Source organism: Podarcis melisellensis, assembly GCF_964234715.1.
Source record: "Podarcis melisellensis genome assembly, chromosome: 8".
NCBI lineage: Eukaryota > Metazoa > Chordata > Lepidosauria > Squamata > Lacertidae > Podarcis > Podarcis melisellensis.
Genome location: NC_138540.1, coordinates 52,516,943 through 53,085,025, shown reverse-complemented (window position 1 = coordinate 53,085,025; position 568,083 = coordinate 52,516,943). Strand labels below are relative to the sequence as shown.

Sequence of the window (568,083 nt, the reverse complement as noted above, 5' to 3'; positions counted from 1 at the left end):
ATGAGGCAAGAGGCGGAAATGTGGAGCTGGGCTCACAGAGGGGAAGATGAGGCTGGTCTTCTCAAGTCTCACCTTCTTCTCTCCCTGGTCCAGCTGAGTCTCTGGGGCCACCCAAACAGTGAAGCCAGCAGGCCTCTCCTTGGCCTATTGGACAGGGCCTCTTGGCAGGCAAGATGGAGGACGGCAAACCGTCCTGGCTCACTCCTTGCCACCACCAGCAGGCCCTTCACGCTGCCTGCCCTACAGAGTGGCACAGGGCACAGAGGAAATTGTCCTCACAGCAACTTAACAGAGGTCTCCCCTCCCCTCAGGGGGAAACACGGAGGGCGCTGCTGCCTGGGGTTGGGCACTTGGGTATCGGCATCTACTGAATCAGCCACCCCACAGACAAGACGCCTCGCTCATTAAGGAGCAGTCACTGACCCCCAACACACACCCCTTTGCAAAGCCCAAAGTGCCTGCCTCCCTCCCTTCTTGATGGGCCTTCAGGGGTGTATTCCAGAAAAGATTCCGCGCCAAGAATCTCTGCGTTTAGTACTCCAATTACATTATATAACTGTGCATCAATGTATACAATTTATTCTGACAGCCATAATTTGCAAAACATAGGGTGAACATTTTGACAAGAAATAAGGTGATGGGGAATGATGAAGTCAGATGCAGTACAGCAAAATATCCCACACAAAAAAATCAAATCAGTTTTCCTGCTTGGTTGCAGCCTAGGATCGTGGCAATCATGAGTCACTGCTTTTTCCATTTTTATTATTTTTTAAATCTCACACTGAGAAAAACGCAAGATACCAACCCAATGTCTCTTACATATATAATTCAAAATACTTGACAACATTTTGTTGTCCTCACTTGTATGTACTAATTTTTTAATTTAGAAAATTTATAGACCACTTGATCAAAAAAAGATCATCCAAGTCTGGAAATCTTGCTGTTATTCCCCTGCCCTAGAAGCGCACCCAAACTATATTTTGTTCTTTCCTAGGCACTGAATTTGTACCGTTAAAACCAGGGCCTCAGGTGCCATAATGTCTTGGGCCAGCCCTGGTTAAGACTGCCATAGTAAAAGTTTACTTAGGAAGCACCTCTGTTATCTGGCCGCAAATGCAAGCCAAAGCAGCATCCCCAGTGAGGAAATGTACAATGCAATAGGAGATTTCTTACACGTTTGGGTGTGTGTCTTTCACCCAATATGTGTTCTTTCCCATTAATAATGTCACTGGCCTGCGAGTTTTATCATTATTTTTACTGTGTTTAATCTATTGCTCCTGACAAAGGAGACGCCTCTAAAATATATTGAGCTAAATAAACAGCTGATCAACAAAAGCACCAGATTTTGCCTCCTTTTATTTTCATGACCTTCACTGCCAACATCCTAGTATTCCAGGGGTCTTTATGACACTTGCTCCAAAAAAACATTTAAGCCATGGGTAGGCAAACTAAGGCCTGGGGGCCAGATCCGGCCCAATCGCCTTCTAAATCCGGCCCGCAGACAGTCCGGGAATCAGCGTTTTTTACATGCATAGAATGTGTCATTTTAATGAGTGGGCTGATGTGGCTCAGCGTTACACAGCTTTGTGTGTGTGTGTGTGTGTGTGTGTGTGTGTGTGTGTGTGTGAGAGAGAGAGAGAGAGAGAGAGAGAGAGAGAGAGAGAGAGAGACATCATCCGCAAGCGAGGCTGTTCCCTCCAGTAACAGCCCACTCTGAGACCTATTCGAACAGCAACAACCTCACATGCCCCTTCATTTCCATGTAGATCAAAGAAGGGTGGAGACTTTAAACAACTTGTAAAAGACGCCTTTGTGCAGAAAGGGACGTGTGCCAAAATATGGGCGTTTATGAAGCACAAGCACACAAAGGGGAACATATCCCCAGGCGTTTCTCCCTGATCTATTAATCAGCCTAGCATACCAGCCTTGGAAAGTGTAAGGAAAACCTGAGTTAAAAAAATGAGATGTGTTCCTGTAGATGGTCCAGTGAACAAAGAATTGACAGCCACCAACCAACTACTGAGATAAAAGCTCTCTGATTTTGCAGATCTAGAAGGATCTCAACTAGATCCTTCTGGCATTTCCTTGGCATTTCCTACTAGAAAATTGGGGGATTGGGGAGGAGAGAACCTTAACTTTTCCATCCCCACTTTCGCCCATTCTCTCTCACTGTTGGGATCAAACTACAAGTTCCACTTATTGTGTGGCAAATTGGGTGCTTCTGCCCTTCATTTTCCGTCATGCGCTCTGCAGATTTGTTGCATTCCACCTTTGGAATTCATATTGTGTTCATGGCCAAATGCCCAGTCATACTTGTCCCATTGAGATCCTGCATGCTATCCCAGGAGTACGTTCATCACCCACTACATGAAAGGCAAGTAGGGCACAGACTGGCTCAGATGCCACTGGGCACAGGAAGCCAAGAACCCTCCTTGCCCGCCAGGCTTAATTCCAGGTTGTGGGAGGCCCCCAGCAACATGCCATTGGGAGCGGGTGCTCTCATATTTTTCACAAACACCCTCAATTGCCTTTAATTTGTTCCTATTTTTCTTGTGCAGCAGGTTGTTTAATACTAGTTTCCTGTTTTTAGCCAGCTCAAGCGTGCACATAAGGGGTGACAGAAAAATTATGAGGAATGATTTTGTCTGCAAAGAGTAAACTCATAATTAAAAACATTAGAAGAGCTCATCTAGTCAAGCACCTAATTCTCACAGTAGCCAGCCAAATGCCCCAAGGGAGGCCCATAAGCAAACAGGACTTGAGTGCAACAGCAGGGCCCTCCCCACCTGGGATTCCCTACTCCAGTAACTGTTTGGCCATGAGATCATTATCAGAGTGTGTACTTTCTATAGTATTTCCCAGGATCTACCAGATAAAAGAAATACGGTTCATTCTCTGGAAAGAACTGAGTCTGGGGCATTCTCATACAAAAGTGGTGGGGTGTGGAAAGTATTATTATTGCCTTCATCGTCATTAAAAGGTGGCTAAGGTTGTCACCTTTTTACTGCCTGGCTCCTGTGCCTTGAACAGCAACTCGACACATTGAAATTCAAGCTTATGTCCACATTCCCCTTTACTGGGCACTCATTAACTTTCCAGTGCTGGGTTTTTAGTCAGAAGACATCATCAAAAATGCAAATGAATATTGTACTTCCTTATAAGATACTACTGCCTGATGCCGTTGCTTCTCAAAACCAGCTTCACACTGATAGGAGCCCTTAAGCTATTCCTAATTAGTCTCTAGCCAAGGTGTGGGCAGCTATGCATCAGGGAAAGACGTCCACACCCCTGTCAGTGCGCTTTAAGGCAGTAATATGAACACACCCTTCGTGGGTGAATCTTCTGGTAAGGGAGGGAGAAGCTGCACATGCCTGATTTCACTGTGTCGAGCCTACTGTTTAAGCACAAGAGCAGATCAGTAAAAAGGGGGCAATCTTCAGCAAGCCCCCATCTCCCAGAAACCTCGTGTCATCTTTATTCTTAATAATTCATCTCACGGTGGGGTTCTTCTCATCTCCCTCTGCCCAGGTTCTAAGCCAGACAGAGCCTTAATGGGATTTTTATTTTTAATTACAACAGAGCTAGCCAAGCCCTGCAAGGATTCACTGTGCCTTCCAGATGTTGTTCCAGCACTCCAATTCCTAGCAACCCCAGCAGCCAGCATAGATTAAAGTCAGGGATGGTGGGACTTTGAGCCCGAGAACATTTGGTGTGGGTGAGTGAGCACCCAGTTGGCAAAGGCAACTGCTGCAGGCTTCAGCTTGACTTCCTTGCTTGGATCTTGACCTTGGCCAGCGTACTCTCATGAGGCCCAAGACAGATGATGAATGTGGTGGCATAAGATCTATCTCTGGCAGAACTCTGCCCAGCCTGGCAGAGACTTTTTATGCCGTGATGCCCACAATAGGAGTGCTTTGCTCTCTCCTAGGGAAAATGACAAAATGCCCCTTGAATCTCTCCTGCAGAAAAAGTTCCTGCCCTTCCTGTTTTATGGTGAAGTCAGCATCCCTTTGCTGGACATTCCCACATGACTCAGGCTGGTCATTGCCTGTTACATGATGCCATAATCAGGTGGTGAGAAGGAGAGTAGGAGCCTAAACTCCGGGGAGGGAGAACAGTGGGGGCACGTACAGGCCCTCAATTCTGCTCCAGCAGTCTCCTACCTGCAGTCACATAGGACATTAGGCATGTGGCAGGTGGGCATGGTTTGGGGGGAAACAGCTTTGCGGGCAAAATCTGAACACCTGGCAGGTCAAGTATGGCTTGCAGACCAGAGGTTCCCGAGCCCTGGGTTACAAGGGGAGGAGCTCTGATGGCTACAGTTCTCTCTCCAACTTTCTCAAGAGAGCACCAGAAAGTTAGGAACATTGAACTTCCTAATCAAACACATGACATATCTTATTCCCGCATCAAAGGCAGTTCTGTTGGGCAACTGTGGCTTCTAAGAAGGAGCAGAGCTGTCAGGGCCTAGAAGTCAGTCTCTCTGGAAGGAACACCCAAGGGTGGGGCTCACCTTTAAGAGTGCTGCTGGGTGCAGTTGGTGCCTATGGTTTACCACATGCCTCCCACATAACTTTCTGTCCAGATCTTAAGATCATCTTCAGAGGCCCATCTTTGCCACGTTGCTACTACCAGAGGGGCTTTTGAGGCCTTTCAGTGGCCCTCAAAGAGTTCTGTGATCGTCCCAGTATCAGGCTGAAGCCCTTTTAATCTACCCAAGCTTTTTAGATGCTGTTGATAAATGACTTTGCCTTACTTGCACTGACGTTAAGCAGATTTCACATCTGCTGCTGCTCAGGTTATCCTACTTTCAAAGTTTTACTGTGCTGAATTGCTGCCTTAGGGAGCTTCCAGATGTGGACAGCTGAGCAGCACCTCATCATTGCTGTTCTGCTTTAAGCTGCAAGTGGAACAGCAACTCTGCTTCCAGACTTCTGAAATCCAGACCACATGATGCAGCCAGGTGAGCAGTGTCTCATTCCCTGCCTTAAATATGAGGGTGTGGAGTGGGGAGATTGATATTAGTTTGGACAATGGGGGGGGCGTGCAGATGAGTTTACTATTCGCTCCACCTTGCTACATGACTGCCCCACCCTGCTACAAGATGGGGGGAAGAAACAGATATAAATTAAATACTATATCCATCTGTCATGGATGCTTTAGCTGAGATTCCTGCTTTGCAGGGGGTTGGACTAGATGACCCTTGGTGTCCCTTCCAACTCTGTAATTCTATGATTCTATATAAAAAGGAAGGGTTTAAGAATCAATTCCCAGACAGAAATGCATCATTGTGGCATGTTTTACCTGTTCAGCTCTAAAGAAAAACAGCAACAGAAGCTGAACAGGTAAAATATGACACGGGGATGTTTTGTTCACATCATGTAAATGGCTGTAAAATGTGAGTGAACGCTGTGTGGCTAGTCCCCAGTAAATTCTTAGTGTGGAAACAGTGATAGTTTAATTTTTTGGAATTCCTAGCCACTCTGGAAAACCTTTCATGGTTGAAGAGTGATATGTAAACTTATGTAAATAAACAACAGCCCTGCCCTCCAGGCCTACTCTGCGCCATGCACCACAGTTACTGTACATGTACACCCATTTGTACCCCCAGCTTTCTCTGAGTCTTACCTGTTAAGTCAGGGATAGGCAGGAAGGCAAGTTATCCTCCATGCACATTTTAAACCCAGATCCAGCAGCTATGGGAAAGGTTGCAGAAATATGCCCTGTGCATTTAAATCTATGCACTGCCCTCAAAGATGAGTTCCTGCCCCTCCTTTGCCCTTCCCACAGCTGCTACTGCTGCAATAAGTAAATAGCAAAGGGGGGGCATTCTCCCCCAGGCTAAGTTCCCCCACAGTCCAGTCTGTAAAATGAGATAAGGAAATGTTGAGACCTGGTCCCTCTTCTAAGCGTGGGTACCTGTTGCAGCACAGCACAGCATGGCTTAAAGGCCCAAGAGGAGCCCCTCCCCCTCCCCCCGCAACCTCTGGGGTGAGTTTTTGATTTATGCAATGCTTGAATTGGTAGGTCACAAAGTGGACCCCTGTCAAGCGATAGGGCGGCCCTAAAAGCTCTGGAATGCTTTTCCAGTTCATGTGTCCCTCCCCTCCTCCCTCCATCTCTCCCCCCCCCCGCCCCCACCACGTCACTATGCAACCAAAACCTCACTTTTGCAGACATAAAAACCTGCCTTCAAGCAAGCGGAAAACTTCAAGAATTGCAGTTAGCCACTGAAATCAGCCCCATGTGCATCTTCATAATAAGCTCTCTCCTCTAGAGACTATCGGAAGGGCACCATCTAGTGGCAGCACTGCATTCAAAATTCTGACCGCACAGCTTGCATCAAAATCTTTGGGAAAGAGATATCCTGGCACTGCAGGGAGCCCCATCCGCCAGCGCAAGCACATGCAGAGTCTTCCTGAGAGAAAGGAAGCAGGAGCCTGACAGGGCTACATATGGGTCTAGCCAAACCAAACTCCCTTATGCTAAGGAGGCAAAGGGGTTTCATTTCCTTGGTGCCTGCAGAGCTTACAGAACAGAAGGCTTAGATATCTTTCATAGCTGTCAACATTTCCCTTTTTTAAAGGGAAATTCCCTTATTCCGAATAGGATTCTTTGCAAGAAAAGGGAAAAGTTGACAGCTATGGATTTCTTCCCAGCAGTGACTCTGTAGTATAGCTGGACTGGTGCAGTTGTGTGGGTGCAGCTTAGTTGCACAAGCAGCTCACATGCCCCCAAACCCAGGGGAAGCCAATCACCTGCAGCAGCAGCAACCTAAGGCAGTCTTTGCCAACTTGGTGCCCTTCATATGTTTTGACTACAATTCCCATCAACCACAAAACATCTACAGATCTTATTATGGTTTGGCCTAATAGTTTTTTTAATAGGTTTTTCCTCTTGTGGTCCAACACAGCAACATTTTGTTTCTTATTATTATGTTATTATTCATCAGTTTTTACTGGGAGGCCTGCTGTTAGGCAGAATGTGGGGTATAAATATTGCAAATAATTAAATCATGTCTGCCTTGATTAACCCCCAAGAGCAAGTGCCCACCCTCAAAACACCAGCCACCACAATCTGAATTCTCCCAAAGAGAAAGTACCACCCGCTGCACAAGAAAAATAGGAACCACTATGAAAAAGGTGAATTCCAAGCTTAGGGACGATTGGGAAAAGAACTGAAAATAAAACAGCTGATATCATAATGCCATTACACAAATTTATGGTGTGACCACATTTGCAATACTGTGTAAAATTCTGGTCGCTTCACCTCACAAGGATATTGCTGAGTTGGAAAGGTTGCAGAAAAGTGCAACCAAAATGACCAAGACGATAGAGAGATTCCTCTCTGAGGAAAGGTTGCAGTGTTTGAGCCTTTTTAGTTGACAGAAAAGACAAAGAAGAGGTGACGTGGTGGAGGCAAATAAAATTATGCATGGAGCGGAGAAAGTGGTTAGAAAAAAGTTTTTCTCCCTCTCTCGTAACACTAGAACTCACGGATGTCCAATTTAGCTGAATGTTGGAAGATGCAGGACAGGTAAAAGAAAGTACCATATTTTTCGCTCTATAAGATGCACCAGACCACAAGACGCACCTAGTTTTTGGAGGAGGAAAACAAGGAAAGAAATATTCTGAATCTCAGAAGCCAGAACAGCAAGAGGGATTGCTGCGCAGTGAAAGCAGCAATCCCTCTTGCTGTTCTGGCTTCAGGGATAGCTGCGCAACCCGCATTCGCTCCCAAAGAGGCACACACATTTCCCCTTACTTTTTAGGAGGGAAAAGGTGAGTCTTATAGAGCAAAAAATACGGTATTTCTTCACGCAATGAAGTTAAACTATGGAACATCCCTTCCACTTGGATGACTTGAAAATAGGATTAGACAAATTCATTGAGAATAAGGCTATCAACGGTTACTAGCCACAATGGCCACGCTCTGGCTCCCCTGCCCAAGGCAATATGCCTCTGAATCCCAGTTACTGGGAATCACAAGTGGGCAGGATACTGTTGTATTGAGATCCTGCTTTTGTGCTTCCCATAGGCATCTCTATGAGAACAGTCATTTATAAAGATGTTGGACAGGACAGGACAGAAGCCTGCAGCACTTCACTCTACTTGTCACTTTTTTCCAGGGCATCATTTGTCTGCATACCAGGAGAAGGCATTTTGCCTAATGAATTTCAGTTTGTCCATCCGCCATGGAAGGCCAAGCGAAAAAGCCAGCAAGGCGAGAAGGTGCAGTTCCGCTTCCGAGGGTGGCCCCAGCATTCCACTGGGACTGGGACTCCAGTTCATGCATTTGAGCTCCGTGGGCGGAAAGAAAGGAGCACTTTGCAAGGGCAAAGTGATTTCCTTGTGAAGATTGGAGAGACGGGCAAAATGTGTGCAGGCCTCCCTGCAGACGCCTTTGCCCTGTGCTCAAAGGCCAAGCATTCCCAGGGAGCGGGATGACTGGGGCATTGTGCTCACGCCTTCAGTCCATATGGTGGGCATAGAGTTAAAGGGCTTCATTTTCTCATCCATGTCTGTGCTCTTGAAAGGGCACATTGGGGAAATGGAACAAAACAGCATCCACCCCCTACCCTGAATTTCAGCAGCCTTGTGCTCGGATGGCAGGAGGCAATTAAAAATCATTTCGAATGAGCTCATTTGCTTCTTCTGCTTCTTGTACAAGGACCATTGTGGCCTTGGCTTGTGTCTCTGAAACCTCAAGATTTACTCAGCAGCGAACCTGGGTGAGGGTTCAGTCCCATTTCCTGCCCTGAGGAAGCTGACGTTTTTCAATAAAAGGAATATGAGAGGACGCCTGTGTGACAGTTTGATTCTATCCATTTGTACATGAAATAGAGAATAGTGGTTTTCTGTCCCACTACAGGTGCTAACACTCAACAATGCGAGGATGACTGTGTCATCACAAACGGCTGCTGTTGCTCAGTGGGGTTATTTTGCATACATTTAAGATTAAACTGAATGTTCACAGTCTGCATACCTTTTGCATTTCTTTCCCATTTGATCTCCAGTTTTTACCATTTTATCTCAACACCCATCCCTGCCAGCTAAGACTCACCCTCCTTGACAAAATAGCCTCTGTTCCAAAGATATTTACGCCATAATATAGTTGTTTGTCTTTAAGGCACTGCAAGCCTGTTAGTCATTTTTGCCAGGAGGAATGCAGAATAACTATGCAAAGTTAGTCCCTATTTTGTTTTAATTAGAGAGATGAGTTGTAGGCAAACACTGTGACCAGGATCCCACAGACAGCATGCAGGTGCTGGAGAAAGCCTCCTGAGGCCAGGTTGCAGGCCAAGAAAAGGAGCTGCCTGCCACCCCCACTAGCACCAACACCCCAAAGAAAAGGCAACCCAAAGTTCAAGAAGAAGCCCTCCTGCCCTGTGTCAAAGACCCTTTCCAGCCAGGACACACGCAAAATCAGAGACAAGACACTGAGATGGGAGGTCTTTTTCAGTCCATGCAGACTTGTTTCTCTGCTCCAACTGAGCAGGGACACAAAAAATCCAGGCTAGGAATAAGTAAAAATTATTCTCTGTGGGGTCGAAAGTTTTGTTTGCATTTTGATGAGAAACTACCTAACTTGTACTTTGCAAACCAATACACAGACTGAGACACAACTATCCTTCCACATTCCCTTCAGAAGCTGCCTTGTATTGAGTCAGTGCATTTACCCATCTAGATTAGTGTAGTTGACACTGACTGGCAGCAGCAGCAGCAGCTCTCCAGGGTTTTACAGACAGGGAGCTTTAGGCACTGTGCTATTATTATTATTATTATAATTATTATATATTTATTTATACCCTGCCTTTTTCCCTGCTGGGGACTCACGATAAAAACGATGGCCCTCCTTTGCTAGGATGGATGGCTGAGGACAGGAGCAGACGGAGGGTCTCAAGACCCCCTCCTCCTTCTTAGTACAGACAGGCAAGTAAACAGGGTCAGCTGCTCAAATTCCCTGGGAGTGGAGGAAATCTCATTAAAGAATTCTGGAAAGCCTAACCTCAAACTATACACATTGCTCTATCATGTTTGGTTCTCTGTATTTATGCAGAATGAATAAATGCACACGCTTAAAGTTATTTGTTTATTGGCTGAAACTATAGCAATTTTTTTCAACTTTTAAAATCTCAGTTCAGCAGCAGCAGGTGCTGAATGACTGAAGTTTTTCACTTGCTTGTGCTGAAATATTACTTGGCACCTTTCAGCTGCAAACTGGTGGCTGTGTACATGGGGTCCTGCACCCTTTATGTTACCAGGTAGCAGTGCTGGTGGCCAGCCTCAGGGGTCACAGTTTGGGGAGGTTTTGAACCTGGGACTCCAAAACTTTAACAATTACTGCACCCTACAATGGAACACATTTCTGAAAGTCATTTCCACTTTCAGAATAGTTTGCAATGGCAGGGAGCCTGTTTCCATGGACCGTGCCTTGCCCTCGGTGGCACCAGTTTCAAGCTGGGAAACTGCTCTTTCCCCTTCTCAAACTGCGCTCTTTGGAATGTGCCGCGCGGTGACTTTTCCGCAGCGAGGGTTAGCCAGGTGCGCTAGAAGAGGTGCCTAAGAGAGAAGGGGCGCGAAATGGATATTCAGAAGGGGCTCAACCCAGGGCCCCCCTTGGTCCTTCCCGCCAGCTTCCCCACAGGAGCAGGGCAGGAAGGTCACTCTGCAACCCCGGCTCCTGGAGAGGCGGGCTGCCTCCGAAGACGGAGGCTCCGCCGTCCACCCCTCCCTTCCTCCGGGGAACTGTGCCACCTGAGCCGGGAGGCCGCCGGCTCGCTTCCCACCTGGAGGGATCCCGGCCTCCTCCAGCGCTTCGTAAACACTGAGAAACGGCGAAGAGCAGCGATGGATTGGTAGATGGGGTCGGACGCTGCTTCGGGCAAGGCTCTCCGACCCCAGTTCCGTGCACGAAGGAACCTCGGCGGCCCCAAAGCTCGGGCGCCTCTGAGATGGTCCTCGTCCGCCAGCCGGCAAAGTTCGGCTCCCGCTTCCCCTGCGGAGCTGGAGCACCAGGCTCCGCCCGCTCCTCTCCCCGAGGCACTCTGCACATGCTCATAGGAGCCATCAGCCTTGCGCGCGCTGCCGCCCCCTCGGGCGCGACTCACCATGGCCGTTGTTGTTGACGACGCTGCGGCCGCAGCCGGCGGCAGGCGCTTCCCGGCACTGCTGCTGCTGCTAGAGGCGCCCAGCTGAGCCCGGCCCGCAGCCGCAGAGCCAGCCTGGCCGGCCCTGTAACCTGATCCCCCCTCCGCCCACCGCCCCGCCTCACCCGGCCGGGCTTCGCGGGCTTCGCAGACTGCTCCGGCTCCCAAGGCCCCGCGGCTCCCAGGAGCAAAGCGGAGGTAGCGGGGCGATCAGCTCCCGCTCTCCGCTTCAGATGCGCCCCCAGACCGCCCCTCGGGCCCCCGGGAGTGGGGTGGGTGGTGCCCCTCACTCCCCGCAATGCCTGGGTTCGCTTGGGGCGAAAGAGCCGCTCCAAGGGAGCGAACGGGGTCCCACTGCTGCCCAGGCTGCGCCTCCACCCGGGCTAGAGGCTGTGCTAAAGGAGGCCAGAGAGAGGCCCGTCCCAGGCACTTTTGGAAGAGGCCTCGTTGCCCCAGGGTCGGAGGATCCCCCTGCCCGGGTGACTCGGGGAGCTCCTGTTGCTCACTGTTCTCTCTGCTTGCCCGGTCCCAGCGGCTTTGCTTGGTCCCCCAGCCCCCACCTGCCTCCAGCACTCCAAGCTGTGGTCCTGCAAAGCCTGTCCTTAGCCTCCTCAGTTTGGGGTTCAGGCTCCTGCTCCACGTTGCAGGGCTTGCCGGAGAGAGGCCACCACTAGCCTCCTCTGCGCTCCCTAGGACTCTGTGGCTTTGCCTGTAGTGATCCTGGCACTGGCACCCTCCAGATCCCAGAGGCCTCCTGGCAACCCCTGGCGCACACACAGGCCATCTAGTCCTTGAACCATTGCACCCTCTGGAGCCCCTGGTTGGCCTCTTCTAGTGCCAGCCACATCCTCACCCAGGTGGATTCCCAAACCGTGTGGTGGGGAGAGGGGCCTAATGCCAGGAAGAGATGCCAAGCCTTGAGACCACCCCTTGATTTTGGCCAACGGAGTGATGCCCAGCTTTGAGCCTGTCTTCAAGAGGCAGGCATCATGTTGGGTCCCTAAAACAATCCTGAGCCTTGAAATCAGCATTCTCTTTTGCCCCCCCCCCATGACCCCAACCCATCTGACTGCACTTGACCTTCAGCCTCTCTTAGCAAAAACAAACCCTTTAAATGCCCCCCCAACAGCTTGGTCTGCCAGCGTTGCACTTGTCACCCGCTCCCTTCTGTGGTGCCAGGTTCCGAGGCCCTTCGTTGCCAATCCCAGGTGGCACCAATATGCAGGTATAGTTTAAAAGGCTAAGTAATTCCTGTAGCTGTTCAGGAACAATTTTTCTGGGGTGGATACTTGTCTTCTCAGTCGACAAGCTGAGTGCTACGAATTCAGTGTTGCTGTGCTGTGCCTTTTGTACAATCTAAATAGGTCAGATTGGGAAAAGGGCCCTCAGCCTTTTGTGGTGTCAACAAATCACTTGAGCTTGTGTGAGTGGCAGGGTAAAAGGTAAAGGTACCCCTGCCCGTACAGGCCAGTCATGTCTGACTCTAGGGTTGTGCACCCATCCCACTTAAGAGGCCGGGGGCCAGCGCTGTCCGAAGACACTTCCGGGTCACGTAGCCAGCGTGACGAAGCTGCTCTGGCACGGCAGCACCAGCGCAGCACACGGAAACGCCATTTACCTTCCTGCTATAAAGCGGTATCTATTTATCTACTTGCACTTAAGAGTGCTTTCGAACTGCTAGGTGGGCAGGAGCTGGGACCGAAAGACGGGAGCTCACCCCACAGCGCCACCCGCGTGTGTGGCAAACTCGTGCCTAAACTGCCTACATTCTAATCCAGATTCATTGACCAGATGATGTCCCTAGTCCACTCTTTCAACACCCACTCCAATATGGAACCACATTTTTCAAAGGCAACTCATGAAACTGATCCTCCCACGTCTTGCGCCCATTCCCCAGAAAACTCAACAAGACAGCTGGGTGGTGAAATGCAGTTTTTATGCCACAAGGCCCCTGGGAATAAGTGGTGCATCACCCCTTCCAGTCTGTCCTGTCCCAGGTAGTGGGCATTGCTTGAACCCAAGTGGGTGGGTGTGCTATGTACAGTTTTCTAGAATTGCAGGCCACCTACCACTAGTCCCAATTTGGGATCAAGCAAACCAAGTCAGGTCTAGCAAAGGCCAGCAAGGTAAGGTCATATAATGCAGGGTGGGAAATCCAGATAAACAAGGTCAGGCAAAGCAGAGGTCAAGGTCCAAAAGGCAAGCAAGCAAGATGTTTAGCACCCTGGAGAGCTCCAAATGGAGTCTGGAGAGGCAGGCTGGAATGTTGCTCCAGCTACCAGCAAACCCAGGCTCAGGGACTACAGGTTCCTCTGGGCAGCTACTCCTGCCTCCGCCTGAGGAGTGGAGTCCTGACCAGGCCCAGTTTGGCATTCTGTTTTTATAAATGTTTTTATTTTATTTTTTCAAATTACAGTAACAACAATAAAATGAATTGTCCAACAACAACCAACCCAAGCTTGTCCTCTTATATGTACAGATGTATCATGCATTATAATAAAGTTTCATTCAATTATTCTAAACGGTCTTGCCACATGTTCCCATGAGCATCAGGTGGCTTCCTTCCATGGTCTAAATGATTCATGCACTCAATAAATATTTGCCGTGTATTATAGAATGAGAATGGATTGTGTTTGTCACTAGCTGCTCTGACTTGACAGGCCAGCTTCTTGGCCAATGCTACTGACCACACTCTAGGAGTCAATGTTAAGACCTGTTCCTGTTGTCCAGCTTCTGGCAATTTCCATACATGCTGCTGTTAGCAGAAAAGTTAGGAGCTCATTATTAGAATACTCTAGAGTGGGTGGGAGTCTAGAGCACTGAATAAGCCTGAGTTTTTGGCCCAAGATGCACTTGGCATTCCCGGCGTCTTCCCTTGAGCCCTGATTCATGGCAGGCTCTTTTCCTTAATGTTAGTCTTCCTCCCTTCCAGTGAATCCCTTGCCATCCTGGGCTCCCAGATGCCTTGGCAGGAGGGTAACACAGATCCCTGCCAACAGATAAGTGGCGTGGTCAGCTTTTGAGTATTGATCCAACACGAGGAGGGGGAGAGCAGCCATCACTGGGATGGTGTCTTTTGGTGGAGCTTCTCCCTGCTCTCTTTCTTTGACTTTCTCTCTGGGACAGGATGTAAATGGATAGGGGCCAGGACTGACAGGGCACTGGGCTCAGCACCTAAGGGTTAAAACTCCCATCAAAGCAGGAAGGGTTGAGCCACCTGCCCCAGCCTCCTAGTTGCAGAAGTTCCACTCTGAGTGTCAGAACAGTCCCCACTGACCATGCACCAGAGAATGCCCAGATACAATGTCCAGGTGCCCAGTATACCTGAAGGAACGCCTCCAGCCCCATCGTTCAGCCCAGATACTGAGGTCGAGCTCTGAGAGTCTTCTGGTGGCTCCCTCACTGCAAGAAGTGAGGTTACCGGGAAGCAGGCAGAGGGCCTTCTCGGTAGTGGCACCTGCCCTGTGGAATGCCCTCCCATCAGATATCAAGGAAATAAACAACTACCTGACTTTTAGAAAACATCTGAAGGCAGCCCCATTTAGGGAAGTTTTAAAATGTTTGATGCTTTATCATGTTTTTAATATTCTATTGGGAGCTGCCCAGAGTGGCTGGGGAAACCCAGCCAGATGGGCGGGGTATAAATAATAAATTTCTACTACTACTACTACTACTTCTACTACTACTACTACTTCACCACCGGGCTTACTGCCCCCAAGTGGTGAGTTTGCATACTACGTCATAGTAATGGTTAAATTCCGCCAGGCAGGTTTTCCCTGTTTTCCCCACATTTCCTTGGCTTCTTTCCTCTAATCCTTGACTTCAGACTCTCATTGATATATTCCTTTCTCCCAATCTTTCATTTTGGCCCCATGCAGCACCACCACCAGCCCAGCATATGAGGCAGCTTTCCCCAACCTAGTGCCCTTCAGATGTCTCAGACTGTGAATCCCAACAGCTCCAGCCAGTGTGGGAATAAGAAAGGCTGTGTAAGACATGGGACTTTCCCTCCTGGAAGCTCCACTGGGATGGACAGGGTTCTTAAGTATCTCCTGTCCCTCGCAGGGGAGCTGGTGTGTGTCCTAGTAGAGGGCTTTAGCCAACACAAGCCTCCTGATTTTCCCAGCACCCAGCTAGTTCCCAGCCCTGCCCTGTGGCTGACCACCAGGCACTCCTAACAAATCGCCAACATCTGGTTCCACGGTAGGAAACAAAGGTGGAACTTCCAAAAATCCCCCACTCCCTTATACACACACAGAAATTTCAGCTTAATAAATGTTGGGAATGAAACATTACGGAAATGCCGATTGCAAGTCATGGTACCATAATCACAATCCTATCAAGGGAGGCTGAAGGCTTTTTCCTCTTAGAGAGGAAGTCATTTTTGTGTGGCAAATTCCTCCGCCGGTCACAGTCAATTGTTTCCAATGGCTAGGGGCCAAAGGCGGGAGGGAGGGGTCACAGTAACAGCCAGGAAATGGTCTGTTAAACTGGAACAAGGAGAGCAATGCAGGGAGTGGGTGGCTGTTCAGGTAAGGTCTCTCAGGGCTTCCAGTTCGATAAAACAGGCAGGAAGAAGAAGCAGGGCCCAGGCCCATCCCAGCCAAAATGGAGTAAATAACAGAGAATGCTGTGTTGTGGGGGTGGGGGGGAGTCATAAGGCAGCTGGTCCTGTCCCGTCCCCCCCACATATCAGAAGCTGTATCCTGAAGGTTGGTGGGATCCAACCATTTATCCGTGGCCTGAGCAGTCTAGAGGGAGAAAAAACAAAACTAGAAAAGAACTAAGCTATGGTAACATCCTTCATGGGGTTGGCACCCCTTTTCGTTAGTATCTCCAAGTTTTGGACAGCCCCCTCATACCAACATTTGCAAAACTGCAACTTTTAAGCACTTACTTTCTCTCTCTCCCCCCCGATCCCTTTTTATTATTTATTGATTATCACTATTATATTTCTATATTGCCCTGCATTTGAGAGTAACAGGGCCGTTTACAATGTAAAAACACAAATATGCATAACATTGTAAGAAATGAACAAACTAAAAAGACCTCACATTCTTTAAAAGGCCATAGATTATTTACTGTATTTTTCGCTCTATAAGACGCACCAACCACAAGACGCACCTAGTTTTTGGAGGAGGAAAACAAGAAAAAAAAGATATTCTGAATCTCAGAAGCCAGAACAGCAAGAGGGATCGCTGCGCAGTGAAAGCAGCAATCCCTCTTGCTGTTCTGGGATAGCTGTGCAGCCTGCATTCGCTCCATAAGACGAACACACATTTCCCCTTACTTTTTAGGAGGGAAAAAGTGAGTCTTATAGAACAAAAAATACGGTAATTAGCAAAGGCCTGGGAAAAGGGAATGTTTGTTTTTATTTATATATTAATTTCCCTCACGTGCAACATATTTTGAGATAGTAAGTCTGAGTTTCTTACTACAGTGGTACCTCCGGTTGCAGATTGGATCCGTTCCGGAGGTCCGGTCAGATCCCGAGGTTTCCGCAATCTGTACTGATTTTTGTTAGCTGCTCCGGGAGCACTTTCAGCTAAAGTGTGGGGTAAAAATAGTTTAAATAAACCCTGTTCTGTGTAGCAACATGGGGTAGTTTAGTTTGTGGGAATAAATGCACCCCTTCCAACATGGTTGAAAGTAAAGTTGGGAGAAATGCCCATGTGCAAAAAGCTCTCAATAGCTGAAATCTATAGTTAGGAAATGATTCAGCCGCAGCACAAAAGCTAAGATTTCTGGCAACTCACTACTAGAACACACTGGCAGCCAAATAAATGAAACCTCCCTCCCTAGGCATTTCGGTGGGGTGTGTCTGACTTGAACTGGCCACTTTTTGGACACAAGAGAGGTGGAAGTCTGTATGGGACCCCCACTCTACAGGGAGACCCTTTGCTATCCATGCACCCGCAAGGTGCACCCAGCATACTGAGAGTCAACATGGTGTAGTGGTGAGTGTTGGACTAGGACCTAGGAGATTGGGCTTCATATTTGCACTCGGCTATGAAGCTGCCTAGGTGACTTTGGGCCAGTTTCTGCCTCTCAGCCTAACCTACCTCACAGGGTTGTTGTGAGAATTAAATGAGGTGAGGGAGAACCACGTACACCACCTTAAATTACTTGGATGAAAAGGTGGGATAGAAATGGAACGGAACGAAATAAATCAATGCAGAAGCCTGCACTACCTTGGCCAAGAGGAAAGTTAAGTTCCAGGCTACATTGGCGAGATCAGAAGCAGGAGAGGATTTGAAAGAAAAGCTCTGGGAAATCTCTGGTCTCCTCCCATCTGTGGGAACCATAAACGAGACCACTGCTGACCTCCTGCTCATCCCAGCAGAAGCTGCTCATTCAGATCAGAAAGGCTTCCCTCTTCCCTCCCCATCCTCTGCCAAGCAAGATCAAAAAGCCATTGGATTATCTTGGCAATGAAAAATGTTTATCTTGCTGACTCTTAATCACCTTCATTCCATGCTGAGCAGCTTTGCCGGCCTACAGGGGTCTGGATTAATGCTGTGGGCTCTCCAAGGGACAGAAGGGCAGCCTGTCTACAGCAGCCAGATGCTGTCTGCTGCTGAACCAGCCAATGCATTAACTGCTCCAGAATTAGGACAAGTTGCCCCCCCACTGCCTTCCCCCTCCCCACAGGTTTGTCCTTCAGGCAGCCTCTTGGCTTTCATGCCTGTTGCTTCTGGGGGATCCTCCTTGGTGTTCCTGAGGCCCTGCTTTCCCAGTTAATGGTGGCTCTACACAAGTGCTTGACACAGTGCTCGTTATCCTGCGGTGCTCTTCCTGATGGCCAAGATTCTGTAGCATTTACTCACAAGTAAGCTCTACTTGTGGGACGCAGGTGGCGCTGCGGGACGCAGGTGGCGCTGTGGGTTAAAGCCTCAGTGCCTAGGACTTGCCGATCGAAAGGTCGGCGGTTCGAATCCCTGCGGCGGGGTGCGCTCCCGCTGCTCGGTCCCAGCGCCTGCCAACCTAGCAGTTCGAAAGCACCTCCGGGTGCAAGTAGATAAATAGGGAGCGCTTACCAGCGGGAAGGTAAACGGCGTTTCCGTGTGCGGCTCTGGCTCGCCAGATGCAGCTTTGTCACGCTGGCCACGTGACCCGGAAGTGTCTCCGGACAGCGCTGGCCCCTGGCCTCTTGAGTGAGATGGGCGCACAACCCCAGAGTCTGTCAAGACTGGCCCGTACGGGCAGGGGTACCTTTACCTTTACCTTTAAGCTCTATTCAGCAAAGGATTCCAACAGTTACCAGTAATTAACTGCTTCCTCCGAGTAGATTCAAATTGCGTTATTGCTTCCTGATCAAGGCAGCTGAACAGTTAGTGGTAATACCTCATTTATCGTGCCTTGATTATTGTGCCTTGATGCCCATCAAATCTTTATTCTGCACTTCTTCCAAGCTACTCTCTTTTTCTCATCACAGCAACCTTGTGAGGTGGGATGGCAACCCTTACTTCTTATAGCAAAGCAATTTTGTTCTGTTAAAGAATGAAAATAAAGCCTTCCCCCCTGCAAGAATAGGAACTTGACATTGGAACAGTGAAAAGAGGTTATAGGTAAAGGTAAAGGGACCTATACCTTTACCTATAACCATCATTCGTTCCAGTCATAACCGACTCTGGGGTTGCGGCGCTCATCACGCTTTATTGGCCAAGGGAGCCGGCGTACAGCTTCCGGGTCATGACCAAGCCACTTCTGGCAAACCAGAGCAGCGCACAGAAATGCCATTTACCTTCCCGCCGGAGCGGTACCTATTTATCCACTTGCACTTTGACGTGCTTTCAAACTGCTAGGTTGGCAGGAGCAGGGACCAAGCAACGAGAGCTCGCCCCATCGCGGGGATTCGAAGCGCCGACCTTCTGATCGGCAAGTCCTAGGCTCTGTGGTTTAACCCACAGCGCCACCCGTGTCCCCAAAAAGAGGTTATATCAGGGGCAGTTAATAGGCTATCAGTTACCAGTCCCCCACCCTTGCCTCTCAGGAAGCAGTAAAATGGGATGAACCTGCGAGCAGGAAATGTGTAATTAAAGCTACACTTTTAGAAAATTGGGGGGGGGGGCAGTTTGAACACAAGGGAACAGGACTGCATTCTTTTGCCACCACACAGTGTGGCTGACCTTTGGAAGCTCATTCACACACACACACACACACACTTTCATTTTCACTGCTGTGCTTTCCCCTTTTTCATCACATTAGAGCACCAGCAGCAGGAATGGGGCCTTTATACTGCTGCAAGCAACTGGTGTAAACTTTAAGAAGGGTTGTGGGTATGAGGCTGGCTCCGCTGTTGCCTGGATTTGGACTCGCTCTGCAATCTTGCACTGTTGGGCAAGAGCTCACCTGCCCTTCATCAGGTGCTAGAAGGCAACAGCGAAGCCTTTCAGATGACTTTAAAACAAGAAGTTGAAGAGGAGAGGGAAGAAACGCAGCGGAAATTCCTCCCAGTGGCATTGAGAATGGGGGTTAACAGCACAAGGCAATGTGAAATCCCAGCTGGACAGACTCCACATCAGAAAAAGGGACAGAGGAAAGAAAAGCCACCTCTACACCTCAGGAGGTTGGACACAGTCCTTGACATGAAGTGACCTGGTACCATCTGGTCCAGAGGCCATGGAGCCCTCTGTTAACAGAGGGAGGGGAAGGAAGACCTGTGAAGGCATCTGTCTGGCACAAAGGTTTGGATTCTCCATCATTGTTATTATGTTATAGTTACGGATTTTAAAACAGGACTTGTGGAAGGGTTTGTGTGGCTTGAGAAGCCACAGGGATGTCTCTTCTAAGACAGGGTAGGGGGGCAATGTCCCAAAAGCCAGCTATCTTAAAATTTGAACATTAGATACCTCCTTAAAATATATTTGTTACATTATTCAAAAGTCTCCGCTGCACAATATAGTAACTACAATACTGTACTGTCAATCATATTGTTAACCTTACTGACTCCAGCTTTTGCCCTCTGCTGTACATTGTGAAGGCCTTTGGCTATATGCAATAAAAAATTATTGATTGACCCCAGACTAGCACCTCTTGTTTCCCAAAGCTTATTTTCATGTTCAGAGAAACTGAGCCTGCCAGAAGCTTTATTTTGATCCAGCAGCTTAGGTTTTCCATTGTTCTTGTTAGTTAGCTGGCCAAAGAGCTGCTTGGCAAAGTCCTTTGATTAAATGCAGTTCTTGTAAAGTTTATCTGAACTGCTGGTCAATTTATTTTTTCATGAAAGAACAATGAAGTTAAAACTTAGTCCATCAGAAAGGTTAAGGGCACAATCTAAACCCACGATCCACCATGCTGGGGATGGTGGTGGATGCAGCATTGAAAGTGCAGGAGAGCCACTGCTGGGCCTCCTGCTGGTGGCAGCACAAAACATTCTCAGTGGCTACACCAGCTTCAGAAGGGAGTTGCTGCTGCCAGCATTATGTGTATGTGTATTTTAATAAGAACAAGAGAGTGTAAGATTATGTGTCATGGGGGTGTCGAGATGTGCACATGAACTTAACAGTGCTTACTTTATTTTTTGGTTGCAATTTTGTTAATGCCGTTAATATTATTTTATAGATTAATGTTGTATTCATTTGTCAATTGTATAAGATGACTTTTGCTTTAAGTGTGGATATTTAGCTTGTTTTTTATTTGCTGCTTTGTTCACAGTGTTTTACCAATTGTTTTGTTGATGGTTTGTTAATTATACGATTTAAGCTGTATATGTTGATGTTCTATTACGCTCTGTATGTTATTATTATTGTTTGTAAATTGCTTGAGGATTCATTTGAATGAAAAAGTGGCATAGAGATATAATCAGTAAATAAATCAAAGCAGGATTTTTCCTCCCCACCGCCACCTTCTGCCCAAGCTAGCTTGAAAAACAGGGCTACTGTGGAGATGGAGGATAGTGACTGTGCCCCCATCTGGCTGGGATTTAGACTGCTCTGTAAGGAAGAAGCTCAGCTTTCTAAAGAGGCACGCAGAGGTGAAGAACAGGGCAGGGCAGAGCCCATAACTCATCAGCAGAGCCTTCCAGTGCACCTCCAGCAAGAAGGGTCTTAGGAAGGGAGCTATCCAAAGTTAAAGAGGTGGGATAACCGTGTGACTCAATTCTTGCAGCTCCTGCTCTGCATGAGAATCTGGGTCAAGAAGCCTGAGCAGAACCAGCAAAGGCAGATGTAAAATACAGGGCAAATTGTAGTTTAAATGCTGGTTCTAACGTAATTACAGTTCTTAACTAGCTTGCCTTTATTCCTTTGTATTTAGTAATGTTTTGAAACGCAGTAATCCACCTTGGAACCCAACTTGAGAGAGAGAGAGGCAGGATATTAATACATTATGTAATAATAATAGTAATAAAAGCCACCTGAAAACAAGGTGATGTCTACACATTAAGCAAACCCAAGAGGCTGGATTTGGGATGAGTAGACAAGTGTGGGACTTGTTGAGAGAAATGGTGAGCACTGATGGATTTGGGACTGAGGGGTTGTTAGGACCAAGACAACAGCACCTGCCTCTCTAACCCCATTGCACTTCTGCAGAGACCCTCCCAAGGTGGCCACCCTGAGGAAAAGTCGTGTTGCCTGGCAAAATCTGTTTCCTGAAAGTCCAGAGGGTGGATGCCTGTCTTATCTCAACAGGGATGCTGTTCCACAAAGCAGGGACTGTGGAGGAGGTTTCTGGTATTTCTGGCACTTTGAGGAGAGATGCTCCTGCAGAATACAGGGCATAAAGGACATGTACAAGATAAGGAAATCTCTCAAGTAACCTGGCCCTGAGCCTTTTATGTTAGTACCAACACCTTGAACTTGGGTAGCAGCTTGGCAGCCACTGCAAATCCTGCAAGCATTATGTGCTGGCAGTAGTCCCCCCCCCAAGCAACTGGGCCACTAAGTTCTGCACCAGCTGAAGCCTCAGGACCAACTTCAAAGGTAGCCCCACATACAGCTCAGTCGGTAACAACATGAGATACTTAATCTCAGGGCTGTGGGTTCAAGCTCACATTCGGCAAAATGATTGCTGCATTGTAGGGGTTAGGACGAGATGACCCTTGTGGTCCCTTCCAACTCTATGATTCAATAAAGCTATGAAAATGAATCAATGGGTTTCAATCCATCCCTTTTACAGTGGACTCTCCTCACCTGTCAAAGTGATCTAGCAGCTGTGGTGAGTGATCCCAAGATGGAACCCAGGAGTTCCCCTCTGCCTCTCTGGTTCTTCAAGTGCAGCATGTGGCAAGAAACAGGTTTGGTTTTCCTCCTATGGCTGCAACCGCCAACATGGCAAGGTCAGGGTCCAGAAATCAGGGCAGCTTCTCAAACTCATTGGCCAGGTGATGTTCTGTTGTTCTTCCTCCCTGAAAGGCTCCAAAGGGAGGCTGCTGCCTTCTTAAGTGCAGAAAGTCCAAGGAGAGGGATGCCAGTCTGCCAGTCGGTGGGGCTGCATGCCCGGGAAGGCACGGCTGTCACTCCTGCTGGTCACCCTTGTCTGTCTCTCCACAGCTCTCTGCTCCTCACTTGATGTCTTGCAAAAGAGAGACCCTGCTAGTCTCCTGGCCCCCACTGGGAAACATAAAACATATCCAAACACTGGAGAAAAACAGAATAAAATATGCAATTTGATTCCCCAAAAAGTCTGGACTGGCTGCAGGGCTGCCGCCAGCAGCTGACTAGCCCTCTGAGTGCTGAGGAAGATTTTCCCCCACTTGTGGTCAGATCCAACAGCTCCAGCTCCTGCCTCAGAGACAGCTTGCTGAGGCGATGGGCTGCGGAAGGCCATCAGAGGTCTGGCATGGAGTTGAGGGCAGGCGCTGCCAAAACCAAGCGGGCTTCTAAGTGCATGTGCCCCACCACCAAAAAGGGGATGAGTTTTTAAAACCTCTAAGTTAGGATTGTGTAGCCACTCTCCAGAGAAACCAAGATCTCCCCCTACCAGAAGGGTGGAAAATAAGAATTCAGGTCACCCTCTGCCATGAATAAGAGTGAGTGGGGTGAGGTGGGAGAAGGTTGATGCTCACAGCCCAAGGCAGTCCTCCTCCAGTTTGGCCCTTGCAACTCCCTCATTACCCCTATTGTTGTAACACACACATATCCTGCAATGCAATCCATCAACCACACTCAGAGCTGGCTCTACCTCTGGGCAAAAGGGACAGTTATCATGTGCGCCAAGCTTCTTGGAGGTCTGAGAAAGCTGGCATATGGACCTCATGACTCCCCTCCCTCCCTCCCAACCAAGCAGAGAGGTCCCCTTTTAGGCAGGAAGTCACTGTTATTTAGATCAAGGTGCTTCTGAATATGGGGGGGGGTCCTCCACTTTCAATGGAAGTATACTGGTGAAAAATAGCTCTGAAAAATAGGCTGTTTCTAAAGGGGCCACTTTCAGTCTTATGGACTATGCTGCTCTACACAAGGTCCAAAGCATGCACAGACAACCAGCATAAATCATTTGTGGCTTTGTGGGAGTAGGAGCTGGTCTTTCACATAGACAAACCAACTAGAATCAATGCAGGCCAATTTGCAAAACTGAATCAGCAGTTGAATCAGACCCAGGTTTGGTCCCCAATAATCTCTCCAGTTAGGGCTGGAGTCGGACTTCCCTGGAACCCTGGAGAGCCTTTACTGCCAGTCAGTGTAGTAGACAGTATGAACCAATGAACTCAGCATAAGCCCATTCCCTGTGTTCCTTTTCCTAAAGTGCTAATAATAAAATTGTGTTTTTGCATGACTCCAGCCTTCATCAAGCTGGTGCCCTCCAGATGTTTTTACAACTCCCACCAGCTCCAGCCAATGCTGGAGTAATGTATTCCAAAACATCAGGTTGGGGAAGGCTGTTCTCAACCATTCAAAGGGATCTTTCCCTGCTGTCAATTCTCTGTGCCTCTGTAAGGGGGGGGGGGGGTTGCAGAAGCTTCAAGAGGGCACCTTTCTCAGGATTGCAGGCAAGCTCGAATCATGTAGAAGAGGGGTTTTGTTGCTCTCTCAGACTGGGCATCCATGCCCACCCACCCCCCGGCCACTGCATACAACTGGAAGTGTAACAGGCATCAGTCTCAACGCAATATTCAAAATGACTCCTCTCCCTAAATGAATGTGTGGGCTCTTGCTGTTGGGGGATGAGAGTTGTCCTTAATCCAAGTAAATGTACAGCCCCAGCTAGGAAAAGATGTCCCATCTCTGGGAGCCTAAGGATTGGGAGCAAAAAGTTCCCTAAAATGGTAGAGCATCACTGCAAGGGCTTGTTGGCATCTGGCAAGAGCCTCTGGACACAGCAACCACTATTTTCTTCTACACCTCCCCCTTGGCTACTTTCAGAAAGGATTCTAGAGATCTCCACAACAGACTGGAAATCATGGTAAGAGGCAGGATAATTGTGGTTCATTATGGCTCCCCCAGAGACCATGGAAATTCCTCGCCACATAAACCCAAATCTAGGCTAGTGATTTGATCCCTCTGGGATGCTGCTGCCATGGACTGCTTACTCAACTCTGACAACTCCAGGAATGATTCATAGAAACCCAAAGCAGTTTCTGGCTATGGCAAAGGAGGCTGCTCATCAGCCTACTTGTGGTATCTGACGGATTTTGTTCCATCTCTGGAAAGAAGAGTTGCTGCAGAAAAACGCAACCCTAGCAATTATTGCCCATAAGCATCAATCTGCTGAAAAGAAATAACCCAATTGTTTCTGCCAGTGTTACCAAAGAGGATATATCCTGTGCAAAAATGAGTGTTGTTGCCATTTCTCTTCAAATTTTACCTCCTTTGTGAGTTGACTGACAGGTTTGTAAGCCCCTGAGCTAGGTGTGTGTGCTCTGCTGCTGGGAAAGGGGGTCATGGTGTACCTCAGGGGAAACAGGGCGACTTGAGAAACACGATGTCTGACAATACAAGCCTAATCATGTCTATTCAGAAAAAAAACATACTGAATTCAACTGCGCTTACACAATATAAATATATACCCGTTTAATCATATTTCAATAAAAAGCCAGCAGGGGGCCAACCCAAAAGATCCGCAGGCCAGCTCTTATCTTCACTTACAAACTGAAAAAGGAAATTACTCTTGGGTCTTAAAGCAGATGGAAAGCATGTTGAAAGTAAAAATGTAAAGTTCTGAGCTAAAAAAATCTATTCTGAAAGAAAAGTTCCTCTTCATTCCTATAAAATCTGCCTAAAATGAATGCTGGCCTGTCTTAGCTAAGGGCGCTCTGCCTCCTGGTGGCAGCGCCTGGGCCCGGGAGTGCGGAGAAGGCGGTCGGGGGGCGAGACACCCACCCTCCCCAAGGAAGGAGGGGAGGAGATGGCCACGGCGGGAGTGAGGGTCAAAAAACGTTCTGCCCCGGGCATGCAAAACCAGGCTGGGTTGAAAGGCGTCCGGTGCGAGGAAACTACCCCTGCGAGGCAGAGGCAAATCGAAAGGGTGCCTCGCCAAAAAGCCCCAGCCCACGCGGACCGAGGGACCGATCGGAGGTCGGTCCGTCTTCGTTCCCTTCCGCTGCGGAAACTTAGCTGCTGGCGTCGCCGGGGCTGCCCCTTCTGGCTGGAGCGCGCGCACGTGGAGCAGGCACCGAATGGCTCCGCCCACCAGGCCAGAGGCGACCAATCAGGCTTCGTCACGCCCCCCTCCTTAGGCCCAAAGAGCTTAGGGCTCTGTGGGCGCAGATAAACTTCCGGCTCTCAGTGGTCAGCAGGAGTGGCCTGCAGAGGCCTCTCCCGGTGTGTGTTGGTGTATTGTGTGTGGCCAGTAGAGGCCGGCAGCGGCTGGCGGGCGGGGCTAGTAGCTCCTCCCTCTGCTGTGTCTCGACCCCGCCCCTCTCCCCTCCCGCAATTCGCCTCAGACTCTCTCGCCGGGACTAAGGCGAGGCTAGCCTGGGTGCTGCGGCCATGGGCGAGCCTCCCGCTCCTTCCTCTTCGCCGCCTCCGGGCTCGGTGCTGTGCCGGCTGCAGTACCTGGAGGACGGGGACCCCTTCTCGTGCGCCGCCTTCCCGGAGCCGCGCCGCCCGCCCGCCCAGCCCGTCGCCGAGGCGCTGCCGCTCGCCGCCCAGCTGCCCGCTTTCCACCGCCTTCTCGACGCCCCGCTCCCGGTGAGAGAGAGAGAGAGAGAGAGATGTGCGCGGCCTCTGAGTGCGTGCAGAGCGCCGGAAGGTGCAACGGGGCAGGAGGCGGTAGAAGCCTCTGGCTGTGCTCCCCTCAGAAGTTCACGGGGCCAGCTGCTCCCTGGATGGGGCCGGCTGGCGCCGCCGCCCGTGGCTACTAGTCCCGGCGGCTGTTGGTGCGGGGGGAGGACAGCGCTGTCCGCAGCTGGGGAGGTTGCCGCTTCCTGGAGCCCCACGATGGTCATGTGCTTGGTTCCTATCAGGGCAGGATGCTGGGGTGGGAGTAGGAGAGAGGAGTGATCCAGCGTCTGGGAAGTAGCATCTGAAGGTATCTCCCTGGAGGAGAGGAGAGCCACCAAGGGAGGCCTGGCTTTTTCTCCTTTTTTGCACTCTTGGCATGCTCAAGGGGGATTGGGGCTGGCACAGCTTCCCAAGAGGAGCCCCCCACAGTAAGGTTAGGGTGCCCAAAGCTCAGCATTCACTTATGGGGGTGGATTTGCCGCCTTCTGCCTTCCTCTCTTGCCTTTAGGTTTTTGGTTTCTGCTCTGTAAATTTCTTATTCCTTTTAAAACCGCCAGCCTTGCACGTGGTCTTACTATAAGAAGGCAGCATACAAATCAGTGATGATGCATTTCTGGACAGAGTCCCCATCTGCTTTGCCTGGCAATACAACATGGACAATTTTTTTCTAAAAAGTTGGGAGGTTCCCAACTTAGAATTTTTGTGTGCAAAATTATGGCTATAGAAGGTCCGCTTGCCTAACTTGAGATGGTCTTGTGGTGTATTAGAATGCATTGCGTAATTCTACCTGCATTGCGCAATTCTCAGTCTAACATGACATTTTTCTGCAGTCCAGAGATAACAAGAGACAAAAAGCAGTGACAGAGTTAAAATGATATATAAATTTTTGGCAGCCACAGGCATGAAATAGATAAGCGCTCAAAACACATGCAATAAATGAATATTGTCCAGTTTATATCTTGACATCATAGCTGAGAATGTATGCACTGACAAGGTATTGATGGACCTGTAGCGTTTGCTGTGCCAGTATGACTCAAACCATATATTTAGGCCAGAGCAGATATTTTGATCACCATAGGTTGGTGTTCAGTCATGCTGTTTGGTCAGCCTTGCAGAGGTATCCTAGGAACAGCTATTGGCTGCCTCAGTGGTATAGTCCCTGTGTTGTGTCTTGTAGCCTGGGCCAGCAGAGGTGGAGGATGTGTGTTGCGTTTCATCTCCTGGCCTCTAAATAAGCTGAACTCCCTACATTTAGATGTTGGTCTTGATTTGTTGTTTCATTTGCTGCTTTATTTTTGGCATGAAGCAGCTGAATATCTCATGTCAATAGTCATGGGGTATTTTTTTGTTGGCGACTAAAGGGGGTTGGGAACAAACAGGCAAAGCCGTTCAAACTAAGTGTGCTTGGGTTTTAAACATGTGCTCTAGAGCCAGGCTGTGTGCACAAACAACAGCTCTTATTATAGTCTAGTTATTGCAGATATTGCAGGAATTGAGGGCTAAGTGAGACTTAACCCTCAGGGCCTCTTTGCATTTAACACAGACTCCCCACCCCTCTGCCGCTGCCACCGCCCTAAAGAAGGCAAAGAGCATCAACTGGGGATTCATTAATTGGGATTGCTGCTATGGTCTTGATGGAGGAATGTAACCCCTTTCTCTCCTGTTGCGTGTCAATACCCCTCCCCCCCAGAAATAAAGACACAGGAGACGTTGATTAAGTTAATTGGGCATGAAAAGGCCACAACTTTATTGATTAGAGAATTGAAGGTATTGGCCTTAGGCATTGGCACCTATCCACTACCCGGCATGGTGACCGGGATGGGTTAACACGAACCGTGGGGGGTCCTGTTGAAGTACGCCAACTAGGATCCCACGGGTGTCACCGCTCGGGGGCGTGCCGGAGGCCCTTACCTTCCCAGGTTTCGGACAAGACAACGCCCCCTGGAGTCCTTTACCGGACTACCCCTTTTCTTGGGGAAGGTGATGGCGTACCTTCCCCCCAATCCATTTGCATAACAATTGAACCCCCAGCCAATGCCTAACCGCCAATACTAAAGAAAGTTGTGACGTTTGCTACGAGGTAGGCGAAAAAACCAAAAGGCCGTAAGTTCGCCAACTTGGAAAAAATTCCTACCAGGCCCCTTGCGGCGACCAACCGAAGTCCATAGCAAGGTCATATCTACCTAAGCTAACCTATACCTAAGGGTGGGTGGGATGGGAAAACCTCTCAGCTGGCCAGGAGTAAAGAGGGTGGTCCCTGGGCGTGCCTGGCCTTAAGTATGCCAAGGCCACGCCTCCCCTAGCCGGCCGATTGGCGGACGGGTGGAAGGCACGCCCAGGGATTCCCCCAACTCTCGCGGGGGCAGCAGGCCAGCCCCCGCGCTTGGGGGAGGGGCAAGACCGCAACCCCCTCTCTTCCCCCATGGGGTCAGAAATGGCTTTGCGTGTCAATACCCCTCCCCCCCCAGAAATAAAGACACAGGAGACTTTGATTAAGTTAATTGGGCATGAAAAGGCCACAACTTTATTGATTAGAGAATTGAAGGTATTGGCCTTAGGCATTGGCACCTATCCACTACCCGGCATGGTGACCGGGATGGGTTAACACGAACCGTGGGGGGTCCTGTTGAAGTACGCCAACTAGGATCCCACGGGTGTCACCGCTCGGGGGCGTGCCGGAGGCCCTTACCTTCCCAGGTTTCGGACAAGACAACGCCCCCCGGAGTCCTTTACCGGACTACCCCTTTTCTTGGGGAAGGTGATGGCGTACCTTCCCCCCGATCCATTTGCATAAAGAGGGTGGTCCCTGGGCGTGCCTGGCCTTAAGTATGCCAAGGCCACGCCTCCCCTAGCCGGCCGATTGGCGGACGGGTGGAAGGCACGCCCAGGGATTCCCCCAACTCTCGCGGGGGCAGCAGGCCAGCCCCCGCGCTTGGGGGAGGGGCAAGACCGCAACCCCCTCTCTTCCCCCATGGGGTCAGAAATGGCTTTATAGTTTTGGGGGAAATACCTACTGTGAAGATGATGTTGATGCAAATGGAGGATTTCCTCCCAATGCAAAATACTTGCTTCAGAAGAGGTTTTCTCAGGAGTGCCTTATTTCCCCTTCCACTCTTCACCTACAAACTTGTGAAGTGTTCTCCTTACTCCTGCTATCCATCTTCCAATTCAGCTCTTGCCTTCCTCCTCTGGCTTCTAAACCTGGAACTGCTCTTGCAAAAATCTGTTGATCTCTCACTACAAAAGTCACTATTTGATCCTTGTTTGGTGCCTTTGCTACAAGGGGGGGTGTCACTCTCTCCTGCTTGACTCCCTTTATGCGAATGGAGTGTCACAGCTCCCATCATCCCTGATCATTGGCTGCTGGGAGTTGAAGTACCACAGCAGCATCTGGAGGGCCACAGGTCGCAAACACACCCTACTTTATGCCCGTCAGTCAGTCTCTGATTCTGTTTTCATCTGGTTTTTTGCCTGTCTAAGTGTTCTTTCAGTATTTACCTAGGTGGAGTATCTTCCTTTGTTTTCTTTCTCTTTGTTGAGGGGCCTGCCTGGGGATCTCTTGTTTTCTGCTCTTTTCTCCACACACTGAATGACCACTTTCCCATGGCTTTCAGGGCCACCTGTACACAGAGGCTGAAGCTTAGCTTTCTCTCTCCCTTTCACTCCCATTTCTGCATCACCCAGCTGATATTTCTGTTCAGATCCTTCGTTGTCTCAAGCGCCACTGCCTCCCAGACTGAACTTTTCATATTTCCTCTTTAGCTCTCCTTTTATTACTGTATTTGTTGAAGATGTTACCATGTATCGGGCAATACATGTGCCTGCAGAGTCTCTGGTGCTCTCCCTGCTGAAATTGGGCTTGGAAGGAAGCTTCCTATTGTAGGCAATGGAACAGGTGGGCAGTGTGTGCTTGGTGCCAATGGCAGAGTCCGTGGTTTGCGAATGGGGGCCTGGAAAGCTTGGTTAATTCCCCCCCCCCATGTACACTGTTGAACAGGCTTGCAGGCCTTGGTTTGAATGCCCTCTCTGTTCCCTGTATTCACTCTGCAGCTGAGCCATCTTGTTTTCTTCTTTCCAACTTTACAGAAATCCTCCCTCTGTTTCCTTGAGAAAGGTAGTGACAAAGGTGATTGGTGTGGGCTGCAGAATGTTGGGTAGACATGAGAGGTGTGGGCTGAGAGACTGAAAAGGATGCTGGGTATGTCTCAAAAGATCAGTTTGCTACATGGTAGATGGGTGAGTAGTGGGAAGTGCAAGAGCTCATTGAAAGACCTGGTGGAACATGCCTGAATTAAAGGTACCAGCCTCAGGCTAAGCGGTTGCTCTCCACCTCCCACCTACTTTTAGAGTGTGAAAATCACTTTAACTAGTGAGTAGCGTTAGTCATATCCTCACATAATTCACTTTTTTGTTTAGTTCTTACAAGGGAAATCAGTTCCTGAAATTCTTGTTCCAGACTGACCTTTGGAGTACAAAACATGCTTTCTGAAGATGACCCACACTCCGACTCCTGGAATGAGTCTTGTCTGTCCACATTTAATCCTAAAAGCATTTGCAGAGCCTGTCACGTGTGCCCTAGTAGGGCGTAGCTTTATTGGAGATGTTGGGCTGATGTAAAGGGGCCTCATTCTGAGGGCATTCCTGATGAAGCAGCAAAGGTGCTGCCCCTTGAGGGTGGACTGAGTGCTGGTTTTAGTAGCAGCAAAGCAATGGTGTTGCTGGAAACTTCTCTCCTGTATGCTGAGCAGATGGGATAATCATGCACAGCAAAGACCAGCTTCTGTGTCCAAAATTAGTCCAGTGACAGTCAGATTTTCCTCTGGAGTTTGTTTCAGCTATTGCATCTGGGAATATTAAAAATAAACGTTCTCCCAAGTATACTCAGGGCCATCAAGAACTTCTTGTCCTCTGTCTTGGGAGGGCTATTCCTGACTCCCAACTTTGTGTACTGTTTTTGACAAGAGGGCTTGTTTCTTGGCCATCTTGCTTTCAGTTGTCCCCCACTACCATTGCCTGCCACAGGTAATGATGAGCCAACCTTCCCCAACCTCTTGCTCTCCAGATGTTTGGGGCTGATGGGAGTTATAGGTGGGCGCCAGCTTGTGGGAGGCTGCTATAAGATTTGTGCTACGTCAGCAAACTTGAGCAGATAAATTCACCCCCACCCCCAGGAACTGTATTTTGGAAGATTCTGAAAGTTGCCATGTTGACAATAGCCTTGATTTCATGCCTGTCTTGCATATCCCAGGTGAGGCTCAGAACTCTGAGGGGCTGGAAAGCAGAGCAGCCAAGGGAGAAATCCATATGTCTTGCAGGAGCAGAAAAACTGGAGGAGTTCTAGAGCTGAGCAAGTGGCACTTCTGAGCAGTACTACACTAGACTCTCCTTCACTGAAGTTTTTAAAGCAGAGGTTGGATGCCTATCTGTCATTGATGCTTTAGTTGAGATTCCTGGGTTGGACTAGATGACCCTTAGGGTCCCTTCCAACTTATGATTCTATGACTAGGCTCTGTGACTAGCTGGTTGCTGAGCATCCCCTCCTAACCACAGCCTCTGACTTTCAAGACTTGGGTGAGGCCCACGGCTGCCACACTTCAAAAAGAAGTGCAGGCTGGCCCTTTCGGAAAACAGAGAGAGCAAGCTTCAGCACACGGTGACAGAGTCCTGTGTTTTGATGAGAAGCAGGGCTTAGCCTCAGTTTCCAGGCCAAAAGGAGAGTTGATCAGCTTGCCTGCCAGAGCAGTCGTGGGTGCCTGTTCGTCATTATGTTCCTTGTTTTCTGAGCACTGTTGGCATGAAAGGTTGGCTCTGCTTGTGACACCCCTCATTAATCATCAGGGGCTGTTCTCTTTCGGGCACAAGTGCAAAGTAAATAGTGTGGTCCTGGTACATTTGTCTCCTTCGTTTCTGCAGAATTTGAGCCTAAACAATCTGGTCACATGGTGCAGGTGTAGGGGGAAGGAACGGGATAAGAAAGGTGGGCATCTAAACTGACTTCTCTGATGTGAGGCTCAGTTTTGGGGGACAGTAGCCATGAGAAGAGATGTTATGAGTTCTGGAAGCTCTGACAGCCTGGACAGGTTCAGCTTGTGATCCTTTCTCAGATGATGGCTACGTTGCTGGACAAATACGAGAGCTAGGAACTTTTTACTTCTGGTCTCCTCCTCCTCCTGAGATGAATAGAATCCCAAATTCTCCACTAGACATCTTCTAATTCCAAAGTGGGAAGTTCTCAGTAGCCAGGATCCCCATCAGGGATTAATTTCTCTCTTGCCTCCTATAGCCTATGGAGGAATGGATCTTACAGCAGTTTTTAAATGGTGACTGCAAGAAGCTGTCTGATCCTGAAGCAGACCATTGGGGGTCCATCTGTCTCAGTATTGTACACACCAGTGGTTCCAGTTAAGTACTGCAGACCCTCTGTTTTTCAAAAGCCAAGCTATGAACCCCCTACTTTTGAAAATGTTGATATCTGTATATAAGTTTTTGTTATGTGAATGGACCCCCTGAAGTCCAAAGACCACCAATTGGGAACCACTGGTCTACCCAGTGTTAGAAATTAGCCAGCCACATTTTGCAACTGGCATGGCTCCAATTGCAACCACATGGAGATCTCTAGATGCCAGGTTGGCGACTGAGGAATGCAAAAATGCTAGAGGAGGAGGAACTGAAATATTTTCCTTGAAGCTTGAATTGGTTTTATTTGATGTTTTAATGTGATGTAAACTACTCTGAGATTTTTTTCTTTAAAGTATAAAGCAGTATAGAAATGAAATTAATAATAATAATACCTCACTGCAAAAAAGCCCCTAGTCATTCCATTGTGGTGACTGCAACCTAGGTTTCAGGTGCCACTTGGCACTTAGATTATATATCTGAGTCTCTAACAGTGGACTCTACACTAACTGTCAGCAGTTCTTATGCATTCAGGCAGGGAATCTTTCCTACTCTCCTTGGAGATGCAACTCAGGATCTTTTGTATGCAAAGCAGATGCCCTACCACTGAGCCTAAAGATGAAAGCTTCTCATACAAAAACATAGAATGTTCCAGCAAAAGACAGAAAATCAGTACAATAGGTAAAGCTCGTGGAGACAACCATTAATAAAACAAGCTGCTATCCCACGTCCACTAAAACACAGCCAAGCTCAACAGTTGAAAAGTCCTCTCCACTTAGCCTTCCTTCAAGAAATATCCTGCAAGAATAATGAAGTTTTAAGATCTCATTAGAAAGCCCGCAGTGCCGCTGTTTGATGGAGCCCAGTTGGCCATGAATCTCACTGGAGAGCAGCCACTGCCACATCCCTGCCAATTCCACCTTTCCTTGGGGTGGGCAAAGAAGGGCCTCTGTTGCTGACCCCCAAGTGCAGCCAGGTGTGTGCAGGTATGGGTGGTCATCCGCATATTGATGCCACTTCAGTCCAAGCCTCTGGGTCACTCCCCCCCCCAGTAGTTTCATGTAGATGTTGCATAGAGACACTTGTGGCACTGATCCTTGAGTGAAGGGGTCATGTTTGGATACAGGCCAGCCCGTTGCCTTTTTGAATAGCCCTGCAACATGCCTTTCTGCCTTCCCAAGCCCATTGTCCTTCACTGAAGCTGTCCAGAACGTGGACAGGCAGGACTGGAATGGCCTGAATCAGTCTTGGAACTGAGAATACTGTGCCCTCTTTGAGGTTGAGCAGGATTCCTGCCAAAGCTCATCACAGGAGGGAGGGGCAGCAGCAGGCCTGGGACTTGGCCAGCCTTTCTTCTTCACAAGGCTTGTTAACTCTACATTGCCTGCCCTTGGAGAGCAGCCAAAGAGTTGATGGTGAGGAGGGGATTTGCATCACAGCCCTTTTTCCCAAGAGGAGCTGTTTCCTGCATCAGTACCTGCTGTGCCTTCCACTGGGAGAGGAGCATCTCCCTGCCTGTCCTGGCTGAGCAGCAGGTGAGAGGGGCAGCCTAATCCCTCTCTGGATTGCACAGCTCTCCTTGCATGAATGTGTCGATCCAAGTTTGGCTAGTTTGCCAGCCCTTCAGAGTGTTGGATGTGGGGCGTCCTATCCCTGTTCTGATCAATGCAAAGCCTACTATTTGGAAACAGAGCTGTATCGCTAGTTTGTTTTTGTTTTTGTTTTTGCCTAAAGGCAATATTCCCCTCAGATCAGGCATTTCCCTTGTGATGGCTTTTGGGAATAGCTGGGAGCTTCCCGTTGTGGTGATGAGGTCTGACTCAGCATGGGGTGAGTCAGCTGCAAGACTTGCAAAGGGAGGGAGGGAGGGAGGGGTGTGGCGGCAGATCTCAATCTTCCCTGTCTCTGAGATGAAGTTGGTTGCATCTCTCTGGGCTTTCTTGTTAGCATCTGTCTGTCTCTGGAGACAGTGGAGGAGTCTGCCTTTGGGAGTGAAGGCAAACTGTTGGGAGGAGGGGAGAAACCCCACAGCCCTTGGCTTTTGGTGCAGCCTGCCTGTCTCTGCAGTATTGGGCTAGCAACATTTCCCCCTTCCCAAGCCTGACACCTCACTTCCCGTTTTTCCAGCATATCTGGCATACTTGGGTCACCTGGGGAAGCTATTTCTCCCAAGAACCATCCTCACAATCTTGCTTTGCTTTGCTCTTCAGACTGATCTCTGTGTCTTTCCTGCAAGCTTCCTCTGCTACTTCTAAAGCAGAAATAGCCCCTACCACGCCACTTTTCTTTCCTGTCCCTCTTTCTGAACACCTGGGCTGTCCATTCAGTTGGTGCAGGCAGGGGGCCAAACCACCTTGGCATCTCCTCTAACCTCATCACATTGACCACAAAGAGTTTTTGGAAATGAGAAATCCTAGTAGTGTACAGGCATGCTGCCTGTAGATTGACACAAAACTACCACTGGAAATGGAATCTTTTATGCAGTTTCAACATATGCTACTCAGTTCCTCAAGCCAGAGGATTCTCCGTGTGACTTACAACACAATTAAAATCCACTTAAGCAGTAAAACCAGTAAACAGAAAGTGGAATAGAGACACCCAACTCCTTTCTGCAGTCACTCTTTGGGCAGTTCCCTCTTTTGCTGGTCATTTTCAGACATTGCCTCCATCTTCTGCTGGGGTTTTTATCCACTGAGTGGTCTTCACATTTCAAGAATTCTGAGTTGCAGCTCACCCTTTCTGAGTTCTTTGCTCATCCCAAGGCTCCTGTTGCACGTCCACTGAGGAAAGCAAGCTGCTGGAGGCTGTACCACTGAGCCGGAGGGCAGAGCCTCTATCTACTTTGGGGTCCTCCTTCATGGGGCCTGACGTAGAGCCTAGGGCTTTATTTCATAATGGCTTTGGTTCTGCATGCTTTACAACAGGAGTGGCCCATGGTCGGCATCCAGCCCACCACCGTAGCTGTACCTGTGGTGATTCACCCACATTCAGAGCAGAGGGACGGGTAGCACAAGGGTGGGAGAGGAAGCTGCGGGTGGGTTTCTAATCAGCTTAACCTTGCATGCCACCTTTTCTGGTAGCAAGTATTCGTACTTGAGGGTATGTCTGGAGCCAGGAAGGGTTCTGCACTAACCACCCCCAAATCATGGGAAGTTAGCTATCACTTCCTCGTGTCTTTTGAGTTGCCAGGGGAGAGTCTGAATTAGTCCTTCTGTTAAACGTAAATGGCTTGGGGAAGGGGCACAGGGTGCCTGTAGGGATGGGCCTGTTCCCTGTGCTAGTCAGCCTGCTTGGCTCACCTGCCCACTGCTCACCTGGCTTTGGCTACTCGGGACTCTTTCCTCACTTTCGTTTTGCATTCTTTGCTGCCCTGTTGATTCCCTAAGTGAGCAGGCAGGCAGACTCCCTCTCTAATATTGGATGTGCTTGTGTTTTGCAGCTGGAGGACTGCACCTTGCAAGTCTTGCCTTCTGGGCACTACCTGGACCTGGAGCTTTCTCTGCTGGAGCAGAAAGATGAGCTGGAAGGGTTCTATGAAGAAATCAGGTGAAAATATCTCTCTACTACAGGGTATATTTACTCTTTCCCAACCTGTATTGGGCAGCACTTTCCATAGGTTTCTGGCTTCACAGGTTGCCATTTAACCCTAACACCTGAGGCAATCTTGTCAAGCAGATCCCGAAATATGGTTGTTAGTAGATGTCCACACTTGTGAAGTTGGCATGGTTAGGTGGTCAGTGCCCCACATTCCTCTTGCTTCCCTGCTGAGCCAGTGGCATCTTCTCTCTTCAGCTGTTTGGTGAGCAAATGCGTTGAAGAGGAGGGGGAGGAGGTTCCCAGTGGCTGGCTGGCAAGTGTTCTTGGGAAGCAGGCTGGGGCTCAGGGAGCCTGTGCTGATCTAGGTCCTGTTTCCTTTCCTGTCGTTGCAGCAAAGGGAGACGGCCCATCCTGCTTCTCCGCACACAGCTCTCTGTCCGAGTCCAGGCCATCCTTGGTGAGTCTCAACTCTGTTATTGCTTGGAGCTCCTTCAGCTCTTGCTCTCTTGCTGGCCACGGATTCTGAAAGCACTTGTTGGGATTGGCCTTCCAAGGCACGACCACGGGAGGGCTAACACAGGGTCAGCTGCTGCTGCTGCTGCTGCTGCTGCCGCCGCCTAACTCTGAACTTGGCTTCTTCTAGTGCTATGCGGGGGAGAAAATACCTTGATGTGGGTTATCTGGAATTTTTTCCTGCGCAAATTAGGGTAACTTGCCTTGGAAAACTTTCTGCTGCCCTCAAGAGTGATCCAATCCAGTAGGTTTGCTTTTATTTTTACTTAGTAAGCAAAGCTAAAAGTGCTGGAACCACCAAGTCTGCCCAATTATTTCTAATCCCTCTAGGGTACAAAAGATAGACAAGTCAAGCTTATTATCTCTTCCTGTTTTAATTTGAGTGTGTAACAACCAAGAAACTCTTCCAAACTGAGGTTTTACCCAGATTACCAGTGCCTGTTTGCAAGCCTGAAATAGGGCTCTTGGGACACCTTGCTTTGCAGCACAGTTAGAGCCTGTGGCCTTTTATCTCCCATGGGTCAGGGTGATGGCAGTTGTTGTTCAGCATTGTCCAGAGGGCAAAGATTCCCCATTCCTACTTAGCAGCCTTAAGGTACCTTTGTCCAACTGAAGGAATCAACTGTTCACAACTCATACAGAGGGGGAGGGAAGCTTTGCTTCTCAGCTGAGCCAGCAGACGGCTGCCTCTTCCCTCTGCCTCCTGCCTGCAATTGTTCTGCATGCTACTCTGCTGTTGCTTCAGTCCTGGCTGCTGTTTCCTTATGACTCAGCACATGCACTCCCGGGCTTCCCTTGGTTTGCATCCAGTCTTGTCAGAGCTGATAAATGTTGCAAGTATTTCCGGAGCCTGTGTGGGCGGCTGCTGGGCCTCTCCCTCTGCACTCAAAATAGACTCCATGTACTGGACAGCAGGACTGCCCCAAGGGCATGTGGGAGCAGAGCCCTGGAGAGCCAGAGGTTTATCTGGGAGGTGCAGTTGGGTGGCCACAGCGAGGGAGGAAGTGCTGAAGCACCGGCTTCTTCCCTGTGGCTTTTCTCATTATCCCAGTGTGGCCAGAAGAAGTCAAGCATCAGAAGAGGAGGAAGGGGCTTGAGTGGTGATGCTTAACTAAGTCAGTGGAGAGGGTTCCTTCCTGCTTAATCTTTCTTATAGCAAGGGATTCTAGGAACCTGGCAATTGTTAGAGCAGTAGCTAGTTAGTATTTTCTGACTAGGATGGTTGCAGTCCCAACACACACGGATGATAATGGTGGTTGTAAGGAGTTAGCAGAAGATGCTGAATCTACACTGAAGAGACCATGAAGGCAACAAGGGTTCGGCTTAGTAAACAGCCCTGCTCTTTGCGTTCCCAGGGCTCTGTTGCTGCCTGCTTGGGAAATATGTACCCTTAAAGAACGTCATTTGAAGGGGCCACAACCATGGAATGTAGCTTGGAAGTCAGGCAAATAATGGAGTGTGAGAAAAGAGAAAAGTCCTTGGCCCGGCAGGAATCATAAAAAAACACATGGCTTTCTGTTGCTTTTCCTGCCATAGTTTTGCAAATTAAAGTTCTACAGTCACAACCCTACTTGGGTTCTTGCTTCACTCATGAAACATTCTGGGAAAGGTTTGGCAAACGCAATCCTGAAGTGGAGCCAAAGTTCACAGGCTGCTCTTTGACCTTGTTGTTCCTGGCAGGCTAGTGTCCGAGGGGGGAATGTGCTTGCTGTTGTGGTGGGCCAATGTTCCTCCACAGATATTTCTATGTACTGTTTCTGTGGGGTCACTTGCCTCTTTGTTATCCAATCTTTGCTTGCTTTCTCTGTTAGAGGGTCTCTCTACATAGGGTCAGAAAGCTGCAGAGAAGTGTCCAGTGCCAGGCCTTTTCCCTGGGGGGAGTGGGTTCTGTTTGCATGGTTGCGTTCTCTTGCAGTAGGACTGTAGGTGCTGATTGATACCCCGATGATATTTTTCCTTAGGCAGAAAGAATCCAATCGGTCTCACATAACTCTGCCCAGGAAAAGATAGACTCTAGTACAATATTTTCTGCCCCACATTTTCTTGAAACCTACAGGGAGAGGGACTCCACAGCCAGCTAGACAAATGTTTTCCATTGGTGAGAAAAGAAGTGATTCCCAGCTTTTAATTAAAATCTGCGTGCTTTATCGCACTGGTCAGATAACATGTTCTGATACGGTACATCACCATTATCACTATGTACCGTGCTAGCTCTCAGACTTGACTTGCTGAATGTTGGAAGATTCAGGACAGACATAACTAAGTATTTCTTCACATGGTGTGTGATTAAATAATGGAATTCACTTCCACAAGAGATAATGATGGCCACTAACTTGGATGATGTTAAAAGAGAAATAAACAATTTCATGCCTATGAAATAGACAATTTCATGTCCACTAGCCACAATGGCTGTGTTCTTCTTAATACCAGTTTCTGGGAATTTCCACAGGGGAGAAGTTTGCTGCATGCATGTCGTACTTATGTACATCCCATAGGCTTCTAGTGGGCCTCTTCTTTGAGAACAGGATGTTGGGCCACTGGTCTGATCCAGCAACCTGTTCTCATCTATGTGGTGTGTTTGAGTTGCCATTGCAAAGCTGACCACCTCCCCTACATATCACCAGTTGCTTTTGAAGCTTCTTTCAGTTTACAAAGCAGCTGACAGTCTGGGGAGAAAAGCAAGTCTAAATCCCAGGTCCTTGCTTGGGGGAGGGGCTGCCAGTTACACTTGCCCTGGGCCTTGGAGGGCTAAGTTGGCCATGGGGCTGTGCCAGTGACTGGCTGCTTTTTGGTTTGAGGTTATAACTTTATTCCAATAGGACTCCTGTCCCCAAGCCTCAGGCAAGCTCTGCACAGGCCTGCTGAATTCCCCTTCAATGCACTAGGCTAGTTTCCTGGTTGCTGGATCCTGAACATAGCCTGGTGCTCCTCCTTGCCCAGAAAGTGATGGGGAAAGAGGACTAAGCAGGTGCCATCTGGTGACGAACTTGGCTCTCTGCTGCTATGTCTGTCCATGTGAATGTTTGGCCCTTCATTTCCAGGGGTTGGAAGAAGCACTCTGGGCAGCCTGGCGACATCTCCTGGGTTTTCTGCCTTCAATTATTAACAAGCACTTTTTAGGTCTTAAAAACTTGTTCAAATTTTTAACACGTGATGAAACCTTTTGGGTTATATCCAGTTGTATCCCTCTGTTGTCCTTGGTGCCAGGCAATCCCTCTGGCACCAGGTCTGTGGGCTCTTTGTGTAGGACTGGCCCTCTCCTACATGCCTGCCCTGCTCCCCCACCTCCCCGTTCAGCTGATGATTCCTCAGTGTGGAAACAATTGTGCCCTCCTGCAGAGTGAAGTTTGCAAGGAATTCCAGGGAGGCTCCCACTGCTGCATTTAGGCCTGTTGCCCAGTTGGCTGTCTTCAGTCTCATTTTAAGCCACAACAGGTCCAGAGTGCCATAACCTCATTCAGTTCAAGTTGGGTAAACTTTTAATTTTGGACATGTGCGGGAAGGGCAGTACTGCAGTACTATTCTACCGGAGGTTGTCACACAGTGTGTGCCTTGAAATGCAGGAGCTGGGAACTTGTGAAGAACTTGTCCTGGCAGGGGAAGTGAACAGCCCATGTGAACTCAGTGGTTCCTTAGGCAGCTTACAGAAAGCACACGATAAGATCATTTTAAAATGAAAGCGAAACCTACATACAACTTTTTAACCTGTGGTTCTTGAAGATGAGAAAGTTTTGCAAGGGTTGGTAATTTGACATGCCCCACATGCTTCCATTTGAAGGGGGAAGGCATGATGTGTAAAGGCATGTGAGAATAAGGCTAGATTGAATGCAGCTAGTGTTTGGGAAGATACTTTTCACTGCTAGCCTATTGAGTGAGTCTTTCACCGTAACCGTAACCATGCTTACTTGTGGGTAGGCTCATGGTTGGTTGTATAAGAGGGGATCTCCTGGTGCATTTGCAAGCTTCCTTCCACCTGCAATATGCAGCTGTTAGGTGGAGGTGTCATATCTGTGCCACAGACTCATAGCCTACCAAAGGCAGTGGCCAAGTCCATTAACTTAGCTGCTGTCATTTTGCTGAAATGGGACTCTCTGACCTCTTGAGCAACAACATTCCCAAGAAGACAATTGGGACTGCTGCACATGTGGCTCTTCCGCTCCTGCACCTTCTGAGCTGTCCCCCTCTTTCCTTCCTGTCTGCCTGATCCATGTCTGGCTCTTTTCCTCTGTGTGCACATGCTCTTTGGCTCATGTGCCTATTCCCAGCAGTGGCACTGTCATCGGCATGCAGATGTGCTCCCTTGCCAGACCGTTGTGCACCAGGCTGCCAAGGCAGGAAGTGTTGGAGGTTTTGTCTTCATTCATAGAGGAAGTGGAGCTTCCGTTCTGCCTCCTGCTCATCTCCACCTTCGCAGGCTGCCACTGCTGTAGTAAAATCTACTCTTGCTCCTTTGCAGACTCCAGGGTGAGACCCCTGTGCTTTGAGTGGAGTAAGAGTGACTTGGAAAGCAAGATGCTTGGAGCAAGGTGTTCATCCTCCTAACCAGCCCCCTGGACCTGCTAAGACCCTGTCCTCAATCCCCACCCGAGGCAGCTGCCTTCACCACTGCCTGTCTGTCTCTGCACTTGCTTGCCTGCCTGTACCTCCCACATCCCTTTGCAAGCAAGCAGTGATTCCTATGAATGCTGCAACTTGATGGAGTGGGCAGCAAAATGGGGGTGCAAGTGGGCACCTTCACCTGCCTTACCATTCCACCTGCAGGGGGTCAGGACATCCCCACCACCTGTTCAGCAGTCACACCAAGAAGAAGCAGAAGTCCAAGATGGTACCAGCGGAGCAAGGCCGGTGACCTCTCTGCTATACCATTCTCTTTGAGAGAGAATGTCTCAAGGGAGAGAGGCATTACCTGCAATTTCATTTTGACTAGTCAGTGACACTGGCTACCTTGACATCTTGGTGCCTGAGGGAGGAGTTGCAAATGGCACATCCATGTCTCGATGGAGCTTTGGTCTGTTCCAGGCAGGAAGAGGAGCCCCCTCCGCTTTCTTGTTTATAGTATGCAGGTCCCGTGCTCTGGCTCTGGGCTGAGAGAGGAGAAGAAAGAGCAGCCTGGCCTCCCTCCTTCTCTCTTTTGTCAGAGGTCTCCGTCTGTGCATAGGAAGCTGTAAGAGATATTTATATAGTATTGCAGAAAACAGGAAGACTGCAAGCTCTGTGCCAGCCGGCCTTACTTGGGCTACAGCTGCTCTCTGGCGCTTGGCCCACAGAGGTGGCCTGAGGAGAATGGCCGCAGCTACTCTTCTGTTTTGGAATGGGGTCACTGGAAAGAAGAGGGGGCAGGCAGAGCCGAAGGAGCAACCTTTGGCAGTGCTACTTTGCAAGGGGAAAGGGCCATAGCTTTGTGGTAGAAGAGCATCGGCAACTCCTGCCTGTTGTCAGTGGCAACACTCCTGCCTGGGAAGAGATCCTCAGCCGCAGGAAGGCCAATGAGAGGGAGGGCTGGCCAGAGGAGCTGATTCTCTTTGCTCCAAACCTGAGCCAATATTGGCTGCAGAAGACGGAAGCCCCACAGGGGCGGTTGCTTTCTGGGGAGGGGTAGAAGAGCAGCTGTTAGGCATGCAGAAGGTCCCAGGTTCACTCCCCACTAGCAGCATTTCTAGGTGAGGTTAGGAATGTCCTCTGTGTGAAACCCTTGAGCGCCATGGCTGGCTCTCAGTGTATGTATACTTTTTGAGCAAGAGGGACCAAGTGGTCTAATGACTCCATATAAGGCAGATGACGTGTTCTGTACCATAGGCATTGTGTGGTGCCCTTTATTCCTTGTTATTATTATTTATTAGACGTATATACCGCCCTTCATCAAAAGATCTCAGGGTGGTTCGCAATATTCTCCACAGTTGTGCTCCCCACACAACTGAATCACACCCTTTTGCCCTTTCCTGCTCTCCCTTTCCACTCTGCCTTCTGTGTCTGGTCTGACTTGAGTTGCAAGCCTGTGCAGTGCCCATGAGTTGAGGTGAGGGCTGCAGGAAGGACAAGAGAAAGCAGATCCTCCAGAGTCAGCCCTGGAAGCCCCACAGTTCTCAGGGGTTTCTGGGGGTGATGAGGCACCCCTTAGGGCCTCCCTCTGGGGCTGAGCCAGGCCACTTCAGATGTCCAGGAGGGACTGAATGGCTGGACATTCCCGGACAGAAGTAGGCGAACTTGTCAAGATGGGCTTGCCCAGAAAAGGGGCCTTAAACAGAAGGAGAAATTGCAGGCTACTTCTAAACATCCAGGGAGGTTCTGGCTCAGAGGGAGCACTGACAGTCTGCTCTCTCAGCATCTGAAGTGATGCTTCTGTTTCTGGGCTGATTCATGGGAGCCCTCTTGGGCAGCACATGTGTGTGAGAGAGCCACGTGGCAGTGGTGCCAATGAAGGAGAGAGTAGCCTATATCCTGGCAGCTGCACCAGTTGCAATTGCAATTTCTGAAAGTCTTCAAAGGCAGCCTGATGTAGGGTTCCTTACACTGGTTTGTCTTTGATGTTACCGGTATGAAAGTAGAAGAGGATTCATCCACCCTTTCTAGATAAGAAGGTGCATGCTATGAGATTTAAAAGTTCTTTTAGAAACTCCCTTTGGCTATATAGGAATAAAGTGCTCAGGTTCAGGGATGGCAGCCAGTCCCAGACCTCAGCTCTTTAGTGCTATAGCATAGTGAAGGATGTTTTTAGGCATGGGGGCAGAATAGCTGCCCCTTTCCTTGCCATAAATTGCATCAAAGTGCTCAAGTAGAGAAATGCTTTTGGGTGGAAAAGACTGAACTTGTAAAATTAAAAGGGAAGCAGGTGCTTGTGGGGTTCTCTTCTTTGAGTGGGCCAGTTGTTTCTGGTCAGCTGCAGCTACTGTGCTTATTCTGCCTTGCTTGGTTTTGCTTCTTCAAATAATGGCAAGTGACTGGCCCCAGGTCATCCAGGGCCTTGAACCCTGGTTGCCCAAGACTTAGTCTGGCATTTTCACTGCTGTGCCACATCATTAGGTTGTTTTTGCATTCTTTCAAGCTAGCACTTCCAGGCATCCTGAAAGCAGCTGGTGAGGAGGGGTCTCCTTCTGCTGCTGATTCTTTTGGAGCTCTGAGATGGACCATGGCCTGTTCCTTATGGACAGAAATATTTTGTTTTTCCTCCAGAGAAGCTCTACAGGTCGAAGGGCCCTGAACTGAGGCGCTCCCTCTTCTCACTGAAGCAGCTTTTCCAGGTAAGGCTCCTGCCAGGCCCTCCCTGTTCTGCCCCCAGCAGGTGCGGCTTTGTTGGGGGGGGGGGGGAATTGAGCCAGCCAGCCCAGCGCTCTGTGTGGATACCACCAGGCTCTGTTGCTGACTCTTCATTTCCCCTCTTCTTTGCTCTTGCAGCTTCTGCTCTCCTCTTGTGAGACTGGACTGTGCACAGACCTGTTCCCCATATGAGAAGGCAATAAGCAGGCAGCCTCCCCCCATGCACCCTTCCCCAGCAGGAGATTCTCTCAGACAGATTGTGGGTTGCAAGTGGAGGGGTGAGCATGCATGGTATGACCTTTTTCTGCAGATTGCAAACATTCCTCTCTCTGGATTTCTGCTGCAGGAGGATAAGGACCTGGTGCCTGAGTTTGTGAATTCAGAAGGGCTGACGTGTCTCATCACAGTGGGAGCTGAGGCTGACCAGAATTACCAGAACTATATCCTCAGGGGTAAGTGACCACCAGGACAGCAGGAAGTGGGGGGAGAGAGAGAGAGAGAGAGAGAGAGAGAGAGAGAGAGAGGGGGGGGGGGGGAGAGAGAATCTGAGCCCCTAGAGTGGATAACATTTGGGACCTCCCACCAAAGAGTCAAAGTCGGTGAAATTAAACTGACACCTCCAATTCCCAACTGAATATCCAGAAAAAGGATAGAGAACCCTAGAGATCTCTGGGAGGAGTCTTTTAAGTGGAGCTCTTTCCCAGTTTTCATCTGTACTGAAATTGTTTTAAATATGTTTTTTGTTATTTTCTCCCTTGCTGTTTGCTCCTTGGGGAGGAAGGGTGGAATATACATTTAATAAATAGACAGATGCTGTGGCTTCCCCTTTTTGCGGTCTGCATTTGCCCATGTACAATGTTGATCTGAGGGATGCTGACAGTGAGGACTGTGTGACTCTTGTCTCTGTCTCTCTGCCTCCCTGATGCTTAATCCAGTATGGGGAACAGATCCAAAGCTGGTGTAGGCAGGCTTTGCAGGATTTATTTCTCCTGTTTGCTTTTAAGCAGTCCTATATTTTCCTGCCTGAGCAAAATTTCAGTGGCCAGGTTTAGACTGCTGCTGAGGGATAGTGGCTGGGTGAGGAGATTTGGCTGTACTAGGAAGTTTATTGTGGTTAGGTTTTTTAATGGTTTTGACCCATTTCTGAGCCTTCCAGGTGTGGTGATAGCGCCATCTCACTGGCTACTCAGCTGGGGATGTGCAAACAGGCAGAATTAAGCGTGTAAAATTTCAGCTGCAATTCATGAGCCATCTTGGAGAGGCCACTTTTTCTTTTCTTTTCCTTTTTTTAAAATGATCTTTATTGGTTTTACAGATTTTACAAATTTCACATCACAATACATAATACATAATACATACCTTATTCCTTTTTTAGAGTTAAAGTATTAAGGTTAAAGGGACGCGGGTGGCGCTGTGGGTAAAAGCCTCAGCACTTAGGACTTGCTGATCGAAAGGTCGGCGGTTCGAATCCCCGTGGCGGGGTGCGCTCCCGTTGCTCGGTCCCAGCCTGCCAACCTAGCAGTTCGAAAGCACCCCCTGGTGCAAGTAGATAAATAGGGACCGCTTACTAGCGGGAAGGTAAACGGCGTTCCGTGTGCTGCGCTGGCTCGCCAGATGCAGCTTGTCACGCTGGCCACATGACCTGGAAGTGTCTGCGGACAGCGCTGGCTCCCGGCCTCTAGAGTGAGATGAGCGCACAACCCTAGAGTCTGTCAAGACTGGCCCGTACGGGCAGGGGTACCTTTACCTTTACCTATTAAGGTTAAAAGTTGAGAGGCCACATTTTCTTAATGACAGAGCTTTGGGCCCCAATTAAAGGAGATGTTGGTCTCCATGATCATCTCTTTTCTCCTAGGACCATGGCACCAGTGGAGGGAAGGAGCTGAGACCTTTTCTGTCTGCTCCCCACCCCCCTTCTGAAGCTATTTCCTCTGATGTCACTCATGGACAAGTACTGTTTGCCCTGCTGTAAGGAAGATGTGACTGTGTGTCTATTTTCCCAAATGGCGCAAGCAGCAGCTGGGGGAAGGTATCAGACTCCCCCCACATGGCTGGTTTTAAAAGCTTCATTTGGCCCTTAGTCTCAGGGGCTTGTGACTGGAAGGGACCTTTTGTAGACCTGGCAGCCTCTGTGGGTCCTGTTGACAAAGAGGACTCTTTTGGAAGTAGCCTAACTTTGCAGCTTGCACCTCAGGGTGGAAACAGCCTGCCCTGGCCTCAGCAGCCTTTTGTGCCAAGTCATTCCTGTCAGATGTGCAAATCAATCCATACTCCTGACAGCTAGCCTTCCCTACCCGCCTGCCCTACCCACCTGCCTCCTCTGGGCACTGCCATCTGCTGTGTAGCAACTCCTAGTAGTATTAGTAATAATATTATTGCATTCATTTATATCCCACCTTTTTTTCTAAACTTGGGACTCAAGGTAGCTTACACAAATTAAAATGGCACACATAACATACAAGAAACTAAAAACATAAAAAGAGAATAGTTAAAAAGTAATTAAAATTCTACAGAATAAAAACAAAAACAAATGTATTTAAAATACGGATAGTATAAAACAGCACAGCACTATTAAAAGCCCCTTCCTTAAAAGAACAGTCAGTTCCCAATGTTGGAATAAAACAGTCTTCACCTGCCGGCAGAAGGACAACAAGCAGGGAGTCAGTCTAGCTTTTGTAGGAAGGGAGTTTCAAAGTCTGGGAGCAGCCACTGGGAAGGCCCTCTCCTCACATCACCACCTAGTGTCCCACTCCCCAATTTGATGTCTGCATGGCGGGGGTGGGGGGGACAGACAACACCCTGAAAGCCAAAGAGTCAGACTGGAGGGACCAGAGGAGGGAGCAGAGGAGACTTGCTGCTCAGTGGCAGGCATCGTGTGGAAGCTCCACTGCAAGCGAGTGAGCAAGGCACATCAGTTGCCCATGGCCAGCTGGCATCCTTACAGTGCTCTTCGCTCCTTCCTTCCAGCTCTCAGCCAGATCGTGCTCTTTGTGGATGGGATGATGGGGGTGATAAACCACAACGAGACTGTGCAATGGCTGTACACGCTGTGTGGGAGCTTGGTGAGTATGTGGCTGCCACAGAAGGAAAGATCCCTTTGTGAGCATCAGAAGAGCACTGAAGCCGAAGCTGGATCAGGTCAGTGGCCCACTTAGTCCAGCATCCTGTTTTTACCATGGCCAACCAGATGCCCCAATGGGAAGCCCACAAGCAGCAACTGGTATTCAGAGACAGTGGAGGAAGAACATAGCAATTGTGGCCACAAATTTGTCTATTCCTCCTTTAAAGCCATCCAAGCTGGTAGCTATTGCTGCCTCCTGTGGGAGGGAGTTCAGTACAGTGGTACCTCTCGTTAAGAACTTGATTCGTTCTGGAGGTCCGTTCTTAACCTGAAACTGTTCTTAACCTGAGGTACCACTTTAGCTAATGGGGCCGCCGCACGATTTCTCTTCTCATCCTGAAGCAAAGTTCTTAACCCGAGGTACTATTTCTGGGTTAATGGAGTCTGTAACCTGAAGTGTCTGTAACCCAAGGTACCACTGTAGTTTAATTATGCCCTGCGTGAATAATACTTTCTTTTATCTGTCCTGAATCTTCCCACATTCAGCTTTGTTGGATGTGCACAAATTCCAGTGTTACGAGAAAGGGAGGTGGGATGGGCTTTGAAAAGAGAGGGTTGTGTGATGTCCTCCTGACTGAGGCCCAGTTTCCAGCTCCTTCCATCCAGCTTTTCTCACCTCCCTCCACAGGAGAAGGTCATGGTCTCAGTGGCAGAGGAACCAATCCCCAGTGGCATCTCAAGGCAAGATGGGAAAGTCTCCAACCTGAAACCCTGGAGAGCTCTGGCTAACAGTCAGCGCAGGGGAGGCCAGGCTGAGTTTGATTGAACAGGATGCTAACTAGATGGGCCACTAGCCTGATTCTGAAGGCTTTTCTTATGAGTAGAGCCCAGTAGCCTGGCCCACTATTAAGCAACTTCTACTGTCCCTCTGCTAGTACCGCCTGGTGGTGAAGACAGCTCTGAAGCTGCTGCTGGTCTTTGTGGAGTTCACGGAATCCAATGCCCAGCTGCTTGTCCAGGCCGTCATAGCGGCAGAGCAGGTCAGAGGTGAGTGTGCCACACGTCTGCCCAAGGAAGAGAGAGAGAGAGATGGGTCTGATCCCATTAGCCTCAAGATAGGGAAGAGCGGTCAATGAACCCCTTGCTGGGCCAGGTCAGTGATGAGGAGAAAGGAGGGACTTTTCCTTGGCTTGTGTGGTCAACCACATGCCTTACTCATTGCCTTGCAGGTGGTTTTCCGTGGTCTCCCATCGTGGCAATCCTGGAACAGAAGAATGGAGCTGACACGGAGCTTCAGGTGTTCGCCATGACACTCATCAACAAGGTGAATATTGCCCAGGTGGGGAGGGAAGCAGCAGGTGTCAGGCTGTTTTGCTGGGCTGGGCTGAGCCGGGCTGAGCACCTTTCCTGCCCTGACTATGGTGCCCTGTGTTGGTGTTGTGCAGACTCTGGCTGCCCTCCCTGACCAGGATTCCTTCTATGATGTGACAGACTGCTTGGAGCAGCAGGGCATGGAAAGCATCATCCAGCAGCACATGACCAACAAGGCTACTGACCTGGACTTGAAGCAGCAGCTGGTTATCTACGAGGTGACGCATTTTCCCCCTTGGCGGGAGGGAGCTGGATATAAAGAGGAGGCCTCTAGAAAAAGCAGGCAGCTTCCCCACTACACACTCAGCACCTAGCAGCCTGCCCTACCAGCCCCACCCTGACCTTTTGTCTTCCTTGCAGAATGCCCTGAAGTACGAAGATGGTGTGGAAGAGCCTCCCCCTGGAACACGCAAGGAGCGGAGGAAAGGGGAGGAAGGCCGGAAGGGGCAGCGACGCTCCCTGGGCTACATCCTGGCCCAGGAGGAAGGCCAAGGGGCTCGACCTGCAGAGAACTTCCAGCCCAGTCCTGCAGAGGCTCCCAGGGAGAGCAGCCAAGACAGGTGAGTTGTTGGCCAAGGCAGTTTCTGCTTGTGGCTTTTGCTCTGCACGGAACTGTGGAAAAGAAGCTGAGCCAAGAAGATTGAAAAGGCCCAGCCCAAAGAGTGGGGCAGTTGGCGGAAGTTGGCAGGAGGCAAAGGGAGGCTGGAAGAGGAGCATGTGGGTCCTCCAGAGGCCACCTTTGCCTGCCTGTGGTGATCTCGCCTCAGAACCCCTCACCCGGCCCAGGTGGCCCTGTTCCAGGGAGCTGCCTCAGAACGACTAGAAAGTGTTGATGGGCCCCCATTGGAGCCTTGTGTGCTCACAGCCCTCCTCCTGCTCTCTCCCCTCTCCCTTTTCCAGGCCTGCCTTCAAGAGCATGTACAGCAGCGCATCCAGCGTCCAGCTTTCCACGCCATCTGTTCCTGTGGAAGAAGAGCAGAGTGGCAGCCTGGGCGAGAGGAGCATTTTCAAGTAGGTCTCTCTGGCCAAAGGGGACACAAGATCACTCCCTGCTCAGAACTGCCAGAAGCACTGAGCTTAGTATATTGGGCTGGGGGGCAGGTGAGGAGATGTGGGGGAAGATATTGACCATACTGGGGAGATTCAGGAGCCCTTTGGAAGCTCCAGGGGAGATGGACTTGACTCTCCCCATTCTCTTCTTCCCTGGCCAGCAGTTCTGAGGAGGCAGCTGTGGCAAGGAGGTGTCTGGTTAGCAATGGTGGATGGGGAGGAGGTGGCAGCCCCTGCTGTCCACTAAGGCAGCTCCCCTTCCAAAGGGGCTTTTTCATGTCCTGCAGGGTAGGGTGGGGTGCAGCGTGGCAGTGAGAAATGCAGCAGGAGCCTTAGAAGAGGAGGGGGCCTGTGGTGGTGGTTGAAAGAATCTGGTGGCTCTGATGCAATTCACCCAAAGTGAATGGAGTCTATAATCAAATACTTGCCCCCCTCCTTTCTTGAGATGGGCTTCTGTAACCCTCCCCACGTGATGGAGGGTTCTGCTGTAGTTGGGGAGGTGCAGGGGGGATTCTGCCCCCCGTGAATGGTGCTGAACCCCTTCCTCTGCAAGTGCCGAAGGAAGGCAGGAGAGTTCAGAGCACAGGTGGATTGGAGGGTGGCAGGTTTTTCTTGGGTGGGGGTAAGGGCCTACTGGGCTGGGAGAGGCAGTCATCCTTGTTGCACAAGTTGGACATTGAAGCAAGCTGTCCTGGAGAGTCCCTTTTCTCACCTCTTCTCTCCTCTTATTGTGCCCTCACCTCCTTCTGCTCCTGGCCCAGCCCACCACCCCTCTTCTTTTTCTTCTTCTGCCACCTACTTCTCTCGCGTGCTCTCCTGCTTAAACTTCCTTTCCTTTTCCAGACTTCACGAAACTGCCCCTGCTTGGTAAGTGATGCCAAAGATGTATCTTGTGTGTGTGTTTGCGTGTGATGCTCTTGGCCCTATGGTTTCCTTTCCTCTGCTGTTCATAGCTTTGACTTATTGAAGGAGGGATCTGTTTTCAGGCTTGGGGCTTCTGGCATGTGATTTGGGCTCCTCTTCCTTTGTGCTTCTCCAGCGACTTCTGGGTCTGGATCCTGCTGGATTGCCTTTGACACAACAGAGGAGGGGAGTATGTTGGGGTGAAGGGCCAAAGGTCTCAGCTGAACTGAGGCACCAGCAAAGAGGGGACACAATCCTGGACCAGTTTACAGAGTCAAGAGTGTGGCAACAGCCCCATGTTGTACTTCTGAACAGCTGCAGTGTTTCCACTTGTGGTTGTGTGGCTGGCATCTGCTTGGGGCTCCAGGAGCAGACCTCTGAGGCCTTCGTGACCTTGGTGCATGTATGAGCAGCCCTTTCGTCCAGACTTGGAGCACCAAAATGAGTGGCTGCAGGGAAGTGAGGTGGGATTTCAGCTGGACAGGAGGAGTGAGTTCAGCCCTAGATTGCATGGACCTCTCTGCTTTGGAGCTGGTGTAGCCTTGGCAGAGCTTGTGGGCATGCAGAGTGTGGTTCCTGTGCCCAGTGGCACTAACTGACTTTTTCTCCCAGGCAAGAGGAAAGCCCCTCAGTATGTGGGGACAAGCCTATTCTGAGGCGCTTTGAGTAAGTACAGAGAACATGTGTGTTTCATCAGGCTTAGGCTGGTGCTGGAGGTCTCGCTTTGGTTTCAGGTCCAGGAATTTGTTGATCCTTGTTGAGTTCCTCAGGCAAAGAATCCTCCTGAATCTCTGCAATGGCCTCAAAAGTGCCTGGTGGATGGAAGCCTTGGCCCCCTGCCACTGATAAAGGCCCTTCCTGGCCCTCTGGAGGCAGCTCATCCAGCAAGCTGCATTTGGGCCTCTTCTAGACCCACCACCCCAGCTGCCAGGTTTCCTCGTACAGGGCAGCATTGATGGCAAGACCACCCAGTAGCCAACCCAGGTTACCTAGCAGAGGAGGTGAAGCTGAGAAGCAGCAGTGACTTGCCAAGGGACCCCCAGTGAATTACAGGGCTGAGTGGGGCTTGAGCTGCTGTGTGCCACCCACCCACTCTCTCTTCCATCTGCTGCACTGTCCTGGTCAATGCTGACCTTCTGGTGCCCACAGGAGAGGGCAGGGAGCAGGACTGGGGGCTGCCTGAGGTACCATGCTTTCTTGACATCCCTTTCCCACCCCATAGGCTGCTGGGTTCTGTATGAGATGGGGCCCTGGACCAATTGGAGTGTGGCTGTCCTGGAGTAGTCCTGTGTTGAAGAAAACTGTAGGAGCTTAGGGAGAGAAGGCTGGAGGAGGGTCTGCGCAGTTTCCTTTGCTGCTGCTATTGAGGATCTCTGCCTGTACCTCTTTAAACAGGCACCGAGAGAGCTTTGGGCCTCAGATGAACCACCACTGATGGGTGTCAGCATTTGTGCCAAGTGCTGGACCTCCTGCGTGTTACAGCATCTGATAGATTGGCTTTACCAGTCTCGGGGGGGGACAGCTGTTGGGTGGGATGAGCCTCATCCTGCTTGCTGTGTGGTGATGGAACATTGTGTCCCTGGTGCTGAATGATGTAGCATTTTGCTTCTCTCATAGAGCACGCTTCCTGGAAAATCTTGCTGCTTCCCAGAAAGAGAAGTTGGTTGCAATCTCCAAGGGGCGAGCCGAGGTCCTTGCTGAAGCTACTCCGAGCATTGAGCAGCTCTCCCCAGGTAATGCAGCAGAAGAGTCGGCAGAGTTTGCGACAATCCCTGGTTTGGCCAAAGGCTTGTTGCTGAGGCTTCTCCTTTTCTGTGCTGCTTGTCAACTGCCTAGCTTGTCTCCTTTCCTAGTTAAACCTTAACTCTTCCTCTGTGCCCTTAGGGAAGTGGCGTGAAGGACAGGAGAGAAACGGCGATGGAACAGAGCTCAGCTCTGCATTGGCCTTGGCTGGCTTTGAAGGCGAAGAGGCCAGGGAGAGCCTGTCAGGCAAGGGGCTCTCCAGCAGCAGCCCTGGGCTGGGTCCCATTTGCACCCCAAGCCCAGAAAGCCCAGTTCTGCTGTGCGATGGAGAAGATTCCCAGAGCCACCCTGCACCTGGAAAGAAGCTCAACCTTGACACACTGTTCTCCAATAACAGCCCTGCAAGGCTGGAAGGGGTTATTCTTGCCCCAGCAGAAGAGTTCCAGGCAGACACCGGGAGTGAAGAAGGCAGCCCACAGAGCAATGGGAAACAGGGCAGCCCCTCCAATCTTCGGGCCCGGCCATTGCGGGCTCAGTTCAGCCTTGAGGCGGAAGCCAGCCTGCAGAGCCTGGAGAGGACTTTCATGACTCCCTACAGGAAGGGAGCGGAGGTGATGCGAGGGCCCCTGGAGCTCAGCCCCAAGCACCTGAAGATCAGAGATTTGGACTTCTCTGACCTGGGTGAGGAGGAAGACTTTGATATCCTAGAAGCAGAGACTGTGCCTGACCATGTGGTTGTGGCTGCCAGTGGGGCTCCGGCTCCTCCACCCCTCCCTCCCAGCTGCCCTCCACCCCCACCAGGCTGTGCCTTTCCCCCTCCCCCTCCTCCACCCCCACCAGGCTGTGCCTTTCGCCCGCCTCCTCCCCCTCCTCCACCCCCACCAGGCTGTGCCTTTCCCCCGCCTCCTCCACCCCCACCAGGCTGTCCTCCTCCAGGCTTGCTGGGCTCCTCCAGGGAGGATGCCCACTCCCCAGCAAAAAAGAAGAAAACTATTAAGCTCTTCTGGAGGGAGCTAAAGAACGTGGACAGCTCTGCCAGGCGGGAAGGAAGAGGAGACCCCTTTGGGCCAGCCACTCTGTGGGCATCTCTGGAGAAGGTGGAGGTCGACACCACCAAGATGGAACATCTCTTCGAGTCCAAGACGAAGGAGGTGCTTAGCTCGAAGGTAGGTTGGGGCTCCTCAGTGTTGGCTGCAGGAGGGAGGAGGACTCTCTCCTGAGCTTGGGCTGTGGGGTTCTTGCAGGAGGCTTTGCCCATGCTTTCTAGTGGGATTGTGGAAAGGGAATGCAGAGCATTTTTAATACACTTATTTTGAAATAAGTGTGCCAGAGGCTCAAAGCAGAGGAGCCCAATGAGCTGCCTTGCCCTGAGTCTGACCCTTGGCCTGGTCTGACAGCAGCTTCCCTAGGGCTCTGGAAGCTCCCTTGGCCTGCTCCCTGGAGGTGCCAAGAACTGATCCAGGGACTTTGGGCTCTGCCCTTGAGCTTCTCTCTGGCTTCCAGTCTCTCTATTCTGTGCTGCTCTTCCTTATCACTGCCCCTTCGACCCTCTTGCCTTCAAGGACTTCTAGCCCATGTGATTTCTTCTTCCATCTTGAATGTGCCTGGAGCAAGCTGCGCTGTCAGGGCCTAGCCAGCAGAGCCTCAGGCAGAGACTGTTCTTGTCAGTCAAAGAGAAGAAGCTTTGTCCTTTGCAGGCAGAGACCAGCCACGATCTTGCTCTGGGGTCCTCTGCCTGTCCTGCCCAGTCATGATGCTCGCATGTTGACATTGGGTCCAGGCCTCACCTGCCAGTTTAAGCTACCTCGCAGGAGAGTTGTGGGGCTGAAAGAGGAGAACCCCCAAAGATAGGGTGATAGTGTGACAGACAAAAACATCAACCCTTCCCTTCTTTCACTCCCAAGAAAGCTGTTGATGGGAAGAAGCTAATTGTGGTTTTGGATCCCAAGAGGAGCAATGCCATCAACATCGGCTTGACAGCGCTGCCTCCCGTACACATCATCAAGACGGCAATTGTCAACTTCGATGAATTTGCAATTAACAAGGAAGGGATTGAGGTGAGAATTCTGTCTCTCCTGAGAACCCTTGACCATAAAGAGGCCTTCTGGACTACAACTTGCATCAGGCCCAGCTTCATTCGCTCATGCTGACTGGGACTGATGGGACTTGTGGTCCAGAGCATCTGCATGGCACCCAGTTTGGGAAAGCTGCCATGAAGGGCCAGGTGGAGTCATTGTGTCCTGACCCAACACCCTCTTCACTCTTGTTTTGCAGAAAATCTTGACAATGGTTCCAACCGAGGAGGAGAAGCAGAAGATCCAGGAAGCACAGATGGCCAATCCCGATGTGCCTCTGGGTTCAGCTGAGCAGTTCCTCCTCGCTCTCTCCTCCATCACTGAGCTCACCGCCCGGCTTCAGCTGTGGGCTTTCAAGCTGGACTATGAGGCCATGGAGCAGGTACACCCCTGCTCAGGATCCTGCAGAACCTCTGAAATTGGGGATGGCGCAGGTGGATCCCTCCCCCAGAGCTCTAGCCAGTCCTCCCCATAAATTTGGCTGGACCTTCTTGCTGGGCTTAAAGGCAAGGGGGCCATCGCTGGTGAACCAACCTGCAAGGGAACCAGCTGGCTTGGCGAGAGTGGCTGCTGTGGTTGGTCTGGCCACATGGCAAATGTTCCAGGTGTCACTCAGCTGCCCTTTGCTTCCTCCTGCTGCTGAATCCATCCATTGCTTTTGGGTCCTAAGCAAGAACCTGCGTATCTGGGCCAGCAATTTGCTCACTCCCTCCAATTTCTGGAGGCAAACAGGTCCTTACAGCTTGTCTTCTGTGCTCCTGTGCAGGAAATTGCAGAGCCGCTTTTTGATTTGAAACTTGGGATGCAGCAACTGGCCAAAAACCAAACCTTCAAGTGTATCCTTGCCACTCTCCTGGCCATGGGCAACTTCCTGAATGGATCCCAGGTGAGGCATGTAAGGAGGGCGGGGGCAGGGGCTCAGCTCAGGAGCCAGCACCAAGCAGCTCTGAGCATATGCTGAGCACCATTTCCTTCAGCAGGTGGTCAGACATCTGGGATTGGAGCCTGAGTTTTTTTGTTCACAGGGCCTGCCCAGATTTTTTTCTTGCCCAGCTGCAGCATTGGGCCCTCTTAATGTCCACTGTGGTCACAGGATGCTGCCTTCTGTCAGGTCAGGCACTTTGCCTGCATCGCCCTGGAGTCCACTCTGGCAGTGACTCTCAGACAGAGCCAGGTCTTTCTCCTCAGTTGCACCCAGACCCTTTTCCAAACTGCAGGCACTGGGACCCTCCACCTGCCAGTGGACGTGCTGTGGGGGCAGGCGATCCTGCACCTGGAAGCTGGGGCTCTTTTGCAGGCATGCAGTGACTCTTCAGCTGGCAGCTCTTACCATCCCCATTGTGTGTGCATCTGTGTCATGTGTCAAGCACAAAGGCCTGTCTCAGGGCACATTGTGCAGGGAAGATGGGAGGTAGGGCAGACTTTTAGGGCTGGTAGTGGCGACGGCACCTTCCTTTGGTGCAAGTAGCAGCTGCTGGGTGTCTGTCATGCTGTTGCAAAGAGAACAGGTGAGGAGCCCTCTTCTTGGGCTCTGCTTCTTCCTCAAACCTGGTGCATCATCTTAAATTCCAATTTTTGGGGTTTCAGAGCCAAGGGTTTGAGCTGAGCTACCTGGCCAAGGTGTCAGAGGTGAAGGACACAGTGCACCGACAGACCCTGCTCCACCACCTGTGCCACTTCGTGGTGGAGAAGTTCCCGGACACGACGGACCTCTACTCAGAGATCGCCGCTATCACTCGCTCAGCCAAGGTCAGGGCTGTGTGGGTGGGTGGGGCTTCTCTTCTCCTGCTTCTGCGAGGATTTGCTCTGAGAGCCACATCCCGGGCCAAACTCCTGTGTGCAGAATTGATTTGTGTTTGATTAATTTGGCTTGTATATCACCTGAGTCCTTTTCTCAGACACACACACACACACACACACACACACACACATATAGCTCCATCCCCTAGTGGGACCATGTTAAATAATGCACAGTAGCAATTATTAAACCACAGACCAAAACCCAGATTGAGTAAGAAGGAAATTGACATGCTGAAACGTGTGCACAGGACGGCAACCAAGACAATAAAGTGTCTGGAAACCAAGCTTTATATATATGAGGAATGGTTGAGGGAGCTTGGTATATTTAGCTTAGAGAAGAGAAGACAGAGAGGTGATAGGACAGCTGTCTTCAAATATCTGAAGGGCTGTCACATGGAAGATGGAGCAAGCTTGTTTTCTCCTCCAAGGCGTAGGACCCAAACCAAATGACAAGAAAGGAGATTCTGACTAAGCATTAGGAAGAACTTTCTGAAAGCAAGAGCTGCTCACCAGTGGAACAGACTTCCTTGGATGGTGGTGGGCCCTCCTTCACTGGAGGTTTTTTAACAGAGGTTGGATTTCCATCTGTTAGGGAGGCTTTAACTGTGATTCCTGCATTGCAGGGAGTTGGACCTAGATGACCATTGGGATCCCTTCCAAAACTGCCAATTTTATGATTCTATGAACTCTTTAACAACATCATGATTAAAGCTGCCCATATTAAAATGTTTTTACCTGCTGCAAAAAGGATAGTCCATTTGGCATCTGTGAGGAGCATTCCGCAGAGAGAAAGGGGACTGTTGGTAAGAATTGCAAAGAGGCCTTGCTTTTCCCCTCCAGGTGGACTTTGATGCACTGGCAGAAAGCCTCCTGCAGCTGGAGCGACGGTGCAGAGTGTCCTGGGAGAGCCTGAAGGCCATCACAAAGCACGACACCAAGCCGGCCCTGAAGAGCAAACTGATGGACTTCCTTCACTCCAGCACCCAGAAGATCGTCATCCTCAAGGTGGTCCATCGACGCGTGTTAAACAGGTCTGTGTTAAACAGGGGAGAGGCCTTTGGGCATATGGCTTCCCACTAGGTGCCCTGGGTGGCCATTGTGAGGGCAGGGTGCTGGCCAGCTGGGCGTCTCTTCTGTTCTTGTGGCCTTTCTGGGGGTGCCATTTTAGAGGTGTCCTTTTACTGATTACTCGGTTGATGTGGCTTGATGTTTGGTTTGTTGCTCTTGCTCGGAGAAGAGCAAGTGAGTGACAAAGGTTATAAATAAATGAATGCCCTGGGCAGGAAGCAGGGAGAGGATGGTGATGCCAGTCAGTTTCCTGCAGTTCAACCTCTGCCCGCAGGTTCCGCTCCTTTCTGCTGTACTTGGGCTATGATCTACGCTTGGCACAGGAGGCAAAGGTCACAGGGTTCTGCCGGACCCTGCGGGAGTTTGCCCTGGAGTACCGCACCTGCCGGGAGCGAGTTCTGCAGCAGCAGAAGAAACGGGCAGTATATCGTGAAAGGAACAAGACCCGCGGCAGGATGATCACCGAGGCAAGTTCTTCCCGCCCCACCTAACCCTACCTCACCTGTCCAATGGAAACTTCCAGCACGTGAAGAGGCTTCCTAAGCCCTCTTGTGTCCTTGCAAGAGCAGCTCCTGTGACAACATCTGTGTTGTTGCCTCCCCAGCTGGTAGCAGGTGGTGTACCCCCCTGCCCTTCCTCAATGCAGCGTTCTTTCTCTCATTGTAGATGGAGAGGTTTGCTACCGTCAGCAAGCCTGAAGACAGTCCCACCACCGCTGTGCTCTCAGCCAGCCCCGAACATAAGGATGAAGCTGGCCACAAAAGCATGGCCACAGTGCTTATGTCCACTCCAGAGCCATCTGGCCGCCGCTCCCGAGCCAGCAGAGGTAGGGAGGTGGGGAGATGTGTCTGTCTCCAGGTAGAGTCAGTCTCCTTTCCCACCCTCATTCAGCTTCTTGGCCACTCCAGAGCCCCTCTCCCTGGGGGTCTCCCCAAGCCACCAGCTTCCTAGCCGCTGCCTGGCCTTTACAGCGTTGTGTTCTCGCTTACAGTGGTGGTTTGATAATTACAGTTGTTGCTGGAGTGGTTAAGAACCTGGATCCTGACACAACGGATGGACAGTTCCCAGGTCCAGGCACTGGGTTGTGTCCCAGCTCTGAATGAGGTTGTGGGGCTGGTGCGTTGCGTGAGGGTGCTCTTTGATCCATCACCATTACTAAGGGCCTGGGTGAGCGCAGTGGATCAGAGTACCCAGAACCAACTTTGCCAGGGGTGCCAACTATTATCATTCCTGGACAGGGATAGCCTTGCCCTTTGCAGCCTCATGATCAGACTAATGTGGGGCTACCCTTGTGCCTGATCCAGAAGTTGCAACTGGTGCAAAATGCAGCCGCTTTGTGTGCTTGGCGAGAGACCCAGCTTTACACATATGACCCCAATGCAGAAAGATCAGCACTTTTGGCTACTGAACCCATGAACAAATGTTTGTTATTTACAATTAAAACCCTAAAGAACTTGGGGGCAGGTTCCCTACCAGGTGGACACCACCAGAGCAGGCCAGGCTGGTCTTTTAAGGAGCCCCTGCTGGTCAGCCTGCAGCTGGTAGGCTGTCTTTTGGTAACCATGCAGGTCTTTCTGTGATCAAGTCCAAAGTGGGAGGGAGCCTGCCTCTCGGGAGCTGGTTTTCATGGCAGCCTCCTCTGTTCTAGGTTTTGGGAAGATCAGCCCCGCCAGCGTGACCCCTCCTGAGGACGATGCCTCTGGCTCTCCTGAGGATGCCTCTGAAGAGATCATGGACCGCCTGGTGAAGTCTGTCACCCAGAGCACTCCTCCCCGGCCGGGTGCAGGGAAGGAACGCAAGCGCTCACGTGGGAACCGGAAATCCTGTAAGCACAGAGCTTCTTTTATTGCCCCTTCACAGAGTGTAGCCATGTGTTTCTGTGTGTATGTGTATTCATTTGTGTGTGTGAGCACGCTTGGATCTCCATGCCAGGCAACCCAAATTCAAGACCAGCAGAGAAGAGCGGCATTGCTTGTGCCAATTGGCCAAGGGGGCATCATTTATGAATTCAAAATTTGTTCCCATTTCTTTTTTCCTTTTGCATCATTTTCTCTGTTTTTTTTTGCCAATCAAGGGGCAGGAGTGAGAGCCATGAAGGGACTGTCCCACATTCCACTATATCTTCATTTGTTTCTCATTTGTTTTCTTACATTTATATCCCCCCTTTGCACCCAGGGTGCTCTAGTGGTGCCAGCTTTGGCCTTGTTTTGGGACTGGGAGCTCCTGCCCCGTGGCTCTTGGGATGGGGGAATCCTAGGCTGCCTGTGTTAGAATGTCCCTGCTTACCTGGACTTCCTTGATCCCTTTGTGCTTCTTCTCAGTGAGACGCACCCTGAAGAACGGCCTCAGCGACGAACTTGTCCAGGCTCTGGGCCTGGCGCAGGCGGCTGGAGTAGCTGTGTGATGGCGAAGAGGGCCTGTGGCCTTGGAGGAGCTTCTGAGGTACAGCAGACTGCTCATTGGCTGGAGGAAGCTGGGGCTGGCCACTGCTTGTGTGTCCAGCAGAGCCCTGTGATACCTGCACAGTTCTACGTGGGAGACGCTCATCACCAGATTTGCCTCGAGTGGAACCTTGCCAGCGTGTTTAGCTTTTGTCACTCCCTGAAGCCAGGCCCCTCACCTTCCCCTGACTGTGGTGCTGTGCTGGCCATGCTGTGCAAAGACTTTCTCAGAGTGTGGGAGAGGGACCCCACCTGCCTAGAAAAGTATTATATTTGTGTGTGTGTGTGTGGTTGTGTGTGTGTTGTGTTTAGACTGTTTCCGTCCAGTTCCTGGTTGAGGGGCATGGCTCAGGAACAAGAGAGTTGGCTACCTGGCTGCTGGGAGCCACCTGGCTCCAAATCAATTAGCCTCTCTCTCTCCTGGGGCTTCTCCCACTTAGTAGGTCAAATAGTCCACAGCCCTTCTGCAAGCCCGTCCGCTCCTGACTGTGAGATGGAGCCACCTCCCTGGGCAGCCCTGAGCCCAATGAGCCTTGGGCTCTGCTGGCCTGTGGTTTGTCTGCAGCAGAGTCGCTTGCATCCCCTGTGTGATAAACTCCCAGCAGTCCCAACCTGAGGGTCCGTTCTGGGTAGCCGGAGAGCCGAGTGAGCAGAGGGGACATTTGGGCACCTCCCGCTGCCGTCCAGGTACAATCCTGAACAAGGGTTTAAAAAGCTGGCAGCCATAGAGCTCCTAATCAGTGTTTGGCTGGTGTTCAAATGAATAATGAGAAATAAAGGCTGTTACAATTCAGGCTGATGTCAGCATGGCATAGTTTCTTTCTTTGTAATATTTCTGTGCTGGTATACAGAGGCTGTTCTTAAGTCAGTAAATTGAACAAAAGGCAATAACCTTTCCTTCATTAGCTAAGCATTGTTTCTGAAAGCTTTCCTTATAATGATGGGAAACATGGTGGGAAGTGGAGGGTCCCCTTTGGAAGGAAGCCCCAGAGCATGGAGGTCTTACAGCAGAGTGTTGGAGGCCCCCTGAGGTGGCATTTCCAGAGCTCTCTAGTCTGAGAAAAGGGTCCACAGGGACAGGAGCCACCTGCTCTTCCTAGGGCTGCCTGCAGGTGGCAACAAAGCCCCAGAGCTGACTGCCTGAGGTGACGTGTGTCCTGCCAGATCGCCACATTTGGCTTGAGCCAAACATCTGTGCGACTTTCAGAGGGTAATTTGAAATAATTTCAACAAGGTGAGCATGTTCCTAACAGGGAGTGGGCCTTTCCACATCTGTATTAAAACCCAGTAAAGTCTGGCATAAAACCTTTTTGGCATCAGCTGATGAAGGGGACCATGAAAATCCCCACCCCTAAATTCTTTTTTTGCTAATCTTATCAAAGCTACCTGCACTAAAATTCTAAAATGAAGCAAGAACAAAACTGGATAATGCTAAATAGCAATGATATTTTAGTAATTTTACTATTTATATGTCACCAGTGGTGCTGGGCAGCCAGACCCCTCTTGCTCCACGATGGGTTTTTCTGAAGGGGCTGAAGCCAACCATCTATCTTTCGCACATAATGGGACACTTGGTGTTCCACGAATCCTTGAAGCCAAAGGAAGCCTGCTCAGCCCTGCTTGGGCTGCATCCGCACCTCCTCGCTCTTCCCTGCCTATGTTTTTTAAAAGAAGTGTTTTGTGCTCCCGTGGTTCACTCTGCCATGTGTTGAAGCGCCTGCCTGCCCACCCGCCTGCCTGTTTTGGCTCCAATCCCGTTGGCACTCAGCCACCACAGTTTGCTATTAGGATGAAGAGGATGGTGACTGTAAAACTGGTCGCTTGGAAGCTGGCTTGGGTACTTAAAACCAATTTAACAGAGTGAGTAACAATAGCTTCTTGATGAATGGAAGTTTCCGAGACTTGGGAAGTTGCCGTCCTGGGCTGATTCCCGAGAAAGCCTGCCAGAGAGGATCCCTCATGCCCAGTGATGAGGCTCATGATTCACGAAGGAGATTGCTAAGTAGAAAATGACTGACAAGAGGAAAAGGTTGTCTCCCTCTGCCACCTTTGGATGTGGTTCTGAAGCTGCTGCTGCCACCTTCTGAGTGTTGGATGTGCCCTCCCTCCTCCACACACTGCAGGGAAAGAATAGAGAGGGCACCACCTTGGCTATGGGCAGCATGGAGGAGAGCCAGAGCTGGCCTAAGCAGCCCCAGAGACAAATCATGGTGTCTCAGGAGAAGCCTTTGCTGCCTTACAAGGCTGGTGTTCAGCTCTGGGTTCACCCTCTGCATCACTGAGCCTATCCCCTTGATTGTTCCACCCTCAAATCTTGCTGCCTCGAGCGACGGTTTCACCTCTTGCACCATAATGCAGGCCTAGGGGGTGCCACTACTGCTCCCCCAACAAGTCAGCAGTAAGACACAGGCACTGGGGTAGGATGTTCTGGAAAAGGAGGAAGAGGGCAGAGAAGCTTGAGCATGGGGTGTGTGGAGCCTGAGGTGTCCTGTGCTGTTGAGGGCTTTACTAGGGACACAGGGGATCTATGACCCCCCTCCACGGAGCAGCAAAGCAGGAAGGGGGACCAGGAATGGCAAGGATGTCTCCTCGCCCACCTGCTTGACGGCTGCTCCCTGCCCTGGAGGAGCTGCAGCCAGACGGACTGGGGAGGGGTCTCTGGGGAAGGGGGGGCAGTTCAGGCTCTGGCACTCCTAGGCAGGTGGTATGAAGGAGGAGCTGAAGCAAAAACAAAGGGGGAGGAAGACCCTGTCTGGTGGGGGTGCAGAGGGTGCAGTTCCTCCAACAAAAGTAACTCTTCTATCATCTGGCCCCCTACCAAATAGATCCTGCTGCTCCTCTGAGACTGGTGGGAGGTTTTATCATGTTTTTAAGCCACACTGAATCTTCCTTTAGTTGATTACTCTTTTGCAGCAGACAGTGAACCCAGGATGAGCAGACAAGGGAAGAAGGACGAGGGGCTCTCTCTCCTGTTCCTTGTCTTCAACTGGCACCTGCTCCCCGAGCCGAGCTCTTGGGCATATGCTGTTCTTTTCGTCGCATTTATTGAATTCATTCTCAGTGTTCTATCAAAGGCTCAGAACTGGAGCTGTCATCTGATTCAAGAAATCTCATCAGTTAATCATATGATCTTTGTTCATTTGTATAAATAAAACCAAGCGTTCTGATAGCACATTTCCCAGTTGCCTAAGATCCAGCATGTCTTACGGACAGGTTTCCAAGGTTCTGGCATAGGTCACATGCCCATATGACATCAATCATCCGAGCCCCCACCCCGATGAAGCAGCCCACTCTTCAGCTTGCCTGGCCAAATAATCCACTTCAAAGAAACAAATTAATCAGGAGCCTCCACGACTCTCAAAGCAAATGACAGGTTAAGGCTGGAACCTTCTCATGTAGAGAGAATAAAAATGTCGTTGCAGGGTAAACCTAGTGGGGGTGAGAGGCTGGGTTATGTCAGCCCATATTGCCAGGAGCAGGAACACAGAAAGAGGAGCTCACAACAACCCTGCAGTGTGGCCCTCTATTGTTATCTGTTGCTGGTTTTTTTAAAGGGAAAAACGGCTGAGGGGCTGTTAAGCAGCTTCTTGTTGAAACATGGGGAGAGCCATTTGGGTGGGTGGGTGGGTGTTTGCTAGTATGAACATTGTATTTTACCTTTGGTTTTCAGCAATTTTTTGTTGCAATCTCTTTCCAAAGTACAAAAAAAGCAAAATCATTTCAAGTTCCGCACCTCAAATATGAGATGATGTACAAATAGAACCAAACATACAAACCACAAGCTTAAATACATGCAAATAAAACTCAAAATTGCCAAACCAAACCAACAAAAATAGCAAATATACTAATGGCAACAGCAGGTGCGAGGGTTTCAGCAGGAATGATCTCGGGGATAAAAAGTCATTAGGGAGGCAGTTCAGGTGAGCACCTGTTCTCTGTATAGTAGGAACGCCATGAGTGAGTATGTTCGTGCCAAAGGCTCAAATCCGTTATGCTCAAAAAAGGAAAAGGGCGGTTCTTTGACCCATGCTGATAACATGGCAATAGTTATTATATAACTTCAGGCGCCAGGCAAAAACCTTTATAACCAGGCCTTCCTTGGGCTGATTAAACATTCTGTGACCTTTTATATGTGCTTGTAGGAGGACGGGTCATTTTTATGTATTTTGTGTTTCCATTTTGTATTTTTTATGTTGTGAACTTCCTGTGATCTTTGGATGAAGGGCGGCATACAGATTTCAATAATAATAATAATAATAATAGGTATAACAAAATAGGTACCCCAAAAGCTATTTTGAGCAATTAATTTATTCATGTGTGGGTGTTTGGAGCTTGTCAAGCTCTTTGCCCTCAGGATCCCAGTCCCAAGTCCCACAGGTAGCCTTGTACTCAGTGGAGAATTGCCAGCCCAACATCAGCTGCTGAGAGACCTCCAGGAACAGAAGAGTTTGGCAACTCCTGAAGCTTGAGTTCCTTGCCTGGTTCAGGGTTCGCCTTCAAGGAGAGCAGGATTCCTGTGCCTTTGACAGTTGGTGTGGCTAGCAGAAATTCAACAGGTTAACCCTTTTCTTTATGGAAACATGGTTATGGGGGAAAGCTTCAGCTGTGGACATTCTGTCTCTCAGGCATTTTAATACTCATGGGTAGCTCTTGACTTGTGTTTTCCCAACCCTACCTCAACAAAATCCAAACAGGTATCAAAGGTCGCCTGACCTGGTCATAGTACCCCCTGCAGTGCTGATTCTACTTCTATATGTCCATTCATACATCTAAATTAGCCTATGCAAATTGTATGTATTACTGGTGCAGCAGAGGGTACAATCCTCATGCAAAGTACTGTGCTTAAAAAATATTGTCTCCCCCCCCCCCCACAAAAAATCCATGGAACAGGAATCCTATGAGCATCCTTTTGCTCCATCAGAATGAGATGGAATCTCATTTCTCCTAGATTTATTGGCATCTCAAACTGGCTAAGCAGGGAAATGGCATTAGCTTCTCCTTATTGACCACTCAGTTGACTGGGAAGCTTATTCTGCTCAGGAAGAGGCAAGGTACCAAACTCATTTTTTGGGAGGGGGTATTGATGAAGTCTAGGAGGAATTGTGAAAAGGGAACCCTGTGCCAAACATCCCTGCCCACCCCCTTGCTGAATGGCTTTGTAGCCACAGGTTCTTTGCTGCTGGTGACCAAAGCTTTCTTTACCATCATAATGGCTAGAAGCATGACTTTACGTGGAACCATCTCCCTCAGGAGGTTGTGGACGCTCCTTCCTTGAAGGTTTTTAAGCAGAGGATGGGTGGCCATCTGTCACGCTTCAGCTGAGATTCCTCCTGCATTGCAGGGGCTTGGAAGATGACCCTTGGTGTCCCTTCCAGTTCTATGGTTCTAAGTGGAGATTCATTAGAACAGCCCTACTCAGAGCACTGGTCCATGGGCCTGTGTCAGACCACAAACCAACAGTTGCTGGTCCACAGCAACTCCACCACATCCCAGGTTGGGTGGGATGCTTCAGGGACCAAATTTGATGCCAGTCACTGCCACATTGTATATGTGTGTGGGTATTCCTGCCCCCATCCCCAACATCAGAGAGCTTGAGAAGCCCTGCTTTGGAATACACATGTGAGGGCAGAAGCAGCAGCAGGAGGAGGGATTTGGTCTTACCTAGAATGTGGTACGTGCAGAAGCCGAGGACGTGTGAGACTTTGACCTTGAGCGAGTGTTTCCAAGAGAAACAGCCGGAATGAGCTTTTCCCCCTTTGGCGTTTTAGTAAGTCTAACTGGTTTTGAGGATAACGCTCCCCCCCCCGCTCCCCCCTCCGAGGGGCATGTTTTGTAAACAGCTGCTGGTGCCAAAAGAGGACAGCTGAAGGAGAGCAGAGCCTCCTCATGGGACACTTGTGTAAAAGGGGCAGAGAAGATGCTGGTGGTGGAGGAGACCTTGGGGCCGGATTAGTCTGCCTGAAGGAGGCAGCAGGGATGTGGGGAAGTGCATCCCAGGCACAGGGGTGGGGTGGGGGACAAGGACCCTCCTGGCTGCTCACTGGCCTCTTTTGACCCTTTTCTTGGCACATGAGAAAACCAGGCCTGACTGGATCTGGGGAGGACAGTTTACACTCTGCACTAACATAGACATGCTGTATTTTGCACCCAAATAACTCCCCCCTTTGGTACCAAACAAAACTGTCTCTTGTATAGATTTGTTTATACTGCAACATTCCGGTGTTTGAACGATGGAGGGGAAAAGGGTGAGCGATTCACTGTGTTGAACAGTGGGGCTATACGTGCAAAGCCTTCCCTGGGAGTAAGGCCCACTGAATTCAATGTGAATGACATGAGGAAAAGTGGTTAGGATTCAGGCAGATGGAGGCTTTGGTCCACCTCCAGAAAGCCAGTCTTGCTGAGTTCCATAGGACCGATTTTCCAGCTAATGGCATAAATAATTCGCTGGTGAGAAACTTTGTCGGATACAAAAATTTGAGTTTGTAGATAATGAAGTGGGTTCACAGGCCATCAAGCCAGAAAGTGCTGTAGACGAGGCTGAACTTCCCCTGGTGAAACAAACTGTGAATCAAACTGAAGGCCAGACAAAGGATTTCAAGGTGATTGAGTGAGCCTTGGAGTACTGGGTGCTGCAAAATGATTGGTCCAGTGGAGTCTGGGCATCCCGCAGCTCAAGGCAACATTCTAAAAGTGAAAAGCACGAAGGAATGCTCAAATGGAAAGTATAAACTGGCTGACCCAGTTAAAAAAAATAAAAATAAAAAAGAGGCATAAAATGACCTGCACTTTGACACAGTGACAGAACGTCACACTTGCCAGAGTGGCGCTAGGCAGCACTGATTCCCACAGGTATTTCCCCATCACTGAGCCAGGGTGGTGGTTTGGAATCCACCCCCCTTCAGGCAGCCCATTCCCCTTTGATCTCCCTCCACACCCACCCCACCCTAGAACTGGCTGACCTTGCAGCTCTTGAGCAGCCCAGATCATTAGGTTCACATGTGTTTGTGTATGTGAAGGAGCTTTGTGTTCCTGTCTTCTATAGGGCTCTGTGCTTCTCCATGTGTCTGTATGTGAGAGGTCCATTGCTGGTCCCTTGCCTGGAGCACACAAAAACCTGGAGGTGGCTTTGCTCCAGGGTGGTACAGAAGATTCTGGAGCTCTTTGAGCTTGGCCCATCCTCAATCTCACCTCCTCCTCCTGTTGCAAGTCTGTGAAAACATGGCCTGTTTCCATGTGTGATACTAGAAAGCCTTTGTGAGTGTTTCTTCGGCCACTGGTGCTGCCACACAGAATTACAGTTGACAACAAAAGAGCCAAACTTCTTATTCTTATGCTTCTAGATAGAATGATCAGTGATATAGAGCTGAGGTAAGGAACCTTCATCCCAGCAGCCAAATATGTTCCTCTAGGCATCTCAGTCTGGCCCTTGAGACTCTCCTCTCAAACCACACCTCTCAGCAGCCGTACTTCATGCCATTCTTGAGGGGGTTTGCCTGGGTGGAATATGCCCTTTGAAAGCTGATAACACCTCTTAGTTGCCTGAGTGGAGGATAGAGATGGGGAGAGTGGGTTTGAAAGTATACAAACATAAAATTTGCATTCATTTATTGGCTCACTTTTGCCTCGAGCCTCATGCACCCCTGGCATGTGGCCCTCAGAAAGTTGTCCTGATGGGAATGCAGCCCCAGGCCTGATCAAGTTTGCCCACCCCGCTACAGAAGGACAAGTCTGGATGAAACAGAACCAGCGTGGCTTCTGCAAAGGTCAGTTATCTGAGAATGTCAACAAACATATAGACAGAGGTGATCCAGTTTGACATTGCGTAAGACTTTCAAAAAGGTCCTTACCAAAGGCTCCTAGGTAAGCTTAGCAGTCATCGAATATGAGGCGAGGGCCTCTTGCAGATCATGAATTAGTTAAGTTGCAGGAAACAAAGAGTAGGAATAAATGGACAGTTCTGATGGTGAGATGGAGAAAGTGGGGTCCCCCAAGGATTGGTATTGGAATCTGTGCTTTTTAACTTGCTCATAAATGATCTAGAGTTAGGAGCGAGGAGTGAGCAGGTGGCCAGGTTTGCTGATGATACTAATTTTTTCAGGGTCATTAAAACAATAAGAGATTGTGAAGAGCTCCAAAGGGATCTCTCCAAACTGATTGAAAGGGCAGTAGAATGGCAAATATAATTCACTGTAAGCAAATGTCAAGTGATGCACACTGGGGCAATAATAATAATAATTTAAGACAGATACTCATGGGCGTCTGTACTGGTGGTGACTGCCAGGAATGGGAGCTTAGGGGCATGGTCATGGGCAGGGGGCTAGCTGCCCTTCCCCAAATCAAGTAAATAAAAAAAATATATTTAACTGACTGACCAATCGCATTGCAGATAGCTTGGTTCTGCCCCCCCCCCAAAGTCCTGCTCCCCCAACATAAATCCTGCTACACCTATGCTTGGGGTCATTGTGGATATCTCTAATATGTTGACCTAGCGTGCGGCATTTGTGGTAAATGTGAATTTCATGCTAGGCATCATTCGGAAAGGAAGTGAAAACAGAACTGTTCATATAATACAAATCGATGATGCAACAGCATCTGTAATAATGTGCACTATACTTCAAAAGGGATGCGGGTGGCGCTGTGGGTTAAACCACAGAGCCTAGGACTTGCCAATCAGAAGATGGGCGGTTTGAATCCCCGTGACAGGGTGAGCTCCCGTTGCTCGATCCCTGCTCCTGCCAGCCTAGCAGTTCGAAAGCACGTCAAAGTACAAGTAGATAAATAGGTACCACTCCAGCAAGAAGGTAAACAGCATTTCCGTGTGCTGCTCTGGTTCGCTAGAAGAGGCTTAGTCATGCTGGCCACATGACCCGGAAGCTGTACGCCGGCTCCCTTGACCAATAAAGCGAGATGAGCGCCGCAACCCCAGAGTCAGCCACGACTGGACCTAATGGTAAGGGTCCCTTTACTTTTACTATACTTCAAAAAGGATACTGTAGAATTGGGAAAGTTTTATAAAAGGGCAACTGAAGTGAACAAGGAATGAATCCTCTATGAGGAATGACTGCAGCATTTTGGGATAAGATGATAGAGATGTATAATATTATGCATAGTGTGGAGAAAGGGGAGAGGGTTTTTTGAATGTGGGACAAACTGAAAGACATCTATATACCCTGCACCCACCCTTAATAAACATTTTCACCACTTTTGCAAGCAGGTCTTCTGCCTCTAGAGAAGAAAGGGCCCCTTTTTGACATGGCATTGCATCCTTAGATTCATAAAGGGGCCCAGAATATACCCAACACCCACTTATGAACTGGTGCACCTATGTTTGGGGGCATGACCCCCTTCCTTGGTGGTGCTGCTCTTTTACATCTCGCCTCGGCTAAAGCCAAGCCACTCTCAACTCCCCGGAGCTTTCCAGCATCACCACGCCCCAGAAAAACCACTCCGTCCAGTTTGCTGCCACTCAGCAAAGGTGCTGGTGTTTGGGCTGGTTGTGAAATATGTTTTTCTCGCCCACCCCCCTCTCCACGTCCACCCGCACTGCTACCACCAGCACTGCAGAATGGAGTTTGTTTTTGTTACAGAGTAGTGTGTGAGGACGGGGCAAACCTCACGTCCCAGCGCCTGGGTGGTCCTCCACTGCCCCAGGCTCCAAAGCCAGCACGTTGCCCTTCAGGAAGAGAAGGGAGCTGGGCCCTTGCAGCAGGGGCCCTGTGGCACAGCCCTGGCACACTGCCTTGCCAATGGGTGTTGATCCTGGCACACAGCAGAGTCTCTCCTAATCCCACGTGCCGCAGAGGACAGAGGGTCACGTTTTGGCACAGGTTGTGTTGTGAGCCCCAGGGTTTCTTAGACTGGGCCTGGTGTACACACAGGCTATGGAATGGGCCTGGACATGTGGGGTGGATGGCTCTCCCTTGTTGAATTACTGGAAAGCGCTCTGTGTTTAAAAATGATGTTGACGTCTCTTCCCATGCAGTTAGATCTGTCTGTGTTGCCTATTACTTACTGGGACTGGATATTAGGAGCAAGTGCCAGCCACGCTACTTGGTTCAGACCCCAGTTCAGTGCTTTAGAAAAGAGCAAAATTTGGCTCTTCAGAGATCGAGGTCCGAATACAAATCTGGACTTGGAAAACGGGTGAAATTTGCAGGGATATTAGCCCCTGTTCGGTTGATAGTAACTGCATGATTATAGTCAAATATGCCCACGGTTTTTATGTTGGACACCTTAAAGTTTTAGTAGGAAGTTTTAAAATGCTTTTAAATATTTTGCATTGTTGTTATTGCTTTTTGTTGTTTGCAGCTGTGAGAGGAAGGGCTTTAACTTTTTTTATTTGTTGGCACGATTGAATGAAATTTGAAGGCATGGTTGCCCTTTCTGAGGGGGTGAATTGTGCCAACTTTCAGAAAGAAATTGGTAGCATTTTTTTTCTGCAATAGCAACCTTACAAATTTGTAGTAAAAAAAAAAAGATTCCTTTAATCACCTGTATTGTTTTATAGGCAATATGTATTAAAACAGCGTAAACAAGAGACCTGTTCCTTGGTAAGAAACCTGCCAAATTACAGGCACCTCTTATAAGTGGTACCTCGGGTTACATACACTTCAGGTTACATACGCTTCAGGTTACAGACTCTGCTAACCCAGAAATAGTACCTCGGGTTAAGAACTTTGCTTCAGGAGGAGAACAGAAATCATGCTCCAGCGGTGCGGCAGCAGCAGGAGGCCCCATTAGCTAAAGTGGTTAAGAACAGTTTCAGGTTAAGAACGGACCTCCTGAACGAATTAAGTACTTAACCTGAGGTACCATTGTACTTTGGTACTTATACAGTATTTGGTACTTGTACCTTGGTAGTCGAATGGCTTGGCTCCCAAACAAATCGGCTCCCAAACGCTGCAAATCCAGAAAGTGTTCCGGTTCGCGAACATTTTTTGGAAGCTGAACATCCAATGCCTATTCCACTTGAGTGCAGGAAGTTCCTGCAGCCAATCAGAAGCCGCTCCTTGGTTTTTGAACAGTTTCAGGAGTCGAACGGACTCCCAGAATGGATTAAGTTCGAAAACCAAGGTACCACTGTAGTTGACTTTTGGTGGGGAAGGTGGGGAGAGCTAAAAAGCATTTAATGCTCTTTCTGTGGCTTTTTGGGCAATCATTTTATCAGGAAAAATTATCTTGATTCATTGATCATTGATCTTCTGCACACACCCTCCAGGATAAAAGAAGCACCTCTCACCAGTTTCTAGACAGTTCCATGGATGGTCATCCCCTTTCCAGGCACAACTCTTAGGTGCTGGTTGTTACCTAAAACATGGACTTCCAAATTTGGCTTTCAGGCAGTTTCTGGAGCTGTCATTTATCAAGCAGTATTTGCTGTTGACTAGCAAATATTGCCAGAATCCCAATGCCAGGGAAACAAGTGCCAGATAACCTTGTGTGCCAACTATCAAATTCTCAGATATACAGAAACAAGTGTCATTGGATGCTGAATTATGAAATATGTAAAGGTAGACAGATTCTTGGAGAACTGTGTGTTTGATCCTTGACCTTCATGACAGATTAAGATTGACAAATCACAGAATCCCTGAGGGGCAGGGCATGTAGGCCACTTGGGATTTCAACACACACACACACACACACACACACAAACATACATACATACTGATGCTCAGTGCAAGAGGCAGGGACTGAAGCGTCCATCCCCATCAGCTCAAAGAGGGGCTGCCCAGCCTCTGCTAGAAGGCAGCCAGCCAAGGAGAGCCTACATGTTCTCCCCCATGAAATTGGTGCCCATGTCCAACGGATCTTCCCAGCAAGCAGTTCTGCCTATTCAACCAACATCTACCCTTCAGCAGAGGTGGAGCTAGCTGCTCTGGCACCCGGAGCGGCACACATGCTGTGCACCCGGGGGCGGGGCTAGCCGCCTGTGGGAGCGGGGTGAGAGTCCCAGGGGGGTGCCGCCCACAGCGAGTGGTGAACATCCCAGGGGGGCGCTGCCCACGGTGAGCGTCCCAGGGGGCAGGGCGGCAATGTCACACACCCCTCAGGAATGACACCTGGGGCAGGCCACACCAATCACGCACCCCTTCAGGTCATGGGATCTAGACCCTGCTTTCCCTCTGGAGCAACAGCAGCAACAACAACAGAGAACAAGCCTTTTCCCTCTTTGATGTGATCTTCAGAGATTTGACAAGTTCAGTATTATCTATCTGGACAACTGAGTTCCTCAGTGCTTCACTGTGAAAAAGCATGTCTCCATCCAGGCTCAAAGGAGCAAGCAGGGTACCCTTTGCCGAAAAGAAAGCCACATATGGGATCATACAATTTCAATAATGAACATCCTCCTCCTCTTCCTTCATCATCTACATTTTTTTTTGCAAAATACGCAGACACACACAGAGAGACATACCAGATCCATACACCACAGTAAGGGGAAACATCCAGTTTACTAAGCAAGTAACTTCCTCCACGGTCTGTTGTGGATGGATCACAGATTAGGAAGCAGAGAGTGGCAGATGGAATACCTATGGCAACATTTTCAGACCAAAGGGATGAGACCCGAGGAGTGGGGATTGGGGCCTGCAGTCACATGCTCACACACACACATGCAATCTGGATGTTTGCATTATTAGCCGCTTTGATTTGTTTGCAGAAAATAAAAAGTTCAGGTTCATAGAATCATAGAAGCATAGTGTTGGAAGGGATCCCAAGGGTCATCTGGTGTAAACCCCTGCAATGCAGGAATCTTAACTAAAGCATCCAAGTTGCACACTACGTCCACAGCATTCCCCTGATCCACCATGATTGTAACAGTATCACAAAAAGAAATGAGATTTGTCTGGCATGACTTGTTTTTGAGAAACCCATGTTGGGTCTTAGTAATCACAGCATCCTTTTCTAAGTACTCACATACCAACTGTTTAATCATCTGTTCTAGGACCTTCCCTGATATTGATGTCAAGCTGACTGGTTCTTCTGTTCCCCCCCTTTTTGAAGATGGGGGCAAGATTCACCTACTTCCAATCCGCAGGAACATCATCAGTTCTCCAATATCCTCATAGATTATAGGCAGAGGCTCTGAGATTACATCCACAAACTCCTTTAGTACCTTTGGATGCAGCTCATTAGGCCCTGGAGATTTGAATTCATAGTAGCTATGTGCTCCCTTACCACCTCTTTTTCTATCTCGGGCTGCAGATCCCACCTTGCATTGCTTGTTTTGTTATCACCAGGTTGGGCACTACTTTCCTTCTGAGTGAAGTAGGTGTTGAGTTCTGCGTTCTCTTTGTCACCCAGTAGCAATTCTCCATCTTCTCCTCGTAGAGGATCTAATACTTGCCTGTTTTCCCTCTTGCTTTGAACATAGCCGAATAAACCTGTTTTATTATTTTAACCTCTTAAGCACATTTTGAGTTTTAGCCAGCCTGACCTTCTCTCTGCAACTTTTGGCTACTCATGTATTCTCTTCCTTCATGATCTCTCCTTTCTTCGTTTTCATGCCCTTTTTACTTCTCAGCTAATCTGTAAATTCTTACACAGCCACACTTTTTTAAAGGTAATTCCCACTTTTCTTTCTTGTTGGAATTGTCTGCATTTGGGCCTTCAATATTTCACCTTTAAGAAACTCCCATCCATGTTGGACTCCCTTCTCTTTGAATATTGCTGACCATGGAATCTCACCCAGTAGCTCCTTACGCTTCTTGAAATTGGCCAGAGTGCCAATTTCCTTACTCCTTACGCTTCTTGAAATTGGCCTTGCCTGTGTATAATGAAACCCAAGAAGGCATGATCACTTCCTCCCAGGTTTCTGAGTAGTTCCACTTCATCCATCAGTTCCTGTTGGTGAGGACCAGGACATAGAGACATGACCCACTAGTTGCTTCTTCCAACTTCTGGGAAATGAAATTGCCAGTGAGGCAGTTGCGGAATTTATTGGACCTTACATTCTTAGAATCATAGAATTATAGATTTGGAAGGGACCATGAGGGTCATTTAGTTCAATCCCCTGCAGTGCAGGAATCTCCTAACAGATATCTCTGTGCAATATTCGCTACTTGCTCCACTGACTTGATCATTTTGTGACTCCATCAGTTCTACCAGATGGTTAGCAATGGCTGAGAATAAAAGGTTGTCCAGTTTAAGCTGGTCTTGACTGCTTTGTTGTCCTCCTTCTTTTAGCTGTTACCTTTCTGCTGAAAGCTCCAATTAAGATGGCAAGGAGGATATTGAAGAATAATAAACATGCATGCATGATTTGAAGACTGTTGACTATCAATATTTGCAAAGGAAAATCAGTCTGGACGGGTGGAAGTGAAAGCACCTTCATGTCCCTGGACTGAGAGTCCAAGCCTGCAGGGAACTTTTCTGGGTGTGAAGCAGGAGGGAGTGTGGAGGTTTTGTCCTAAGTATGAACTGGGGTATGAGTCATGTCCAACTTTTGTGTTGTAGGTTTCTTCTTTGTGACTGCTCCCCCAGATACAGCCCTCTGCTATGCATGTCCTTGGTCTCTGAGGTGGTCAGGGATGTCTGTGTCTGGGGCAGGGACAGGAGTGGGACTGCCATCTCTGGGGTGGTAGATAGGGGAACCTACAGAGGTGGCCAAAGGTATACAGGGGTGAGGAGAAGGGTTAGTTACATCAAAGCCCTTGCCCACTCTGCTGTGCCCACCGTGCTTCAGAAACAGGAGACTCAATATTAACAATCCTGTCTAAGTTTGTCCTGGCCTACAGGTCAGGAAGAGACCTGAGCATCACTCTCTCCCAGTGAGTAGAGGACCTACTACTTGCTTGTTTTTCCTCTTGCTTTGAACATAGCTGAATAAATCTGTCCTGTGAGATGCACCCTGGGAGCAGTCTGAAAACTTGCCAGGCCTTGCATCACAGCAAGGTCTCCTGAGCTGGCCTTAGAAGGAACATTCCACACAGGCTACCCAAATGTTCTGCCTTGCAGGTCCTTAGGGCCATCACTCTACTGGTACCCAGGATGTGGTGCTCCCTCCCAACCTGAAAGATGGTTAGCTGGCCCCCTCGCTCCTAAATAAGCAGGACTTGTAATATCAGGGTATGAGGCTGCAGACACGTCATACATTTAAACCATGCAACTCCCCCCCCAAGAAACCTGGGACCTGTCACTTGTCAAAGGTACTGGGAACCCTGTGAGGGGTAAACTACAGTTCCCATGATTCTTTGGAGGAAACCATGTGCCTTAAACGTACAGTGTGTGCACCACCTGAGATGGCCAAACAACATTCTTTGGAAGAAGAATGTCACATTTCAGGACAGTTTTGCCTGTTTGCCTAGAAGCAGACTGCAAAAGGACTTGCCCGTCCTTCTAAGGCTTTTTAATTCAAGCAAGGAAGGTTGTGCCATGCATTTGGGAAACTGAGCAGATTGTAAAACTTTGGAGTCATGGGCCATCTTTGGGCAAGTTCCTCTCCAGCATACCAGGGAATCTGTCCCCTGTGCTGCTAGAATGGCCACCTAGCTAGACAGAGCAATGACCTCTGGTAAACACATCCCATGACAATGGGGTCATTTTAATACCCCTGCCTAGCGACCTCCAGTGGTTCAGATCAAGGGTATTGTCTGTAGCCTGATGCATGCACCAAAAACCTTACGACTCAGTTATTGCAATGTGCTCTATCTGGGGCTGCCCTCAGGCCTGGTCCGAAAGCTCCATCTGGTTCAAAACACTGCAGCTAGAATGTTGATATGGCCAGCACAGAACTTTCTCCAAAACTTGCACCGGCTGCCCAGAAGCTACTTGGCCAAACTCAAGGTTCTTGCCTTAATTTGCAAGGCCCTTTAACCATTTGGGCCCATGAGACCCAAAAGAAAAATCTTAAACGAGGAGCTTATAGGCACCCTGTGCAGCTCCCTTGGTGTCAAGCGACTGTCTCGCAATCCCAGTTCCCATGGACTGCTCTGGCCTATCTCTGCACTGAAGAGGGGCCCTCATTTCTCTGACTTCCCAGGTCTCTAGCTTGAACAGGTTGTTCCACTCACTCTGCACTGCAGAGCTGGGAGACCAGTGGAGACCCCCTTTAAAAGTCAGCAACCCCGCCCCCAGCCACTTCCTGCCTCATTAAACCCTGGTTCCAATGGATTCAGGTAGGAATGTCCTTTGATAACCTTTCTGCCAGCCTAAAAGACGAGACTTGAACTCGCAGCCACCTGTTGTGTTGAGGACTCCCCGCAGGCAGCAGCAGCCTCCGGGGGAAGTGCGGCTTCGGGCTTGACGAGGGGAAGGCTGCGCGACCTGGTGGCCGTTCCGGGAACAGCACCTGGAAAGCTCCCTCCCGCTCCTGCCACCTGCTCGCCAGGAGGAAGCCCCGGAGGCGGCGAAGGCGAAGTTATTTCCAAGGGCAAGCTCCCTCCCTCCTTACCTCCCTGTTGCCCCAGTGATGCCCTGTAAGGGGAATAGGACCAGGGGGCTCTGGGGTCCTCTTGAAGGTCTCAGGGAAAGGAGCCCAGGAGCACCTGTGGCTGAGGAGCGGGTCCCAGCAGGGACGCTTGGCTGGGGGGCTCCTCTGCCGGAGTCCCAGCGGGCGAGGTGGAGGCTCGGCCTCCTTGCGAGAGCGGCGGGCGGACGGGCTGCCCACAAGGGAGGCAAGAAGCCAAGGCCCTGGCAGGCGGGCTTGGGACCTTCCTGGCGGGGCAGAGGGAAGGACTTTGCCGCTGGACTTTGCATTCGCAAGTTGCTGGGTGTTTTTTGCTTGTTTGAACACTGGCTGGTAAGAACCCAAATATGTGTAGGCGGAGGGGGAGGAGCTCCTCCTGGCTTGCTGGAGGGCAGCACCAGCTGATTGTGGGGCCCTGCTCCTGCCCAGCGCCCCTTGTTAGGGGACAAGCCGACCGACGCCCCGCTGGCTCCCTCTTTCTCTGTCTCCTTCGGCGGGAAGGCCAGGGCGCCTCGCTCTCCGGAGGGGCCTCCCTGCAGCTCTCCAGCCCTGGCTCGGGCCTCGGGGCCAGCCTCCTCAGGCAAGGCCGTGGCTGCTGCCCCACGGGGGCAAAAAGGCTCCAGCTGGAGAGAGGGTGGGAGGGATGGTAGGCAGGAGCCAGGCGGGGGAGGAGGGAGGAACCGGCCGGCTCCCGGCCCCCTTGCTTCTATCCTGGGGCCACCATGTGCGCCTCTGCCTGCCTGCGAGGGAGAGGGAGAAAGAGGGCGAGAGAGAGGGGAGCCTGCAACTTCTCCCATTGGCAGGGCCCGGGCAGCTCCTCCCCTTTCCCTTGCCTGCTGCTCTTTTATAAACCTGGTGCCGCTTTCGATCTCCCAGTCCCGCAGATGCACCCCGTGGGCCCTCCTGCACAGAGGCCTCCCCCGGCTGTCCCTCTGCCTTGCAAGCCCGGGGTTCCCCCTGCTTCCGCCCCTCGCGCAAGCTCCAGGCTCTCCTCCCGCCCGCCCTCCCTCCTAGGCTATGGAGCTGGGCTGGGCGTGCAGCTCCCTGCTGTGGCTGCTTTTCCTCTCCAGCCTGGCCGTCAAACTCCTGCGCGCTGACCTGTTGCTGACCCCCGGCCTGCTGCTCCAGGTGGGGCTCCTGGTCCTGCTGCAGGGCGTCAGCCGAGCCTTCCTGCCCCTGCCCCTGGGCACAGCTCTCACGGGCACCGCCTGCTGGCTTGTCTTGGCAGGGGCCACACAGAGGAAGAGGATCCCTGCGGTGGGGAGAGCCGTTCTCATCACAGGTGAGCTCAGTCAGCATCTCCGCAGGCTCTTGGCCATCCCTACACATGCTGGCTTCCCAGAATGGGGGGAATGGGAGGGAAGGAGGAACGTGCCATGCCCCTGGCCTGGCAGAACCTCTCCTGCTTTGGCTGATCCACAGAGCAGGAGGGGGACCTCCCTTGGACAGGGGCCTGTGGCATGGGGAGGCTTGCTCAGCATCTGGACCACAGGGCTGAGTCAAGGTGGTGAGAGTTCCAAAGGGAAGGGGCTGGTCTTCCTGTGCGGCTTGGCTTCCTTGCACAAGCCATTTCAGTGCCCTGCTGGCTGTGCAGGACGCCTTCCTGCAAATCACCTGCTCTCCGCTTTAGGCTTCCACAGGTGGATCTGTGGCTGGAGCTGGGCTTTGCTGCCCCTTCTTCAGGGGCCTGTTAGGTAGGGAAGACTCCTGGGGCAGGCAAAGCAGCCCAAGGACAGTGAGCATGCCGCAATTGACCACCATGCAACTTAACATTTGCACTGTGTTCTATTTGTAAGGGAAATGCAGAGAGTCGTTTCTGGGTCTTGTGTGTCAGGACTCAGCTTGAGAGGTTGTGCCTCATCACCAGGGAGCCCTGAGCAGTCAGTGATGCCAGTTTCCAGGAGTACTTTGTGAGGGATGGCTCTTTGTGTGGCAAAAGATGCTTCCAGCCCCTAGGGTACCGCCTGGAAGACCAGGTGTCCTGCAGGAGCAGAGGACGGGGCATCCCTGCTCTCTGAAAGGGGATGGAGTGGTGAACTGCCCCCTCCCTCATCCCAGGTGTTGGAGAGGCCAGGGTCAAATTTATTCTTGAAGTAGTGAAGTAGTGATGAGGAGCCACTGGAGTCCCATCCCATCCTGGGAAACCTCTTGCCTCCAGCAGACCTTGAGGGCATGGCAAGCATCTCTCTATCCCCACTTTCCTCCCTGTTCCAAGTTTTGGGAAATAGTTTAGAAGCCAGCCTGGCAGGTGTGAAGCATGTTGTTGTTCCCAAACCTTCCTGCCAGAAAGGCTAGTGAACTGAGGGTGGGCAGAGATCCACACTCCCCCTCCCGCCCCGCATTTGATTGAAGCAGCAATCTGAAACTTTTGCAGGCGGATGGCATCACAGTCCCTCTAGCTGAAATAGATGGAGGTCCCCAGCTGGTGCTCAATGGGAATTCCTCCCAAGGAAACCTGCAGAGGTTGGGCTTTGAGTCAGCAGCAGAAGCGAAGGGTCTTTCCCCTTCTTCAGATTCTGGATCGGCCAGAAGAGGAGGGTGAAGAGAAGCCCCAGGGTGTCGGGAAGAACCAAGGCAGGGCTAGGTCAAGAAGATGGGCAGTGGGGCTGAGGCTAGCTGTGGGGGACATGTGGGTCAGCTGCACCATCTGCCTGCTAGAGCAATGCAAGGGCTCTTTGCAAAAGGGATAGGGTGGGGAGGAAACTGGCCAGTCCTGCTGTGGAAATAGGGACAGTTGGGATGAGGGCTCTTTGGGGTTTAGTGTCAAGTCTGTGATGGAGGAGAGGGGGCTGAGCAATATCTTGTGCCTAGTAGGGCAGGCAGTTTATAAAAAGAAAGGGATGTAGATGAGCCCCAAGTAGAGAACCCGCCTTGCAGGGACAGTGTTCCTGTCTGAATCCTGGATGGCAGATAGGGCTGAGAAGCACCCATCTCTGGCTAAAACTGAGGAGCTGCTGCTGCTGGCAGTCAGTGTAGGCAACACTGGCTTAATGGGCTTGCCTAATTTGAATTTGCAGTCCCTAACTGTGAAAAATGGGAACATCTGCTTACAAATCACATATGCTGGTGCTGGCAGTGGAGATAAAAAAAAATCAACTAGTAGTCAAGTTGTTCATGGTGGGGACACAAGCGGCAGAGAGAGTGCACCTCTGAGTACCAGGTATGTGGGAGCTACAGATACAAGGGGGTGAGCATCACCTTGATGCATTTTCTGCTTTGGAGCTTCTCCGAGGCAGCCAAGCAGCAATGCCGCTTATCTGCCCGGTAGCCCCCGCCCCGGGGGGGAAGTGCTCTTTGTGGCCCCTGAAAGAAAAACACGTTTGTCACGGCGGAAGCTTTTGGGAACTAGAGATGCTTGAGGTGGTGTCCTGAGTGATGCATGTCTGCATGTTTGAGTATACACATGGTTGGTGGGGATTGTTAACAGTGAAGTCAGAAAGAAATGAAACGCAGAAAGTACAGATAGTGGTAATTACCGTATGAACAGGGTTCATTCACAGAAGTCTGCTGCGTTGAAAACACTGACGTGCTGGCACTGGTGAGCCAATTAACGTACGTTGTGTGATACGATTCCATACTGCTGATACTGTCCACCAGTGATAAATTCTTGAAGAATTGTAATTCAGCGGTTTCACGTTGCAGAGTCGCCCTTTGAAGTCCATCACTGGCTTTTGAATATTGCCATTCCTGGTGTTAGATTTGCATGCTGATTTGTTTGTCCTGCCTAGAAAGTGGAAGAGCATTGCCTCCCAAGACCCGGGAGGGGGGGGGGTGTCATTGCCCAGCATGGGCTGTGGTTTCAGTTGGGAACTGGTTTTTTTCCTTTGAGGTCTGCCTTGTAGTAGAAGATTCCTAGGTTACCAGGAGCCTTCACCACTTCCTCTCTTTTTTCACACAGCTGAAACTGTGATTTGAAACAACACCTAAACAAACAGAGTCACTTTCCTGGGGGGCAGTGATGACCTCTGGACCTGCCCCAGGGGCTGGTCTCGTCTGGCCCTTTGTGTCCATCTCTCAGTCTGTAATGTTTTGTTGTTGTGAGCTTGGGTACATTGATGATGAACGGACATGGTTATACCTTTGGGCTAAGCTCCCATTGTCTGCGGGGTATTGTTCCACCCAGAGCACACCACGAAATCTGTTGTCACCAGTCAAACCCTGCAATACATCTGTGTCTGTTTGGATTCTCTGGACACAGACTCGCACCAGGTGTTGTGTTCTCCGATGCTGGAGCACGGGGGGCAGGGGGGGGGGTCAAGCTAGACTGGAGGCTGGTCAAAGTTTGCTGGACCACTTTGTAAAAAAATAAATAAATCAGGCAGGCCGGTTATAAATTTTATAAAATGAATAAATGTATAAGCTCCAGAGCCTGGAAGGGCCAACCCTGGGGCTGAAGACAGGCCCTCCTTCCTTTTTCCATAGCTTTCTTCCCGGCACTTCCCGACTGGTGGTGTGGGTGGGAGACACCTGGTTCTTCCAGCTCAGAGGAAGGTGTCTTTGAGGGTCTAGGATCTAGCCCTATAGTCTCTGGGCTTCTGGAAGGCTCCTCTTGAGAGTTCTTGGCATTTCCTGGGGACAGGGAGGAAAGTGTTAGAAAGCTAACAGGAGAGCCTGTGATAGAGATAGGATTGAAGATAACCAGGAATGAGCTTTCAAGATATATTTTTATTTTTCCACCAATGTCACTTGCTTCTGTTCTTCTCCTTTCCATGCTGTCCTGTCACATGTTTTAGATCCTCTCTGATCCTGTAGCAGCCTCTGCCCTTTTATAAAAAGGTTGGCAATGGGGGGGGGTACAGTTATAACCCAGCTCCACATGCCAGGGAAGCCTCCTGTGTCCAGGCTGGCTGCTGGGCCCTTGTGCCCAGGTGAGCTCTCACAAGGAGGAGGAATTCCTGCTGGCACTTGCTTCTCTCCAGGCAGTTCAGCAAGGTCCATGGGGTGGTGAGTGGGGGGTGGTTGGAAGCAGCTGTTCAAGTCCTTCTGCTTGAGCCTCCCTGATGCAGAGTTCCTCGCTGGAGAGGGATTCCATACTCTGCTTGTTGCAAGTACTTTGTTTGCTGCCAGATTAGGGGTCTCCCCTTGCTTTTTCATACCCCTCTTCAACCATCTTGCCAAAAATCTTGCATGTCAAAATCTGGAAGTTGCTTCTAGCTCACCTCTTTTTTCTTCCATCTCTTGCATCCTAGTTAGTCTTCCATGCATCACTTGAGAAACCCCCAGAGATCATTCTGTTTCCACATGCTTCCAAATATTTATTTGACCTGTTGCTGCCTTTGGTCCAACAGGTCTGGCAGGTTTTTGAAACCATCAAAGAATCTGTGCAACCTGTTTGACCAGAGGCAAAAGTGGGGTGGGCACACAGACCACATGCAGTGATGCCTCTTTCAACCAGCCTTTCACTCTTTGAAAAACCAACCCTCTGCCTGGGCTTCAGGTGGCCCCCTCACTTGCCAGGGGACTGCATCCAGTTCACTTGGGGTTGACTTGGTGAGCACAGCAGGAGCTACCCTGTCCCTCCCATGGCTTCCTCTTGCCCCAGAGCCTTCTCTACCCTCTGTGGTGGGGATGGAGAACTCAGGCTCCGAATGCCAAAGGATGTCCAAATGTGAAAATAAACACTGTTCTTGCTGATGCATCAAATAACATTTCATGGGACACTTAAGATTGCTATGGGCCATGAAGGGAGACGCAAATATTTGCTACATCTGAAGACTCAGAAGAAAAGAATGAGGGTACGCCGGGGTGTCTGGATGTGGGTGCTGTTCTCAAATCCCAATTAGGTTTCCAGGGCTGTGAAAGCTGGCATCATTTTTGTAAGCCGCTTTGGGTCCAATATTGATGGAGATAAGTAGGATATAAGTCGCTAAAATTTAAAAGAAAAAAAAGAAACTAATGTTTGAAGCAAACCTCCTTTCACAGAAACAAAGTGTGAACTCATGGCAAGCAACAAACAGCTCCACATTTGCAAAGCTCATGTTCCAGAGCTTCCCTTTGTAGAAAGTTTAGGATTTTGTAACATTCTTGGGTACAACATCCACCTTTGGGGAGCCTCCTGGAGCCATGGAGAAGCAGTGGTGAGATAGCCTGATTCAGTCAGTCCCAGGCAGAGGGAGGTCCCACAATCTCTCCTGTTTCCCCTTGAGCAGTGCAAGCTCTCCTTGCAGCTACTGCTGCGCTGGTGCTGCAAACAACTGAACAGGCCAGAGCCCTGGCTTGGCCTCCCTGTGTGCCCGCCTGCCAGTTTTGGACAAGGACGGAAGGAACTGAGGCTGGGAAGAAGCCCCTTTTGACAAGGGGCCAGAGCCCAAGATACTGTAAACCTGAACAAGTCACTCTTTGGAGCCATCAGCATCAGGACCACAAGCCCTTCTTGTCTCACAGGAGGATGGAGGCAGCTGGGAAGATCTTGAGATGCTTCCTGGTAAGTGAAGCATTCTGATGCCTCTTTTTGCACAGGTTGATCTTAGCCACCCACAGCCCACCAGCCCCTCAATCCCTCTGACCCACAAAACCAGACAAAGACTGGTTGGTGTTCACACCATGAGGCTGACACTGAGAGGAGGGCTCAGCAGTGGCCCACCATGACGCAGCAAGCACAGTTTTCTCTGGAGAGGCAGCAGTTGGGGGAGAAGCTGCACGTTTCATGGGAGAGCCACGAGGGGATCTCTTGGTCTTTTCATTCCAGTACGACTGTAAGTGTTGGTGTGCAGGCTCTGACTTTGATCATATGCTTGCTGGTGGTGGGGATGCTTAACTCTTCCTTCATCAAAATTGCTCCCCTAGATCAGGTCTAAATCCCATGGAGAGAAGATTGTATGCATTTTTGGGGGGGGTGTCACATCAGGCATTCAGCCCCCCTTCTCCATAACTGCTCAATTAAACATGTCTGAGCCATCACCCCAAGAGAGTGGGGTGCTTTCCATGACTTAATGTGTCAGAGTGCAAGCCCCACATTTTCTGAGCACTGTCAGACACCAGTGATGGTTCCTTCGTCCTTCCTTCCTCCCCTCCCCTTCACAACTGTGGCATTTATTCCTGTCCCAGTGCAACTGAGGGAGATCAGCTGGGCCCCCTGGAAGGCAGGGAGGGGCACCCAGTCCAGGAGAGGCTGGGCTGACTTTGGGCAGGCTATCCGCCTGGGCGCTTGCATATCTTGGTCTCCTCTCTAGCCAGAGAGATGGAAATGAATTGTGAATACTGCCGGGGAGGAGGGGATCAGAGGCATCGTCTCTGCCAGGGCTGAGTGGCTCTCTCTTCTCCACTGCTCTGCTGGCAGGAGACAGCGACTGCATCCTTTACATGTGCACATTGGGGCGCCTCCCTCCACACATGAGCACTTTCAGTTTTATGCCTCCCAAATCTGTCCCAGTGTTTCTGCACTGTTTCTAGTGTGTGGCTCACGGAGGATGTGCTCATGCTACGTGTGGCTGTCCCCGCCCTTCAGTTGGCACATCCCCACCCATCAGCAGTTCCAGAAACCTGAGGTTGCTTGTGGGCACGCATACAGGTACTTTGTTTACTTAAAAAAAAAAGTAATACAAGTTTCCTGATATGCCAGAGCAGTAGGAAAAAAAGAACGTGCCCATCTGGCTTTGAGTCAGGCCAGAATTTGAAGCTACTCCTCTGAAAGGCCTGCCCCTTCCTTTCCTCCCCTTTTGCTTTTCCGTCTCCAGCACCTGCAAGGGCAGATTTTATTATTATTTTTCCATATTATTTTCAAGCGCAGTTCTGTGCAAGTGAGCTGCTTGAAAATAAAAATAACCACAAACATGACTTCAGCAACAACAGGTGAAAAAGGCAGGCTGCATCAATTCCTTTAGGTAGATGGAAGCATAATGGCAGGGGAAATGTCAGCCACGCATGCTGAAAAAAACACCCATCCACACAATGTACGTCCACAGTCCGGTAATATGTGATTTTATATTGAATTTTCTACCCTAATCAGATTGGATTAATTGGATGAGGAGAATTGTGCGTACATTACAAAATACTTAAAACAACAGAGACACGAGCAGCTTCAAATGCATATAAATCTCCATTGTGGACAAGCCAAAAAGCCTATCATCATCATCATCATCATCATCATCATCATCATTTTGACAGGATGAGGTGTTCACTGCAAACTAGAATAAAGTGTGTGTTCAAATTACTACAGATGGCTGCTGTGTTCCATGGGCACCCCCTCCCCCACTTTGAATTTCCCCTGTCCAGTGCTGGAGTTTTGCTTCTGATTCAGCTTTATGGTGGAGCTACATGATAGCATCCAAAGGCAAGTCCAATTGAGGGTAAGGGGCTCCTTCCTCCTCCACTCTGGGAAGGAAATGATGGCTGGGAGTCCTTGCCATTGCTGCCAGGGTTGAAATAGGAGCAAAACTGTGGCCAGCTGTACACAAAGAGGGTGTAAAGTCTTTCTCTCCTCTCTGCTATCAAGGCTCCCTCTTGGAGCTGAGTAGAATATTTGGCTCTTTTACCCTGGCTTTGAATAGAAATTCTGGGCTGTGGTGCCCTCCAGCTCAAAGTTTGACCCAATTGGACCAGAGCCCAACATATCTGCACTTGTGAGTCCAGTGGAGAAGATGTGAGGCCTGCTTGTCTTGGCTATTTGGAATGGGCATCTTGCAGTAGAAGAGTCACTTGGCTTTGCAACTTTCTCAACAGGGGCCCGAACTTAGTTTCACTCATACTTAGAAATGAGTTTTGAGTCACTTTAGGGAGACACCCAGGTTTTATTCTTGGCCTTTCCCATTCATGCTCAAGGACACTTTGGTTGAGAGAGACCTCTTAGTTTTCAGCCACAGAAGGAACAGGTTAAAATTCCCCTCATGGGTCAAGCCCACAGTGTGGTTACTGGTGGATGAAGAATTGATGTCACCAACAAATGTTCAAATCTTTCATCTTTTGGGTTATAAGTTAGCCGGTGTTCTCATGTGCAATTCTGAGATGGTTTAGGAAAAACAGGACAAATTTGTCCGATTTGGGCAGTTTCTGTGGTCAACATGATTCAGTTTAAAAATGGATGATCCAAAACAGTGGTAAAATCAGTAAGTTCTAGGATCTGATGCCCCTGGGGATCCATCAGAGCTTGCACTGCCCTGGTTCCCACCAAACTAAACTATGCTTGTAAGCTTCCTTTTAAATAGGTGCCTTGTTCTCGTTGCTTCATCAGGTTCAAGCTCTTGTTTGCTAACTACTGATGGAAGTGTTGCAGTGTTTGGTTAAGGAACTCTTACTTGAACTTCTGTTCTTTTGCGCTTCCTTTGTTTGTTTGAATTAAGCTTAGTCTACTGTAAAACTTTGCCTCTTTCTTTAATGTTCACGTGTATCGTTCGAGGGACCCAAATGGTGGCCAGGCCATCACTACATCTTGTGTGAGTATCAGTCCCACAGTTTAACTCTGTGCTGCGTGAAGCATTTTCTGTTCTCTGGCCTGGATCCTCCAAACTGAGCTCTGTTGGAAGTCCACAAGCTCTACTCTTAAGAGAGACAGAGAGAAACTTGCCTCTGTCCACTTTTTCAATGCCAGGGCTAATTCTATGCACCTCTGTTATCTTCACACTTACCTTTTCCACACTAAGAAACCCCAAAGCTTTCCTCTATTCCCTCAAGAATCCCGTTGGCCCTTTGCTGAACCTTTTGCAGCTCTACAATATCCTTTTAGATGTGAGCTAACCAGAACTATACTTACACAGTCTTCCCAGTGTGGTCACTTCATAGATTGGTATGCAGTAGTGGCATTATGATATCAGCAGCTTTATTTTCAATTCCTTTCCCAATGATCCCTAAGCATGGATTTCAATGACCAAGTTGTTCACCAGGGCCAGATGATTTAAGCATATAACTCCATTCCTGGCCCAACTGCACTGGCTGCCAGTTAGTTTCTGGGCCCAATTCAGAGTGATGTTTTTGACCTATAAAGTAGCAGTACCTCAAGGACTGCCTCTCTCCATATGAACTGACCTGGACCATACAATAATAATCCAAGGCCTCTCTTTGTGTGCCCCCTCCATGAGTGGCCCAAAGGGTGACAACACAAGAATGAGCATTTTCTGTGGTGGCTCCCCGTTTGTGAAATGCCTCTCCCTAGGATGGCTCACTTGGCCGTTTCATTACATAACTTCGGTGGCAAGGCCAAAACTTTCCTCTATAACCAGGCCTTTTAGAAGTGGGTGGGATGTTTTTAATATATTTCTCGTTCCTCTTGGTTTTAATGTAGCTATGTGGGGTCTACTGTCTGTTTGCTTGTAAGTCACTTTTGGGTAAGCTGATATAAGTACATACATACATAGACATTTTTCAAAGCTGCCCCAAATCGGGCCAGCGCCGTCACTGAGCTATCTGCTGTGACCCCAAGGTATCGTTGCTGGCCAGTTCAAACTGCAGGGACATAGGTGTGAAATGAAGATACCTTCCTGCTTACTATACACTCATTCATTCATTCATTCATTCATTCACCCACCCTAAGGTCCTACTTACATTGAATTGCATTTGTATTTTAATGCCCATTCAACTGGTTTGGATAAATCCTTCTGTAGCTCCTCAGAATCCTCCCCCTCCCCTGAACAAATTGATATTGTCAACAAAGTTACCTTGAGTGCTCATTCCTCACTCTAGCTCATATATGAAGAAATTAGACCTCTACTACTCAAAGCACAGGTTTCAATACTGATCATTGGGAGGCAGTGCGTAGCATGGGGGGTGCAGGGGGGGCCGGCCGCACCGGGCACAACATCTGGAGGTTAGGGTTAGGGGGCGCAAATCCACGGGTTAGGGAGCGCAAATTACTTGCCTTGCCCCGGGTGCTGACAACCCACGCTACGCCACTGTTGGGAGGCTCCACTTCCTACATCCCTCCATTCAGAAAACTGTTCACTTATTCCTACTCTTCACTTCCTGCCCTTTAATCACTTACTGATCCAGGTCCTGCCCTCGTGACTGCCAAGCTTACTCAGGAGTCTTGGGTGAGGTCCTTTGTCGAACTAGCTATATGCTTGTTGACACTCTCAAAGAGCTCCCAGTGAGTTAGTGAGACAGGAGCCCAGGGCAGCAAATGTTTCTCTGATTAAAGAGCGAAAATCAAATAAAAATATATTTAAAACTTTTAAAACAATAAATTGCAAACAAAAACAAAATCAAATTGAAGAACAGATGTAACCAAATCATGTGTCAGTGGGACAGCCCATTGTAACAAATGTTTTCAGCACACATTGTACATTGTTGGTGTCTGCCTAACATCAGTAGGCAGGGAGTTCCAAAGCAGATGTTTTGCTAGCCTCAAGGAATGACTCCTTACAAATATGGGATGGATATTGTGTGAGACTTTTAAGATATATTGCCTGGTTTTTATGGGGGAAGGCTTGAGGGTGCTGAGAATTGGATGGGAGAAAAGCAAGACTTCATTCCTCTTGGCCCAGCACTTGTCTCTCTAATGGAGAAAGAGAGAGTGTTGTTTGCTTGTCACAGAGGAAGGAGTGAAGGTGCTGAATGTTGTCAAAAATAAAGCGCTTCAGCATTTTCTAGCTGCTAAGCAGAGGGGTGAAAAAGAGCCCTTCCCAAATGTTCTAATTAATAAAATAATAAAAATCTAGGCTTTTTAGTCTCTGTGGGAAAATGTGGAGGTATCCATGTTTTCTTTTTACCTTTTCAGCCCTGCCCAAATTTGTTAAAGCTCTTTTCAAGTGTCCTGCAGCCTGAGACTTTCTCTGCTGAGCTGCTGGGAGTTATAGCCCAAAGCCTCTGGAGATTGGCTGGTATCTCCCCCCCCCCCATAAAAACCCTACTGTCTTCTCTGGGTGAATAGGGGGCTTGTCTATCTTCTCCCCCAAATGTACTGCTGTGAGTAAAGCCTCTGTTTCCACTTAAGAGTAGCAGGATCCACCCAGGGCTGCTTGGGTAAGATTTGCTTATCAATGGAGCATTTTAGTGTTAATGTTATTGTTTATACTTTTTCCTCATTTTTTTTACAAGGTATCTCAAAGTGAGTTACAAAATATTAAAATACAGAACAGGTCCCTGCTCCTACTGCCATCCCTTCCACTGGGATAGAGTCGGGCTTCCTCTTCTGTGTTGGTGCATCTTTTATGGGCACCTGCCTTTCCTTCCTCCCTCATGAGCATGTTTAAAAATTAGAACTTTCAGAAGCAATTCTACATTTAAAAAACCACACACACCAGATTACTGAGCTCCAGCAAATCAAAATCATGAAATCGTATATAAATATAGTCCTTCCAATTAATAAGATAGCTTATAAATAGTCCTGACATTTTCCAGAGACTATATCTTAAAGGTTTCCCAGCTATTTTCCTCCCAGTCACCTCTGGGTGTTTGCTGCCTTGTTGTTCCAGGAGAAAAGGCGGATCCCCAGTTAACACTGCCCATCATTTTGCCTGCTTTCTCTGACTGTCGGCTACAGCATCATGCATGCTCCACCCTGTATTCAAACAAGCCAGCCATCTGTTCCTTCCATTCTTGGCATGTACCCTCCCCTCCCCAGGCTGCAGCAGTGCATAGATAAAAAGTTGTATCTAGTCCTTCATGAAGATTGGTGTCTTTAAAGTACCCAGATGGAATAATCCAAAGGAAATCCATTGGAAACATGAGAAGACAAACATGTTATTTCCTTGCTTATTTTTACTTCTTTAGAGGCAAAATACCCCTGACATTCCTTGACATCCCTATCCTTCCAATTCCTCTGTCCAAAGTCTCTCCTCCCTGTTGCCTCCTGAGGGCTGACCCCTGCCCCTTCATACCCATCTCTCCAATGCCTCTCACCCAGCCAGAGCAGCCCCCCCCCACCCACTCTCTTCCTCCTTTCAGCCAGGGTAAGAATTGCATTGACTTGCGGAAAACCCTGGGCAAATTTCAGCAGATTGTAGGTGTGTGTCTCCAGTGTCTTTGAAGCAGTCTTTGAAGTGGTGGTGGTGGAGGGGCTCCCCAAGGTCTGTCGCTCTCCAGCTAACGCCAGGTTGTCTCTCTTCATGTGTAGATGGGCCCCCCTCCACCTGTGCAAGGTGAGAAGCTGGAGCCAAACAGCCCGGCAGCATCAGCACAAGGAAGCTGGAAGGTAAAGTGGAAGCTCTTTTGTGCAGCCTCTTCTCTTGGAGAGACCCGGGTGGCTTTGTCCTCCTCCTGCCTCTGCAGCTCTCTATAGTCAAGACCATTTGTGGCTTCCGGCTTGTGCTGTTGATGGCCTGGAAGGAGGGGACCTTGGGGAAGAAGCTTCAGGAAAAGGCAAGAGGGGGAATCATAAGAGCAACATCAACAATAGTGACCAGCCTTTATCTTGTGCTGGTGAGCGTTCAGTGCGCTTCAAGCATATGAGCACACGCTAGCATTGGATCCAGGGACTTGTGCCACCAGCTGCCATTCTGAGTTACTGCTACCTCTGCTGTATGCTGCTAGGTCTCTGCCTCACTTGTAGAGTTGGAGAGGGCAGGGCACGTCAGGGCTTGGCCTGCACCTCTGCAAGCATCACTAGTGCACCCACAACCTGACACTGCATGGCTCAGGGGCACCTAGAAACACATTCAGTGCCTGGTGGGAAAAGTCCACCACTGTTGCTTTCTGGAAAAAATATTCCCACATTGCTCTACTGGAGCTGGTCTGTTGCCTCTGTGTTGGAGCAGTGGGCATCTGCTTGCTTCCTATTGAGACACCTCCTCAGGACCTGCCTTAAAGGTTGTTATAGGGCTTCATTGCTTGAAAGCGCTAGGCAAATGTGAAGTATTGTTAGAATGCCACACAAGTTTAGCTTTTGTTGCCTGCCTCGGGAAGGTTGTGCAGGGCTCACCCACTTTGGGGGGCCAGTGGGTGCATTTGAGATGCTGAGGGAGTGCTGTGGGCACCAGGGGTGGAATGACTGTTGTGGGGAGGGGTGTGCGCATGGCATCACACACAACGGCTGCCACATCTTGCAGGAGATGAGGCAGAGAATGGTGTGAGACTGCCACTTTGGACTCTGGTTTAGGTGCCTTTTCCCCATTGATGGAGAGAATAGGATGCAAGAAGGAGAGGAAAAGCACCTCCATCAGCTACCACTGCACTTGTCCACAGGGAAAAGCTCTCAGTTGAGAAAGGAGCAGAGGGAGGGTGCTCAGTCCTGGTATCCAGTGAAAAGCTGGCATGTTTAAGGGGGTGAATCCAGGGTATGAGAGGCTGAGGGGGATATTGTACATTTCTGAGGGGATATTTTCTGAGCCCATTCACAGGCACCGCATGATGTATTGAATGGCGCACTGGCACCCCTGGGTGCCATTTTGATGACTCCTGCCTTAGGGTGAAGAAGTACCAGGACTAAATAAATAAAGGGTAGCCCAAAGGCCTCTTCTCCAGAAGAGCTGCTGTTCTCAAGTCTCAAGTGCCGTCCTTGACTTGGTGCTTTCTATCCCTTCTAGAAAGATAGAAGGAATTCATGGGCCTTTATGGGCAGACTGCCAAGCTGGCAGTGACATCTGTCTGTAGCTATTGACCTACAAGGGCTTTTGCTGAGATGGGTTCACCTGTACATCGCTTGGACTGGAAATACTTTTTGGAGTGCCACTCTGAGGCTAGCATCCCTGGCAGGATTGCACAGGTATTTCAGATCATTGCATAGGACAGCTGCTGGGCTGTTAAAATGGCTTTAGGGCTAGACACCCAAACATCACCCCTGGTTTGGCGTGAGGTGCTTTTTCCCTATCCTGCCAACCTAGCAGTTCAAAAGCACGTCAAAGTAGATAAATAGGTACCACTTCGGCGGGAAGGTAAACGGCGTTTCCGTGCACTGCTCTGGTTCGCCAAAAGCGGCTTAGTCATGCTGGCCACATGACCCGGAAGCTGTACGCTGGCTCCCTTGGCCAATAAAGTGAGATAAGTGCTGCAACCCCAGAGTCAGCCACGACTGGACCTAATGGTCAGGGGTCCCTTTACCTTTACTTTTCCCCTGAGAAAGGCAAGCAACGGTCCTCACTTTACCTATGGGCAGGAGTTAGACATGTGGGGAGATGTGCAGAGTTTTTTGTTCCCCACCTGTAAGACTTGGAGCCACCTTAATGCTTGTTTGCACTTCTAAATGTCCAGCCCCCAATAGTGGTCCCTGGGGCTTACGGGCTCCCATAAAATTTATGGGGGGGGGGAGCAGAAGGAGAAGCTCCAGGCCAAGAAGAGGGCAACGGAGGGAGGGAATCCGCTTTGCTCTGGCCTGTGGCTGACCCTGGGCAGGAAGCGGCTTTCTGCTGACTAATCCAAGGCATCTTTGAGCCCGCTCTGGACTTGCTCAGTGGTCAGCCTTTCCCTGCACATGCTCATAGGAGCTTTGTTCCTATGACTGACTGTGTGACAGGCATCAAGACCACGCAGGTTGCTGGGCTGATGCCTGGCTTCCAGGCTGAACCCCAATCCTCTGTCAGAGATGTGTGTGCCGATAGTCAGAAGAGAAGGGCTCCCCACCACCAGAAGTCACAGGGGCTTCTCAAGTCTGTCCTCTACTTTGTGGATTAGCTGCCCAGGACAGCTCCTTAACAGGCATTGGCACTGCTGTGGCCCACAGCCAGCATGCGGTCCTCCAGGGCAAACTGGGCAACTTCCCATGGCACTACACTTTAGCACCTGCAACCAGTGCACAGCTTTGGCAACACTTCAGTTTCTTCATTAAGTGTAATATTCAAGAAACGTACTGCAATTTAGATGTAGTGCAATTTCTCAGTCTGGAGAGGTTATTTTCAAAGCTGACATTTGATGAAAGAATTACCTGCTCTCTTGTGCATTGCAAGAATGCCCAGCATTGGGAGAGGTTTGGATTACAGTGATTTGATTAGGATGTTTCTTCCGAGGCGGCTTCCAAAAGTTTAATTCATTACGCAGGGTGCTGGAGCATCGACTCTTCCATGATTAATTGCTATGTCATTATTTATCAGTGAACTGGCTGTCACCAATTCCCCATAGGTCCCTCCTAGCATGATATCACACAATATGCTTTTTAGGCTTGTTATTTATTTGTTTATTATTTATTTTCTCTTTCTGTTGACGTGTTCTAGTAATGGGTGGCTTTAATTACTCTCACATAGATGGGGCAAATGTGTGTTCACTGGTCAGTGCTGTCCCTTCCAAACATTAGTTGTTTGCAAGAGCTGCATCTGGAAGGAGGGGGTTTCTTTCTCTGGAGGAGCAGGTTGGGCTGGAAGATGGCTGGCTCCGGGGCTGCCTGGCGAGGGCCCATCCATCTGCCAGAGACACTTGGCATCTGCTCTTGGGTGTGGGAGGAAGACAAACAGCTGCCTTCATGCTTGAAATCAAGTTACTGTCCACAAAGCGGCTGTGTGGCCAGCTCCCAAATTGGATGAGGACGGGGATGATGGCAGGCGTTGCAGAGCCTCCGGGGATGTGATGTGGGAACACTGCTTTGGGGAAATGGTGGCACTCTTAATCTTGATCTGCGTGTGATGTTCTTTCTTACCTGCCTGGCCCTGAGAGTGTCTACGAAGGGGAAGGAGGCAGTTGCCTGGAAGTGTGTGTGTGCTCGAAGAAAGAGCTACACTCTCTCTGTTGTGGTTCTGGTGCCAGTAGATGCGCCTGCTCAAGTAGGAGGTTGATGTGGCCCTGGAAATGCCCCAAAGGAGCCCCAGTGCCGCATGCCCTGCAGGTTTGGGGATCATTGCCCTCTCAGCAGGAGGAAGGAACCCCTCCAGTCGGCTCTCCTCCTGGGAGCTGAGCTCCAGGTCCCCAAAGTGTGAAAGGGGCCTTTGGAAGGGAAGGGGTGGGCTTGCACATTTCAGGCTCATGCTCATTGGAGATGGAAAGGTTTGCAGCTCATAGTCCCTTTCAGTAATGCAGCTAGAAGAGTCTAAGAGATCAGAGTTCTCTTTTTTTAAAAAAGGGATAGTTCCACAATTTAAAATCCCTAAAAATCACATTCATTCTAGGATGAAATGGAGTTCGCTTTGGCTGTCCCAAACACATTTATTTTGGGATAAGCACCTTTTGGTTGTTGAAAAGGTTAAAAGATAAAGGTAAAGGGATCCCTGACCATTAGGTCCAGTCGTGACCGACTCTGAGGTTGTGGCGCTCATCTTGCTTTATTGGCCGAGGGAGCTGGCGTACAGCTTCTGGGTCATGTGGTCAGCATGACCAAGCCGCTTCTGGCGAACCAGAGCAGCACACGGAAAACTGCTAGGTTGGCAGGAGCAGGGACCGAGCAACGGGAGCTCACCCCGTCACAGGGATTCGAATCGCCGACCTTCTGATCGGCAAGTCCTAGGCTCTGTGGTTTAACCCACAGCGTCACCCGCATCCCTTGTCAAAAAGGATAGTGTACCTTTAAAGCTAAAACATTAATTTGCATATATCTGTAACCTTGCTTGTGCCTGGCTGGCCCCCTGAATACAGAAGGAGCCAGCATTGCCCCCTGGGGAAGAGGGGAAGAGCCAGCTGCATCTCTGGCCAGCCGCCTTGGGGTGAGATCTGGACCAGGCAAACTCCTCCTCGCGCTTCTCCTTCCTGAGCTTCCTTTCTCTTCTCCCCCCACCCGGGGCACTACAGGTGAAGTTTATGACACTGCCTCAAACTGCCTGCAATCTGGCTTTCCTTCCGTGTTCTGCTCTGCTTATCTCTTCCATTCCGTGTCTTGGGGCAGGGCTTGTTCCTGATAAAGCTGCCTTTTGTGGGCATTAGATGAGTCTGCCCACACGCTGCGGTTATCTGCTCAGATAGGGAGCTGACTGAAACCTCAACAGCGCAGCAGAGGTAGCAACAGCTTTGCCACCCCCCTTCCTAGGCAGGTCACATCTCCTCTGCCTCTGCTGCTGCCTGGTGCTTGGAGGGAGGCTGGCTTCTCTGCGGGGGCTTCCCCACTGGCTTTCTGCCCTTCTTTGGCTCAGAGAAAAGTGTGATAAGTAGAGCGATGAAGCAGGAGGTGCCATGGCCTCTTTTGCTTTGAGGAGCAGGGTGGGGAGAGGTTCCTAACCCCCATCACAACCACCCCAGAAAAGCAGTATCAAACCTCTGGTTGGCCCTGTTGGTGGTGGCAGAGGAGCTTTGGGTGCTGCCTGGTTGGCACTGACCTGTGGCCTTCTTGTCGGTTGTGCATTGAACTCTGCACCTGATTAGAAATTAGTACTTCCCATTTTTAGCACCCCAGCATGCCCTGCAGATACGTTGTGCTGTGCTCTGACGTGCCCTGACTCAAATGAAACTATTGGGTTGTTGTTTTTTCAAATTTCAGAGGTGCCTGTGCGACGCCGAAATTGGGTGCCCCCTGCCTCTCATGCTCCATTCTAAATGATAGTTGTGGCGTCCCCTGCAACACACACTGTGACCAAAGATGTTGCGCTTCCCTAAACCCAGCTCTGGTTTAATTGTATGATGAAGTCCTTTCTTTTCTGTGTCCTGAATCTTTCAGTACGCAGCTTAGCTGGGATCTTGAGGTAAAGGATATAGACAAGAATTCTAGCTAACTAACTAACTAACTAACTAACTAACTAACTAACTAACTAACAGATGGCTACGCATTGCCATTACTATGAGAAAAAGGGTATGTGTGGATTACTCCTTACTTCCTTTCTCTACACCCTGCATAACCACACCTCCCTTTTTTCTAAACTAAAAAGCCCCCAAAGGTTGTAGCCTTCCGTCGTCGGGGGAGCTGCTCTGCCAGCCCCTTCATTTCACTCTTTTTCTGCCCCTTCCCACCTGCTCTATAGTATCCTTTTGAGATGCACAAATTCCAAGATCTATCAACCTGGACTTGGTTACAAAACAAAACCCATTCAGATTGAAACCATTCTGAGTCCAGGGATTTGTACATAATCCCAGAACTGAATGGCACTTACCACCTTTCCACACAAAAGTCCACCCCGGACTTTCTTCTTTTCGGGGGGGGGGGGGGATGGGAGTCATTATGAAAGAATTGGAACTCAGAAATCCTTACTGATCTTCAGGTCACCCAGAGATCTCCCTGTTGATCCTGATCCACCTTCTGTCTGTACCCCCACCCCAACCGGGCCTAACCTTTTGACTTTTAAACTCCCTGTCTCCCTTGTTAGATTTAATCTTTCCTTTTGCCCTTCAGTCCTGACTGCTTTTTGCTGTCTGCCGTTTTGAAGTTGTATAAAAACTTCAAATGGGTTGAAGGATGGTGAGTTGCCTCCATTGCCTGATTATTTTCTCCAAATTGTGATACCCCCCTTTGCGATTTTCTAGTCCCCTTTTGCCCAGTGGGCAGATAGAGCATGACCCGCCAGGCCTTCAGTATTGCCTAGGGAGGGAGGGCCACATTCCTCAAGTGCACCCCCCCCCTGCCTGCTCTCCCATGTGGCTGATTTCCACACACTTAATTGCAGGGCTAGCATCACTTAAGCTAAGCTGAAGAAGCGCCAGGGTCTTGGCCGCATGACAAAAAGTGTAAAATCAGAGGATCAAACTGATTTAGCCAGGGAAGCAGGCTGTGCCAAAGGCTGGTGCGGTGGAAAGAGGGCCCGTTGCTGCTGCTCCTTTGGCCCTGAGTTGTGCAAGTCTGCCTGTGTGTGCAGCACATCGGCTTCCCAGGCTGCTTCTTGGCCTGTCACTCAGTGTTAATGGTTAATGTTGCCATAAACCCGCTGTTGAGGTTTGTAATCTCTGGGAAGGGAAGCTATCAGCCAGCCATCAGAAGTGAAAAGAACAGTCTGTACCCTGCACAGGCAGGCGGTGGGTGGGGTGTTTATGGCCCTTCCTCGCTTCCTCTTTCAGCAGGGCTGGGGGAGAGAAAGAGCAGCTACTGGCTGCTGTCCCTGGGAAATGCAGAGAGGGGTTGTCACAAGGTCCCTTAACCTGACTCTGGGGCAGGACAAGATGTCCTCTCACCTGATCTGCTGCCAGGTGCTCCATCTGCACTCATGGGGGGGTTTGGGGGGGGCAAAGCAGGGGGGCAGCTCCCCTCCCTCCAAGGTACCAAAATGAAAAGAAAGGACAGTCTTGTGTTCTACACACACACTTCCTTCTCATCTCAGGGTCTCCTCAGCCCACTTCTGAGTTACTTGGCAAACAACTACCACTCTGCTCATCCCCATTTGCACATGAGGGTCCCAAAAGCTCTTGGACCCCATTCAGTATTTGTGCTCTGTTCCTCACCATTGTGGCCATGGTACCAGAGTTCAGGGTGGGGAGAGAAAGGGCAGTCTTCCTCCCACAACTCCAAGCCCCTGCTTTGTGTGGAGCTACATTTGTGTGCATACTCAGCCTTGCCTCTGGCTGCTAACTTCCCCTCCTCACTCTCTCCCTCTGCCAAAAGGTAAGCAGCATCTTCTCCAAACAGAGATCTGCTTTGTTGCCCATGGACTTTAGTGGCAGAGGTAGTAAGGATAAGAATGATAACGGCAGTGAACCCTAAGAATAGCTGTTCTCATGGTGGCTGGCCGGGTACCCTAGAGGGAAGCCCAGAAGCGGAAGTTGAGTGCAGCAGCCCCCTCCCCAATTGTGGTTCCAAGCATCTGGTATTCAGAGATGCACTGCCTCCAACAGTGGAGGTAAAACATAGCTATGAGGGATAGTTTCCATTGATAGTTTTCTCCTCTGTGAATTTCTCTAATCCGCTTTAAAAGCCAGCCAAGTTAGTGGTCATCACTGCTTCCTGTGGGAACAAATGGCATCATTTAACTATGTGCTGCGTGAAAAACTACTTCCTTTTGTCCATCGTGAATCTTCAGCCTTGTGAGAGAGGGAGGAAAACTTTTCTCTAGCCACTTTCTCCATGCTGTGCATCATTTTATAAATTTCTATCATGTCTCCTCTTACTTGCTTCTTCTCTAAATGAAAAAGTCCCAAAAGCTGCAACCTTCCTTCATAGGGGAGTCTCTCCATCGCCATGATTTTGGTTGCCCTTTTCCAAACTTTTCCCCGCTGTATGAAATCCCTTTTGAGGAGGTGACCAGATCATGCACACAATATTTCAAATGTGGTTGCACCATAAATTTGTATAACAGCATAATGATATTGGCAGTTTTATTTTCAGTCCCTTTCCTAACGTTCCCCAGCATGGAATCTACCCTTTTCACAGCTGCCACACACTGGGTTGAGATCTTCACCAAGGTAACCATTATGCATCCCTCAATTGGGAGAACTGTTCATGTATTCCTACCCTCTGCTTCCCTAACCCTAAACCCGTAAATGTAGATATGAAATTAGGATTTTTTTTGCCCCAATGTGCCTTACTTTACGCTTGCTTGCACTAAATTGCATTTGTCATTTTACCTCCCATTCACTCCCTTTTTGGAACCCTTTGCAATCCTTTAAGAAATGAACAAAAATCCCCAGACCCTAAACAATTTAGTATCATTAGCAAATTTGGCTACCTCGCTACTCACCCCTAACGCTACACCCCTCCATTCAGAGAACTGTTCATTTATTCCTGCTCTCTGCTTTCTGTCACAGGAGTACCTCTCCTTTTTATTCCACAACTGCTTTGACTTTGTCAAAAGCTTTCCGAATGTCCAACTCTGTGTCAGTTGGATTTCTTGTCTATATGCCTGTTAACACCCACGAAGAACTTTTAATAGGTTAGTGAGTCAGGATTTCCCCATGCAAAGTTGTTCTCAGAAAGCCAGGAGGTCATTGCACCTCACACACCTGTGACTTCTGCCCACTAGGCAGATTAGTACCATAGTAAACATAGGATGGTTAGTGTAAAACACTGGCAAACCCTCAAGCTGGCTTTCTGCCTGCACTCTAGCAATTTTGTAGTTTATTGAACTACAGTGGTACCTCAGGTTAAGTACTTAATTCATGCTGGAGGTCCGTTCTTAACCTGAAACTGTTCTTAACCTGAAGCACCACTTTAGCTAATGAGGGCCTCCTGCTGCCGCTGCGCCGCCGGAGCACGATTTCTGTTCTCATCCTGAAGCAAAGGTCTTAACCTGAAGCATTATTTCTGGGTTAGCGGAGTCTGTAACCTGAAGCGTATGTAACCTGAAGTACCACTGTACTTTATTAGAAGCTTAGGTTTTGCTTAGATCAAGGAGAGGAGGGGCAGAATAGTGTGTCCACATTTGGCTGTTTCTCACACATTGTAGTTTCAGGATTTGGAATTCTAACAGCAAAACACACTTGCATGATTTTGTCACACTAGTAATTTCAATTCTTGGTTTGTTTGTGGGGAAATGCAGTTTGCCCTGCTTTAATTCTGAATTAATGAGCCCAAACAGCATACAAATGCCTTTGGAAATCCTGACAGTGTGGACTTCAGCCCTGCAGTAATGGCTTATGGAGGCCACCCAACAGCCAGCCAGGCCAGTGTGTGTGTGAGTGTCCGTCCGTCCTCCTGCGGTTTATGCCTGGACGTCATGACTGGGCTCCTGTGTGCAGCATAGGAAGGTGATGGACCCTCAGTGTCAAGGGGAGAAGTGATGAAGGCCCAGAGCACCTCCCCTAAAACAGGGAGCTGTGTTGATTGGGCCCTTGGGTAGGTCTGGGCTTTTGCTGGGACCCCAGCAATGTCTGATTGTGATGATGAGAGGCGAGTTTGGGGTTGCGGTTTCTGGGCCCAACTTTTTATTAACTGGCAAAGTTAATGGAGCGGCAACCCAGAGCAGGGAAGTGGAGGAAGCTATTTTTAGAGCTGCCTTTTTGTGCAACAAATCACAAGATAAACAGGCATTTTGTTCCCTTTTCTGTGCACGCGCAAGGTATATAAACAGCAGATCCGTGACTAAATGAGTTGTAGAGCCAAGGTCACATCCCCTGGTTGTGGGTGGAGTCACTTGCCAACACCTGAGCGGTGGCAGCAGCAGCAGTCAAGATAATGAGGCAGCAGAAAGGGCTGGAGAAGTGCCAAAGCTCCACCACCGCTAGCCCCTTCTCTCGCCCCCACCCCAACTGCAGCAACTGCCCTTCATTCTTCTGCATCCTATACTGGGAGAATCCCAGATTGTGATGGACTGCAGACCAAGCTACCGCATCCTGGGAACGCTGACCTCTGCCGTTGTGGCAGATTGACACAGGGGGTGACAAGAAAGGGGTAATTTCTGCCCCCTTCCTGTCATGCTTGCTATTGCCATGGCACAAGACCGGACATCCTGTGTCTTTCTCTAAAGGACAACCGTGTGTGCAAATTATAAAAGAAAAACATTAAAAGCTGCTGTGCCGAATGACCCATATGGTGAACTGTGGAGTAAAAGGGTAGATGTGCTGCTGCTGAAAATGCCTCATGCAAGGCAATTCAATCCCTGGCAGTGTTTTGTGTCTCTGTGCTTGTTCTCCCAGCTACCTTCCTCCTCCCCGCCTTTTTTCTGATCCTATGGTTGCTCTGTCCCCACTGCTGTAGCAGAGGTCACATCTACCCTATGCATTTAAAAGCACATGGTTTCCCTCATAGAATCCTGGGAACTGTAGTTTAAGGGTGCTGGGATTTGTAGCTCTGTGGAGGGTGAACTACAGTTCCCAGGACTCTTTTGGGAAACCAGGTGCTTTAAACGTATGGTGCTGTTGCAGCATTTTGAGTTTTCAGGCAGCATCTTCATGGCTTGCTGACACAACCTTTCAGTCGCAAATTCCTGCCTCCCTCACTGCAGATTTATAGAATTTAGTTGTGCCTTTCCAAGCATCTCAGGGCAAAGATCCTGATGCACCTCCATCATCTTTACATTTGAACTCCCTCAAATTACAAAGAGCCTTGGAGGTCTTCCCTTTAGTGCAAAAGCCCTCAAAGTATGCACCAATGTGCTGTGAAAGCTCTGCTGAGTGGGGCTGTGACTCAGGTACACCCATTAATCCAGCCTGTCAGTAACAAGGGCAGATTTGTCCCTCCCTCTTTCCTTGGAATCTGTCTCGGGAGGCATTTTACTTTGATAACGAGTTTTCCTGCTCCGCCAACCAGAGCCCAGCATCCATCACCACCACCTTTAAACACTTAGTTCATGGCCCAAGTTCATGGCAACATTAGCCATCTTGGCAATACCTGCTAATTGGGATAAAGCAGCTCTGATATGATCCTCCAGGGGCTACAAAGTGGCTGCCAGTCTACTGTAAGCACTTTCTGTGTTTGCACATTTCATTATTCATTGACAGGAGACGAGTCCATTTCATGTCTTTTAGGGTCACTCAATTTATTCTTCCCTGATAGTTCAGCAGAACTTGACCCAGTATGAACCGCAGTGCTAATTTTGGGAATCTCTGTTTGCCTCCAGTTTTCCATCCACTGCATGACCTTTCCTTGGTAATGGTGATTTTTTGGAATGTCAGTGAGTTTTCCATGCTGTTCACCCTATGGCTTAGGAACAAAAAGGCAACATAAAAACAAGCAGCAGTAATAAATTAATAATAATAGGTAAAAAGGTAAAGGACCTCTGGACAGTTGGGTCCAGTCAAAGGCAAGTATGGGGTTGTGGTGCTCATCTCGCTTTTCAGGCCAAGGGAGCTGGGGTTTGTCCACAAACAGCTTTCTGGGTCATGTGGCCAGCATGACTAAATGCTTCTGGTGCAATGGAACACCGTGACAGAAGCCAGAGCACATGGAAACACTGTTTACCTTCCCACCGCACCGGTACCTCCTTGCACTGGTATGCTTTTGAACTGCTAGGTGGGACAGAGCAACAGGAGCTCACTCCATCGTGCAGACTCGAACTGCTGACCTCCCGATCGGCAAGCCCAAGAGGCTCAGTGGTTTAAATCACAGCGCCAACCACTCCAATAATATTAATAATAGTAATACTGATGGTAGTAGTAAAAAAACAGTGCAGAAGTGTGTCTGGATTGTGCCCATTTAATCTTCTTGTCATAACAATGCTTGGAGGTAGATCATCTTTATTATTTACGTGCAGCCACTGGGGAACTGAGGCTAGGAGGTGGTCCGTTGTCTACCCTTGCCCACTCTTTCTTTTGTCATTTTCCAGGATGTGACACTGGCTTTGGAAAGGTGGCTGCTCATCACTTAGACACCTTGGGACTGACTGTCTATGCTAGTGTCCTGGATCTGAAGAGTCCTGGCGCAGAGGAGCTTCGGCAGAGCTGCTCGTCGCGCCTGACCCTGCTGGAAATGGACCTGACCAAAGCTGAGGACATCCAGAGAGTCTTGCAGTTCATCAAGGCTCAGACAGTGAGGACAGGTAACTTGAGAGTGTTGGCAATCAGAACAGAAGCAAGGTAGGTGTAGGATTCTCAGAGTCTCACCTTTGGGATTTGAAACAAAACATTCTGGGTTTCAAGGCTGGAACATGAAAGCGGGTGGTAAGCATAAATCTCAGAATCAGATTAGATAGTTAAGTGAATTTCTGAAAAAATCTTCAGTTTGTAGGCTGTCTCATATTAAAATGTAACAATCAAACAAACAATCTCCACACCAGCAGTTCTAGGGTACAGTTATATAGGGTATTTACCTATATGTTTTTGCAGGTGCAAAAACATTTTGAGAAAAGATGTCGGATGGTGGGTTTTTGCTTAATCCAGCAGCAGCAAAATGTCTTTGTTTGTCCACACACATGGAGGACAAGCGGCCAGGGGAAGAGCAGCCATTTGCTAATTTATTTTTATATATACCACTGTATCATAAAAATAGGTCACAGTGGTTTACAACAATATAAAACCATGCAGAAGAACTGTAAAAATGGAAAGTAAACCAATTACATACATCAGCAAACCAGTTTCCTTCTTGGCATGCAGGGCTCTGGGGCCTGGTGAACAACGCCGGCATCAACACCACCCTTGCGGATGCGGAGCTGACGCCTCTCCACGACTTCCGCAGCTGCATGGAGGTGAACTTCTTTGGCACTTTGGAGCTGACCCAGGGGCTGCTGCCTTTGCTGCGCTCCTCACAAGGAAGGATCATCACCATCAGCAGTCCAGCAGGTAAAGGGAAGGAGAAAACCTTCCATGGGATCTGGTTTCGCCAATGGGAAAGAGGGGGTGTGCCTTTGGGAGTTGGGCTGCCCTAGGAAGCTGCCTTCCCTAGGAAGTCAGGTCCATTGGTCCATTGAGCTCAGGGCTGCCTGTATACTGACTGGCAGATTCACCGCTGGGGATTGAACTTGGGACATTCTGAGTGCAAAGCAGGTGCTCTACCAGTGACCTACAGCCCTTCCCTACTATTTGACCCTCCTGCAGTCAAGATGGGGGTAGAGAGTAACCCCTCCCTCCCTCCTCTCCTTCTGTAGGTAACATGCCGTTCCCCTGTTTATCTGGCTACGGGGCATCCAAAGCTGCTCTCAGCCTGGTCATGGACACTCTGCAGTATGAACTTGCACCCTGGGGGATCCAAGTGAGCGTCATCCTCCCAGGGTATTTCAAGACGGGTAAGAGAATGACTGGGACCGCTGGCAGTGCACAGGGTGGGTGGGTGGGATAATGTGTCTTTTCCTTGTCCGCTGCTGAGGACTTGCTCTGTTTCGCAGGTTCCAAGGAAACTGAAATTATTGGGGGGGGGGGTCCCAGGCGTAGCACAGCCTGGGTGTGGGGCTTCCCTTACTCTTTAGGTGTGCAGTGATGCTTCTAGAATACACCCAGCCAAGATTTCTTCCCCAGAGCTACCAAATCCAGGGAAAGAACCAAAGGAGTCTTTAGGGAAGGGAAACAGGAAGACAGAGCCAGGAGAGGCAGCTCCTCCGGCACCTTCATGAGTGTGGTGGAAGAGGTACCGAGTATAGTGCCAAGAGTGCAGGATCCATCAGTGGGAATTTTGCACACCACAAGGAGCTGCCAGTTCATTCTCTTACAGATACATTTGCACTTGGAGGATTGGCTTTGACCCCTCCCTCTGAAGCCCTTACTGACAACCACTTTGAGATACTTAATATAATAGTAAATAGTCTATAAGCAAACTAAAATAAAAGTAAAAGAACAAATAAATGTCCCATCTGCCTTGTTGCTGTAACTTGGAGAGGCCCCTCCTGGGCATCACTTGGGGCTAACTCTCTCTCTCTTTCTCCTCTCAATGCGTGATTCCTGCTTCTTGTGTCCCATCAACTGCTCCAACCTGGCTCAATTTAACTGCTATTATTCATTTCATTCGCAAGATCCAAATGGGAGGAGCAAGGAAACACGAGGAAATGCTGTCTTGTTGCTTGGCTCATGCTGTGGCTTTGGAAATTGTTCCAAACACTGCCCTTATTTTTTCAAGTTTCACTTCAGTCATAAGTTACAGATAGGTAGCCGTGTTGGTCTGCCATAGTCAAAACAAAAAAAATTCCTTCCAGTAGCACCAACTAAGTTAGTTCTTGGTATGAGCTTTCGTGTGCATGCACACTTCTTCAGATACACAGATAGTCATAAGGACTAGAAACATGCCTTAAGTGGAAGCTGAGATTCTGGGGAGGCCAAATTTTGCACTAGATACCAAACTCCAGGATGAAGGAATTGTATAAGCTACATGGGCTACACCCATCATGGCCTCCTCACCACCTACCAAATAGGTTCTTAAGAAATCTCTTACTCCCCCCCCACCTGTCTATTCTTTGCAGATGGTTCTTGTAATCATGCTTATTGGAAAGAAAGGAAGGCTCAGCTGCTGGCAGCTCTATCCCCTGAACTCCTGGAAGCCTATGGAGAAGAATACCTGGAAGACATCAACAGGCAGTTTCTTGCTTCCATGAAGTTTGCTGTGGAGGACCTCAGCTCAGTCGTGGAGAGCATCGTGGACGGCCTCCTGTCTACCAGGCCTCTGGTGAAATACTACCCGGGGAGAGGCCTGGGCCCCATGTACTTCATCCACCACTACCTGCCCCACACCATCCGCAACCTCTTCCTCAAAGCCTTCTTCATCAACCCAAAGTTGCCCAGAGGGCGCCAGCCAAAGCCTTGCAACAGCCCCCGGAAACAGTGAAGGGCAACTTGGCAGAGAAAGCACCTGGGAAAGACTTCAAGGCCCAGAGTAGCTGCTTAAGGTGTTTCTACTGAAAATGCACCAGCTCATTTGTGTCAGTGCAGGGAGAGGACAAGCTGCAGCCATTGCTGCTACCCAGCCATTAATGCCTTTTTCCTAAGTGAGCATTAAAATTATAGGAAGATGGTGGGATTGGGACCCATTCGCTTCAATGAACAGAGTGCTAGAAAAGCCCTACTGAGACCAATGATTGTTGCATTTGGGGAAGGGGGAAGTTACCAGTGGCAAGTGAACCCCTCCCTCCCAATTCCTGGCTGGCTTTTCTCTCCCTCTTTGTGCCAAAGGAGATGGCTGCTGCTGCTGCTAAGTGATAGTGAAAGGGCTTCACCATACCTCAGCTTTGTGATATACCTCTCTGTAAACTTCAGCTGAGCCAATGCCATGTCTCCTCACTGTACCGTGTCTTCTTCACTGCAAATAGCCAAAGGCCTTTCCAGCTTCTCAGTCTGTATGTAGCACCCCCCCACCCCACCCCCGGCACAAGCATGGTAATATTCATTAACAATAGTCACCATAGCAATCATGAGCAAAATCAAAGTATTATAATTAAGAATCTATATCAGCCATAATTGGTACCTATTTGAATCACTCAGTTCAATCAATAAAGTATTTTTTGATATTAAAAAAATGCACACCTAGTTTCTTAGCAGCTCTGGAAACAGTAGCCACTGAGTAAATAATACAAAACTGATTATCAATTAATAGCTTAATTTTATCCAAAATTAATAGCTTGTGTTTTATCCAAATACTGAGGCAGCATATGTTAACAAGGTTTTACTCCCTTGGATCCACATATAATGGGCAAAAAATATTGAGTTGTAATTTTAGATTGCCTGCATGCAAAAAAACACCCACCCCACCCCAGTTTTCATTTATTTCATTTATTCTGCTCCACAGTCTCAGGTGTAAAGCAGATCAGTTCACATACATACACACACACACACACACACACACACACACACACACACACAGTGGTACCTCGGAAGTCAAATGGAGTCCATTCCAGAAGTCCATTTGACTTCTAAAATATTCAGAAACCAAGGTGTGGCTTCTGATCGGCTGCAGAAAGCTCTTGCAGCCAATCGGAAGCCATGTTGGACATTCAGGTTCCAAAGAACGTTTGCAAACTAGAACATTCACTTCTGGGTCTGCAGCATTTTGGAGCCAAAACTTTCAAGTTGCAAGATGCTTGTCAACCAAGGTACGACTGTATTCCAAGATTTCCAAGTCTGATTTTACTCTACAGAATTTTAGCCCTACAGAATAGTAGGGCTAATAAGTCTCTACAGAGGGCAACTTCCAGGCACTTGGAAGGCCCACCAGCTGACCTCCTTTGCAACCAAAGAATTTTAGGAGCTGACAATTTGTCCTAGTAACTTATGTTTTAATAGCTGCTAGTTCTCATTTCCAAGAACTTTTGTCAATACCTCTATGGATTGGGCCATTTACATTTCTGGGATCTGTGACCAAAAACTGTAATCTTAAAGGTGAACAATTAATGTCTAAAGAAGAACGAACTATAAGCAACATTAAAGCACAGCTTGTTTAAGGAGAGTAATTCAAGGTTGTTTGGTCTAGAGCAAGATGAACACCTTTCATTCCACCAACGCAGGGAGGAAAAAAGAGGCAGCATGCCTGCAGCAAAGTTGCTTACATAAAAATAAAAATCTGGCCAGCTTGAAACCCTGTTTTACTGTGTCTGTATAAGGGTTCAGGCTGAACCCCACTTACCTGAGAGTAAGCCCCACTGAATTCAGTAGGCCTTACTTCTGAGTAGACGTGACTAGGATTGCCACCTTACTTGTGTCAAGATCCCATAATGACCAGCCCTTACTTTTGTTGTAATATTACAGTGTAATAATAGCTGTATGAGCCAAAGAAATATTTTGCTAATATTAGCTGTAGCCAAATTGCACCATAGCCAGATCGAAGGTGAAGGTAAAACCTATGAAGGATGAAAATAACTGCTTCTTTGGACCCTTGAGATCATGGGAGATTAAATGGTGTAATTTGTAGCCTGGTAAGGGTTCAAAGTATGTAGAACAGCATGTATGTCCAAAGGGGCTTCTCTACATGTGTTCAACTGAAGGGGCTTGGAGCCTCTGCTCAGCTGGGGGCCATGTGAGAAGGCTGAAGGGGCCTGTGGCTGGAACTGCTTGCAGCAGCAGCACCCAAGTATTCATCATAGTCGCTGGTGTCTGCTCATTTGGAGCATCAACCTTAAACATTTGGGGACAAGAGGGGGATCACCCAATTTCACAAATTGTTGTGTATTTGTGCAAATGAATGCAACACATTATAGAACGCTGCTTGTGTGGATCTTGTTAGTACCTCTCATTCCTGCGGCTGACCTCAAGGATGCTGGGCGTTTTCTTGCTGCTGCTGCAGCAGCAAACCTGCTGTTCTTCTGTCCTTCAAGCCTCATCGCCATGCAGGAACTGAGCCAAAAAGGCCTCCCCAAAGGGGGCCTCTCCTTGCCTCCAGAAGAGGGCAGGGACTCCCAGGCAGATGGCCTACAAATCTTGTCACGAAGAACAAGGTCACGATTGTCACTTGGAAATAAATTAAAATGGTTACTTCATACTTTGGTTGTGTATCTTGATGTCCTGGGGGAAGCTAAGTGAGTCGGGTCATGTCAGAGAAAGTGCTTTGTTCCAGATGGTGGCAGAGGCAGACAGTGCACATCCAGGCAGTGTGCAGAAAACCCTGTCTCAGCTCAGGGGGGACCTGCCGCTGGCAACCTTACATAGGTCCTGGGGCTGCAGAGTAGTAGGGGCCTCGTGCAGGCTGGAGCCAAGGGGCCAAGCCAGATCCACCACCACCCCGGGGCTCCCTACCCCCTAGTCACACTCAGCCTATCCTTCACACAACTGCCATGAAACTTGTCTGGATCTCCTAAGGGGAAGACACAGGAAGAGATAAATAAAGATGTAACAAAACAAACAACTTCTTAACACACATAGGGCAGCATGAAGCATCCACCCAGCCCTTCTGCATGTCCTGGCACTTCCTTCAGCCTTAGCCAGTGATGAAGACTTGGGTAATGCCACTTGCAGTCCCAAGACCTAGAGGGCTGCTGCTTCCTCAGCCCCACTTTAATGTGGAGACACCACAGATAAGAACACATCACCTGTATTCTGCATTTGTATGGTGGGAGGCAGGCAGAAAGTAAAGTCATCTGGCCCTCATGAGGTGCAGAGCAGTGGCTGCCTTGCTTCCCACCAGTAGAGGTTCTATTCTGTCCACTGACCCACCAAAGAACCCCTGAGCATTGTGGGGGATTTTGCAGCATGTTTCCGTGTGTCAGACCTCTGCTCCTCACAGCAATTCTGTGGATGTTTCAGGGCTTCTGATCCATCTGAAAAGTCCTGGGGCAGGGAGCACAACCACATCCCCCTGCTAGAAATTGCCAAGCATCTCAGACCCTGTACGGGAAGGGGCTGCTTCTCAGAGGGCCAAGACAAACCAGCGGAGCGCTGCAATCATTTGGGGAAATAATTTATTGTCACAGTTTAACAGAAAGGTAATGAACAGCAAGCGAAACTCTTGAGGGGTCATATACCATGGAGCCAAGGTGACTCATTTGGAAGGAGAATTGAAACAGCCTCTTTCCATCCACACCAGCCAGAGAAAAGCCTCCCCACCCAGCAGCCACTTACTTTGCACATACAAAGGAACTGAGAGTCAGCCCCCCTATGAAAAGAGGCACAGCCCAGGAACACCTTCCCAAAGTGCTTGCAAGCAAAGAGGCTGGAGCCTGCTGGCTGCATGGGAAGGGCCGGGGGCTGGCAGGCTGGGTGAAGGAAGGACGGCTTTTCTGCAGTGAAAGGGCTGGGACCTGAGACCAGTGCAACTCACAGCAAAAGCCCCATACCCTGAAGAGGGCCGGGGGAAGACCCACCACAGCACCTGGGGTAGGGGAGCTCCCTGATGAGGCCAAGTGGTTGCTGCTCTTTAGGAGTCCTGGCCATTCTTCCAAGTGCGGGTGGGGAGGAGCCTTGCTTGCAAAACAGCTCCAGGGAACTGGCTGGCCAAGCAAACTGCTCTGCCACTCGCAGAGAGGCATGTGCAGCCACAGATATCGCTGCTTTGCCTAGTAAGTGGGCAGGATGCTCCAAAGCCAGCACCACAGGGAAGGAGGCTGTGCCAAATCCAGGGGACTGTCTCAGAAGCGGAAGTTCCACAAACATGCCTTAAACCCACTGAGTGGTTGTGGCTTCCTATGAAGAGCTGCTGCAATGGCAGAGCTCCAAGGACTCCCCCAGCCCTGTGCCCTTTGCAGAGCTGGACTTCCCAAACTTTCAGAGAGAAGAGCCAGGAGAGTAGAGTCGGCTGAAGGATGCAGTACAACGAAGCCTCAAGTTGTGCAAAGACAAGCAGATGCTCACAGTCGACACAACACAAACACATCTCTTCACTGCTCGCATGACATTGTGCTGGCCGACCAAAGTGTTGCATGAGGGCACAGCGTTCCTGCTGACCCTCAGAAACACCCAGAATCCCTCCTTTGGAGGACAGTAAACTTCTAGTAATACTGAATTATCTAGTCTGATCTACACAAAGCACATACAGTGACACGTTAATGAGCAAGGAGGCAGACCCCCCCCCATGGCCCAGCAAGACCCCAAAGGCTCCTCCCGGTGGTCCCTCGGAAAGCTACATCCAGGTCTGGAACTTGGGGGAAGGGAGGCGAGGAACCTGTGGACTTGGCCGGGCAGGAGAGAAGGGTTTAGAAGATGGGGATGTAATTGTCTATCTTTGCCCGGTGGCGCTGGGCGATGCACTCCGCAATCCAGACGATGTTGCGGCACTCTTGCTCCTTCAGCTTCACAAAAGCATAGAAGACACCGAAGTGGAACTGGTTCAGGAAAGCCAGCTTGTTCAGCTTCACCTATTGAGAGCAGATACCAGGTGAGCAAACACAGTCCTGCCAGCTGCTCTTTCCGTGCAAGCATTTCACAGCAACACCCAGCCAGTTAGGAGGAAAGTCACACCACTCTCCCCTCTGGAGAAAGGGGCCCACAGACAGGATCCAAGCTAGCCCCAGGAACCTGCTCTGTGTCTCTGCAAGAGGAAATTAGCTGGTGAGAAGAATACACAGAACAGAACCCCCCTGGACACATTCACACCAGCTTAGTCTGATGGGCTAACAGAAGCCTCTCCTAGACATACGAGTGCTTGGCCACTGTCATCTGTGCTGCATGCTGGTTCATGCCTTGCCCAGGTTAGTACAACCCTCAGTGCTTGGGGCTGCTTTGAAGGACACTTGGGAAACTGCAGCTGGTGAAAGTAGGGCAGCAAAATTATGGTCCTGGGACTGGGAGATGCATCATCTTTGCCAGCTATGCTGGTTCCCAGGCACAATTTCAAGGGCTGGTTTTGACCTCAAAAGTTCTCAGTGGATGAGGACCAGAGGAAGTCAGCAGCAAAGCCAGAGGGCTGTGGCTCCTGCACAGAGTGCTCAGGCTTCTGTGCTCCTTGTCAGCCCCACGGCCATTCATGCTTGTCTGATCTCAGCAAGTCAAGACAGAATAAATGCCTCCTTGGCATAACGGTGCCTTACCCACCAGACCTGTGGCATTCAGTTAAGGCAGGGACCAGGCCCAGCAATCTCAGAGTGGCCTAGCCCTGGTTGGTATTGGTAGCGGCTGCTTCCTTCCACACTCTGAGTCAGTTGGGGTGGGGGGGGGGAGGTGCTCCCTGCTGTCAGCTTCCTCTTGGCTGCCAAGGACAGCGCTAGCAGCTGCAAAGTAGCTGGCTGGCTTGGGACAAATGCATACAAGGCAGAAACAAATGCAACAGTGGATGTGTTGGGGAAGCTTTCAAGAGAGACTCCTTGCTGACCTCATGCTGGGGAAGTGAATCATCAGGGCAGAGAGTCTCCAAACGCCCTGCCCACCGTGTTCACGGGGCTAGTCGAGCTTGTAGTGCAATCAAAGCACCTGATAAGCAAGGGAAGCCTGCTCACCTCATGCTCAAAGAATCGGTCCTCAAGAGTCTTGTCCCCTGGGTTGCTACCAGCTCCTTCAAACAGCAGCTTATATTCCTGTGGGGGAGAAAAGCTGTTACAGGACGAGTCAAGCAAGGGATCAGCCTTTCGACAAGCATGAAATGAAACAAGCTCAGAATGCCATCACTGCTCCCTACTGGGGCCAGAGAAGAAAGCTGAAAGGAGGGTGGATCCTGGGGTGGGGTGTGTGACTTTAGAAAGCACAAGAAGTAGCAAGGCAGCAACACCGCCATGTATGAAGTGGCTGCAGGAAAAGGGAAAGAAGAGCCCTGCAGCTAAAGAGAGGAGGAGGGATAGAGAGGGAGGGAGGAACACACCAGGGCTGGGGGAGGGGGTGTTTACACTGAAAAGCAATTGAAATATTAGCAAGTTTTGAAGGTCAAGTTCATTAGAGGTTGACACAAAAATGGAGCTTTGATGGGGGGAGGTGTTGCTCCTCCATCAGTAGTGAAGGTTAAAGCACTAGGCTTGCTGGGAGCGGGGGGAGAGACACGATACTGCAGCTTGAAAGCTAGGAAAGTGCAGTACTAATGACAAAAAAAAGTGGACTTTTCAGACTCACCACCCCTGGCAGAAAGCAGCCCCTGGGAAGGTCATGCTATAAGCTGCTCTGGTCAACCCTCTTATGGGATACAAGGAAGGAGGAGTGTGACAAAAATGTGGAGAGTGACACAAGGAGGGAGATTTATCCCCATTTTCAAAGCTCCAAAACGTTCCGTGTTAATAGCCTGATCACTGAAGCCACAGTCCGCTGCTGACACCTGGGTACCCTTTGCCTATGGGTGAGGACTGAACAACCACGTGATCGCCCCAGAAACAAAACATGCCTGCCCACCCCCAAATACTACACTGTACATTGTCCTCCTCCCCCCTGCCCCAGGCCCAGCTCAGAGGCAGGAAGCTTACAGGGTAGTAGTCAGCCACTGCCTTGACTTGCTCGTAGTCATCTGCCCTGGCCAGCTGAGCCAGGCCCTCTGGATAGAGCTTTCCACAGTGGGGGAAGAGCTTTGCACGATCCTCCTTGGACAGCTCTGTGCCAAAGGAGTTGATGGTGATGATGAAGGCTCTTCGGTCAGCTTCAAACTGCAAGGAAAGAGACGGGCAGGTTAGCAGTGTTAGAAAGGGCAGCAGGAGCTCAGCACCAGCACTGCCCCCCCCCCAAAGCGGGCGGCAGAGGCCAGCAAGACCTCCAGGGCTCCCAGCAAGGCTGCATCCCCTCCTACCAACTTTTTGTCTGCAGGAAAAAAGGGACTAAGAGTGGGATCTGACCAGCATCTTTAAACGTTTCTAATGTATCCTTAAATGGGGAGGGGGGGGGCAGCCATATATATTAAGTAAAGAAGCAAGGGGTGGTGAAAGGAGGAAGAGTTCAACTCAAATATATCCCTGCTGTGGCCAAATTAAGAGCCCTGATAGCTTCCAGAAAAGGTTTCAGTTGCAACTTTGGCAGACCCCTCCCAAAAGGGACAGAACAGCCTTTTGAAGAGGGAATTCTTGGCTAGGCTGTGGCAGAAGGTAGAGAGACAGGCAATGCAGGAGTTTCTCTGCTGGCTGGCCCCACACAAAAGCAGGCAAGGGGGCTGCCAGCTGGCTCCTACCTCCAAGATGGGGCACATGGCATCAGCTGTTGTGCCGCCCAGGATTTTGCAGAACTTGTAGAAGGACTCAAGGTAAGCCTGGGGGGGACCAAAGCGACACAAGAAGAGTCAGTGAGCCTGTCAGAGCCCAAGAAGAACACAGTCACATCAACAAGGAGGAACAAGGGCTGCTCTGCACACAGGAGGTACCAAATGGTGAAGGTGCAACCAAGGAGAGGGGCAGCTCCTTGGCCTCTGCCCTACCCCGCCTGTTTCATCAGTGTTTTTGAAGGAGAAATGCTGTAGGGACAGGAATCCAGAGCATCTTCCACCCAACCCCAGAATTCATCCAGTGCAGAGACAAAATGGAGAAGCCTCAGCAGCCGCTGCCTAACGTAAGTTACCCCAGTGCCTCCCTTACTTGCTCCCTTTACTGGACAAGTAGGAGGCTACTGGACCAAAACAGCCGCCACATCTGTGTTGGACTTGACAACACTGCGTGGCACAGGGAGAAACTGAGGAATTAAGTGCCACTCCTTTGCACAAATCCATTTGATGCAGCAAGCAGGAAACGGCCCTATTTGAGGCTCCCTTCTATCATTGGAGGAGGAGGAGTTGTTTATGGGTATGGAACAGACGCAGTGCTTCACCAATGGAAGAGAGTCCTCTACCTCCTGCGCCACAGTCAAACAGCGGCAAGTGACTCAACACATTTCAAGGAAATCCACCTCTTTGCTGTTGCCACCTGTTAGTTCTAGGCCTACCATTTAGAGCAAGAGAGGTGAACAAGAGGACCACATTCATCCTCTGGCTACCTTTTGGAGTCTGCATGTGCCAGGGTGGGCATGGCCACCCAACACCCTCATTTACTTACACACACACACACACACACACACACACACACACTGTATCAGCTGAGAAGGGGGAGTTATCACCCTTCACCCTCTCTTTACTTGTCAATCTGATGACTCCCTGCAAGCAAAAAAAAAAAATAGGGCACGGCATCCCCCACTGAAGCACTGTGTGTCTATTTTTTCTTTTTCCTACTGCTGTCAAATTGTGGGCTGTGGGGGGGGGTTAGGAAAATTGGCCATGGGCAGGGCTGGATCAGGCCTCAGACTGGGGTTTAGCCACCCCACCCTGCTGTAGAGCAAGAGAAAGAAAGAAGCCTGCTCCACTTTCTCACAGACTTCAGAGCCCTTTGGAGACTCCCTTCCTTGTGTCTCCCTGCAACCTTCATTTCTCCAGGATCAACATGCTCAGCAGCTCTTTCAACTAACCCTCACAGGACTCTCCCAGACCACCACCCCCACTGAATCCACACCACCCTCTTCAGAAGAGACTCAGAATCAGTCTCCTGTGAGGTGTGCTTGGTTGCATCACTGTACATCTTCCATGGACCAGTCCAGTTGGTAGAGCACAAGACTCAACCTCAGGATTATGGACAAAACATTCCTGCACTGCAGAGGGTTGAACTAGATGACCCTTGTGGTCCCTTCCAACTCTGCAATTCCATGGTTCTATGATTTATTTATATGAAGTGCCTTGTGTTGCCCAGGAGGTCCTTCCTTGAGGGTGGAGAATAAAGAAGGGAATGTTCCACCATTTTTAGAGGTATTATTTCCAACAGCTGTTTAACTGAAGCTTTGCATTATATGTTGTTTTAATTTGTTGTGTATTTAGCATGGTGAAGGACAGAGTAGAAATATGAATAAAAGTCAGTCATGTCCTTCTAAAACTGAGGTGCCCTGAATTGGACACAGGATTCCAGGGGGGCCTGACCAGCACCCAAATTCCACTCCGTGTCTCTTGGTGTAGAGACAGGGACCCTTTGTGGGTGAGTGACAGGTGCCCAGACATTGCTAGAATCCAGCTCCCAACACCCCTGGCTGCGCTGGCAATGCGAACCTCAGACAGCCTCTTGGGGGGATTCACTACCCATCCTTGTGTCATTGCATGACAGCCAGGACTCTCTGCTGTGTGTAAGGTCCCAAGCAGGAGCCCAGCAGTCAACACAGCCTCTTTGCTTGCTTGGATAGCAGCTCTCTGCAAACATCCTTTTCCTCACCTGCCCTTTAACACTCTGGGTGTCTCATGTAATCCTTGGCTCTCCCCCTGCAGACATGGATCTACCTGTAGCTAGTTAGGACCAGTGGGGTCTAGGAGGGCAGCTGCAATCCAGGCACCCTCTGTTGCCAGGCATGTGAGATGGAGCGATAGTCACGCAACCACAGCAGCATCACTGCACCCACACCAAGAAAAACCTTCTGACTGCGGAGCAGACTGATCCACCTCAAACCAGCCGGTGCCAGCTGGAAGAGCTGTGGCAGGCAGGCTGCTCACAGCCCAGCAGGGACACGCCCTGAGGTTAGGTGCCAACCATTCCCTTCCACCCCACCTGGCTCCAGCCAACCGTTTTAGTGATTGTGTCAGGGCAGTGACAGTGCTGTATTAAAATCCTACAGGAAGGATAATCACTAATTCAGAAACAGCTTGGCATGCACCAAAGCTCAGTGACTCATTAACTTGGGGGGCTTGGAGACCCCCACCAAGTCCTGCTAGGCAGAAGGAAGCACTGAGAGGGAGGGGCCTTGGGTGGGACAAACAGACCTTTCTGTCAGCAAGGGCAGCTGCAAGTGGCTCTTGGCTCAGCAGCAACAGCCAATCGGCCTGACATTTATTTATTAATTACCATGCTCATAATTTGCCCTTCATCTGAAAATCTCATGGCAAAAACACATAGAATTAAAACCAAAGTCATCATCCCCTGAATATAATTATCAATAACCTTAGATATAATAGAATTAAAACCAAACAGCAATATTCAATTGCATGCATGGAAAGCACCTGAAGCAAGAAAACTCAAAAAATGCATTTAATGGCCTCAGACAATCAGCATCAATTTACAAGGTTCTTATTTGAGGAAAGTAGCAACTGACTTCACTCTCTTTGAGTGCTTACCTTATAAAGTGTGTTCCGGATAATTTCAATGTTCATTTCATCAAGGTCCTGCTCAGAAATGCAGTCTTGGAAAAAGGCAGCTGTAAGGAAGGGAGAAGGGTGAGCCCAGCTGAAGGGCCAAGGAAGGAGAGCCACCTCCCACCCAGACTCCCTGGCCAGCAGAGTTTCAAGTTCTGTGTGGTCAAGGCAAATCAGGAGGAGATCCTCCTCTTCCACTGGCCCTCAAAGGTAAGGAGTCAGTGATTTTCACATTGAGCTTTCAAGTCAGTCAGTCAAAGAGCCCAGAAGGATTTCCTGCAGTTACCAAACTGTAGGCAAGGGCTCATATTGTGTGTTAAAACACCACTACAGGAACCCTTAATGTCAAGAACCCCCAATAATTTGGGGTCTCCCTTTAAATACATTCCCCTGCAGAAGAGCAAAGCCCCTGAAACCGCAAACTCTTCCTCACCTAGGGGTGTGTCGACCAAAATGGCGTTGTACAGTTCAGCAGGGGTTTGGGCGATGTTCACTGCCTCCATCTGCTCAAAACTCCCCAGGGGGTGGCATTTGGGCACCAGCTCAGCAATGGAGCGTTGATGCAGTGTCCCAGTGATCAGGAGGATTACGTTGTCAATCATGTAGCTGTACCTGAAAGGAAGTAAAAAAGACAACGGCTATGACCAGCCAAGTGGGGAATATGAACTCTTTGCCTTCACTGAAGTAGACTTCACCTAGGCTTCATGGCTAGAGGTGGGGTGGGGGGCAAAACGACAGACTGAAGACACGGGTATTGCAAAAAGGGGGCTGCCTGCACCTGTTTAATTCCTTTTCATCTGCAAATTCAAGAGCAGTTTACAAGTGATTTCACATACACTATTGGTCCAATAATGAAATCAGGTATTGCAAATCCTATTATCAGAGTTGGAAAGGAACCTCTGAGGCCATCTACTTCATCAGAACCCTTCACTGGTGGCCATCCAGGCTCTGCCAAAAAGCCTCTAAGGAAACGGAGCCAGTGCCCTTCTGTCCCAGGCAGCCTCTCCCCACCACCACTGCCAAAACAGCTGTTTAGCCAAAATTCTCTTTCATGCCACTGTTCCATTTGGCCCCAGCTGTTGCAGCAACAGACGTCAAACCTACTCCATCATCCATATGGCATCTCTCTAAAATATTTGAAGGTGGCTGTTGTGCCACGTCTTTTCTGGACTAAACATACACAAATCTGCCAGCCTTTCTTCCTCATAGGACTTCCTACAAGTTCCTCTCCATCTTTGTCACCCTTCACAAGTTTGTTGCTCTCCTTCTAAAAAGGCAGCACCCAAGAGGGAAAGTGGTCCAGGTTGGTGGTGGGGGGTGGTGTCTGGCTGAAGGAGAATGGAGGAGAGTGGTTCTAGGACTCCTAGGCTTTGTTGCTTTATATATATATACCAACAAAGCCATACATATACATATACATATACATATACATATACATATACATATACATATACATATATACAGTCATTTTAACATTTCAAAACTTGACTTCCTTCCCCCTCTTTCTGTGGTTCCTTAAATTTATTTTTAATATTTTCTGCATATCCAAATTAACTTAATTTGTTCATTTATTCATCTACTTTAAATATATACATTGGTACCTCTAGTTACGAACTTAATTCGTTCCAGAGGTCCATTCTTAACCTGAAACTGTTCTTAACTAGAGGCGTGCTTTCGCTAACGGGGCCTCTTGTTGCCGCCGCACCAACAGCACGGCTGTTCTAATCCTGGGGCAAAGTTCTCAACTCGAGGTAACTCTTCCAGGTTAGCAGAGTTTATAACCTGAGGCGTTTGTAACTCAAGGTACCACTGTACTCTTGTAAAACTGCAGGTTATTACAATAATCCTGCCAATGTTCTTATCTGTTTTCAGTTTTTTTGTAGTAAATAGCCTTTGTCACTTTCTTCCTGCTGTGTTGCTCTGCTAGCTCATGCTTGGTTTGTGGTGTACTTCTGGCAAACGCAAATCAGACAAAGAGGCCGCAATTCATTAGGACACAAGCCTAAAGCCCTTCAAGTAGATTTAAAGTGGCCCTTGGGTCTGGCACTAATAAAGCTCAGCGAGGCCTGCCTACAGCACACAGAGCAGAACACGCCCAAACAGGAACATCAAAGTGTTTCTCAAAGCAGGGCGACTGCAGCCACATAGCCCATCGCCTTACAAATGCCTCCAGCACAAACGAAGCAGGCCTGCTGCTGAACGATGGCGTGGAGTCAGCTGACCAAAGCAGAACGATCAAAGGCAGCAAGGAAAGCAAACTGAGGCAGCTGCTCGTTCCCCTTGGATCACTGAGAACAAGGGATGATAAGAGGAAAGCTGGGAAATCGTCCCAGCCCACAAGTCAAAACACCCTGGCCAGATTCAGGAAGTGGTTTCCATCCTGCAGGTACACTTAATTCCTTCTACTTCCTTGCAACATGCCTCAAACAACCCTTTCAGCAAAACTGCCAGGAGCTTGGGAGTGCTGGGAGGTGGCTGGCAGCCAGTTTGCATTGAGGAGAAGAACCAATAGTTGCAGGGAGGTGTTCCCTTTTGCACAGTGTTGTGCAACATGGCCAGCTGCCCAGGTGGCAGGAGCCAGCAGTGCTTCCACTGGTAAGAGACCATGGCAAGGCTCAGCCGCAGCCAACACAGAAAGCCCCACAGAGAGGCTCTGACTAGCTTTGCACCATGAGCAAAACATGGAGCAGCTTGCAGGTTACTCTTGGAGGCAGGAGCCCTTTGACTGCCAACCCAGCCACAGGATGTGCATCTTTTCCCACAAGATATGGTGTGTTTGCCACCAACGTGGACAGCTTTAAAACTGGGTGAGCCTCATCCTTTGTGAATGGTTACTTGCCAAGGTGGCTATGCTCTATTGCAAGGCAAGAAAGTGTTGCTGATGCACTCGCATCCTACTTGCAGGCTTTGCCTTGGGACTTCTGGCCACTGTGAGAGCAGGAGGCTGAATTAGATAGCCACCCTTTGGCCTGATCCAGCTTCAGTGCTCTTGTTCTTAGATATGGTCCTTCCCTATGCAAAATGAATTCCTTGCATGGAAATTCAGTAAAATGAACCCCCCTTGCAAGCTGAAGTGGTGCAGTCCAAACACAGTCCCTGATCCCCTATTTAAGAGAGACGGAGGAGCAGAAGGGCAGAATCTTCCCTCCATCTATTAGGCTCCATGAGAATCTTTTCCCCTTGCTTTTTATTTCTAAGCAGTGAAGTCCTCATGGTTGGAAATGTCTGCTGCAGCAAAGAGGGGCAGGCAGAGCACCGTGTGCCCAAAAGGGGTGCTGCTGCTACAATGCTTTAAAAAGCCTCCACTCCTATACCTAGTACTGCTGCCTGCAGAAAACTGCCCTGCCACTGCCAAAGGGGAGGAGGAGGTGGCAGTATCCCACAGCAGCCTTTGTTGCAGGCACAGAGATGCCACACCGCTGGCTTAGATGTCGCCTGGTACAGCGGTGCAGGAGATGCTGTGCTGCTGAATGCTGTAAACCTGGACCATTTTATAGGGTGTGTTGACTTTTCCAACTTTCAAATTCTAAAGGTGAGTGGTGCTAAAAAGTTGTAACATGACTTGGGAGTTCAAAATATATTTTGGCTAAATTAATATAATTTAGTTTTGTTTGGGAAGCAGAATGTGTATACAATTGAACAGAAATCATCAAAAAATGATTGCCAAGTACTTGCAGTTATATTACATATTAATGTTATCATTAACATTTGTTAATATTTAGCATTACCTGAAGGTAAAATTAAAAGACTTTGGTTTTCCAAAAGCAGTTAATGTGCTTCTTCATCAAAAGTAGACTTACCAGGCTAAATGTTGTCCAATCAGAAAAATAGCAGATTGGAATTCCTCAAGCTGCAAAGCATGTTTTTCACTGAAGAAATTAAGTTTGACCGCCTGAAATGACATGCCCTGCTGGGCCAAAGAGCCCCACCCAGAGGACAGACCAAGGTCTTTGGCAGAGGCACACAGGCCTCTCTCTAGTCAAGATCAACAGAGACGGGGGGGGGGACTACTTCAGCATGGGAGGCTTGCATGTTCTCCATCTCCTCAGGAAGCCATAAAAAAACTTTTATCTGAGTGACATTTGTTTTACTAGGTCTTTCAAGGCAAAGCCACCATAAAAAAGAATTCCAAACAAGGCACCATCTCCTAGGAGCAAGCTCTTATAATCCCCGCTGGTAATTAAAAAACTGGATGGATCAAGACTGCACCAGAAGCACTCAAGAGTCAGAGCACTCAGCCAAATCCTGCAGTGGAAGCCAACAAGCAGACCATGTTCTGAAGCCAGAGTGCACAATCACTCACACCAAGAGGCCCAGGAAAGGATCTCTGCTTCTTTGCCACGCCCAAGGCAGGAGCAAGAGCATCAGGACCAGACTTCTAGACAGAACAGGCAATGTTTCCAAGCTTCCGCAGAGATGAGGTCCAGTTTTCTTCAGAGATGCTGAGACCAGGCTCAGGTTTAAGGATTTTTTTTGTCTAGCCTTAAGAGCAGACACTGGATCTTCTCACATGAACTATCCACCTGTATCACTGAACTATCCACCTGTAAAACTTTTAAAAGCAGTGGCTCCCAAATGTTTCCCCACCATGGACCACTTGAAAATTGCTGTGGGTCTTGGCAAACTATGCAATTATTCTTCTGCCTGCCTGGTTTTTAATTGTATTTTTATTGCTTCTTATGTTGTACTTTGCTGTATTCTACTTTTAATTCCATAAACCTCCAACGGCAAGTGAACCTCACTGGTAGGCCACAGACCACAGTTCGCAAGTAGCTCAGAACAAGAATTTCCCAAAATCTGAGGAGCAGAAGAAAGGCAAGTTCCCTCAAATTCTCTAGCCCTTTCCCTGCCTAAGTTGTATTTTTCACCCAGCCATCTTCTTCTTTCTCTCTGCCTACCCTGAAGAGCCTTTGGCCAATTCAGCAAGCTCTTTCTGGGCATTTGCCCAGGTGAACTGGACTCCTTAGTCCAGGGCCACTTTGATCCTGCTACATGTGGCTCTTGGTGTGCTTCAATACCCTTTTCAATATTTCAGCAGCTAAGCTGCCTCCGCAAAGCCACCTAGGTGATGAAAGAGCTTCTTTCTCCTCCATCTATGGAGGATGCACTATAGGCCCCTTTCCCTCTCTCCACAGGCATCTGTCATTGGTCAAAACATATCTTTTGGATCATGGTTCATTAAGAAGCCCAACAAGGTTTGAGATATTAATAACATATGCTAACCAGGCTCACAGAACGGCAAGTAGAAAGCAATGATCCAGTCAGTCCCTCAGAAGGAAAACTAGCTGTGAAAGACCCTCTTCCACCTTGAAGTAGCTTCCCTACTTTAATGTGGAAACCAAAATCTAAAGTGAAGCTAAAGGGTTGCTGCATTATTATTATTATTATTAGCCTGACCTTCACCATGAAGTCCGGGGGCAGTTACAACAATACAAAAGTATGGTAATAAAATCAGTTAACTATCAGAATAATATGGCAGATGCTAAGAAACAGGTCAGGTGTCAAAGGCCAGGGTAAGGAGGCGTTTCTTCAGCATATGAGGAAAGGTAAGCAATGAAGGTGCCACACACCTGGGGGGGGGGGAATTCCACAGCTTAAGGACTGAAACAGAGAAGGTCTCCATTGAGGTCACCACTCCTTGAACTTCCAAGGGCACCAGAACTATCAGGAGAATTATCAGAAGGCATCCCCTCCCAATCATAGCAACCAAGAGTTTCAATTAGCCATAACTGCACCTCGGATTAACTTCATTGGCTACGAGGGAAAAAGACAGCCCTTCAGGTATTAGGGGCCTTAGTTGCTTAGGGCTTTAAATACTTTCATGGGCACTCTGAATTGGACCAGGAATAAACTAGCAACCAATGCAGCTGTTTTAAATGAGGGGTGATGTGAATTGCAAATAGAACGCCAATCATTAATCTGGTTGCTGTGTTCTGGACCTGTTGAGCCATCTTCAAAGGCAGCCCCAGTTAGAGTACACAGTAATAATCTAGCCTCAGCTCCCAGAGCATGGACTACACTGTCCGGGATCACTGCTCATAAAACATTTTTTAAGCCAAGCTGGTCGGGTCAGATTGCTTGGCAGGAGAGACCACAGAAGTCACACAGATGTAGGGACAGACACTACAGCTTCTCAAGGGAACCAACACTTTGCCCCATTGCATGTGTCCACTGCTGGCTCTTACGTGATGAAGTCCAGGAAGCTGGCCAAAGGTTCATAGGCGTGATTTCTCATGTGGCGGAACTCCACCACCATCTTCTCCTTCAGCTTGTCATCAATGACAGATACAGTGAGGGGAGAGGCTTCGTTTGCAAGGAAACTCCCATAGTCTGTGCTCTGGAGATGAAGCTTCAAATCTGGGGGGAGAAATGAAGGCAAGTGTCATGACTGACTGAAGCACTACAGAGAACAGACCAAGCAAGGCCAATGGTGAGGGAAGAGGTTTTTCTAGAAAGGTGCCGCAGCAACACCTGCTGGGTAGAATGAGGTGGTTCTACTTGTCTAATCTGCTGAGCCTGCCAAGCACAGACCCAGGAACGTGAAAAGGTACAAGGCCAGATTTTGCCCTAGAAATAAAACGAAGGACACCACATGCCCCATTGTTACCATATAGCAAGCCTTGTATTTTATGCCGTGGCCAGTGCTGTGGCTTTGCCAAAGACATGTGATAACAGCAACAAGCTTGGAAGTCTCTGTAAGGAACAGCGGGCTGGGGCTGGGAGTGGCAGTCGAGGCTGTAAACTTGCCAAGCAGCATTTTGGGCCTAGGAGAGGCAATAGAGAAGAAACAGGCTTCTCTGATCCCTTCTTCACTGGGCCAGCTGACCCATTCATTCCATTCTGCCACCAGGAAGCCTGACTGGCCTCCCAGTGCTATTCCACCGCACCCAACTGCCTGGGAAAGAACTGTGCAAATACTCAAGCACCCTGATGCAAGCCTTTCAAAGAAGCCAGTCAAAGTAACCAGTGCATTCAACTTCAGCTAGTTAGTACATCGTAAAAGAAATTATTATTTTAAGTACCTGAGAAGGTAGAAAGTAATCAATTTGTCCATTTCCCAGAAGACACTGACTATTTACCAGCCGGTGGTTATGAGACCATAAGTGGACCAGATGAGAGATGACCTGTTCATATGGTGAGTCATCAGTACAAAACACCAGAAATACCTTTGCCAAACAACTTTTCAAATAAAGGTCAACCAAGCAGTCATTTTGAGGTACACGAATCAGTTTTATTATGGATTTTTATTGTTTCATTCTCTCTTTTACTCCACTGCTTAGAAACGCTAGTGATTAAGTGATATATAAATTCTAGTGTCAGTGAGATGGAGAAAAACCTTTTTCTATCCACTTTCTCCATGCCATGCATCATTTTATAAACTTCAAGCATGTCACTTTTTACTTGCATTTTCTCTAAACTAAAAAGTCCTAACGGCTGTGACCTTTCCTCATATGAAAGTTGCTCCACCCCCATGATCATTCTGGTTGCCCTTTTCTGAATCTTTTCCAATTCCACAACTTCTTTTTGAGGTGAAGTGACCAGAACAGTGCACAGTATTCAAAGTGCAGCCACACTATAAATTTGTATAATGGTGATATAAAAGCAGTTTTAATTTTTATTCTTTCCTAATGATCCTTGGCATGGAATTTGCCATTTTCACAGCTGCCTCACACTGGGCTATCCACTATGATCCCAAGCTCTTGTTCCTGGTCAGTCACAATCAGTTCATTCCTCCACTGGAAGAACTGTTCATTTATTCCTGCTCTCTGCTTCCTGCTTCCTAGCTGGTTTCTGATTCGCAAAAGAACCTCACTTCTCACTTCGCGACCGCTAAGCTTTCTCATGAGACTTGATTCATGAGACTTTGAAAGTCTATGCATACTATTTTGACTGGGTCATCTTAATCTATATGCTTATTGGCACTCTCAAAATAATTCAAATGTGTTAATGAGGCAGGGCTCACCCTTGCAGAAGCCATGCTGGTTCTGCTTCAGCAAAGGCTTATTCTTCTATATGATTGCTTATTGTATATTTAATAACACTTTCCACCAGTCTTCCGGAAGAAACATTAAGCTAACTGGCCTAGTAATTTCCAGAATGCCACGTGGATCTCTCCAAAAATTGTTGTCATATTAGCCATTTTCCAGTCTTCAGATATGGTGTCTGATCTTAGCGACAAGTTACATGTTTTTGTTGGAAGATCAGCAATTTCAGTCAAGGTGCAGAGGGACTTAGTGGACCAGTCAGGAATGGAGCGACATGAGGCCCAGGTTGACATGCTGCTGTAGTGGGAAGAGGAAGGTGGCAAGAAATAGTTCAACCCTGTGTCAAATCCACATGCGCAGACATATTTTCTCTTTCACTCAAGACAAGTTTTGAGGAAAATAGGTGAAGCTTTCCCCCACCAGGGCATAGGCGAAGAGCAGGACCACTACCAGTCACAGATGTGGCCCACTGGCATACAACTACCTGCCCTGGAAAGGCACTTATCTGCCAAGGAAAGGCTTCATGATTCAGGCTCTGATAATCAGACTTCTTTAGGTAAGGACTCTAGCGCCATGGTCCCCAAAGGTCTCAGGTTCAATCCCTGGCAGCATCTCCAGAACGGGCTAGGTAAGGCTTCCATCTGAAACTGTGGAAAGCCTTTGCTGCCAGCCAGTGTACACAACAATAAAGCGAGATGGACCAGTGTTCTAACCTGGCATGAGACAGCACTCAGTGCATGCTAAATACATCCAGTTATTTCAGCCTTGCTTCCCAAGACCACCCTTCCAGCTTCACGCTATGCTTGCAGCTCTCTTACACTGACTACCCCCCATCCCAGCTGTTCTGACAAAGACTCCAGCATGCAGAATGATCTGGTCATGCTCTACCCAAGTCTGTACCTTTTGGGCTCCACATAATTCCTTTATGCATCCCTACAGGCTGCCAGCCTCACCAGCCATGAAAGCCACAAGTTTAAACATGCTCTTTAAAGAGCCACTTGTGGCCCCAGAACAAAGGATTCTCCTTCCTTTCCTTTTTCTGAGAGTTCACTTAACAGACTTTCCCTCGGGCAGTAAAGGGGCACAGAAGGGGTGGGGGGGAGAAGGAGAGACTGAATGGAACCAGATGGAAAACACCCGCCCAAATTGCTCCGAGTTTCTTGGAATCTAAAGAACTTCAAGGCTCTCGATGCCTCCAGGGAAACAGCAAGTTGCATAATCACAGCTCAACTTTTACAGCAAGAACCAAGCAAAGGGGGAAGGAGAGAGATTGCATCCAAGGTCAAAAGGAGCAGTGCCTCTCTCTGAGTGAGGCGCAAAATGGGGGCCAATCACATGCAAGACCAACCAAATCAAAGGCTGGTTTGGAGCGACTACTGCCTCTCACACCAGCAACTGGACAGCAGCCTCCATCTTATACCTGTGATACGTTACTTAAATACAAGAGGTCAGAGCACCTAAGGCACGGGTCAAGGCACCCTCTTTTGCCAGGTCTGATCTAGCAATACAGACAACAGATCTAGTAAGACGCCAAAGGGTTATTCCACTCCACCCAAGTTATTTCAAAGCTCACTTGCAAGGCTGCAGAAAGACAGAAAAATCTCACTGATGCAGCAGCATCTTTTCAGGCAATAAAGTTGCAGGCTTGGAAACCACCCTTTCTGTGGTAAAATCTCAAGGTTCCTCAAGTTCCTGTTTTTCTTTTTTTTTTAAAAAAAAGCCAGACTGGTGTATTAGATCTTTGAGAAAAAAGGGGCCTAGAAACCGAGGCTAGTACACCCTCCCTACCTGCAGCAGATAACAGAGTGGCCACCCAGCCTCTCTGTCTGAAGACCTCTAAGCAAAGGAGAGCCCAGAATCTCTATAGGTTCCATGGTTGGACAGCTCCTACTGCCAATCCATTTCTCCTAATGTTCACCTGAAATGGACTCTTTTGATTGTGCTCACAGCACACTCAATCAAATCCTGCTCCTTTGGGCAGCAAAGGAAACTCCTTTACCCTCCTCTGCCTGGAAGCCCTTCAGGTATTTGAAGATGGTTATATCATGCTCCCCTCTAAGCTCCAGGCTATATATGCCACATTCTTCCAACCTTTCCTCATCTCCAGATCAGCATCCAGCATCCTGCCCAGTGACCAACCTAGTGGCTCGGGCCTTGCGGGTTCTCACTCTATTTTGAGCACAAGCCTCTCCCTCTGCAGCTGCTAAGGAAGACCCAAACACAACACAGCTTCCTCAAAGGCACAAATCCCCCAAGCACTTTGCTTTGGCTACTGAGAGCTTGGGCAGATGGGGAGACAACCTCAGTGCCCACAGTGGCTCCAATTCTCAACAGGGCACATCAGGGACTTGATGCAGCTGAAGGACAGGCCCCCTTTCAGGCCAAAGCCAGTCCAGCAGGTCCTCCTGCAGGACACTACCGGGGGGCAGGGAGAGAGAGCACCCAGGCCAGATCCAGCCCAAAAGCAATTTTTATCTGGCTACCAATGGTCTACCAAATTTTACAAAGATGTGGTGAAAAGTTTGCCCACTTTTCTACTTATAAAGAAGTTAAATTGCTTTATAGTTGCATGAGATGGTAGTCATGTGCAAAGGTGACATCGGTTTGGATTCTGCATGCCAAATGCCCTGGGAATTCCACGTTCCGTACTGACAAAGCCCACATTGCTATACCTCACTGGTTTTATTACAGAATCAGACTGTCAGCAAGCATGACAACCCTTCCCCCAAGGAGCACAGAGTGGCTGGCCATCCCTCTTTAAGAAGATCCTCCCCCTTTGGCTGCCTGTCTTCATGGCTTCTATTCATCTGCAATGCTAATCTGACTTTTTTCAAAGGTTAATGGATTTCGGGCTGTTCCAAGGACAGAAAGGCCCAGCAATGATGGGCCAAGCCTGAGGGCAGACAAGGATGCAATCTTCAAGCTTGCTCTCTAGAAGAGGCGCCTTTAAGGGACACAGCAAAGTCTCCAAATATGGGCAGCAGCTGCAGTTTGACCAAACAAATGAGAAACATGGGGACAAATGAGAAACCAACATGGGGTTGTTGGTTAGACCTGATTTGTTGGTGTGCACAACTGACAGCTGATCATCTACATACTCTGCTTTTAGTCTTATGCTTTTCATAGGAATAGCTCAGTTTTCCCATCCATTTCAGTGGCCAAAGTATGACGAAATTATTTTATGTTGTGTTTTCTGGCCCCTCCCTTCAGTCATTCCTCAATCTCCTTCTGGGCCATGGAGGCAGGTATTCCTGTACTTGTCTACATGCACTTTTTAACAAGAAATCACTGGAAGTGCACAAGAGCTGGGCAGTTGAGCATCCATTTCTATCTGACTGTGAAATAAGAAAACTGAGGTTCCACAAAATAAATGCATGTATGTAAGTGCATTAAGCACATTCCCAAACACAGAAAACATAAACCAAACACTAATGTACACTGTCGCTTTCAGAAGTGGCCCTTTAAATGTGTCCTGCCCTATACCTAGCTGTCAAACAAGCCAGCCACTAAGGGTGCTACAGCGGATACCTTGAAGCGACAGTATCTGCTTTTTTGGTTCACATGCTGTTCTGAGCCTTGAAAAGCACTTAGAGCTGAAGGAGGAAGTTGGAAGACTCATTCTCCTTCCCACTTCCTCCTTCAGCTCTATGTGCTTTTCAAGGCTCAGAACAGCACAGCACGTGAACAAAAAGCAGAAGGAACAAGATGGTAAGAGCAAAAGGGAAAGGGAGATTCATGGCAGGAAAACAGAGGGTCGGGGGGGGGGGGAGAAAGTGAGATGCCACAGAAATCAAGGGAGATAATGGAGGAAGAGTTGTGTGGTGTATGAGTGAGTGTGGAGAGAGAATTGAGGGGAGAGTGTTATAGGGCAGATAGAAGGTGCCTGCACACAGGCATGCAGACACTTTGGAAAAGATGATCTTTTGAAACTGCATAATTTTTCCACAGGTTTCCACTATCAAATCACAAACATTTCTCTCCACTGACTAATGAATCTGGTGCTTTCTTTTACTGCTGTGGTGCAAAACCATGACTGATGTACAGATCCTGATAGATCTTCAATGTTTACAAGGTATCCACTCAAATCAAATCATAGGTCACCCTCTGCATCCAGATGTATTCTGCAATCTCGGGGGTATTGTTGTCATTCTCTTTAAAAATCATGAGGATCCACAAGGATTCAGGCACTGAAAAACTGAACACTTCTTTTTCCCTGTTTAAGCACAAAGACACAGCAAATAAGCACACTGAGTTACGAGAGGAAGCTGTTAGTAACAAAACCAAGTGACTGGTGTTTTAACTGAAACTCCAAGCAGACCAGGAGCAGTAAAGATAATTATGAAGGAGAGGGCAAATTTAGTGGAATCAGGGGAAACCTTATGGCGAACATGAAACACAGAGCAAAGATCAAATCTGCCTCACAAACACACACACTCATACAGTCAAAGAGCATAGCACAATCCTGAGGAATCCATAGACTTACTGGGGAGTGCTCTGGGTCAAGCAAATGAGCAAAGGCATGCATTTCCTTTGGGGAGCACAAGAGGGCAGCATAATCCACTGTCATATGTTCCCCACCTCTGGAGAAACTTTAATTTGATGGGGGTGGGTCAAGGGGGAAAAGCTACAAATTCAAGAGGATCCATTTTAATTCGACTGGATCTGACTTTTACCCAGATTACATGGAAAAGCAAAGTTGTGTGTTCTTTGCTGGTAGAGGTGGGAGGGGGAAGGGAGAGAGCCAACCAGATGTGGCTGTTAGTGCTCACGGCATACCTTCAGCATTCAAAATGGGCCCCCAAAGATTGACGACTCCTTCATTTCTGCCTTGGCTCAGCCCCAGAACCACTGTTCAGTGTTGGTGTGGTGCAGAGGCTAGTGCTGGATTACATCTAGGAGATCCAGGTTCCAATCAATCATGAGGCTCACTGGGTGGCCTTTGGCTAGTTCATGTCTTGCAGCTTAATCCAATTCACAGGGGAGGAGGCCAGGCAGTTTGCAGGGGCATTTTGTCCTTTGGAGGAAGAACAGCTCAGAAACGCAGTAAACAGCAGCTGCGGACCATACAGAGTCTGAGTCCTTCAGACTGATCCCACAGTCCATCTCCATCCCACTAAATAACTACAGAGCCCCCACATATTAGGGGTCAAATGTTTTCCAGGCAGACATGAGCCCACAACCCTATGGTAAATAAATAGCATGGAACCACCATGTTCAAAGGCATTATAGCCCCCAGAGGTCAGGTGCTGGGGCCAAACAGGAGGGGAGAGTTGCTGCTTACAAGCTTCTAAGAGTCACACAGCAAGTGGGAACATGATGCTGCACTAGATAGAATACGGCACATGGCTGTCCCAACAAATGCCAAGGAACATCCAGGTCAAAACAGCATAGCAGGCCATGGGAAAGGGCAAGAGCATTCAATAAGCAGACTCTCAAACACTCTCATACAGCTTCCTGGAAAACAATGAAGATTCTGCAAACCAGCAGACATGCTTAACAGCACACAAGTTTTCATATATTTGGTTCTGGCAAACTGGAACCATATACTCAAAGGCAGGCAGATTCAAATGGAAAGTTTCTGACAAAGAAATGGCTCTTATGGCGGCCAACAGGGCCATAAATGCAGGGGACCCCCCCAATAACATAGGCATGGCCAAACTTGGCCCTCCAGCTGTTTTGGGACTACAACTCCCATCATCCCTAGCTAACAGGACCAGTGGTCAGGGATGATGGGAACTGTAGTCCCAAAACAGCTGGAGGGCCAAGTTTGGCCATGCCTGCTATAACACACTGCAAAGTCAGACAGGAAAGAAAAGCCAGGCAGAGGTCTGGGGCACCACCTCATGGTGGTAGTGAGGAATTACAAGAGGCTGATCCCAGCAAGCAGGGAAATTAAGAACACAAGCAAAGATGTGCAGAACTACTGGAAGAGAAGAAACCTCTGGAATGGTTTTAAACCTCTAGTCTCAACCTACCCTTCCCCTGACTGCCAGAACTGTCATTCAGTGTCATGTATTTATTACATTTCTAGACTGCCCTTCAAGCAAGGCACTGCAAAACAAAACAAAGAATCAACATAAGAGCAATTAAAATGGCTAAAACGAATACATAAACATCTCCTCAAATGCTTGTGTGAAGTGATGTGTCTTCAGTAAACACCAAAGGAAACATCCCCTAACTTACAAAGGGTGGAAGTTCCATAGTTGTGTGGGCCATGAAAGAGGAAGTCTTGTCATTGTGCAACAAGCCATGCCAATGGGCTAAACGGGGCTCCTTCCCCTGCCAATTACAGTCATACCTCAGGCTGAAGTAGCTTCAGTATAAGTATTTTTGGGTTGCGTGCTGCGGCGACCCGGAAGTAACAGAGTGCATTACTTCCAGGTTTCACCGCTTGCACATGCGCAGACGGACAAAATGACGTCACACGCATGTGCAGAAGCGGCAAATTGGGACCTGTGCACGCGCAGACGCGGGTTGCGTTAGCTTCTGGATGCGTGCGAGACTCCAGAACGGACCCGGTTAACATCCAGAGGTACCACTGTATAAAGACATGGCTAGAAAAAAGACAGGAAATTGGATCTTCCTCCTTCAAGCAACCCCTTTTAGGGATTTGTAGGATCATTCCATTCAAGCATCTTGAATTGGCCTGGTAGCAAAAAGGCAGGATTGCTATTAGAAGAGCCCTGCTTAACATTTCGAGCTGAAGCTTTGAGACACATCATCTAGACAAGCAGCTCCCTAACTTGAATCTCCCGACTTTTTGTTCTATTTCCATGGATGTTTATATATGTGTATGTTTATATATACAAGGAGCTGTATTTTATAACTGGTTTTATAACCAAATTCTTGCTGTTTTGTCATCGGCTTTTATCAGTTTGTAAATCACCTCAGTATTTCTTCTGGAAAGGAGATATATAAATTACCGTATTTTAATTAGTTAGTAATAATCTAGACTAATGAGTAAAAACATATGTAATCACTAGCATTGTCAGTTCATCCTGTAAAGCCAAGGAGACGTCAATACCATTGCCCAAATGAGACGAAACTCATCCTCCTTTGGACACTAACAGATTGTGTCACCTGGGGCCAATACTTAATGACCCACTTCCAGGGCAGGGGGACTTATCCAGAGGAGTGGCAAGAGGACTTTACACACACACACACACACACACACACACACACACCCAGCACCTTGAACTGCCTCTTCCATCGAGAGCTCAAAGAGCCAGGAGAGACAGGCACTACCAAGCTATGAAGGGCTCAAGGAAGAGCACAGGGGATGCTGCAGCTGCCCAATTTTACTACTCAAACTGCTTAGAGAATTTTTGCTGGAAAAGCAGCAAGTAAGTATTATTAATAAATGAGGTGGTCTTTTTTAATCAATTGGTATGAATTGAGTCTATTGTAGCTTGTTCATTCAGCAGCCCAGGGCTCTTTTACATCTCCACCTCTTGCAATCTCCACAGTGTGTCAGCCGATTACCCTCACAAAAGAGAAAATGAAGGAACTCCTGTCAATATTATTCTCCATGTGCCAAGCATGTGACCATATGGATGTTTACTCAGACATAAGCCCTCCCAAGTTCAATGAGACTTACTCTCAGGTAGGTGTCTAGTCCTGCAGCCTACATTTGTTGAGTCCTTTATGTGTGGGATAAGCTTAGATATCTACACTGGTTACCAATTTGCTACTGAGCCAAGTTCAAGGGGTTACTATTAGGATACTGGCAGCAACCATTTTAGGAATGTTTGATAGGTGCGGAACTGCGCTGAACCCAGAAACGATAACAAAACGGGGAGGAACGGAACAGGGGCAGGATGGGTGTTTGCAGGCTTTTTCAATGCTGTTGGAAATATACATGATTTCACTTAAACGTACGGTGCCTTGGAACTTAACCCCCACATAAATTGGGAGTTGCCTTAACACCTTGTAACTAGTTTACCTACCAGATCACCTTACTCATATATGCCCAATTGACACTATTACAGGTGCCACATAATATCCATTCCACATTTGTAAAAAATCACTTTTTTTAGTGCAGCAGCACCTAAAATTTGGAACTTGCTGCCTACTGATATCAAGAAGGTGTATTTGCTGTACTCTTTTCTGTGCCTGCTAAAAACATTTTTCTTTAGACCAGCTTATCCAGACATGCTGATGTGTTTTAACCTCTTTTACTGTTAATTTTGATTTTTTAAATAGTTCTTATTGATAATTTTAGTATTTTTGGCAAATCACTTTGAATTTTAGCCACAATTGAGCAGTAAATAAAATAATATTAATGGTAAAATAAAAGAATATTAATGAAGAAACAGTTTCATCCTGCAAAACATTCTCTGAACTCAACTGAAAAAGCTGCCAAGACAATCTGGAAAACGCAGCACGAAATTTAACATATGATAAAAGGATGTTCAACTCAGGTGAATAAATGTTGAATTTTGCTACTTATTTCCCCAGCTTACATTACCATTACTTCAAAAACCTCAGTCCTAAAGCAGACTTACTTGGAAAGAAATTGGGTTCATAATTCATTAGGAATTATGAACCCAATGGAGCTAACATTTAAGTGAATGAGCCAAAGCCTTTGGCCTTAGAAATGTGACAAGGCTTCCTATGACTCCCTTTCCATAAAGGAATTTGGGATTTTGCTCAGAGCCCCAAGAAGACTTGCTCCAGCCTTTATAGTCTGAAACACACTTTGGTGTCAATTCCCACTTGCAGGGCTCTTGACAGCTGCCCTGCAATCTGGGAATTCCCTTCATTTAAAAATTTGACAAAGCTTGTTCTTGATTATCTTGCAAAAACACTCACTAATGACAAATTCCAGAGAGCCAGACATGTTACATTACAAACACAAAAGTGCGTGCTAATATCATAAAGATTTCCCCCCCCCCAAGTATTTCTATAGTGTGCTATCCAAAGATGTTCGGCCCAAAAATCTTTAAGTGGGGGAAAAGGAGGGGGGATGCAGAATCTTAATGCAAGTGCAGTTACTATTCACAAGAGCAGAAGCTGGTGACTGTGCTTGATGCTACCTTTGAACTTATGAGGCTCTAATTCTACAGAAACTTTCTGCTGCAATAAACATGTCAGCCTTTAAAGCATCACAAGTTGTGTGTGTTTTCAGGGGAAGCATGACTCTGTTCGTTCCGGCAGTTTTCTGTGGCTTTTGAAAGCAATGACCATGTGACCATATATAAGTTTGGAGTTGGCAGCACTGTTTTCCTGTCTTTCCACTTGGACCTAGGCAGTCATTTCATAGCATCTATGCTTTGGGGTCCAGGAGGGTTCTCTCTCCTTACCCCACATTGCTTTATTAGGTGACATGACTGAATGAAGTCACCTGGGGACTTGGACTGCCGCATCATCAGTATTAAGATGGGTGTTACAAACCTCTTTCACCAATACCCCAGCACCTTCACCTGCTTCCAGGTTCCACTCAAAGTGTGTGTGTTTACCTTTAAAGTCCTTCATGGCAGGAACCTCAGCAAGGATAGAGCTATTTTTTAAATCTGATGAATCAAAGAACTTCATCATACAACGCCACCACAAGGAAATCAAGCAAAACAACTTGCAGCTGAAGCAAGTCACCTCCAACGCGCCCCCGCCCTCGCTCGCCCCCGCTTCTGCTCCAGGCTCGGCCAGTCTCCTGACTGAAGAAGCGGCCGCCCTGAGGATGAAGCGCGACCAGGCCAACCGAAACCTACCAGGAATGGCGGAGGGGGAAAGGAGCAGGTAGCGGCCGGTGGTGTGGGCGGCTAGCTAAGAAGGGCCCGGAGCGGATCCCCGAGGAAAAGTCGCGCTAGGCGCCTCGCCCTCTGCACATGCTCAGGAAAACCTCCCCCTCCCCAGCTGACCTTCGAGGCTCTCGCACTGGACGAGGTTGACATAGTCGGCCTGGCTGAGGACGCCGGCCTTGAAGCCTCGCACCAGGCCTTCCAGGTAGCCGCTGTCTACGTTGAAGTACAGCTCCGGGAAGCACGAGAGCAACATCGCGGCGGCGGCGGCGGCGGACAAGGGAACCGGCCGGGCTCGGAGGAGGCTGAGGGGCCGCCGGAAGTGGGAGCAAAAGTCTCGTCTCTCACGTGATCCTGACGAAAACTCTGCTGCTTCCACGACTCCTAGAAAGGCCCGCCGGGGTGGTTTCCTGTTTCCTGTCAGACTCTCTTAAGCGCCCCCCTCCCGGGTTGGAAATGAGGGTTGCCCATAGAAACCAATGGAGCGCTGCCATTGGGCAACAGAAGACCTCGGCAGCCGCCGGGGCGATTTCGGTGCTTCCAGGCCCTCATTTGTGTATCCAGGGCGTTAGTCAGCTATGGTTCTCCTCAGAGTAGACCCGCTGAGGTTAATGGACACGACTGTCTTGGGTCCGTTACTTTCAGGAGAACTTAGTGGGGGCCCGTGAGGAGTGCGCAAACGCGGCTGCGGCTGGCGGCCCCTGGCCGACCCCGCACTTCCGACGACTTCGGCGCGAGGAGAGCCTTGCGGGGCCGTTTCTAGAGAGCAGGCCGGAGTGGAGGAAAAAGGCCCGCTAAGGCTGAGGCAAGGATGGCTCCTCTAGGAAGGCGCACGTCTATGGCTTGATGCCTAGAATGGCGCGGCTGCCCCCTGGCGGCCACATCGTCTTCCCTCGGAGGTCCCTGGGCAGGTCCGGCTTCTCTGCGGCCCCGCAGATCAGCGGGTTGTTTGCTGAGAAAGCGGGAAAGGGACTCTCCCTGCCAGGACTGTCAAATGCCCCCAGTCCACTTGAGGACGCGGAATATGACTCAGTCTCGGTCCCAGGCACAAAATAGCGGGCCAGGCGCAGAAGCAGCCGGAGCTCGTTGCCATCAGCTAGCAATGCCTGGCATCGACGTTTCCTCAAGAGATAATCCGAGTCATCTTTGGAAATTGCTAAATAAACTGCGTTTTCTTTGTGGTGAGAAATCCCAGAGCTCAGCGTTCCCCAACCCAAGTCCAGGCACTTGCTTTGGAAATTTAGCCACCTCCCCGTTTTACGCAAAATTCCCAGGTGGAGAATGGTTTCCCTCCCCACCCCCACGTTTCTTAAAGCATTTACACCCATCTCCTGTCTTTCTTCTTCCATTCTCCTTTCACACTAGACTTGTATGCCATCCTCCCTCCAAAAAGACCCTTCCAGTTTCTTTCATTCTTTTCTCTCCCCCCCCCCCTTTCTATTTCTGTGGCCCCTGATCTGTCAAAGTGTTGCAGTGTTTTGCAGGCTTGTCAAGAGATATTCCTGATCTGTCACTGCTGTATTCTCCCCAACCCTGTGTGGTTCCCTCCAAAGTTCAGTGGGGACAAGCTGGTACCTTAATCTTACCCCTGTTACAAATTCCAGCTGTTATGCTAAAATTTTGAGCTGTTATTGGTTAATAAATACAACTACTGAAGTTCACATTCCTGCTGCTGCTTCCGGGTGTTGGGGCAGTCTTGTTGCAGAGTTTCTTCATCCAATGAGTGCCCTTCCTAAACCCATCAGGAGGGAGATCTTCCCACACACCTCAAACCTCTTTGTCTCTCAGCAATCTTCGCAAGGGTTGGCACTGGCCCAACCAAAAGGCAATGGCACAGCTAAGGGAGCTGGCCAGACAGCTGGCTCCTGGCTCACTGTTTGTTGAACACTGCTCTAAACTTTGCCCCTTCCTGAGATGGTTTTTATCCATTGATATAGGACTAGTTCCTTCCTCCCTCCCCACTTCCTTTCATTGAAAGTGTCCACTGGCAGACCCAGCTGCTGAGTTTCACCTGCTGCTGAAAGTGCCCTGTTCATGTTCTGAGGCTACTTCAGAAGTATAACCATGCCACAAAATTCTATCCCACCATGGAGTGGGCTCCATGCCCTGGAAACCTTACCACCCAGGCATAATATATGTATACATTATTATTAGCAGTAGTAGTATTTATTAATATAACACTTCATGACAAAAATAGGTTTCTAAGTGCTACTGTACAGTAACCTACTCGGAGACCCTGAGATGGGGAACCCATGTCTGTACAGCACAATAAGCCATCCCTTTACCGATCTCAAGTACCCAAATATGCCAAGAATGCCTGGCTAAAGCTTTGGGTTTTAGGAGAATGCTGGAGAACTGTCATCTGCTGAGGTGATCAAGGCTTTTGGTTGTCTGTTTTTCTTTTGTAAGGAAAGAGAAGCTCGTGTTTTCGTGTCTCCTTTTTATTAAAATGGGTAAAAAGAACAGGCCCCCATTTTAACATATGATAAGGGAGTGGCACCCTGATGAAGGCTAGTTCTTTCCACAGGGGAAAGTGTTGCTAAATTTCTTGCAAAAGCAATTGGCATTGAAGAAGCGGCAGTAGCAGGTGGCACATGGATCACAGCAGGGGAGCTTGTGCCCAAGGCAAGATTCCTGCAAGCGGACACATCTTCGAGGGGAACGCTCTTCCCTTCCCTGGGTCTGCAGGGCTGTCAGCAACATCTGCAAAGAGAGCAACGGGAAGGAATGAAGAGATCAGAGGTGCTTGGCAAGAACCACTTCTGCTGCCCTGAAGATACACATTTGAAAAGAAAAACACACACATCCACCTATTTATGGCTTGGGTCTAGGCTGCACAGAAAGCAACCTGGCAGCATCCCGTTGGCCACAGTATATTAATCCAAACCTTGCTTTCCCATATATTGGTCAACAGCCTACCTGACGAAGACTCTGACTGATTGCTCTTCCTCCAGGGTTTGACTTAGAATACATGCATGACTATAAAACAAGTTATGACAACCTCGGCCTGCTCCTACTTGGAAGGAGCTTCTGGATCCATACATTTCAGGAGGATGGGGAAATGCCACCTCATTGGCTTGGTCCACCTGGAGTTGTTTGTTCTACTGGTATCATTATGGGATGTTTTCTGATCATGACATTGATCTAGCACAAATTGGGAAGGTTGACCAGTGTAAGGAAGAGGGGTGGATTATCCAGAGCTGCAGGATGCAATTGTACCAAATGTTCCTTTTGGAGGAAGGGCAGAGGATACTTTTAATAATAAATAAACTCTTCGTCCTATGGCGTTGGTGGAGGACCCATAGCTCCATCACACACACCTTGCACAGGTAAGGTCCCAGATTAAATCATTTGGGATCTGGGATGCTTCTCTCTTGCAGAATGACTGCTAATGTGACTGCATGATCCTGGGCAAGATGGAGCAATGCCTGACTCAGTGTAGGGACACTTCTGATATGCAAGCACAGTCAGGGAGCTTGTGGGAGGGTTTCACTTACCTGCTGTGGCTCCATTGCGTTTGCTTCTAGCACAAGGTCATCTTGGGCAATTGGCATCTCCAGAGCAGCCAGGTGTTCAAAATCTGTGAAAGAAAAACAAAGGTGTGGAAGCTCCTTCACTGCCTTCCCGAAGCTGCTGTTCACAACTTCTGATCTATTCTCCCCAGAGGTGTCTAATTGGAGCCCATGTAAATGTATTTTCAGCCGTGACCAAAAACCCAAGCCTTTTAAATAATAATTTAGCTAATAAGATTGTTTTGCCTTTGGTGATTTGTTAAATTTTGTGTTCTTTGAGTGCTATTCAACTAAATTTTCCTCTGTAAAACTAGTGAACATGACTAAATTAGGTCCATTGATTTCAGTACATCTACTCTTGAGTAAAACTTAGCTGAGTACCACCACCCTTTGCCTCTTTTGCTCTTATCTGGCCTTGTCTTAATACTTCATTTAATGTCATTGTTATTGCTGTGGTGTATTGTTATTCCGTGAGCTGCCCAGATAACTTTTTGTTAGAGGGTGATTTATAAAATAATTAACTACGTGCATGAGATCAGTTGTGAATCTGGGTTTGCTTGATGGGTAAAGAGCCCGTCCACGAGAGCTCTTGGCATCTGTGGCTGGGCACAGCCTCCTTCCCTATACTGTACTCTCCCGCTGCTGGGTTGGGAAGCTACCATTAGCTAGAATTGACACTGTCCTGTAGTTTCCTGAGAAATGAGAAATACTGTGTTTCCCTCCGAAACAGCTTTGATCCATATGAAGACATCTGCACCCCTGTCTTCCCACCTGTGTGGACAGACAGCCGGCAACTTGTATAAAGATGCACAGATGCTATTTGAAATGCAGGGGGTGGGGTTGAGGGTGGAATGACCTTACTGGGTTTAAAGCTGGTACGTAACATGAACACAGTGTTACTCACAAGCAGAGGGCTTGCAATACACGCTGCCTTAATCCAGGAACTCAAAAGTGTCAGGCCAAAGGAAACCACCCAGCGAAGGGGAAAGCACTCTGAGTTTTCCACACTCGGAAGACAAGAGGGTTTTCTTGCCCAGGGGCCCTCAACTACATTAGAGCTGTGTTGCATGTACAAAGGCTGCAGAGACAGGCAGAGGGGAAAGGAGAGAAACTGACCTGGGGGTCCCTCTTTGATCACCTGCAGAAGCCCTGGGTAGCTGGAGCGGCCTTCTTCGTCCAGCATGGAGGGGCCCCGCTCGGCCAGACGGCGGCTGTGGTTGGGGTTAGAGGCCAGGGTGGTGGGGATTTCTTGCAGGAGTCCTAAGGACAGCAGCAGGATCCTCAACATGGTCTCCCTGGATAACCAAGCAAGAAACAAGTGGTGGTGGGGAGGGAGAGGGCTGAGATGCTGGGCTGAGAGGTGGCCTAAATTGGGAATAGCATAGGTGACGGCAAAGACCACCAACCTTTCTGGGGGGTCCATATCACACAAACCACACCATGCACACTGTATCCCCTTGCCCCCGCTCCCCAGCTTGTAGAGCTGGGCTCCCTCACAGGCTTTTCTGAAAGAGACCAAAGAGAGACCTTGCAAGGGGTTTGTCTCTCCAGCCTGAGAGCACCCCAGGACAGTCATCTCGAGACTTGAAGCCCCCGCTGCATTCTGCTTCCCTTCCCTCAAAGCAAGCAAGCCAGCTGCCTGCCCATCATCTTTCCTCTTCCTTCTTTGCTCAGAGCAATCTCCCCAATTAACCCTCATAACAATCCTGTGAAGTAGGTTAGGCTGAGAGGGTGGACAGCTTGGCAAGTTCTATGGCTATATGAGGATGTAAGAGAGGCTTGATTTCCTCTATCAAGGGCAGCATTCAGGCACCCGCAAACCTTTGGAGCAGCTCAGTACAGAGATGTCTTCTTGAAATGGGTACACAGCGGACAAAGCCCTGTGGAAATACCCAAGCCCCCTGCAGACCCCAAAAGAGAAGATGTGCCCCTCTTCTATGGCTCCCTCCCACTGCCCCCACCAAAGGGCTGCTCTGCTTAATGGGAGATGAACATACTACTTTCTTTGTGCAAAGCAACAAGTGCTCACACACATACACACATACACATATTCTCTGGGCCCTATCCTGTGGAATGTGCTGCTCAGCACATTTCACACTCAGTGAGTGGGAGAGGCAGAAAGTTACTGTACCTGACTCTTGCCATCCGTCCGTCCGTTATCCTGATCGAGTGCTGTGGCTCTGCGGAGCTGCAAGTTGGCTAAGGGCTTTTATTAATCACACACGTAATTAATTGACTGGACCACATGACTGCAAACTAATGGGTGGGTGGGCTTCTGTGGAAGCATCGCTTTGTGCATCTTCCTGCACGACTGAATTTTGCTCCTTCATAAGAAGATAAGCTGGATCAGGCCAAGCTGCTTGTGCGGTTTGCAGCAACTGAAAGCATTACTGCCTCTGCAGGCAAAACCGTCATGGCTAGTAGCCATTGATAGCCTTATCTTCCTACATGAATTTGTCGACTTCTCTTCTAAAGCCATCCAAGTTGGTGGGCATCATTACCTCCTGTGGGAGTGAGTTCCATGTATGAACTGCTTTCTTTTATCTATTCTTAATCTTCCAACATTCAGCTTCATTGGATGGTTATGAGTTCTGTTGTTGTTGTTGATGATGATGATGATGATGATTTCTCTAGCTACTTTCTCCACGCCAGGCATAATATTACACATTTCTGTCATGTCTCCTTTTACTTGACATTTCTCTAAACCCAAAAGTCTCAAATGCTACAACATTTGTTCATAAGACTGTCGCTCCATCCCGTTGAACATTTGGGCTGCATTTTCTGAACCTGTTCCAGCTCTACAATATCCTTTTTGAGGTGAGGTGACCAGTACTGTACACAGTATTTCAAACATAGATTACACCCTTGATTATGATATTGGCAGTTTTATTTTCAATTCCTTTCCTAATGATCCCTAGCATGGAATTAGTCTTTTTCCACAGCTGCTGCACACTGGCTCAGAATATTTATCAAGATATCTAATATGATCCCAATGTCTTGTTCCTGGCCAGTCACTGCTGGTTCAGATCCCGTGAGAGTTCATATGACCTTATTATGATCCCAACATGCATGGTTTTAAGTTATTTACATTTAATTGCATTTGTCATTTTACTGCCTATTCACTCCGTTTGGAGAGGTCTTTTTGGAACTCTTCACAATCTCTTTTTCTTTTAACGACACTGAACAATTTAGTATCATCAGCAAACTTGGCCACCTCACTGCTAACCCCTAATTCTAGATTGTTTATAAACAAGTGAAAAAACACAGGTCGCAATATCAATCTTTGGAGGACTCCATTTCCTGCATCTCTTCATTCAGAGTACTGTTCTTTTATTTCCACTCTCTGCATTGTGACACTTAACCAATTCCTGATCCACAAGAGGAACTTTCCCCTTCCTTAGGGAGCCAGCACTGTTCCCCTCTGAGTGGCACATACAACCAAGTGGATATTTAAGAGCCCAGACCAGCTTTGTGTATCTGATTGGGGTGCCCATATTAAATTTTAAAATATTGGGGGCCATCCATGAGGGAGCAGAGCTCACCTCCTCACAAGATCTGTACAGCAGGTATCTTAAACCTCTTCAGACCCAAGACCCACTTTTAACCCAAACATACATTTAGGGAGCAATTATTTTACCATATGTCTGCTCCTGTTGCAACCCACCTTGGATCAGGTCACAACCCACTTGTGGGTCCTGACCTACCAGTTGAAGACCAGCGCTGCAGAGCTTTAAGGAAATAAAATTATACAAATAATGCAAGTCCAAAGCACAATGCGGACAGGAGGGAAATTTAGGCTTTCACACAGCCCCAAACCCTATTTTTGGTTACCGCAGGCTGCAAAAATAGGATTGCTTCTTTGCTTAAAACTTTGAAAATTACTCTTATACCTGATCATCCCCTCTTCATATTCCAGGAAACGGCCAAAGCCTTGAAAAAAACCTCTCCTCACCCCCCCGCCCCCACCCCAGCAACAACTATAGCCCTGCTCTGTGCCCCCCCTGCCCAATGTCCCCCAAGGACCCCCCTGTTTTCTAAAGCTCATTAATGATTGTTTGTGCAGAAAGGAGAATGAAAAGTGCACTTCCAATTAGCTGAAAGCAGAGATGTTGTGTGTACTTTTGTAACCCAATAAAATCTTTAATAAAAACATTAAAAAAATAATAAAAGTAACTAACTGACCAATTACATTACAGATAACTCAGTTCGGCCCCTCCCTCAGCATAGAGTGGCCCCCCCTAAAATAAATCATGGCTATGCTCATGTCCCATAATGACAAATAAAGGCAGGAACATAGGCACTGCTGCATAACACTTATAGCTCCTCTGTATTAATGATTGTTTGTCTGGGAGGAAGAAGAGGATTCTGGGAAGAGATTAATGCCCTAATGAAGGAGGCAGCCCCAAACTGCCCTGAAAGCTTTTCAATCTGCAGAAGAAATGCCTGGCTGATGTGTGTCCCCCAACATTCAATAAAGGGATAACAACACAAACATTTCCAGGAAGCGAGGGGCCCACAGTAGGAAGAACACACGATCAACAGAGCCTGCTCTCTCCCCGCCCCCAATACAAAGGGCTTAAGGAGGTTCTCCTTCCAGATCAGGTTTTGTGGTGTCCAGGGAAACAGTCTGAGTTCCTCAGCATCCTCTGAATACAGCTGCAACCACTGAGGTTTATGCACAGCCCAGCAAACAACATACTATTCTGCATTCAGGGCTTTTGTGTGAAGGTGAGAGGCAGCCTTACTGTAAGGGAGGCAGAGTTGCTCAGATAGGAGGCAGCTCTATCCAGCCCTGCGAACATCTCCTGCACACAAAAGTCAAACTGACAATGAACGGGAGGCCAATAACATGCCTCATGAGGTGTGTGTCTGGGGAGAACCGACCCTTAGATTTTTATATCAGGAACCAAAATATCTCTGGGCTCCAGTTCTGTTTGCGAGCCACTGTTTTCAGCCAGTAACCAGCCAAAGGGCAAAGAGGATTCTGGGAAGTTATTAGCATCATGGTGCAGGCAGCAGCTTCCTTTACGGCCCCCACCCCAATTGCTTTGAAAGCTTTTTAATCTGCAGGGGAAACCTCAGGCGTATGTTTTGCCCATGATGTGAAGGGGCTAAATGAAACCTCCTCTGTTCTGTACAGCCAATTCCAGGAAAGGATGAGCCCCAAATAGCAACAAAAGTGACTGACAAAGTGGTCAACAAAGCATGTTTTTCTGAAAACAGGAGAGAGGAAGGGGGAGTCAGGGGACAAACACAAACTCCCTCTTTCCGTCGGGAGGGGAAAGGCACCAATCAAAGTTTTTCCGCAATGCAGAAGGAGGCACTTGTGCCTGCCCTTCCTGTCTTGGCCTTTGCTCCATTCATCCCAGTGGTTCTTGTTGCCAAGGAGAGCCCTAGTTTGGGGGTCTCTCTGATCAGGGCTCCTCCGACCCATTTTGGGTCATGCTTCATGAAAATGATATTAGCACGAACTGCCAGACAGGGTGTCTTTCAGAGCCGGGATCCATGCCTGGAAGCTTAAATCTACAAGTGGGCAAAGGTCGCAGGTGGCTTCTCTTGCAACTGCCCTGAGGGGGCCTGTCCTGCAGGACTCAGTGGGCCTGGCAGAATGGCAGCCTGGGCACCTGGGACAGAAGAAACTATCACCACACCTGCAGAAATTCCACATCAACTCTGATCAGGGGGAAATTTATTTATGAGTGTGTTTGAGGCCTTCACCACACACACCCCCCCACAAAAAAATCAATATCTATAATAAAATAGCAACTCAGCAAAACCAGCCTTATTTCTCCTGGCAGAGTGCTTGGAGTGCTGGAGATGGATGTGCCAGTTGTACTACCTCCCTAAGAGTCAGGCTTTACTCCTGGAGCAGCTCCATGAGGCACACTCTGGCTTGAGGCAGCAGCTCCAAGTTACCTGTTGTGGCTCAGAGCAGATCCTGCTCTGCCTGAGAACCCAGAGAGCAATCTTCGTGAATGAGGGTGCTGTATGTGTGGCAAGTGCGTGTAGGCAGGTATCCATTTGCCATGACCACCCGACATGATGTGGCTGAGGGGCAGCAGACCATTGTAGTCCCTCAGGCCCCCCAAAAGTTGCTTACCCTTATTTAGAGGGAGAAAACCGGAAGGAAAGGCCCTTCAGTGGGGTGGGGAGCTGTTATTTACTAAGCTTGGATCCTAGAACAATAGGCAAATAGGATCCTAGAATGCAACAACTGATTGGCTAGCAGGAAAAGACCAATCAGGCTCCAGGAGGGAAGCAGAATCAGCTAATCAGCCGGGACTCATTGTGTAAATAATGTATATAAAAGCCTTTTGGGGTTTGGGGAGCAATTCAATCACTGTTTTACAAGCTGCAATAAAGAGCATGAAATCACTACAGGACTCCGAGTATATTTCAGGAGCACTTGGCTTTTTCTGCCTTGGGAACATTGGGGCGAATGAAGCTACCTCAGTAGACTGACTCGCCCAGGAAATGACCCAGAAGTCAGGAAATACAGGCAGAATGTATGAGAGAGATGACAAATAAAACTATATGCAGGAGGAAGAAGAGGGGCTCAGCAGTTGATACAAGCTGCGGAAGATCCTCTCCATCCCCTTTCGTTGCTCTCACCCACCCCTGCCGGGAAGAAGTTTTGCCAAGGGTTCAGTCTAGAGCAGTAGCAGGAACAACATTTTGTTTAGTTCTCCTGCACAACTCAGACAAGTCTTCCTTACAGAACAGGTTGCAACTGCTTTTTCTAATGAACATTTATTTTATTCACTCTAACTGGGCAGAAAATGTGGCAAAGTTAACCTGAGGAGCAAATGTGAGTCCATCAGCTCTCTATGCCAGACATCACAATCCCTTCCCTGCACCCCCTTGCACCTTTGGCAGTGCTGAGTTGTGCTGCCCAGGCAAAGAAGAGCCAGGGTTGCAAGGTGCTAGGTTGTCATGGACTGGCTGGATGCAGATGAGTGTTAGGAGGCACCAGCTGGGGAACCCCAAGGGAACCCCTAGGGCAGGGGTCAGCAACCTTTTTCAGCCATGGGCCAGGCCACCATCCCTCAGCCCATGTGGTGGGCCGGACTATATTTTTGGGGGGGAAATGAACAAATTCCTATGCCCCACTAATAACCCAGAGATGCATTTTGAATAAAAGGACACATTCTACTCATATAAAAACCACGCTGATTCCCAGACCATCCACAGGCCGGATTGAGAAGGTGATTGGGCCGCACCCAGCCCACAGGCCTTAGGTTGCCTACCCCTGCCCTAGGGGAAGAAGGTCAGAGCCAGGGGATTAGTGGCAGGTTGATGATTAGTGACCAGAGGGAGGAGCAGACGGGGAGCAGGAGGTGAGAGAAGCTGAAGAGGCAACAGGGTTTAGTGAGCAGGAGGAAGAAGCTGTGGCAGAGAGCAGTCCTGATTCAGAGGCTAGAGAGGTGGAGGGCCAGGAGACGGAGATGAGGCAGGCTGCTGAAGAGTCCAGGGAATCTCCCCCTCCTGCTGCTGGCTCCCCTCTCCCCGGGTATCCCAGAACACTCAGAGAAATGAAGGCGGCAGAGGAGAAATTGGTTGTGTGCAGATGCAGCCTCCAAATGCTTAGAAAATACCCTGGAGAGGAGGGGACTTAGGCAGCTGTGGGAAAGCAGGGACCTTCAGTCCTCACAAATGCCTCATTGGAGCAAGACATACTGGGAAGAGTTGCTGGGATCACAAGGCCTGCACTGCTTTGGCTTCTTCCCTAGGGAAAACGTTCCATTACAGGGGTGGGGGCTAATGCTGAGAAGGGTCTCCTCCCTCCCTCCCAGCCCCTCTCCTCTGCACTTCAGATCAAGGTGCACTTGGAGGAGGCACTGTTGAGGATCTTGGGGCTTGATGGGAAGAGATGGGTGTTTTTTTCAACGCCAAGGCCTGCAGCCAGGATACTTGTGAGGTCCTCATGCTCCAGGGTATATCAAGTCAGGTGTAACTGATTATATATAGAAAGGCAGGTGCTATAATTCTGCTCCTGAGGGCATACCACATATCAGCAAGAGGTGGTCTAGCTTATTCCAGATCGTAGAAGCCTCAGTTTATATAATGTCATATTCCTATCTCTGTTTTCATATGATTGTGAATTGATAGCACATTTGTCACATATTTTGCCTACTGCAGGCAGAGAAGCTCTGAGGCAGCCCAACCCTCTCCAAACCTAGAGTTCCCAAGTTTAACTTAAGGAAGTAGACGGATCCTGCCCACCTCCCTCTCTGCATTCGTAACAGTTTCCACCATGTAAACACAGACTCCAGTTCTTATAATGAAGCACATCAAAAAAATACAGATTTTATTTTGCTCTTGTGCTGAGTGCATTCCCATACCACCTAAGTCTTTAGAATAATCATACATAATACTGCATTGGGGAGGAAGAGGACTTGTAGAATCCATGCAATCTCACACATGAGGTTGTTGGCCACAAACCATCAGTATCATGCAGCTTCTTGGGAAATAAAGTGCTCCTTCTCTCAAACCAGCTGCCATCTCATTTGAAAACACAAGAGGCAGTGAAGCGGAGGTGTGTACATGTTAAGCAGTAGCGGCACATGCGCCGATGACAACTTTGCTGAAGGGTAAAATGCAGCTCCTGGGATCTGCACTTCAAATTAGGGCCACAATATGTGTGTTGGGGGGGAGCAGTAGCTGCAGGGACTCCATCCTTCCTCCCTTTCCCTGGGACTACAGAATGGGGGAAGGTAGACGGAGGCAACCCAAATATAAGGGGAGCCCGAGGTTCTCTCGGTTCGGCTGGACTTTCGGAACTGGCGCTCAGGATCTAAGCAAGGGGGTCCTGTGTCTGGCCCCAATGCCAAGGCCCCAGAGCCCCCCCCCCCGCAGGCCGCTCTAAATCAGCCCCTTCCCATCCCACGATTGGCCCGCGGGGAGCCTGGGAAGACCCACAAGCAAGACCCCTTGGGAGACCCTCCTCAAAACTGTTGCTTGGGGCACCAAGCGCTCTCCAATGGCTTCTACTACGTTTCTGAAACGTTGGCGCAACAGATCGACAAAACAGGGTTTTGCCAAGCCTCTGAGCATGTGCCGATTCGCATTTGAAACTCGAATGCCATCTGGACTGGGGATGGAGGGCTTTGCTTCTTTGCGGTGCCCTGAGCGCCTGTAACCATCTGCGTGCCCTCCTACGAGGGATGATGTTGATCCTTTGCCTGCCCCCCCCCCCCGCCGTTCCGGGGCCTGTTTGCAAGCTGGCAGGCGAGCTGAGCGGAGCCCGAGGAAGAGATGCGCGCGCGGGAGCGGGGGCGCTGCGGCCGCTGTTGCTCTCCTCCCTCTTCCTTCCGCTCTCTTGCTCCGCGGCTGCTCTGGCTAGGCTCCCCTCGCGTCTCGAGCCCCTTTAAGAAGCCGCCGCGGAGCTCCTTGACGTCACCCGCCGCCCGCGGAACTCCCGCCCGCCCCGAGGAGCACCAGCTGCAGTAGCAGCAGCAGCAGCAGGAAGAAGAGCCCCGTCGCCCGCCCGGTGAGTGGCTTCGAGGGCCTGTGGAGCAAAGCCTCTCCGGGTAGACCCCTTCCCCCACGTCCATCGCTCCGGCCCCTTGCGGATCCCCCCGATGCCGCCACCCCCGATCCTCAGCACGACCAGGAGCAGGAGCAGGCCGAAGCTGCAGCGGTGGCAGCAGCGCCCCCTCTCTGTTTGCCGGGCTCCGCCTGCCCCTCGCCTTGCACCAACTACCCCGAGGCGGCGGGGACTTCTAAACTGGGGCTCCGAGAGCGACTCAGCCCCGGGCGGCGCCTCGGGAAAAGGGGCACTCTGCACGCGCTCAGGGGCACTCTGCGCACGGCCCATCCTGGCAGCTGGGGGTGGGCAGCAACTCCGTCCCGCTCCTCGTCGCTGGGCAGGCGCCCCCCTCGCCATCCCCGCCACGGCCCACCAGAGCTTCCCCCCGCCCGCACGGCTTTTCTCCCGCCGCATGATCGTCCTGCAGCAGGCACAAGCAGATTTAGGGCGCCCGGAGGCGAGCCGGGCCATCGGGGTCCCCCTGGCTCCGGGTGCTGGGCAGCGGCTCCCCCAGGCGACCTGGATATCCTGCGGACCTTCCGCAAGCCGATCAACCCCCTCCCTCCCTCCCCCAATCAGGAGAGATAAAAATAAAAATCCACTTGCAAGAGAAAGACTAGTGTCCGCCCCCCGCAATCTTCTTATTCAAACAGCCCCTTGCCAAAATCACTTGGTTAGGGTGCAGGAGCCTGGTGTCGCCGGCGAGTTAGACCTTGGCCGGGGACGCACAGTAGCTCCGGGACCCCCCTTTCCGAGCTTGGAATGGGTTCGTCCCCGCCTGATTAAAAGCCAGCTGCTCTTAGGCCTCCTTGCGGGCGGGCGGGGGGGGGGGGTGGATTTAATTTCTATCTTCTTTAGAGACGGGGTGGCTGCGCCAAGGCCGAGGGAAGCCGGCCTGGAAAAAGGAGAAGAGAAACCCCAACCGGGTGCAAATCCCCGAATGACTCCCCAGGCTTTGCTCTCTCTCCCATCCTGTCATGGCTGCTGCTTGCAAGAAGGACCCTGTGATGGCTGCCCAGTTCCTGCCCAGCTGGGTTCAGGCCCTTGTGTTAACTTTTGAAGCCCTGCACAACATAGGGCCGGGGTACTCCAGGGACGTCCTGAGCCCTCTGATCCCAGCTCCCTGGCATCATTTGCAGGCATGTTGTTGGCGTCTCCTGAATTGGCGAGGCTTATCTGACAGCAAGTGAAATAGAGTCTGGAGTGCCAGGCTCTGCCAGGAGAGATTCCGCTGGTGCCCTTTGGCTCCAGCTTTTAAATGCCTGCTGAAAAGTTTCCTGTGATGCCAGGTTGCATTTGCAGGCTATTAAGAGCACCTCTTTCCATAATAAATACCTGGTCTCCGATTCTAAATTTTGTTTCAGTTCTGTAGAGATATTATTGTAAACTGCTTTGATTTTTCTCATGATACAGTGGTATATAAATATTTTATTTTTATACTTTTTTAATAAGGATATTGCTTTAGTGATGGTGGGGGAGCCAGGAACACTAAATGAGATCAACCAAGTGTTGCAAGGCCTGGTTGAGACAGTGAGGAACACCCTTTAGCTGTCAATTGGGGCCCTTTTAGGTGACCCATTTAGTAGGCTTTCTTTGTGATTTCCTGCACAAATTTTACACAGTGGGTTTGTCTCCAGTCAGTTCATCATCCCCTAACCCTGGTTTTCTTGAGGAGTTTATAAACAGCTTCCCGTTGATCATTTGTCCTCCCCCAGCTTTCCTCCCCCCCTCCGTCACTTTCCAAACCACAGAAAGTCAAGATCCTTTCTTGAAGCGTTTGTTGTGCTCAGGCGACAGAGCTCTTGAATTCTCTTTCCTTGCGCAAACTTAGCTTTCTGGTTTGTACTTGGGTGTCTCCTGCAAAATACTGACCATCTGGCAGCCCCCTTAATATGGGTTAGCAGCTGGATTAGCCTCATTGTTGAGGAAATGTATGTAAAGTATCCGTGGGAAACAGCTTAAAATCGGTACTTTTTCTTACTGAAATACGTATTCCTTTTTTAACTTTGGTGAGCATTGGCCTTTCTGTGTGGCAGGGCTATCATAAAAAAAAAAAGGATTGGTTCCAGAATGTATCGAGGTGGGGCAGTGGCATCACCGAAAGAGTCTGAAGAAGCTGTATCAGTCCCTCAGATGAAGGCGAGGGCTTGGCTTTTGCTGTCCCTCTCGCTGCCACTAGGCTTTTCAGCTGAAAGGTGCCAATGCCAATTCGAGTAGAAATGTGCAGATTCATAAGGAACCTGTAAGGCTTGGCTTGCTTGCACGAGTCCTCTGGGCCAGGGCTCCTTTAGGATACGCTTGCAGCCCCAAAATTCCTAAAAGCCTTTCCCTCCCATGTCGGCTGCTTGAAGAGGGCCATAGAGAAAGCTACCCCTCCCTCCATTCACTCTGCGTCTTCTCTTTGCAGCCCCTACCTCCATGCCGAGACCCCTGTGAGGCGGAGGCTGTTGTGGACATGGCTGCTGGCGCCCGGGCATTCTCGGAAGGGAAGATTGCTGGCCTCTATGACCTGGAGCGCACTTTGGGCAAGGGCCACTTTGCGGTGGTGAAGCTGGCCCGGCATGTCTTCACAGGGGAGCGGGTGGCCGTCAAGGTGATTGACAAGAGCAAGCTGGATGGCGGGGCGGCCGCTCACCTCCTGCAGGAGGTCCGCTGCATGAAGCTGGTGCAGCACCCCAATGTGGTCCGCCTGTATGAGGTCATCGACACCCACGCCAAGCTCTACCTCATCCTGGAGCTGGGCGACGGCGGGGATATGTTCGACCACATCATGCAGCATGAGGGAGGCCTGGGGGAGGAGAAGGCCAAGCACTACTTCGCCCAGATTGTCCACGCCATCTCCTACTGCCACCGCCTCCACGTGGTCCACCGGGACCTCAAGCCCGAGAACGTGGTCTTCTTCCAAGAGCAGGGCGTGGTGAAGCTTACGGACTTTGGCTTCAGCAACTGCTTCCAGCCCGGCACGATGCTAACCACCAGCTGCGGCTCCTTGGCCTACTCTGCCCCGGAGATCCTGCTGGGGGACGAGTACGATGCCCCTGCTGTCGGTAAGAGCTGGGGGTGGGGGCTCTGATGTCCTTTCAAAGGGGGAAGATTTGGCAAGAGGTGGACAGGGACATCCTGAGACCTACTGCACCTTATTTATTATTTTATTTGAAACTGGATAATCTGCTCTTTCGAAAAAAATAGCAAGGCGGCTTACGGCTTGTAAAATACACAAAACAGTCTATAAATATGTATAAAACATAATTAAAAGCATTGGTGAATGCTGGTTGGTTAAAACCGCGTATTCTGAAGGCCTGCCCCAGCTATGCAGTTATCAAAAGACGTCGGAGAGAAAGCAGGGACAGTTTCTGCCACGCTTCCCCAGGTGTGGAGTTTCACAGGACAGGGCTTGCCACACAAAAGCCTTGGTCCTTTGGGGAGACCAGATAACATCATAAAAGGCCTAGAAGAATTGTAAAGTTGGAAGGGACTCTGAGGATTTTGTAGTCCAACCCCCTGCAGTGCAGGAATATGCAGCTCTTCCATACGGAAATTGAACCTGCAGCCTTGGTGTTACCAGCACCATGCTCTAACCAACTGAGCTATCCAGCCTTCTCTGGCTTGCCAACCTGCCCTCTGGTATGTTTTGGGCTAAAGGATCCATCATCCCTGGTCATTGGCCATGCTGGCTGGGGTTGATGGGAGTTGTAGTCCAAAACACCTGATACCAGAGGCTGGAGCTATGCCACAACAGAGGGAGGCCTTCATGTCCTCCTTGTGGATTTGACAGAGAAAGCAAGAGGCCAAGCTCATGAAATGACCCTTTGGTGTGATCCAGCAGGGCTCATATTTCAGCCTTGGATTATCATGAGCCTTTGACATATTAGGGTGGAGTTTAATCCAATGTCAGTAGTTGTGTTTGTGTAGGACATAAATATACTGTATTCTCGAAATGTGGCATTGCCCACACGGACTCCACAGTGGAACAACAACGCAGCAACATTTGTAGTATATCTGCAAGTTGTAATAGGAGAACTTGTGCTGCCCTCCCCAGATTTTGAAAAGGGCAGTCAGCCTCCTCTTCAAAATATGGGCAACAGATAAAGCTTAGGAGGATAGAACTTTCTGCCATGTTGTCACCATTTTGGTGGTTAATTCAATCTCTGTAAATACATTTAGAGGAGAAGGTATGGATTATTTCAAAACAGAGAACAAACAGAACCCTCTTCCCCATTTAAAAAAAAAGGATTTTCACTATGGTGCATGATGCAATACCATCCAGAATGAATCTATGAATACTGAATAATGATCAGTCTTGCAAAAATTCAGGTCATTTCCTGATTCTTAAAAATCTCCAATGTTAATGAACAAAGAACCCCCAGAGCCAAAGGAAATAAAATGATGACAGTCTACAATGTAGGCCCAGGATGGTTGGGTGTTGTGGCCTTTTCCCTTAAAGGGTGGGGGCAGGCATGGGGGGGGCTGCTGAAGGAAGTAATCGCTCACCCACCCTGTTCTTTTCTGAGCCCTCCAACTTGGCTTGAGTCTCATGTTGGCAACAGGTATCTTGACTCGGGTTCCCCAATATCTGGCCATTCTTGGTGACTGCTTCCATAGGATTGCAAGAGGAGGCGAGTGAGGGCCCAGCCAGGAATAAATGTCTAGTGTGAGTTGTGTGCCTGGCCAGTCCCCTTTCCCCACCTCCAAAGACTGCCTGAGCTAGAGAAGAGGCCTGGGCAGGGCAGGATGTGGTGTGTGCGAGAGAGGTGTGTGTGCGCGTATATGTCTCTTTGCTTGCCTGCTTAGAACTTTTGGTTGCGGCTGCTAGCAGGAAGGAGCAGAGCTTGTTGACAGGTGCAGAGCCTGCCTCCAGACTGTGGCTTCTCCCGGCTGGCATCCCCACAGCAGCACCCTCCTGTGACCCGGAGCATGGGCTGCACAGCACAGGGCACTCAGGCCTGCTGGGCCTCACACCCTGTTGCTCAGCTGACCCTTGGTCTGCTGGTGGCCTTGCCCCATTAGCCGCTGCCCTTTTCATGCCATGCTGCTCCTTGGCATGCAGGGCACCCTGGTAGCCTGGAGCAGGAGAGAGAGAGAGAGTTTGTAGGGAGCCCTGTGAGTCACCTGTGGCATTTGCTTGGTTTTCTCTTACCATTCCTGCGGTGCTGTTCAGTAAATTGCGGAGGGGAGGGGGGGGGTTGGATTAGCTGCTTCTAGAAAGAGAGGGGGTGAGAGAGACTGCTGTTCTGACTGCCTCTCCCACTCCTTGAACAGGGCTGGATTGTTGGCATTTTGCAGCCTTACATAGACAGCTGTTGCCAGAGGGCCTGAGCACCCTCGCCTGCTTCCTTTGCTCCATCCTTCCTGCCCCCCTCCTCTTTTCAAGGCAGCTGCTTGACCTGGGAAGTGAGAAATGGTGCTCTGGGAAGGAAGAGGTGAGGTCAGAGGGAAATGGGTGGGATTTCCTGCCTGCCCAGCAGAGTGTTTTGTTTTTTCAATGGTCCCGGAGCCATGAGGAGGAGAATGGCCACTACTTCAGACAGCCTGGGATGGCTCTTTCAGGCTCTGGGAATAACGAGCTGTGTGCGTATGAGAGCCAGCCATTTCTGCAGCTTGCCAAACTGGTCCAAAAGTCCACTGACCAGGAGGCCAGAAGCCTTGAGAATGGGCTGGAAAATTAGAAAGGTTTCTGCAGCTTTGGGAAGCTTATTTCCCTGTCCTCACCCCTAACATTTTTACCGTGCATGAAACAAAAAGATGCTTGTTGTGCAGTGCACATTCCCATCCTGCAGTGTACAAAGGGAGCCCTCTGCCTAGGCAGACCCTAAACTGTGAAAGGTGACAGCTTCCTAGTCTGCAAGAGAGTTCATCCAGCAGCTTGAGGCCAGTGGGATCCCTAAAAGGCTTGAGAAGGACTCCATGGTGGGTTCCTGCTGTGCTCGTCTCCTCAAATGGGGCAACTGAGCCATTGAGCTACACTTGGTTTAGGTTTGAAACAGGACATCAAGAACCATAGAGTTGGTGGCCCAAGACACCCTGCTGCCTCTGGCACACCCTCCCATGCCACACAGAGGAGCTGATCAGAGCGGCAGTAGCCGACTCTTCCTTCCACCTGTTCTCCACTGCGCAGGAGGGCAGCAGAGCTAGCTTACAAGGGTGCACAGAGAGCTCTGTCTGGATGCCACCCAAAGGGGATTGGCAAAAACGGAAGCCTCAGGTGGAAGAGCCAGGGAGCTGCTGCTGCAGCTGGGGCCCCACTCGCTCTGCCTAATGGGAAGACTGGCCCAGTGAGAACAGGACTGGAGCTGAATGGAGCTGCTTCTCTCATTGAGCCTATTGTGCTATTTGGAGCTGAGCCAGTGCAAGATGCTCTAGGTTTCACCCTACTGCCTCCAGGGGAGCTCATGGCCTTGCCCTGGGCCTTGCAGGCGGTGTTTGTGAAGTGTGTGTGTGTTGGTTTTGCTGGCCACATTGCACATAAACATACCAGATATGACAACATGAAGGCAGTGGGGTTAATGTCTGTGTGAGCAGCACCTGTTGCCTCTTCAATCATATACAAATCTCAACGCAAAGTTCCAAGAGGAACCGAAAGCTGAAATCGCAGCATCCTGCACCTTTGAGGCCATGTGCCTGTTCTGAGAACATTGCAGATTTGCATCCACTTCCTCCTTCTTCCACCCTTTAGTTGAGGGCCCTGCCTACGTTACAGACAGCTGCAAGCCCTCCTGGCAGCTGAGACCTTTCTTTACGCCCCTGATTGTGGGGATCCCAGCTACCTGTGAACAGCAACTTGCTGCTCTGCTCCTTAGAAGGAATATGCTCTGTTTCAGAACAGCTGGTGTTCTCCTTCTCTGCCCCTGCCCCCTGTGCATGCATCACTCCACCTTCAAGTCCCCCAGTGGCTGATTTCTCCTCCCTGCTGCTCCCCCTCCTGGCCACCTGCAGCAATGAGGGCCTTGACTGCATAGCAGCACCCCTTCGGCTGCTATTTATAAACACCCTTGGAGCAGAGGCTGCTCTTCTGTGCTGGCAGTCTGCTTCCTGCTTCCTGTCTCCTCTTAAAGCCGGCTGTGTAGGAGCCTGAGATAACCTCTCGTTTTTCTTCACAGCCAAGCTGTCAAACTGAGGCAAATGTGTGGTCAAAGCAAGGCCTGGCTCCACAGTTCTCAGCAACTGGAGGGGGTAGGGGCTTTTTTCCTGGAGTCCCTGTGTCCTAGCTTAGTGTATGTGTGTGAAAGTGAGACAGATTGACACCTTGCCCCTTGTCAGTATCCCCTTTTAGAAGTGGCTTCCTGTACTGAAGGGACTTGCAGCTGGTCCTGGGGCCTCAGTCCGTTGCTGGAGGGTGGGGGGAATGGGCTGGAGTTGGGTTGACTGATGGGGTCATTAGTTTGTGGGCAAACAAGTCTTGCTTGCAGTAACAAGTGGTGGACGCACACACCCCGTCGGCTGTCCAAGGTCCACCTCATTCCCACCATGTGGCAACTGCAAATGTCAGCACACGCTGACGGGGAGTTGAGAACAACTGCGAGAACCCATTTGCTGTAAGCAGCCTAGCCAGTTAAGAACAGGATGTGGTAGAGATGGGGAGGCCACTGGAGTCGCATGCCCCTCACACCCAAAGCCCCTCTCTTTATGGGCTCGTCCACACTTCTGCTTCTCCCATGCTTAGAAAGCATGGGTCCAAGCTGTTTCCCCTTGTCCCACTCCTTTCCATTCTTTAAGTCTACATCAGTGCAAATGTCAATCTGGAGCAAACCTGAGTTGCTGTTTGCTCCAACTGAGCACTAAAGAGTGGTTTTTCTGTGTGGAAACCACAGGAAAAGGAGGAAGTGTGGATATGCCCTAAGCAGCATGAGGAACATGCCACATACAATATTTTGCTATCTCTCACCCGGGGGCAGCTTTTGCAGGCCGCGTTCTTTGTTAAGCATTTGGTTTTAGTCTTGCATCAGCATTCCAGAGCACCCTTCTGCCTCAGGCACTGCTGCCTTCCTCACTGCAAGGAGGAGCTTCCCTAGTCCTGAACTACTTCTGGGGCACCAGGGGGTACCAGGGACAGCCCCCTCCCTGCCTGCATCTCCCTTACATGTGCCAACATTCTCCTCCTGGAATAATTAGCCAGATAGCCAGCCTTCACACTGGTCTGAATGGGAAAGATCATAGCTATGCTGTAGGGCTCTGAAGTCTGGGTAAGTGGGTGTGTCCATGTGCAGCCTCTCAGGCATCTGCTTTGAAGGGGGACCTCTGGCTCTGCTGAGTGCAGGGGCCGTTTCCTCCCCAGGGCCCAGCTCTGCAAAAGAAGGCAAGTCCCAGTGCTGGCAATGAGCACCTGTGATGACACAAGTGGGACCCATGTCTGGAGCAGTTTTGTTGGTGATAATAATGAATGATGATGATAGTTGCAATGAATGCACAGATAGTTGTGTGAATATTCATTCACCATTAAAAAAAACAAAAACCCCATACAATAATAAAAACCTGAGGAGGAGAAGCCTTTGCTTTCCAAGGACCTTCAAGTGCCCTTCAGATGCTGCTGGTAGGAGGAGAGATGGCTCACCCCACAGCCGAAGGCTGTACAGTGAGGGTGGGTTTTTTTAATATTACAGCCACCTCCCCACCCTGAGATTTCAGCAGGCATTGGCCACACACGAGAGAGAGAGAGACTGTTGCCCATTACTGTCTCACTCCTTGTTGATTTGGGAAAGGGAGGTAAGAAGACTCTTTTAAAAGCATGGCAGTGCTACTGCTGCAACCTGTTCTGTTGAAACCAGGGAGTGTCCCAACAACACTCCTACCTCTGTGCACATCCATCGCAGATCTTGGACCTGCCTGCAACTGTCAGTAGACAATCGCCCCCACTTTTGTGGGATCCACCTAATGGCAGTGTGCTGTCAAGGGTGTTGTGAGGGGGGCTGAGTTTCAGTTCTCTTACAGCAGGTCCTGACATTTCCTGTTCCTTCCACCACCCCCTCCCTAGTTTTTAAACCTGGGTGCAGAGCTAGGGAGACCCAGGCACATATCATAGTTTCCTGGAGGTGTTGATAAAGTAGCATTTGGAAGTTTGATGCAAATGCATGTTATGAACTGTGCCCTGAGTCATTTAAATGCATAGCAGTGCCCCCTAAAAGCCAGAACAACGGAGAGGGTTGCTGCAGTTGCAGGCTTTCTGGGTGGGATGGATGGGGAGCAGCTTTAGGCATATCGGGTGGGCATGCAAGTTTAAAATTGGAAAGGTCCCCTGGGTGGCCTTGGGGTCCTTTGACCCACTTGGGCAGAAGCGCCTAGCAGGAGGCGGAAGAAACAGCTCTTGCCAAGAGCTTGCCTGAGCCGATTATGCTCCAAAGGATTTGAGGCCCCCACCGCACTGCTTATCTCTTGGGCCATCTGTGCTCTGTCCCCTCCTTTCCTCTGCCTCCAAGAGCTTTGCCCGCCCCCCTCTCCAGGCTGCCTTCTTTCCCTGCCTTGTCCAGCCCTGCTGGGAGAGTCCAACTTGCTCTCGTCTGCAGAGAACCCAAACCCAGGGCTCATCTTGGTGGATCTTGAGTTGGGGGCAGGGGGCAAGAGACAACATCATCTGTGGCCTTCCAGACATTGTTGGGCTCTTCCTCCCTCCAGCCAGCATCCCAGCCATTCAGCCGGATGGTGAGGAGTTGGAATCCAGCCAGGAAGGTGGGCTCTGGCTCTTAGGCCAAGAGGGCGATGGAAGGAGCCTTTTCCTGTCCTCCTCCACACATTTCACTGCTGCTTCCTTCTCCTCTCATCTTCCTTGGCCCTGCACCTCCCTCCCTCCCAAATCCAGGCCAGCCCAGGTCCTTGGGCACCCCTTTCCCCCATTTTGGGGGGATTTGCAAATAACAGGCTTTTTTGCTTATGGTGTGCCGGTCCTTTTTCATCTTAGTCCTGAGCTGGAAGGTATACATTATACAGGATGAGGTTAAGTAGGACTACCCTTGGGAGTGATCTGGGGGCTGCAGCTGGTGCAGACATTGGCAGCCAGGGGGCTTGTGGGGGCAAATGACCCCCTAGCATAAAACGCCTTGCTTGTGGGATTTGCACTGCCTGCCAAGCTGCTGCAAGGCCAAGTTCAAAGTGCTGGTCTCGCCCTATAAGGCCCCATGCAGCTCATCAAATGCTTGCAATTAATGCCGCTTGTTGCTTGAGCTTGATCTCATTGAGAAAATCAAAGAAAAGTTGGAAGGTTTTGGTTCAGGGCTGTGGAACTGAGGTGGGCTGGTGAACTTTGGGAGTGTTCACCTGCATGTACGGCATTTATCCCCCACCTTCTTCCTTCCAGGAGCTCATAGTACTTGCTTTTCCTTTTCCGAATTCTGTCATCACAACAACCCTCTGAGGTAGTTTAGGCTGAGAGTGAGGGGCTGGCCCAAGGTCACCAAGGGAGCTTCGTGGCTGAGTGGGGGGTTTGAGCCTGGAACTCCCAGGTCCTAATCTGACACTTACAGGTTCTCCATAGGACACTGTGTAGACATCCAGTAGAGGTTGGGGGGAGGTTCTGATCCCTCTCATGGTTCTGTGGCATTGAGGCTACCTGCCTTTTCCATAGCAGCCTTAGTTTTACAAAGTGCTGCTGTGGTGGAAAGCCAATAACTTGTTGGAGTGCTTGTGTGGGGGTTTCTCTATTTCAGGCAAATGATCACTGTTCCTCTCCTGCTTTCTATCTTTCTCCAGATGTCTGGAGCCTGGGAGTCATCCTGTACATGCTGGTCTGTGGGCACCCGCCTTTCCAGGAAGCCAATGACAGCGAGACTCTGACCATGATCCTGGACTGTCGCTACGAGATGCCCCCTCATGTCTCCTCCGAGTGTGCAGAGTACGACCAGACCCCCCCTCCCAACTCACTCCCCCCACACCTGTCATGCAGGCAGGGTGTTCCTCCACCACCCCACTTGCCCTCACCAGGTGTGGCAACCGGACTTGCACCTCCTTCCTCCCCTCCAGAAAGAGAGAAGGCACCTGGGTTACCTGCCCCAGATTGTAGCCCTGCCCCTTTGCTGACCCTGTGCCCTCCAGGCTCTGCCCAAAGCAGCATGGTTGTTGTAGAGTAGACCCTAGTGGGCATAAGGTTGGGGAAGAATGAGGGTTCTGGATCCTTCCGTCCTCACCCCCTCCCCCGGGACTGGGCCTGCTCCCTGTGGGGAATGGTGTGGGAGGTCAGGCAGGCATGCCTGAGGTGGGACACAGTGCTCTTTCACATTCTTCCCCCTTTGTCCCAGGCTCCCTCTGTTCGTGGGGAAGGAGGGGGTGTTAAGGCTGACTGAGCTCCAGGCAGCAGCAGGCCCTATAGGACCCGGCTGCCCCCACTTAGAGACCAGCAATGACAACAGTCACATGAACACATAGGGTGGGAAGAGATCTTGCCATGGGTTGGGATGGGGAATTCAGCCTGCTGCTGCCTATCGGTGTGGGGTGGGGCTTCACAGGAGGGGAGCGGAAAGGATGTGATATCTGAGGGCCTCCGCGTGACTCTGCCCTCCTCCATCCACCCCTTCTGTTGGACAGCCTGATCGCCCAGATGCTGCAGCGGGACCCCCAGAAGAGGGCCTCCTTGGAGCAGATTGAGAGCCACCCGTGGCTGCAAGGTGTGGACCCCTCCCCTGCCAGCCGCTCCCTCCTGCCTCTGACGTCACACAGGCGGGTCTCGGAGGAAGAGCACGGCATCATCATCCAAGCCATGATGTGCGGCAACATTGCGGACCGAGAGACCATCCAGGAGTGAGTCTCCCAAGGGTGGGAGGAGGAATCTGAATTTCCATCTGACGGGGCTCTGGTTGGCTGAGAGGAAAGTGGTGGTGGTGGGGAGCAGGGAGAGAGGACTTACTCAGAAGTAAGTGCTTTCGGGGCTGCCCCCTCAGGCTAGCCCTGCCTTCCTTCCTAACCCCTCACCAGATGCTGTGGGCTGCTGTCCTCAAGAGTCATAAGGAAGGTTGCAGCGGCCATGACGCAGCGGTCCTCCTCATGTAGAGGACTTCTGTCCTGGAGCCACCTGCCTTCGCTCCTGGGTTGGGTCAGCTTTGGCTAGCCTGAGGCCTTTCAGATTATTTGGACTATAGTTCCCATCAGACCCAGCCAGTGCTTGTCACTTCCAGCACCGCTGTGCTGGCCGGGGCTGATGGGAGTTGTAGTCCAAAACCTTAGAGGGCCTCAGGGTGGGATAGGCTGGTCCTCTTTGACCAGAAGCATCTCATTGGTGGAGACAAGCCTGTTGGCAGTGAGTGCCCTCTGAGCATTGGGGGTTTTCTGCCAGGAGAGGCTTTGGGCATCTTGCCTCTTTCGTCCTTCCTGGAGTTGAGGCTGCTTCCCCCTCCCTACCTCCTTTGCCTTTGTATCACCACTACATGCCCCTTGCAGGGTCCTCCGAGGGTCCCCTTGACTTCTGTCCCTTGCATCCCTTGTGCACAGAGCCCTGGAGGCCAACCGCTACAACCACGTGACTGCCACCTACTTCCTGCTGGCTGAGAGAATCCTGCGGGAGAAGCAGGAGAAGCAGAGTCCTGGAGCCAGCCTGGCCTACAGCCTGGCGCAGCACGTCCAGAGCAGGCAAGTCTTGGGCTCCTTGGGGCCAGGGTTTGCTTTGACCATTATCACAGCTTTCTGAGCATCTTCCCTTTCGCCTCTTTCTCTCAGGAGCTCCTTCAGCACCGTGGGGGACCCCTGCCTACCGCTGCCCACCGCAGGCAAAAGCCCTCAGCCACTGCCCACAACCAAGAGTGCCCTGGAGGCCTTTGCAGAGCATTCTGGGAAGTCCCTTCTGTCCTTCTCTGCGCTGGGGGAGGACGAGTCACCTTCCAGCTTCCATGGGTGCGGGCAGCCCATCAGAGCCCTGATCCGGCCCTCACTCATCGAGACCCCCATTGCCAAGAGCACCCCTGCCCTGCAGCAGATTTCGGAGGAGGAAGAGGAGGAGGAGGAAGAAGAAGAGGGGAAGCCTGGCCTGTTCCGCAGGAGGACGTCTTCCCTGAACCAGGAGCAGATGAGCGACTTCCAGAGTGCCAAGGCTTCCTTGCTCTTCTGCCGGAGTCTTGCGTCCCACAACAAAACAGGGAAGGCTCTCGGCCCAGGATTCCCCAAGGCCCGTGGCGGCCCGGAGCCTCAAGGGCCTGAGGGTGGCCTCTCCCTGGCAGCGCCACAGAGGCCTCCATGCCCGCAAGGCGAACGGGAGGAAGGCACGGGCGCTCAGGTGGGCAGCAGCCTCTGCCTGCCACAGGAGGTGGGCCCAGAAATGCCAGCAGAAGGAGGCCCAAGAGGCAGTTCTTGGATGGGCAGTGAGGAGAAGAGGAAGGGCAGTGCCATCTTGGAGGCAGTGGGCAGAAGGGAGCAGCCCCCAGGGAAGGAGGAAGAGGCCAACAACAACACCCCCCCAGGGAAAGGAGGCGCTGGGGAGGGGGAGGAAGAAAGACTCTTGAGGAAAGAGCAGGGGCCACAGAATGATGATGAGACTCTGGCTCGGGGCAGCTGTGGCCAGAGAGCTGCTGAGATGAGCCCAGCCTCAGACCCGGAGGGCCAGTTCCGAAAAAGCCCTGAGATGGGACCAGCCCAGAGGCCGAAGCAGGACGGCCACCGGAACGGCAGTGGCAGTGAGGGCCTGGCAGACGTGATCAAGCTGGACCCTGCCAAGGGCAAGAATGCCAACCTGAAGGACCGGATCTTGCAGTTCCCGCTCTGCGAGAAGGCCCTCGCGTTCCGGATGCGGCCCGCCTCCAAGGAGAGCCTCCTCTCTCTGGGACAGTTCAACTGTTGCCATGTCATCTGAGCCGTGCGTCTGCATCTGAAAGAGAGGGATGTGGGCCGAGGAGGGGGATGGCGGCGTTGGTGGAAAGGGCAAGGCCCCCAGCCAGAGGGCCTCGGGTCGCTCCATTCCCATCATCCTCTGCTCCCAGTGAATAGCTGCCACCATCCTGCCCACCCGCCTGCCTGCCTGCCTGAGAATTGCATTTAGAGACTCGCTCTGTATATCTGCTTGAATCGGGTGAACCAAATGGCTGCTCCTCTCCCTCTCCCCCCTTGTCCCAGCTGATGCTGTCCAAAGGCCACAGCCCCCACCCACCCCCTTAGTTCACTGCATGCTGAACCTAAATCTCCACCCAAGACCAGGGTGTGGGTGTTTGTGTGACCAGAGCTTCTCAACAGCAAATCGGCAGTTCCTATTCTGCTCGGAGCTCTGGGGCAGCTCAGCTGGAGAGAGGCCAGTGGGTCTATGGAGGCCTGTTTCCTCCTATGTCCCCCTGCTAGAGGCCAAGGGTGCCTATCGTAGAGGCAAAACGGATGTCCCTGGTCCTAAAGCTGACGGAGGTGTTGTGGGTGGAGATTCTTTCAACCTCCTTTACAGTGGCCAAAGGGCAACCTTTCTCTCCCACCACCCCAGCAAGGCTCCCCATGTGAGTCTTGCCACGTGGGTCCCTGCAGGTTTACTTGTCCTAAACAGGTCAGCTTCTTGCCCCTAAGGCCAACTCAGATGGAAGCCACGTTGCTCCCGGCCACCTTCGCTCTGCTTCCAAGCCCCGGCCACTAACTGCTGCTTGGCTGTGTCTGTCGAGGCATCCCAGATTGTGACTGTTTGAGCTGAGCTCCCGGGTGCTGTTTCCCCTTTCCTGCCAGGGAGGGACCAAAAAGCCAACTCTGGCCTACATTTGCTAGTGGCTGCCTTTGCTTTAAGCTGACGTGGCAAGCTTTGTAGTTGCAAAGGGGCAGCAGACCCAGGCCTGGAATCAAGCTCCTCTCCAGGTGCCCTGGGAAGGCCCCTGGCTGCCTCTTCTCCTCCCTGGGCTAGGAGTCCAACAGTGTTGGCTGGCCGAGGCCGCCTCTTCCTACCCCATCACCTCCCAGTCCAGCTGGAATCAGAGCCAGGCTGCAGGGAGGTGCAGATCAAGCACCAATCTGGGGTCAAAATTAGACACACCCACCCCCTGTGGGGTAGGACAACTCCTGAGCACCAATGCCAAAAGTGGCTACTGATGTCACCACCTCTCCTATGGGCCAGGTGACTGAGGTTGTGGCACTGCACCTATGGCAGGGCTGAGAGCGCCTCCCTCTTGGTCTTTCTTAACTGCTGGGTGTGGGTCCAGAAGGGGTGCTGATGGGGCTCTTGCTTTGCCTTTATGAAGGCATCCCTCTCCTTTAGCACTATCCATGTTGTTTTTGCCCTGCCCCTTATGGACTAGCTGCTTGGTTTGAGTCCCTGCTGGCCTGTGCATTGGAAGGAGCCCCTGCATCTGGCTGTGAGCTGCCTGCCTTTTTCTGGCCAGTCCCCCCTGGACCGCTTCCCGAGGAGCCGCATGTATTTCTCTTCCAAAGCATCCCAGCTCTGCCAAACCTGAAGAGGTGAGGTTTTTATAGCAATTGAAATATTTTTTAAGAATAGTCTATTTTAATGTAACATAGAGAAGGCTCTGTATCCCTTTCCCCCGCAAGCCCAGGGATTTCCCTGGGCAGCAAATGCACTTTTTAGGAGTCAACTAGCCATGCTCTTCTCCCTGCCTGTTCCTCCCCCCCCCCCCCGTTTACCAGCAATGTTGCCCCTACTTCCCTTCCCTTCTTTTTCTTCTGTCCTCCTGAAGGACTTTGCCAGTTCGGGTGGGCTGGATGAAGGAGGGCCAAAGGAGGAGGATGCCACCACAGAGGATGGCTCCTGGCCATGCTGGGAGGGACTTCTGTGTGTGTGTGTGTGCGCATCACATACACCCCCCTCCCCATTGCGTTCCTCCCTCCTTCCCCCCTTGAAGTGCTGCCAATCCTCATCCGCCTCCCCATTTATGCCCTACACCAAAACCTCCATCTTCTCTCTGAAACTCTTCCAGGAAAATAAGCTTTCTGTGTATTATTATTATTAGTATGTTATTATTGTTATTATTATTATTATTATTATCATCCTTCTTTCTTGCTGGCAAGAAATGAATTGGGGATTTGATTGCTGAGCTCCCGCTGGGTTCTGTATCAAGTGCACTGACTGGATCTAAGGCAGCAAGTGGAGTCCAATAAAATGGCTGTGCTGGACTCTGGAGCCGCCTGTGTGTTTCCTCCCTCAGGGGAACGTTGGGTGGGGACGGGTGTGAGCAGCAGGAGGAGAATCCCACTTCAATCCTGCCTTTTAGAGGGACCCCTGTGGCTGTTTTCCACCTTCAACCTTGCTGCTGCCACAGGGGAGTTTGTGCCTCTGAATAGGACAAAGGAGAGTGATGGAGGCGGCAATTCCACACCTTGCCTCCTACGAACACCTGAAACTGCCCTTTTCCAACATGGTGCTTTCCATATGTTTTGGGTTACAATTCCCAGCCAGCACAGCTGCCCAAACATCTGGAGGGCAGCTGGCATTGGGAAGTTTGGACTAAATGGCGACCCTTTCTAAAGGTGGGACAGAATAAAGCAGCCGTGGCAGAGCCTCTTGGAAGCAAAGAGGCCTAGTGGCGCCTTTGAAGCCTGAGAGGTGGTTCCTCACGGCCTGAGCTTTTGTGGACAAGAGTCCCCTTCATCAGACCCACAAAGTGCTGTTCTCAGTTACTGGCTGTACAAATACGCACATTGTTCTAGAAAGGGAAAGCATGGAAATAGTGGGGGCAGGAGGCCATGAAAGGCGAGAGGCTTGTGAATTCATAGCCATTTGGCCTCACACTTTACCATTCTCTCTCTCATCCTCCCCTGCCAGTTCTACGTGTCAACTGAAGATATCTGAATCTGCCTCCCAAAAGCCTCAGCCATATTTACTCTCTTCAGTCTGAGACGCCACGAGACAGAACTCTTTTCTTTTTTACTGCAGGACAGATAAATTGGAAACCTGGGGTTACAAAACTGAAGGTAAAGGCTGGTGTCAGCTTATCAGAGTCACTTGACAGCTCCCCCCCTCTCCATGCTAGAGCCCCAGGGTGGGGGGTGAGGGCGGTAGCCTTGGCAGAGACCCCGACCAAGTTTTTCTCTTGTGAGATTCAGAGCCCTTCTCTTGACTGCCACATTTCTCCAGCTTATGCTGGCTGGGAGGTCTCCAGGTGCTGAGCATTTTCAGGCTCAGGAGTTGACTTTGGCTTCCCCGCTGGTTCTCAGTGCCTGCCTGGCTAACTCCTTCCAGTCCTTGAGGCCAAGCGGCTCCTCTCCTCTGGCACAGAGACCACACTGGCAGCTGTTGGTCTGCAGGGGCTGCTTTTAGTCAGGCCAGGCTGAGCCTTCTCATCCCAACACCTGTTTTATGTAAGCTCAAGTCCTGCAACATCCAGGCATCTTCACCTGCTCCAAGACGGCACATCCTGGAAGTCACAAGCCTGCTGGGACTTAACCCATTTTGCTGAAATGGTGCCCCTCCAACTAATCTGCTCTTGGAAACAGATGGATCAGAGCAGAAAGACCTGCAGGGTTCATGAGTGGTGGGTGCTCTGAGTAGGGACCTAGGAAGGGCACAGAAGTTCCCCATCCCTGGTTCACCTTCATAACCTTCCAAGAAACAAAGGTGGCAAATGCCCTCCAGTATCTGATATTTAGAGCTTTGCTGCTTCTGGGCATGAAGTAATGATGCTAGTTTAGTTTCTATTCAGGTCCTGTTTTTCTGTTAAAAGGAATCAAAGCAGCTTGCAATAACAATATAAAAATAATGAAAACTCTACTCCATATCAGTAGAGAAGAATCTGCAAATGGCTGGCCAAAGGCAACAATGGGAAAGAACAAATGTCAGGAGGCACCACATTTGCCTATTATATAAACAATTGCCAGTCTTGGCCAGCCTAAGTTTCACAAGGGCTGGCCAGGTCTCACCAGTGCGCCTGACCCACACAGTTGCTGGAGGGGAGGCAGTGAGGCACATGCAGTCTAAGAGAGGTGTGCCAAGAGCCATCGCAAAGTTGCCAAATACGTTTGGGGAATGTACAAAGCTGAGCAATCCTTCGCAGCCAGGCTGCAAGGGGTTTCGTATGCAGTCAGGCTGTGGAAGGTACTTTGCCTAAGGCCTCCTTGTCGGAGAGTACCATGCTGGGTTCAGTGCTCCGACTCTGTATGAGGCATCTGCACAAGCTGACATATAGCCAAAGGTAATACAGTTATCTGAGATTCTGTAACCTGCAGAATAAAATGGTAAGGTCACTACATTCCCTATACAGAGAGAGCCCAGAGTGGGGCACAACTCTGGCTGCTTTGCATCCAGTTGTGTACTTTGCTCAGAGGTCAGTCTCTCTCTTTGTATTTCGCAGCATGTTAAACAGCCATGGTCAGGGCAGTCAGCAAGTTGACTGACAGACTGTGTAGGGGGGCAAGTGGGGGAGAGAGATGTGTGCTTGCTTTGAAAAGCAGCCCCATCAAGGGCACATATGCTTCACTCAAGGGCACATATAATTCACTCAATTTTTATGAAGTTTTGAAGCCATTTGCTGATAATACCAACAGTTCCTGCTTCATGCTCACACCGGTTGGTGCTACCTAGCATGCACTGGGCTCTGCTATTATGTTCCACTGATACAGAAAGTGCCACTGATTTTTTCATGTAGTATATCTTTCTTTTGGGACATGGGTGGTGCTGTGGGTTAAACCACAGAGCCTAGGACTTGCCGATCAGAAGATTGGCTGTTCGAATCCCCGCAACGGGGTGCGCTCCTGTTGCTCGGTCCCTGCTCCTGCCAACCTAGCAGTTCGAAAGCATGTCAAAGTGCAAGTAGATAAATAGGTACCGCTCCGGCAGGAAGGTAAACGGCGTTTCCGTGCGCTGCTCTGGTTCGCCAGAAGCGGCTTAGTCATGCTGGCCACATGACCCGGAAGCTGTATGCCGGCTCCCTTGGCCAATAAAGTGAGATGAGCGCCGCAACCCCAGAGTCGACAGCTGGATCTAATGGTCAGGGGCCCCTATACCTTATATCTTTCTTTGTTTTCTGAGCCAGAAATTGGTTATACATTGGTGTGGAGCAGATACTTGCAGCTGATTGCCCTGAACTGCCACAATATGCATAAGCTTCCTGCAAACAGATGTCCCATTTTTGGTTGGCTTTCGGCCTGCAGACAAACAGGGAGGAATGCAAAGCTTTTAGAAGGGGTCTTGCTGAAAGCTGCATTTGTGGCTCCAAGCTGTAGTCATATGGACAGGAATCTCTGGCATCAGATGGTTTTGATTACTCCGGAAATGTCAATCAGTCAGTAAGATTTCCTCCTTACTTGAGGGTAGCTTTTTCAAATTCCAGCGCCAACCAAACCCCTTTGGGTGCCCTTTGATTGAGAACAAGGCCTTCAATACTGGGAGGACAAGTCACGTCTCCTCTCCCACCCATTCCCGGAATGGTTGGGGCCAAGAGGCCCAGGCAGCCCAATGGCGCTGCTCTATGCACAGAATCTGCTAATGATTTCCCCACATCCCGCCCTCTCACCCTCCCTCCTACAAATAGTGTGCTCCAGCAGAAAGGCTGCTGCTTTCTAGACCAGAGGCAGTGGCTGGAGGGACAGAGCAGAGTCCAGAATGGGGAGCTCAGCTGGGGCTGCAGTTGTCCTCTTTCTTGTCCTCTGGCAACCAGCAGATGCCTTCTGGCTTTTCAACGTGCTCTTCCCACCCAGTACCACCCCAGAAGCAGCTCTCTCCAACAACACTCCCCCTGTGGTGCTTGGTAAGTTGGCATGGGGCACATGACGAGGGGGGCAGTGGCAGTCCTGGGGCTGGTGAGGCCAGCTCCCCACTGCAGGCAAAGTGTTGGCATGGTGGGAGGGGTCGGTGGGATAGTTGAGGGCGGTCATTTGTGAACAGCTGGCTGATCAATGTTGGGCAGGCAGGTGTGAGGTTTGAGAAGAGTCTGTGTTGGGTTGCTTTGGCTGCGGTAGTGCCCCTTCCCCTGAGACGTGGATGGCTGAGAAGATGCTCGTCAAAGCAGATGGATCTGTAGGGTCTGATTAAGCTCACAGCTAGGATAGTTCAGGGCCTGACATGCTCAGCTGGGATACCTAGAAGCGGATGTGTGCAGTGCTGGGCTGCTGGCCTTTTCTGTGGTACGCATTGGTATGCAAATAGGTCTGAGATAAAGGTGAAGATTGGTGGAACGGTGATCAAAGTGAGGTCACAGAACCACTGGTTCACCAGATTACGAGTCTACTGCTCTTAACCACTACACCACACAGGCCGGTAACCTCTCCATGAGTCCTGCATTGCCCTGCTTCTCCCTCATTGCCCCACATGAAGGAGGCCTTGGCAAGAGTGTGTGGGGCTGGATGAGATGGTCCATCTCATCTGATTGTACCTGGAGGCAGATCTATCCCGTTTGCATCTAACATGGAAGCTACAAGGTCACCTTGTAGCAACCCATTGACATGCATGCTTAGCAGGGTGATGGTCAAACTGGGAATAAACTCTGTTGGTTCACCCAGCTGCCTAACTGAGCCCCCTAATTGAGCTGAAGTGTGGCTGCTGGGTCTTGCTAAGAGGGAGGCAGTGTGTCTTGCCTGGCATCTCCTCCTCCTTGGCCTCCAAGTTAATCAAGCACAAACTCCTAAATGTGTCTGATTCCCCTTTCTGAGAGATGCAGCATTGTCATGCTTAGATAGACCAGGGAGAGCTGAGCAGAAGGACATCCTGGGGTGGCAAGTTCCTTTCTGTCCATAGGTTGGGGTGGGAGACTGTAGAGCGGATTGCAGTGCTTCATCTTGGGTAGAGGGTGGGACCTAGGAAGGGAATTCTTATTTTATTTTTGCTGCTGGCTCTCTCCCTCCCTCCCGTTGCAGAAAAATCAGCACTTCCATAATGCAAGAGTTAAAGGCAGAGGACCTCCTCTGTCCTGTGTTGAATCTGGTGAGCAACCTTTGATTCCTGGCCCAAAAGTGGCCTCTCCATCCCGTGTATGTGCACACCCACCCCCTGGGAATCTCCTCCTGTCCCCGTCCCTTTTGATCCTGCCTGAAATAATCTTCCACAGTGTTTTGTCCCACTGAATGGCCTTGACCGGACTTTGTTTTGTTTGCCTGGCGCTCTGAAAAAAATGGTCTCTTTGACCAGAGAGCAAAAGTGATCTAAGTTGGTTCCTGTGTTCCTAGGAAAGGATGAGAAAAAAGGACAAGCACCAGGAGGTGTCTTTAAAGTATTATATAAGGCTATATAGGAAAGGCTGGGTTGAATCCCATAGCCCTGGCCCTGTCAAAACCTCTTTATGGCAGGATGCTGGTGATTAGACTGGGGGTGGGGAGTGCTTTAAAGACACCTCCTGGTGCTTGTCCTTTTTTCTCATCCTTTCCTAGGAACACAGGAACCAAATTAGATCACTTTTGCTCTCTGGCCAAAGAGACCATTTTTTCAGAGCGCCAGGCAAACAAAACAAAGTCCGGTCAAGGCCATTCAGTGGGAACTTTTATCATTTTAACTTGTATTCTGTATTTTGTTGCATTACTTTCTACTTTTCCCCTCTGAGGGCAATTCCCTCCTCCATTCTGAACCTAACCCCAGGGCCCTGACAGAATCTTTCTCCTAGATCTGATGCTCTTAACTTACAGAGAGCTTCGTTACATTTGGGGGCAGTAAAAATAGCACTCCGCACCTACAGCTCAAAGTGGTACAGTCCTCTCTGCTGCACGTGCTGGTGGAGAACATTACTCAAAGTGGCAGAAGCCTGGACTGCACTACTTCTAGCTTCAGGTAGGAATGTTTGCTAGGCCAAAGGCAGCAACATCTGTCCCACAGTGTGGTCAATGGATTTAGCCATGACAATGCTGCCCTATCCTTTTTGGCTTGAGAGTTTCATTGTTTGCAGGCTTTTCACATATATGTGTGGAAGCTTTCAAAAATATGACATCACCCCCATATGCCCTTAAAGTGGTACAATATGGAATATGACCATCTTGTTCCGTCTGACGTGTGGACAGCAGGTTCTGAGACTCCAACTGGATGGCAGGCTCATTAAGGACAAGCATGGGCAAAATCACATTATTGCAACCCCCAGAGGTAAGGGACTCCAGATCCCACCAGAGCACCTGTTTCAGAGCATCTGTGGGAAGACCTTGCCAGGAGTCTAAAACACAAAGCAGCTCCCTTGGACTGAAACCTCACTCTGCCCTTTGGCAGAATCCACTAGGAGACTCTGTGGAAGCCACTCTTGAAGGAAGACAGGCATTCTGGCCATGTGGGATCAACAGGTATCTTTTTTACATTAAGGGGGCACAGGACCCCCAAGCACACAAACAGGAGTGATTCCTCATGCCTTGTTTTTTGCAATAAGCACGTCGTCTCACAGGGTAACCTGTGGAAAGACTTACCAGACTAAAGCATTCAACTGATGCTCAGGCAGGCTCTTCTTCACCTGTATTTGCTACTTACTCCAGGTTGTGCGGTCCTTCAAGACCACTTGGCAGGGCTGCAGCTGCTGGGAATATCCTTATGTGTTAAGTTTTGTAAAGAAATTTGGTGGGATTTTATCATATATACAACAAATACATACACACAGGACAAGGTACAGCACAGAATTTGGCTTCCCTAATAGTCTTAAGTACTCAACGATTTAAGTCTCTTCCAGATATGCTGAGCTTTTTTGTAGTTGCACTATTATTTTTATTGTATTGCTTTGTTTGACTTACTTAAAAACATATTTTTTGCCATAGCAAAAAAAAAGTTTTGAAAATAAATAAAAACAATTAAAATCAGTCAACAAGCTGATCTCAAGGTGCAGGCTGGCCACAGGAGGTGACAGAAACTTCCTCAGACCTCAAAGCAACTGGCTTCAGGCCTGCTTGTGCTTCCAGGACCCAGCATGGAGGCAAACTCGAGAATCCCCCTGTCCCAGTCAAAGGCACAGCACAGAGGCTGAGATTCAAAAGGAATAAAGCAAAGGTTGGGAGGGGCTTGGAACCAGTGGCGTAGTGTGGGGGGTGCAGGGGGGGCCAGCCGCACCGGGCGCAACATCTGGGGGTTAGGGTTAGGGGGCACAAATCCACGGGTTAGGGGGCACAATTTACTTGCTTTGCCCCGGGTGCTGACAACCCACGCTACGCCACTGCTTGGAACCACCACCATCCTCTTTCCTTGTGGCATTTCCAAGGTACCTGAGTGACATGAGTATCCTATAGGCATCACACCTACCGCAAGATCCTAACAAAAAGACTCTCAACGGTGTCTTGCTTTTGTTGGGTGCTTTACAGAAGAAAGTGGCCAAAACATTGTACCCCCAGATGCTGTGAGCTGAAATTTCCATAGCCCCTGAGCCTTGGCCGTGCTAGCTGGGGTTGAAGAGTGTTGTAGTCCACAATATCTAGAAGGCGCGTCATTGGCTGCCCCTGCCTAACAAGGACAGGAGCGCCTAGCAAGAAACTCTGCTCACCACACAGGCAAATGGCTGTACATTTTTGCTAGGAAAATGGTTGCCACCTTGTTTTGGTGGCCTAGCTCCTGTTCCCAAGGTATAGACAGGTGAAGCTTTGCCCACCATTTATACCCATGATGGGAAAAGCTTCATCAGTTCTAAATTCCCATGCACCAAGAGCAGGGCCTCTAGAAAATATAGCAACCCCCCATCCCACCCCGCTCACATTCTTTCGTTGCTACAAAAGAACTGCAATCTCTCCAGGACTTTTAATCCATTTCACAGGTGGCTTTAGATGCACCACTAAGGCAGGCTACCACTCCTCTTTCTCCGGTCCCTTTCAGTGCCTGGTTGCCTGGGAAACCAACTAGAGGCCAAGCTGGACAAGCCGGATGTAGTGAACTGGATGTGCTACCGCCAGACAGATGACTTCTTCACCATCTGGCTGAACCTCAACATGTTCCTGCCTCTTGGGGTTGACTGTTGGATTGACAATACCAAGTACGTCGCTGGCTGAAGCCACTTTATAGCTTGTTATTCTGTGACTCCCTCACGTGAGAAGGGTCTGTGAAAACTGAGCCAAAACAGGGTGAGGGATGCTTCATCCATGGTGGAAGCCAGAAGTATGTAGAAGTACAAAGTAACACAGGAAAGAAACGGGGACCTGGTGTGCCCCCCCTCCAGCTGTCATTGGGCTCCAACTCTCTTCCATCCCAGCAGCCAGCATGGCCAATGATGGAGACTGTAGTCTGTTGGTTGCAAGAAAAAAATAGGTATAAAAAGAGTATTCCTCGATGCCAAGATCCCAACCTGGGGCAAATACTCATCAATGAGAAAACCACAGTCAAGATTTAAAATCACAAAACCAAGTAAAGTGTAAAAATATACACTGTTAGACCTTTAAAATATGGGCCCTTGTGAGTTCCCTCTTGTCCTAGCATAGGGAAGACCACATGTTTGGTAAGTTAAAAACTGGTTTACTTTCAAACTCTTCAAAGGTCAGGATCATGTGCTTTTCTATACATCAGTCAGAAAAGTTGCACAGGCAGTAAAACTTGGCTGTTACAAAGTGGTAAAAGTTATTTGTATAGGAACTCAAGAGTTGCTTGTGAGAGCCATGCGGTCTGAGCTTGGAGCAACCAGCTCAGACCTCCTCACACGTTGAACTTCTCAGGTAGACTGAAAGGAACAAAGGTTTGATCGCCTCGTCCCTTCCAAGGTGAGCTAGGTTGGCAGGACATAATAATCATTACGTTGTTTTTTTTTAAGTATTTTCTATGACATTTTAATAGCCAGGAATGAAAATCCCAGCATGGCAGTTGTGTTTTGCTTTGCACCTGAATCTACCTTCTGCCCACAGAGTGATCTACAACAGGACAACTCGGAGGGTGTCCAATGCCCCTGGAGTCCAAATCAGAGTCCCTGGGTTTGGCAAAACCCACACAGTGGAATACCTGGACAGGAGCAAACTGGCTGGTAGGAGGCATTGCTACCTGCAAATCAGTCATCTCTCTGGTGGAGGAAGTTTGCTGCTTCAGTCTGCTTGGAGTTGTCTTGATCCATGGGCATAGCCAAGGGGTGGCAGGGAGGGGCAGCTGCCCCCATCAATACAAATACATAGCAAACTGAGGTTCTGCATCCCTAACAAAAGGCCTGCCCCCCCCCAACAAAAATCCTGGCTACACCCATGCCTTGAGCATTGCTAAAGAGAGACTTTTCCACAGTGGTATTAAAATGAGGGCCCTACATGGCATGTCATAGAGAGCTGCCTTATCTAGCAGCAAGGCCCATTTCCAAGATGCTTCTGCAGTGTTCACTAGTCAACAGGGAGCCTTGGGAAGCAAAGGTGGTTTTTCCTCTCTCCCCCCAACTTTGGTTAGGGTCATCTTCCTTGCAATATCCTCCCCTGGTTGATTCCTCTTCCTCCTTGGAGTGGCGGGCACCTCACACCACTTCCTCACTTTCTTTTCACTTTCTTTTTTAAATGTAAAATGCGTAGAAAACAATGAGTGAAGATCAGTAATTACCACCCCCAGCAATGACTGGGAACAGACTTATTACTGAGTGAATGAAACGTGCCCACTTCTGACTCAAAGCTACTTTGGAAGTTGTTTCTGAGCTAGAGTGCAGGGGCTGACTTAGGTTTGTTGTGGGTTTTTAGGGTGCATCTGATAGCTGGGAAAGGCTTCTCTTCCTCCTTGCTCATGATCTTTTGTGGCTTTCCCTCATTCCTCTTCTTTGGAAAAAGGTAGCCTGTGTGTGCCACTTTCAGTTTGTAATGTAGGCAGTGTTTTCCCCCCAGGGGGTATTCAAGCGTGCACAGTACCAGCACCATTTCTTCTTTTGTTAAAAAGTATGCCACTTACTGTAACAACTTCACGGTGAGTACCGGCACCTGTGTTTCTACAAGAAAAGCATTGAATATAGGCATGCAAGAAAGAGGACCTTCCAGAAATTTTTGATGCACCACCCACTCTGCCCAACCATTTCCCACTGTCCAGAATTTCCTTTTTGTAGGCGTTTACCAGAATACAAGAATCTTTAGTTAGGAAAAAAACATGTATGTTTAGTGTTTCAATATGGTTTCTTTCTTGAAGACATTTTTTTAAAAGGGCGCAATTTCTGCCTTTTCCTGCTTCAACAACAGTAAAAAGCTGCTTACTCCACACCTTGGGAAGTGGGTATTGTTCCCATACCTGAGGTACCAGAGGGTTTTTTCAGTCGGGGGGGGGGGAGTTATATATTGAGGAGTTGGCATCCTTACTCCTGCCTTCTAATGTGCTGGACCCAATGAGACTTGGAGCAACCCAGGGAGCCCTCAGAGCAGGAAGTGGTCCCCTCCAACAGGTCACCTACCCAGCCTTCATCCCCTTGCCCCCCCTCCTGTTAACCTCTTCCTCTCTCCTCCTACCTCCAGGGTACATGCACACACTGGTGCAGCACCTGGTCAACAATGGCTATGTGCGAGACCAAACCGTGCGCGCCGCCCCCTATGACTGGAGGATTGGGCCCGGTAAGTACAAATGGATAACTAGGGAGGGGGTTGTGAGGAGGACTCAGCGGGTGTGCCAAGGGGTGGGAAGCAGGAATGCTTTCCCCTGAAGCATAATGTTTGACAGACTATTGTATTTTAATATTTTGTTGGAAGCCGCCCAGAGTGGCTGGGGAAACCCAGCCAGATGGGCGGAGTATAAATAATAAATTATTATTATCATTATTATTGTTGTTGTTGTTAGCAACCATGGAATGACGGTGAGGTCAAGGCAAGGAGAGAGGGGTGAAAGCAGCCCTCTTGAGTGGGGGGAGTTTAAATGCCCCCCCCAACACACATACCTGTCGCTGTGTGGCTAAGGCAGCTTTTGGGGAAACAGCACAGAAGGGCAACTATTACCTTCCTTTGCCATCATAACAGCCCTGGTGCAAATCCCACCTCCCATGGCTGATTTTTTTTTTAAAAAAACAGAATCTTAGAATTGTAGAGTTGGAAGGGACCACAAAGGTCATCCAGTCCAATGTAGGAATCTTTATGCCCAACGTGGGGCTCAAACCCACAACCCTGAGATGAAGAGTCCCATGCTCTACCGACTGGAAGTCTGTAATGAGGTCTGGTCGTACATTCCACCTCTTCTGGCCGCTCAGCAGAGTGGAAGCTGCCTCAGGTTTGAGTGTCGGAGTCGCCACAATCTGCATGGAACATACAAGAAAACAATATCTGGTGCTTCTGCAGCACCAGGCTTCCCTGACTAGTGGTCAGAGTTTGCAGACAGGAGAGCGTGGCTTCTGGAGGACCTGAGCCTCTGCAGCATCTCATTTTAAAAACATACTGTTCAAGTCGCACAACTGGCAAGGACTCGTGAGGAGGCCTTGCGCAAATCTCCACCTCTGACCTTCTGTGCATGCAGAATAGCTCGGGTTCAGTCCCCCATGGCAGTGTTTCCAAATAGGGCTGGGAAAAGATGCATCCCAGCCCCATCTGCTGCAACACCGTGGGGCAGCCTGGATGGCCACTGGGGTGGCCAGCAAGGCCATGTGGCTGGCCGGATCCAGCAACCCCAACTATGTCTCCACAGATCAGCAAGAGGAATACTTCTGCGACCTGCGCAGCCTTGTGGAGGAAATGCGTAAGGCCTACCAGAAGCCTGTCTTCCTCATTGGACACAGCCTGGGAAACCTCAACATCCTCTATTTCCTCCTCCAGCAGTCCCAGGCCTGGAAAAGCCAGAACATTCGGGGTTTCATCTCTCTGGGGGCTCCTTGGGGGGGAGCAGTGAAGCCCATAAGGGTCCTGGCCTCAGGTGAGTTGCTTGCCAACAGGTGAGGTGGGCCGGAATATCTGGTCCCTCCAGACTAAAAAAAAGGCTGCGTGCACCTCTTACTTGGGTGAGCTCCCCTCCTCTTCCACTGTCTGGGGTTGCTGCCAGGCCCCTTGAGGCTCAGGGATGGGGGGTGGAGCTATCAAAATGGGGGTGGAGCTTAAATGCACTTTTAAAAAACAATAATCCTCTCAGGCCTCTAACACAGATTTACTGTCTTTTATTGCCTCCTGCTAAACTAATCTAGACATGAGTATCTCGGGGGGCGGGGTGCAACTCCCACTCTTTTTATTATTGCTGCTAAAAAAATGGAGATGGTTCTCTTTGGATTGTGTTGGGATTTCTCAGTGTTTTCCATAAAACTCAGTTGAGCTTTAAAGATGCAGAATGTACACAGCCGTAGTCTTTTTCCCCCTGCTGTTTTCCAGATGTGTGCTGTTCAACTCCAATATACTTTGTTTATTGTGTGGTATGAAACATAAAAAGACTAAAGCTATGTACGCACTATACCTTTAAAGCACATTTTTAAGCTCCTTCTTTCCCTCAGAGAATCCTGGGCTCTGTAGTTTGTCCCTCACAGAGTTACAATCCTCAGCAACTTTAACAAACTACAATGCCCAGAATTCTTTGAAATGGGAAACATGATTTGAATGTGCATTCAAGTCCATTTCCTGAGCTTTCTGGGAGATTGGTTGGAGGTCTATGCCAGTATTGCAGTTGATACCAAGCTGGTCTGCATTTCAGGTGATGAGCAGGGCATCCCCATTATGTCCAGCATCAAATTGCGTGAGGAGAAGCGCATGACCACAGCCAGCCCCTGGATGTTCCCAGACACAATAGCTTGGCCCGAGACCCATGCCTTCATCTCTACCCCCTCCTACAACTACACCTACCGGGACTACCAACGCCTCTTCACTGACATTAACTTTGAGGATGGCTGGTACATGTGGAACGACACCAAGGACCTGCTGAAGGGGCTGCCTGCCCCAGGGGTCGAGGTGTATTGCATCTATGGCATGGGTTTCCCCACTGTGGAAACCTACATTTACAACGACCGCTTCCCCTATGAGGACCCCATTGACTTTGTGTATGGGGATGGTGATAACAGCGTTAGCCGCCGCAGCCTAGAGCTCTGCAAGCGATGGCATGGCCAGCAGAAACAGAAGGTGCACGTGGTGGAGATGCCAGGCGTGGAGCATCTCAACATGATCTTTGACAACCGCACCCTCAACTACATCAATGAAATCCTGCTGGGAAACTTTGGGGAAGCCACAGCTGCAGAAGATGAAGCAGGGAAAGGAGGAAGAGGCTTCTCAGAGACCCAACACAATGACCAACAGGAGAAATGAAGGCCCTGCGCTGAGGAGATTGGGGCCACCTTATTCCTCCTGCATAGACAGGAAGCAGGATGCTCATGCGTGCCCCCACACACCCCAAAGTCTACAGTGTTATGTGCAACACAGTTGGATGCAGAGGTGCCTTGCAGGATCCTGCCTCCCCGCTTGCTCTGAGAGGGAAAGACTCCTCCAAACTGCTCCTGCCAACAGCCGCCTGGCAAATTTCCATCGCTGGTGTGATTGTTGGGGCCGCTGAGAGTTCATGTTCCCCCAGCATGCTTTCAGTTAGGTAGGCAGGTGAACTAGCCCAGAGCTTTATTTACTCAATGCAAAAAGAACAAGGAGTCCTGGGACACCTTGAAGACCAACACATTTTATTATGGCATATGCCTTCCTGGGCTGCAGCCCCTTCATCGTATGCATGGAGTTATGGGTATATCTAAACATACACATCGTCAGACACATATTAAACACAAGAAGTATAGGCTGTATTAATTGTATTAAAGCTTAACAGGGCACCCGAAAAGGGTGGCAGCCAGAAGAAGAGGATGATGAGCTGATGCCAACATGTAAAGGCTGTGCCCAACAGTGGCTTCTGACTTTGACTGCATCTTCCAGAAAGGGGTGGCAGCAGGAGGAGGGGAGAAAAATCCTCCCCATCTCCTCCAACTGCCCCCTGTCCAGAAGACTAAAGACAAAGCTGGAGGCTGCTGTTGGGCTTCTCTCATTCTCTGTTTGCCACCCCTTTCTGGCCTTGGCTCCCCAATGTTGGCTGTGGGGCAGATGGAGAGCAACTGCCCAGGTGCCCTCACCTCTGGCTGCACTGCCCAATATGGTGGTGATGAGGACATCCCTCTTCTTAGAGGACGTCCCTATGCTCTGCAGAACTTGGCCAGCTTCAAGGCCCCTGCCCTGGGCAGCCTCAGCACCCTGATCCCATAGACAAGATGCATGGCATCAGCAACATCCTTAGCACACCTATGGCCACAGCCACTTCTGCCTGCAGTTTCCTCACTGGCCTGCCCCTCCTAAAAGAAGGGAAGGCTGTGTCTAGGTACCCCAAGCCCCCAACCAAACTGCCCAGCTGGCCTCCCAACTTATGCCCTGTAGTTATGCACGGTTAATCCTGGAGTGACCTTAGGCTCATCTATCCAGGTAAGGTAGATCCTGGTGAGGAAAAGGGGTGTGGGAGGTTATATGAAGGCAGGGATAATTGTTATAAAGGGAAGGCAGGATTCATTTTAACTAACGCTGTAATCCTGAAAATTTCCAATCACATTAGCGAGATAGGGTAGAACAGCACACTGCCCACAAGTGGAAAATATCTCTCCTTTATTACTTGGCAAGTTGCACAGCTAAGTTCTGCTGCAGTAAACAGGTTCTAGCCTAGGACTCATTGAAATGGGAAAGGAGACAAGCTAAAGTTGAACTTGTCCAGTTGGATTTATCTGATGTGTGGTGAATGCGGAGGCTAGGGGCTGGATCCTTCCACTCTCCATCTCCCAAGCCAACACTGCTTCCAGGAAGGTGCTGTTGGGGAAGGAAGGAAACCTGCATGGACGCTAAAAGTTTTAAGACAACTTTCAGAGAGAGAAAAGTCCCCCCAAAGTGCTCCCAAATATAAAGCCCTCTCACTCGAAATATTTTCCCCTACTCTTGGTTCTCTCTTTGGTAACACCCCTGAATAATTTTAGTCCTCTGTTCCGCCAATTCTGTTTGGGAATAATAAATGCTGTACTGACCTATGAAGGGCTGTTGAAAGGATTTCTGAGATAATGTTTGTGAAAGCTCTATGAATGTATTTCGTTTTTTCTGTCTCATGCCTGACACTGGGGCTTTGGGGATGGCACAATTATTTGTTTTTAATTTAAAGAGGAGAAATGATTTTGGAATGATCATGGCACAGGCATTTTGATATTTTTTTAAAAATTGTTTTTGGTTGCTTGGTCTGATTTTTATCTTTTCCTTTCTGTGCTTGCTCTGCTTGGTTGCTTCAGGTCAGTCAGTCTTTAGGATTCACAGCAGAAACCTATGCATACTTACTCAGAAGTCCATCTCACTATGTTCAGTTGGGCTTAGCTGCATTCCCAGGGTCTCAGTAATCTCAAGATTGAGTATTGGATGTACCTTATCTCTGTACATATGTTAATGTGTCTACACTGCAAGGTGGTCATTTTGCATACTAAGCTACAATGGCTGGTTTTGAACCGTATATTGTAAGACAAATGTTTTTTTTCCGATTATAGCTATTACAATTTTTTTTTTCATTTCATTTATCTGTTGGAGATAAAGGTATTGTACATTATCCCTTCCCTTGCACATTTTTTTCTCATAACAATCTGGTGACGTGGGTTAGGTTGAGAGGTTGCAAGTGGCTCAAAGTGACCTTGTGAACTTTACAAAGAAGCTGGAATTTGAACCTGATACCTGAGTGTGTTGCTGTGTGCAATGGGTAGGCAGGGTGGGGGAAACACTGAGTTTGCACGATGTTCCTTGATGTTTGAGCTGGAATGCTAACAGCAGGTAAACCCAGAGGGAACAAAACACTACAACTTGATTTTTGTGGGCTTCCTTGTGTGTGGACTACAGAGTTGTGTTTTTAAAAGTCCAGAGCCTGCAAGTGTCCCTATTTTCCAGGGACGTCCCTGATTTAGAGAAGCCGTTCCGGTTTCTGATTTGATCCCGGAATGCCCCACTTGTCCTTAGGATGTCCCTGTTTTCATTGGATAAATGTTGGATGGTATGGAGTTATCCAACCCCCAAGCCATCTGAAGACAATCCTGTATAGGGAAATATTTATTTAAAGTGTTTAATATTTTATTATGTTTTTATATATGTTTAAAGCTGCCCAGGGTGGCTGGGGCAACCCAGTAAGATGTGCGAGGTATAAATAGTAAAATTATCATTATGGAATGGGACATCCCTATTTTCATCGGAGAAATGTTGGAGGGTATAAAAGTCTGGTTCTGTGCTTTTATCAGATAAAACCAAATTCCTTCCACACCATCACCTCTGTGGGGGTAGGGGTGGGATGCCAATTCATGGTTCACCTCAGGTGCCAAAATGTCTTGGGCCAGCACTGTTCCAAAGCATTACTGCTTCCGATTGTGAAGTTAAAGTATAGCAACCATTGCTTGTAGCCATTAATAGCCTTCTCCTTCATTGTCTGATAATCTTTTAAAGCCATACAAATAGTTAATATACTGCAGTGTCCAGACCAGACTAGGGCACAGGTGTCCAGGGTTCAAACCCCCTCTTGGCTATAAAGCTCAATGGGTGACCTTGGACCAGGTTTTGAGCTCTCAGCCTAGCCTACCTCACAGGGTTCTTGTGAGGATAATTTAGAGAGGGGAATTGCACCTTGTACACCACTTTGAGTTCCTCAGAGAAAAGGTTGATGTTTCATGTAATAATACAGTAAAACACCAAGAAATGCCTCTGGGTGCACAAGCATGTTTTTAAAAAGATGCCTAGAGGTGGCGAATGTGGGTGAGCACCCAGGTAGAGAAAGGAAGTAGTTCCATGATACAATGAAGCCCACAAACTCTAACATTTAAAATAACATCCAAACCACTGGAACCGATAAAACACAATGACCAAATGATGGACCACTAGCCATCCAACACCTGGGCAAACAGGTGAGTTTTAGGAGGTGATAGAAACTGGATCAGAGTCATGTCCTGCCTTATTTCCTTCAATTCTCCAAAGGGGTGCAAAGTTGGGAGGATTTGGGGGAACTCTAAGGGGAGCTGAGGCAGCTGCCTAAGCCTCCTGCTTGGGGGTAGATGCAGGGGTGGGTCAGGGACTTGGCAGCCACCTGAAGTTGCCAAGTGGTGACATGGGCCTGGCAGACAGAGCATGCCTGGAGCCCAGAGCCCACTGGGTCCAGTCCTTGGCCAGGCTCTGACCTCATAACCGGCTTCGGAATCCTGCAGAATGTTTTGTTTCCTAGGAGTCCACCTGAGTTGTTTGATAGGATCCTTGAATCAGTTGAAAGCCCTTCAGATTAGCTGACTTTGTGGACATCTTCGGAGAAACCTTTCTCCTTTGAATAACTGCCTTCATCTGATCCTTTGATACAGTAAAAATCTTTCTCCCTTGGAGAAATTTCTTTGGTTTAGTTGAAGGTCCAGACAACGGTTTTCTACCCCCATTGCACAATGTGGCGCTGGCTGCATTGAAGGTAAAGGCAAAGGCAAAAGGGGAGACATCTTACTTAATGTCTTGTGCCCCTTTCACATGCCCAGATTTTAAAGATGCTCCTAGGTTATTCAACCTTTCTAAATCCTATGCTGGGTGTTACGTGAGCCAGCAATTTTCCCAGGGAGTTTTCTGATGAATTTTCTTAGTTTCCTCTTTTGTCACCATCCAAATTGCAGCAGAATTACCATCCTCCTCATCCCAAATATTCAGGTGAATTCTCCCCACCCCCATCTTCAACAACCACAAATAGGATGGGGAATTCTGGGAGATCCTTTTTCACCCAACCCTAAAAAGCACACCATATCTCTGCAGGGCTCACACCTGTACCCTTAGGTGCTCTCTTCCTCAGGTACATTTCCAGGGTCTTGAATTAGTTTCCCAACTCCCTTAAGGGGGAGGGGAAAGAGGGAGGTTGGAGTCCCGTAGCAACATCTGGAGGGCACCGGGTTTGGGGAGGCTTGATGTAGAAAACATCAGGGTAATTAAGCATCATAACACTGGGTGACTGGCCAGGAGTTTATCCTGACCCTGATCAGGAGTAGCTAGAATGAGCCACTCACTGTCCAATGTCATCCCTAGGAGAGCTGCCCTGGAGATAAGCTCTGTACTATTTGTAAAATGAGAAGCAACTGGCAGTGCCTTTTGTCTGTTTAAAAAGTTGTAGTGACTTGGCACAGAGTTAGAATAGTTTTTGCTTGAGGAGTGGCGAAATCTTCCCGAAATGTGTGGCTGATGGGCATCTAATCTGCAAGGAGGATAGAGAAGGAAGAGGCCCTCGCTTGCATTTGGAGAGCTTCCTCTTATTTCTTTGTTTCTCTTTCTCTTCCCACATCTACAATATCCACTGCTGGCTGAGGTCATGAAAGCTGGAATAGAGCTCCTCCTGGGAGGCTCCTCAGAAGGGTGACTGGGACGGACCCCCCCCCCTTTTGTGGTGGCTGCCCTCCTGCTGTGAATTCTTGCAAAAGAGGAATATCCAGTTGCGTAGATAGAACGTGAATATTGGCAGAGAAAAAGAGGAGCCAACATGAAATCTTTTCTACAGGTGAAACTCGAAAAATTAAATAAAAGCTGAACAGAGGGCTCCAACTCCTTTTAAAAGTTCCAATAGGAAAGGAATAAAAGATGACAAAGGAGGACCCTGGAGGTTAAATTACCCTTGCCTTGATGAACATTGCTGCTAAAGAAATTACAGGTGTGCAGCTGGTGAAAAAATGGCAGAGAGGAAGAGACTTTGTTTCTTTTTTCTCTTATACTTTACTAAGGGACCACAACTTACCTGCCACTAGAGAGAGGAAATACATTTAAGCACAGGGTGTTAGAACTGATGGCATTATGTCAGAAGGAATAATTCTGGAACTGCATTGGAAAGAAACTGTCTGGGTGAAGGAGGAGGAGGGGAAGGGGCTGTGTTTATGCTTTTCTGTTTCAACAAGGGATTTACTCACCCCCTCCCAGAACAAGGAGAAATAAAGAATTCGAAAAAAAGGCCACAGGTTTGAGCAGGTAGAGGTGATAGCATTCTTGAAAACAAGAAAGTCTTGGACTTGGTTCGAAAGGAAAAACTGAAAATCAGCAGAGCAATGTAGATGGGGGGGGGGGGACTAACTCAGTGTTTTGAAGGAAGTTTGGTTTAAACCCCCCCCCCCAACTCCACCATGCGGGCTGGTTTCATTGACACAGTTTGCAGGAGGAGAATGCTTTCTGTTCAGTCTGCCAGATGGTTGTCCTTGGAAATAATGGATGGTGAAGTGCAAATGCTGTGGTAAGAATATGGATTTTGACAACACGGTTCTGGAGAAGAAATGGACTTGGTGAAAGGAGAACATTGATGGAAAGGATGCATCCAGATTTACATACAAGCAAGATGAAAAGAAAGAAATAATACAGAGACAACAAGTAATGATTTAAGGTAGAGTGGCAAGGGGCAGAGTAACCTCATTTGTTTTCTTTTATTCTGTTTTGGGTTTTTTAAGGGAATTGACAAATAGACAGCTGAGGAAGATATGGGGTGAGGGAGGACAAAAATGTAAATTAAAAATAATTTTGGATTTAAGATTAGATTCCATCAGAAATGGAATGTGAATTGAAAATAAATAATGTAATATTAAAGCAGTAAATAGGGGAGAGAAGGAGCACATTGACAATGGAGAGTGGGAGGTCAACTTAATGGAAAAAATGTTTTAAATTTGATGTAATTAGGTACTGATTTGTTAAAAATTTGGAAAATTAATTAAAAAAATATTTGGGGAAAAAAGAGTTCTATTTCCCAAAGAAATCCACTCCCCAAAGGTGTAATACAAAGGTCATATTATATCACAAAAAGAGGAAATTTGAGCCCCCAACCTGTCAAAGTGTCTCTTTCACCTTTAGCATATTTCTTTGCTATTACAATTAGTGTCTGTTCACATATTCCTTTATTTATGAGTAGATAGCCCTCTTTAGGTCTAGTATTGTTAGGTCTAGTATTGCCCATTGGCAGTTTGCTGGAAAGGTCAAGCATGTGCTGTCACACTCAGGGGATTGTGGCTGCCCCTGATCTGACCACCACAGCCACTCAGGACTACTTTGTATATGTCCCTGGGATCCTTGTTTTGGCTTTCATTTACAATCAAACCATTTTATTCAAACATTTACAGTGTTTCTCATTCCTAAAAGAGAGTTTATAGGCCTCTATTAATAACATTATTAATTATGTGGGGGGTTATTGGGATGGGTTATTGGTTTATATTTTGTTCCTGTTCTTGTCATGTATTTTGTGCTTTTATATTGTATTTTTATGTAGCCAGTGCTCTGAGATCTGTGGAATAAGGGCAGTATACACCTTTAAGAAATATATTTAATAATACTAACTTCCACAAGGTGCATGTCTCTGCTTTTCCCCTTGCTGTTTGATGGATGAGATGTCAGCAAGTTGTTCTGCAGAGCCAAGCCTGCTACTTACACAGTTTTTCCTATAGAGGCTGCTGTTTCCTACGGGGATTTAAAATTTAAAGGACAACTGGCATTTTATCAGTAGCGCTTTTTTTCGTTGTATGGGACTGTTTGTGCTTCTGTATCCTTGTAAACATGCACTTATCCACATGTGTTATATTCATGACACAGGGTTAATGAATGCCTGCCTTAATCATTCTATGGCTTGGATTGCTGTAAACAGTTTCAAAGAATGTGGGTGTGCATGCGCATGTGTATGAGACAACGCAGTATAAAAATAATTTTATGAATGAAGTGTCCCTCTCTTTTTCTCTCCATTTCAGCCCACAGGGTGCCTGGAAGACCCTGAGGGCAAGCAGCTCCTCCCAAACGCTCTCCTTCCCAGGTCCCCCCCACAAGGGAAGGTGGCAGCTAACACCAAAGTCGCCCCCCAAGAGAAGGAGCAGCTCTCATATCACCCCAATAGAAAGGGCAGCCCCCAAACCTTCCTCAAACCAAGAGAAAGAAGGGAGCAGCCTGCTCCCACTCCCTCCAACCCAAGATAGGAGGCAGCCCCCACCCTTTCTGCAGGAGAAGGGGCCACCCTTCCAAACCTTCCTTACCCCAAGAGTGGGGCAGCACCACCCCAGTCTGTCTGTGAGCGCTTAGAAAAGGATGCTGTGATTACTAAGACCCAGCATGGGTTTCTCAAAGACAAGTCATGCCAGACAAATCTTGTTTCTCTTTTCGACCGAGGTACAAGCTTGGTGGATCAGGGGAATGCTGTGAATGTAGTGTATCTTGATTTCAGTCTCTCTTAGTTCCTCCCTGGCAGGGCCTTGCATATTGAGGAGCATTCCTTCACATTAGCTGCCACCTGCCTAAGCCCAACTTGGCCACTTCACCTACTGCCTGTGAGAAGGAGGCTGATGGAACACTAGCAGCATACCAGCCTCACTCCTGAGTCTCCCAACTGTGCATCTCTGCCAGAGGTCTGAGCTGCTGCCTGCAGGCAACACAGCCTTCTCTACCCCTTCCTCAGGTGGCGTGGAGGAGGGGGCCTTTCCAGTCAGCCCCAGTCCACTCAGCTCCTATACATGGAACTTGGGGGGGACGACTGGCCTCTGACAGCAAATGCTTTGGGGGCTGACTCTACAGGCAAGTCTGCTGTTTTACCCATAATATTTATTTATTGAATTTCTATGCCATTCTTCCTCTGAGGATCTCAGGACAGTGTACAATATAAAAACACAAAAAAATAACATAAATACATAATAAAATGGCAAACGTTTGTTAAAATTAGCTGTAAAAGCTAATTTTTAAGAGAACACACTGCCAAACATTTGTGATATGTTAAATTCCCAGTCAGCTGGGGCAGCCCCTGTTTTGCACCTGGGGTCAGGCCTTTGCAGGGACTAATTCTGAAAGGGTGTGAGGGAATTGGTTCTTTCTGTGTTTAGATTTGCTGTTGAAATTGCACTTCAACGCAGACAGAAAAACCCGCTTATGGCTGTGCTTTAGGACAAAACCTGATAAAAAACCATGACAGTTTAAAATTAAACGCTGGAATGACCTGCAATGGCAGAAGTGAAAGCAGCTTGTTGTTGCTATTTATTGCTGCAGTTTAATGCCGCCGCCCCCCTCCCGCAGATCAGCTGAGAGTCGCTGAGCAGTGCCTTGGGTCTAATCCTCGCCAGCCGACCCTTCCAGCCTTGGCAAGGAAGGCACCAGAGAGCGCAGGCGCACTGAGGCAATGCAGAAGAGATCTGGACCATTAACTGCCCTGTCCCAGGCAGACAGAAAAAGAAAGCCTTTGTGCCCTCCGCGCCCGCTTGAAGAAAGCAGAGTTGATTTAAGCGCCTGGGTTTCAGTGGGTCAATGGATTAAACGGCCTATTTATCTATTCATTTAAAATGTTTAAAGTTGGCGCCTCACCCCTGAACACAATTTATTTAAAAAAAAATACCCAGCCATGAAACGCTCCCAAAAAGAAAAGGAGAAGCGAAACGAGGCGTTGGAGTGGGAGGAAGTGGGACGGGGACCCCCACCCCACACCCCCACACCCCCGGGCCGGCAGCTGCTGGGAGACAAAGGCGCACCGATGCCATCAGGTGATGCGCGCAATGGGGGGATTGGAGAGGCGGCCCTCCTTCCGGGTCCCTGGGGAGGGGGCAGAGCGCGCTTACCCGCCCCTTGCGACACGCCCAAGGCTTCCCCCCAAGCGCTGCCCTGGGCGGCTCTCCAAGGACTTCCCGCAGCCTCGAGGGGAAGGGAGAGGGCAGCGCCCGCAGCCCCAGCCCGAAGCGCCCGCAGCCCCAGCTCTCGAAGAGCCGCCCTGGCGCCGCCGCTTCTTCGGGGGTCGCTGGAGCCCGCCTGCCCGGGGAGGGGTCTGGCTGCGCGGGCGCGCCTCCCTCCGCAGCGCCACTGAGCATGCTCGAAGCCCTTGTCTGTCGGTCTGTCTCTCCCCACCCCCGTCGCCGCCCGCCCCGCAGACCCTCCCGCGCTTCCTCCGCCGCACCGACCAAGCGGGCCGAGGAGGAGGAGGAGGAGGAGGGAGCGCAGCCGGGTAGGTACCGGGGCGGCTACGGTGGGGTGGAGGGAGGGAAGCCCCGGCGGGCGGGATCTCTGGCAGCGGGGCGGGGTTCCCAAGGACAAAAGGCGGTTCGGGGGCTCGCTTTTCTTGGATAGCTGCGGGCCCACAAAGAGATCCCCTGCAAAGAAGTCCCGGGGAGCCTCCGAGGGACGGATCCTCCAGTGATCCTAACAACAGCCCTGCGAGGAGGGTCTGGCGCAGAAAGAGCAGCTGGCCCAAGTCCACCTAGCGACCCACGTGCCTCTTGCTGAGCAAGGCGTCTGAACCCGGTTTCTCTCCCCCCGGACCCCCGTCTGACTCTCGGGGCCTTGCTGAAATCCTGATCTTCAGGATCTCCCCAAAGGCAGCTTCAGCTCCGGGGTGTCGCAGGGCTTTTGTTTCTGCGTGGGGTCTTCCTGCGGGTGCTGCTACCCAGCTGCGGAGAATGTGTGGGAAACTCAACCTCCAGGATCTATTGTGTGATGGGGGAGAGCGTGACATCTCGTGGTCCTGTCTGGCTGAACGGGAGGCTGACGGTGGTTTCAGGGATCCCTCAGGCATAGAAACCTCACTAACAGTAGCCTCAAGGACCCTTAGTTTACATGCTCTTTCCCACCTGGCTCAGAGAATAAGGTTTGCCCCCCCCCCCAAATCAGAGACTAAGTCCTGACCACCTCCTGTCTCCTTGGAGATGCCCCAGCAGCTGTCCCAGCCCAAAGTGCTCCTTTTGGAGCACCCTCCAATCACCTGCTTCCCCTACTTGGAGATTCCTGCTGAGATGCAAGGACAAGCAAACATCACCTTGCTTATTTGCTTTGCCATAAATAAGGGGAGCAGATTTGGCAAGATCCACCTTTGGGTCATGCTGGGCAAACCTGAGCCTGTTGAGCCCCTGCAATTCCTGTGGTCCCCAGGCCATTCACAGAGCTGATGGGGCTCAATCTGGATGGGGCAGCTTTCCTTGCCTTGCTCCAGGGATGCTTCCTACATACAGATGCATTCCTAGGCTCCTTGTGCTGTTGGCAAGGAACTAAATCGGCATCTCCTCCCTGGTCCCTGCTCCCTTCAGTAATGCTTGAAGGTAGACTCTGCCTTCAGTTGTGGAATTGCACAGATGGTGCAAGTGGTGTGAGTTTGCTGTGCTGTGCTGGGGTTTCCACTAGTCCTCCTGCCCCCCCCCACTTCCCTGCTTGCCTCCTGTCCATTATGATGACATAAGAATCTCCTCTCTGGATCAGGCCAAGGCCTGCCCCAGCCAGTATTCTGTCTCCCAGAGCAGCCAGCCAGCCAAGCCTGCCTTTGGGAAGCTCAGGAGCAGCTAGCCCCTAAGATCTGAGGTACCGTATTTTTCATCCCATAGGACGCACCTAATTTTTTGGGGGGGAAATAAAGGAAAAAAAATTCCCCTTTATTTCCCCCCCAAAACCAGGTCGGGGAACAGCGGGATGGCGGCGCTGCCCCTCCCCGCTGTCCCCCGAGCTTGTGGGGCTGGCCAATGTCTGCCCGGCGCGCGGGGTGCTCTGCTTCAGGGCATCCCGCACGCGGGGCGGCAAGCTGCTATCCACAGCGTGGGGAGCCCCGCGGGAACTCCCGCAGGGCTCCCCAGGCTGCAGATGTCTGCTCGGCGCGTGGGGTGCTCTGCTTCAGGGTGCCCTGCGCGCTGGGCAGCAGTCTGCTATCCGTAGCTTAGGAAGCCCTGCGGGAACTCCCATGGGCTCCCTAGGCTTGCTGATAGCTTCCTGAAGCCTGGAGAGCGAGAGGGGTCGGTGCGCACCGACCCCTCTCGCTCTCCATGCTTCAGCGAAAGCCTGTATTCGCCCCATAGGACGCACACAGATTTCCCCTTCATTTTTGGAGGGGGAAAAGTGCGTCCTATAGGGCAAAAAATACGGTATATTGCTCATGAACATGGAGGCTCCATCCTTAGCTGTCCTGTTGAATAGTGGCTACTAGACCTGCCCATTCTGCCCTTTGACCTCAGCCAGCCCTTTAAAGGTCCCTCTGGCTAGCCAGGTACTCCTGGGAACCAGGGCTCAGAGATCCATTTTTGCTTTTTGTGATGGGGATCCCTTAAATCAGTTCCCTGTTGTATGCAGAAATCCTTCTTCCTCTTTCTCTCTCCCGTGGCCAAACATGCTGAGTGCCTGACTCAGTTTGGCAGATGCTCAGGGACTGAGTGGGTGGCGGCAGGCTCAGGGGCAGAGCACACAGTTGCCTTTCAGAAGGACCCTAAAAGCATCTTCAGATGGGAAGTATTGGTGGATCCCGACAGCTAAGGGTTGTAGCCAGTGTTAGTTCTACTCTGAGTAGAGCTTAGAGGGAGGAAGCCCAAAGCCAAGGCAGAAACTAAGAGCCCATTTTTAGTGCCAATAACCTGGCCATAGAACATACAGAGTAGTCACTACAAGGGTGACTGAACACACACTGAGAGTCTCCTCCTGCTCCTCCTCAATGAGTAATGGCAGCCAAGCTTAGCACATCAGACTTTAGAAAGGACCTGTTGTCCCTCTTCATGTTTTCAGATAATGCAAAGCCTGTGGGGGTGCTTACTGGGTCACCATCCAGAGCTGCCTCTTGTGAGGAGAACAGGCAAAAGGAGAGATGTTGCTGTTGTCAGCAGCAGCACCCACACCCTTCCGCCCCGCAGCTCGTGAAGTACGTGAGAGCAGACTTGCTGGCTCAGGTTGACGGTAGACATTCTAGTCTGGCATCCTGTCTTTACAGTGGCCAACCAGCTGCCCCAAAGGGATGAAACCCACAAGCAGGACCTAAGCACAATATCTGCACTCTCCCCTTCTGCAGTATTCAGAGGCATTACTAAGTCTGTCCATGGAGGCAGGGCAGAGCCATTGTGGCTGGCAGCTGTTGGCAGCCTTCTCCTGAATGAATCTGTCCAATCCTTTTTTAAAAACCATTGAAGTTGGTGGCCGTTGCTGTGGGAGTGAGTTCCATCATTTAGCCGTGTTCTGCCTGAAGAAGTCCTTCCAACATTCAGCTTCACTGGAAGCCCATGGGGTCTAGTCTTAGGAGACAAGGAGGAAAGCTTTTCTCTGTCCACTCTCCATGCCTTGCCTCATTCTAGAAACTTTGACCATGTCACTTCTTTTCCATCTTCTCTCTAAACTAAAAAGCCCCACATGTGGCAAAATTTCCTCATAGCAGTGTCGCTCCATTCCATTATAATTTTGGATGCCCTTTTCAAATTCTACAATATTCTTTTTGAAATGAGGTAGCCCGAACTGAGAACATTCTTCCATATGAAGTTGCAGCATAGATTTGTAGAATGGCACTACAATATTAGCAGCTTTATTTTCAATTCCTTTCCTAATGATCCCTAGCATGAAATTTGTGTTTTTCACAGCTGCTGCACACTGGGTCAACATGTTCACTGAGCTATCTGTTATGACCCCAAGGTCTCATTTCTGGTAAGACACCACCAGTTCAGACCAGACCCCATGAGTGCACTTGTGAAATTAACAGTCTTTTTGCCCCAACGTTCATCACTTTGCACTTGCTTTCACTTGCAGTTGCTTTTGCTGTTCTACAGCCCATTCATTCAGTTTGCAGAGGTCTTTGTGGAGCTCTTCAAATTCTCTTTTTGTTTTAATGAACCTGATCAAACGTAGCTACCCATTTTTTTGTGGAGAAGGGAATCTTAGCCTGAAGCCTGTGCCTCCTTTTCTTTGCTGCCCAGGGCTTCCTCCGAGCAAAGAATCCTCCGAGCTGGCCTGATGACATCCCCTCAGAGGGCTGCCCCCAAACAAGATGGTGCTGGACTCGGGTCGGCAGTCCTTTCGGCGGCGGGAACAGCAGCCTGATGTCTTTGGTGCTGGCCTGCAGCAGCGGAGAAGCGGGAAGAAGGAGGCCTCTCGCCCCTATGAGGGGCTGCGGGTGCCTCCCTTCTTCTCTCCTTCCCTTTCTCTGGATTCAGACTCCTCCAGCCCGGGCCAGCGGGCGCCCCCCAAGACCAAGTGCCTCCAGAACCCAGAGCCCCAAGTGCCGCCCCCCGTGGGCCTCTGCCCTGCCTTCCAGAATCCCTGCAGCTGGATGCGCCGGAGCGAGAGCATCTGCGCAGTGAACCGGAGGGACCGCGCACGGGGGCAGATCCGCAGTGCCGCCTCCCTGCCTCACCTCCCCAAAGCCAAGGCGGACAGGTGCATCGGGGCCAAGAGGAAAAGTCCCTGCCTGCTGGTGGCCCTGCGGCCGGTGAACGTTGACAAAGAGAGGGAGAAGTTCTTTGGGGCCTGCTACGCCTACAACCCCCAGTTTGAATACGCAGAGCCTGTCCCTGAAGCTGTGTTGGAGAAATACAAAGAGGCCTCTGGGCAGTTTATTTCACAGGTAAGGAAAGTTCCCCCTGCTCCCTCTGCCTTTGCCATTTTCTTCCAAATGGCTGCTCCTCCCTCCACATCCCTTTCCCTCTGCTCTGCTGCGAGGAGACTAAGCCAGCAAGTCTCTGCCTCCCAGAGGGAGGAAAGATGCTTTGGGTCTCAGTAGCAGGAGCGCAGCTGGCATTATATTGTGTGCATCAGTAATCCTCACAATAGCCCTGTAAGGAGCAGGGGGCCAAAATGTTTTGCAGAATCTAGAGGCTCACCTACTTTTCTAGATTCTAGTTTGGCAAGGGGGTCCAAAGAAACGGAGTCATGCCACTGGAGGGAGAGAGCCTGCTCTGATCCTGGCACACATGAGCACATGCCCCACTCCCCCAACATCCAGGCAGTGTTTTACTGTGGGATGCCAGGACTCAGGGATCTAAGAGGGTGAAGTTTTAAACTTGGGAATCAGATGCTTCTTTCAGCAGCCCAGGTGTTAGGACCAGTGGCAAGCAGCAGGGGTGACTGGACTCTCATACCTTTGCACACTGGGTCAGGATCATTGCCTCCATATTGCAGACTGGAGGGCTGAGACTAAGGGAATGGTGGCAGTTTGAATTGGGTCTTCTGCTCACAGCTGGTGCTACCCTGTTTTGGGCTGAGCAATCTTTCTACTTCTTCATTCTGTTGGTGGTGTTAGAACTTTTGACTCCTCTTGTTAATTCACACAACTGTTCTCTGAGGGAATTTGTCCACAGTCGTTTTTTGCGGAGGGGAGCTGAAAGACATTTGCCAGGCGAGAATAAAATTTGACCAGCTCCTTCAGTTGCCAGACTTTGAGGAATCACAGAGGCTTGCTGCCTCTGGTTAGCCAGGTCTGCCTGCTGTGGAGCAACATGGCCTCAGTTCTCTGTGTTGATGGCTGGGCTGCTTAGGGCTTCCTAGCTGAGGCAGAGGAAGGGGTGATCTCATGATGGCAACCACCTGTCCTTCATGCTCTTCAGTCTGTCTATTTGGTCTACAGGTCATAAATATCCAAGATTGTCTCTGGTTATCCAGGGAAATACATAATGGAGGAAAAGGCAAAACACATGCATACAGATTGTGCCTTTTAAAATAAGCCACAGGAACAATGGAATAACTAATGGACAGACACCTATTCAACTTGCTTTAGTTTTAATTCCTACGAAGTTAAAAAGTAGAATGAATCCAGGTTGCCAGTATCTGAAGGACAACTTCAACTAGCTTGCGTTGGACCTCCTTTAACATTATGCATTAATCTTGAATATATCAGGTCTACTCTCTTCAGGTGTGAGTGGGGAGTTCATTCTTTGTATCTGGTAGCCAAAAAACATTTTTAAAACGTTGTTGTTATTTTAAATAGAAAAAGCAGACAGTTGTGGGTTGAAATTCACTTGCTGTGTGTGTTTCAGGCTATTGGAATCATTGATGCTGTGCTGGAGAAATATAGCACCTACGAGAACTTTGAGGCATCCAATGGAGGGAAGTTGCTCAGCAAATGCCAGATCTGGTCCATTGTCAGGAAGTACATGCAGAAGGAAGGCTGCTCTGGAGAGGTGAGTCCAATGCTGGCAAAAGACCTTCTGCGTGATTCCGGTGAGGCACCCTGACAGCCTTTTGTGCAGTGCCCTTGGAAACCCCAAAATCCTTCCTGCCCCAGGCAGTAATTGCTTGGGGTTGCATCCAGCCAGGATGGTGAGGGTGGGAAGCCACATCTGGGACTAGCCCTGGACTCTCCCCTAGAGACTGCATGGACTGACTGGAGTCCTACCAGGACGGGAAGCTGCATGGGAGCTCTGTGCTGCTCCTTGCCTGACCCACCTCCCAAGAGCTGTGCTGGGTTTCCTAAGCAGGCTCAGAATCTTGGGGGATAAATGCTGGGATGGTCTTGGTTGTCACATGCATGGATGGATGGATGGCCTGTGGTTTCCCTCTTCGGTTTCAAAGCTTGTTCTCCATCCTGGGCCCTGTGATGGGAACTCCGTCCCAGCTCAATTCAGAGTGTAAATACAGGCCCTGCTCCCCAATCTTCTTCTAGGTGGTGGTTCAGCTGACCGAGGACCTGCTGTCTCAGGCAGTGATGATGGTAGAAAACAGCCGCCCAACTTTAGCCATCAACCTTTCTGGGGCTCGTCAGAACTGGCTGGAGGGCATGTTGCGCCATGAAATAGGTGAGGATCCGTGAAGAAGGAGCAAAGTTCCGTGACATTCCCCAACCCTCTGTGCCCTGGAAGGGTATTAAAGGAGCACAGGGTGGGAGGAGAGTGGAGAATTGTCTGCCAGGAGTTGGGACATCAATTTTTCTTTCAAGGGAAGGATGTACCAGCTGGACTACTCTGGCTGGTTTGGGGAAAGGGCTAATAATTCTGTTCAGTGCCACAGAGACCTAGAACTCTGAAGAGCAGGAGGGTCTGGGTGCTGACTGGCAGGGGCCTAGTTGTCAAATGCTGTCTGGCTATGAAAATCAAGGGAAGGCTCATGTCTAGTACAAGTTCCATTATGCTACCACTGCTACATCAGAACAGATTTCAGCCTCATCAGACTGAAAGAAGCTGCTTAATAATAAGTCAGGCTTTATCTAGTTTAATGAACTATCAGGGACCATGCTGAGGAGGAATGGTGGAAGCCACCACCTCCACCTGCTCCTGCTCCTGCATCTTCCCAGGAGCAGGAGGACAGATAGATTTGGAACGGTGGTTTGCAGAGGGGCATAGTTCAGAAGGCAGAAGCTGGGAAATACTGTATGGGGAACAGCTAAGAAAAGAAACACTGGAAGACAGAGGGTTAACAGATTCACAGTCTCTGGACAGCATTCCTCCGCCCAGCCCAAGGTCGAAAAGAGCTCAGAAAGTCTCAGAACAGAATGCTCAGAGGGCACAAACTCAGATTACAAGACGTAGGAGTGACATAGATTAATAGGGATGGAGAGGGTGTAAGCCTTAATTAGAAGCACCGCCATTCTGGGTTGACACTTTCTTTTGTCCTTCGCTGTGTTTATTAAAGAAACTAACTGGTAAGAATTCATTTTGTTTGATCTCCTCATTTATGACTACGGGGGAGGAAGCAGATTCCCTGAAGCCTGACATAACACATTTTTAAGTGATTCATTTCATGGTTTTCAACTTTTCCAATTTTTAAGGCTTTCTAATTTTTCGAGTTGTCATCCGATGCCATAAAGGCATCAGGTGATGGGCAGGGAGTGTTCCCACCACCTGATAGATACAGTTCCCTACCCCTGGACATGCAGCCTAAAACCCAGGACGCGAGTCCTCTTTTGCACTGTGATTCATTGACCCAGTGAAGGACTGGGAAGTGGGGTGGGGGCAAAGCTGAGGCAAGCCAGTTGTGAAGGAGGAGTAATGATGGGGAAATGCCTCTCCTCTGCCTTAGGCACCCACTACATCCGCGGGGTCAACAATGCCCACCAGCCGTGGCACAGCTCAGAAGGCCGCCAGCACTATGGCCTGAAGCCGGCGAATCCCACTGAGGAAGGCCTGGCCAGTCTGCACAGCGTCCTCTTCCGCAAGCAGCCCTTCCTGTGGAGGGCAGCCCTTCTCTACTACACTGTCTACCGGGCCAGCCACATGTCCTTCTGCGAGCTCTTCCATGACCTGGAGCGCTACGTGCAGGACCCTGGGGTGCGCTGGGAATACTGTGTGCGAGCCAAGAGAGGCCAGACAGACACTTCTGAGCCAGGTAAGGGCCTTCGCATGGCATGAGGATGCTCAATATTGGAGAGATGCAAATGTTTCCAGCCCTCAGGGTTCTGGAGGTTGGCCACTTGAGCAGCATTTGCTAAAATTCCTCTCCGATTTAGGACCCCCTTGCTCAGCCCCCACCCTCCCACCATCACAAGAAGATGGCTGGTTGGGGGATGGTGTGTAGGTGACCTGCAAAGGACAGCTCCGCTCTTGGGCACTGATGTGCAGCAGGGCTGGTGCTGGGGGCTCTCCTGATTGATGGTGCCCTTCAGAATTAGATTCTGATACCCTGCAGAACACTAAAAAAAAGAAAACTCCAAAAGCACAAGATGACTTCCTGCAAACCTCCACCCTTCCAGCCCTCAGGAAGTATTTGAATTTCTTGCCAGTATTTGGACGCCACTTTGAAAGGTGGATATGTCAGTGGTTTTTCTCTTTCAGGGTGTTTCAGTAAAGATCAAGTGTACCTGGATGGAATTCTCCGGATCCTGAGACATCGACAAACCATCAACTTCCAGCTGCTGGCTGCCCTGGGGAAGGTAACAGCTCTGCCTGCTCTGTGGTCTTCCCCCACCCCCCATGTGTGTGTATTGTGGGGGGCAGGTACCCTCACCTCCTCCATCTCATAGCCAAGAGGGCTTTCTTTGGCTTGGCTTCTGGTGTTTGCTCCAGTTGGAGGAAGGTGGATAGAGCTGGAAGAGACCAAGAAGGGAGGACAGGACAGTCCTCTAACAGTCCTCAGCTAAGAAAACCTAATTTTTCCATCCAAGTGAGGCCCTCCAATTCATCTTGATCCTCCTCCAAAGGGCATAGAATGTCTATTCTCTCCCCACTCCCCCTTTATCATTATAACAGTCCTGCCTCAAAATGGCTGTTTTTAACCCAAGAGGCACTAGGGAGTTCTGATTGTGAATCTCCCACAATGCATCTGGTTTGCCCCTCAGTAGGAGTCTCCACCAGACTGGCTCTCAGGTGAGGTAAATTTGGTCTGTTACACAAAACTCTCTAGTATTGCAGTGATGATGATGATGATGATGATGTTTTTTGTACCTCACCTATCTTACTGGGTTGCCCCAGCCACTCTGGGTGGGTGGCTTCCAGCAAGAAGACTGAAACCTCATCTTTGAATGAGTTGCTAATTTTCAGTTGCTCTTTTTCTTATACATAAATAAATTCAGGTCTCCTACGAAGATGTGAGTAATCTTCAGAAATACGGGGTGCTGGAGAAGGCTCGAATCCCTCACTTCATGCAGGATCTAGAGAGGTATATGCAGCAGCTCAACCACATTGTCGCAACCAATTGTCTCAGTGACGAGGAACTGGAACAGCTGCTGCCAGAATGAGACGGCCTTTGAGGGGGAAGAGGGAGGGAGGGAGAGGGCTATGGCTCCTCCAGCCTTTGCTGCTGTCACCCAAGACAGGCTGTGCTGTAATCATGAATAGGCCCTTTGGGGGTCTTCAAAGAAGTTGTTGTGTCAGATTGTGGTCCTGCTGAAAACAGTTTACTGGCTTACAGCCTACTATTTATTCTTTATTTATTGGGGTCTCTGGTTGAATATTAGGTGAATGAAGACTGGGATGAGGCAGTCTTCCAGCTATTCAAGGAGAAACCTTTGCAGGTGGTCTGCTGAGTGTTCCAATCTGGAGCCATTTAAAGTAATTTCAAAATGTCTCAAGATACATGGAATGTGGCATGTTCCCCTTCTGCGGAGCAGGCTGGCAGTCATCACTTTTGATCCTGCTAAAACAAAAAAGGCAATTCTAAGGGAGGTTGACTGTCCTGTGTTTGCACAAGCCAGTGTGTTTGGTTCACCAATTCAACCATTTGACTGAGAGAGAGCAGGTGCAGAGGTCACCAGCCGCCGCAAGGACATGTCTTCCAGGGTTTGGCTGCCAAGAATTAGATACAGAACCCATTTACACAAAGTTAGAAAATGTCTTCAGGTGTGTTTCATATCCATCTCAGTCAGCTTGCAGCTTTTCAGAAAAACTTGCTTTGTTGCATCAGACAGAGATCTTTCTCTCTTGGCCAGCATCTTTTGCTTCCAACCAGGCAGGTGCCTTGGGAGCTCACAAGCCAAGCAATGAGCTGCACTCAACATCTCCTGAATTACTTTGAATGCAGCAGGACTCCACAGCCTTGAATGCAGGAAGCTGCTTTCTCTGAAAGACCTGCTGGTCCATGAGTAGACGCAAGTAGCTCCGTCTAGTCCTTTGACAAAAGTTTTTGTCCAGTGTAAGCAGTTGTCTGTAGTTGGCATGTGCAGTGTGACGGGTGCTCTGGGGTTGCTTCAGCTGTGTTTTTGACAACCAAACATGTTTGTGCCCAAGGATTTTGGGGGAGGTGCAGAGAGAGACTGGTGGCCACCCTGAGGCAGAAGGGAGGTGTGGGAGGGCAGGTAGCTTTAGCTTAGAAAAGGATGTGTTTGATAAGCAAGGGCAGGTCCTTCGTAAATGGAGCCAAGGACCTTGGTAGTGTTTCTCAAGCAAATAAAATGGGAGAATCTGAGGGAGCAAAGGTGCACAGGGGCCACCTTGGGTGTCAAGTCTGAAGCTGTTGCTTTAACAGTCTCTTCTGGCATTAAGTGATATATAAATTCATATTAAAACAACCCCTTCCATCCTGCGATGCTACCTCAACTGGGGGGTGATGTTACCTGTGCTTCTACACTGTTTGTCAAAGCCATTTCCACTGCTGGGCTCCTTGGTGTAAAACAGATTTTGCTCCATTCAATAAAGACTCTCCTCTGCTTTTGTTGTGCTTAGCTGGAGAGGTTGGCAGAAATCTTCATGCACTGCCAAGCTGAAATCCTTGCTCAGACTGAAGTGGGAGGGTAACCTTTTTGCTCTCTGAATACTTTAGAAAGAAGTCACATGTGCCTGCCCCCCGCCTTGACTAATGAGAAGGGGCATCTCCCACCACACTCCATGCCATTTCCTTCACCAGCTTCTACTAGCCCTCCAGTAAGCAACCAACAGTCATGAACCTATGGATGGTACAACCCACCCCTTTCAATGTAAAGGGTCTTGGGCAATCCTGACCCCTGGTATCAAATCCTTTCTACCCATGTAGATTTCACCCAACAGGCTGCCTCTGCAACTGCCTCAATCTGAAGGCTAAACAGCAGCCATAGCCATCTCCATAAAATGTGGTAGGATGTGTCAATGCAGTTGCAGAATGTCAGATACTGTCTATCTATAATGTGCCCTGTTTGCCAAGGCTCTGGAAAACACACCTGTCTATCTATCGGTCCTCTTTCATAACTGACAAAATCTCCTTCCAAGTGCCCTCCCATTTCCTAAAAGATGGAAGCACATTTATAAAATAGGATTTTACTTGGTTGCAGGATTTTCTTCCACCTTGTTTTCTAAGCCACCCAAGAACAGTAAGTTTTGTCCGTGGGAATGTTTCTAAACCAGAAACATTCAGACCTTTATAAAATATTCAGCTTTGTAAGAGTGGTATTTTGATGTCCAGTCCTCAATTTATACTATATAAACATGTTCCTCAGTTTTCATGATTTACTTTTCAGATTCACGTGTGTTTCTAATCCAATACTTTTAGAGAAGCTTAAGTAGGGAAAAGGGTATTGTCTTTATTTAAAAACAAAACAATCACAATTATTTTATTCACATACAAGCACAAGAGCATCTCCTGCTTGTTCCCACCCCAACCCCACCCAGCATGCATTATCAGGGGCGCCCAGACAAACACTGATTCACCACTTCCAACAGGTGGTTGTTTTCCAAGGCAGCCGCCACTCTCTCTTTGTCAGCCAGTTGCTTGTTTACTGTGAAAAAGAACCCCACAAGAGGAGTTAGTGAAGACATCCATCCATCCATCCTCCTCTGCTGTATAGCTCAAGGGCTAGGACCCCACCAAAAAAATTCCAAGTGGTATTTGTACTCTTCCCTTCCAGCTTTGCTTCAAAACAAATATAGAAGGGAATGTAAGTGACTTATTCTGAGGGGTATTTTGTGGTGAATTTCAAACGTACCTGCATGCTCTGAGGCATGTGTTCCAGGGGTTATGTGGACATCCACCTGGGAGGAAGAAAAGAAGCAGCATCATTTGTGTCACCAAATAACGTTCCCCCAGATTGAACCAGCTGGAGGAATAATAAAATTATACCTCGCTAATCCAATTTTACCTTAATTTAATTTGGTTGCTCAGATACACACCATCACCAGTTCCCTCCCTTCCATTCTGTGTCTCATTGGTGAGGATGCGCTGTCACTTTGGCAGTTTCTTTGTTTCTAATTCCAACCCAAGAATTCTTCTAGTGGGATAAATACTCTGGCTGGGCAGAATGCCTTGATCAAAAGCTTTGGAATGCCCCACCACCATTGGATATGAAGAAGCCACTAGGGAGCAGGAGTGGAAGGGCTGAAACAACTGAAAGAAGGCATCTGATCAATGGTGGGGCTGGGGGGCAGCCAGGGACCCCTTTCCTTATTGATTTGAAAAAACAGCACTTGGTTTACAGCATGTCAAATTCCAAAAAGCTGCATGGGATCCTGCAATTGGTAGCCTCAGGTGCTTTAATAGAAACAAAGGGGAGAAGGAAAGCCCACATATCCCTTTGATGCCTAGTCTGTCAAGTGCCAAGATGAGCAAGCTTCTGAAACTGGGAGTCACTGGAAGCAAGTAAGGAGGAAATTCATGCTGCTTTCCAGGGTGCTGTAGTTGCTGCCTCTTGGGAGCCAAGCAGTGGTCTCACAAACAGGAGCTACTCCCCAAGGGCCAAGCCAGCTGTTTGTCTGGGGCCCTTTCCTAGGGCAGATCAAGTCTTCTGGCACCACTGGCTGTTTGAATTTATATCCCCACCCCACCCCCTGCAACACCTTCACAACACTCTAGAATGTCAAGTCAAAGCAGCACTTTGGAGTTCCCCTTGAAGGTTGCTGACCCAGGTCATTGTTTTGTCTCCCACATTTGTCTTGGTTTTCAATGCTTTGAGGAGCTAAAGGAACTTGCAGCTGCCACCGCACTTTCTATCCTCTGCAGAATTCTAATTTCTGCTCATGGCTGGTGAGCACTGCAGGTTTGCAATGGGGAATGCAGACACTGTAAAAGCAGAACTACCAGTACAAATCTACTTCCAGCTGATCACTCAAGAGCAATGCCTCAACAGCCCCAAAGGGTCCTCATGGGCACCCAATGCAACGAAAACAGAATTTCTCCATCGCCCTTTTGGCCATTTACATCCACTCACCTTAAACCTTTCTGGGAGGGATCTGATCAGCTTCACTTTGACTGAAAGGCCAATTAATGTTGCCATGCTGCAGTGAGGAATGGTGGGGGTGAATTCCACTGAAACGGTGCTCTCGGCATCATTTACCTGTGAAAGACCCATCCCGACACAATCACTTTTTTTTTAGAGAGTCATAATTTAAACCACATAAAATGCTGTTCTAATTGGAAAAAGAGCTAATTGGCTTGTCTCATTGCATCTTACTAACTCTGCATTTGTACTTTGAGAATTAGACTCTCAGTCTGAAGATGATGCCCAGGAATTCACAAAGAAAACCAAGCAACCTGGGGACAAATAGAAGAGAACACCTTCACCCCCAAATTGCTCCCCTTTATCACATACATAGCCCAACAGGAACCCATCCACAGCATACAAATCAATATGGCTAACTTGACCCAACAATTCCACCCCCTCACAAATGCAAACAAACCTCACTGCAGCCAACTACAGACAGCCAACACCCTGGCCCCACCCCCCATCCCTCTCACCACCAAGGAAATGTAATAAGTGAATAGAAAGAGAACCTACCCAGTTGACGCTGATACAAAACCCCACACTTACACTATATAAAATAATATGGTGTCTGAGTCTGAGCCAAGGGCCACTGAGCTAACCAGGTGGTGGTGAGATGGGAGAGGGCATCACCGTAGGGCATGATGGTAGCAGCTTGGATAAGTCACACAGGTGCAGTTATATAAAAAACCTCCTGGGAAGTGAAATGGGGAATTTAAGAATCAGGCCAGGCAAAACTGGAAAGACACCTGTTCTTCCTTGAAGCTGCATCTCTCTTAAAGGATCTGTTTGTACCTGGTTTTCATGAATTTAGTAACATGGGCTACAGCCTGTTCAGCCGGCCTCTGGCTCAAAAAGTGGCCATTTTTTCTCTACAGCTTGGAAAAGGCAGAGAAAGGCCAACAACACTCACCTTGACTCGAACTTGTTCTACGACATTTAGTTCTTCTAATGTTAAGGGATGCTCTGGGTCGTTGATGGAACGAATGAGATGTAGAAAGTCAAGGAAAAACACTCCACTAGCAAAGCATGGCCAGGCACAAAGCAACAGGCCCTGTGGGGATGCAATTCTTCATTTAAGATGGGAGCTTCCCAAATGTTGCCCAACGAAGACAAACTGCTCAAGCCTTCCCAACAGCAACCAATGCAGAAAACAGGTTGGCCAATACCTCTTTAGAGAGGCCAACTGCACACTATCAGAAAACATCTTTTTAGTCCAGCGGTGGGGACTCTATGGCTCTCCTTATGCTCTTGGATTCCCCACTCCCATCAGCCTGTGTGATAGGCACTATAGTCCAATATCTGGAGGACCACAGATTCTCCACCTCTGCTTTATGCAATCCTCCCCTCTCTACTAAATGCCACTTTCTCTTTCTTCTGAGATGATAACACCCTGGTAGGAAATTTTGCATGAGAACCCTGAGTTACCTGCTGAATGCCAGCAAGGGACCACCGGCTTTCCAATACAACTTAAAAAAAAAATTCAATGAGCTGCCAATCCTACAACTCTACATATATCTACCTGTTGTGGGGCTTTCACATCATGCAAGCTATCAATCCTACCCTGAAGAGCAGGAACTTGAGATGCTTGAGGAAATCAATCTGTGCTATTTCTAATACAAACCTGATATAGACCTGCTCTGTGCCTAAAAAGTTTATTCTGTGAACTGCCCTGAGACCCCGGGTATAGGGCGGTACAGTGGTACCTCCAGTTATGAACTTAATCCATTCCAGAGGTCTGTTTGTAACCCAAAACCAATCTTAACACGAGGTATACTTTCACTAATGGCGCCTCCCGCTGCTGCTGTGCTACCGGCACACAACTTTCACTCGCATCCCGGGCAAAGTTTGCAACCGTGAGCATCTACTTCCGGGTTAGCGGAGCTCATAACCTGAAGCATTCGTAAGGAGGACGGTACGTAAAATGAGGTTCCACTGTATATTAAGTCAATAAATAATAATAATAATAATAATAATAATAATAATAAAGGCCTGCTGAATTGGGCTAATGACCAATTTAGTCCATTCTCAATCATTTTGGTTATCTTTTTACAGACCATTTCCTGTACAATATCCTTTTGGAGGTGAGGCAACCAGAATGTCACAGAGTGACAAAGAGCAGTTGCATGGTACGATACCGGCAATTTTGTTTTCAATTCCTTTCCAAACGATCACACACTCTCTTCATTTTAACAATCTGAAAAAATTAATGTTACCGGCAAACTTTGCCTCCTTGCTGCTAATCCCTAATTCTAAATCATTTATAAACAACTTAAAAGAGCACAATCCCGACACTGATCCTTGGAGGGCTCAATTTTCAACATCTCCCCATTTGGAAAGCTGTCCGTTTATTCCTACTCTTTCATTCCTGCAGCTTAAACAAGAGGACCTCTCCTACCATTCCTCGACTGCTAAGCTTACGCAGGAGTCATTGGTGAGGGGCTTCATCAAAAGCTTTTTTGAAAATCCAAGTGCTCCATGTCAGCCAGATCACCTCTATCTACATGCTTGTTGACACCCTCAAAGAAATCTAAATAGGTTCATAAGGTAGAACTTGCCTCCTCCTGACAGATTGTAACTTACTCGGCTCGAAAAACGCATCGAAGTGCGTTAAGAAACGACTACTGTATATCGATGTGACTATTCAACCGACCTGCTTATTGAGTGAAAGCGTGTGAAAGTGACACGATCTGCGCACCCCGGGCTCCCAGGGCTCAGCCCCTCTTGCCCGGCTCCGCACCCGCCTTCCCGACCCCAACCCAGGCGCCGCTGCAAGCGGGAGGCGTCACTTCCATGAGCCACTGGAGAAGCTCTAAGAACCACGAGAAGCGCCCCCTCCGCCCCAGGGAGACTTTCCCCCTTGGCAGGCGAACCCCGGCTGGGCTCAGATGAGGATATCGAAGATCTCCCGGTCGTCGATGGCGTCGGGCAGCTCGTCGTCCTCCTCGCGCGCCGTGACGGGCCGCTCGCCCTGGCGCCGGTAGATGAGCGGGTTCGCGTTTTCCAGGGCGCCGCCCGCCGGCGAGGCAGACGGATCTTGGCCCACCATGGCGACGGCGGCGGCACTCAGCCCACTACACCGAGCGCCGTTGCCAAGCGCTTCCCCACACCGGAAGGACGCTGAGCGGAGATGGCTTCGGCGTGACGCGCTTCCGGCATTTGGGTAACGCGCTCAGCCTTACTGCAGTGGAGCTAAGACTGTAGAAGAGCCCATCTCGCTGCCTATAGCGGGAGCTTCCGGGTTCGCTTTGTTTCTAATTTTCCTTCTCCCCGCTGCAGAAGTGCGAGTTGCTGGGAGGAAACGCCTGAGTGTTCGTGCACAGACAGATAGTAGCCTCTGAGCATATACAGACTTCTCTCCCCTTACCTTGGGCAACTGCCGCCTCTGCCTTCCTTGCGCGGTTTGAAGGGTCCCTGGGAGGCCATCCAGTCGCATCTGCCTGTTCAGTGCAGGATTTTGCGGCTTCAGCCTCCCTGCCAGGAAGGCCACCCAGCAGCCGAGGGTCCACTGTGAGAGTCGCAGGCTGAGGGTTGCTAATGGAAAAAGTCCTCTCGGAGCCCCAAAAGTCACCAGGAAGGGGGGGGGGCTCTGCTGTGAAAGGGAAATGGGTGGAGGCCGAGGGCCACTTTTCAGCCCATAAGCCGCATTTCCCACCCCGTGGAAAAAGCTACCTGCAGCAAGAAAGGGAAAAAACCTGTCGCTTCCCCCTCACGGGGCTACAATGTCCAGCGCCCTTATCGAATTACAGTTCCCAGGAGAGCGGTTCTCAATCTGTGGGTCCCCAGATGTTGTTGGACTACAACTCCCATCATCCCTGAGCTCTGGCCTTGCTAGCTAGGGGTGATGGGAGTTGTAGTTCAACAACATCTGGGGACCCACAGGTTGAGAAAGGCTGCTAGGGCAGCTGTATGCTTTGGATCAGAGGTAGGCAACCTAAGGCCCGTGGGCCGGATACGGCTCATTTGCCTTCCCAATCCGGCCCACGGACGGTCCGGGAATCAGCGTGTTTTTACATGAGGAGAATGTGTCCTTTTATTTAAAATGCACCTCTGGATTATTTTGGGGAGCATAGGAATTCATTCTTCTTTTTTCACCACATGCTCTGAGGGGTGATTGACCGGCCCACGGCTGAAAAAAGTTGCTGACCCATGGTTTGGATGCCCTTTAAATGCATCACGTGGATTTGCCCTCATCAGTTAACATTTTACTTGGAGGGGAGGAGAGGGAGTGAGGGAAGAGGTGTTGACTTATCCTCCTAGGAGCCTTCCTCTCACCCTTCACAGCACCCAAAGGACCACCACATGTTCCTTCCCGCTCCTCTGGCAGGAATGCCCGCCAAAGAGGGCCCGAACGAGGCACAGGACCATTTCCTGCTTTAGACTTTGCCCTTTCCATTGGCGGCAGCTGGTTTGGCAGCTTTTGTGTAACCTTTCCTCCCATTGCAGTTAATGTTTCCCTTTTGTTGAAAGCTGAATCACTGGTCTGGTGTTATTATAGCTTGATGCTAGGTGTATCTGGACGTTTTCCCGGTTTTTCTTTGTAAGGGATGCCGATCTTTGTACCCTGCCCTGAAAGCATATAAAGGCGCAGCGGCCCAGGGGCAGTAAAGCATGATGGCATCAGCCCCATGGTGTGCCCTGTTCTGGGTTGCTGCAATTAGCACTGTTTGCTTCAGAATCCTTGAAGGCAAAGGTAAGGGGGGTGTTCTATATTGACTGATAAAGAGTGAAATAGCCCCTTGCAATCCACTCTTGAGGAGAGTGAAGAGGAGCATCTCTGTCTGTGTCAGTCACCTCTTTACATTTTTCCAGTTACACCATTTTTGTATTATTACTGTATTCTAGTCTGTAGAAGATACAGTGACATTTCTCAGTAGTTGAACACCTGTCTTGCATGCAGAAGGCCCCAGCTTCAATCCCCAGTGATATCTCTAGGTAGGGTTAGGAAAGCCCCTGTCAGAAACTCCAGCAAGCCACTGGAAATCACAGACAGTTCTGAGCAAGATAGATCAATGGTCTGACTTGATCTAAGAGCATCTTCATGCATTATTCAGAAATACAACTCAGAATTCACCAGCAGCTCCCTCCCACCCTTCACCCCTCTCTTGCAAACAGCAGCCCATCTCATTCCTGTGTCTGACACTCTGCATAAGAGCACTTCAGTTGCTACAGCTGCCACTCATCGGGGGGGGGGGGGAATGGTTGCTGGATTTAAAAAAGATTGGGGTGAGGGAGCTGTGTGTGTCTGAGGGAGAGAGAGAAGAGGGACTAGAAATTGATTCTGTGATGTGTTCTCTTACATTTCCTCTCTTACTTGGCAGTAAATCCCCCATTGTACTGTACAGTGGTACCTAAGGTTACATATGCTTCAGGTTACAGACTCCGCTAATCCAGAAATAGTATCTCGGGTTAAGAACTTTGCTTCAGGATGAGAACAGAAATCGTGCTCCGGCGGCGTGGCGGCAGCAGGAGGCCCCATTACCTAAAGTGGTGCTTCAGGTTAAGAACAGTTTCAGGTTAAGAATAGACCTCCGGAACGAATTAAGTACTTAACCCGAGGTACCACTGTATCTGGAAAATGCATAGGGATGGGTTGGAGATGACAGTGGTAGGTTAAAGATTTACCAATAGGAGGTGAGGGTGGTGGAGAGGCAGGGAAAGGCAATTTGCATTGGTTGAAGACTTCCCCACCTCCTGATAGCTAAAGGCATCAAAACAAGTGATATCCCGCCACTTAACTGCATGTGCTGGCTTCAGGACCAAAGCCACTGGGAGAGGCTCTATAGCATTTTATTTACACTATCCTCTGCACCGCATGTTCTTATAAGATTGCCAGTAGTACATGTGAAAAGGATCTAGAGTTTTAGTGGACCACAAGCTTAACATCAGTCAACAGTGTGATGTAGCTGCAAAATAACCTAATGCTATTCTAGGGTGCATCAAGAGGAGTATAGTGTACCAATCAAGGGAAGTAATAGTCCTGTTCTGTTCTGCCTTGGTCAGACCACACCTGGAATACTGTGTCCAGTTTTTGGCTCCACAGTTTAAGAAGAATATTGACAAGTTGGAATATGTGCCGAGGAAGGCAATCAAGGGTCTGGAAACACAGCCTTATGAGGAACAGTTGAGGGAATTGGATATTGGCTATGTTTAGCCTGGTAAGGAGGAAACAGAGAGGAGACATGATAGGCATCTTCAAATATCTAAAGGGCTGTCACATGGAGGATAGAGCAAATTTGTTTTCTCCTGCTCTGGAGGCTAGGACCCAAACCAATGGCTCCAAGTTAAAAGAAATGAGATTCTGACTCAACAGCAGGAAGATATATCTCACAGTAAGCGCTGTTCAACAGTGGAACAGACTCCCATGAGATGTGGTTCACTCTCATTCTTTGGATGTTTTAAAGCAGAGGTTGGGTGGCCATCTAGTTAATTTAGTTGAGATTCCTGCATTGCAGTAGGTTGGGCTAGATGACCCTCGGGTTTCCCTCCAGCTCCACAATTCCATGGTTTTTACCAGGTGACTGCAGGACTCCCTTTGGGATGATCCTCAGGGCTGTTGTCTGCAAGATTCTTTAATAAAATGGTATATGACTTGTTTCTGGCTTATCTGTTTTTAAGCTCAGCATTAAACAGAAAAAGCTGCCGACATTTAAAATGAAATAGTATATTTTTTAAAAAAACCCACTTTAACTCAAAGTGCTGATTGCAGAGGATGGCTGCTCTCATGTCCTTTGTGTAGAGGGAGAAGGGAGGTTGCTTTTGGCTTTGCACAGATCCTTTCTAGGGGAGGGTCAGGCCCAATGCTCTCTGGCCCCCTGGTTTTATATAATTCTATACCTTTGCCTCTATGTTTGCGATTTCACACATTTAAAAAACTTTATTTGTATGCACGCATTGTGTAGGTCCAGAAGGCACCCACCCAGAAGTGGCCACAAAATATGGACGGCTTCGAGGGACGCAAGCAAGTGTAAAGGGCACAGAGCGGCTGGTCAATGTCTTCCTGGGCATCCCCTTTGCAAAGCCTCCCACTGGCTCCTTGAGATTCTCCTCACCTCAACCGCCTGAGCCATGGGATGCCGTGAGAGATGCTACCACGTACCCAGCGGTGTAAGAGAGATGCAGTTGGATCCTCTTGGCTGCACTGGGGAAATAAAAACCAGCAGAGAGGAATGTTTGAGGGAATGTGCTGGGAACCACCAGCATTTGTGGTCTTTTTTTAAAGAATTCATTTATTTTATTTTTTTGAGAAAGAAATCACTGGAAACAAAACAGGTCTAATTGCTGAAATAAAATTCTGTTTTAACTTAACACAGACACCACAGAAATTCGAATATCTGCAACCTTAATGGTTCAGAGCAGTCCAGACGTTTCAGCAACCAGCCCTCAGCCATTGGAGGCCTAGAGCTCTTTCACTGTTAATCCTGCAACATCTTAGCTGCATTCAATAAATTCATAATTAATTATTTGACCATGTTAGACAAATAATTTGCAATGATATTAATTCAATGCTAATAGGCTCCAAACTCAGGGTGGTAAATTATTTGAGAGAAGGCATGGAATATTATGTTCCAATAAGCTTGTGAAGGCTAATAGTCCCATCACATTTGTAGCACATCTTTCCTAAGACATCTATATTCCCAGCATTTAGATCTATTAACAGAGGATATCCTGTTTTCAGACTAAAACAGTTTATACTGAATTCCCTGAACAGAAAGGCTGAGTGGTCCTGCTCTGATTGACTGAAACATTGTCATCCATTTTCTAAGATTAGAGTGTCAAGAAGACCCCTTTCTTGTTGCCCTTTTTAAAAAACAAAAAACTAAGAACAGTTGATTAAGTCCACAGCTTTGCCAGTAAACCTTTAAACTGGCCTAAGTCAGTTTCTCCCTGACGCCACCTCTCGTGCAAATTATTATCTTTATATTTGAGCTAGTATGTTCATTCTGTTATTTCCAAAGTAATCCCGAGGGGATGTCCTTTCTGCAGGTGCCCCCAGGATCTGAATATACTCAAAGGAATTCAGAAGAGATGGAAAGAAAAGCACCCGCCCTTCCGAAGTTCTGAGGACTGTTTGTATTTAAACATTTATACTCCTGCAGATTCCTCCAAGGCATCCAAGTTGCCAGTAAGCACATATTTTAAATGGACTGAAAGCAGCGTTGCAAAGCAAGGGGGCTGGCAGCAGACTCTGGGTTGATGGCAGGGGCTCTTGACAATGTCATTTTACTCTGAAGACTCTTCTGCATCTCGTGTTCTTACAAAGGGCAATTTTGATTGGTTACGCCACATCCTTTCTTTAATTGTTCTGAATAAAATAAAATAAAAACTGGATAACTGCATCTTGATCTGCACGCAAATCTAAATGGCCGCGAGGTCTGTTGTTGCAAAATTGCCTGACTACGATGATGCACTACAGTGCATCTTCGCCATCCATTACGAAATAGTCTATATGTCCAATTATTATGTGCTATTTATTTCAAAAACATTTTATGAAAAATGCTCTCTAGCGACCTTCCGGTCATTCCCTGCTGCCCCTGTTCTTTTGAAGGTGATGGTGTGGATTCACGGAGGGAACATGATATTTGGGGCAGCTTCCAGGTTTGATGGTTCCGCGCTAGCTGCCTATGAAGATGTGGTGGTGGTCATCCTTCAGTACAGGCTGGGCATTTTGGGGTTCTTCAGGTAAGAGGCTTTGGCTAAAGGTATTCCAGGGCCCTTTTCACTAGAGGGGTGTTGGGTTGACCTGTCGGGTCAGCTCTTCTCTCCACTTCTGCATCTGAAACCCCTGGAAGAACCTGGCATTGACTCAAAGTGCCAACCTTTTCTCCAAAATCCACCTGAGCACTGAGCTTGCTGCTCCTTGCCAACGCTTTCCTTTCAGCACAGGGGACAAGAGTGCTCGAGGGAACTGGGCCCTTTTGGACCAGGTGGCAGCTCTTAAGTGGATCCAGGAAAACATCAGAGCTTTTGGGGGCGATCCGGAATTGGTGACTCTCTTTGGTGTCTCTGCAGGATCTATGAGTGCTTCAGCCCATGTGAGTTCCAAAATGTTATATGGTGGGGTTTCTATTATAGTAATAGACTGCTTAATTCTCAGGTGGACATTTTACAAAACATAAAATAATGATCTCTGACATACTCTCAAAGCTGTGGAAAGGATGGGTGGGGGTAGCAGTCACTGCTAACTTGCAGAACCCATGTAATCATGGTGCATAAAGTGGCCCTTTTTGCTCTGGCTACAGGAAAGATTAGGAAGAAGGAATTGGGTGCAATAGGTGTAAGTTCTATGGGGACTCCGAGGCCTAATTTGATGTTCAGCGCTTTTGTTAGGTCAGTGGCAGGGCATAATGTCTGTTGCCAATGGTGTCCTTTCTCCTCTGCCAGGTTATGTCTCCCTTGTCAAAGGGTTTATTCCACAGAGCCATCCTGGAGAGTGGTGTCTCACAGCTTCCAATAGTCTTCCAGAACAGGTCTAAGTCTGCTGAAGTAGGTTTGTTTGTTTGACCAGATGAGACCAAAATGTTTTCTGTCCCAAGGATGCTGGCTTTTTCTTTTCTTTTTTAAACACTGCCCAGGTAGCAAAAGTTTTGTGGAGTCCCCCAGTGTCATGAATGCAGGGCAGGGCAGGGCCGGCTCACATATGAGGTAGGCTGAGGCAACCACCCCAGGCGGTGGAATCCCAAAAGGCGGTGCCCTGCAGGCGCCCTGTCCCCCTTGCTGCCTCCACCTCTGGCAGAAACGAAACAGTGGCAACTTCCGGTGAGCTCTTGCCAAGATCTTACTGAAATCTCACGAGATCTCACCACAACCCACCACCGCAACTTCTCTCAGTGCCATGAATGGAATTAGTAACAGGTAACAGGTGAGGCACAGGGCCAATCTGGATTAAAACAAAAGGGCACCAGGTAGTAGCAATATGCACTCTTGCCCTTTAGAAATGGAGGTGTGAGGTATGTTGTGCTGCTTTCGGCTGAGGGAGAGGGACCGCTCACATAGGTCCTGTTGGTATATAGACGGGAGGAGGCCTGCCATGGAGATGTGATTAAAATGGGTCCCTCAGCACCCTGACAGGGCCCTACTCCTATAGGGTGAGGATGGTGGGCCGTTCATGCCCACCATGAACCCAGATGGTTGGGCAATGGGCAGGCTGCTCCTAGGGGCCTGAAAATAACACACTGGGGAATTTTTAATGTGGGCATATTGGTCTTGGGGCCTACATGCTGAGGACAAGATGCACTGTAAAGACTCAAAACACCTGTTCCTTGGGGTCAGGGATAAAAGGACAGGCAAAACAATTGCTGTCTGTCACCAGAGCTCCAGCATTCTTAGGGACATATGGAGGGCACTGAAACCTGCTGAAAGCTGTTCCTTCAGATCAGGGGACTGGGGTAGTCACCTAGAGAGGTTAAATAATACCCAAAAATGACATTTTTTTCTCATTGGGGCCCCAAAGGTTCCAGGGCAACACAGCAGGTTGGGCAGCCTTGAAACCCTTTCCATTAGGTTTCCTTGGCAACAAGATGAATGCATACTGGGGTCATAACTCACCCCAAAAGCCATGTTTAAGGCCAGCACACCACAATAGTGCTTTCTGGTGGAATTCTAAAGCGACCCTCAAAAGGAGGTGGGAATTACAGTGAAAATGGGGTGGGGCACTTGCCACTTTTTAGTTTGACAAATGGTGGACTCTCTGTTCTCCACTCTTTGAACGCTTAGTGTGCCAGAGATGGCAGCAGATAAGAGTTCCTGTCATTGTGTACATATACAGAAAATTGCCCGTATCTTTGGCTGTGAGATGACCACTTCAGCCGCCTTAGTCCACTGTCTCCGGCAGAAGAGTGAGCAGGAGCTGATCCATGCTGACCTTAGCAGGCAGGTAAGTGACATGAGTGATCAGGAAAGAGCCTTGATGCCCTGCTCAGTTGTTTCTCCCCTCCCAGTGAGGGGAACCACCTGGAGTGCTCAATAAGGCCTTCTGCTCCAAGTGTGTATTGCTGTTTATGAGGGCAAGGAGGAATGGACCAGCCCGTCTTATAGCTTCCTTTTTGTCCTAGTGTACAGTGGTACTTCTGGTTATGAACTTAATTCATTCCAGAGGTCTGTTCTTAACCTGAAACCATTCTTAACCTGAGGTACCGCTTTAGCTAATGGGGCCTCCCACTGCCGCTCCGTGGCTGTCGTGCGATTTCTGTTTTCATCCTGAGGTAAAGTTATTAACCTAAGGTACTACTTTCAGATTAGTGGAGTCTGTAACCCAAGGTACCACTGTAATATAAATACAGAATATAAAAAGTGCAGAAATTGGATTTAAATACATATTTGTGTACATGTTTAAATAGATATTTTATTTCATCAGAATATTATTGATTTATTAATCTCAAGGCGATGTACAATAAAAACAACTAAAAACAGACAAAAACTGTGGAGCACATCAGTTTTCTTGGTGCTCTGGTGTCCTGCGTGCCTTGAAACAGGAGGGTTGGTAGCTAGAGCTCAGGCGGCGTAAGACTTGGTCCAAACCTGACTGAAGAGGGTGAGGCTGCAGTATCGTGCTCACTAAACAGTTGGCAGAGAGATGGGGAGAATACAACTTTGCTTGTTCTTCTCAATCTCTTGGCGGCTTTCAATGCCATTAACCACAACAGCCTTCAGGAGTCACTCAAGGAAGTGGGGTTTGGGGGCACTGTACTTCCTTGGTTCTGCTCATGGGAAGCTACTCATGGTTCCATCTTGTCCCCCATGCTATTGAACATCTATAAAGCTGCTGGGAGCTGTCATCGGGATTTTTGAAGGTGCTGCCAATAAGCAGGTGACACCCAGCTCTATCTCTCTGCTCCATCTGAATCAGGAGAGGCAACTGAGGTGCTAAGACAGGCTGAGCTCCTCATTCCTCCCAGACTATTTTGGCTTGGTCAGGGTGGAGGGTGGGGAGTGGTCCTGGGCCCTTCAGTTAAACACCTTCTTTCCTTCCCTTTGCTCAGGGCTTAGGGCCAGCTTTGGATGGTGTGTTTATGCCGAAGACCCCAGAGGAGATTCTGGCTGGGAGGGAGGTCAGTGCTGTGCCCCTCATGGTCGGAGTCACCAACCATGAATTTGGCTGGAATTCGCGTGTGGTAAGATCCCGCTAGCAAGGCCTTTTCATTCTGCCCCCCAAATGTCTGCATGAAATCCCTGTGACAAGAGGGGCCTCACAACTAGCCTATGAATTTAATGGTTGGTGGTGGTTTCTAAGCATAAACCTACTCCTTTCGACTCCAAAGGCTTGTTAGATGTTCTCAAGCAGAAATTCTTGGAGACGAATTGGTTCACTGTGGGCAATAATGGATCTCAGCAAAGATGTTTTAATAATTAAATAACACGGACAAATGAACATTCCCAACCAAGAATTACTCTGGATTTTCTCTCAAAGGCACAGATAACCCTTCTTTTCTCCTTTGATGCAGACTGGGACCCTGGAAGGGTTTAAGGACGTGGGAGACAGGGACAGAATCCGTACTACTTCAGAAACAATCCTCCCCATTTTGGTAACTATTTATTTTGTTGATTTGCATCCTTTCTCTGAGAAACTTTGAGAATAAATTTTCTGCAGATAGGATTGATTATGAGCACCACCCTGTAGATGTTTGCCTGGATGGGGCAACTCATGCCTAGGCTGAGAGGTGACTGGTGATGGGGGGAGTTAGGATCCAGAGGAGTCCTCTCCTGACTTCATAGGGATGGAATGGGAGCTCTGGCATTAGCTCTGATGGTTGCTTGCAGGGTTGGCAGAGGAGGAGGAGGAGAAGGGGGCAAGAGAGGGAACTAACCCCTGTCCCTCTCCTTCTCCTGAGGCCATTGGAAGCAGCTGCTTAGGGGTGGGGGAGCTTCACAGCCCTCACATGTTCCCAGCCAGTGGCCTTCCCCAAAGCCCCCCAGATCATTCCTGACCCAATCCTGGGAGGGGGCCTTAGGACTTCTGCTTCAGCTCCATTCAGAAGAACATGGGTGTAGCAGTGGCAGAGTATGAGAGGGGAGAATAACCTTTTGACTCCCTTTCCCAAGGTAGGCTAGACATGATGCCCAAGGCCAGTTAGGCTTCCACCAGACACCCTTCTTAGCCCCCTCTAACATGGAGAGGAGTGCTTTCCAGAATCCCAAGGGAAATTTATCAGAAACGGCTGGCTTTTCTCGGTCAACCTGCTTCTTACACACTTGTAGCACAAATCAAGTAACAAAGGGCACGTTTGAGAAAGGAGGGGACCCCCCCCCCGCCCCAGCAATGGCCATTTCCCACCATCTCTTTTCTTCTCTCGCAGGGGATCCCACTTGAACTCCTGCCAATGGTACTTGATGAGTACCTTGGGGACACCAACGACTTGGATGATCTCAGAGATGGGTTCCTGGACTTGATTGGAGATGTGTTCATTGTTATCCCATCCATAAAAACATTACGGTATCACAGAGGTAAAAAGAGTGTCCCCTGCCTCCGCCAGGTGTTACTTATTGTAAAGTCTCCTCTTGACATTAAAACACTTGTGACGCATGCCATTTGAGGCACACCATGATCCCCAGAGCCAGACTGTGAGGTGTCTGGAGTTTGACTCCAAGAGACTCTCTGTGTAATTTCTCAAGTTCAGCTCTACTTAGAGGAAGGAACAAAATTATTTCCAGATATCAAAGACTTTCAGGAATTTAGCCTGGAGTCAGGGCTCTTGTGTGTGTTTGCAGTTTCCAAGTGTTGGCATGGCAAGCAAGCATTGTCTCCCCCTCTGCCACTTCAGTAATTTACACTGTAAACTCAGGACATCCAGTAGGTCTGTAATTCCTTGCGTCTAAGATTTACATAAGCTGGCACCACGACTGCTTTGAGGGAGAAGACCAGATTTATCCATGTGAGTAAATAGGCAAGAGGGGTCACGCACCGTCAGTCAGCATTTTATTTGAGTAGTTCGGATAGGAGGGAGAATTAAATTGTTCTGGTTTAAAATGTACTATAAGGCACAATATCTGCTTCTGATACCAGATTTGCTTCTTGCAAACCACTGATGGAGCACATCACATAGGCATTCTGCAGCTCATGAGTCGCATCAGAAGACATTTTTTTCCTAAGTAACTGTAGGGATGCAACAATTATTTCCTTCATCTGTATTGTCGAGGGCTCCTGTGATGATACCCCAAAATTGCAATCATTATTCTGTGTAGCTGCGATTAGAGTTCCTAGCTAAGTTTCACCAGCTCCTGTGTGGCATTTCTTTCCTAGTTAGAAGCTTTTCCCAACTATTTCTCAGCGGCACATAAGTCCTAGTCAGTTCTCAGCAACCTTTGCTTCTTGGCCTGGTTATAGTGGAGAGCTTTGCTTTTTGCGGCACGTGATTTATGTGAGCCCTTGAGCAGCGACCGAGAGAGCAATCACACCCAGAACCTTCCTCACAAGGCACATCCCCACCCCCCATCATTGGGGGTCACGTGGGCTTCTGTGCTTACCAAAGGAGAGTACACTTGGCTGAGTTCAATGCCAGCTTCTTTGATCCCTGGGCCAACAAGATGAGTAAATCATTCCTGAATTGGACTAAAGCCTGTGGGTGAAAAAGGCCAAGGTATGAACTTCCTCACCCATTAGCAGATACAGACCTGGTCAAAGATGAAGGCTGACTGAGCCACTGGGAGCAGGTCATGAAGAAGTCCCACTGGGAGTACCATGAGATTCTGGTGCAAGGGCTGCATCCATCTCACAAGTGCCCGCATAACCCCTGTTGCATCTTTTCAGGGTTTCTCTTTTCAAATGCACTAAATCTGCAAGGTAGTTTTTCAAGGCCTTTGATTCATAGGCTTTGTATGTTTCTATGGATCTAGATAATGTTTTTGTGCAAGTGGAAAGTGTGTTACAAGCTGCTAGACAAAGCTCCTGAGAATAGAGGCACAGGATCAAGTCCTTGGATCAACTGTGCCTATTTAGTCCTTCTATGCCAGGAGTGGCTCTCTGGTGTCTGACACTGAGAGGGTTTTCTCCTCTCCTCTCCTCTCCTCTCCTCTCCTCTCCTCTCCTCTCCTCTCCTCTCCTCTCCTCTCCTCTCCTCTCCTCTCCTCTCCTCTCCTCTCCTCCCCTCCCCTCCCCTCCCCTCCCCTCCCCTCCCCTCCCCTCCCCTCCCCTCCTGATCCTTTTCACTGGAGGAGGGACCTTCAGCTCTTCTGCATGCAAGATAGGCCCCCTGGTGTTGAGGTACGGACAGTCCAGCTTCTGTGGAGGGGTCATTGGTGGCATCTTTCTGAACCACCAAGCCAAATGCATGCTCCTCCCTCCCCTGTTTGTCATCCTCTAGCATTTGAGGGCTGCTATCATCCAAGTGGGGTTGAAACTCATCCTGACAAGGCTGTGGGCAGATGGTCTCCAGATTCAGAGGAATGGTGCCCAGTCTGCTCTGGACAGGGTTGGCCTCCCTCGAAAGAGCTGAGGGATTCTCCTGGATCCAACTTTGTCACAGGAGACTCAAGCAGCCTTCGTGGCTGCAGACCCTTTTGCCAGCTGAAACGGGTGATCAGAAGTATTTTGCTTTTGGGGGTCATTTCCATGGGGATGGTGTGGAAACTCCCCCAAGGTCAGATGAGGACCAGAGTTGAAATCTTAGAACCTTAGTGGTGGGTGACTTTACCTTTAAAAACAAACAGACTTTCTTTCCCCTTTTTCTAACAGCATGTCCCACAGGAGCACCCAGAAAAAGAATGTAACTAGTAGCACTGTTTCCTGGGGTGTTCTGGGATAGTGGGAAGGGAAGAATGGCTGCACCTCTGAGCCAATGACCTTTGGAGACCTCTTGGAAGCTTCTGTCAGTACAGACCTCAGCAGGCAGGATTTTGACTGGCCCAGGGGGCAGTAACATGCTGTCCCTTCAAGAGGCAAAGTCATGAGGCTGCAGTGTGAGGAGGAGGCTGTGTGAGTGGACTGAAAGGAGCTGCTTTGGATCACGTGCCCGTAGGAAGGGTTGACCCTACTGACTCCACAAGGCCAGGAAAATCCTCTGATATGTACGGTACTAGCTGCCAGGGATGGCACACGAAGAAGCTGATCTTTCTGTTTCCCCCATAATCTATAAGTTCCCAACATCACAGTGCCTTGTCATAATTACACACAGTTTTTGGAAGGCCTCTGGGCACCTGGAGAAGGTTCTGCCTTCTCCCAGACCACAAACCGTTTAGTTCTATGAAGGTCTATTCTAGGCACTTTTCTGGCTCCTCATTGGCAGAGGTGAAGTGGGTGAAAAAGGAAGGAGGGGGGCATTCCAGCTGTCCTCCACAGGGAAGCTGGATGGAGGGTGCCAACACTGTTTTCTTTTAGATGTGAAAGCCTTATAATTTCCCCTGGGGCTTTTTGAAGCAGAGAGTGCCTGGTGAGCTAAAATGAAGCCTCCCTGGATCTTACCAGAAAGCCCCTCTGATTGTACAGGAGACCCTTCAGACCTGAATCGAAGGCTGCCCCCTCTCTGGCAGCTGAAAGGCAAAGGACAGGGAGCCACCGTCCTTAGGGAATGCACTGCTGCCTTCTCTCTCAGCCTCCGTCTCCTTTTGTTCCCTCTTTAGAGACCGGGGCTCCCACTTACTTCTTTGAGTACCAGCACCGTCCCAGTTTGTACCACGATACCAAACCAGACTATGTGAAAGCGGATCACGCAGACGAAGTTGGGTTCGTCTTTGGAGGGCCGTTTCTCACTGGTGACATCCGCCTGCATGGTAAAGCGGCTATTCTGTGACTCAGGACTCACTTTTGGGCGAGGTTGCAGGCACAGGAGGATAGCATGGCGCCCCCTCCAAAGCCTGTTGGCTTTGCCGTCATCTGCGGTGCTGAAACCCTTTTGGCGTGACAGGGATTTGGTGCCTACAGATTACGCTAAGAATTAGCAGCAGAGGTGGACAGACTGATCACCTGCCCTGTTCGCTTTTCTAATTAACACTTTGCATGCTGTTTTCTAGGGATATAATACATTCAAAGTGAATTGAAACCAAAGGGTGATGTAGCAAGGCTCCCTTTGGGCGCAGAACATGGGAAGGGCCTGAGCGGTTCTTATAGGGGTGGCCCACTTTCTGGGGCTCTGCTGGACATCTAACCAACAGTGGGAATGGGGGAAAGTAGAAGCAGGAAGAAGCCACTCCCATCTGTGGTCAGTAGAGGGCGCACAAGGAGCAGAAAACCCCCAAACCAGTTCACCTTTAACTGGGGGTGGGGGGAGGATGGGGGGGCACCTCCTTCTTCACTGTAAGGCAAGAGAAGCTAGTAGGATACTGGCACTCATCCAAACTAGCCGTTCCCCCCACACCACCGGAAACCCAATCTTTACTGCCGAATTGGAGAAAACATCTCCGGATTGATGCCTGCTCCAATTTATCGCTAAAGAGCAGGTTCTCCTGGACAAGCGGGAACCTGCTCAGACCCACACATTCAAGGCACAGGACAAGTACAGCTCTGGATGAGCCCTGGGCTGTGCTTCAAGGGAGGTTCCCACCTCCAGGCCTTCCCCATCTCTGCCTCTCTGGGAGGCAGCTTACCCCCTCACTTTCCCCTCTCTGCCAAGAGTGGCCTTTTCTCCTCCTGCAGTCCCCTTTGGGCATTTGGCCTGGGGCATGGCCCCGGCACAACCCCAAGACACCTGGCCCATCACATCCAAACACTTCTGCAGCCTCTGCCTTGACATGGGCAAATCTATATATTCATGTGAGGTTTCCCTGCCCATTTCAGAACAGAGCATCACCAGCCATGTGGCTCAGGGCTGTCAGGCAAGACTACACATTGAAACAGACCTTCTTCTTTGGAGATCACTCGTAGCTGAGTAAGATTGTCTTTCATGAACATAGGCTTAACAGTGAGTCCGTAAGTGGCTGTGAAGGCCAAGGTTCCCAGGCAGGAGTTGATCATGGACAGGGTTTGCAAGCATGCCTTCCTTTAGCTTGTTTCTCCTTTTAGCCCTGAGTTCATGCTTCTTCAAAGTCCACGACACATTTGGTAAAGGCTGTTCTCCAACTGGAGTGCTTGCAGATCACTACAAATGACAGGCACCTTTTCACGCACAAGCTTTCCTGCAGATATTCTGATGGATGCTGCAGCATGTGTGCCCCCCCCCCCGAGCTCCCCCTGCCCCCCACATTCTGCTTCAGAGAATGAATTACTGAACTGGGTTGGGTAACCGTTGGGAATGGATTTGTATTTCCAGCGATCCCAGCTGTGTAATGAACTTCCCTCCCTCTGTTCTTCAGGTGATGCCACGGAAGAAGAGAAAGTTCTTAGCAGAACCATGATGAAATATTGGGCTAACTTTGCTCGCAGCGGGTGAGTCATGGGCCACCGTGATAGTTATGGGGGTGTGGTGTGGCTGGCTGGAAGGCAGGTAGGATGCCTTGGCAGACATGACAGAACAGACATTGTCTGTTGTTGGTTTTGCTCCTAGAAACCCAAATGGAGAAGGGTTGGTAGAGTGGCCGGCCTATAACACCCAGGAGCAGTATCTAGAGATAAATCTGAAGCAGAAAGTTTCAATGAAGCTGAAAGAGGAAAAAGTGGAATTTTGGCTAAAGACTGTCCCTGAGAAAGTGGACGAAGTGAGAAGAAAACACACAGAATTGTAATTCACAAGCAGCTATGGACAATAAATAGAGCACCAAAATGACAAATGATAGTTACTTGTTAAAATATATTTTTCCACAAAACAAATACAGCATATTTCTTTAGAAAAATTAGTTAAATAAACATCTCTATGTTTATTCCTTTCCTGCAGGAGGTGTGCACATTGTTACTAAGCCTAGATAAAAGTTACCTTTTGTTTAATGCAATGTTTAGTTTCAGATCTTTGCATTGTCAAAAGTATACAGTAACATAGTTCTGATTTACAAAACTTGAAAAATGATTATAAAAATGAATATAGTGTTACATTTAGACTTTCAGAATAAAGGGATGCCATATTTTGGTCAGAAAAGTGTCTGTTCCTTGGTCTTCCTTCAAAAGTTTCACACTTCACAAAAGGCTCAAATAGGCTGGTGGGGCAGCCTCTCGTTTTTTAAAGGGGCAAATGCAAGAGATGCCCCCCCCAGTTTTGGATCAAGACTGTGTGCGTGACCCATACCTCCATGTGTCCCTGTTATGCACCAACACACATGCAAACATGTAACAACAGAAATGTGATATTTCAAAATATTGGGCCTACAGTGATGGTGTACCAGAGAATGTTAGTAAAACATCCTGTTGCCCCAATTTGGATAAAACAAAAGACTGCTTATTATCACATAGTGCCAAAATAGTTGCACCTGTTTTTTGCAAACAGCTACAGATAATTAATTGGCTAGTCAGTTGAAATGTGGAGCATGAACTCCATAAACACACCACCCTGTCCAGACTAACAGCTTAGATCCCCCCACTGGCATAGCGTGGGTTGCCAGCACCCGGGGCAAGGCAAATATCCCTGCACCACCCGCCGACAGGTTGGAACGAAGGGGAAATGGCACAGCAACCTACCCAAGTGGCAGTCATGGTGCCCCATGAGTGTCAAGCATGGCAGAGAGCAGGACGGGGAATTGGTCAGGAGCAGGTACAGTATATTTAAAAAGCCTGTGCAGAGCGTGCCCTGGCAACCAGCTATCACCCAAATCCGCTCCTCCGTTCACCCATGCAAACATTGGGAGATTTTCTGTGCAAGGGGAAAGGTGCACTATTTTTTTATTACTACTTTTTTTTCTTTTTGAGATTTTGTGTCCGTAAGAATTTTGCACCCAGGGCAACCGCTGCTGTGGCCCCACCCATGCTATGCCACTAGGTTCCCATTTAAGGAGCAGGGAGGGGCGCTAAGGATGTAGAAGATGGACAGACAGGACAGACAACAGGAATGCACATGACCCATGTTTGGGCTGTGCAGGGGCAGAAAGGACTGCGAGACCTGGGAAATGAAGCAGGTAGAAAGCAACGGAAGGCTGCAAGTGCTGAGAGGAAGCATTTTCCCCAGTTAGAGACTTGTGGCTATGTGTTGGAGTTATTGGAGGTGCTAGACATAAACCTTTTCAAACCAGCAGCAGCCTGCAAATGTGGATTGTCCCCAAAAGCCGTGGTGATGGGTGGCCAAATGCAGGCACCCCTTCGCAGGTTGCCCTGAACCCTGCATGGTGTGGTTCTCAGAACCTTCGCTCTCCTCAAATCCTCCCAAAGAAGCAAAAAAAAAACCAACAAAAAAACCCACACAGATAATTAACCAGAAGAGAAAACAGGTGTCTAAGAGGGAATCTAGAGCTTTGCACCAGAATGAAGAAAGGCAACCAATACAAGGAGAAGGGAAGTGTGGTGGAGAGAAGTCAGGGAGGGAAACAAGATGGCCCCAGAGAAGTCTGTTCTGGAGCATCCCATAGCAGTGGCTGGAAGACTTAAAGGGACAGTGACTTAAATAATTTGCTTCCTGAAGTGGGAGGGTTGCTGAAAAAAGGTGATCCAGGTCAACACTTGGGCTAGAGGAGGGAAGCAAAAGCTGGCCAGAGAGGCTGGATCTAGCATATACCGGTAAATGGGCTGAGGTTAGGGAATAGACGTGAGGGCTGGGTGCAAAAATTGAAGAGGGAGGCTAAGGTCAGGCTGCACTGGACCCTGGTGCAAAACTAGTAAGGGGCCAAGAGAGCTCCAGGTGAAAATACAAGTGGAGAATCTGGAGCTGAAGAATTGCAAACAACTGTAGATTCCTTTACTGATAAGGACAGAGGTCGCTTATAAGGCGGGTCTCCTACCCCACACTGGGGCTAATGAATGGCCAAGGAGGGGCATGTGCTTTCGTTGGTTGAGTGCAGAGCAGAGCAGAGCAGAGCAGAGCAGAAAAGGCATTCGCAACCCTCTGGAGTTCTTCCTCCTATGGACTACAAACCAGCACAGCAGCCTGACTGCCAGCCTCAGTTGGGCACAGGGCCACCTGTAAGGGAAATAGCAATAGAACAGCTGTACATTGCAGGTCCAGGTGAAGTTAACAAATTTGTTGGGTGACATTGTTCCACTACAATGAAAGCAATTACTACTACTTCTACTACAATTATGAAGACACAATAGCATCTATAGTCACAGATCCATTTCAGCTGATTGCAGCTGCCTGGAAGGATAGTGCTAAAAACCTGCATACAGTGGTAGCAAGGGTTAAGAACTTAATTCGTTCTGGAGGTCCGTTCTTAACCTGAAACTCTTCTTAACCCGAGGTACCACTTTAGATAATGGGGTCTCCTACTGCTGCTACTGCGCGATTTCTGTTCTTGTCCTGAAGAAACGTTCTTAACCTGAGGTACTATTACTGGGTTAATGGAGTCTGTAACCTGAAGCGTCTGTAACCCGAGGTACCACTGTATAAAGCTGGGAATCCTTGCTAGCTAAAGGCATGAACAGACGCTGGGTGGCATGGGAAGAATCCAGATAAAACCCAACCAGCTGGACAATGTGGCCCAAATAATTTCTGTTTTAAAACCAAACCTAAAGCTCAGCTCAAATGGATCTAGAAAATCAGTGCAGTCCTGGAGAGCCGGGAGCTCGCTGGGAGCCTTGCCTGTGAAGGGAGTGTTTGCATCGAAGCAGCCCAGGGTTGCTCCTGGGTCCAGGCCATTTCTGCAGAGGGGTGAGTTTCAACACGGCCTCTTTGAGAGTTGCCAGGACCGCTCCCTCTTGCAGTGAGGAATTCTGTTTCCCTGTGTCAGATATTGGAAGCGCTCTGTTTAGGTTGCATTGATAAGACCCAGTTGGACAGCTTCCAAACAGGCGGGTTTTTTGTTTGTTTGATTTATTTTGCCCTAGGGCATAATGGAAAGGCAGTTCAATTTTCAGCCCTTATTTGGGCCCTTTCCCCCTTCATGTTTGGTGCTCCTTTCACCACACACCCTTAGCTGGCACTTCCTCCTCCCCCTTGGAGACCTTTGTGCTTTTCAAAGCAAAGCAACAAACTCTCCCAGGCAGGGAAGAACATGTCAGCTTCTGGCAAGAGTTGGCTGTTTGGAGTTCTGCTCTGCGGCCTGTCCATCGCTGGAACTGCAGCAGGGGGTAAATACAGCTTATTTTGCTTATTGTGGGGAAGTTTAAGAAGACTCCTCTCAGGCAAAGGCTATGCTGATGGGACCCATAGGCTGCAATCCTTGGCATAGGTCCCCAAGAGTAAACCTCATTGGACACATAGTTCATGCTTCAATAGGGATTATGCTTCAATAGCCAACTAACTCTTTTTATTAGATTTGGAGGACAAAAGCAGGCTGGACAACTTTAGGTTAAGGTGGATTAACAGTCTTGATTATTGTAGGGGAAATGGGATACCACCAAGTGCATGCTATAGCTTTACACAATGCTTTGACAGAGGGAAAATGATATTGAAGTGGGTGAGTCAAGTTGAAATTAAATATTTCATAGGAAACCTGCACTATTACAAATGAGACATGTGCATTATTAGCCAGGGTAATTTTATAGTTTGCTCCTTAATCTATCCTTTATAGATGTGTGTGTCAAAAAAAAGAGAGAGTTGAATAACAAAAGAAGAAAACATTTGGGGCAGAATTCCCAATATAGACTCCGCTGTTTTGTTTGAAGTTGTTTATTTATGTATTATTGTTAAGAGTTGGAATTTATTTTAGAATTATGTATGTATTTGTTTATTCTTAATATATCTCAATTCTGCCTTCATCCAAAATGTGAACGCCAGAGTGTACTGTACAAAAAAACCCAACACAAACGAATATCAAAACAATTACAAGAAATAAAAACAGCATTGTGGAAGCTGAGAAAATAATAGACCAAACACTATTCAGCAAAGACAATACAGTGAATTTAAGAAGCCTGGACAAATCAAAATATTTTGGCCTGGAATTGAAAAGCAGACTCGAGTACAATTGAACAAAGCAGGTTTCCAATGGGGGGGGGGCGTGAGGGGCCATTTAGTCCACAGGGGACAGGGGCTGATCTGTGACTCCTGAGGTCCCATTCACACGTCTGATTGTCCTATGCCTAGACAGCATAGGTCCAAGCAGTTTCCCCCTTGCCCTCCTTCTTTCCCAAGGAAACCCTCCTCTTTAGTGCTAAATTGGAACAAACGTCAGTCCGGAGAAAACCCGAATTGCCATTCACTAAAGAACAGTTTTCTCCAGGGTGAGGGAAGTGTGGCTAAGCCCTGAGTGGTCCTGCATTTTAATTCAGCCTCTGCTCCTTGGGCAGTTGCAAAAGTGTTCCTGGGGAAGTTGATGGTAACGATAAAGTACTAATAAAACACCTTCACTGGAAAAAAAAGTTGAAGTAATAGTGGCGGCAGCAGAATCTGAAGGCAAAAGAGCCACTAATTTAATAATCTCTTATTAGGAACACTTCAAACAATATGAACTACATAAGACTTGTTATGCTGTGATCAGATCCACTTTCTCAGAGTTGGGGTTTGTCCAAAGAGCAGCCAGCCAGCCAGGACAAGGTGCAAGGCCGGAAAAGCTCACAATAGGCCTCGCCTTGTTCTTTGCCCCCAGCTCCTGTGACTCCAAGGCATACGACTGCCTCTGAACATGGAGGCTCTGTAGAATTACGCAGCTCAACTCCTCACAACAGGGCAAGTGGGGCTGGGGAGAGACATTAACCTCTGTGGGTACATTGCATCAGGACTTCCACACATCCATCGTTTCCGTTCAAATGTGCTAATACAGGGTGCTCTGGTGGGTTAGCACATGGGAATACCACAAAGCTGCTTATTACTCAATATCCTCCAAACAGGGGTGTCAACAGAATTTGACAGGGCTGCTACATTGTATGGGGATTGGGGCCCCTGCATTGCATCCTTCTGGCTTCTGCAATCTGTTGGCAAGAGCTGTTACTCATGTATATATAATAATTTAGCCGAACCTACATCGCAAGGCTGTTGCGAATGTAAAAAGAGGGAGGGAAAGAAAACTTACCAACCCTGGCCTCCTGGGAAGAAAAGCGAGATGCAAACACAGGATCAATGTACCGGTAATTAGCTCCCACAGGAGGCAGCTGAAAGTCACCAACTTGGATGGCTTTAAAAGAGGAATAACACAAGAGGCGGGGCTTTTTCACAGGCAGCCACCGTGTTGTGGAATGCTCTCCCAATTTGTAGTAGCATTCCGTCTGTCCATCAAGACACCCCTTTTTAGGTGCAACTATCGCCTGACTTCCCATTCATTCTTAACCGTTACTTTTTGCTGTTTCATCGGCTTGTTTATTAAGGATGTTTGTTTTCATTGCATTTGTGTTTGGCCATATTCTTAAAACTTGTTTTCCATTTGCAACCCCCTTATAAGTCTTTATGGCAAGTAAAATTAATGATGGATGATGCTGTGAGAAGCGCCTCCTTGTTTGCAAGGCCGCCTGCCCCTGGTCTTCATGTTCATCTTTTGTAGGCCAAAGAAATGACCGTCCCGAAGTGGTTACCAAGTATGGGCCCTTGCAGGGCATGCTGGCCAGCGTGCAGGGCATCGACCAGCCTGTGAATGTCTTCCTTGGGATCCCTTTTGCCAAACCGCCGGTCGGAGCCCTGAGATTCTCCCCACCGCAACCAGCGGAACCGTGGAGCCATGTGAGGGAGTCAACGTCTATCCCTCCCGTGTAAGAATGAGCCAAATGTGACTTTGCTGGACATCCTCCTTGGGCTAGATTAATATGAAGGTCCTTTTCCTGTCTTGCTTTTAGTTGGTAGCAAAATGGTTTTCAGACCCACCTCAAATCCTCTGCTGTAAGCAAGAAGAGTGCCATTTGGTACAGAAAGAACAGCTATGTTAATCTGTGTCCATTGGTAAAAACAATTCTCTCAGGTCAGAAAGGGGCAAAACCTGAAACATTGTCTGGATAACTCTAGTTTGCTTTAAGATAGGAAAGCTATTTGGGAGCACAGTTCTTTGGGAAGAAACAGGGATATAGCTCTTTAAGTAAACAAATGAGAAGATGCTCCCTGGCCCTCAAACCCGTCATGAGTCTATTGGAGGCAACTACAGCCTCCCCATGGCTCCATTCAAGGGCTGGGGCAGTATCTGTCTTCCAAGCCAAAGGGACTTTGCACCTGTTTAATCCAGCATTCAGAGGGCACCTAATTTCCCCAAGGAACCGCCAGCCTCTGGAGCTGAGGGATAAGGAGGTTTTACTCCGTGTTGTTCACCTGCCCTCCTTTCAGGTGGTGGGGGTGACTGTGGGAACAGCGCAAATTGGGCAGTCCACACAGTTTGCTTCTAGGCATCAGCAGTGCTGCTTTGGGGGTGTTTCCCCTATCACCCCCCCCATGGAACTGAGAGCAGGGGCTGGGCTGCTGAGCAAACATGCCCATCTTTAAGGCAGCAGGCGACAGAGGAGCTTCTGTGCAAAAGAACTGCAGTTCCAGCTTTTCCAGTCTGACCACATTGAATGCCCCAGGGCCTCTTTTCTGGTTAATGAGGAGCAGAGCACGCAAGGCTCTTGTCAAGCTATGAGTCAGTGGGAACCGCCCACAGGAGCAGTGGCTACTGGAGACAAGCAGATCCATGAACTTCTGTCCTGCATGCAAATGTATTCTGGTCTACAGCAATTTGGTTTCTCCCGAGTAATCCTGTGAATTGTAGCTTGAATTCTCAGTTGGAGCCCCTGCCAGGCACACATTGGCTACATCTCTCTGGGTTTCTGAGAAGGCAGGTGGTGGTGAAAGCTGTTTAAATCTCTCTCACACACACCAACCATGAGCGTGACACATAAGAGCTCCGCTCTCCTTAGCCTGACCGTCCTTTCATATCCTTTTCTTTCTTCTCATCTGTTTCAAAGGTGCCTGCAAGACTTGGGATGGCTGGCTGACTTTAGCAAGATTCTGAATATGACGCTTCCCGACTTAGCAGTGGCCGAAGATTGTCTTTACCTGAATGTTTTTACCCCAGACACCAAGGCCAAATTGCCTGTAAGCAAACAAAGCCTTCCTTGAAATTATCGCCTCATGCTGCCTGCAAATGTGCAACCAGAAGCAGCGCAGGATCAGAGGCAGTTGCTCTTGAGGCCAGCAGGGCAGAGGACAGAAACAGCAACCCACAATGTTATGGGGCTGTTGCTCCCCCCCACCTTTAATTGCCCATGCTCCACTCGCACATGCACACATGCTTCTTGCACCTTTCTTTCCACAGCTGGCAGACATGGAGTGAAGAAAACAACCAGCAGCAACTCTTTACCTTCAGCCTGTAGTTCACTCTTCTCTGAGACATTCCCCTCCGTTTCCTCAGCTTTTGACTGGCGTCTCTTCACAGTCCAAGCCCTTCAGCTGCCTATCTACTCCCTGGATCTCCTCAGCCACTCTGGATGCTCTGCAGCTGGGCTTCTGGGTTCACCCCAACCCCTCGTAGAGTCCGATTCCCCATCCAATCTGAAACCATACTGGAACCTGCTTAGTAGCTTTGCAAATGTGGTAGCGGTTTTATTGCTGCAATGGCATGGATTCTGCCTTTCAGCTGCTCCACTGGCTCCTGGTGCAGAGCACCCAACTTCTCTTGAAAGCTCTTTTAGTGCTGGCCCTGTTGCTCCATTAAAACCAAGCTGGTCTGTGCCAGGAATGTTGCTGTTATAGCAAGTTCCTTTTATTTTGTGTATTTTCCCAGGTCATGGTCTGGATCCACGGAGGGGCTCTGATATTAGGTGGAGCTTTTATGAATGATGGATCAGCCTTGGCTGCTTATGAAAAGGTGGTAGTCGTTGCGATTCAGTACAGGCTGGGTCTCCCAGGATTCTTCAGGTGAGATAGTTTCTAACACTTGAAAAAGCTGCACTAACTTAAAGGTACACAGGGCACATGCAATCTCTTTGGTGAAGATTAGATATGCCTTTGCTTCTCTTGCTAGGAGTAATAAATAAAAAGCTTTGCAAGGAGAGGAAGGGAGGTAGAAAGAAAAGGGAAGAGGAAGGGAATCCAATTTGCTTCATCGCTGCATCTTCTGATTTGCACCACGCAAAATAAGACACAACCAAAAGACCTGCTACCCTTTGAAATTAGTATTTCTCCAAATTTTGTGATACAGTTATCCAGCCAGAAAATGCATGTGGAAACACATATTAGGGGGAATGTGGAAGAAAAGGCATATATTAGTGAAAACAGCCTGTGAAGTTGAGAAGCTGGAAGTCCCAAGCAATAGGGTCCCGAAAGAAGGGCTGAATGATGGAAAAATGGGGGGACAGAGGAGACACATGAATGGATGAAATGAGAAGGATCCTGGAGGAAATTCTCACTTTGCGCTACCTGGCTGCTGTTGCCCATTCCAGAGTGGTGGTTCTGAGGCAGAAGATTGCTCACTTTTCAGGTCAAACCTTGAGCTTATCTCCTTGCAGAGCAGAGATAGATCATTTGGGGGTGGGGGATGCATGTTAACCATCTAGTAGTTTATCCATCGCTTGACTATTGCCTTTCTTTTAGCACTGGTAGCAGTGATGCCCGTGGAAACTGGGGATTGCTGGATCAAGTAGCTGCTCTCCAGTGGGTTCAGGAGAACATTGCACATTTTGGAGGAGATCCCAATTCTGTGACTATATTTGGAGAGTCTGCAGGAGCATTTAGTGTTGGTGCTCAGGTAGGGATCCACTAAATATGGAGATCGCAAAGGCTCTGAGGACTCTGCCAGAGATCTCTAAACTGGGGCTGGGAGGTGGGCAGAAGAAAGATCTGGATCCAGTTGTAAATTGCTTTTATGCTGTAGATCTCCAAGCATTTCCAAGACCAACAACAAAGTGCTTCCTCCGTATTACAGGACACAACTGGCAAAACTAAGATAGTTTGGGGGAGAGAAGGGTATTTGTGTGGAAGGACTGTAAGGGCCGATCAGCTCTAGTTCTCAGACACAACAGCTGCCTTTGCAAGAAATGTTACGTCTTCCACAAAATAGTCTGAAGCAAAGCAGGTTGCCTCTGAAACTCTGGACCTGCTCAGCTCAGGAGCTTCACTGGGCATTTGAGAGCTGCATTCAGAGCCACCTGTGCCATGGAGACAGTGCTGGTGGGGGGAGCCCACATCTACCTTTGGGAGAATAGACTCTATTTAGGGCTTGCAAGGCTTTATTTTCCACTTGTCAGCCAATGGAGACTGTACTGTCTCCATTGACTTGCATGGAGAGAGGAGGGTGGTGACACCTGAAGCTTTGGAAAACCAAAACAAGGTTGTAGCTTGCATCCAAAGCAGTGAGTAAAGGTAAAATGCACACCCATTACACCCAGCACAGCCAGCTTTCCACTGAGATAATGCAAGGATTGTTCACACCTGAGCTTAATGTGCGTTTGAAGCTGTTTGCATTCCCATTTAAGTACAGCCGTACCTTGGTTTTTGAACAGCTTAGTACTCGAACGTTTTGGCTCCTGAACACTGCAAACCCAGAAGTGACTGTTCCAGTTTGCGAACTATTTTTGGAAGCCAAACGTCCAGCGCAGCTTTCGATTGGCTGCAGGAGCTTCCACGCTTTGGTTTTTGTACATTTTGGAGGTTGAATGGACTTCTGAAACAGATTCCGTTCTACTTCCAAAGTACGACTGTAATGCCCTACACAAGACATCCCCCTCAGACAGCTGCTCTCCTGCTGATAACCTGTGAATTTAGATTGCCCTGATCCAGGGATAATCCAGTAGGTTTTGAAAAATGTGACTCCAAACCACTCCACTTGAGATGGTGAATGCATTGCCTTGGATTTTGCTCCCGGTTTTTTTTTTAATGTATGTATTTAATTATTACTTTTGAACTGCACAGAAAACTTTAGTTTGGGGACAGTATGTAAATACTGAAAATAAATACAGTAAATGCCGTACAACAATACATCTTTGATCTTGAATGCCTTGTTTTGTGTCTCTCGCCTGCCCTCCTTCTTCCTCTGCTGCAGCTCCTGTCCCCCTTGTCCAAGGGCTTGTTCCACAGGGCCATCTCTGAGAGCGGAGTCACTCAGCTTCCAGGCCTCATCACTAGCTGCCCAGAAGTCCTTGCTCAAGTGAGTCTGTTGTTGTTGTTGTGCAGGGAGACAGTACCCTTAAGAGCAATAGTCTGGTTCCCAAACTGCTTTGGACTGTTCCAGGGAATGAAAGTTTGAGGATTGCAGCTTAAGCATCTCTCAGATATTAATCAAAACAGACTGATATAAGGGGTGAATCAAAGCATTCAAAAAGATGGAAGAGAGACAGCCTCTGAGCATGAGCAGAGCTCTGTAGCCAAGGGGGCCCCATCTAGTCCAGCATCCTATTTTCACAATGGCCAATCAGATGCCTAAGGAAAGCCTGCAATAATTTGCTGGGAGGGAACATGGAACTGCGATTTACAGTACAGTGGTACCTCTGGATGCGAACGGGATCCATTCCGGAGACAGAGGTCCTTGTTTCAGGATGACAACCACCCTGAGACGAGTGACAGCCTCAAGCTCTGCTTCAAACAAGCCCATGGAAATGTCAGGCTTTTGTGACTGTTCACCGTCAATGCAGTGCCAATTGCTTTGTGGTGTAGTGGTTAAGAGCGGTGGACTCGTAATCTGGTGAACCGGGTTCGCTTCCTTGCTCCTCCACATGCAGCTGTTGGGTGACCTTGGGCTAGTCACACTTCTTTGAAGTCTCTCAGCCCCACTCACCTCACAGAGTGTTTGTTGTGGGGGAGGAAGGGAAAGGAGATTGTTAGCCGCTTTGAGACTCCTTAGGGTAGTGATAAAGCGGGATATCAAATCCAAACTCCTCCTCCTTCTCCTCTTCTAATCTGTATTATTATTTTATTCCCCCTCCTCCATCAAAAGTTCTCACATAAAATTGCAAAAGCCTCTGGCTGTGAGGCCAGCAGTTCTGCGCTGGTTAAATGCTTGAGGAGCAAAACAGAAGAAGAACTCAGAACCGTGAATACCAACTTGACCCTGGTGAGTCTGAAAACTTCAACGACATCCACATAATGTGATGCTCTTCCGCTCTGTTTTTGCTCTCCTTTGTTTATTTGGGTCGGGAGGTATGTGGGCCACAAACTGTTGGAATCTTCCTAGATGAAAAAGATTTAAACATGAGGGAGTTTGCATTGTTATCCAAGGGGGCAACTATACACACATGCCGAAAGGTTTGTTTGGACTAAGTCCATGCTTCTCCAGGGTCTTTTTATTTGGCGATTCATCATTTTGCGTCATACACACATGTATTTTTCTCATTCCAAATTCTTCTTGGTCGGGTTTCAAGTATATTAACACTTTGGGGAAAGGCTACAGCTTAGTGGGAGAGAATCATGCTTGCGTGTGGAAGGTTCCAGATTTAATCCCAGCATCTCCAGGTCGGAGTGGCAAAGGCCCATGCCCAAAACCTTGGAGCGTGGCTACCAGTCAGTGGAGATAATATTCAGCTAGATGTGGTCTGGCTTGTAATAAGGCAGCTTCCTATGTCCCTACTTTTTGGAATTCTCCAGTTTTGCTTCATTCTTGTTATACATAACTTTTGCAGTTGTTTCTAGGGATCCAACACACATTAAAGAGAACTTTCCTTTAAAAACAAACAGGGATTTGGGATTATCCCCGCAGTAGTTGATGGAGAGTTCCTTCGAAAGGCACCCAAGGAACTACTGGCCTCAAAGGAATTCAACACTGTCCCATATCTATTAGGTGTGAATAATCACGAATACGGATGGGTTGTTCCTGCGGTAAGTTGCTCACAATTTATTTTTGTACCCTGATGTGCGGCTGCAATAGAGTCTGGTGCTTTTGAATAATATTTTGAAAGCGAATGATGGTTGCTGCAACTCCCTGCCCCTCCTTCCCTTCTTCCTCCTCCTCTTTATGGATTTACCATGTCTTTTGTGGCTTTACAAACTCAGGTAAAATGAGTGAAATGTGAACGCAGGGTTCCATATTCCTTGGATGATATTGAATGTGAAGTCTCTATTTAATTCCACAGGCAATGAACATCTCCGGCATAACTGAAGGCATGGATAAGGAGACCGTCATTGCGTTGTTTCAGCGGATAACCGCCTCCATGGTAAGAGAGAAGCCAACGAGCCCTACTTACTCAGCTTTCTACAAGCTCCAGTGTGTATGGGAAAGGGGAGATAACATAAAGAGGGGCAGAAGAAACACCTGCAGAACAGGGCCGGCCCCTTCCAAAGGCCTTTCCCTTCCAGCCTTTCTGGTTTCATTTCTGCAGCCTTTAAAGCAGGGATTAAACATGCATCTAGGATCAAATGATCCACAACATCAGGTGCCAGTTACAGAAACAAGAACAAAAACTCTGGGTGTGGTGGTGGTGGGAGCCTCCACACCTTTGCAGAGTGTGAGACCCACCCACAAGCAGCTGGTGGCAGTGGAGGAAAACCAGCGGCCCCTTTGCTTTCTTTTGCGAACAGGCATCTCTGCTGCCGCTTTGCATGTCTTAAAGCAGGGATGTTCAACAGGTAGATCCCCTCAAAGTTTTGGTAGAGGTCTCTGGCCCCTTCCCTGCTGTTATGGAAACCAGCGAGGTGGGATGAAATCTTCATCACTGGTTCCCCACCCCTTCCCTCCCTGTCAGGGGTGCATCATTTACTTTTTTTTTTAATTAAATTTTTATTAATTTTCAACAGTATAGAAAACAGAATAGACAACAAAAGAAAAAAGGAAGAAAAACATACAAACAAACATACATGACTTCCCCAAACCTTCCCATCACTGCACCCTTATTTTTTAAATTAGCTTTAAGCAATCCTTCCTTCAATTTAAAAAAAAAACACAACTTTCTTTTAATTCTCTTAAATTTAGATTTTAACAACTATAAATTCTCTAATTTCATGACCCTTGACATCTTCTCATTCCAAAATTTTACAAAAATTCTTAAGATACACTTTAAATTTTTTCCAGTCCTCTTCCACCGTCTCTCTCCTCTGGTCGCGGATTCTGCCAGTCATCTCTGCTAGTCCCATATATTCAATCACCTTGATCTGCCATTCTTCCAGAGTAGGTAGCTCTTGAGTCTTCCAATACTTTGCTAGAAGAATTCTTGCTGCCGTGGTTCCATACATGAAAAAAGTTCTATCTTTCTTTGGAATCGTTTGGTCGACCATGCCCAGGAGAAAGGCCTCCGGCTTCTTTACAAATGTCCACTTTAGGACCTTCTTAATTTCATTATAGATCATTTCCCAGTAGGCCTTAATCCTTGGACAGGTCCACCAAAGATGATAAAAGGTTCCTTCACATTCATTACACTTCCAGCACTTGTTATTGGGCAAATGATATATCTTTGCAAGCTTGACTGGGGTCATGTACCACCTATAGATCATTTTCATTATGTTCTCTTTTAGGGCACTACATGCCGTAAATTTGATGCCTGTGGTCCATAACTGTTCCCAGTCTGCAAACATAATATCATGTCCAACATCCTGTGCCCACTTAATCATTGCTGACTTTACTGTTTCATCTTGAGTGTTCCATTTCAGCAGCAAATTATACATTTTAGACAAATTCTTAGTATTGGATTCCAATAGTTCTGTTTCTAACTTTGACCTCTCCTTCTGAAACCCTAGTCTCCTGTCTTGCTTAAACATCTCATTAATCTGATGATAATGTAACCAGTCTCGAACTTTAGATTTTAGTTTCTCAAAGCTCTGTAATTTAGGCTTTTCACCATCGTATTCTATAATTTCATAATATTTTGGCCAATCTGATTCCATATTAAGTTTTTTTACCGCCTTGGCTTCCATGGGTGACAACCACCTGGGGGTTTTATTCTCCAACAAATCCTTATAACGAATCCACACATTAAATAATGCTTTTCTGACAATGTGGTTTTTAAAGCCTCTATGAACCTTTACCTTGTCATACCACAAATATGCATGCCAGCCGAAGTTATTATCATATCCCTCCAAATCCAAGACATCTGTATTCTCAAGAAGTAGCCATTGTTTCAGCCAGCAAAAAGCTGCTGCCTCATAATAAAGTCTTAAGTCCGGCAGGGCAAAGCCCCCTCTATCCTTTGAATCAGTTAAAATCTTAAATTTTATTCTGGGTTTTTTGCCCTGCCAGACAAAATTGGATATATCCTTCTGCCACTTCTTGAAACAGTCCATCTTGTCCAAAATTTGTAGTGTCTGGAACAGAAACAACAATCTCGGCAATACATTCATCTTAATAACAGCAATTCGGCCTAACAAGGAAAGTCTTAGTCTAGACCAAATGTCAAGATCTTTCTTCACTTCCAACCAACATTTCTCATAATTATCCTTAAACAGATTCATATTCTTAGATGTTAAATTCACCCCCAGATATTTCACTTTTTTTGTTATTTCCAAACCCGTTTCCCTTTGGAAACTATCTTTTTCCTCCATTGTTAAATTTTTTCCCAACACCTTTGTCTTCTGTTTGTTTAATTTAAAACCTGCCACTTGACCAAATTTTTCAATAAGCTCCAATACCCTTTTTGTACTGGCTTCTGGTTTTTGTAAGGTCAAAACTAAGTCATCTGCAAATGCTCTTAACTTATAATGTTTAGCTCCGAGCTGTATCCCTTCCACCAGCTGGTCTCTTCTAATCATGTTTAACAGTACCTCCAGGACCGATATAAACAATAGGGGGGATATTGGGCATCCCTGTCGTGTCCCTTTTTCTATCGGGATCTCATCCATCACCATACCATTCACAATTAGTTTGGCCTTTTGCTCAGAGTATATTGCACCTATACCATTTTCAAATTTTTGGCCTACCCCCATCCCTTGCAGATTCTTCTTCATAAAGCTCCAGCTAATGTTATCAAAGGCTTTCTCCGCGTCTACAAAGATCAAAACTGCTTTTCTGTTTATGTTCGTCTCTAAAAGCTCCAAAATGTCTATAATGTTCCTCACATTGTCTGACATATGTCTCCCTGGGAGAAAGCCTGTTTGGTCTTTATGAATCTCATCCAATAGGGGGTGCATCATTTACACCCCTCCACAAATCCATCCATTCACACCTACACACACCCTTGACACAGACATTTAAAGCTGCCTTTCTTTTGCCTCTCCCCTTTCCTCCTCCCACTTCCCTGAAATTGTTCCCATTCACATGAGTGGGATGCTCTCACTAACCCTGTTGTGCAAAGGTGCAATTGAGGAGAGGGTTGTTTTCTTCCCAGCTCCCCCCCAGCCCATTCCAATTCCTCTCTCCTTGCATGATAAATTAGCCTTGGGGAGGGGGAGAAACCTGTTTCCTTTTAAGCCTAATTGCCATGTTTGGGGGCAGGAAGCAGATGTGTGGGTGCCAGATCCCAAAGCTTTGAGGGCTGTGAGTGGCCCACAAGCCAGAGGTTTCCTCTCCTTGTCATGTGTTGTCGCTGTTGTTTCCTGGAAGAGCCCAGCTGCTGCACCCATTTCCCTGGCGGCATTTGCTGGGCAATGGATGTCGCAGGAGGGGAAGTGGTTCCCATGGCCTTCTCTAATGTGCCTGCTCCCTCCTTTCCTTGCAGAATTTATTACCTGAGCCTCTGCAGATGGCACTGGATGAATACTTGGGAGACACCAAGGACCGTGTCAAGTTACGAGATGGCTTTCTGGACATGATGGGAGATATGTTTTTTGTTGCTCCTGGTGTTGAGATAGCTAGATATCATAGAGGTGAATTCACCTTTGAAATAACGGAATGACCACAGAAAAGCGTTATTTATCTATTTTATTTATTAGATTTATATACCAACCTTCATCATAAGATCTCATTAGAAGCTCTTGCATTGGGGAAATTTCTAGAGGCTCCATGATTGTCAAGAGGTGCTGGGTTCTAGTCTTGGAACCCAACCCGGATGAGAAAAAAATACTTGCGGGGGGGGGGGGGAGAGATGCTGCTGGTCCAGGGGGTGGATTCAGCCTGCCTCACCCTTTTGCTCTCCCCACAACCTGTCCTCTGATCCTATGCCAGGTGGAGTATGCATTTTATTTATGATAGATCAATTTCTAACCCCACTTTTCCACCCAGTGGAACCACAGCAAAGTACGAAGTGAAATACAAAATAACATTCAAAACCATTAGACCCACACAGATAAAATGTCTTCCATGAAACCAGTGCTTTCCCCCCATAAAAGTATGTTTAGGGGGTACTCTCATTTTGACTCAAGAAAAGCACCATTTTATAGTTCAAATTGGGAAAAATAAATACAGTAAATGGGTTAAAGTACAAAGATTCACAAAATGTTTTGGGGTATGCGTCCCCCTGTGTCCACCCAGAAAAAGCACTGCATATTTACAGTTGATATTATAAGTTAACTTTGGTGACCAAAACCCTGTCAGATTCCCCCCCCCCAATTTATTTACTGCATTTATATTCTACTCTCTTTTTTTCTGCAAGGAGCTCAAGGTAGCATCCTCATTTAATCCCCGTACAACAACCTTTTTGCTGTAGTTTAGGCTGAGAGGCAGTGACTAGCCAAGGTTACACAATTAGCTGCATGGCCAAGTGGGGATTTGAACCCGGGTCTCGCAGCTTCTAGGTCCAACATTCCACCCTCTGTGCCACACTAGCTTTGCTTGCTGATAGAAGGTCATCAGAGAATGGGCTGTGTGGGCTTCCTTTGGCCGAGATATCGAAAGTCCAGGAGCGGTCACTGAAAAGCCCCTTTCTTGAAATTTCTGCCAAATACACTTCTTCAGGTTTGTGGCACAGACAGAAGCTCTCTTTCTCTCCTCCTCTGTCCCATATCTCAACACTCAAGCAGACTTGTATGAGGGCAATCTTTTGGATATCCTGGTCCCAAGTCATGTACTGTCATAATGAACATTTTGACTTGTGCCCAGAGATGACTTCTAGACAGTGTGTCTTGCTCCCAGTAGCTGGCAGTGACTAGCTGCCCAGGCATTCTGAGCCAGTTGCTATAGGAGTCCAAATTATAGCTGCCACTAAGAAATGTGTCCCTGTGATGAGGTATGTGGTGAACACATGATATTAACAAATGCATTGTGCATGCTCATGACTGTGATCATATGTGCTCTGCGGATCACAACCATGATAATGTATCCCAGTAATCACTGCAAACACTGATCTCTCTCCCCCCCACCACCCACTTTTTGTTTCAGATTCTGGAGCTCCTGTCTACCTTTATGAATTCCAGCACCGGCCCAGTGCATTCAGACACGCAAAGCCAGATTTTGTGAAGGCAGATCATGGTGATGAACTTGCCTTTGTATTTGGGGTACCATTCTTAGGCAGTGAGTCAGCCGCTTTGATGGGTAAGAATCTTATTGATGTTTTCTTCTGCTTTGCTTTTATAAGGCACGGAAAGGTGCAGTTGCACAGGAGAAAGTCAATAAGGTCAGAAGGCTTTCTTAAGGCTGGGCAAGACTGGCTTCTTTTGTAATGGAGATTATTGCCTCAATAGCTGGATCTTCCTTAAGTCTTCTGAAGGCGTAGGAGGCATAGCGTGGGGGGGGGGCCTGCGATCGCCCTAGGTTCATTTTTCGGGGTGGGGCAAGCACTGCTCCTGCCCCTCCCTGAGCCAGGCTGGCACCGCTTTGTGAGACTGGGATCTGATATATCCCAGCCTTGCAAAGCCACTTGGGAGGGCAGCTTGAGAAGGGAGCAACAACCAGGCACCCTTCGTTCCCAGCCGCACTTTTGCTGGTGAGGTTGGGATCGAAGGGAACATGGCTGATGTGCCCTTCTTGTGCTGCCCTCCCCATTCGAGCCTTGCAAAGCTGTTCAGGGAGTGCAGTGTGAGGACACAACAGGCATGCCGCCAGGGACTAGTGTTGCTCTGGCAGTAACGAGGGCTGGGTAAGCAGAGTGAGCTCCATTTGTTCTCTGTGTCTTGCCCCGATGTGAACTGGGCATCATGGAGACACATGGCCTTTCCCGCTTCTAGCTCAGGATAAGTGAGCAGGAAGGGGCAGAGTCTTGCAGCTCTGGAATGTGCCTTTTGGGGGTTTGCCTCTCTCTGGAAGTCTGAGATGGGATTTGCTTCCGGGGTGTTTAAACTGCCGCCTCCAGCTATGCTTAACCTGTATACATCTGTAAAGAAACTCTAATATTATGAAACAGCCTCAGCGACCTCCTTCCAAAGGCAACCAAACTTGGGTGAATGGAGCTCACCTGGAACTTCTCCCCACTTGGAGAATCGGGCTGAATAACAACATTATCAAGGATTAATTTAATCATTAACCAGCTTTAGCAGTTCACAGGCTGCTGTTTAAATATGCCCAAGGAATTTGATTTCAATATTTATCAGACTGCCCAGCCCCCTCCCCAAATGGGAACTGTAGTTTAAGGGTGCTGGGAACTGCAACTCTGTGGCATGCAAACTACAGTTCCCAGTGTTTGATAGTTGATATAGTTACTAAGCCACTCTGGGAATTTATCTGAAGGGTACTAGGAATTTACGTCTGATAGGAAACAAAAACCATAAACAGATGAGGAAGCAAAACAAATTTTAAGCAAATGATAACAATGAAACACCTCTTTAAAGCTCTACTGATAGTCAATACCATAACTTCTACATGAATTACTACATGCTACATGACTAATACGTTCTTCCCCCCATACTTCTCACACAAAGCAACAGAGGCCGAGAAAGAGCTCAGCAGAAAAATGATGAAATACTGGAGCAACTTTGCCCGAAATGGGTGAGATTCTTGGCTATTTCAAAACACTATGCCTCAGTGGTTGCAATATTTGCATTGTTATTAATAATTGCTATTATTTGATATCTATCATAAAGCATCTGTAGGTGTCTTACAAATACAAGGACACCAACAATCAAGTTTAACAATAAACCGCAATAACAGCAAAATTGTAATACAGAAACAGCAATAATCCTGATAATCCTATTGTCTCAAATGCCTGGGAGAAGATGTATGTTCTGACCTGATGCTGAAAGGATGTAAATAAATGACAGCACCAGGAAGGCCTCGCTGGGGAGGGTGCAGCCCTCTCCCTTGTCACCACCTTCTCCATGGGTAGGCAAACAAAGGCCCGGTGGCCGGATCTGGCCCAATCGCCTTCTAAATCCAGCCCGCGGACGGTCCGGGAATCAGCGTTTTTTTACATGAGTAGAATGTGTGCTTTTATTTAAAATGCATCTCTGGGTTATTTGTGGGGCATAGGAATCCGTTCTTTTTTTTCTTCAAAATCAAGTCCGCCCCCCCCCCCACAAGGATGAATGATAATCCAGCTTCTACCTAGGGTTTTAATAGGTCATAAGATTTTATGGTAACTATATTTGTAATGTATTTTTGTCGGTGTTTGTCCTTTGATGCTATGGCCTGTCGGCTACACAAATAAAGTCTATTCCTATTCCCCACAAGGTCTGAGGGACAGTGGACCAGCCCCCTGCTGAAAAAGTTTGCTGACCCCTATTCTAAACTTATCTTGGAGAGGAGACCCAGCGAAGGGCCTCAAACAATGAGCACAAGGTTTAAGAGGAGAGGCTTTAGGGCAGGGGTCAGCAGTGCTTACCTTGAATGGGCCGGTTCACTGCCGCAGAGCCCCCTCTGGGGGCCAGATTGCAGGCGCATGATTTCCGGCTCGCCGAACAGGTGGCTTGGTTCGGGAGCAGCTCGTGGACCAGTAAAACGACCCCCGTGGGCCGTTTGTGGCCCATGGGTCTTGGGTTGCCGACCCCTGCTTTAGGGCCTTGAGCCACATAAGGCTTTCCAGGTTAAAACTACAACTTGGAATTGGTCCCGGAAACAGATAGGCAGCCAGTGCAGCTATGCCAGAACCAATTATGGGCTCAGACCACTGCATTTCCCTCATCAGTCCTGCTGCCACACCCTACACCAGCTGCAGTTTTTGAGCTGTCTTGAAAGGCAGCCTCACGTATAGTGCATTGTTGTAATCGAAAACAGAGGTTGCCAGAGGATAGATCACCAAGGAACCACCCACTAACAGCGTCTCGTTGTTTCGGATTGAGCCTCATCCAGTCTGTCACCATGACCAGACACCAGTTCAGCACACCAACCATCTCAGTGGCAGAAAGAGAGATGCATGCCGTCAGCATACAGATGGTGATACGCTCCGAGATGCTGTATGGCCCCACTCAGTGGCTTTACGTACATGCCAAAAAGTACAAAACCAATATGCTGAATATGAACTGAATTCTTGGCTCTGTCTTTTTCAGGAATCCAAATGGCAAAGGTTTGGTGGAATGGCCTCAGTATGGTCTGAATGAAGAATATCTGGAATTAAACCTGGAGCAAAGGAAAGCAGAGAAGCTGAGGAAGAACAAGGTGGACTTCTGGTTAAAGACACTGCCTGAAAAAATGAAGAAAATGGCTGAAGGAAAGGAAAAACATGGGGAGCTGTAACCAGTGGCCAAATTGCCCCAGCTTATTTTTGTTTGTTTTGAGAACCAACACTTTCCAACAAGAATTATTTCAGTCTGAAAAATGCATTTGTTCAACGCATGTTCTAACGCCGAAAATCTTAGCTATTATGAGATATTATTTATACAGCAGAAATGCCAGGTGATTCACATCAACCATTAGGAAATCCTGCCAATGATTTGAAGAGTAATGAGTTTATGGCCCCAGTGCAGTTTAAGAATCCTGGGCATGGCTGCCACACCTTGTTGATTAGTCAATTAGGTCACTAATCTTAAAATTCTTCTCACGCAAATACTTGGCAAACAAGCACAGGCGGTTTGGCATTATTTTAGGAGAGGCATTTCACCTTTTCTAAGATTGTGCCCACTTTGACAAGTTGACTTCCTCGCTGTTGGGTTTTAGATGAAAAATATAAGTGGGGCAGGAAGTCACAGAGGGGAGATGTTCATGCCTAGCCCATGAGGGTGGGACAAGTGTCCTTCACGATTTACTCCTCCTTGGGAGGACCTGCCGCCACCTCCCCCCTTTTCAAACACCAAGTGAAGAAATCCAAAGCTTGGCAGGTTGGATAGGAATCTAAATGGGGTGGGGGCTCTTTGCAAACTCTGACCTGTGGACAGGCAGCTCAAATTCAATCTGTAATCTGCAGTTCTTAACCTTGGAGCCTGTATAAAGGCAGCAGCATATAAAGCAAGCAGAGAGCACAGTTACACAGTACAAAAAAAATACAAACCAGTGCTTTTCCTAGCTAAGTCTTATAATAGGCTGACAGCCCCCATTGATCAGGGAGGATCTTGAGGGCCTGATCCTGACCAGCTTCAGTTAAAAGCAAATGGAAAGTGAAACAGAAAGTCTGTCTCAAACTTTTCCTTATAAATATGGGCAAGGTTGGACAGGCAAAGGGATCAGCCTCTGATCAGAGAGAATTCCAAGGGTGGTTTGCTCAGTCAGCAATGCATGCCAGTAGAGAACTGGGCTTTGCACCTGGTCAGGGAATATCTGCATGAGTCTCTCTCTCCCTCTCTCTCTCCCTCTGGCCAGATAGTTCCATGTGTTTTGGCAACTGAACAACTCAGAGGCTCTATATGTTGGCTGGCTTTAGAGATTATGAGACAAAGGAAGCTGCCTCACGCTGTTGGCCAGACTATTGGCCCATCTAATTCAGTGATGTCAACACTGATTGGCAGCAGCTTTCCAGGGTCTGGCTTGAGTCTTCTTTCCCAGCCCTACCTGAAGATACCACTGGGGACGGAAAGCAAAGAACCTTCCACATTTTCCTGGATGGAAGAAAAGGATCCAAGGGTTGCATGGGATTTATAAGGGGGAGAGATGGAAAGGGGTGTGGGTGACTTAGAGATCTCCTTGGTGTTCCTTGGCAAAATGAGCCACATTTCATGTGGAGGAGAGTTGCTGCCTTTGTTGTTCTTGCAAATTAACTAGGCTCCAGCACTGCAAAGTGAGTTCTAAATTCAGTTTATATTGCTACAAAAGTTCTGTGTCCCCCCTCTCTCAGCCGAGTGGTGACAAAAGCCTATGAAGTTCCAGGCACTTGCCCAGGCTCTGTGGTCCTTTGGAGAATTGAGACACGGTGGAGACTGTTGTTGCTTTAAGAAATATGGTTTAGTCATCTATTTACACCTTCAGTCTGCATGGAAGGAGTCCAGATTTTACTGCATGGTCATTTCAAGAGGGGCTTGTTCCTCACAGCAGTGCAGCCCTAGAGTCCAAGGCATCGCTCCCAGCCAGCCTGCAGCCAGCCTGCCCAAGATGGATCCCACTATTCTTCCTTCTTCCCAGCAACCCTTGCTCAAGAAAGACCCTCTTTTCCTCGTCACCTTATATTCAGTTACCCTTGCAACCTTCCAAACCCCCAGTCTCTGGTCACACCTCAGGGCAATGCGGGAGGACAGTTCTCTTGCATTGCCAATGGCCCTCAATGGAGTTGTTTCTTAATGGCCCTAGCTTGGCCAGGTCGTTTTGCTTAGGCTAGCCCAGGAATTCCTCTGCAGCTTGTAGTTCTCCCACATAATCAAAATCCTACCATTTATTAATTTCTGGGGTTTAGAGCCCCATCAAATCTATAACAATATTAATTTGTTCCAGTGAGCGTATGGCTAGTGCTCAAAGCCAGAACCATAGCAAAAGAAACAAACAAAAACCCCTGACAAATAGGGAAATTGTAAATATTTGCTTTGAAAGAGTAAAACCATAATACAAAAGAAACTGTAAATTATTACATAAATAAGTGAAACAATTACAATGGCCGCACTGTGATCACTAAATTTGCCCAATTAAATTTAAAGCATAATCACATAGTCACAAAATCAAAACAGTGTACTTGATACAAAAAAGGAAGAAGTGCACATATACCCTACCATAGTATTTTATGGAGTTTACCACACAGTTACTCAACAATGCAAAATGTTAGATTTTGGGTAAACTGTCCATGTCAACGGATGGGTTCTCTTTTGTAGGAGTGCAAATATCCAGGGTGTGGGGTCAGGTGTGATTACTATGAGGAATTATAAAACATGCATCAAGCCATTGTGTCCACGATGAATGCATTGTGTTGACATTCATTGACAATAATTTCTGTCCAAATCCCACAACTCTCTGCATCTCTGTCCATTTCCTCTACTGCCCATTTCTCTTGCTTGATAAGTCACGTACACAGCCCAGTTGCTTTGCCAGGCATGCATGCCGGGCCATAAAGATATTGGGCAAGTTTCTTTGATGTAGCTTTTCTGATAAGTTAATCTTAGGATGTTACTCTTAGGGCCCTGAAACAGGTCTCACCTGAGGGTGATAATGATCTCTGTCCTCCTGGCCATCCTTCTTATCATGTATATTGCCTGTTTATGACCTCAGGGGTTGCCAAATGCACTCCTTTGTAGTTCTGTTTTGTTTACCCAGAAAAAGCTACTCTCCATTCTTCTGCCCCAAGGCTACATTTCAAGCATAAAATAGAGTTAGATACAAATTGCACCAAATCAAAACGGACATCTGGAAATGACTCTAGAGGCTTTATTTCAGAAGGCGACTACTATGATAATGAAAAATTAATAGCATTTCAAGTTTAGCAGTGGAGATTTGATCCCTTGTTCAGTTTTATTCAAGCGGTTTTTGCCACTGCTTTGCCAAATAACTTGTTTTGCTGGCACATATGGTTCACTTATAGCTTTAGTAAAATGGGAAAAAACTGAAATATCACAGTAAAAGTAATTTTCCAATATATTTTAAAACTACACAGGCTTAGTTAGAACAGCCACACATTAACAGAGGCTTAAAATAAGATCTGCTATGATCTCTAAATAGAAGAAGCATAGAATTATTTGTACTGACTGCTTAAAAGTGCATAAGAAATTATAGGTGAAGAATGACTTTTCTAACACTCTGCTGTCATATGAACGAAAGCAGTAAGAATGTTTAGAGGCAGAAATGCAGTACAGGAAGACAAGTTTAACAAGATTAAATTAGATGCAGGCGATAGATATCCCCAGTATTAGGGTAGACTTTGCGGATTTCTGCTGTCCCACAGCACATTCTTGAGTGTTCACCCCATGCTTCCTTGTTTTTTAAAACGTATTTTGACTTAGTGTGCATAGATGCCCTTGACTGGGCTAGTGGCGTAGCGTGGGGGGTGCAGGGGGTGCCGGCCGCACAGGGCGCAACATCTGGGGGTTAGGGTTAGGGGGCACAAATGCACGGGTTAGGGGGCGCAAATCCACGGGTTAGGGGGCGCAAATTACTTGCCTTGCCCCGGGTGCTGACAACCCACGCTATGCCACTGGACTGGGCCATGCGCCCACAAGACGCACTGGATGGTGCAGGAGCCCATATCATATTGGGAGAAGATACTCTCTGGGCCACATGTGGTTGGTCCCCCCCCCCACTCCATTTACTTATTTCTTCCACTCTAAGTGTTTTTGACTATTGATGCAAGTAACAGTACCTTGCGGAAGAAGGAAGCAGAGGCAGGATCCAAAAGCATCTAGCAGAGGAGGGTGCTGTTTTGGAAGCAGGGGTGTATGATTTGCGGTTGCCCAAAGCAAACTTTGAAGTGGGCACCCTCAATTCCTTTTTTTAAATGAATTTATGATGTCAAGCTAAATGAGCAGAGAAAAGGGGACCAGCAACAATCTTCACCGTGGAATTAAAAGCCAACTAATGAGGCTGCAGAACTACGGAAACCCAGGGAAGGCAACAGTCCCTGTGAAGTACCATTCATAAAGTAAGGCCCCGCCCAGCCAATCACAAGCATGCACTCTGCCGCTGTTCTTCTGAGCCTGAACTGCTAGTAAGTAGGTCCGTTTGCTAGCTGCGTGTTTGCAGGAGTTGAGAGAGCACCTTGGAGGATGGTGTGAGTCCCTGGATTTAACTTAATAATACCTTTTATTTTTGCGCATTCTGGCAGAAGGGTGCAATTGGAGGGAGAGAAATGGCTCCTTGCCATGCCTGTGCGTTTGTAGGTGCTTTTGAAATAGACACCTTGGAACACCCGGAATCACCTGTAACGTAGCAACCCTGTGCAAAAATACACGAACCGAAAGGAGGCGAGGAGGCTGCTGCTTCATTGAAGCGGAAAGGGGCTCCGTGAGTGGGCGCGCAGAGCGCGTGGAAGATTGCCAGGGCTCTGGGTGGATTTAAGACGCGGGCGGTGGTGGAGTCGTCTTGTACACAACCAAGGCGGGGAATTGCTGGCTTGCGTACCTTTGGCTTTGTGTTCTGGTTTCAGGGGTAACTTTAACCAGGGGAAATGCAGGACGGACATTGGGTCTGACCAGTCCGGGGGGCTGGCGGCGTTTCTTCTGTGAGGATAGATAGAGGGATTGCAGCTTTATCCCTACAAACTCAAAGGGCTGTGAGGCTGAGATGGGATTTTATCTCTCTACCTATTTCGCTCTGAACTTTGTCCGCGCTTCTAGGATAGGGTTGGAAACTTCCTTCTCACGGAACTGTGAGCTCATCGACATTGGAGTGTAATGTGGATTTGAGGTTTAAATATTTCCGTGTCCAATTAATGGATGCTTTTACATTTACCGGTAAATATAGAAACATAGGCCATAAGGATCATCTAAGTGCAACACCCCCCCCCCCGCAATGCAGGAATCTTTCACCCAACAAGGGGCTCAAACTCACAACCCTGAGATTAAGAGTCTCATGCTCTACCAACTGAGATATCTCTCAGTTTATTCATATCATTTCTTCACAACCTCCACATCCAAGTGGCAGCCCTTATTTTACACCCACTAAATATGGATTTTCCCGATTCACAGATATTCTGAGAAGGGAAGAAAATCCAATATAAATCCACATATTACCCAACATTGGATCCACCACAGAGCACTGCGTGTGGGTAGGAAGCTGTGGGTTGTTGGGTTTTTGTTACATGCGTGGTGACATTTTGCTGGGTGACACCTATCACTGCCACCCCCCCCACTTCTGTTTTGTTTCCACCAGCCCAAAGAATACAGCCTGCCCTTTTATCTCGGTTGTTGATGGAAACATATTTGTTGTCTTTTTCTTCTTAAAGCAGCTCTTTTGTGCAGAACTGCTCTTGCACATAGCAACTGCATTAACATTTCAGCTTTATTTACCCTAGCAGCCTTACATGATGGGAGGCTTCGAATCCTGGCCTGGCTTGGAGCCAGGCAAATCTGGTATACTGTATAAGGAAGCTGTATTTCAGTCATAATAATAATTGGAGTCAATCAGTGTCAATGGCCAAAAGTGGGATTAGCAGGAGCCAGCAACTGATCAGCCTGCAAAAATCTCTGCAGGATCAGCTCCACTCAGCAGATCCTTGCCAAAGGCACCTGCAAGCCCCCTGGGGTGGGGTTTCTTCCTTTGAGTTCAAGTGTAGCTGCAGGGGAAGAAAGGGAAGAGTCAGGTGTGTGTTTACAGCTCCTGCTTTCTTCTTCCCCTTGAAGTTGGGTCAGCCAGCATTGTGGTCAGGTGAGTGGGAGGTCGGCAGCTGCACCTGCCTGCCAAGGGGGCTCACAAGGGCTGGGATGGGAACTCAGCCTGGCAGCCGGATCCTATTCCCTAGCCCTCCCCTACAGCTTCATTCAGAGGAGCTGCCAGTGGCAAAGTGCTGCCTGCTCCCTAAGAGTCATCCTAAGTCCAAGAGGAGCGGCTGGGGTGGGTTTGCTTCCACTACTGCCTGCGGACGAGCAAATCTGATGCTTTTGCATATCACTGTGTTTGTTTGGTGTGGAGAGGGCTTGTCTGGGCCTTGTGACTGACAGCACCTCTCCCCTCGTGGGCACCACATGGCAGCGCGTGCAAGCCACATGGGTTGTTAACAGCAAGCCTGTGTATTTGTGTAATGATCGCTGTTACTACCATTATAAAATTATAAAGGAAACACTGCTTTGCTGCTTACAACAGTGAGTGCTTGCACGTGCACACACACACACTACTCTTACAATGTGTGAGTGTGAAACAGCCGCACATGCAGAAATACACAGAAGAAATCAAAGAGAGACAGCATGCTGTGATTGACAGATAAACCACTTCAGCAGGTGCTGAACTTAAAGCCAAAGGTGTGTGGCAACAAGTGATACAGTAATGATAAAAGCCATATTTATTGTGTGCTGCTTTCTGCGCTGTGTGGCCCCAGCACATGACACTCCAAGACAGTGACGGCAGCACGCACACAGAATCACTCTGTTCTAGAGGCTGTTTTCTATAGAAAAAGAGACCTGCTAAACTAAGTGTCTTCATTAAGGTTAATGGCTCTGGTCAAGTCTGTTAAGTATTTATTTGCAGGGGGCTGGTTGCTACAGAATTTACTAACTGGAGATGCTTCCAGAAAGGGGGTAGGTATGTTCTCCTCACTTGGCTGGAGGTTATCACATTGGTGAGCATCAGCGAATAGTCCCAGGTGACAGTTGAATCTTGAACTGGGCTAGGAAGAGACATGGGGTACTTCCAGTCTGTTGATATTTTGAGGCGGTCTTCGGTCCCATACCAGCAGATTCAGGTTGTGTGGTTAGAGTTGATTTGGTGTTCTTGCTTAATACACTTGCTCCCCACTTCAAAAACAAAGCAAAAACAAAAACCGTCACACTTATTTGTGATAAGGGAGCAGCAAAGGCACACTTTCTTGATACAATATTGCATAGCCTCCCTGCAAGCAAATCAAAATGAATGCTCAACAAACAGATTGTCAGCAACCACAGAGGCTGAGGCAGTGAAGAGGGGAGCTAGTAACCTCACAGGGGAGCAAGATCTGTTGGGAGTATTTGTGTTGTGAGCCCTTCCGTCTTATGCCCAGGCTGCATGTGTGGCTTCATAAAATCATATATCGCAAAAAAAAAGACGTCACTGTGACCTTTATTCTAAGGAAAACAAACCTGAGAAATGTGCTGGCACCCCTGAAATATCTCATAGCTTCACAATTGGGTGCATGTAATGTTTCAACTCTGGCAATAAAAGACATGAATGCTAAATATATGTGATTGGAACAAAGTTTTGCTTATTGCTGCAGAATGTGTTTAGGACTGTTGCCTTGCTGTCCCGTAATTCAGCTTTGCATTCAGTTCAGTGTGAAGGAGCCACATTACTCTGGCCAAGCTAAGTGTACTGTTGCCATTCTATCCGAAAGAGGAGTTCTGCGCAGACTCTTGATCTAAATTCAGTGGTCTAACAAAGTTTAGAGCCTTAGCAACAGAGCACTTTAGAAATGCTTTGCATGCATATCATCATGTTGCAATTCTTACAAACAACTGTGTAAGGTCAGTAAATACTTTCCCCTATTGCAGATTAGTTCAGGGGTGGCATTGCATAAAAGCCAGAAGTCAACTAAGGGCAACTCAATCTGTGTTCCAAGAGTTCTGCTGGTGAATGAGCACAGTCCTGCATCGTGCAAATTCCAGGGGTTAAAACCAGACAGTGTTCCAGAGTCCAGCCTCCCTTGACAGCCTCCCCCCACCCCCCGCTTAATTTTTTTATTCAAAATTAAAACATATTATCCAGAAACATATCATCCTTACCCCCCCCATTTTCCCTCCCTCCCCCACCCTCCCACACAAAACCCACCCAACCTCACCCCCTCTGGCTTCCTTCTTTGATTTCTCTGAGAATGCTGTTTTCTGCATGTTACAAAGTTGTATAGATCCTCAAACTATTTAGCTGATTATTATCAATAAAAAGTTTGTGAATGTTTATTCAAAGCCAGCCAAGGAGTCCAGTTCGCTTTGTTGCATCTTCAAATACTTTGTAAAGGGTTCCCATTCATCTTTAAAGTCACAGTTATCATTGTCCCGTAGCTTATATGTCAGTTTTGCCAGTTCTGCATAGTCCATCAGTTTTTCTTGCCACGATTCTTTACTTGGGGTTTCTTCAGTCTTCCATCCTTGTTCTATTAGAACTCTCATGGCCATTGTCGCATACATGAAGATGTTTTTCAGGTTTTTTTGGCAGATCTATCCCTACAATCCCTAACAAAAATGCTTCAGGTTTTTTAACAAATGTTAAATGGAACATTTTCTTCTATTCGTTGTATATCATTTACATTCCTTACATTCTCCTTCATTTGTCTTCCTGGTAAAAACCCGGCTTGATCTTGATGTATATATTCATTTAATTTTTTTTAAAATCTATTAGCTAGAATATTTGCAAACAATTTGTAATTGTTATTTAACAAGGAGATAGCCCTACAGTTTTTAATTTGCAGCAAATCTGCGTCTTGTTTTGGAATTACTGTTATATAGGCCTATTTCCATGTTTCTGGGATTTCGCCTGTGTTCAATATTTCATTCATAACATCTTTCAATGGGTTCACTAATTGTTCATTTAATTTCTTGTAATATTTTGCCGTAAAGCCATCCGGGCCTGGAGACTTGCCATTTTTAGAGCTTTTTATTGCCTCAAGTAAATCTTGCGTTGTTATCTGGGAGTTAAGAATGTTCCTTTGTTCTTCTTTTAAATATGGCATATTGCTACTTCTGATGTACTCTTCTATCTTAAATGTTTTTTCTTTCCCTTGTCTATACAGCTCAGAAAAATATTTAACAAATCCTTCTCTTATTTCCTTCAGCTTGTCTGTGATTCTGCCATTTATGTTAATTTTTTTAATGGAGTTCCTTTGTTCACTTTTTTTCAACTGCCAGGCTAACAACTTCCCCGGTTTATTTGCGTGCTCAAAATATTTTTGTTTTACTCTTTTTATTTTCCAACTAATTTCCTCGTTTATAATCATTGAATATTGGGTTTGTAATGTTTTAATTGCCTATTTTACTGCCTCTTTATTTGCCTTGTTTGGCAGCTGTTTCTCCTTTTTCATATTTTCCTCTAATATTTCTTTTTTCTTTTTCTCTCTCAATTTCCTTTAAATGAGTTTTGTTGTATAAAGAGTCCTCTCATTACAGCCTTGCTTGCATCCCAGACCATCTGTAACTTTGTTTGCCCTTGACTGTTTATTTCAAAATAATCTGTCAGGGTCTTTTTTGCTTTTTCAACAAATTTTTCATCATCTAATAAATCATCATTTAATCTCCATCGAAAAGAGATTTGGCTTCCCTTTTGTAGTTCCATAGTCAGGGAATTATGGTCTGAAAAGGTTCTGGGATTGATTTCAATTTTTTTGACTCTTGTTTCCATACAGAATCTCTTCTCAAGCTGCTATCATGTACGTGGCCGTAAAAAGTATACTCTCTATCAAACATATGTCTCATTCTCCAGATATCTATCAGCTTTAGATTTTGAGTCATGTCAAAAAATGTTTTTGGCAGTTTACCTTCTTTGGTCTCTTTTTTCCTGGCTGATCTGTCTTTGTCTAAAGTTGGAACTCCATTTAAGTCTCCCATTACAACAATCTTTTGATCTGCAAATTCAAGAAGTTCTGATTATAGTTTTTTTGAAAAAAAAATGCTTTTCAGGTGCATAAATACCAACCAGTATCACTTTTTCTCCCTGGATTTTAATTTGCATTATTAAATTTCTGCCTTTTTCGTCCTTCTGAATCAATGTGGGTTCAAGTGCACCCCCTGCTTAATTATTAATGGCATTGCCAAAGGAGATGGAGCTGCTGCTGCTGGACCATCTCCAAGCCCCGTTCAAGATTAATTGCAGGCCTTTCCTCTGCAACTGAACTCTCCTGGCATCAGATGTTACACAATCCTTACTGCTTATCTTTGCCAATGCCAACCTTTGCACTGAAAGAAGCTACTTGTGTTTCAGGCATCTGAGTGGGCTGAAGATTTCGATGGCTGGCCCAATGGCTTGGTTGCTCCCTCTGATCCTGGCCTCCTGGGCCACCGTTTTGACTGCTGAAGGTAGGATTTTAGATTTTTTATATATAAAAAATTATTCAAATTTGCAAACAACCACCAAGCAAACAAATAAAACAATTATCCACGCTTAGCTTTTGCCTGGATCTTTACTGCTCTGTGTCTGAGAGTTTGTTTTCTTTCCCCCGAGCTTTCTCCACGGGAACCCGTTATTTACAGCTGAATTGGAGCAAATTCGTGGTTTCCACAAATTGATGTTTGCTCCAATTCAGCTTTAAAGAGCAGGTTTTTGTGGAGAAAGTGGCAGGATGGGGGGGGGGAGGGCACTTGTACACGAAGCTTTAAATCATAGAATCTTAGAGTTGGAAGGGACCCCAAGGGTCATCTAGGTCATTTTAAACCTCCAAGGAATGAGAGTCCACCACCTCTCGTGGGAGTCTGTTCCACTGCTGAACAGCTCTTACTGTCAGAAAGTTCTTCCTGCTGTTTCGTCAGAATCTCCTTTCTTGCAACTCGAAGCCACTGGTTCGAGTCCTACCCTCCAGAGCAGGTATGGTTCATGCCTAGAAAGAGTGGAGGAAAGGTGCATGTGGAGAGGTCCTGGCAGCAGCTCATCAAGGCAGCTGGAGGTGTGGGTCAGGCAGTTTCCTAACTCCATCATCCCAGGCACCTTCTTCAGAAGTGGAAATGCTGCGGTGGGGGAAGGGTTTGAAGGTCCCTGGGCTGTGTGTAACTCTGCCCTTCACTGGGGTCTTGACTTGGGGGCAAGTGATGGCTCCGGTGGCTATTTCCCTCGAATGCCCATCCTTCTAGACCTCTGGCTTGTTGAGCCAAACAAGATTTCATCACCCAACATGTCTCTGTGATCCTACAGCTTTCCCGTTCAGCTGGAGCCTCAGGTCTAATATGGTATCATGGCTCCACCTGACAAAGTGGGCATTTTGGGCTCCTGCCTCAGCTGCAAGGTTGGCCCACTTCCAGTTCTGACCTGTGAGGCACATTAAGCCCCCAAACCCAGGATTAGAGATGGTAGCAGAGGAGGACACTGAGGTGCAGAAGGGGAGCTTCACGCCGGCCAAGCTCACTTGGGGGAACTCAGACTGGGGACTCAGCTACACAGTTGCAAACAACAACAACAAAACAATGTTTTAAATGTGCTGTGAAGTGAAATATACAAATGTGATACAAATGGTATCACACATACCATCTCAGGACTATTTAATTGCTCATCGTCTAACATTGTGTATGCCATCAAATGCCAACAGTGTCCTTCAGCTCTCTATATTGGACAAACAGGCCAGACCTTACGCCAAAGAATAAACGGACATAAATCGGACATCAGGAATCACAAGACAGAGAAACCAGTAGGAGAACACTTCAATCTCCCAGGACATTCTATACAAGATCTCAAAGTAGCTGTTTTACTACAAAGGAATTTCAGAAATAGACTAGAAAGAGAAGCTGCTGAATTGCAACTTATCACCAAACTTAAAACCATGGAGAAACCTGGCCTGAACAAAGACATTGGATTCTTATCTCATTATACATGACAAAGCCCCTTTTCACCCTCTCACCCCCTGCTCTTTCCTGTAATGCCTATTGCAGTCGTTAAGAGTCGTCAACAGGCTCATCACAGCTATCTGCCCATCACCCATTCCCACCACCCTGAAGAAGTGTGCATGCACAGGAAAGCTCATACCAAGAACTAACTTAGTTGGTCTTTAAGGTGCTACTGGAAGGAATTTTTTTTGTTTTGACAAATGTGAGAGTGAGCTATGCAAAATTCTATGTATTTTTCAAAACTTTTTTTTTAAAAAAAGCATTTTCATGGCTTTTTTTAATGTGTGTGTAGATTCCACCCGGGATATAACTCTGCTACCAAGACAAAACTTGCTAAACTGAGACAATTCTTGTTGTTTTGCATGCTGAAGCCCTAATAGGTTGCATTTACAATCACGTTCATGCTGCCAAATCACACAGTCTCTTCCCGCTGCTGTTGATGCCAAGGATTAAAATATGACCCAAAGGAACACAGAGGGAGGGAGGGGAAGTTACTAAGCAAATTGTGCAGAAGAAAAGGGGGGGTAAAAGAGAAGGGGGGTGTACAATCCTCCTGCTGAGAAGGTGGAAGAGGAAAGGGGAGCTGTGGGACTGCTGTTAAGAAAACACCCATGGAGAATACAAAACCAGTGCGCTGGTTGGGCGGGAAGATTCCAGTGGAGTAAATAGTTCCCTAGAATGAATCCCAGATAATTACACCATCTGCACTCAGTTCTCAGCCAGGGGGAGTGAGAGAGAGAGAGAGATTGGGAAGTCCTGTGTGGGTACACATACTAAGCTTTCAGCAGTCAACAGTGTGATGAGGCGGAGGAAACAAACAGTGGTGTCCCCATTGACCAAGGCAGAGATATTAGTAAGAGAGGATTTATTTCAAAGGCAGTGATTCTTGGATCAAGTTGAATGTGGACAGGGGTGGGGTGGGGACTAGGGTGGCACACATGCCATACTTTTAAAGCACATTTAAATCATGTTTTTTCTCCCCAAGGAATCCCAGGAGTTGTTCTGGTGCTGGGAATTGTAGCTCTGTGAGGGGTTTCCCAACAATTCTCAGTACACTTAATAAAATATAGTTTCCAGGATTTGAGTGTGTGTGCAAATGTCTGATGTGTACACAACCTAGGTGGCCAGTGAGTCTTCCTCTAATTTATGATTTGATTAAGTGTAAAAAGGTGCATTAAGTCAGTCAAGGATAGCCCCAAAGGAGAAGTTCTGCCCGGCTTGCGGAAAGTGGAGCTTCTGCTGCCTTTGGCCGCATATGGCCAGAGCAGCATTGCTTCAGGACTCCCAGGCTTTTTCAGATGTGAAATCTAACCCTGCTTCTGACACCGGAGAGCTGAATAGTTAGCATTTAGAAGCTTGAAATTCTGCAGCTCCTGTGCAGGAATAGCAATGGGTCTCTGACTCAGACATTTCTGTTCTATGCACACACAGGCCAAAATCCTTCTCTTCCACAAGTGCTTACCAAGAATGGGAAGCTCCAGGGCCAGCAGGTCCAAGTCAGTGGTGCTGAGAGAAAGGTGGACGTTTTCCTTGGAATCCCCTATGCAAAGCCACCACTTGGGCCATTACGGTTTTCCCAACCACAGCCGGCAGAACCTTGGAGCAATCTAAGAGATGCAACTTCCTACCCACCAATGTAAGTCAAGTGCAGGGGAAGTTGGGTCACCCCGAAAAAGTATTACCTGCTGTCAAGGGATTGTTAGAAAAGTTGACCTAACAGAACTTGCTAACCAGGCTGTAATTTTCTGAATGCCCTCTGGATATGAAAATCCCCTTGGTCAAAATTAGTGTTACTTTCGCCACTTTCCAGTCCTCAGATAATGGAGGTTCATCTGAGGGCTAAATTACATATTTTTGTTAGAAGATCAGCATTTGAGGTCTCTTGGGTGGATGCTATCCAGACCCCACAATTTCTTATCTTTTTATTATTATTAGTAGTATATCTAGACCAGGGGTAGTCAACCTTTTTATACCTACCAACCACTAATGCATCTTTTCTTGATGGTAAAATTTCTTTACCGCCCACTAGTGCTGCAGTAACATGTGGCATAGAACCCCCTACCGCCCACCTGGAATCCTGAAACGCCCATTAGAGGGCGGTAGGGACCAGGTTGACTACCCTGATCTATAGTATTCTAGACCGTGTGTGGCATCTGCAACCTTCACACCAAGCAGGCAGGTTACCATGCACTCTGCATGCCAATGAGAAACCTAAGTATTTATGTCTCTAATGATTGAATCACCCCCTACAAGGATCCCCCTGGCCTTCCCCCCAAGAAATTGTTCCCTTTTAAGACAGCATTTCCCTCTTTTTCCCTGAGTGATGCTTTGCTTCCCCAGGATGCCCCCCCAATCCTCCATGAAACAAACTAGCTTTTAAAGCAAACTAGCTTTTAAATGGTTTTAAACTGACCTGAAAGCTGAAACTTGTGCCACAGCAAAGAGAGGGCAACAGTCAGCTACTCAGAAGGCTTGTCTTAAGAGGCTTGGTGGCCTTTGTTCGGCAGCACCACTTAAGGAAAAGACTTTTATCAGATCAGGCGGGGACAGGCTGCCGCCCTGGGTTTTAGTCCTTTGTTGGCATTCTCCAACAAAGCAAGTCACCAGAATTGCTTCCCTCCATGCATTAAGTCATGCAACACTTTGCTTCCTCTCTACTCAGCTGTTGTTTGCTGACAGTCAAACATGAGAAGCTTTTTTCGCACTGTGTGTACTGAATTCGTTTATTTCTTTTATTTGCTTTGTCAAGGTGTCTGCAGGATCCGGAAGTGGGACAAATGCTGTCAGATATGTTTACTAACAAAAAGGAAAAGGTCTCTTTGAGTATTTCTGAGGATTGTCTGTACTTAAACATCTTCACCCCGGCTCGTTCTGACAAGAACAGCAAGTTACCAGTAAGTCATGTTCTTCTTCAGGGATTTTCGCTCCCCATTATGTGTCTTGGTCAAGCAGCCTGCCAAATGTAGTCCACGTCTATATAAACATTGGTTCGAGTCCTACCCTCTGGAGTACGAGAAAGGAAGCTTGCTCCCTCCTCCATGTGGCAGCCCTTCAGATATTTGAAGATGGCTATCATATCTCAGTCTCCTCTTTTCCAGGCTAAACATACAAGTGAAGCATGACATCAAACCCACTCTGAACATTTTATCTGCTTCTGATGGGGCAGGTAACCCAGCACAACCCCCAAATTCTATCTTTTGCTTTCAGGTGATGGTCTGGATCCATGGAGGAGGATTACTGGTGGGTGCTGCATCCACATACGATGGGTCTGCGTTAGCGGCTTTTGAAAACGTGGTGGTGGTGGCGATTCAATACCGGCTGGGCATTCTTGGTTTCTATAGGTAAGATGTTTGTCCCAAGCTCCTTCAAGACTGTGCCTGAAATGTGAGTGGAGCAGAAGGAAAGGTCCCCACCCGGGTGTTCCTCTCAGGGATTGGATGAACAGTCCCACAGGCCACCCTTGCTCTTTCCTCCCTTGTGGAGGACAGAATGCACTGCTTGCTGGCAACTAAAAGCTTTCCACAGCCAGTGCTGGAGTGCCACAGTGAAAACGGAGCCTGCCTTTCCCACTGCTGACAACACACTGGAGCCTCAAACTGTGAGCCCTCTCCCTGGGGACAGGGCAAGAGGTGGGGTGAGCAGGCAAAGTGCCACACCACTGAGACCACATTGTGTATCATACCATTAAGTGACCATGGGTGGTGGCCCTTTGCAGGTGGTGGCCAGTAGGAGGCTGCTGGAGGCTTCCAGGGCTGGGTGGAGGGGCACAAAGGAGCTTGGACTGTGCTTTCTTAGGATTACAGCTTTCCTGTCCCTGTTCTGCCATCACAACAAGCTGTGAAGTAGAAGAGGCAATAGACCTCTGGCCTGAGGCTAAGTGGGGATTTGAACCTGGATTTCAAGCCCAGGTCTCTAAGACTGACTGTCAGTGACTGGGCAAGTGGAACTTCCATTCCGATAATCACATCTTCCGCAACGCCCCTTCCTCCCCTCCAATGTGCATGTGGTCAAATCTAGACAGGTCCAGTGAGACATCATTGCTTCTGGAGAGGCTGCTTCATTTCAGGGTAACCAGATTAAAAGGAATTATTGCAGGGCATTTTCTCATTGCATGCCCATGGGTTGGTTTTGTATTGTGGCTGTTTTTCAAAAAGTTAACCAGGTTTGGCAGATCTTCTGTCTTTGCACCATGGGGGAGGGTGCTGTACGGCATCTGCACCACACACACACACACACACACACAGGCTAAGATTGGATTGCATTGTTCCTTGTCATGCCTGTCCTACCTCCCAAGACCTCTTAACATCTGCATGCAGGCATAACATTTGAAACAGGGTCTTTGCAAGTAAAGATTCAATGCATATAAACACAAATTGCACTATGAATTTCAGGATGATATATGGGATGTGGTTTGTGTTGCTCTGGCCCATGTGTGTTGCATTTGACATACACAATACAGTCCTTGCATGCAAATGTTACAGCTGACTACACATGTCCAGGATGACAGGCATGCTGTGGATCATTACCTGAACTGGTTTAGTATTGGCAACAGATATTAGGACAGCCTTAGGACATGTGAAGGAATGAAAGTTTGTAATTCAGCTAGGAGAATCTCTCCTTTCCATTTGCTTTTCAACAAAGTGAAAATAAGGAATGTTTACTATTTCCTTTTGTAGATGTCTTTTTTCTGAACCCCCAAATACCATCTGAGCCTATAATTTCTGTGCTTCTTTTTCATTCTAGTACTGGTGATGAGTTTGCGCGTGGAAACTGGGGCCTCCTGGATCAAGTGGCAGCTCTCCAGTGGGTCCAAGAGAACATTGCAGCCTTTGGAGGAGATCCTGGATCAGTTACTATATTTGGAGAGTCTGCAGGTGGATTCAGTGTTTCTGCCCATGTAGGTTCATGGGGATCATAACATGTGCTATTTAATTTATGATTATTTATGATTCATTTGTTTATTTTTTGTTCATAGAATTTCCAGGCCTTCTATTGCAAGTGATTAGCTATAAAACTTAGCAAATATTACATTTGTTATATTGCTCTATAAACCTAAGATTAATAATGTGAAGAAACTACCCTGAAAACAACTCAAAAGAGTGTTTTAATTGAAATGTTGCATTAAAAAAAACTGGAATAGGAAAGCTTATAAATCAAAATGGGCAACTGATATTGAAGGCATTTTTTTTGCAAATTAATGTCACTCTGAAGCAGTTTAATTTGAGAATAAACTTATAGCTGATTTCTATTACTCAGATAGAAATTTGAAAAAGCATATTTAACCTTCTAACAGTCAGTGGTTCTCTAACCAGCCCCGCCCCCAGGCTCTAAACAGGCAGCCCTGTTTAGGGAAGCTTTTAATGTTTAATAGACTATTGTATTTTAATATTCTGTTGGAAGCCGCCCAGAGTGGCTGGGGAGACCCATCCAGATGGGCAGGGTATAAATAATAATAATAATAACCAATAGTGAAATGTGGGGTGGGGTTCAAGCCTGGCCCTGCTTATGAGGCAAGCTGGTGACAGCTGTTTCATACCCTCCAACATTTCTCCAGTGAAAATAGGGATGTCCCATTCCATAAAGATAATCTTACTATTTATACTCCACACATCTTCCTGGGTTGCCCCAACCACTCTGGGCAGCTTCCAACCTGTATACAAACATAATATAACATTACAAATTAAAAATAAAAACCCTTCCCTATGCAGGCTTGACTTCAGATGGCTCAGGAGTCAAATAACTCCATACCCTCCAACATTTCTCCAATGAAAATAGGGACAGCCTAAGGAAATCTGGGATCAAATCAGAAACTGGGATGGCTTCTCTAAATCAGGGACATCCCTGGAAAATAGGGACACTTGGAGGGTCTGCTGTTTGGGGTAACATTCAAAGGGCAAAAAATGGTGTCACCTGCCAAGGAGGCTGTCTCTCTGGGGAAGACCATCCCTCCCTGCTTTGGTGGGGAACAATTGAACCTAGGCAGGTTTGAAGTGTGTCAGAATTGCTAATCATCCAGATTAAGGGTCAAAGTAGCTAATGCGCTGGTTTTCAAACTTCCTTTTGGCAGACTTTCAGAAAATTGGAGTGGATTGCAGACCATTCACATATTTAATGCAGGGCTCTGGCCCAGTGTGTTGGGGCCCACTGTTGCTCCCCTTAACTGAGGGTGCCATAGTTCTGCCACCCTCACCTGTGCCTGCACTTTGGAGGGATGAGGCCCAGGGTGAAGGCGGCATTACAGATCTTCTCGCTGAGGAGACCCTGAGGAAGTCCAGCAGCCCTCAGGAGGAATGTTTGGACATTGCCACCCTTTTGGAAATAGGAGTGATATGGCAAGGCCCTGACTGGGATGTCTGTTTTCCCTGCTTCCCTTCTCAGGTCGTATCTCCTCTGTCAAAAGGTTTGTTCCACAAAGCCATCTCTGAAAGTGGCGTTTCTGTCATGGAGGCTCTCACAAAGGTTAATCCACAAAAGTTTGCAAAGGTCAGTGTGTGAAAATAGCCCTGATAATATGGATGGAATTGGCAAGGGAGGGCAGCTAGAGCTGAGCATGTGTGCTGGTCCAAGGAGCTGTGTTGCACTTTTTAAAACAAAAACAAAAACAAAAACATGAAGTGGCCTGTTTCTTAGAGTGACATGCAACTGTCTCAGGGTTCTTACACCTGTCTCAGGATGTTGGGGGGCCCCCCCATGTGTTGCACACTTAGTTCCATGGCGTTGAAGCATTCTCCTCTGCCCTCCTCTGCTCCTTTTGTTTACACCTTGCTGTGTCCACACAAGTATTAAAAATATTTGTGCTTCTCCTGATGGAGCAGAACAGCCTGTTCTTTCTGACGCTCAGCCAGGACTGGTTTCTTTCTCATGGTTGCAGAAAATTGCTGCGACTGCTGATTGTCCGACATCCAGCTCAGTTGAGATGATTCGTTGCCTCAAGGGAAAGACGGAGAACGAGATCCTACAGACGACTCTCAAGATGGTAAATGTGCTGCAATCTGATGCTGCCCTCTGCCTAGATAGGGAGATAAAAGTATTGATAGAGGTTAAGGAATCTCAGAGTGGAACTAAATGTAGAGATGTTGTTAATAATAATAATAATGGCACAATCATTTTTGCTCCTCCTATCCCTGTTCCATCACTGCATGAGAATTGACTATGCTTAGTGGCCATGAAATGTTACCAGTTGGGAGGTGGGAAGCACTACAGGTAAGGGAGCAGGGAGAGAGTAGCCTGCCCTGCGTGAGTGGAGCTCCTCACACCTTGGAGCCTGTCCAGCAGGCTGGCAGCACAAGCCCAGAAGAGAAGCTGCTCCTGCAAATGTCCCACTGGTTGTTTAATCCACTTCCTTCCAAGGCAGTGTTCTTCTGGGGCTTTGCCCTCTTCTGCCCCGTGCACAGCTCTCATAGTTTTCCTGTGTGTAGGACAATTTCTCAGTGATTTATGTCTGCAGACCTTTAAATAGGAAAAAGACCATGTGACACCTGTCTTCTCCCCTTCCTGTAATTGCAGGATTTCACCAGAATGCATCTTGGCTCAGAAGAAGAAGTGAGTAAATCAATGGGATGAGGATGGCCTGAGGGGAGGGAAGCAAGTGAAGCACACTTACCATGAAAACAGGCACCAGCCGACTGGGGGCAGCTCTAAGCCTGCTTCTTTTCCAATCTGCAGGCAAGAGTTCTCTGCACCTCAGGATCCATAAATGGAATCTGGATGCACACTTTTATGTGGCTGGATGCCACCCACCCCCATCTGTGTAGAGATAAGAGTCATGTCCCTTCTGCATCTGCCCCCACCTACTATTAGCATTGGCTCTCAAGCTGAAAAAGACTCCCCAGCCCCATTTTATAAGATGTCCTGCAATCTTGTTGATGTTAAGTACCAGCATCCTAGTTCTTTTTTCTTTTTAATGGAACCAGACCTTTTTGTAATAATAATTATTATTTAATAATAATTTATTATTTATACGTCGCCCATCTGGCTGAGTTTCCCCAGCCACTTTACAGGCGTGGCCTAATTTAAAATGTTCCCTGGTGCCCCCCAAATGGAAACCACCCCTCCTGACATATCTGGCTCTCCTCTGTGCATTAATGATACCTCAGCTCCACCTGCCTAGCTGGCCCTGTGCATAGAACAGGGAGCGTTTCTGAGGAAGCAGTCTTGGGTTTGAACTTCCTACTTAGCAAGCTAAACTTTGCTCCCACACATAGCTACCTCTCCCTGTGTCATTGATGCCAAAGTGCACCACTGGGAATTGCGACTCTGGGATAGATAAGCTATAGTTCCCAGGGATCTTTGGGAACGGGGAAATGTGCTTCTAAGATATGGGTGTATGTACGCAGCCTGAGATAGTCATCTTGTGCCATTTGATGCTGCAAAACCTTCACTTCTTGACACTGATGGAGAGGTAGTCTTCTGCGGAAGTCAAAGCCTAGGACAGTAGCTCCTAGTCCAGCTCCAGTCTCACAGAACAGCCCATGGAGCCCCACCCACCTGGCTAAACAGAGCCAGCCTGGTCAACCAGGGCTGGCCCTTTTCTCATGTACTCTTCATGGCATTGACCCTTTGACCAGCAAGGGTGTGGGCCACAAACAGGCTTCACCACAAGAATGTCTCCTGCCTTTCAGAGCAAAAGGAAGAGCAGGACATCGGACATATTTATGTTAGGCATAAATGAAAGTTCCAGCCCTGAAGACCGAAGCAAAAGCAAATAACTGATTTTTTTTTAATTCTCCCCTCCCTCCAGCACACTGTATTCTACATTGCAAGTGTTGATGGTGTATTTCTTCCAAAACACCCGAAGGACCTCCTTGAAGAGAAAAGGATTAATGATGTTCCATTCATCATAGGCGTCAATAACCATGAAGCAGGATGGATTATTCCTAGTGTAAGACATTGTGTGTTTATTTTCATGCACCTTTCTGGAGCCCCCTAGTGCTCACATCTAGAACTCGGAGCTCTGCTTCTTCTCCTCTAGATGCTGCAGTTGCCGGATGCCACCAAGGGACTTGACAGAGAGACGGTCACTCTTGTGCTGCGCAGCTCAGAGCAAATCTTGGTAAGGGGCTTTCTCAGACTGATTGGCTTTCTAATGTCATTAGCTGTACTTCCCCAAGTGAATTGTTGCTTGGGGTGGCAAGGAGGGGCTTTTTGGAGATGCTTGATATCCACTGGCAGCTTTCTGGCCGTCTAAAGAACTCTTTTCAGCATCTTCATCAAGGGGATGGCAGGGAAGGGAAATTACAGGGTTCCCAGCAGAAGGGAATAATGTGGTTCAATGTTGCCCTTGTCCTTGATCATGGGGGAAGCTACTGTTCAATAACTCTTCCTGCCTTTATCTGCCCATTGCAGGGTGTCGCTCCGGAGCACGTTCCTATAGTTGCCAATGAATATCTGAAGGATGTTAGCGACCCTGTACAGCTCAGGGACAAACTCCTCGAGCTGCTAGGAGATGTGGTATTTGTTGCTCCAGCCATCCTAACAGCGAAACTCCACAGAGGTCAGTTTGCTGTCAGAGTTGCTGCATCACAGGTGGCCTTGACTGGGCCAGTAGAAGTGAGCTAGCTGCTCACTAGGAATGAGGCATAAATTGCAAAAATGTGGAGCACCTTCCTCCTGAATTGCTTCCCCCCTCTACCCAAGATGTCTCCACTCATGACAGCTGCAGATGCTGAGCCCAGGTTTGTTGGTGTGTGAAGCGTTTATTTGCTTCCACCACTGAGCTGCTGGCCTTCAGCATTAACTGCCTGTGGCTTTCTCAGAATGACCAAGCAAGCATTTGGTTGGGGTAGGGGGATGGAGATTACTTTCTACCAAACTTTCAGTTTGAAGTCTGGGAAATCGTGGCTATGCTAGTTGAGAGAATATCCCCTGGAACCTCCACATGGAAAGAAGTCAAGAGTGTGGGTGAGTCCCTCTGGTTTTGGAAACAATTAAAAACTCTTCAAAGCCTCTTTCTCCCGAGAGATAAAGTGAAGTGAACACCTGCCCCACAAGCAGTGATCCCCCTTCAAACTGTCATCAACTCTCTGAAAAATGACTTCTGGTTCCAGTTCCAAAATCAAGAGTGGGCAATTAGAACTGGCTCACAGACTGAACCCAGAACTTCTCCCCCACAGCAGACCATTCTGGACATAAATGAAAAGGTTTTTGTAAATAAATAAATAAATTTAAGGTTTCCTCCTGTTTTCTTCCACCAGCTACTCACTCAACATGTTGCTTTATGTTTATTTTGGGTAATGTGCCAGAGAATGCCCCCTTCTAACAACATCTTTGGTTTTTTTCAGATGCTGGCTATCCAGCCTATGTGTACGAATTTCAGCACCGTCCAAGTTCATCCTTGGGCTTTAAACCGGACTATGTTAAAGCGGACCATGGTGATGAAATTGGCTTTGTCTTGGGGAAGCCTTTCTTAGCAGGTGAGGTGCTTCTGCTCTCTTAAACTTTTTACATTTTATTTTTAGCAATTAATGATATTTTGGTTTCGTCTGCAAACGATGGCCATGTAATCACATCTAAACAGGATGTTTTAACCTCCGGATTGCTGGTGGTCATAGAGGGGGTGTGGGTGCCTGCATTTTGAAGACTCTTAAATTGATTTCAAAGGCAGATCCACGTGCAATTTGTTAACAGCAGTCAGATTTTAAGGTTGTGAAGGTATGAGCCACTGTCGCCAATCCAACACTTCCCACCCCTCTCGCTTCTGGTCCTGGCATCCCAGCATTGATTGCTTGAGTGACTCTCACTGAGCCTAAATGGCAAGAGGAGTGAAGTTATGGAGGAAACCTGTAGGAGTTCCATTTTCACCAGTGAAGCTCTTTCAAAGCATGTCTCCCTAATCTATAGGACTCCTTAGTGAGTATCTTGGGACTCCAGCTGCAATCAAGCAGAACAAAAGTGACCTACACTATTGGCCAGAATTATGGAAACTTTTTGGAAAAAGTGTATTTCTGAGGTTTGATGGCTCATAACACCACTTTTGTTGAGTAATACCATAAAATTATATTTCAATGGAAAGATAATTTAATGAAGAATATCATGCAGCAAAGTTTGTTCATTTATCTGTATTCTATCAAAAGTTATAGCCAAATAACCAGAAAAAGGAAGCACAACTTGCTTAGGATGATATGCAGTAGCTTTCCTTCATTTGAATGTAGCCAATGAGCATGAGTGTTTAGAGAGCCAGTCAGGTGTTATGAGCTATCAAACTTTGGAAATACACTTTTTCCAAAAGGTTTCCACAATTTTGGCCACTAGTTTATTAAGGGCTAGGTGACCTGTAGCAATGTATAGGAATTTTAACTAACTCATTTTTTTCTCCCCCCCCATAAAGAGCCACTCTGTGTGTTATGAAGCTATTATTGTTACGCAAGAGAAACTGAAATATTTCTGTATACAGGCAGAGCATAAGGAGGAAGGGCTTTTGTTGCCCTTTTGTTGTGATTTTTATTATTGTGATATTATTATTGTATTGCATTTTTGTATTTGGTATACATAGAAAAGGTAAAAAAGGTAAAGGACCCCTGGATGGTTAAGTCCAGTCAAAGGCGATTATGGGGTGTGGCGCTCATCTCACTTTCAGGCCGAGGGAGCCGGTGTTGGTCCACAGCTTTCCGGGTCATGTGGCCAGCATGACTAAACCGCTTCCGGTGCAGCGGAACACCATGGTTGTATCCAATAGGTGAAATTCAGCGAAGCTTTACTAAGAGTAGACCCACTGCAATTATTAATTTACCCTGAGTAAAAGCTGAAAACTATCCCATAATCTTTAAAAATGGCTTACATCTGTATTTTTGTCTCTTGTCTGAAGGTGATGCAACAGAGGAAGAGAAAAGACTGAGCAAAACGGTTATGAAATATTGGGCTAATTTTGCTCGCAGTGGGTGAGTAATAGAATAGAATAGAATGCTGATGTTGTGTTACTGTAATATAGGCCTTTTTGAACCAGTGGGTGCATTTTGAATTTTGAGAGAATGTTATGGGCACAAGTCACAAAATGGCTGCCATGAAGGTGTGGCATAACACAAATGGCATAACACAAAATTAGACCACAGTCATGGCTCCTTTACTCTCTCTCACACATACACTCCTCCAGGACAACCTATTGCTTAGTGTGTGAAGCCAGCTATTTCCTGCTAGCCCTCATTGTGGAGATACAGCTGGTAAAGGCAGAATAACCCTGTTTTTTTCCTCCAGTGTCAATCCTACACTAAAGTCTAGGCTGCCATCAGATGCCCATTTAGCTGGGAGTAAGCTCCATTAAACACTTACTTTGAAGGTGATGTATAAACCCTTGTACTGTAAGTGAAAATACAGCAAATTCTTAATGAGGGCCTGGCTTCCAGCTCCTGCAAAACAGGAGACATACCTCGGCCTCTTTGAAAAATTTTTACCATTTGAATTTGCCATTCTGGGTGAGGAATTATTTAACATACACACTTTGCAATAAAATAACTTCTAGGGAGGGCTGACCACAGAAAAAATGCATCCCAGTTGCTGGAGGAAAAGGAAATATAAACTACGGAGATTTCAAGGACCACTAAAAATACATAAGTGAAGAAAGCACACTAAAGGCAAGTGGACATTAGCAGCTGTTTAGGACCCCGGGGATCCTTACTGCATGGTGGTCAGACATCTCATTTATCGATCAGAGGTCTGACTTCACTTGGCAGATTGAAGATGTCATGCTACCTCATTTCAGATAAAAATTACTTAAAAGGGTGGCTGCACATTTTGGTTGATAACTTTCTTTCTAGGAAGGTCAGAGACCAACTAAAGAAAAGAAAAAAGATTGGAAGCTTAGAGTCCAGGGACTCCAACAAGAGTGTTTGCACATGAGGGCTGGCCGCCCCTGTCTTAGAAGATCACAGGATGAACATAAGCCAATAGTGAGATGCAACTGCTTTGAAAGCTAATGCAATCCTAGGCTTCATTGACAGAATCATGTTCAGATTGTTGAAAACCATATAGAGTCAGTCTATCCTGCATTAGCCAGGCAGCACCTGTAGTCTCGTGTTCAGCTCTGGGTGCTACATTTTAAGGACATTGGCCGGCTGGAGGTTTGGGGGGGCGAGTGACCAGGGTGGTGAGATATATGTTCTATAGGCTTAAGGATGTGTCAGTGAAGCAAAACCCCTGACCCACAATCAGCGCCATAAAACATAGATTTGCACAGCAATATAGGCAGGAGGGTGTAGTGGGAAGAGCAGGAGCCTGTTTAGTTGGCTTGTGTGCCTTGCGAGGTGGTCAGGGTCCTACTTCCAGTGAAATGACCCCAAATTGTCCCACCATCACCCACAAGAGTGAGCATATTTGGGAAAACGGGTCCTGTGGGAAGCTGATGGCCTCTTTTTATGTTTTCTAGGAACCCGAACGGTGCTGGCCTGGTGAACTGGCCCCGGTACGATGCGGCTGAACAATACTTGGAAATAGGCTTAAAGCAGAAGCCAGCAAAGAAGCTGAAGGAGCAAGCAGTTAACTTTTGGACCAAGACCTTACCTGAAAAAATAGCTGAAAGCCAAAGGCGAACTGAATTATAAACCCTTAACCAGGCTCAGGTTGCTACAACACAGGAGATATTTTTTTGTTTCACTGGAAATGATTTCACAGAGAATTGTTATCCACAGTTTGATGTTTGGTCAGTTATTGTCCATTGCCCACCAATTTGTTGATCACTAACAAAATATAGATGGGGTTCTGATTACATTTGCAAGCTTCATAACTGAAGGGCTTAATTTAGGCCCACAGGCCTGATGAAGCGTCCTCATTCTGCCCACAAGACCATTTTTACCCTCCTTCCCTACAGCTCCATTAAGCATGATATGTCAGGAGCAGGGCAGGTAAAAGCAGGGCAGGTAGAATGCCATAGAGAGATGGACTGGGAAGTCCTAAGAGAAGTGACCTATAATGGAAAATGTACGATGTATATACAAAAAATCTGGGAAATGTACGAATACATTTTCTTTTTAACAAAGCACAAAATACATGAAAAGAACAAAAAAAGTAACAAACCAATAACGCATAACTAACATAATTAATGTTACTATAAACTCTCTTTTTTGAATGCAAAACACTGCAAATTTTGAATAAAACCTTTTGATTTCAAAATTCAGTGGTACCTCGGGATGCGAATGAGATCCATTCCGGAGCCCCATTCGCATCCCGAAGTGAACATAATCCGCGTCTGCGGGTCACGTTTCGGTGCTTCTGTGCATGCGCATGCGGTGAAACCCAGAAGTAATGCGCTCTGTTACTTCTGGGTCGCCGTGGAGTGCAACTGGAAAATGCCTAACCCGAAGCTTATTCATCCCGATGTATGACTGTAAAGCTAAAACACGTACAGTGGTGCCTCGCAAGACGAAATTAATTCGTTCCGTGAATTTTTTCGTCTAGCGAATTTTTCGTCTTGCGAAGCACGAAATCCCATAGGAATGCATTGAAAATCAATTAATGCATTCCTATGGTCAAAAAAAGTCCAAACAAAGCCAAATTTGGTACAACAAGAGTTTATTAAGTGCTCTTCAAAGTCACACATACTGTAAAGAGCATTTCAAAATTCAAACCCAGATTTTTTAAAAAAAAACAGCAGAGTGGCCCAATGGTCACAGAAAATCATAAAAATGCAGAAAAAAACACAAGCTTCCAGATTCTTGCAAACCCCTCCCCAAAACCAAGTCCTTGAATTCCAAACACCCCAACCCAAAATCCAACCCCCCCCAAAAAAAGTTTTAAAAGCTTAACTTACCAAATGGCTGCAAAAGAAGTTTTGGAAAAGCTTCAAAAATCACCAGAGTCTTTAAAAACCTCAAAAAAGGCTACTATGTACACTGCGTTCTATGAGTTGCTCATTGAAGTTAAGTCGCAACTGTATTAACGGTGTTAAGAAAAAGGAAACAAACTTGCAAGACATTTTCGTCTTGCGAAGCAGGCCCATAGGGAAATTCGTCTTACGAAGCAGCTCAAAAAACGGAAAACCCTTTCGTCTAGCGAGTTTTCCGTCTTGCGAGGCATTCGTCTTGCGGGGCACCACTGTATCCTAGAGACATATACAAAGTTGTCCTAAGTAGCTTGCAAAAGCAGCACTTGCACTTGCGGGCCTGCTCACAAAGTGGTGCTGGGCTTGTGGGGCACCGTGAGTGTGCCCAGCTTTGCAGCAATGGGCAGGGGTCGCTCTGGCAGCACACCCCGTCCCCACGGCCTTGCCCCCATGGTGCACCCACCCCAGGCACAGGCGGGGAATGCTCCACCACTGCTGGATATTCCTCTTCTGCAGCAATTCACAGGGCGTTGCTGATCTCAAATGATTAGGGAGAGGTTGTGACGGACGTGTAACGCTGCCACCACTCCTTGTCTATCTCCTGCAAAAGGGGTAGCCAGGGGGAGGGGGAGTTAGGGACTCTAAGAAGGAGGGCAGCTGCCGCAGGGGGGGTGTCCATCCCCTTCACCCAGCTAATAAGGCTCCCTGGTTCTAAACCAGACGCTTTTGAGTGGCAAGGGGTTCTATTCCACCCCAAGGGCCACATGCCCACATGGGAAACTTCTTGGGGCTGAGAGCTTTCAGAGGAGGAAGTGGGACTGGAATACCCACCCTTATTTATTTGGACTGCCAGGACACCCTCTCACGCCCTCCCCCCAAAAGACTCCTCTCATCTTCAGCCTCTTGATATTCCTTGAGATCTGCCCCATGAGGTCCATGATGGTCTGCATGCTTGGCCACTCCACCTCTGTTGAGACAGGGAACCCTCTGTATAAAAGGAGTCGGCCTTTGAGGTGCCACCAGGCTTTTTGCAGACAGGGAGCTGCTGTCCAGGACGTTTCCTAGTCTTGCCTCTTTCAGTGCCCATGAGCTCCATGGGTGGTAGAGATAGCCCAAGCCAACTCTCTTCGCTGTGAGCCAAACAACCCCAATGAGTGAAGAGCAGATGCCCACCTTGGCCCTGTTTTCTGAGTCTAAATACCCATTGCAGAGCTGCTTAAACTCTACTGCAGTCAGGGAACCGCAGGGAGGTCAATCATCACCCAACCACCCCTCCCATCAACCAGGCACCCTTTCCCAGGCAAGGGGGCAGCAAGGAACCGTGGTGTTATGGCCCCCCTTCTTACTGTTGGCCACGGGGTGGACAAGGAGGGTCTTGAGAGGAACAACGGGACTTAAGGGGGAGCTACCCTTCCCGAGCAATTTAAGCCCCTTTCGCTTCAGGAACATGACCAGGTCTTTGAGAAGCAGGATGTGAAGGTCCTAAGAGACACACACACACAGAAGGCGGTTGTTGCTCACCTGCTCCACTTACCCCAAGGAGAATATCAGGGTGTCAGGCTGCAGAATCAGACCAAAGGCCCCACAGGTCAGAGGGACAAAGGATGCCGGACCAAATCAGGCCCTTGCACCCATGTAGTCCATGTGCGTTTCAACTGCTGAGGCTCTACTTGTTTTAGGGATCATGTTCTAAAACTGCTTGGTTCTTTTAATCTTTTTTAAATATACCTGAGGTCCCTTTGCTTGGTCTGTCTAGCTCAGCCTTGTCTCCTCTGGTTGGCAGCAGTGGCTCTCCAGGTCTTTTAGACTCAAGAGACCCACAGCCCACATTGATTCATGTCAGTAGAAAAGGGAGATATAAAAAGCCAACCAAAGAGGAAGCACACACAACCCTCCACTATAAGAGGTCTGTGCTCTCTCTCTCTCTCTCTCTTTCTCTCTCTCTCTCTCTCTCTCTCTCTCTCTCTCTCTCTCTCTCTGTGTGTGTGTGTGTTTGTGTTTCGGAGGAGAGGTTGTTTCTTCCAACCACGTACCCATAGTCTTCAACTTGCTGATGCACAACTTCAGAGGCCCCTCATGGATCAGTTGATGGTCCTTCACGTCAAGGTTCTGCACAGCAGGGACAGGAAAAGGCATCATTTCAAAGAGGGAAGAGCAGGCTAAGGTCAGTCACTTGAGAGAAGGGCAAAGGGCGGAGGGGAGGCCTTACCTGGAATTCCACGGCCAGCGGGTGGCTGCTGTTCTGCAGAGACCTGGCATCCAGCCAATTCTGGTAGGTGCCTAGTTGATGTTGGTTCTCCGCCTGCCTCAGCCTGTTCTTCACGCTCTGGAGGATTTCCTTGCTCTGGTTGCGCTGGTGCTCCCAGGTCAACCCTGAGCAGGGGCGCCGACTTATAAAAAATATTGGGGGGGCCCATACCGACTTATAAAAAATATTGGGGGGGCCCAAGACCTCCAAACCGCTGCTGCTGGGGGAACGAAAGGGGCGAGCCCCGGGCTGCCCCGACCTTAAGTGAACCTGTGAGGGCCCGCCCTTTGCGGCAGCCGATTGGCTGCCGCCGTGGGCGGTGAATATTAATGATGTATCATTTTTGTGCTTCATGCTGTGGCCACAGACATGTGATCTGATGGTGAATTTGGGGTGACCCAATGCAAAAATCCTGAGAATCCCTGTGGATCCATGCTTTGTAACCACGTTTTTGCACCATTGCAGCCCCAGGCAACAGTGGGTGTGTGATTTTTGGGGGGCAGGCTGTAGCCATGGACATGCTATGTGCTCTGATGGTGAATTTGGGGTGACCCAATGCAAAGATCCTGAGGATCCCTGTGGATCCATGTTTTGTAATCACGTTTTTGCACCATTGCAGCCCCAGGCAACAGTGGGTGTGTGATTTTGGGGGGGCAGGCTGTAGCCATAGACATGCTATGTGATCTGATGGTGAATTTGGGGTGACCCAATGCAAAGATCCTGAGGATCCATGTGGATCCATGCTTTTTAACCATGCTTTTTAACCTCTCTCTCTCCCCCCCCCTCCTGCCTGCTTGCCTGGAGGGGAGGGGCTTTCCCTGCTCTTTGTTCCGTTTGAGCAAACACAGCAAGGAAACAGAGGAGGGTGGGCAGTAAGACCCTGAGGCAGAATGCAGGAAAGCAGCCGCTTGGTAATCATTTTTTTTTTTTTATTGGGGGGGCGGAGCCCCCCCAAACGAATTTTTGAGGGGGCTCGGGCCCCCTCAGGCCCCATGGAGTCGGCGCCTATGACCCTGAGCGAAGAGGCACAGAGAGACAGGGTGAGAGAGACAGCGGGGCTGACAGGCTGCTGGCAAAGTTGGCTTTGTTTTATTAGTTTGAGACTCACAAGGTGATCACAGAACAAACTAGGATGGCAGATGAAAGGCAGATGAGCAGCCCAGATGCAGAAGGCAAAAGCATCCTGGTTTGCTGATAGGAAAGTGGGCAGCCGAACAACACTCACACCCTACAGACTCAGCCCGACTAATGCAAGCAGAGGGGGGTTGTATAAACACTCCCCCAATCTTCCTCACCATCATCCCTTTGTGTGCTGTCTTTCCCTAGTAAGGTGGGCTCAATGCATCTTACAACCTCCAAAATTTAGGAAGCACGTCAACATTTAATCATTGAGAGACGCAGGTATCCTGGGACACCCTCCCCAACTAGGGTTGCCATATCTTGGAGAGCAAAATGGAGGACAGCTTGAGCTGCTGCCAACCTAAGCCAGCAAAAGAGGCACACAGGGCTGCTGCACCTCATACCTCTTTCCCCGGCTCGGGCTGGCAGCTGCCGTGGCATACAAAGCAGCCCAAGCCCAAAAAATCCAGACATTTCCTTAAAGTGTAAAAATCTGCCCAGATGGGCATGTTGGCCCCCCAAAAGAGAGCATGTCTGGGTTTTCCCGGACACATGGCAACCCTATCCCCACCGCACCCAACACACACATATGTGGAGAGAAAGAGACCATCGGTGTGCTTGAGGACGTTATCCAGCAGCAGAGGGTAGCTGGTCAGGCGCTGCATCTCAGATTCGAGGAAATCCTTCAGCTGGCGCTGGTGACATTGAGGGCAGCTCTCGATTTCCTGGGAGAGGCAGAGAAGGAAGCAGGCAGACAACCTGTTTCTGGAGATCAGAGAGAGTCAGCTACCTCCAGGATCACAAGCAACGAAACAAGAGGGGAGCATGTTGCTGCTCAGCTCCTACTTGCTTATGGGCTTCTCCTTTGGGGCAGTTGGGCGGCCCTGTGAGAACAGGAAGCTGTCCCTCATTCCAAAGAAACCAAACCCTGGGAAAGTTCCTGGAATCTCGTACCACTTGGAGATTGGGGTGCATACAACAATATTTTACCGCTAGATCATCTGGTTGGTTCTCCTGCACTCTTGCATTTGCCCAAGGAGTGAGCAGCAGGGAGAAGAAGGCAGGCCTCTTACCCCTCTCCCTGAATGGAAAAGACACCCCACCCCCCACTGGACAGTGCCAAGCCAGCAATGGAAAAGGCCCTTTCCTTGAGCAAAGTCCCCTCTTCACACTCAGGATACCAGAATGATGCCCAGGAGGAACTTCAGGGCCTTGGATTGCTGCATGCAGAATTTGATGACAGCCTCCTGGACCTCTTTGCTTGCACCCACACCAAACTATGGGGGAAGGAAGGAAGGAAGGGAGTGGGCAGGGAAGAAGAAACATGTCTGGGGAGCATCATGAAATCAAAGGCCCAACTCAACCAGAGACCCACAGGCAGCCTCCTCCCAGTCACTGCCAGCCTCCCTGCTCTGCTGTGGGATCATTACCTGGGAAAGTAGGAGGTCCTCGATCTCCTCAATGAGGGGCCCTTGCTCTTGCAGCTTCTTCATTGGCTCTGACAGAGAACCTGGGAGAACAGGGAAGAGAGATGGGAGGTGAGGGTGAGAAGGGCAATTGGAGTGGGGGAGGGGCAGGGGAATGGCCTGCTTTCAAACTCTGCTTTTTTTTTTTAGTGCCAGTTTCTCAGCAATGGAGGCAATGTGTTGCATTTATTTATGTCATTTACATCCCACCTTTTCCTCCAAGGAGTTTAAGGGGGTGTACGTGGATTTCCTCCTCATTTAATCCTCACAACAATGCTGTGAGGTTGGGTAGGCTGAGAGGCAGCAACTGCCCCCTCCCTCCACTGCCAAAGGCAGTTAAGTTATCCCATTCCTGAGGAGCATTGCTCTTGCGCTCATGCCTTGCTGCTTGTGGCCCTCCCTGAGGACAGGCTGCAGCTCTGGCTGGGCCTTTTGGGCCTGATCCTGCTGCTGGAAATGCACCCAAGGAAGAGACCACCCAAGGGTGCAGGTGTGAGTGCCACTGAAGAAGTAAGGTTTGTATTTTAGGGCTGAGTGAAAAATGATCTCTCAGAATTCCCCATCCTATTTGTGGTTGGTGAAAATGGAGGTGGGGAGCATTCTCCTGAATATTTGGGATGGGGGAGATGGTAATTCTGCTGCAATTTGGATGGTGACAAAAAAGGAAACACAGGAAATTCTTTGGAAAACTCCCTGGTAAAATTGTTGGCTCATGTAACACCCAGCATGAGATTTAGAAAACTCAAATAATCCAGGAGCATCTTTAAAACCTGGGCATGCCTCTGCTCTAGCCCGTGACTTTACCTTCTGTGCGACCAATACCACACTGGACCAACAACTAAGCCAAATAAATTTCTCCAAAGGAGCAAGATAGTTCCCGTGTCAAAGGATTAAATGAAGACAGTTACTCAAAGAAGAGGTTTCTAAAGTCATTGGATCAGTTGAAGACAGTTATTCAAAGGAGAAAGAGGTTTCTCTGAAGATGTCCACAAAGTCAACTAATCTGAAGGCTTTTCAACTGATCCAACTGACAGGGCTTCCAAGTGACACAAGGATCATTTCAAACAATTCAAATGGCCTCCCTGGAAACAAAACATTCCACAGCCAGTTGTGAGGTCAGAGCCTGGCCAAAGACTGGACCCAGTCGGCTCTGGGCTCCAGGCATGCTCTCTCTGCCAGGCCCATGTTACCACTTGGCAACTTCAGGCAGCTGCCAAGCCCCTGACCCACCCCTGCATTTACCCCCAAGCAGGAGGCTTAGGCAGCTGCATCTAGGCTCCCCTTAGAGTTCCCCCAAATCCTCCTCACTTTGCACCCCTTTGGAGAAATGAAGGAAATAAGACAGGCCATGACTCTGATCCAGTTTCTGGCACCTCCTAAAACTCACCTGTTTGCCCAGGAGTTGGCTAGCTAGTGGTCCATTGTTTGGTCATCATGTTTTATCGGTTCCAGTGGTTTGGATGTTATTTTAAATGTTAGTGTTTGTGGGCTTCATTGGATTATGGAACTGTTATAGCAAAATCCTTGGGTTCACTTGGATTGCCAAACAAAGACACAAGTCAGGAATATAGGAGCAAAATAGCAGCTGGTAGGTCTGATCTTTATTCAAAAGACTGTTGCAACAGGACTTCTACCCAACACATGGAAGAAGCAGGAAGTATTTACAAAATTGAATTGTGGTGGTTTGGGGGATGGTCTGGGGATGCAGTGTCCCGTTTAACTGGAAACAACCCCCCCCAACCTTAATAAAAATTCTGGTAACAGAACTACCTTCTCTCTCTGCCTGGATTCTCACCCACATTCTCCACCTCTAGGCATCTTTTTAAAAACATGTTTGTGCTCCTAGAGGCCTTTCTTGGTGTTTTACTGTTTTTTTACATGAAAACTCCATCTTTTGTCTGAGAAACAAAGTACAATTCTTCTCCAAATTATCCTCACAATACCCCTGTGAGGTAGGCTAGGCTGAGAGTCTGAAACCTGGTCCAAGGTCACCCAGTGAGCTTTATAGCCAAGAGGGGACTTGAACCCTGGACACTCGGGTCCTAGTCAGGTCTGGACACCCTGGTATATTATCATTTTAACTGCCCTGTTTTGAGAGTTCCATTTCCCCCCCTGTATTTCAAAGCCCATCTAGTCCAGCCACATGCCCTCATGGTAGCAACCCAGATGCCTCTTCTGGGTAGCCCACAAGCAGGACCAGAGCGCAGCAACAGCAGCAGGGCTTCCCCCACTTGGGAGTCCCAGCAACTGGTATTGGGGCACTCCTCACTGCTCCGATACTGGAAGTTGTAGAGGGCTGTTGCGGCTTTTAATGATGAAACAAGCACACCCTTGCGGAGGAATGACTTCCAGTGAAACTGGGTGAATTTAAATACCAAGCAGCCACTAGAGGGTGCAACAGACACACATTAGCTCCTGCTGCAACTGGGGGTGCAGTGGGGTGGTAGGGGGCGATGCTGCTGCTGATAATAATAATAATAATAATAATAATAATAATAATAATAATAATAATAATAAATAAATTATTTATACCCCACCCATCTGGCTGAGTTTTCTGAGCCACTCTGGGCAGCTCCCAATCGAGTGTTAAAAACAATACAGCATTAAATATTAATGCTAGTTAACCTCAGTAATTTATTACATTGTGCCTTTATTTAGTTAGTTAGTGTATTTTTACCCCCCTCTTCAGCCAAAAAGGCTCCCACAGTGACTTACATGAAATCAGAACAAGACATACAGCGGTACCTCGGGTTACATACGCTTCAGGTTACAGACTCCGCTAACCAGAAATAGTGCTTCAGGTTAAGAACTTTGCTTCAGGATGAGAACAGAAATTGTGCTCCGGCGGCGCGGCTGCAGCAGGAGGCCCCATTAGCTAAAGTGGTGCTTCAGGTTAAGAACAGTTTCAGGTTAAGAACAGACCTCCGGAACAAATTAAGTACTTAACCCGAGGTATCACTGTATAGGCATTTACATAGACACTGTATATGGAAAATAAAAGTATTTATAATGTTAATTGGTCTTGATTACTTAGTCTGATGTAAACAAAAAAGTTTTTGGACTAGGACCTGGCAGACCAAGATCCGCCCCCCTTCAGCCACACTGCAGCTCCTTGATCCAGCCCTTGCATTGCATTGCATCCAACGCTAAGCATACACTGAGCAGACCCACTTAAATTATGGTTATATCCCTTTTTGTCAGTGGGTAGTCTGAGTAACAAGAGATGTGTAGCCTGCACTACCTTGCAGGGCTGTTGTGAGGATTCAACAGGGAGGTGGCCATGGGGGGCAGGGTTGCATGGAGGCTCCTGCCCAGTTGCAATCCCATGGCCAGCCTTGTGAGCTCCCAGTTGGAGAAAGGGCACTGAGGGGCAGAGACACTGTTGTTGCACATGTGGCAGTGGGAGGAAGGTGGGCGCCTTGCCTGAGAAAGCGTGACCTGCAAGGAGAGGCTATGGCCCTTGAGTAAGCACGGCGGCGGCAGCGCCTCAGGCAGGCGTCCACTCCTTCACTTGTCATGGGGTGTGGGGTGGCCACTTCCTCTGCCACCCAGCTAGCCAACTCCCAGTAGCCCCAACATCCACCAAGGCCAATAGTTAGTGAAGAAGTGAGTTGTGAAGCTGAAGATGGCTTCTTGAAAGTTTTCTATGTGCATAAAGAAAAAACAGAAAAACTTTTATTGTGGTTTCCAAGAACTTCTGAACGAGTTTGGACACAAGCACCCATGTGAATAATCAGCTCTCACCCTTTTGCTTTTGGGTCTTGTCTTTCTTGAAGCCTAGATGGGTTTTTGCCCTTCCACATTCCATAAGTTGCTGACAGCAGCAGCAGAGCGATTCTAACAACTCAGGCCTGAGGCAATATTCTGATTACCTTTTAGCATGCTGAGATCAGCAGGTTTCGTAGTCCAAATAAACTGGGTGTTCTTCGTAAACCAAGGCCCTTCGTTCATTTGTGCTCCAGGGATGTTGAGAGCACCCAGAAATGGCTGTTTCTCCAACAGGTGAGATCACATGTTTCAACCTCTGCACATTTTGCAAGGAAAGGCAACATGATAGATCAGGCATGTCCAAAGTCCGTTTTGGGGGCCTAATTAATCCGGTCCCTGTGGCAGTTTATTTCCTTGGGTAAAATCCTGAAAAAAACCCTCAACAACTTTGGTCGGCCCTCACGGCCCTTCACTTCATCAAATCTGGCCCTCTTTGAAAAAAGTTTGGACACTACTGTGATAGATGTTTATAACATTATGTATGACAGAGTAAAAGTGTCTGGATAAAAGTTTTTCTCCCTCATAATGCTGGAACTTGTGGACATTCAATGAAACTGAAGGTTGGAAGATTCAGGACGAATAAAGTACTTTTTCATGCAGGGCATAGTTAAACTTTGGAACTCACTGTCACAGGAGGCAGTGGTGGCCACCAACTTAGATGCCTTAAAAAGAGGATGAGACCCATTCATGGAGGAAAAGGCTATCAATGGTTACTAGTACCCACAATGGCTATGCTCTGCCTCCATGACTGGAGTCAGTAACTCCTCTCATACCATTTACTGGAAACCACAGGAGGGGAGAGTGCACATGTGCTCAAGTCCTGCTTGAGGGTTTCCCACAGGCATGAGAACATGATGCTGGACTGGGTGGGCCATTGGCTTGATCCAGCAGGCTGTTCTTCTGTAAAAGCAGAGCCCTGCTTATCTTGCAAATGCTGGGGTCAGCTGCCACCTCTGCTTTCTCCTCCTCCTCCCTCCTCCTCTGGGCATGATGGACACCTATAGCAAAGGGTAAAAAGGCACCCCAACAGCATTTCATGTACAGAAGCCAATGAAGCAGTGCATCCATCATGACACCCAAGGGCAGTGGGCAAGGATGGGAGCCACAGGGCAGGTTGTGTGGCATACACAACTCTGTTCCCCATCATCCTGCCCCCTCTCAGCGTCTGCTGCCTCACTCTGCCTATTGGTAGGGCCAGGCCTGTGAGCATTTCATCTCCTTGGTGGATTATCCTTTGTTGTCATGGACAGGGGCTGGGTCTGTTTGTCACAGCATCCCCAGTGGCAAGATGATGCTATTCACATCCACTTCCATTGGAAGGAAGCCACCCCCCACAATGCTCTGATGAGGCACCTTAAGTAGTTGTTGCTGCTATTACATTTCTACCCCACCTTTCCTCCAAGGAGCTCAAGGAGACACACCACAGTTCTCTCCCTCTCCATTTTATTCTCACAACCGTTCGGAGGAAAACAACAGCTCCTGCAATAAGCTACTTGAGCCAGTGGGTGGCGACAGAAGGGAACCTGTTCTTCCTCCTCATGGATTCTTTCTCTTTTAGCAACTACTTTTGCTTTTCCCTTCCTCCATGCCACTCCAATTATTTTTTTTGTTCAAGCCAGTTAGTATGAGTTACTTTGTGCTAGTGCCTCTGTATTAGCCAAGTGTGAAGCTTGTGCTCAGAATAGCTTTGTGTGCCGTGACTAATCAACCTTAAGTTTTCTTTGTCCTTTCAACCAGTAGTCTTATCAGACTATTTCTGTGTGCACTCTGCTGTAACTTATTTGCCAAACTTTGACAACAACCACCTTGTGAGGTAGATTAGTTTAGGAGACAGTGCCTTGCCAGAAGTCAGCCAAGTGAGTTTCATGACTGAGCATGGATTTCAACTCCAGTCCTCAGGGTCCTAGTCCAACACTCCAACCACTGCACCATATTGTCAGTGATGCTGAATCCTATTATCAGTGGACCACCCAAAGCTTCATTTCTCCAGAAAGCAGTCATTGTTGTTGTTGTTGCAGAGAGCAAATCGTGTCTGCAAGTCATCTGTCTTGTGACTATGTGACCCATCTGCTTTTTGTCTCTTTTGGATGGGTTGCCTGCACTGCTGAAACGTGATTCGTTATTCGATTGATCAATGGCTGTATATCAGTTCTGATATTCTGCCCATGTTTTATTCTTTTCATTCATTTACCGCTTCCTGTGAAACATCCTGAAGTGATTTAACAATAAAAACATCCAAAGTAAAACCATTTCAAAAGTCTGATACAGATTCAAACTGGGATAAAAAAAATCTCCACAGAAAAGGCTTGTCAAAAAAGGGATTTCATAAGCACTGAAAACAGCGTAGTGATGCACACACTTAGGAGTAAGCCCCATTGAAACAAGCAGCAAGTCTTCCAAACAATGAGTTTCTCTCACATACCAGATTGGGTTATAAGCCACCTCCCTGGCTACCTTGGAGGAAGGGGGGGGCACAGATGGGGAACAACAGGGAAAAGGCTATTCTCCCACTCCCTCACAATATGGAGATCTCTGTTTCAGCATTTGCCCCATGCCCTGTTTGTGAGCTCAGTTTCGGGCCTCCTGGATCATACACCTGCAGCAGGTGCTTCTATCACTGTTATTCATTATTCTAGAAAGCGCTAAAATATACTACACACTACAAGGGAGTGAAATGAACAGGCTCTGACCTGCAAGCTGATGATCTAATTTTTTAATCTACACAAGGCTGGTTTGCTGAGGACTCACCTTTTCCTAAGGGAAGCTGTCTCTCTGTCTGACTGTCTCCTTTTTCTCCAGCCAAACTGTCTACTAGCTCGCTTCCCAGTCCCCTCAGGCTTCTCCTGTGGGCCTCTAGCTCAATTTTCAATCCTCTTTCTGAAACAGGTTTCCTAGCCTGTGGAGCCTTTGGCACAAACCCAGACCCATCCCACATTCATCTGGTCCAGTTGCCACCTGTTCTCCTGAGAACAGGTGCCGACTTCCCCTTCTCAGGGTGAGTTGAAACTCATTTGGTGCAGAAAGGATTCTCAGGTGTATCTCTATATAAGGTCACATCTGCCCCATCTATTTTGTTAGCATATACAGCAGCAAAAGTCAACTGCAGTTCAATGAATCTTTGGCTGCAACACACTTGCTCACACCTTTGTTCTCAGAAGGTAAGATTCAAGATGACCGCAGGCCTCAAGGTCCAGAGAAAGTGTGAGGAGAAGGAAGTGGCAAATAGGATATACAAGCTAAGATGCGTCAGTCTAAACCTGAAAGGATACAGGAAAGCCAGCAGAGATAAAAAGATACAAGGCTAGTCTGGGAATCTGGAGGTCCCTTACCATCTAAGCTCCAAGCAAACCTTTCTTGGCAAGCCAAGTTGCACTCTAACTTCCAACACACACTTTAAACAGTCTTGCCTTCCCCCATAGACTCCTGAAAACTGTCATTGCTAAGGAGGCTGAGAGTAGCTAGGAGGCACCTATTCCCTTCAGAGCTATCAGTCAGTGTTGGTAGACTAGAAGACATCTAAGGCCAAATCCTGTACCAGCAGATGTGGTATAAGGCAGCCTATGTTTCTCTCTGCTCAGCTTCTTACTCAACTTTAATGTTAATTTTTGTGTTCTGGAAACTAGCACCGAACTAAGCAGCATTGTGTTGATAGGAGTCTGCTAAGATGCCAGAAGCAAGCAAGCAGAGACCTTTATACAAATGCTGTATCCAGCAAGGAACTTCTTTCCCAAAGGGCAAACCTGACCATGTTTCTCCTACTTGGATAATGAAATGTCTCAAGCACAATGACAAGGAAGGAGGAGCACCTTTGCTGTTCCAGTGAGAGAGGGTGGGTAAATACATGCATGTTCTGCCCTGCAGGTGATTTTCTTATGATGGGGTTCTCCAAACTATATTTATTCCTAGTGTTGGGAATTTCACCTGCTCAATGGGCATATTGCAACTGTACACAGACTTGAAGTAGCCCAAAGGCTGAAAAAGCAGACAGTGGTCCTGCAGACCTAGGGAGTTTCAAAAGAAAGGAGTATTTCACCAGGAAAAACTATTCGGAGTAAATGGGAGACAGGCACATCTACTACGCTTTTTTTTAACTTCTATGGACCTCCTGGAGTCTTCTGGTCCTGCTTTGCTGGCAGTTGTGGAAAGCTCCATAATACTACCTTAATCAGATATAGTGATTTGGGGTTGTCAAAAGCCTACTTAGTACTATGGATAAAATGCACCCAATTTGGGGCATGTTTGTGGTGGTTTAACTACAAAAGGTTCATTTCAGTCATTTTCATGTTTGTCATCTGGTTTCAAACGATTGGAAGGTCTGCAGACTTGTGTTGCAGGCTCCCATAGGCCTTTAAAAAGGCTATACAGACCACATCCAGCCAACACAGTTCAAAGTTGTCAAGTTTAAAATACTTTTATTTTTCTGAAAACATTTTTCTTCCTTCTATCTGTATGAAAGAGCAATTACAAAATCGGAAAATTGTCTCCTTTTTTCAAAGGGCATTTTTAGGTGCAGCAGCTGCATTTATCCGACAGTGGCTCTTTGCAGACACAACTCTTGGCACATTTGGCGCACCCAGCTGGGCAACAGGAGCAGCAGCCTGAAAGAGATGGGCAAAAGATGACACTGGATGTTTAGCGTGCCAAAGAGATTAACGACCTTTAGTAATTGAATTGGCTGGCATTATAACAAATTAAGAGGGATAGTGAAATGTCTCAAGCACAATAAGGAAGAAGGAAAAGTGGTTAAGGTGCCACCAGTTGTATAAGGTGTACAATGACTGCACAGCAAATACAGATACAAACGTAACTAGCCCAAAATCTGAAGTCACTTTTGGCAGATCAACAGCTTAAAAAAAAATATGAGAGGAAAACCAATTCTTCCAGTTTACAAAAGCTTTCATGCCTCCTTGCGTCAAGCAGTTGTCAGCCAACAAGGGGAACTTTCTCTATTTCTTTTCCCCTGGTGCTGGGCATTTAATAAGCCTGGCATGATTTGCACTGGGTATGGGTGAGAGAAATACAGAAGTTCAAGTTTAGGAAGTTTCCCTAAATTCAAAATTAATACCAAGAGATGTTAACTTTTAATGAATTTGTTCAAGAATAGAAAGATCTTAACCTTGTAAAAGGACAAGCCTTGGAAAGGAGGCTTATAAGGGAGAACATTATGTCCAATCCTATGTATATTTTGTCAGAATCAAGTCCCAAATAGTTCAGTGAGAATCACTCTCAAGTACACATGCTAGGACTGCATTGCAAGTTCCTGTGTGAGATCAGCAGCCAACACCATTCATTTAGAGCACATGGCTGCTCCCCAGTATCCTGGAAATTATAGATTACCCTTCAGTGCTGTGGTTCCCAGCACCCTTAACAAACTACCATTCCCAGGATTCTTGGGGAGGGGGGAGAAGCCATAGTGTGAATTTACCTGCAAAACTCTTAGCTTCTAGGTTTTAACCAGCTCCTTCTAATGCATGGAACTTTTATTGGGTTCACAAAGAGATACTCACTTTTTTTGCATGAAGTGCATTTGCAATTTTTGCATTTGCAGGAGCCGGCACAGGAACAAGAGCCACCTGGAAGGGGGAGAAATATACATGCCACTGAGTTAAATTAAAATAAAACTCCACCCTTTGTCCCTTTCAACAGAAATATATGCTTGCACTGAAGCCACTGAAATCAATGGCTATAGGGTTGCATACAAACAACTTCTTCTTGTTAATAAAAATAGAAGCAATACAAGTTTGCCAAATTGCCATCTATGTCTATAGGATGGAAGAATAAAATTCAGAAGTAAATTGGAGGCAAAGCTCCTAAGTTTAATGAGAATGCTTTGGGAGGGTTCCAGGACTCAGAAGCCAAAAAGGGTAAGTTCCCAGAGTTTATACTGTGGGATTCTTTCTTAAGTGGGACTGTTTTGTGACAGGGAATAGTACCACTAGCTTGGATCAAGCACTAGAGCCAGTTCTAAAGTGTAGAAAGACTGACGTTCTGAGAATCTGAACAGAGATCACAAGTTCTTAAACAAGTTAGTTACTAAGCATCCCACTATTTACCCAATTAATGAATGCATTGGGACAACTGTAAGCAAGAATCTCCAGGGTCACAGATTCCCAGAGTGCTGCAATACTTTTTTTTCATAGTAGCAACATTCAAGTGCAAAAGTGACTAGCTTTAGTGCATCAGAGTACTTTCAAGGTTATCAGCACTGCCCAAAGCAGGCATCTGAAGAGCAAGGAAATCACATTTTTGCTCAATATGATTTTGTGGATGCTATAAGGAGGCTGAACAGAGGAAGGACGGGTCTGCTCAAATACATCCTCACACCTGGCATCAGTAAGCATAGCAATTGTAGGCCTGTAGATGCCGGTGGCTAAAACTGATTAAAGGTAAAGGGATCCCTGACCATTAGGTCCAGTTGTGGCCGACTCTGGGGTTGCGGCGCTCATCTCGCTTTATTGGCTGAGGGAGCCGGCGTACCGCTTCCAGGTCATGTGTCCAGCATGACTAAGCCGCTTCTGGCAAACCAGAGCAGCACACGGAAACGCCGTTTACCTTCCTGCTGGAGCGGTACCTATTTATCTACTTGCACTTTGACGTGCTTTCGAACTGCTAGGTGGGCAGGAGCAGGGACCGAGCTCACCCTTTGCGGGGATTTGATCCTCCGACCTTCTGATCAGCAAGTCCTAGGCTCTGTGGTTTAACCTACAGCGCCACCCGCATCCTGTATCTTAAAAGGGCTGTTGAAAGCAGGACTCCCAATGATAATGGATGCTGCACCACAATCCTAAGCCAATTTACTTAGAAATAAATATTTGTGTAGTAAAGTGCTTGAGAATCACACCCTTTAAAAACATCCCCTGTGGTCCGTCCGTCCCCCCCCATGCAAGCTATATAAGAGTATAGGAAGCAACCCTTATTGGAGACTCCGCCTCCACCCACCCCCTGCTCTCTTTAGACGGCAATGTGTGCTAAGCCCAGGGCACTGCAGCATTTGGGATCCTTTGTGCTCATTCTGCAGAACTGCCCCCACAAATGCCCATTTTCCCTAGCCGGGCAGCTTGTCCCTCTGCTTCAGCCTTCTGCCACCCCGTACCCTCCAGATGCTGTTGGGACTGACTCCCATCAATCCCGGCCGACACAGCCCATCCGTCGGGGATTATGGGTGTTGTTGTCCAACACATCTGGAAGACAGAAGGCTGGGACGAACCTGCTCTAAGTCACCTACCAGGCCCAGCAGCAGCTCTGCAGCGGTTCAGACAAAAGTCTAAGACCAGGGATGGAACCTGGGACCGCCTGGGTGCAGAGCGCGCTCTTTGAGCCACCGATCCCTGGCTCTTTCTTAAAGCAGTCGAGCAAGTGGAATGAAGACTCACCAGTGGCGCAGGCGCAGTCCTGAGGATCCATCGCAGTTGCAGGAGTGATCACAGATCGGAGGATTAAAAGAGGCAAGAGGAGATGTGTGGCCTGAGGGCAGCCTCTGCAGGCATATTTATAAGCAGCCGGAAGGCAGGCGCGGCGAGTGCAAAGCGCCCGCCCCTTTCCTGCGCACGGACCGGCTCCGGACGGCGGGCAGAGGCGGCGAGGGGTGCAAAAGCGAAACCCACGCAGCGCCGCGTGCAAAGGAAGGCGGCCCCCGCGCGGCCCCGTGCGCACCTTTCGTAATCGGCGCCCTTGCCAAAGGTCCAGCCTCTCCTCCCCTCCGCTTATGGAGCTGCGTGCAAAAATTAGTCTCGCTTTCCCTGAAGCATTACACGATCGAGCCGTCGGCTCCGCGTGCAAATATCGACCGCTTCCAGGCGGGGGCGGCGCATGAAAGATTTTGCAAGAAGGGGGAAACTTGCAGTGAGAGGGAAATTCAGTGACGGGTCATTTTCTCTTCCCGTTGGAAGAGCGTGTCCATGTTTACTTGTGTAGATCTGAAATGGATTTCGTTATTTAAAGCATTAAAAAGAGATTGTGGTTGTTGTAAACAAAATCTGCCCCTTTTCCCTTATGGGGTGTCCAAGAACATGGTCATCAACGCAAAAAGGAGCCCAGATAAATGCAAGTGAGAAAACGGTCCCAGTACTGAAGCTTTCAATATTAAAAGACGCCGCGCAAAATGAAAAAGTGATTGGAAGGGGGGAAAGTAAGCTCTATTTCTTGGTAACCTCTGCCTTTAAAGTATAGCTGAGCTGCTTCATTTTATTTAGGGCATCCCTTCCCAGCAGGGGATTAATCTGAACTCAGGAGGACTGGATCCTGAGACCTGTTTACAATTGTGGGACTCAGTGCTGTGACAGCTGAAGGAATAACAAGTAATGGCTTGTGAACACCGCAAAGAGTAGTTTCCACCTCATTATTTAGCTACATATCTGGGGATCAAAAAGAAAAGGGCGTTTGAATCCCACTTTTCATTTTCTTAAGCTGTTCAGTCATGAACCTTGTCAAGGAAGGAATCTTTAGCCTCAGTTGTCCATTTGTAAAACGGGTGTACAGTAATGACACCAGGATATTACAGTTCTAGGTTGGTGGCTCTGTTTCACAGTTATGCCAAAACCAGAGTCCTCTGCCACCTTTAAGACTAACACCTGACCTCAAAAAGGTTGAGATTCCTGCATTATAGGGGGTTGGACTAGATGACTTTTGGTGTACCTTCCAACTCTACAGATCTATGATTCTAGAAGGACATTGTAGAGCTAGAAAAGTTTCAAAAACGGGCAGTTTGCCTCCCGCAAGATGTAGGGACACCCACCCACTTAGCTTTGAAGAAGGATTGGCCAAATTCATGGAGGGTAAGGCTGTGGGTGGCTGCTAGTAACACAGTGGCTGTGTTCTACCTCCACTGTTGGAGGTCCTGTTTGCGGACTTCCCAGAGGCATATAATTGGCCACTGTGAGATCAGGATGCTGAATTAGATATGCCACTGGCCTGATCTTATGTTCTTATACATATATGTTGTAAAATGCAAGGGTTTTTTTTTTTTGTTTTTTTACAGGAGCATTCAACATTAGGCTTTCTCCTGCCCTGCAACAGCAGTTTCTGACTTTGAAAGGCATAATGGCCTTGGGGCACAACTTTCTAAATGATACTGTGCATTATTTCATTTGCTTCCTAATTCAGCCCTGCTTCATTTGGGGGCTCATTCTTTTGAATGGGGGGCCCTGGACTACTGCCCCAAAGTCCTGCCTTGACAGCGCTACATGTCGCAGTAATAAATCTGATATCTTTAGGGTTGCTTGCTGTTGTGTGGGGTGAATCTAGTAATCATGTTAGAGCACTGTGTATGCACACCCACCCACACAGAGAACAAGAACTGGAAATGACTGAGGTTTCTATTTTGGAGAAGAAACAGACTTCTGTCACTGAACTTTTTGAACAAAGCACACTGAGTACTGTACACACGGTATGCCTTTCATTTGCATTTTCCTCTGCACCCCATTCAAAGCAGGCGATGCTCCTCTTGCTCAGTCTCCTGTGCTGTGTGCAAACAACACATGGCAATACAAACATATCTTGTGCCATGTGCAAACTCCTTCCGGGTGCAGTGCAGCAGTTTTATCTGGGAACATGTTTAATGCTGACTCACGGATGAGTCAGCCATTGTGTGACCAAAGGGAAAGAGAAGTAAAAGTGAGGTGGGCAGTTCCTGAGAAATATGATTGTGTTGCAAAGGTTTGTGCTGATGGGATTAAGCAAAAACTTACATAGCAAAGGTGAATTCCCAAATCCACATTTTTATTAAAAAAAATATTTTTGTTCCTTTTTCATTATTAATGAACTGCATTTAAATCAGACAGTTTTGACATTCCATCTCCTGATGAAAATATTTCTTTTTTTGCCATTCTTAGACAATTTGATTCAGCGTGAGTCATTTGTTCTGTATTTTATTATTTTATACTTTCGTGATGTTATTGTTCAGTGCCATCTCCCAGTGTTATTCTCACAACAATTGCGGAAGCTAGGAGGGTAGGTAAGGTTAGCCTTAGAGATGGCGACTGGCTTAGGGTTGCCCAGTGAGCTTCACGGCTGAACAGGGATTGTAGGGTTTATGACACCAACCAAAGTACCACAAAACAGTAACAGTGAGCAAGCTTCTGTATTCCCTGGAACACATCATGAGGCTAGATGTTAAATGCAGCAGGGCTGAAAAAAAGCACACTCACTGATAGTGATGCCTGGAGTCTGCATTTAGTCATCATCTTAAGGTGGAACGTGGGAGGAGGGAGCAGACAATGAAGTTAAACTGTCCTGCCTGCCCTGAAGGGTTCATGTTGCATCACAAGGGTTTTCTGTTGAGTGATTTGAAAAAGAGAGAGAGAATTATCATCATTATGTCATAATGATGATACACTACTGCAGTTCACACCTCAACACTGGTGTCAATTTGTACCAGGTCTTGGGAGAGAGGGCACCATTGCCATGATAGAACCATGAAATTATCTGTTTGTTTATTTGTGTAGGTGTGTGTGGGGGAGGGGTTCTTCCCCATCTTGCTGCTGTGGAACCTTTAGAAGAGTCTTCCTCTACCTGGTGCTCTTCAGACTACATGTTCCACCAGCAATGGCTGGTTGGGTCTGGTGGGGGTTGCAATCCAAAACATCTGGAGGGCAAAACATCTAAAGAAGGCTGAAGTGGAAACTGATCTATTAGGGCAAACAGGGCTCTGCCCCTGCAGCCTCGAGCCCACCTGCCTGCCACCTTACAACCAGGCCAAGGGGTGGTCTTCTTGGCTCTCTGCTTCCTCCTTCTTAGTCTCAGTTGTGTCTGAGTGAAACTTAGCAAGGAGGAAGATGAGGACAAAGCTAGAACTGGTTAGCTCTGCTTGTCAATGGTTGTGTACACACTATATGAACACCTATTACCCCCCTCTCCTTACTCTGTCAGGAGTAAGCTACAGTTCCCAGGACCCACTGGGGGAAGCAAAGTACATTACATGCCTGGTGTGTACACAGCATCTCCAGCTGCCATTGGCTTCCCTGCCTTCTGCCCTGCCACCCACAATGAGCACCAGTCTCCACTACATGTGGGTATAAGTGGGCATATTTGTGTAACATTTGCAAGGGTGAATCTCTCCTACAAATACTCACCCACCCTGTTTCATTTCTTTTCTGTGGTGATCCCTGATTATGGAATGTTGTCCCTAAGGAGACACATTTGGCATCAGCTGAAGATTTTCTGAATCTGGTTAACACTTCCCCATTTCTCCCAGGCATTTTAGATACAATTTGTAGTCAGAACTGTTTTTAGTCCTTAGTTTCAGGTTTTCAACTTGCCTTTTATTTTTTGCTGCTTCTTTTTAAATGCATTTTTTGCAACATGGGGGTCTGCTTTCTCCATAATCTTATTTACCTTTATCATGTACCTTACTTTCCCTCGCTAAATTAAAAAGTCGCAAATGAGGCAATCTCCCCCCACCCCCCGAAGAGAGTTTCTCCAGTCCCTTGGTCATGTTGGTTGCCTTTTTCTTAGCCTTGTCTATCTCTGCAATATCCTTTTGTAGGTGAGTTGGATCAAGCACGTTTTGGGTGGTCTGCCTTTTTGCCCCAATTGTAGCAATACTTTCTGGCAGAGAAATGTGGTGGCCTTATGTGTTGACACAAATGTTCCAGCAAATGTTAGCACTTATTTTGTTTCCAAGGTGCTTGCTCTCAGGCCCCAACAAATGAGAACCCTGCCAGTACCATTCATTCATTTTGTGAATGTTTACTCACAAATGCTGACTTTATTTTGCTCGGATGCTGGCAAGGTTTGTACTGTGTGTGTATTTAATTGCACAACTGGTAGCTGGAATTTATGTCTCCACTGCTCTAGAAAAGACACGGTGTTCCTGGAAGTAGTTCATTAATTTCCAAATGTTTTCGGTGATGGCTGTGAATAGGGAACCAAACCCCTTCCTCTCAAAGTGATGTTGTTGACTCACCAATGACAAGAAACCAACCACCCAGTTTAGATTCTGTACAGGTTATCTTTTGGTAAGCAATGGAGAGACATGGAGTGAGGAGAGGAGGGTGTATATTAGAGGGACATTCAGAATCAGTGCCACAGGACATGCAAACAAGGGGCATTCATTGAATCACACTGAATCCTGGGGGGGGGGGGAGTGTTCTCAGGTGGGGAAGCATCCTGCCCTGGGGGTTTTATTTTGGGGATGCTCTTGGAGACTCAAGTGGCCTTGATGGCTAGGAGTGCCTTTTCTCAGCTCTGGCTGATTTGCCAGCAGAAACCCCTTTTGGAAAGAGGATCTGGCCACTCTACTCCATGCTCTGGTAACTTCCATATTGGATTGTTGCAGTGCACACTACACAGGGCTGCCATTGAAGACAACTTGAAAAAGCTTTATTTGATCCAAAATGCAACAAGATTTATGTCTGGGGTTCCATGTAGACCTCTGGTTTAAAACAGCTGGCATGGCTGCCAGTTCACTTCAGGGCCCAATTCAAGGTGGTCACATTAGTGTGACTTAGGACCCAAATATCATAAAGCTTACCTCCTTCCCTACAAACCCTCTCAGAGGTGTTTAGATCAGCAGAGGCTTGGCATGGTGGCGGCCTGAGAGGCAGCATTCTCCGTGGCAGACTCTCCAGGACTTCAGACAGGAATTTTCCCTAGCCTTACCCTGGGATGCTGGGAATTGAACCTGAGGCTTGCACTGGCTTCCCATCTGCTACCTGGTCAAGTTGAAGGTTCTAGTGCACAAAGATCTGAATAACTTGGGCCCAGGGTAGCTTAAGGATCACATTTCCCCGTACACCCCAAGTTGATCACTGAGATCATCAGGGAGCAGGGGATCCTTTTAGTGGCTCCGTCTCTGACTCATGTCAACAAATAGTTGTGCCTTCAGAGTCTGGGGCCAAACTCTATGGAACTCCCTCTGACAAGGAGTTAGACAGGCACCATGCCTACTGAGTTTCAGGTTCCTGTTTAATTTCATTTTAGGAGCCCTTTGCATCCTGAATGCTTCTCATATGTTTTGTGTTTTTGATTTCTTGAGGTTTTAATTGGGGGGTTGTGTTTTAAAATTTGTATATTGTATATGTTAATGTTGAGACCTACATGGTGAAAAGTGGAATATAATTTTTCCGATAAATAAATTCTACTTACAGTACATCCATCGAAATTAATGAACCTAACTTAGTCATGTACACTTATTCCAGTGGCTTTACTTTTGAGTTAAATTTAGTTGGATACTACCTCATTCGAGTATAGGCTAACCCAGTCTCTTGGCCCTGGTGACACCAATTCCTTGGGGTGAAAGGGGAGCCACTGGCTTGTTAACCATCATTTCTTCTGCTCCACAGAATCCAATGACAGCAACTGATAACTAAATTCCTTCCTACCAACCTCTTTACAGATGTAATCCCTCAGTGCATTATTTTGTTCATGTTGAACTATGACATTAGAATGTGACCATGAGATAGAATATGGAAATTAGACAGATAACCTCTCAGATTCGGTGCTAACAATTGCTCCATTTATACATCCCTCCAGCAATGACTAGATTAGAAAGACCTGTGTAACTGGTGTTCCTTGTGTGGCTTCAGTGTTCATACACTGTGTGGGTTGGCTTCTGTGCCAGGAGAGCTGGATTAGGTGGTTCAGTTGGAATCTGCTTAATACAAGGATTCCCAGTGTGTGCCTGCAAGAACCTAATATGGTGCTCACAAAAGGTCATAGTAAATATCCCCTCAAAATAAAATCTTTAATAATTTTTTTAAAAAAAATAATAATGCACAATGATCTCTCTGCTCAGGTCCTGTTTGTAGTGGCTTAGCCTCTCCTACATTATTCACCCCCTGCCACCCAAATGCCTACATTACATTGTATGGCAGGATTGGAGAACCACCCTCTTGTCTGTTCTGAACTTGGGAGAGGTGCAGAGAGCACCTTTTAAAAAACAAAACAAAAAACAATGATTCAGTATGGCAGCAGGTGATACCTTTTCCTCACTGAGTGGGTGGCTGATGGGTTATGCACCCACACCATTTTGTGGTCTTGTCTCTTTTTGTTCCCTTTTGGATGTGGCAGCCATTTTGTGCTATGCCATGCCCTCGTGGCAGCCATTTTGAGACTGGTACCCACAGTGATTAGATGTACATTGGCAAGGACTTCTAATGCCCAGTTGTTTAATAGCAAAATGATTCCTCCTCTAAATTATATAGCTGAAATGAAGAAAGCTGCTGCGGATGGAGCATAGATGAGTGGAGTTTTGTGTGGAAGGACTAAGAGTTCAGCTCAGTTTTAGTATTCAGAACAAATTCCTGGGCTCGGGAACCTTTAATTCTAAGTGAATGCTGTTTGCATCTGGCTGTGGTTGGTGGATCTTGGGGTTGTAGAAGATCTAGCAAGCACTAGCACTACAGACATATGGCTGTGAATGAGGTCATGGGTTTATCATAGCATCTTGTTTAATCCCCCCCAAATATGGAATCATTATGGAGAGTAGCCTGCAACAGTGCAAAACTTCAGTAGTGGGAGAATGTGCCCATCCATATGTTTGTTGAAGTACAAATCCCATCAGCCCTGAACATTAGCTACGGCACTTGGGGCTGATGGGAGTTGCCATATTTGAAGAGGGCAGCCAGCTCACACTCTGCATTTAAAGCACATGGCTTCCCCTCACAGAACCGTAGGAACAGTCATTACCCTCACAGGGCTACAATGCCCAATGGTCTCAGCTAGTGCTTTAAATGTATGGTGTGTGGATGTACCTAAACTTGGGTTAAGGAGAAGGAACTGAGAAGAGGTTCATATTTTCAAGATGTGCATCAACAGTTAGAGCATGGGTAGGCAAACTAAGGCCCGGGGGCCAGATCCGGCCCAATCACCTTCTAAATCCGGCCCGCAGACGGTCCGGGAATCAGCGCGTTTTTACATAAGTAGAATGTGTCCTTTTATTTAAAATGCACCTCTGAGTTATTTGTGGGGCATAGGAATTTGTTCATCCCCCCAATAAAGTCCGGGTCCCCCACAAGGTCTGAGGGACAGTGAACCAGCCCCCTGCTGAAAAAGTTTGCTGACCCCTGAGTTAGAGCCTGGGCAGCAGATCAAGCAGGCACACAGGTAAGCTGGGCAACCTCTTCTCAGTTATATAGATTGTAGATATATGTGCTGCATTTCCATTTAAATCACAGCAATTACTTGTAACATTTCCACCCATATTAGCATATACAAACATTATGTAAATCTGTCTTCTGTCCTTTTTTACTGATGCTAACGTAAACTCCTTCCCTCTCATGAGATGGATGTGTTGCACAGTAATGGACTCTAGTTGGGAGACAGAAGAAATGTGTGTTGTGCATGATTTGTGTTGCGCATAACAAGCCTACTTTGTGCTTTGCCAGGAAAGCATGAAAAGCTGTTCAGAGAAGCATCTTCTAAACATTCTTCCCCAGACCAGCCTCCTCCGGGCAGTGTAGCTATCCCCACACCACCAGCAACTTGGAATTCACCAGGAACAGATTCATGATTAAGGCTCCACAAAGTAGAGCTCAGAGGCCGTGCACATTTCCAATGTTTAAAGCAAACCCTCCCAACATCAAAAGGAACCTGGGAACCGTAATTTACTTTCACAGAACGATTGCCAGCAACCATAAAAAACTAGTTCCCAAGGTTCTTTGGAGGGAAATGTGCTTTAAAGATATTATGTGTACACAGTCTGAATTTTCAGGGCTCACTGCCTCTGTCCTCTAAGAAGGAAAGAACCACTACCAACAAAACATTCTCCAAATGTTTCTTATATACATACAGCTTTTATTATTTTCCACATAGCTTGTGTTACTTTCCACATAGCTTATTTTCACATCTAAAGGCTACAAAAATGCACAGGCAAATATATAAATGGACAATAAGGTTACATTCCTGCTGGCAATCAAATATACAGATCAGTGCTTGGAGAGCCAGAGAAGATTCACTTGCAGCAGCTGCATTTGGTGGAAGGGGGACCTTTGCAGATACATCCCTGGGCACACTTGCTGCAGCCCACCGGACAACAGGTACAGCAACCTAGAAACGGAAATGAAAATTTACCTTTGTGGTTTCAGCCAATGAGGATCTCTTAGCAGAGCTGGGGAGTGGACCCAGCAGACAACAATGTTGCTGGGATCAGAATATGAGAGATGGATGAGGCCAGCAATTATGATATATGTGCACATATATTATGATATATGTGCACATGCTTTAACCACACTAGCATCATCAGCAAACCATTTCACTCCAAACAGTTTGCAATGCCATTTCAACAGGGATCAACTGAATGATGTTCTCTGCTTTATGTTCCATGAAAAAGAGATGCTCTTGCATGGAGCAATACAAGCAGGGAAAGGATGCTAGAATTTTTGGATTTGTGGCTGTAATGTGAGTCTGTTACTGAAAAACAAGGTCATTCTAAGGAGCCCTGGAAATGGTGGTGAAAATAGAACACAGTAGGGTCCAAAGAGCTAAGGTGCCCTTTTTGAAGCGAGCATCCTTCACATTTGCTCCCAGGGCTATTGCATAGTCTCAGCTGCTACATCTGGATCTTTTCTCTGGTGGAAATTCTACTCCGTCACTAAAAATCAACTCTGGGGTTTTATTGTATGGTTTTAATGATACTTTTGTACCCATTTTCAGCTGTGATATTTTTCTACCCTGCCCTGGAACCCTTTAGTCCAGGTGGACTTCAAGTACAAATAATATCATTTTTTAAAATGTACATAATAAAAACTCATGTTATCTATATTTATAGTTAGATAACTTTACCTTAAATCTTCTGTTTTTAATTGCTGCTTTTAAATAGATTCATGCTATTTTATGCAAACCACTTGAGTTCTTATTAAGCACTATATAATAATTCTTGCTCAATAAATAAAAATAAAACCTGCAAACTGACCTATGGCTACCATACATGAAGTCGCAGTTACACTAGCCAACCAGTGCTTCATGCACACTTGGTAACAACTTGCTGAATGTCAGACATGCAGGGTTATGTCCACAAAATTCGCTCTCTAATACAGGATGCAAGTTAGGGCCAGTCCCATGCTACCTACTCTTGTTGTCCCAAGTACTGTATCTACTCAAGTCTAATGCACCATCGAATCTAATGCGCACCTTATTTTTCGCAATGTAATTTGGCCAAAAAAGGTGACCATTAGATTCGAGTAAATACGGTAATTCTTCCATGTGTGCATCCGATTGTGGTTTTTGCCATTCCAGTGCTAAGAAAGAAAAAAAGGGCTCTTCCTAGGAACAAAATACATAGGAAAGGAGGGAACTGTTCATACTCACTCTTTCTGCATGACTTGCACTTGCAGTTTTTGCACTGACAGTTGTTGCCACAGGTGCATGAACCACCTAAAAGAGAAAGGGTGGAATCCCATTACAATTACAAACTTAGCATCTCCTGCGCACATTTACATTGACACTCAGTAAAGAAGCCTTCAGAAGCCTAGAAGAATTTAGGAAGCAATTAACTTTCTCTTTCCCCCAATAAACACCTCGAAAAAGGACAATATAGGATTCTATAGGACTTAAATATTCCTCCAGAAACTTGAACACTTGACAACGATTTTATTGTAGCAGAGTGGAGATATAGCAGAAAGGAAGAAACAAAAGACCTCCGGTAAAAGGAGGAGGAGGAGGAGGAAGGGAAAAGACATACTCCCCGCTGGTTGGTACCCTCTCTCATGCCCTTCCAGATGCTTTGGACTTACAACCCCCATCGGCGCCTGATGGGAGTTGTAGTCCAAGCCACGTGTGTGTGAGGGTGGTGGACAAGGCTGACCCAAACTCATCCTGGCAACAGCGGACATCATCTTAGGTCAGTCTCCTCCCCTCGCCTGTAACACAACCGGCCTGATTCGCCCCCGAGTCAGAAGGAGGAAGGAGCGTCCCTCGTTGATAGGGACGCAGAGAATCCAAGTCAAAAACAGAGCGCTCCACGTGGCCCGAAGCAGCGCCTTGCCAAGCAGCAGAAGCAGGGGAAAGAGGGAGAGAGGCAGATCGGAAGGGAAAGCGGGTGGGATCCAGATGTAAGGAGAGAAGGATGAACAAGCGGAATAAATAGAAAGAGGAAGGAAGGTTTCCTCACCACTAGAACAGGGACAGTCTTGAGAATCCATTTTTCCTGGGCTCGATCTCTCCAGCAGCTAAGACGACGTTCGGGTGATCGGTTAAGCAGCTGAGCTCCGCAGTGCCGTCCGCCCGCTTTTTATTTCCCGCCGGCACCGCGTGCAAAGCGGCCGGGCTCCGCCTCTGCCCGCGTCCCGTGCGCACGGCGCTCTCCCTGCGGCTCCGCCCCCCGCCGACAAACCGGCTGGTCGGGCGCTCGCCTGCGTGGCGGAGCGATGCGGGATGATCAGTGGGCTGGCGGGCGCGGACACGCCTTGCTTTGCGCACCGGAGGGTTCTCACGGCCGTGTGCAGTCCAGGTGGGAGGGGTGCGGCCATCCTCCAAAGCGGTGGGTGCTTGCAGAGAGTGGCTGGGGGGCGCGGGCGGGTTGTCTTGGTGATGCGTGCAAAAGTTTCCCGGCATCAAAAGGGCTCCCCCCATATAATTTGGATTTACTTGGGGGGGGGGGTTAAAAAGCTGTTGTCACCGTGGTCCCTTCCAGAAGACCTTTCAACTGAGCATCCATCGTGATTTGTTTACCCAAAGTTTGGAGGACATCCAGTGCTTCCAGATTGTCAGCGAATGCAAAGTGCGCAATTGGACAATCTTGCGCAACAGACATACCCCCATTTCCCAGCCCCGCCGACTGTTAGCATAAAGAAAGTGATGGCAAAGTGCGCAGGAAAGGGGGGGGAGTTTGCTTGATGCAACGTCGTCTAAACACTCTGCAAACAAATCATAGTTAATGCTCAATAAACAGGCAAGGAAGCCCCTGATGTTGTGCCAAGCAATTGTTATTTTGCACTCTCCTTTTCATCCTCAAATTGTTCTTTTGACATGTAAGGGGGAGCAGGTAGGTTGTGCAACAGTGCCAGGTCATCTTTAATTGCACACCCTGAATTTGACTGTACTTTATTGAATCCCACCTGGAAATAGCTCCGTCTGAAAGCACCCCAAATGCAGAGAAGCATTTTTTCCTCTTTCCTGAGCCACATACCAATTTGTGGTACAAATTGTACCATGCTGGACCACCACAGTGTCAAAGGGCTTGCTAGCTTGTCCAGAGCATTGTGTGGCTGCCAAGAACTTTGCATATTGAACATCCTTCAGCCAACTTAGTTCTACTTCATTCCCACAGTGTGGTGACTACAACCCTTTGGGTGGGGGGTGCTGGTGGAATGGTTTCCTGAATCACCCCTCTCTAACAAATGTTCACAAGCCCACAAATTGGGGTTAAACTGTCGAATGAACTCCTGGAGGATTCTTGCATATGAAAGATGAAATATAAAATAGATTCTTTGCTCAGCCATGAAGTTCACTGGGCAATCTCAGGCCACTTACTATCTCTCATCCTAACCCACCTCACAGGGTTGTTGTAAGGATAACACTAGGAGTGGGACGAACCTTGTATCTGCACCTGAGTTTTTTGGAAGAAAGTCAGGATAAAAATCTGTTAAATAAATTGTGATCTAATTTAATAATTGAAATTTACCCAACAGCTTATTTTTAATGAATTGTACAGAACAAATGGAGTTGTCCTTATGCCCATTTTACAGATGCAGACCTCAAGGCAAGGAGAGGCAACATAGTGATTTCATGCCTAGGCCTGTTAGTGCTTGCAATTTTTCAATTTAAAGTAAAGCCTTTGTGCTCAACATACTTTAAAACTAGGTCAGAGAGAGAGAGCTAAGTATAGAAGTAGAAGCCTTTACCACTTGCTCTAATTTGGACATAGTGCTTTAAACAACTTGTCTTCCCAAGCCACAGAGCAAATGAGTGGTCAAACCGGCACCTGTGATGTGTATTTTCTATTTCCCTAGCTGTTGCCTCCAGACCACTGTGCCTTGTAAAACCTAAATTAGGCGGAGTGCACGCCTTTCACTTTGTGGTGGCTCAGCTGGCAGGCTGTGGGTAAGACATCTGCATTTATTGCCAATCCCTGAAAATTGCACATTAGCACTTGCGCGCCTTATAATTTAGCACCTAGTGGGCAAGGAGATGTGAAACTCTTTTGCAAGCTGGAAGAATGATGAAAGTGCTTTTGTTTTCCTTACCCATGCAGGCCACCAAACGAAAGGAAAAATGAAGATGGGAGAAACTCCTTCACAGAAACTGCAGGTTCAAGGCTGCCATATGCCGTAGTCAGACTCAAAGTGGCTTAGCAGGAATCTCAGACAAGAGAAGAAGAGTTTGGATTTGATATCCTGCTTTATCACTATCTGAAGGAGTCTCAAAGCGGTTAACATTCTCCTTTCCCTTCCTCCCCCACAATAAACACTCTGTGAGGCGAGAGGGGCTGAGAGACTTCAAAGAAGTGTGACTGGCCCAAGGTCACCCAGCAGCTGCATGTGGAGGAGCGGGGAAGCGAACCCGGTTCACCAGATTACGAGACTACCGCTCTTAACCACTACACCACAGAGGTGGGAAATGCTTCCCATCTCTGTTACTTGAACATCCTTCCTTGATCTGGCACCTTCCAGATGTTTGCACTACAACTCCTATCAGGCCTAGCCAACATGGCTGGGGATGATGGGAGTTGCAGACCACAGGTTCCCCCTGCTGAGGCTAATGGGTGTTGTAATCAAAGGCATCTAGTGGACTCCATGCTGGGCAAGGCTGAGGCAAGGCCAGTTTCTTATCTGCTAGGGAGGGTGCCTCACAAAACACATACAACACCTCCACCCAATGAACAACGGGAATACATACTCCTGATCCCTAGGTTGGGTGTCCCAGAAGATTAGATATTGTTGACTTCATCAGTGTGCTCTGGAAACTAGCAGATTAGATATTGAAAACAATAGTCTATGGGTGCTAATAGTCATAGAGTGCTGGCTCTATTCCCTAATGGGAATTTCAGTCTAGTAACATCTGAAGGGTGCCAGTTTAGCCAATGCTGCATTACCATGTAGAAGATGGATGTGAGACAAGTCATGCTTAGATGCTGGCTGCTTCTGCACAGCAGGCTATTGTGGGCTTAGTGCTGTGCATGTGTGAAAGTTTGGTGCCACATCCACATAAGACATTATCCTCAAATGACATCCTGTATCATCCCACCATGATTTAATCCAGATTTACTATTTCTGCAGGGACGCGGGTGGCGCTGTGGGTTAAACCACAGAGCCTAGGACTTGCCGATCAGAAGGTCAGCGGTTCAAATCCGCACGACAGGGTGAGCTCCCATTGCTCAGTCCCAGCTCCTGCCAACCTAGCAGTTCGAAAGCACGTCAAAGTGCAAGTAGATAAATAGGTACCATTCCGGTGGGTATGTAAATGGCGTTTCCGTGTTCTGCTCTGGTTCGCCAGAAGCGGCTTAGTCATGCTGGCCACGTGACCCGGAAGCTGTACGCCAGCTCCCTCGGCCAGTAAAGCGAGATGAGCGCCGCAAACCCAGAGTCGGTCACGACTGGACCTAATGGTCAGGGGTCCCTTTACCTTTACCTTTACTATTTCTGCAGAACACTGCATACACTGTTAAGGGAAATTTTCTGTGAGATACTGTATTTCTCATACGTATTATGAATAGCCAGTTTCCATGAATTCATCTGATCTCATGCCTACCTATATATATATATTATCTCTACAAACTAATAAACAAGCAGGCATCATTGGCACATCCTCACTCCAATATCACCAATAAATTATTTTCTGATTGATGTTCAGATTTATATAACCAATCCCAGTTGCTGACTCATCTCCCTTGGGTACTGCCAGAAAAGGCAACACTGTTATGTAGGGCAATTAGCTTGTGGTAATTCAGTTTTTTTAACAGGGATAGATGAATCTGTAAATTTGGACTTTTCTTAAGTTTCTCACTTTCCCAGCCTTAAGTCCTGTTCTCCGCATTTCTGCATCAGTTTGCATTTGGTAAAGCTCTTCATGAAAATAAACCGGCATCTTCGTACACATTGCTCTTAATATGAACATTTTTGTATGCAATTTTGACTACTGCACAAATTTATGTGAGGAATTCTTTTTCTAATACATTTTTGTGTTATTTCCACTACTATATGCATTTATATGCACACTTCTCCCTGATGTATACACTGTTATATACATTTTGGGGGTGATGCAAACTGGCTTCCCTTTCTCCCCCATTTCCCTTTCTCCTACTCTCCCATCCTTTCTTTCTGATACCCCTTCTCACTCTCGTTCTAACATATCTCCCTCATCTTTTCCACTCCATGAGCTGCCAGAAGAGGGACAGATACCTCTTGCCAGGCCTGATTGCTTGCAGGGTGCTTCCCTTTTCTTTCTGCTTCAGCCAATCTGTCTTGGCTTTTCTCCATTTTCCCATGCCCTCCTTCTCTCCCTCCAGGCTCCCCGCTGCATGAAATTAGGCTGAAGACTGCATTTCCCACCCCACTTTATGACCAGATTATGTATGTGCGCATTGCTTTGAACATTTGAAATCACAAACATCAAGTATTCTCTTTTTATTCTAGGCCTCCTGATGTTTGGTTGCCACTTTGGGGAGCTAACTGGGATTTCATGACAGCTCGCTTCTAGCCCCACTGGATTGGACAGACAGCCCTTCCTGGGACCCAGAGACATGCTCCCTTGAAGCCTGGCTCCTAGTGGATCCAGACATGTGCTCAGAGTCAGCCCCAAACCAATGAACCAATGATTTCTTAGCTCTTCATTTGAGTATCGACTGCAAACCTGCATCAACTTAGGTGCTTAGTGCTGACAGGCCTGGAGCTAAAGCAGAATCCCTACAAAAGAAGAGGACAGTATTAGTATCCTTGAGGGAAATCTGAAGCCTATATAAGTAATTTAAAACCAGAACTCTGAAAGGGGCAATTCCCTTAACCAAAAGCCCATGAGGACTGAGCATGCTCAGTAGTCCTAGGCAGTCAAAGGGAAAAGAAAAAAGGAGAACTCTTTTATTTATTACATTTATAACCCATCTTCTTCAAATAAGACCCAAACCAACACTAGCAAGTAGCCCCCTGGCCAGATTATTACTACCTGCTTAGTGCTGTTTACATCTGTAAAAGCAAGATTTGAGCTTGCTCCAGAGGTGTCATTACGCCCCAAGGTGGTGTGTATGCATGTCTGTGTGTGCCTTTGACACAATAGCCAGCATGAACAGATCACAACTGTTGATTACATCAATGTCAAAAACACACTGGGGTGGGAGGAGCCCCACATTCATGGTGATTCTTGGTCATGATGCTCTTGGGGCAGCTGTATGTGATCCTCCTTTCATTATTTTTTGTGCCTGCGACAGTTTTGGGGCAGTCATACTATTGCACTTACAGTCAGTGCACAATGCCCTGTAGCTTCCTGCTGACATGCCATAATTTCTTAATTATTCCATAATTTCTGTAGTTTCCCCCCCCCTTTTTTGTCCTGCTTTTTAGTGCTAAAGCCTGCCTGGACAGTAATAATACATTCGCAATGGGGAAGCAGAATGAATCTTCCATCAATGGATGGTTATTGTGTCAGGAAACTGTTGCCAAAAAATCGCCAGCATGGAGGGACCTGCAAGCACCCAGAATTGCTCAGAGGAGACAGGAGTGAGTGGTGCAGGTACATCACGTCAGAGACTGACATATGTGAGAGCCTAAGTGCCTCCACCCTTGAAATTAGGCATTTTGAAGAACTATGAAATTGGATATTTGGCACTCGAACATGCAGTTTCACTTAAAAAACAACAACTTGTCCCACCCCAAAACTTCAGGTGCTTATAGGTCTCCTATCGTCTCATAAGGCCAACAAACTGGGTTAGCTTTCCCTTTACTGAGCTCACACGAAGATGGATTTGGTGGGGTGATGCCCTCTGGCTATAATTCTAGTAGGCATTGGTATGTCTTTGAATGTGCCGATGTGTGTTTGGGCCTGTCTGAAAGATGAAAGGAGTTTGTTTCCCTTTGATGTACATCGGTAACTTCTATAAATGTTAATAGAAGGTACAACATGATCATAAGACATGGGGGGGGGGGAGAGACCAACCGTTGTCTCCCTTCCAGCTTCTCTGAGTAATCTGGGAAGGAGGAACCTCAGAGCTAGGAAGGGCTGGAGTTGACAAAGTATACCTAGAATTTACCTTGCTTCATCTTGTGACCACCATGTTCCCACTAATCCCCTGGCACTTCTGTTCTTAGCAGGCATGGATTCTGACAGGATGACCATCAGCCTCCAGATAAGATCTAACAGGTTAATATCCAACAACATGGGGAAAGTGCCCTTCCCCTAACTTCCCAATTCAGGCTGAGAAATGCAAAATGAATACCAGCAAGTGCTTTTGAGTCAAAAATGTATTGATGTGAGTTGGAGGGGTAGGCTGTATGCCTGAGCCCCCTGCTAATTCATGTACCCTTCTAATTCATGTAGCATGGATTCAATTCCTGGAATAGTCAGGCTAGCTTTCTGGTTAGGTAATGGTCTTCTAAGTACAGGCCATTAAGGTAACAAAGGAAGTAGCTCTGTGCTAGATACCAAATGGGTGGGCTGTAGGCTAGGAGACAGAGCCATGCCTGATTTCTGTTGGAATCCAAGGCTGTGGCTATGAGAGAAGCCAGACCCTCTTGGTGTGTTACTGCTGTGAGCGTCTCCATTGTAGGCTCAGGTGTAAATAAACCATATACTGTATCCTAAAGATGCCACAGTCTCCGCTGTCCCTCATTCCAAGGAAACTGAACCCTGGGCAAGCACCTGGAAGCTCTGAATCTTGCATGGCTTGGAGACTGGGGTGGCATGCAACAGTATTGCTATTCTTTGGTAGCCTGGCACTACCACTGGGCAAAGTGAAGCCACTCCCTCAGGCTCGAGATGTAGAGGTGTGGCTATGTGTGTCACTTGCCCTCTCCTACACTCCTTAAGCTAGCCTGCTGACCACTCCTGCTAGCTGCAGCAGTCTCGTGATTTTTCAAACCATTTCCTTAGAGACCTTGCTGTCATTACTAGTAGCGTGAGTAAAAAGAAACCCATTAAACCTTCCTCTTGGCTGACGTTGGCCCTAAGCATCGTCAAGCCTTGGAGAAAGGTATTTAAGTTTTTGTTGCTTACTAATTTTCAGAATTAAAGGGAAGCTTTCAAGAAAGCCAGTGAAATGAATCTTCGTGATGCTAAGGAGATGCTTGTCTGGGCTTGTAACATCCAACTACTTTGGTGTTTCATATATATTGGCACCCAATTTACAAGATCTGCAGTAATCTCTTAATGCACTGATCACGAGAAAAGCTAGGTAAAGATTTTTAAAAAGAATGGAATTGTCACAAAAAATTTACCTAGGGATAGCTGTTTAATGTATCTGTTTTTGCCTCACTTTTCCCTTTAAATGGCTCTGGGTGTGTCAAGTTATCTCATTTTATCAGCGCGACAACCCTCTGAGAAAAGTTAAAATTGGAGAGATCAGTTTGACCTAGGTAACGTCTAGACAACCTATTTATTGAGCAACAATCCCCATTTATTTATGGGGAGACATTGCTGTGCCAAGCAATTGTTGTCCAACACTTTCCATTGCATTTTCTTAAGAACATAAGAATCTGCTGGGTCAGACCAATGGTTTGTATAGTCCAGCATAGTGTTACTCACAGTGTTCAACCAGATGCCTGTGGGAAATTAGAAAGCAGGTGCATTCTCCCCTCCTGTGGCTTCCCACAACTAGTATCCAGAACTGTTTCAACCTCTGTGGAAGCAGAGCATAGCCATATCCTCCATTTGTCCAATCCTCTTGGCCAAGTTCATCCTGCAGGCACAAGTTCCATAGTTTAGCTATGCACAGTTCCTATCACATTCCTTACTGTAAGACGTTCATGGCTTTCTTTTTGGTTGGGGTGGGGAGGAGCAGTGTTAGGGTTGGAATTTCACAGATATTTTCTGAGAAGTCTTCTTTTTCACACATCCTAGAAAAAAGGACACGGGTTGCGCTGTGGGTTAAACCACTGAGCCTAGGACTTGCCGATCAGGTCGGTGGTTCGAATCCCCGCGACGGGGTGAGCTCCCGTTGCTCGGTCCCTGCTCCCGCCAACCTAGCAGTTCGAAAGCACGTCAAAGTGCAAGTAGATAAATAGGTACTGCTCCGGCGGGAAGGTAAACGGCGTTTCCATGCGCTGCACTGGTTCGCCAGAAGCAGCTTAGTCATGCTGGCCACATGACCCAGAAGCTGTACGCCGGCTCCCTCGGCCAGTAAAGTGAGATGAGCGTCGCAACACCAGAGTCGGCCACGACTGGACCTAATGGTCAGGGGTCCCTTTACCTTTACCTAGAAAAATAAGGCCACCTTGAACAATTTTAAGAACATAAGAAGAGCTCTGCTGCATCGGGTCAATGGCCCATCTAGTCCACCCTCCTCACAGTGGCCAAGCAGATGCCTGTTGGAAACCCTCAAGCTTCTTGATGCCTGCTGCAACAACCTTTTGCTTACCTGTGTTTCTCGGCAGCTGGCGTTCAGGGGCATGCCACCATCGTTTTCTTCTAATAATGAGCATGATTTTTTTTAATGCAATAATCTTTCTTAAGCTTCTTGAGATTGGTTCTCTTTTTGTCATGCCATTGAATGCTTGCTATTTTCTGTGTGCACATAATATTCTCTGCCACCATCCATCCATCCCTGCAGTGGCCACTATCCCTTGCCTCTCCCCCACAGTGCTAGATCTGGGGAATTGCAAAGGATGCAAAATGGTAGCCCTGCTGCTAAAAGAGTTGTAGCTGTAGTAAAAAAAACAGCAACCCCAAAACCAGTAAACTGTTGTCACTGCTAATGGTGAGTCCCATCCTTGAGAAACTGTTGGAGATTATCCTACTCTCAAGAGTTCAGTGAAATGGTCCCCACCCACCACACTGTTTCCCTGCCCACAAACTGGGAAGAACAGCACGGCTCACTTATTTGGACAACCACAGCATCATGCAAATTGTCAGGAGATGGGCAGGAAAAATATTTTTGGGGTGAGCCAGATCAGGCCCCCAAACTGGAGGTTAGCTATTCCTAGAATGGAGATTTTCAAGAAGTCATTTATGCACAGGCAATAATTCAAAGGCAAAGACAGAGAGCTTGTGCTGGATGCCAACGAGATGAAAAGCAATGTTGTGATCTGAGAAGAGGCCACCTCATACAAGTGTGAGACCTGAGTGAGGTACATTGGTAGCAGAGTATCAGGAAGATATTTATTTTTTGGTTTCTGTGAGCTTTGGCACTGTTTTACAGTTTTATGAGTGTCACATTTCCTTCCATAGATTTTATTTATCTCACACTGTATGCTTCAAATCTGAAAAACAGAACTCCCAGTTGCTACGTCTTGGGCTCATCTTTTTGCTATGCTGATGTCTGAGAAGCCTGTAGTAGTTTCTCGACTCTAGAAACTTGCCAATGTTTTTATGTGTGGACTGGCATTGTGCCCAGGCACTCTGTTACATAAGACTTCCCTCAATCACGTGAAGAGAAGTCCCAGTTACGGCTTGTCAGACCAAACTTGCATCTACCCACAACAAAATGCCACCACCAAACAGCATTATTAAAAGATATAAGAGGTGCCAAAATCAAGGTAGTTTGTGCTTGTTTTTATTTTTAAAAATTCCCACCCACCTTTATGTAAACATTGGCATCCTGATATTCTTAATTAGGCCAGGGGACTGAAGCCGAACCTATTACTCTGTTTCTGCTCACCCCATCTCCCCAACTTCTCTCTGAATGCTTCCTTTGAGACCATACAATTGAAATTCTGAACAGTGAAGGTTCTGTTGATTCAAATCTTGCAGTACAATGCTGCACAGATTTTATTATTCTTGTCATGTGTTAAGCAAAACACAGCTCTCCCCTCATAACTCTTTCTGAATGAGGTTTTTTCTTTTCTGAAAGCCACTTCATTTTATTAGGCTTGTAACTGTTATGTCTTTCCAGTTCTCCAAATAACAAACAGTTGAATTCTATGCATGTTTACTCAGCAGTTGATCTGAATGAGTTTGTAGGTGTAGAGTTTGCAGAAAGGCCCAACAAAGCTCTAGCTACAAGTTTTTCTGCTTGTGGAGAACATCTGCTGAAGTTAAAGGAACGACACATAGTGCATTATCTAACAGGCTTAACACTTTGCAGGGTTGTGTTCAATCAATCTTTGATTCCACCCCACCCACCCACCATGTCTCAGACCTTAAAGCATTCTTGGATTTGAGAGAATGGGATTCCCACTGCCTAGTGCCCAAACAACTCACTTACCAGTTACAGCTCTGACTTCAGGATAATTCCATAGTGACCAATGCAGCATTTGTAAGTTTCTTTACATATTTTGTCTTTTAGCTGGTATTATTTGAACTCCATTTAACACTGAACAATTTGTTTGTTAACTGGATTGATCTTAACTACAAAAATAATCAAGAAATATACCACAGTAAGATGGAATACTTCCTCCCCGCAGTGTGTTTCAAAATACATGTCTAATGTAACAGTTTTGCAACCTCAAGAATTTGTAACCTGAATAAATGTTTTCTCTAAAAGTATAAATCATTTCCCTCATCTGTGGCCATATGCAGCTTGTGTATCATGAGCAATTGTCAAATTTATGGTAATAAACTGGGGGAAAAGTTTCTGGCAAATGAGCTGTGACCAATCTAACATGATCGTTGTAATATGTGTCAATTCGTTGACAGACATGCACAAATATATGCCTCCAAAGCAAGGTCCTGAGGATACTACACTTTACTATGCATTCATAAGTTGCAGGTTGGCATTAAGTCCATACAGAAGGTTGTAATGCCCATGGGAATTTTTACTTAACTGTGGCAACACCCTAATGATTTATCATTTGCAGGGAAGACGAATGTCACAGAAGTCCTGCTTTAAAAAAAAAAAGATTTCATACTAATGAATAAAATATTGCATCACCAGACCAACAAATTTTATTTTATGTTTCCCAGTCTTAAGCTCAACAATAATGAAGTTGCCAACTTACAATTGAACTTCAGTGGCTGCTTCTGCACTTTCTATCAGGATAATCACATTTCCCATAGGGACATTATTCCCTGTGTTTATGGTCTTTCCTTTAAATTACATTAGAATTCATTTAAACTTTCTGTTCAAAACTGCCTTCAACCTTTTACAAGTTTGTACTGTTCTCACACACTTTTCCAAACTGTACCAGAGTTGAAGTTACTGATAATTAAACTAAGGAACATATCTAATTACTAAATATATGAACACATAATTATATAATCTTTCTTCTGAAAGCAATAATATATGTCCATTCCTCTTGTTTGATTTGTCTTTCAGACTGTAAGCTTCTTGAGGGCAGACACCTGTCTCTTTCTGTGAAACTCTGTAATATGCCCTACATAGAGGCCTGGATAGCTTAGTTAGAGCATTGTTTTGATAACACCAAGGCTGCAGGTTTGATCCCCATTTGAGACAGCTGCATATTCCTGCAATGCAGAAGATTGGACTAGATGGAGTCCCTTCCATCTCTACAATTCTGTGATGCTATGGTTGATGGCATGGTACCAATAATTGGCTTTGGGGGCACACCTGTGATAAAGTCCACCAGGATGAGCAACTTAGGATGCAGCAGATCTCTGTTGGCAGATAATAAAATTTTGAAAAATAATAATATAGCATTTGTTAACTATATAGGAAAATGGAAAAACAAGTCAATAGGTTGACATTTTCTGAAAACATTGATAGGTGGGTGGGAGCAGCTGGGCTGTCTAATGTCACAGAAATTGCTTGGAAAGATACCTGCACATTTTGCTTTGTAACTCCGTTCCTAGGAAGACTAGAGACATCCTTTTTTTTTTTTAAATGAAAGGTTAAGAGTCTGAGGCCCCCGCTGGGGGTGCCAATGAAGGCATGCGAATGGCAACCTCTGGTATAGTTTATTATGATTATACCCTCCTACTCCTGTCCAATGACTACCCTTGATGTTATTGGGGCAGTTATGCGTGATCATGCTTTCAATACTATTTCTGCCTGCAAACATTTCAAGGTGGTCATACTGTTTCATTTGCGACAAGTGCATAACTGCCTGCCTGCTAAAACCTTGTAACTTTTCACAGCACAAATGTTCCTGCTTCTGTTGCACTATGGCTACAGGAGCAGTGCTTCAGATAGCAACAATGCATTAACATTGCAGAAGCATCACAGAACAACTAATAAGATGTAATGATGGGTGGGTGGTGCAGTATAGATCCACTACTAATGCACTGCTTTTGTGTAAAGGGCATGCTGCAGAATACAATCATTCTAGAGGTGCCCAAAGATATAGCAGTGCTCTCTTACAGAACTGTCTCCTGCACCATCTGGCATTGGCAAGAGTGGAACATGAATGCTGCAGTAGACGGATGGCAGGTCCAATCAAGTATGCACAGTAGGAGCATTCACCAGTGTTACATCATAGGATATGCATGCTCTCTGCATACGTGTTCTGGATTTGCAGCATGTCCCTTGACATCTGGGGGAAAGAATAGTTCTGTAAAAACTGACTAAATAGATTCATCACAAAAAGCTGCATGTACGCAAAAACAGCTTTGAAGTTGCTTTTCCCCCAGACTACTGAGTGGTTTTAAAATATGTTATTTGTTTTTATAGGTTCTTTAGCTTCATTTGAAAATCTATTTAGTAAGGGAAACAGAATGCTAGCAAAAATGCGAATAACATCAGTAAATCTCATTCTACGGAAGTAGGTAAGATATGATTACTTGTTTAAGATATTGTGTCCTAATCCTGCTGGGGTGCCCTGAAGTGTATGGAGGGCTATCAGTCCTTTGCCTGAGTTAACTGTATAAAATTGCACTACCCTTCTTTTATTTCACAGGTTGCTAATCTGTGTTAATGTTTGTGGATTGCAACCACTATTGGTGTACCTGGTGGGGCAGAGCTGAACTCCTGACATCACCAGGATTGCTGTTTATATGGGTGGGGCAGGCTGCTGGGGTTGGGAGTCACATGGTTGCACTGGCACCAGCACTAGATTGGCAGAGGGGGGTCTCCTTGGTGTAACTGTGTGGCCTTTGACCTTGCCAGTGCCCCATCGCAGCTCCATCTAGGCAAGTAGCACCAACAGTGCTACTTCTGCTGAGAAGTGCACAAGATTCCAGGGTGCTTGGCACTTAACCAGGGTTTTTGTTCCTTTGGAATGCTGCATGACAGAGACTGTAGTTTCTTTTTTAAGAAAGGTTTATTTATACATATTTACACCTGAGGTTTTTATGTATCTGAAGATGTGTGCATGCGCACGAAAGCTCATACTAATAACAAACTTAGTTGGTCTCTAAGGTGCTACTAGAAGGATTTTTTTTATTTTGTTTCGACTGAGGTTTTAATGGCGTACAGAGCATTACACCCCAAGGGTGTCTCTTGTTGCTCCCCTCATAGCTTCAGCAAACTTGGGTCCACAGTGAAGGCCAGCCATGCTCCTCGGCCTCTGTGTGTAGCCTCTCACAGTGAGCTCTACATGGAATTCTCCTCACTTCCTCCAAACTTCTGTTTTAAGAGGACACCTTTTTGCCTGTGGTGACATCACACCCTCTGTTACCCTGGCAACCTCCCCCTCCCAGCTTACATCACCAAACACTCAAATCCTAAATCTCATGGGAGGAGGGGCTCACACTCCTTTGCTGCTTGACATAAGGTAACTCTTTGTGTCAATCACCCATCACTTTGTACTACATCATGTCTCTTCTTTCTAGTGATTTCTGGTCAAGAAACTGTGTTTTTATTAAGCCTTCCAAGTGGGTTGGTCCTATGAAGATTAATGGGTTGGATAGGCCCCATTAACCTAATGCCCTGTGTGACCATCATCTTCCAGACAACCTGTTTTTTGATCATTCATCCTGTTTCATTTTGGACAAGAATTTGCAGGAAGTTTATACAGCATCTACTGTGTATTAAGCATTTGTTCGTATGTGGGTGGGTCAAGTTACACCACCTTTTAAAGTGCAATCATATGTCCCTTTCTTTACCACAAAAAGCTTGATATTTTAAAGTGGGTTTGTTGCCCAAGAGTGTGAAATCCATTTTGACTGTGCAACCTGAATTTGCCAGTATGTTATTGAATCTCACCCACAAAATAGTGATTGCCTGGATTTGGCTCAGTGCCAGTTTACTTGTCATGCTCACACAGATGTAGGTAGCCTCACTTTTGAAACTTTATAGAGCTTACAAGGGCTTTGCTGCAATATGAGATTTGGCTATTCTGCTGCATTGTAATTGGCCTGGGGAAGTGTGTACTTCATGAGTCCTGTGGAATGACAGGTTATGGACATTATGGAGCTATGGGTAGCTCTGTTCATGCTTTTATGAAAGCCTGATTAAATTGGCTACTTTTAGTTTTTTTATTTACTTGGCAATGGGGCGCCAATCCAAAGCACGTCCTATGGCAATTTCCTGCCCAAAATTGCCTGTCCCACTTCTGGCTTCTGTCTGTCTCTGAAGGTGTTGTTTCTCATCCATGGAGTGTGGCCCTGAACATGACACATGGAAATGATACAGAAAGTTGTGTGTTTATAAAAAGTAGAAAGAAAAGGTTATGACAGCCCCACCAGCCTTTCTGGGCTTGAGGATATATTTGGAACTCTAAAAAAAACTGTTGTGAACACCACAAAATACCCATTTCACAAAAGAAAAACTGGTGGTGCACAGAGGAACCCCACTGTAAAAGGGCAAAACAACTGTACCCACCCCAAAACAAATAAAACAGAGAAAAAAGGTGGCAATAACCCACAAAAGCCAATAAAGAAACAAACCTCAGGCATCACTCTCATTAAACAACCCCTACCCAAGGTTAAGAAAAAACCTTGATTAAAAACAATTGAGGAGGGCAGCGAGTTTTGGTGAATGTCAAGGGGGTGTCTGAAAGTGCAGTGGTGCCCATGGTCATCATGGGGTGTGTGTGGAATCCGAAGAGATATTATATGTAGGGGGCAATAGTAGGTCAATGCCATTTCTGTGCAGACTTAAATGTATATAAGAGCAAACTGACCCATTCTCAACAGGAGTTATATTTCTAGATATGCTATATTAATTTAATACACATGGTGGAAAAGAGTTCTGATCAAGTCCAAACTGAATGGAAGAAAATTTGCTGATTAATGTTAGTTCTGTTGGAATAAGTTTCCTTTCAAAGTCCTTTTGTTGAAGTATTGTTACTTTGACTTTCAGCTGCTGAAGTATCCTGGGAGACTGAAATGTTCTCCCACGGGTGTTTGGATGGTGCCATTTTTCATATCAGATTTATGCCCATTTAATCTGAAGTGTCTTCTTCTAGGTAGACAGCAGACAGACACTGTTGGCAGGTGGTAGCATACCACGCTGGGAGGAGAATGAGCAGGTGGAATAAATCCTTGAAGCTACAACTGATGTTATTAGTAGTGCAATAGTTGTTGCAGACAAGAGGAACAGGAAGACCTGCTATTATTGCCAGTCTGAGGAAACTCAGGTTGCTACCTGTTTGTCTCCTAAGAAATCGCTATTAAAAATCAAGATAAATACCTTATGCATGTACCGAGTTAAGCAAATGCAGACAGTATGAGGAAGATTGCCTGTTGAAAAGGTTGAATGTGAATAGGAAATGACGCATTACTTGTAGCCTATGATCTATGATTATTTCAACATGTTTTAAACTAGATTAACATAACTGGTGAATGAAACTGATTTTGATTTGTTTGTTGTAACCAGAATGTAATTCACTTTTGTGTGATGCAGCAGTTGAGGTAGCACAGTGGCTAAGGCTCCATTCCTAAGTCTGACAGTATAAACACCACTAAAATCAGTACTTACTTCTGAGTAAAGATATTTAGAAAAGCAATGTATGGTTTCAATTATAAACATACTAGGGAGTAAGCATTATTGAATGTGTTTGAACTTGCTTCTGAACAAATATGCATGGGACTACAATGTAAGTCTGCGATCCTGTGCACACTTATTTTGGAGGAAACCCCATTGAACTCACATGAGAATGGCTGTAGTTCCTTTGTAAAACACATGGTTTGCATGTGAAAGGGCATCTCCAGGCAGGACTGAGAGAGACCCTGCCTGAAATCTGGAGAGTCGCTGCCGGTCAGTATAGGCCAGGTGTGAGGAGACTGTGTGTGGACAAAAGCCAGCTCCCGCAGCCTGAAGCAAGATGACCATAGTCGCCTTTGACTGGATCTAACTGTCCAGGGGTCACTTACCTTTTAGCTATAGATATAGATATAGATACACACACACACACACAAACACATTACTGTTCACCTTTTTATGTGCACAGCTTCTTTGAACTAGAATCTATTGCACCATATATTTAATGCACATTACCAGTGGCAGATTTACGTATAAGCTAAACAAGCAATAGCTTAGGGCCCCACTCCCTTGCCCCCCCCAATTTTTTTTGAAGGAACAAAAAACAAACAAACTGGATTTACATTTCCAAAATATAACATAAAAAACAAATAAAATAAAACCTACATACAGCAACAGTGTTTTGTGTTATGTAGGCTCCTATGATGTAAGATAATGGGCCCTGCCTGCTAGCCTGCTCCCTAAAATATCACCGGTTTGCTCATTTCTAAATATAGGATGCCCATAAATTACCATATACCGGTACCATATATTCAACAAAAAAACCAGCAACAATTTGTTGTTGACAAAGGACAACTGGACATATAAAGGGCCCCATTACCTTCAGTAGCTTAGGGCCTCATCAAACCTAAATCCGGCCCTGCACATTGCCACCACCATGCCACAATAATTTTGGGAACTGTATTTTTCCAGGGTGCTGAGAAAGGCCATTCTGCGAGGGGTAAACTATAATCCTCTTCCAAAGCCCTTTAAGTTGGTAGCCTTTACTTCCGCCTGTGGCAGAGAGTTCCATAGTACAGTGGTACCTCGGGTTAAGTACTTAATTCATTCCAGAGGTCCGTTCTTAACCTGAAACTGTTCTTAACCTGAAGCACCACTTTAGCTAATGGGGCCTCCTGCTGCTGCCGCGCCACCGGAGCACGATTTCTGTTCTTATCCTGAAGCAAAGTTCTTAACCTGAAGCACTATTTCTGGGTTAGCGGAGTCTGTAACCTGAAGCGTATGTAACCTGAAGCATATGTAACCCGAGGTACCACTGTATTAACTATGTGCTGTGTGAAAAAGTACTTTTTCTCTGTCTTGAATTTCCTATGCTTCCTCCTCATTGGATGTCCAGGATCTCTACTGTTAGGAGAAAGACTTTTATCTGTCCTCTTTCTCCAGCCCATGCATCATAAACTCCTACTGTCTCACTTCTTGTTCGGCTTTTAAACTACTGTATAAAGTCCTAAACGCTTCTAACTTCCATTACAGGAAAGTTGCTCTACCCCCACCCGTTCCCTCGATTACCGGTATTTTGGTTGCCCTTTTTTGAGGCTTTTCCAGTTTCACAATAACTAATATCCTTTTTTTATTTTCTAAAAATATTTTTTATTAAAGCTTTCTTAGCTTTCAAAAATTCTCGCACTGTCTCTCTCTCCCCCCCCCCCCAAGTTGTGTTTACTACAGATCAGCTACATTTGTTGTGAGGCATTTAGTGTTGCATGCAGTATTAGGTTGGGAAGGAAAGGGGGACGGTGTGGGGATGGTGCATGTGGTGCGGCGGCAACGCTTCTATTTTTCTACTTAGTGTACGTGTGGGGTTTGGTGTCAGCGTCACTTGTGAACAACATCCTTTTCGAGGCCGCAAACGGTATTCCATATGCGATGACGCCATGGATTAGCATAAGGGTTTTGTGATCTCGGCAGGAGGAGCCCCACCTCCTCGCCCTTCTGCCCAGGCGCGCCCCCCTCCCCACCCACGAGTCAGCTGGGCCTCGCCCACACCCTTCTCGTTCGCGACCGCCGTTTCCATAGCAACGGCCCAACATGGCCGCCACGTCGCCGTCGTGACGCTACGGCCAAGCGCGACCGGGCCTGTCAGCTGCGGCGTTAGCTGCGGTCCCTCTTCTTGTCTGGGTCGGCTCGGCCTACCTTCGCTGCCGCCATGCTGGTGCCCGTCTTCACGCTCAAGCTGAACCACAAGATCCTGCCGCGCATGGTGGCGGTGGGCAAGTATGACGGCACCCACCCGTGTCTGACGGCGGCCACGCAGGCTGGCAAGGTAACGCGAGGACCGGCGCCCCCCGCCTGGTGGGTGGTGCGGGCTGCGGGGCTTAACTTCCCCCGGCCGAGGCTCCTCCGTTTCGGATGGCCCTTTTCCTTTGGAAAGCCTGTGAAGTGGGCGCATATTCTGCAAAAACGCCCCCCTCCCCCCGCCCCGCGGCTATTTCACAGAAGCAAATGCAAAGTGTGTACTTGATATATGTGTATCCTGTGTGTGCAGTTTCGAGGAATGCAAGGCAGAATGCAATTCCTCCCTTCCATTTTCCTCCTGCAACAACCCTGTTAGGTGGCCGTGGGCAGGACTTGGGCCAGAGGCAGAAGTCATGAGCCTCACGCAGCAGGATGAGCAAGAGAGTCCCAAATGCAGCAGGGCTGGCTTATCCCTTTTCAAGTGTGGGGTTAGCTTTAAGGTCATGGAATTTAGAGTCCCTGGGCTTCCAGGCAAGTGTTTATTAAGGGATCCGTGCTCCTTAAGCATACCTTTCTATATTTATTTTATAGTGTCCACAAAGGAACGTGGGACACAGTCTTATGTGAGTCAGACCTTTTGTGTCCATCTAACTAAGTCTTGTATCTGCTGAGTGGCAGTCACTCTCGGTTTCCGGCAGAAGTGTTCCTTTTCCCTACCTATAGATGCCTGGGGTTGAATCTGGGCTTTTTTGCATGCACGTCAGATAGATGCTTTACCACTGAATTATGTTCCTTCCCAAAACATCCTTGTCATTCCCCCTCCCCCGCAACCCTCAAATTATTTTGGGTTTATCCTTTCTGAACAAAATCCAGTAAGGAAAAAAGACCTGTTGCCAGCATCCCCTTTGTAATTCTCAACAACCTGTTGTATGCTATTACGCCCCTGTTCTGGAAGTGCTGTGAAATCACTAACAGTAGTCTTTGCCAGTGATCAGCATGCCAAGTGAGAGAATTGAAACTGCTTCTTCCCAGTCTTAGACCAGCACTGTATAACCACTACTCTACAGTGCCTTGACATCATCCCACAGATCACTTAGGAATGCCATCTCTTTTAACTGCTACACGTTGTCAAGGTCTCCCTGGTGCTGCTGTTTTTATTTACTTGGCAATCACCTGTGTGGCCCTGATTTAAAAACCAACGAGATCTTATGTTGTTTAGGTTAAAGATGCATAATTGCCAAGCACTTCAAAATGCACCTTAGCAGCTGTAATTTGCCAAATGTGTTAAGGATATGTACTATTGTGCCTTGGTGTTCATGTACATTCATTTACAGAGATGTATGCTAGAGGCTGTGATCTTTCAGATATTGCTGAACCACAGCTTCCATCCCAAACCACTGACCACTCTGCTTGAGACTGATGGAGTCTTAACAGCATCTGGAGGACCACGTGTTCCCTATCCCTGCCCCAGAGATGCTAGGAAGGGAGTTCAGTTTTGAAGAAGAAACTTTCTATTGGGGTTATTTCTGTCCCCAGTGAAGTGACTCTATAAGGTGTGGGTACCTCTGAGCACATTTAGAGTGCCTTATTTTTGCCATTAACTAATGATGTCTGTAAGCTGTTTCCAGGTATGTCTCTGAATGCCACTTGCTGGGGAATAACAGCTGGAGAGGGCTATTGCCTCATTTCCGTGCACGTGGGCTTCCCATCAGTGTATCTGCTTGGCATTTGTGGAAAACAGAATGTTGGACTAGACAGGCCTTTGGTCTGATTCAGAGGGGCTCTTCTTGCATCATGAAAAAACAACACCATTGTTTACTGTTTTCAAATTTCTGTCTCCCCACCCCCAGGTTTTTATTCACAATCCTCATGCACGTGGCCAGCGTATTGGTTCAAACCGTTTAGTGCCCAGTGCCCAGGATGCTGATATTTCTCTTCTGAACGTTAATGAGGCAGTCAGCTGTTTAACTGCAGGACAGCTGAACCCCGACCTTGGCTGCGATTCCCTTCTCATTGGCACACGGACCAGTTTGTTGGCATATGATGTGCACAACAATGCTGACTTGTTTTATGCAGGGGTAAGTTAATTCCTCTTGTTTGTCCTTTTCCCCCCTGCCCTCCCGCCCTCAGTGTTTAAGCAGTTTGAATACTTGAATTTGTTCATAGAATGCAGTGGGACTGGACCAGTGTTTTTCAAACTTAATCAGTCTTTGGGCTACACTTTACACATTGACTTGTATGCTGAGAAACTCCAACTTGTTGCACAGACTGTGGAGACATTGTTTAAGGCAGGAGTAAGGAATTTCAGTCCCAGGGGCCAGTTGTGACCCTCCAGCCCTTAAGACTCTCTCAAGGTCACACTCTTAACTAGTCCTGAGCTGCGCCTTTAAGTATTTTTGGCTGGAATGTGTTATTGAACCTTTACAATGCCTCTTGCTTGCCTGGATGGAGGAAGGTGTGTGTAGAAGCCTCTTGTGTGGCTGGGATGTTCCCACAATACAAAGGTAAGAGTTGTACCTCTTCTGCCTGCTTCTTGCCTTTTGCTCTGCCCACCACTAGTATGTGGTCCCCAGAAATGTTCCCCTACCATTGATCTAAGGCATACACTCAAAGAAAACACTAGGCTGGCCTTTTGGGCCTCACTGCTGCTCTGTGTGAACTGAGCGCACACCCAACACATCCAGTACACTCCCTGTAGTTGTACATTGAAAAATAATATTAGTCGCTATGGGCATAAGGTTTTCAGGGAAGAATGTCCACTATTACTGATTGTCTGTCTTAGGAACCCTCTAAAAACTTCCTAGGAATCCTCTGAAACACAGTTGAATTGGGATTGCTGTGCTGTCGCTCTGGAGTCAGAGAGTTTAAGCCCAAGAACATGGGCATGACATGGTCACTCACAGTCACTCTTAAGGCTGCGGTACCTAAAGATTCCCTTTTTACCATGTATCATTTAATATAACATAGATTTTACTGTTTTCTTTTGAAACCTGAAATTGCCTGGTTCTGAACATTCTCGTTTACATAATATGCTTCTCTGTGCATTGTTTGCAGAGGGGGCAGAGTTACTATATTTCTATATTTTTTTCTTTGAAGGTACCTGATGGAGCAAACACGATAGTGCTTGGAACCTTAGGAGATATTTCTTCACCTCTTGCTATTATTGGTGGGAACTGTTCCTTGCAAGGCTTTAATCATGAAGGAAAAGACCTTTTCTGGACGGTGAGGGCAGTTTTATGTTTTTGGTATTGGACAATATTTATATTTCACTTAATGCAACACAGCATCCAGTGTGCCCAAACCAGTCACACTACCCTAAAACTGCCTCTGGTGGAACTGAAGGCCTCTCAGTTCCTTTTCCAGCCCATTGGGGCTTTTCACCAGCCTCTCCCCCCAAGTGGCCCACTCTCCCTTATTATGCATCTTAGCTACTTTCACCTGGCCAAGTAGAGCAGGAGTCAGCAAACTTTTTCAGCAGGGGACTGGTACACTGTCCCTCAGACCTGCGGGGGCAGACTATATTCTGAAAAAAATAAATGAATGAATGAATTCCTATGCCCCACGAATAACCCAGAGATGCATTTAAAATAAAAGCACACATTATACTCATGTAAAAACACGCTGATTCCTGGACCATCTGCGGGCTGGATTTAGAAGGCAATTGGGCCAGATCCGTCCCCCGGACCTTAGTTTGCCTACCCATGAAGTAGAGACACTGACAGTGGGCTCTTTATACTCTCTCCACCCCCTCCCAAGAATAGCTACTATAGACTACTGGAAACTTCACCATGCATCTTAGTGCTCATGAAAATTAGCTGGTTGAAATGTGGGAGAGGGGAGTCTCTGTGGCTGTTAATCTGTGTGTGTGGGGGGGGGGAGAGAGAGAGAGAGGGAAAAAAGGGGTTTGTGGAGATTAAATACCTCTTTTGTCTGTATCTTGGAGTGTGTAGCTGTGTATAATAAAGGGAAGCTCTGCCTATAGCCCTTTTGGGGAGGAAGACTTTGCCTATACAATGGTACCTCGGGTTAAGAACTTAATTAGTTCTGGAGGTCTGTTCTTAACCTGAAACTGTTCTTAACCTGAAGCACCACTTTAGCTCATGGGGCCTCCCGCTGCTGCCATGCTGCTGCTGTGCGATTTCTGTTCTCATACTGAAACAAAGTTCTTAACCCGAGGTACTATTTCTGGGTTAGCGGAGTCTGTAAGCTGAAGCATCTGTAACCCGAGGTACCACTGTACTTGCACTGGGCAGAGACACTGTTGCTGGATGTTCAACCCTTACTCAGTCCAAGATACTAGCTAGCAGCATTTAAAATGTTCTGTTAATACAAGAATTAGTGTGAGGCTAAATAAGTAGAGACACTGCCATTTTAAATTTTTTGATTATAGGTCACTGGTGACAATGTCCGCTCACTGGCACTGTGTGACTTTGATGGTGATGGAAAGAAAGAGGTTAGTGGTTTTGTTTTGTGTGTTGCAGGAACTTGCTTATATCTTTTCTTGAAGAAGCAGATTTTGCATTTATGGCCCTTGCTTTATGTGACCTGCTGAGGCGCCCCTAGTGGTAATGTTTTGAACTGTGTGTCTCAACAACTTTCCCAGCCTATCCCCTTCCCAGGGCAGGAATGCAAGCAGACTTGCTGGAAGAGCCATGCGTGTGAGGGCAGAGCACCCCACTGATCTCTCCCTAGGCAAGGGGAGTGTATCCTTGTAATCTAAAGCCACATTTTTCATGCACTAAGTTATACTTATTCCTGTGCTGTGCAGTTTGGTAGTTAGAACTGACATTCCTGATCTGACATGTATTTTAATAATTGGTTGTAATACTTAAGGTTCAGGCTCAGTGAAGAATTCTGTCCAGAAATTGGTTCCCTAAATACCTCAAGTCTGGTCATGAGTTACTTTGCACTGCATTTTCATTCATGGATGTAATGAACCTCATGTTGAGCTGACCACTTCCAGAAGTTGCTGCAACCAAGATCAGGGATATATTTCAGAGCCTAAATGTTTTAAGAAGTTGCTGAAGCTATGATCTAGAAGATCCCAGCTCACATATTACATTAGCCATGTGAGTAGACAGTCCTTTTGAGTAAAATAGAGTAAAAATGTGAGTAAAATGAGGTAGCACACACAGGCTCTTAAAGTTGCAGAGAAAGTGGGCTCAGATTTCTGGACTTGGGTTTCTAAGACTGGGTTGGTTTGCCAGGGAGACTGGTTCTTGTGGGCATGTGATACCATGTATTAAATGTTTGTTGTTCTTTTTTTTTGTTTAGCTGCTCGTTGGATCTGAGGATTTTGACATTAGGGTTTTTAAAGAAGATGAGATTGTGGCAGAAATGTCAGAGACTGAGGTAAAGGGAAATAGTAAATTGGAATAAAAAAATGTGCCAAAGGATTTAATATGAATAGGAAGATAAGAGAAATATGTGAATGTGGTATTACAAGATGGCCATACAATTTTTGACTCTAGAACAGTTTCTTCAAACAGATGAGAAGTGTTTTAAGATTCTTATTTTATTTATTTATTCCATGGTAATCATTCCTGCCTCAACAGGCTCCTTTGATGCTACCTCCTTCAGGTAGTTGCTTTGCCTGAGGTCTTATTTAAGGAAAGTAATAAGGGATTTGGGATGGAAATTCCCATCATTACTTCGATTGGTTGCCTCTCCCAAGGCTGGTAACAAAGTGGGAAACTTGTCTGATCTGAGCAGGTATTACTTTGAGAGTTTAGATATGTAGCTTTCATCCTAGGAAGACATTGCACTACAAAGTGGCTTGGTACGATCTTGTCCTTTTTGGGGGAATATTCATGGCTCTGTTCTTCTCACACCCCTTCCCCCAGGCAAGTCATTGCATCTCACTTGGTAATCAGGATGGAGTGAGGGGCTGGATTTGACCCAGGAACCACTGGCAACTGATCCTCATTCAATATGCCTTTTCTTTCAGAAGCAGCCCAACTGGGTTGGCCCTCACTGATTCTAATACAACTGCTTTCGGTCAATTTAAAATGGGGGTTGAAAAAAAGAACAAACTCAGCAGACTACAAAACGGGTGGTCTAGTTTCAAGAACTAGTTTCATCAGACTTGTGGCAAGAGCAGTCTGTTTCTTCCCCAGCAGCCAACTAGGCAGGGAGAAAGATGGAGGGAAGATTGAGAGAAAGGGAGGAGGAGGGGAGAGCAGGTGAGGAATGGAGTGTCCCTGTCCACTTTTGGCTTGGGCCCTGCATACAGTTGGAATATGGCCTCCAACAGATTACATGGGGAGAAGCTGTTGTTCTGTGGTAGAGCAACTGCTTTCCAAATAGAAGGTCCCAGATTTTATTCCTGGCATCTCCAGGTAGTGATGGGAATGTCCCCTGCCTGAAATCCTGCAGAGCTTTTGTCAGTCTGTGTAGACAACGCTGAGCTAGGTGGACCCAGGGGTTTAACTCGCTATATGTTCCTACCTCTGAGGGCCTGTGGCTCTTGACAGGAAAAGAAAAGGTTGCCCACCCCTGGCAGAATTAGCCTTAGCAGAAAGCATTTTGAATGTACTGTTGGCATTCTGAATCTTGCTGTGATAGGCTTGTTGAAACAGCATAGTTAATGAATGTGAATAGCGCCAATATCCTACAAATTTAGCTGAAGGGTATCAGGTTGATAGAAGTGGTTTGGCTTATCCAACTATTTACTGTTTTGCTGTAGCAGGTGTTGCTAAACTGTTCCCTTCCTTTCCCAGATTGTTACTGCGCTAACCCCGATGTGCAGCAGTCATTTTGGCTATGCCCTCTCTAATGGAACAGTTGGCATTTATAATCGGACAGCCCGCTACTGGAGAATTAAAGTTAGTATGATCACACTGAAAACAAGAAGGGGTAAAGTCAGAAATGTGGGGGGGGGCATTTGGGGGCATCCAGTTGCAATGAATGAATGCTATTGAGGCCTGCTTGTCAGGTTCATCATGAAAATGTTTTGTTGGATTATAACATTTTTATTACAATCAAGTGGTATATAAATCTTGTGAAGTAACTAAACAAACCATCTAACTTATACACATTAATAGTTTAGCTTTGCATATCTATTAGTGTAACCATAGCAGTTCTGACTTACCCCACAGGGTTGCAGCAGGGATGAATGAAATGATGCATATGGAGCACTTGAACACTTGAGAAGTGCTATATAATTTATCAGTACATTTGTATAGTCCTTTCTGAATGTTCAAGGCACTTCATATATGTTACCTCAGTCATCCATGCATCAACTCTGTGGGGCAGGATAGTAGCACTCTGTCTGGTTGGTGGGGAGGAGAGCGCATGTGTGCTGCTTGCCTGGAGCTACCCAATGAGCTTGTGGTAGTTGGCAAAAATTGAACCTAGGATTTCTCTTGGTCTTGGCTGCTATGCTACATTAGCCTCTCCCCACCATTAGATGTGTGAAAAGCTTAAAGTTAGTCCCAGGAACTTGGTTGACTTAATAGTTTTATTTTTCCCTCCCTCCAGTCTAAAAATCAGGCAATGAGTATACATGCATATGATATCAACTCTGATGGGGTGTGTGAGCTGATCACTGGCTGGTCCAGCGGGAAGGTGAGCTTATGCAACAGTTGTCATTTATGCAATTCTCCCTCCCTTTTACGAGTATGATACTTCTTTCCAGCTAGATGTCACCAGGCCTTATCCAGAGACCACTACAAGATACTGCTGGCATTGTTTGGAATTTTGCAGCTAGATAAATCATCTCCTGCAGTTAGAATATGTAGTAGGCAAATCTTCATAGAATTTTTAAATGGATTTTTTTTCTTTTGGCTGTTTCCCCCCTGCAAAAAAGTGACTATTTTTTTGTTAAAGATTATGAAAAGGAAAGTTGTTGAAATACATATGCAGAAGGGCAAATGACCCTCAGGAGTGATTTTGATGTGAACTGATTGAAATTTTGTACACCTAGAAACCCTGTACACCTAGAAACCCTGTAAAATATGTAGTCTTGAACAGAAATTTCCCATTTTAAAAAAGCCTTTCCTCTATAACAATGTGAATTCGAGGTTTTTAAAAATACATTAAAACTTGGGATTCTCAGGCTCTTTGTTACAAGCAATGTTTTGTGGCAGTCATGCAGCCTTGATATTAAGAATTTTAGGCTCCAGTCCTAAGCCTTATGAACATCTCCCTGGAAGTAAGCCTCATTTATACCTGGTAGGACTTACTTCTGGATAGAATTAACATGGTTAATTCACCCCCTCATTTTCTTTTAATGCTGACTTGGGGAATGCTTTGTGTTACAGGTTGATGCACGTAGTGACAGAACTGGAGAGGTCATCTTCAAGGATAATTTTGCTTCCTCAATTGCAGGAATTGTGCAGGGTGATTATCGAAAGGATGGCAATACAGAGTTAATCTGCTGTTCTGTTGATGGTGAAGGTAAGAGCATGAATCCCCTTTGCAGGTTTAAGGCCTTTTGTCCAATATGAGTTGAACTGTGTGATTGTTTGTATTAAGTTAGAAATGTTTTGTTGCTCCCAGAGCAACCAGATATGTTGTCTAGCCTGCCAAAACCGGCTTTCTTAGGGTATACAGAGGACTTGGGATGAAATTGGATAGAATTTACACTGGATCTTGCAGCATGCAGCTGTTTCATGCAAGCACTCATCCCTGTGTTTTCTGTGAGTCCTTGTGGAACATTGGTGCACAGCTGCAAGTTGTATGCTTTAGCACATTGAGAGAAAAAAAACCCACAAGTTGGATGCACTTGCACTTAGCTCCCATTGAAATCAATGGGACAGATTAACTCACCATTAACTTTCCTGTGGGACCTAAATTCAGCTAACAGTCTGGTTGTGTTTATGCAGGCAAACATTCTACATAAGATACTTGGGGATGCCACGCAGTTCTATGTTATTTACTTTGATTCTGCTCTTTAACTGGAGTCTCTCACTTTCTGCATGTGTGGGAGGGAGGGAGGCCTTGGACCAGGACTTGTCATACTGCAGAGTGATTGTGGCAGTGGGCAGGAACTTAATGGGTTGGAAATGTAGTCTGCAGCCTGCTACCTTTTTGGAACAGGGGTTTGCTTTATGATGGTGTTCTTTGGAATGATACATTGACTTCCATTAATTCTGTGCTTCAAAAGGAGTTGTTTTAGTTTTCCTTTTTTTCTAATGAGTTGTTCTTGTGTAGTGACAACTTTTCTCTGTCAAGAGCCCCTCTAGGTGGCCCGGCAAATATTTTTGCTTTGCTTTTGTGCAGTGCGAGGCTACCTGCCAGCTAGCCAAGAGATGAAGGGGAAACTGATGGACACCAGTGTGGACCAGGACCTGATTAGAGAGCTTAGTCAAAAGAAACAAAATCTCCTGCTTGAGTTAAGAAATTATGAAGAAAACACAAAGGTATTACTGTGTGAGTGGGAGGGTCTGATTCTGATCTCAGTTCAGAGTAAAACCTGAATATTCCTAGCACAAGCAGTTGGGTACAACTTAAGACTTAAAAGAGAACCGACTATTCATCTACTGTATTCCAACATTAGAGACGACCCTGCCTCTTACTTTATTTAGACATTCTTCCCGTTTTGTAGAGAGGGAATGGAGAATGAGTGATAAAACATCTAGACAACTGATTAAATTTAGCTGATCAGGGAGGTGAATTAAGACCTCACAAGTCCAGTACTAAACTGGGGTTTATAAGCAGTTTAAACTTGAGTTACCATTTCAGTGCAGAGTAACACATGGTCATATGTTTGGACAGAAACAAATCACAAACCCTCATTTGCACATAACGTTAAACTAGTGCTGTGGTTTGTTGTCTCCCCACAAAATGGAGCAGGGTGGGCACAATTTGAGCAGCATGTTGTTCTGGGTAACCTATTGTTTGTTTTTAACTGTGGCTTACCACTACATGTGAACAGGGTTGTTGTCAACTAATAGAATGTTAGCACTATTTTCTTAGAAAGTAAAAACCTGAATTTGATGATTACATAAACAAAACCTGCCATATTCTAGAAAATGACTGTGCTCAGTGGCTCCCATAAATATTACAGAGCATTATTACAGGTCACATGGAGGCCTTCCTCTCCACCTCAGATGCAGTGAACACTATGATAGTAGTCCTGCCTTCCACACACACTGGGTGACCTGTGTCCTTGTAATGGCTCTCATGTCCTTTTGCTTCATTCTTCCTCCTGAACTTTTCTGTGGTCTTGTCTCTATTCAGAGGTACTTCAGTTATAGTCAGGTCAGAAGAAGAAGTTGGTTTTTATGGCTTAATGGGGAGAGGAGATGACAGAAGAAGCTCTCTGCTGACAGTTGCAGAACAGGAGTGCTTTCTCCTAATGGAGAGTTGGGGGTGTGTGGAGAAGAGAGAGAGGATATCACTGACTGCCTGGGTCTGGGCATTCTTGCTGTTGCTGTCCAGTGACCACATGATGCACCTCATGATGCACCGGGAAACAGCCAGCTATTTGTGACTTCATGGAGTACAGTGGTACCTCGGGATGCGAACGGAATCCGTTCCAGAGCCCCATTCGCATCCTGAAGCGAATGTAACCTGTGTCCGTGCGTCTGCGCGTGCACAGGTCATGTTTCGGCGCTTCTGCGCATGCGCGTGATGTCATTTTGATGGTCTGCACATGCGTGCGCTGCGAAACCCGGAGTTAACGTGCTCAGTTACTTCTGGGTCGCCGCGGAGTGCAACCTGAATTTGCCTAACCCGAAGTGTATTCATGGTATGACTGTATTTGTCTGCAGTCAGATAAACAGGTGGTCAATTGACCAGTATTCCAACACCAAAAAGAAATGTGGAATTTCTGGTCATCTAAACAAGGGTTGTTGATGCAGAACAGCAGATCAGAAGCAGCAACTTTTGGTAGTATTGACTGGGTTTACATTTCCTGGGTTCACATTTCCTTTGGGGAACTTCAGAAGGCAGCTTTAATAACCATCCACCCCTGATGTCAGAGCTGTATGCCTCAGTAAAAGAAATAGAAGCATAGCTAAAATATTCTGTGAATACTAATGAAAGCTGTTGCAATTCAATGCCTTTCCAGGACACGTAATCCAGTTTTGGATGTGTTTTGTTTGATCACTTCTGAAATTACACTCGCAAATAATCCAGCTTTTGAAATGGTTGAATTTGGAATCATGTTTTACAGCAAGTGGAACTAAACACCCAAGTGAATGAGATGGATGGACAAAGGGGTGTGATTCCTGCAAACACCCAGCTCCAAACAGCACTCTCGGTCAATCTGGGCTCAGATAGTGAATCTGCTCACGTTGAATTATGTATTTCCACGTCCAATGGTGAGAAAGGTTTAGTCCAAAAGCTTATTTCCATAGGTTAACCTATGCTTTCTAGCTCTTGTTTCAGCTCTTTCCAGTCCTGAGGTGCATATTTCCTTCTGTTTGGATCATTTCTCAGATTGGCATGCAGGAGGCCTCCATGATACATGGAAGAGCAGCTTTTCAGCCTTTAAGCTTTCTCAGCTATCCATGCATGGAATATACATATATTTGGGATTCTTGGTCTGAAGAATGCTCACTATTTTAAGCTTTTAGCATCCTTTTGTGTTCGAAGATACAGGGTTCTGAATCCTTATTACACTGAACTACTCTTTGGCAAGAAGCAAGATTGTTTGGGAGGCATCCCACGTTGCAAAGATATATGGTTAGCACTAGGTGGCATAAGGGGAATACATGGCATAAAAGGCACAAGGCTTACAAGGCATAAGGCATATATGCCATAAGATAAAAGGCATAAATGGCATAAGGCATACGGCATAAGGCTTGGAATAGCCCTGCTTTTTTCTTTTCTCTGCAAATGTTTGGACAGCAGCACTCTAAAAAGGCAGAAGTTGACCCTGCTTCTCTTTTGGTTCCCTTTAATTGTTTCTGCCCCGTCCTAGAGAAGCTTGTCGGGCCTTGGAAGAGGAATGTTTAAAATCACTCAGCACTCTAAATAGCTATTGCTGTCTTTCTGGTACTCACTGGAGAGTTTCAATGAATCTTAGATGCTGTGAATCGCACCCTGAAGGGGAGTGTGTTCATATGGTGTCTGTTTTATGAAGGTTAATAATATCTGGGTCATACACACCCTCATCACCTAAGCACTAGTATATTTATTGCAAGCCCAAAGATTGGAAGGTATTGGAGAAAGAAGAGAAAATAATGGGTAATTATGAAGGATTCTGATAACAGTGGCTCCTATTGTACTTTTATAAGATTCCTTCATAGTTGTCAGTTACTGTATTGCTTTCATTGTCTTTAACTATGCAGCAAACTTTGGCAAAAGATGGTGCACCATCAAATCTACATTATAGTACCCTCCTCCCCCCCTGCTTAATTTTGAAAGCCATGCCAAAGAAAAGCCACTAATTGGTCCGGTCTTTTCTCCCCTTTAAGACACAATCATCCGAGCGGTGCTGATCTTTGCTGAAGGAATATTTGAAGGTGAGAGTCATGTGATCCACCCTAGTCTTCAGAACCTCTCGAGCCGCATTAAAATTCCCCTCACCCCTCCCAAAGATGTTCCAGTGGAGCTGAACATCAAGGCCTTTGTCGGCTACAAGAATAGGTAAGGGTGATGCTGGCCGGTAGATACAAAAGAGGCTTTATCTAGGTGTGTGTGTGTGTTTGACACATTTGCTTGAGCTGCCTGTTCACTATCACTTTGATGGGGTGCATCTTCACTCATGCTCTCTGCTTGGGGAACAGTACGGTCTAAATCATGTGGGTTAATAGTCTTTGCTTAGTCCTTTGAGCCCACAAATACCAGCTTCAGCATTTTCAATTTATATGCATATTTTAATGGGGAAGGTTTTGAACAATTAATCAGTACAGAACTGGATTATGTATATTGGATCTGTTCATTCTTTTGGTGTTAAAGAAGTCAAAGCACCCTTTCCCCCTGCTGCAAAGTCATTCTCATGATCTTGTGGAATCTACCGTATTTTTCGCCCTATAGGACACACTTTTTCCCCTCCAAAAGTGAAGGGGATATCCGCAGCCTGCTTGCCCGGAGCGCGGGGTGAGCTGAAGCAGAGCGCCCCGCGCTTTGGGCAGATATCCGCGGTTGGGGGGGGGCAGAATATTTCCCCCCCTTTATTCCCCCCCCAAAAAACTAGGTGCGTCCTATGGGCCGGTGCGTGCAATAGGGCGAAAAATATGGTATTTGCTTGACAATTAGGATTCAAAGGAAGCTTTGGTCATGGCCTACAGTAGACTGAGAAGGCTTCTGTCCTGAACATCCATGTGTCTATCTCTCCCTTGTCCCTTCATCTGTCTTGTCTTTTCCAAAATATTCTAAATTTGGTACAAATCCAAATGAAAGTTTTGGAAATAATATGTGCATCAGTAAAGTGCAGCATCCCGTCCCCCCTCATTTGGATGCTCTGCCATAACAATCTCATATGCGATACTGACTTATCAGCATCTTTAACACAGAAGCAAATTGGCTCTAATCCTACCTTCTTTGATATAGGGAAGTCAGATCTGTGAGGTATAAAGCACTCTGTTCTGCTGCTCTTTGCATTGCCTAGGTGTGGTTTGGGCTTTTAGTGCCAGGTATATACAATCCTGGCAGTACAGGGAGGAAATGGACATAATGACACATTAGGAAGCAGTAAGGATTATAGAAGTTAGAATCGGTTTGGGGGCACATGGGGAGAAGGAAGGGATAATGAGTTGTAAAGAGCAAAACAGAATTCTCTCTTTGACCAATGAGAACCCCCTACTTGCCTAAGAATCTTGAACACATACTCCCATCACCCCTTAAAATATATCTGTGTATCCCTGAGGTCTAGAAACTTGCTCTTTTTTTAAAAAAACAAAAGCTCAGGTTTCCAGGACTTTGATACATATTAGAGACTTTAGCAATAGTTTCTATTAAATCATTACTCTGTATTCTACATGGTCAACATAGTTAAGTAGTTCTGTATACTTCTGTTGTAGAGTGCATGATTGGGCAAACTGTTGTGGATACTAACATGAAAGTGGATACTAGCTTGTAACTTAGAATAAAAGAAAAATAAGCTGGAGCTCATCATTGTTTTCATTTCCAGATCAACTTTTTGTGATGCTAGCCAGTGCAGGAACTGGGGCTTTGGAGAATTCTGTAGCAGGGATCATGAATTATTTAGGTGCATTTTTATGCCAGAAACCATGTGATACCAGCTGAGTCCTCTTGATTGTTCTGTTGGGTGTCTTTCCAGCATGCAATTCCATGTCTTTGAGCTGTCAAGGCAACTCCCTCGCTTCTCAATGTATATTCTGAGTAGTCCAGACTCTGCTCCTGGTCCTTTAAGCTTTGTACGATTCACAATCAGTGAGAGGGTGCAAACAGTAAGTCTTCAATTCTCTTCTCAACCCTGATGTAGTTAATACTTTAAATGTGTATTTATTAATTATTTTACTTCTTTTATGAATCACTTCCCATCAGGCACCCCAAAGGGATTTACAGTAACATATATATACATATACATATACATATACATATATATATATATAGTTTCTAATGTGGAAAGTTAAAACAGTTGCATTTATAACATCAGTTTAAAAAACAATTATAAATATTAGAACACTTTGAAACAATAACACATACATAAAATCAGATCCAATCCAAGGCAGAGATTAACTGGGATATTTTTTTTAGAATAAAGATCTTATTTAGATCCCTGTTCTCATCACAGAGCTACAATTCCCAGTTGAACTCTGAGAATTTTAGCTCTGTGAGAGGAAAAAGGGTTATCTTAACAATTCTCAGCACCCTTACAGCTTCAGAATTCTTTGGTTTGAAGTGGTATCATAGTGCTTTATATGCATGGTGTGAATATTGTGTTCCTGGCATCTCAAGCTACATTTAGTTCTTGGGTAGCAGATACAGTACCGAGCCCAAGTAGACAATAGTCCAGTGGTGTTAGGCAGCTTCATATGTTCATAACTGTTCACTCAGTGCGATATGCAAATGTTATTAATTTAACCTTTTCTCTGGTTCTTTAAATGTCTTCCTGTTAATTTTGCCTCCTGTTTTGTGGCACTGGGAAAGGACCTGATTGGTAGGTGCTGATACTTTGCTGCGGGGGAAGAGAGAAAATTGTGAGAATGGGAAGTCCCCTTCCCTGGACCAAATGGAAGATTTCATTCTGGGCAAGGGCAATCCTGCTCTACCGTTTATCTGCCTCCTGCTTGAGGAAAGGGTGTAGCCTGTTTTATAAAAGAGGCAAAAAGGGGTGGTAGCAGATAGCAGCACTCTTGCCCATTGAGGATAATTTAAAAGAGAGAGGGGGGCGTGCCCAGGACACTGGTGTAGGTCAGATGCACACCTTGTAACACAAACCTGGTTGGAGATGTATCAGGGTGACCAGGTGCCACTTTTGGGAGCAGGAATACAAAGCAGTCTAGGTAGGTCAGGCTGAGAGCTGAAACCTGGTATCATAAGCTCATTCCTAGCATCCCCCCAGAGGTATAAGGCAGACTGGAGGAGCAGGTGATCGTTGCCACCATTGCAGCAATGCTGCCTAAATTGCAAACTTTTCATCAGGAGCTTCCTGTCATTGACCTGCAAGACTCGGAGCAGGTTATTAGATAAACATAAAATATCTAGTCTGAGTGTGGCACTTGGTAGCCGGTGGTGAGAGAGTGCAAGGATCTGGTCCTAGATCCATTGATCCTGGTGCCACATCTGCCACTGATGCTCCTCTCATCAACGTAAAAGGAGCCATTGTTCCTCTTGCTCCTCTCCCTTTTCCAGCAGCCCTACCCACTCCATGAGCCCTCATTAGGAGCTAAGGCTCCATCCCACTGTATCCAGAGCATAGCATAATCTGAGAAAAGGCCAGACATTGATGGTGTTGGTAGGGGCAATACAGCCTGGATCCTTAATGATGCCCTGGTAGGTGAAACGCTTGGGTTTCCTCATATGCTTTCTGTTTATGAATGCAGCTGCATGTTCTGCCTTAGGCTGGCATTCACAGTTTGCAGGACATGGAAAGCTGCACATCCTGGCTCCTTGTGCCAGGCGTGGTGTATACGTACCACATCAAAAGAGCTTTGAAGCCTTTGTAGATTACTCATGTTGTGAATTTATGTTTCCAAGGTCATCATGTGGCTGAAACAAAATTTCCTGTTACCAGAGGACATGGCGATCCACAATGAGTCCTTTGAAGTCTGTTTTACCTCCCTGCGTGACGCGGGGCAGCTGTGCATCAAAATGAAGCCCAGTGGGGAGGTAACATTTTGCTTTGTGGTGTTGCAATTAGTCTTGTAAATAGGCACTGGCTTGGTCTTAGGGCAATGCAAAATCTCACCTAAGGTGCCCAAGCAGGGAAATGTTAGTTAAAGCAAATATAGCTCTTTTCTTTTTTCTTTTGTGTACCACAAATGACCAGTAGGCTAGTAAAAAACATTTTTGGTTAATTACTTTGGTGGACTTACTTGCAGAGGAAGGGAAATTCTGCCCTCCCCCAAAAGATTTTCTGCCATACTGCATTATTGGAACTATGTGGCAAGATTCTCAGGTGAGCACCGGAGTTGGTGACAGAGAAAGTGATGGGGAGAACTGCTCAAATGGGCCAGGCAGTGGTTTTCTGCTGCCTCTTCATCTATTTGGTGTTGATTCTTAAGTAATGTGTTGGAAGCCTCACAGTGGACAACTAGACACTAAGAGACATAAGGGTTGAAGTGGACAAAGAGGTTTGTCCCAAACAAGGATGGTGCTTTTTGTGGGGTCCTCTTAATGAAAAGCTCTTTAACCACTGCCTTTCTCCCTCCTCCCCGTTAAACTCTGCTGCTGTTACATGGGTCTGTCAATACTCTCCCACCCAATTGAATGCTTGGGGCTACATTAGCTCTCAGCAATGATTCAGTCTCAGGATCAAGAGAATCCACTTATCCCTAGTGTTGTGAAGTGTTTGGGTTCATTCAGCATGGCATCAAGGCTCTGTTGGTGTGAGAATTTTTCCTTGTGCAACAGAATGTTCTCCCCCTCTTCTGCCCCCCCCCAATCTCCAGAGCTGATTTTGGGACTGTATAGGGCATGCAGCAGAGTGTAGTGGCAGAAGTCCTATTGTACTATCAGTAACCCTTGTGCTTGCAGAATTATTTATTTGCGTACTATCCTTTGAAGCGCTGGAGAGTGGTTCAAATCTGACATGTCTCTTGTTCTTTTTCTGGCCTGTTAGATCTCCATTAACACCGACAACATTGACTTGGCTGGTGACATTATTCAGTCGATGGCCTCCTTTTGGGCAATTGAAGACTTGCAGGTTGAAGCAGATTTCCCAGCATATTTTGAAGAGATGCGAAAGGCCCTAGTTGTCGTAAGTGAGAAAGAGTTTCCAAATGCTGCTGAGGGATACAATACGCTGGAAATAAACTTACACAAGTTGGAATGGATAGGAGCTAAGCACATCCTTGGTTTCAGTAGGCCTTGTGCAAGGGATGTTTTTGAGGAATTGCATGCAGAATATGTTGTTTATCCTTTTGCCTAAAATTGGGCGATCTGAAATGGGGAACTGGTCTATCTAGATAGTAGGTGAAACAGCACCATGCTCTAGTTTCCCCCAATGTTTTGGAATCGACTGCTTCTCTCACAGTAGCCAGGCTATTCAGATCCATGCTTTCTGTTTGGAGAGTTTCTGTCTAATTTGAGACCTGCTTTTAACAAGAGAACAAGTTTCTAACATGGTTGAGGAACCTCTGGCCTGTCAGCTCATGAGGCCATTTTCCCCAACCCATTCCCACTTGCCCATCAGCTGACATCACTCATGATGCCAACTAGTGGATGCTAGGGTTGGTTTAAATCCTGCACTTGCTGTGTGTCCCTGTTCCCAGCAGTGAATAGCAGCATGCAAGCAAACAGAACAAAATTTCACTCCTGCTCATCATCAGATCCCATGCAAACCTCTTCCAGAATCAGGAAGGGATTTGCATTGCAATTCCCTGCTGAAACAGAGTTTATTTCTGGGTGTTTTTTACCCTTGATTTAGCAGGGGTTCCATAGAAAAAAATTGTTTGAATCTTGTGAGGCTACCTGATGTGTACCTTAGTTGCCCTAACATGTGACTGATGTTCCTTTGTAGGTGGATAATTCTCACACATTCTCTCAGAAGCTCACAGCTGATATGGCGGAGCACTCCAATCTCATTCGCAGCATGTTGGTTCGAGCAGAAGATTCACGCCTCATGGGAGACATGTAAGTTGGCTTTGTGTCATCTCTCCTCCATAAATATTTCTGACTAGCTATTGTTTTTCTGGCTCCAGGGTGCACAGCCTATTTTTGTGATTGTAACTTGTTTAAACTGTTTTAAATACTGTATTGTTGCGAGCCACCCTGGAATTTTCTGGTGAAGGGCAGGTAATAAATCACATTATAGTGGTACCTCGCAAGATGAATACCTCGCAAGACGAAAAATGTGCAAGACGAAAGAGTTTTCCGTTTTTTTAGTTGTTCCGCAAGACGAATTTCCCTATGGGCTTGCTTCGCAAGACGAAACGTCTTGCGAGTTTGTTTCCTTTTTCTTAAAGCCGCTAAGCCGTTAATAGCCGTGCTTTGCAAGACGAAAAAACCGCAAGACGAAGAGACTCGCGGAACGGATTAATTTCGTCTTGCGAGGCACCACTGTATTGTTTGTTAATAATAATACTATGCAAACAGTTCTCTTATCTAATTCACAAAATTTACTAAAGCAGTGTGCAAAATTTCAAACAACCATCTTAATAAACGTAAGAAACAAGAGTGCTTTGAGTACCAAGCATTTTCCACTGCTATTGGCTGTCCCACTTGCTTGTTTAGCTTCTTCAGAAAACACAACAATTTCCTCTTCATGCGGCCTTGGCTCAGGTTTGCTTGTTCTGCTCCTTAGCAGACCCTTTATGTATGCCAGGGGTAGGGGTAGCTCTAACCTATTACCTCCAGGAAGACTGAAGGTGGATACAGATCAAGTGGGTGGGAAGATTGAGGAGTCTTGAAATCTGCTGAGGTTTTTAGTACTGAAATTCCTAGGTCAGCAGAAGCTGTTCTTGAAGAGCATCCTGGCCAGTGTGAATAAATGGTTACTGTAACACACTCATCTCAGAGCCAGGACCCACTTTTAACCCAAACATGCATTTGGGAGCCCTTTTTTTTATTTTTTCATCATATATTTGTCATCTTAGTCACATTCCCTGTAACAACTGAATGGGATTGGTTCTGGGCAGTGATTTATTTCCAAGGCCTGTAAGTTACACTCTTTGTGTTTATTCCCACAGGAAAAATATGAAGAAGCGATACAAAGACCTATATTATCTCAACAGGGATTTGCAGTCCCAGTACAATATTCGCTGCAGCAATCACGCAGAACTTCTAAATAACCTCAAGGCAGTAAACCAGGCTATCCAAAGAGCAGGACGCTTGCGCGGTATGTGCTTGAGAATACTGTATCTTGAAAGGATGTAGGAAGGAAAAAGGTAGAGCAGCTACTCACCAAGCTGCTTAAGGGAAGGGCATACTGGCATTTCCTTTCTACTGGCAATTAAATCTGTGTTAGTTTGTCATGCGGTAAGAGCAGGGAAATTTGCTGAATATTTTTTTGCAGAGCTTCTGTTTTGCAGTGAGGGTAACATTTTGGGAAGTGTGAAGCTGTTTCTCTGAAAGAACAGTGCTGTACTAGAAACAAAGCACTTGCAAAGAGAAGGATCTGGTTTCTTCTGGACATTGCCTATACCTGTGGTTCATCTTTCTTAAAGCAGCTGCAGTAGCCCCTCTAAGACAGTTGAAAGGCAGAGGGCAATCTGCTGCTTCTGTTGCAAAGGTATGGGGAAGATCTGACTTTGCTCCCCATACCATGCTACTGATCGCAGTGTTTTCTATATCTTCCCTCTTGGCAGAATGATTGGCATTGCTATACATAGCACTATGAGGCAAATGTAGGGCTATCCCCTCCTCCCCGGCAGCTGAATGGGGTATGCTTTCTGCAAGGGTTAAACCATTGTGTATGTGTGGGAGGGGCATAGAATATAGCTGGTACAAAAAAATGTTATTGGCACAGTATATTAGTCTAGTCCAGTGTTTCCCAACCGGTGTTCCGCGGCACACTACTGTGCCGTCAGACATTGGCTGGTGTGCCGTGGGAGGGAGGCGGGCGAGTCGGGCGGTGAGAGGCGGCGGCGGCGAGGATCCGCGTTGAGCCGGGGGCGGCTCCGCGGTGGTGGTGCCGAGCGGCGGGGCAGCGCGTGCAAAAGGGAGGAGCGCGAGACAGCGGAGGAGGAGGAGGCCGGCATGTCCGGGCAGCAGCAGCAACAACAGCAGCAGCAACTCCCGGCGACGGCTCCTCAAGCCCCGCCGCCGCCCCCTCCTCCGCCCGCTATCGCCGCCACCACCACAACAGCCGCCGCCGCCTCAGTTGCCGCCGTCCCTCAGTCCCTCGCTCTGCTGCCTCCTCCCACCCCCAAAGCTTGGAGGTTCCCCGGCAAGGGGGAGGGAAAAAACTTTCACTTTCGTGCGTCCCTCCCGGCGTGACGCTGCGCGCTGACGTCACGGGGCGGGGCTTTAATGGTGGTGTGCCGTGAGATTTTTTTTCAGTAAACAGGTGTGCCGTTGCTCAAAAAAGTTTGGGAAACACTGGTCTAGTCCTGCGATACATTTGTCAGAGTTGCAAATGCTATGACACTGAAATGCTCCTTTACTCCATTTATTTTGTATGGAGTCATGAGGGTCTTTTCCCTTGCCTTTAGGCAGGGCTTTGGTTTTCTGTTGCATGATGTAAACCCCCTAATCTTTGGCCTCTTCTGCATTACCAGTGGCCCTTTCCTAGCATCCTGGATTCCTCCGGGGGGGGGGGGGGAGATATTTGCACATAAGTGCCGGTTCAGCATTCTTCCCAGATAGAATTGGTCAAAGAGGGCAGTTAGAATTTATAGAAAAATCATGAAGTAGCAAAATGGATGAGAGCAGGTATTTCTAAATAAGCTGTCCCTGTTCTTTATGGGAAAATGTCAGTGGATGGTCTCTGTTCTTGAACACATTTCAGTGGTACTGCAGAAGCTGGTTAACGGGATTCTTGAACTTGTTGCAGTCACTTTGCAATTTGAGAAAGAACTGAGTTTTTCAGCTACTAAAGAAAATACCTGATTTTATCAGGACTTAGGACAAAATGGCAGTGTGATGATTGTTTCCCTTCATATGTCTTCATCCCTTTTGTAACAAGATCAAAGAGCTTTGACTGTTACTAGGCCATACTGCAGAACAGAGCTTTGAGGAAATGGTGACTGCTGCATCAAAAATTATTATGCACATTCAACCTACTCACATTATTCTTGTTGAAGGTTGCACAGTTCATTATGTACTACCAAGTGCTTAGAACAGTCTTTAATTATTATTTTTCTTTCCATCCTGCAGTTGGTAGGCCCAAGACACAGGTGATTGCTGCATGCCGTGAGGCTATTAAGCACAACGACGTTAATGCACTCATCAAGATAATGCGTGTGGGAGTCACTTCCTCTTTATTAAAGAAAAGATTGACAGAGACTGCGGTGGGATGATCGTTTTAAAAGGCAGTCAGCTCAGTGAGATGGGCAAAGTGGTGTAGCAGCTGACGTACCACACACCCTGGAGCCTGCTTGGGTAAAGGAAGTCCAGCAGAATAGGATGCACATATAGTGCTCCTGTATAGAAATATTACTATGAAACTGTTAGCCAGGAGCTGAAGTCTATAGTAGTGAGAAGAGAACAGAGAAACAACTGACTGTTCTACACTGTCAGAGAGGACCAAAGTCTGAAAAGGGAATGTTGGTTATTTATGAATCTTATATAGCCATGTATAGTATTTTTATTGATGAAAGCAATAGTATGTTGCAGCACTTAAGATCAGTAATCTTCAATAAAACAGACAGACCTCAAGCTCCCTCTTCTCTGTGCTCTTGAGAAATTTGTGGTGACTAAATATCATTAGTTGATATTCTTGTGATACTTGAGCCCTAATCCACCCTTGTAAATAGCAAAAAAGGAAGTATATTTGATTTTCATGTATAAAATCAAATATACTGGTACTTCCCCTTTTAAAATTACCTTAAAGCCCCCATTCAGCCAAAAAGTGGGTTATATAATGAAATCCCAACACTACAGCTTTTTATTGTGACCCTCTTGTTTTAAGTTGCTAGGACACATGTCCCTAAGTTCTATTTTAAAAATCACTCTTATCTTGCCTGATGTAACAATTATGCATTGCCCTTCCATGCAACAACCCCTAAGCACTACAGCAGCAGAAACTGGCTGACCCTCTTCCCAGAAAAAGTGTCTTGGGCTTCCATACAACAGTAACAACACTTGCCAGAAAGGATGACACAGTGGTAAGCAATGACAGGAGGGACACCCTGCCCCTCCCACCACTGAGAAGAATGTGTTTGCAGCCCTTGCATAGGATGAGGTAATGGTACAGAGAATGAAATACACATTCCAAATCACCAGTAATTAGATGAAAATGAAGCCCTCTTTTCATAATCTTGGTTTCCCTATACGGTTTCAGCTTGCAAACTTGATTTCTGACAGCAGAGCTCATTCAGACCACCCTCTCCACTTGCAGCAAAGATGAGGTGCAGGTTTTGCTCCCTATCCTATGTATTGGACTGGTGAGAACTTGACGCAGCCTTAATGTAAATGTTGATGTTGCTCAGGGGTACTGTCCTAGGTTCCTCCAACACCACATTTGTTTACGGAGTGCAGGTAGACCAGCAGCATTCCCACCTGTCTTTGGGAAGAACCAGCTGCACCAGGAGTCCTCTGTCCAGTTCTGGGTGCCACAATTTACAAAGGATATTGACAAGCTGGAACATGTGCAGAAGGGGATGATCAAGACAATCAGCAGTTTGGAAGCCAGGCCTGCTGAGGAACAGCTGAGGGAGGTGGGTATTATGCAATAGCCATATCTCAAGAGCTGTCACATGGAGCAAGCTTGTTTTCTCCTCCAAAGGCTAGGACCTGAACCAATGTCTTCAAGGAGATTCCGACTCAACTTCAGGAAGATCTTTCTGACTGCAAGAGCTGTTTGACAGTGGAACAGACTCCCATGAGAGGTGGTGGCCTCTCCTTCCTTAGAGGCTTTTAAGCAGAGGTTGGATGGCCATCTGTCATATAAGATCTAGTTGAGATTCCTGCATTGCAGAGGATCGGACTGGATGACCCTCGGGACCCAACTATACAACTCTTTGAGTCCATGTGGCAACTGTCATTCATAGTAAACAAAGCAAATGTCCCAGAATCCAGTTTGTTCTGTCTCTCTGGCTGTTTGCTTCAAACAACGGTGGTTGATATACTTCACAAATTTCAGCGACTCTGGGTCTCTATAAACCAAGGCCAAACAGTTCATCTCTGGAGTGATCAGCAGCAGCTTGAAGAAAAAAAACCAAAGGAAGTGTTAAGGAAACAAGCTGATACAATTTACTTCTGCAGAAGACAGAGAGGAGACATTCTGGTATCAGGGTCAGGTTAAAGAACTTATTCTGTACACGTGTAGAATAAGTGAATTAAATTCCTGCTCCAGTTAAATTGGGAAAGGTTTCAATGCAGATTCCTTGAAAACAGCAACACTACACAGCCCTCCAAATTAGAGATATCCCCTTCCCACACCACTGTACTGCCCTCCCTCCCCAAGCTTAAGCCAATCTGTTTTGCTATAAGAAAAAAGAAATGGGCAACGTGAATTGCTGATACTTCAGGAAAAAGTACTCAGTTGCCCTGTGCATGTCCCAAACTTATGTATGGGGCATGGGGAGCATGGAGTAAACTGCTTTCAAAATGGTTTGATAAAGCACAAGAGGGGTAGAGACAACTGCTTACCTCTTCATCTTCATCTTTTGCAAGGTATGAAGTAAAGCCACCATACTCCACGTCCCAATCTTGAAAAAAAGAAATGAGCAATTGTTATTTGTTTTGTAAAGCTTTCCAAAGTCTCTGCTCACTCCCACTGAACTATTAAGAAAAGTTGTATGCCAAGCATATGACTTGTTTTAGATGTAGATTTTGTCAAATTTACCTCAAAAGAACATTCTAGGGGCAGCTTATGGTTTCTAACACAAATACAGTGGTACTTCTGGATGTGAGCAGGATCTGTTCCGGAGCCCCGTTCGCATCCTGAAGCGAACGCAACCCGTGTCTGTGGGTCGAAATTTGCCACTTCCGCGTGATGTCATTTTGAGCATCTGCATGAGCGACGAAATCCGGAAGTAATGTGCTCTGTTAACTTCTGGGTTGCCGCAGAGCATAACCTGAAAATGCTCAACCTGAAGCACATTTAACCCGAGGTATGACTGTACTCATATTCATGGGCTACATAAAGAAATGCAGCAGTATAAAAAGCCCAAGTCTTAGCATTAAAATGATGGAACAAAGGTTTTACAGCTTGCCTTTTAACTTTTCATTATGTTTAGGGCAGCCTTTGCCAACCACGTGCCCTCCCAATGTATTGGACTACAGCCTGGCTCTGGCTGAAAGTTGTAGTCCAAAACTTCTAAGGAACGTCTGGTTGGCAAGGGTTGCTTTAGGGGGTGGTGCTTCCTGGATGTCTGAAGGAAGTTTCATTACTCTCCTCTGTCTCAGGCAGCTGAGCAAGTATTTCATATTCGTTGTCTTCCTTTTAATATAAGAAAAACCCTGTTTACTAAGAGACAAAGCAAGAGGACCAGAGTTATGGGAAATGCCAAAAGACCATTCTTGCTTCCAGTCCCCACAATACACACGTTGGCTGAATGAGACTAGCTCAGCTGAGCTGTTTGCCGGCTGACTTTTGTGGTCAAGCACAGATAGTCCCACAGGAAAAGGACACCTGTCCCTACCTGGGTTGTGCTGAAAGCTGTGTGCTATGACATCTTGGATTGCTCCCTCTGGGCATACTTCAAGAAACACTGCGTGAGATGCAAGTCTGGAACAGACCCATCTTGTGCTATTTATGGGTCTCTACCCAGCTTCACATAAATGCTCAGGGCAGCTTAAAACCAAAAGAAAGCACACCAATGCATTTGAGGAAGAATGCCTTTAAGAAGAGCTTATCTTAAATTTAATGATATAACTACAGGACAGTGGACAGTGAAACAAATTCATCAGGCAGAAGAAAAAAAATTACTTAGAAAATAAATACATGGATCTTGAAGCTGAAAAAAGGTGGCCTTCTAGAAACATTTGCTGAATGCATCAAACACCAAAGAGTTTAGTGGTGATCCCTTTTCTTTTTTCATGAAGGAAAGAAAGACACCTATTTAATTGTGCAATCTGAGGTGGGCCTTCCATAAGATTTTGCCCAAGTTCTTTTATAACAGAAGGTTCTGCGATTGGGTTCACTAAGAAATACAAGTGAGTGTGTTTATATATGGGCCATAACTTTTTGGCTGTTTGACTTGCATACAAGTTTGTATTATATATTATCACATTTTAAAGTATTTATAAAAGTTTTATTTTATGTAGCTTAGAATCTTTACAGCATTATCTTTGCACATAAGCCCTTAAGACATTCTTGCCAAAATTCATTGAGCGTATTGAACAATCAAAATTGGCAGATTCGAGATATATTTCTGCTTTTGTTTTGTTGGCTTAAAACCAAACTAACCTTCACACCCACTGAAGAGCAGCAGATCTAGGGAGAACTCTGTTGTTTCAGCATCATGGACTAGAGTGTAGCAACCTTTGGTCCAATGCCTCAGCTCTCCAGCACACAGAGGGACACTTGAGTCTGAGGGGGAAGATAGCCAAAAGGACATGACTGGTGAGCAGGTGACAGACCCCACAAGTCTCCTATATAGAGCCTAGCATAGCTTCAGATCCCAAGGATTCCCCATTCAACTGTGCACCCCAGCGGCTTTCCTCCAAGCTAAATGACAGGCAAAACACTCTCTAACCCTCTCCAGATCTAGTAAGAATAGCCAGAGGCTTTGGGAAAAAACCTCTCCAGTTATGTGCACTTTTGCTCCCCGCATGCATGAAGGCAACAAAGAAATGGATGCGAGCTCTGGAGAGTCCCTTTCAACATACTCCAAGTTAACAAAAACTACTATTTTTGCTCAGGCAATTCAATTGTGGTACCAATGAAAGCTCAATTCCACAATGAAGTGCAAAAATTTCCTCAATCTGTATACAGCTTCCCTATTTTGCATAGTTCCTTCTGATTTTGCTAGTCAAATCATCAGGAGGGGCATCCAGTCACACTTCTGTCTTTGGAGATTCCAGCAGCTGTTGCCTAGGCAGCTTCAAACATACGCAGGCAACTTTAAGGGATACAAACTAGGTTATAAATATTAAATCTGTGTACTCCCAAGGAATCATACTCATTGTCTACTCTTAATAGTAACATATTTAAAAAACCCTACAAAGACCCTCTAATATGCAGGACTTGATAGTTTTTGGCCAAATTTCCTCTTCGGAACTCACAACTTTCAGAATATTGATTAGCAGAAGCTAGTCTGGTGACGACAAATGAACCCAAGAATATTAATCCAGCCAAAGCAGAATGTAACAACTGTAGTTTGAACTGTCTAGGAACTGGGCCCTGAGCACTTCATCGTTAAGGCATACCATAAAGCAGTGGCTATGTTGAAAAATAAGGTGTCATTGCAACTAGATAGCAGTGATTTACACACCACACACTCTGTTGACCTTGTTGTCCGAGATGCTCCCATGTGCCTCTGTGTACTCCCGACTGCCAGTTTCCTCTTGGCTGCTTTCTCCTTGTGTGCATCTGGAAGAATCCCCGCCTGCAGCAATTTCTCCTTCCTTTTCATCGTTTTCTTCCCCAGGAGCTAGAAAGTGCAGCTTCAAGCCTGTGAAGTTGGAAAGGAGCAGGAAGAAGGCTTCTGAGCGGAATAGCTCCATGCAATTTTTCAAGATGTCCGGCAGGCTCTCCTCTTCAGCTTTGTCATAATGCCTAAAAATGACAAGAAGCATTCTTAAGAGGGGCTACATCACTCTGCACACCTCAAAGATAGCTTGTTCAAATTCTAAACTAAGGCAACCCCAGTTATACAAAGAGATTACATTATGCAAATAAAGCACATGGTGGCTCATTTGTGAGGTTGATTCCACTTTAAGATGCAGGTTTTCAAATCATTGGGAGAGGAGACTTTCATACTTGTATCCTGCCTTATTTCTGAGGAGCTCAGGGTGGAGTATGTGGGCTTCTGTTCTACTTATCCTCCTGGTAACCCTATGGAAGTCGGTTAGGGCTGAGAGAAGGTGACTGGCTCAAGGTCACCCAGAATGTTTCATGGCTCAGAAGGAATTTGAATGCAGAACTTCCTGGTCAAAAGGGCTGAATTATGCATTATGTTCGGCATGGATCTGCCACAAAAACAGGTGTTCTTGGGACTCTGCCCATAACCTGTAGGCAAAGCTACTTGTGCCAGGACATCTTTGCTTTGTATGCTTCCTCTGTCTCTGCTCCACATCACTGGCTGCCATGGGTGAGTTTTCCCTGCACAATGACATCACAACACAGGAAAAGAGGGGTGCAGGAAGACTTTTTGCAGCAGCCTGCATTTAGCATTCAGTTCTGCCCCCCAGCCTGGTAATCCTCCCATTGGGAAAAGCAAAACTATTGTATCTGTAGATTTCCATCCCACTTTTTCACTGGAGTCCTCAAAATGTCTAATAACTTTTTTTTTAATACAAAAAAAAAAAAGGTTAACCAAGAACCATATGCCCTCAAACCAAACCAAAACAACCAGCCTTACTGGAGAGGAGCTGGCATCAAATAAGAACATATGAAGAGCCTGTTGCATCAGGCCAAATTCTCATCTAGTCCAGCATCCTGTTCTCAGTGGCTAACCAGACGCCTGTGGGAAACCTGCAAGCACGACCTGAGCATAAGAGCAGTCTCCCCTCCTGTGGTTTCCAGCAACCAGCAATCACAAGCATTACTGCCTCCAACAATGGAGGCAAAGCATAGTCATTGTGGCTAGTAGCCACTGACAGCACCATCCTTCATGAATTACATATAAAGGGGTGGGGGAGAAAGAGTGGGAGAACGGTTCAACTGGAGTACGCTTTTATGTCCTCTGCCTCCAATGTTACCAGGGGTGAGGGGCATGAAACAAGGCAGGATGCTGAAGCCCTAGATCCAAATCTAAAGGAGTCCTGGTCAGCCCAATCTGTCTTCAGGGATTTTATGCAGCGTTAAAATATAGAAGGCACTCTCTTGTAAACATAAAGATTACCAAATGGATTTACTGAAGTTCTCAGCAAATCAAATTACAATCACAGAACAAAATGAGTTCAAAACACACAGCATGGGTGAGATTGGCATGAACACAGCTGACCATAAGAAGCAAGATGCAATATAGACAGAAGCAGACTGAATTGGTCCTACCTTTTGTTAGGGGGCCCCCTGCTGCTCCATTTGAGTCCTTCCTTCTTCAGAGCCTCACAGACGAGCTGAAATTTCTCTCTCTAGGAACCAAGGCACATTCAAACAGCTTCTGAAGCAAGTCCCACATTTCTGCCTAAGCAGTACTAGCCATTCTGCTTCAGTCTGAGTGCTGCATGCCAGGCTTTCTCTAGAAAACTAGAGAAAGCGAGTAGGTCCAAATGGGGTTTAGTTAAATCACACATGGTTTTTCGTTTTCTTGCTGGGGAATGCCTCACGTAGCTGATCCTTGGGCCTCCATCTGATTAATTGCACCAAAGTAATGGCATTCCGAGCAGTGAGGAACCTTACTCAGCCCAAGGACTGCACCATCTTATGGGCAACCTTCTGGACCATGCCTTAGTGGCTGAGGGGCAAGAAGCAAAATGGGGACAAAAATTGACCTGCACTACCCTTTATACCACAGGCTACATTCCAGCTACACAAAAGTCACAGGTTTTTGCACACAGGTGCTGCAGTACAATAACCGACAGGAGTGAGAACCTGTCAGAGTATAATATCTCTGCTCAGATGTGCACTGGCTGTGATTTGTCACCAAGCCAAATTCAAGGCATTACTATTAGTATATCACACCCTTAACAGATTAGGATCTTATTCCATATATCCCCACTTGACCATGTCAATCTGCAGAACTGGCACTTAGACAAGTGTCATGTAATATTTGTATTTCATTTGCAAGAATTGATCCTTCAAGGTAGCACCTCCTCCTCTCGGGAACTCCCAACACATTATTAAGCAGGCATCTCCATGGCATTTTCAACTTTTCTCTTTCCCGTTTTAAACCGTCCTTCTGCTCACCCCATTGTACTGAACAACATTGTTAGGTAGGAAATGACTTTCCAAAACCCACCTTGAGAAAATCCTTTAGCAGGGTCTCAGACCGATCTTCAAACTCCTCTTGGATCTGGGCCTGGGAATTCATGTCTAGATAAACTGGATTGATCCAATCATATAAAATTTCATGCTAGGGAAAAATGAAACAAGGAAAGGCTAAGAAAGAAAAATCCAACAAAATATCCATTATGAAGAAATCTCCCTCACCAGGAACCCCCTTTAGGACAAGAATCTGGAATAATTTTACTGTGTGGACTCTCTATCTGAAAAACGTGCCCTCCCCTTTACTCTGAGCTAAAATTTGATGAAAAATTTGGCATGGATGCCAGGAAACATAAAACTGGTGTCCCCTCATTTGGCCTGTTACAGGCACAGAATTTCCTGCCCCCACTTGAGTGGAATTAAACTTCAGCCCCAAAGGGGCTGCCTCTTGTGTGGCAGCCTAGTGGCAGAAGAAAAGCAGAGACCAGTGTGGAATCTGAAAAGTAGGTGTTTGTGCTCCTCTGTCCCATGCAGCAACTGAGTGGTGAATATACTGTTGAATTAGGTCATAGAAAGAGCAACATTTATTTACATCACGAGGGAGGTGAGGGCTCCGTGGCAAAAGTGGTTCCACATAGCGCACTGGCCTTGCCACCGAGGGACCGTGAAACCAGCCACTCACAGACAAGCGGCACTTCCCTTCGGAAATAACTTCAGCCACCTGGAATGGGAGAAATCAAAAGGACATGCTATTAGCACTTTTGTCTTTGGCACAGGGACCAAAGAGAATTCACAAAGGGGCTTCTACTGATTTAGAATTGTGTCTTACACCATCCTGAAGACTGGGCCATAGCAGGATTTGAAAATAAATCTAGCCTCAATTATGAAGCATCAGCTAAATGAAATGTCATAGGTCAAAGCTTCACCGAGCCAGATTAACTCAAGTTCCAAACCAAATAAATAAAACATGTCTGTGGGGTGACCAAACTATTATATGCAGTTGAGGCCACGGAGATCTTGAGCACCCCTGGCACTAGAGGATCTGGCTAGGGCACTGAGTCTGTCTGGTATTCCTATTTGCCTCCTGCTCCCAGGTACTCTTGATGAAAGGCAAACCTACCACAAAGCACAGGGAGAAGGCTACCTATGGACTGTCAGGCTTACGCCAAAGGCAGCTGTCAAAGCAGAATGAGGAGCTGAAAATTTAGGTTTGGAGAGTCAAGACAGAAGGCTAAAAGCTGGGCTCACAATGAGTTTGGCTTTAAGGTCTACCTCCAGGCCCACAAATCACAGGAAGAGGGTGAGCCTCAAGTAAACTGCAAGGCCGAGTTTCCTGGAACATAGGGTATATCAGAGGCTAGGAGAAGAATGTGAAGGAGTATTATGGACACATGCACAGAGGATGTAAAGAACAAAAACAGAAGTTCCTTGCCTGATGGAAAGAGACTGGTGATACTTCAAAGAAAGTGAGCGAGTTCCATGAAGGGACCACAGACTTGACAATCTCCAAAGGTTGGAAGTTATCTGCCAGGGGGAAAGTATCACACAACGTACACCATTGAGTATGCAGTTCTAGCACCATAGTGCAGTCACATTTCTACCATGACATCTCCAGATCAACCACAAAGCCAGGGAGAAATTGCTGGTTTTGAACCAATATTTCACCTCCTGATCCTACAGGCCATTAACCACCACCTGCGTTTGTGCAGGCTCTCATTATGCACAGCATTCATGACCCACTGAGGTAGATGGCATCCAATCCAAAGTATTGAAAGAGATGGAACGATCAGGCTTACAAGACTCAAGTGTTGCCCTGAAGCTACAGACCATGACCTATTATCAACTGGGCTTGGGCAATGTATCAAAACATCGCCAGGACCAGTAAGAGGGCCAGAGTATGATGGCTGTTTCGCCTGGCAGTATTTCGCAGGTGAGGCTATACTGCAGTATTTTTACAGGCACCACATAATATTTGTACCACATCTGTTAAGAACTTGATTGTTTAGCGTGGCAGCACCGACGCTTTGGAACTCCCTGCCTATTGATACCAGGCAGGCGCCTTCACTGTATCCTTTTTGGCACCTGCTGAAGACAGATGTTTAGAAGATTTGTATGAGTTAATTTGTTTTAGTCTATTGTGGTTTTTACTTTCTGTATGTTTTAAATTATGATTGTGAATTTTTAGTGATAATTTTATTGTTTTATCCTTTTTGTAAATAATAATAATACCAGGTTTTAAAAATGTTAGATGGCTGCTTGTCCCTTGTTTGGTCTGCTGGCCATCCAGATGCTGCAATATCAAGGAATGTTCACATACACTCTAACTTGTGATCAACCAGGGTTGGCAATCAGTGCAACTGCTATGATGGAATCAGATCCCTTGAGTTAGAGCAGCAGTGAGGGGAGAATCACAGAGAGCTTAAGGCTAACCTGGATTGTGTGGTATTCATGAGAAGTGGTAGGTGGTTCTCAGGATACCAAGCATGGGGGAGGGGGTTACAGGAGAACGCTGGAGAGGTGAGGAGCATTAAAATTATGTTTCTCACAGAAAATATGGTTTGTCACAGAAAACGAAAACCTTACAAGCACTATTTTGGCAGCACTCTAATACAGAGTTAAGATAGCAATACTGCTATTCAAAAGAACCAGCTAAAAGTAGCATGGAAACTACTTTTATAGCTTGCTTAGAATCTACAACAGTAAATACTGCAGGAGGAACTGGATTACTGTATTGCACCTACCATCTGTGCTGAACAGATCCAGGGTACCGCCATCACTTTTATCCCACGGTGGTACAAGGTAAAGGATGAAAGCAATTCGCCGTCCCTCCAACTCGTCATCGTGGCAGAGCAAGGCATCTGCAACAGCATAAGATTTAGCTGAGCAAGATCAGTGCTGAGTGTACTGGATGTGCCAGATAAACTACCAGGCTTCAGTCTTTTGCCCCAACCCTAGGTCAACAGCATCCATCAGAGATACTGTTCCCAGACCCTCCTACCAGCACAGCGAACTCATCTTTGCAACAGGTCCTGCAGGTAGGTTGCTTACCTGTATATTCATATTTGGCACAGGACAGATCAATGGTTGGCTCCAGCTCCACCTGGGTTACATCAGAAAGCCAAGATTGGAACTCTTCAAAGAGAACTTTTCTAAAAGGAGGAACAACATGGAACGTGAGGCTGCTAAACCTCAGCCATTTATATTGCATGTGGAATAAAACATGACCTTTTGGCATCTATCTTTACTAATAAAAAGACCATGATCCACCTGATAGGTCTCCATATACTCCAGTACATGTTAAAAAGCAAGCACAGGTTGAGTAGGGTGTGGGGGCCAATGATTAAAGATATCGTAGAAGTCCAGTCAGCACATATCTCAATCAACCCACACATTCTTCAGTCCACCCCCACTCTAAATCTTGTCTTAGGGACAGAGACCTGTTAGATTAGAACAAAGGTCCATTTGATCCAGCACTCTGCTCTCACAGTGGCCAACCAGATGCCTCTATAAAGCTCATAAACAGGACATGAGAGCAACAGAACCCTCTCCTCTTGTGTTCTTTAGCAATGGGTATTCAGAGACATACTGCCTCCGATACTGGAGTTATCTTCACATTTAAAAGGAAAAAAAATTAAGATGGACATGCCTAGTGCTTAAAATCCAACACTCAAGCGTGGCTTATGATCACTGACCCAGAAATAAATCCCAAAGAAATCAGATGGGCTTACTTCCAAGTAAGTATGCATTGCTTTACAACTGAGGGGATATAACTAGCATAACACAAGCAAGCAGGCCAAATTGCCACTATCTTTTTAAGTATCTTGGAAAATTAGGTCACAGTAGTTGTTCTCAGCATGCACAAGAACACCCCTGTGTCTTTGACTTTGCCATCATAATCCACAGTAGTCTTTGGCACATTACAAAGCAGCAATTTTACCTTAAAGCAGCGATGTAAGGCCCTCCTTTGTTCTTCAGGTCATCAGACTATGCATAGGCAACAAGAAGCAACAAGAGTTACAACTTTTACCCTACACTCCAAATGGCTTTTATGGTAACAGCAAATTTCATTTGTATCTGGATGATCTCCCTAAAACATCTGGCCAAATCCAGTCCCCAACCCCCACCACATGTCATCTAAAAGGTGTGCAAGGAGAGTGAAGAGTCCCCTGTGAAGAGGGAGCTGACCAAGTAAGCTTTCCCCTCCTCGATATGGTCACTCAAAAAACCCCCCAAAACCCTACAACTATACAACAGCTAGTAGTATTTCCTCCTGATTCCCCCAAAAAAAGTATGGAAAGAAGAACCCAAACACATTAACAGAACTTGAGGCCATCCTGGTCTCCCAGCAACATTCTTAGTGGAGAGGTTGGGCAGTGGCTGCAGCTGCTGTAAAGAAAGCTCTACCAGCCTGACAGGCTGCGCATAAAACTGATCTGAGCTCTCAATCATTACCACCACTGACATTGCTTCTGAAAAATAGATGTATGAATCCGATAGTCATGCCCAAAATTCACTACTTTGGATGGATTCTTATGGTCATTTTCCTAAATGACCATAAGAATCCATCCAAAGTAGTGAATTTTGTAACTAAATAACTAGTGCCAGAGTTTGCTTTTTCTTCCACTCTTCCAATCCCTTTTCTTTCGGTGTCATGTCTTCTAGACCATAAGCCTGGAGGGTAAGGATTGTTGATCATTCTAAGATGCTTTAGCAGCCTTCTTTGGCTAGGGCAGAGTAAAAAACATGCAAAAAACTTTTAAAAAATAAATATGGCAAATAAAGCACCTGCTTGAATTTGTACAAGTCATTGCACTTTTCATGGAAATCCAGGCTCAAGAGTTCCTTTTGCAGACCTTCTGAAAAGTCCTCATTTTGGAAGAAGTTTGGGATGACACAGTGATGGAAAGGAACAGGATCTAAGACAATGGCCTCTGGAGAAAACAAAACAGACAGCAGCTTCCTGAAACACATAACACAGCCCTTTATACATATTACTGTGCTATCTAGCTGCAGGCATGTAACTCTTAATCCTGACAAAGTTGGCCTTTTCATCTTCAGTTCTGATACTTAAACCAAATTATAGACAGCATATTAGATTATAGTTAACTTGCAAATAATTATCACTGGGTGACCTTGGGTCAGGGAGTCTCTCAGTTTAACCCACCTCGCACGGGGTTGTTGTGAAGATAAAAAAATAGCATAGGGGGAGAGAACACCACCTGAGGTGCTAGGAGGAAAGGTGGGGTATGAATGTAATAAATAATTAAGTTCATTAGTTGGGGGCCAAGTGGCATTCAGTTTAGGAATGCAAGGCATCCCTTAACCCCACATACATTATTGCTGGCTCAGGGCATGCGGCATACCCTCCTTTCAGGCCAATTTGTAGGGCTTTGTCAACTATTTTCACACTGACAACTTCAGGGATTAACGAGAGTGTGGCTGTGTCACAGAAGTTGCTTTCAAGGACAGCATTTCTCCCTGCAGTCTCAAGCAGTTTTTTAACACTGTACCATCAGATGACTCTTCCCACATCAATCTGTGAACATATGGAAGGCCCTGCTGGATCAAGCCGAAGACCCATCTAGTTTTGCATTACATTCCCACAGCTGCCAAACTATGGGAAGCCCACAAAAAATCATGCGTCCATAGAACACTCCCAGTCATGACTCCCAGCAACTGCACACTACCTCTGATCCAAAAAGGTAGTATGCAGGCATCACAACCACTAGCAATTGATAGCCTTAACTTCCATGGGTTGGTCTAATCCTCTTTTAAAGCTATCCAAGTTGGCAGCCAGCATCACATTTTGTAGTGGTGAAATCCACAGTTAAATCTGGGCTGCGTGAATAGGTATATCCTCTAGTTTCTCCTGAATCTCAGCTTGGTCCTGAGTTCTAGTATTATGAGGAAGGGAGAAAACCTGTTGTCCCCTCGCTCCATATGTGTAATTTTAGAAATACTGTACACATTATCCACCCTTTTTCTAAGCTAACAAATCCCACGTGTTGCAGTCTTTCCCATAAGGAGCTGTTCGAGACCCTTGATATAGAACGTACAAAAAGTTATTAAACCCAATTTGGCTATTAATTATAAGGCAGCCGACAGCAAGGCATAAACACAGTAATTTGGCTTCTGATAGGCAAAGGGATGTTCTTTTACAAATTCAGAGTTCTCGACCGTTCTCCGATCCTCCCAACAGCCCTTTACGGTATGTTATGCTGAGACAGGTACCAGCCCAATATCCACCTAGCGAGGTGTACGGCCTAGCGGGGTGTGTGAACTCGGGTCCAAGCGCAACTTTCTGCCCCAACCCACCACACCACCTCGTGAAACCGGTTCTGTCGGCGCGCCCAGTCCCGCACTTCCAGGCTGGGGCAGCACAACGCAGGCACTGGCTTCCGACTTCCATGAGGACTAGAGTCTTGGAGGCGCCCATGGAAAAGGGGTCCGAAGACGGAGGGCCCCGCCCCGGTCCCGCCTCCCTCGCTACTTCCTTGCCTCCCTCGCCTCCAAGCCCCGTGAGCCTACCGTGGTCAAGCGCTTTCTGGCAGGCCCAAGCCGCGGTCACCTTCTCCTTCAGGGCCGGCTCTCTCAGGGCTGCAGAAAACTCCGCGCGAACCTCTTGCTTGACTCGCTTCTTGGCCGCTTCTCCGTTGACGGAGTTTTCTGAACCAGAGTTTTCCACGCGAGCCGAGTGGCTCCTGCTGCGCCTTCCACTCATCTTCCCCGCACGCATGTGCACACTACGCAAGAAACTACGTCTCCCGTCATACTTCACGCTTAAAGGCGGGCCTTATTCCTGGTCTAGCCAATCGTAACGGTGGGCGCGAGGCGAGAGCGGGAATGAGAGCGAACGAGCGAGAAAGGGTGAAGAAAACCACGCAGAGATAGGATACGTACTCTTACGCACTCTATAGAGTTACCAACTGCTAGGATGGTTAGTTGAGAGGCGGGGCTGCCGCGGGATGTTTTCATTGGCTGTGGCGTTTCTCATTCGCTCTCGAGTCATGTTTGCTTTCTCTATGGTACTCAGGCCCGCCCAGAGGGGCCGGCACGGTTTCCTCAGGAGCGTTTCACACAGATGGGCGGACTCGGCTTCATTCAACGTTCGTCTCTATGGTTCCCGGAAGTGTGGCCTACTGATTCCGGTGTGGGATTCGGCGGGTGTGAGGCGAGCGGTGTGCGGGACGGAGCGGAGGTTCAGCGCGGCCGGGGAATGCTCGTGGCCTTCTGAGCCGCTTTCCGCTTTCGCCATGTCCGTCGTGCCGCCCAACCGCTCCCAGACCGGCTGGCCCCGTGGGGTCAACCAGTTCGGTAACAAATACATCCAGCAAAGCAAACCCCTCACGCTCGAGCGGACCATCAACCTGTGAGTGGCGCTCGGTGTCTCCCCTCCTTCCTCCCCTCCCATGAGCAGCAGAGAGCCACAGCGCCACGCCTCCTCTGCCCCTTTCTCCCGCGTCTTTACTATAATAGGGTTGTCGTCCCCCTCCCCCGCAGAATCCTCTCCCTTCCGCCGTTTCCCAGCACTTTGTCTTGCTCCCCTCCACGCGCGATAAAAAAAAGTCGAGGTCCCATTCACACGTGCATGATTCGCGCGGTTTCCCTGCGCTTGGTTATTATCGGCACCTGCTTCCTTTGTGCATGTGTCGTAGTTCAACGGTAGAGTAGCTGTTTGCCGTTGCATGTCGGACTGGGAATACTTGCTGCCTGGGAACCCTGGAGAGTCGCTGCTAAACAGTATAGGCGACCGTGAACTAGATGAGGTCTGACTTTGCTTTAATGTAGATCCCTAGGTTCCTCAGTCGCCCACACTTCCGCTCTCGGGGACACCTTAATCTGCCTCCACCCAAAGGGTTTTGCAGCTTGCAGACCACATTCTCTCCCCACCCGCCCCCACTTTTTATTAAAGGATGTGTATCTGTTTACTGATGCATTTCTTTTCTGCATGTAGTAAAATCGTATGGGGCGGGGGAAGGCAGTCTGGATCCCCTGTGCCAGCTAAGGAGCTTTTTGTAAACTTCTAGCAACACAAAATTACAAATATAAGCAACTGAGTAAGAAAATAGACCCAATGATTTCCTTTTACATTGAGTCTATATGTGGCATTGTCATTTGAATACTGTATATATTTCAGTAAGTGCAAGACAGGAGGAAAAAGATCTTGACCTCCAGCCGATACATAAGGCGGGGGGGGGGCAGGACAGAAAATATATTAAATGTATGACTCCAGGTAGGGCTGCGAAATACTCTTCACTGAAACCCCAGAGAACCACTGCCAGCCGGAGTAGATCCCCTGTCTGAAACCCTGTAGAGGTGCTGCCAGTCATTTTGTAGACTAGACTGAGCTAGATGCAGCAACTGTCTTGGTTCAGTGTAGGGCAACTGTCTGTTTTGTGCACGTTGTTTTGTGCATGGGGGGCTGCAGCTCCAAAGCATACAGTGGAAACGGACCGTGTAATACAGCTCAGAGTCACTGGCCATACCGTGCTGTGTTCAATGTTTGAACTAGATTGTCAGTTTGCATTAAAATACTGTATTTAAGGTGTAATTCCTTTTAGGTATCCACTCACAAATTACACTTTTGGGACCAAGGAACCCCTATATGAAAAGGACAGTTCAGTGGCTGCCCGGTTCCAGCGCATGAGGGAAGAATTTGACAAGATTGGAATGAGGCGGACTGTCGAGGGGGTCCTCATTGTGCACGAACACAGGCTGCCTCATGTGTTGCTTTTGCAGTTGGGCACAACTTTCTTCAAACTGTAAGTGAGCTTTACCAAACCAAGCAATGTGTAATGATACATGTTTGAAGCTCCACAGAGAAAGTAAGTGACTTGTACATGGAGGGCAAAGGCAGCTTTAGGGTAGCTCAACCAGTGTGGCTGCACTGCAGCGAGCGCCATCAAAATGCTGTAAAACTGAGTGAGAGACGGGTGTGTGTGGTATTTTAGCGTTGCACAGAACACCACTGCAATTTGAGAGCCCTGGTCCATTACTGTGGAGGGGGAATTTGGAGTGGAGAAGCAGCTGGGCCAGGGAAGCACCACTCTCCCCCTTCCATTCTATCAGGGAGAGGTGAGAAAGTGAAGTCTGTCCTTCAGCCTTGTGTTGCAACCAATGTTCCTTGGCTCCTACCCTCCCAGAACTGCTTTCTACAGTACCATTTCTCCTTATTGTTAGGGTTTGAAAGAGTTGCTCCTATCTAGAACTTGCTTATTTTTCTTGCATTTCTCTTTGTTTGTACATAATGTTTCTTAAATTGTGAACCACCTCAAGTGTTTCAACTGGAAAAACAAAGTATCAGTGTTTCAAGTAAATATGGAGGAATGTAAAAAGCAACTTTGCCAGATCCTTAAAAGGCTCAGGTAATAAGTAGCATGAGAGAATTCTACCTGAGACCCTGGAGAGCTACTGCTAGTCAGAGTAGACAGTACTAGCCTAGATAGCCAAATACAGTCCAAACTGATACAAAAATGTAGCCACTATTCCTGTGTATTTTCTGTAGCATGCTGATTCCCAGTTGCAGTTCTGGGGGGTTCACACACAGTTTAGGCAACTAACTGTGTTTGTAGCTGGCCATAATAGTAGCTTTAGACTGCAGCCTACTGGGGAAATCTGAAGAGGGTAAATCATACCTAACTGAGGTCCATTGATTTCAATGGGTCTGTCTGAGTAATACTTAGCTACAGACCATGGTCTTCCATTTTAAATAGATTGTTGTTGGTCAAGTAGTCAACTCCAGTGGGGCTTTCAGGTAATTTGGGTTACTTCAGCTTTATTCCCTCTACAAATTACAATGTAAAGCAGTATATAAATGGTTGAAATAAACAAAATGCTGCGTTTTTTCATCTGTCCTTTCTGAATATTGCTCATTACCTTCCTCCTGCTTCTGTTAGAAAACTAAAAGGTGATGGTGATCCTACTGCACCACACATGACTCTTCTAATCTCTTTGCAGCATAAACTAGTCTAAATTCTTGGGAATAGTTTCACAAGTTTCTGAATTTAATAGGTAAGCCATTTCTAATGCCCTCAGACAACTAATTCTGGAACAAAATCTCTGGGTCCATTTTTTGATTGCAGAATTTGCACAGAAGTAAAGCAACACCATAGTTCTTCTAGGATATTGTCACCTCCACAGTAGTAAACTACAATACCTCAAGGACTGTCTCTCCTCATATTAGCTGACCCTGCAACAGAGCAGAGCTATGGCCCTTCTACAAGAAGCCTGGATAGTGCCAACACGAGAACAGGCCTTTTCTGCAGTGGCTCCTCCCTTGTGGAATGCTCTCCCCAGGGAGGCCCCCGTGGCACTTTCATTACATATATTTAGGCACCAGGTGAAAACATTCCTCTTCTCCCAGAGCTTTGACTAATTAAACAATCTATGGCCTTTTAAAGTGGGCATCATTGTTTTGTTTGTTATTATGTTTTGTATTTTTGTGTTTTTATACTGTTTTGGGAACCTCAGATGAATGGCGGTATGTAAATTAAAAAAACAAACAAAGTCCCCAAATTTAAGCTGCTTAACCATTGGCAGTTTTCTTTATGTAAACAAATAAAGAGTCCAGGACATAAAATGTCCCATTGAATCTATTGATTTTTACCAATGGTTTTGTGTTGTATTAAATAATATATATCTAATAGGACTTAATGGGGGGACGGGACCTGGTCCAGATTTGCTTCGACACTTTTTACTATCCAGAGAAGGTGAAATTTGGCTGAGGTAGTAAAACATTCTCAAAACAGGTTTTTGGACATTTACTGCAGTGTTACTTTAAAAAATATTTTAATTATGACTGTACCTAAAACACATCCTTTATCATGAATTTCTTTTCCACAGGCCAGGTGGTGAACTTAATCCGGGAGAAGATGAGGTAGAAGGTCTCAAACGTTTAATGACAGAGGTAGATGTCACAATTATTTGCATTTTTAACCTGAGGCTTTAGGATGGATAACAATAAGCCTTTTATGGTTGCATTGACATGAACAAAGGTGAATAGCGTTCAACACACCTGTAAGGTAAATTCAGGAATTAAAACACCTTAATTTTTAATAAACTCTTAGGTGCGGAAGTATGTTTGCAGTTTTGCCAATCCATGAAAAAGTCCAGTGAGTATGTTTTTGAGTTCTGAGTTTTTCTGGTTTTCCATATGAAAGTTAAGAGACCTTCACTCTAAGGCAGCTGTGGCGAACCTTTTCTAGCTAGCTGGCAAGATCCTTCTCTCCCCACTCATGGAGAGCCAAATTTGACTGGTGGTCAGAGCTGCTCACCTGTCAAATCACCTTGCCAAGCAGAACATCATGTCATATTAATATTTCATCTCCTGTTCTTTTCAGCAAGCTTGTAAGGCACCCAGCGCCTCTCTTTCCCAGTATTTGGTACTGGTGCTGGCCTCATCTGAGGCTTGTGTAGAGTTTAGGCTTTGGGTAAGGTGCAAACATCTGTTGCTTCTTTTGACTGATCCTTACATAGGAGCACTAATTCTATCTTAGTTGTAAACTCTGTGTTTACTGAAAAGTGCCTCTTCAGTTAAAGGGGCCCAGCCTTCTCCATAAGTGAAGCAGGGAAGGCTCTGGGGCTTCTGTAATAGAGACTTCTGTAATGGATGACAATGGAATATTCTTCAGACTAATGTGCTCACCAGTTGTTCCTGGGTCTGACCTTTGATGCAATTCCGTTTCTGACTCAGAGTCATCAGTTTCACCTCCTGAAGAAGTGGGTCATGACAGCTCCATGCCTCTCAGCTCACTGTCTTTCTCCTTAGAACACTGGGTGCTAGTTGCATTTTCCTTAACTATGTTTTGTTTTGGATTCTTTTCATTCAGCTCTCTCTTTTCCCTTCACTGTGTGTGAGCTTCATCTGCCTCCACCTTTCCTGCACAGCTGATGCTCAGCGTGTTTATTATTTTAGTTATGCAAACCACTTAACTGTGGTTTTTTTGGAATGGAAAGACAGCATATAAACTGTCTTAGTATTCCCATGGGGCGGGGGTGGCATTGGACAGTGGAGGTTTGCATGCTGGGCACCAGCTATATTGAAAATTTTGCACCCTTTGATAGAGATTTGCATACTCAGCAGTATCAGTTGATACTGGGAAGGGAGTGGGAGGGTTAGGAGACAGGAGCTCATGTACTTGGCATTGACCAATGCTGGGAAGGTGCATGCAGGAAAATGTGGCAGCAGCTGCAGCTTTGCTCCTTTAATGCCACTTTGTCTTTCTTAACTTCCTTCTCTTCTCTCCCCATCTCACTCCCTGGTCCAAAAGTCATTTCAGATTCCATTACATAAAGAGAAGCAGATGAATGCCAAGTGTTGCAGGAGACACAGGTGAAGCTAAGCTAGTGAGCTTCTCAAAAGCAATATTTGGCCATTGTTACGAGCAGGTTACTCTACCATATGAATCCTTAATCTGCCTGAGCAAGGTCATTCTTAGCTACAGTTCTTGAGAATATCCACTTAAAGAGGGACTATACCTTTGAATACCAGTTGTTGGGAAGAAATATTTGTTGCATAATGTTCTGTAAACAAAGTATGGCTACCCTAGTTTATTATACTTTTTCTTAGTCCAACAATCTTTTAAGTAACAGCACCATTGCTTATATTTCTGTACTTACTCTTTTGTGAACTAGTGAAAAAGTTAATCGAAACCTATTACTTTTTTTAAAAAACACCACTTTATAAATAGTGTTTTCATAGCGTCATACTGTAAATGATACACTGTAAATTAATGGCCTGGTTTGCATGTAATGCTAAATCATGGTTTGTTTAATGAAACCATAGATTAACCATGAGTTGTCCCACGGACTATTTTTTAAACAGCTTGCTCCTCCAAGCTTGTTTTGTTTTCCACCCTTGTTCCTTTGTTGCTTGATGAGTGTCTGAGGTGGTCAAAGAAGCCATAGGTAAGGAAGGGGGCTAGGTTCTCACATAATGCTAAAACAAACCAAAGTTCATAAGCAAACAGCAATTGTGGTTTGACAAAAAACAAAATAGTAGTTAAACCACTGGGCAGGGTTTGGATGATCAAACAAACTATGACTTAAATCATAGTTTAATAAGCCATGACTTTATGTTATACAGTGCATGTTCGGGTTGCGATCGTGATCTGTGTGGGATGCACGATCGCAACCCACAGCGTTCACAACCTGCAGCAGCACGTCTGCACACACGCGAGCTGTGATTCAGTGCGTCTGTGTGTCCACAAGGCGTGATTTAGCACTTCTGCGCATGCGCGACCGCCGAAACCCGGAAGTAACCCGTTCCAGTACTTCCGGGTTTTGGCGGTCCGTAACCCGAAAAAACGCAACCTGAAGCATCTGTAACCTGAGGTATAACTGTATATGGATCAGGTCATTCAATTAACAGTATTTGTTTGCACTTCTATATTGATTAAATAAATTTAAGAATTTAGACTATTCTGTTCGGCTAGCATTCATAATATATGACATTCTGCTATTGTGAAGCACTGGCATAGAGCATTTTCCTTGCATTTCTATTTTGGCAGATCCTGGGTCGGCAGGATGGAGTGCAGCAAGACTGGGTCATTGATGACTGCATTGGTAACTGGTGGCGACCGAATTTTGAGCCCCCACAGGTGAGAATTGAAGTTGCCACTAGCATTTTCATTTGATTTATTTTTTGAGCTTACCACAAAACCCCTCCCAAGAACTAATTAATCATCCCACTCCGTGACTCTACCTCTGGTAGAAGACTGGCAGGCTCAGGCTTCTGTAAGTCACAGAAATATATTTGGAATATAACTAAAGTGCTCTGGCTGTGGATATGATTCAAAGCAACTAGATTCTAACTGTCCTGGTTCAACCCCATGAACTCTCATAACATGTTAAGTACTTTAATTTCAGGAAAGCTGCACACAGACACGAACTAATCATTATTTTTTATTATTTCCCACAGTATCCGTATATTCCAGCTCACATTACGAAACCAAAAGAGCACAAGAAGCTCTTTTTGGTTCAGCTTCAAGAAAAGGGTAGGCATTCTGTCACATCTTTAATTTTCATATAGGTTTTCATATAGGTTTTATTGAGAGATGGCAACAAAATCCTGGGCAAGGTCGTTTGTACTATCTAAACTTAAAGAGAATTCCGAAAACTTATTTCTACGGTAGTGGCTTATATGCTGCTCAACAGCTCCACTGGTGCTCCTCCCCCACTCCTGTGCTGTGGATGAAACAAGCCAGAGTTGTTGTGAGAAGCGAGGTTACAGGGAACCAGGCAGAGGGCCTTCTTGGTAGTGGCGCCCTCCCTGTGGAACGCCCTCCCATCAGATGTCAAGGGAATAAACAACTATCTGACTTTTAGAAGACATCTGAAGGCAGCTCTGTATAGGGAAGTTTTTAATGTTTGATGTTTTAGTATGTTCTGATATATGTTGTGAGCCGCCCAGAGTGGCTGGGGAAACCCAGCCAGATGGGCGGGGTATAAATAATAAAGCTATTATTATTATTATTATTATTATTATTATTATTATTTGTGCGTTACAGTATGATGGATTTTATTGTGGGAGGTAGTATTTCTTCACATCTTTTCTGTACACAGTTTCACTTAAAATTGCTTAAATGTGGATGGATGTGGCCTTAGGTTTTTATGACTCATTCCAAGTTGCTTTCAATTTGTGTGTTGTGCCTGAGGAGTCCTCATGCCAGGCATGGTACCTGTATATTCAGACTGTACAAACCAAAGTTCTAAATATTACTATTCTGTATATGATGCAACCTAGGAATTAAGAAAACTAAACTTCACTCGATATTTGTCTTGTCCTTGCTTGAAGCAGATTTTTATTTGACTTGATCTCTCTTGATTTGTTCTAGCTTTGTTTGCAGTCCCCAAAAATTACAAGCTGGTAGCTGCTCCATTGTTTGAGCTCTATGACAATGCACCAGGTTATGGGCCTATCATTTCAAGCCTCCCTCAGCTTTTGAGCAGGTAGAGTATGCTGTGGGTTTCCATGTTGTGGTTTCATACTGCCGCAGCTACTACAGAAAAGCTTTCTTTAGCTCTTTCACTTGCTTCTGTAGGGAATAGCTGACTGAGTGCTCTGAGGATTGTTGTGCTTATGTATCCACATTGGCCTGGATCATAGGATAAATTGACTTAAGGAAAACCACAAAAGGAAGGTTTCCATCCTCCCTACAGCTGCCTGAAAGGGGCCCCTGATGGGTTGGGCCTCCTGAAAATGTATGTTGGGTTGCCAGGAGGAAATTCTACAAACTTCCTTAATTTATCTTAGGATTCAAGACACTGTATTTACATCATATCATTCAGCAGAGTACTTTAAATTATTTTGAATTACAAACAGTACTTCACATTCCTTATATGTTCCCTTTCACTTTTCCTTGCTTATCAAAAGCCAACAGAAGGCACCCTACAAAAATTTCCTTCTGCTGCTATAGTCATTGCCTGCCTTATCATATGAGTACATTACCTCAGGAGAATCAGCCTTGATGTACTTTCTTGAACCTTGCTTGCTTGCTGGGCTTCCAATTGATGTATTATGTGTTGGCTGGCTGTTTTTCAAGCTGCGTTCTTAGAAACCTAAAGTTCTAGCAAGCACTGTCTGGGTGCATGTAGAGTAGGGGTAGTCAATGTGGTCCTCTCGAGATTTTGGAACTATAATTCCTATCATCCCTGATGGGAGTCATGTTGGCTGAGGCTGGGATTTGTAGTCTGGAGAGCAACACATTGGCTACCCTTATGTAGGGCAATGCTAGGCTCAGTAGAGTAGAAAAAAGGAAAAACCATCAGCCCATGGCTTGGATTAAAACTAGTCAAACTTCCAGGGTGCACATTCCAATGGTAGGTGGGGCAAAAACCCAAATAAAGCAAAACCACTTGTCCCCATGCCATCTATCTTCAAACATATTGGAAATCAACACAGTGGGAAAAGGTGGGGGGAGCAAAGCACACACACAACCACCAACACCTCAACATAGCTATGATCGAACAGAAAACCAAGTTCCCCACTGGATGTGGCAGGGTGTGTGGAGGTGGGCTTCCTTTTCCTTTCTGCACCCCTTGAGATTGTTCAGCCAGGTGAAGGAGGAGCTGGAAGCAGGTGCACAGCTTCTGCATGCTGTGAGTCAAAGGTGGGTGGCATTGCAGGCTCTTAGCAATATCGTTATAAGCAGCAACTCCAGCAAATTCAAAAGGAGGTCAGTATTTTATTTAATAAAATGCCTGCTTCATATCAAGAGAGCAATTCCCAAGCAGTGGCTTGCATACCAGCCAATTGCTCTGAATTTGCCAAGGTAACTGGGATTGATGTCACATGATGGACAGGTGGATGTGATTTGACCAAAATGACCTCCGGGTCCAAATGGGGAGTCCTGGAAAGCCTAGTAAAATCCATGGGCCAGAGGTTGCCTACCATTGCAGGAGGTCCTAGGGCCAGTGATCCAAGTGTGTACCTAAAACCTGCTGGTGCATCTTTTGCAATTTATAGAAAGCAGATCTGTTATCTAGCCGATTAAGAAAAAATGTGTGTAGTTCATGATCTTCAGTGTGAGTAATCATTACTTCTTTTTCTCCTCTGCCAGGTTCAATTTTATTTACAACTGAATTCCCGAAGTATGTGGTAGAAGCCGTCTCTGTGAGAACAGCTTTAAAATGTAGAAGAGAGAACCTGACACAAAGATTTTTTTTTTATGTCTCCCCCCTTCCCCAAACTCTCTACCATCTGAATAGGAAAGTGAATCTTGACTGTTTAGATAGTGGAATGATGAGTGTATTTGCATTTTAATCACCTATGTTGTAATAGTCACTTGACTTTTTTTAAAAATAACATTAAAACAAAATGATCTCCTTTCTGTTTTTGTGTGTTCCTTTTCCCAATGGGACTTGATGAGAGATACCTGCCCACTGATTCATTTCACAGCATTGCATGTGAGAATGAAAGAGTACTATCTTCATCCATCTAAATATACCTTTGGAAATGTAGGCCACTTGTTAACTAACTAAAAGCAAGGTCTTTTGTGCACAGGAAACATAGCAGGTGTTGGGACTCAGGTTGACAGCAGGTCTTGAAACAGATGGAGGGAATTGATAACTTGTTCTATCACTCAGTGCAGCCTGAAGGAGGGAACTAAGCTAGGCTAGCAATGAAGTGTCTGAACAATAAAAGGGCAGTGTTTCAAGTGATGCTGCCTTGTCACATAAAAGTTCCCAGTTTTAGTTTGCTTGCTCCTCTTATCAGCAAGAGGAATAACTCCAATTTGGAAAGCTCTGCACTAGTCAATCATGTGAGGTTGTGCTGAGAATAGCTGATTGACAGGCTGGTTGTCCCAAAGGGGTGTAGTGTGAGGGGTGAGGGGTGCCAGGGCCCCAGGCACACAACTTTTGAGGTGGCATGAAGCAGGTGCCCCCATGCAGGCAAGCTCAGCACAGCCTGGCGCTCCTCTCCACCCCCTAAGGGCTGTGTTGACTGGCTGGGCTCCCCACTGTGTGGACAGGCGGCTCAGCACAGCCCTGCTTTGCTCCGGTGGGGTCGCTCCAGCAGCACCTGGCACGTGTGCACCTGTTCTGGGTGCTGGCAAATGCCACTACGCTGCTGGTCTCAACCACCTCAAAGTTTGGCCCCACCCGTTCTGCTAGTTTCTGGATACAGTATTGTCCATTTTATTAATTTAATTTATTTATTTATCAAATATCTATACCACCTTTCATCCAAGCACCACAGGAAATTATACAATACACAAACACCAGAATACATAACATAGTAACAAAACAAAAACAATAACCCCTCTCTTGCAAGGAGATTGGCCTCCACATTGGGAGATGAGCAGGCAAACAAACTCGTAACATTGCGGCTGACGTAATTAGGTCCTATGATAGTGTTTATAAACAAATACAGATCTACAACACAAGACTTGTGAGGGAGGGATCAGAAAAACCTTTCTGTTTTGGTGGGACAATCCAGACACATGAATTGGTTACAGAAGTTCTTAAATTTGTTTTAGATGCTTTATTGAGGGAGTGGGATGTAACTGTAGTACTGTAATAAATAGTCCATACTGACACACATTCTTTTTTAAAAAGTATATTTTTATTTCCCTCCTTAAACAATATTTTTGATAATACAATAACACAAAAACCTTTTGCTCTGCCGAGCACATGACTCCCCTCCTTCCCTTCAGCAGGTTTTCCACTTTCAAGTCCTGTCTCACAATTTAGTTCTTTAACTTCCATTGTCCACTTTGTAGGATTTATTTCAATCCTGCTAGTGTCTTCAAATTTTTGCAATTGTTATTCAAATATACAATAAATTTACTCCAATCCCTTTGAAATTTTTGATCGTCCTGGTCTCGAATCCTGCAGGTCGGTCTGGCCAATTCTGCAAAGTCCATCATCTTCGCCTGCCACTCCGCAATTGTAGGTACCTCCTGTAACTTCCATTTTGGGGCCATTAAAATTCTCACCGCAACTGTGGCGTACACTGATGCAAGTTCTTTTGACAGACAGTATTTCAAAAATGTGAGGGGGCGGGGGCGGAACTGAAATATGCAAAATGTGTCCATGCTATGGGAATTTTATTATTCATAAAGCTTGCAGAGGGCTCCAACCCTGATGTCAACAGATGGAAGATGTGCATGATGATATCTTCCAGGAGGTACTGTAAGTACTGTACCCACTCAACTTTGATCTGCACAACTGGCTCTTTTACAATCGTTCTGCACTTGCAAGGAATTGCTTCTTCAAGGTGGAAGCACCAGCCCTTTGGAACTCCTTCCTCATTAATATTAGACAACCACCTCTATTGTGTTTGGTGCCTGCTATTTTTTTTTTTAACCCATAGTTTCATCTGTTGTGATGAGGCCAGGGGAGTTTTACAAAGGACTGGAAATGTAAAAGATTATGTTACAAGGCAGGGGATTAGTTGGCAATAGAAAGAAAGAAACCTCAGTTTTTAAAAACCTAACTATTGGTCAACAGGTATGCACTATATTTTAATAAGATGGGCAGAGAAAATTGGACTACTGTATTCTGTATTCTGAACTGTTTGCAAGAAATGTGTTTGAATATATTGTGTCATATACATACAAACCCATGTCTCACACACAATATATTTATTTAAATTTGCCTGCTCTTCATGTTTACAAGACACCACCAAGGTTACAATGTTAAAATCTAAAGCTGTATTTTAAACATTTAAACAAACTAAGCATTATACACCCAAGCATGCATTACATTGCGTATATAATTAATACACTTTAATTAGAAGTATAACTTTTGGCATAGATTATGCCTGATGATAATAATAAAGCGTGCGTATACTGTCCGTAGTGTGTGTGTCTAACATATTGTGTTTCTAAAATAATATTTTGTGTGGTTAATATATGCACACAGCACAGAGCGTGCGTGTTTGCCTGTGTCTAGGTGTCTAAAATATATGTAGGGAGTGTGTTGTGTTAGATGTGTCAGCGTATTCCGACAAGAAACCCGCCCCGCGCGGCCTGTTCGCCACACATCCACCCACCTTTCCCTCTGTCCGTCCCCTTTCTGTTATTTCCCCTTCCATATTTCCGCGCCCGCCGGTCACTGCCTGGCAGGGGAAGGCTCAGCTGGGCGGCCTGTCTCGTCCCTCCACCCCGAAGTCAGCGCCGTCCGCCTTCTTTCGCAGCCCGAAGCCGAGCGTCTCCCTCGCCCCCGGCCGGAGAGGCCTCCGCCTCCGCGTCAGTGGGCCGGATTCGCTCCGCTGCCGCGACGGAGCGGGCGGGCTCCTGAGGGAGGCGCTCATTCGCTCGGGAAGAGGCCCCGGGGCGGCCAGCAGCGGGCGGGCGGGCGACTGCGCGGCTTTCGTTCCCGAGTTCCGTTCGTGTGGGCCGGAGTCAGCGGGAGTAGGCCTCTCCCTGCGGGCGCTAGGCCGTTGCCGGGAGACCCCGCGGACCGCCCGGGCTGGAGCCCGCCAGGCCTCCGCGATGCCGCTGCTCTTCTTGGAGCGCTTCCCTTGGCCCAGCTTGCGCACTTACACGGCGCTCAGCGCCCTGGCCTTGCTGGGCAGCAGCCTCAGCGCCTACCGCGCCCTCAGCCAGGCCGCCGAGCACACGGAAGAGCCCCCCGGGGTGCGGCTGCAGCCGGAGACCGGAGGAGAAGGAGGAGGAGGAGAAGAAGGAGAGGAGGGCGACCTGTCGCCGCGGGCCGGGCCGGCCGCCCTGGACGTCGCCTATTACTTGCTCTCCGACAGCCTCTGCGTTTGGGTGAGCCGCCCGGGAAGGGAAGGCGAAGCGGGGCCTGAGGGGATTCCTTGGAGGTGGGGAGGCGTGATCCCCGGGGTCAGGGGGAGATAGACGGCCTGGGGAATAGGCCCGGGTGGGGAGTGCGAGGGGATCACTTCGAAGAAAGGTGCGAGGAGGACGGGGCTGCTGAGGGCGAATTAGGAGACGGGGCAGGAAGGGGCGCCTAATTTGGGGGAGAAGGAGAGAAGTCATGGGGCACAAGTGGCCCACCTGTAAAGGAGGAACACCTCTGGGCAACGTGGGGTGGGAGCCAACAACCCCACTCAGGTCGGTGGGCTGGATCCCACGAAGTTGTCCTCGGAGGAGACCCAGTGAAATTAATGGGTGCAAGGTTGTGGGACTAGGCCCACTGAAATCGCTAACACTTAAGCATGTCTGAGTCTGGCTCCAGCCCCGTTGGTGAGTTTGTTTGTTTTTTTACGGAAGAGAAGGTGCCTGCAGGAGAGGAGGGTATTGTGGGGAGTGGGCACCTGATGTTTGGAGGGAGTAGGGCAGGGGCCAGCAAACTTTTCCAGTAGGGGGCCGGTCCACTGTCCCTCAGACCTTGTGGGGGGCTGGACTATATATATATATTTTGGGGGGGATGAACGAATTCCTATGCCCCACAAATAACCCAGAAATGCATTTTAACTAAAAGGACACATCCTACACACTGATTCCCGGACCGTCGGCTGGTTGGATTTAGAAGGTGATTGGGCCAGATCCAGCCCCCGGGCCTTAGTTTGCCTACCCATGGAGTAGTGTGTATCTCCCATCTTATTCCCCATAGACACCCTTCACAGCAGTAATTCCCTGGCCAATATGCTCCTCCCTCTCAAAGAGGCCCAAAGAAATGTGGTCCTTGTGGGGTGGGCCAGAGGGTTGGGTCTTGCAAGGTGTAGTGACATAGTGGGACACACTGGTGAAAATATTAGGAAAGAGGATATAGACTCCTCTTTCCCCCACATTATGGGATGTGTGTTTTGTAGGGGATGTTCAAGGTAGCATCAGGGTGATGAGAGTAACTCTGCATGGCATGGTGTGGGTATAATGACAGGGAATAGGGTGTGTATGCCTAAGGATCAGAGCAGGGATTACATGTGCTTGTTTGGGGAAGAGGGTGCTAGTCACCCACTGCTCCCTGACCTTCTGATCCTATTTGCACATCTGAGTAGGTGGGGGGACATTTTTTGGCAGAGTGATAAAGCTGGCAGAAGGAGAAGGCATCTGAAAGGCAAATGTAAAGATTGTTAAGGGTCAAAAAGTGTGGGGACAGAGTAGCAGATTAGGGAGTACTAAGGGTTATTCATTGTCCCTAAGTAAATATTTAGTAGGAAAAAGGTAGTTGCTGGAAGTGGTTTTGATTCTTTAAGGAGTAGCTAGGGAAGCGAGGGATGCTGGCCTAGGAGTTTTGGGGGATACATGATAGACAGCACCTAGAAGAATAAGGAGGCAGTGTAGTAACTAGAACGTGATGGTGCTAATGAAGAAAGTTCATTTAATGTTGATTCCAAGGTTGTCTGGTCGCCTTGTATTCTCTTTCTTGCCTTGTTCTGAAGGGGTATCCCTAATTTCAAAGCATCTTGACTCCATAGTTGTCTGGTTCAGGGGATTTGCAAGGTACTGCAGGACTTTAATTTTATTTCGGCTGTTTGTCAGTTGCTTTTCAGGACCAAGTCCTCACAAAATGACAGAGAGAAAGAAATACAATAGAACCTCAGGCAGAATATGAAGCATTGAGAGGATGCAGACAAATAGATGTATTGGAGATACTGAACTAGATTACCAAAATTCTCTTAAGGAAAGACAGTAGTAAAAATATAAGGCTTTCCTGAATTTGGCTTAAGGGGCCAAAGCAAATATTAAGTCGAAGACAGTTCTCCAACTGCAAAACTACTATTGAAAAGATCCTGTGTTGTGTGCTCAGCACCCTAATTGATTTCCTGCCCAGAGTGGCTGGGGCAACCTAGGACTCAGCTAGACTGGAAAAGAAAAAGTGATTTATATGCATTGTAAAAGCGAGATGAGCGCCGCAACCCCAGAGTTCGTCATGACTGGACCTAATGGTCAGGGGTCTCTTTACCTTTTACTATGTGCGATATAACATTGTACCACCAGATGGCGACATGGAGTCTCATTTTTCTCTAAGCATTTTCCCTGTTTAAATTTACAACTTTAAACTGAAACGCTTCTTTGATGTGTCTAGATCCAGCCCCAGTTAGTTAGGCAGCTAATAATAATAATAATAATAATTTCACCAACAGACATACAAGGAGGACCTCAGACACAGTTCTTAAATTTACAGGTAGGGTCATATGAGAGCAGGCTTCATTTAGGACTTTGCAGGTTAAACCATTTAGGAATTAATAATTTTATTATTTATACCCCGCCCATCTAGTTGGGTTTCCCCAGCCACTCTAGGTGGCTTACAGAATATCTAAAACAACACTGTTTTAGTGTTGTTAGCCGCCCTGAGCCCGGCTTCGGCTGGGGAGGGCGGGATATAAATAAAATTTATTATTATTATTATTAAAAACATAATAAAAACATCAAGCATAAAAACTTCCTGATACAGGGTTGCTTTCAGATGTCTTCTAAAAGTTGTGTAATTCTTTATCTCCTTGACATCTGGAGGATGTTCCACAGGGAGGAATTGGGCCGAGACATTGATGATGATGATGCCATAGAATGTTAATCAGCTATAGGCCTGGTTATAGAGAAATGTTTTTGCCTGGCACCTAAAGATATGTAATGAAGGCACCAGGTGATTTTTGCTAGGGAGAGCATTCCACAAATGAGGAGTCACCGCAGAAACAGCCCATTCTTATGTTGCTACCCTCCAGACCTCTTTTGGAGGAAGCACACAAGGGCCTAAGATGATGATTGCAGGGTCCAAGTTGGTTCTTGAGGTAATGCGGTCTTGAGTCATTTAAGTCTTTATAGGTCAGAAGCAGCACTTTCAATTGGGTCCGGAAACTGATTGGCAGCCAGTGCAGTCAGGCCAGGATTGGCGTTACTGTATATGCTCAAACCAACTTGCCCCAGTGAGCAACCTGGCTGCTGAATTCAGCACCAGCTGAATTTTCCTGTCTTCTGAGGCAACCTTACATATAACATGTTGCAGTAATCTAAGCTAGAGGTTAGCAGAGCATAGATACCAGACCTGAGGCTATCCCTGTTCATATAAGGATGCAGTTGTGCCCCCAGCCAAAGCTTATTGAAGACACTTCACTACTGAGGATACCTGACCACCAGGCTATGTACCCACTCCTTCAGAGGGATTGTAACCCCATCATGAGCATGCAACCTCCCTTCCATCCAATCTAGGGAACCACCCACTAACAGTTACTTAGTGTTACCTGGATTGAACTTCATTTTGTTGGCTCTCATCCATTTCATTACTGAGACAAGGCAACAGTCTAGCACATCCATTGCCACACTTGTAAATCTAAAGGAGAAGTAATGCTGTGTGTCACCAGCATATTGCTGATGACATACTTCAAAACTCTGGATAACCCCACTCAGTGCTTTCATGTAGAAACCACTGAGTGGGGATTAAACAGCACAGGGGATAAAATAGAACCCCAAACTGAATGCTTTACAGGGCCTTCCAAGTATCACCCTCTGGAAATAATAATCCAAGTTGAACTGGAACCACTGCAAAACAGTGCCACCCAGCCCTAAATAGGACAGTTGTTCTAGAAGAATATCATGGTCATTGTTATCAGCCAAGAGGAGCAAGGGTCCAGAGCGCAAGTGGTTGCCCTGACCGATTCAAGCATTTTGTCCACATCCTTGAGCCTTACTAACCGAAACACATCCAACACTAGGACTAGACAGTTCTCTGGACATTCCTTGAGATTCATCTGATGTAACAGCAGAGTCAAGATCCCAGTGGATGCAAGTGATTTTATCCTCAAATGCTTTGCAAACAAGTCATAGCAAGCTACTGTCAGTTCTCCCACCTCATTTGGACCAGACTGTAAGGGCCCCACACACCTGCAAAAGCTCTGTCAGACGGCACATTGAAGATGCAATGGAGGCAGCAAAGTCTGCTTCAGGAGGCAGCAGCAGCTGCATAAAATGACTTTGGCCCCTGAGTCATAGGTCATAGAGTTTTGTCCTACTCAGTGCTTCCTAGATCTCCCCAGCATAATCTCCCACAGCTCTTACACAAGTTCAGTGTTGGCAATTTGTGACACATGAAATATATCTTAAGTACACCTCAGGCATGGTATGAGCAGGCTAGTTCCTTGGTGTCAATGAAGTGATCTGCCTTCCAGAACATTCTCTGGCCAGTTTTAAACTTATAGAGCAAGGTCATTGCCTTGGGGTTGTTGTTAATGCTTATGCAACCTGATCAGTGGCCTCAGTCCTATTGCTACAGGCTAAGATTATGCTTGAGCTATGTATTTCATGTTTGCCCAGAGTGTGTGGAGAAATACACGGGTTACTTAGATTTTGCTGGCTGCATTCTGAAGCTAACATTCAAAAATTGTACACCTCAGTTCTCATCTGCTTTACCTGATTTTGTAAGTGAAATAAGACAGCGTACTCGATGCATTTGATAATTGCCTATAAAATCTCATGCCAAAACAGCAGGTAGAGTTCAGTTCAGTTAGAGTTCAATTCTGTACATCATCGGTGGATAACCTCATGCCTGGGGTCTGAATGTGGTCCTCCAGGCCACTCTGCCTGGCCCTTGGGACTTTCTCTATGCCACACACTCACCAGGCCTACTCTGCAACATTCTCAAGTGATTTTTCTTTCTGGAATGTGTCTTTGAACTGTGATAATGCCACTTCCTTGTCTGGATAGAGAGATAATTGTGTGTGTGTGTGTGCGCGCACGCACGCGTGTGCACTGCAAATTCTAACATTTGCAGAATTCTGTCTTTAATGGCCTTGCTGTACAAAGTTAAGAGTTGCATCCATTGCTTTTGCTTAGGCTCCTGTGTCCATTTGTGGTGTCAGGGCAGGATCTGGGGCCACAATATGCAGCAAGACTGGCTGATCACATTCGAAGTAATACATGTTACCATCTAAGAGGAGGGGGCCTATGAGCATTAGGTTCAGCATCTAACCCAGGCTTCCTCAATCTCGGCCCTCCAGAAGTTTTTGGCCTACAACTCCCATGATCCCTAGCTAGCAGGACCAGTGGTCAAGGAAGGTGGGAATTGCAGTCTCAAAACATCTGCAGGGCCGAGGTTGAGGAAGCCTGATCTAACCTCATCACTGCCCCTGTCTAGTAACAAAACATTCTGACTTTGCCTTGGTTAGGACTGAAGACCCATTCACATTGTATAGCTATTTCAGTCTGATTATTTTTGTGCTGTAATGTTCACTGAATTGAAATTACACACTTGACCCAGAATATCACTTAACTGATAAAGAAATAGAGCACTTCAGTTATTTCAGTTTTTGAAAGAGAGTTTGTAAGCCTTGAATATCCTGCACTTCATAAATTTAATTATTTATAAAATATTTATATACTGCTATGTAATTAAAATATTCATAGTGGTTTACAGCAATAAAACACAAAATCATATTTTAAAAACTGTATAAGCAAGTTAAGAAGACGTTAATCATTGTGGAGAGGCAAGCTTGCACATGAGTCTTTTGGGGGTATTTCAGATGCAAGATGTATTATCCTGGGGAGGTGACTTAGTCTTGTTAGTCTTCGATATTTTTCAGCAGAGTTCTATGAACACCTGAAATTCCAGGTGCATTTGGCTAGCCTTCAACAGTGGCATGTATTCTTGTGCAGCAGGAGCCACGTGTGATCATTGTCTGATATTTGAACAGTGGTGATTCTGTAAACGATTGCTAATTGAAGACATTAATCACTCACCAGGATTACCCGCATCCTTACAATTGTGTCATTCAAACTCTTCCCTTTCTCACAGCCTCTGGGGAAGTCTGCAGTGTTCAGTGAGATTTTCATCACTTATTTATTTCTCATCACTTGTTTATAACTGTGAGCTGCCCCAGCATTAACAGTATCAAGAGTCTTTTAAGAAAAAGTTATAGCAAAAATGTTTTTCTTTTTCTCACCATTTACTTTCAATACTATAACTCCTAAACATTTTTCAGTGTTTATGAATAGTCATAAATATGAATTGCGACATAAATAACAATAGTAGGATAACTTTGACAAAGATATCTCAACGTCTACTATGTCTTACAAAGGAGTCTTGTGTTTCATCTTTGCAATAGAAATTGGTCATGTTGTAACATGACAAACCAGGGTTGCTGAATTTTTGTGGTTTCTTTTGCACAGGCAGAAATCTGCACGCAGCCTGATTGCTCCCATTTGCTCCTCCACTGGCAAAGCCAACCAATAAGCTGTAATTGAGCTTGGCTTCCCATGAAAGTCAAACTCCCCAGGATCATGGTTTATTTCTTAAAAACAAGCCAGGACAGCAAACCATGGTTGGAGGTCAGCTAGTGACCCTGGTTTGTTAGGGAGCCACAGACCACAATCCCTAGTTAGATGTCATGGGAAGCAGAACTTAAATGCAGCTTTCTGACTTGTTTCTCCTGCTCATGCCAGAAGCAACTGGCCATTGTGCAAGAGGACACATGATTACGTAGTTGGCAACACTGGTTATAATAATGCACTAATGCAGTCAGTGAGCAAGGGTCAAACTGCAGATGGATGAGAGAGTTGGAGCCTTTCCTCTGTTTGCTGCATTACCCCATGAACCCGCCCCCCCGAGACTGACTGAGAAAGCTGTAGGCTGTTGTAAAATCTTGTTTAATTGATGTAAAATCTGGTTTAATTCTGCTATTACGAATGAAGCAGTAAACTTAGTTATATACAAATCTTGCTGGTAAGTGTGACTGTATTTTTAAATGTAGAAATTTGGTTGCACAATTTTTAAGAAACATAGCTCTTCGCTTTCAGAATTCGACATTTTGGAAATGCATTGTACTATTGTTCACATTGCGCTATCTGGGTTACAAACCACAGCCTTGAGTCTTGAGGTCTGTTCAGCTGGGAACGTGAGCAGCATTCATTTTCATTTAAAAAGGCAAAGGCAAACTGGCTCAGCCACATTTTTATGTTGTTTGGTTCATGCTCTTATTCAACTTATTAAACAATATACAGTGGTACCTTGTGTTATGGACAGGATCCATTCCGGAGGCCCGTCTGTAATATGAAATGCCGGCAACTCAAAGCGCTGTGTCTATGCAGGCACGTGGCACGATTTGGCACTTCTGCGCAGGCATGAAGTGCGATTTAGTGCTTCTGCGCGGGCACGAGCAGCAAAACCTGGGAGTAACCCGTTCTGGTACTTCTGGGTTGCCGTGGGACGTAACGTGAAAAGATGCAACACGAAGCGGACAGAACAGGGTGTATGACCTTATGGAATTTTAAACTGGGGGAAGTATTGTTTTTGTTTGTTACCGTGCTATATATTTTTATATTGTAAACAACCTTGCGATTTGTTGAAATGAATTGTAGTACAGTGGTACTTCGGGTTACATATGCTTCAGGTTACATACGCTTCAGGTTACATACGCTTCAGGTTAAAGATTCCGCTAACCCAGAAATAGTGCTTCAGGTTAAGAACTTTGCTTCAGGATGAGAACAGAAATGGTGCTCTGGCGTTGCGGCAGCAGCAGGAGGCCCCATTAGCTAAAGTGGTGCTTCAGGTTAAGAACAGTTTCAGGTTGAGTACGGACCTTCAGAATGAATTAAGTACTTAACCCGCGGTACCACTGTATACAAATATTTGTATAAACAAAACAAAATAACATAGGTTTCTGGAGGTATTTTCTTGTATCCTAGGATGGCCTCTTTTCCAGGGAACCTCCAACGTACGTAGCCTTTAATATTACCTGCTTAGGAGGGAGAGAACCTAATAACCACCATTTTACACCGCTAAACACTTGAAGGAGGCAAAGGCTAATCACAGCTGGGAGAAATATGGTTCTTGATCAGTTGGGCAAATTGGCCAGGGGGTTCCAAACCAGTGAGTTTTAATGGAAGAGAATTCATGTTGAGACTCAAGACAGGATAGGCATAACATATAAATATATTTTATTTTTTGTTCCAGGTACTGGTGAATACGGCTTGCTGTATTTTGATGCTGATTGCTAAACTAATACAGGGTGTTGTGTTTGGTCCCCTCCGTGTTAGTGAAAGACAGGTAAGAAAGGCCTGTAGGTCTTGCTGGTGGGTAGACTTAACAAAAAAACTTTGTGATAGGTGGATTTGTGATTTTCATTTTTCATCTGGGAATATTTAACTTCCAGGCATATGTTCGTATGTAACCTTCTTCCTTATTCACTATATATAGAAAATAAAGTCTTGCTTACAGGTATATCTTGATCTGACCATGGTATGCAGATCAATTCAGGTATATAGATAGTACAGAGATTCAAAACGTAGGCTGTGTTGCTTAAAGGGGTACTGGCTCAGCTCCAAAGTTGAGAGGCCTTTGATTATACTAGATTAGAGAACAGATGGGGAATCTGTGGTTCTCCAGATGTTGTGGCTCTCCAGATGTTGTTGCACTAGAGCTCTCATCATTCCTGACCACTATCCACACTGGTTGGGACTGATGGGAGTTGTAATCTAAGAACATCTGGGGGACCACAGGCTCACCATCCTTGTATTAGAAATTGCTGCTGAGATATTTTGATGGAGGATGGTATATAAATATATATATATTTAAAAATAATGTTAATAGAGGAAGAAGAGTTATGCTTATGTACTCTAAAATGAATTATGGGTTTGAAAATGAAACCTAAGAGACTTTGGCCACCCTCATTAAGCCATAGACTAGATTTTTCAAGCAGCCTAACAAGCAACAACATCCTGATTACAGAGGAAAACACCCAATTTCTCAATAGTTCTTGAACTTGCAGCATGTACATGTGCAATCCGAGTAGCAATACGTACCCTTGTGGGGTTTGTGTAGACCAAGTTTTTGACTGATTTTTTAAATAATCCACCATTTTTGTAGTATCCTCCAGAATTTGTAGCTTACAACTATCATTATCTGTGACCATTGGCCAAGCTATCTGGGGTTGATGGGAGTTGTAGTCCACACAATCTGGAAGGCAACACTTTGACTAACCCTGTCTTAAGAGTATAGCCTGCACCATATTTTTCTATCTCTTACTTGCTAGTAAGGACCTCTTGCATTTTAAAGAATCAATGGCTTTGAGGGTTAGATGACAATGCTCCACATCTAAGGTAGATTCTTAGCTAAGAATGTGGGGATAAGCCCTCAGCATAATAACTTTAATAGCTGTTTCCTGTGGGTGTCAGTAGCTCCATTCTTGAAGAACTCTTTTTAACTACATGTACAAATCTCTTTCAGCATCTCAAGGATAAATTTTGGAACTTCATCTTCTACAAGTTCATCTTTATTTTTGGTGTACTAAATGTTCAGACGGTGGAAGAAGTGGTCATGTGGTGCCTTTGGTTCTCCGGACTCGTGTTTCTGCATCTTATGGTTCAGCTCTGCAAGGATAGGTTTGAATATGTAAGTTTTGGCTGGTGGTTTGAAGTTGAGGATGAGAGTTCTTTTATACAGGAGTGTATTTCTAAACCACTGAGCCTAGGGCTTGCTGATCGGAAGGTTGGCGGTTCGAATCCCTACAACGGGGTGAGCTCCCGTTGCTTAGTCCCTGCTCCTGCCAACCTAGCAGTTCGAAAGGATGTCAAAGTGCAAGTAGATAAATAGGCAGAAAGGTAAACGGCGTTTCCGTGCGCTGCTCTGGTTTGCCAGAAGCGGCTTAGTCATGCTGGCCACATACCTGGAAGCTGTACGCCGGCTCCCTCGGTCAGTAAAACGAGATGAGCGCCGCAACCCCAGAGTTGGCTACGACTGGACCTAATGGTCAGGGGTCCCTTTACCTTTATGTATTCTCTTGCCAAAGAAATCTAAAGTTGATACGTAGATTAAATGATGGAAATCAGTTTGAGTTGTTTATTTTTGCTTGAGCTTGTCAATCACCTCAGCTTGTCGATCTATGGTAAAGAACAAATAAATACTGGAAGGCTTTTCAGCATATACCTCCTGTTCAAGTTGCGCTTGAGAGTTCAGTCTATGTGCCAGTTTTCTGTGCTTTTTTTCAAGTTCTTTAATATGCTTTGGCTCTGCAGGAATTCATTGTGTTTTGGAAGTAAATGGGCGCAACTGATGTTTTCCAATGCCTTCATTTGTATATTTCAGCTCTCCTTTTCACCCACCACACCAATGAACAGCCACATCAGAGTCCTGACCCTGCTAGTAGCTATGCTTCTTTCCTGCTGTGGACTAGCAGTTGTGTGTGGTATTATTGGCTATACCCATGGAATGCACACATTATCTTTCATGGCAGCAGAGGTGAGATTTCTTGTTAGTGTGAGATTAATGTGCTCACCTTTTTCTGGTTAGCCTTGTTTTATTTGTGCAACCTTGTTTGTGTATGCTCTAATTCTCTAGCAGAATATATCAGAATTTATTTTTGATTCATAGAGTATCCACTGAATAGGGCTTACTGCATCTGTATGCTCAAGATTATGAATATTTTTTGCAGAAAGCAGTGTGAGCAGTTAACATTCTGTTGTCTGGGCTTAGGAAAACTCAAGCCACTATATGAAAAATAGGTAAATGTAGCCTGTTTGAAATAATTGCCATCTGTATTAAGTGCTAATACTCTTAAGGGTTCTAAAATATATTTTAATTCAGGATGATTTACAGCATTCATTCATAACTGAGTTTGTAGGCCTTTGATCTCCAGGAGTCCTAAACTAAATGAGTATAAGAGAAGGAAAGGAAAGAGAAAAATCTAAAATTATATATTTAAATAACCAGTTGTATAGAAAAGGAAATAATGGTTGCAAGAGCAATCTTCTACAAGCTAGTGCCTTCCAGGTGTTTTGGACTACAACTCCCATCAGTCTCAACCATCATAACCAATGGAATTATGCTTATTTGAACATACAGTAGCACCTGCAAATGCTCTCCTCCCATAACTTGTGAGGAGGCAAGTTGCCCAATAATGCCTGTAGTAGCAGTTTTGGTGAGCAGAGGAGGAATTACTGAAAAAGGACACCAGACAATGTTTTTAAAATGAAAATTTAATTAATTAACAACAACACCACCGGAGTTGTACCAAATTCAGCCATCAAGGACATCTCTTTTTATACGTGGCTTATTATTTCCTTATTTCCTTATAAAACAAGCTACTACTTGTGGCTCTGACCTTTTAAAAAATAAATGGAAATCTGAAAGAAATATAATCCTCTTATGTCTTATGACAAATGATTATATCAATTTTCACTTCCATCTCTAACCATTCTTAAGCTTGTTCCGTAGAACAATGAGAACCATTTGCAAGAAGCTCCCTTCCTGCCCTGATCAGTCTTCCAAGGGGGGGAGCTTACAGACCGTCTATTGTATGGTACCATTCTGTTCCCTTCTGAAGGAGCCTTTCTAATTCCTGGAGCTTATTCCTTCCCATCTTGGGCATATGAAGGAAGATAGCATAGACTTGTTAGCAAAAGTTTAATACTGAAATTTAAGAAGCACATTTTGTCCTGTCTGTCTGGAAAATCAGTTTTCTTGTTTTTCTAGTTCTCTGCCTCAGGTTTCTAGTTCTCTTATCAGGTTTCAAACAATTCCAGTGAATTGTTTTCTCTTTTTGTTTCCTACAGTCCCTACTTGTTACTGTGAGAACTGTGCATGTGATTTTACGGTAAGTAAGAGATTGGGCATGTGTTTGATTTCACATACAAAACATGTTTGTTGTGAGGAGCATGCTTCAGTTGTCAAACTGTTCTTCCTTTTCTGTTTTTTATTTACCCATGCAATTATTTTCAATAAATTATTGAAGGGGATTGGACAACCTTTGTCCCTCCAGACGTAGCTGGACTTCAACTCCCAGCATTCCTGACCCTTGACCCTACTGACTGGGGCTGATGGGAGTTGGAGGCCAATATCTGGGTTACCTCTGAAGTGCAGGATGGTATGATTTGTTTTATGTAAAAAGTATAGAATAAAACATTAGTATATTAAAATATAATGGTGTTATTCTGAAACTTTGGGTTAAATTATAGTATTTAAAAAGGCATGCAGTAGGACTAGGATGTACAGATTGATCAACACCAAGGGCCACATCAGAGTGACTATCATGAGATAGAACACATCTGATTTTCATATTAAACTTAAAAAAAATTAGTGACCGCTTCAGTCTGGCTGGTGCACCTGTTCTTATATTCTTACTTATTCAGCAAATGAGTTAAATGAGTCAGTCTTAAGAAGATGTCTGATTTTATCAACATTAAAGTTGAAAAATATAATGCACTTGAGTCCTTCTTTAACATCTTAGATTGTTTGCCTCAATATTTTCTATTTTAAAACTGTCAATAAGTGCCAGGGTTTAAAATAAAATCTGAATCAAAATGTTTAATATAAACATGTTATCTATTCACTCATAATCTCTTCCATCTTAATATGAGTTAAATATATATATATATGTAAAAGACTGTATCAGGAATGGTGGGCTGGCATTACACACATGATACAGTGGCTTTTTGTATATCTTCTTGTGTGAGCTGTAAATATTTACTTAGATTGTTAGCCACAATTCTTTTATTAAATTTTTATATTGCCCATCATCCAAAGTTCACAACATAAAAATACAAAATGAGGACATAGATACATAATAAAAACAAAAACAAACCAATAACCCCACTTCAACAAGCACATCTGAAAGGCCATAGATTGCTTAATCAACCAAAGGCCTAGTTATAGAGAAACGTCTTCTCCTGGTGCCTAATGATATGTAATGAAGGCACCTGGCGAGTCTCCTGGGGAGAGTATTTCACAAGTGGGGAGCCACTGCAGAAAAGGCCTGTTCTCCTGTTACCACCTTCCAGACCAGGATTGGTGGAATATACTGAGATCGCATTATTTTCCTCAAATAAGGACACTCAGGTCTCTGAGCTTTGACTCCACCTGCCTTTGTCATTCCTATCCTGGCCAAGTAAGGGGAGAGGGGAGAATAGAGCCCACATGATGTATAACCCTTCTTTACAGATGTGCTTTAGGTGAGTAGGTATGTACTAGTTTGTGTTAAGAATGAGTCTTTAATGTTGATATTTCTAAAACTGGCAAAATGCTTTTCAAATAATACAGTGTTCACTCCTTCCCTCACTTAGGTATGTCATTCATCTCTGGGATCTCAACCATGAAGGTACCTGGGAAAGCAAGGGAACGTACGTTTATTACACAGACTTCATCATGGAGCTAATGCTTTTGTCCCTGGATCTGATGCATCACATTCACATGCTGGTATGCATTGTTAACTGATAAATCATGGCCTATATAGAATGGGAATAATATAGAACTGGCTTTTATAGAAGTGTTTAAAAACACCTTTATTGTTACTATTTATGGCTTGTTACGTCCTGCATCCTTAAGCCATACTAAAGAAGGGTTGTGAGCATGTGGGGAGAGAACTGTGTGGGAGAGAACTTCGGCTTTGATTGCTATTTTTGCTGCAGTATTTCCTGCTGTAGAAGAGAAGAGCCACTTTCTCTTCTGGACTCTCTGATTGTGGGACCTGCTGTGGTTAAACAGCAAGCATAGCTCTATTCATGGATAATACTGCTGCTTTTCAAAATTAAAAGTTTTCCCCAAGTGACATACAATTGATATCATAAAACATTTAGTGGCAGCCCACCTTGTTATAGCCCAGAGATGGAAATAGGGTTCAAATTTTACAATCAATAACTGGCTCAAAACTGCGGGGGCCTGCAGTGGCCCTAATCTTTGTTTGGGCCTACCTTTAAAACCAGCCTGAAACATGGGACACATTTTTACCTTCTCTCTCAATGACCCCTTGTGTCACTTTCAGCCCTACAATTCCGTGTTTCTATGCTGTTGTGCTTCTAGTTAGGTCTTCCTCTTTCCTTAATACGGGGGGGGGGGGGGAGAGAAGTTTGTTGCTGTTTGGAAGCCCAAACCAAGCAATACTCTGAATTTGAACTCCATAAGCAGCTTGTTTCTAGTAAACTCAGAAAGAGTGCTATGACAGCTTTTAGGATGTGGCTGCATTGGGACTTCAAAGAGAGAGCCATATGCACAGTAGGCTAATTTCTGGCATTGTCTTTTTATTGCCTGGTGTATTTGCATGCCATTCTCTTCTTTCTCTCCCTGTCCACCCACACCTTCACTTATGTGCTGCTGGATTACTTAATGCTCTTTTAAACGTTTGTTTGGAAGCTGTTTGGCAATATCTGGTTGTCGATGGCCAGCCTGGTGATCTTTATGCAGCTGCGTTACCTGTTCCATGAGGTTCAGCGCAGACTTCGCCGTCACAAGAACTATCTCCGTGTGGTTGGAAATATGGAAGCGAGGTGAGCAAGTTCCTCTAACTGCGCAAGACTAGGAGAGAGTCCAGTCTCACAGTGTTCTCTTTTAGGGTTGTACCCAGTGTTAGTCATGCTCAGAGTAGATGCATTGAAACATGACTAGTTTAGGCCCATTAATTTCAGTAGGTCTGTGCCAAGTAAAACTTAGTTGGAGACAACCCTTAATTTCCTTGCCATCTGACTGTTACAAAACTGGTTTGCGAGGAGTAAACTTGCTGATCTTCACAGTTCCAGTGATGATATGGTAATTTATTACTTATACCACGCCTAACTGACTGGGTTGCCCCAGCCACTCTGGGCAGCTTCCAGCATAATAAAAGCACAGCAGAATGTCAAACATTAAAAATCTTCCCAATACAGGGCTGCCTTCAGATGTCTTCAGAAAGTTGTGTAGTTGATAACGAGGATAGGCTTATTATTATTATTTTTCCTTATCAGTGTTTCTTTCAAGGCCGTCACTGGATGAACGTAACCTTGGATGATTAATTTCACGAGTCTTAATTGTTTTCAAATCAATTGGGTGGTGGCAGAGTGGGAGCCTGAAGCTCCTTGGGGTCTGTTGTAATGACCAGCTATGGCCTGGTGTTATTTCTGAAGAGACCCTTGGTGAACTAGCTGAGCAGGTACCAGTATTTTAATTATCCCAGTTCCACCATAAATAGGCACTGAAAAGGCATCCTCTTTGAGTCGCAGCTGGATATCTTTGCTCAGATGGCATTTTGGTCTAGCTAGATACCGTAAAGAGCCATATGCTGATGGTGGGGTGACCATCTTGGCTGTCTCTTTGTGCCAGACCCAGATCATCAAACCGTCACCTGTCATGAACCACCATTGGCAGGATTGTCAGCAGAAGCACTGTTCTATGCTTATGATAATATCTTACTCTCTTGTTAATTATGCTGTTTTAAATGCACATTTTATGTTTAACTTCCTTTAGTAATTTCTACTTCTGAAACATTAAAGATAATTATTTTTGTTAACTTTGCTGTGTTAAATGTGCATTCTGTAGTTGCCCTCCTTTTATTTTGAAATCTTTATGATAATATGTTAGTTTCCAGTTAATTACATTGCTTTGAATGTATACTTTTTACAGTATTTTATTTTCTTCAATAATGTTTTATCTGAGGTTTTAATGTCTTGTAAACCGCTGTGAGATTTTTTCTTTATAAAGTGGTTTAGAAATACTATTATTATCAATCATAATCTTCACTTCTCTTCTAGGTTTGCGGTGGCAACACCTGAAGAGCTGGCAACCAACAATGACGACTGTGCCATCTGCTGGGATTCCATGCAAGCTGCACGTAAACTCCCTTGTGGGCATCTTTTCCATAAGTACGCACCTGGGGAGCAAACCAGGGTAGAACAAGTAGTGTGCTCTAATTGTCTGTAGTTAATGGTTGAATCTCACTAGACACCCATTTTGTCATTTTCATCTTTTCTTTTTTTTAAGAAAACCAGTTCAACACTATATATACTGGTTTTCCTTGTTAAAAGTCATGGAGGAGTTGCCTGTCCTGTTCTGGCTGTACCCAGAGTAGACTGTGACATAGGAATGTAGTCGTCTAACAAAATTAGAAGGACAGAATTTTTATATACTTATCCAGGACTGCAAAAAATTGTTTAATGTAAAGAAGCCAACATTGATAGTGCAATCTTCTCAGTACTTTTAAAAAATGCACATTTCCCCCCTCTACATCTTACATAGTACAAGTGGTCTCCAACGTGGCACATCTCCAGCGCCTAAATGCAGCCCAGATTTTCAACATTCTCAATAAGTTAAGGTCGGAGATACAGTTTTAAAGACTCTGGAAGGCTGTGCATAGTCCATCCTACATTGTAACCTTCACAAGGTGGTTTACAGCAGTCGACCGATGTAGCGACTCAGGCACACTTAATAACAAAGCCAGCAAATTAATGATTAAAACCTTACCTGACCTCATATCAGATCATGCTATGTCTGCATGTAAGGAGAGAGCATGTTGCTTGATTTGGTATTCATGAAATATTGGGATTTCAAAAGGGCTTAACGTTCTGTTGGTTATCAGACCTGTGTACCATTTCATGCAATGTATTCCCACCCATCCCCCAGTACATTTGGATTCGGGAATAACTATTTACCAAGGACATACACACACCCTTCTGGTTTACAGCGCAATCCTAACCTTGTCTGCTCAGGAGTAATTCCTATTGCATTAGATGGGTCTTACCTCCAGGTAAGTGTAGTTAGGAGTGCAGTATTAGATTTTTAAAAACTGATTTATTAGCCACATTTATGAAGGATAGTGGTTCTTGGCCAGGTTCTGCTGAATGCCTCTTGCTGGAGGGGCAAACTTAATGGCAGGCTCTTGCCATCATACCTTGCTGGTGGGCTTTGTGGAAGCCTTTGTCTGGCCACTCTTGGAGGCAGGTTGCTGGACTGGGTAAACATTTAGTCTTATCCACAGGACATGTCTTATGGACTATATGAAGTATTCCTTGATAGGTGTGTCATTTGGGCTGGCATCTTTTGGCAGTTGCTTCTACTTATGTCATCAGTAACAAACTGGAGGAGAATAGAAACCAGGGACCAGTTTGTTGTCATTCATTACAAGCTGTGTCAAAAGTATTTGCCAACGTTTCAAGGAGCCTCTAATAAGATAATTAGCCACTACCAGCAGACACATCTACTCCTCTGAGAAACTTGGGCCACACCCCTCCAGAGCTGCTTTTCCACATACCTGAAAAGGCAGCATTGCTTTTCTATGAAGAAAGCTTATGCTTTGAATTATTGGGTTCTAGAATAATGAAACAGGAGTGATTTGGGTTGCCTTAAGTCACAATATGCCTTGAGAGTGGGGTAGCATGCTGGTTATAATATGAGAAAAATGCTAGTTAACCCTTTTCCTTATCCATGGGAGCCCACACATTTTGGCCTTGGTCACTCCTATTTTGAGAGAATGTGGTAGGTAGCATATCTTGGCTGCAATGCATAGTGCATAGGAGTCTAGAATAACCTATTAAACAATTATTTGCATTGTAGGTGGCAAGTCAAATTTAGGAATGTTATTAATGGGAAACAACTAGTGCAGCAATAAGTCTCCGAAACAACTACCCTAAAAGGTTGCACCACCTTAAGTTTGTTGGTTTTTCAGGTGTACCATAATAATTATACTTATGTTTAGCCTGGAGGAGACTGAAAGGTGATATTATGGCCACCTTCAAATATCTAAAGGGCTGACACATGGAAGAGGGATCAAGCTTGTTTTCTCCTGCTGCAGACGGCAGGATCTGAACCCAATGGCTTCAAGTTACAAGAAAGGAGATTCTGTTTCAACATCAGGAAGAACTTTCTGAGGGTAAAAGCCGTTCAGCAATGGAACGGACTCCCTCGGAAGGTGGTGGACCCTTCTCTCAATGGAGGTTTTTGAGCAGAGGTCAGGTGGCCATCTGTCAGGGATGCTTTAGCTGTGATTCCTGCATTGCAGGGAGTTGGACTAGATGACCCTTGGGGTCCTTGCCAATTCTACAATTCTATGACTCTATTCTAAATTACTGCATATTCTTTTTCTGAGAGCAGATGAACATTCTATAACTTCTTCCCAAGGAATTTACTTAAACCTCTCATTTATTGGTAGCTCATGCCTGCGCTCCTGGCTTGAACAAGACACTTCCTGCCCTACCTGTAGAATGTCCCTGAATATCACTGACAATCATCGTGCCAGGGAAGATCACCAAAGAGAGAACCTGGATGAAAATTTGGCTCCTGTGGCAGTAGCTGAAGGCAGACCTCACCTGAACCAACACAATCACTTCTTCCACTTTGATGGTTGGTTTATTTGCCTTTTACTAGTTGACTTGGGCAGAACATCTTTGTGATTGTAGGATTCTTTTCTTCTCTTCTCTTCTCTTCTCTTCTCTTCTCTTCTCTTCTCTTCTCTTCTCTTCTCTTCTCTTCTCTTCTCTTCTCTTCTCTTTCTTGAGAAGCCGTACCTTCCCCAATGAGTAGATTACACCTAGATGAAATAGTCCCTGTGTGCAGCAGGAACAGGCTTTTTGGTTTCTTTCAGGATAATTGTTTCTCTTCCATGTATGGGAAGGATGAGTCACATATGCGGGGAAGAGTTAATCCTTCCCTGTACACTGTCGGCCCTGCTGGAAATGCTCTCATACTTCACCTTAAAAATAAAAAAAAGCCATAGATTGGCTCCAGTAGTAGGCTTCTTGAAATCCGCCTTACTGTGACGAGGAGGAATAAGATTAAGAAACTGTCTCTGTGTGTGAGAGAGATAGATTTAATGAACAAGTTTGAAGCACAAGCCTGCTCTGTGTGCTGGGCACCTGAAATGTTGCCAAGAACACTCATTCTATCCCTGTAGTACTTTCAAAAGTTTGATTTTTATACTATGTGCAGATTATGTTTAATCATATATAACAGTTGCTTTTCAAGAAAGGAAAATAAAGGGGAGGAGAGAATTGATAATGCTCATGACATCTATTGAACCTTGTAATAATAATTAAGAACTGAGGAATCATTAAAAATATAAACAGAACCATAGGTGATTGGGGTAATTACTCAAAAGCACATTTCACACGCCTAGAATGTTGCTTTCTCTTTTCCAGGTTCTCGCATCGCTAGCTGGCTGCCCAGCTTCTCAGTGGAGGTGATGCATACCACCAGTATTCTTGGTATTGCTCAAGCAAGCAACTCTCAGCTCAATGCCATGGTAATTCCTATTACTGTTTTGCACGCTGCTCTGTTTATTCATTTATATGCCACCACCTGTGTATGTGTTGCTTTAGAGAGTAAGTGCAAAAAAAAAAAGTCCCAGTTCCAAGGAACATAAAAACAAAACTTAAACAGTGTGGTGGTGAAGACAAGGAAAGGAAGAGAAAAAGGTAACTAGGGATGAAAATGAGCAAATGCAGTTACATGTACTTCAGACCTATTTTCATTGAGAATGGAGAACGAAGTGTTAAGTCAAAGACGTTGCGGAAGAAGTGAGTTTTGAAGAGAGATTTGAAAAAAGAAGCACACACTGTTTCAAACATACACTGTCTGTCTTAATAAACTGTGATTAGATGATCAGTGAACATGAATGGAATGAAACCACCATTCTGGATTCTTTTGTGCTCTAGTAGCAAAAGCCTGACCTTTTGAGATTTTAAAGGCTTTGGTTTACTTTAAAGTTTTGTAAGGTATTTAGTGTGCCACAGTTGGGTCCCCAGATGGTAACAGTGGATACATTTTCCTTTTTAGGCACATCAGATTCAGGAGATGTTTCCTCAGGTTCCTTACCACCTAATTCTGCAGGATCTGCAGATGACGCGTTCTGTAGAAATAACAACGGACAACATTTTGGAGGGGCGTATTCAAGTGCCTTTCCCAACACAGGTTGGTCAAACGTTACTGGGGCAATCGGCATATTTCCAGTAGCAATCCATCAGCAGCAGACCTGCTGTGTTTATTTTGCAACATTAACATTGTGAAATGGTTATCCTGATGTTTAAAGTTTTTTTAATGTGTGCGTTATGTTTAAGTCAATGTTACGTCAAGTAATATTGATCTATGGACTTAATGATCATGAAAATTGAAAAAATGATTTTATATAGCTTTTGCTGCATTGTAAAATCTGAACAAAGAGGTCTGTCGTAGCCAAAAAGGCCTCCAGAAATTTCTTGTGGTACTTCAAAGACTAACAAGCTTATGTCACAACCTTATAAGGTGCCACCAGAAAAGTCTTGGTTTTGTTTTTAAGTTTACTTTGTCTAGTTTTCAAACTTCTGTCAGTAACAAGGAATGGATAAAAAAAGCCCAGACTTCCTCATTATTCTTTTGTCTACTGTGAAATTGTATATATGGCAGCCTCTGCATATTGGTTACATTTGGGGTTTGCATGTTGGTAATTATTTTGTTCCTGAGGATGAATGGATAAAAATGCACCTCTGTATCTTCTGTACTCGAGTTGTGATCTTGTTGTCATTTCATGAACTCATCAATCTTAAATGACCACAGCTTTTCTGTAGCATTTTTAATATGCAAAGTCCTTCTCAAACCCATATGCAAGTCAAAAGCCCTGCAAAAAGTAGCTTGTTCCCATTTCATGCATGAGATCACAGTTTTTAAGGAATCAGATATTGATGTGCTGTCAAAGATAGACAGGTGAAGCCTAGTTGCTAGATTGCTGCAGGATAGTCTGTTGAAAATAAGATGATTTTATGGATTGGTCTATTTTCGTTTTATTGATAGGATTTTAAATGAAGTGTAGTTCTTACTAGTAGGCTTTTGTGTCTTTATTTTATTTTTATTATGGCGTTTATTACCTGCAGTTCACCATAAGGTCCCAGGGTTGGCTACAAGAACATAATCATACAATTAAAAGCAGGAAAAGCAGCTTACACAATGATAAAAATAAGTAGTTAAATTATTAATTCATTTGGTATTTGTAATTTATTTTTTAAAGTAGATAAACACAACAATACATATAGAGCATTACAGAATTCATGGACAAGACCACAAATCTTACACATGTTGAGGTTACATTGTCCCATTAGTGTTTCATAAATGTGTGTATTAAATCATATTTATTTCACCCTATTTCAGTTTTATGCTGCATTTTTAATTTCAGCATATGGCTGAAAGAGGCTTGCACAGTAAACCCCTGTGACAGCTAGGTTTTGAACATAGGTACACCAATTTGCCCTGCAGCATAAAATCTTTAGAAAGGTTGTTTGTGGGGGTTTTCTTTTCAATTCATATCAGTTTTGTCAGTTTTATTTATGCTTACAGCGTTCAGATAGCATCAGACCTGCATTGAACAGTCCCCTGGAAAGACACAACACTGATCAGGAGGACACAGAAGAGGTTACTCAGGTAAACTTGGCAAAGGAAAAAAAAAGGTGCATCATAACAGAGGGAAATTTGATAGTTAAATTTCCCCAACCTTGGCACAAAGTCCTCACAAGAACTCCTGGTAGATATCCTTCTGTAGCTTTGTCACTAGTGCATTTGGAGACTTCATTGCAAAGAACTTCTGTCTTAGAGGTGCAAGTAGGTTGCCATTTGTAAGCATAATTGTTCTGGGTCTGACTGTGGAGTCTTACTTGCATTTCTCTTGTGTTTTGATGGGGAAGGGATCTGGAGAAAAGGGAATAGTGTTTTTTGTAATTCAAAGGCCTTGAGCAGTTAAGTCAGGGATAGGCAATGTGGTGCCTTCAGATGTAGCTGAACTGCCATTCTCCTGCTCCCCATCCAGCATGGTCAATGCTAACGAATAATGGAAATTGTAGTCCAGCAATATCTGGAGGGCGCTGCATTGGCTATTCCTGAGTTAAGCTAATGGCTATTAAAGAGGGATAGATGGAGGTCTTTGTTCCTCAAGTGGTGGTCTACTGACCATAAGGAGGATTTGAGCTTCTCCAGCTTTTGTCTTTCCCTCATTTATTTTTGAAAAAAAATATTAATAATTTAGTACAAAAGTTTAAAAGGACACAGAAGGAAGTTATACCTAACAAAGTCATGTTACTTGTGCAACACCTTCTGCTTGTACAGTGGGATTTACCCCTTTCCCTGGAGTGTCTTAAATAGTAAGATGTAGATTAGTTTTAACATAGGGAAGACATAAGGACAAGACTGTTTTGGAACATATCGTTCCAGTCCATTACAGATACTTGTAAGTGAATGTGTGTGTGTTTGTAGTTCAATGCAATTCCTCATAAAGTAAAAAGATTTTTACCCAAGTGTTATTTGCCAGAGACCCTTAAATCCTTCTGGTTTCCTCTTGCTTTTTCCCGTAGGACAATATACATATGTAGTGGCCATAAGTAACTCCCAATCAGTGTTAACAGTCCTTTTCAGAAAACCTTCCACATCATCATAATGTAACCATAATATCAGATGTCCTGTTATCATCTATTAGTCCAGTTGTTTCTAGAAAAAGTCTATGTGGAGGGAGAAGTGTTCTTTTTCTTCTTTAGTAGTTTATGCTTTTGTTTTCAGTGTGCATTCTTCACAGTATTATTCAAAATAACATGTGTGAAAGGATAACAGTCTCTGCCTGGCTGTCACCTGAATCTCTACCCCAAATGTGCTAAAGAATAGTGCCTTCACTTATTCCCTTCCACACATTCATAAATGGGGACAGGGAGAGCAGGACTGCACTTTCTGGCCCCATCTTGATTGCTCTCCTGGTTCTGCCACCCCAAGCCAGCCTCCACATGGTCATCTGATATCTCACTTCAACACCTCCTGTCAGACATGCAAAAGTTTGGATAGCAGAGCCAGCCAAGGTAGCGATTATGTGGGTAATTTGTTCACGTGTGTCTGGCCTTGGAAAACCCATGTTCCAGCACAGAAAAGAATTGGCTTTGACCCGGAGTCTTTGGGTGTGGGTGTAGGCCAGAGCTTTCCTAACTTTTCACATTGGTGACACACTTTTTAGACATGCCTCATTTTGCGACACAGTAATTCAGTTTTACTAGCAAGCTGGAGGTTAAACTAACCCCTTTCTAGTCCCGGGAGGAGTGCGGGGAGTGTTTGCGCGACACACCTGCAAACTGCAGCCAGCACACTAATGTGTTGTGACACACAGTTTGGAAAGCTCTGGTGTAGGCTTTCCTGGTTTCATCTGTGTTAAATGCATTCTTGCCCTTCCACATGTTGTACATGATGCTTCTCTTTTTCTTGCTGCTTCTTGTGTAACAGGTTAATTAATAGGAAAATATTTTGTGTGTTGCTGAAGTTAGTCTTTGGCCAATTGAATAGCTGCCTCCATTGTAGAATTGAGTGACAATGATCCATGGGCATGAGAAGTATCCCCTTGGCCCCAGCCATCCAGTCTTGGATTACCTATCTCAGTGGTATGAAACCCCAGGCCCTCCAGGCCTCTCTGGCCCTTGGGACTTCGTCTGTGCCACACCCCTTCCTAAGTCTGACAGACCTGTTTCTGGCCCTCCTCCATGCCTTCCTTTAGCACTTTTGCCTGGCTGGAATGTCTCTTTATACTGTGACAGTGCTTCCTGCTTACCTGGATGGAGGAAGGAGCTGTATGTTTGACTGACTTTTTCTTGGCTGGAACAAAAGCTACTATAAAAAGAGTCACATCTATTGCCCTGCCTGCTTTTTGCCTCTGGCATCCACGCACCACTAGCATGTGGCCCCTGAAGGTTGCCCATCGTGGAAAGTGGCCCTTAGGTTGAAAAGGTTTCCTTGCCCCTGGCTAATGTGAAGACAACTTCCTCTCTGCAAAACAACAACAACACTGGCATATATTTTTGGGAGAGAGGCAGCCGTTCCATTTACTTTGGCAGTGTTTGCACACCCTATCACCTCAATAAGATGAGCTTAGTTTGGACCTCCCCAGTTCTTCTGGTAATGTTGTATTAGATTATGGAGATCTGTATTAATGTGCTTTCCCCAATTTCCTTTTGTATGAAAGATGGAGAGAGAGTCACTGGAACTCAACTCATGGTTGGAAGACGTGGCAGAGTTCAATGAGGCAGAAGCAGAATCCATTGAGACAGAAGACTTTGAAGTGAGAGGAAGCCGGTTTTCCAAGTCAGCTGATGAAAGACAGAGGATGTTAGTACAGCGGAAGGAAGACCTTTTGCAACAAGCTCGCAGGTGTGTATGTTTTGTGGGTTCCAGTTACAAAATGTTTAATGTGGAATAGCCCAGGAGGAGATTTGAGGAGGTGTTTAAGGGAAAGTCATTCAGAGATCTTTTGCATAGCTAGCTGGCTACCTCTCACTGATGCAACTTCTCCTTGATTGTGATGCAGTAGCCTGTTTTGTGTTGCCCAAGGGTAGGGATGGTGAACTTGTGACACCGACTCTCCGAAGTCCAACAGCTTCCATTAGTTCCTGCCACCTTGGCTAGTGGTCACAGGTGAGGAGAGTTACAGTCAAGCAGCATGTGGAGGGCCATAGATTCCCCCACCCTCTCTTAGTGGCTCAGAGGCAGTTTTGGAGTGGTGCAACCGGTGTGGCGGCACTGGGCGCTGCGCTGCAGGGGGCGGCACAACAGAGTGCGGGAGGTGGGGGCGGTGTCAAATTTTAATGTCGGAAAGGGTGCTGCTGAAATTTGAGACCCCAAAGTCTGCCACTGAGTAGCTGAATGGTGCTGGTCATATGGCTGGGAGTTGGACTGGATGGCCTTTTGAATGCTATCAGAATCCAAGTCACTAAGGCAAAAGGAGCCGGCTGGGTGGCTCTCCCAGGCATAGCAAGTAGGTGAGGCCGAAGGTGGGAAGTGGACTGGGGAACAGAAAGGGATCTGAGAATAACAACACAGATCTGTCTTTGTGTAGAAGCAGAGCATTATCTGATAGCATTCAATAATTCTGTAGGTCTCATGCTCACTATCAGCTGCTCATGTAGGGCTGTGCTTATGCCACCATGAGTGGTCTGAACATGATACTGAGCACAGGATTCAATTCTCTCAGAATATCAGCTTTCATTAATGATAAAATGTACAGAGCTTTTTATGGCTGAGAAGAAACATTTTTAAAGGTCTTAGCATCACCTCCTGAAGTATTGGATGCCAGAGGTGTGGCTCAACATTTCCAGTTGTTCAGGGTGAAGCTTCAGAGCTTCTGACCCTCAATCAAACTAGCAAAACCAGAATAAACTGGTCAACATAATAAGCACATATTCACAATTTGCAAAATCCACACAGGCCACAAGATCCAGCTTTTCTTGGTGCATTTTTTTGAAATGTGTGTTAAGACCTTTCCCTTCCTGCTTGGAAAGGTTGAATGCAAAGCAGGCAACCTCTATATTCAGAGTGAACTTTATGTTACTTTCCCTTCAGCCATTTAGTTTTTCTCCCTCCAGGCGTTACCTCAACAAAACCTCTGATGATCTGAGCTCAGATGACTACTTGCAGGCCGAAGGAGCGACTTCAGACCCTATCACCCTGCGCCGGAGGATGTTGGCCGCTGCAGCAGAGCGAAGACTTCAGAAGCAGGATCCCTCTTAACACTCTCCTCCTGTTCTTTTTCCACACAAGCAGTGTTTATGCCATCCTACACTCTCCCTGCCCACAAGGAGGGTCTCTTCAGAACTCAGCAAATGTGCCGAGGATGACTGATCTGGCTGCATCTTCACTGTATAAAGCATGTGATATCTAATAAGTGTTTGGACAGCTGACAAATTAACCTTTCTTGGGTACTTTTTTTGAGTGACACACATTTTCCTTTCCCCCACCCCCTTTGCAAACAAAAAATGCAGTCTTTAAAGCCCTGGGCATGGTGTGCTGCTTAATGTGAGTTGCAGAGGGACAGTGGCTGAGAAGCACCAGGTCCATTTGCTGCTTCTGTGCACTGAGCTTGCCGGCACATCCCATTTAAGCTCTTTAAAGTGGAAACTGAACAAGGAATGACAAAAGCACTCTCCTAAGTAAGCAAGCATCACGGCCGAGTCATTGCATGTCTCGAGAACGACATGCTTAAAATAAAAGAAACACATTTTTGATGCTTTTGCAGAGTCTTTTGGACAAAACTGGCATTTCTAAGTGTTGGAGCATGGAAGTGGAGTGCACCAACAGGAGGAGACATCTTAAAGAGTGGGAAATGTTGAGCTAAGTTTTAGAACAGTGGCCCCCAGACAGACGGTGTGAACATTCCTGGATTATTTTTCTACCAGGAGGCTGGCTTGGTTTTTAATGCATTTCATTGCTAGTAACAGACATGTGGCCAAGGGAGAAGCAGCGGAAAAAGGGGCGTGAGCCCCCAGCTATATTTGGCATCTTGATTCAGCATTTCAGTAAGCAGGCAAACTGGGATGGTCTCATAGTTCGGTGTCAGAGGCCATCTGCAGAGAAGGCTCCATTCAGGAATGGAAGTTGGCTGCTATTTGAGAGGCAAGGGAGCAGGCAAAAGTATCTTTATTTTTGTAATCTCGCATCTGGCAATACTCCATATGCCCATTAGCTTAATCAGAATTGAGAGAATTGAGGGCTACTAGATCTTAGGCTAGGTGTGCTCAAACTTTTTTCTTTGGAATTGTAAAACTCTGGTAGCTGTATTAGAGATCTCTGGTCTTAGGTCTGTAAATGGGTTTTATGATGGCAGCCAAGTAATTTTTAAGTGTTTGGCGAGTATCGCTATCCTTCAGAAGGTGCCCAGTATTTTAAAAAATATATTGCAAATGATCTTTTTGCAGCAGGTTTTTAGTAGGGCTGTGTACCAGATTTGGCCAAGGTCTGAATTCCCGAGTCAAATCAAGCCTATTTGGAGGAATCTTGGCTTCACTCAAGTCAGGTTGAAATAGCACCGGATCACTACAGGTTGGGTTGAATGACGCACAGCCATCCAGGGCTGCTGGGGCGGGGCATCAGGCAGTCAGGAAGGGGCAACGCGAGTGAGAAGAAGTCTGAGAAACGGCAAACAGGAGAGGCCTGCCAGGCAGCCGCATCTTTGTGGGAGATAGTGGGGGGTCTTTCCTGCCAGGCCGATCCTTATTCTCACCACTGCCTTCCATTCTGCCACCTCAAATACATTGCGTAGGATTGGATAATCCTGTGTAATGACTTTTAGGCAGGAGGATCCCATCTTGTGCAATGCTGCTCCTTTGTGTGTGGCTCCCATTTGATGCAGGGAAGCTGCTTTTGAAGGAGCAGCACCATGCAGGATCAGATTCTCCTTAACAGCTCAACAGCTGTTAAGATCATGCCACCACCTGTTCTTGACTGTTTTTTTAAAATAAGGTTTAAAAAACCCTTAGCCGCCCCGCCCCATTACTTTGGGGACAGATCCAGGGTGGAGTGAGCAGTACAGATGAATTGGCTCAATCTGGGAGCTATAGGGCAGATGGAGGGCAGTCCGTGCACAGCCCGTTTTTAGAATATTTGAAGGTGACTATAAGAAAACTGAATTGTGTAAGTGTTAAGTGAAGATAACTTATTTCAGTAACCCCCTTTGGGAAGCCTTACCTTGCAATGCTGTTAGTAAACTATGGAAGAAGAAAGAAAAGATTCTTGTGATTCAGTTTTGCTTAGAGCGCAGCTCTTTGTTTTTATTGTTTTTAAAAAAGGAAATAAAATTCTTGATCAGTGTTGGAAATATTTAACAAACTTCTTTTTTGAACACTTTGCACATCTTCTCTCCCCACCACTCTCAAGTATCAGTGAATCCATACAGATAGTTTGTCAAACTACGAGCTCTCTTACCCTGGAGGAGGGTCTGTATCATCCTACCAGAAGTAATGTATATTACACAACAGTTGCCGATGTGTGGTAGATCACCTCTGGGTTCACTATTTGGACACTTGATCTGAAAGCTCTTCCTCAAATTGCTTTGAAAGCGAAGTACATTTTCTGGATATATTTGAAGACATCAAAGTAGAAAAGCCATTCCCTGCTTACTCCCTTCCATCAATGCCACCTCAGTTACCCACATGGTGGCAGTCTTTATATTTGGATTCTCCATCTGACTGACCCACTTCAGTTATCAGAAGGGTGAAAATGAGAGTGAAACATAAAGGGACTGGGAATTTTACTCAACTTTAGATCAATTCTTTTGGATGAAGCAAAGTGAGGCTTTTTGTATTGTGCTCTTTTGCTTCATAATATTTTTTACTTTCTGGCTGCACTTTCAGGAGGGACATGGGTGTGCTCATTCTGTCATTTATGCCCCAGTGTATGCTGGAAGCTCAAACTCAAGTCTGGTTTGTAACCTATTCACGCAACCAACTTAGGTGTAAGCTGTTCGGTTTCTGTCACCAGCTGTGAGGTAGTTGCACGGGCATATCCTGGAAGAAGACCTTTTCTAGGACTAGATCTGCATTTCTGGCTTAAATTATTGAAACGAGTGTGGGAAGTTGTGTGTGGATTCTGAAATGAGAAGGGGAGTTGGGGAAAACAAAGCCTAAGTCTTGTGTTGCACTCAGTGCAACTGCCTTATTCCTTCTCTGCTCCCTGAAAAACAAGGCCTAGCCATAAAGAGAGCGTAGCCAAGCAATGCTGAGGATTCCCTTAAGAGCTGGAAGGTGATTCTACTGCTTGCCTGTTGCAGCTGTCATCCAACCGGAGCCTCCCATAAAAAAATCTGGTTCATGAGCTGCTGTGAAAACCAACGCTTAAAAAACTATGCATTCAGTGATACTTAGGAATAATCCTTCTGTTTTTATATAAATTTTATCTAGATATCTAGATTTATAGTTCCTTATTTCTTTGATAGTGTTTACATGGTTTTGTCATGGCCTTGGCTAGTACAATAAAGCTTATCTACATCTAGTAATAATCCAAAGGCTCAAGCAGCAATACACAAAACCAGCTAGGGCCTATGGACACTTAGTTCTTTGCAATGACACAGTAAACTGCTTCACGAGTCAGAGGAAGTGAATCATCCCAGGGACAAGGGTGAATGTTCACAGTCTTAGGGTTCTATATGGATAGATTTGAGAGTAAGAGCAAAAGTTCTTACTGCGTTTCTGTTAGGGAACGGAAATGCCTGCACCTGCCATTTTCAGAGGACTGAACGGTTCCATTGCCACCCACCTGAATCACACTTGAAAGCTGCAGCATCAAGAGAAGACTTCCAAGTCTGAGTAAGACGGTAACTAATTAATTCCCAAAAGAGAGTTTTCATACCACCTCAAAGACTTTTCAAAGTGGTCCCTACGTTCGGCTGCTATACAAGTGAAGATGAATCAAGGAATGCAGATGCATGTGTAAATACATCTGCACACATCTTCAGCCTTTTTCGGCCCAGGACTCGCTTTTTTACTGTATCCTGTGACACTGTCAATCTTTGGCCCCATATGTATGCATGTTCAAAAATGCTTCATTAGCTGTAAAGGAGAAAGAATTCTTGCAGAAGAGGGAAGGAGGTGCGGCATCTGCAACTATTGGTATTAAAGGTTAAATAGTTTTGCCTTCCTTTGCATTTGGTCTCTCCAAGTCTTTCTGTTTTCCCTTTTCCTCTCCACTTAAATCCAAAAGGGTGCGGCGGTCACTGCGGTGAGACCCAGCAGCTAAGTCTTATCACCCTTGGGGGATTCCTGCTCCTTCGCCAAAGGAGAGTGAGCACCTCTGTCCTGGAGAGCTGTCCCAGTCCCCACTCTTGCCAGGAAGGTATGCACAGACCTTCACAATGCATTGCATATCTTAGATCAGGGTTGTGGAACCTCAGGGCTGAGGTCAAACCCTTCACTAGCGCCACTCCTGGCTGGAGTAGGTATTGTGTCCATTTCACAGACAAATAAGTCTGGGACCTAGGGTATTTTCTGGGTAAAGCCTCCTGCAGCTGCTGTTAGCTTCCCAAAATAGGACTTGAAAGCACTCTTCAAATAAAGGCTGGGCTGGGCTGGGGGGGGGGGACTGGCACCAGAACTCTTCAAATGATGGACACACAACTTGCTAGATCAGGACAGTGGCCCGTCAAGTGCACCATCCCATTATCACAATGCCCAATGGGAAGTCCAAAAGCAGGACGGTGTAAGAGCCCTCCCCCATCCTCCAGCTTCCCAACAGTGGAGGAAGGTAGCCTTATCCTCCACAAATTTATCTAATCCTCTTTGAATACCACTTGAAGGGCTGGAGAGAAGGCAGAACTTGGCAAAGCAGGAGAGAAAGCTGCTTTTTGCTGCTTTAAAAGGATACCCTTGGCCCAGCATAAGGGGCACTATAAAGGGACACACCCACCTACAATGGCCTAATGCATAGTAAAATCACTGTTCCTGGTACTGCCAGGAGCACGGGATGGAATGATACCTAAGCTGCAGTCTTATGCACACACACTTGGGAGGCAAATCCCATGAAATTTAGCATGGTTACTGCTGAGTATGCACAGGATCCAACTGCACAATTACACTTTCTTAGCGCACTAAGAAATCCAATTTTCAAGATCCTTGTCAGGTTGCAAGGCAGGGAGGGATGATGGCGGCATTTTCTGTTTTGCCTCAGGCAGCAAAACCTCTTGGGCCGGTCCTGGGTTAGATGCCTACATTATAGTTGAAATCCACTGTAGAGTCAGGCATATTGAGGCCCATTGAAATCAACAGATTTACATATATTATTCGTGTGTCAGTTTAAGCCTCAACAAGTGAGACCTTGACCTGCACCTGTTCAGAGCGTCAGCAGGCCATGCCTTGTTCCTAGGTACCCCATTCCGTTTCACCTCCTTTTCTGTTTTCTCTCTGCTCAACAGACACCGGAAAAGTGCACTAGGACAACGTACACACCATACATTTAAAGCGCACCCCCCAAAAAAATACAATCCTAGGAACCGTAGTTTATTCTTCAAAGAACTACAATTCCAGCACCCTTAACAAACTCTAGTTCCCATGATTCCAAGCCCCCCCCCAATTTTGGAGGGGGAATGTGCTTTAAATGAATATTGTGTATGCAACCTTAAGTTAACCCTGTGTCATCAGAAGCCGGAAGGTGCCTCTCTAATGCAGGGAACGTCCTGTCTTCATGTGATGTCACAGTACTACCTTGCAGGGTGAGGTCCACAAGGAAAGGAGACTCCCCACTTCAGAAATCACCCACCAACTTGTGGGGGGAGGAGATAGCAACAGGGGGGAGAGTTATTGCACTTGTCCCTGCTGCCTTCCTCACCCCCTTGGGTGCGTGAAGAGGGCAATTGGTACTTACTAAAAGTGGCTGACCACCCTAGGTATCCTCAGGGGCCCCAGTTTGAGGGGGGTTTGTTTGAGGACTCTGTAAAAGATCCCAGGATATGTCTATCATACACATATACTTGCTCAAAAGGAAAAGCAGTGAGGGAACATAATACATATATTTACAATAAAACGACTGTAGAATCAGAAGGTGAAAGAGCCTCAGTGGTACAGACAAACATTCTCTTTATTAAGCTACACATGAATTTTTTTCCATTAGTCAGAGAAAGAAATTGGCAGTGTCTAATAAGATCACAGAAACCTCACCGATTGGTAATAGAAAGGCTTAGAAAGACCTGGCGCTTTTAGAATGAATATATATATATATATATATATATGCTTGTGTGTGTGTGTGCATGTGTGATTATATATATATATATATATATATATATATATATATATATATATATGAATTTCTCTTTAATTTATTCTGTTTTTTAGACAGGTGCAGTTGGCTTTTTCCAGCAAAGTTACCTCTTAAAAGTGAAACCGTGAAGACATCTGATCGCTAACCAAAAAGTAGATATGACAAAGGGTCATGAAAATGGTGGCTTTTTAAATAATGTAAACACTACATTCGATTTTTGTTTTTGTTTTACTTTTTTTGGTGGTTTTTTTCTGGTGTATTTTTTTATTTTTTTTAAGAGATTATTTTATTTTTTTTCTTTGTTTTTTGTATTTTTCCCCTTTTGTTTTTGCAGCACAAACACCCCCACATGAGAGAAAGAGAGAGAAAACACCATTCACTAAAAGGAAGGATTGTAAGGGCAAGGGTGCAAGGGAGGAAGAGGAAGCAGCATGAAAAAAAAAGTATTCACAGGGAAGCATGGTGGGGGATTAAAAATGAGAATGGAACAACAAAAATAATGCCCTCCCAATTTAAACTAACCCACTTAAAAAAAAATTAAACAGAAAAAGGAAAGGACATTCGTAATGCATAACACAGTGTCATTCAGAAGGGGAAAAAAGTCAAAGACAAGAGCATTTAGGGAGGCCAAAGACAGCTGTGCTTATTATTATTATTTTTAAAAATACAAATCCAGAGAGTGAACGAGACAATTCAGAACAGTGAATCATTATTAAACGAGAAAGTTAAAGAGACATCCCTCTCTGCTTGCCTGGCCCACTCTGAAGGCAGGTGTGTCGGATCATCGTGTAGACAAGAGGCTTTTGGGGAGAGAATGCTTTCCTGGAGCGGGCAACAATTAGTACAGCAACGATTAAAATACAAAGAGCCACTAACAATTCCCACTGGGATTCTGTTGCTGACAATCTTTTTGCACCTAAATGTTACCACCTACAAGGTCATGGCTAAGGTGAGTGAGATGCAAGGGCAAAGGAAGGGACTTGCCTCCGTTATCCCATCCCCCCTGAGCAAAAAGCAGCACCTGTAATAATAGAACGGGAGAGGGAAACTGGGAGGCTCATAACTCCTCCGCTTTATTTTATTATTTTATTTTGCTGCATTCCCCACAGATGTAGGGTGTCTTGTTGGCTGGGCAAGCCGTTCCTGAACTTTCTCGGCTGATCCCCAATAGCTGGCAACCCTCTATATGAAAGGTTGTTGGGATCTGCGTTTTAATGGCCATTAGAATCTGCCAAGATTTAAGATGGCGGTTTGTATGGGTCAGACTTCTGCTTGCTCAAAGGTTTCACCCTACCAGTGCCAACAAGCAACCGGAACCAAGTCCAATAGAAAATGTCTCTCTTAGAATGGGTTCACAATGCCATTGAGTGTGTGTGTGTGTGTGTGTGTGTGTGTGTGTGTGTATTTATAGATCTCTGTGTTTTGTGTGTGTGTTTTAAATAAAGCAAGAGGGGAATCGGGGGTGGGGAGACACCTTTCCGTTCTTTTTTTTCTTAACAAAATCCGTAAGGAAGTCAAATCTTTAATTTCTCTTCTTTACCCTTTCATCATCATCATTAAAAAATTCTCTTTTTGTTTGTCTTAGGTTCTAAATGTAAAGACTAGTCTAAAACCAGGTTTTACGCAGCAAACCTACAGAAGTGCACAGCCACCATTCCAAAAATTCAGGACATCAGACACCGAGGCAATATGGAAGGCTGCGTGTCTTTATACAAAGGCTCAAAGTTCATGCTACTAGTGAAGAGGATCCGCGCTGGAGAGTCAGAAATGGAGAGGGGGGGAGGGGGGCCCACAGGAGGCCTGGTCTGAACATAAATATTGGGTGGGTGGGAGCACGGAGACCCAGAATCAAATATATAAGAAATGGAGTAATTCTTCCAAACGAGAGCCAAAATAAAAGCTGTACTTAAATTGCGATAGAGGGTGGGGGATGTTCTCCCCACCACCTCTCCTTCATAAAGAGCTTGAGCACAGACTGTTTGTGAGAGAGGGGGAATTCTTCCACCTGACCTGCGGGGCGTGGGAGGGATGCTATCTCAGGTACAACTTTCAAATTGCTAATAGAAATTCCCTTTGCCAGTCTCCCATGCTTGTTTAAAGAAGCAGAGATAGAAGCAGGCCCCTTTCTTTATACTCCTGAAGGATTATATATATAAACATGGTCAACGAAGGGTGCTGGCCTGTTACCTCTATTCTAACCCTATTCTGTTTCTTTCTCCCCGCAAGCTCCGCCTCAGTTTTCCCCCTTTTAATAGGTTTTAACTACTCCATAGCTGAACAGAACTGAGGATCCCTGAAAGCTCAGCGCCCCTGTGGCAAATGATGCATTGCAGCAGCAACTTAGATGGTGGTACATCTTTTTAAAAAATCCACAGGAACTGGGCAGGGGAAGCCACTCTTCCCCGCTCATACCCTAAAGCACCCTATGCACAAAGGAGTCTTAAAAAAATAATATTACCACTTTTTTCTTTTCTTTTTTTAAGAAAGTTGATTCCTTTTAAAACTCACGTAGTATCTTATGCTATGTGGACGGCGAGTTTAGAAAAAATTCAGAGTATGGTCTTTTTTCTTTCTTGTTGTTTTCCAAAAGCATCTTTTGCAATGAATTACCTGCCATGACTAGTGCAATCCGATGCATGTCTACTCAGAGGTAAGTCCTGCTGCTTTCAATGGGGCTTACTCCCAAGTCAACAGGTATAGGCTTGCAGGCAACGTTACTTTAGCAGAAAGGAAGGATTTTAAGGTGATGTCAGGGGCATCAGTGCTACCCAGTACTCTTTTGAGGCAAACTAAAATAAATAAATAAAAGGAAAAGGAAAAATGTTTTTATATAAAAATTTTCATTATGCCTTTTTATTTACCAACTTGCATGATTCATCATCATTATTAATATTATTATTATTATTATTGTGTTTGTGTTTGCATGTGTGTGTGTGAGAGAGACTCATATTTTGTTTTGCCTTTTTTTTTCAAATATTTTATTTTATTTTCCTCTCGCTGTGATTGTTTCCAAATAAGTTGCTTGCTATACAGGATGGGATGGAGAAAAGGGAGAGGGGTCAGTATAAGCCGCAGCCTCGGAGGTTGTTGGCAATGATGATGTCGGTGACGGCATCGAATACCACCTGGATGTTACCCGTGTCTGTCGCACATGTCATGTGACAGTAAATCTCCTTGTTGGGCGAGCGGTTTTTGCTTTCAAATTGTGCTTGGATATAGGCTGCAGCATCTTCGTATGTGTTGGGACCTGCATAGAGAGGGAGGGAGGGGCAGGAGGCATTTAAAAAAATAAAAAATAACGTTATAAAAATAAAAATACAAAACTCAGCACAAATTTAGATGGTAGCTATAAAATAAGAACAGAAGAAGAGCCTCACTACTCAATCAGGTCAAATGCTTATCAAGTCCAGCATCCTGTTCTCACAGTGGCCAACCAGATGGGAAGCCTGCAAGCAGGACTTCTCAATGGACTGCAAGCAAAATTTATTCATGGGAATAATGATTAATATCAACCAAACCTACTCCTCTGTGCATACGGATTTTAGAACTTCGGAAACGGCCTCAAAAAGATCAGATCTTCCTGTTCTCATAGTGGTTGACCGGATGCCTGAGGGAACTTGTGAGTGAGCCCTCTCCTCACTGGTATTCTAGAAGTAGGATTCGTAAGGGTGTGGGGAATAAAGTTATTGGAAATGTGATCTGATGCTAATCTGGGAATTGGGCTCTGAATATAATGAGCTATTTTCCTGAAGGCAGCTTCGTTTGCCAAATCCACTTCCAGATCAACCTGAGGTGAGTCCACTAAATTAGGTGGATCTGAACCATTTCTCCCTAATCTGAATGCATATTTGGAACCCCCCCCCCCAGTATGTGTTAAGGCTCAATGATCACTCATTTTCTTGACATGCTAGTTTAAAAAAATATAATACTGGGAGTGTTTTCATGTTGGGGAGGGGGGCTTTCAAACATGCAGCCCCCCCACTTGCCCTGTGAAATGGCACAGCCTGGCAGAAGCTGCCTTGTGTGATTAGTCTGATGCTTTTTTCTGCTCATAGACAGACACTTCCTTCCCACTGATGAGAATCTGCCAACTCTGTGACATCATGGTAGCTCAGCTGATGCCTCGGGCAAAAAACAGGAAGGCAATCAGCCAGAGTATGTAGTCTGTTTTCTAGGGGAGTTATCTCTCAGGCAGGACTGGATCAAATATCTCCTGGTTTACACTTGGGGTTTCAGCAGATTCTGCTCCATGGGTCAGCCTGTTGTTTTTTGTTTGCTCCACAGCTGGATCTTGAGCACCTCAGGCGCTGCCATTACATACCTGTATATTCAGGGAAGCAGATGGTCAGAGGTGATTTCTTGATCTTCTCACCAAACAGGTCTTTCTTGTTGAGGAAGAGAATGATGGAGGTGTCAATGAAGAATTTGTTGTTACAGATGGAATCGAAGAGCATTAGAGACTCATGCATGCGGTTCTATGGCAAGGCACATATAGGAAGAAAAGAAAAGAAAGACAAAGAACGAGAGAGAGAGAAACAGAGAGAAAGAAACAGAAAGTTAGGATTAGAGAAAGAGAATAGTTACCAAACCAGCAACTGAGAAATGGTCAAAGATCCACATGTACCGAAAACCCAAAGCGTTACATATCATGAAGAAGTGAAGTCAAGAAAATGGGTGGTGTTATGATGTCTTCAGCATCTATTCTCCACCTAGTTTTTCTGTGTCATTTGGACAAAGCTCTCTTGGAAAGATATGCCCATGAGAATTACAGAGAAACAACAGTTGCCATATCTGTCAATTAGGATCAGTTTTTTAAAAAAAGCCTTTCCCAATCTGCTGCCCTCCAGATGCTTTGGGCTATGATAGCAATCAGCCTCAGCCAAGATGGCTGAATGATGTTTGGGTTGATAGGAATTGTGTAGTCCAAAACACCAGACCCTCCAAGTGTCCCTGTTGTCCAGGGACAGTACCGGATTTACAGAAGCTGTCCCACTTTTTCTTAGGACATCTCTATTTTCATCGGAGAAATGTTGGAGGGTATGACACACCTGTAGGGCAAGTAGGTCGGCCGGAGAAGGCTGAGCAAAAACATCTCAGAGCAATGAGCTCTTTGAACCCTTCATGATGGTTGGTTGTTAAAGAAACAAACACATGATGGTTGGTTGTTAAAGAAACAAACCAAAAGGGCTGAGCCTTAGGTGGAGAGGACAGAGAAAATATATTGTTGGGGTACATGGGAAAATGTCCCATTTCATTCAGACCTCCTCATACCTCCCTTTTTTGTATTCCAATTCAAATTGTTGGTTCAGCAAATCCTTATCAATAGATTATAACCCATTTCTAAACCTCCCCCCCCCATATTCTCTTAAGGCATTACAGCTGGAAACCACTTAATTTCTATCAGACATCATTCTAACATTCATTAATTTTGCATCATTCTGGTTTGCTTACAAGGAGATTAGATGATGTTGGCTATTTAATGAGCATTCAGTCTGATTTGTTTTCAGGGAGGTTAGACAGGATTGTGTCAAAGGAAGGGTTATCAGTACACTTTCCAAGGCACTTCACCATCATTTTCTTTATCGCAAAAACCCACTCTTTGGGGGAAGCAGGTTTGTTGTGCAAAACAACCCAATCAGCTATAAAGAAAGGAAACTGAATTTGCCAGTGTGTGATTGGATCCCACCTGAAAGCAGGGACAATTTGGAAGCATCAGACTGGCTCAACATGGCGTGCAGGAGGTGTTGCACAGAAATCATTAAAACTTAGGCTAGGACAGTTTTCAGGTTGCTCTAAGAGCTCTTGGTCCAAAGAAAGTCAGCAATTATCTGGATCTATGTCTAGTGCTAATCATTCTATAAACAAATGCAGCCCCAAACAGGCCTCATTTATCCTGCCTTTCAAGAAAGCTATTTCCAATCAGTATCTTCTCTAACAATTTGACTCTTCTTACTCCCAAACCCTGGTTCCCAAGGGCTTGCCTCCCCAGGTTTAAAACTATATGTATATATATATAAAGACTCTTATGAGACATATACCTTTATTTAGAATATTTCTAGGCTTTCTTTTTAGGATATAATCCTCACAAGCCAGTTTATAATCAGAATCTAAAATACCTTAAAGCATAAAAGTATTTTATAACTTTTTATACATTTTTATACTTTATAATAGTATAAAAGTATAAAAATGTATAAAAAGTTATAAAATAGCATCTTAGAAAGAGTCTAAAACATTTTAAAAATAATCCATAGCTTTCAGGAATTTCACACGCAAAAATTAACCACTGAAATCTTCCCCAATCTGGTGCCCTTCCTAGGTTTTGGACTACCATGTCCACCAACCAAAGTCAGCTGATGGAGTTGTAGTTCAAAACATACAGAGGGCACCAGATTAGGAAATGCTGCTCTTTGAAATACATGAGCTTTAAAAAGCTTTCTGAAGATCTTTATAGCGAGGATCAAAAGTGCATTTTGCTGGAGGCCCAGTTATGAAGCTCCCTTCAAGTTCCAGTACATAACACTGAAGCTGATCAGTATTGACATCCCAAAAAACCACAGCAGCACAGTCACCACCTGACTTTCCCCCATCCAAGCCTTAGTGTCATCACTTGCATATCTCCCAAAAAGATGATGCAGATTGGCATAAAACATGCACGTCCAAAGCGAGAGAAATGTTCTTATATGGTCACAGACCCAGCACAAATAAATTAATACACCAAAATAATACAATTTCCAACACACACTGAGTTAAGAAATATGATACTTATAAGGACAGAACCAACCAAAGACAAAATTAAATCAACGAAACCCCTTTATGGTCTTTGCAGCAGAAAGTAGAAACCCATCAACTGTTTCCATTATTATCTTGTTCATGTCAGTTAATAAGTAAGTTAAATACCATCCAAAATCCTTCTTGAGTTTCCCATTTTTTCGTATTCTTTTTCAGGGCACTTGAGAGAGTCTTTAGACTTTCTTTATTGTTTGGGTGAATGAAGGATTGAACTTAATTTATTGTTACAAGATGGCCATGGGTGCTGTTTGTCCCCCTTCCCACCATTTCCACAAAACATTTCCTTAGTGTTTCACAGCTTTCCTGGCTGCCTGCACTTCCTGATTTAGAAAAGCTCTCAGGGGAAAGTTCTGCTATCTCCCCGGAGCTTTAAAACTGAAACATTTGATGACAAGAAGGATGGATAACAAGTAGAAATAGGGAAGAAATTTGATTAACTTCACATTTAGAGGTGAACCTACTTAATTCACACTTTCTGAAATAACACACAAACCAAAATAGAGCCAACCTTCAAAATGAACACTTCTCTGAATTCTACTATGCAGTTCTCCAGCCAAGTAAGGACACTTCCCAAAATCAACATACCCTGTTATCAGTGCTGGGGAAGGAGAGGGCATATACTAAGCCAGAGGAGAAATGGTCACATACTGCTGGAGTGAGAGTCCTTTATAGCATGGAACTGTGCTCTTCCTGGGTGGGTGTTGGAGAGTGAATACTTGTTCCAGGTGAGAACTGAGGGTGGGTTAAGCCTGATTTTGTTGTACAGCAGGTATCTCCCAGTTTGATGTTTCTTGGCATTGGCTGATAAAAAACCTGTTGGTTTTGAATAGCTGGCTGTGTGAGAGTGTACTTGTCTCTGGTATGCATCTGGGAAATGGGGTGGGTAGGAATGGGGTGCCTATTTCTAACCCAGTGATCATGGGGAACAAGGCGGCAGGATTCTATCATAAGACACAGGATATTTTTTGGCACAGTTCTAACATACTAATCTACTGCACCTGTGTCTTTCAAGCAGCTTCAGGTGCAGAAGTCAACAGGTGAAGCTGTTCAGTGTTCTCCCGGATCATGTGTGTGCACTGTGTGCTGCTGTTGAAGGAACAGCTATGGGGGCCGACCAAGAAAGCTGGCAACCCTGACCCAAAGGTTCCTGTCTCCTTGAAGTCACAAGATACCTGACTTGGCTTCTTTGGCTCCTAGCTTCCCCTCTGCCTGCCACCTCTTGTGGGGTGGACCTCGGCTTTAAGCCCTGTAGCCATAGGAGAAGCCTTGTCGAATCAGTTGAAAGGGATATTGTTCTTGGAATTTCAGAACATAAGAAGAGCCAAAGGCATATCGAATCAAGCTATCTGTTCTTACGGTGCCCAACCAAATGCCTCTGGGAAGCCTGCAAGCAGGACAGGAGTGCAGCAGCACTCTTCTTCAGTTGTAATTCCTGGCAACTGGTTTTCAGAGCCACTGATAACCTTATCCATCATGAATTTGTCTAATCCCCTTTGAAAGCCATGCAAGTTAGTGGCCATCACTATCTCTTGTAGGAGCAAATTCCATGGTTTAGCGACGGAGAATACTTCCTTTTGTCTGTCCTGAATCTTCCAATATTCAGCTTCATTGGATGATGGCACTGAGTTAAAGTATTATGAGGGATGGAGCAAAACTTCTCCTTATCCTTTCTGCAACTATACCATGCAGAATCCTATCTGCCTTCTATCACATGTTCCCAAAGAGAGGGGACAGACTTTCATCATTTTCCTAAACTAAGCTGGCACCAACACCTTCTAGTGCACGGCAGATGGAAAAAGAAGTCTGCAAATCACAAGGCTACCCTAAAGTTAGTCTTTGCTGGCTCTCAAAGAGGCATTGCCCTCAAGGGAAGCATGTCTGTGTCAGGGCTGAGCCCAAGAGAGAGTTTTAAAAGGGCCTCTTTGACCTCCTGTTCCTTTGAACAGCTGGGCCATTTGGCTTCCCTACTGCATCGCAATTAAACATCCCTGCATTAATTGGAAGAAGAGTACATTGCAACAGTTCTGGGTATTAAAACCTGCCGAAAGTCAAACTCAAACCACCTCATAAAACAATTTGCCAAGTCAGAACCAGGAAATGGGATTCAGATAGTGTACTGGGAATTGACTGTCCAGAAACTCCATAAATAACACTTGTTACACAGAGAATTTCCTGCTTTCCTGCTTTGTTTTGAGTGCCACCATGTATTAATGGCTAGAGATCTTATGTAGGAAAAGAGCTTGTTACAGAAGCAGGTTGGCCGACTGGTGAATGCATCTTGTGTAAGATAATGACTTTCAGGCACAAAGCAATCTCCCCTTTGGAAGAATGGTTTGCGATGGTGCGATGAGGAGAATATGGCAGGAAAGGGGGAAGTCTTGCAGGCATTTACATGAGCAGGATTTAGGAATGTAGAGCTCGTCTACAGAAGTCTCTTCAACATGCAGCCCTCTAGATATTTTGGGCTACAATTCCCATTAGCCCCAGTCAGTGTTGCTCATCAGCCACTATCCAGTAATTAATCTAATCCAGGGATAGGCAACATGGAGCTGCCCAAACGTTGCTGGACCATCCCTGACCATTGGCCATGCTGGTTGGGGCTGATGCGAGTTGGTATCCCATCTAGAGGGCATCATGTTGGTTGTTGCTGATCTAACCCTTTCAAAAAGACACACGCAGCACAGCCCTCTCAACTCCAATGTTAGTTCCACTGTGGTCAACAGAGTCCCAAGTAAGTGTACTTAGGGTTCCAGCTTTACACCATCGTTTTGCAACTGTGCAGAGAGTGTCTACACACACACAATATGTACATCCATTGGCTTTGTTCAGAACTTTAGCTGAAAGTGTAGTCATTGGGAGTCACCAACTCAGTACAGCAGTCACCAACCCAGTTCTTTACTCCATGCATCCACTTAATGTGCAAAAAGGATGAAACATTCAACTTACCATGGAGGAATCCTCACTGGGCAGAAATTTCCTTATGAAGAAACATGTATGATGCCACTCACAAACATATTTACAGCCCTGTTGGATTAGGCCAAAGGCCCATCTAGTCCTACATGTTGTTCTCATAGCAGTCAATGAGATGCCTATGGGAAGCCCATAAGTAGGACCTGAGTGCCACAGTGCTCTCCCCACTTCTGATTCTTAGCATAATGCCCTTGGCAGTGGAGGCAGATCAACATCACTAGTAGCCACTGAGAGCCTTATCTGCCACAAATTTGTCTAATCCTCTTTTAAAACCATCCATGTGGGTGGCCATCACTACAACTTGGTTATGGGCCTTCTCTATTTTTACCTATGCACCATGTGAAACAGGACCTCTTTTCACCCATAACAGACAAAACTGTTAATCATTCTGTGATTTCCTTGAGGCTTTCTCAGAAGAGAAAAACCCAATAAAATATCTCAAACGCTAGAAAAGAGCTGGCATTTTATTAACATTTGGTAACTAATAAATACATTACTGACAGCCAATAAATTATTACATAAGAATCAAAAGACCTATTAAATCAACAGACAGTCATTCGCACTCCATACAAAATGACAGTTAATAATGGTTCAGAACAATCAAATGTGCAAAAAAATTAAAAACAAGATTCAGCAACTAACCAGCAAAGAAAAAGTAGGATTTAGCAAGCATCAAGGGCTCTTCAAAATTCTTGTATTTATTTATTTAAAACATTTCCCTAAAAAAAAAAAAGATCTACTGTGGGGAAAAAGGGGTGGGAGGCCAATGACGACCAAGTGTAAAGATGGTTGGAATGCAAGTTTAAAGAATGTAGCTGAATTGTTACGTTAGGACAAGGGCAAAATGGTTTGTGCCAATCTAGTGATGCACGCAGACAAGAAGCAGGCTTTTTAAAGTGTATAGCTAGCCTAGCCTTCCCCAACCTTTGGATTTTGTGGACTACAACTCCCATCAGCCCTAGCATCATATAGCAGTGCTGGATGGAGACAATGGGAGTTGTAGTCCAAAGCATCTGGAGTGGACCAGGTTGGTGGATGTTGTCCTAACTGGATGATGAACTGTGTCTGCAAACTTTGCATGTGGGGCATTCCCCAATACTGTTGCCAGGGGTGCATGTGTGCAACCAGGGTCAAAAATTGGGCAATCCACCAGTTTAGGCCCTCCCCCCACATCAAACAACTGATAGGTGCCATGGCTGATTTTCTGACAGGGAATGCATCTGCAGATAGTGGGACTGAAGTCTTGGCTTGAAAACCTGCTTCAAGGTGCAACCCAGAGTGCACCTTGAAGGGTTTATATCAGGGATGGGGAACCTTAGGCCTCTCCATCCAGCACTCAATACTCTCTCCAGGCCACACCCACTTCCACTCAGGAAACACCTGTCACTGGCCCTGCTACACTCTCTCTTTGAATGCTTTTGATTGGCTGGAGTGTGACTTAATATAATGTCTCTAGCTTGGCAGGATGAAGGACGGAAATTGTGTGTGTGTGAGAGTGGAAATCTCTGGCATGTGTGGCTTGAATAGGCTGAAAGGTAAGACTCATACCTGTTAGTCTGGCTACTTTGGCCTCTGGCCACACCTTTGGCACATGACACCTCAGACAGGAATGTGCCCCTCAAGCTAAGAAAGCTTCCTTACCCTACCCTTGGTTCCCTCTTTGGAGGAGTCTATAGTGAAATAAATGAGTGAGGACTGAATGAATGAGCATCAAGAATCTCTCCAAGCCACAAAGGAAAATCTAAGAGAAGAACAATATACATATCAACATACATTGGTTTTCGAACAGCTTAGTTCTCAAACGTTTTGGCTCCCGAACACCGCAAACCCAGAAGTAACAGTTCCGGAGCTTCCTGCAGCCAATCAGAAGCCGCACTTTTGGTTTCTGAATGTTTTGGAAGTTGAACAGACTTCCGGAACAGATTCTGTTCGACTTCCAAGGTACAACTGTAGTGTGAAAAACACGCATGTCTACTTTATTACCCTGGCTGTCATCTTGCAAACAATGGGTTGTAAAACGGAACCAAATCTACAGAGAAGAAAATAGTTGTAAGAGGGAAATCCCTCTGTATTGGGTGGCGGGGAGAGACTTTCAAAATAAACTAATTAAGACTAAGATGCAGAACCATAAACCCATGGTAGGGGCACTGCAAAACATACAGATTCTCAGAAGAGTGGGAGGGACGTTGGGGCTGCCCCAAGTTCTTCAGCAGTTGCAGCAGTCTTATTTATGTGCTGCACATAAAACCTAGGCTTCACAGCCAACCTCCCCCTTATGCATCAAGGCTGATGTGTGTATGTAGAAACAGGCTTCCGCGTGCACAAATGGCACGGTGCACATTTGGTACACATCAAAATGGTTGGTCACATCTTCTGTTGCCAAAGGGAAAGTGCTGCTCTGCCCCAGAGACTCTAGCTCAGCAGTCAGGCACCTGCTCTGCATGCCAAAGATCCCAAGTTCCTGGCATTTCACCTGCTTCTCATGAAGCAGGTGATGAGTAAGCATTCTCTCAGAAAAGGACCCTGGAGAGCCACTAGCAGCCAGAGGAGCAACTAGAGGTGGAGGAGGAATTCAATTTTGCTTGCGTTTTACTGAGAAACTATTTAATTCACACTTTCTGAAACAATATGCGTTTGGAAACATGGCTATTCTTAGAGATTGGCGTGTCTCCAAATTTTGTGATTCAGTTCTCCAACCAAAAAATATTTTAAAAATGCACAGTTTCAGGGAAAACATGCATAAAAATGCATCTATTGGTGAAAATAACACGAAAAACCAATTATATTAGGGGAATCATTTGCAAAAGTGTGTGTGTATTAGTCAAAACTGCACACAAAAATATACATATTGGGAGAAATTTCTACTGTGCTGATGAATTTTCATTAGGATTTGTTTTTTTAAATCTCAAATTGCTGCAGAAATGTGGAGAACTGAATTTGAGATGGGAAAAAAATGAAAACCGCAAGAGAACGGAAATGGACAGATTCATCCATCCCTAACTTCAACACTGGTGATGGAGCAGTTTCTTCCACCACACTTTGAAAGCAGCTTAGGGAACACAGGGCAGGCTTCATGACACAGAGCTCTGTCCTTCAGTACCTCATGGCTGTCCCTGTGGCAGATGCCACACCCTGTTTAGTGGTAGGGTTGACCCTGGCCCTAGTCTATTTCACTTATATAGCACCCTGCTTCCCTGGAACACAAGGGAAGTTACACTGGAGATCTTGCATCTAGGCACTAACCACAACTAGGCTTGCTTAGCTTCAACAAGGTTGCTGCATCAGGGCTCCTCCAAGTCATAATCAAAACTGCAGGTTGCTGAGTTGGCTCACTAAAAAAGAAAGATAAAAAGAAATCCAAAAGCTGCAGCTTGGCGATCCCTTTGGTTACGATAACCGAAGAAAGGTCACAAAGGAATGAGTGAGCTTTTGACTTCAGAAAGGCTCTTTGGCCCCCATCCTCGACACACTTAAACCCAATGCAGCTTATTTCTGTGTAGACCCATAAAGGATTTGTTTTGTTTTGATTTGCTTCACCTCCCGACCGATTAAGAATTGCTGGGGACAGATGAGGCCACCACATTGCTGAAGCTAAGCAGTGCTTGGGGGTGACTGCATGTATCCCACCTGGGGCTCCAGGACTGAAGAAAGGTGAGTTAAGAGCAAATTCAGAAGATTGCGCACTGCTCTGCACAGTTGTCCTTTGTGACCATTCACTGGGTTTCAATAAAGGGATTACCTTGCTATTACTACTGATGTGGTGCTATCTCAATTTCACACATTAAGGTGAACGTAACTGAGCAGACCAGGTGTCAGCAGACAGCTTTGTCAGGCAGCTGCCAATGGCAAAACAATGCCTCCAAGGCCCTGACGTAGCATTGCTCTGGATACAACCCTAAGTCTTTAGACAATTCATACAACTCCTGTTTTCCAGTTTTGCCTTAGATTTTTTTTTTTTACTGCACTTCTAATGGCTTATCATACTAATCCTATGTTTTAGCAATGTTATTAGAATTGGATGATTGATTTTTAAGACTGGGAACTCTCTGCTCCAATCTAACCTAAGAAGAAGGTGTTTATAAGGCTGCAGAGATTCTACAATTATTCTCAACAGCCTTCCCCCTAAAGAAGACTTAATAGTGTTTTGGTTTTTTGGTTTTTTAAAAAACCACAGCTAGAAAATTGCTGGTCATTGCCATGCTAAGGCCTTGAATACTGCCAAAACTTTCTTTTCTGCAATCAGCTGGAAACAGAATTAAAACAATGGTTGAAGACGGCAATGAAAACATTTTTTTATCCTTCCAGTAGCAAACACAGGTGGTATGTGCCAACAGGATAGTAGTTAAATGAGGCTGCTGAGAAACAAGAGGGGTGTATGTGTGTCAGCACGCTTGGAGGAATCCCAAGGTTTGCAGAAGTGCCCTGTATAATAATAATAATAATAATAATAATAAGAAGAAGAAGAAGAAGAAGAAGAAGAATACAAACTAAGGTGGCAACTCTCCAACAGAAAGCAGCTCAATGAAGAATGATTGTGAGCACTCAGCATGGGTGATCACGGGATGCTCTGTTTTGCCAGAATGGCTGGTTGGGGCCCTAAAATTTTCTTTTAGGAGGAAGGATACAATGCAACATTTCATACAGGCCCCACTCATTTTTATCCAGTAATACCACCCCATGACTAAGATCTTTCTTTAATGTTTATCCACCCACCCCATCCCCATTTTTCTAAATAAAAAAGCCACATAGGTCATAGCCTTTCCTAGGAAAGGTGCTTCAGTCCTCTGGTAAGTGGCTAACTCATAAGGCAGCAGTGGGGAGCCTGAGGCCTGAGGGTGTGTGTGTCAAAAGCATACCACCTTTTTTCCAGGCCACAGCCCTCCTCAGCTTCACCCTGCACCTTCTTGCCTGGCTGGAATGTGTCCCTGAACTCCCATAAGGTCTCTTGCTTATCTGGACAATTATTGGGACATCAGTATCACAGGAGGAATTCACAGTCAGATTTGCACAACAACGGCTGTGCAATTGCTATCCATGAATATAAGGTAGATACATACATTCTGCTAACTTCTTACCAGTCTCTACTTTCATTCAAACAAACAAACAAACAAACAAACAAACAAACAAACAAACAAACCACCAAACAAACAAACCACTACGTTTCTAGTTCTTATGGCTGTGACAATATGCTTGAATCTGAACATGCGTGGGTGATGACTTTAAAGGCTTTAATGTCTTTGCCCCTCCCTTGTTGTTAAAAAGACGACTCCAAGAGGCATTATGCAAAACAATAGAATAAACTATGCACATATGCTAATTTACATAATTCATACAGATTGTGGTATCCAGTTTAACTTGGCACAGAAATTGGATTTATTGGATGCAGAATTTCAACTACTTTTAAAACACAGACTATGTGTACACCCATAATCTGAGCATCACAGGCACATTAATGTTGGAAAAGGCATAAACACTAAATAAACAAGCTGGTTTTTTTTCTGAGTGGCCCCACAAAGGGATTTACTTTGGTACTGAATGTTATGTTATTGCCATTTCAAGAACCGCAGCACTCTATTCTGCCAATGGAAAAGAGGAAAGGAAGAGCAGAGTGGAATGAATATGATTGCTGTGGTTACCAGAGGTGGTTGGTGCCTACTGAGATGGTAGGGAGCAAAGCAGGGAGGTCAACAGTAGGTGGCACCAGAGGCAATGATAGGTGGGGTCAACTATAGTTTTATCTCCATTCTCCTCCACCCGGCTGAATTCTACAAGTGCAACACTGAGGCTAAGGAGGAGAAAGCTGACAGGCAGTTCCAATGGTCGCAAATGGAAAGGCAGGCAGCTTGGCTGAGGGCAGACTGAGGCTGTGGGGGCACTGCCTCGTTCACCCTCGTTCATAGATCAGCCTCCACTGGTGGTTAACAGTCCTTGTAGAGGGCTATTGTAAAATGAGGAATTTGGGTTGAAAATTTGGCACTATATTAATCACACGGACACACATCTGGTTTTAGTAGTGGCACAGCTTTACAAGGGCAACTAGTATATTGCTTCTTGAAAGAGAGAGAGAGAGATCAAAGTCCTGTTCAACTGCCATGAGATTAAGGCAACAGAAGATTAAAGAAGAGGTTTCAGGACATTTGCTTTACTAACAATTACCGCCTGATTTTGTGCTTTTGAAAATGAGCACAACTAGGATTCCCCATAAGTTTGCTTTGAAAATGTGGGATGAGGAAATCCAAGAGTTCTTCCCCACATCTCCATGGATTCAAGGCCCACTATGGTTTGGGATACTGAGTCCCGTCTTTTAATGCTCACATTTTGGTGTCCTGCTTCAAGGTTTGGCAGTGAAATGTAGGGCTTCTCAAGCTTTACTCACCTTCGGCTACCAAAAATCCATAATGACATAGGGACTTGAGCTCCCAAAGTTATAGAACGAATGTAAACAATTCCATCTCAAAATTTGTATTTTTGAATTCACTCATCAGAGTAAACATCTCATCTATTTCAAAATTTCACATTCATATATCAGGCATGCACAATTCAGTCCAAATTAGCTTCAGCTCAACTTTGTTAAGCCACTTCCACCTTAGGAGGAGTTGCGGGCACTCACAACCCCTTCACGTGCGCAGGGGTGTGGTCAGCTGCATCACTACCCAGGCAACCAAGCCGATTGCTCTGGGGGTGTGGCCTGCTTGATTTAAGCAGGACGCAGCGGGAATCTCACCCCCTTTTGCATTTCCAGCTCCTCCTGTTTTCCCACCCTCCTGCCCTTTAGGTTTTTTCATCTCTTGACTTTGCTATGGACTTCGGTTGGTCGTCGTTGAGGGCCTGGTAGGACTTTTCCCACTTGGCAAATTGACACTGGCCAATTTTTCGCCTACCTCATAGCAAATCGTCACAGCTTTGTAAGGTTTGGCATTGGAATATTGCTGGAGAAGAGAGGAGGGAAGGTAGCACCATCACCTCCCCCGCACATTGAAGGGTATTCCGTTAAAGGATTCTGGGGGGGGGGGGGTGGCCCTGTCCGAAGCCTGGGGGGTCCTAGTTGATGTGCACCAGCAGGCGACCCTCTACTGGTGGTTAACCCTTCCCGGACTAAAGCGGAGGTGGCCTGGAGTCAGATATAGTTGCTTAGGTCCAATGCCTAAACCAATACCGCTCACAATCTGTAACCATTAAAGTTGTGGCCTTTTTTAGCCCATTAACCTAAAACACTGTTGTCAAGCGTCTTATTCAATCTTTGGGGGGGGGGGTCGGGACCTTGCCACGCACCTATTGTTGCTGTGACCCAATGTCCTTTACCCATCTATTTGAGTCTGAGGTCTTTTCCTATTTCTTGCCTTCTCTCTTTCTGTCACCTTCGCCTACCCACACATCATTCTGAAACTGCATCTGGCTCGCTGACACTCCAGAGGAAACCCAAACTGAAAAGTCCACATGGGCATTGGTATAAACACTGCAAGAACAATTTGTGGATGACTCATTGGAGTGTGTGTATGAAAACTTCATCTAATGAAAAACTAATCCCAACGTATTAGAATTTCGCCAAAATCAACAGACAAATCACTGAAGGTGCCCCTTGCTCTATTGCCATATTGACTTTATACCACTTTAACGGCCACAACTTCACTCAACCTCAAGGAATCTTGGGAACTGAAGTCTGGTGAGGCGGCTGAAAATTCTTCATTAGAGATCCCTAGCGATGATGGCTCAAGACATTTTGGTGCATGAAAGAAAGTACCAAATCCTTATGTGGAGGTCAACCCTTTAGAAAGTTTCACTCCCTGCCTTCATCTACCTCCTCGTTTCACTCTGCTGCATCACCTTGCTAAGGAGGAGGGTCAGCCTTGATCCCAGGACAATTTGCTGACTACAGCCCCAGGATTTCTGAAGACCACATGCGGCCCTCAGAATAATTCCCAGCCCTCTGCAAGCAATCAGTTCAGAAATAGAATCTGTCCCGCCTCCTGGCAGCCTGCTGTGCTAGGAGAACGAGAGAGATCAAGGGAGGGAATAGAGAGAGAGGGGAAAAGGGAAAGGGAAAGATATGGGGGAAAGGATGGAGCAAAGCTCCATTGGCTCTGGCTTCACCTACCACTGCCTACTGAAGAGGGATAAATAGGAACCTAGAGAGCTCCTTACACTAAGTCGGACCACTGCCCTATCTAGCATATTAGGGTCTGCACTGCCTGGCAGTGGCTCTCCAGCCTTGCTGGGAGACGTGGGGGATTGAACCTGGGTCTTCCGGCATGCAAAGCAGGTGCTCCACCTCTAAGCTACTGCCATTCTATCTACAGTACAGTTACTGCCTTCAGGCTTTAGCAGGTGTTCTTTTTTCATTTGGGGAGCACACATCTGCTTTAATGAAACCTACGCGCCTCCCCCGATGACCAGGTACTGTGTACTTTGTTGAGAATGCCAGGGCTAACTTTGGTGAAGGCTTCATGAAAGGCTGAGGGAAGCCTTAACGAGAACACACTTGGAAGCATGCCAGAGTGGTTTCTGCAAAGCTAAGCGCAACTCCTGGGATGAGGCGGAGCTGAAAGGACCACAGCTCAGTGGCAGAGCATCTCCTTTTCAAGCCAAAGGTTCCAAGTTTAATCCCTGGCATCTCCAGGTAGTGCTGAGAATTTCCTCTGCTTGAAACCCTGGAGAATTGCTGCCAGTCTCTGCAACCCTGTCCCTCCCAAACAGAGAGGACTAACTTGTGTATTGAGTGTGCCTTATGCTACTTCCTCCTGCAACTTCCAAACCCACCAGCCTGTCCTTGGACCTCTTCCTCTCCTTGCCCAGCCCTTCCTACAAGACCTTCCTTGAGTTCTTTACCCTCCCTTCTTCCTTCCAATCTTGCTTCTCTGCCTACCTGTCTCTTGCCCACCTACTCCACCAAGTCTTGCACCTGACCCCTCTCTGCTCTGGATCAAATCCTACTCTGTCTTCCATTGGACCTGATTCCATCCTTGGATTGCTTATTTCTTCATTTTAAGCCTGCCCAGGCACTAGGCTCTCTGCCCCCCATTTCCCAGTAAGCTGCCAAGAAATGGTATTGCCAGAAGTGTGTGTCACACCACAATGTTCCTTGTGTAATTTGCCATGCTTACGGCCCTCTTGAAGCAAAAGTGCAACCCCTCTAAGCAGGGCTGGTTCTGGGCATTCACCCTTGCCCACAATGCACCAGGGCAATGAAGCGTCCCCCTGGGACATTCAGGGCAATTGCAATCGTGGTTGCCTGGCACTCATCAGGGCACTGGAAAAGGGGCTTGAGGATAGCAGCAACTACCTGAAGACACAGGATCTGCCCGGCCCCTCCTTGAAAATGTGTGTGTGTGTGTGTGTGTAGGCCTCAACCCCTCACCTCTGCATGATACCCTGACACAGTGCCTGCATTCAAATGGCAGTTTATTCTGTTTCACAATTTCCCCCTAACTATTAACTTATTATATTTGAGCTTTGACATGTCATAAAAGCCACTCCCAGAACTATAGTAGAATATATTGCAAGCCTAGTGCTAATTTCTGTGTCATCTGCTTCCAGAAAAAATCAATTCGCAAATAATATGGAAATGAATGCACTGTTCTATGATGGGGGGCAGGGGGGCGGCGGCGGTTATAATACGATAGATCAACACAGCTGCCTGAATTTTTGGACACATCAGAATTTAGCAGTAACACCGCTGTCACTGGGCCTCTATACTGGGTCAAGCACACAATGTGTGAATCTGTCTCTTGCAAACATGCATGCACCCATACCCACACAACCCACGCCTCCTATAAATCTGATGAGTAAACACACATAACTGAAACCACACAATTCCTACAAGGTGGTTCACAAGCACTTTTACCAATTAATAGTTGAGGACTGTCTAAGAAACAATAATTTATCAGCAAGCTGCCCCACAACACTGTGGAAAGGGTTATAAATAGAAACAAAGCCAAGCAAATCTACCACAAAGACAGATTTGAAACGACGATGAACACTTTCAAAAGACTGAGGTAAAAACTGTTATTAGCAATGTAGATGCATTTGGATCTGGGTTTTTCTAACTTTCTACCTTCAGGCAAACTGCTGCAGAGGAACCTCTGCTCCCTGGAGGGAACTCTGCAACATCTCCCAGGGCTGATTTATGTGGGTTTTCTTATCATCTGAGTGGGGGACATTAAGAACGGGGAAGTTCAGGCCCACTTAGAATATAATCTTGAACTTTGGCAATGCCTTTTGAATGCCTAGATGGAGGATAGAGAAGGGTGGGTGAATTTTCAGAAACTCTGCCTATTGCACAAAGGTCAAATTAACAAGTATTGCTTCTCCCATTTTTGCCTTTGTCTCTGCCCCCACCAGTGGCATGTGCCCCACCCCAGGCTGCCCAGAAGGAAATGTGGAGAAGGATCTCTACCATTGGAATCCACACTAGAACACAACCCACGCTGGGAGTTTCTAGGCAAGGGCGAAATTTGCAAGCAGGTTATTGAAATATCACAGACAGGTTATTTGCAACAGGTTTTGTGTTTTAGTTTGTCAGAGTCTAAGCAGAAATGGCAAATGCAGGTTAAATGGAGGGGGGGAGATTGCATTCTGATGCAAAAACAAAGCAAAAAAAAGTGCATTTCTGAGGGACACTGATCCCATAATAAGCAACTGTCATTTGCCTGTCTTCCTTGTGGCTGTGCTTGCAAAAAAAGGTGGTGACGGCGGTGGGGGTGGGGCAAAAAAATCTCAGAGAAATGTGTTTGCCATTATTGTCTTTTCTCACCAAAGGACCCTGATAATCAAATGACCTTAGGTTATTCCACAATTACCAACTATATTCCACTATACACTTATATTTGGACCTGTTCTATTAAGAGGCACTTCAGTATGACTTCTTCAGGCATTCCATTTTTAATTTTGGAAGCAACTAACATGCCCCCCCCAACCCTCAGACCTCAATCTAAGCCATACAATCCTGTCCATCTGATTTTGAAATAGAAACTTGAGTTTCAGTGTATCTCCAGATTATTTGACCTTCTTAAGGAACTAGGAAAAAGGAGATGGAAACTGGGGAGGTCCCTATTGGCTTGCTTTGGAGAATCAACATTTCATGATGCTCCAATACGTATTTTGGGCAAAACCAAATGCGATACTGGGAGATCCGCAAATAAGGTGTATGTGTACCTGTGTGTTTATGTGGCCGAGAAGCCTTTTCAATGAGCATTCATCAAGGTTCAGGCAGTTATACATGAACTTGCTTTCAACATAGCTTGTTTCTGCAAAAGTTCAGGGGTGGACATATTGCTTTGTTTGCAATGGGTGCCATGCTTCCTCACTTCCTGCTAAAACCCTGTAAGTTTTCATACCACGAATGCTCCTAGTTTCCCCGCCCCTTCCCACACTTTTTTTTTTTGGCACTAGAGTACAAGAATGGCTTGCCAGGTGACAATAATGGGTTGGTAACACTCACAAAGCATTGCAGAGCAACTAATAAAGCAGAATGATGTGCAGACTGTCCACTATAAATCTGCCACTAATGCACTATTCAAGTGTCCATGACATGGTGCAGAAGACACTGGCAAAAACAAAAAACCACAGCTCTGAAGGGGTGCTCAATCTGAGCCATTTCACCAAAAAATTGCTATTTATTCTGTGGAGCAAAACATATAGATATCTGATACCAGTATGCTTTACCTCACAGATCAAACGTCAGCTTTAGTGTTTTTTCTTTTTGGGGGGTGGTGTGGGGTTTAACTGAAAAATTGAAACACAAGAACAAAAAGAACTAGGCTTCAGTCCTCTTGGTCCCATCCCAAATCAGCCCCTCCATCTTCGGAAGTCGCCACTAACACTTTTTTTAAGAAACCCACTGGAGATCTTATCCGCACATGCCTGCCACAGTACATTGAAGTTTGTCCCTTCAATGTCAAACACTTAAGGCTTTGGATTGCCTTCTTAAGAAATAATGATAGCAACTTGGCTCTTGAAACACATATACTGAGGGCCTTAGTGAAGCCTCCTTTACATGAGTCTCAATATTGGCTCCTGTTGCATGAAGAGAAAGGCAGAGAATGCCATCAAAGCATTTTCAAAAGCAGGGGAAAGGGAAAGGGGAATGAGTGCTGGATTTTCTTCTGTTTGGAGAGTCAGGAAAGAGGGTCATTTTGCTTTCTCTTCCTCTTCATTTCAGAAGGGGCAACAGGCTACCTCCCCGCTCCCCCTGCCCCCCAATGTGTGCATGATAAAACCGTCCTGTGAATGCAAAGCTTTACAGTGACAGTGTTACTTTCACAACATCTTTTTTTTCGCCGCATGAATACTGAAGTAGGTACTGGACTCTCCCATCTCAAAAACAGTTGTAGGCTTAACATTTGAGAGGGGGGAATGGAGAACAAACCGGTTGTTCTGACCACAAGATTGCTTCCCCAATGGGTGAACAGGAAGGAAGAGAAGAAAGGGAAAAGAAGAAAGGAAAGAAGAGGGCTTTAATACAGTCCGCAGCCACGCAAATTGTTGGCAATGATGACATCAGTTACAGCATCAAAGACAAACTGGATGTTGTTGGTATCGGTGGCACAAGTGATGTGTGAATAGATCTCTTTGCTGGACGACTTATTCTTGCTCTCGTATTGGGACTGGATGTAAGTCACGGCTTCGGTGAAAGAGCTGGGCCCTGCAACAGAGAGAGAGAGACGAAAGCCAGGAGCAAGGTTGTCCTGAAACGCAACACAAAGCCCACCCAACTCAAGTTGACTCCACTTGGAGGTGGACCCAGCTCATGTGGGAATGGGGATAGAAGTTGTGCAGAACCAGAGTTTGGGTCTTTGCAACACTCGCAGCAAACTTCTTTACACACACACACACACACACACACACACACACACAACACACACACCCTGTGCAAATTGTGCTTTATAGTCCTCAGTTCAGTTAGTAATACTGATGAGCTCTGGATGATGCAAAAGGTCACCCTTAGCATCTATACAGTGTTCAAAACACTTCACATATGTTATCTGGAAGCCAAACAACATGTTACGTTAATTGTGTGAATGCAATGAACATGCTTCATTTTTCCAAGTTTAAATTGCAGTTACTGAAATGCCTGGTTAGGACTGGGTTTGCAGTTTTGTGGGGGAAGATAGATTTGACCTCATTAAAATCCCCACTCCTTGCAGTTAATGCCAGTGTAAATTTCCATCCCAGAGATAGCAGTAGGCCTGTGTGGGGGTGTGAGGGTCCGGGGGTGGGGAGAGAAAGGATTTTTCACAGGGGTTAGGGAAGCTTCCCCTACACCCCATCCTCCTAATCCTAATCACCCATACTTCATCCCACAACTGCAATTTAAAATTTATAAAACCCAAAGCACCTTGACTGCAGGCACACAAATAATGTAATGTGTAGCTTGCCTGCCGGCAATTCTCATGAAAAGGCTGTAACGGAGGCCCATATTACAGATGGGGATAGTGGCTCACTTAGAGCTGCTGAGCAAATTCAGAGACGATGTGAGATTTGAACATGGAGCCTTGAGGCTGGTTTTCAGCAGAGTTCCCCTACACTCACTCTCAGCATTTGAATCGATTTATGAGAAGAAGCATGCTACATTATTGAACATCCTGCCTTCCTACATGTCCTGTCTTGCTCATCTTTTCACAGAGCAACCACTAATAAGCCTCCAGGAAGCCCAGAGTTTACTGGAACACACTCTGAAAATCACTGTAATTTCACTGAGGGCAGGGATTTCCCTTTTTGCCACATAACCAGTCATGTAAGCTGATGGGATGTCATCACCATCATCATTGCTAATGTATTCATATTAATAATAACGTTAGCATTGTAGTACTATCACCATTGTCATCAATACAATGTAATCATTGTCATAACTGAGATCAAGAAGCATTATGGTGCTGACACCACATTTCTGCACATCCATCCTTAAAACAGGGGTGTGGATTCTGCCAATCTTGGCCCACCAGGAGGTTCAATTTGCCTCTAACCCTAACTCACCACTGACATGTGGCCCTCAGAAGGCTACTTAGAAGAGAAGGTGGCCATCAGGCAGAAAAAAGTTCCCTCCATGCAACAGGGAGAAGCAAAATAGGAGTGCTTGGATGACATGCATCAGCCTGCAGCTCTCATGTGTGGTGATTTCTTAAGCCAAGTTTCTTGGCTCACCATTTGTGCAAACACAGCCTGTTTCCTTATTTCCAACCCCTCCTCATGCAAACCTGGAGCTAACTCAGCTCATGTTGGTGAAATGAATTTTGCACCAGCAGAGGAACCTTGATGTGAAAGCTTTTGTGTCTGATTACCATGAGCCACTCCCTCTTTGGTCTTCCTCATCTTCCCCACAGTGCTGTGAGCATACAACGCCTAAGAAAGCTGCCCTGCCTAATCAGAGCAAGAGCTGTTTAGTCCAGCAACAGCCAGCCAAATACTTTTGGGGATAAAAAACCCCCAACAGCCTTTCATTACTGCTTGTTACTAGAATAGTGGAACCTCGGTGTTAGAACGTAATCAGTTCCAGAAGACCGTTCGACTTCCGAAACATTTGAAAACCGAGGAGCAATGGGCAGTCGGCAAAATTCATTGAGAAAAAAGTAAAACACACAGCGGAAGTCGTTTGACTTCCGAGGTGCGTTCAAAAACGGAAGCAATTACTTCTGGGTTTTCGGCTTCCAGCTTCTGAAACATTCAGCTTCTGAGTCACTCAAAAACCAAGGTTCCACTGTATCTGGAATTCAGAGATATATTCCTTTGAATGTGTAGATTCCATGGAGGAACACCCATGGCTCAACTCAGTTATTTTTTCTGGGGGGACACTGGGGTACGAATACCCCTAAACATTTTGTGAATCTGAGTTTGGCCTCATTGAGGGGCAGCATTTCAATATGAGTAGGAAAATGAGAGCACTCCTTTTTTAAGAAAAAAAGCACTGGCTCAACTGATCCTCCACAAATTGGTCCAATATTTTTGAGGCTAGCTAAGCTACTGCCCAAATTCCCATAAGAACCTATGGGTGTTTGGAGCACAGAGCTAACACAAGGGTGGGTATCCTGTGACCTTCCAGACTACTGCTTCCATCAATCTCCAGCCAGCATGGTCAATGGTCAGGGATGATGGGAGCTGTGCTCCAGAAACATCTGAAGGACCACAGTCTCCTCATCTCACTGCTGAACTAAGGAGAGCAGTGCTTTTCTTTTAACAGCCAAAATAAAGGTATCAATTACAGGGTAAGGGTTTCTGAATCACAAAGCACTCTTCCTGCATTATATTTTATTAATATATATATTTATATATATTGAAGGTTTTTCTCACCTGTATAATCTGGAAAGCAGATAGTCAATGCAGATTTCTTAATCTTCTCTTCAAAGATGTCCTTCTTGTTGAGGAAAAGAATGATGGAGGTATCTGTGAACCACTTGTTGTTACAGATGCTATCGAAGAGCTTCAGTGACTCATGCATGCGGTTCTGCAACACAAAGGAGATGGCAAGTCAGGCAAGAGCTTTACTACCACCTTCAATGTATAGGGAAGCATCTAAATTTAATAATAAAGGGGGGGGGGTAAAAACACAAAAGGAAGCAGACAACAGTGGATGTAATAAATCAATGTATACATACTGGGAAATGTGTATACATACATAAAGAGATGCAATCCCTATAGATCTGAAGTACAGTTAGTAGCACTGCAGCAGTTTTTACTTTTACAGAGCTGTCGATTTTGCATAGCACATCTTTTTTCTTTTTTTTACAAGATTCCAGCTCAGCTAAATTTCATCATGCACCATGCATGTATGGCAAGTGACGGCGGTGTAAATAACTCCTGCCCTTAAAAGGTCAGAGATCGAAACTGAAGTGTGGGTCATGCAGATTTTCTAGAACATTCTTTGTTAAAATGCTGATCATTTCATTGGGGTGTGTGTATGGGACACGTATTTGGGCAATACATTAACCAAGGACTGGTAAGATCCTTGAATTAATTGAGAGTTGAAAGCAGACCATAAGGCGACATCTTTTTGGCAGTGACCTTGCCGTGAGCTTTGGTCTTAGTAGCTTGTTATTTCGTTTAGTACTGACATTCTCCAGTTGATGCTTTTTAGTGCGAGTCTTTATTTGTTTAATTTTTTGGAAGATGGTTTGATCGAAAGCAGATCACAATAAAACGAAAATAAATGAAACTGAACTGAAGGAGAAAAAGAGAGCGGTGAAGGAAGAAAGGCAGAAGATAGAATACTTAAGAACAACCAAAACACCGATCAGCAGAGAACCTTGCTGATGTTAAATCATGCCTTTAAGAAAAAAAGATTAGATTTGGGTTTTGGGAAGGGTCTTTTTTTTTTTTTTGGCAAGGCCACAACAACAAATGCACAAATAAAAGGAAGGCAGCTTTTTAGTTGGAATTCATGCAACGAATAATAATTATAATGAAGTGAAACAAAAGATGTAAAATAAAAATTGCCGCATTGGTTAAGAAGCTGCAGGGTTTGGTGTATACTGAAAGAGCTCACAGCAAAGTCAGCCTGTTAGCGTCCCATTCCTCCAGCTGCTTTCAACTCTTTATTTTTTCTCGGTTCAAGAGAAGCTTCATACCTGCCAAATTTGGAGGGTCTCTCAATATCTCAATATTTTGGCCTTTGTTTGGTTAGAAAAGATCAGACGGCCGAGGAAAAGTGGTGATGGCGTAGAGGCCTGCTGGAGTTTGGTGCGAGAGCTGTGCCGCCTCTCCCGGCCGGAAACGGAATAGCAGAGAGAAGCAGCCGCGACGGAGGTCGAAGCCAACCCAAAGAGCCAAGGGGTTATCAAAAGGCAAAGCAGGTTACAGAACAGAGAGCTTTCCTGTTTGACATCGGCAGCAGCTCCTCAAAGTGTGGCAGTTCCCCACCGCAAACGACTGGTACAAATTATAACCGACAAAAGAAAGAGGATAGACATAAATGTGTTCCGGATAGCTAATGGAAGTGCCTTTGGAATAGCAGGAATGTAACTGACTCCCCACCCAACCTGAAAAGATTGCATAGTATCACTTGACCGGCTGTCCCCATTTTGTTTTCCTTCAGACCTGCCGGCTGGAGCTGACAAAAGTCCAAATGGTGGTGATGGCTGGGGTGGGGTGGGGGAGAGATGCCGTCCAAAATGGCTGTGCTGCCTGAGATGGATGGAAGTTATTGTTTGAAATGTGCAGAGAGTACCAGGTTGGGCAACGCTGGGCTAGACTGTGGTTTCTAAGTTGCAGTCACCAAGGCATTGGTTTCCAAACTGTGCTCCAGGGAGCCAGAGTTCCTTGGAAGCTTTCCAGGTGTTCCTCAATGAGAAGATGGCCAGCAATGCTGAACAAAATTTCCTGACAGACATCTTGCTTACCCATCCAATGTATAGCTTTGTGGGAATACAGGTCAGGATGGACTGATCAGCTGACTGTCACATGTGTCCATTCTGCCATGTCCATTCTGTCCTGTTTTCCCAGCAATCTGCAAATTAGTATTTTTTAAAAAATAAAATATCCATACAGAAGCTCATATTTAGAAAGGTATTTTAATATGAATTTCTGTATGTTTTTTTTAAAAAAAGGTATTCTAAAATATGTATTTTGAAAAGCATTTTGGTATTATTTTAAGCAGAGAACTATTATCATAAAATTCAAAGAGCTGCAAAATCCTAAGGATAATGACATTCAGATCTGTGTACTAGTCCAGGAAGATTAGGAAAGTTCACTTTGCAAGGCTGACCAAAGGAAATTCTTCTCCAGCCCTAGTCCTGGGTGCATTCTAAGGTTTACTCTCTGTTCAAGAAGAGCAACGGTGAGGTTCAGGAGGCTTAGCCAGTGCCCCATGTGAACTGTTTGTGCTACAACATACCCCAGAAATCCACTCCAACATAATCTCTGACATGTTTCAATGTGGAATGTGGGTTCTCTGAAGTTGCTACACAGGCAAGTCATTAATTTGCTCCTCTCAGGTTCTCATTTCCACAGTTTTCTTGAATATAATGCATTTTTGTGTGTTATTTTCACTAGTATATATATTTGGCACACTTTATAGTGTATGCATTTTGTACGCATTACTTGGTTGAAGAGCTGCAGTGCAATATTCAGAGGAGTGAGAATTTCGAGGAATGCCTGTGTTTTGGTTCACATATTGTTTCGCAATATGTGAATTCTGTAGGCCCGCCTTTAAATGAGAAATGAATCAAATTTCTCCCCCATCCCTCATTATCGGGTGAGACTGCCTTGTTGCCACATCTATGGCTACCAGCCATGCCTTACGCCCACATCTATCTGCAGCCACAGCGAAGGATCAGTTTGAGATCCCTGAAATATACATCAGGGTCCAATTTGCTAGGCTTGCTTCCTGCTGCTATGACTCCCTGGGTCATTGCAACTACTGGTGTACAGGGCCCAGGTGTCATCATTACACACCGATTACTAGTACCCACTTCCAATACCCCCAGCCTTGCTTTAACAGATACAAAACATTTTCTTGAGATTAAAGAATGATTCTTGTGAATCATGTGAGATGTGCTAGGTCCCCTTTGTCATTTAGGAAGACAGACAGATCAGAACGAACATTAATGCTGGCAGAGTGTTTTCAGTGCTGTCACAAATATGACTTCTAAGTATGTGGCTTGGTGACTGTGCTCTTATATATGTGCATGGCATCTGTTTATGTGCATATGGATGTATTGCTGCTTGCATTCTTAATTTTTGTACTTACATAATAACAATAATAGGAATAATGTAAAGCTAAAACTCAGCAGCGAGACTGGATCATTGTATCTGCATGAAAACAGAAGAACCAAATGCTCAAGGAAATATTTCAACATCTTGCCTGCAGGGAAGGAAAGAGCAAGGACAACACCCATTGAAACATACTACAGGTGAAATTCTGGGTTGTACAGCAGATGCAGCACTACAAAGGATGCCTCTTAATAGCGCTCAATTTAGTGCATAACTAGAAACTTGAGAGAATTGTGTCCTTTCCAGGGAGAAGAAAAGATGAGGAGATGTCTGATCTCTCACACCAACATTGCATCTTCCCATGTGCTGGCTGCAGCACCAATATGTGGTCTTTGTTTCTGGCATCTACCCTGAGGATAGGTAGTGGGTGGCGTTAGCCTGTTTTCAGACACTTATACGACTTTCTAGGTGTTGGGTGTAAGTCTAGGTTAATCCCCGCCCCCATCTTTATGTGAAAGTATGCTATGTGCAGTTTTGTGCAGCGCCCCACCTTTAAACTAGTGTTTAATCTCAGTTGTTGAATTTAGGCAAATCCAGTGGGAATCTAGTTTGCCTAGTTTATCTGCAATAAAATCCACTGCCATCATAGTTTCCTAGACTTCTTGGGTTTTCTTTAGTCTTTCCCAATGAGTGATGTGGTTGCTTAGTCCAAGGAAATTGCCTGTCTAATAAATTTTGCTGTCTGAGGTAGAGCACAAATTATTTCCCATACCCATTCCATGAGAACAACTGGACTGGCAGTTAAATGTTCCTTTAGCACGGGTCCACCACACCTAAGGGGAGCAGAGCCTGCTGTTCTGTTCTCCAAAAACCCACCCCTACTGCCAGCCTCACAGAATCTGCCACCTGAGGTGCCTTCCTCAATCTGCCTGATGGTAGGGTTGTTCCTTCCACAAAATGTTGAGCTCAGTGCTATCCCAGTGGATTCCCATCCCTTAGTGACCACAAACATCTTTGGGGATATATATATATATATATATATGCTTTCGTAGATTTTCACGGGTACAGGAATGCAGGTTTTGGTGTCCTCGGGTGTCTTCCCGTGTAAAAGTTGGGGTGTCTAGGCGACGTTTCGACGAGGTCTCACTCGTCATCTTCAGGCTGGTGCTTTCGGCTTCTTGTTACTTGTTATCTTCTCAGAAAAACTCTTCACAAAGTTCAAGAGGTCAAGACACAAAGACTTTAGCAACTAATCCACACCTAATGACCCACCTAAGTGGTACTCAGGATATCACTCAAGAAATCACTCAAGATATCCCTCAAGTAATTAAGGAACAAAAGAAGAAAAGGCACACTAGCCTGGGAACTTCCTCTCTGCCCAGAACATTGGAGGCTATACACCACACCCCCTCAACAGTATTTATAGGAACTCAAACACTGAGATCCTGCTCTGTTCCAGTAACAAGAAGCCGAAAGCACCAGCCTGAAGATGACGAGTGAGACCTCGTCGAAACGTCGCCTAGACACCCCAACTTTTACACGGGAAGACACCCGAGGACACCAAAACCTGCATATATATATATATATATATATATATATATATATATATATATCCTCTCTCTCTCTATATATATAGATATATATATAGATATATCCTCTCTCTCTCTCTCTCTATATATATATATATATAGAGAGAGAGAGAGAGAGAGAGAGTGTTGCCTGAACACTCCATAATCCGATTTTAGACCCCACACCTGACACCTGTAGCTGAATGGAGGAATTTTAAGACACTGCAAGACAGCCATTACATTTACCTGGCCCAGTCCATAAGATACCCCCTACTATATTATCCAGCAGCTCTATTCCAGGCTGTCCTGGACCAAGTCGCCCAATGGACCACATCTAAAAGCTGGAACAAGTACTAAAGGCAACAGCTAATACAAACAGGGGTCTGAAATCCTTTCATGGTAGAATTATCCCAATGTTGTTTTGTTTGACAGGGATGGGAAAATCCACTGTTTTCTTAACTGGATGAACCCCAAGTTTATTGGTTTTCCTGTAAGATGTACCAAGAATGTATATTCTACATAAGCAAAAATACAAGCAAGTCTCATTACAAGTGTATTAGAGATGTTGATGCCCTTTGCCAGGTTTCAAAACAAGTATTGGGGGAAAAAACACCTTAAAATGGTTATTTCAACTGATCCTGTTAAATGGGGGAAAGAAGAGAGTTGAAGATGGTAAAGCACAATATACTTATAATATGTTGGAATTGCCACCCCTCAGAGAAGAAATATTTGTGTTGTGTTCATGATGGTATCTTTAGTGTGGACCAAATGCAGGCATCTTTAAGGTAGAGTTCATAAGTCACTGCTTGGATCCATGCTCCTTGTTCCCCACCATTCAGCAAAGTCATGAATGTCAAGTCTACAATGACATTAGAAGCACCTTCATTTTTGTTCCAGTTGGAAACCATAACATTCCTGTAACGGTAACAATACTTACTGTTGTTTTAGTTTTGCTGCCATATTAGAATTAGAAAAAGAATCAGAAGAGGTTAAAACAGAGGTGTGAGTACAGATTATTAAATATAAGCAACTTGTACTGCAATCACACTGCCTGCATATGACGGGTAGGGGCTGAGAGAGCTCCCCCCGCCCACTCTTTCAAACACGCCATTCAGCAAGATTGATTATAGAGTGCACCACCCAAGTGCCCGCATCTTGTTTTGATACCGTTTGATACACCTATTTCTTTCATAAGAACATTCCTTATAGCTAAGGAAGGCCGCAAAGACACCAGCTGACAGGTAAAGAAAGAGCAACGCCATGGTCCCCCATGCAGCTTAGTTACTCGAATGCAGACTGGACAAAAGACAAGCACGCACAGAAACCGCTACCGGGGAAATCATTCGCAGGTCCTTGCAACGGTACAAATCCTGCTCGCAGTGAAAGTGCATGATGCAGTTCAGAGATGAAGATAAGAGGATTCTCAGAACAGATTGTTGTGAGCAGTGGAGACTGAGCCATGAGAGTGAATGGGGCATGGCCCCACCACCACCATTCTGCCCTCAGCCAGCCTTCCTATTTGCAACCAATGGAACTGCCTGTCAACATCCTCCTCCTCCTCCTCCTTAATCTTGGTGTTGCCCTGGTAGAACACAGCAGGGAGGAGGAGAAGGGCACAACTAGAATGCATTCTGCCTGCCATTAGTTCTGGATCCACCTAGTGCTGCCTTCCCTGCCTACTGCCATACCAATGGGCACTAGTAATGCTCAATATGTCTTGAACATGGAAAGTGAGCAGAGAGACCCAGGCTCCTTACTCTCTGTGCTAACACGGTAGTAGCTTGATCTCTACTCCTCTTTAGCACTGAAGATGGCCAGAAGGTAACATTGCAGATAGCAGAGTTCCATCTGGACCTGTAAATCCCTTTAAAAGCAGAGGAGGAAGAGGAGGAATAAGAGTGGGGGCAGCATTGGTGTGGTAAGGTGGGTGGGTCGTGAGTCTGATTTGCTCCAAGCCCTGCACTTCCCTAGAGGTGGCCCTGCCACAGTGCCTGGGATGGTTTATGTGGCATATACTTCCAATCAGAAGCACAGTTCTATCCCTTCTCCTGCAGTTGTGTGTGTCTGCAAGAATAAGAACATCAGAGGATCCCTGGATCTTGACCAAATCAGCATCCTGTTCTGGCAGCGGCCAACCGGCTAGCTTCACTGGAAGCCCACAAGAAAAATAAGAGGGTAACAGCACTCTCCCACCTGCGATTCCATATGTCTATTTTCACTTTCTGTATTCCATACTTTTTTATAGTTCGAGTGAGCTGTAGTTCAAAGGGGATAAAAAATGCAAGGCGAATGTGGGAACAATGCCTCTTCTAAAATGCTTATGAATGTAGCAGCAACCGTGAAGTAGTGTGGAGGAAGAGCTGAATCACAGAAGGACTCCTTGCTATCCTTGCCAGCTGAGCACATGATGAGCTAACCTTTGCTGCAAGCATCACTAGGCAATTCATTCCCTCCTCTTTTTCCTGATGTATTCATTTTGAATGGCTTCAAACCATTAAAAACAAAACAAAACCCATATTACTTTTAAGAGAATAAAACCTCTGCCTTCTGATCTTCCCCAGATTCTAAAGAGGTGGCAGAACCTTGATTCTAATTCTGCTAGAAGCTGTGGTTGAAGTCAACTTGTACAAAAGCAGCACTGGTCACTTGTTTTTAAATCTCCCATGGTCCTCTTCAGACATTTGCTGTGAATGCACAAAGAGGACTGTGGGCTAAACACTCAAGCCCCACACCCCTGTTCCCACAGGAGACTTCCCCTAATTCAGCAAGAAGGTGTGAAGGAAGGCCATAGATCAGCGGCAAAAGCTATTCCCCCACGTAGAATGCATTTCTGCATGTTATGCCCACTAATATATGATTATATATGCAGTCTATCCTAACATATACAGTTGTACCTTGGTTCTCAAACAGAATGTGTTCCGGGAGTCCATTCGACTCCCGGATCCGTTCAAAACTAAGGTGTGGCTTCCAATTGGCTGCAGTAGCGTCCTGCAGCCAAACGGAAGCTGTGGAAGCCGCACTGGACGTTCGGCTTCTGAAAACCGTTCCAAAACCAGAACACTCACTTCTGGGTTTCGATTGTTCGGGAGGTGATCTGTTCAGGAGCCAAGGCATTTGAGTTCCAAGGTATGACTGTACATTTATGGATGAAGAACCATATTGCAAAATTTGGAATACTGCAAATTTTGAAGGCCAGCTTTGTTTTGGTTTGCATATTGTTTCAGAAAGTGTGCATTTGGTACGTTTGCTTTCAAATGTGAACTGAGTCAAAATTCTCCCCTATCAATAGTTCAGACATAACACTAAAACACGGCAAGTAATAAACATTTAAGGTCAAGACTACAAAGCTGCAATCATATTACATATATTTTTGATACGTTCTTTGCTTAGTGTCTTCTCATGGGAGCTAAACCTCAGCTAGGGCTGCTCCTCTACCCCTGTGCTCTCCATTTACAGTATAGTTTTCCTCTTTTAAGCATTTTGAAACACTGCTGTAAAATTCTTGCAACCATCAGACAAAATAAGAGTTTTCACTGCTTCAGAGATAAGCTTTCTCTCTACCTTTTATTTTCTATTTCCTGATTTGGCACCAAAAAGACCCAAGAAAACATCTCTTGCGCACGGGACACAATTCCAGACATAGACAAAAGCCTGTTCCTCATGAGCAGTCATGAAATATGATCTCTTGCCAAATACATAGCAAACTAACAAATGAACAACTTCTCAGCCTCCTCTTCAACCTATTGGGAACACCCCTTTTTCTCATGTGCACCTAGCCCCGGCCCTGCCTTGTCATTTGTTTTTAAAGTGGAAAAGTGATTGCATGAATCCACACAATAACCAAAGAACAGGCATCATCAGAACTTCTGGGTAAAAATGTCACTTGCTCACATTCAGCTTCCATTTCTTAGGCCTGTCCTTTTCTAACTCTCTTCTGGTTTGTTGTCATGCTATAAGCAATCTGGGTCAGGAACCCATATCCACCCCCTCTTCTGTTTCGCAAGTTCTCTGTGGGCAGAACAGTAATCAAGAATAACCACTCTTTAGGGTTCCTGAAGAGCTTCTGTTCAAAGGGAGACCCTCCTGCAGCAGGGGCACTTGGCTTGGGGTAGCCAAAGAGAAAGGGGAACAGATTTTGTGGTCAAATTCTGGACCAAGTGAAAGCGTGCAAGTTACCTGTGCTAACGCCATCCTGCGGAATGGAAGACTTAAATCCAGCTGTTGGTGGTAGAATGGGGTCTCCATAGCATTTAAGAGTCAAAGGAAGACATGTGAGTAATAAAGTATATCTGTTAGATCCTTTTGGTCTCAGAACTGAGGACGGTTTGTGAGATGACCTTGGAACAAATGCAGTAAGTAGAAAAGCAAGGCTATCTCAGGGAACTCTTCCGCCCAGAGAATACTCACCGTAGTTTCATCTTCATGGAGCACTTGGTCATACCCGCTCAGCGCGACACAGAAAATGATTGCTGTGACATCCTCAAAACAGTGGATCCATTTCTTACGTTCTGACCTCTGACCTCCAACATCAAACAGCCTGAGGAAGAAACACAACCCTTCATTATGCCCAGTATCCAAAGAATTGCATGGCTAGTCCCACAAGACCAAGCATCGTTCTCTGCTGCGCCAGAGCACAGGACTAGAACTGAGGGTGGAAATTACAGGGGAGTTGTTGTTTTTATAGATCAGCCTAAGGAAATGGGTGTGGCCTCCAGAGAGTTCTAAGGGACAGATAGAGAGGCTTGGAGGCTGCATTCAGCTCCTGAGCCTCAAGCTCCCCAGTCATTGCCAGCTAGTGGTCATTCCACACACATCAGTGCCATTTCCCATCACATTTTCTTTTAAGATTTCTTAGCAGTTAGAAAAGTGACAGGAGAAGGAGAATGATACTAGAAAGTGCGCGCTAACAACCAACTTTTGTGTCAATAAACACCCCACCTGGACTTGCCCTTAGTCATTTTGATTTTGGAACTTTTTGTGTGTGAAGGTTAGTGCTGCTGTTTAATCTCATTTGCTGTTTAAATCTTGATGGTTTCAGAGTTCTTTGATGCTATTGCTTGGCATGTTTCTACCTCATGTTCCATTGTCCATTCCTTTTCAATGTCTTTAGACAGGAAGCTACAAAGAATGTGTATAAATAAATAAATATGACGCTGTCATATTACACATTTATAGCATGAGCCGGCCTTTGTTAATTCAGGTTGGAATTTTCTTTGCATAGTCATGATAATCTGCTTGCATTTTCACATCACACTAACCGGAAGTGGAGGTTTTTGAACGTGAAATGGGTTTCTACAATGCCAGTTGTTTTGACCCTGGTTCGAAGGATGTCTTGCTCTGTAGGCTGGTAGTCAGCACCTCCGATTCGATCTAAGCTGTCTAGGTAGCTGTAAAGTGGAAAACATTAAGGAAAAGCATAAGGATATATGAGTTATAAGGATAAAACACGCCGCAATGTTTTTCATTGATGCTTAAGGGGAGAAAATTCTCTTTGGGAAAACATACTTCTAAATGTCAGAAGTTATTTAAACAACAAAGAACAGAATTAAACCACATATAAATATACTGTGAGGGAGAAGGGGGTGTTATTGTTTTTGTTTGTTACTATATTACATCCTTTTTTGGTTTTATATTGTAAATTGTCTAGTGATCCTCAGATGAAGTGTGGCATAGAAAATGAATGAATGAATGAAAGAAATAAGAAGTGCTATTTTTCTAGAAAAAGAGATGCCAGAACTCATTCTCTTAGAATGGCAATGGCACCCACCTGAGATGTGCCAGAACTGAGTTTCCATGAGCTCCAGCTGGAAAAAGCCCTGCATGTTATAAATTACTTATGCAGTTGTTCAGAGAGATTCAACGGACATGTAGTTCTATGCCATTTTCTCTCCACTGCCACTGCTTCCTCTATTCAAGTCAACAGAGATCTCTTGCTTCCAGGGGAAAGTAGATGTATCCACCCCGCTCAAGTCTATGATGGAGGTTTGAAGTCCGCCCTCCAACATCTCCTCATTCCAGTCTTTCCTGGGATATATGTTCCCTTCTCTACCTTGCTGCTATGTTTCCTATGGTGCCAATCCCCAAGTGGTAAAGTATGGAAGGAAAACCTTTTTCAGTTCAAGGGCCACATTCTTTTCTGATGGCTACATGCCAGTGGTGGGTCACATGCTCATATATCCCCCATATTTTGTCCAGACAAGTAAGAGGCATTATCAGAATTCAAGGATGCATTGCAGCCAGGCAAGAACTCTTAGGACATGAAGCAGTGCCAATGGCGGGTTTGGTCTGGCAAGAGCTTCAAGGGCCAGATAGGAAGGCCTGGAGGGCCACATTCCTGTGGTAGTCTGGAGAACAGCTGCAGCTATAATTCTGAAATTTTGCAGGCTTTGTGCCCTCAGAGAGTAAAGGGTGATCATACCTGTAAATTGCATCAAAGTCTGGCAGAAAATAAAATAGATTTCCTTTCTTTTCCGTTTTAAAAAATCAAACTTTAAAGCTGCCCTGCACAAAACCCCTGATTATATCTGCCTACAGATTGTACAGCTTAATCCACTGGAGGGCTATTATGCCTGCAAATTTGATCCACTTCTGTGAGAAAGGGAAAAAAGAGCTTTGTTTTTAACAGATCTAATTTGGTCCTGAATAATAAGCTGAACTGGAAATACAGAGTGACTCTGAAACCAATCGGGATGCTTCTGATACAAGTCCTCAACCCACATGCATAGCTTGAATGTATTGATCTTATCTTCTTAAATGTTTTGTATTGCAGCAGAGTACCATTTTATGAGTCAGTTATTAGCGGGGTGAACAAGCGGAAAGCTCTATTGCAGTTTGCTGCTGAAGGCAAAATGACATCTCTTGGGGCACAGTAGGAAAGAGAGTGGCTGAGCTATAGGAAGAAAAGCAGGAAACAATATCAGGAAATGCCCTTCTGGACATCTTCACAAGTTAGCATTCAGCCTAGCAGAAAGATTTTCCCCTTTCCATTTTTTAAGGTTGCACAGAGACATTATTTAAGTGAGTTGAAAGTGGTGTGGTAGAGGCACCACTGATAAATGAACACATGCATTTCTTCTCACTAACATCACCTCTGGCCAACAAAAGTTTCTGAAGCACTTTGCCAGCTTGTGATAGCTTGGTGCCCTCCAGGTGCTTTGGACTACTTCCAGGCCTAGCCAGCAAAGCCAGTGTGGCAAAGGACATAGTTGACTAACCAGCTAACACCTATTTTCCAGAGATGACTATGGCTTGAGGGTACATGCCCTCAAGGGTAACAAGGATTCTCATAGAATTTCATATATCATCAGCAGGGAAGAGTCATAACCACTGGCATTATCATATGCCTCCTTATTATTTGCATGTGACCTCAGGTAGACAGCATTGCATGTAATTCCTTTTTTTAAATTACAGAATGGCTTTTCAACATATTAGCCCTGCTGAAGATGACAGTTCTGTTAAGTAGCTGTTGGCATCTGGCTCATTCGACTGTCACATTGGGGCAGTTGTTGGGGCCCTGAGCCATCAAGAAGGCAGAATATTCATCCAAACCACCCCTCTCTCCAAAAAGTATAGGCTACTTTGGGACAGAAGAGTTCCTGCAACTGTATTACATTTTGGCCGTGAGCCCTGGAAGACCTGTTCCCTGCCTTTCAGGCCTTTTCCAGCCAGCCTGGGAGGGCAGGGCCCTGACTGCAGGGTCTACAATGACTGTTAGCAGCTCCCCAGGGTTTCATGTTGGAAGCCACGCAGAGTGGCTGGGGCAACCCAGTCAGATAGGTGGAATACAAACAATAAAATTATTGTTGTCATTATTCATACAGAACCCAGAACCTTCTGCGTACAAAGCAGCACAGCTCATCCCTACTGCTCTCCCAAAACGATTGAGGAAATGCCCAGATTAAAAAAAAAGGACAGTAAAGAGATTATGTTCTCACATTACAGAATCTTGTCCTTTATCCAACTGAGGTGACATAGTGACAGCCATTCTTCGCTCCCTAGCTAATCCTCAAGGCGGAGGCTGGTCCTTGGGCAATACTGATATATGGGCCATACCAATGAAATATATTAGAACCGTACTGAGTTGCTTGCACCTTGAGAATATGTAAGCTTTTGAAAGTGATGAACCAAATGCATGTTGTACGAGACAACTGGGAGGATTTTATCCTAATGAGCATCTCAGCGGCTGCCTCAGATGAAAATTGAAGTTGATACAGTCGAATGATGCAGACCTGCTATTACCACAGGGGAACATCTGCAGTGTGGGCTCGTAAGAGTTCAGTCTGCCAACCGTGCACTTAAGAATATAGGAAGAACCCTGCTGCTGGTTCAGACCAAAACCCCATCTAATCCAGCCTTCTGCTCTCACAGTGATGCCTCTGGGAAGCTCCCAAGTGGGACCTGAGGGCAGCAGCTGTTTCCCCACTTGCGATTCCCAGAAATTGGTATTAAGAGGCATGCTGCGTCCAGCAGTGAAAGCAGAATACAGCTAGTGTGCCAGTCTTATCCTCCACGAACCTGTCTAATCCACTTTTAGCACCCTCCAAGTTGGTGGCCATCGCTACATCTTGCTAGAGCGAGTTCCATAGCTTAACTGTGCTCAGAATGAACAAGTACTTTCCTTTGTCTGTCCTGAATCTTCCACCATTGAGCTTATTGGATGGTCTTGAATTCTGTTATAAGGAGAAAAACTTATTGGCTGCAGTGCCCACAATCACCACTACCCCAACCTTCATGTGCACACAGACTCCTATGGGAACAGAGGTGTAGTGGTCCAGGTTGAGGGGACCCATTAATATTTCTTAAGCAGGGTCCCTGTCTCCAACATCCTAGAGCTATCCAGTCACAGCATGAAAAGGGAGCTTCTTAGCCACTGAGAGGAAGTCTCCTCACCCTTTGCGCTGACTGGAATGAAAGCAGTTGAGTCAGTCATGGAGGAATGGCTCTTAGAGTCACTATTCAGTAGGTGCTTGGGAAGAACAATGAAGAGTTGTTGTTCTGTTTGCTCTAAAGCTAAGCATTTACAAGCATCAAAAACACCCGGTGCTTCAGTTTCAAGAGACTGGTGTGCAGGTTCTATTATATACCATGACATTTCAATGAAAACAACTTAGGTCACTCCAAAAGAAGATACTGGAACCCTCAAAATCATTTGGCCACGTATGTGCACAGAAAACAGTAACTCTAGCTGAAAGACAACATATGGAGATCTGCACTGATCATTGCAATACATCCTAGATGACCCTTAGGGTCCCTTCCAACTCTACAATTCTATCATTCCTAAACACTTTTATTGTATAAGATTATTGTACAATCTTAGAAGGGGCCCTGACTATGACTGCCATGAATTTGCACGTCTGAATTTGCCACTATACTACTGGAATTTAACCATCTTTCTCAGCTTCTGAGCTTCTCCAGGGGTATCTGACTGGCTGCAGTCAAGAGAGGCAGCACGCTAAGCTAAAAGCATTGCTCTGACTCAGCATCCCTTCAAAAAACTGAAAGGCAAAATGTACTCAACTCTAAAAGGACAATGAAAGCTCCGCTCCCAAGAAATCCAAATTGTGGGCCAGGAAAAGCTGAATTCTCTGAGCTGTGAAACCATTGTGGAAATTGATCTGATGTGCATAATTTTGCTTCCTTTGCATCATTTATTTTGGTTTTCGTTAGCTATGGAGAGGAATGAGCATCATGAAGCGGAAGAGGCTGTGGGTTTTGAGGAGCCTGAATAGGCATTTACTTACAACAACTCAGAGAGGAGTTGCTGTGCCGCTCAAGTCCTGCTTGTGAGCTTCCCATTAGTGGTACCTTGGGTTACATATGCTTCAGGTTACAGACTCCGCTAACCCAGAAATAGTACCTCAGGTTAAGAACTTTGCTTCAGGATGAGAACAGAAATCGTGCTCCGTCAGCGCGGCAGCAGCAGGAGGCCTCATTAGCTAAAGTGGTGCTTCAGGTTAAGAACAGTTTCAGGTTAAGAACGGACCTCCAGAACGAATTAAGTACTTAACCCGAGGTACCACTGTACCTGGGTAGCCACTGTGAAAAAAAGTCACAGGATCAGATGGCCTTTGACCTGATCTGGCAGGGCTCTTCTGATGATCTTAAAGTAGACCAGTACTACACACCCCAGTCCAAGAGTACGTTAGGCTGTTACTGAGATGAGCTTTAAACTGGGGCCTTCTAGCTTTGCTGCTCATACTATTGTCATTCCACCCTCCACCCCTTCATCCTCACCTTCACAACAACCTGTGACAGGTAGATTAGGCTAGGCGCTTGCAGGAGCTTTGTGGCCTAGTTGAGATTCACGAGAGCTTGCCTTCCCCCAGACTGAGTGCAACACTCCAGCTCCTAGATTACACTGCCATCTTTTTAAGCTTAAGAACTTTGGCCAACCTTGCAATATCTCAACCTCCATACATCCCTCCGGGTCACCCAGCCAGCTGGAGAGGCCCACTGTCAACGATTCTCTCTTTCTCAGCTACTGTTTTATCCTGGTTCACTGGAAAGGTTAAGCATGCAAGATCTCACTGGGGTACGGTCTGGTGTATGCCACCAGCCAGCTCTGGGCGGGCCTGACTTTGTGCCAGGATAGGATGACTTCTTGCAAGCTAGTGGCCTGCATGAATTAATTCCTGGCCTCAGTCCAGTTCAAAGCTGAAGGCTGTCTGTGCAGTACTTTATATGCAAACATATAGCGCTCACCATCAGAACTGTAGCTTGTCTCTCTGTTGACAGACAAGCAGGGGCCGGGTGGCCAGAAATGTGACCTTGTACCCCTCCGCCATTTTCTTATTTCCGTTGCGTATCTGACAGGCACTGTCTTTACCATCTTTTTGGCATCTACTAAAGACCTGTACTTCTATTGGACCCGAAACTATTCTCATAAATGAAAATTGTTTTAACTGGGTTTATATATGAAACTGTTTTACTGATGCTGGAACTCCGTGGACAGAGAAAGCATAACATTTATTTATTTAAGGATATTAATAGGTTGCTTTTCAGACAGAACTCTGAAAGTGGTTTATATGAAAGCAAAGACAATTTGATTGCTTTTGAAGAAGCTGTGAATAACTGGAGAGCTGGAGAGGACAATACGATATACGATACAATATACGATATCTTTATTGTCATTGTCCCATGCAGAACAATGAAATTGAAAAACTTCATAAAACATTCAAAAACCCCTAAAAACTCTGAAACCCCATTTTAAAATACACTATACTATAGAGTGCACTATACTATACTAAAGGGTGCAGAAAGAGCGGTGAATAGAGAGGGGCCCCTTTCCCATCTTTTGGACCCCATGGGAAAGTTCTTTTTTCTTTTTCTTTCTTTTTTTGTTACACTATGTATAGTGATAATGCCATAAACACTAAGAGTGCCACAGAAATAAGTAACTAAAAGTGTAATCCTCATCATTTCTACTCAGAAAGTCCAACTGAATTCAATGGGGCTTACTCCCAGGAAAGTGGAGTTGAACAGCAGCCCAACTAACTAAAGTAAGGACAAAAAGTGTGTCATTGTGCAATCCTAACCATGTCTACTCATAAGTAAGTTCTACTGAATTCAATGGGGCTTACACCCTAGTAAAAGGGGTTAGAATTGCAGTCTTACACATCTTTCGCAAGTCTAACAAGATACACCATTTTTCCTCTTTTAAAAAATGAGATAATAACAGTGTGCTCTGATCTGAACCCAGAGTCAAGCCTTCCGGGAACCGCTCAAAAAAATGGCGTCCGGGTGGATTTTTGCTGAATTGGTAAAATGTCTCGGAAAATCCAGACGTATGGCAAGTTAGGCTAAGAAAAGCCCCCCAAATGAATGTGTGGTTTTTTTTGGGGGGGGAGATGTCCCCCCCAAAGTCTCAACAACTTTTGGGAATATGGCAACCCTAGTCAAGCCTCCATGTTCTCAGTGAAGCCATGGCGTTGTTCCATGTCAAGCCTCTAGGGGGCTCTCTGTGTATGGGATGAACAGACCAGCCTATTCCTAGCCCACTTCAGTTTTGCATAAGTTCATTCAAAAGCTGCTCTGTTCTGTTTCCATGCCAGTTTTTTTTTAACTGCACGGAAATTTGCATTATATTCACATGCTTGTATGAATGCACATTTTTGTACACATTCTGAAATACACATTTCAGATGGCCCTTGTGGTCTCTTCCAACTCTATGATTCTATGATTCCTCAAGCATCCACACTGTGTATATGCAGAAACAAAGCAAGGAAGCAGACCAGGAAAAAAAGACCCTGTTGAAGGAAGAAGCCACTATGACAGGGTGCGACCAGGAGTTATTAATGGGACATACAGATAAAATAAACGCTCATGTCTCCCTACCTGTCTAATCCTCTTGTCCTCAGAAAGTAGGGAAGGGGGGGAAACCGTCAGTATCTGTTTCCCTCTGTTTCTTAATTTCAGTTCCCCACATTTCCGTAACAGTTTGTGATTTTAATTTTTTTTTAAAGCAAAATCCTCCTCTACATTTCAGTATGAAATTCTCCTCATATACACACATTTTTGCGTTACAAACTTGCCTAACACGCACACTTCTGCAAGCAATTCCCCCTCTATTTTTGTATGCTATTTTCACGAATATATGTATTTTATGCATGCTTTCGTATACACATTTTTGTACACGTAACTTGGCTGCAGAAGTGCACTGCAAAACTCAAGAGTGCAAATTTAATTTCAGTTCACATATTCTTTCTGAATGTGCAAATTATGTAGGTTTGCCTTTATATGAAAAATGAATCAAATTCCCTCCCATCCCTAATTATTGGATAAGATTGCCTTGTAGCCATATTGACAGCCATCAGCCCTGTTCTGTGCCCGCATCTGCATCTGAAGATTAGCTTGAGAACCCATGAACCAGATCATTTGCATATATATCCTTGTATAGCGCCAATGTGGCTTAGTGGCTAGTGTTGGACTAGGACCTGGAAGACCCCACTTGGCCATGTAACTCACTGAGTGACCTCTGGGTCAGCCACTGCCTCTCAGTTGAGCCTACCTCACAGGGGTGTTGTGGCGATTACATGAGGAGGATGGGGGAAACCGTGTGCGCCACCTTGAGCTCCCTGAGGGAAAAGGTGGGATTGAAATGCAGTAAATAAAATATTGTGTATTTCACAACATTCAATTTGAAAGTTGGGAAAAACTCTGAAAAGTTGATATAAACTTCACAGATTGCATACTATTAAGAGAGAATTTCATGAAAATGATGTATAGATGGTATATCACACCAGTGAAAAAGGCAAAGATGTTTAGGAAAGAAAATAACAGATGTTGGAGATGTAAGGAAAAGGAAGGAACATTTTATCATATGTGGTGGGAATGCAAATGCATTAAAAATTATTGGGAAATGGTATACAATGAATGGAAAAAAATGTTGAAAATGAATTTTGTTAAACATCCTGAATCCTTTTTGTTAGGTATCTCAAATCAAAAGCTACCAAAAGAAAAATGGACATTATTTATGTATTCTACAACAGCGGTAAGAATCTTGATTGCACAATACTGGAAGATGGAAGAAATACCATCAAAGGAACAATGGAAGAAAAACTGATGAACTATGCAGAATTGGCCAAGCTAACAGACAAACTATGAGAGAAGGACAAATATATACTGCGCGCGCACACACACACACACACACACATATATGCAGTAAATAAAATATGCAATATTGTACATGTAACTTGGCTGGAAAACTGCATTTCAACATTTAGAGAAGTGTGAATTTCGATGGGTGGTTGCATTTTGGTTTGCGTATGTTTTAGAAAGTACAAATTTGTAGGTTCGCCTTTAAATGCACACTGAACTGTATTTATCCCAACTCTACTCCTTATCCAGCCTTCCCTGTGCTTTTGCTCTCCACTTTAGTTCACTTTTTTCCATTTTGATTTTTTACGGTTCCCATCTTCCTTTGCCTAGCAGAAACAAACTCCCCTAGCAACCAACTATCTGAAAATGGCATTTATTTCCTTTATGGCAGACTTGCGCTTGTTAGCTGGTCTCTGCTGAATAAAATGCTTTAATGGGCCTCTGTGAATGAGAGCCAGAGAGAGGGAAGGAGCAAAGAGGGGCAAGGACAACAGCCTCATTGGGCATTCCCAGGTTGTAAAGGGAAAAAGAGAATAGGCTTGTCCAGCAGGCCTGGCACAGCCAACGCTTCTGTAAATGCCGCTTTGGAGCGCTGAGGACTGCATACAAATGATGGAGTCTCAGAGGCTTGAGGATGGCAGGATCAGGGATGATATGTTTGCAGGAGTGCAGGAAGGGAGGTCAGAATGCCAGGCTCATCTGCAAGCATTGAATTGTGAGCAAGGAGGGCCCTACGGCATCACTTTGTATGTAGGGTTGCCATACTTCAAAAAGCAAAATTCCTGACACCCGCGAAGTTGTTGAGCTTTATTTAGGAAGATCTCAAAATTGTTGAGCTTTTTAAAGGAAGCCACCAAAGTTGTTGAGCTTCCGGCTGCTTTTTCCATCCCATTGCCATATATCCAGGTTTTCCCTTTGGCAGAATTTGCGACTTTGGCAGAATTTGCAACTTTGGCAAAATTCAACCCTGGCGCAATTTTTACACCTGAAAACAAAGAATTTTCCTGATGTATGGCAAGACTCTGTATGTAGTTCAACAACATCTGGACCTCCACAGGCTTCCCACTCGGGCAGATTCCTGCCTGCCTCAATAACTCCCAAAACAGGAACAGGGACCCTTTCTCAGCCATACTTGGCAACCTTCTGAGGGACACAGGCCAGAGATGGGTTGGCGGGGCTAAAGCATGGAGAACCAATAATGTGAATTGTACCTGTGCACAGTAGGCTCGTTTCTAGACACACTCGCCCACCTCTCACTATCCACCATCCATGATCCAAGCAGGATCAGAGTTCAAAATCACTTTAAGACAGCGCAAAAAAAATTCCCCTCAAAGAAGGGTGCAATGCAACACTGCTGGTGAGGGGGAAAGAGGCCTGGAGGTTTGCATTTGGGCCTTGTGTTCCCCATGCTTCTCCCAAAATTGGCAGACCAAATCCTCCCCAAAGAGAACAGATAATACTTTACAAAGGAAGGGCTGGTAGCCACGTTCACTGCAGAGCTTACGTGAGTGCAGATGGAGACAACTTTAACAAATAAGGTAGGCTTTATGTGTATTGATTATCCATTCAGTCTCTGGCACAGGAAGGTGCATGTGCTCTTATGGGGAGTGTCTGTGGCCAGTGATTATAAAGAGAGATGGCTGTCCATGAATGCATCTTCTTCCAGATGCTGCCAATGCACAAAAACATATGCACATGTTCTCTCACTATCTATAGCATTTCTGATCTAAGGAGGAGGAAGCAGTCAAAGGACTTACCCATCTTACCGATCTTAAATGGACTCACTCATTCTGACCTCCCCCTGCCAAAGACCCTTGAAGTTGGAAGTCACTGTCTTGATATACCTCAGGGAGGCGGCCTTCAAGGTATCTGGACCACACACCTGGCTGGACTTGGAGATCACCAGGTGATCACCCTTCTCACAGCACCTCAGATCTCTGAGATGTGGCATGTGGTGCAGACTTACATTTAGTGAAGGGTCAGAATTGGAGCAAACTCATAAATTCATGAATTTGGCAAGGGCTAGAAATAACAACAAGTAGCTTCCTCGTGAGGTCAGCCTGGTGATGGCTCACTGTGGGGTGGGGCAGAAATTCCCTACCGTTGGTGAAAGGAATTGCATTTCTTTTAAATTAAATTGCCATCTATGCATACAAATTTGCATATGCAAAAGTTGTGCAAATCTGTGTCTGCTTTTTGTTGATTCCCTCCCCCCCTTTTTTGGTGATGTGTACAAGGGGGCAACCTACCTTTGGCAGCCTTCCCTTCCATGGATTATTGCAGCCCCTTTTAAAGGTCACTGAATATTTACTTATTTAATTTCCATGCTGCCCTTCATCCGAGGATCACAGGGCGGTTTACAATATAAAATCACAAACACATACATCATAGTAACAAACGAAGACAAAACCTCACAGTTTAAGTGGTTCAAAAGATTGTTTAATTTGCCGAAAACTTGGGAGAAGAGAAATGTTTTTGCCGGTCGCCTAAAAATATGTAACGAAGGTGCCAGGTGAGCCTCCCTGCACAAGCGGGGAATAAGTCTGTGCTGAGCATCCCTGCAGGATTTCAAAAGGGGTCTTTCCTGGCCCAATGCAGAGAGGTAAGGGATTGAACCTGGGACTTTCTGCATGCAAAATACTTGCTCTGCCTCTGAGCTGCATTCCCTTCTCTTAACAAATCCAATCATTTGCTGTTGTGCTGCCGCCACCATTTCCTGTGGGTGACGTATCGTATCACTGGCCAAACTCCTGAATCTTTCCTCCCCAGTGCCAAGTTATGATTACTGATACCTAAATGCACAGGATCCTACACTTTACTCTGTGGCAGTTTCACAAAAGTTACATCTGATGGAGTTGCAGTCGGCAGCAAAAGCGCAGGCCAGCTCTGCTCAGCAAAATATTGGATAAAATTAATTTTTTAGACACCACGCTGGTTGCTACTTCCAGTGTGCAAAAGCATATTTGCCAAGTGAGAGCTTGAAGTTTGAAATGAGTTCCAATCTCGTATGCCATGAGGCATCGTACTCTTCCCAGCAGGGCCAGCCTAGGGCGTTTTGCAGCTGGAGGCAGAACAGAAACTGCCACCCTCCCACCTCCTCCTCTTCCTTTTCCTGAGGCAACTGGAGCACCCTGGAGAAGCCCTGGCATGCTAGAGCAGTGGGGTAGAAAAAGGGAGTCTGGAGAGAAGCAAGGAACAGTGATGGGGGTCCGGAAAAGAACAAAAGGCAGCGAGTGGGGTGCTCCTGCACTCCCTGGGTCTGCTGCCCCACCCAGCTGTTCCCAGGCTGCCACCTGAAAAAACTGCCTCACTAAGTCTCCTGGCAGTGCTTATATTTTTTTAGAAAAAAAGATGTCGGTACTCATCATGAAGTTGTTACACTAATTGCCACACTTTGGGGGGGGGAGGTGCCAGTACTGTGTACTCTTGAGTACCTCTAGAAAAAAAGCACTGCCTCCTGGGCAGGTAGCCCTGCCTCCCAGCCACTTATGGGTAAGATGATAAGGGACATCACTGGTCCATCAAGACAGGTATGGTCCACACAGGCCAGCTGAGATTCTTGGGCAGAAGTTACCAGCAATGGCTCATTAGTTGGGGTGGTGATGGTGTGGCAGTCCTGTGCTCACCAAGATGGGGATGGGACAAGGCAGTGGCCAAGTCAGAGGAACTCCGGGTTGGCCAACTCACCACGGCCAACTCAGAGCTCTCCTGACCTCACCACAGGAATGTGCCTGCAGAGCCACCACTAACCCGGAGCTCTCCTGAACTTATCATCCCACCCTATTGCTGCCCCAGTGAACGGCAGCACTTTTGCCACTGGGGAGGCACTGCTGCTGCTCTGCCCCCTTCATGGGCTACTGGTGGAAGTTGCTGCTTCCAACAGTCCTGCTGTTTTGAACTCTTCAAATGAAAAGGCCTTAAAATGGGTGCAAAGCTTGTGGAAAGCTATAGCCTCTCCTTGAGACCTATGGGACCTATGGGGTACTCACTACTGAGCAGAGTCGTTGAGCTGATATTCTCGGGACCGGTTGAAGCATTCTTGGAGGCCAGAGTCTGCCCAAAGTCTCATCATTGCTGAAAGAAGTTCTGGAGAGAAGGGCTCTGTGTCCTCCATCCGACTGACAACGTCACAAACCATCTTTGCATCAGCCTGGAGAGAAAGAGAGAAGAAGTGTGACATGTCATATTTGCACAGTGTTGAAGAGAATCCACAGGAAGGAAGCATGCAAAAGGCGGAAAAACATTCAATTTCTTAAACCACTCATTTTTCCTACAAAACTCATTTGTTTTAGTTTCATGTAGTTAGAAAGGCACTCATTATCTGAAGAATTACCACCAGCTTTTGTCACTCCCGTTCATTTCCCACTGATACTCATGTGAGTCTCTGGTGACCCACCAGTTGTGAATTTGGAAGCAAGTAGAGAATTTCACACCTGTTGTTTTGCATTAGAAATGAAGTTTCTGGTCCTTAAGGATATAAAAATAGGCACAGAAGGGTGTGTGAGCAATGCCTTGTGAGATTTAAAAATGGCCTGGAGAGTCTAGAGAGAACTTCTGAGGTTTCAGGGTAGCATCAGTGCCCTGCATAACTCTGTGCCCTTCTACCCAAGCCCAACAGATATGGGATACATTGGACCAAGTAAGGAAATACAGTACATGCAAATTTGCTGACGTTTCACAATTGATGATGATGCCAACTGCAGCCCAAATAAGGTTGTTCCCTTAATGTGGACAGCATTATCGATTAGCATATGTTGCTTCACCTCTGCCAGGAGAACAAAGGAGGAATTGATAGTGCCTGTTGTATGCATACTTAAACTCTGTAATAATAATACCATAACAACCAATCACCCATTTACTGAGCCCTCATCCTGATTTGCTTGCACAAAGTTTGCAGGGAGATTAGACAATGTAGCAAGCATTATTCCCCACTCCCCACTGTGTTTCCCCACCACTTTCCTTATTGCAAGAAGTCTGATTTTGCAGGGCAAGCAGGTTTGCGGTGCAAGAACTCTAATCAATTATAATGGTGCAAACTAAATTTGCTTGTATGCGATTGAATCTTAACCCCAAATAGCAACAATGTGGAAGTTCTCTACATTAACTTTTCTTATCCATCAGATATCTGGCTGCTAATATACATAATCAGAATATTCTCTCTCTCTCTCTCCTCCCCCCACCTTCCTTCTTCTGTTTTCTACCTTTGAAGCATGACTGCAGCTTTTCCCTTTCTGGCAAGACCTTCACACAGTGCTGTAGCAGCTCTGCTGAGGAAGCTGTTTGCTAGAATGCATCAATTTGTTTTCTTCAAACTGCAGAAACACACTGTTGGAAGGGGCAGGTGCTTGTTCGCCAGCAATGGGTTGGGTGCACATGCCTCTCAAGCCAAGGAGTGACACGGTGTAATTTATTGCGGCGCTACTATAATTTGGGGGAACTGCATGCCAAGGAAAATACGATGGCAATTGATGACAATGATCCTGTGGTCAGGAGTTGGCAATGTAAGGCCCCACAGCCTGTGTCTTGATTGCCAAAGCTTTCCCCATACAATGACTTAAAAGGAGGATGACCCATTGCAGAGCAGCAATGCAGGTCTGGGGAGAGCCTGGTTGAGCCAGACAGGCTGCCTACCTATACTCTAGTCCGGTGATTCCCAAACTCTCCCTGCCCCAGATCACTTGCTGAGGGTTGAGGAGGTCTGCTTAATGATTTTTCTGTTTGTTGTAACAACTGTAATGAGCTGCGCTAGATGCTGTATAGCTTTTCAAAATGATGTCATTTTTAAAATAGAATTTTAACTCGTAAGCAAAAGAGATATACACAATAAATTAACTTCTTCTTCTTTTTTTTAAAAAAGAGAGCCTTACAAAACAACTTTGCAGCCAGGAAGAGAACTGTAAGGCTTTTAACTGGATGAAGATTCAACTCATGGGTAGGCAAACTAAGGCCCGGGGGCCGGATCCAGCCCAACCGCCTTCTCAATCTGGCCTGTGAATGGTCCGGGAATCAGCGTGTTTTTACATGAGTAGAATGTGTCTTTTTATTTAAAATGCATCTCTGGGTTATTTGTGGGGCCTGCCTGGTGTTTTTACTTGAGTAGAATGTGTCTTTTTATTTAAAATGCATCTCTGGGTTATTTGTGGGGCATAGGAATTCATTCATTTCCCCCCCTTTCAGAATATAGTACGGCCCCCCACAAGGTCCGAGGTACAGTGGACTGGTCCCCTGCTGAAAAAGTTTGCTGACCCCTGATTCAACTCCTTCATTAAAGTCTCCCCTTAACTTTGCTGGCAATCTTCTCCACTCCTTTCAAGTGCCTCCTCCTCCTCCTATCAGTTCCTCTTTAACTTCTGGACAGACACTCCCCCCCCCACAACACACACACACACACACACACACACACACACCACACGCTAATTAAGATTAAGCATGCTTAGTAGCCATGGAATGCCCAGTGTCAGTCGGAAAAAAGAACTGGAAAACGGAGAGTTGACATGCAAACAGAAAGGGAACTGCTTGGAGGAGCACGTAGCTGGCTGGCTGGAAACCAGGAGCACTCTTGTTAGGAAGTGAGGATACACTGCAACATTTTGTCGCAGGTCACGCTTGAATGCTAGCAGGTCTCTATAAGCAAAATAGAATCACAGAACTGTAGAGTTCGAAGGGACTCCAAGGGCCATTTAGCCCAACTCTTTGCAATGTAGGAATCACAACTAAAGAATTCTTGACAGGTGGCCATCTACTTGAAAATCTCCAAGGAAGGAGAGTCCACCACCTTCTGAGGGAGTTTCTTTCACTGTCAAAGTGAAAACCTCTTCTTAATGTCCTTTATTGTAATTTGAATCCTCTGGTTTGGGTCCTACCCTCTGGAGCAGCAGAAAACTCCATCCCCCATGTGACAATCCTTTAGATATTTGAAGATGGCTGTCATATCACCTCTCAGTCTCTCCTTCTTCGGTCTAAACATACCCAACTTCCTCAGCTGTTCCTCATAAGGCTTGGTTTCCAGACCCTCTGTCCTCTTAGTTGTCCTCCTTTAAGCATGTTGCAGCTTGTCAATATCCTTAAATTGTGGTGCCCAGAATTGGACACAGTATTCTAGGTGGGGTCTGACCAATGCAGAATAGAGCAGTACTGCAGGCAGTGACAATTTTGTGGTGCACAAGCCCACCCTGCCCCCGTTCCACCCTTGTTCTGCCCTTTTCCAGGTCCAAAAGGACCCACACGCCGGCGGTTGTGCATCAATTGGACATGTGCAAAATGGTCCACAGCTATATTACTTCCCTTTGTAGCACCCTGCTTGTGGTTAACGCTTAGCTGGAATGAAATATTCAACGCAGCAACAGAGAAATTAAAATAATAATTTATTTGTCAGACAAATAAATGAGAGGCTCAGTGGTATATGGTTACCAAGCTCTGGCCTGGCCTCCTGCCATTCTGGCCAGCACTTATATTCCCTTAATCCAGCCCCCTTTGCTCCTCCTTGGGCTGCCTCTGTTCAATCAGCCTGGTTGGATTTCCTATTGGCTGATTGCTATAACTAATCACAAAAAGATACACCCATATCCTCCTGTCCTTATAAGGGAGACAAAGAGCTATATATAAATGACAAATAAGTAATAATATATCTTACATGGAATCTTAATTACCAGCTCACCTCTTGCCCTCCTTGCCCTATTGCCTTCTAAAACAAATGTTTAATCTTACATTTTTATGTTCAACAGATGTCAAGGATCTTGAGTTCACATCAACATTGAAAGATCTCCTTCATTTGAGGGTCTTTTAAACAAATGCCTGACAACTATATATCAGAAGTGTTCGATGGCGTCTCCTGTCTGGCAAAGGGGGCTAGGCTCATTTGCCCCTCTGGTCTCCTATTACAATATGACTCTATGAATCTAGCATTTCTTAAATCCTTTGCATAATTACATTTAAGCCAATATATTTAAGCTAATATATTTCATACATTATCATAGGTAGCCTCTTAAAAGAATAAAGCCTTTGTAAAGTAAAAAGGAAGGAACTCAGTAAAACACAGCTTTTAAAAGAAGCCTCTTTAGTTTACACCCCTCCTTTCACCCCCCTTTCCAGCCTAAAAATAAAGTAGAAAGAAGCTTCTTCTCCAGCCAAGCCAGTTGCCTTTCCCCAACATTTATTGCCCTTTTTAACTCTCTCAGTTTAAGAAAGAAACAGCTTTAGAAGATTTCCTAAAAATGTTCTCTTTTTTCTGTCAGCTAAATGTTTTTCCCATTTGCTTCTGGCCTTAGAAAATTCAGCTCAAGGTTTAACATGAGGCCCATTGGTATCATTTTACTTATTTACCCATTCCTAATTGTGTTTTTTCAGCCTGTAAGGGCAGCATATGTAATTTCCCCTTTTTATGACTTTGAGAATTGTTTTTCTACTATAAATCAATGGGGCCCTCTTGTCTTAGGAGAAAACCTCTTGCCAAGGTTTTTTCTGCCTGGCATGAAACATTTGAAAATCTAAGCCCATTTAATTTAGGAACCTGATCAAGATATAAGCCAATATAAGTCTTGATTAAAAATGCAGTCTATATTCAGATGCCACACCTTGATCTGGGCACTAAACTTCTGTTGATGCAGCCTAGAATACATTTAGCTTTTTTGCAGCTGCATCATGTTGTTGACTCGTGTTAACAATGCTGTCTGCAGCCTTGGTGTACCTCAAGGAATCCTTCACTTGTAACAGCCTGCCACACATGTTTATGCTGGCCCCATGTAGGCAGTCTGGGGCATCAGTCAGCAGGTTGTGGGCTGTTCTTTCTACAATTGCTGAAAGTTCTGGGCTTCAGACTGAAGTGTTCAAGAAAGACGGTTGGGAAGAGTGAGAGGAGAAGGCATCTCACAGCCGGCAAAAATGTGTGATGAGTTGCTTTGGGAGGGGCTGATATGCAAGCTTGTGGTCCTGGAGGCAATCTGGCTGTCAGGATATCAGTTCTTTAAGAACCAACATGTCCTTAAGGACTTGTCCTCAATCCTTCAACTTGCGCACATGCTTAAACAAGTGCTGTGCCAAAATCCATCCTTCTGTTTCTCAAACTTTTCCTCCCCTTGCATTTTTCTGTCTCGTTCTCAAAATGTCGGTGGGATTTCAAGCTTATCTTAGCGATGTGAGGTAGCCAAGACTGATGCACATTTTCTTTCTTTCCAGCAAAAAATGACTCCAGGCCTCTGCAGCCTGCCCACCCTCGCTTCCTGATCTGAAAAAAGTCCCAGGAGAGGACTTACTCCATGCTGCCTTCTCCTGTGCTTTGACTGAAGTACAGATAGCCAGGAGGAAGCAATGTAATGTGGGAAGCTGGTGAGATGGTTGTGCAAAGGAAAGGAAAGACACTCACCAGCCCCCTTGGCCACCTTGACATTCAAGAAAATGCAGCAGAAACCCCAAACTCTGTTCCAGAGAATGTCACTTTTTTTTTCTTTGATAATTTTCAAGTGTGATTTCTTTTTGGAATTAATTGATGAAGAGTGGGTTACAAAAAATAAATTGGGAAATTTCCCTCTGGTGCAGCGCTCACTTTGACAACATTGGACTAAATGACTAAATGCATGTCTATATCAATTTTCATTAAAAAATACTTTCTCTAAATAGCTCCAGTGAGGTACACAAATACTTCATAGTTGTGTGCGTGATATTCTGCCTTCAAATGTTGCATTTTACAACCTCTGAATGTTAATTCCTTCTTTCTCTTGCCATCGCTGTTTCTGTGTTAGTCTTGTTGCAGTTAAGGATGGCTGTCAAACATCGCATCTCCCCCCCGCCCCCCGGGAGCACCGTGCTTTTTGACGCCGTCATTTCGTCCGCTCGGAAGCCAGTCACGTGGGCCTATTTTACCCATACATGTGCACCAGTGGATCTCTTGGCAGACGGGAGATGGATGTGTGACGCGGTTCTGTCGAAAAGCATGGCACTTGCAATGCTGTGAGGAGACATGAACGTTCCCTCCTGGTGGTGTTATTACCATAGTAGAGGCTCATTCATGCACGCAAGTCATTATTTGGTAATGCTGCCGTCGTATGCAGAGAGGAACCTGCCCCAAGTGTATAGTAATCGGGCACAGAAAAACCAAACATTGTGCGTCTTCACAGGCCCTTAGCTAAGGCCATTGGGGGCACTTTTGCTGCTTTCAAAAGCTTTCCCTTCCACAGCTATATTTTAAAATGTGCCCAGCACTTTAAAATTAGGTCAGGAATGAGAGGTTGGCTGATCCAAGTAAGTCCTTCCATGGGAGGAGGCGGTTTTTGCCGATTACTCCTCCCTCCTTGCTCTACTGCCCACTTGGTTCTGGGCGCTCCCCTATCCCTAAAGAGCAGGTTTTTCTGGTGTGTCAAAGGGAATGAAAAGCTGAGACTTAAGGGCACTCCATTCTGTGAGCAGAATTTCACTTATGGATCTTTGGGTCCATCCCAGGCTCACAGGGAACCGGTGTACAGTTTGAGGACACTCTCACATCCCACATTCTCATTGGAGGCAAACGTGTTTGAAACCATTTTGTTTAAGCAAGCCTAACCAGACATGTGTTTTAAAGCCCATTGTTGATTTTAATTATCTTTTGAATACTTTTAAATACCTATCTTTAACATACTTTTATTGATAGTTTAAATGCTCTATTGTTGATGTTTTTAAGCCGTTTACTTGTGCGTAGCTAGGATTTGTGAGTTTTTTTGGGGGTGCAGGCATTATGTTGGGGTGGAGCAGAAGTGAGTTATCTGTGATACAATCGGTCAGTTAGTTAAGTATTTCTAACAGGGAGAAATTGAAGCAAGCAGGCCGCAAGAAAAAATTCAATGGCACATTCCAGTCAGGCAAAAACACATGGGCGGCATATAGAGGGGCCTGGGGGCCACATTTGGCCCCCAGGTCTGAGTCCTAGATTGTTGCTGTTTAAATCATGGTGCATTGATAACCGTCCAAGGTGTTGCAACAGGTTTACGCTCCTGTTTATGCCACGTCCTTCCTATCTTTTCCCATGAGAAATGGTATTTTCTCTCCACTTTCTGCTATGTGGACAGAGCTTGCTTATCTTAGGAAAAGGCACCTTATTCAAGGAATGCCAATTGTCACAGATCTGATTTATGATACAAGGGAAGAGGAAGGACATCAATGGACAGTGATGATATAGCAGAAACAAAATCTAAATAGGGACGCAGGACAGGAACACATCTCTAGTGACGCTGAGATCCTCAGCTTGGGACAGATGCTGAGCTAATGTGTCAAGACAGAGGAGTTATTTTGGAACCCACCAGATCAGCAGAAATGGCACCTCCCATCCACTCATTTTTTAAAAATAAAAAACCCTGTATGATGGTTTTCACTTTTATCTCCTTTCCAGTGGAAGTCCTTGTGAAGGAACTATCAAAAGTCAATGGAAAGGTGACGGTGACATAAATGTGTCCTTGGCACATTTCCTCAGAACAGAGGTCACCAATTGCCCCAAAGAGAATTCCTAAGCTCCTGAGCTCCTTCCCCCTGTTACTGCCCCTTTGATCCCTTGAAGAGTACATCAAACCATAGAATCACAGACTGTAGAGTTTGCTTGGACCCCAAGGATCATGTAGTCCAACTGCCTTCTATCCAGGAATTTCAACTAGATTGCACATGACAGGTGTCCATCCAACCTCTGCTTAAAAACCTCCAAGGAAGCAGAGTCTACCACCTCTTGTGGAAGTCTGTTACACTGTTGAGCAGCTCTTACTGTCAGAAAGTTCTTCCTGATGTTCAGTCAGAAACTCCTTGCTTGTAACTTGCTCCCATTGGTTCATGTTCTGCCCTCCTGAGCAGAAGAAAACAAACTTGCTCCATTCTCCATGCAACAGCCCTTTAGATATTTGAAGATGGCTATCCTTATCTCCTCTCATCTCCTCTTTACCAAGTTAAACATACCCAATTCCATCAAGTGTTCCTCATAATGCTTGGTTTCCAGGCCTTCCATCATCTTGGTCGCCCTCCTCTGCACACAGTCCAGCTTGTCAATATCCTTCTTATATCGTGGTGCTCAGAACTGGGTGCTGCACTCCAGGTGTGGTCTGACCAAGGCAGAATAGAGTGGGACTGTTACTTTCCTTGACTGGGATACTAGACTTCTGTTGACCCATGCTGAGCTTATAGTCTACCAAGACCCCTAGATCCTTTTCACATGTCCTACAGACACGTCAGGTGTCTCCCATCTTATATTTGTGCAGCTTCCTGCTTAAGTGCAGAACCTTGTGCTTGTCCCCATAGAAATTCATTTTGTAAGATTTGGCCCAGTTCTCTGATTATGGTCATCTTGAATCCCGATTCTGTCTTCTGTGGCATTGGCTACCCCTTCAGGTTTAGTGTCATCTGCAAATTTAATGAGCAGCCCCTCAGTATCTTCATCCAGGGCGTTTATAAAGATGGTGAACAAGAACAGGCTCTGGACAGAACCCTGCGGCATCCAACTTGTCACTTTTTTCCAGGTCGATGAGGAACCATTAGTAAGCACTTTGGGGGGTTGGTCAGTCTACCAGTTACAAATCCACCTAACAGTTGCCCCTTGCAGTCCACATTTTACCAGCTTCTCTGCAAGAATATCACGGGAGACTTGGTCCAAAGTCTTAGTGAAACTGATACACTACATCTACGACACCCCCTGACACATCAAGCAAGAGAGAGATTTGTCTGACATGACTTGTTTATGAGAACCCCAAGCTGGGTCTCAGTAATTATAGCATTGTTTTCTAAGTGCTCACGGACCAAAGGACCTTAGCTGAAGGAGCACATTCCATTCCATTTCTTTATTTCAATATTACTAGAACACACTTTTCACAAAAATACAGCGATGTACAAAATTACAGTGCCTTCAATAAAAGCTTCAGTGAAAGCTGGTTGGTGGTGGAAAACATGTTTCAAAGATCTGCCTGAATCTATTGGATCCAACTTTTACCCAGGATCCTTTGGAAAAGTGACATTTGCACGCACATACATTCTCTCTCTCTCTCTCTCTCTCTGGGCCGAGGGAAGTTAGAAGGGGGAGAGAGGTGACAGAGGCACTCACCCAAAAATCCAAATATGCCTGTGGAACTAAAAAAGGTTGCCAACTCCCACCTTAGCTGATTGGATTGAAAAAGGCGGAGGGGTTCCTCCCCTGAAATCTTGCTTCCTTTAAAACTGAACAAGTTTGAAAAGGAAAGAAAAAATAACAGCCACACGCATGCACCAAAGGATCTCCACACAACGCAGCCACCCACTGAAAGGGCACTGAGCCCAGGCCTCCACGATATGCATTCGTTAGCTGATTTAACAAGCAATTAACAGTCCAGGCAGAGATGATGCCCCTTCCTTTTCGAGCTCTCCAGGACATGTCTCAAACTGTGAGTGACCTTAACATCTCTCCCCCTCCCCTCTGGGCCCAGCAGGTAAGATTTTGAAATGCGACCTGGCTGGGTCCCCCCCCCTTCTCTTTCCAGGCCAGCCTTCCACTCTCCACCTCCCTCCCTCCCCAGCCCTCCGAGGCAGTGGGATTCAAACCTCCTGCCAGGCTATGCCATCTGTACCGAAGTGCACAATTAAATAAGACAAAACAGGGAAGGGGGGAAAAATCCACCACCCCTCTGCATCCTAGCAGTTTCCATCCCACTGGGGTTTTGTTTAATGAATACCACGGCGGTATTTCAGACAGGAGAGAGCTAAAAATATATAAGTGGGCACTCGAGGGATGGCTGGACCAGGGCGGAGGGGAGGGGGAGAGAAAAGGCAGCTTGTTGAAAGGTGCCACAATTATTCCTTTTCCCACCCTGGCTGTTTTCCCATTTTCTTTCTTTCTTCCTTTTTTAAAAAAACAACAACCACTCTGTTTTTCAGCTGCTACAGTCTCATGGTTCTCTGAGGCTTATAACTACAGAGCAATGCTATTTATTTATCATGGTGAATTACTGCTGGGCAGGCATGCACTAAGCGTAAGGAATGGGGGGGGTGGAGTCCTTGCCCCAGTTCTTGTTCCCCTGTGAGCAAGAAAAGAGAAAAAGAAGGATCGGGTCCAGTGGCACTGGTAGGCACCCAAGAGCTAGTGTGGGGCAGCGGTGAGAGTGTCATACTAGGACCTGGGAGACCAGGGTTCAAACCTCCACTCGGTGATGGAGCTCATGGGTGGCCTTGGGCCAGCCACCAACTTGCACCCTAACCTACCTCATAGGGTTGTTGTATGGGTAACATGGAGGAGTAGGAGAGCCATACATACCACCTTGGGCTTCTTGGAGGAAAGATGGGCTAAAGATAGATAGATAGATAGATAGATAGATAGATAGATAGATAGATAGATAGAGGATAGATAGATAGATAGATGAGAGATAGATAGATGGCTCCCAGCAATGCTGACTGTTGGTCCACCCCTCCCTCAGTCTCTTGGCTTATCTTGCAGTGGCTGAAAGGCAGTCTGCCATCTTGAATTTCCCACAATCCTCCTGGAGTGACCGCTACAGGACAAGGAACTTGGTGAGCCTGTTGGCTAGCGTTCCCCTGTCACCTGGAGCCACCGCTGAAAGGGTCAGCCCAAATAATTTTTAACAGAATAATTGAAGGGGCTTGTTTTCTTTATGGTGTCTAGAGTGGCCAGGTGAAAAAGAAGACAGGGCTCCTGAAACTTTAATTGTTTGGTGAGTGGGGGGAGAGCGAGAGCTATTAAAGGTACAGGAGCCCTGCCAGCTTGTCACAAAGCTATTAAAGGTGCAGCAGTCCTGTCCTCTTTTTCACCTGCAACTATTCACATGCTCTTGATTCTGACCAGTAACTTGTGAAATGGCTAAAACAGGTGGGAATACTTTTGGTATGTGGAATAAAGCTTCTAGGACAAAAAAAAAGGTGACGTTTTAAATCTGAGGAGATTTAAAATCTGGCAGCAAGGTAAGCATTGCCCTCTGAGGTGTGCTGTTTAGTCTTTCTCTCACACCCAGTCAGGGTGGTCAAATGGGGAGGGCCAAATCTAACCCCTCCCCTCCATGCTATTTTGCTGATCAAGTTTGACCCCTACCCTCCCTCCATAACTGCTGTGATTCTCTACAGGGGAAATCTAGGAAAATAAAGGAAAACACCTCCATCTCTCAACATAGCAGTTAAATATTATATATCTCTATCTGAGGGTGTCCCCCCCAGCCAGAGCTCACTGGAGCTCAGCTCCAGCACCTCTCAGGTGGGTGCCATGGCTATTCTAAGAGAACAAGGAAGATGTTCACGGTGAGTTCCAGCAACACTTTTTCTAGAAAAATAGCATCATATATATGCACAGTGTATATTTATTGTGAGTTAACACAAGGTAAAGAAAAGAGGGCATGAGCATTCTGTAACGGCAGGGGCTCCTTCCCATGGGCAGTCCATTGCAGCCTACAGATGATGTTCCCAGATCTCCCATGCGCTGACAATTCTGCTACATTAATTACAGCGTGAATATTTGTCCCCACCTTCCAGCGCTGAGCTCTGAACAGGCAACTAATTACTGGGTCCTTAGCACGGCGCGGCTTCTCAGCATGAAGGGAGCACCCTACAAATCATCCAACGCGAGCTGTATTTAACTACAGATGTGTGTCCGATTGTATTTTTAAAAAAGAGTAGACCACGCCACCCATATCTTCTCTAAATTTGCATTTTTCTCATCTTGCTGCCTTTGTCACACTCTATGCCCATCAGATCTGATCCCCTTTAAGCTGCTCTTTTTCAGTGGCTAAAACAATTTCTTTCTTCCTTCCTGACTATGAGTAGTGATGTCTTGCAGGTTACCAAATTTGGACGAGTGCTGCAGCCTGCTAGCCAGCTCCGTTTGCATGGCTGGTGGGACATCTGCCTTTAAAGCCAGTGCATGCAATCACACCCCCCCCCCCGAGATAGATCACTGCCAGGTGACATTTTTCCATCATTAATTTGTGGACCATTTAACATGGGTACTATTTTGGATTTTGGTTTGAGAGTGGAGATATTCTCCACAGGGGTTAAAAGCCCATCCTTGGACATGTTCTTGATAAGATACACTGCTCTGGGTAATTAATAATGATAACAGGACTTATTTAAAGCTTTGCAACCGTGCTCAGCCTGGCCTCCGAACCTTTGCAGTTGCCACTGTTTATAGCTGCTGCTAGAGATTAATTGGCTACATGGAAGCAATCAGGGTGAGGGTTTTTTGTTTTAAAAAACACAATTCAACTTCCTAACTCCTCTCTGCCCGGTAATTTGAGCACTGCCTTAAGTTTCCATGGTGCTTCACAGATATTGCTGCTGTGGTCCTTATAACAAGACAAGTTTGTATTATTATCCCCAGGCTGGCCCAGGACATTTTGCTGCCTGAGGCAAAACCCCTGGTGCCATGCTCCACCACTACTTCCTGTCCTCACAGCCGCCAACTGCTCACCACTTGCCACCGCCAGGTTCTCGCTTCTGCTGGATGCCTGCTGCTGCTTTCTGCTCCTCAGCAACTGTGCCATGCCCCTGCCTTGGCGTTCTCCACAGGCATGCTCCCTGCCCCAGCATGCTGGGGCTTCCCTGGGCCACCTCCAAGCAGTGATGGAGGAGGCATGGCAAAGAGTGAGCCACAATGGTAGGGTGTAGCTGGTGGCGGGCATAGCTGTGGCAAGGGCACAGCTGCAGTAGCAGAGGAGCAGAAGGAGGCAGCGAGCAACTGACAGTGTTGGGAGCCAGAGAGTGTGTGCCCGGTGGGGGTGAGTGGAGGGCACCCAGTGGAGCCTGCTGCCCTGAGGCATTCTTCACCTCATGGCTGGGGCAGCTCCGATTATCCACAAAATTGTAGGGATGAAACTGGGAAAGAGAGTAGGTTCTCTAGGTTCATCTAGCCAAACACCCTTTCCTAGCTTGGTGCTAGGCAGGTGGAGGGACAAATAAATTTGGTTCAGTTGGAACTTTAGTTCAAAGCTTCCTAGTTTGCACTTTCTGAAACATTATGCTACCCAAAACACAGCTATCCTTCACACTGTTCTGAATTCTGAATTCTGTGATGCAGGTCTCCAGTGAAAGAATGTGTACGAAAATGCATATATAGTATAAAAAAATGAATATATTAGTGAAAATAATATATAAAATATATCAAGAAAAATTCCCAGCAAAAAATGTGTGTATTAAGAGCACTTTACCCTAAAATGGCTGAGGAATTCTATTGAGGATTATTGATTTTATTTTTTAAAAGGCAAACTGATGCAGATATGTGGAGAACTGAACTTAAGACTGAAGAAATGAGGAACTGAAGTAGATAGATTCGTCCACCCCTATTTGGGGCTGATGGGAGTGTAGTCTAAAAAATCTGGAGGGCACCCGGTTGGGAAAGTTCATGGCAAAGGCTGGTTCACAGCTCAGCCTCTTCTCCAGAACACTAGGGGTTTTTCTCTCTTTATACCTCACAATAACTATAAGGAGATTGTCAACAAAGGTCAGTGCTCCATAAAGAGGGGGGAAATTCCTTGTATGATATAATAAAGGGAAACGGAAAAAGGAGAAGAAATTCAAATTAATAAAAGAAAGTGAAACTGAATTAACACTATCATGATATTGTTCGCTTCAATATACTAGTCTTTTTAAATTGCCTAACCCGTTGCCATTACTTAAAAAACTCATAAAAACAAAATATCAGACAACAAGTTGCTTTGAGAACAGACACCTGTGGACACAATCAATTATGTTTAGTCATTCTGTTGGTGCCTCAGCCAGAACAATAAAAGGCTGTAACTGTTTTCATCATTTTAGAATCATGAGCTTTGGAAACGCACTCAGAGAGAAGTGGGATGATCAGGGTTTGGCCGAACACAGGAAGGATCCCTCTGGGTCCTTCTGCTCAAGGTGGGAAGGGAAGGGCTGAGCCAAAGCATCGGGGTGTGTGTGTGTGTGTGTGTGTGCGGGTGCATGACTCTGCTCCTCCCAACATGGGTTTAGACAACACCACCTGGCTAGAACTCAAGTCTTGTTGCAGGAGAACCTTCTGCCAATCTCAGCACAATCTCAAGGAGAGTCCAGTTTCCCCCTCCCCAAGGGTGGGGTTCTCTTTGAGCCTTTCTTTCCAGAATAATTAAAAAAATAGTGAGCCAGTGGGTGCTTTTGTGGATCCCTGGCAGCAGAACACATCAAACAGCAGGTTTGTATGTCAGTGATGTTTGCCAGTGTATATGGTTTAAGATATAACGGATCCTGTAGGCTGATGGAGTACAACCCCCAGTTTCAATCCCCAGCAGCATCACCAGGAAAGGCTGGGAATCACCAAGAAACCCTGGAGAAACACGACCAATAGGTGTGTAGACAATATTGAGTTAGCTGGACCAATGCTTCAGACATCTTGTGAAGGCTTATCTTTTGGTCCACAAGATTGGGTCCCATTTTGTGCGTTTGAGTCCCTTGATATTCTGTGTAACCTGCTTTTATACTGCTGTTCTGTTGTTGTAGGTTGAGTTTTTGCTTTGATGTTGTGATATATTGTTTGCTCGTACACACACACACACACACACACACACACGTGTAGTTCATAAATGCTTTTGAATGAAATAAAAGGTCTGACTCAATATAAAGCAGCTTTCTATGTTCAAGGAACATAATAAGCCAAGCCAGAAAAGGTTTTTTTCTTTCTTTCTGGGGAAGGGGCACAAAGCTCAGTGCTAGAATATCTGCTTTGCATGCAGAAGGTCCCAGGTTTCAATCCCTAGCTGCTGCCAGTCAGTGTGGACTCCTGTATTCCCTTGAGCTTTCCTGAACTGGACACTGCTCTTACCTTAGCTGAGCTTACACATAATCGCACCCTCCCCCTGCTCTCTCTCTGAGATATTATTCTTAGAAGTTGCAATTTCCTTGCAGACATTCTGCCGAGCAGTGTGCTGCAGAGGAGAAGGGAGGGAGGAAGGTGCTGGTGACGGAAGGAGTGCGGTCAGGGACGGCAGGCTCCTCCCCTCCATCTCCCTTGGTTACTGCTCCATTAGCAGCGAGCCTGATGGATCTTTGTCTGGTTAATAAAAATAACATAAAAAAGAGAAAGTACTCAGGACTGAGCGCAGTGATCCCAGAGCTTCCAACCATCTAAAGGGCTTTGTTACCAAGGCAACGCCTTGTCTCCTAGCTGCAAAAGGCCACGAGAATGAAGGCAGCCGATGGAAAATGAATAGGGTGATGGCAAGACAACAACAACATCAGAAAAGGAAAATCTGCCAAGTAGAGTGTGAGGGGGTGGGGGAAGGGAGGGGCGTTTTTTGAGGGTGGGGGGGCATGGACAAAAATAAAACCGTGCCAAGGCTAGTTAATGAAGAGCTCAACAAGGCCTCGGTACCAGAGCTGCTGAAAAGTGTCGATGATGAAGGAGGAAGGGAATGGAGAACAGCAAAAACCAACTCCTGGTTTGTTAAAGGGCAGTACAATGGTACCTTGTGTTACAGATACTGTACTTTGGGTTACAGACACTTCAGGTTACAGACTCCGCTAACCCAGAAATAGTACCTCAGGTTAAGAACTTTGCTTCAGGATGAGAACAGAAATCGTGCAGCGGCAGCAGGAGGCCCCATTAGCTAAAGTGGTACCTCAGGTTAAGAACAGTTTCAGGTTAAGAACGGACCTCCAGAACGAATTAAGTTTTTAACCCAAGGTACCACTGTATTCAGAAGGGCAAAGTAAAGCCCAAAGATGGATGCCGTTTCCCAATATTCTAATTGCATGGCTTTTATTGAGGTAGTTCCACCTGATCCCTCCAGTCCATGAGCTGGGATTCAGAGAGGGCACCAGCAGAAACAGGAGAGGACAACACAGGCAGCCACAGCTTCACCCACAGCATTAGTTCTCACTGCACAATGGTGCAGTAGAGTGCAGGACATTTTTTAGAGTAGGAGCAATTCTGTCGTCTCCCGGAGCAGCAAGGTACTATAACTGTTCTGAACAGTGACCAAAGGGATAATGAGGCTTTCAAGTTTGTTTGTGACATTCCGGCATCGGCGAAGTCAGAGAATGTGGAGAGTAACAAACAAACATTGACTGGATTCTTCTTTCCTTTCCTTTGACGAGGTTCCTCCTTCAGGCTAGCAATCTAAATGGTAACACTTTTTTTGCAATACAGTTTGCATTCCTAATTAAAACCCAGAGGTGGTGTTTCAGCTGACTAAAGATCTTTTGCTAAAGGTCAATACGTAAAGCTCAGAAGTCAGCACTGTGGAGTTCAATAAAGCTCACGCCCAAGAAAATCTGCATAGAATTGCAGTTCTGCTGCTAAACTGTGTATTCTTGCTATGTACTATCGCTCTTTGATTCCTGGGTGTGTATCAAAACATAAACACATTAGAGCCTGTGTTTTTTAAACTCTTCCTTGGGCTTGCCTATGTGGGCTGTTATGATGAGGTCCTGCACTTCAAAATTTACCACTACACTGCTGCCAAAGAATCAAGCCACTTTTCAAACCAGATAAAAGACTTGACTCTTTGGCCATAGGAACCTGAAACCGTGTGAACGGGCCTATCAAAGACTCCATATTCCCTGTTCCTGAACCTCAAACTGTCTGCAAAGATCCTGACACAGAAATTTGGTTTATTGGCCTTGCGTGGAACATTCCCTCACTCCCCGAAAGGCCAATTTAGGTGATGATGCCTTCAGTGCTCTGCCTGATGTTAAGCCCTTTCTCATTTCCCAAGTCATCTGCTGTGCAATACCCCTGTTGCACTCAATCAGATGGAGCCGACAGGGGTACTGGCTCACCTTGTGAGATGGAACACTTCCTGCCTGCTCCCTATGGGGCTGGAGACTGTACACGAGAGCCAACCCGCTGGCTTCCACTGCAGATGATTACTGAGATTACAGAGGCAATTACAGATTGGGTTTTCCACCAACATCTTCTCTATCTGCCCACAAGGGAGGGCAGGGTGGTTGACGACTTGCAGACAGGAGCTTAGAGTGGGGATGGTGGGAGTGCTAATGTGATGGGAGTTGTAGACCAAATCATCCAGAGAGAGACAAGTTGGTGAAGGCTGGTTTAAAGCTTCAGTGGTGAGACCCAGCAGCTTGGAATTCTGATAGTGCCTCTTACATGCCTGGATGGAGGATGGAGAGGGGTGTGTGAGTGAGAGTTAAAACTAGCCTCCTGTATAAAGGTGAAATGGGCACCCAGTGTTCCGGCCACTTTTGCCTCTGGCCCCGCCCACCAGGGGCATGTGGCTCCTGGAAAAAAATGTGGCCCTTCAGCCAAAAAGACCTTCCCACCTCTACTCTCCATCAGTAATCACTGCCCAGCGACTGTCTTCTTTCCCCGACAGCTCGAACCGGCTTGGAAAGCTGTGTGCCGCCCCTCCTGTTTGCTAGAAAGTCCTAGAGACCAGTAATGGGGCCATTGAGAGGGCAGAGACATGTCCCCATGTTCCCGCCAACATCACACTTGTCTCCATTCAGGGCTTCCAGATGGAAAGCTCCATCTCTGCCAAGTGGCAGCGTCTCTTGCCAGAAAGCAAAAAGCACCACAGAAATAAAAGGAAACCGCGGGAGCGGAACTGTTGCCCCAAACTGGCATTGCAGCTCCCAGGATGGAGGCAGGCTTCTCCTTGAGCCCTCGGGCAGAAATATAGCGCAGTTCAATCTGGGGCGGCCACGTTCCCCCCATTACAGGGCTGGCTGGCCCACCTCCAGTTGAAAGAACTGGAAGAAGGGAGAACAGGAAGGGCTTTGAAGTGAAGAACATGAGACGAGCCCAGCTGCTAGATTAGGCCAAAGGCCTATCTGGTCCAGCCTCCTGTTCTCACAGTGGCCAATCAGATGCCCCAAGCAGGACTGGAGCAAAACCACACTCACCCCATTTCTGATCCACAGCAACCCCTTCACAATGGAGGCGTAACATAGCCATTGTTACAGTCATCCGTAAGAACCAACTCCTAGGGGCTGAGGTCCCTTCGCCCACCCCCCAATAAAATATTTGAGGGGGCCAGGCCCCTCCCCCAGCTTATGGACATTGCCATTCAAATGAACCACATCTTGTGATTGATTATGCGGGTTGGGGCTCACCTGCCCCCCTCATATTTTATTCAAGTTGACACCCCTGCACCCATCGATAGCCTCCTCCCCTTTGAATCTGTCTAATGCTCTTTCAGAACCACTGAAGTTGGTGGCCATCACTGTCTCTTACGGGATCAAGTAGCCATAGTTTAGCTACGGCTGTCCATGGTCACTCGCCACAATGGCTATGTTCCTCCTCCACTGGCAGAGGCAGTAATGCTTCTGAATACCACTTGCTGGGGACCTGCTGTGCTCAGGTCCTGTTGCAGGTTTCCCAGAGGCATCTAGCTGGCTAGTGAGAACGGGTTGTGAACCGTTTCTTATGTCCTTAGGGGGAAGGGTGGCTGGTGTGTGCAGTGCCACTGGATTGGCTGTGCCCACGCTGTACCAATCTCTCCTCATGGTTTGGGTTACTGGCAGCAACCTCCACGCTGGGTTGCCAGGTAAGCAACACCACACCAGCCTCCTCTGCCAGCCACTCCTGAATCCGAAGGAAGGGGCAACTTCTCCACACCCAACAGATCAGCCTTCTCCCACCTGGTGCCCTCTTGATGTTTTGGGCTACAACTCCCATCGTCCCCATACATCGCAGCCATTTTAGACAACAACTCCCATTTCCTCCAGAGAGTATGGCTAACGGGAGATGCAGAAGATGGCTGCTGTAGATATTATCTACTGAAATCCTTTGGAAAAAAAGAATTGGATGGATTCATGGAGGAGTTTATCACAGGTTATTAGCCGTGATAGCTAAATGAAGCTTTCACGTTCAGAGGAAAATCTGAGCACCAAACATAAAGGGAGGAACCACCTCATCTTTATGCCTGGCTTAGGTGCTTCTCATTGGGGCACCTGGTTGGCCACCGTGAGAACAGAATGCTGGAGTCAATAGCTCAGCCTTGCCCAACCTTAAGGTTTAGGCTACAACTCCCATCAGCCCCAGGCAGCTTTGGATTTGCAGTCCCAAAAATCTGGAGGTCACCAGTTTGGAGAAGGTTAAGACAGGCCTTTGGTCTGATCCTGCAGGGCTTGGACAGCTGCATATTGCAGGGGGCTGGAATAGATTATCGCCAGGCGCCTCTGCAAACTCCTGCGAATGATTTCTCTTGCTGTGCTCACATGAATGGGCTATTTTCGGAGTAGTTATTTTGTAAGCAAGCCCTGAAAAGTGGCACCTGCCTCAGTTCTTAGAAATGCAAACCTTTCAGTATTGCTGAAGTCCACCTGCACTTTTAGGCCTCAAAACAGTTCTCTCTCGTTCTGTCAAGTGGATGGCTTGGACCAGAAGAGCCAATGCTAGTTTACATCAGGCCTCAGAATCCAACCCTCTTTTAGAGTTGCATCCTGGTGCAATTCCTCCCCCATCTCTTACTTGATGGCAGCGGCATCAAATATTTACAGCCTAAAACAACTAATCTCTTTTTGCTGCAGCCACATTTTCAGGAGAGCTGGGAATTACGCAAGTTATTTGCCACCTACAGAATTTGGAGCTTAATGAAAATAGCTAAAGTGTTCCCATCCAACGCCCCAGCCCCCTGCCAGTTGTTTTCTTTTAAAACCAACAAACGTTGCAAGCTTAGCATGACTGGAAGGCCAATACAGAACAGGCCCAGCTGAGTTGCTGCCAGCTTTGATCACTAGGCAATACTGCCATGCATCTAGGTGAGGGCTGCCCTTGGGCCTGGTTTGGGAGCTCCAGCTGATGCAGAATGCGGCGGGAGTTACAGTGTGGTGTGCTTAATGCCAACGTTGCAGATTTGATCCTTGTATGGGACAGCTGCATATTCCTGCATGGCAGAGGGTTGGACGTGATGATCCTGAGGGTCCCTTCCAACGCTATGATTCTATGTGGAATAAAGTGGAACTGTTACTTTGGATGACTTGGGGAACTATGGACTTATTAGGTTATTCTAATGGTGTTGTTCCTTTGTCATCCCGCCTTTTCAGAAAAGAAAAGAACGGAAAAACAACACTCCGTGAGCAGCTTCATGCTACCCTGATTTTTGAATTTATTTTTAAAGAAAACTATTTCCATTACATAGGGTGGCGCTGTGGGTTAAACCACAGAGCCTAGGACTTGCTGATCAGAAGGTTGGCGGTTCGAATCCCCGCGACGGGGTGAGCTCCCGTTGCTCGGTCCTTGCTCCTGCCAACCTAGCAGTTCGAAAGCACGTCAAAGTGCAAGTAGATAAATAGGTACTGCTCTGGCGGGAAGGTAAGTGGCGTTTCCATGCACTGCTCTGGTTCGCCAGAAGCGGCTTAGTCATGCTGGCCACATGACTGGAAAGCTGTACGCCAGCTCCCTTGGACAATAAAGTGAGATGAGCGCCGCAACCCCAGAGTCGGCCACAACTGGAACTAATGGTCAGGGGTCCCTTTACCTTTACCTTTATTTCCACTACATATTTTATTGTAAAAGAATGCATCCTGATTTTTAATGTGTGCTTTGAAAACAGATTTCCTCCCTAAGATTTGCGTTTTTCATTGATTGCATTTCCTGCCTCAAGTGCCTCATGACGATGAGGTGAATTTGTTTGTGTGTGCATGTGTGCGTGCGTGAGAGCATGAATGGGGAGGGGAGGGGAAGAGAGACAGAATTCGTAAAATATTTCCGTGGCACTAAGAAATGATGTTTCCCCCTCTGTTCACATTTTTCGCTTGTTAAGGCGATGGCTTCCATGCTGTTGTGCCATACAAATTTAATCACAACTGGATGCCTGTGTTGTACATAAATATGAATATGTTTTCATCTGAGAGAGATCCATTAGTGGAGAAGACGAGTCCTTAAATGATTTGAAGTGCTCAAAGCATCTTGGGTAATAAAGGGTTTTGGTTTTTTTTAATGGCTCAAGGAAGAGAGATACACACATAATTTGTGTCACCTTGATTATGCTGCTTAGCTAATGTCTTGAGAGTAAATGGTAGACTAAACCCCAACAGGGGATGAAGACGTATCCTAGTGGGCCTCTCTCTCGCTCATGCTCTGCTACAGCCTCTGCCAACTAGGGACGGTTGAATCTGTTGTTGATAAGCAGTGTCCAGTGCACAGCGGAATGATGAGAAGTATGAGCCAACATGCTCTATACTACTTTATTTACAGTTCAAAGCTGGTAAGTTACAGAAAAACATCTTCCCTCTGCCAGAGCAGAGAAAGCGTCATCTCTCCTCTAAGGCACGGAGAGAATCACAAACCGAAACTGCAAAGAACAGTGAAAAACAGGAAACCAGTGTACGTCATATCCAGTCTCCCGTTCCCGTGAGAAAACCTCCAAGAGTACAGACTCTGTGGAATGTAAACACCTGTCTCGTGACAAGCACTTCGCTGCACAGAGAAGAAAGCAGAAACCAACATCCTCCCCCTTTCTGTGAACATCACTGGGCAGCGTGTTCGTACAATATCAGTACAAACCCAACTTCTGCACATAGGTACAGTGTTGATCCCTTGATACAATCTTGGACAATACATCAGCAGGAATTTCATTACCTGGCATATAGGACACCGTTACGAGTCCCTTCTGAATACGTTCCCTAGCATGTTGCAACTTCAATTGCAAGTGCTTCGTGCTTTGCTTACAACCTTCAGAATTTAGCAAAGCCAAACATGCTTTGTTGTCCTGGTAAACCTGGATTGGACATTTGACAGGAATTTTCATGTCTTTGCACAATTGTAACAACCATTCACAATCTTTAAGTGAATAAGACAGTGCATTCAGTTCAGCTTCACAAGTACTTAAGCTAACTGTTGTTTGCTTCTTGCATGACCAATCAAAAAGACCCTGATTGTACTTATAGCAAACTCCAGACGTACTTTTCCTGTCTGTAGTGTCACTTCCAAAACTTGCATCTGCAAATATCTCAAGACCACCAGACTTCTGATTGTTAAATCTCAGTCTGTAATGCATAGTGCCTTTCAAATACCGCGCTATGCGTTTCAGAGCTTTCCAATCCTTAACAGTAGGATTGTTGACTTGTCTGCTTAGCAAATTACAGCTAACAGCAATGTCTGGTCTTGAACATCTGGCAATGAAGTTTAGCTTGCCTAGCACACTTCTGTACAGTGTAGTGTCAGAAAATGCTTCTTCAGTGTCATCTACCTGATAACCTGTTATCATCGGTGTGTCTACAGGGTTAGCATCCATCAGGTTTAGTTTGCTTAACACATCAGCAATTTTCCGTGACTGGTGTACTAGAATGTTACCATCTTGATCTCTCTCTATTTCCAGAGATAGGTAGTTGTTTACCTCACCAAGATCTTTCATGTCAAAGTGCTCTTTCAGTTGAGCTAGGGCGTTATTGTACATTGTGACATCTTTCCAAAAGAATAAAAGATCATCAACATAAAACAAACAATACAGTTTCTCTTGCCCCTCCTCTTTGACAAATACACATGGATCAGCTTTCCCTTGCTTAAAACCTAGAGAAAACAATATTTCAGTGAGTTTTGTGTGCCAACACCGTGCACTTTGTTTGAGACCATAAATTGACTTTTTCAGAGCACAAACAAATCCCTGTTTTACCTGTACGCCATCAGGTGGAAGCATATAAAGTGATTCATTTAGAGATCCGTACAGAAAAGCTGTATTCACATCATGGTGACTAATGTGTAGATTTTCCTCTGCAGCTAGCTTGAGCATAAGCCTAATGCTCTCATACCTCACTGTAGGTGAGTAGGTCTCGTGATAGTCTTCACCTGGTACCTGTGCAAATCCTCTGGCTACCAATCTGGCTTTGTGTCTGACTATCTTGCCATTTTGATCAGTCTTCGCTTTGAAGACCCATTTGCTTCCAAGCAATTTCATTCCTGGAACTATTGGAACTAGGTCCCATGTTTTGTTCCTTTCCAAGGAATCAAGCTCAGCCTTCATGGCATTTAACCATGGCTCAGCTTCCTTTGAATCCAAATCCTGGATTTCTTGGAAACTTGAAGGTTCAAAAACCTTCTTGGAGCTTTTAACAGCTGTTACTGCTATCTTAGCAAACTCATCAGCAAATCTCTTTGGAGGTCTGCCTTTTGTGGCTCTCTGTGACCTACGAATTAGCCTTAGGTCTTCAACACTCTCCTCTTCCTTCTTAGGAGAAAAGTGACCTATTGTGAACAATGGTTCCTCCAATTCTTGATCAGAGCTTTCAGAGGGTCGCATAGAGGCTTTCGCACTCTTGAAATCCTCTGAATCATCCGATTCAGTTTCAGTTTCAGAATCAGAACCTTCATCAGTGGGTGTGGGTTGTTGCGGTTGCTTTTGACTATCCTCAGTTTCATCACTGTCATCAGGATAACATTGGAAAATTCCCACATTCTCCCCCCACTTGGCATTGTACTCAACACTTCTTGTGAGCTTAATTTCCTTAGAGTCAGTCATCATTATTCTGTAAGACCCTTTCTGATAACCTAGAAAGATACCATGCAATCCACGCTTGTCTAACTTGGAGTGTTGTGGTGAGTGAACCCACATGTCCGAACCAAAAATTTTCATGTGTTTGATGTATGGCTTCTTGCCAAACATCTTCTCATAGGGGGTACAACCAATCGCTGAAGATAACCTGCGATTGTAACTGTAAACAAAACACGAGAGAGATTCGGCCCAATAACTCTCTGGAAGATTTGCATCATGCAGCAAGGTTTTTAACCCTTGAAGCAATGTCTGATTTGCTCGTTCCGCAAGTCCATTCTGCCATGGCGAGCGAGGACTAGACAAATCATGTTGAATTCCTTTCTCAGCCAGAAAAGCTTCAAACTGCTGAGAAGTGAACTCTCCCCCCCGGTCAGTAAAAAGAATTTTTATTTTCTTACCATGCACATTACCCAACCAAGCACAGAATTCCTTGAACCTAGGAAAAGCCTCTGATTTCTGCTTGAGATTGTACACATAAATATACCTGGAAAATGCATCAATAAGAACCATGAAGTACCTATTCCCACCCAAAGAGGGCGCTAGTGGTCCAACCAAATCAGCATGAACAACCTGGTATGGTTCTGTAGCTTGCCTACTAGACACCTTACCTTTCGCAGCCATTTTCACCTTGTTTGCTGCGCATGCCTTGCACTTCATGTGGTACCTGCAGGGTTTAATAGTCATACCTTCAACCAAGGCAGGCATTTTAGATACTGCCTCAAAATGCAAATGTCCAAATTTTCTGTGAAAAGCATGAATACAATCTGCATGCAAACTTTTGTTAGAACCTGCAATGCAACAAGTGTCATCCTGCACAACATCATCATAATACAAAAGAAACAAACGATCAACAAATTCAGCGTACAATTGATAATCATTTCTCTTGGTGATGATGCACTTATTGTTCGTAAAGGAAACGTCTATTTTCCGCTCCATCAGCTGTCCAACGCTAAGCAGATTATGTTTCGCGTCCGGCACATAAAGCACATCCTGTATCGATAAGTCCAAACTGTGAAGAACAACAGTACCGTAGCCTTTACTGGGGATCGTGTGGTCATCCGCCTGGTGAATCGCACCTTCCTGCGGTGTAAAAGACACGAACAGTCGCTTATCGTTGCACATGTGGTGCGTTGCAGCTGAATCAACAACGAAGAAAGATCTAGACGTCTTCTGGACCTCTGCAACCTCTGCAACCTCTGTAACCTTTGGAGCGTAGCGTGAGACCATTGCCTTGTGCTGCGTTGTCCTGGACACCGGACCTTTGCCTTTGCTCTGACCTTTTCCACGCGATGAGCTTTCGCTGCGCTGCTCTGTCTTGGCCCTGGGATATTTGCATTCCCTCTTCATATGGCCTAGACGTCCACACGAGTAGCATTTCACTGCCTTCAAAGCTTTGGCGCCATCTGGTGGTTCCACTGCACTATGGGATGACGTCTGTGAAGACTCCCCATTTCCCATGCAGCTATCACCCCGCCGATCCGCTCCATTCTGAATCATGGCAGTATTACAGGCTACTGTGAGTTGAGCATTTGGCTGATCAGTGGTATGAAATTCCCCACTTGCCTCATCCAGCCTTCTGCAGCTAGCCATCATGACTCTGGCATTTGCCTCCTGCATCATCTATGCTGCTTTAAATCAAGCTGCTGTATACATGCTGCTTCTGTGTACAGCTGCTTCAATCCAAAGGCAATCTCAAAACAGCCTCTGCCTTTGAGCCTGCGCCTTTCTGTATGCTACGTTGCTTATCTGCAGCTGTTTCAAACTGCATTCCAAAAGCAAGTTCAAAAGCGAAAGTCCCCAAGTGCTTTCTCTATGTCCTAATTCCTGCTGCGTCACATTTGCAGCTGCTTTGAAACAACAGCACTTTACTTTCGTTTTCCCCCAGCATAGCGTCCCTTTGAGCCATTTGCCTGTGCCGCGGCAAAACCGGCTATAAAAGTTCAAAGTCCAGCCATAAAGCCATTAATTAGAAGCTGGCAGGCTGCCCGGAGCAGTAGCACATACCTTCATCAATCATTTTGACGCGCAGAGCAGATACCGTGCGTTCCGTCTCTCTGCTGCTTTCCGATGCTTTGCCGGCACTTCGTCTCTGTGCTCCTTTGTTCCTTTGCCAGGAGCCCGACTTCTGAAGCCCAATCTCAAAACACTGCATTTTTCTGGGCCCGAAACCAAATGTTGTTGATAAGCAGTGTCCAGTGCACAGCGGAATGATGAGAAGTATGAGCCAACATGCTCTATACTACTTTATTTACAGTTCAAAGCTGGTAAGTTACAGAAAAACATCTTCCCTCTGCCAGAGCAGAGAAAGCGTCATCTCTCCTCTAAGGCACGGAGAGAATCACAAACCGAAACTGCAAAGAACAGTGAAAAACAGGAAACCAGTGTACGTCATATCCAGTCTCCCGTTCCCGTGAGAAAACCTCCAAGAGTACAGACTCTGTGGAATGTAAACACCTGTCTCGTGACAAGCACTTCGCTGCACAGAGAAGAAAGCAGAAACCAACAGAATCGGCCAGTCTTCATTTTTGTCCATTTCTCATTTTTCCAGTCTTAGGTTCAATTCTCAACATTGAAAAATCAGTTTGCATTTTTTAAAAAGCCTCATGAAAATTCATCCGCCCTTAGGGCAATTTTTTTTTTGGCCCCAAACACAAAATTTCGCAAAGCAATTTCCTCGATACAATGCATTTTGCACATTATTTTCTCTAGCATATGCATCTCCATGCACACTTTATGCATTTTTGTACAATTACGGCATTGCAAAATTCAGAGAACTATGAATTTTGAAGGATGGCAGTGTTTCCATTCACATATTGTTTTGAGAAGTGTGAATTACGTAGGTTTGCCTTTAAATGAAAACTGAACCAAATTTCTCCACCCCCCCCCATTCCATGCAAGATGGGGCTGATGGGAATTGCAGACCAAGATATCTGGAGAGCTGTGTTTTTCAATCTTGCACAAGCCATACATTGCAAAGCTTGAAGGCTGCCCAGGGTGGGGAAACTTGCACAAAACAAGGGGGCTCTTGCCTTGGGTCCCGTGAATATCATTGGCCACCACTGGAGAGCGAATGCCATCTAATATTTCCAGGCAAGGTGTCACTGGAGACATTTTTTTTTGCAACAGTTACCACAGGAAAAGCCGTAGGATGACCCAGGACCTTCCTGAGTGAGTAGTGGAGAAGTTCGGCAGCAGGCCACAATCCAGGAAGCAGAAAGAAGCTCTGCCAAAGGGATTTGAAGGAGGTACTCAGGAAGAGTACAATCTAATCCTTACTCCCTTATCCACATATAATAAAAAATGAAGCACACCTGTCATTCTGCTTGACCACAGGGCAAGGAGGAGCTGCAGGTGAGACTTTGTAGTCCATGTGTGAAATAATTCCTGCATTGGCCTCTCAGCTTTGTATATACATGTGTGCCCCCTCCCAACATCACACCTGGGCCAGGCCCTATCAACCCTCTGGGTGGTCCTGCAAAACTGACCGGGGAGGGGGGGGGAACAGGCACAATCCTTGCCCAGGATAGTATTTATCCCAGGGTTGGCCCTGGCTAGAGGGACCAGTGGTCTAGCTCAGCATAAGGCAGTTTCCCTGGTTGCACAAAACAATGCTTTACAAGTAAATCGTTCAGATATGTTCACAACTTACGTGCTATCATTGGCCTCTCCAGATGGAGCTGGAAGAGGTCCCTGTGTATTTTAATTTTTGTATTTATTTGTTAAATTTTTATACCGCCTTTCAGCTAAAGATCTCAGGGCAGTTCGCAGCATAAAAAGGCAAAATAAAAACACGAAGTACATAATAAAAATAAAAACAAGAACAAACCAAACCAAACCAAACCAAACCAATAACCCCCTTCCCACAGACACATTTAAAAAGACATAGAATGTTAATCAGCCAAAGGCCTGGTTGAAGAGGAATGTTTTTGCTCGGTGCCTAAAGGTGTATAATGAAGGCTCCAGGCCAGCCTTCCGGGGGAGAGCATTGTACAACTCCCACCAGCATGGACCATTGGTCATGCTGGCTGGTACTGATGGAAGCTGGAGTCCAACAACATGGGAACATAGGAAGCTGTCATAGACACTGTCTACACTGACAGACAGTGGTTCCCTAGGGCAAACATCCCCAAACTCGGCCCTCCAGATGTTTTGGGACTACCATTCCCATCATCCCTGACCACTGGTCCTGTTAGCTAGGAATGATGGGAGTTGCAGTCCCAAAACATCTGGAGGGGCAGGTTTGGGGGTGCCTGCCCTAGGGTTTCAAAGGAGCCTTTGGAGATACCAGGGATTGAACCTGGGACCCTCTGCATGCAAGGCAGAGGCTTTGCCACTGAGCCACAGCCCTTCCCCAACCTCTGAAAGGCTGTAGCTTCTCTATCTTGGGTCTGATTGGATCTTGGTCTGATCCAATGAGACAAGTTGCGTGTCCCAATATCCTTTAGAAATCAACTTCTCCTCCTAGCCGGATGTGCTACCCTTCCCGAAAGCCTTTGGAAATGCATTTGATTCCAGGAGACGCTGGAAAGCAGAGTGCCTTATGCAAGGGAGCAGAGATACACCAGTGGAGCTGATTTGTCTTTCATTAACCCGTGGGGGCAGCCAAGGAGGCGGGCTTGTCAGGGCTAAGTGCTAATCCATTATGCATTGAAAATCATTGTCAGGTCCAACGGAGCTGGTGGGTCAAAAGGAGGCTGCACCATCCCCCTCTCCTTTGTACACTGCACAGCAAAGCAAGGAGGAATGAGTGGAGGCTGATTGTACAGGTTCAAAATCATCTAAGCACGGTGCAACCACCCCCTGGTCACCATCTCTGCTGCCCTCAATGAAGCAGGGAGCTTCCTTTACTTTTGGGAACTTCATGAGTGATGCAGGAACCTGATTTCCCAGGAGGCTCCCTGCTTCAGATGGGGTCACCCTTCACCTGGTGGGGGGCAATGGAGAGGGCGATGGGAGGTGGAGTCAGGGCACATATCCTCACAGACCCCTCCCATATTTGCTTATTTAACATACAATCCAAATGCCTGGTAAGAGCCTAGACAATACTTCCCACAATGCCATCCTGATTCTGCAGGCATTTCTTTGGCCCTGATTTAACTTTGGCCTCTTTACTTCGGGATTAGGAATGGGTGGCGGGAAACGGGGCTGTGTATTAGCACACTGCGCTGGGATAATTCCTAAAGCATTTGGAATGGTAAAAACCGGGCAAATGACCTCACTTGTCTGCACTGCATTAGTGCAAGGTCAGGTTAAAAAGCTTCCAGACACCGACGGATTCTATTTCAAGTCTGATTTTGCTTGTTTTACCATCTGTTTCACCTCTTGAAGAACCTGCTAGATAAATAACAGGAAATGGAAAATGAGAGATCTGAGAGGCTTCCCCTTAAGGAAAAACCTGCTTTTGTTTCCAACGAAGACAGAACACTTAACACACACGAGTGGGCATCTAATTTCTAACTTGCTGCGGGCGGCATGTACCAGCACGCTGGCCAGTTGCGGAGGTCCTCAGTGGCTTGGCACTTCTGCACAAATGAGAAAAAGTTTGAAAGCATCTCTGAGGGAAGGGAAAGAAGGATGAGCAAGCCTCACTGGTGCATAATAATCTCTGCATTATGCATGGTGGGATGTAGTCTTTGGTGTGGGATCAGCAAGGGCACCTCTAGGGAACAGACTGGAGCAGGAGGGAGAGACCTGAAGCCCCCAGGCATCTCTTTCTGGCCAACGGGACCCTCCACAAGCCACACCCCTCCCTTGCCTTGCTTTGCACCCATCTTGAGTTTTTTTGGAATCTGTCCTAATTTAACTCTGATAATGCATCTTGCTTGCCTGGTTAAAGGATGGATTTACGGCTTGATTTATGTGTTATTTTGTGTGTGTACTGTATACTTTTATCATTCATATGCTTTTTTTCTAAAAAAATGTTTAGGGGTACTCTCATTTTGACACAAGAAAATGTGTATATATATGTGTGTGTGTGTGTGTGTGTGTGTGTGTGTGTCTATCTATCTATCTATCTATGAGAGAGAGAGAGGAGTGTCCTTGCCATCTGATAATGCTTATCATTTGCCTGGGTGGAGAATACAGTGAGGGGTATGCAAATATGTGTAGAAAGCTGCCTACTATTCAAAGGTAATATTTATATGAATTGCTCCTCCTACTTTTACCGATATGCCTCACCCAGCACTGGCATGTGACCCCCAGGGAAGCTTGCCTGGAAAGCAAAGTGACTCTCAGGCTGGAAAAGGTTCCCTGCCCCTTGCTTAAGAGATTGGGCACAGCAACCCAGAAGAATGGGCAGTACGCTGGGGAAGGCAATGGCAGCAACATAGGCAACTCAGTAGTAGTAGTAGTAATAATAATAATAAATTATATTATTACTATTATTATTATTATTATTATTATTATTATTATTATTATTATTATTATTATTATTATTATTATTATTATTATTACCCTGCCCATCCAGCTCCCAACAAAATATTAAAAACACGATAAACCATCAAACATTAAAAACTTCCCTAAACAGGGCTGCCTTCAGATGTCTTCTAAACGTCAGATAGTTGTTTATTTCCTTGATATCTGATGGGAAGGTGTTCCACAGGGCGGGCACCACTACCAAGAAGGCTTTCTGCCTGGTTCCCTGTAACCACACATCTCGCAGTGAGGGAACCGCCAGAAGGCCCTCGGAGCTGGACCTCAGTGTCTGGGCAGAATGATGGAGGTGGAGATGCTCCTTCAGTTTAAATGGAAGTTTAAATGCTGGCAAAAGTGGGGTCGGAGACCCCTGGGGTGCTGGAGCATAGAGGGGCCAATCCAGCAGGAGACTGAAATCAATGGCAGATCAGGGTCTGAACTGGGAAATCTAATAACCAGTGCCATTAGGGCTGGGGCAAGGATTGGTTTCACCGTGGAGGGAAGCAAGCAGTGGAATGAGGGTCCTTTAACGCAGAGCTTTCCAAACTTTTTATGTTGACGGCACACTTTTTAGACAGGCATCATTTCACGACACAGTAGTTCAGTTTTACTAGCAAACAGGTTAAACTAACTGCTTTCCAACCCTGGGAGGAGCATGGGCAGGATTTGTGTGACACACCTACACACTGCAGCCGATACACTAATGTGTCATGGCACACAGTTTGGAAAGTTCTGGTTTAGCGACACAGGCTGCCTTAATTCACCTCTCCAGCCCAGTGCAGTTTGCTCAAACTGGCAATGACTTTCCAGGGTCTCAAGGCACAACACCTTTCCCATCCCTTGTTATCTGATCCTGATTCACAGAGGGACCAATCCTGGGACTGTCAGAGTTCAAAACACTTGCTATGCTACTCGTACTATCCTTTCCTATACCTTAGGAGCTTATCTCTTTAAGGAAGCTGACCGCCTCCATAAGTCTTGGATTCCTGTCAGAACAGAGGCCTCCTGACAATCATCACTGCACCTTGTCATCTGAGATCAGCTCCTTGATCACATGCAAGTTCTACAGCTGGTTCCCCCAAGTTTCTCAGCCCAGGACAACCCACTGTCTACCTCCAGTCGTCAACCCATGGGCTTCTTCACCAGTAGCCCAGCAATGGAGACTATGCTGCTGCTTTTGGCATCATATTTTGAAATTTCAAAATTACAAAAAACAAGTGTCTGACCAGCACAAAACTTTCTACAGGGAGTGCCTACTTACGAAAGAGAAGAATATCACCTGCTAGGTAACATTCTCTGTAATATTTTGCATTTATTTGAATGGTCACGAATGTTCATTTCATAAAGGGGATGATGCTTCCTTGGAAATACTTCCTTGGAACAAATCCAGCACAGGACTCTAGATCAGAAGAGTGAGATATTTGAGCGCTTTAAGGCCATTTCTTTTGCTCTTTCTCTGCTGGAATTGAGACATCTGAAGTGTCTTCGGTTTACCTTCATTGCTATACAATGTGGCTAGGCCAGAGTGAAATCCTGACTGAGATCTTATGCTTATTAGAATAGAATTTCTTACTTTGTTATCGTTATGTGTCATGTTTTATACACTGCAATATGAGGGGGGAAACTGGTTATATTTTAAAGTTTATCTCGTATTCTTATTTTGCACAAATGGGTTCAGGCGTTTATAATTTTTAGCAAGTATAATCAGGTAGCTACCTAGAACTGGAGGTTGTAGCGTTACTTTTATTTTTTAATTTCTGTTTCCCCCCTCCTAGGGTTTTTAAAATTTATGGAACAACCCCCACCCTCACCCCGCTTTTTGTTTCTGTTTCTTTTTACAGCCTATCAAATTCCATCAGTGTCTACAAAATATTGGCCTTACTTGTTCATTCAGCATGGATTTTTGTTATGGATGTTTACATTATAAAGATAAAGCAGTTTCCAGCAAAGCAATACAGAGGACGGGGAAGTGTCCTCATGGTGCAACCACTTTAGGATTCATATGGATTGCTACTGGATGATGATAATAATATTAGTAATAATTTATTACTTATACCCCACCCATCTGGCCAGGCTTCCCCAGCCACTCTGGATGGCTCCCAACAGAATATTAAAAACACAATAAAACATCAAACATTAAAAACTTCCTGAAACAGGGACAGGGGATATGCTCCGGCTTTTGGAGATTTTATGAGTGTTGCAGTGATGGACAGTCACAATTATTTCATGTACACAGGTGGCAGAAATATCCTAGGTACATCAGTGTATTTAGAATGGCTTCAGATGTTCTTATAGAAACTGTTAAGGGCTGAGGTTCCTCTAATGAAAGACAAGAGATGTTTTCTGAATGAAAAAAGCCCTCAAAGGGAATGTGGTGTTATTGCAAGAGACACATCTTCTGGTGGAAGATAAAGAGAGACTTTATGAAGACTAGGTGGGAAAAGTATATGCTAATGTGTATTCTAATAATTCCAAGGGTGTGGCTATTCTTATACAGTGTTTTTATAGATGGTGTTGCAGCGTTACAAACAGTAGTTGATCCAGCTGGGGGAATATTTTAATTTGATGGAGAAGACCTCAAACATGATACAGTGGTACCTCGGGTTAAGTACTTAATTCATTCCGGAGGTCCGTTCTTAACTTGAAGCACCACTTTAGCTAATGGGGCTTCCTGCTGCCGCCATTGCACAATTTCTGTTCTCATCCTGAATCAAAGTTCTTAACCTGAAGCACTATTTCTGAGTTAGCGAAGTCTGTAACCTGAAGCGCATGTAACCCAAGGTACCACTGTAATTACTGTAGTGAACAGTACAGTACAAATTTTGATTCTCCTACAACATTTCATGTGTTTTTGAGCTATTAGATTGATATGACTTATGATCAGGTGGTAAAGAGGGTAGATTTTTATGATATTCTTGAACCAATTTTAGATAGGAATACTCCCCGCCCCCTGCAAAATCCAATCTTCAGCAAGTCCAATGCTTAAAGTATACCTGTCTGAATTTGAATTGATGGATGTTTGGCGCCTACAGCACCCTACATCCACATGATTACAGTTTTTTCATCAGTACACTAAAATTGTTTCTAGTTAGATTACTTTTTGATTTCTTCTCCCCTGCTTCAATATGTAACAGCATGCCATCTAGATACAAGTGCTATTTCAGATTATGCTCCAATGTCTCTTACCATGCAGTCATTCAATATGGTTAAAACTTCTGGCTCCTGGTGCTCACATATTGCACTTTTGAATGATGGAAATGTTAAAACACAGAAGGGGGCTGAACCTCTGGAGTATTTTGAAAGTAATGAGCGTACAACTTCTTCATGAGCTGTTGAATAGGAAGCATGTAAAGCCTATATTCGAGGCTGGATTGTATAATATGCTTCCCATAAGAAAGGAGTTAGAGTTTAGAAAGAAGAAAACTCAGAGAAACCAGTGAAGTCTCATTTGAGTCAAATTGCAGCAACCCCTTCCCCATATCTTTTTTCTCTTGCCAAATTTGGCTATTATTGGAATTTATTAGTTTTCCAACATTATTCCAATAATAGCCAAATTATACCAATACCAATTCATACCCAATTAATACAGTTATTCCCCTTCCCCAGATCTTTGTCAAAGCTTGCAACTTGCTAAGTATGAGTTGAATAATTTCTGGTGAAGCTGGATTTGCATTTATGGGTGTGTGTGTGTGTGTATGTGTGTGTGTGTGTGTGTGTGTGTGTGTGAGAGAGAGAGAGAGAGAGAGAGAGAGAGAGAGAGAGGTACTGAGAAAAAGATGAGAGGCCAGGGAAGATTTGGTGGTTTTTTTTGTTTAAAACGAAAACAAAGTAAGAATTATATTCCACTGATTACAAGAGAACACAATACAGTATACACAACACCAAAAGAAATAAATTCAGAGTTTCAGAAGTATGGTTCTAAATTATGCAGGAAAAATAATGATCCTTTTGGGCTATGCTTTTTAATCCTTTTTCTCACAGTTGGTTCTCCCACAGCTCAACATGAAGCAGAAGGAAGTTCTTTGAAAACCATTACAGATGGAAGAGATTCAGAACGATATTCACAAATGAAGACCAGGAAAGTGGCCAGACAATTCTTCTGCAGAATGGTACAAGACATATTTAAGAATTTTGGCTCCTAAACTTGTGTGCTTATCAAAAGGCCTTTGAATTAGGTACCCTGTCAACTTCAATATGATTCTAATACACCTAGGTCTGGCAAAAACCATCCTATCTGTGCAGATTATAACTCAATCGCTAGCTAATGTAGATGTTAAAATAATAACAGTGAGTTTGGCTGCTGCAGCTCAGGCAGGAGTATCAATAATACTGCATTTGGAGCAAGAGGATTTCACTCAACATTGGAAAGAGCTCATCACCTAAGATTGGTAACCAAGAGGAAGGCCTTAAATGGTTATATAATGGCATTTGACAAAGCATATTGGCAGTTTATGTTTGGTACTTTGGAAAAAAAATGGGATTTCATCAAGAATGGGTGGCACTGTGGGTTAAACCACAGAGCCTAGGACTTGCTGATCAGAAGGTTGGTGGTTCAAATCCCCATGATGGGGTGAGCTCCCATTGCTCGGTCCCTGCTCCTGCAAACCTAGCAGTTCAAAAGCACGTCAAAGTGCAAGTAGATAAATAGGTACTGCTCCGGTGGGAAGGTAAACGGCGTTTCCGTGCACTGCTCTGGTTTGGCTGAAGCGGCTTAGTCATGCTGGCCACATGACCCGGAAACTGTACGCCGGCTCCCTCAGCCAATAAAGCGAGATGAGCATCGCAACCCCAGAGTCGGCCACGACTGGATCTAATGGTCAGGGGCCCCTTTACCTTTTTAAATCACAGCTAAGAGCAAACGGAATTCTTTTGAATAGCTTTGGTTTGGAGAGAAGTACAAGACAGGGGTGCCTTCTGTCTCTGTAGATATTTAAGTTTGGGACCATTGGCATGTACTCTTGATGAATGCAGAGCCTGGCCCCACATAGCTGTAAGGTGCCATCAGGAGTTTGGAGCAGACACTCTAGATGAAGCAGGAGGTCTCCCCGATGCAGAAGGGCTGCCTTATTACCGGGGTCACCATGTGTCAAAGGTTGATCAAGTCCAGCATCCTGTTCTCACAGTGGCCAACTTCTTGATGTCTCAGTGGGAAGCCCACATCTGAGTGCAACAATGCTTTCTGCACCTGCAATTTCCAGCAGCTGGTATTCAGCAGCTGCCTCCAACAGTGCATGTAGAACACAGTCACACTGGCGAGTAGCCACTGAGAGCCTTTACAGGGAACAGTCCTCTATTTGCAGGACCTTAAGGGGACATTTCTGTATTTAAAGGGGTTCCCTACTTGAAGGGCTGTCCAGTCTGTACCCACTTTTGTCCTCTCTTTTTTTGGTGACACGTAGCCACCTTACTTAAAATATTTAGAAGTACATAGAGTGATGCATATTACCATACAAAGAGGGGTCTCCCTGTAAGATGATTGAGTCTAGAGTCTAAAATTACCCAACTGCATCGCTGATGTATGGACACTCCCCTCCACAGAGTCAAGATAAAGGAGTCTGGCAGGGATCAGTGGTCCTATTCTATGGTGTGCTGAGCCCAATGAGAAACCCAGCCTTGTCTCTGCAGACCTGCACTTTAGGAAACCTGAACACCAAGCACCTTGGATGACTATTTGCTTTTTTCAAATTGGATAGGATCTAAGAAGTAACACATGATCCATGGCAGGCTCATGGTGGTATTCAGTCATTTATTTAGGATGTGTGTTGTCTTTTGTAGGAAGGAAAATTGTCAAGTCAACTTGCTAGTCCAAAAAGCTCTGCTTGTTTCCAGTGCCTGGCTGCCTTATCCTGAGATGAGGCCCTGCAGAAGTTGCCCTGGAAATCCTGCCACTCGGCCCGTCTCCTGCCGACTCCCCAAGAGATAATTTCTGAAAATGGCTGCCATGTGACTGGAAGCTTGCAGAGAAATTCCTTCCTTTCTCCTCTTAATCTGAGACCTTCCAGTCCCCGAGAGAGGCTGATTTCAAACGGTCAGGCCTGCATTGAGAATGAGCCAGCATGGCTTTGTTAGGGCCACTCTGTTCCCATTCACAGAAGGCATTCAGTGCTACTCAAAGCATTTCCTAATATTGGTAGCAAGGAAAGAGAGAGCTGGGGTGTTGCTGTGATTATAACATTCCTTGGCAGGGAAAGGGGATCATATGGATTTGTTTATCTGATATCTGGAGGGTAACCTCTGCTCAAGTTGTTGCCGGTCACTTGTTTTCATACCACAGGCTCCAGGAAGAAACAAAGCATCATTGCCAACACATTTTTTTTTTAATTAAAACAATATTTTGGGGTTGTTGTTTTTTTGGAACACAACCTTTGGAATGGGTATTTATTCAAGGCAGCAGGGGGATTCTGATAGCAACTCTATATCTGTGCTGCAGAGACCCCCCCCCAATAACCCACACACTTGAGTTGCAGAAAGATAACCAAACATACACACACACCCCTCCTGTCATTCTCTCTCAAAAAACATGCCACTTTCCCTGTTGCATGTGATGGACAAAGAACAAAGTTTATAAGATATTAATACACCGAAGACATCAACAGAATTTCCCAGTGAAACTTTCCCTCTATACACTACGTTTCTAGTACATCAATTTCACACAAAAGGTTATACTTCAAGGCAAGATATCAAGTGCCAAAGGTGTTTTTTGTGTGTGTCCACTTCAGTCTGGAGCAAAAGGCTTCACACTTCAATGTTTCCTCAGCACAAAGAATAGTAAGCACACCAGGGAGAAGTCATGGTGTGTATAGCACAACCCTACTTATGTCTACTTGGAAGTTTAGAAACACAGAGAGTTGCAAAGGGCTTTGCAGGTCATCTACTTCAGTGCTCAGTAGTAAGTGGATTTAGCAATACAGCTTGAATCCTCCCCCTTGCTAGCCCATTGTTCTCTGTATAGGGTATTATTATTATTATTTACACAATCTCCCGAAATCCACAGCCAGAAGTGACAGAATGCAAGAAAAGATATATATTTTTCTGTTTGTGCCAATGCAAATAAAACCCATCACTATTACACCCATATTATAGGGAGCAGGACAGGGCTGAACCACTCCTGGGGGAACTACTGTGAGAACCGGACATTGGCTCGATGGGCTACCGGCCTGATCCAACAGGGCCCTTCTAATTGAGAAGTGAGGTAACTTCATGAATTGTTTGTAGAAGGCTCCTCAGTTAACAAGCTCTCTGCAGTAGGCGAGCTGGTGCCAACCACAGTTGACAACGTGGGGCTAGTAGATATGAAGCCATTAGTATGGCTTCCTTAACATGGGGGCAGTCCTTTCCTAGAGAGGGTGGTGCGACTTGCCAGGGCAGCAGCAGCAAGCCATAACAGTTCTCACCCACCAGGGGTCACTGTGGCACTTGCAAGTTTCTGACAGCAAGGAGAATTTGGGACCCAATGCCCGCACATACAGGTGGGTTGCTTCCATATCCCATGGCCTGAGATCTGCCTGGTTACAGGCTACCTGCTTTTCAAGCAGCCACCTTTGGCAATAACATGCTTTTGATAGAGCGATGCTCCCTCTCCCTCTCTCCCTCTCAGCAGTGTCCTTGGCTCCAGCTAGCTCTGGTGGAAGGTATATCACTTAGGAAGAATAAGGCGTCTTTCTCTCTCTGCACAGAATGAACTTTCAGGGAACGGCATGTATGATGATGATGTCCTCTTTAGTGCCTCTGTGTCAAAAGCTGTGGAGACACTTCATCTGAAACACATTCAAGGTCCTTAATGGGACTGAGGCGGTCCTTGTTGAGATCATTTTTCTTAAGTGAGGAAAAGGGCCTCTCAGGGCTTTTATCAGGGTTCACTATTCTCCCGACGGTTCTCTAAAGAGACATAGCCACACTAAAGGGGGGGGCACGAGTCAGGTTCCTTTGGGGATATGTCAAAGCATCCTTTGAATTCAGGACAGAGAAAGGAAGCATTTCTTCCCACATCATGTAGTGAAACTATGGAATCCCCTCTCGAAAGATGTAGTGGTGGCTAGCAACTTGGGTGGGTTTAAAAAACGGTAAGACAAATTCATGGAGGATAAGGCGATGAATACAGGCCATATCTATCATCAGAGGCAATATGCCTCTGAATACTAAGTGCTGGAAATCACAGGTGGGGAGAGGACGGTTGGGCTCAGTTTCTGCTTGTGGGCCTCCAATAGTATCTCATTAGTCACTGTGTGAACAGGACACTGGACTGGATGAGCTTTTGCCTGCTCCAGCAGAACTCTTACGTCCTTCTGAATGTTTGGCCTCCATTGGAAGGGAGGGGAGGGGGAAGAGAGAAATCAAGGTATGCCATATATCCCCCAAGCAGGACATAGGAGCAGCAGGCTCCCCTGTGGTTGTTCCCAAGTGCTTGGCATTCAAAGGTACAGTTGTACCTCGGAAGTCGAACGCTTTGCGACTCGAATGTTTTGGCTCTCAAAAGCAACAAACCCGGAAGTGAATGTTCTGGTTTGCAAATGTTCTTTGGAACCTGAATGTCCTTCGCGGGTTCCATAGGTTCTGATTGGCTGCAGGATCTTCCTGCAGCCAATCAGAAGCAGTGCCTTGGTTTCTGAACATTTTAGAAGTCGAATGGACTTCAGGAACAGATTCCGTTCGACTTCCGAGGTACAACTGTAGTATACCGTGGAGATAATATGCAGTCATCATGGCTAGTAGTCACTGATACCTTGTCTGTCATACTGCCTAACCCCCTTTTAAAGCTGCCTAAGTTAGTAGCAACTCTGCACCTTGTGGCAGCAAATCCCACAGCTCAACGGTGTGAAGAAACACTTCCTTTTTGCCCTCCCTGAACTTTGCAACATTCAGCTTCATTGGCTAACCCCAAGTTCCGGAGTACTGCAGAGCCTCCTGGTTCTTGTTATTCCCCTGTTGAGTTCTATCTATATCTCTTTTGAAGAAATGTTGCAGTTGATTAATTGTCCAAAAATCTAACCAGAATTAAACTGGAGCCAGAGCCAACAGGATGTCAGGATCCCTGTCAATAACCAAGTGATTTTGTTTTGCTTAGTTTTGCCCCAATAGGATACCTGCGTGGGACACCCTGTGCAGCATCTGGGGTTCGATTGTGGAAGAAAAGCAGGATGCAACCAAGCCCAATGACAAAAATGCTGATGGGTAGTTGAGGAATGAAGTAGAAGGAAACCCTGGGCAGGAGAGGGAGAATGGAATAACATGGAGTGGTTGGCATCTTCTCATGCAACCTTTCGTTGGGGGCCTCCCCAGCTCAACATTCGGGCTGAAGAGCCACTCCTTGGAATGTAGCTTCCGCAATGGATGTGGAATTTATTTTTGTTTTCTTGTCTTTGGAAGGAGATGGAGCCAACTATTGCTGCTACTGCAGCAGCAGCAATTAAGCCGAACTTGCAAGATGCAACACCACCAGAGGCCCGGAGGAATTAAGACGGCTGCAGAAAAAGCACAATGATTTGAGGGTTTAACCCCTTGAGAAATAGATGAGATCAGCCATGGCTTTAATGAGCTCCTTGTGTCAGCTCCTGCAAAGGTTTCAATGCTTCAGGTTTTCCTTTTTTCAAGTGCCGCATTGCCCACAGTGGTTGCGTGCAGTGGCTGCTGAAGTTGCAAGAACTATGGGATGCAAGGAAGATCCTCTGTAGAGCCCTTAAGGGGATGCCTATCAAAGGAAGTGATCTGGCCCCGTTGACAGGTTGAGTCAACTCCACAGGATATTTTGTCAGTTTGGTTTCTTAGCCACCAGGTTAAACGTCGCCGCGCTGCAAACGATTCCCTTTTAGAAAACAGCCTGGGCTCTTCCCCTCACCCCTTGTTGGTATAGAGAGGGAATGGGGGAGAAGTCATACCAGATGGGTGGGATATATATATATATAAATAAATAATAATAATAATTACTAGTACTATTATACAATGCATCCTTCACAGATTATGGGCTTTGCCCAAAGATTCCTGAGATCTGTAGTTTTTGAAGAATCCGGCAGAGTTGGTAACTCTGGCCAGCCAGGGAAATAAGTAATAATATTGATAAGCGATGCCACATTTTGTACCGGATCCTATCTAAGATCCAACAGGATGAGGGCCAATAGGATTTGGCGGGGGTACTACTGCAAACAGATATGTCATGACAACACCCCAAAAGAATGACTACAATGGGCCATTGTCCCACAAGATGTGGCCCATTGAGGGGAAACATACTCATGTCCAAGTTTACACCATTCCCAGACCTATTGTAAAACTTTTTCCTCCTATTAACTGCAATGAACGGACAAAGCAATACAAATAAAATAGCTGCCTCTGCATCAGCAAGTATCTCACCCACATCATGATGACAGAGTATAGGAGGAAACAGCTTACCCCAGGTCTACATGTGGTCCTCAAGCCCTCTCTATCTGGCCCAGGGACAGTCAGTGAAGGCAATGCCAAGCCAATGTGGTGCAGCGGTTAGAGTGTCAGGCTAGGACCTGGGAGACCAGGGTTCAAATCCCACACTCGGCCATGACGCTCACTGGGTGTGTCTGGGCCAGTCGCTGCCCCTCAGCCTAATCTACCTCACAGGGTTAGTGTGGGGACTAAATGAGGCGGGAGAGAACCACGTGTGTCACCTATAACACCCTGGAGCAAAACGTGGGATGAAATAAATAAATATATATAAATGAACCAACAGTCTGATTTGGTGGAAGGTGTCTCCCTATGTTCCTCTGTGCCTGTCTAACAGACGGGAGTCCACTCCCTTCTCCAGAATGCTAAAACAGCCAGCAGGATTCAGATGCATCTGTTCCCTTATTAGGAGGCTAACCTGCACAGCAGACAAATCGACAAACACACTGATGAGTCACAGGAGGAGCATGAAAGTGAACCGTCACATTTCCAGGGGGCAGAATAGTGCATGCTAAAATTATCATCTCCATACCTCGCCGGCTTTATTCGAGAGTTAAATAAAAGAAAACCCCCAAGTCAAAGCCCCACCGCCCAAAAAGCATGACATAGAAAAGGCATTCTTAGATCCATGTGGAAGTCCCAGCGATTGACTTAAAAGTCAGGGGTTGCAGAGGCCAAGGGTGGAAACTTGCACCAAAGTCCCCTTCAGTAGCACAGAAGACATTTTGAAATGGCAAGTATGTCCAGAAATTTGGATGACTCAGCAGGATGACTCAGCAACTATTTTAAAATGTTTGTCCACACAGGGGGAAATGGCAGCTCTTCCTACATGAAATGTCTTTCGATGCAAATGGCTGGGCAGCCTGCGATTATCTGGAAGCAGAATGAGACTAACTGGCTCACCATGGGGTCCCTGGGGATCAATTCAAAATTGTTATGAGCGGAGAGGCAAAGATGGGTGCTATGGGGCAAGAGCTCTCTGCTTCTCCAGGCAGCGGCAACTGTCACTCAACTGCCGGGACTGGGATGGGGCGGGGAGGCAAGGAGGGTGGGGCGGCACATGTCATGTGCATGCACAGATGTGCCTGTTGCCACCAACCCAGCACTGTGCTACGCTCCCTGCCCTAGCGAGTAGCCCTCAACCTGCTGGCTTCGACTGCCACCATTTCCAGATTCGTACTGCAGTAGCTGTTCCCTTTCTCTTCCACCATTACAAATAGGTGCGACACAAATACTGGTGGACTCCAAACAGCCAACAGTCAACTGAGATTTTTTAAGCAATTACATTATTTACTGACAGAACTATGCAAAAGGTTGCCTGAAACAGTAAAAGAACAAACAGCACTTTTTGAAATAACAAAGAGTGTGCTTAGCATAATGTTTTGGCCCCTGGCTACCAAGATGACCAGCTTACAGGAACTCTCTTCTCCAAGTAAGGCCATATCCAAATGAGTTACGATCAATTCAATTACGAGCTGGGCTTGGCAAAGCAAGGTATTGCACAAATATTAACTGAAAATACAATGGTTGATTTGGAGCCAAATTCAGGGTTTGTTCAACTTGTAGTTCAGTCATCAGGAGTCTAATGGGGCCTACACCCCTCATCTGAATTTTGCTGCACACTCAGAAGGCCCCAAACCTTTTTCCTTGGCTGCTGCTGCAGCAGTGAAATTGTCTATTGCTATGGCTGCGTTGGCAGCGATGGCCACGGGTAGGGAAGGGTGTGGAGAGAGAGCCCTTAAAATGCAGCTTTAACAGCATTTTTAACATTAGGGACTGTGGGAAGTATAATTTTCCTATGGCAGCTGATAGAGCTCAGGTGCCCCGGAAAGCTATTCCCTAGCGTTCTCCATGGCTCCATGGATATTGCTGCAGCAGTGTGCAGTTTGGGGAGTAAGAGAGATCTCCCCCCCTTTGCCATCACTAGGGATAGGTGAACGAATCAATTTTGGTTCCTCTCAGTTTCTCATTTTTCCAATCTTAGGTTCAGTTCTCTACAATTCCACACCAGTTCACTATTTTAAAAATTCATCAGTAACTTAGTGCAAAATTCTCCTAATATGCATGCTGGCATGCAATTTTGCCTCATACACATATTTTTACAAAGCAACGTTTCCTAATACAAGGCATTTCAATATTATTCTCACAAATTCATGCATTTTTATGCACATACTTCCTGCAATATGCATTCCTTCCCCATAGCATTAACTGCATTACAACATTCAGAGAACTGGTTGCATATCAGTTCGCATACGGTGAATTCGGCAGGTTCAGCCTTAAATGCCAGGTCAATCTCTTCCCCATCCCTGTGTGGCTCCCACAGTTGCTGGTCTTCAGAGGGCAAGTGAGAAAAGAGTTGTGCAGGTTACAACCTGAGTTGAAGAAGAAAATGGCCTGGTTCTGAATGCCAATACACTTGCTAAATATGAATTCTAAATTCATATTCCAAACCAGGAAATTATTTAGTTCTGTGACATCACTTCCTCTAGATGCTGCAATAGAAGGTAGGGTTCCCCAATCCATCCTGATAATTTAGTTGGCTTAGAACCAGCATATTTGCCCCCTACATCTTTTTTTCCAGCTTTCTGCTGCACCTTCTCACGTGGCCGATGCTTTATGTCCCTTGGCCTTTATTCTCTCCTGGGTGCATCAGAAGCTGCTGCTATCTTTGAAGGAGCAAACAGTGAACACTACAGTCCCCTCATCATTAATCCTGTGTTAGTGTCACAAGCTTCTCAATATCCCTTCTAGGTCTCTTTTGTTCTGCCTCACAATCTCCCTGTGGCAGCGGCTGTATTTTAATATAGGAAGCACACTCAGAAAAGCCGCCAGCGTTTATGCAAGTGGAAATAGCTGAGAACTTAAAACCAAGAAGCAAAGCATATTCTCCTAGGAATCCTTGCGAATCCATTTTCCTTCAAGCCCCGCATCCCTTCTCTTTCTCCTGCTGTTGCAACCCCCTCGCTTGCCAAGTGGAAGACGGGGCAATGACTGGGTAAGATCAGCCTTCCCCAACCAGGTGTATTCCACAAGTGTGAAGACTGTGGTGTTTGGGGCTGATGGGAGTTGTAGTCCAAAGAAGCTGGTGGGCACCAGGCTGCCTAAGATGGAAATCTCAATGTTAGGTAGCCGCTAACATTGACAAAGACTGCTATGTTTTTCTTTTAAAATTATTATTATTTATTTAATTATTATTATTAATATTGGCAATGCACCAGTGGCCACCCTCCAGATTTGCCTCAGAGCAAGGCCTCAGCAAAGCTCCAAGGCCACACTAAGCCATGCCTTCCTTCTCCCCCAAAAGTCTGACACGTTGTTGATCTCATCACTACCCTGGTGGAACAGAGGCCTACAGGTATGGCAAGTGAGTGCCCAGGGGCAGCTGCAGCTCTTATTATTTTTATTTATTAAATTTGTACACTGCCCCTCATCTGACAATCGCAGGGCAGTTCACAACATAAAAATGCAAAATGAGAACACAAAATACATAATGTCTCCACCCCCATAATTCAGCACGGAGGGCCTTCTTGGTGGTTCCCTCCCTGCGAGAAGTGAAGTTACAGGGAATCAGGCAGAGGGCCTTCTTGGTGGCGGCGCCTGCCCTGTGGAACGCCCTCCCATCAGATGTCAAAGAAATAAACAACTATCTGACTTTTAGAAGACATTGGAAGGCAACCCTGTTTAGGGGAGTTTTTAATGTTTGATGTTTTACTGTGTTTTTAATATTCTGTTAGGAGCCGCCCAGTGGCTGGGGAAACCCATAATAAATTTTTTATTATTATTATTATTATTATTATTATTATTATTATTATTATTATTGTTGTTGTTGTTGTTGTTGTTGTTAAAACAAACCAATAATCGCTCACTCCTACAAACATATTTAAAAGACCATAGAGTGCTTAAACAGCCAAAGGCCTGGGAAAAGAGGAATGCTTTCACCTAACACCTAAAGGTATGTAATGAAGGCTCCAGACAAGCTCTTCTGGGGAGAGCATCCCACAAGCAGGGAGCCACCGCAGAAAAGGCCTGTTCTCATGCTACTGCCCTCTGGACCTCTTGCGGAGGAGGCAAATAAAGAGCGGCCTCAGATGATGATCGCAAGGTCTGGGTCAGCTAGCATCTCTGTTGGGATGAACTTATTTCAAACTTGATGATGATAGTGCTGCATTCAAACCCACTTTGAGCACACTAATCACAAATAAAAGGTATATCAGGAGTGGAAAACCTTTTTCAACCCAAGGACAGCCACATTCTATTCAGGGGGTCACATGCCAGTGGCGGGAGGAGCCAGAGGAAAAATGGGCAGAGAAACAAAGGTAAATGTTACCTTTATATAGTAGGCTAGTTTCCACACACAATCACACACCCATGTGTATCCTCCTACCTTTATACAGTAGGCTAGTTTCCACACACAATCACACACCCATGTGTATCCTCCACCCGGAGAAGCGAGAGGTGTTATCAGGGTTCAAGACACATTCCAGTCAGGCAAAAGCACTCAGGGAGCAAAAAAGGGTCAAGTGAGGAGTTTTGTTTGCGGACCATTCCAAGGAGCAGACAGAAAGGCTAGGAGGGCCACTCTCGGCCCTTGCGTCTGAGGTTCCCCACTGAACTGGGTATGGAATACCCTCTTCGCATCTGTGCGGTTGTGCTCCCACACCGCTTCCCAAGTGGAATGCTGCACCAGGTGCTGTATGAACTGGGGGGTCAGCAAAGGGGATTCAGGGCAGAGCTATGATCATTTACAGACGGAACATGGCCTGAGCCAAGGAGGGGGTCACCAGAAGCAAAGGAAATGCCAATCCATTAGCTGGGAGATGCCCCTGAAGAAACCTCACCATTTCTCCCATCTAGGTGGGTGGTTGAGAGCAAGGCTTTCTTATTTTTGGAACTGGTGGAGATGCACAATTCATGATGATCAAAGAACACCAAACAGGTGCTAGGCACGTCCCTGTCCCCCGCCACCGAATATCGAGTCTGTCACTCTGCATGTGCCGATGGACACATGACCACTTTCCCATTAGTAATCCCTCAAAACATCCCCTTCCTGGTAAATTGAAATTAAAACAATAATTTCAAATGGAACCATCTGGACTGTTTGTCCACCAGTTATGCAGATGTGCTGGGCTAAGCCCACCGCAGATTCAGAAGGGGAGGGAGTTAGCAGTCTCCTCACTGACATCTGAGCACATGCACGACCAATCTCTCTTGGTTCGAACATCAGGCAGGAGATGGCACCGAGCACCCAGAAGACAGGCGTTCCTGCCATTGCTTCTGCCTTGACTGTTAAGAAAGGAGACACATCTGAGAAAGCAGGTTTGGGTCCATGAAAGCTTTCACAACAATAAATGAGTGCACCTTAAGGTGCAGCGAGATTCTTTTAATTGTTTTTTTGCCACAAGAGACTGACACGGCTACCTCTCTGGACATTTTTATAAAATACAATAGTAAACATCTAGGGTGCATTCAAATGTGGGAATTCTTGTGCAAGTTCTCTTGGTTAAAATGTCCCTGTTTCCTTTTTTCTGTTGCATTTTGAATTGATACACCACCATGTGGCGCTAAGTATCATGTACATCAGTGGGCGCAGTGTGACACTTATGTATGCCACCAGATTTGCTGCGACATGCGCTTCTATTCCCCCACGGCAAGAAAGAACTGTATGTCAGAAGATCACCCCCAAATTCACCCCACAATTGTTTGGGTTAATGGGGTTGCAAATGCATAGCAATTAATGCACGAATGAGCACAAAGAGTTCACGAGATTCTGTTGGGAAAACAGAACTACGTGCTGTATGAATGCAGCCCTAGAAAGAAGTTTCAAGTGTTTACAGCACTCCACATATATCATTTCAGAAATCTGTACAACAACCCTGCAGGATAGGGTCAGGATCCCAGGTGCTGAGGCTGAGAGAAACTGGTTCCTGACTAAGGCTACTGAAGGCTACTACTTTAGTCCATGCTAAAGGCAAGGTTAATCAAATTCATAGCTCCAGCAGAGATTTAGGTGCATTTAAGCAAGCTGATTTCAATGTGCCTAACCTGGCCATATCATCACTAGGCACTTTTTGTATTGCCAGAGACTAGAGCGGCTCATTCCTCAGGTGCGTGAGGCGGTGGTGGAGATGATTCTACTCTTGCCCAGGGAAGAAATGAACAAGAGTTGCTAGGCAACAGCAATGTGCTTGCTGCCTCCTGCAGACCTGATTGGCTCTGAATTTGGTGGCATGTTCCGGCTGGGCACATGGGGAAGTGCGCTCTCTGGAATCCCATCAGTCTCCCTCCCGTGGCTAACTCAACAGGCAGCAAAGCCTTCCTATGTCTCTGTTGCCTAAAGGTTAGCAGCATAGGAAGCTATTTTTTCCAGAGTCAGGCCACTGGTCCATTTAGCTCAGTGTTGTCAAGCATTGACTGGCAGCAGACAATCCCAGCCCTACCCGAAAGATGCTGGAGATTGAAGCTGTGACCTACTGCATGCAAATCAGGAGTTCTGCCACTGAGCTATGGCTCCTCCCCAAAGGCTGGAGCAGCCTGGAACAGTCCACCCAACTCCCAGAAAGAGGAAAGCGCCCTCAGGGAACCAAAAGAAGTGAGAAGACTCACTTTGGTAAGGAACGGCAGGAATGGACTGAGCTGGAGCAGTTGATGCTGCTGCTCTGGTGAAGTAAGGTCACAATCATGCAGGAAACATAGGTATGGATCCTAGGAAGGCTGATGGGAGTGTGGAGCAGACCAGGTGGAGGATGAAAATAAGGAGTGGAGGACCTCAAGCTTGGGGGCCAAATGCAGTCCTCAAGGTCTCTCAAACTCAGCTCTGCATCCTCCTGGTGTGATTTTGCCTGGCAGGAACATGCACATGAGCTGCAGTCATGCCTCCCGCTTGCCTGGATGGAGAGGTGGGTGCAGTTGTGCAGAGACCTCCGGCTCTTGCAGGACTGGAAAGTGGCCTACTATGCAATGATTGAAGTCCCATCTGTTGCTCTGCCCACTTTTGTTTCAGACCACACTTAGTTTTGCTTCTGGCCATGCCCACCATTGAATGTGACCCCTTGGGTTGCGAAAGGCTTCCCTCTCCATGGAAGAACTGGTGTGCTTACTGGTCTGCACTTACATGAAATAGATTTTTTTAAATGCGGTAGCACCTACACTTCGGAACTCCCTGCCTGTTGACATCTGGCAGGAGTCTCCAGGGAACCTTTTTTGGCTTCTGCTCAAAACTTTTTTTTCTTTAGGCAAACATGTAGATGTCAACATGTTTGAATCTTTGTTAATTTTGATTTTCCTTCAAATGTTTTAAGTGCTTGGTTTTAAACTCTTTTTCACAGATAATTTTAATACTTCTTGTAAACCATCTATGACACCTTGTGTTTCACAGTGGGAACAAAAGTGGGCTAGAAATGGAAGGGAACTAAACACAAAATAATATGGAAGGCTTTGCTTGGGGAGGAGAATTGATGGACAAAGAGCTTTTTCCCCTTTGCAGTTTAATTAGCGGACCCCTCGATGTCTCAATGTTGCCACACTCAAAGGTGGCTAGAGAGAGAAGGTCGGCCGTATCCTGGCCCAGTCCAGCTTCATATTTTATGCTGCTGATAGCTCCTTTCTTTCTTCTCACCCTGATAAATGCAGCTCCAGGTTCAAAGAGAATCAAGGAAGCAGGCTTAAATGATTACTTCTAAGTGAGGATTAGAGATGCTGCCATGACGACAGAAGCTACATTACCAGGATGTAGAGCAGACTTCAAAAACACCACACCGGTCAGCACTCCGGTTACATTTTCAGGAGAGCCACACAGTACAGACACACGGCTGCATGTCCCTCTGCCTCCACCAGGCCTTCCCAAACAGGGGTGGCGGCAGAGTGGGAAGCCCCAAGGGTTCACAGGCCGACTGCTCTCGAGCCCACCTGGACCACTTTGTGGAATTCAGGCAAGAAGCTGGACTCTGCTGTAGAATCCTCAAAGCTACAGAGGGCAGATCTACAGAGAACCATAGAATTGTAGAGTTGGAAGGAACCTCAAGGATCATCTATTCCAACCTCTCTACAATGCAGGCATCTCTACTAGATCATCCATGACAGGTGGCCATCCAACCTCTGCTTAAAAACCTGCAAGGAAGGCGAGTCCACTATCTCCCGAGGGAGTTCGTTCCACTGTCGAACAGCTCTAACTGTCAGAAAGTTCTTCCTGATGTTTAGCTGGAATCTTCTTTCTTGTCATTTGAAGCCATTGGTTTGCATCCTACCCTCCGGAGCAGAAGAAAACAAGCTTGCTGTCATATCTCCTCTCAGTCTCCTTCCCCCCTCCCCAGGCTAAACATATGCAGCTCCCTCAACCGTTACTCATAAGTTATATTTACATAACAATTTCTCCCAATGTAATTCTTGTTTTAGGGTTATGTTCACTAACTTATCCAATTTTCACGCACACATTACTTATACTTATACGCCTGCGAACCGCTATGCAAAATTTGGATAAATGCGAATTTCAAGGGATGGCTGTGTTACTGCTGGCATACTGTATCAGGGAGTGAAGATTAGTCAGGTTCACCTTTACTTGAAAGCTGATTCAAAATTCTCCCCTGTGCCTAAATATGCCTTTGTGGCAGCAACTCTCCAGGTGTCAGGCAGGTGTATTCCCACCACTTGCCACTTGGATATGCTAGAAATGAGACAGTCTTGAAACCTCTTTTGTTGACCACCAGCATTACGCTTTCCATTTTTAAGTTCAGAATAGAGTAGTTGCTTTGGAAGACGATCATCAGGCATCCGCATAACATGACCAGTCCAACGAAGTTGATGTTGAAGAATTATTGCTTCAACACTGGTGATCTTTGCTTCTTCCAGTACACTGATATTAGTTCACCTATCTTCCCAAGTGATGTGCAAATTTTTTTTGGGAGACACCGTTGATGGAATCTTTCAAGGAGTTGGAGATGGCGTTTATAAGTGGTCCATGTTTCACAAGCATATAGTAAGGTTGGTAGTACAATAGCTTTGTAAACAAGCTTTTTGGTTTCCCTGTGAATGTCCCAGTCTTCAAACACTCTGCACTTCAATCGGGAGAGCTCAGGCGATGCTGGATTTTGGCATCAATGTTTACCCTTGTGGGAAGATAACTGCCTAGGTAGGAGAAGTGATCAACATTTTCCAACGTTACACCATTGAGTTGGATTTGTGGCGCTGCAGAGGGGTTATTTTGTACTTGCTGGTGCAAGTTTTTTTGGATGTTGAGCGATAGGCCAAGCTTTTTGTAAGCTTCTGTGAAGATATTTAGGATGGTTTGGAGGTCATCCTCTGAGCGTGCGCACACTAGGGAACTAATGTGTGGGAACTAGGCCACATTCACACCGTACATTGAAAATGCTATGATACCACTTTAAACAGTCATGCCTCCCCTTGAGGAATTATGGGAGCTGTAGATTGTTAAAGGTGCTAGGAGACCCCTATTCCCCTCACAGAACTACAATTTCCAGAGTTTCCTGGGAAGAGGGGTTGACTGTTAAGCCACTCCAGGTCTCTCAACAACTCTCAGAATCCTTAAAAAACTATAACTCTCTCAGAATTCTCTGGGGGAAGCCAGGACTTTAAAGTGGTGTGATACTGATTTAAATGTACAGTGTGAATGTGCCCCACATTCTATGCAACAAATGTTGACTATTCACAGGAACATAAATAGCTATGTTTCTGGGGGTGGTAGCAGATTCAAACAAGAAAGGAGATTCCAACTAAACATTAGGAAGAACTTTCTGACAGTAAAAGCTGCTTGATGAAGGAATGGACTACCTCAGAAGGTGGCAGACTCTCCACTGGAGGTTTTTAAGCAGAGGTTGGATGGCCATCTGTCATGGATGCTTTAGTTGAGATTCCTGCATTGCAGGGGGTTGGACTAGATGACCCATGGGGTCCCTTTATATTTATATAATTCCATGATTCTATGAAAACCTGCCCCAGGAAAAGCTGCAACTATTACAAAATGTACCAAGTTGGCAGATTTACATAATATATCTTGCATGATTTCTCTCTCTCTCTCTCTCTCTCTCTCTCTCTCTCTCTCTCTCTCTCTCTCTCTCTCAATGTATTTTCTTTTTTATAACTTTTCCTATTTCCTATTTTATTTCAAGAGCGGCAAGGAACTCCAGGTTCTGAAAGATTTGTTCAGTGTGCTCTCATGCTTCAGGCATCTGAGCTGGCATTGCCCAGGAACTTTCAAGAAGAACCTTACCACCATAAGGTCTAGAAACTTGCTTTTTTAAAAAGAAAAAAGAAAATCGTAAGAAAATTCGTAAGAAAAATAACATTCAAGGACACATTCAGTGCTTCTTCCATGAAATTCATCCTAACAACCCCAGCTACTAATTTGAGCCACACTACTGCCTCCAAATAGCTTAACAGAATCTGGCAAAGCTACCATTTGAATGTCTACTCTGGAAGATTTCTCTCTCCCATCAATTAATATCAAAGCCCTATTTGGCTGTTTACATAATCCAGTGTGCATTAAACATGATTGATTCCGGTATTATTGTGTACCAGCTAGCTGATGCAACAGCTGGACTGCAGTCATTTTGACCCTAATGTCCTCCCATTTTAGAACATTTGCCATCCAAAGGTTATGAGGTGCACTCCCTGAGCAGCAACAAAATCAGGTTGCATCTCTCGTATGGCCCAACTGATGTCTCATGAGCAGGAGATGTGGCCCGTGTCACCACTCTATCAACTCTTCCACATTCAAAGTGGGGCTGTCAGGGTGGGGCTTTGGGGTAGAAGTCCATCCAATCCCCAGAGAATGATGATGAAGGACCTCAAACACAGCAGAGTGGGCTTGTCACATTGTGAAGCAAATGAAGTAAGCCACATTGCCACCTACAGACCCACCTCAGTAACACCATTAGCCCAGAGTCTTACCTAACTTACATGAAGGGACTATGTGCTCACAGGGGGCTTGGGGCTGAGGGGGTTGCTTGCTACTCAGCATGACTGCAGCTGGTCCTGGGGGGCTTCCATCTTCCTGTGCGGTTAGAAGAGGGGGTGGTCACTTGGTGCCACCCACCTTTTGCTGTCCCAGACCCTCCATTTTGGGCAGGCCTCACCCACAGGGCCAATTGGCACAGAGGAATGGGGGCCGGTTCCCTCTGCATCAAGGGAAGATTCGTTTGCTTCTGAACTCTTGGGAACGTAGACAAGAGAGGAGAATGAGTGCCATTCCACTTGGCGAAACCCCCATCGCAGCCAGCTAATGGATGGCAAGAAAAGGAATTGCGCAACCAATCATGAGCAGTCGAGGCAGCAATAAACAAAGGGGATGGCAGAGCACAGAACGGACAGCTGGCCATGGGGCAAATGGTGAAATGCCCCTTAGAAAAAGCCTCCCGAATAACGAACAAAGCGGAAGAGATCATGATGGGCACAGCAACGTCCCTCAGGGTAGAAAATAAAGCTGCATTATGCTTAGTAAATTATTTGTTTCATTTGAGAACTGACATACTTGGAGAGCCATAATGAACATGAAGGCAGTCCAAAGGCATTGCCCAGCATTCTTCACTCCCATTTGGAAATAGCTTGAAAATCAATTTTCAATTTCTACAAGTCTTCAGACCTAAAGTGCTGCTCATTCATTCCCACCCCCTCTTTCTCTTTGTCTTTCTCTCTCTCTTTTATTTAGGTGGCTGGCCTTAGAACTCAGGTTTCGCTAAAGAATGACAATAATCCACGTGATTATGACATGGAACGCCAGAGGAATTTTCCCTTGACCCATTTGCATTTTACAGGGCTGCATGAACTTCTCCTTTTATGCTACATAATGTGTATTGAACTTCATTTCATGCCAGATAATCTTCCTTGAACAGTAAAAGGAATACACGAAAAGTACAGCTCCTGCCCGATGGTGCTTTCCTCCCCTGATCATCCCTGGCTTGCAATAGGAAAATGAATGGGAGCTGAGCGGATGCACCTAAGAACCTATCAAGAGCCTGGCCATGGGATCAGACCAAAGACCCATCTAGTCCACTATCCTATTTAAACACAGGCCAACCAGAGGCCTCTGAAGGCCTGCCAGCAGGACCTGAGTGCAAGAGCCACTCTCCCCATCTCCCCAGTTCCCAGTCCAAATGCGAGCGTCTGGAACTGGGCCTGGAAAGGAGCAGCAACCATGAGCTGCGAGATATGGGAGCAGGCAGGATAGAAGTTCAAAAAGCAACATGAGCACAACTCTTCCTTCCTCCCTCTCCCCTTCTGCATTGTGCACCCTTTCTATCCTCCACTGGTGAAGTTCCCATATCTACTATGTGCAATTTCCACAACAAAGAAAGGAACTGTGAGGAGGGGGGTATATCTGAGGTGTTGGCAGCTTCTTCACTGAAGTCTTCACCACCAGCAGAGTATTAAGAGACCCATCTTTCCTTCTGACACCCCCACATAACCATTGGGAGGCCAATTCACAGGCCTCCACGTTCGACACTTGATAACGGTCACATCAAGTGCAGGCCTGCATATGCCAGGAATAGGCCAAGGCAGATCTAATGCCACAGTTCATCATAACTTCTCATGTCGACTCCAGCCTACAAAGCTCTTGCATCAGTTCACACATTCAGCTGTGAGTCATTCCCACTGAGCTACTGATCTGTGAAAAATCAAGTGATTGATGGGCATGTGCATAGCACAAAATCCCACAACAGAGTGCAGGGAATTGGTTTTGCAACACAACCCTGCACCGCAGCAGAATGATATGGAAAGAGCTGACCAGGAGACAGAAAACTGCTGGTGTTTCCAGGAACAAACTCTCAACTAAATAAGCTCCAGTAATGAAGGGATGCAGCTGAGTCGTTTGACATGGGAAATCACCATGCAGCTCAGCTAGACACTCAGAAATGAAGTCTACGAGAGCAAAATTAAGAGTCACATGGGCTGGATCTAGACACATCAAAGAAGTGTTTCAGCTTAAAGTGTTGTAAATTTAAACAGGGAAAACAGGTAGAGAAAAACGGGACTCCATGTCGCCATCTGGTGGCACAATGTTATATCACACACACAACGCATATAAATCAGTTTTTCTTTACCAGTCTAGCTGAGTCCATGGACTATTCAGAACAAGTTACCTACCCTAACTAAGGCACCTCAATGCCACAGTTAAAAGACGGTCCTTATGCTTCAGGTGATTATCATTCTCTACAGCAGGCATGGGAAGACACCTGGTTTGTGGGCTCTACCTTGTTTTTTAAATAAAGACCCCGAGGTCCAGCAACTGGAACCAGGTGCACAATGGCAGCTTGGGTGGTTACCTAACTGTGTTCTAAAAACTCTATGCTGGGATGATCTGCCTAAGACAATTTCAAATCTACACCCTGAGTTATTGCAGGTCAGGATTCTAATTTAGGGTCAAAGGGCTTGGTTGTTATGGGGACTGCATTTTTATTTTTAAAATTTATTTTGGGAAACGGTGTAGGCACTTTATGTGTTTGGGAGGGGTTGTGAGCCTCACTAGTTTTTCTTCTGTGAATAGGTTATTTCCGTGGTGTCCATGACTGTTTTTTAGACATTCAAATATGCACCTGCACCCAGAGCAGACTGCTAACCTCTGATGCAAAAGAAACAATGTGCTTAAAGTTAGCAAGAGCTGCTTTGTTTTCTATGGGAAAAAGCGTGGCTTTGTAAGAACACCAAAAACAAGGAGTTTCACACTCACGGGACTGTGAAAGTGGTACCTTGGTCAGCAGCCAGACATGCCAGAGGGCCACTGTGGGAAGAGTGCTAGGAGATGCCACATCCTACCCCAAACCGGCATGATCACCAGTGTTGCTTCTCTGCATCCTTCTTTCACATCCGGTGTTGGCTATTGGAGACATGAGACGGCCAGGGACCACTGCAATGGCATCATCAGGGATGCCAGAAGGATTTTCCGGGCCTCCTACATTGCATTCAGATTGCAACCCTTGCATTAACACTCACCCAACCCCAAAACTATATTGACAAAAGCTGTTGCCTACACACATGTATTAACTTAGCCTAGCCCACCTCACAGGGCTGTTGTAAAGGGTGGGGAATACACAGCCTTTTGCTCCTGGGTGGAAAATCAACGTACAAATATATAATGCCGCTGACATATCATATAAACAAACCAGAAAAAGGAGCCTCCTTGCTTTAACCACAACTGTTACATAGCCCTGATATTTGCAGCGAAACACCAAAACAAACAGGTTTGCCGACCCTAATAAATAACAACAAGGGGGGAAAGTTGTGCCGTTTCGCAATTTTGGCATCTGGATGGCCAAGTCTCAGTCTAGCCTTCCTCACTTCAGATGTTCCCCTACCAACCCATTGAGGACAGTGGGGCTGAGTGAGGATGGGATGGGGTGGGGGGCTAGCAAATGTTGGCCTGCTCTTCTGCAACTGTAACTGCATGAGGGCAGGCGCTTGAATAAGATTCATGTGCAGAGAGTTTTCTTGCAAAATGGAGAGTCCTTTGACTGTGCACCCCGAATGATATTACCCAGGAAGAAAAGCAGCAACCCTGATTGTTTGCTACCTGCCACTCATTTGTTTATGCCATTAATAGCCAGCCTTATTGTGCAGCTGTCTCCAACCTGGTGCCCCTCCCCACTTGCCTTGGTCCAAAACAGGTGGGGAATACCAGTTTGAAAAACGGTGTTATTGCGGAATGAGCTTTTCCTTCAAAAATCACTTAGTGTTCCATAACACATTCTACCCAGGCAGCAAGAATTTTCATACTGCAATAGCACCCAAAATAATAGTTTCTAATTCAGCAGTTGTATACCTGCTGGTAGAGAGACAATGAGAATGGCTGTGCAAAATGTGCAAAGTAGTTCCAGAATCAGCTTGCATGTGCAACTGGAACATTGCAGTTTACATCCTATAGGCTTATGAGATATTAATTACTTAAATTTATATCCTGCCTTTCCTCCCAAAGGAGCCCAGGCCAGCAAACAACAAGTGATAAACAATTAAAAACATATTAAAAATGTATGTGTACAAATTGGTGGTTTTTTTCCATGTTCCTGTCACTGCTGATAATCTATTTATTGTTGCAACTTATAAATTGGGACCAGCTTACTTGTGAGATTGTCTTACCCCACATATATGCCTGCTTGACCACTTCAATCTGTGGAAGTGTCACTTTTACAGGCGCTACATAAAAATGTTCTGCATATGTAAGATATCAGTCTTTTAGTGTGGCAGCCCCTACACTTTGGAACTCCCTGCCTATTGACACCAAGCAGGTGCCTTCACTGTGTTCTTTTCAGCACCTGCTAAAATCATATTTTTTTTAGCAAGTCTAACCAGATGTGTAGAATGTGGGTGTATGTTTTAATCTGTTTTCAGTTTTGCTGATTTTGTGTTTTGAATGATTTGTAGAGTTGCTTTGTGGCTTTTTTGTTGATGTTACTGTTTTATTCTCTTTTTAAACCACTTTGAGGGTTTTTAGACAACCAAGCCGTGCATTAATTATATAAAGCAAACCAACGAACAAACCAGCCCACTGCAAATCACTTGTTCCTGGGTTCTCACTTACCCTTCTCTCCTTGTCTCCATATTCCACGCCCAAAGTGTCCATTGCACGGACAATGGCTGCCAGTGACTGGATAGTGTTGCTATAGACCACAGGCTTGTACTGCTTCACGTCTTCACCAGAGAAGCCATCTTCGTGGATGATCCTTTGGGAGAGGGGAAGGAAACAAAAGAGCTTGTAAAAGTCTGAAATAGTGCTTCATATACAATGAAGTCATTCCCAAACCAATCCCCAAGATTCTGCATAGTGTTAAGAGCTGGAGAATGGACATTGCTTGCATTGTGTGAAAACTGGCTCCATATAAGCCTGGCTCTGGCTACTGAAAATTCTGAAGCATTCTTGGAAGAGAAGGCCGTTGATGGCTATTAGCCACAATGGCTATCTTCTGCTTCCAAGGCTTCAGAATACCAGTTGCTGGAAACCAAAGGAGTGGAAAGAGCTCCTGTGCTCCAATCCTGCTTGCCAGTGTCCCACAGGCATCTGGTTGGCCACCTTGAGACCAGGGTGCTGGATTAGATGGGCCTCTGGCCTGATCCAGTAGACTCTCCTTGGGTTCTGACCCCTGGAGGTGGTCACGGAAAGCTGGTGGGGGATGTCAGAGCTGCTGGCCACATTCTTCCTTCTGTTGTTTATCAATGCTCATCTGATCTCTCCGTAGCTGCTAATTGTCCCTGCTCCCTCATCCCAACCCTTAGGGGAAATTAGCAGCTAAAGGAGAGAGATAATGAGCACAGATAAACAATCAGCGGCTCTGTGGTCCCCTCCAGCGTCCTCTGCTCATCTCTGAGGGATTCTTCTGAATTCACAACACTCAAAGCCTGGTTTGTATGTGGCTTCGTTTCATGTGTCAAGAAGGGGTGAAGAACATGTGCCCCCTCCAATGATACTCAACTACAATGCCCAGTATCCTGATCATTGGCCATGCTTGCTGAGGATGGTGGGAATTGGAGTTCAGCAATATCTGGAGGGTGACAAGCTCCCCACCCCTTCGCATAAAGTGTAGCCAGACTCTCAGAGCATGAACTGTGAGACAAGAGGTCCTTACTTCTGCCATGAAGTCACTACGTGAACATAAGAACAAAAGGAAAGTCCTGCTGGAGTAGGCCAAAGGCCCATATGCTCCTCCATCCTGGTCTTACAGTGACCAGCCAGATCCGATGGGAAACCTATAAGCAGGATGTTAGCACAACAGCACTTTCCCACCTGAGTGATACTGCCTCCAACATACAAAGAGGCATACAAATAAAATGAATGAATTAATGAATGAAAAGTGAAGGCAGAATATGAATGCAACCAGTGGTAACTGAGGCAAACTTGTTGCCCTCCTTTGCAGCTTGTGGTCATGGCGGCAACATTAGGGGCATTTTCAGCCCTCTAGGCGGAACGCAATGACAATACGCCGATGCCTCAGTATCTCCCCCTCTGCCCTTTCAAAATAAACCAGCCAGTCTTGCTCAGGTGAAGCTCAGCCTGGCTACTGGGAATAGGCATGCCACAAAATAACAAGAGGACAAGAACTTGCACCACGACAACTCATCAGCAATTTTCATTTATGGGAATAAGCAAACACATTGCAGATGGCAATCACATGTTGGCACAAACAGCAGGTGGTGCCTGGGCCTGCAGAAACTCTGGAGGGAATTAAGCAAAACAAATAAAACTGTGTACAAGATGGGTTTTGGTTTTTTTAAAGGGGGAGGCGCAGAGACCGTGAACACTGCAACAGCTCAAGAATGCACAGAGCAGGAGGACAAGGTGTGCTGCTTAGGATGAACCCCAAGGGTCAGACAGAGGGACTGGAAGGCTGTATTTGGGCCCAGAGCTTAAAGTTCCCCACTCCTAGCATATGCACTAAAAGAGTGGGATAGAAATGTCTATATGCCTAGATAAAATAAAATACACATCTATTCACATAGCTAGAAAGCAGAGTTCTGCTGACTATATTCAGAACACCATGGCATCTTGGATAGCTGTTCCTTCTTCCCAATATCTTGGGTGCCTTCAAAAGACAAATTCAGGGAGGTAAAGGCTATCAATGGCTACTGTTCTACCTCTACCATCAGAGGCAATGCACCTTCAAATGCTAGTTTTGGGGAACTGCAGGTGGGGAGTGGCACTCAAGTCCTGTTTGCGGGCTTTGCATAGGGGCAGCTAGTGGGGAACTGTGAGAATAGGACACTAGACTAGATGGGCTTTTGGCCTGATTGAGGAGAGCTCTTGTTTTCTTTTGCTGTAAAGTTAAGTGGGATTTTTTTTTGAAAAAATAAAAATACAGCTGTTGTTGTTTTAAAAGACCTTCATCTTTGGTAAAAATGACCACTTTCTTGCATAAGGAAGTATACCACAGAATCTGTAGAACTGCAAATTTTGTCTGGGTTTGGGATCATGAATTGTTGTTGGCAATGCAAATTCAGCAGGTTTGCATCAAAATGTGAACTGAATTAACACTGTCTCCTATTTCTAACGGTGCACACGGAAAACTGTAAGAACGTGTGTGTGTGTGTGTGTGTGTGTGTGTAGGTGTGTGAAATAGCTAGAGCTAGAGAGATACTGGCAGTATAACATAATTCCTCTTGCTGATTTGTGGATGCAATTGCACAGTTCAGCGTTCAGCTGCCGTTCACTGTGCCCACAAAATTACACCCACAATTGATTGTGAGTGCAAAAAATTGAGGCTGTTTAAGTAATAAGTGATTCCTGGTATTCCCTCGTCAGAGAGCTGCCTTTGTTTTGAGTCACTCCTCAGAACTCCCTGTTCTAATACATCAAGGGCTTCTCTATACTGGTTTGTGGGGAACCTTTGGCCCTCCAGATGTTGCTGAATTGCAACTCCCGTCATCACTGGCCATTGGTCATGCTTGCTGGGGCTGATGGGAGCTGTAGTTCAGCAGCATCTGGAGGACTAAAGGTGTGTGGGAGAGAGAGTGTGGGTACAGGTATAGATAGGGATGTAGGTCAAAGGGACCTTGTCTGCAGTGCACATCATGCCAGGACACATTCTACTACCAGAGGTAAGAGAGGACACTATCAAAATTCATTCCCATAACACAACAAATTCATGGAGTATAGTGCTGCCAATGGCTACTAGTCATGGCGGCCATGTTTTATCTCCATTGTCGGGGAGTAGTATGTCCCTGAATACCAGCTGCTGAGAATCTCAAGTGTGGGGGTGCTGTTGTGCTCTGGCCCTGCCTGCAAGCTTTCCACAGGGATCTGGTTGGTCACTGCGAGGACAGGGTGCTGGACTAGATGGGTCTGTGGCCTGATCCAGCAGGCTCTCCTTATATGTAGGGTTTGGTGGTTTCAATTCCCTGGTGGCCAAGTTGACTCAGATTGTAGCCTGTTTACTCTGTTCCATAGAACAGTATGTCAACATACTGCTGTCTTACGTCCCTCTGTTATGATGCAAGAGCTGCATTTGCCAGCCTGGCACCTTCCAGATGTTTTGGACTACATGCTAGCTGTAGCTGCTGGGAGCTGAAGCCCAAAGCCTCTGGAGGGTTGGTGAAAGTTTTGTTAAAGTTTGACTGAACCCTGAGACAATACAAGGTATGGTGATGTTGATTCTTCTGCTTTCCAAATTTTTGCATGTTATATTAAATGGTTTCTCTCTTTAAACTTAGGGATCTCCACCTCCCATTTCCATGAGAGCATGGTCTAATTGCAACATACTGTACTGCAGCATCATTGGAAATGGGGCATGTGTACTAGGATTAAAGTGGTGGTATGGGGGGAGTGGAACTGATGTAGCTGCAAGCAAAACATTTAATGTAACATGTTGCTAGGCCCTGTGATATGCAATGTGCATGTCTTGCTCAAGCTGGCAAAAAGCTCCCCCATTCCATGTCCCAAGCTCAGCTCTTACAAAGCTTACCCTAGCTTTATTGCTGATAACAATGCTGCAGTATGTCTTGGCTGAGATATTTTGGACAGGGAAAGTTACAAATGAAATGATAAAAAAGCCACGTGGTTGGCAATATTGACTATAAAGCTATCACTTGTCGTATCAGTAAGCCCCATCCTTTCCATGAGCTTCAGCTTCTGTGATACCACAGAATGTCCACAAATATCCCTCCTGTTCAAAGAGAAGTCTGAGCCAGATAAAGCTGACACAGGAGATGTTGAGATGGCTACCTAAACCCTGGTCATACAATGTTGAGTTGGGAATGCCCGCAATGCATCAATGATCACCTGCAGGGTTCTACTTGTGTTTGAGTAAGAACCCTTCATAGATCTTCCTCATGAAACATGGGAATATCAGGGTCTGAGTGAGCAGGGCCAACCCAAATAGGGGTGGTTGAGTTCGTAGAAGCAGAGAATCAGTAGGGCTTGGCAAACGGAAACCTCACACATGGCCTATAAGGCAGGGCTAGCCAGCATGTTGCCCTCCAGATGTTGATGAACTGCAACTCCCATCATCCCTGCCTGTCAGCCATGCTGGTTAAAGCTAATGAGTGGTGGGTTCTGATAACATCTGGAGGGCATCCCTTTGGCTACACCATGTCTTAAGGGTAAGGAGAGATTGTGTGCTGCTGGAGAATCCAAAGAGGCATTGGAAGGCTGCATTCCTTAGTCTAATTCAAAATAACCAGTTCTGTGGAAGGGTTGGCTACAGGTTTCAAGAAATGCAAACATTAAAATTTATCCAGCTGTCAAATGCATACTTAGCAAGGTTTAAAAGAGTGTGTTTCACAATCGCAATCTGCCTACTGACAGCCTCATCTACATTCCCTCGGTGTGCACATCAAGTGCTACCAGCAGTAGCGTCCCAATCCTTGCTTATTATTACATTGGCTCATGGTGCAGAATACTTGTAGCCAGGGCTGGGTGGGTGGTGGGAAGACTCAGCTGTATCCCATTGTCTCTTAATGGGCACTGTTTCAAGCAGCCCGTGATCAGCTGCTCTGTTCTGACCACAGAGCCTTTGTTAATGCCCATGATACAAATGGCCAAAGGGCCCAGCTGTCTTTTTCAGAGCCCAGAGGATGGACCCTTAGAAACATAATCTTGGGTTTTGTAAAGCATTCAAATCTGAAGCTGATTCACAAACCCCAGAAATCAGAATATATAAGATGCTGCTGAGAAAGAACCAGAAATCTGCTCAGCAGTGGACTGAGGCCAGCGGCCCATCGAGGCCAGCATCCTGTTCTCACAGTGGCCAGCTGGATGCCTGTGGGAATCCTGCAAGCAAGGCCTGAGTGCAACAGCGCTCTCCCCTCCTATGACTCCCAGCAGCTGGTGTTCAGAGGCATGATGCCTCCAAGAGTGGAGGCACCAGAAAGGCTGCAATAAAACATTTCAAACAGTTCAGATACATCTTGAAACGGAAGGGAAACAACAACAACCACTCATCCTTAAAAACAACCCATAATGGCCCAAGAAGGCACTACATGGGTTCCACATGGTCACAGTAAAACTCAGTCTCCATGTCATAACAGTTTTCATCTCATCAAGATCCTAGAGAGAAAACCAGATATGTATGAATTGCCAGCTTTGCACAGTTTCCCTAGGGCTAAGGGTAATAACATGAAAAGGAAAGCATATTGATCAGCTCAGGATTTTTTTAAGGGGTGTGTGCAGGGCTTGACAAGTCATAAAAGGATGCCTATCTTAGACCAGCAACCATTGAGACCCCAACTCCCCTTCCTCTAAAGATCTGGCACTCAAGTACAGCCTGAGCTGCCCAGAGAACTTTTCATTATGGGATGGTCTACATACAATATCAATCCACATATTGATGTATGTACATATTGAACTGAGCAACCCTAATCTCCGAGTGGCAAGAGACTCCAGGGATACTTGCCTTTTCTCAAGGTTTGGTTTCCTTGGGATGAAGGTCCATGGAGGCTGTGGGATCTTTATTTACACATATATACAACCCGAGTGTAGGATGGAGGGGCTCAGAGCATGAAAATCTTGCTTCCCTATTAGGTTTCCAGGGAAGCTCCAAGTCACAGCTTTGGGTCTGGCACAGAGCAAGGCAGGCCTCTGCTTCTCCAGATTCCAGCATCAGCCAAAACCTCTACTTCTCCCTCTCCCTCTCTCTCTCACACAGAACACCTTGGCTTATTGTTTTCCACCTTAATATGATGTGGCATCCAGTCAGGTGAGGTGCAGATTTTCTGCAAACCTATCCTCTTATTTAGAGGGACGCGGGTGGTGCTGCGGTTAAACCACAGAGCCTAGGACTTGCCGATCAGAAGGTTGGCAGTTCGAATCCCTGCGACGGGGTGAGCTCCCGTTGCTCGGTCCCTGCTCCTGCCAACCTAGCAGTTCGAAAGCACGTCAAAGTGCAAGTAGATAAATAGGGACCTCTCCGGTGGGAAGGTAAACGGCGTTTCCATGTGCTGCTCTGGTTCGCCAGAAGCGGCTTAGTCATGCTGGCCACATGACCTGGAAGCTGTCTGCAGACAAACACTGGCTCCTTCGGCCTACAGAGCGAGATGAGTGCGCAACCCGAGTCGGTCATGACTGGACCTAATGGTCAGGGGTCCCCTTTACCCTTTTTATCCTCTTATTTGGTGATGTGTATAGAATTCATGCATTTCTTCATAACAAGTACACCACTAAGGGCCTTGAACTTAGTGCTACATTGAATTCCTTCCAAAATCTCTGTAGCTTTTAATATTTCTCACAAGCCCCACATCAACACCTGATTCAGCAGTTGCCATTAAGTTTCCTAACAGTGTCCCAGAACAGCATTACGCCAGAGGCACTTTCAAATTGACTGGATGCTGGATACTCTATGGAAGGCTCCATCAAACCTGGATCTGGTCCTGATTTCTGAAAGTTCTTTATTATTTAACATGTGTCTCTCATGGCCCTAGACCAGCCTTCCCCAGTCGCCTGCCCTCTGGATGTTTTGAGCTACAATTCCCACCATTCTTGATTATTAAAATCATGTACCCATTGGTGGGTACTGGGCTGGGGAAAGCTGGTTTAGAACCATCAAAGAGGAAGACAGGGTTGGTGCAAGGCATTTAAAAGTTTAATTGCACTGGCCACCACTCGCTTCATGTTACACCAGACTTCTGATGCAATGTTAACAATAAAAACTGTTTTGAAAAGCCAGAAAGTTTTTAGCAGGGATAAAACGCCTCTAGTCACAGAAGCCTCACCTGCTCCTATTTTAAAAATTAATCTCAGACATAGGCCAAACAAAGTTGATTGGACCCTTCAGCACACAAATGGCTGGCACAACCTCTCCAGCAACAGGGCTTTCAAAGTTAGCAAAAGGTGAAAGGTTGCACATCCAAAATTCTGCCTCTGTGTGCACAGAGATAATTATATTGTATCAACCTTTACCAAACGGGTGCCCTCCAGCTGTTCTTCAGCTTTCATCAGCCCCAACTCAGGTTGGGTTGGAGAAAGCAGAGTCACGCCATCTGCTCTGCATTCACGATCCAGATTGCAAGAAATGCATAGTTAGGGGTGCCGCTTTGCCAGGAGGTTGAAGGAAGGGGCAGAAGACAGGGAAAGGAGGAGAGCTGGCCAGAGGGCTAGAACATGGATTAGAAAAAACAGAGCAGGACTGGATTGTTACGCGGGAGGGTATAATGCAGTGCTGTTTTGGGAGGCAGAAAAGAGAAGAGGCCTGGCAGGAAGGGCACCCCCTTCTCCCACAAAAATGCCTGGAAGGTCTTTCCTTTTCATGGTTTCTTAGCTTTCTTCTCTGTCATGCCTGCCTTTCCTTCCTGCTTGATGCCACGCCCTGACAGCCCTGGGTGGCTCTGGGTCACTCATCCCAACTTGTAGTGATCAGGGGCTGTCTCACCCTGACTCCAATAAAATGTAGATCTCTGCCCCAGGTCCATTTTGGCTCAGGATTTGGACCTTGGATGAATCTGGTGTACAGCCCTAGATTTCAATAAGTTTTACCCCATGTAGCTGCTCTGCCTGGTGGAGATTTTCATCATGATGAAAATTATATTACTGTAGCTCAGACGTTGCTAGCTGCTGTCCTCTTGCTGTTTTGAACTACAAATCTTATCAGTCCCATCAAATCTGGCTATGCAGGAGGGAACCAGGTTAGGGATGGCTGCGGTAGTTACCGGGACTTGCTCATTTACCTGCAGCTCAGAATCCAGAGTCCTGAACCTGTAAAGATGTTTTGCTTTTGGGATGCAAAAGTCAGGAATCACCTCTTGACAGCAGCTTTGTCCTCTGGGAAGGTGAGCACCCAAATATAATTTAGCGATGTCACATATTTTGAGAAGGTGCCTACCTAAGCATAAATTGGTCAAAGGGTGTGCCCTTGGAAGGACAACACCTTCAGTGTCAATCAAAGAGAAGACACTTTGGTAGTTTTGTATCAGAAAAGCAGCTGCTCTTCCAAAATAAGGAAATGATACCTTCTCTTTGGTAAAGGGACCAAGTGTCCTAGCAGGAGAGCAATTCCTGGAATTCTACAGATTAGAGATGCACAAAGATTTCCTCTCTGAAAGCAATATACAGTGGTACCTTGGGTTAAGTACTTAATCCGTTCCGGAAGTCCATTCTTAAATCAAAACTGTTCTTAGACCAAGGCACGCTTTCCCTAATGAGGACTCCCACCGGCGGTGCCCTTCCACCGTTCGGATTCCATTCTTAGAACGAGGTAAAGTACACAACTACTTCCGGTTTTGCAGAGTTCGTAAACCGAATAGTTCATAAACAAGGCTGTTCTTAAACTGAGGTACCACTGTACTAAGATATACTAATGTTCTTACCACTGTGCCAGTATGGATCCTTGTCCAATAGAGACCTCTGACTACTACTACTACTAGTACTATTATTTAAATTTCTATTCCACCCTTCCTTCCAAAGGAGCCTAGGGCAGCAAATATCAAAATGTTAAAAAGATACATTTTTTAAAAAATGGAGTTAAATCATTAAAAAAACTATTAAAAAGCATCTAGCAACATTAAAAAATAAAACATCTACAAACAATTGCAAAACAAATGCACATTATAGCCCATATTATAACTATAGCCCAATGTCAAACAGCACAGAGGGAAACAGATACAGTGGTACCTCTGGGTTCGCATGCCCCATTTGCATCCTGAAGCGAACGCAACCCTCGTCTGCGCGGGTCGCGATTCGCCGCTTCTGCGCATGCACGTGATGTCATTTTGAGCATCTGCGAATGCTCGAGTGGTGAAACCCGGAAGTAATGTGTTCCATTACTTCCAAGTCGCCGATGAGCGCAACCCGGAAACGCTCAACCTTAAGCAACTTTAATCCGAGGTATTGACTGTATTCCTGTTTGCAGCAAATGGATCTGTGTCTTGGCATGTGTAATTACAGTGGTACCTCGGTACTTGAACAGCTTGGCTCCTGAACAAATCGGCTCCTGAATGCTGCAAACCCAGAAGCAAGTGTTCTGGTTTGCGAACGTTTTTTGGAAGCCGAACGTCCGACACAGCTTCCGCTTGCATGCAGGAAGCTCCTGCAGCCAATTGGAAGCCGCGCCTTGGTTTTCAAACGGTTTTGGGAGTCGAACAGACTCCCAGAACGGATTAAGTTTGACAACCAACGTACCACTGTAGTACATGGAAGCATTTAAAAGTAGTGCTTCCCCCCAGGGGGTACTCAAGAATATGCAGTACTGGACCTCTTTTGTTTTTTGTTTAAAAGTGTGGCACTTACTGTAATAATTTCACGGTGAGTACCTGCACCTATTTTTCTAGAAAAAAAAGTACTGTTTAAAAGTTAATAACAGGTACAGTCAAGAAAGCCCAAAGTATTTCCCACCTTGGCTCCTGCCCTTCCTGTCCATTTTAATCAGAATTTGTTACTGTTATTTTTAAAAAGGACTACCACTGAACTACGGCTAGCCCTTACTCTCTAAAACAGCATCACAAATCCTTTTAAGGCCAACAGGATTGCACCCAACCAAACAGGTTCACTGAGAAACAAGAGTGAAGTATCGGCCTAACGATGGCTGAGCATGCTCAGTGGCTAGAGACAGCAGAGTATATGCACTAGCGTTGGGCAACTGGGAAATTGGGGTGGGGGGAGGTAGCTAGAGGAACAGAAGTGGAGGAAGGCAAGTCTGGCTGGCTGGCACACACAACAGGAACACGCCACACTGCAACTTTCTTGTTGCAGTTTCCCACTTGAACAGGATTCAAGTGGTTAAAATATAGAAGTCGAGGCAAGGAGATATTCAAATTCCACAAGGACTATGGGCAAGAGTCCAGATTCTGAACAATCGCTGGAGGTAAGTTCACAGTATTTCAAAACAGGACCTACTAAACACAGCAACCTGCCCCAGCCTGGTGCCCTCGAGATGTTTGGGGCTGATGGTGATTGTGTTCTGAAACATCTGGAGGTAACCAGGTTAGGGAGGCTGAATATAGGGTCTATCAGGGTCACTAAGCAATTTCAGAAACTGGTGCATTTATTTACTTATATTTATTTATGGGGGTATTTATAAACCACCAACTCGTAAGAAAAAATATCACAGCAGTGAACACCGGAAACACAATCCAAACCGTTAAAACATCATGGAATCATAAAATACAGGGTCAAATGGCCAACAGTTAATTGAGTCTCTAAAAAGGCTTGACAAAACAGAAGCCTTTTCATCATGAGTCAATTTCCTTGCAATGTTCCAGCGGTCCAAACTGCATGCCTCACAGGGCAGATATATCCTTCAGCAAGTAAAACAGAAGTCCTGTTAACTTCCCTAGAGCACTTTGAAGTCCATAAAGCCCACTTAGTGGTTAAAAGGTCTTTAATTCCATGAGCCATGATGCAAAGGTCCCGAATGGTAAACTCCTTCCAAAGTCACCTATATCAATTCCAGAGGTTGATTTTTTTTTTTGCAGAGACTGAGACAGCTGCAGATTCTACCAGCTGCCTGCCAGACTTCAGGCTCTGCATGTCCTGGGCTACTCAAGGAACCTTTACCCTCTTTGCTTATTTAATGCAACAGATCACATAGGCTGATGCCAAAATCGGCCAATCCATCTCCAAAATGTCGTTGCATCTCCCCATTCCCAATTTTTGTGTCCCGCTCAAGTTGATAAAATAACCCTCTCATTCTCCCACAGAGAAAGCAAATCTCATGGGGGGGGGGTGGTCTCTGCGAGGTAAACATTGGGCTAATACGAATCTTAGCAAAACTGTACTTAATCGGATAAGCCTTCTTGGATTATCTGCCGCTATCACCTCTTCCTAGACAGCCATTAATCACCAGCTGATGCCTGGCACCCTTAACTTCCATCCTTTATATATAAACTTGACCAATTGAATCAGCACATATTTGGATCAAGGACAGAAACAAAGGAACGGAACCCTGTGGGGCTGGTTTCCTTTGACTGGCAGAGCAATAAAGATCAACTGCATGTCAATCAAGAATTCCAAAATGCATATTAGGAGGAGAGTACCTTTAGATAGGGTCAATCAAAAATGTTACAAAATAGGGTGCACATTTTTGCATTCTCCATAACTCTTCATCCAAGGAACATAAGCCAATGCCACCACCCCTCAGGCTCTGTTGATAAGTGTTCCAGAGAAATCAAAAGACTACATATGATTTCATGACATTTTGGCTGTCCTAATACATTGTGTTGGCCATAATTACAAAATAAAATAAAATAAAATAAATCTACCTGGACTTTGGCTTTCAATTATTCAGTCTCCTTGAGTGCATGAGATGTTTTAATCCTGCTTCTTTAAAGAATAGAATGGTCTTTTAGATTTTAATGTATTGGTTTGGTTTGGTTTATTGTAAGTTGCTTTGAGTTACATTTGTAACTCGACTAATAAGTTAATTAATAATAATAATAATAATAATAATAATAATAATAATAATAATAATATGGATTTTGATTTTTTTTCTCAGTCAAACTTGTGTGACATGGAATATTTTAACACAGGTATTTCAGTCAACAATTTCATTTTTCCAATTCCAGAAGAGCAGTCCTATTAGTTTGTTTGCTATACAAAAAGAAAGAAAGAAAAATTAAAATAAAAAAGAGTCCTATGGTGCCTAAAGACTAACATAATTGTTATGGCAAAAGACTCATTCATGTTTTTAATAGTCAATGACAGCAATTTTCAAAAGCAACTGGAACCAATGGGGCTCCCAACTTTGTAGAGTTCTCTTTCCAATATTAAGAAAAGACATGGAATATTTAGGAAGATAGGAGTCAGAGCAGTGGCCCATTTAGCTTAGATTGCCCATACCACCTGGCAATGGTTCTTCAGGGCTAGGTAGGACTTGGTTCACATTTTAATATAAGACAAACTGAATTTATTCCTCACCCCTATGGACAGCACAGTGTAGACTTTGCTATCTGTGCAAATCTAAAGAACACACCTGAACACAGATTCATACAGGAAGCTGCCTTTTGCAGAGGCAAACCATTGGGTCCCTCTAACTCAGTACTGTCCACACTGAAGGCTCATTACCTTTGCCCCACGCTTTCTAGGCACAAGGCCGCACTTTGAAGCTGACCTTTAAAGCCACACTTTGAAGTCCGAGCATTTGTTTGTTTTTGCACCGTCACTTTCCCTGCCTGCATGAACCCGCATTTAACAGCTGAATCAGAGCAAATGGCAATCCAGGGAAAACCCGAATTGCTGCCGATTTCAATTCAGAATGAAAGAGTGGATCTTCCTAGGGAAAGCAGTGGGACAAAAATAAAATAAAAGAAGTGCTAGGACACGGACCAAGAAAGCACAGATTTGTGCCTAGAAAGTGTGGGGCAAATGATAGGTCCAGTGTGGACAGTACTAAATTAGATAGCAGAGGTTCTCCAGGGTTTCAGAAAGGGATATGTCCCAGCCCCATCTGGAGATGCCCAGGATTGAACCTGCGACCTTCTGTATGCAAAGTAGGTGCTCTAGCACTGCACTATGGTCCTTCTCCCCATTTTTCTTTTGTTGCAGTTGCAGAAAGACAACTCTTGCAAGCCATCCATCTTGGCTCAGCTCTTGTGAAATGCATCAATTTCATCAGCATGGACCAAGGCAGCCACTGAATGGCGGATGGGTGATTACTTTTGCTCTGTATTTTGTGTGTGTATTTCAATTCAGCCACTCAGCTGGCGTCTTCCAGTGCCAGCCTGGCATCAATGCGAGAAAAAAGGGCAGATTGCATGTGGGAGACTTAGCCTCAGTACTAAATCAGAATTGCTGGAAGTCCTTGTCTGAAATGCAGGCCACCCATTGCAGGGAATACAAGGACAGGTGTCACATGCAGAATTCCAGGTGTCAAGACCCCATCCTCAACACAAAAAAGCAGGAACCTAGGAAGCTGCCTTAAACTGTGTTAAGATGCTTGCTCCATCTAGCTTGCTCTTGACCATACTGATTGGCAGCTGCTCACAGGTTATCAGGCAGATCCTTCCCCCTGCCCTACCAGGACAAAGGATTGAACCTGGTAGATGTTCTACCATTTAGTCTCCATGCTGAGTGTCTCCTGATTTTATCACAGAGGGATCCCTGATGGTATCAAAATGAATTCTACAGTAAGACTCAAAATGGTGGGCCGGTGGGAAGGAGACCAGGAGAGAAGAAAGAAGCAGGCTATATAATTTGCCTGACTTTACCTGTTCCAACATGTAATGGCTACGTTAATGTTTTCATTGCTTTTGTTTTTTTCTTCAAATCAGGCCCTGCCTTTTTGGTCCTTCCGAGATGGTTCCAAACTGCCTCTTCTCAGAGCTGCATTGTGATATTTACGGTCAGCCCAGAATGGCCCTGTGTGGCATCCTGCATGTGCCAAGGCTTTCCAATGAGGGCAGGAAGGCAAGCATTCCAGGGGGCTGTGTCATGCTGAGAGCACGTCAAGGAGATAAAGTGCAGGCAACCAGGATGGAAGAGGCGAGGCTTCCGAGATGCATTGTGCACCCCCTCTCAGCCTTCAACCTAGATTGGAAGGGAAATGGGGAGAGAAGAGGGAGATGCATTTCCAGGGCTTCAACCCCTCCAGGCCAGAAGCTCATTTCCAGAGTCAAAAAGGGCACAGCATCTCCCATCCTTCATCTCCACTTCCCCGTATCTCTGGTTCCCCTTCGCTCGCTGTCCACGCAGCATTGACACAAAAGTCTGCTTTTCTCATCAGGTCTGTTTCGCAGGAGAAGAGGTCAGTAAATAACATCTCAAGGCTCTCTGGAACAAGCAAAAAAGCCTGCAGAAACCAGAGAAGATGTTTTGAAAAACTATCTCTCCTTTTTGCCTCCCTTCTCTGTTCATGTTCAGTCGTGGCCTCCCAGGGCATCGAAAAACATTGGTTCAAAAACCTGATCCCTTTCCCCTGTACATTAAAACAGAAAGTAATACTATACACACCCTGGGTGTACTTGCAGGGGTGACTTTGTTCTCCCCTTTCTGATGCCATCCCATTCTCGTTCTGCTTCCTTATTGTTTGTTAGGCACTCAAGATCAGCCTTTGAGAACATGGTGCCCTCCAGATGTTTCCCACCAGCCCCAGGCCACATGGCCAGTGGTCAGGGGTGCAGCATCCTTAGGAGAGCGCCTGTTTAGGGATGGTTGACTAAAGTTGTTAAGCTGGATAACAGCAGAGGAAACTGGCACCCTCTGTAGCCACCTAATTATCCAGAGTAAATGCCACCGGCATGTCTTGCAGAAGTGACTACTCTAAATGGATTATATAGACTGGAAGGGGGTACTTTCTATTGCCTCTCCTGACAAACAATTGATTGATCCTGAGCCCCAGTATTCTCTATCCCCTTTCTTCTTACAGTGTTACAATTTGATATATTAAATATTTTATAATTCCATATGTTACAAATCTCCATGATTCAGAGGTCCATCATTTCATGAACTGCCACGGAAATCAAAAACTCTATGCTCAGAATGAAGCACTGTACATTCAGCATGACCACAGATTAAGGGCATTTGTGTCATGGATGTCAATAAGAAAGTTAAGCATCTTCCTGTTAGTGGGACTTCAATATGTTTAACTTTGGCTGGAGAGCGTCCATTGTGTTGATTTAACTGCATTCGCCTCTACCATTTATACTTATTTGGTAGATTTCCCATTTTATTATGGGTAAGAGGCTTCCTCTTTGACATATATTGCCATTTTCTCTCTGTAGGAATCCTGTATTTTTTATTGGGTAATAATTCAATGAAGGTACAGTCCATTCAAAAAAGGTAACAGTCCAGAAACGGTTCCAGTGTGTGATGAACAGCTATTCTCATGAGCCTCAGATAAGGAGAGGGGAATTTAAATAGCAAAAAGGTTACGTTCCCTCCCTTTAATATCCAGCACTTTCCAAGACGGTCTTGTGATCTGGGACAAGGAAAGTGCCCCTAGGAAAGGAAAGCAAGGCAATTCGCCGTGGGAAAGAGGTGTGTGTGTGTGGAGGGTGTGTGTGTGTGTTGCAACTTTGTAGTGCAGGGGTGGGGAACCTCAGGTGCTCAGCCCCCCCCCCGGCCCTCAGGACTCTCTTCAGGCATACTGCCATCCCTTAGGCCACACCCCTCCCTGCTTCACGGTCTGAGTGCTTTTGCTTAGCTGGGATGCATCCTTCAACTCTGAACATGGCCCTTGTTCGTCTGGATGGAATAAAGAGAGGTGCATGGGTGAGTGTCTGTGGAGACCTGCCTACTGTACAACAGTGCAATTTATATTTGTTGCTCTGCCCCCTTTTGTTTCTGGCCCCACTAACCACTCACATGTGCCTCTCCCGCTGAAGGTCACCCAGAAGAGCACTTGGCCCCTGGCCTGAAAAATCTTCCCATCCTCTGATGTAGAGCCAGGAAGGAAAGCGGAAAATAAGAGTCAGAGACTCTAAGACACCATGGAACGGGTACTAAGCACAAAAGCTGCAGACACCCCTGCTTAACATTCATTGTCAACTGTGTGCTAAGTGCTGAAGAGAATACAGACAATGTCCTTCCTCACTCCATTCCCCCACACCAAATCTACAATCTGATGGTCAAACGGCACATGATGGCAACAGGCCCATTCATTTCCATTCAGAGCCTGCCCTGATCAGTGGGTGGCAGTGAGGGAGAAATTTGACGCACTTCACATTTAAAGGTGAACTTACTTAACTGTCCACTTTATGAAACAATACGCAAACACAGCTTTCCTCTGAAATTCACACTTCTCCAAATTTTGCTGTGCAGATCTCCAGCCAAGTAATGCTTACAATTCAAGGGACTGGTTTTGTACTGTAAAGCCTGAGGACCCCAATATCTCAAGGACCACCTCTCCCCACATCAGTTGACCAGGGTCTTGTTTACAAAGATTCACATGTATTAGGAGAAAGCATGGATATGGGGGCAGACCTTCTTCCTCCCCAAAATCAACAGATTGATGTGGAAATGGGTTGAACACCACTTAAGGTTGGAAAAATGATAAACAAACAGATTTGTGCTTCCATGGATAGATAGCCCCAGAATTCCCTGCTCCACGAGAATTGATATACCCGATTTTGTCTGCAGTATAGCTAGATCCTTAGAGAGATGTAAAAGTCATTCAGATTTGTCATGGACACATTCCCTTAGATGCTTAGCCCAGTAGACTGACCTGGTGGTCCCCTAGATAGGGCTGGCTTTGGGTTGAACAGAAGCCAAACCTGTCCTTTTGACAGGGAGAGGGCAAAGAGAGAGAGAGAGAGGTGCGTAGGTCCTATCACAGTGTCACCCACCGTGCAAGAGCTCCTAAAAAACACAGAAGGTCTGAGGAGAAGCCTGACTGTAGCTATCCCGATCTCTGCACAAAATGAAGAGTTCTCGTTATTTCTTGGATAATGTTACATAATTGCATTCTGATGAATTACTCGTTCCACTAATCCTCTTAGAGGTTTCTCATAGATGGGCGGGGTGGGGTGGGGGCTGAGGGGCTTGTGGATGATCCCTGCTCTTCCAATTCAGCTTCCTCACCTTGTCTCCAGCGCTCAAATGGAGGCTGGTGCTTTAAAGCTTCTCTCTCTGCAAATCAGCCTTTAAACTGGACGGAAATAAAAGCAGCTTTGTAATGCCCCCCCTCCCCACTCCTCTTTCAACAATTCCGCCTCCTTATGTAAACCCCTAAGCTGTAATCAGCCACCATAAAAGCCCAGAATGCAAGACAAATTGGATCAAATGTCCATTTTGCTGCTACAGCCCATTGATAACATACCCATTCTTTTTATTCCTATCAAGCCTGAATTGACAGCGGATGAAAACGGATAAGGTGGCGTTGGCTCCCCTCCCTGCAAAGACTGGGGTTTAACTACTTTGCCTCCAAGAGTGTGCTGTGTGCCTTATACAATACTGATGTACTCAATATATGTTTGAAGGTGGTTGTGTAGGAGTAACCTCCAGTAACTTGTATATAGTGGAAGGCAAGGTGGGGAGGCTAATCACATTGGGTTCTGGAGAAGGAGCATTCAGATTCTTGTCTCCCTACATCAAAAGAGCTGTCAAGAGAGGGAATGACTTCATGGACCATTACTATTCAAGCCAGAACAGGTGACTTCAATCTGAACACAACTCATCACTCCAGAGCAAACTCTATACACATGTAGCCAGCATGGTGCCCTCCAGATGTGTTGGACTACAACTTCCATCATCTCTGACTATTGTTCATTGTTCTGCCTCTCCCTATCAGACTCAGAGCTCAAACTATCACCTTGATTTAAAGGTCTTATTCAATAAGTCAGTACAGTCTCCCAACATCGTCTACAACCACGTAAGGTCGGGGGGGGGGGGAAGGTAGACCCATTGTACAACCATAAATCTTTGGGCCGGCGGGGTGTGTTACTCAACACCACAGTGGTCCCTCTGGCTACGAACTTAATTTGTTCTGGAGGTCCGTTCTTAACCTGAAACCATTCTTAACTTGAGGCACCATTTTAGCTAATGGGGCCTGCTGCCGGCGCACAATTTCTGTTCTCATCCTGAGGTAAAGTTCTTAACCCCGGGTTAGCGGAGTCTGTAACCCAAAGTGTTTGTAACCTGAGGTGTTTGTAACCCGAGGTACCACTGTACTTTGGATGCAATTCTTGAAAGGGATCACAATCCTCTGACATTTACACACACCCACACCCCGGATTGGAAAATCCCAGATCTTCTTCAGAGGACCTTATCCAGGTGTCATGTTTTTTGGAGCTTGTGGAGGTTGGCGTGGAGCTGTGTGTGAAGTATAGCACCCTCCTCCATATAGCAGCAGGATGGTACCTATTTTAATGGGGAATGAAATGGTTTACGGGCTTGGTAAAATACAAAAGAGGGGTTGCATGGAGTCAGAAAGACATCAGATAGGCAAAACATTTCATAGCAGGGAAGCCACCACTAAGAAGGCCCTCCAGAACATAAGAATACCTGGGTAGGTGTAGGTGTCACAAAGCTATATAGCCTTAGGCAATCTCTTTAAGATTCTCTGTATAGCGTTACTAATATAGGCCTACTTTAAGCACCAAGTGGATGCCTCCAATATCCATTCATTTCCCATGTTGACAGAAGTAAAGACTGAAACCCACAGATTCTTAAAACAAGGAACATGGTATCATTCTCTTCACCTGAAGCCTTCAGATTGTATAAACCTGCCGCAGGGCCTGAATGGAAAGAAAGCTTTGCTTGGGTTTTGTCTCCTGGACACAAAGCTCAACAAAGAGGAAGGAACAGTGCAAGTCAGTTCACTCCTTAATGTGATGGAGAAAGAAACCAGCAATGTCTATAAATCCTCTACCTTTGCCCTAAACACAACTATGGGACTGTTCTAGCAAACACTGATGCCCAGCATCATCCCCAAGATGAATGAGCTTGATGAAGGAACTGCTTCTGTCAAAAAGCGCAGGAGGCCTTTGGAGGAACTGTTGAGTCGTTTGTCAGCATATATGAATATGATGAGTATTGTGTAACATTTTGGAGAGAGAGATTGTTGCTTGGAGTTCTTGACAAAGGGCTTTCTGAAAGGAAAAAGTGGCGCCTGCAACAAAATGTTGCAGCATGCAGTGCTGCTTTTCAGGTTTCCAGTTGTTCAGTTTCATCTCCCCCTGTTATTTAGGTTTTCTCCTTGTCCTCATCCTTCTCCATCAGTCAGAAATCCAAGCCTACTGAGCATGCTCAGTTATTGTTGAGCTGTTTCTCCGCCCGTTTCCCCCTCTATTTTTTTGTGCAGAGTGGGGGATTCATGCTGATCTTTCCTCTCATGGGAGCCCAGGGCTCACAAAACTACAATATATTCAATTAAAAAGCCCTTTAAAATACTTCCATAAAAATAAAACCAGCAGCTGAGGTGGCAATAAACATTTACGTCTCAAAGGTCGAAATTACAAATACGTCTTTAATCTGATCTAAATGCCAACAATGTGGGGGGCACAGCATCACCCCAAGAAGGGAGCTTCACAAATGGGGCATCCCCACTAAGAATACCTTGCCCTGAATCGCCACTCCATAGGCCTTTCTCATGGACAGTGGTACTAACAGCAGATCTCAAAGCGAGGGCTGGCAGCTGCAAGGAGGCGGCGATTCTGTAAGTAATTGGTTTCTCAGTTAAGTCATCCATCAACTTCACATACGATTCAGTTAATAGAGGACTTTAACTTGAATGCCCTTACCATGTTTGTGAAGAATTAAGTCCTGTGTTAATTGCATCGTTTTGTTGGCACCTGTCTGTCTTGGGGAGACAATGGAAGAGTGCACCTTTAGGGGTAGAATCAAACTGTTGGGAGAGTGAAGAGTGTCTGCTGTGGCTGTAGAGGGGTTGAGTGAGGGTTAGGACCCTGGTCTCCCATGTCTTAGTCCACTAGATGACACTAGCTTTGGGGAAACTGTTTTGTTCAAAACCTATTCAGGATCCTGGGATGCATTCCCCAAGAAAGCTCATATCTTTAGGTGCCAGGCAAAACCAGAATGGCTGGAGCAACCCATTCAGATGGGTGGGGTATAAATAATAAAAAAATATTTTAAAAATTATTATTCCTCTTCTGCCAGGCATTTGGTTAATTAAACAATCTATGAACTTTTAAACTAGGGGTTATTGTTTTTGTGGGTTACTGTGTAATGTATTTTTGTGTTTTTTTTTATATTGTAAACCACACTGTGATACGCCTTATACCAGGGGTGGAGAACATCCACCCCAAAGACCAAATTAGGCCCACTGGTCCTTTCTATTTGGCCAGTTAGGTGAGGGGCAGGTAAAGGCACAGCTGGGTCAAAGGCTGTGTACAACATCATCTGCAAGCCCCAACAATCAGCTGATCGCCTGCATGGCAAAAAGAAAAAGTTGGAAAATGATGTCATTTTGATGCCAAACCCCGCCCACTCTCATATCTGGCTTCCAGCGGGTGAGGAAATTAAGGATCTGGCCCACTGGCTGACTCCAGTTCTCCACCTCTGTCTTACCCTGCCTTAGATGCTCAGACACACCCACAAGCAGCAGAGAGGAAAAGTTTGTGTCCACTGGATCATCTCCTCAGTGCCAGGATGGGACTAATGAAAACACCAGGAGGGCTGGAAGTGCATGGAGACCCCTGATCTACTATTCAAAGGAGAACCTGTGGACATTGTTTTCACACCTGAAGCCAAACCATGCAGAATCTATACCCTCTTACAAGGCAAGTTTGAAATGGAAAGATTAAGGGAATGCTGCTTTGAGATTATACAGAACATAAGCATTATATAAATGCTTGAAAATAAATAACTAAATACTGTATTTTTCCATGTATAACACGCCCCTGTGTATAAGACGCACCCTATTTGGGGGGTCTCCAAATTGAGAAAATCCCCCTATGAACTATCCGTGTATAAGACGAGCCCCAAATTTTAACACAAAATCCTAGTCTTATACATGGAAAAGTACGGTAACTAACTAACTAACTAACTAACTAACTAAGCATGGCACAATTGAGGAAATCATGTTGTGTGTCAGTATAACTGCAATCATCAAGAAAATAAAAATGGGTTTAAGGAATCCATCTGTGTAAGCTTAGTGAGAATATGATGTACTTTGCCCACAAGAGAGCCTTTTCCTGAAAGTGACAGATTTTTCCCCAAGTGGATGCCTGGAATGGGTCACAGTGCATATTGATGCTTAAGGCTTAAGCCCATCCATCGCCCATTTCTCTGCCTGCTTCTGAAAACAGGCTTCATCAAATCCAAATGGCTACCCCTTCAAAACACCACTTCAAGAAACCTTGTGAAAAACAGATCAGGGTGGCTCTTTGCAGTGCTTCAGAGACAGCCAGGAAGCATTTTGCTGGCCATGGATAACAGATAACCAAGCCACTAGGAAGCTCTAATAACAAAATGACCCTGGATTGTTGTGAGGAAAGAAATCCTATGCCTTCCCCACCAGGAACACAGAGACATCTTGTGTGACTGACAGCAATGTTACTCCTCAGATTGTCATTTCATCCAGCTCAGTTATTTGTAAGCCTTTAAGATTTAGAGGAGTGGGAGATTATATCAACTATTAGATGTTTCAAAGGCAATGTTTTACTGAATTTTTAAAAAGAAAGAGAGAGAGAGAGAAAGTCATGGGATACTGCCATTATATAATTTAGGCACTAGGTGGCAGTGGACTTAGTGGCATCATTAAGAAACGTTCCCTTCTGCTCTTGCTTAAGAGAGACAATAAAGTTCTTCCTGACTGGTGCACTTACTAAACCTTCCCTGCCATGCTGCTTTTAATTTTTGCATGTTGTACTATTTGACTAAATATGTAATGAGTAGTTTTGTTGCATTCTAGTAAATTTTTTTGCATGACTTTCAGGAATTGCAGGTGAGGAGTGCTGTTGTGCTCAGGTCCTGCTTGTGGGCTTCTCATTGGGGCATTTGGTTTGCCATTACGAGAACAGTACACTGGACTAGAGATGTGTGTTCAGTAAAATTCTTAGAGAGAAGGGTATAAAAATGACAGCCATGACACTGGCTCTATAAACAAAGGCACCGGTGCCCTGCAGCATCCAATACTTTTTCAAAAATGGCTTTACACTTTGAGAGTTTGTTTCCCCCCCAAGTTTCTAGCCCTCATGGTTGTAGAAGATAAATCTGAAAATGGGATGGGAAATCTTTCCCATTCAGCTTTGAGTGCTGAAGAAGTTGCCTCGCCTGTGCTTTTAAAAGCTTGGAGCACTAGTGACAGGCTGACATGCTGAGGCGTAGCACGCCAGAGCCCTCGGCACCTTGCAGGTACAAACTCCACTGGCAGAGTCTGGGAACGTGTGCAATATGTCAGGACCAAGCCGCTAAAAAAACCCTGGCTCTCATTGTAACAATGGCAAGCGGATGTTCCTTTGTCACCAGCCCTCTGGCTGCCAAAGAACTAAAGCAGATGCTTGTAGCGAATGCACGAACTGCCAAAAGGCTATAAATAATTGCTTCCACCAGATGTGAGTGGCTGTCATAACCGGATTCCTGAGCACAGCCATCGCACAAAGGAATCGAGACCGGCCGCTTGTTCACCGGAGGTGCATGCACCGCTCCTCATTTGGAAGGCAATTAATCAGGACTTTTGCCTTTCAAAATTCATAACAGCAAAAGAATGGCCTCTCCCTCCTCCACTTCAAACCACCTCCCTTTTCCTGGCTGGACGTACAACAAAGCACAGCTAGAGCTTTTCAAAGGATAATAATAAACAAGATTGTTTTGCTCCTTGCACAGTCTATAGCCTGATAACTAAGAGCTGGTTAACGAGCACGCATTGCAAAAGGAGCACTTAAATGATGGGGGGAGGGGGCAGAGTAATTTTCAAACTCCTCCAAGGCTCTGGGAACTATGTAGATTTCGTACAGTCACAACTGCATCACAATGTACATTCAAATGTTGGCATTTGGTACAGAATTCAGTCCCTGGCTCACTTGGGTAGAAGGTCCTTCTGAATTACATTTCAACTGGAGCTTTTCCTACAACTCTCTCAGTTTGAGGAGGACCCTTTTCTTCTTAGCTCCCTAGGCAATGCCTGAATAATACGCAACCATCTGTATTTGTATGAAAAGATCACTAAGACTCGGGATCGTTCAACAAAATTGTTTGGCAGAAGAGTTAGAAAGACCATAGGAAGCACTTCTTCACACAATGTATAATTTATTTAGAGAATTCACCACCGCAAAGTGTGTTGAGGAAGGAGAATTATGGAGAAAGCTCCATCATTGGGGGGCAGTATATATTTAAATGCCAGAGAGAACTGCAAGGGAGGGCTACCCCTTCCTTGCTCTTGTGGGTTTCCTGGAAGCATCTGATTAGTGAGTGTGGGAACATTGGTCTTCTGATGCTCTTATGTTGTGGAATTTACGCTAAGTGCATTGGGAGCGAGGACTGCACCGGAGACAAGGTGCTCTTACCAATATTACATGTTCCAAGAAAGCCAGAATCAGTGAGTAAGCACTGCACATTAAAGGCATCCCCCGAAACAAATGTACTTGAAAAATTCCCTAAGAAGGAAGAGGGCAGGGAGAAGGTCCCAAGCCCTGTGCCCACCTCTATTATACAGAAAACTGCATTATGCATTAGAGATAGTTCTCTGCACCTCTGCTAGTCTAGACTTGATGTTGTGGACAGAGGAAGCAACAGCCTCTGGGTATGGTAAGTCTCTCATCTAAGAGCTTGGCTTATCTCCACTGCTGCACTTAAAATAATCTCACTGAATCCATATTACACTAATGGCAGTAATAGAAGTTCTGGTCTACCAAGAAATAACCCCAAAGTTAGGAAAAGAAAATCCATGGAGAAAAAGTTTCCCCTTTGCTGTCTTTAAAGATAGTTCCCCCCTCCCCAAATGTATACTCGTTTTATTGGGTAACATTAAAAGCTGTGCTAACAGCCTTCTTCCCCCACTCCACTCCAATATTTTTAATGTTTTTTTAATTAGTGTGTGACATCTGCTAAGCTACTACCTGTCATTGCCCCACCGTCTCCTTGGTTTTGTTGTTCCTCAGCTTCTTGGACCTCTTCTTGATTACACAGCTGGCTGGGGTGGATGAGAGTAGTAGTCTAAAACATCTGGAGGGCACCAGGTTGGGGAAAGCTGTTCTATTCTTTTCAGCACTTGCTAAAAACATTTTTGCTCAGACAAGCCTGGTCAGATATTTAAAATATTGATGTGTTTTTAAATCTGTTTTTAGTTTATTGTCAGCTTTAATTTTTTGAATGTTCTATCGCTGTTAATTCTTTTCATTGATAATTTTATTGTTTTGCCTTTGCAAAGTACTACAAGGTGGGTGTGGGTGTGTTTTTTTTTTTTTTACCAGCAAGCAGTGGATAAATTATAATGTTATGCTCAGCTGTGGGTGCAGCTGAATCAGAATGAGAACTGAAAGGGCTGAGTGTGTTCTCAACTGCGGCAGTTGTGAGGTTAATACCCATCGGTACAATTTCTGTGATAAGAATGAGAAAGTCCGGGGTGGGAGCGGATCTCACATGTCAGCAGAACTCCTAAGCATCAGTCAGAAGTTCTGCTTGTCTGCCCTCTTAAATTCCTGGGCACCCTTTTAATGTCACACACTCAGTCTCTCGCCCTTGCCCTCGTCAGCTTCCATGGCTCTTTACGGTGGCCAGCAGAAGAGAAACTGCTCATCACTGACAAATTTCTTTTGAAAGATGGATGCCAGCCATATCTGTCCAAACACTTTGAGGTCAGCCGGGAGCAGCTATGATGTTGGCTAAGGCAAGTCAAACGGCCCCAGTTGAGGGAACAGCCACTTTCCCTACAAGCCTTCTAAAATCTTTTAGCAGAGTTGGTAGCTGTCTTTGATATGAAATGCATTTGTGTGTGTACGGTTGTTGTTTTAAACAGTGTTTTACATTTATAATCTTCTTTTTTTAAAAAAAACATGCTTTCCTGCATGCAATTGTTTTAACTATGATTATTATATATGTAACTGGCTAAATAGGTTATTCTATTGTAAATCACTCTGGGGTGTCTCATAGCGTTTCTTAAATTAAAATGACAATTCCTCTGTCAGATAGGAATTCGGAAGCATGCAAATGCCTTGGTGAGTTGAGGCCACTTTATTAATTAATTGGTTAATGCTGCGAGTCAGATTGTTGGTACCCATGAGAAGCTTAGAACCCAGGCAAATGAAGCATCTTCCCCACTACTAACCAGCTTGGAGGTCAAGATCTCTTGGGACATCAGTTCTGGTGGCCCCTTCCTTGTGGATGGTCTGGAAGGCTGCCACAAACAGCAGAGCCTTCTTGGTGGCAGCCCCCAAATCTGGAAGTCCCACTACAGGGCTATTATGCACCATGTAGGAACTAGGCTTTCAATGTGATGACACCTCCTTTTGGGAATTTCCTCCCAATACACATCACAGAAGTGGCGTCATTTCTCTTTGTAGAAGACCCTCCTTTCCCAACAAGCCTTCTAAGTATTGAACATGAAATTGTTCTAGATGTGTTTTTGTTGTGGATGTTTTTATTGCTAAACTGCTTCTGGGTGTCCCTTTCTTTCTTTCTTTCTTTCTTTCTTTCTTTCTTTCTTTCTTTCTTTCTTTCTACCTCTCAAAGCAATGTAACAGTAAAAACATCAACGATAAAAACATATATTAAAACAATTTCATAGAGATATTTTCATATAAATACATAAATGTTTAGATTGATGGTAAAGGTAAAAGGACCCTTGACCATTAGGTCCAGTTGTGGATGACTCTGGGGTTGCGGCGCTCATCTCGCTTTATTGGCTGAGGGAGCCGGCGTACAGCTTCCGGGTCATGTGGCCAGCATGACTAAGACGCTTCTGGCGAACCAGAGGAGCGCCCGGAAACACTGTTTACCTTCCTGCCGGAGCAGTACCTATTTATCTACTTGCACTTTGACGTGCTTTCGAATAGGATCCCCAAGCTCTGGCATTCACCTGTTGCCAGGGTGAGGAGAGTAAGGTGGGGAACAAACAAACTCACAGCCCATGTGTACCATCTCACTAGTTGCACAGGTTTGTCTTTTGGATGAAAGCAGTAACAGTCGCCCCCCCCCCAATGCCCCTACCAAGCTGCAAATTACACAGTCACTGATAGATACAATGGTTGTTTCCCCCCCACTCTCTCCTCTCTCTCTCTCTCTCTCTCTCTCTCTCTCTCTCTCTCTCTCTCTCTCTCTCTCACACACACACACACACACACACCTTAACCACAATAAAGCCAATGACAGCAAGGTTAGATGGCAACTTAAAATGGAAAATGAGCTTCTTTAAGGTTTATGCATACCAAATCCAAGTCTATCTTAGTCAACGCCTTATATCAGTGGTTTTCAACCTTTCTGAGTCCACGGCTCCCTTGACCAACCCCATTCTTTCTGCAGCCCCCTACAGTAGGGAACATTCCAACTACACAAGAGTCAGAGGTATCTGCAACTCCACCCCCCCCCAAGCAAGGGGCATTATCGTAGTTCAAGGACAAATTCTGGGCAGGCAAAAACACTTGTGGAGGGGTGTGCAGCCAGGCTGATGAGGGCTGTGGAGGCAGGGCCTGAGGGGAGACCCGACACCTAGCTGAAGAGGCCTAGAGAGTTGCAATGAGTCTCTGGACCCTTGGTTTGTTCCTCCACCCCAGTTCTGAATACCTCTCCCACTGAGATCTGTCAAGCTTCCCCTCTAAACTCTTTTCAATCGAGACTGTATCTGTTTTATCAGGCATTGCTTGGATGCTGCTGCTGATCTGCTTTTGTTTTTAAACTATGTTTTGCTTTTAATTGGTGCTCTTGACCCCGAATGGCATGGGTTTTAATTGGATTTCTTTAGTATTGTACTTGATGCACTTCAGATGGAAGCTGCTGTGAATACCATTGTAGAAGAATATAAATAAGTTCTTGCCTACTTACTAGGCTCGCTGCGTCCTCAACCCTCCGCCCAGATTCCAGAACCTTCTATTTTAGGAGCTGGCAACCCCAGCTTGGGTGGCAAATTGCATCCCATAATAATGTCCCTAATCAGTGCCCCCCTCCATTTAACTGTGAAGGTTTGATGCTGAAGCACAACCACCACCAAGGTTTCAAATCAGCACAAAGAGCTCAACCCAAGGCATGTTTACCCACTGGGACTTACTCCCAGGAAAAGTGAACATGAGTTTGCGGCCTGTGTGTGTGTGTCTTTGTGTGTGGAAATGTCTTATATTTGGGAAGAGGAAAAGCTCAGATCAGAGTCCTATTAGAAACAGCAGTGAATCCAGCCTGGGAAATAATCAGAGGAATGTTTGAGTTTTGTAACTCAACTGAATCCTACTTCTCAAGGCATTCTCCTGAAAATTGACTAAGTCCGGAATGGGAACAGGAGAAGGATGGCTTCCAAACACAACAATTCATCCCTGAGGGATGTTATTAAAATGTCCCAGGGCATTTTGGCAGTTTCACAGTACAAGCATTCCCTTAAAAACAAAAAACAAAATAAAAATGAAACAGATCAGTTAAAAACATGGGAGGGGTGAGGGGTGAAAATCCCTTTGCAGTCAAAGTATGCAACCTTTTACAACTCCTTTGTAAAAGCTAAGGCCACATTCACAAAATTTAAATTTAAAGCATTATGATACCAGTTTGAACAATCATGGCTTCCCCAAAAGAATTCTGAGAGTTGTAGTTGAAGAATGCTGAAAGTTTTGAAGAGGCCCCTATTTCCCTCACAATGCTTCAGTCCCCATAGTGATTTAAGCATCAATCACTCTTCCCAGGGGACTCTGGGAATTGCAGCTCTGTGAGGGGAATAGGGGTCTCCAAACAACTCTCAGAATCCTTAACAAACTAGAGCTCCCAGAATTCTTTGGGGGGCATCCATGACTGTTCAAAGTGGTATTGTATGGTGTGGATGTGGCCTATGATAAAAAAAAGAGGTGGCTCAATGAATCCTCTTGCTGAGTTGTAGAACCCATTCTGGAAAGGTAGAATTGCAGATTCAGCATGGACGCATTGGAGACACCTGGCTCTTTGTTTGGGTTAAAGGTCTTTATCCAGGGCCAACATGACCACCTGGCCCTTATTAAGCCAGCCAGGCTCCAGCTATTTGCCTTCCAGGCCACCTTGAGCAAACTTCACCCGCCTTTCCTGTTCCTGATCTCCTTGGAGGAAAACTGGGATATAAATGTAAAAATAAATGAATGCATGACATGGAAAGCTCCAAGCTGAAGCCAAAATGAAGAAGAGTCAGCAGAACACTCTTAAGTGTGCTCCAAATTCTCCCTTTGAATCAAAGAGTTGGTGCATTTTTCTGCTGTAGTTGCTCGTTTGCATATGTTGATTAATTTCCAATGGCAAATTTCCAATTTCTCACCACTTAATGTCAGTAAGAGCCCTCACTGGGCATAAGCAGCAGATCTTCCACAGATGTAAAAACATGTGATAGCAGCTGAGGGGAGGGGGGGTTTAGGATTAGAACAATGATGCTGAGGGAAAGTGGTTTCAATCCTCTCTCCATGCATTTTCCCAATTAAAATATCCTCTCCCCTAGAACTGCTCTCTGCCTGTGACAGAAAGTAGCACAAGGAGGTCTCAGTTGTTACTTAGAATGAAGCAGAAGAGTTTGGAGCCAGTGCTGTACTGCACTGGGAGACAAGGGTGGGGCCAAGCCCTTCCGAAGAGCCAAGCTAGGATGTGGCTAGGATGGCCAACATTACGTTCTTCAGATGTTCTTGAGTTACATGTTGTTGAGCTACATCCCAGCAGCCCTAGCCAGAGCTGCCAATGGTTAGAGATGATGGAAGCTGTAGTCCAACCATGTCTGGAGGACATCGTTTTTTGCGACACTTCAGCCAGAGTCAATAAACAGCATGCAGCCGGAGTCATTTCATGCAAGCATCTTGCAACATTTGCTGGTTTTGGAGGGTGTGTGTGTGCTATTTATAGAGAACCTGATACAGTTTGATACATTAAAAAAAATACATTTGCAAAAGTATTTATATACATAAAACACCATAAAAACAGCACAAAGGGATTAAAAGGACTGGCTAATCAATTAATTGCATATGACTATCTTCCGAAAAAGTATTCAAGAGATTCAGGAAAACCAAAAGTGAAGGTGGCCGCTGAACCTCTGCTGGAAGACTGTCCACAGCATGGGGGCACCAACACTAAATGCCCAATTTGTAGTTGAGGCCAGTTGGGTCTCTGTAACATGGGCAATCCCTAAGAGCACTCCTTCCGATTATCTCACTCATCAAGACAGTATGTAAAGGCTCAAGTGGTCCTTAAAGTATCCTGGGCCCAAGTTGTCCAGGGCTTTGTGGATTAATTCAAGAACCCTAAACCTGACCTGGTAGATACATGGGCCTCTCCAGCACCCTACTCTTCACTTGTTTGTGACCAAAGACATACGGCTGTCAATCAAGCACTTCCCACCCATCCACGTCACAGGGAAATCCCAAGCAAGTTCTTTTTTTAATCCTGCTTGTGGCCGGCAGTGGATTCCACTCCTGCCACTCAAATCAAGCTTAGCAAACCAAAGACCGTTTGGAGATCATGCCTTAATCTGGCTTGCCCTAAAACCAATGCAAGAGGAGATAGAGAAGGTCAGCAGAATACAGCTCGAGTGCTGCCAAGCTGTAAATGTCCTCGTTTAACTGAGTTAAGCCGTTCTCAAATGTTAACCCCTTCCTTGCCTACGGATGTAATCAAGGCCATCCCTCTGATGGATTACAATGCATCAGGGCAAGTGAGGCCCCAGACATTTCTGAAGCTTGGTTTGGTCCAAGGAGCTTTATATATATCCCCCAATCTCTATTTAGATTGTTCTTAATGGCCTGGCAGTGTATTGCTGGGTTATTTCAATCCCACCCAATGTTGACAGCTTGAAGAAGATAAGAAAACAGTCTAAGGGCACCTATTTACACCCATCTCTAACAGAGACGCACCATCACGGCCAAACTTCAGTTCCTAGGAGTCTTTGAGGAAAATCAAAACAAAGGCTATATAGGTCTAGTGTAAGAGATATCACACCTATTAAAATGTAAAGGAATGTATGCTCAGATGAGTTGGAATTAATCAGCATCAAACCCCAAGAAGGAAGTGATGTAGCATTAGAAGATGTTCAGGGTCTGATGCACGTTGGTAGAAGGGCCCAGACTCAATCCAGGGGGTCTCCAAGTAGGGCTGGGAGAGACTTCAGTCTAAAACCCTGGAGAGCTGCTGCCAGTCAGTGTAATACCAAGCTAGATGGACCACCACTCTGATTCTATATAAGGCAGTTTCCTGTATTTTCCTATGATGAATCTCAGTGGGTAAGTGTAGTCACAAGTAACGTATCAGTGCACATTCTTTATAACAATAGCAAAGTCTAGGTTGGACTCTCGGAAGGGAGATTCGCTTTGGTTTACACTGCCTAATCCACATTTCCTGAAACAATACACAAACTGAAACGTGGCTATCCTTTGAAATTCGCACATCTCTGAATGTTGCGATGCAATCTTTGAACCAAAATATGTGTACAAAAAGGGGGGGGAAGTGTACATTAAAACACACAAACGTATAACAACGACATATAAAAATGCATTACACTGATTATGTTCCTATGTCTGTGTGGAAATGCTTCCTGCACACAGAAAAGTAGAATGCTGTAAAAATGGCAAGGCTGAACCCTTTTCTGTAGCATACCAACTCTCTCTATGCACGATGTTTTTGTTCACAGGATTGCCCCATTCAGCCTGAAATAGCACAATCCAGGAGAAAGCTTCACCACTTGATTTGGCTGAATGTATTAACCTGGGCCTCACTGTTCTCCGACAAGTGTAGAGGCAGTGATTAGAGTGTTGATAACAGCCAGCCTCTAGCTTACACATTCCTCACTCCTCTTAAGCTCTGGCATAACTGCAAGAAGATCTGGAAGTTTCTGTTTCCATTTTAGACAAGCCACAGTTTAGTGTTACATCCAAACATTAAACTGCTTTTGTCGAAGCAAGGCAGTTTCTTAAACTGTGTTGTGAAGTTGTCTTGCTTCAATAAACCATAGTTAAGATTAATCACAGTTTATTGGGTCTGGATGAGACGGTAAACCAGGTTTATTCCGAAACATAAGCCAAAATTCCTGAATCCTTTGCTGCCATGTTGGAGGGGGGGGGCATGTGAGACAGAGGGTTAACTAGGCTCACTCTCAAAATGCTCAACTATGGATAGCACTGTGTCCAAACAGTCCATATGAAATGGGCCAACACAGTTGCATCCTGGAGCTCAAATTCTTTTTTGTTCAACTGTTGCCAGATGAAACATTTGAATGCTTTTTTGGGGTGTGTTGGGGATTTTTTTTTGGAGGGAAGAACACTCCCACAGTCAATATGACATCTGCAGTGGGGAATGGTTAAGGCCAGCAATGGATGAGCCACACAGATTTTTTGCTTGTCTCCTTTTGCTCTTAAACCCTGTACCAAATCTGGACTTGTACATTCAAGAAGTTGCTGGGGGGGGGGGAGAGTGAGAGAAAGCCAAACCTGAAAATGAAGCAAGATTTCAGCGTAAACTGTTAATGCTTCCACATCCAGTAAACGCTTTAGGTGTTATTTACTCCCTGTCCAGACTCTCGCCACCTATGAGTGGAAGTGATGAAAAGCAGAAAATGTGCCAGCCTCCATTGTGAAAGGCTGGGATGAGGGAAAGGCTGCTTTGTGGGAAGGAATGAGTATTCTGCTATAGAGGGCGACAATGTTGAAGAAATATGTGTAAAATAATCCATTAAAGGACTAAAAGAAGCTGTAAAAAGGACTCGTAAGAAAAAGTTCATAAAGTGCCCTGCTGGCTGGGGGTGATAGGAATTTTAGTCCAAAACACCTGGGGGGCACCTAGCTGGGGAAGAAAGCTTTAAGTCTGCTGCAATCTGCACTTTGTCCACATGAACACAGTTGATTAATCCTAAACTGAAGTGAGCCAAGGAGGGAAGGAACTCCTGGGTTGTTGTCTCAAGAGACAATGAAGTGCGCCTCTGGGGGTGAAGTCAAACCTCTGTGTTAGCAGCACCAAAGTGACCTCCCTAGAATGCAAGCCTGGTCAGTGTGTATGGAGATCCTGGGCTGCCCAGGTGACAAGACACACCCACCCCTGGCCTCACTGAAGTGGTCCAAAAGAAAGCAGAGCTATACATTTGGCACCACCTTGGCTGCAGGAGTTGCCAGAAGGAGGAGTATGAGATGCCATCCAACTATCTTAGGGACTCCACTCTGGATTGTGTAGGGTTTAGTCCATAGCCTTTGCTTCTCCTGAAGATATAACGCAAGGCAGGAAAGGTTTAGGATCAGAATTTTCCTTCTCTTAGATGGGCTACTTTCCCAGGTTGACAAGCTACAATACTTCCCTCTACAGCACACACCGTTGGACCCACTATTGGTCTCATCTACTCAATCTGCTGAAGTCTGTCCTGGATGACATTTCCCAAATCCCCACGATGATCCTCAAATGATCACTTGTTATGTATTACAATGTCACGTGCTCCAGGAGTCTCTATTTACTAAGGATCACCACAGTTTTCTGGTACCTGTCCCCAGCAAATCACTGTCTCAGCCTTAGAGCAATTATTAGTATGCGTTCTTCCTTTCCCAGTATTTTAGGCTTCAGCAACCTTTTCAGAGGTATGTTCCAGTTGTAGGTGGTACAACAGATAAGATTCTTATGTTTGTGCAGTCATATATTCTATGCACATTCCCAAACACACATCTCTCCACTCAAGCAAGCAAGAAGTTTTATCACAGATCAAGAAGATGCAAACATACTTGAAGAAGGGGTGGGTCACGGCCAGTGAGAGGTGTGGCCTAGGGAGGGGGCGTGGCCTGTGCAGAGTCCCAGGGGCCAGTTAACAGAGTCCTAGATGGCCGTATTTGGATCCTGAGGTTACCCATCATTGAGTAGGTCATGATTGGAAAATGCGATGCTAGACCAGTCACCAACACTTGACTTACTAAAGCAGGAGACAAAAAAGCTGCTCCCCTGGGGTGAGGAGCCGTTATCACTGGGCGAGTAAATCAGGGATGCTTCTCCACAACTGAGCAAGAAAAATACTGTGTGGGGAAAAAATAGAAGGGGAGACAAAAAGCTGTGCCTGAGAGAATGAGACTGTCACTCAAGCTGCGTCAACCAGCAAAGTGTTGGAGGATTTGGCTTGTGGTTCACATTGCTGTCAAAAGGGAGTCGAGTGTGGAGAAAGGCAGCTGCCATGATGCTGGCAGCCTCCCCAACAAAATAGAAACAGAAAACTACTCAAAACTCTCCATTGTTTATTCAGGCTGCATCCCCACCCCCCACCCCAGAGAAGGAAATGGCAAGTGACCCAAGCAGAGGATCTTGAAATCCCTTAGAAAAACACAGAGCAGCCTTTGAGGTTATTCCAGGGGAAACGCAATCAGCAAAGCCAAGTAAATTGACGGAAGATTCCCAATGCATTTCAGGACACAACATTGCACTCCCTTCCAAATAGTTATCGTAAGAGTAACAGAGATATCAAAATGCACTGGTAGTTACCAGGGATGGGGAAGCAATTCATTTGGGTTCTGACTTTAACTCACACCTAATCGTACAAGCTGAAACAATATACAAACCAAAGCACGGCTGCCCTTTGAAATTTGCACCCGGAATTTTGTGATGCAGTCCATCCAACAAAAGTGTGTACAGAAATGTGTTCAGTAGTGGACACTGTACAGGAAATGAATCGTATCAGAGGAAATGGCTTGCAAAAATGAGTATATCAGACAAAGTTGCATGCCGAAATGTGTATATTAGGATAAATTTGCACTAAAATGCTGTCAAAGGTATATGCTGTCAAAATGCTGTAAGGTAAGGGGTGTTTTTTTTTTTGGTGTGTGTGTGTGTGTGTGCGCGTGTGTGTAGGAAAGGTCAATATGTCATCTTTATTTGCTTCAGATTCCAACTTAAATTCACTTAGGTGACAAAAATGTCAGGGAAATTCTCGCCAGCTGACTTTACTTCTGCATATTTATGAAGTTTCACAGTGCAATTCTATAAGTGTCTACTCAGAAGCAAGCCCCATTGAATTCCCAGATAACTGCATACAAGATTTTAGCCCTAGTATGCAACCCTGTGGAAGGTAGGGGTGGGCTTGGGGGCTTGTCCTGCCATATTCCTGCCAGCTGTGGGACAGGTGGGCTGGGGAAGAAGTCTTGCCTTCCTTTCCTGTCCTTTTTTGGTTTTGTTTTTAAAAACTTATTTCCCTCCAACTGAGAACAATGGTAATTTTTTTTTAAAAAAAAGCTGGCATGGTAGATCTTTTTTTAAAAAAGCTGCTAAGCTGGCATAGCTGATTTGTGTATGTCCTGGGGGGTTGTGAAAGCACTGGTACCTTTAGATCCATGTCTTCCCCAGGCCCATTCCCAGCATACCCCCCAATTACCTCCTGGCACACCCCTTATTTACCCCGACGAACTGGAACAATCTCACACCATTTGCTATGTCTATATTTATTTGAGAGACTTGCCCTATAAAGAGATTGACCAACCACCTTCAAGTGATAGGCAATGGCTCTAGTTCTATGGGAGCAAGTCAGCCTTGCACAGCAGGCTGGGCAAAGGCAAACCAATGTCTCGCATTGTTTTTGCAATGTCAGTCGTTAAGAAAGTACAGGCCCCAGGACCCCTGAGAAGCCTGTCAGTGTTGTGAAAGGGAGCTGCTCTCCCCGCAAGCCCAGGGCCCCTAAAGGAGGCAAGTCTCTTTTGGACAAGAAGTTTACAATGCCTTATAAATAGTTCAGCACAGGGGAGGGCTGTGTAAACTAGCTGTGGAGAATCTAAATATTTAAAGCGTTAAATAAATGACGCTCTAACACATTTTCGAAATCCATTATGCATCAAACACTGTGGCCTGTGTCAGCTTGCATAAATACTGCAAGGAAGAAGTAAAGGTTTTTGGGATTTTTTTGGGGGGGGGGTTGGGGACTCAGCTGCTCCAGAAGACACAAGGCAATGCTGATCTGCCTGCTTGTCCAATCATATCAAGCCTGGCCCGTCAGATTACTGTGGATGATCACTCACCATTTCTGCTCTGCATACTCCACATTAAAAGGAAATTCCATATTCAGTCAAAATTCTGTGTCAAATTATGCAACGAGCAACACTGAATTCTGAGACCTGAATAAATTAACAATGTGGGCACAACTTCTCTTATTTTGAATAATGCAGCCTGCTTATTCACTGAGAAGAGCAATGAGCGATGCCAAAGACTGAGGCCTGCCCTTCTAATCACTAGAAATTTTGTTCAACAATGCCTCAGGCTTCATATGTGTCCTACTTTAGAGAGGATAGTCCTCTATTTGAAGTGCTCTCTGTTTAAAGGTATTAGTAGCGTTTATTTATTTGACTGCAATGACAAACCTAGACAGCATCTTAAAAAGTAGAGACATCACCTTGCCAAAAAAGGTCCGTATAGTAAAAGCTATGGTTTTCCCAGTAGTGATGTATGGAACTGAAAGCTGGACCATAAAGAAGGCTGATCGCCGAAGAATTGATGCTTTTGAATTATGGTGATGGAGGAGACTCTTGAGAGTCCCATGGACTGCAAGAAGCTGAGGCTCCAATACTTTGGCCACCTCATGAGAAGAGAAGACTCCCTGGAAAAGGCCCTGATGTTGGGAAAGATGGAGGGCACAAGGAGAAGGAGACAACAGAGGACGAGATGGCTGGATAGTGTTCTTGTAGCTACCAGCATGAGTTTGACCAAACTGTGGGAGGCAGTGGAAGAAGGAAGTGCCTGGCGTGCTCTGGTCCATGGGGTCACGAAGAGTCGGACACGACTAAACAACAACATTTATTTGACTTAGTAGTTGCTTAAAACAGCAAAACGTCTCCAAGCAACTTACACAAAACTAAGAGCCAAATGCATTGCATTGCATAAAATAATAAAATAAAATAAAATACCTCTCTCGAGGGAGCAAGAGGGAAGCCACAACTGAAAAGGCCCTCTCCTTAAAGAATTATCACAAGGGAAAACTCCTAGGGAGAGCACATTTAATGTTGCCAAACAACAGTTAGAGCCTGGAGAGCAGATGGAGCAGAGTCACTTGTCACCTGTCAACCTTCTCCACTATGGAGTACACACACCTATGTTTCTATCTAAATTATAGTGATTATTCCTAAATTTGCACCTATATGAATAAATTGGCATCTATAATTTTTATGCAAATATGCACCTCTGTCCTCTTTTTTATGAAGTTTTAATGACCTCTCCTCCACACACACACACTTCTGGTGTCACACCAGATATACCCTATCCTACACAACCTGATGGGTTGAAATTATAATAAATATTTAATAAAATAAAAGCAAATAGTTGCATCCAATGTTAGCCTTACTCAGAGGAGGCGTGCTCGTATTTATGGGCAGGATGAACTTAGGTACATTGATTTTAATGGGTCTACTCTGAGTAGAACGTTTAGCGGGCTACAACCTAAAATTTCTGTAGTACAAAAACGATGTTGGTAGCAAGACTTGGATTATGATATTTGCTTGTCTTTTATTTATTTATTTCAGTCATATACCACTTTATATGATTTACATTAGCATAAGGCAGGTACCAACACTGGGGGGGGGGTTATTGGGTTGTTGTTTTTATTTTGATTATATATATTATGGTTTTATATTTTGATTTTGTTCTGTGAACCACCTGAGACCTTTGAGTATAGGGCTGTATATAAATTCAATGAGTAAGTAAGTAAGTAAATAAAGAAATAATACTGTATAGACACCTGCTGAAAACATTTCTTTTGGTGGGTCTATCCAGACACATGATTTGGTTACATCTTTCTTAAATTTATTGTTTTTATAAATTTTTAAAGGTTTTAAAATATTTTAAATATGCCTTTATTTTGATTTTAATTGTACTTTTGTTTTAATCACAGAAGTGTTTGCCTCCTTTGGTGGCATATAAATAAAACAAAATAAATTATTTCAACAGAAATCTCTAAGGGGTATTTAAATCTCGTTGAGTTGCAGGCAGATCTGTGTCAGGAAACCCATGGCCATTTAGGAAATCTACAAAAGAGCAAGCAAGGAACTTCGTTCAAAATAGTGATTTAGATAAACCAATCTGTATTTGCTGGACTAAAAAAGAATGACCAAGAATGTGTAAAAAGCTGGATCGTGTGACCAACACCATGTTCCACGGCTTCTATGAACTTCTGTTGAACTTGGCATATACCGTACACGGCTGATGTGCTCATTTCATACAGTGAAAGTAGCAAATCTCAGAGACATTTCTTGAGTTGTTTGGTGCTGTGCTATGGCTGCCAAGATCTTGCCTGTACTGCTAGAATTACTTTGGTCTCTCTCATCAAATGCCCAAGTTTCTGTCAACAGGGATGAGTTGGCTTGCCCTTAAGAGGAACCCAGAACATTTGGCAAATGTGTCTATGTTCCAAGAAACTGGCAGCCATTGAAGGATCGAAGAAGAAGAAGAAGAAGAAGAAGAAGAAGAAGAAGAAGAGGAGGAGGAAGAATTCTGCACTGTAGCTAATAACCACTGTCAGGACTTCCACAGAACTGGCTTCAGAATTAGTACAGTGTGGCCAAATGATACAGGAGCTTGTGACGGTTAGAGCTACAAAGTGTTCAACTTAGATCAATGAAAATCAGATTCTCGAATCCCTGCTCAGCTACACTGGGCAACCGTGGGCCTAGTCAATATTTCTTAGCCTACCTCACAAGGTGTTCTAGCACCCATCTCCCAAAGAAACAAGGCTAGAATAAGGAATGCTTTCCAAAGGTTTTGATTTTTAGGATACTGTGGTACATAAACAGCCTAAGGCAATTCAGCTAATACACATTGCTAATCCCATGCAGTGCTACACAAAAGCGCCCTAACTAGCTCAAGGCCGTAGAAGGTGATCTGATGCTAGCAACCTCCCCTCATCCTTGGTTAATAAGAGGAGGGTTGGCTTTCACTAAGGCTGAAGCTCTATCTGTAGCCACTCATACTCCTGACTCTGATCCTGACCTGGCCAGCCCAAGGTTGCTGTGGGGATAAAATGAGTGTTAACTGCATGAATGCAACTGAAGGTGAAATTGGGGAGGCTGTTTTACCAAATATTCTCCAGGGAAGGATGGAAATTCTCCAACCGTTCTGAAGAAGCTGTAAAGGGAAAACTTCTAGAAATTTCACCCTGGCCTTAGTTGCCACCCAGAAACTAGTATTCCCTGGCACTGGAGGGGAACATTTCACTGAGCTATCAACAAGGATGGATAGAGTCATCAACTGCAGTTTCTATCATTTCCTCATTTTTCTAACTTTACATTCATCCAATTTCTGCATCATCTGGTGGATTTTTAAAAGTCATCTTATTTGTATGCATTTTTGTTTGCATGTCTCCTGAAATTTTATATATATATATATATATATATATATATATATGCTTTCGTAGATTTTCACGGGTACAGGAATGCAGGTTTTGGTGTCCTCGGGTGTCTTCCCGTGTAAAAGTTGGGGTGTCTAGGTGACGTTTCGACGAGGTCTCACTCGTCATCTTCAGGCTGGTGCTTTCGGCTTCTTGTTACTGGAACAGAGCTCTGTTCCAGTAACACCCCAACTTTTACACGGGAAGACACCCGAGGACACCAAAACCTGCATATATATATATATATATATATATATATATATATATGACTCAGTTTTACCTAATGTAGCACATTTTTGTACATTTTCATCAATATACACAGTTTTGTACATGCTTTACCCTAATAGAACAAGATTTTATTTACGTTACATTGTGACTTATTTATTTATTATTTAAAGTGATTAACCGATATAATAATAAAAAACAAATATAGTAATATAACCATTTTGGACACATTTTTCTTTTCTGTTGGGAGTACTGCTTCGCAAAATTATCCTCCCTATTTTTGTCTAATACCCCTTTAAAGCCATCTAAGCAAGTGGCCACTAGTTCTTTTGTCAACCAGCTCCATAAGTTCATTATACATCACATGCAGGTCCCACTGTATGGACCTAATCCACTCTTGAAATATAGTTCACAAGCTGAGCATTCCTACATCAATCCGAACATCTCCATCATTTCTTTTGTGAAAAATTATTTCTTTTGTGAAAAATCTTCTTTTTCTTCATAGTTCTTTCCCCCTTTATCTCCTATTTGTCCAGTACAGTGGTACCTCAGGTTAAGTACTTAATTCATTCCAGAGGTCCATTCTTAACCTGAAACTGTTCTTAACCTGAAGCACCACTTTAGCTAATGGGGCCTCCTGCTGCCGCCGCGCTGCCGGAGCATAATTTCTGTTCTCATCCTGAAGCAAAGTTCTTAACCTGAGGTACTATTTCTGGGTTAGCGGAGTCTGTAACCTGAAGCGTATGTAACCTGAAACATATGTAACCCGAGGTACCACTGTAATTAATTTTGCAGTTATGCCTGGGGTAACTGACACTTGATCAAGAACCTTTCCCAGAACAGGTTCACCTCAAAATGATTTTTTAAAAACCAAACCCCTGAACTAACTTCTCCCCCTTCTCCCCCTCTTGCTCCCTCCTATCTTTGGACATAGGCTTCTTCAAGTTCTTTCCATCACTTTCTGTTGTTTGCTTCTTGTATCCACATAAGCCCTACTGTTTGCCTATCCATCGCATAGCTGGTCATCGCCTGGGTCTTTTAAAACTGTAGTGACTCCATATCAACATGCTTTATTCAAACAGCCTGAACCTCCTCTTGCCACATGGCCTGAATATCTCCATCTTAACATCGCAGTCTATTCCACTACACCCGTGACTTTCAGTCTTTGTTGTATCCAGTTATTAGTTTTGCTATCTTTTAATGATATTCCTGGCACTGTGCATTCCATGGCATGTTGTGTTATCCTTAAGCTGCTCATGTTTCTTTGTGTCATAGTCCAGCTCTCCGCCCCATAACACATCACAAGTAATATGCACATACTGCATGAACACGTTAGCTTTCAAATCTAGGGAAATGTTTTTATTTTTCATTATAAAGCTGACTTTTCCAAAGGCTGCCTATGATTGTTTTAATCGCCTCTTTATTTCCACTGTTTAATTTTCCCTTCCCAGCATGTTTTTTTTTTTTTTTTTGCCCTAAATAGTCATTCAATTTGCTCTGCTTCTTTATTTTCTAATTCTTTAAATATCACTTTAGTCTTGGCTGGAGTCATCTTCATCCCACTTTTTCCATTCTTTGTTTAGTTCTTCCGGAATTTCTTGTTATTCTTGTCAATCTCTGGTTATTATGAATATATCTTCTGAATATCATAGATTACTTAGATATATTCTATTGATGTTGAATCCTTTTTTAAAAACCATTCTAGCATTTTAAACACATCTTCCAAGGCGAGAGTAAATAGCTTATGTGATGAGCTATCGCCTTGTATTATGACTCTTTTCAAGGGTATTGGACTGGTCTTTATATGAAGATGATATGTTGCTACTGTCTTGCCTGCAATCTCTTGCAGTAGCTGGTTATATCTCCTGTCAATCCTGGGCCAAGTTCTCCAATCTGTTAAGGTCATAATGAATCCTGATTCTATCTTCTGCAGCATCCGCTACCTCTCCCAGTTTGGTGTCATCTGCAAATTTGACGAGCGTCCCTTCAATACTTTCTTCCAAGTCATTATAGATAACACTGGTCAACAACAAATTTGTTGTCTGCATTTTTTTCAGTTGATTTAGGATGAATCTGATGCGCTGAATCCAAAAATCACATTGGTTTTGCTCAATCAGGTCAAGTTTTTGAGCTATGGCCACATGTCATTTTTTTACGTTTTTGTTCACATGTACGCTTGTGTGGAGCATTTTAGAAGACGTTGGTGGGGGTAAAATGCAATGTCAAATAATTGTTTTGATTGGAAATGATTATTTTAATGACAAGAAGTATTCAGGTCCGATAGTTCTGGGTGATTATGTCAAAAAGGGATCAGTTTGAAGACATAAAACCTTGAAATCTTCCATAAATTGGTGTGGCAAAGCATAAAGTTGGGGGATCAACAGAAAGAACCAGAGCAGCCTCAAGTATCCTGATCTTCAATCAGCACGTCGTCCTGTAGCTCATTGTGATGAAATTCCAGTGCCTATCTTCGGAGAACTTCCTGACATTAGTGACGAAGATGCCTCCAGTGTTGAAGGACATGAAGAAGAAGAAGAAGAAGAAGAAGAAGAAGTGGTTCTTGAAGATGATGCTCCACATCCATTTTCCCAAAAGGAGTTGAATGATCTAGTTCACGACCTCAGCTTGTCAAAGGACTCTGCCGAACTGTTGGCATCCAGATTGAAGGAAAAAACCTCCTCTCTGACAGTGCTTGCATTAGCTTCCTCCGCAACAGGCATCAAGAGCACCTCTGTTTTTTCTCGGAAGAGAAGGACTTGGTGTACTGTGCAGATATTGCACAGCTTCTGCTGAAGCTTGGAGTGCCACAGTACGAACCCAAAGATTGGAGACTGTTCATTGACAGCAGCAAGCGATCACTGAAATGTGTTCTGCTACACAACAGCAACCAGTTTGTCTCTATACCCCTGGCTCACTCGAGTACACTGAAGGAGAACTATGAAGCGGTGAAGTATGTGCTGGAGAAAATTGGTTATGATCAGCATAAGTGGTTTATTTGTGTTGACCTGAAGATGGTGAACTTTTTGTTGGGACAACAGTCTGGCTTCACCAGTACCCATGTTTTCTGTGCATGTGGGATAGTAGGGACCGTGCTCAGCATTACACGAAGAAGGACTGGCCTGTGTGGGAGGAATTGCTGCCTTGCAAAGAAAGGAACGTCATCAACGACCCTCTGGTGGACAGAGACAGAATACTCTTCCCACCGCTGCACATCAAGCTCGGCTTAATCAAGCAGTTCACCAAGGCTCTGGACAAGGATGGTGACTGCTTCACTTACTTGTGCCAGGCTTTTCCAGGATTGACCATGGAGAAGTTGAAAGCTGGCATCTTTGACGGTCCTCAGATCCGTCAGCTCAACAGAGATCCAGAGTTTGGAAAGTCAATGAACAAAGTGGAACTGGAAGCGTGGAAGGCATTTGTTCTGGTAGTGAAGAACTTTCTTGGCAACAATAAGGCCAGAAACTATGCAGAACTTGTCAACAACATCCTGACTGCTTTCAGAAACCTGGGCTGCAACATGAGCATCAAGATGCACTACCTATTTTCACATATGGACCGGTTTCCTGAGAACCTGGGTTCAATGAGTGACGAGCAGGGGGAGAGATTCCATCAGGACATGAAAGAGATGGAGACCAGGTATCAGGGTTGCTGGGATGCAGTCATGATGGCTGACTACTGTTGGACTCTGAAGAGAGACCTCCATGCCGCTGAGCATTCCAGGAGGTCCAAGAAACGGAAGTTCAAGCCCTGAAGTTTGAAAAATGGAGAAGCAACATGCAATTTACATGTACTTACCTTTATCAATACCCACCATTCAGTTTACAGTAATCAATGTTTCTATCAGGTAATCAATATATGTTGTTGGGGGAAAAAATTTCTCTTAAAAACATATTTAGGATGATATGTGTTGACAAAAAACAGCTAATGCCACAAAAATGTAATCGATTTTGTCACAAGATCTGATTTTTTTTCAAATCAACATAGCACAAAAACCTGACCTGATGGAGAGAAACGGATGCCATTTCCTGATTCAGCAGTGCAAAAATACCCTAAATCAGTTGTAGAAATCTAGACAACATTCAAAAAGTAAAAAATTGTTGCCCAGTGTAATTTATTACGGTCGGAGACCAGCTTATAAAACACACTTGGAGGTACAATCCCAGAAAGAAAACAAACAGTTAAAACAATGCACAACAATAAATTTCAATTCCAAGTCATTTATAAAGATGTTGAACAACAACGGACCAGGACAGAACCCTGTGGCACCCCACTTGACACTTTTTTCCATGATGACGAGGAACCGTTAGGAAGCGTGCTTTGGGTTTGGTCAGTCAACCAGCTACAAACCCACCACATAGTTCCCTTGTCCTGTCCACATTTTACCAGCTTCTCCACAATAGTATCACGGGGGACTTTGTAGACAGCTTTGCTGAAATCAAGATACCCTACTTCTGAAGCATCACAGATACAAAGCTATAGAGGCAGCAGAAAAGGGGAGGGGAATTACAGATAAAATATAACAAATTAAAAGGAATAAGCAATGGTGTTAAAACAACCATAGAAAGAAAATTGGAAGTACTACAAATTTATGAAACCCCTTTCTATAGAGCAAATTAGTGAAGAAGATTATTATAATGAACAAAATCACAAACATCATCACCGTTACACTATGTACCTATATTTATTTTGCAGGTGTTGCTCTGTGGAATTTATGGCAAGGTTGACATCTTGAATAATTTGACACTGCTGCTTATTTTGTGCCATTGTGTATTGTTATGTAATTCTCATTAGAATGAATTATATAAGAGTTTTAATTTTTTGTATTTTAGGGATATTATGTTACATATTACATTCCATTGTTTATTATGTTACTATGCTGTAAACCCCCTGTCGCCTTTTGACTAAGGGCAGTAGATACATTTCTTAAATAAGTAAATAATATAATAATGTGTGAATAAGGCGTGCGCATGACATAATGCCATGGAAACATAAATAACCGGTGCATTTTTATGAAGTTTTAAACATTTCAATACTTAGAAGAGATTCGGGCTTTGGATATTTTGTGTTCTGACTTTTTGGATAGAGGGTATTTATAACTTTGGAAGGTGGGGGGATGGAAAACTAGATTTGCTCCAGCGTAGCAAATGGTATAGCTTACAATATGGTACATATTCAACTGGAAGGTCCACTATATAAAACTGGCGATGAATTGGATCCAGGCTCATGCTTAATGTAGCCCGGTGAAATCAATAAGCGGTCAAGACTCAGTCAAGTCCCACTGATGTCAATAGGTCTCCTCTGAGCATTAGTTACTCAAAAGCAAGTCCTATTGACTTCAATGCAGGTAAATGAGGTTAGGATTACACCCTCAATCTGACCCGAGTCAGAAAGCAACAAGGCACATTCCGACGGCATTATGAGATTAGAGGTTTCTGAGGTGCCCAGGGGGCTGGATCCTTTCTAATGCACCTGTTTGACCTGTCACAAATAAAAACAGCTCTGGCTGATTCAAAACAAGAGAAATTGACTCCCCCTCCTCCAGGCAATTCAAACATCCGCTTCATGCCATGGCCAGGCATGTTTTCAAATTGCTCTTGCGAATGTGATCATTCACATCGATTGAAAGAACAGGACACATCTCCTCTCTAATCCTACCAGAACGGGGATGCTCAACAGGCTGGCGAAACGCCCCTTGCCAGTGAATCAAGAGAGTGACTTAATGAGAACCCCACTGCCTAATGACTCACTTTCTCCACCATTAATCCACTGGAAAATAACATTGTCGAAGCATAAACATCTCTCTGATCATCGCAACTAGTAGCCCAGCTGCACACTGGCTTTTTATTTTCTATCTATCGGCAGGGGACCGCGGTCCTGCCACTTCAAGTCATCCTGCCCATTAACATTACCTCTTAATTACATGACATGCTTAACGCTTGGCGTCAAATGGGCTGTTAACCCTTCCCTGCATTAACGGCACAGCAGCCCAAAGTGTGTATGTTGCGAGGGAACTAAACACGTTACCATTTTTGAAACCCAGAGGCTGCTGGAAATAGAAAAGAATGTAAAGGATATCAGAAGCAACTGCTGGATCAGGCCAATATCCCATCTAGTCCAGCAGCCTGTTCTCACAATGGTCCATCAAATGGCCAACTCATTCTCATTGTTCTCATTCTGATCCCTGCTAATTCAAAACAGATTAGCAAAATCAAGATAGGTGGGGTGGTAGAAACAGTCAACTACTATACTGCCAAAACTTGGTGCTAAGAAGCATTTTCCCTCCAAGGTGCTCCTTGTGCTTGCCATCATGGGGTGACCACTGTCTAGAAAGCTATAGCTATTTCTAGTAAATGTTGCAAAAGGTAAAGGTACCCCTGACCATTAGGTCCAGTCGTGGCCGACTCTGGGGTTGCGGCGCTCATCTCGCTTTATTGGCTGAGGGAGCCAGCATACAGCTTCCGGGTCATGTGGCCAGCATGACTAAGCCGCTTCCCGCTGGAGTGGTACCTATTTATCTACTTGCACTTTGACATGCTTTCGAACTGCTAGGTGGGTAGAAGCTGGGACCGAGCAACGGAGGCTCACCCTGTCGCAGGGAATCGAACTGCAGACCTTCTGATCGGCAAGCCCTAGGCTCTGTGGTTTAGACCATAGTGCCACCCATGTCCCTAGTAAATGTTGTACTCCATCCTAGAATGCCACTTTTTCTTCTCTTGTGTTTAGATCCACTTGCAGCTAATTCTGGATCAATTTACTCCTGACATGGAATTCTTTCCATCACCATTTCACCATCTAAACTCAATGGAGCTCACCCGGGTGGGGGTGGGGATTACGATGTAGCTCATATCAGCTCTTGAGCCAAAGTGGGCTCTTGTGACTTTTAATGGTACTGATGTCACAATTTTACAGGTATCGGCAGAAGCACACCTTCCACTACATGCATTAGCATCACAGAGCTGGGCTCCCGACAGTGCAGGCCTCTAACGTAACCCGTTTCAGTCCAGTTCAAGGATGGAAACCAGAACATCAATCAGGCTACCCCAAAGTAATTGTAGGACTGTGTCATGTCGTATCAGATGAGCTCCGATTCATGAGATGGCAAACAAAACTTAGAGCTGCTGATCAACGTTTAGCGGGGCTGACTTAGAAATGCAGCCCCCCTCAGTGGGTTTAAAAGATAATGTACATGAGGCAGCCCAAGACCACTGCTAATCCACCCCAGCCTCAAAGTCTGGAGTCATTTTCTGATGGGGGAACAAAGGTCAGACATGGAAAGAAGCCGCTCATTGTTTCATTTAGCATAGCCCTGCAGAAGGAACCTTGAATGGTATCATTCTGCTGTAGGAGGCAGCAAGGCTTTCCCTTTGCATCTCCCTGCCTCACCACCACTAGGGCCACAAATTACCTGCATGTGGTAGCTCTGCAGCTTGACAGAACATCAGTCTGCTGACTGTAAATGCTTGTGGCAGAGCTTTGAACATGCTGACTTGAGAATATTCCTGAAGTAATTTATCCATTCTCCCCTCTTGTAATATTTATCATCTCCAGCCACCATTTGACCATCTAATTTACAAGCCATTACCTGAAAGGAAAAGCAGCTGTAAGGTAACGATGTGCATTTATCATCTCTCTGGTGCAGTCCACTCTTTTATGCAGAGTATTCTCCAGTGACACCCACCCCCATTGCCCCTTGTTTAGCTTGCATCACAGAATCCTTAAGAGCTCTCCCTGGGATTTCAATACCTATGAGCTCATGGCGAAGGGCTGCAGCTCCCTGGCAGGGGGTATCCTTTGAGTGCACAAGGCTCCATGTTCAGTACTCAGGCTCACCATTTACTCTTCCCGAGACCCTGAAGGGCAACTTCTGAGTTAGACGGTCTGACTCAGTAGATGGCAGCTTCATACAAGTGTGAGAAGGGACAACTCCTTTGTCAGCTTGTAACTGCCAACCAGAATATTTGCAGTCCACCTTCTGGAGGGAAGGGGAAGTTGTTGGTTTGGGTGGGGTAAATTACTATTCCATAGTTATTGTTGTTAGGCTCCCCCGCCACCAGAGATATGACAGGCAGGTGCCCAAGGCAGAGTGATTTCATTTCCTGTACCCAGGATTAAAGGTAGGCTCTGAACAGGGGAGCCCTTGGACTCACTCCTTGCTTTTGAATGGGAAGTGGAGACAGTCTGATTTCCGTTTTTACGGGGTTTTATTCTTAGTTTTTAGACTGCTTTAATTGATGTTATTTGATAGAGTCTTTCCTGTTTCATTATAGCCTGCGTACTTTCAACCTGAAAGCTTTTGGATATTTTTTAGACAGGCAGGATGCAAATCTTTATAAAGTGTAGCAAAATAAAAAAGAGTCTACAACACGTAGAACACACATACCTCTTTTGAATGTTCAGGGCACTTGGCAAGCATGGCCTTGTTGCAAGCATGCCAGGTAGGTTAGCATGAAATTGCTGGAAGAAGGCTGAAAGGCCACATGGCCACCCAGTGTGTTCATGGAAGAAGTGAGATTCAAAGCAGGGAAGTCTCAATTCATTGCTCAGTTTCTTGGCAACTTCAGTACACTAGCTCAATAGCATGAAGCTTATCAGATCAAATTTAAGTGTTCAGATTCCACACCAGATACAGAGAACTCCAATGATATAGAACATACATCAAAGCATCCTATACTCCTTGATGCTGTGTTGGTAACCTTTGATAAGCCACAAGCTTCACTTCAGAAAACATATCATACCTTTCTAAGCCATTTGTTATTTATAATAATAATAATAATAATAATAATAATAATAATAATAATAATAATAATATATTTCTATTTCTATTTCTATTATTTCCAAAAAATGATATGTATAAATTGCAAAAAGATCTGATAGGAGAGTCCAAAAGAGATAGACCTGGCGTGAGGAACATTTGGCTCTCCAGGTGCTGCATAAATGAACTCCCATCAGTCCCCAGCAAACATGATCAATGGTCAGAGGTGATGGGAATTAATAGTTCAGCGACTTCTGAAGGGCCAAAGGTTCCCCACAGCTGATTTGTCTCCTGCCCAAATGGCAAGGCAGTGTTCTTATTTACTGATACTTTTGTGCATACACCCTTCTTCCAATGAGATAAGGACAGCGTATATGGGACATGTACCACCAATTCCATTCTATCCCAATACTAACCCTGTGAAACAGGGGACACCAAGAGGTAGTGACTAGCCCGAGGTCAATCACAGATGAGTTTGACGGTAAGTCCCTACTGTTCTATTTCTACCTCTATTTGTGAATTTTTTAAATGGCAAAAACATCTATTACATTTTGCCCTAAAATACATTTTATTAAAATGAATTTTACCCTAAAATAGACATTTCATACTCATTTTACCCTATAATAGACATTTGGTACACTTGTAACTTAAAATGAACCAGTTTTAAACCTTTTGGCACTTTTTAAAACTCAAAACTTTATTACAACATTCAGAAAAATATGAAAAACAACAAATACAATTACTAGGGGTACGCACAGACCAGATGTGGTTCAAACTCCAATTTGGTGCTTTGGGAAGCAGCTCATCTCAGTTCAGAGCACTTTGGTTGCTGTCTAATACAGCCTGGAGTCTAAGGTAGAGTCTACTTCAGAAAAAAGCAAAGATTTCTCCTTGTCCCCTACATTTACTATTGAGAAATCAAAGAACACATGTATCTCCTTTCTTTTGACAGAAGTGGGTGAAATTTGCAGGCATAATAGTCCCTCCAGAGTTGATGAAGTCTACTAAATTACAGGCAAAGAGGTCCTCGGCTTTTTGTGCTGGGCACCTTTAACACTTGGTTTTTAAAAACAGGGTGAATGGCTCATATCCTCGACTAGGATCCTGATGTTGACCCCCCCCCCCACCTTCCACTTCCTGCTATTTACTTTTAAAAACCATTCACACAGTTACTGACTGTGAGCACGACATCACTCTAGTTTGGCTCTGAGGCAGCAGATAGCACACAGCCTGCCATTTCGTACGCACTGCAGCTGCTGAGATAAATTTTGCAGAATAATAGATTGCAGGGCAATTGTGTTTGTCCTAGTATATCTTTCATCCAAAGAACAAGCCCTCTGCTTTCAAATCAAGGGAAGGCAGCCAGTTATAAAGTAAATGAATACAGCAGATGGAAGGGAACCGCCAGCAAAGTATAATGGTGATGGGCCAGAGGTCCAGAGCCATGCAATCCTTGCTAGGAGGAAAAACAGGGTGTTAAAAGTGTGTATCTTGGCTAAAGTAGACCAGATGTTTGTCATGTAATGGCCTTGTGTGGCTGATTCCTTTTTAAAACAAACACCCAGTACAGAATTGGGTGTGGGCCTCGAGTTGGATCAAGACTGTGGTTGGGGAAAGGAGATATTAATCCCTTAACCATGCATGCTACAGTCCCAGTTGGATCATGCCCTTGCCTGTTATTCACAATGGGAGGAAAGCTCTCAGTGGTGCCACTGACTAGAAGATCCAGACTTGCAGGAAGCTCCCTGTCCACTAAAGCCCTCGTCATCATTGCTTCATCATGTGCTTTAGTGGGTTTACACAATCTGTCCTTGTGGCAAGCCTGCCTTTTTTTGGCTATGAAATTTATATTGTTCCATAGTGTGTGGTGGGGGCGGGGGGCAGGGGGCGGGGACAGCAAGCGGAAAACTCAAGGGTTTCAATGTGATCTCAGTACATGCCACAGGCTCACAAACCAGAAGACAACATTAAAATAACTTCAAAGAGATTGCTGCATTTACATCTTATGATTTCTCTGGCACTGCAGGGCTTGGATGAGCCACTCTGCAAAAGAAAGGACCTCCTAGGACTACAGATCAAAGAGAACAGTTTACTGTTCCCCCAGGGGCACTTTCAAAACAAGTCAGGATCTCCCAGGCCCAGAGAGTCCGCTGACCTTGTAGGGCAGGGCTTTGTCAACCTAGTGTTCTTCATGTGTCTTGGACTACAGTACAAGTCTCATCGGCCACAGTTCTGCACTGACTCCTCCAACCAGAGCCAGTTGCAAAAGACACACAGTTACAATTAAAGAGCAGGATGTCTCCGAGTACCTTCTTAGGGTAGGAATTAGTTTTCAGTACCAGAACTAATCTGAGCTCATGGCTCTTTCACACAAACACCTACTCCTTCCTTGCAGCAGCTTAATTTAGGTGAAAAGTCATTTTGCTGTGACTGGTGTTGAAACAATTGGCACCCAGAAACCCTTGATTATTTACTGCAAATCAGCAAAAGATCTGAAGTAGATTCTGATCTATTTTCTACCCACACTGTAGAGCATCACAATGCAATGTCTGCATTGTGCTTTATTTATTTATTTATTTATTTATTTATTTATTTATTTATTTATTTATTTTACTGCCCTATACCGGCAGGTCTCAGGGCAGTTCACAGAATAAAATCAAAATATAAAACCACAAAACACATAATCAAAATAAAAACAACAACCACCCAATAACCCCCCCAAAAAAACCACCCCCACATTTTAAAAGGACATAGGATGTCAATCAAATCAACCAAAGGCCTGGTTAAAAGGAATGTTTTTGCTTGGCGCCTAAAGGTGTACAGTGATACCTCGGGTTAAGAACTTAATTCGTTCTGGAGGTCCGTTCTTAACCTGAAACTGTTCTTAACCTGAGGTATCACTTTAGCTAATGGGGCCTCCCACCGCCGCTGCACCGCCGCCGTGCGATTTCTGTTCTCATCCTGAAGCAAAGTTCTTAACCCAAGGTACTATTTCTGGGTTAGCGGAGTATGTAACCTGAAGCACATGTAACCTGAAGCGCCTGTAACCCAATGTACCACTGTATAATGAAGGTGCCAGGCGAACTTCCCCGGAGAGAGCATTTCACAGGAAGCCACTGCAGAGAAGGCCCGTTCTCATGTTGCCACCCTCTGGATCTCCTGCTTTCCCAAATGCACCCATGCCCAGTGATGTAAAATCAGTGAATTACCTTGAAATAAGATTTTATTTATTTATATCCCACTTTTTTTCCTGACAGGACTCAATGCAACTTACAGATTTAAACACAACTCATGGTGTGGAGAAAGTGGATGGGGAGCTTTTGCCATAATACTAGATTGCAGTGGGACCATCCACTGAAGCTGGAGACAATTCAGGACAGACAATAGTTAACACAGCACATGGTTGCGATGGCCAACAACTTGGGGTGGCTTTAGAAAAGGATTACAGTGGTACCTCGGGTTACATACACTTCAGATTACATACACTTCAGGTTACAGACTCCTCTAACCCAGAAATAGTACCTCGGATTAAGAACTTTGCTTCAGGATGAGAACAGAAATTGTGCACAGCAGCAGCAGGAGGCCCCATTAGCTAAAGTGGTGCTTCAGGTTAAGAACAGCTTCAGGTTAAGAACAGACCTCCAGAACGAATTAAGTACTTAACCTGAGGTACCACTGTAGATGAATTCATGGAGGATGAAGCTATCAATGGCTATTCGGCAGGATGTCTACATGCTACCTCCAGGGTCAGAGGCAGGAGGCCTCACTATGCCAATAGCTGGAAATAACCATTGGGAAGAGTGCTGCTGTACTCTGGTCTTGCTTGCAAGCTTCCCATGGGCATTGGTTGGCCACTGTGAGAACAGGGTGCTGGACTAGGTGAGCCACTGGCCTGATCCAGCAGGACTCTCGTTATGTTGGTATGCTGCTGAAGAATGGGGTCTGAAAACTAGGTAAATACGCTCCTCCTAAATTACACTCTCTCTTGTCCTCAAATTTAGGCAGAGGAGTGGGAAAGGGAGTAATGGTCACCCTTTGACTCTCCTAGTTTTAAAAGTAAAACAGTAAAATGTTAAAGAGCTCATCAGACTTATTGGACTCAGAAGAGGCAACAAGGCAAACAAAACATTCTTTATGAGGCGATCAACGCAGAAACGCATCCTTCATTTATCTACCAAAGCTGAAGGAGCTGATTCTTCTCCATCTGAAAAACAAACCGGGCACCACCCAAAAAAATAAAAATAAAACAAGAGTGTGATCTTCCTTTTCTGCTGAGAGGCAGCACATGTCACATTGTCCTATCACATAGAGAAGCTCCGTGCCAGCCACAGTTGGGTACCAAGTCTGCTTCAGCACACAAAGGAGTCACTTGCTCATAGCTATCTTATGGAACTGCAAAGTGGCATGGGTAATTTAAAACAAAATTAAATGAACCAGTGCTTTATTATCTAACTGAGATATATATCAATAACTGTCCTGCTTTGTCGCTTTTTATCTATCAGCATCACTCCTCACTATCTTGCTTGAGTTGCCATCATCCCTGAGCTAGAGGTGAACTATATAGGATGGCTCTCCCCCAAATCCAGTGAGGACTGAGCAGACACAGTTGCCATGGGATGTTAGGTGTCAGCTGAAAAAGAAATATAGAAGGAGGGGAGGCAAATCTGTCTATTTCAGTTTTTCCTCAGTCTTAAGTTCAGTTCCCCACATTTGCATATCAGTTTGCAGATTTTCTTCTTATAAGTCCTTATGAAAATTCATTTGGTATTGATGCGAATTTTTCCTAATATATGCATTTTTGTGTGCAATTTTGCCTAATCTGTCACATTTTTTTGCAAAGCAATTTCCTGTAACATAATGCATTTTGTATGTGTGGTTTGGTGTTTTTTTTAAAATGAATATATGCATTTTTGTAAAGGTTACACAGCACCACAAATTTCAGAGGAATGTGAATGTCAAAGGATGGCTGTTTCAGTTTGAATATTTTCCTCCTCTTGAATGTCCAAATTAGGTAGGTTCACTTTTAAATGAGAACTAAATTGAATTTCTCCTCTATCCCTAGTATGTGTTTGTAAAGTCCTGCTTCAGTTCCCTGCAGTTTATGGTATCATGGGGGAAGGCATGGCTGACTGGCTGAAAACCTGAAAAGGAGCACTCCTGTTCGGGATTGTGGTGATGGAACGTTTTATTGCATGCCTCAGTGGTTCATCCCACCATCATTTGTGTGCATTGAATTCCACTGCCTTTCTTGTTCCAGAAACAACATCTTTCCTTCCTTTCTTCCCTCGTTGTTTCCTCACTAGACTTGTGGCTGCTCTCTGTTCTTTCCATAGTCACTGGTAGCCTTGGGCAGGGAGTCATTGCTGCCTTGGATTTTTCTGCGCCTTCTGTTTAATTGAATTTTCTTCCATATCTCCATAAGTGATTTTCCTCCCAGGCCTTTCCCTTCCTTCCTTCTCCGTTCATCCATGCATCATTCAGATGTTTCTAGCGAGCACCAGCTGCAGACATTAAGATTTCTTGAGCATCTTCTACATTTAGAAAACCACCAAGCAACTCAACCACACCAGCGATTGCTCCATGAGGCTTGAAGACTGATGCTTGGGAAGGTTTTTTCCTCCCTTTGTAACAAAAACCTCCCTTGCAACAAAATGTGGAGGACTAGTTACCTTCTACAGAAAAATGTGACTCTACTACAGACTAAGGATAGAGAAATTCAATTTGGTTCACATTTCAAGGCAAATCTATCACACTTTTCAAAACCGTGTAAAAACAGAAACACAGCCATGCTTTAAAATTTGCACTTACCTGAAATTTGCTACACAGTTTTCCAACCAAAGAATGTTTGCATAAATGCATATATTAGGGGAACGTCTGCATAAAAATGACTATATTAGCGAAAGTATACAGAAATCCATTATATCAGGAAAAAATGCATTATTCAAAACCGCACACTAAAATCTGTTTATTGAGAAAGGAGTACTAAAATGCTGAAGAATTGCAAAATACACAAAATCAAAACTCAGAAGGAAATGATTAACATTGAACAAAATTTTGCTTGAGAGAACAGTTTTGAATTAGTTATGGTCCAGGTGAGATGTCCATTTGAGATCTCACTCATCAGATCTTCAGAGATCCCACTACCAACCTTAATAAGGACAATCATTTCAAGTTCCTGGACCCACAGTGGACTTATCCAGCTTAGCCATACTCAAGAGTAGACCTACTGAACTCAATGGTGTTAAGTTATTGGCTGCTTTGAGTATGACTTAGCCAAATGCAACCCACAGTTGTTTTCAGGGTGAACGTTTAAGAATTCACCTTTCCTATCTTGACTCTGTTACAATGTTCCTGATCCATTTCAGACAAGTCATCATAATAAAGAATGCTGTCAGCTCCTGCATCTGATAAAACCCAAGAGGCTGAGGAGGAGGGTATTTTTGTACTTGAATGAAAGACAGCCATGGTACCAGGCATTAATTATTCAGTGGGTCTTTCCTATCAGATTAATATCTTTTCCTTCCTGTCTTCTGAAACTGTGATAGTAACTCCTGGGGCCAGATTCACACATGCAAGCCATCGGCTTTATCCTATCTGATTGCTACTGATTACAGGTAAGGGATCAAGATTTTTTAAAAAATGTAGTATGTGAACATGTTGCTGTGATTTCCACAATCATGGCAACACCATTTTGGAACAGCTGCAGACCACAGAAAATACTCATGTGGCGGAGGATTCTGTGGAATTCCCTCTTGGCTGAGACAGGGTTTTATCAAGCACCTGTAGTTCAACAGGGAGGGAGTCTATTTATTCCAGCAGGCATTTTAAGGATGTTTGCCATTTTTGCCATTTATTTTATCCACCATATGCCTTTTGCAATTTTTATAAACACCATTTGGAAACTTTTGGTGATTACGCCATATATAAATATAAACAGCTGAAATAAAATAACTAATGAATACAGTGGTACCTTGGTTCTCAAACGCCTAGGTACTCAAACGCCTTGGTTCTCAAATGCCGAAAACCTGGAAGTAAGTGTTCCGGTTTTCGAACATTTTTCAGAAGCCGAATGTCCGATGTGGTTGCTGGCTATTGTTTCCAGGGCACCTGCACCAATCAGAAGCTGCGCCTTGGTTTTTGAGCATTTCAGAAGTCAAACAGACTTCCAGAATAGATTAGGTTTGGTGCTTTTGGTTTTGCTATTTATTTTGCGTTTTTGTTTTTGAGGCTTTTTCGGTTAATTTGTTTTTGTGACTGTGTGGAACCTAGTTCAGCTACTGATTGATTGATTGATTGATTGATTGATTGATTGATTAATTGATTGTGTGACTGCGGAAATGGATAAAAGCCCCCCCATCCAAACAATGACTTTCATCAGTGCAGATAAGAAAAAAAATTAATTTTAATTTTTATCATCCACAATGCTGACTTATTTATTTTATAGTACTGTACATTGATTATTGCTTTCATTTTATGGATCAATGGTCTCGTTCGATAGTAAAATTCATTGCTGTTTTAGGGGTTGTTTTTAAAAGTCTGGAAGGGATTAATCCATTTTGCATTACTTTCTATGGGAAAGTGCACCTTGGTTTTGGAACGGTTTGGTTTTGGAACTGACTTCTGGAACGGATGAACCAAGGGACCACTGGAATCATGAAAATAAATTTCTGAGATTTATAAAATCACAAATGGTATAAAGAAAACATACAATGGCAGGGGATACCCACTATTTCAAAGCACAAACATTGGGTATCCTCCCCAGAAATGGATGCACAGTCAATTTAATATAAACAATGTTTGTTTTCAAAAGGGATGACCTATGGAATGCATTGTGGCAGCTAGCATAAGTTATTTACCTTTTAAAGGACCCCACTGGTCCATGTATTGTCTTTACATTGACTGACAGCTGCTCTCTGGGACTTCCGACAGGGTTCTCTCCCAGGCCTACCTGGGGATGCTTGGGGTTGAATTTGGGACCTTCTGTTCACAAACTGGATGCCCTGCCACTGAGCTGCAGGTAGAGCTCTTGCAACTGCTTGTGATGATGCGCTAATGGCAACCCTTCTGAGAGACTGAATTCCTTTCTTCACTAGAAATGAGGTAGTGCAGAAGAGGGCATTCTACAACCATCGCACCCTGCTTGCAAATTTCCTGAAAGCTTCTGGTTCCCAGCTGCAGAGGAACTGGGTGCCATGCCAGATGGACCGATTCAGCACGGCAACTCTCCTATCCTTCGTGAAAACCTGGCCAATCGCCTCCCTTTTCGTTGGATCAAAACCCACTCCTGCCCCCTAAACAATAAACAGTATGTCCATGGCTGCTTGGATAAGGAATAAATGGATGTCTGGATCTTCCAGCTAATCCCTGTACAACAAGCCATTTGTTCTTGCATCTAATAAACTCTATCTGATAAATATCAATGAGCGGCTGACGTGCCTCCGGGGTAACTAAGGAAACGCTTTGTGCTGTTCTCTTTCTCTCGCCTGCAAGGTAACCAAGCGCACACACGAGTAACTCTGCTGTCCTCACCTACAGAGGAAGTGAAGGAAGGTGTGGGTTTCCCCTTATCGCTCTTCACATCCAGGCAAATGTCCCCCCTTGGCCTCTCCTTAGCCTCATTAAATGCTCCGTAATTCTGATTAGCTGCCTCTTCAACACTTGCTGTTCACAACTCTCAAAAGCAAGGTTTTCACTATGCCATGCATTCAGACCTGGGAAATACTGTGTTCATTTTCCTGATTATAAGGCTAGTGTTTGTGTCCCACTTTCTAATGTTCCTTTCACACTGCAGTACAGTGGTACCTCAGGTTACATACGCTTCAGGTTACAGACTCCGCCAACCCAGAAATAGTGCTTCAGCTTAAGAACTTTGCTTCAGGATGAGAACAGAAATTGTGCTCCGGCAGCGTGGCAGCAGCAGCAGCAGCAGGAGGCCCCATTAGCTAAAGTGGTGCTTCAGGTTAAGAACAGTTTCAGGTTAAGAACAGACCTCTGGAACGAATTAAGTACTTAACTTGAGGTACTACTGTACCTGTTTTGGTATGGAACTGTGGCTGTTTGAATACAATACCAACATGTTATGCTGAATTTCATTCACACGGGCCTGTGGCATGATATGAGCACCACTGGACAACATCGCTCCTGCGTCACCTTATTCACACATGTGTGCTTTGGTTTCCCCATGATTTTCCCATGAAAACAGTAGGAAAGAACCATATGCCAGTATACTGCCCCAAATTCTGTCACTTGACTCCTGTGATTTTCCAGACCGCACATATGCTATATTCTGCTAAATTTCCAGAAGCGGATGTTACATTGTGTAAAAGCTCAGATATCATTATTTAAAATTAGCAGCCAAGGGAATTGTGGCTAAATGAAATAAACTGCTTTGTGAATTCAGCCAAAGAGGTTCCCCCACTGCAAGTGAACTACAGTGGAAATGGTACCCCAAGGCAGAAAGTCCACCACCCTCTGGTTTAAAATGAAGGCAACGGGTGACCTGCCCTCCTTTCTGAAACGTGCATTCCCCAGGCAGAAGGCATTTTCAAGGATCATCAACTTGACTTCCCATTTCAATCCAAATACATTATAAATGCAGACACTTAGCAGAATCAGGATTCCCATTTAAAAACTGGCCATGCAGCAACCACCTTGAAAATCACCAAGTTGATACAGCACTTTGGGTTTTTCTGCTGAGCTGTAAAACAGGAGGCTATAAATTCACCCCCTAGCTAAATTACGGAGAAACAAGGATATGCACCCAGAAGACTTCTGCTTTGTTAAGTCAAAAGATTCTCATTAGAGAAGAAGGATTTCTCAAGTCAGGTCCAGTAATCAATCAGAACATGGCAGCAATAAAATGCAATATGACTTTTTGGAACAATCACCTTCCACTGCTGCAGCTTCCTCTGCCCAGAAGTTTTGCACAGATCCTGATGCACAAACATTGCTCAACATATTTATCAGCGTGGATTCCTATATCTTAACAGAGGGGTAAGCATTGTAACCTGTCCTCTGCCAATTACATGGGATCATAGGAAGCTGTATTACACCGAGTATGACCATTGATCTACCTAGCTCAAGGTGGCGCTGTGGTCTAAAACACTGAGCCTAGGGCTTGCCGATCAGAAGGTCGGTGGTTCGAATCCCTGCGACGGGGTGAGTTCCCGTTGCTCAGTCCCAGCTCCTGCCAACCGAGCAGTCCGAAAGCACATCAAAGTGCAAGCAGATAAATACCGGTAGGTACCACTCCGGCGGGAAGGTAAACGGTGTTTCCATGTGCTGCTCTGGTTTCGCCAGAAGCAGCTTAGTCATGCTGGCCACATGACCTGGAAAAACTGTCTGCGGACAAACATCAGCTCCCTCGGCCAGTAAAGCGAGATGAGTGCCGCAACCCCAGAGTCATTCGCGACTGGACTTTACTATCAGGGGTCCTTTACCTTTTTTTTACTTATCAAACAAATTTATAGGCCTCTTCACGGGGTGTACATCAAAGTGGTGTGCAGGGTATTATCTATAAGAGAAGGAGCCTGTCTGGACCACAGGCCATTTCAGCCACACCATAACCACTTGCCCCACACCTGGTGTCATATTGGGCATCAGATGTGGGGCAGATAAGGATGTGGCTGACCCAAAATAGGGTTTTTGGGACCTGTGGATCAGCTAATCCCATGTACCAGGCATTGCAAACCCTACCAATCAGCCGATTCGCACACTAAGTCAGTTGCACTAAGCTTCAGAAGACCCAGAATTCTGTGTGGTGGCAACTGGAACCTGTTAGGGCTGCCATTTTTAACTTTGCTGTTATCATCACAAAAAGACTTATATAGCATATAGTGAGGAAAGTGTCCGATTACAAATGTACAGTGTGCCATTGGCTTCTCAGTAAAACAACAAAAGCAACATCCATTATTCTTTCCACTTCTATAGACAGGGAAAGCGCTTCCATGTAAGAGTGCCCAAGAATGATTTTCAGACAAGATTGAGCCCAAGCCTTTTGTGCAGAAATTCAGCCATACCTCATGACCTCAGTTTTTGGATTTATGTGTTGTTTATACTTACACATGTTTCCCACAAACTAAAAACACAAAAAAACTTCCAAAACGTGAGGAAAACTTGCTTCCGAGTGCATGTAGTTCTTTTCTGCAACCCAAATTTCTTAAAACAGTTTCAAACAGTTCTAAGGAATATATTATATATTTAACAGTATACGCTGCCTTTCACTTAAAGAAGCCTCAGCACTGCTAACAAATATATTTTATTATGCAATAAAATACATAATCAAATACCTCCATTAAAAACTACAAAAACAGACTAGCAGATTAATAGTGCAGCTGAAAGCAACTTGTTAAAAGAAAACACACTGACTTAAGATATTGTTAAAAGAATGAGAGGACAGGGCAGTCTTTGCCTAGCACCTAACTGGTATCAACAATGCACCAGCCAAATATGTCTAGGAGGAGCATTTGGTGGTTTCAGCACAACAGAAGAAGAACATGCAGCTTTATGACTGCATAATAGTTTGCCAACTATTAATGTCTATTCAGAAGCAGCCCCAACTGAACATAAAGGGACTTAACCCCAGGGACATGTGTATAGGACTGCAGCATTCAGAGGAAAATGCTGTAAAGCTGGCTAGGCATGGTGTATGAAGTTGCAAGTGTGGCAAGCAAAAAATAAACACAATTGCACTCCAAGTCTTCCTAAGGCACAGACCTCCCCAAGCCATGAATACATATTTAGAAAGAACTCGTATCTCAGATACGTTTGCCTACAGTTGCAAACTGAATTAAAATTCTCCTCCATTTCTAGTTGCATCTCATGCTGGGTTGCAGCATCAGGATGACCTTGGATGGAGAGTGGGGTCCTTGCCGCAAACTCAAGATATACCTGGGCCATTAAAATGCCCATTTTCCCAGCATATTAACTCCCCTATTTATCCCCTCTTTATTTATTTGAGTTGTTGCCTTTCAAAACAAAATCTTCCAAGGACTGCTTACATTTCAAACGAATTAAAATTAATTAATCAATCTACAATACAATATATCCTTCCAATAGCAATGGTAAAAAGCATTACAAATCCTTCCACACTATGAAGCTGGATGAGATTTAAGAACAGAGGTAACTACCCATCAACTCCCCCTCGCTACTTTTAAAAAGAAACATTTTAGAGTCTCTTCTGCCATGTTTTCGGGTAATGCCAGTGCTTTTTTTCTGGGGCTACACAGGGGTACGCATACCCCTAAACATTTTGTGAACCTTTGTACTTTTCTCCATTTACTGTATTTATTTTTCCCAATTTGAACTATAAAATGGTGATTTTCTTGAGTCAAAAGGAGAGTACCCCAAACATTTTTTTAGAAAAGACAGCACTGATTAATGCAATTCCTCTGTTTTGGAGAGGAATGGGTCTGTAGCATAGTATTCCTAAACAGTCAGAGATTCCATGGTATAGTATTCTTAAGTGGATTGATCTGCCCTCATCACCAAGCGCGTGCAGCCTCTGCTGTCCACATATTGAGAAGAGCTACAGTTCCTTGCATCCCCCTCCCAAGACACATAGGCCACTTTCACACCATACATTAAAGCACATTTTAAACCAGGGTTTCCCAAACTTGGGTTTCCAGCTGTTTTGGACTACAACTCCCATCATCCCTAGCTAGCAGGAGCAGAGGTCAGGGATGATGGGAAGAGTAGTCCAAAAACAGCTGGGAACCCAAGTTTGGGAAACCCCATTTTAAACAGTTGTGGCTTCCCCCAAAGAATTCTGGGAATCGTAGTTTGCTAAAGGTGCAGGCTCTTGACCAGAGACCCCTATTCCTCTCACAGAGCTACAAATCCCAAAGTTCCCCAAGAAGAGGGGTTGATTCTGAAACTATTGTAGCTATGGAAGGGGACTAGAAGTCTCCTAACAACTCTCAGCACCTTTAACAGACTGCTGTTCCCAGAATTCTTTAGGGCAGCCCTGACTGTTTAAAGCAGTATGATGTATGGCGTGAACGAGGGCCTAGAAACAAGTTCCTTCTTCAGATGGCCTTAGACAGCATATTCAACAGAAGCAGTTCTTTTCCTTCCACCAGATTATTTATCATCATCAACAACAACAAATCCCAGCTTTTCTCCCTCACATACACTCTTCCCGTTCCAACAGCCCAATTCGCAATATCAAGACACTTCCTTTAGGAACAGCTTTCCAGCACAGTGGAAGAATGCACTTTGCACTGTCAATGTCCATTGGAGGCAATTGATCAATACATTGAAGGAGATGAGAAAAGTCTTATGCTTGCCATTTATTTGTGCAAACCCCTGCTCCATTCCAGTCCCGCAACACCACCTCATTTCCCCTCAATCACACTGGGCTGGGAGCAGCGGTTGACACTTGTCAAGGCTTTGAAAAGCAATGTTCAAGGGGGGGGATTGCTAGAGCATTTGAGAAAGGCTTTCCTATGTTAAATTTGTTTCAATTTGTTTTAATTAGCGACCAATTTGTAAAAAAATTGAAAATCATTTTTTTAAAAAATTGGCAAGAGAGAGAGAGAGAGAGAGAGAGAGAGGCCTTTCTTTGCAATGACCCTTTGTCTCTGGAATGCCTTATCATCCAGGGTCTAGGACGCCCTGGCGTTACCAGTCTTTTGAAAGGCTCTGAAATCCCGTCTATTTTCCTCTTGAGATGTGCTTATTGGACTGATGGAATTAATATTGTCTCTTACTATTGCATAAGAGCAGCCCTGCTGAACCAGGCCAAAGGTCTGTCTTGTCCACCGTCCTGTTGTTCTCAAAGTTCTCACTCATGGTCCCCAGAAACCTGCATTCCTGTGCACATTGTCCCTGACCATTTAGCCATTGTGACTGAACTCTTTTTTTAAAAAAAACTGGCTGTTGTTTTAATGGTTATTACTGGTTTTATCCAGCTGCCTTGAGAGGGGTTTTGTCCCCCAAAGCATGTAAATATATATGTCTATTTACATCAGTTTATTTGCTCACCTCAGTGTGAATGCAGAGCTATGTGATCCACAATTCGTTTTCAGCAGCATCATAAAGTAAAGGGCATTAAAGATTAAGTGGCTTATATAAGGTTTTAGTAGACAATCCCCTGGCTCTGCCTTCTCCTGAGGTCAATTTTCATTATCAATCAATCAATCAATCAATTGCCATCCAGACATGTCTCAAGGGGGCATGTGTGGGCCCCCTTGGGAAGTGGGGTGGGATATAAATTAAATGCATATATAAATGTACAAAATGCAGCAGAACAGCTAAACCAGCAGTTTAGCTGCCATGTATGGCAAAATAAATGAATAAATGAGTCCCTTCTTTAAAAGTGATAGAGAATGGAAAAAAGAAAGGTGCCTTATATCCCAAATTAGTTCATTAGTCTGTCTAACCTTTAACCAATCTGATACCCTCCATATGTTTTGGACTATAATTCCCATCATCCCTGCCCAATGACTGTTCAAGCAAGGATTAATGGGAGTTGTAGTCCCTAATAACATGATGGAACAGACAGCCCACCTTGGTTAGAGGTCTCTCAGCAGCTGCTACATGGACACCTATCAGCGATACTGCAGTACTGAGTTCCCTGCATGAACAAGGGGTTTGACTAGATGAGCTTACAGGTACCTTCCAACTCTACGGTCCCATTTGCCCTATATCTCTAAAGCAAAGTCACACCATTTAAAACAACCATAAAGGTAAAGGTAAAGGGACCCCTGACCATTAGGTCCAGTCGCGAACAACTCTGGGGTTGCAGTGCTCATCTTGATTTATTGGCTGAGGGAGCCAGCGAACCAGAGCAGCGCATGGAAACACCGTTTACCTTCCTGCTGGAGTGGTACCTATTTATATACTTGCAATTTGATGTGCTTTCGAACTGCTAGGTTGGCAGGAGCAGGGACCGAGCAATGGGAGCTCACCCCATCGCGGGGATTCGAACCGCCGACCTTCTGATTAGCAAGCCCTAGGCTCTGTGGTTTAACCCACAGCGCCACCCATAACTTCCTGCAAAGAACTATGGGGACTGCAGTCTGTTAAGGGTACTGAGTGTTTTTAGGAGACCATAGGAGCCAACTCCTAGGGGCCAAGGGGGCTTGGCCCCCACATAAAACATTTGAGGGGGCCAGCCCTGTCCCCAGTTGATGGGCACGTTGTGTGTGCGCAACGTGTCATATTATCAACTATGCAGGGTGTGGCTTATCCGGGGCCCCACATCATTTTATTCAATGGCACTCTGGTGGGTGACCCCTATTTCCCTCACAGTGCTACATTTCCCAGAGTTCCCTGAGAAGAGGAATTGACTGCTACACCACTCTGAGGCTTGTAGCTCTGTGAGGGGAATAGGGGTCTCCTACGTGCGCTGCTCTGGTTCGCCAGAAGCGGCTTAGTCACGCTGGCCACATGACCCAGAAGCTGTACGCCGGCTCCCTTGGCCAATAAAGCGAGATGAGCGCCGCAACCCCCCAGAGTCAGTCACGACTGGACCTAATGGTCAGGGGTCCCTTTACCTTTTAAGAACTCTCAGCACCCTAGACATATTAAACTTCCCAGGATTATTTTGAGAGGAGCAGTAAACCATGACTGTTTAAAGTGGTATGATACTGCTTTAAATATACAGTGCAGATAGGGCCTATCATTCTATGTTCCCTCCTGCTCCGATTTTAGCAGTATTTTGCTCTTGTAGTGCTCTCCTAGAGACCTACAGCCTCTCCAAGCAATGCCACAAACAAATCCTGGAAACATGCATGCATAACTTTACATGCCTTTGTAATCTTGCAGATAACACCCAAGACCTATTTTCAGCTTCTGTGAATGGCCTGTGAGGAATGCACTTTCTGATGCAAACACAGCACAGACTAATGAGGAGACTAGCTGTATTATTTGTAGCAGTGCTACACCACCTCAGAGCCTCAGCTGCCGCTGCTATTGCTTGCAGCAGTCTGTTTGACTGGATATTTGAAATCCATTGAGAAAATATAAGGGAGCGTGCAAGCGTACAGAGAAATCCCAACTGTGTGCTACTGAGAAAGGCAGAAGCCAAAAGGAGTCACTAAAGACTGCAAAACATATCCCCTGTTTGGCCATCCACTTATTTAAGAGTTGGTGTGGTGGACTGGTTAGAGGAGTGACCAACTCTCAATGGCCAACTGAGAGGATGAAATGGGGGTGGTAAGAGACACATAGACCAGAGTGATCTAATGTCTGTCCTTCAAGATGTTGCTGGGCTGCAACCCCCATCATCCTTGACCCTACTGGCTGGGACTGAGTTGGAGTCCCTCAACATCTGGAGGGGCTTGGATGAAAGGTGAGATATAAATGTATATGGTCAGGAGCTGCAGAATTTATCTAGACCAGGGTTTCCCAAACTTGGGTCTCCAGCTGTTTTTGGACTACAATTCCCATCATCCCTGACCACTGCTCCTGCTAGCTAGGGATGATGGGAGTTGTAGTCCAAAAACAGCTGGAGACCTGAGTTTGGGAAACCCTGGTCTTGATGAACCTTCCCTAACCAGGAAGGTGATCTAGACTACAGCACCCATCATCCTTAAACTGGCTGTCTGGAACTACTAAGAGTTGGAGTTCAAAACATCTTGAGGGCACCAGGTTAGGGAAGGCTGATCTAGATCTAGATACACACATAAAAGAAACAAAGATCCAAAAATTAATGGACTGAAGTTAGCCATGTTTCTTAAATTCTGTGGTTCTATCAAAGTCAAACTTAGTTGGCTACAACCCCACAAGGTGTGAACTAGGCCACGCAACAGATGATGTTGCCAGTTTGTGGCCAGTACCACTTTAGCTAGCAGGTGGGGCTTATGTAATTGAACACTCCTCCATTTAAAAACAAAACAAAACCAGCAACCCGTGTCAGGGAGAAAGTGAAGTTAGAAGTTAGTTTCTAACATAGAGGCAATGAATGTGGCATGGAGGGGCAACGTGAGCCCCCTCTTCCAGACTTGCACAGTAAAGTGATACAGGTTAACTGCTTTGTCTACTTTTTGCAGAAAGTAGGTATCACAGACAAAATTCTAGAACGAGAACTTCCAACTATCTATTCCCCATCTTGGCAGCAAGAATCCTACAGAAAGATACCTAACCACATGGAAGGTGACACTGTCAAATTGGTTAATCCATTCTTGTTCTGCAACCAATTCCTTTTAAGCTGATCTTGCCTTATATAACAAATTATGTCTATTAGATGCAATCTGTGCATTTCTACCAGCAATATATGTGTGTGTTTGAGTTTGAGTGTGTGTGCGAGAGATAAACCATCTCCCTGGATGAAATGTTTCCTATCCCCTCTCCACTCCTACTGTTTGAATTAAGTGATAGGCCATTCCATATATTAAGGCACATTTAAAGAATGCTGGTTCTCTAGAATTCCTGAAAGGATAATAAGTGCAAATGCCTTCCCTTCCTCTAAGACATCAACTCCAAATAATCAACAGATCCGTGGGACCAGGTGGGGGCCCAAAATAACAAATGACAAAAACAAGCAAGACTCCAAATCTTCCAACAGGAATAAATTTAGGAAGCTGCCTTGTACAGCTCAGGACATGGTCTTGGTTCCCGCAGTATTTTACCAGTTATCCATTTGTACTGCATTCTGTTGTGCTTTATTATGGTGTGAACTCTTCCATAAATGAAAAGCAATATAAAGATCTTAATAATAATAAAAGTTGCTTTTTATACTTCATAATAACAATGGCAATGACATACAGACTATGCAGTGCCTCCTCCTTCTTTTTGTTTTAAAGAAAGTGGGTGTATAGAAATTAAAAAAGGAAGGTCTGTAGCTCAGTAGCAGACCGCACACTTGGCAGGCGGGCTAAATTAGTTCCACTGAAATCAGTGGAAGAAGTTCCTTAATGATTAAAGTCAGCCATCCCCAAACTTGTGCCCGCCAGATGTTTAGACTAATCAGATGTCAAAGAGATAAACAACTACCTGACATTTAGAAGACATCTGAAGGAAGTTTTTAATGTGTGACATTTAATGTACGGTATTTTTGATCTTTGTTGGAAGCCACCTAGAGTGGCTGGGGAGGTCCAGCCAGATTATTATTATTATTATTTTTTTTATTATTATTATTAGACTGCAATTATTATCCGACCCAGCCAGCAGGGCTGCTGAGAGCTGCATCTGGAGGGCACCTGGTTTTTGAAGGGTGGGGTGGAATGTGAGAAGATCAAATACCAATAAATAAATGCATGATAATCCCAGATTTCTTCCTTTTCTTTTTTTAGAACATAAAAGCCTGGTGGATCAGGCAAAAGGCCCATCTAGTCCAGCACTCTGTTCTCAAATTGGCCAGAAGCAGTGATTCCCAGCATCTGGTATTCAGAAGTACACCACCTCCAACAGTGGAGGAAGAACACAACCATTGTGTGTTCTGCCTCTACTGAGAACCTTCTCCTCCATGAATTTGTCTAATCCTCCTTTACAGTCACCCATGTCAGTGGCCATCACTACAACTATGCAAAGTGCCGACTTTTACTTTAAATTTTATTTTAGTGCAACCCACAAAGTCCCCAAACTAGGATAGCTCAGAACATGAGACTCTTAATCTCAGGGTTGTGGGTTTGAGCCCAATGTTGGGCAAAGGATTCCTGCATTGCAGGAGGTGGGGTGGGGGACTAGAGGACCCTGGTGGTCTCTTCCAAACCCTACGATTCTATGATTCAAACCATCTGGAGAGCTCAAGCATCTGGGAGGCTGGCATAAGTCGTGAATAATTTGTCCCATTGATTCCACAGTTCAGCAGCCTTTGACTGCAGCATCCAACTCACCTGTTTCCCACCACACAAACCTGACAATACATGTGGCTCTCCATGTATTGCTGGATTGCAACTCCCATAATCCCAGACCATTGGCCATGATGGCTGGAGCTGATGGCCTCCGCCTATGCTTAGCAATTCCTTATTCGCACAGCCACTGCTGATGTCTGGCTGTTTCCCTAAAACACTGGAAGTTTAAAGACATCTACCCACCCTCATTAATCCCATGAGAGGGTTGGGTTCTGATTTGGATTCTACCACACACACAAAAGTCCCTGACCAGACATGAGCTCACCCACTAGGCATCTCTCAGACCTCTCTCCTCAAAATGAAGACAAAAGTGATCCACCTCACAGGGATGTTGGGAGGATAAACGGATATAAAATAATGTATTTGAACTATGAATTATTTGTGTTGTGGAGCACAATCCATTGCACAGATGTAAGATGCCTTTAATTCAACGGGGCTTCCTGCCAGCTGCATGCATAAGGAAGGAAAGGCATTGTAAAAACTGCTCATAATGGCAACGTTCAAATTGTCAGGGTTTTAAATTCCTTCCCCAGCACTAAGGGCAGCTCAGAATATATACTGTTAGAAGCAGCTTTATCCTCTAGTCTAGGCCAGGATCTTTCAGAGCAAAGATTTCTAGTCAGGAGGAGGACCGTACTGCAATTCCAGTCAGAAGAATCACAGTTAAATGCAAATTATACATGTGTTCAAATCATGGTAATCCAGTATCCGAACTGGGCCGAACCTTGCCGACGCAATTTTTTTTTTCAACCGAACGCTTCCGAAGACAAGACAAGCGCTGCGCCCGACAATAGCCGAGACAAGCCGAGTCTTGCCGATCTCCCAAGAGCCTATTCGAGTCTCTTCTGGGCGCTGTCCACCACTTGCACAGCCTGAAACCTTTACCTGCCACCTCGGGCACAAGCGAAGAGATAATAGAGCCAAGGGGTGGGGGAACACACAGTGGTCGCTGTAGGGGTGTGTATGTATGAGAGAGAAAAAGAGAGAGAGAGAGGAAGCGCGCAGCTTTGCAAACGAGTGTGCATTTCTCCCTCTCTCTCGCTTAGCAACACGCAAGCCGCCTAAAGGGCGGGGAAGGCTCTTGCAGTCAGCAACAGCAAACCTCGCTCTCCTTTTCTTGCAAGGCAAACGCCTTGCAAACGGCAACTGGGAACCCAAAGCATTGCATTGCAATGCAGGGATTCCTTCCCCACGACCACCTTTTGGCTTCTTTTCGTTCTCTAAAATGGGAACACTCTATCCCATCGTCCATACTCCCCACCCGATGTCCTCCTTCCCAAAGGAACACCATTCGTCCACCTCTCGAAGCAAGATGCAACTAGATGCAGCGACTTGTTCGTTGCACGGGCACCCTCACTCGCTCGGCCTGGGGGCGCGATGGGGCCACAGAACACCTGTGCCCAGCCAGCTGTCCAAACACAGCCTTTCTTCCTGGCACACACACACACACACACACACACACACACCTCATGCGATTTTCAAATCAATATCATAGATCGCTAAGCAGAATCGGCCGCTGCGGAGCAGAGAAGGAAGTTGACCGGAATAGCTCCTATGGCGCCCCGTTAAGGTGTTGGGGACGAAATTAAGCAGGGTTTGGGTGTCGTGCGTAAAACGAGAGAGGACGGAGCTGCATCCTTCGTTAGCTGGCTGCTGATTTATTCCCTCCCATATCCCAGCTTAATTTGCAGTTGCAAGCCAAATTCTGCCATAATTAATTAAATGGTGGGGTGGGTGTTTTAGAGGCTCAAATCTAGAAAGGAGAAGAAGGGAGGGGGGAAGAGGATGATAAGCGTCAGCGAGGCTTGCTTTAAATCTGCCTAATGAGCAGATTTCCACCACCCGATAGAAAGAGAGAAATGAAGCAGAGATAGGCGATCCTGCCTAAGCAGCCCATGTCCGGAGATCAAATGAGGGAGGAGATCAGGAGGGAGCTCAGGGAAGGAGATAAGATCCCGACATTAAGCTTCATTGGCAGTGTGATGTTTAATGGCTGCGCCTGGTTGGACGATCTCGGCCATGCACATCCTTCCCAGGACCCTGCCGGCCCCTCCCTGCTCCCTCCTCCTTTCTTTGGGGGGGCGAAGGAGGGAGAGCAGCAGAGCAACCACACTTCAGCACCAAAGCTATAGAACAGCGGACACCTGGAGCTTCCCTGCTTAGCATAAAAAGGAGAGAGGGTGGGGCGGGGTGGGGCTGGGTGCCCACCCCCCCTCTTGCCCATCCGCCTTCCCAGCCTTCTCAATCCCTGCTCCAGATGTTGGCCTCCCCGCAAGAGGGCCCCTCCAAGGCAGCCAGCAAGAAGCAATCCCCAAGCAGAGCTTCCCACTTCAAACATGGCGGACGCCCATTCATACAACCAAAAAGACCTGTTCGCCTTTTCCCTCCCCGTTGGTCTCTCTCCCCCCCCAAGCCCACCCCGCCTTGCCAATTCCCACAACAAGAAATCGGGGGTGGTGCCTGGGTTTCTCTCCCCCCCTCCCTTTTGAATGGCAACATGCTAAAATCATTGGGATAGGCACAACACACACACACGCTAAATAAGACTGCTGTGATGATGTAAAATCCTCAAAGGGGGACTTACTTCATCTGCTTCACGATGGTGCTTTTCCCGGATTCCCCAGCCCCTGTTAGGACAAAAAGCCAAAAATAAAACCCCGATAAAGGCAAGATCTGGCGAGGGTGATAATATAAGGAGATCAAGGAGATTACATAGGAAGGAGCAGCTGCACTAATGGTTGCCACGGGGGGGGGGGCGAAGAGGAGAGATCATGTTTGTGCAATTGAGGTTTCCGTGCAAAAGGGATAATGGTAGGGTAGTTTTCAATGCAGAAGAACGGGGAGGTGGCACAGAATCATACCTGTTGGGTGGGCTATCGAAGGTTTCCATTTGGGCAATACAATGGATTTTTTATTTTACTTTTTTTTTGCACATGATGCAATGAGGCTCAGCAAAATCATGCCTAAAAGGAAAGGGCCTGCCAGTGTACGTGTGTGTGTGTAAGAGATGGGGAGAGGGAGGGAGATAGCGGAGGGGAGAGATGGAGCATAGTTGTACAATAGGTGGGGCAGAAGATGGAGGATGGAAAATAAATCACACCTAGTTGGTGGAAGGGAATGGGTGTCCGACTCCCCCCCCCCCCCGCGCGCCGCCCTTTTAACTGGAAGGGGCAGGAGGGAGAAGATCGTATTTGTGCTCTAGAGTTGACAAGGCAGGCAGGTGGGGCGAGAATGGCAAATAAGTGTGTGTGTGTTTGTTTGTTTCGCGGGAGGGGGGGGGAAGCGATGGCTCTGCCCAACAAATGTGGCAAGCAGAGCTGAAATGCCAGTCTAAATAGGAAGGTGGCCGGCATAGGGGCTGACACACGGGAGTGGTGGACCTGGGGGTGGGGTGGGGGGTCTGGCTGTGTCAGAATCCTACCTGGGTGTGGAGGGAGGGAGGGGGAGGCGCAGCTGGGCTCGAGCCCGCTTACCTAGCAAGAGCAGCTTCACATCTTTGGCCGCGCTGATGCCGTCCTCCTTGAGGTTCTTCTCGATCGCCTTGCTCCTCTCCAAGGCGGCTCTTTCTTCGGCGCTCAGTGTACATCCCATGGTGGCCGGGAAATGTGTTCTCCCGGGCTGGCGGACACTTCTCTCGGTCCCCCCAACCCCCCTTTTTATCAGACACTCCAAGGAGGAAAAACGGGAGGGGAAACAAAAATTAAAACACAACCACCAACGCAGCAGAAAAGCAAGATAGGAAGAAGAGGGGTGGGGATGTAGATCTTTGCTTAGATGTCAAAAATAAATGAAGCACCAGGGGGAATATAATACAGATTCTCTCTCTCTCTTTCTGGCTGGCTGCCCCCTCGCTCTTCTCCTTCTTCCTTCCCGGCTCTGCGTCTCCGTAGCCCCAGCAAATCAATGCATCCAAATGAGAGCCGAGCCTTCCGGGGGCTGGCAGGCGCTGCTGGGGGGGGGTGCGCTGGAAGGAGACGAGGGAGATCTCTTGCGATGGGGGAAGGAGCAGGGCGCGATGGGCTCTGGGCGCCCCTTGCCTGGTCTGGAGCTGGGCGGCCTCTTGGGGGACGCGGCAGCGGGCGGGCGGGCGGGTGGCAAGCGCGCTGGGGTTGCTGCTTCTGCTGCTGGCGTCGGAGCGAGAGCCGAGCCCTTTCCCCTCTGGGCGGCTGTGTCGCCGGCGGGATGCCTGCCTTCGTCGCTGGGCTGCTGCCTGGACGGCTCTCGAGGCGAGGCGCTTCCTTCCTCCTGGCGAGTCTTCCTCTCCTCCCTCCCCCGAACCTGGGGGTCTCTAATGGGCGGCGGCGGCGATGGCTGCGAGCGATCGCATCGCTCAGCCGATCCTAATGGCAAGAAATGCAGAAAGGGGCGACGCGAGCTCGCGGCAGCAGCAGCAGCAGCAGCCAGGCGAGGAGGAGGGAGGGAGCGGGGAGGGCGGGCGAGTGCGCCAGGGCTGAGCCGCGCCGAGGCTGCCTTCCCTTGCACAGGCGAGGCTGGGCTGGCTGACGTCGGCCGCGCAGCCCGCGCATGCGCCCGCCCGGCCGAGAGGAAGCTCGGCGAGGAGGAGGAGGAGAGCGGGCCGAGCGAGCGAGAGAACGGGCCGAGCAGCCGCTTGGAGATGCGGCTGCTGCTGCTGCCGCCGCCAAAGAGCCTCTCTCCCTCCCCTCCCTCCCAGTTCACGGCGCTGCAGTTGTGCAGCCGAAGTGGGGAGGGCTGTGCGGAGCTTAGAGATCAGGGATGGGGAGGCTTGTTGAGTCGGAGGGCCACATTCCCTCCTGGGAAACCATTTGGGGGCCACTTGCCGGGTGTGGGCGGGGCAAGAGGCCGAAGTGGGCGGAGCAATGGGGGCACGCCTTATCTTTGTGTAGGATGCTAGTTCACACCCACACAGGGGTGCCAACTTGAATAAAATGATCACATGATGTGGTGCATCCACACTTTTTGAATGGCAATGCCCATCAACTTGGGGGGGGGGAGCCTCCTCAAATATTTTATTGGGGGAGGGCAAAGGGACACACACACACCCCTTCATCCAGGGGAACCAAAGGCATAAGAACATTAGACAATCCTGCTGGCTGGGTAGCTCAGTCGGTTTGAACATGGTGCTGGTAACACCAAGGTTGCAGGTTCGATCCCCATATGGGACAGCTGCATATTCCTGCGCAGCAGGGGGTTGGACAAGGTGATCCTCAGGGTCCCTTCCAACTTTACAGTTCTATGATTCTATAGCAATCGGTCCAATGGCCCATCTAGTCCAGCATCCTATTGTCGCAGTGGCCGACTAGACACTCCAGCAGCCGTTATCCAGAAGGAAATTGCTTCCAACCAACCATGGAATATCCTTTCTCATAATTTGAATCCATCGATTTGGGCTCTACCCTCTGGAGCAGCAGAAAACAAGCTTGCTCCATCTTTCATGTGGCAACCCTTCAGATATTTGAAGATGCCTATCACATTACCTCCCAATCTTCTCCTGGCTGAACACCCCAACTTCCTCAACCATTTATCATGAGGCTTGAACTTCTTGCATCCCTCCTCAGATTTATAAATAATAAGTCTTTCACCTAACCTACCTCATAGGGTTTTTGTGAGGATACAATGGGGGTGGGAACAGACTCCGACCAGAAGTGGTGGACTCTCCTTCCTTGGAGGTTTCTAAGCAGAAGTTGGATGGCCATCTGTCATATATGATCTAGTTGAGATTTCTGCATTGCAGGGGTTTGGACTAGATGACTCTAGGTAGGTGGCCTTTTTGACAGCCTTTTTCTCCCCTACAAATCCAAATACTGACATGTCTGAGGCATTTGAAAAACAACAACATTTGTTTGTTTATTTGCAAATGCAGTACAGAAAAGAGAAGGAATAACACCAGCTGATATTAGCCATAAAAAGATTTCATTTATCTTGAGTTTGGCCACATTCACTGCATGCATTTAAAGTACTATGATACCACTTTAAACAGTCATGGACTCCCCCAAGGAATTCTGGGAACTGTAATTTGTTAAACATGCTGGGAGTTGTTAGGAGACCTCAATTCTACTCCTAGAATTACAGTTTCGCGTTGCCAAGGCCAAGAGAGTTGGTGCTGAACCCACATCTTCAACCCTATATAGGGTTGCTACTTATGCTTCACCCCCAAAAGGATCAGAGCAGAACACCAATTTTCATAAAATTTGCATGTGCTAATGTATATGCATATGGATACAAATTTAGAAATAATTACTATAATTTAAATAGAAATACAACACATCTCACTATGAAACCAGAGACCAGGTGACAGGTAGCCCTGCTATTCTCCAAATGCATGGAGAATAAGGCTACTATGATGTCTATGTTGCCCCTTTACTGTTGGGGGCAGTATGCCTCTGAATACTTGGTGCTCTGGTGCTCAGATCCTGCTTGCAGGTTTCCCATTAGGGCATCTGGTTGGCCACTGTGAGAACAGGATGCTGGATCAGATGGACTTGGACTGATCCAACAAAGCTCTTCTTATGCACTTACATTACGTCCTTGTGCTGGTCGACCTTTGACTTTGGAAAAAAACATTTTTTCCTTCCACAATCATTTCACCGGAGGAATTTCTTTTCAGGTTCATGGCTGCCTAGGCTCCCAAACAGTGTATAGCCCCCTTTCACTTAGATCCTTTCTGATTGTGTTGTCTTGGCAAGCTAGCCAGCCATGACTGACCCCAAATTCTTACCACTTGAGAGTGGATTGCATTAGGCTTTGGAAATGCAGTGTAAGCCAACACTCCTAGTGTGTGTGTGTCTTTGAATATCAAGGCTGTGCTAAAGTGGAAATGAATAGAAATCACGCTTGGCCTTGGGAGGGGAGGGAAATAAACCAGCAAAAACAGTTTTCAAAAAAGAAAGGGTCTCCTGCAGTGCTAACCACCATATTCTTGCAGCATTTTTTTAATGTGGTGTGATGGAGATAAAAAGTAGGAAGTCTAAGTTGTGCAGGGAGTAATTGAGCAGCTTATTTTCATAAGCCAGGGTGTGGAAATGGAACAAAGAGCTCAGGTGGCGAAAAGCGTGCTACCCATTTAAACAATTAACTATGCAACAGACGATGAGGAATATTATTCAAGAGAAATATTTAGCTTGGCAGCCATTAATATTTCCATAGTGCTTAGTTCCTCAGCACACTTATGGCATAGTTATGCTGCTGACTTTTACACACACACACACACACACACACACACACACACACACACCAATTAGCTGCCATGGCTTCTCCAAAAGATCATGCAAAGAGTATTTTGGTGAGGGAGACTGAGAATGTTATTAAGAGATCTTTAGGACTCTCCCAATACAGTTTAAATGACTGTTAAACCTCTTGAAGTCTGTAATGTTGCAGTTCAACTTTCCCACCAAAATATGTATATAATAGGAGAAAGTACAGAATTTTTTTTTTTCATTGGGGGGAATTGTGTATATCTCACATTCAAAAATGTGTATATGAGAAGAAATGGGGGGGGGGAATGCAGAGAAAATGAAATTTATAGATTCATCTATCCTAATGAGGACCAGGGACAACCCATCCTTTTTGGCTTTGCGGGAATTGTACTTTCCTAGAAACTATAGGGAGTGGTCCTGGACTCTCCCCAGTTGTTGCAACTATTAACTTTAGATCTACTTCCAATCTTTTTAAAATTAAACTGGTTGTTTTTTGCTTTGAATCACTGAGCAAATAGAGGTAGTGGTACTTAATTCCTCTAGCTGGGGTAAGCTTTTGTAATACCTTTCATTTTCTGTTCAGGTTACTAGCTGCTAAGTGTGTGGGATACAGTATTGATGACAGAACTTTTTCATCTTTTAGCTTGGGAAGACTTTCTTTTATTCTTGTCCTGTTATGTTGCGATTTCACTCCATCATTTTGATTGATGATTTACTGCATTGCATCTATTGTTGCATTAATATGCCATTCCCTGGTCTGAGGACCTTTAAGCCCCAAAGCAGTATAGAAACAAACTCTACTACAAACTATAATATGGATATGCTGGGCCTGGTTCTGCCCCCCTCCACCCTCACCCCAGAAAACACTTCTGTGGTTTCTGAAACTGCTTCAAAGGCATCTCAGTTTGCCCGCAAATTGCCCCAGTTTGTTCTTCCACACACAGCATAAGGAAGAATCAAATGGAGAAATGTTGATGGAGAAAACTGGTCAAATTCTAGGCAAGCGTCAAAAGTCAGCGTCAAGAAGTCCAATCTCTGTAGCCATTGCTAAGTGCCCTGTGTTCAGGGTGGTTGTAGAGATTGAGAGCTAGCCTACCATTGTGCTCTCCTAGCAGCTCACCTAGAAGTGGAATCAGGTAGACTAGAAGGAGAACGAAGGGCCAGTGACCTTTTGAAGGGGGTTTTCTGTGCTACGTTGCCCCAGCTTGAAGCAGGAGATGCGAGCATCACAGAGCTGTGAGTCAGCTTCAAGCACTACTGGAGCTGGACAGAAGGCAGAGGCAGCAACACAGAGCAAGAGTGACTGACTGAGAGACAGATCAACAGAGAGAGAGGTGGAGATGCACTGGCTTGGGGCAAAGGTGCAGGAAGAAGGGCATTGGGGCTGGCAAGGAGCTTTGGTGCAAGAGAGCTGGAAGAATTTAGCTAGTTGAGAGTGGAGGAAAGAAAGGAGAGGATGGAAGGTGAACTAGGAAGGCAGGAATCTGAGCAGGAAGCTCAGTGGTGAGCCAGTAAATTGTTCCTTCTATCCACCTGCTGATGAGCTAGGACTGGAGCTCCCTTGGCAGCTTGGGGTCACCCTGTCAAACCTTGCAGAATAGGAACAGTTTGCAGTTCTGGGGGCCTCTTTTATGGAGCGTATAATAAGCCCCCTAACTCATCTACCACTAGTCCCGCTTTGAATGCTTGCTCCTGTGGATTTTTCTTCTGCTGCATCTAGGAATGACAAATCCATCAGTTTCAGTCTCTCTCTCTTCCTCACATTTCTGCATCAGTTTGCATGGGAGTGGTGGAAAAAGCCCCCCAACAATTCACCCCCATTTAAATGCACATTTCTCTGAATTGTTGGAGTAAAATTGAAATTGTTGGAGTAAATAATAATTTGGGCTGGGAATTTTTTGCAAAATTGAGAGAACTGCAGATTTCCAAAGAACGCTGCATTTGGCTGCGTACTATTATGGGAAGTGTGAATTAGTCATTTCACCCTCATTCCTAGGCATATCCTTAGTGTGAGAGAGTTGGGCTTATGTGGGGGGGGGCAGAGCTGTACTGACCATTCCTTTCCTGGCCCATCAAATCTGACAGGCGTTTCACTACTGAAAGATAATCCGCCTGCAAATTTAACAGCAACAGCTGTGCAAGCTGCAGCTGGAGCAAATGGGGTGTCAGAAGCATAGATTAGGCATTAGGTTTCCTCATACGACTGCAGCACTTACAACCCCATAGCATTGATATATATCATGATAACAGAGTGTCATATATGGATTTTCAGTGTTTTGACTAGAGATTAATGGGTTACTTTGAATGGATTAATGGAAGAATGGTTGTAACAGTTCACACACACGGCTTTCTTTGATTTGTCGCTTTGATTAACAATGTAATAGTAATAAGAATAATACTTTTGCAGAAAACAGGGTGACAGTGTGGAAACTGATCAATCATGTCACATGGTCTTGGAAATCAGTTCGGTAGCCCCCTACCTCTTGCCAAAGAAGAGGAAATGCATCAGTCTCCCCTTCCCCCTGCCAAAAAGAGGACAAAAGAATATGCAGATTTGCATAAAATTTGCAGATACTTATTTATATGCAGATATGCAAATTTAGAAATAATTACTGTAATTCAAATAGAAACACAATGCATCTCAACCCAGTGGGGGAGGCTGTGACCAGGAGTCTTCTGTGCCTGCTCTGTTTGCTACCCGGGTGCTTTTTTATTATAAGAATCATAGTATTGGAAGGGACCCTGAGGATCATCTAGATCAGCCCCCTGCAGTACAGGAATATGCAGCTGTCCCATACAAGGATCGAACCTGCAACATTGGCATTATCAGCACCATGCTCCAACCAACTGAGCTATCCAAGTTGACTGTTAATTGGCATCTTCAAGGGCCCCCCAACACAGCTCTCCCTTATTCAGATTTTTATCTTCACACCAGACTTCGACCAGACAGCCCTTCCATCAGAGCAGGGGTCACCATTTGGGGGTCCTGTGGGCACATGCGCATGGCGCATGCACCACACACACCACACAACCAAGCACACCCTGCAACCTACTCTATTGACTACAAGATAATGCTTCTTTTGAGCCTCACGTCAGTGCAATGGGGAAGCGCCAGGGGAAGCACAATAGAGGACTTGTCCTCTGAACAGAGGCCTTGCCCCAGACCCCTCAGCTCCATTGGGATCTGCCATGGTTTGGTAGCAGAAGAAAATCAGGGAGAAGGAGAAGGAGGAGATGTGTGGCTTGAACCCAGGGATAGAGGAGGTCTAGGTGCCAAGCAGATCCACCAGCAATCTCTCCATCATTCCTCCTCCAGGAAGCAGAGCCTCCTCAGGGAGAGGGGGGACTTCACCTAGTAAGAGGGAGGGTCTGAGCAGGAGGACATGGCAGCTGAGTTGGAGGCCAAGAAGCAGGACACAGTCTTCTTGCTGAGAACCAGGTGCTGCCTTCCTTGATGGGATTAGGCACTTCTGCTCAAATGGAATGACGCATGCATAGGGCAAGAGTCCACCTCATCTTTAAAAGGGGTGTGTCAGTTGTCAGTACATCTTGGTAGCTGCCGTTCAGGTATGAACTTCTGGCCTCTTCATGGGCCTTGGAATCTTGACCTTTTAGATGTTGCACTTGCTGCAGAGCCTGCATTGATGATGATGATGATGATGATGATATATTTATAACCCCACCCATCTGGTTGGGTTTCCCCAGCCACTCTG

The 568,083-nt window shown here is 46.2% G+C and overlaps 17 protein-coding genes and 4 long non-coding RNA genes across 40 annotated transcripts; 12 read left to right on the top strand and 9 right to left on the bottom strand.

The window, feature by feature from the left end:
- Positions 1 to 4,485: 4,485 nt before the first annotated feature.
- LOC309376517 lies at positions 4,486 to 8,982 on the top strand. The gene is made up of 2 exons (XR_014171234.1): positions 4,486 to 4,963; positions 8,129 to 8,982. It is a non-coding gene; the product is annotated as an uncharacterized lncRNA (long non-coding RNA).
- Positions 8,983 to 25,954: 16,972 nt separating this feature from the next.
- On the top strand, positions 25,955 to 59,905 carry FHOD1 (formin homology 2 domain containing 1). 2 transcript variants are annotated; one of them, XM_081921087.1, is made up of 24 exons: positions 25,955 to 26,217; positions 36,086 to 36,192; positions 36,576 to 36,640; positions 43,867 to 43,934; positions 44,297 to 44,402; positions 46,918 to 47,012; positions 47,947 to 48,058; positions 48,241 to 48,335; positions 48,457 to 48,600; positions 48,743 to 48,942; positions 49,283 to 49,393; positions 50,276 to 50,299; positions 50,948 to 51,001; positions 51,953 to 52,068; positions 52,220 to 53,244; positions 53,983 to 54,135; positions 54,353 to 54,535; positions 54,920 to 55,039; positions 55,741 to 55,902; positions 56,794 to 56,984; positions 57,296 to 57,488; positions 57,688 to 57,847; positions 58,670 to 58,846; positions 59,343 to 59,905. In XM_081921087.1, exons 1-24 carry the CDS (start codon positions 26,017 to 26,019, stop codon positions 59,423 to 59,425), a joined length of 3,945 nt encoding a protein of 1,314 aa, XP_081777213.1. In that variant the 5' UTR covers positions 25,955 to 26,016; the 3' UTR covers positions 59,426 to 59,905. The 2 variants fall into 2 exon arrangements, with proteins under 2 accessions (XP_081777213.1, XP_081777214.1); XM_081921088.1 differs by lacking the exons at positions 50,276 to 50,299; positions 50,948 to 51,001 and having other exon boundaries at positions 25,956 to 26,217.
- A 16,625-nt stretch (positions 59,906 to 76,530) lies between these two features.
- On the top strand, positions 76,531 to 106,262 carry HSD11B2 (hydroxysteroid 11-beta dehydrogenase 2). The gene is made up of 5 exons (XM_081921140.1): positions 76,531 to 77,146; positions 100,701 to 100,913; positions 101,467 to 101,652; positions 101,958 to 102,095; positions 103,260 to 106,262. Exons 1-5 carry the CDS (start codon positions 76,882 to 76,884, stop codon positions 103,619 to 103,621), a joined length of 1,164 nt encoding a protein of 387 aa, XP_081777266.1. The 5' UTR covers positions 76,531 to 76,881; the 3' UTR covers positions 103,622 to 106,262.
- LOC309375908 lies at positions 82,694 to 84,016 on the top strand. The gene is made up of 2 exons (XR_014171041.1): positions 82,694 to 83,374; positions 83,971 to 84,016. It is a non-coding gene; the product is annotated as an uncharacterized lncRNA (long non-coding RNA).
- A 901-nt stretch (positions 106,263 to 107,163) lies between the features above and the next one.
- Positions 107,164 to 133,551, bottom strand: ATP6V0D1 (ATPase H+ transporting V0 subunit d1). Its single transcript, XM_081921141.1, has 8 exons — positions 132,090 to 133,551; positions 120,433 to 120,604; positions 114,681 to 114,859; positions 114,230 to 114,309; positions 111,290 to 111,367; positions 110,598 to 110,774; positions 109,650 to 109,727; positions 107,164 to 108,572 (listed from the first exon to the last, which is right to left on the bottom strand). The coding sequence occupies exons 1-8, from the start codon at positions 132,223 to 132,225 to the stop codon at positions 108,411 to 108,413; spliced, it is 1,062 nt and encodes a 353-aa protein (XP_081777267.1). The 5' UTR covers positions 132,226 to 133,551; the 3' UTR covers positions 107,164 to 108,410.
- An 841-nt stretch (positions 133,552 to 134,392) lies between these two features.
- On the bottom strand, positions 134,393 to 142,462 carry AGRP (agouti related neuropeptide). 8 transcript variants are annotated; one of them, XM_081921847.1, is made up of 4 exons: positions 141,398 to 142,462; positions 136,598 to 136,776; positions 135,467 to 135,549; positions 134,393 to 134,672 (listed from the first exon to the last, which is right to left on the bottom strand). In XM_081921847.1, the coding sequence occupies exons 1-4, from the start codon at positions 141,520 to 141,522 to the stop codon at positions 134,481 to 134,483; spliced, it is 579 nt and encodes a 192-aa protein (XP_081777973.1). In that variant the 5' UTR covers positions 141,523 to 142,462; the 3' UTR covers positions 134,393 to 134,480. The 8 variants fall into 8 exon arrangements, with proteins under 8 accessions (XP_081777973.1, XP_081777978.1, XP_081777975.1 ...); XM_081921852.1 differs by having other exon boundaries at positions 141,582 to 142,458; XM_081921849.1 differs by lacking the exon at positions 141,398 to 142,462 and adding an exon at positions 140,227 to 141,383.
- Positions 142,463 to 147,385: 4,923 nt separating this feature from the next.
- LOC309376653 (serine/threonine-protein kinase SIK1-like) lies at positions 147,386 to 161,016 on the top strand. The gene is made up of 5 exons (XM_081923194.1): positions 147,386 to 148,057; positions 155,688 to 155,829; positions 156,519 to 156,731; positions 157,419 to 157,556; positions 157,644 to 161,016. Exons 1-5 carry the CDS (start codon positions 147,466 to 147,468, stop codon positions 158,767 to 158,769), a joined length of 2,211 nt encoding a protein of 736 aa, XP_081779320.1. The 5' UTR covers positions 147,386 to 147,465; the 3' UTR covers positions 158,770 to 161,016.
- Positions 161,017 to 164,356: 3,340 nt separating this feature from the next.
- Positions 164,357 to 174,604, top strand: LCAT (lecithin-cholesterol acyltransferase). Its single transcript, XM_081920370.1, has 6 exons — positions 164,357 to 164,578; positions 168,589 to 168,745; positions 169,605 to 169,720; positions 171,162 to 171,257; positions 172,315 to 172,539; positions 173,302 to 174,604. Exons 1-6 carry the CDS (start codon positions 164,434 to 164,436, stop codon positions 173,904 to 173,906), a joined length of 1,344 nt encoding a protein of 447 aa, XP_081776496.1. The 5' UTR covers positions 164,357 to 164,433; the 3' UTR covers positions 173,907 to 174,604.
- An 8,822-nt stretch (positions 174,605 to 183,426) lies between these two features.
- On the top strand, positions 183,427 to 193,135 carry MATCAP1 (microtubule associated tyrosine carboxypeptidase 1). Of its 2 annotated transcripts, none has more exons than XM_081920368.1 (7): positions 183,427 to 183,576; positions 187,277 to 187,923; positions 189,332 to 189,475; positions 189,958 to 190,090; positions 191,310 to 191,615; positions 192,062 to 192,159; positions 192,799 to 193,135. In XM_081920368.1, the coding sequence occupies exons 2-7, from the start codon at positions 187,348 to 187,350 to the stop codon at positions 192,961 to 192,963; spliced, it is 1,422 nt and encodes a 473-aa protein (XP_081776494.1). In that variant the 5' UTR covers positions 183,427 to 183,576; positions 187,277 to 187,347; the 3' UTR covers positions 192,964 to 193,135. The 2 variants fall into 2 exon arrangements, with proteins under 2 accessions (XP_081776494.1, XP_081776493.1); XM_081920367.1 differs by lacking the exon at positions 183,427 to 183,576 and adding an exon at positions 184,788 to 184,919.
- Positions 193,136 to 195,196: 2,061 nt separating this feature from the next.
- Positions 195,197 to 200,022, bottom strand: CIAO2B (cytosolic iron-sulfur assembly component 2B). Of its 2 annotated transcripts, none has more exons than XM_081920453.1 (5): positions 199,786 to 200,022; positions 197,801 to 197,880; positions 196,837 to 196,962; positions 195,619 to 195,664; positions 195,197 to 195,411 (listed from the first exon to the last, which is right to left on the bottom strand). In XM_081920453.1, the coding sequence occupies exons 1-5, from the start codon at positions 199,934 to 199,936 to the stop codon at positions 195,314 to 195,316; spliced, it is 501 nt and encodes a 166-aa protein (XP_081776579.1). In that variant the 5' UTR covers positions 199,937 to 200,022; the 3' UTR covers positions 195,197 to 195,313. The 2 variants fall into 2 exon arrangements, with proteins under 2 accessions (XP_081776579.1, XP_081776580.1); XM_081920454.1 differs by lacking the exon at positions 199,786 to 200,022 and adding an exon at positions 199,471 to 199,503 and having other exon boundaries at positions 197,801 to 197,941.
- A 393-nt stretch (positions 200,023 to 200,415) lies between these two features.
- On the top strand, positions 200,416 to 215,526 carry LOC309375001 (fatty acyl-CoA hydrolase precursor, medium chain-like). Of its 2 annotated transcripts, none has more exons than XM_081920347.1 (13): positions 200,416 to 200,812; positions 203,790 to 203,994; positions 204,874 to 205,012; positions 205,436 to 205,569; positions 205,769 to 205,922; positions 206,272 to 206,373; positions 207,656 to 207,763; positions 208,869 to 209,000; positions 209,331 to 209,411; positions 210,183 to 210,330; positions 213,442 to 213,591; positions 215,110 to 215,182; positions 215,301 to 215,526. In XM_081920347.1, the coding sequence occupies exons 1-13, from the start codon at positions 200,797 to 200,799 to the stop codon at positions 215,476 to 215,478; spliced, it is 1,620 nt and encodes a 539-aa protein (XP_081776473.1). In that variant the 5' UTR covers positions 200,416 to 200,796; the 3' UTR covers positions 215,479 to 215,526. The 2 variants fall into 2 exon arrangements, with proteins under 2 accessions (XP_081776473.1, XP_081776472.1); XM_081920346.1 differs by lacking the exon at positions 200,416 to 200,812 and adding an exon at positions 200,986 to 201,580.
- Positions 215,527 to 218,248: 2,722 nt separating this feature from the next.
- LOC309375854 (uncharacterized protein) lies at positions 218,249 to 261,566 on the top strand. Its single transcript, XM_081921772.1, has 29 exons — positions 218,249 to 218,477; positions 221,242 to 221,446; positions 222,626 to 222,755; positions 223,444 to 223,577; positions 224,253 to 224,406; positions 225,700 to 225,804; positions 226,591 to 226,707; positions 227,328 to 227,468; positions 227,723 to 227,803; positions 231,233 to 231,380; positions 232,831 to 232,983; positions 234,306 to 234,372; positions 235,869 to 236,051; positions 238,850 to 238,916; positions 241,695 to 241,963; positions 246,259 to 246,353; positions 249,300 to 249,504; positions 250,618 to 250,762; positions 251,076 to 251,209; positions 252,612 to 252,765; positions 254,247 to 254,351; positions 254,740 to 254,844; positions 255,375 to 255,410; positions 256,609 to 256,749; positions 256,840 to 256,920; positions 257,214 to 257,361; positions 258,149 to 258,280; positions 259,672 to 259,744; positions 261,226 to 261,566. Exons 1-29 carry the CDS (start codon positions 218,264 to 218,266, stop codon positions 261,398 to 261,400), a joined length of 3,897 nt encoding a protein of 1,298 aa, XP_081777898.1. The 5' UTR covers positions 218,249 to 218,263; the 3' UTR covers positions 261,401 to 261,566.
- A 1,331-nt stretch (positions 261,567 to 262,897) lies between these two features.
- LOC309375058 (rho guanine nucleotide exchange factor 11-like) lies at positions 262,898 to 267,176 on the bottom strand. Of its 7 annotated transcripts, none has more exons than XM_081920456.1 (5): positions 266,592 to 267,176; positions 264,827 to 264,990; positions 264,651 to 264,726; positions 263,513 to 263,584; positions 262,898 to 263,220 (listed from the first exon to the last, which is right to left on the bottom strand). In XM_081920456.1, exons 1-5 carry the CDS (start codon positions 266,647 to 266,649, stop codon positions 263,165 to 263,167), a joined length of 426 nt encoding a protein of 141 aa, XP_081776582.1. In that variant the 5' UTR covers positions 266,650 to 267,176; the 3' UTR covers positions 262,898 to 263,164. The 7 variants fall into 7 exon arrangements, 1 of the variants encoding a protein (XP_081776582.1); XR_014170782.1 differs by lacking the exons at positions 262,898 to 263,220; positions 266,592 to 267,176 and adding exons at positions 263,964 to 264,099; positions 265,895 to 265,992 and having other exon boundaries at positions 263,257 to 263,747; positions 264,827 to 265,007; XR_014170783.1 differs by lacking the exons at positions 262,898 to 263,220; positions 266,592 to 267,176 and adding exons at positions 263,964 to 264,099; positions 265,878 to 265,992 and having other exon boundaries at positions 263,258 to 263,747.
- A 2-nt stretch (positions 267,177 to 267,178) lies between these two features.
- On the bottom strand, positions 267,179 to 269,324 carry LOC309375066. The gene is made up of 3 exons (XR_014170789.1): positions 268,255 to 269,324; positions 267,415 to 267,494; positions 267,179 to 267,261 (listed from the first exon to the last, which is right to left on the bottom strand). It is a non-coding gene; the product is annotated as an uncharacterized lncRNA (long non-coding RNA).
- A 6,286-nt stretch (positions 269,325 to 275,610) lies between these two features.
- On the bottom strand, positions 275,611 to 278,748 carry LOC309376708 (metallothionein). The gene is made up of 3 exons (XM_081923313.1): positions 278,592 to 278,748; positions 276,726 to 276,791; positions 275,611 to 275,816 (listed from the first exon to the last, which is right to left on the bottom strand). Exons 1-3 carry the CDS (start codon positions 278,620 to 278,622, stop codon positions 275,722 to 275,724), a joined length of 192 nt encoding a protein of 63 aa, XP_081779439.1. The 5' UTR covers positions 278,623 to 278,748; the 3' UTR covers positions 275,611 to 275,721.
- Positions 278,749 to 280,214: 1,466 nt separating this feature from the next.
- On the bottom strand, positions 280,215 to 285,243 carry LOC309376709. The gene is made up of 3 exons (XR_014171283.1): positions 285,137 to 285,243; positions 281,453 to 281,489; positions 280,215 to 281,343 (listed from the first exon to the last, which is right to left on the bottom strand). It is a non-coding gene; the product is annotated as an uncharacterized lncRNA (long non-coding RNA).
- A 21,835-nt stretch (positions 285,244 to 307,078) lies between these two features.
- On the top strand, positions 307,079 to 329,065 carry BBS2 (Bardet-Biedl syndrome 2). Its single transcript, XM_081920308.1, has 17 exons — positions 307,079 to 307,316; positions 309,079 to 309,306; positions 310,325 to 310,450; positions 311,619 to 311,681; positions 312,503 to 312,580; positions 313,948 to 314,052; positions 314,708 to 314,794; positions 315,490 to 315,625; positions 316,451 to 316,590; positions 318,348 to 318,495; positions 319,594 to 319,765; positions 321,402 to 321,531; positions 323,285 to 323,416; positions 324,369 to 324,506; positions 325,269 to 325,381; positions 326,437 to 326,585; positions 328,565 to 329,065. Exons 1-17 carry the CDS (start codon positions 307,200 to 307,202, stop codon positions 328,705 to 328,707), a joined length of 2,205 nt encoding a protein of 734 aa, XP_081776434.1. The 5' UTR covers positions 307,079 to 307,199; the 3' UTR covers positions 328,708 to 329,065.
- OGFOD1 (2-oxoglutarate and iron dependent oxygenase domain containing 1) lies at positions 328,652 to 343,369 on the bottom strand. The gene is made up of 13 exons (XM_081920467.1): positions 342,915 to 343,369; positions 341,172 to 341,317; positions 340,324 to 340,370; positions 339,435 to 339,535; positions 339,128 to 339,244; positions 337,819 to 337,910; positions 336,979 to 337,107; positions 336,421 to 336,534; positions 335,514 to 335,593; positions 333,790 to 334,073; positions 332,763 to 332,885; positions 331,001 to 331,059; positions 328,652 to 330,551 (listed from the first exon to the last, which is right to left on the bottom strand). The coding sequence occupies exons 1-13, from the start codon at positions 343,120 to 343,122 to the stop codon at positions 330,390 to 330,392; spliced, it is 1,662 nt and encodes a 553-aa protein (XP_081776593.1). The 5' UTR covers positions 343,123 to 343,369; the 3' UTR covers positions 328,652 to 330,389.
- A 145-nt stretch (positions 343,370 to 343,514) lies between these two features.
- NUDT21 (nudix hydrolase 21) lies at positions 343,515 to 353,211 on the top strand. 2 transcript variants are annotated; one of them, XM_081920417.1, is made up of 7 exons: positions 343,515 to 343,755; positions 344,948 to 345,148; positions 347,229 to 347,292; positions 349,895 to 349,984; positions 350,305 to 350,380; positions 351,221 to 351,347; positions 352,946 to 353,211. In XM_081920417.1, the coding sequence occupies exons 1-6, from the start codon at positions 343,640 to 343,642 to the stop codon at positions 351,337 to 351,339; spliced, it is 666 nt and encodes a 221-aa protein (XP_081776543.1). In that variant the 5' UTR covers positions 343,515 to 343,639; the 3' UTR covers positions 351,340 to 351,347; positions 352,946 to 353,211. The 2 variants fall into 2 exon arrangements, with proteins under 2 accessions (XP_081776543.1, XP_081776542.1); XM_081920416.1 differs by having other exon boundaries at positions 343,518 to 343,755; positions 351,221 to 351,335.
- Positions 353,212 to 355,924: 2,713 nt separating this feature from the next.
- Positions 355,925 to 384,036, top strand: AMFR (autocrine motility factor receptor). The gene is made up of 14 exons (XM_081920329.1): positions 355,925 to 356,602; positions 364,683 to 364,775; positions 365,955 to 366,119; positions 366,813 to 366,965; positions 368,279 to 368,319; positions 369,785 to 369,917; positions 370,851 to 370,984; positions 372,221 to 372,331; positions 374,614 to 374,804; positions 375,599 to 375,702; positions 376,236 to 376,370; positions 377,766 to 377,849; positions 380,413 to 380,597; positions 381,809 to 384,036. Exons 1-14 carry the CDS (start codon positions 356,324 to 356,326, stop codon positions 381,951 to 381,953), a joined length of 1,953 nt encoding a protein of 650 aa, XP_081776455.1. The 5' UTR covers positions 355,925 to 356,323; the 3' UTR covers positions 381,954 to 384,036.
- Positions 384,037 to 389,049: 5,013 nt separating this feature from the next.
- Positions 389,050 to 561,653, bottom strand: GNAO1 (G protein subunit alpha o1). Of its 2 annotated transcripts, none has more exons than XM_081920408.1 (8): positions 560,669 to 561,652; positions 559,780 to 559,822; positions 491,240 to 491,381; positions 435,517 to 435,677; positions 423,190 to 423,318; positions 422,339 to 422,468; positions 392,287 to 392,440; positions 389,050 to 391,212 (listed from the first exon to the last, which is right to left on the bottom strand). In XM_081920408.1, exons 1-8 carry the CDS (start codon positions 560,784 to 560,786, stop codon positions 391,025 to 391,027), a joined length of 1,065 nt encoding a protein of 354 aa, XP_081776534.1. In that variant the 5' UTR covers positions 560,787 to 561,652; the 3' UTR covers positions 389,050 to 391,024. The 2 variants fall into 2 exon arrangements, with proteins under 2 accessions (XP_081776534.1, XP_081776533.1); XM_081920407.1 differs by lacking the exons at positions 389,050 to 391,212; positions 392,287 to 392,440 and adding exons at positions 410,158 to 410,364; positions 413,007 to 413,160 and having other exon boundaries at positions 560,669 to 561,653.
- Between the last annotated feature and the right edge of the window lie 6,430 nt (positions 561,654 to 568,083).

What these genes read in the sequence shown, in the direction of transcription:
- FHOD1 (XM_081921087.1), top strand. Translation starts at nt 26,017, where the DNA reads ATGGGCGAGCCTCCCGCTCCTTCCTCTTCGCCGCCTCCGGGCTCGGTG. An exon ending in AGCGGCAGAGCAGGTCAGAG is followed by an intron (nt 48,059 to 48,240) that starts GTGAGTGTGCCA and finishes ATTGCCTTGCAG; the next exon opens with GTGGTTTTCCGTGGTCTCCC. An exon ending in GCGGCAGGATGATCACCGAG is followed by an intron (nt 57,489 to 57,687) that starts GCAAGTTCTTCC and finishes CTCTCATTGTAG; the next exon opens with ATGGAGAGGTTTGCTACCGT.
- HSD11B2 (XM_081921140.1), top strand. Translation starts at nt 76,882, where the DNA reads ATGGAGCTGGGCTGGGCGTGCAGCTCCCTGCTGTGGCTGCTTTTCCTC. An exon ending in GAGAGCCGTTCTCATCACAG is followed by an intron (nt 77,147 to 100,700) that starts GTGAGCTCAGTC and finishes GTCATTTTCCAG; the next exon opens with GATGTGACACTGGCTTTGGA. An exon ending in GGCTCAGACAGTGAGGACAG is followed by an intron (nt 100,914 to 101,466) that starts GTAACTTGAGAG and finishes CTTGGCATGCAG; the next exon opens with GGCTCTGGGGCCTGGTGAAC.
- ATP6V0D1 (XM_081921141.1), bottom strand. Translation starts at nt 132,225, where the DNA reads ATGTTGCTCTCGTGCTTCCCGGAGCTGTACTTCAACGTAGACAGCGGC. An exon ending in TCCGGAACACACTTTATAAG is followed by an intron (nt 111,368 to 114,229) that starts GTAAGCACTCAA and finishes GGTCCCCCCCAG; the next exon opens with GCTTACCTTGAGTCCTTCTA. An exon ending in CAGTGGCTGACTACTACCCT is followed by an intron (nt 109,728 to 110,597) that starts GTAAGCTTCCTG and finishes TCTCCCCCACAG; the next exon opens with GAATATAAGCTGCTGTTTGA.
- AGRP (XM_081921846.1), bottom strand. Translation starts at nt 136,904, where the DNA reads ATGGACCCCCCAGAAAGGTTGGTGGTCTTTGCCGTCACCTATGCTATT. An exon ending in GATCAAAGAGGGACCCCCAG is followed by an intron (nt 135,550 to 136,597) that starts GTCAGTTTCTCT and finishes TTTCTTTCACAG; the next exon opens with ATTTTGAACACCTGGCTGCT. An exon ending in ACGCAATGGAGCCACAGCAG is followed by an intron (nt 134,673 to 135,466) that starts GTAAGTGAAACC and finishes CTCTCTTTGCAG; the next exon opens with ATGTTGCTGACAGCCCTGCA.
- LOC309376653 (XM_081923194.1), top strand. Translation starts at nt 147,466, where the DNA reads ATGGCTGCTGGCGCCCGGGCATTCTCGGAAGGGAAGATTGCTGGCCTC. An exon ending in GTACGATGCCCCTGCTGTCG is followed by an intron (nt 148,058 to 155,687) that starts GTAAGAGCTGGG and finishes ATCTTTCTCCAG; the next exon opens with ATGTCTGGAGCCTGGGAGTC. An exon ending in GCGCAGCACGTCCAGAGCAG is followed by an intron (nt 157,557 to 157,643) that starts GCAAGTCTTGGG and finishes TCTTTCTCTCAG; the next exon opens with GAGCTCCTTCAGCACCGTGG.
- LCAT (XM_081920370.1), top strand. Translation starts at nt 164,434, where the DNA reads ATGGGGAGCTCAGCTGGGGCTGCAGTTGTCCTCTTTCTTGTCCTCTGG. An exon ending in GGACAGGAGCAAACTGGCTG is followed by an intron (nt 169,721 to 171,161) that starts GTAGGAGGCATT and finishes TCCTACCTCCAG; the next exon opens with GGTACATGCACACACTGGTG. An exon ending in TGACTGGAGGATTGGGCCCG is followed by an intron (nt 171,258 to 172,314) that starts GTAAGTACAAAT and finishes ATGTCTCCACAG; the next exon opens with ATCAGCAAGAGGAATACTTC.
- MATCAP1 (XM_081920368.1), top strand. Translation starts at nt 187,348, where the DNA reads ATGGTGCTGGACTCGGGTCGGCAGTCCTTTCGGCGGCGGGAACAGCAG. An exon ending in AGGAAGGCTGCTCTGGAGAG is followed by an intron (nt 189,476 to 189,957) that starts GTGAGTCCAATG and finishes ATCTTCTTCTAG; the next exon opens with GTGGTGGTTCAGCTGACCGA. An exon ending in GACAGACACTTCTGAGCCAG is followed by an intron (nt 191,616 to 192,061) that starts GTAAGGGCCTTC and finishes TTTCTCTTTCAG; the next exon opens with GGTGTTTCAGTAAAGATCAA.
- CIAO2B (XM_081920453.1), bottom strand. Translation starts at nt 199,936, where the DNA reads ATGGTGGGCCAAGATCCGTCTGCCTCGCCGGCGGGCGGCGCCCTGGAA. An exon ending in TAGAACAAGTTCGAGTCAAG is followed by an intron (nt 196,963 to 197,800) that starts GTGAGTGTTGTT and finishes GGTCTTTCACAG; the next exon opens with GTAAATGATGCCGAGAGCAC. An exon ending in CCCTCCCAGAAAGGTTTAAG is followed by an intron (nt 195,665 to 196,836) that starts GTGAGTGGATGT and finishes TCTTCCTCCCAG; the next exon opens with GTGGATGTCCACATAACCCC.
- LOC309375001 (XM_081920346.1), top strand. Translation starts at nt 201,499, where the DNA reads ATGATGGCATCAGCCCCATGGTGTGCCCTGTTCTGGGTTGCTGCAATT. An exon ending in CTATGAGTGCTTCAGCCCAT is followed by an intron (nt 205,923 to 206,271) that starts GTGAGTTCCAAA and finishes CTCCTCTGCCAG; the next exon opens with GTTATGTCTCCCTTGTCAAA. An exon ending in GCTAACTTTGCTCGCAGCGG is followed by an intron (nt 215,183 to 215,300) that starts GTGAGTCATGGG and finishes TTTTGCTCCTAG; the next exon opens with AAACCCAAATGGAGAAGGGT.
- LOC309375854 (XM_081921772.1), top strand. Translation starts at nt 218,264, where the DNA reads ATGGGAAGAATCCAGATAAAACCCAACCAGCTGGACAATGTGGCCCAA. An exon ending in TGAGTCAGCCGCTTTGATGG is followed by an intron (nt 232,984 to 234,305) that starts GTAAGAATCTTA and finishes TCTCACACAAAG; the next exon opens with CAACAGAGGCCGAGAAAGAG. An exon ending in GGGGAAGCCTTTCTTAGCAG is followed by an intron (nt 258,281 to 259,671) that starts GTGAGGTGCTTC and finishes TCTTGTCTGAAG; the next exon opens with GTGATGCAACAGAGGAAGAG.
- LOC309375058 (XM_081920456.1), bottom strand. Translation starts at nt 266,649, where the DNA reads ATGCAGCGCCTGACCAGCTACCCTCTGCTGCTGGATAACGTCCTCAAG. An exon ending in CGTCCTCAAGCACACCGATG is followed by an intron (nt 264,991 to 266,591) that starts GTCTCTTTCTCT and finishes GCCCCTGCTCAG; the next exon opens with GGTTGACCTGGGAGCACCAG. An exon ending in AAGGAATATCAAGAGGCTGA is followed by an intron (nt 263,221 to 263,512) that starts AGATGAGAGGAG and finishes TACCCCTTTTGC; the next exon opens with AGGAGATAGACAAGGAGTGG.
- LOC309376708 (XM_081923313.1), bottom strand. Translation starts at nt 278,622, where the DNA reads ATGGATCCTCAGGACTGCGCCTGCGCCACTG. An exon ending in GGACTGCGCCTGCGCCACTG is followed by an intron (nt 276,792 to 278,591) that starts GTGAGTCTTCAT and finishes TCCCCCTTCCAG; the next exon opens with GTGGCTCTTGTTCCTGTGCC. An exon ending in ATGCACTTCATGCAAAAAAA is followed by an intron (nt 275,817 to 276,725) that starts GTGAGTATCTCT and finishes CATCTCTTTCAG; the next exon opens with GCTGCTGCTCCTGTTGCCCA.
- BBS2 (XM_081920308.1), top strand. Translation starts at nt 307,200, where the DNA reads ATGCTGGTGCCCGTCTTCACGCTCAAGCTGAACCACAAGATCCTGCCG. An exon ending in ATTATGAAGAAAACACAAAG is followed by an intron (nt 316,591 to 318,347) that starts GTATTACTGTGT and finishes CATGTTTTACAG; the next exon opens with CAAGTGGAACTAAACACCCA. An exon ending in TTTGTCGGCTACAAGAATAG is followed by an intron (nt 319,766 to 321,401) that starts GTAAGGGTGATG and finishes GTGTCTTTCCAG; the next exon opens with CATGCAATTCCATGTCTTTG.
- OGFOD1 (XM_081920467.1), bottom strand. Translation starts at nt 343,122, where the DNA reads ATGCGTGCGGGGAAGATGAGTGGAAGGCGCAGCAGGAGCCACTCGGCT. An exon ending in GGATCTGTTCAGCACAGATG is followed by an intron (nt 337,911 to 339,127) that starts GTAGGTGCAATA and finishes TCCCCCTGGCAG; the next exon opens with ATAACTTCCAACCTTTGGAG. An exon ending in AGGGGGCCCCCTAACAAAAG is followed by an intron (nt 334,074 to 335,513) that starts GTAGGACCAATT and finishes TGTCATTTTTAG; the next exon opens with GCATTATGACAAAGCTGAAG.
- NUDT21 (XM_081920416.1), top strand. Translation starts at nt 343,640, where the DNA reads ATGTCCGTCGTGCCGCCCAACCGCTCCCAGACCGGCTGGCCCCGTGGG. An exon ending in TCAAACGTTTAATGACAGAG is followed by an intron (nt 347,293 to 349,894) that starts GTAGATGTCACA and finishes CTATTTTGGCAG; the next exon opens with ATCCTGGGTCGGCAGGATGG. An exon ending in GGTTCAGCTTCAAGAAAAGG is followed by an intron (nt 350,381 to 351,220) that starts GTAGGCATTCTG and finishes GATTTGTTCTAG; the next exon opens with CTTTGTTTGCAGTCCCCAAA.
- AMFR (XM_081920329.1), top strand. Translation starts at nt 356,324, where the DNA reads ATGCCGCTGCTCTTCTTGGAGCGCTTCCCTTGGCCCAGCTTGCGCACT. An exon ending in TATCTTTCATGGCAGCAGAG is followed by an intron (nt 366,966 to 368,278) that starts GTGAGATTTCTT and finishes TGTTTCCTACAG; the next exon opens with TCCCTACTTGTTACTGTGAG. An exon ending in TGCATCACATTCACATGCTG is followed by an intron (nt 369,918 to 370,850) that starts GTATGCATTGTT and finishes TTTGTTTGGAAG; the next exon opens with CTGTTTGGCAATATCTGGTT.
- GNAO1 (XM_081920407.1), bottom strand. Translation starts at nt 560,786, where the DNA reads ATGGGATGTACACTGAGCGCCGAAGAAAGAGCCGCCTTGGAGAGGAGC. An exon ending in ATGGAGACAAGGAGAGAAGG is followed by an intron (nt 435,678 to 491,239) that starts GTAAGTGAGAAC and finishes CTTTCTCTCCAG; the next exon opens with GCTGATGCAAAGATGGTTTG. An exon ending in TCCATGAAGATGAAACTACG is followed by an intron (nt 413,161 to 422,338) that starts GTGAGTATTCTC and finishes TTTGTGTTGCAG; the next exon opens with AACCGCATGCATGAGTCACT.